Source organism: Drosophila arizonae, chromosome X (genome assembly GCF_054131065.1).
Source record: "Drosophila arizonae isolate 15081-1271.41 chromosome X, UAZ_ARI_1.0, whole genome shotgun sequence".
Taxonomy (NCBI): domain Eukaryota; kingdom Metazoa; phylum Arthropoda; class Insecta; order Diptera; family Drosophilidae; genus Drosophila; species Drosophila arizonae.
The window spans coordinates 9,856,000-10,349,854 of record NC_142927.1 but is presented as its reverse complement, the minus strand read 5'-3'; the positions used below and the strand labels follow the sequence as shown (position 1 = coordinate 10,349,854).

The 493,855-nt window shown below is 41.4% G+C and overlaps 48 protein-coding genes, 7 long non-coding RNA genes, 1 other non-coding gene and 1 pseudogene across 124 annotated transcripts; 30 read left to right on the top strand and 27 right to left on the bottom strand.

The window, feature by feature from the left end:
• Positions 1-14,109: 14,109 nt before the first annotated feature.
• Positions 14,110-31,782, top strand: Cep164 (centrosomal protein 164). Of its 3 annotated transcripts, none has more exons than XM_018016760.2 (4): positions 14,110-14,235; positions 14,951-15,449; positions 27,044-27,155; positions 27,218-31,782. In XM_018016760.2, the coding sequence occupies exons 2-4, from the start codon at positions 15,182-15,184 to the stop codon at positions 31,248-31,250; spliced, it is 4,413 nt and encodes a 1,470-aa protein (XP_017872249.1). In that variant the 5' UTR covers positions 14,110-14,235; positions 14,951-15,181; the 3' UTR covers positions 31,251-31,782. The 3 variants fall into 3 exon arrangements, with proteins under 3 accessions (XP_017872249.1, XP_017872250.1, XP_089331304.1); XM_018016761.2 differs by having other exon boundaries at positions 14,144-14,276; XM_089475178.1 differs by having other exon boundaries at positions 14,228-14,376.
• Positions 31,783-33,711: 1,929 nt separating this feature from the next.
• LOC149267878 (uncharacterized) lies at positions 33,712-38,223 on the bottom strand. The gene is made up of 3 exons (XR_016271210.1): positions 38,089-38,223; positions 37,529-37,993; positions 33,712-34,130 (listed from the first exon to the last, which is right to left on the bottom strand). It is a non-coding gene; the product is annotated as an uncharacterized LOC149267878 (long non-coding RNA).
• LOC149267879 (uncharacterized) lies at positions 35,887-36,776 on the bottom strand. The gene is made up of 2 exons (XR_016271208.1): positions 36,299-36,776; positions 35,887-36,237 (listed from the first exon to the last, which is right to left on the bottom strand). It is a non-coding gene; the product is annotated as an uncharacterized LOC149267879 (long non-coding RNA).
• Positions 38,080-78,430, top strand: LOC108619314 (uncharacterized). 11 transcript variants are annotated; one of them, XM_089475187.1, is made up of 10 exons: positions 38,080-38,468; positions 41,013-41,072; positions 59,364-59,630; positions 68,241-68,528; positions 74,670-75,085; positions 75,930-76,033; positions 76,097-76,466; positions 76,541-77,016; positions 77,079-77,198; positions 77,924-78,430. In XM_089475187.1, the coding sequence occupies exons 1-10, from the start codon at positions 38,080-38,082 to the stop codon at positions 78,086-78,088; spliced, it is 2,655 nt and encodes an 884-aa protein (XP_089331313.1). In that variant the 3' UTR covers positions 78,089-78,430. The 11 variants fall into 11 exon arrangements, with proteins under 11 accessions (XP_089331313.1, XP_017871324.1, XP_089331310.1 ...); XM_089475184.1 differs by lacking the exons at positions 38,080-38,468; positions 41,013-41,072 and adding exons at positions 44,828-45,075; positions 47,202-48,233; XM_089475181.1 differs by lacking the exons at positions 38,080-38,468; positions 41,013-41,072 and adding exons at positions 44,828-45,531; positions 47,202-48,233.
• Positions 60,351-61,833, bottom strand: LOC108619322 (uncharacterized). The gene is made up of 2 exons (XM_089475208.1): positions 60,788-61,833; positions 60,351-60,727 (listed from the first exon to the last, which is right to left on the bottom strand). The coding sequence occupies exon 1, from the start codon at positions 61,702-61,704 to the stop codon at positions 60,940-60,942; it is 765 nt and encodes a 254-aa protein (XP_089331334.1). The 5' UTR covers positions 61,705-61,833; the 3' UTR covers positions 60,351-60,727; positions 60,788-60,939.
• On the bottom strand, positions 62,505-64,525 carry LOC108619320 (uncharacterized). The gene has a single exon (XM_089473166.1). It carries the CDS (start codon positions 64,192-64,194, stop codon positions 63,037-63,039), a length of 1,158 nt encoding a protein of 385 aa, XP_089329292.1. The 5' UTR covers positions 64,195-64,525; the 3' UTR covers positions 62,505-63,036.
• Positions 78,431-78,626: 196 nt separating the features above from the next.
• Polr3A (RNA polymerase III subunit A) lies at positions 78,627-88,735 on the bottom strand. The gene is made up of 7 exons (XM_018015832.2): positions 88,569-88,735; positions 86,654-88,512; positions 86,437-86,582; positions 82,553-82,970; positions 80,955-81,390; positions 79,858-80,896; positions 78,627-79,796 (listed from the first exon to the last, which is right to left on the bottom strand). Exons 1-7 carry the CDS (start codon positions 88,610-88,612, stop codon positions 79,590-79,592), a joined length of 4,149 nt encoding a protein of 1,382 aa, XP_017871321.1. The 5' UTR covers positions 88,613-88,735; the 3' UTR covers positions 78,627-79,589.
• LOC108619321 (epithelial serine protease) lies at positions 84,229-85,384 on the top strand. The gene is made up of 2 exons (XM_018015846.2): positions 84,229-84,484; positions 84,557-85,384. The coding sequence occupies exons 1-2, from the start codon at positions 84,365-84,367 to the stop codon at positions 85,286-85,288; spliced, it is 852 nt and encodes a 283-aa protein (XP_017871335.1). The 5' UTR covers positions 84,229-84,364; the 3' UTR covers positions 85,289-85,384.
• Positions 88,736-89,311: 576 nt separating the features above from the next.
• On the top strand, positions 89,312-98,774 carry LOC108618105 (uncharacterized). 3 transcript variants are annotated; one of them, XM_089475207.1, is made up of 4 exons: positions 89,312-89,707; positions 90,367-90,869; positions 97,810-97,906; positions 98,397-98,774. In XM_089475207.1, the coding sequence occupies exons 2-4, from the start codon at positions 90,848-90,850 to the stop codon at positions 98,443-98,445; spliced, it is 168 nt and encodes a 55-aa protein (XP_089331333.1). In that variant the 5' UTR covers positions 89,312-89,707; positions 90,367-90,847; the 3' UTR covers positions 98,446-98,774. The 3 variants fall into 3 exon arrangements, with proteins under 3 accessions (XP_089331333.1, XP_089331331.1, XP_089331332.1); XM_089475205.1 differs by lacking the exons at positions 89,312-89,707; positions 90,367-90,869 and adding exons at positions 94,559-94,701; positions 95,716-96,239; XM_089475206.1 differs by lacking the exons at positions 89,312-89,707; positions 90,367-90,869 and adding exons at positions 94,685-94,805; positions 95,716-96,239.
• A 258-nt stretch (positions 98,775-99,032) lies between these two features.
• On the top strand, positions 99,033-102,478 carry eIF5 (eukaryotic translation initiation factor 5). The gene is made up of 3 exons (XM_018015843.2): positions 99,033-99,537; positions 99,661-100,143; positions 100,448-102,478. The coding sequence occupies exons 1-3, from the start codon at positions 99,325-99,327 to the stop codon at positions 101,171-101,173; spliced, it is 1,422 nt and encodes a 473-aa protein (XP_017871332.1). The 5' UTR covers positions 99,033-99,324; the 3' UTR covers positions 101,174-102,478.
• Positions 102,479-102,903: 425 nt separating this feature from the next.
• Positions 102,904-106,108, bottom strand: Efhc1.1 (EF-hand domain containing 1.1). Its single transcript, XM_018015839.2, has 4 exons — positions 105,892-106,108; positions 105,277-105,824; positions 104,937-105,207; positions 102,904-104,878 (listed from the first exon to the last, which is right to left on the bottom strand). The coding sequence occupies exons 1-4, from the start codon at positions 105,940-105,942 to the stop codon at positions 103,406-103,408; spliced, it is 2,343 nt and encodes a 780-aa protein (XP_017871328.1). The 5' UTR covers positions 105,943-106,108; the 3' UTR covers positions 102,904-103,405.
• Positions 106,109-106,373: 265 nt separating this feature from the next.
• Positions 106,374-111,669, top strand: Alp12 (Alkaline phosphatase 12). Its single transcript, XM_018015842.2, has 5 exons — positions 106,374-106,940; positions 109,475-110,455; positions 110,518-110,981; positions 111,040-111,344; positions 111,419-111,669. Exons 2-5 carry the CDS (start codon positions 109,571-109,573, stop codon positions 111,550-111,552), a joined length of 1,788 nt encoding a protein of 595 aa, XP_017871331.1. The 5' UTR covers positions 106,374-106,940; positions 109,475-109,570; the 3' UTR covers positions 111,553-111,669.
• A 152-nt stretch (positions 111,670-111,821) lies between these two features.
• On the bottom strand, positions 111,822-112,448 carry LOC149267877 (uncharacterized). The gene is made up of 2 exons (XR_016271209.1): positions 112,296-112,448; positions 111,822-112,234 (listed from the first exon to the last, which is right to left on the bottom strand). It is a non-coding gene; the product is annotated as an uncharacterized LOC149267877 (long non-coding RNA).
• A 208-nt stretch (positions 112,449-112,656) lies between these two features.
• On the top strand, positions 112,657-127,006 carry Rop (Syntaxin-binding protein Rop). Of its 2 annotated transcripts, none has more exons than XM_018015841.2 (8): positions 112,657-112,798; positions 114,162-114,344; positions 114,417-114,572; positions 115,691-115,794; positions 118,084-118,603; positions 118,674-118,909; positions 118,980-119,147; positions 119,215-127,006. In XM_018015841.2, exons 1-8 carry the CDS (start codon positions 112,771-112,773, stop codon positions 119,620-119,622), a joined length of 1,803 nt encoding a protein of 600 aa, XP_017871330.1. In that variant the 5' UTR covers positions 112,657-112,770; the 3' UTR covers positions 119,623-127,006. The 2 variants fall into 2 exon arrangements, with proteins under 2 accessions (XP_017871330.1, XP_017871329.1); XM_018015840.2 differs by lacking the exon at positions 115,691-115,794 and adding an exon at positions 114,887-114,996.
• shi (dynamin-1 shibire) lies at positions 122,681-147,435 on the bottom strand. Of its 12 annotated transcripts, none has more exons than XM_089475188.1 (17): positions 147,298-147,435; positions 145,889-146,513; positions 139,848-139,921; positions 139,021-139,777; positions 138,816-138,932; positions 138,531-138,759; positions 138,304-138,461; positions 138,055-138,161; positions 136,062-136,255; positions 134,914-135,033; positions 133,800-133,811; positions 131,501-131,704; positions 131,271-131,364; positions 131,060-131,196; positions 130,847-130,989; positions 127,523-127,669; positions 122,681-124,415 (listed from the first exon to the last, which is right to left on the bottom strand). In XM_089475188.1, exons 2-17 carry the CDS (start codon positions 146,032-146,034, stop codon positions 124,334-124,336), a joined length of 2,721 nt encoding a protein of 906 aa, XP_089331314.1. In that variant the 5' UTR covers positions 146,035-146,513; positions 147,298-147,435; the 3' UTR covers positions 122,681-124,333. The 12 variants fall into 12 exon arrangements, with proteins under 12 accessions (XP_089331314.1, XP_089331317.1, XP_089331320.1 ...); XM_089475191.1 differs by having other exon boundaries at positions 147,281-147,349; XM_089475194.1 differs by lacking the exon at positions 147,298-147,435 and adding an exon at positions 147,165-147,184.
• LOC149267876 (uncharacterized) lies at positions 140,296-142,256 on the top strand. Its single transcript, XR_016271207.1, has 2 exons — positions 140,296-141,641; positions 141,701-142,256. It is a non-coding gene; the product is annotated as an uncharacterized LOC149267876 (long non-coding RNA).
• Positions 147,436-147,878: 443 nt separating the features above from the next.
• Positions 147,879-151,313, top strand: LOC108618463 (polyubiquitin-C). The gene is made up of 2 exons (XM_018014484.2): positions 147,879-148,041; positions 148,846-151,313. Exon 2 carries the CDS (start codon positions 148,857-148,859, stop codon positions 151,140-151,142), a length of 2,286 nt encoding a protein of 761 aa, XP_017869973.2. The 5' UTR covers positions 147,879-148,041; positions 148,846-148,856; the 3' UTR covers positions 151,143-151,313.
• Positions 151,314-151,534: 221 nt separating this feature from the next.
• On the top strand, positions 151,535-153,687 carry LOC108618465 (cytochrome b5). 2 transcript variants are annotated; one of them, XM_089475210.1, is made up of 4 exons: positions 151,535-151,771; positions 151,833-151,921; positions 151,998-152,066; positions 153,188-153,416. In XM_089475210.1, exons 1-4 carry the CDS (start codon positions 151,664-151,666, stop codon positions 153,261-153,263), a joined length of 342 nt encoding a protein of 113 aa, XP_089331336.1. In that variant the 5' UTR covers positions 151,535-151,663; the 3' UTR covers positions 153,264-153,416. The 2 variants fall into 2 exon arrangements, with proteins under 2 accessions (XP_089331336.1, XP_017869975.1); XM_018014486.2 differs by lacking the exon at positions 153,188-153,416 and adding an exon at positions 153,440-153,687 and having other exon boundaries at positions 151,539-151,771.
• Positions 153,688-154,236: 549 nt separating this feature from the next.
• Spt6 (transcription elongation factor Spt6) lies at positions 154,237-161,563 on the bottom strand. 2 transcript variants are annotated; one of them, XM_018014432.2, is made up of 6 exons: positions 161,373-161,563; positions 161,114-161,198; positions 160,314-160,540; positions 160,112-160,231; positions 159,886-160,037; positions 154,237-159,518 (listed from the first exon to the last, which is right to left on the bottom strand). In XM_018014432.2, the coding sequence occupies exons 1-6, from the start codon at positions 161,409-161,411 to the stop codon at positions 154,433-154,435; spliced, it is 5,709 nt and encodes a 1,902-aa protein (XP_017869921.1). In that variant the 5' UTR covers positions 161,412-161,563; the 3' UTR covers positions 154,237-154,432. The 2 variants fall into 2 exon arrangements, with proteins under 2 accessions (XP_017869921.1, XP_017869920.1); XM_018014431.2 differs by having other exon boundaries at positions 159,886-160,040; positions 161,373-161,562.
• A 120-nt stretch (positions 161,564-161,683) lies between these two features.
• On the top strand, positions 161,684-172,799 carry schlank (ceramide synthase schlank). 4 transcript variants are annotated; one of them, XM_089475202.1, is made up of 7 exons: positions 161,684-161,816; positions 162,206-162,687; positions 170,711-170,831; positions 171,006-171,227; positions 171,294-171,631; positions 171,703-171,847; positions 172,307-172,799. In XM_089475202.1, exons 2-7 carry the CDS (start codon positions 162,503-162,505, stop codon positions 172,514-172,516), a joined length of 1,221 nt encoding a protein of 406 aa, XP_089331328.1. In that variant the 5' UTR covers positions 161,684-161,816; positions 162,206-162,502; the 3' UTR covers positions 172,517-172,799. The 4 variants fall into 4 exon arrangements, with proteins under 4 accessions (XP_089331328.1, XP_089331327.1, XP_017869955.1 ...); XM_089475201.1 differs by having other exon boundaries at positions 161,719-162,036; XM_018014466.2 differs by having other exon boundaries at positions 161,719-162,107.
• e(y)3 (PHD finger protein enhancer of yellow 3) lies at positions 172,721-189,613 on the bottom strand. 2 transcript variants are annotated; one of them, XM_089475176.1, is made up of 13 exons: positions 188,957-189,613; positions 187,865-187,961; positions 182,823-185,843; positions 180,969-182,337; positions 180,579-180,895; positions 179,268-179,365; positions 179,045-179,200; positions 178,516-178,965; positions 178,174-178,449; positions 177,762-178,002; positions 177,450-177,690; positions 177,190-177,378; positions 172,721-177,124 (listed from the first exon to the last, which is right to left on the bottom strand). In XM_089475176.1, the coding sequence occupies exons 3-13, from the start codon at positions 185,799-185,801 to the stop codon at positions 176,412-176,414; spliced, it is 7,029 nt and encodes a 2,342-aa protein (XP_089331302.1). In that variant the 5' UTR covers positions 185,802-185,843; positions 187,865-187,961; positions 188,957-189,613; the 3' UTR covers positions 172,721-176,411. The 2 variants fall into 2 exon arrangements, with proteins under 2 accessions (XP_089331302.1, XP_089331301.1); XM_089475175.1 differs by lacking the exon at positions 187,865-187,961.
• On the top strand, positions 173,784-178,157 carry LOC108618461 (putative phosphatase phospho2). Its single transcript, XM_018014483.2, has 2 exons — positions 173,784-174,601; positions 177,753-178,157. The coding sequence occupies exon 1, from the start codon at positions 173,784-173,786 to the stop codon at positions 174,579-174,581; it is 798 nt and encodes a 265-aa protein (XP_017869972.2). The 3' UTR covers positions 174,582-174,601; positions 177,753-178,157.
• LOC108618457 (uncharacterized) lies at positions 186,380-187,854 on the top strand. Its single transcript, XM_018014479.2, has 2 exons — positions 186,380-186,538; positions 186,644-187,854. Exon 2 carries the CDS (start codon positions 186,658-186,660, stop codon positions 187,402-187,404), a length of 747 nt encoding a protein of 248 aa, XP_017869968.1. The 5' UTR covers positions 186,380-186,538; positions 186,644-186,657; the 3' UTR covers positions 187,405-187,854.
• Positions 189,614-190,039: 426 nt separating the features above from the next.
• Positions 190,040-191,710, top strand: LOC108618447 (pyridoxal phosphate phosphatase PHOSPHO2). The gene has a single exon (XM_018014469.2). It carries the CDS (start codon positions 190,077-190,079, stop codon positions 191,163-191,165), a length of 1,089 nt encoding a protein of 362 aa, XP_017869958.2. The 5' UTR covers positions 190,040-190,076; the 3' UTR covers positions 191,166-191,710.
• An 11-nt stretch (positions 191,711-191,721) lies between these two features.
• On the bottom strand, positions 191,722-193,856 carry Rcd-1 (Required for cell differentiation 1). Of its 3 annotated transcripts, none has more exons than XM_089473812.1 (5): positions 193,714-193,856; positions 193,506-193,594; positions 192,596-193,165; positions 192,426-192,517; positions 191,722-192,365 (listed from the first exon to the last, which is right to left on the bottom strand). In XM_089473812.1, the coding sequence occupies exons 2-5, from the start codon at positions 193,575-193,577 to the stop codon at positions 192,179-192,181; spliced, it is 921 nt and encodes a 306-aa protein (XP_089329938.1). In that variant the 5' UTR covers positions 193,578-193,594; positions 193,714-193,856; the 3' UTR covers positions 191,722-192,178. The 3 variants fall into 3 exon arrangements, with proteins under 3 accessions (XP_089329938.1, XP_017869963.1, XP_017869964.1); XM_018014474.2 differs by having other exon boundaries at positions 193,677-193,855; XM_018014475.2 differs by having other exon boundaries at positions 193,689-193,855.
• A 53-nt stretch (positions 193,857-193,909) lies between these two features.
• Positions 193,910-195,120, top strand: Sec61gamma (Sec61 gamma subunit). Of its 3 annotated transcripts, none has more exons than XM_089473814.1 (2): positions 193,910-194,049; positions 194,579-195,120. In XM_089473814.1, exon 2 carries the CDS (start codon positions 194,609-194,611, stop codon positions 194,813-194,815), a length of 207 nt encoding a protein of 68 aa, XP_089329940.1. In that variant the 5' UTR covers positions 193,910-194,049; positions 194,579-194,608; the 3' UTR covers positions 194,816-195,120. The 3 variants fall into 3 exon arrangements, with proteins under 3 accessions (XP_089329940.1, XP_017869979.1, XP_089329939.1); XM_018014490.2 differs by having other exon boundaries at positions 193,919-194,059; XM_089473813.1 differs by having other exon boundaries at positions 194,000-194,155.
• Positions 195,121-195,517: 397 nt separating this feature from the next.
• On the top strand, positions 195,518-197,955 carry SrpRalpha (signal recognition particle receptor alpha). Its single transcript, XM_018014462.2, has 3 exons — positions 195,518-195,775; positions 195,835-196,506; positions 196,570-197,955. Exons 1-3 carry the CDS (start codon positions 195,659-195,661, stop codon positions 197,689-197,691), a joined length of 1,911 nt encoding a protein of 636 aa, XP_017869951.1. The 5' UTR covers positions 195,518-195,658; the 3' UTR covers positions 197,692-197,955.
• Positions 197,956-198,141: 186 nt separating this feature from the next.
• On the bottom strand, positions 198,142-199,746 carry Rpt3 (26S proteasome regulatory subunit Rpt3). The gene is made up of 3 exons (XM_018014464.2): positions 199,597-199,746; positions 199,437-199,520; positions 198,142-199,369 (listed from the first exon to the last, which is right to left on the bottom strand). The coding sequence occupies exons 1-3, from the start codon at positions 199,618-199,620 to the stop codon at positions 198,248-198,250; spliced, it is 1,230 nt and encodes a 409-aa protein (XP_017869953.1). The 5' UTR covers positions 199,621-199,746; the 3' UTR covers positions 198,142-198,247.
• Positions 199,747-199,941: 195 nt separating this feature from the next.
• On the top strand, positions 199,942-214,545 carry LOC108618103 (uncharacterized). 3 transcript variants are annotated; one of them, XM_089473795.1, is made up of 4 exons: positions 199,942-200,415; positions 201,276-204,392; positions 205,877-211,463; positions 211,548-214,545. In XM_089473795.1, the coding sequence occupies exons 2-4, from the start codon at positions 201,299-201,301 to the stop codon at positions 214,276-214,278; spliced, it is 11,412 nt and encodes a 3,803-aa protein (XP_089329921.1). In that variant the 5' UTR covers positions 199,942-200,415; positions 201,276-201,298; the 3' UTR covers positions 214,279-214,545. The 3 variants fall into 3 exon arrangements, with proteins under 3 accessions (XP_089329921.1, XP_089329920.1, XP_089329919.1); XM_089473794.1 differs by having other exon boundaries at positions 199,942-200,756; XM_089473793.1 differs by having other exon boundaries at positions 199,942-200,805.
• Positions 214,546-214,965: 420 nt separating this feature from the next.
• On the top strand, positions 214,966-229,737 carry RhoGAPp190 (Rho GTPase-activating protein 190). 14 transcript variants are annotated; one of them, XM_089473807.1, is made up of 18 exons: positions 214,966-215,108; positions 218,633-218,790; positions 218,897-220,192; positions 220,475-221,172; positions 221,250-221,835; positions 221,899-222,077; positions 222,155-222,397; positions 222,454-222,522; positions 223,588-223,713; positions 224,750-224,794; positions 225,399-225,556; positions 225,620-225,836; positions 226,282-226,518; positions 226,867-226,922; positions 226,990-227,383; positions 227,450-227,581; positions 227,645-227,789; positions 227,857-229,737. In XM_089473807.1, coding segments are annotated over exons 2-18 (4,782 nt in total). In that variant the 5' UTR covers positions 214,966-215,108; positions 218,633-218,788; the 3' UTR covers positions 228,056-229,737. The 14 variants fall into 14 exon arrangements, with proteins under 14 accessions (XP_089329933.1, XP_089329928.1, XP_089329929.1 ...); XM_089473802.1 differs by having other exon boundaries at positions 225,399-225,836; positions 226,285-226,518; XM_089473803.1 differs by having other exon boundaries at positions 225,399-225,836; positions 226,282-226,509.
• Positions 229,738-230,187: 450 nt separating this feature from the next.
• LOC108618435 (putative ATP-dependent RNA helicase DDX10) lies at positions 230,188-233,051 on the bottom strand. Its single transcript, XM_018014450.2, has 2 exons — positions 232,524-233,051; positions 230,188-232,447 (listed from the first exon to the last, which is right to left on the bottom strand). The coding sequence occupies exons 1-2, from the start codon at positions 232,893-232,895 to the stop codon at positions 230,402-230,404; spliced, it is 2,418 nt and encodes an 805-aa protein (XP_017869939.1). The 5' UTR covers positions 232,896-233,051; the 3' UTR covers positions 230,188-230,401.
• A 436-nt stretch (positions 233,052-233,487) lies between these two features.
• On the top strand, positions 233,488-242,522 carry sol (calpain 15 small optic lobes). 3 transcript variants are annotated; one of them, XM_089473797.1, is made up of 9 exons: positions 233,488-233,618; positions 233,885-234,317; positions 235,030-235,844; positions 235,909-237,085; positions 238,577-238,872; positions 239,294-241,386; positions 241,510-241,776; positions 241,838-241,980; positions 242,046-242,522. In XM_089473797.1, exons 2-9 carry the CDS (start codon positions 233,962-233,964, stop codon positions 242,221-242,223), a joined length of 5,325 nt encoding a protein of 1,774 aa, XP_089329923.1. In that variant the 5' UTR covers positions 233,488-233,618; positions 233,885-233,961; the 3' UTR covers positions 242,224-242,522. The 3 variants fall into 3 exon arrangements, with proteins under 3 accessions (XP_089329923.1, XP_089329922.1, XP_089329924.1); XM_089473796.1 differs by having other exon boundaries at positions 233,527-233,618; positions 233,743-234,317; XM_089473798.1 differs by lacking the exons at positions 233,488-233,618; positions 233,885-234,317 and adding an exon at positions 234,360-234,628.
• A 367-nt stretch (positions 242,523-242,889) lies between these two features.
• Septin1 (Septin 1) lies at positions 242,890-246,530 on the top strand. The gene is made up of 4 exons (XM_018014468.2): positions 242,890-243,049; positions 244,258-244,450; positions 244,521-244,779; positions 244,840-246,530. The coding sequence occupies exons 1-4, from the start codon at positions 242,987-242,989 to the stop codon at positions 245,462-245,464; spliced, it is 1,140 nt and encodes a 379-aa protein (XP_017869957.1). The 5' UTR covers positions 242,890-242,986; the 3' UTR covers positions 245,465-246,530.
• Positions 246,531-246,822: 292 nt separating this feature from the next.
• waw (Translation factor waclaw) lies at positions 246,823-253,546 on the top strand. The gene is made up of 4 exons (XM_018014460.2): positions 246,823-247,422; positions 247,480-248,901; positions 248,960-249,107; positions 253,481-253,546. The coding sequence occupies exons 1-3, from the start codon at positions 246,970-246,972 to the stop codon at positions 249,083-249,085; spliced, it is 2,001 nt and encodes a 666-aa protein (XP_017869949.1). The 5' UTR covers positions 246,823-246,969; the 3' UTR covers positions 249,086-249,107; positions 253,481-253,546.
• Positions 252,222-253,231, bottom strand: LOC149267875 (uncharacterized). The gene is made up of 2 exons (XR_016270981.1): positions 253,093-253,231; positions 252,222-252,875 (listed from the first exon to the last, which is right to left on the bottom strand). It is a non-coding gene; the product is annotated as an uncharacterized LOC149267875 (long non-coding RNA).
• Positions 253,547-253,561: 15 nt separating the features above from the next.
• bbx (bobby sox) lies at positions 253,562-260,869 on the top strand. Of its 2 annotated transcripts, none has more exons than XM_089473809.1 (4): positions 253,562-254,694; positions 254,766-254,847; positions 255,468-258,506; positions 260,840-260,869. In XM_089473809.1, the coding sequence occupies exons 1-3, from the start codon at positions 253,562-253,564 to the stop codon at positions 256,827-256,829; spliced, it is 2,577 nt and encodes an 858-aa protein (XP_089329935.1). In that variant the 3' UTR covers positions 256,830-258,506; positions 260,840-260,869. The 2 variants fall into 2 exon arrangements, with proteins under 2 accessions (XP_089329935.1, XP_017869981.1); XM_018014492.2 differs by having other exon boundaries at positions 260,830-260,869.
• A 153-nt stretch (positions 260,870-261,022) lies between these two features.
• Positions 261,023-271,580, top strand: slgA (proline dehydrogenase slgA). 5 transcript variants are annotated; one of them, XM_018014457.2, is made up of 12 exons: positions 261,023-261,676; positions 265,031-265,152; positions 265,494-265,580; positions 265,650-265,834; positions 267,577-267,612; positions 267,999-268,063; positions 268,161-268,339; positions 268,792-268,966; positions 269,035-269,196; positions 269,259-269,450; positions 269,517-269,694; positions 269,768-271,580. In XM_018014457.2, exons 1-12 carry the CDS (start codon positions 261,176-261,178, stop codon positions 269,971-269,973), a joined length of 2,088 nt encoding a protein of 695 aa, XP_017869946.1. In that variant the 5' UTR covers positions 261,023-261,175; the 3' UTR covers positions 269,974-271,580. The 5 variants fall into 5 exon arrangements, with proteins under 5 accessions (XP_017869946.1, XP_017869945.1, XP_017869948.1 ...); XM_018014456.2 differs by lacking the exon at positions 265,031-265,152 and adding an exon at positions 264,213-264,334; XM_089473811.1 differs by lacking the exon at positions 265,031-265,152 and adding an exon at positions 264,259-264,334 and having other exon boundaries at positions 261,543-261,676.
• Ddx56 (putative ATP-dependent RNA helicase DDX56) lies at positions 270,084-274,402 on the bottom strand. Its single transcript, XM_018014463.2, has 4 exons — positions 274,243-274,402; positions 273,434-274,176; positions 272,757-273,224; positions 270,084-272,684 (listed from the first exon to the last, which is right to left on the bottom strand). Exons 1-4 carry the CDS (start codon positions 274,303-274,305, stop codon positions 272,258-272,260), a joined length of 1,701 nt encoding a protein of 566 aa, XP_017869952.1. The 5' UTR covers positions 274,306-274,402; the 3' UTR covers positions 270,084-272,257.
• LOC149267874 (small nucleolar RNA Z30a) lies at positions 273,300-273,391 on the bottom strand. The gene has a single exon (XR_016271444.1). It is a non-coding gene; the product is annotated as a small nucleolar RNA Z30a (small nucleolar RNA).
• A 528-nt stretch (positions 274,403-274,930) lies between the features above and the next one.
• On the bottom strand, positions 274,931-280,439 carry dpr14 (defective proboscis extension response 14). 2 transcript variants are annotated; one of them, XM_089475604.1, is made up of 7 exons: positions 280,205-280,439; positions 279,411-279,699; positions 279,231-279,314; positions 278,026-278,472; positions 277,784-277,961; positions 277,554-277,690; positions 274,931-277,025 (listed from the first exon to the last, which is right to left on the bottom strand). In XM_089475604.1, exons 3-7 carry the CDS (start codon positions 279,310-279,312, stop codon positions 276,913-276,915), a joined length of 957 nt encoding a protein of 318 aa, XP_089331730.1. In that variant the 5' UTR covers positions 279,313-279,314; positions 279,411-279,699; positions 280,205-280,439; the 3' UTR covers positions 274,931-276,912. The 2 variants fall into 2 exon arrangements, with proteins under 2 accessions (XP_089331730.1, XP_017869961.1); XM_018014472.2 differs by having other exon boundaries at positions 280,262-280,439.
• A 318-nt stretch (positions 280,440-280,757) lies between these two features.
• Positions 280,758-285,182, top strand: spidey (hydroxysteroid 17-beta dehydrogenase 12 spidey). Of its 2 annotated transcripts, XM_089475603.1 has the most exons (6): positions 280,758-281,104; positions 281,446-281,997; positions 282,127-282,173; positions 283,922-283,997; positions 284,067-284,407; positions 284,496-285,182. In XM_089475603.1, exons 2-6 carry the CDS (start codon positions 281,835-281,837, stop codon positions 284,829-284,831), a joined length of 963 nt encoding a protein of 320 aa, XP_089331729.1. In that variant the 5' UTR covers positions 280,758-281,104; positions 281,446-281,834; the 3' UTR covers positions 284,832-285,182. The 2 variants fall into 2 exon arrangements, with proteins under 2 accessions (XP_089331729.1, XP_017869960.1); XM_018014471.2 differs by lacking the exon at positions 280,758-281,104 and having other exon boundaries at positions 281,288-281,997.
• A 118-nt stretch (positions 285,183-285,300) lies between these two features.
• Positions 285,301-291,408, top strand: snz (sorting nexin snazarus). Its single transcript, XM_089475599.1, has 13 exons — positions 285,301-285,624; positions 285,683-286,151; positions 286,466-286,605; positions 286,767-286,863; positions 286,931-287,065; positions 287,122-287,298; positions 287,360-287,532; positions 287,604-288,010; positions 288,070-288,807; positions 288,869-289,042; positions 289,104-289,241; positions 289,297-289,977; positions 290,050-291,408. The coding sequence occupies exons 2-13, from the start codon at positions 286,069-286,071 to the stop codon at positions 290,497-290,499; spliced, it is 3,393 nt and encodes a 1,130-aa protein (XP_089331725.1). The 5' UTR covers positions 285,301-285,624; positions 285,683-286,068; the 3' UTR covers positions 290,500-291,408.
• Positions 291,409-292,170: 762 nt separating this feature from the next.
• On the bottom strand, positions 292,171-294,058 carry hdm (meiosis specific with OB domains hold'em). Its single transcript, XM_018014493.2, has 3 exons — positions 292,982-294,058; positions 292,755-292,911; positions 292,171-292,682 (listed from the first exon to the last, which is right to left on the bottom strand). The coding sequence occupies exons 1-3, from the start codon at positions 293,910-293,912 to the stop codon at positions 292,295-292,297; spliced, it is 1,476 nt and encodes a 491-aa protein (XP_017869982.1). The 5' UTR covers positions 293,913-294,058; the 3' UTR covers positions 292,171-292,294.
• Positions 294,059-294,194: 136 nt separating this feature from the next.
• lva (lava lamp) lies at positions 294,195-304,475 on the bottom strand. Of its 3 annotated transcripts, none has more exons than XM_018014491.2 (8): positions 304,262-304,475; positions 303,682-303,930; positions 303,546-303,617; positions 298,396-303,486; positions 295,242-298,038; positions 295,050-295,173; positions 294,745-294,986; positions 294,195-294,674 (listed from the first exon to the last, which is right to left on the bottom strand). In XM_018014491.2, exons 2-8 carry the CDS (start codon positions 303,760-303,762, stop codon positions 294,520-294,522), a joined length of 8,562 nt encoding a protein of 2,853 aa, XP_017869980.2. In that variant the 5' UTR covers positions 303,763-303,930; positions 304,262-304,475; the 3' UTR covers positions 294,195-294,519. The 3 variants fall into 3 exon arrangements, with proteins under 3 accessions (XP_017869980.2, XP_089331724.1, XP_089331723.1); XM_089475598.1 differs by having other exon boundaries at positions 303,682-303,781; XM_089475597.1 differs by lacking the exon at positions 304,262-304,475 and adding an exon at positions 304,183-304,201.
• Positions 304,476-304,746: 271 nt separating this feature from the next.
• On the bottom strand, positions 304,747-308,499 carry LOC108618439 (L-asparaginase). 3 transcript variants are annotated; one of them, XM_089475600.1, is made up of 5 exons: positions 308,372-308,499; positions 307,777-308,081; positions 306,853-307,088; positions 305,820-306,569; positions 304,747-305,752 (listed from the first exon to the last, which is right to left on the bottom strand). In XM_089475600.1, exons 2-5 carry the CDS (start codon positions 308,006-308,008, stop codon positions 305,042-305,044), a joined length of 1,929 nt encoding a protein of 642 aa, XP_089331726.1. In that variant the 5' UTR covers positions 308,009-308,081; positions 308,372-308,499; the 3' UTR covers positions 304,747-305,041. The 3 variants fall into 3 exon arrangements, with proteins under 3 accessions (XP_089331726.1, XP_017869950.1, XP_089331728.1); XM_018014461.2 differs by having other exon boundaries at positions 307,777-308,091; positions 308,372-308,477; XM_089475602.1 differs by having other exon boundaries at positions 308,143-308,459.
• Positions 308,500-312,868: 4,369 nt separating this feature from the next.
• On the bottom strand, positions 312,869-314,638 carry LOC149267873 (uncharacterized). Of its 3 annotated transcripts, none has more exons than XR_016271068.1 (2): positions 313,370-314,638; positions 312,869-313,237 (listed from the first exon to the last, which is right to left on the bottom strand). It is a non-coding gene; the product is annotated as an uncharacterized LOC149267873 (long non-coding RNA). The 3 variants fall into 3 exon arrangements; XR_016271067.1 differs by having other exon boundaries at positions 312,869-313,779; positions 313,874-314,638; XR_016271066.1 differs by having other exon boundaries at positions 313,874-314,638.
• A 28,461-nt stretch (positions 314,639-343,099) lies between these two features.
• Positions 343,100-344,550, top strand: LOC108618466 (uncharacterized). The gene is made up of 2 exons (XM_018014489.2): positions 343,100-343,577; positions 343,651-344,550. Exon 2 carries the CDS (start codon positions 343,651-343,653, stop codon positions 343,906-343,908), a length of 258 nt encoding a protein of 85 aa, XP_017869978.1. The 5' UTR covers positions 343,100-343,577; the 3' UTR covers positions 343,909-344,550.
• A 10,118-nt stretch (positions 344,551-354,668) lies between these two features.
• On the top strand, positions 354,669-356,811 carry LOC108618448 (rho guanine nucleotide exchange factor trio-like). The gene is made up of 3 exons (XM_018014470.2): positions 354,669-355,095; positions 355,900-356,139; positions 356,198-356,811. The coding sequence occupies exons 1-3, from the start codon at positions 354,712-354,714 to the stop codon at positions 356,615-356,617; spliced, it is 1,044 nt and encodes a 347-aa protein (XP_017869959.1). The 5' UTR covers positions 354,669-354,711; the 3' UTR covers positions 356,618-356,811.
• Positions 356,812-375,700: 18,889 nt separating this feature from the next.
• Positions 375,701-376,456, bottom strand: LOC108618102 (proteasome subunit beta type-1 pseudogene; annotated as a pseudogene).
• An 8,493-nt stretch (positions 376,457-384,949) lies between these two features.
• On the top strand, positions 384,950-386,345 carry LOC149267872 (uncharacterized). Its single transcript, XR_016271141.1, has 2 exons — positions 384,950-385,675; positions 385,762-386,345. It is a non-coding gene; the product is annotated as an uncharacterized LOC149267872 (long non-coding RNA).
• Positions 386,346-388,154: 1,809 nt separating this feature from the next.
• LOC108618456 (metaxin-2) lies at positions 388,155-389,488 on the top strand. Its single transcript, XM_018014478.2, has one exon. The coding sequence runs from the start codon at positions 388,350-388,352 to the stop codon at positions 389,211-389,213; it is 864 nt and encodes a 287-aa protein (XP_017869967.1). The 5' UTR covers positions 388,155-388,349; the 3' UTR covers positions 389,214-389,488.
• Positions 389,489-406,259: 16,771 nt separating this feature from the next.
• Positions 406,260-407,436, bottom strand: LOC108618459 (uncharacterized). 2 transcript variants are annotated; one of them, XM_018014481.2, is made up of 4 exons: positions 407,278-407,436; positions 406,833-407,024; positions 406,603-406,776; positions 406,260-406,543 (listed from the first exon to the last, which is right to left on the bottom strand). In XM_018014481.2, the coding sequence occupies exons 1-4, from the start codon at positions 407,338-407,340 to the stop codon at positions 406,331-406,333; spliced, it is 642 nt and encodes a 213-aa protein (XP_017869970.1). In that variant the 5' UTR covers positions 407,341-407,436; the 3' UTR covers positions 406,260-406,330. The 2 variants fall into 2 exon arrangements, with proteins under 2 accessions (XP_017869970.1, XP_089330723.1); XM_089474597.1 differs by having other exon boundaries at positions 407,242-407,422.
• A 6,317-nt stretch (positions 407,437-413,753) lies between these two features.
• LOC108618460 (uncharacterized) lies at positions 413,754-414,696 on the bottom strand. The gene is made up of 2 exons (XM_018014482.2): positions 414,403-414,696; positions 413,754-414,329 (listed from the first exon to the last, which is right to left on the bottom strand). The coding sequence occupies exons 1-2, from the start codon at positions 414,531-414,533 to the stop codon at positions 413,927-413,929; spliced, it is 534 nt and encodes a 177-aa protein (XP_017869971.1). The 5' UTR covers positions 414,534-414,696; the 3' UTR covers positions 413,754-413,926.
• A 2,498-nt stretch (positions 414,697-417,194) lies between these two features.
• Positions 417,195-419,141, bottom strand: LOC108618458 (uncharacterized). 2 transcript variants are annotated; one of them, XM_018014480.2, is made up of 2 exons: positions 418,810-419,141; positions 417,195-418,765 (listed from the first exon to the last, which is right to left on the bottom strand). In XM_018014480.2, exon 2 carries the CDS (start codon positions 418,738-418,740, stop codon positions 417,583-417,585), a length of 1,158 nt encoding a protein of 385 aa, XP_017869969.1. In that variant the 5' UTR covers positions 418,741-418,765; positions 418,810-419,141; the 3' UTR covers positions 417,195-417,582. The 2 variants fall into 2 exon arrangements, with proteins under 2 accessions (XP_017869969.1, XP_089330777.1); XM_089474651.1 differs by having other exon boundaries at positions 417,195-418,750; positions 418,810-419,140.
• An 11,221-nt stretch (positions 419,142-430,362) lies between these two features.
• Positions 430,363-431,694, bottom strand: LOC108618453 (uncharacterized). Its single transcript, XM_089474941.1, has 2 exons — positions 431,460-431,694; positions 430,363-431,381 (listed from the first exon to the last, which is right to left on the bottom strand). Exons 1-2 carry the CDS (start codon positions 431,586-431,588, stop codon positions 430,515-430,517), a joined length of 996 nt encoding a protein of 331 aa, XP_089331067.1. The 5' UTR covers positions 431,589-431,694; the 3' UTR covers positions 430,363-430,514.
• A 6,969-nt stretch (positions 431,695-438,663) lies between these two features.
• Positions 438,664-440,435, top strand: PPYR1 (Protein phosphatase Y regulator 1). The gene has a single exon (XM_018014467.2). The coding sequence runs from the start codon at positions 438,799-438,801 to the stop codon at positions 439,954-439,956; it is 1,158 nt and encodes a 385-aa protein (XP_017869956.1). The 5' UTR covers positions 438,664-438,798; the 3' UTR covers positions 439,957-440,435.
• A 27,453-nt stretch (positions 440,436-467,888) lies between these two features.
• On the bottom strand, positions 467,889-485,792 carry LOC108618101 (uncharacterized). Its single transcript, XM_089473193.1, has 7 exons — positions 485,609-485,792; positions 484,615-484,800; positions 479,092-482,215; positions 478,925-479,012; positions 474,887-474,968; positions 474,101-474,442; positions 467,889-471,847 (listed from the first exon to the last, which is right to left on the bottom strand). The coding sequence occupies exons 3-7, from the start codon at positions 481,643-481,645 to the stop codon at positions 470,600-470,602; spliced, it is 4,314 nt and encodes a 1,437-aa protein (XP_089329319.1). The 5' UTR covers positions 481,646-482,215; positions 484,615-484,800; positions 485,609-485,792; the 3' UTR covers positions 467,889-470,599.
• Between the last annotated feature and the right edge of the window lie 8,063 nt (positions 485,793-493,855).

Here is a 493,855-nt window from a genome sequence, read left to right as displayed (position 1 = left end):
CTTCCAATATTTCTTTCTCTCGCTCTTTAAATCTTTCTGTATCTTGCTCACTGTCTCTGTTTTGTTTTCTCTCTCTCTCTCTCTTTCCCTCTTTACCATTCTCCTCATTGTTTGCCTATATCTCTTTTCCAATTTCTACCTCTTTTTACTTTATGCCTCTACAACTCTCTGTTTCTCTCTTTATATATCTTTTTCTCTGCAATTTCATTTTTGCTTTCCAACTCTTTCTCTATCTCTCTCTCTCTCTCTCTCTTTCTCTATCTCTCTCTCTCTCTCTCTCTCTCTCTTTCTCTATCTCTCTCTCTCTCTCGCTGTATCTGCCCCGTTCCTCACACTTATCATTTCTTTCATACACACTCTCCTTATTTCCTCTTTCTAAATCTCTTTCACTAAATCCCCCACTTTTTCTCGCCTCACTCTCCCCCCCAGATATGCCCATCTCTCCACCAATCACAGGGTATTCAGACTACGCTCTCAGTTACTTAGTTAGGGACCCCCATCACCATCTCCCTCCCCCCATTCTCTGGCTCGCATGTGCTTTTGCCTCGCAGTTGTCGCGATTGAAAAGCAAATGAAATCGAATAATTAAATATTGGCATAGTCACACCTTGTTGACAATTATTGACAGGCTGATTGGCAAACAGCAAACAAATGAATACGTCGCCATTTGCCGCAGACCAAACGCGCCCGACAGGGAGAGCGATAGAGAGAGAGAGAGAGAAAGAGAGAGACAGCGATGAAGGGGGGGACGGGAGAGGCACACCGAGTGATGTTAAGGTGCTCTGCGGTGGGTGTGGCTCACAGTTCTAGGCCAACAGCTACTGTTAGCGCACGCAAGGGCCAAAACGCGATCGCGTATCTGGCAATCACAATCGCAATCGCTAGCCGAGCACCCGAATGCATTCGAAATCCAAACTTGGCACCAAGTGGCGCTTCGCGTTGGCGGCGTTTGTCGTGAAGATTGGAGATGGCATCTTTAATGGCCAAATATGGAGCTATTATAAGTCAAATGTAATACATCCCGCAGCCCGCTGCCCGCACCCCTTGCCCTCTCATCGGGCACCTCAACAGCGATTTGTCATTTGCATTGCAATTGGCCAAACCTTAGCGCCCACATTTGGACAGCGTCTCTGGCTCCAGCACTAACTCGGCCTCTCTCAGCTATAGATGATATCTCTTGATTTACGAGACACAAGCATATATACATATATATATATACTTGTCTATTTGTATATATAGCTATGTGCATTGCAATAACACGCTCACGACATTTAGCCGACACTCATAATCATCAATTATCTGAGCTCTGGCAATCGGCAATTGAAATTGAAATTGAAATGGAAATTGGAAATGGAAATGAATTGAAAATGCAATTTGATATTTGTATTGCGGCTAGATATGCTAAGCACTTCAGCATTCTATTCACAACAAATGCCTAAGTAATGCTCTTTATTTTTATTAATCTTAAACGTCGTTTTTCTGTCTGCGATTGCAACTGACATACAATGTGGTTGAAAGCCCGCCTGACTGACTGAATGACTGACTGGCTGTTTGATTGATCGTTATTTAGTTTTCCCCTGAATGCGAATCTTGTGCTAAAATGTTAAATATCTTCGACGCCCACTCGCGACACGATTGTTGAATGACTTCCAGTTGGAATCGCAATTGAAATGGAATTTGTAATTGAAATTGAAACAATGAAATGTTTACGTTTTGAATCTTTCCCTAAAAGGAATATAGCCTTCTCACTCTCGCTCTCCCTCTTACTTTTACTCGGTTCATTGTTTGAATGAGTATCTCTTCTCTTTTTGCCCGGACTCTCTCTCTCTCTCTCTTTCTTCCTTTTAGGCATTCATTCAAAGTGAAATAGATTATATATTATAAATATTAGTACTAGTTTTTCTTTCCTTAGCTTCAATTTCTACACATATTTTCTTTTACAAAATCCTTTCTGATTGACTGTCTGATTGAATCATTCATTGCAAACACTTTTCATAAGATTCTCGAGTTAATTTCCTATTTGCAATTCAGTTTGAAGAACTCCCATATAAATGACTATCATTCAATGCATGAATTGATTGACTGACTGACTGACAGATGGATTGTCTGATTGAAATTAAATGCAAATCGTGTTCAGTGTATCATAAAACTTAAGTGCTTTTCGTTTAAGTTTATTCTCTTTTTATTCATGACTTAAAAAATTAAAAATAAAAATAAAAAAGTGGTGTGAGAAAAAATTAAAATTGCTTGGAATTTAATATAGAAAATATTGTAAAATTGAAATGGAATAGAATAGGAATAGAACAAAATTTAAATATTAAATAATAATAAAAAGTGCAGCGAAGTAGAATCAGAAATTTTAATTTTATCTTAGATGAAAGTTCAAAATTGAATTGAATAGCACTTAAAATGGCATTGTAATTGAAAGTGAAGCTGGCTAGAAGCTCGATATATTTTATTGAAACTTCAACTGTCAATCAATTAGGCTCAAACAACTAGTTCGACGATCCGATTGAAATTCATAGCAAAGCCTTAGCAAGGTGTCAGAAAATTTGGCCATACTCAGGCAATTGATAGTCAACGAACATTCAACATTGAATAGAAATTGATTAGAGTCAAATTGAGCCTGCACTGATTGATCGCCTGACTGATTGAAATGCAAAGCTCACAAAAAAAGCGAGTACAAATTTTGTTTTTGCTGTGTGTGTGTGTGTGTTTTTTATGGCTATTTGGCATTCAATATTGAATTGAAATTGAACTCGATTGCAGCTCAGCTTTGGTCAGCACGAAACTTGTTGCTGCTGCCTGATTGCGAATGCAAATGCGGCAATGGGTCAAAAAACGTTGGCACTCGCTGTCACTGGCTAATTGCCGCAACAAGCTGCAACAGCGGGCAACAGCCAGACTCGACGATCATCTTGGCGATCCCAGTGATCCCAATGATCCCCAGTGATCTGTGCGGCAATCAGAGACGCTCAACTCGTTGTTGCTTTTTCCAAATCCACAAAACCCGTATTCGATCTATACTATAAGGAACTTTCTTTAGTTGCAATCCATAACTGATCTGGCATTCCACTCAAAAATGTAAATTCATCTTTTATTAAATTTACTTCAAAGTTGGCTGTAATAAAAACTCTAAATTTCATTTCAATCAATAGACCTCCATGTCAGTTAGTCATAAATCAAGTCTCAGTCAATCCAATCCGATCTGCACATCTTTCGACTATTAATGACCAGTAAATGAATCAGTCAATCAATGCACTCAATCATGTCTATTAAGAGCTTCTCTACTATTGATTGTCAGTCAATCAAGCAGCATCCATTGCAATCAGCTCAGCAATCAATCAACTAATTTCAATAGGATAGTCCTTGGACTCTTACATGCCAGTCAATCAAACATGCAATCAATCAGTCAATCAGTCATTCGACCAGCAGAAACTCTCAACTTCCACCTCCAAAGCTCTATGCCCAAATTGAATTGTCTCATGTTAATGAATAACAGATTTAAATTTTATGGTAAGATTATCTAATATATGATGAGCTGTGAACTATCGATTTAGGTGATATATGTGTCAGATGATCTAACTAAATATAACCTACTAGATTTCTATTTATATGCTAGCTCTGCCTGAGCCCACTCAACTCATTCGAAAGTTAGCTAAGAGTACTTTCAGAGCCAAGAGGAATGGGAAACAATAAGCGAACAAATGTTCATGGTCACACACACACACACACACACACACACACACACACACACAGATACGAGCAAACGAATCGATCTATCAAATAAGCTGTGAAAATAATGAATGGAGAATGTTTTTTGTTCAGCTCGCTTTGCTCCAGTTTTAACAAAATGAGTTTTGTATTTTTATTTTGATTTGTTTTGTCGTTTTTGGTTGTTGTATTTATTTTTTTTTTTTTTTTTTTTTTTTTTAATCTTGTTTTTGTTTTTGGCCAATTTGTTGACCACGCGCTTGAAACAAAATCAGCTTAAAACATTGATATATAAACTATACGAATTAAAATAATAATAAAACAAAGCAAAAAGTAACACAACAATGCCAAAACAAGTCGCTGGCAGTTGAGGGAGTGAGGTAAGTGGCTATAAAATTCCCTGTAATAAGTTGACCAACAATGGGGAATAAATTTGTGGGTATATACCTATAATACGCATGTAGTATAGACAGTGTACATATATGACATAATATAGTGTGATGAAACACTAAATTATCATAGGGTTTGACACAGGAAAAGTTGTTTCGTAATGGTTTTCAAAGCCATATGGTATAGTCCAGTACTTACGTAACTTACGTTAGCTGTCGCCACAAAGGAAAAGTCATATAAAAAAGCAAGCTCTATGTAATATAGTATTACTTAACCTAAATGATTTTTATTTAGTATTTTATATAGTATTAGTTTTACATAGTCTGAAATATTACAAAATCTAAATGATTTTTATTCAGTATTTTATACAGTATTAATTTTACATAGTCTAGTTGGGTCAGCCTCGATTGGCCTTGTTATATAGTTGTAGCCTTAAAGCTGATGCCGCATATAAACTATATATTTTATAAACACTCACAAACTCTGCATTCTTCTGTCTGGTCAATGCATATACCCGTTTCATGCGCACCCATTTCTACAGGGTATGCATCAACAACCACAAAAAAAAGCCAACAAAAAATTTCATTTTTATGAATTGTACGCCAATTTGGCCAGAACATGTTGGCCACAAGCAAAGCCAAAGATGAAGACCAAGACGCAGGGGAGCTACGGAGCAGAGGGCGTGGGGGACGGGGGCGCAGGTGGGCAACAAAAGCAACTGGACATGACCATAAAACTGGCTGAGAGACAAATTTGGAGCTAATTATAAATGCAGGCCGGCAGGCAGGCAGGCGCTGGCTAGCTGGCTGACTGAATGGCTGGCTGGCTGGCTGGCTGGCTGGCTGGCTCTCTCGCGGCCAATGGGTGGGCGGACTGCCAAATGCTGGCAGACCTGCCGGAGGGCGAGGGGAGCTGCGGGGCGGACAATAGCGGATGGTGGCAATCATGAATGAAAGCCAACAGTCGGACTTCGAAGAACAGAGTTGTGGGCGACTGCAACAACAACAAGAGCAAATTGAAAGCCCAACTCGAAATTGGTGGCAAAGTGTGAAACTAATTTGTCAGCATGACAATAACAATAACAGCCAAAAGGCCATAAACATCATAATAATATTTCGATATTCAATAAACATTAACAAAATGCGACAATTAGCAGCAAAAGATTTTGGCCAGACCAGACAAACAAACAACAAGAATAATAAAATGCAAATCGGACCACGCAGCGTATGCGCAATGCATTATATAATTTAATTACTCTCAGCTCAAACTTGGGATATGCCTTGTAGGTAAATCCTATATTCGGTAAGTGCTATAAAAAGGAAACGCCTGAGCGACTTTTACTAACTGAACTCTCCTTGAAAAGTAAAAGAAGAAGAAGAAGAGAGAATTTGAATAAATAACACCTCGATAAATGCAGGCATTTGTTGGAAACGAAATTGGAACTCTATGTCTTAAGAGACTTTTTCAAAAATATTGTTAGGATAGTAATATTTTATTCTTGGGAAACTCAACGGCTTATCGATAATATCTAACAGCTGCGACAGATAACTATAAGAAGAGATTTTGTAAATTCAATCAGAAGGAAAGTAAAACTGTTTTAAACACTTTCTCTTCGAACTCGTAGAACTCGTTGATAACTCGATAACATTTATAATGAAGAGAACTTTTGCATATATGATGTAAGCAAGTGTCATAGACTTTATCTAAAAGCTCTCTAATTCCGGCACTCAGTGAGATATAGAAGAAGAGAGAGCGTGAGAGAGAGAGTGACAAAGAGAGATAGACAGAGCTCACGCTTCCTGTCTTGGCAAATCTCTCAGAAAAAACTGTGACGAATGCTAATTCCATTGTGAATGATTTGTGAATGTTGAGTATGCAGTTGCTGTTGTTGCTGTTGTTGTTGTTGCAACAATTTAATTGAATTATAATCGTTGAGGCTAATAAAATCGATGATGTAAATTGCGCTCGCTTGCATTTAACACCTTCAACTATGGAATTTCATCTATTTTTATTTATGATCCATGCCCGGCACAACAAAAACATGTTGTCGCCCCTTCCCCCACCCTTCCGCCCCTTTGCTGGCCCATTTGCCCCAGCTTTCAGCTGTTAATCGGATGCAAATCGTATGCAATCGTAGCGCTAAAACAAAACCAAATCAAATCACAAGCAAATCCCATAGGCAGAGCCAAAGCCAAAGCCAAAGGTAGAGCTAGAGCCCAAGCCAAGCTTTGAAAGTAGCTGCGAGGGTTGCCTGATAACAAGTGAGTCGGTGTAATTTGATTAAGTTAATTTCTCTATGCGACTCTCAGTCTTTATTTTACTTTGACTTACTCAATCTCTCTCTACTTTACCGCCCACCTCTCTCTCTCTCTCACACACTCACTCTCTATCTTTACCTCTCTCAGACACTCTACTCTCTCATTTTCTTCTTTGTCTCTCTTTTTCTCTCTTTCTTTCATTTTTGGTCTTGCTATCTCTCTCACACATCTCACTCATTCTCTTGCACTATATAGCTCTTTCTCTCTCCCTATTCCTATCTCTCTTTCGCATTATATTACACAATCTATCCCACTATCTTCCTCAAACTCTCCTTCTCTCTCTCTCAATCTCTCTCTCACTCAATCTCTCCCTCTCTCTCTCTCTCTCTCATATGACTACTCTAGAGCTAATATATATCTCGCTCTTTCCGTCTCACTCTATTAATATCCCAATGAATAAGAGCTTAACCTTCTCTAGGTAAAAGTGAACGACTAGTAGATACCCTGAAAAGAAATAGAACAACAAAACTTATCAAGCTCAGCTCTTGCTAGCTGTGGGCGGCAAATGGCCAGGGGCCCCAAGACACGGAATTGGGAACTTGGACTGCAACGTATTGCAATGTATCGTATCGTATCGTGTGATATCGTAACCGTATCGTAACACCTTGTATCGTATGATGTCGTGTTGTGCTCGATGCAGTTGTTGTTGTCTTGGCCAGGCTTGTACATGTATCTGTATCTGTATCTGTATCTCTGTCTGTAAATGTATCTGTATCTGTGTCTGTGTCTGTGTCTGTGTGTCGCTGTGTATCTGCAATTGAGACTCTGTCTGGGGACTGGTTGGAACGCCTCGAAATGCCGCCGGGCTGTGTAATTGTAACGCAACAATCAAAATCAATTGCTATGTAAATAAAATTGCAAATTAAATTACAAATTGATTACCTCACTGAGTCATTAATTAAATCGACAATGCACAAAATGTTCAGCAAATGCAGACAGACCCAACAGAGCGAGCGAGCGAACGAGCTAGAGTGGGGAAACCACTGAGCTAGTGGCTAACAAGTCCTGAATGCTTGATGAATTAGTATGTGAACTAAGTGAACTAATTAGTGTGCTGCTAAGTGAACCACCAACTGAGCGGCCAAGCGAACTAATAAATTAGCCACTAAGTGATCAATAACTCATTGTACAATGCATCCCCAGAGAGTTACTAAGTGAAGCGCTAAATGAACTACAGAGAGCTTCACAAGGTGAACCATACAATGAACTAGCGAGAAAGCTTAGACTAGGCAACTGCTGAGTGGATCAGTAAATGAACTAAAGAGACGAGGTGAACCACTATATGAACCATACCATGAAGTAACTAAAAGGTAATGAGTAAGTGCATCACTATATGAGTGGGAGAATGAGCCAAACGAAGAACCAGAGAATATAGAAATGTTCATTTATAGCCAAATTTAAAATGAAAATTCAAATGATTCATTAGGTGTACTAGAATGGGAGCTTAATCAATTGAATGGGTAAGTCTTTTGGTCTTGAGGAGAGGGAGCTGGCAAGTGAACCATGAAAAGAATTACTAACTGAACCAAGTGAGCTGATGTAAAACCGAAAATAAACACAAATTAAATTGCTCAATGAACTACTGATTCACTTTTTTAGTTTAGGATAAACACCACATGAACCATGATGAAAGGAATTACTAAGTGAACAATTAACTACTGATTCACTTTCTGACTACTTTTTTGATTACAAAGTGATCAATTTTGTGGCGCACCTACTAAAACAACTTTAACAAAATGCTTTAGAAACTATTATCTGAACAAATTGCCAAATGATTTTTTCTTTCTTGCAGAACTTTTCAATTAATCACTAAATGAGTGACTGAAGCATGAACCAGCTGCTTTCACATGAATCAGTCCATGTTCATGGCTCTCAATCGCAGCTCGCACAGCTTCAATCAATCAGTCAGCGGGAACTTTTGTGGTTCACTAACTGTTTGCTTGAGAGGCAATAAAGAAATGCTATAAAATGCAGTCAGTTAGTCTCACTCTTTCTCTCTCTATTTTTCATTCTTGCTATCTCTCTTTCACACTATATTACCCAATCTATACCACTATCAGTTCAGTTAGTCCATCAGTTCGTCAGCCTGTCAGCGAGTCAGTGAGTCAGTCTCTCAATCGTGCAATCGTTCAATCGGATTGGAGCCAAAGCCGGTGGCAGTTGGTAAATGCAATCAAAACCCAAGAGTCGTTTAACAAATGCTCCAATTAGCGTTGTGGGGGACGGTCGACAGCGGCGCGTGCCAATAAACTTAATGAGCGGAAAAAATGGGAAGGAAAGGCATGAGAATAGACCCCAACGGAGAGGGGCAACCAGTCAAGGGAGTTGGGGGTGGAGATTGACTGCTGGAAGCTGGAATTGGAGCCCGAGCTGTTTTGTTGGCTGGGGCGCAGCTAAATGTAAAGCAAACAAATTTCAGGCGGGGCCAAACATGAAAACAATAAACAAACAAGTTCAAACGAGCAGCGACGGCACTCGAATGCACGGCCATAGAGATACCCTGTAAAGAGAAGAGATGGGGGTGTGAGCCGATCAAGAGTTGCCTAAAGAAGTTCTTAAGAAAGCTAAGTCAGTATTTGTGTAATTTAGCCTGAACCTATTGAAATACCCTGTAAATACAGAAAAAGTGACTAAGACTGCAGATACCCTGTAAGGTGATTGAATAGATTATGAATATGATGCTTAATCCTTATGCTTTGATTGGAGTGAATAACCGACAGATACCCTGTATTCTAATGCCTACAGGATATGTATTGACCTCCACACAGGGCAACTCTTAGTCGCTAGTCTAATATCTATAAGCTACAATGTTTTGCTAAGCCAGCTACAATTAGCTTGCTCATGTATAATGTTAGTTTCTTCAGCTGACCAACAACAGATACCCTGCAAATGCAACTGGCCGAGCTGCAGCAACTGCAGCTACAATGATTTATTTGCAGCCTCGCACAATTTATCGCTGAACATATACCACAGATGCCGGAACCTAGGGTATAGCAGTCTATGAGTGCATGTTTGTAGTCAGCGCTGCGATCAGTTGACTGGCACGACATTTGGCTAAATTATGGCCTGACTTAGCTTGGACTCGAGCTCTACGCTGACTCTGACTCTGACTCTGACTCTGATGCTGGCTGACCAAACGAGGACAGTTGTTCAATCTGATTCTCTGCTGCACACCGACAACAGCCCCTCGACGCAACCCTCACCCTCACCCTCGTCCTCAATCGCGTGCACTCCCCGCTCGCCTGCCTCTCGCGTGCAGCGCTACCTCCTCATCTTCAACTCCCTCTCTCCCATTGTTTATTTGTTTTTGTTTTTTTTTTTTTTTTGGGCCGTGCCCACAGCCAAATGGCGCTCTGTCAATCAGCAGCAGCTGCACTAGTGGGCGGGGAGCGGTGGACTGGCACTGGCCACTTATGGGGCGTGTTCGACCCCAAATGCCAATCTGAGCTAGGCAGGCATTGTTGCTGCTGCTGCTGTTGTTGTTGTTGTTGTTGTTGTTGTTGTTGTTGTTGTTGCTGCTGCCGCTGTTTTGTCTTTCATTAGCCGTGATTAGGTTTGAAAGCCCCAAAACAAAATCAAAGCAAACGAGTAAAAGTGCGAGGGCTGTGAAATGTATTGCGACTAGTGAATACCCTGTAGACAAACTTGAATTTAATTATATCTAAAATCCGCTCAAAAGTTAGTTCATTTAATTTCTTGACCAATTTACAGTCCATTTATAGTCTATCGATTATCGATATTATATATCGCCTATCGATATTCTATATAAATATATATAGAATGCACTAAAATGTCTATTAAAAATATCAATTAAGTAATGATCGACAATCGATTACAAACAAAGATGATCGATAAATGATACATCTCTTATAGATACGAATCATGTATGTATATGGAATTCTATGAAATGGTTAGCTGAACTGCACAACTATTTGTACTGGTGAATCGATTCAAATTAACTGTTACATTTTATCGATATTTATCGATTATTGTATATGTATGTAAAATATTACAGTTAAATTGGACGAACTAAGTCAACATCTAATAATAATCTAGCCCCTGTGCTCAACAGTAATATACCCTGCTAACGAACATTTTCAATAGCTTACAGGGTATTACATAGAAATTGCCTATTTCCAGTTATTTGCTTTAGCGCTTGTTGTTGTCAGTTGTTGCTGTTTCTGCCACGCGCCAAAAGCAACTACAGCAGCAGCAACAGCAGCAACAGCAGCAGCAGCAACAGCAGCAGCAGCAACAACAATAACTCGAGCGCCACTTTGGGCTCTTGACAAATTGTGAGCAACGTTCGCAATTGAAACAATTTAATCCAAAGCAACAACAACAGCAACAGCAGCAAATGCAGCGAACAACATTGGCAAATGAAACGTTTTTTAAGCGCGCACAGTGGTATAAAATGCAAGCAAATATATTGATTGCAATTGAAAGAGTTCAAAATGAAAATAAAAAATATAAAATATATAAAAAAAATATCATTATCATCATACCATATCATTGGGTAAGCCTTGAAGAAATGCTTTTAAAATATTTCAAATAAGGCTAACATTTTCTATAGGATATCTGCAAGTCGTTCACTGTACTACCAATTGACTCTAATAAAAAATAATGTTTCGCGATTATTTGCCAAATGGCAACAACAAAAGTGGATCAATTTGATTGAAATTTGCTGTTCACAAGAACTAGTTCGCATGAACTTTAAGCATGAACCAGTTCGCAAATTAATGCCCAAAAACTAACAGAAATTGCACTAAAAATCAACTTTTTTTATTAATTGCCTTCACATTTGTTTGCTGCTGCTGCTATGAACTAGCCAAAAGAACTGGTTCGCAATTGAAATGTCACAGGCATTAAAATACCAATCGAGTGATTAATTGCCATTTACCGTTGCGCGAACTGTTATCGATGCCAATAAGTGTTTAGTTTTGATGTATCAGAAGCTATTAATAAGCCAAGCGAAAGAGAGCTATGCGAGAATGTGTGTGAGTGTGTGTGCGTGTGTGTTTGTGTGTGCATATTTATCGATAACTAGTGAAAAGCAGCGCATGCATAAACATGTCAACGAGCGAGTTTTTAAAAGCAAATGGCAACGAGCAAACACATGTACGAACATGATCTAAAATAAAAAAAGGGGTGGGGTGGTGTGCTCTGCGTAAGGCTGAGGCGGCGGCAGGGGGTTGTTGTCTTGGCTAACTAGCTCCTTCGCGTGTAACACCGGGCGTATGATAAATGTGGCTTTAATTGTGACCTGCCAATTGCCAGGGCCAGCAGGGGCTGGACAGAAAGAGCGAGACAGTGAGAGAAACGGAAAGAGAGGGAGAGAGACGAAACGAACTCGTGGGCGTTCAGCTGTGGATCAGCTAAATATTGCCATTTATTCGCATTATAGATTAAATATATTCCAATTCCGAAACAGAGAAAAAAATAAAGGCCGCAGCATGCAAACACGACAGCAAAATAGATAATAAATAATTAATAAATAAATAAAGTAAACAAACAACAGCAAGAACAACAACAGCAACAAGGGCTCAACTACATGCGATTTGCATATCAACATTTCACATTAAGTTCTATTGAAAGCTTTTCTCACTTTAGCCGCAATTTGTATATGTAAGTTTATACACACATATATAAGTATACATATATATACATATATATGTATATATATTCGTCTATGTATGTATATTACAGGGTATAACATGTACAATGTTTGGCTGGAAAAGAAGGATTAAAAGAGATCATGAGATCATAATCTCGATTCGATATATAGGCATATATATATATACACCTTTACACTTTTACACTCATCATATAAATAATATTTTATAAACATATATAACCAAAGAATTTCTTCTTTTCTTTAACCATTAACTTTTGTTTATAATTTTGTTCATTTTGTATTTGTTTTGCCCTGATTTGCAGATCTACAGAGCATCAGACAGTCGGATATACCCAGCTGTAAAGTGCTCACTCATTTTATGTGGATTTTTTCAGCTTATATTGCTTCTTTATTTCTCATTTTTGAAATTCAATGAGCCGCATTTACAACCTCAATTATCAGCTACTTACGCGATGTCAAATAGCTAAAGATGAGAGCGTGACATGAAGCTGCTGATAAGCCATATCAATATCATTCGATAATAATATTGATATCACAATTGCGAATCGATTCGTGATAATATTCAATTATAATACTAACAACACAAATATCGATATATTTATCGATAAGGAAATGAAGTCGAATCAATCGATAACCCAAATAAAATTATCGATATATATTTTAGTTGATGTATATGGCTATTAATTTACAGTAAACCCCATTTTCACTCTCTTAAATAACTAATTATCAAAAAATGTCGTGTATATCGTGTCACGTGATTCGTGTTTTTGGGAGCAGCGCGTGCAATCCGTGCCATCTCCAAGCGTAAAAGATCTGAACAAACCGCAGCAAACGTTCGATGCAAGCCAATAATATATTTATTGGCATTGATTTACACGGAAGCCCTGACCTCAGCTCACACGCCCATTCCCCTGAACCAGCCACCCGTCGTGCGCCGTTCGCCGTCCGCCGTAAACGGCCTGAGCGGGTGCTAGCAACAAAATTTATGATGGCATTTACCTAATGGCAGCGCCGCAATGTAAAATGCAAAATATCTGAGGAATATGCAAAAATTTATAGTGTTATTTGTAATTAACACGAAATAGAACAGCCATACATAAAACATGTTGTAAATCGCATAACAAACCTCTCAAGCGTTATATGACGACCGAGCGAAACTACATAAAAATAGATAAATAAATTTGATTTAAGATATATGTATATGGTAGATGAATAAAGTTAGTTTGAATTGGTCTAGTAATTTATTTTTATATTTAACTACATATACTTCAACATGCATTAAAAGTATCTCAATCTGATATAATTTCAACTGCGCCTAAAAGCATGCCATATATTTAGTTTAATCAACTGAGCGTACGATTTAGTCGATACAACCACCAATACGCGGCTTGCTGGACGAAAGTCACTCGCTTACTTAGCCAAGTTTTAGCCCATTTCAGACTAAATAAAGACACCCGCTTACCAGAAGTAGTCGTCAATACTAACTGAGAAAGGCTGTTTGCTTAGTAAAGCTCATAGCCGATTCAAGTAAGGCTTCATTTTCACTTCATTTCAAACATATAATCCTGCCACTAGCAGCATAGAAATATCGAAGACACACACCCAGTACGAAAATAAGCAATGGCGAAAAGATGAACTAGCACAACACTAATTAAGCTGGGACACCACTAACCATAGTAAGACACAAACCAGAGCTAAAAATATATTTGAAATTACTACATTTAGCCAATACATACACCATTAAGCATAACACTGTATATGTGAACGAATATAAGTAAAAACCATTCTAAAAAAATTATATAAATTGTTTGACTTATATATAATATTCTTACAAAAATTGTACAGCAACAGACAGCGCATATACCATCAAAATCACACTAAAAATACACACAGGCTAACGGACTATCATGGACAACAACCACAGCTATTTAGACCTACAACCGATGGCCCATTCAATTAGTTCAATATTCAGACACACACCCGAAAGGCGCAAAGGACAATGCTTATTTGAGCACTTATCGATATATGTGGTCGATAGCGATGCAATCACACTCGATAGGATGGGCTGTATATCAAAGGGCATCGCCTAGCAACATGGGCGACATTGGCAACATTCGTTGCAGTTGGCAACGCACGCACAACACTCGCATAGCCAAATAGAACGGGGCAGTCGAATCGGTCGGTTTTGGCTTTAAAAGCGCCAGAGCTTAACTATAGAAGTGCATAAATCTTTCTCTCTCTATATATATATATTTATATATATATATAATAAATAGATTTTTTTTTTGCTTTATTTTTGCTGCTGACATACATATACAAGTGCGTGTGCGTGTGCGTGTGCGTGTATGGCAAAAGTGCAAAGTGAAATTTTTTCGTTTGATTCTTGTTTATTTTTATTTGACTATTTTGCAATATGTTTGCCAAGAGTTTAATGTCCGTGTGCGTGCGTTTGTGTGTGTGAATAGCTGCTGTTCAAGTGTTCGTTGAGAGGCGGGGCGGGGCTGCGGCTGGCATACCATAATTAAATACAAGTGAAAAATCAATACCGTTATACCGTTAGCATTTTGTTGTTGTGCCTGCGCAACCAATTCGCCTCGCTACGTTAGTGTGTGTGTGTGTGTGCGTGTGTGTGCGTGTAGCTAAAGTTAATTCATAATAAGAAATTCGTTCTCAACTAGACTTCAGGCTCCACATACATGCCTATGTGTATGTGTATGTGCGTGTGCTGGTGTTGGTGTTGCTGCTGTTGCCAGGCAGTCGGAGCAACAAACGCAGCGCAAGACAAAGCCCAGAACGCTCCAGCTCCACGCCCACTCGCTCTTTTCTCCCAGCAACTTCACTCGACTGCAGCTAACAGTTATCCCTATTTCCCTTTTGCTGCTCTTTTTTTTAGGTCACATTCGATTTTCGCTCTAAGCTCTTAATTCGCTGCGACGGCTACACACACACACACACACACATACACTCACAAACATATGTATAGGATGCCGTTGTACACTTATGCAACGCTGGCGACATCTGACGGCATAATTTGCCATAATTAAAACAGCACGAATTTAATAATAAACCGCTAAGGCGAATAAGTCAGCTAACGGCTTTAAAAGCAGCGACGGTGGCAGCGGCAATGGCCAACAACAGCAACTCCTCGGCAACCGCATCGTTGGCCACAACGCCGGCGACGACGCCAACGACGCTGACAACAGCAGCAACAACAGCCAAGCGCATGGGCTACACAACGCCAGCAGCGACGTCAGCAACGGCATCAGCATCGGCATCTGCATCGGCGTCGGCGTCAGCGTCAGCGCCGGCAACGGCATCGGCGTCGTCAACGACAACGTCTTCGGTCATCTGCAAGGAAGTCTTCGATGAAGCCTGTTTACCATCATCCGAGGGTAAGTCGAAGCAAGAGCTGAGTATCTAGGGCAATTGTGAGATTACCTATGTACGTTAACAGCATGCTGTAAATGGGCGGTTAATGGACTGTTAATGTATTTGAAATGTTAAAGTATTTATGGGATAAACCTTTAATCTAACTGCTTGAGAGGCAACTGCACAATATCAATGAATGCTAACACAGATTGAGCATATGTCAATCATGTTAACATATGTAAAGCAAAGTACCTTGAGAATTAGCAATATGATAGAGAATCTGCAAAAAGGCTAACTGCAATGCTACGAAATTGTCGATCGATACTTATCGATTTTGAGCAAAGCCGGAAAAGCTAGTCACATATAATCCAATTGTAATATGGAAACAGCAAGGTCAACTGATACTTTATTGATGTATGCACACACACAATATATACATATACATATATACATATATAGCACGCCCTACCTTAATAATTGATTGACATAGGATGATTCTAGACAAGAACCTCAACAACCGCTTAAGTTATCGATCAATTTTAACTGCTGAAATATTTAAAAGAGCTTGCCACCTCAATATGAATCATCTAATCTAAATATATATGTATGTATATCTATGTATATACCATATGGAAATCTATTTAAAGCAGCCCATCAACTTTGTATAGCACTCTGTACAGAAGCAACTCTTGCTTTAGTCCAACATCCAATTTGTTTTTAATTTAGTTATTAAATCTATGATTCAACACTGCAAGTTTCCCTGGCTGCAATTAATTTTCCAATTGGACAAAGTTTTAAACTAATAAGACAGCGCCCAATTAGCATGTCTTTAATTGAGCTATTTGTTGCGCAGCAGGCGACCAAACCCACCCGTTATGTGTTGTGCGCTACAGTAGTCATACGATAAGCGAGAATACTGCAAACTAAGACTGGAACTTGACTTTCAATGGCTAACATATAACTATAGATATAGGATATAGGAATCGAGCAATAAAAGCTTTGTCGCATTAATTGGAAATATTGTCTCAATTAACGTGTGATTACTGTATGTATGAAATATAATATGTTCGCAGATGGCAAATGCGAATGCGGTGTGTGTACGTTATATTTTTTTCACTACTTTGGCATGTTGTGTCCTTCAGAGTCCGATTAATGGGTCAACTGAAAATGGATATACGTCCATCTACATAAGGTTTATGTATGTATATATTGTAAGTATATATACCCGGGTAGTTGACTCGGAAGTCCGTCAATTAGTTAGCTTAGTTCGTGCCAGCTGTTTCGAGGACATCGATGAGCGAATCGCCGGCATTGCGGAACTGCGTAACTTGAGTCGAGGAACGTGTGAAAGGGGAACAGAATGAATTTCTAAAGAGCTCCATTACTCCAAGTGAGTAAGCTGCTTAGTTGGTTTATTGGCGTGCTCAGTCCCAATCGGTTGTATCGACCAAGTGGAATGACGGAATTGAAGAACAATTTCCGACTGTAATCTCTCAATTTTGCTGTTGCGTGTCAAAGAAACGATGGATGTACTGAAGGTAATCTATGTTTACCCATAAAATGAATCCATCAAAATAGGGGAACGACGGGATTGGAGAGTGATGTGGAATTAAGAAAGTCCGGCTAATGTCAATGATATCATACGATAATGGGATGGATGCAATTTAGCAGACACTTTTTAAGTGTTTGAGAGCTGTTTCAATGCGCATTACCTTTGCGGAACGGTGAGAATTGGGCCATTCGTGAAAAAGGGTAATAATGAAAGGAATTTGAATGTTGTGAATGTTGAAAATGCGTTGGGAATGTGTGCTCCACTCTCTGCTAGAAGCAGCTAAAATAGGGGAACGCTGGAATTGAAACATGGAAAGAAAATTTTAAGTTGTGCGTGCTGAAGAGTTGAGTGAGTAGCTATGCGTGTGTGTGGGTGTGTGTGTATGTCTCCATGATTCGCCATGACGACGAGCCACCCTAAAGCCACCCTAAACGCAACAAAATGTTGGCCAAAACGCAAATTGTTCGGGGCTATTGAGGTTGCCAAGCAACCTGCGCTGACCGCTGCTAGAGATATTAATGTGGTTGCAGGTGCTGCACAGGTGGTGCCACCTGCAATCAATAAGAGCGAGCGAGCCAGAGAGAGAGGGAGAGAGAGAGAGAGGGAGAGTGTGTGTGGGCAAAAGAAGAAGAGAGCGGACTCAGAATGAATGCAGAATGCAGGCCACGTCATTTGGCATTCAGTCGCGTTTCTTAGCCGGGCTTCGTTTGTTTAAGCCAAATGGCATTTTTAAGCGCTTGCAAGAATTCTTTTGAGCCCGTGATTCAGATTCCCGATTGCGACGCAAAGCTAAGCTATTCATACTGAAAGCTGAGCGCTATTCAAAAGCCTAAGGAATATATTTGCTCAAATTTCCTTTTCACTTCACTTCAAACAAAGCAGGAGGAACAGCGCCAGCTGGAGCAGGAGCAGGAGCAGAAGCAGGAGCAGGTGAGGCTGTGGCCATGCCTTGTGGCTGTGGGCGTGACATAGTTTGCACTGCTTTCATTAGTCCTAATTGTTAAAGGGGCCTTATTGTGGCACAGCTAATAGCTCTTGGGGCATACAAAGTATGAGCACTCTCGGTCCATGCCTCAGTGGGTCACTGCACAAACAATGGCCAAGGCTCAAACGCTTTTGTGCTGCGGGCGCCATATTTGAAGTGCCTCGCGCTATACGAGTATACAGCTAATTATGGGCGATATGCATGTATATACATATTGTAGTATGTTGTATGTCATATAAGCATATGCTCACAGTATTGTAGTGTATACAATATATGAAGTTGACATATGCCTAAAATATAAGTAAGAGTATCATGCTCACAACATAGCAACACTTTGTTGCTTTACTTATATTATAACAGCTATACATAAGCGCCGTAATATGATCGGTCACTTATGTATAGACTGGCCTGCAGCGTGGGATCTGCAACGTAAGCATTGTTACGCTCTTGTCCACGCCGCAGCTTATACGCTAAATGTATATGCCTTCTGCATATGCATACAAACATATATACACACACATACAGCATGTTATATACTCCCATTCTGCCGCTGCTATAAGCGACAGAATTCTTTATGTAAACTTTATGTACTTTAGGCTAAGACTTTATTTGAATAAAATACGGAGAGCATTCGCTGCCTGACACTGCAATTAAACAGTTCTTTTTGTTCTATAATAAATATTGTTTACATGGCGACCGTGACAAGTGTCACTCAAGTGCCTGTTGTATATTTTTATTTAAAAACTATAAGTGTTATGTGGCTGCATACCTTTGGGCTGTTCTCGGTGGACAATGATGGCCGTAAATTCAACCAGGGCAAGATTTTCAAATAAGTTGCAAACACAATATATCTAATCGATGTAACAACAACAACAGCAGCAACAGCAGCGCAATAGCGCAACAAGAGCAACAGTAACAATAACAACAACAACAGCAGCAGCAGCAACAACAACTACAGCAGCAGCAACAACTACAGCAGCAACTGCTAAAGCAACAACAGAAACTGAATAACAATAACAACAACAACAGCAGCAGCAACAACTACAGCAGCAGCAGCAGCAACAACTACAGCAGCAGCAGCAACAACAACAGCAGCAACAACAACAGCAGCAACTGCTAAAGCAACAACAGAAACTGAATAACAACAACAACAACAACAACAGCAGCAGCAGCAACATCAGCAACAATCATCTATAAATATAGAAGCCTGTGCGAAGACCAGCACCGGCCACGCCCAGCGCGCCAAGCTCGGCCCTCGAACCAAATGACAACAACAACAATGAGCCGCAGCAACAACGGACATAATCAACTATAAATATAAAAAAAAAGCCTGTGCGAAGACCAGCACCGGCCACGCCCAGCGCGCCAAGCTGGGCCAATTTAATGCAGAAAAAAGCCTGTGCAAGGACCTGCACCGGCCACGCCCAGCCCTACAACAGGATCATGTGAACCGACAGCGCTACTCAGAGCGCGCAACGTTATAGACTATAATAATATATATTAAGATATAAAATTTAATTTTAGTTATACATTGTAAAATTGTACTACTGAGCGACGATTGCGTTGCTCGGTATAGCGCATGGCCCGTAAAGCCATGCAAAATTTAGACAGGAAGACCACTGCGTTGGTCGAGTAGGAAAAATAATAAAAAAAAAAAAAAAATAAAAAGAAAATAATAATAATTGATAAAAAAAAGGGGAAATGATAGAAATCTGAAACAGAAATTAAAAAAAAAAAAAAACAATATAGACTTCTATATATATATATATGTATATATGAATAAATTATATTCTTGAAACGATATAAAAAAAATGAAAAGAAAAACTAGGCGCAGTGGAGTCTTACATAGAATAAAGAAACGTAAGGCCGAACTGCATAGGCTACTGTATGGACCCCAACAACTAAGTTGGGATACATCAGTAAAATTACAGGCGGAGATCGAATTTCTCGACTCCGAAGAAAAAAAATTAAAAAAAAACAAATCTGCCAGTTCAGATAAGGTTAACGGTAGTAAAAATATTGAAAAACTGGCAGATAGAGTAGAGGTTGTGGAACCACAACCAAAGAAACAATTGCCCGTACTAAAAAAGAGGTGTCCAGCAGACTGCGAGGGCCCTCTTTTTAGTCCTTATTGCGTCTATTCATGCACGGAGGTGCGTAAATGACACACAAAATTTTTTGGTTTGCCTAAGAGAAATTTGAAAATAAATTTATTTCATAATATACTTATAAAATTAAATGATTAGAATATAAGAATAAAAAAAAAAAAGAAAACCTTTTAAATAAAAAAAAAAAAAAAAAACATAATAATAAACAAAATAGAAAATTTACTTTAAAAGATCAAAATGGGAGGCAAAACCTCAAAGGCTGCTGATAATACAGCAAATGTGGTCAATGTTGTAGAAGTCATGGATACCACACCACATCTAGAAACGCATACACTGCTACTAGCTCTGTTGGTGGCCTTAACGGCTTTAAATCTGTTAATGAAAGCGTATCTATTGTACAAGCGTACACTAAAAAAACGGTATCTAAGTCGTGCAAACGATTTAGATAAAGTTTAAAATCCGAATATTATCTGACATATTGCAGAATTCGCCAACTAAAATAGTTCGTACTTCGAAATGTTCTAAAATGATCGGAAAAATACAAGAAATTTATAACAAAGAACCGAATTTTAGAGTAAACTCGTTGACAATATTACAACGGCATTTCGAATTCATTCCAGTATCTGATTTCGAAAATAAATATATAGATACATTTGGAAGTATCGCAAGCCCGCTATTTGGCCTAACTCAAATAGAAAAAGGCAAAGCACTTAGCACATTACCTTATGTAATGGTTAGAACCATAGTTGAGGAACATCCAATACTTGGTTCGGCTACGATACTACTTGTACGATTGCATCGATAAGATGCAGTCATAAACAGAAAAAAATACGAACTATAATTGATGGAATGGTCAGAAATTGTGACCAACATCAAACAACAACGTGTAGAGTTTGACAAATCGTTTAAGTGCCTCAATAAGAGCGCCTCGATAACAATTCAAACAAAAATAAAACATGTGCAAAATTTGGTTGAAATCTACAACAACGTTCGTCAGATAGTTTATAATAACGCACCAAGACTTACGCAATTGCACAACACTCAAGTAAATGATGTACTTAAAAGGCTGAGAGAAAACCTTCTATACATCTCAGAAAGGCACAAAATAGATATATTCGTGCCGAATATTCTTAATACGCCCGCTACTTTCCATGTGTCTGAAATTGATATAAAAATACAACAAGACACAATGGCCCAAACTGTCGTAGATTTCTTAAAGTTAGCTTCATCACTCATGCCAGAGTTCGATGGAAAAGCTGAAAATCTACGTAGTTTCGTGGATGCTTTGGAACTTATAGATTCCCTAAAGGGCAGCCACGAAGCAGTTGCCATAAACCTAATAAAAACTAAACTGAAGGGTAACGCACGTAATTTGATAAGCAATGAGCAGACAATTCCCGCCATTATTGCTAGCTTATCAAAGTCGGTTAAAGGAGAATCTGTAGAGGTATTATCTGCAAAAATCCTTAACCTGCAGCAAAGAAGCAAGACAGCCAATCAATACACTCAAGAGGTGGCAACTTTGGCAAAAGCTCTCGAAGGTGCGTATATAAGCGATGGTTTAACATATGAACTAGCAAACAAATATAGTACAACTTTAGCTGTAAAGGCCATGACCCAAAACTGCTCTATAGATAAGGTAAAACTTATCATGCAGGCGGGAACGTTTAATGACATGAACGAAGCCGTATGCAAATTTGTCAACAGTTGTACTGAGGCAACAGGTCAGTCAAATGCTGTCCTGTATTACCACAGACAAAACAATAGGGGTAACCGTGGGAATTACCACAGTCGAGGTAATAACCACAATAATGGTTACCAAACTAACAACACATACAGTAGAGGACAGAGCCGATATAGAGGCAACTCAAGAGGCCGTGGCAACTCGACAAGAGGCCACAACAATAACATAAGAATTGTCAAGGAAGCTCCGGGAAACTCCCAAACGCCTCCAGATACTCAAAATTAACTAAAAGAATTTTTACCGTCAATTTAAGTCTCAATAACTTCGTGTCATTTAAAAATGTTGCAACAAATAAAAACATAACATTTTTGATTGACACAGGTGCAGATATCTCAATTGTTAAAGAAAATTCGGATGTTTTTCATGACATCCAAACCAATAAAATCATAGACATTCGAGGCATAGGTGAAGGAATAATAAATTCCAAGGGACTAGCCTCAATTGAACTACAAACAGGCAAATTTATTATTCCATACAAATTTCACATACTTCGATCAGACTTCGCAATCCCATGCGATGGAATAATAGGACTAGACTTCATTAAAAGATTTAATTGCAAATTAGATTATAATAGCTCAGATGATTGGTTTATAATTAGACCGCAAAACTTAACGTATCCCATTTATGTTCCAATAACATTTAAGTCTGGTACTAACTCAACCCTTCTACCAGCCAGATCCCAGGTGATACGCAAAATTAAATTATCTTCGTCCGAAGAAAATATTTTAATTCCCAATCAGGAAATTAAACCGGGTGTCTATGTTGCAAATACAATTACAACAGCCCAGAATGCGTTTGTCCGAATCTTAAATACAACCAGAACATATCAAATAGTAAACATAGATAAATTGAAATTTGAATCACTTTCGAACTACAATGTAGTTCAAAATTCCAAAGATAATAGAACAGAGTCCGTACTTAACAAATTAAAAAAGAATTTTCCACCCTTATTTAAAGAAAGACTTGAGAAACTATGCACCCAATATAGTGATGTTTTCGGACTTGAAACCGAACCAATCACAATAAACAACTTTTATAAACAAAAATTGAGACTTAAAGACGATGAGCCAGTATACGTGAAAAATTATCGATGTCCGCATAGCCAAATAGAGGAAATCCAACGCCAAGTTGGAAAGTTAATTGAGCAGAATATTGTTGAACCGTCTGTTTCATCCTATAATAGCCCACTTTTATTAGTTCCCAAAAAAGCCCTTCCGGGCACAGAAGAAAAAAAATGGCGATTAGTAGTTGACTATCGCCAAATAAATAAAAAATTGTTGTCCGATAAGTTTCCACTCCCCAGAATTGACGATATTCTTGATCAACTGGGTCGAGCAAAATATTTTTCATGCCTCGATTTAATGTCAGGCTTCCATCAAATTGAACTTGAGGAAAACTCAAGAGATATAACGTCCTTTTCGACAAACAATGGTTCGTATCGCTTTACGCGATTACCATTTGGTCTAAAGATAGCGCCTAATTCTTTTCAGAGAATGATGACAATAGCATTCTCAGGTCTAGAGGCCACTCAAGCTTTCCTTTACATGGATGATTTAATCGTCATTGGTTGTTCTGAACAACATATGATTAAAAATTTGACAGATGTTTTCAATGTTTGCAGAAAACATAATCTGAAACTACATCCAGAAAAATGCTCATTTTTCATGCACGAGGTGACATTCTTAGGTCATAGATGCACAGATAGAGGAATCTTACCAGATGACAGCAAATTTGATGTCATTAATAATTATCCTGTCCCTACGGACGCAGACAGCGCTAGAAGATTCATTGCATTTTGCAATTACTATAGACGTTTTATACAAAACTTCGCCGAACATTCACGGCACATAACAAGATTATGTAAAAAGAATATCCCATTTGAATGGACAACAGAGTGTGAAAAAGCATTCCAATATCTAAAAAATAAACTTGTTCAACCAAATCTACTACAGTACCCTGATTTTAGCAAAGAATTTTGCATAATCACAGATGCAAGCAAACAAGCATGTGGTGCAGTTTTAACTCAAAACTATAATGGACACCAGCTCCCAGTTGCATATGCATCAAGAACATTCACTAAAGGTGAAAGCAATAAGAGTACTACAGAACAAGAACTAGCAGCAATACATTGGGCAATAACACATTTCCGACCATATATTTATGGCAAACACTTCACAGTTAGAACGGATCACAGGCCTTTAACATACCTATTTTCTATGGTAAACCCAAGCTCAAAATTAACACGCATGCGACTCGAGTTAGAAGAATACGATTTCACGGTAGAGTATCTGAGAGGAAAAGACAATTTTGTAGCAGACGCTTTATCTAGGATAAAAATATCCGATTTAATTGATATGAACAAAAAAGTCCTGAAAGTCACTACCAGGCAACAAAGTAGACAAAACAATATCTGCGCAGATAATAAAGAGAGACTATTGCCAAGGCAAAGTCTAAAACAAGCTTCTAAGCCCAACGTATACGAAGTCATCACAAATGACGAGGTACGAAAAGTAGTGACCTTGCGACTAACAGATTCTACATGTTTATTGAAACATGGAAAAAAAGTTATAGCAAGAATTACAGTTAGCGATTTATACTCCAATGGAATCCTCGACTTAGGTCAGTTTTTCCAAAGGCTTGAACGACAAGCCGGGGTATATAAAATCAGCAAACTAAAAATGGCACCGAGTGAAAAGATCTTTGAATCAATTTCAATAGAGTCTTTTAAAAATATGGGCAATAATATATTAAAGAATTTAAGAGTAGCGCTACTCCAGCCGGTGACCATAATAAATAATGAAAAAGAAAAAGAAGCAATTTTGTCTACATTACATGATGATCCAATACAAGGAGGTCATACAGGCATTACAAAAACTTTGGCCAAAGTAAAGAGACATTATTATTGGAAAAATATGACACGTCATATCAAAGAGTACATTAAGAAATGTCCAAAATGCCTGATGTCAAAAACGACAATACATACAAGATCACCAATGATCATAACTGAAACACCACAATATGCTTTCGACAGAGTGATAGTAGACACAATTGGTCCACTACCACGATCGGAAAATGGCAATGAATACGCAGTTACGCTAATATGCGATTTAACAAAATATTTAGTAGCCATTCCAATTCCGAACAAAAGCGCAAAAACTGTTGCCAAAGCTATATTTGAAGATTTTATTCTGAAGTACGGTCCAATGAAGACGTTCATTACGGACATGGGAACAGAATACAAAAATTCTATTATAACTGATCTGTGCAAATATTTAAAAATAGACAACATAACGTCTACAGCACACCATCATCAGACATTAGGTACCGTTGAAAGAAGTCATAGGACATTCAATGAGTACATTCGTTCATATATATCAGTAGATAAAACTGATTGGGACATATGGTTACAGTATTTCGTGTATTGTTTTAACACAACTCCATCAGTAACTCACAATTATTGTCCATATGAATTAGTATTTGGTAGACAGAACAATCTACCAATTCAATTTAATAGCGTAAATAGCATAGAACCTATATATAATATAGAAGATTATTCTAAAGAAGTTAAGTTTAGACTAGAACACGCGTATAAGAGAGCGCGAATACTTTTAGAAAACAATAAAATTAAACAAAAAGAAGAAAATGATAAGAAAGTATTAGATTTTAAAATAGAAATAGGAGACAAGGTCTATTTAAAAAACGAAACAGGTCATAAGCTAGAGCCTGCTTATATAGGACCATTTGAGGTCACTAGTATAGAAAATAATAATAATATAGTTATAAAAAACACAGATAGTAAGAATAAAACACAGAAAGTTCATAGGGATAGACTAAAAAAGATTTAAAAAAGCAGTGTTTTTCTTTCATTTTTCAAAAAGAATCCAACCAAATTAGTGGTTGTTTGATTATTTCAAACCTATATATTGATATACTAAAAACAAAAAAAAACAAAATCCGAAAATAATCAATTGATCAAATTAAACACAATATATATATATATATAGAAATACTAACGTATAAAATACAAAAATTACAAAAAAAAAAAAAGAGAAAATTTTTTTTTCCCCCCTAAATATCATATAATACACAAAAAAAAAAAATAAAAACATTTATGAAACAAAAATTAATTAATTGAAAAAAAAACAAATTTTTTTGTAAACACCTAAAATATTTTGTCATAAGAATACATCATAACAAAAAAAAAAACTAATAATAATTTTTATTTTAAATAACTACATTATATTACGTTATTTTTTTTAAAAAGGGGAGGTGTAGTATGTTGTATGTCATATAAGCATATGCTCACAGTATTGTAGTGTATACAATATATGAAGTTGACATATGCCTAAAATATAAGTAAGAGTATCATGCTCACAACATAGCAACACTTTGTTGCTTTACTTATATTATAACAGCTATACATAAGCGCCGTAATATGATCGGTCACTTATGTATAGACTGGCCTGCAGCGTGGGATCTGCAACGTAAGCATTGTTACGCTCTTGTCCACGCCGCAGCTTATACGCTAAATGTATATGCCTTCTGCATATGCATACAAACATATATACACACACATACAGCATGTTATATACTCCCATTCTGCCGCTGCTATAAGCGACAGAATTCTTTATGTAAACTTTATGTACTTTAGGCTAAGACTTTATTTGAATAAAATACGGAGAGCATTCGCTGCCTGACACTGCAATTAAACAGTTCTTTTTGTTCTATAATAAATATTGTTTACAATATGTCTTCTTGGCTATCATATAATATAGAAGCTCCTCTAGATGCGCGTGCTTTATCTTTAAGATAATCTAAATCTCAATTCTCAATATCTCGAGAAGTATAAGAGCTAGAGACAAAAGTTTTAGTATCTAATTTTTCAATACATAGATAAATTTATATATAAATCTCTTTTTGCAATCCCAGCCCTCTCTTGCTTAGTAAAGTATGCGATCTACTCCCAAAAGCCAAAGGTTTGAATACATTTTCTTAAAGTCTCTAAATACATAGCTCTAGCAGGCTATATATATATATATATATATATATATAAATGAATATATATAAATTGTCATCTAGTCTTCATGATTTGAAATAAATTCACATATCGTATAGGTAGAATATTCTACCCAGTAATTTGAACAATTCCGACACAACTTGTCAAGAGAAAACTGAAATTATAAAACGAAAATCATTAAACATTTCCATTCAATCGACTTCCTTTGCAGAGATAAACGATTATGCGACATTGATTGGCATCGATCCGAGCAAGGAACCCCATTTGTTATATCTGGCCAAAGAGGGGCTTATGGCCGCACTGCCCTCCGAGTGGAAGATCTGGTGGGTATATTTCGACTGGCTGCATGTATCGGTAATCTAATAATTCCAACTCTTACACTCAGCTATTCGGAGGAAAAAGGCGGCCACTATTATCACAATACGCGCACAAAGCAATCGCAGTGGGATCATCCGTTGGACGCGGTCTATCGGGACTTGGTCGAGCAGACGCGTCAGAAGCTATCAACGGCAACTGGTGCTGCTGCTGCTGCTGCTGCTGGTGCTGCTGGTGGTGGTGGCGGTGGCGGTGGTGCCACACCCATTATTGATAACTCGGACGATGTGTCGCAGCTGGACTCGGGCATACGTAGCATGCAAGGAACGGACGAGCTGCTGGACGACATGAGCTCACCCCTAAACAATGGCAGCAGCCAGACGGTTGGAACGTCAGCTGCGACTAGTGGTGCCGGTGGTGCCGGTGGTGCCGGCAACTCTAAGACACATACCACGACTGGTGGCGCATCGGCTTTTCCGGGTCCGAGTGGGTTTAGCGGCGGAGTCAGTCGCTTCCTGGAGACGCGCGGCAAGAGCTTCGGGCCCATCTTCCAGCCGGTGAAGAACACACGCTTCGAGGTGGCCAAAACGAACCAGCAAATCAGTCTGGCCATGAAATTCGGCAGCATGGAACCGCCACAAGAGCAACAGCAACAACAACAAGCACAGCAACAACCGAGGAGAGGCTCGTTCCAGCTATCCGGCACGGGCGCCATGTTCCTCAAGTCGCGCCGCCAGCTGGAGACAACGGAGGGCAGCAGCACTGCGTGTGGTGTGAAAGGCATCCTGCGGGACTCCAGCTTGACGGACATGCGCAGGCGCTACGAGCGTGATGAGGATGCAGTGGTGGTGGAGGACAAGAAGAGCGTGCGCTTCAATTTGGTGGAGACCCAACGGATTTGCACCTCGCCCACTGAGGAGGACAATGCGCGCAAGCAGCAGCAATCGCCCGAGCTGTCCATGGAGGAGGAGGAGGCGGAGCAGGAGCAGGCCTCTGCGCAAGAGGTGGACCACGAGGAGGAGGAGGATGATGATGAGGACGAGGCGTTGGGGCACGGCAATGCCGTTGCTGCGGCAGTGGCCGTCGATAGCAACGAAGACGACGACGATGACGACGAGGACGATGACGACGATAATGTCTGGGATGAGGACTTGGCCGATCCCGATGCCATGGTCGGCATGTGCAGCCTGAACCCCTTCATCAGTGACTCGAACAAGCCGATACGGATCATCAGTCTGCCCAAGGCCCAGACCATACAGATGCTGAAGCAGGATGTGGAGCAGACGAGCAGCTACTTGGACAAGCTGAAGGAGAGCTCGACGGCCACAGTGAAGCCGCTGTACGAGGACACCGACTCGGACTCCAAGGGCAGCTCGGTGCGCAGCTTCATCATCAATAAGTCGGAGCAGGAGTCGCTGCACGGCAGCAATCCGAGCAATCCCTTCGACCTCGACGAGCTGCACAGCAAGCACAGCCACGAGCTGGAGCAGCTGCAGCGCAAATCGGCGCAGACCCAGGCCCAGCTGGCCAGCGAGAAGCTCGGCCTGCGCAGCCTGAAGATGGCCAGCAAGCTGGTGGGCCTGCTCAAGAACAAGGAGCACAGCAGCGAAATGCTGAACGAGGCGGCCGCATTGCAGCAGCTGCAGAAGGACATGGAGGCAATGAAGCGGGAGCACGAGGTGCGCCTGAAGAGCCTGAGGCATGAGTACGATCTCCGTCTGACGGCGCACCAGCATCAGCTGGAGGAGGCGTTCCAGCTGCAGCTGGAGGAGTACCGCGACCAGCTGGAGCATCAGCTGCAAACGAAGCGCGCCCAGGTGGTCAGCGAGCACAAGACGCGCATGGCCACGTTGCAGTCGAACCATGCCGAGCTGCTGCACGAACTGGAGCGTGACCTGCGCTCCGAGCAGGAGCTGCTGCGGCGCGAGCATGCCACCAAGCTGAGCCAAATGCGGGACAAGCTCAACCACGAACTGGAGCTGGAGAAGCAGCGATTGCGCGACAACGGCGAGGAGCGCCTCTACGAGAAGGTGCGCTGCGAGAAGCGTCTGCTCGAGGACAAGTATCGCTGCCTGAAGGAGAAGTACGTGCGGCTCAAGACCGATGTGAAGCTGTCATTGGAGCGACGCAGTCGCCGGCGTGAGGCGCAGGCCCAGGCCCAGGCGCAGGTCCAGGCGCAGCTGGAGCCGCACCTGCAGACGAACAACTCGGAGACTGAGCGTTCGCTGTCGCAGAAGCCGTCCATTGGCAACAGCGAGAACCGTTCGCTCAGCTACTCCGAGCAGGCAACCACCACGGACGTCAAGCTGAAGCCGCCAGTGCCCCCCAAGAGCCACCTGGGCAAGCAGGCAGCCAGCGTCTGTCTGGCCAGCAAGTATATCAAGCAGCTGCAGCTGCAGGACGATGCCAACACCTCGCTTAGCCAGTCGGACACAACGCTATCGAACAACTACAGCAAGGGGCGGTATCTGACGGCGCCATCGACCACGTTGGTGCTCAGCGACAACGGCAACTCGGACTCGGAGGCACAGCAGCAGCAGCAGCAGCAGCAGCAGCAGCAACAGCAGCAGCAGCAGCAGCAGCAGGAGCACAATAACAATAACAATAACAACAAAGCCTTAACGGTGCCTCGCAAGAAACTCTTCTCGCGCACCAAATCCGCCTCAACATCGCGTCTCAACTCCGACTACAACAAGCAGCAGCAGCAGCAGCAGCAGCAGCAGCAACTGCAGCAGGTGGAGCGTCCTTGCACGCCCGTTGAGAACCTGCGGCATCAGCTGCAGAAGCTGGAGGATCTGGAGGATCAGTTCCCGGAGCACACGCTGGATACCACATACCACTTGCGATACCCCTTCACGGACATTGTGGCTAACGAGCATGCGGCCGTGGTTGGCTCGGTGGTTGGGTCCGAGTTGGAGTTCTTCAAGCATCGCATACACCTGGAGCGGGACTCAGTGCGTCGGGCCAAGGAATCGCTGCGCACGCAGCGCACCAATTTCCGTGCACGCCAGCGCGAGATCAAGCAGCGACACAAAAGCCTCACGATGAGCGCGCCCAGGCACTCGCTCGATCAGCTGATTCAGGAGGAGAAGGAACTGACCGAAATGGAAGTCAATTTGCATCGGACGCGCGCGCTGCTCGGCGAGAAGGTCATCAGGCTGAGGCACCTGGAGCAGAGCCTGCTGCGCATCTACGAGAAGGAGAAGCCGAGCCTGGAGCAGGAGCCCAAGGATGATGCCACCACGCTCAGTGATCTCTCCTCCCACTCCAGTTCGGGCTTCAGCAGCACCGACTTTGCCAGCGGCGCGGACTTGCACAAGCGCAAGGAGTACTTTCAGCAGGAGTCGAATGAGTGCATACAGAATCTGGAGATACTGAATGCCGAGATACGCGAAATACTGGACATCCTTGGCCAGAAGCAGCAGCTGCACCACCAGCAGCAGCAGCAGCTGCAGCAGCCGCCGCCGCCGCACCACCATCAATCGCAGTCGTCGCACGGCCTGGCCCTCACCATGCCGCTGATCTCGCCCAACGAGCTCAGCTGGTCGCATATGCTGAGCAGCCAGCAGTCCTCGTCGATGGCCACGACGATGGCCGGCACGGCCAGCGGCTCGAATCATAGCATTAGCACCACCACCAGCGCTGCTGCAGCGGCCGCCGCCGCCTCGGTCCATGCACCACAGTCGATACCGACCCTGGCCGATCGCCTGGAGACGTACCGCCAGCTGGCAGCGGGCCGCATGCACAGCTCGATGGGCGGCGCCATCCTGGCGGCCAACACCATCGTGTCGCAGAGTCCACGGGCGGTCAACTACACCACCAGCCTGGTGGAGCGCACGCGCGACTTGCGCAACTGGCTGAGGCAGGCCAAGACTGAGCACGAGCTCCTCACGGGCATGAATGTGCAGCATGGCCTGGCCATGCATACGAGCGGCTCGACGGTGGGTGGCATCAGTGGCATTGGGGGCATCGGTGCGGCGGTGGGTGGCCATTCAACGGCCGGCACTTCGCCCGTTTCCAGCAGTGGTGCAGTGGGCGGCTCGGTGGTTGCGACCGCCAATTCAACCAATTCAGCGTCCAGCGCAGCCCAAACTAATTTGTAAACGACTCGGATCCATTATGCAAAATCTAGTCCAAAATCTAGTCTAGTCGTAGGACATTGCTAGCCGTAGTTATACCCTATAAAGAGTAGCTTTATGTCTGTATATAGGATTAGCAAGCTTATTATTATTATGATTATTATTATTATTATTATGCCTATTGTCTGCCTTTTACGAAGCCTAGCATTGTTTTCACTTTTTTTTTTGTCAACTTAGTTGCAGCTGCTAAGCATACCCTATAATTCTCAAATAATTCAAAATGTCTAGTTTAAGTCCAATATTTTTTGTTATATGTGCGAAGTGTAGTGCTCCAATTTTAGTGCAGGGTATTTGCCAGTCGAGCATTGCTTCTACTAGAAAAAGATATGAGAAAATATGTTAGTTTGATAATAAGTATTTTAGTACTCTGCTGAAGTATATATTTTGATTATAACGGGGTATCTTCAAGTCAGGCATACTCTGTAATTATGAAGAAGAAATCAAATAATTGAAGTCAAAATTGTTAATTGTACTAATTAAAGACTCTAAACTTCAAGTGTTTTACGTTCATTACAGGGTAACTGATAGCCGAGCATATGCCGGCTTTTTAAGAAACAAAAATATTTACTCAATTTAAGTTGAATTACGATAGCTGAATCGTAGAATCTACATCCAATGTGCAATTTTAACTATAGAGTATCTGCCAGTCGAGCATACCCTGTATTTGTGAAGAAGAATGTGTAATACTCAATTTAAGTGAAACAACCTCTTGTTAATATTAAAGAGATACAGTCTCATGCTACATGTAATATTACAGGGTAGCTGCAAGTCAAGTATACCCTGCTGAATGAAAAAAAATTTTGAGTCTAATTGATTATTGTAAGCATTGAAAAGTTACAGTTATACGCGCAATATTCATTGCAGGGTAGCTACTAGTCGAGCAATTTATTTGTGTTTCAGTTACGCCTAAACTAGGGGCTTCAAATTGTTGGGCCCCAACTATTAGCTGCCAATAAACCGAAAGAAACCGATAAGATATAACCCTAAAAATCCCCGAGCAAAAAGAGAAATGCAATTGTAAAATGAACTCAAATCAAAAGAAAAATCACAAAATTCTAACTAAGTAAATTAACTGCAAGTTAATCTGACTGTCATAGTTAATCAACGCTCTGCTACACTGAGAGAATAAATTAAAATATCAGATTTATTGTTGCAAATATTTGAAACGTGCAAATGTTTGGCCAACCAATTCGCATAGAGTTTACAGGGTATTCACAATGCCCCATTCATATAAAATATATACACACATAGATTGTTAAAAGACAGAAATGAACTCGCTTCGGCTGATCGAAGAGCTAATACCCTTGCAGACACATACAAATGTTATTTTTGAAATTCGATTGTTTCTCTCTATAAATGATATAGTAATTCCCTAAAGTCCAACCAAACTTGAAATAAGGAAGTAAAAGTAAGATCAAATGTACATCTAGAACCAACTCTAAAAGTCCAGTTAGATTTGGGGCTAAATAGATCACTTATGAAACTTTTATTCGGCCTTTGGTACTTGGTAATCAAATATAGTTCGTATTTCATAATATCTTAAAGAAATATATTTCAAACTAACTTGCCATAGTTCCATCTGGATTTAATATGGGACCTCATAAATATCGTACTTCAAGATATATTGAATACAACAAAATTGTAATTTTCAGACTAGGGATCCGTCCGATTCCGATGAGCATGAATATACATATATATATTTATGTATATGAGATCCAGAAAATAACATCGTTATTCATGACCAAAACAATTCCAAAACTATTTTTCCTCTATGATATAAAATATACCTTTATTGGACTTATCAATATCAGAGCTCGTTCCGGATAATATATTGTATTAGCTATATATATATATACTATCTATACCATATATTATGTCTACGAAATTCTGAAGCTCTCTGCAAGTGTATTATTTATATAGATCGTAGCCAAAATCAAATGGAACTTTACGTATACTCTCTATATAGTTGATCTTTGATTGTGACTTGAAATCTACAAAATGCACAACTAAATACTTTATATAGGTAACAAGAAATCCATCTATGAAATATATTATAATAATAAAGTAAAATATAAATACGTAAAGCCGAGGCGAATATTCTAAATAAATAAAACTGAAATACAATCCCTAATAAGATCTCAAATTCTCGACTTTTTAGAAAACTTAGATCTCAACAAAAATAAATAAAAACTGAAAAATAAATACGAAATTAGCTAAATAAAAGTTAATCAAATGCTAAAGACTAACTAACTGAACAGATCTTGACTATATAAGAACGACTTGAAGATAATTAATCAAATTTTGTATTTATTTTTCTTCTTCTGTATCATATCAACGAGAGATCTCCAAGTTAGTTGTCTAAAGTATGAAAACCAAAGTTAGGAAAAAACAAATATTATTAAATGTTTAAATGTTTTGAGGAGGAAGTAGATGAGGAGGAAGAGTAAGAGAGATAGAGCACAATTGAAATGGAATGCAGGAAATATTGTTAAAAGGTTGTTGTAAAATTTTTTCTTTTTTTTCTAGAGGCTCGCTCCCAAAAATATACAATATACCATAGCTATCAAGTATATTTAAATATACATATATATATACATACATAACAGGAATAATACCTTATATATCTAACATATAATAGTCAAATCCATTTTTTTGTATTTTTTATTTCATTGTTCAACAGAAAATATTTGAAAATTTTTGCAAGTTTTTCTACTATTTTCTATGGCATTTTCAAAAATAGTAAATTAAATAATTCAAATACAATATAAAATAGTATTCAACACTTTTAAGTTCCTGAGCACATGAAATAGCGAGAGAGAGAAAGAAATATATGGAAGGCCAAGTCTGAAAAAAGAAAAGTTAAGATTAAAGAGCTGACCAACGCTTAGCTACCCAATAATATATATGTATATATTATATATATGTACTTATGTATATGTGATGTTGTGATATTTGACTCTTTAGCTATATAAGACCTCAACTTGAGTTGGAATACGTTTCTCTCCATATACACATGTATCCATATATATACATTTACATACATATGTATATGTATATTCAATATAATATTTATTTCTTTAGTCCAGACCCTCACCCAGTCCCCATCCTTTCTCTGATTTTCATTTTATTAGATGTATTCTATGTGATAGATAATCGATCAATTTTTACCAAATGTATCAGCATCTGATCGATACTTAAATATTATGATAAACCAAAACAAAATAAAGTTTATATATCGTATCGTATATCGTATATCGCCTATTCAGAGCTGTATTCAGTTTGATTAACATTTCAAAAAGCAAAACAAATGCACCAACATAAATATATATATTATATGTACATGTATATATAAATATACAGTAGAATTCGGTTATAACGACTCCGCTTATAGCGTCTGTACGATTATAGTGCAAAAGTTATGCGGTTATAGCGTCTTCCGGGTAAAACGGCGGTTCCTTGACCGTAGCTATAGCCGGATCCTACTGTATATCTATATATATATATCGTATATCATATATACATATAGTAACAATGCCTCAATTCCAGAGCGCAGTTCAGACGTGAATCAGTTGATAAATCTTGATATTGCAGTTCTTATTTGTGTTTTTTTTTCCACACCCTCCATCTAGATATATGTATATCTAGAAATTGGTATACGAAAGTGTCTTACAGCAATTCGACACAAGCATATATTAATTTTTTTGTTTAGTCAAAAGTTTAAGCATCAATATTTTTAATAATTTTTTCATTTGTTCAGGAACTCAATTTAGCTTTAGATACGTTTCGTAATATACAAAAACAAAAGATTCAAGGCTCTCATACATGCCTATATACACAAATACATACGCATATATATACACATACACATACAGCTCTTAACACTTAAAAAAAAAAAAAATGAATAAATAACAAGATTTCATAGTTTGCATAAACCTTAGCAAATTCTCAATTTCAATTACAAGCAAAGCACAAAAGTTAAAAGAATAAAAAATATGATATATATGATAATGATACTCGAAGAATATTTGAAATAATACAATATAATATTGAACAAATTATATATATATATACATATATGAATACAAAAAATTGTTGTTTCGGTTATTCTTTTGTCTTGATGGTTGAGTACAAAATTACTATGAGAAATGTTTATTGAACTAACTGAATCTATGAATGTGAACAATTAAGAATTACATTGATCTATTACATGATATAATATGACATGAAATGATATGATATGATATGATATGATACTAACGAGCTGCAGAGTCTGCAAAATATAACAAACTAGCACAAAAGTAAACAAGAAAAAATAAAACAAATACAACAATCAAATAAAACGAACAATTTCAAAAGTAATAACAACAAAAAATACTTTTATTTTGTTAGAGGAACTGGAAACTATCTAAAAGCAAGTAAGTCTTTAAGTCAGAAATACCCGACTATGTTATACTCTGATTGCATCTTTTCTAGGTTTTTTTTGTGATATACGACATTGCTGCTGATCCAGAATATATTGACTTCTTGGACTCTGTTGTGCCTCCTGATGTCTTTTACGAAAATTATATAAAAATTCTACTGAAGAAGAAAAATATGAAAGTTAAAAAATATACCATCCTTAGTTTTAATTACTTTCAGCTCAGTTTTATATCTAAATAATATTTATGTATGTATATAGATTTTACATAATGTGGTCACATCATATTCAAGCTGATTATTTTTCAGTCCACATGCAGAATATTCTCGGGATCAATATAGCTGCAACAATTGCCTAAGATCCACTTAAAGAGCTGCATTGTGACGCTTGAGAATAGCTTGAGAAATCTACTGAGAGCATCGCGATTGGCCAACTCACAGAACTCATCCAGACTCTGACCAAATCTCAGTAATGTTTTATTTTCGTTCAGCCAGCAATCCATTCTATATAGTAAAATCCGTCAATGGATCAATTCTTCATGATAAAAATATACGATAAGAATAATGTATGTAACATCGTCAGTTGATGGACTTACCCTGGCTGCTACTTAGAAGCTCACAGAAATAACATAATCAATTTATGTAAAAACAAGTAAGAAAGCTCTAGTCGAGACTACTCGACTACGAGATCCCCTGAACCCTTGGAGTAATAGCTATTTCAATAATTTTTCGCGTCTATCAGCTTACACAAAAAACACGCACACACACACACACACACACACACGCACGCGCACGCACGCACGCACGCACACACAGGCATACATACACACACATACATACACACACATACACACACACACACACACACACACACACACACACACACACACACATACACAAACAATTACATACATATACACACACAAGCATAAACACGCATGGGCTGCAGTGTGCGCTTACTATGAGAACTTAACTGTTTAATAACTTTTTTTGTGGACGTACGATCTTCATGAAACTTTCAGATTATGATTATAACATAGATATGCATGTAATTGCTAAAGCACAAGTCTCTAGTATTTGAAATACGCTTTTTACAAAAGTGATGGTGAGGGGGTGAATTTAAGGGTGGGGGGTAAATTTTAACAAAAACCGAAATTGTATAAATTTCATATAAGCATACATTAAAAATTTGGAGACTCTAGCAATAAAGATGTAGAAGATATAATTTTATAACTGGTTTTCGATAAGGTTTTTTATCGATAAAAAAAGATCGGGATGAGTTATCGATTTTTAATGATAAACTTGATATGCGCGCTGTAATTACGGACATTTTAAAAAAAATTTGAAGTCTCTAGCTCTTACATCTTCTGAAATCGACGCGTTCATACATACGGACGGACGGACGGACGGACGGACGGACGGACGGACGGACAGACAGACGGACAGGGCCAAATCGACTCAGCTCGTCGCCCTGATCAAGAATATATATACTTTGTGGGGTCTGCCACGCCTCCTTCTGCCTGTTACATACTTTTAACAAAACCATTATACCCTGATTTCCCATTTTCAATGGGTTCAGGGTATAAAAAGATTCGAAATACATGTATAAATAAAACCAGTCCAAATAGATGATCTAAAATGCTTAGTGTACTTTTTACTCTTGGCTATCAAAGATTCTGACATATTTTGGCTGAGCAACTAGTTTAAAAAATTGATAGGTGATATATTGTACTTACATATTCAGATGCAGATACAAATATTTACCAACAAAAATGAAGTTTTCTTTGTACTTTGTTTTAAGATCAAAGCCCATTTCGAAGACTTACTTAATTTTCTCTTCATAGCTCATTCCTTTTTCCGATTCGCTAACAAGATGTTACGTTATCTGACTGTACTTTGAGTGCCTGCATAACGGTTATGTCAAAGCAGTCGCGCGGTCGACGTCAACGTCGGCGATTGCCTTTTCATGTTTATTTCTGTTTGGTTTGCCTTTCAGCGTGTCGCCTTCACACTTTCCGCTCTGCTTTGCTGTTGTTGTCTGTTTTTTACGGCCATTTCGTTTGCCAATTCTTTTGTCAATTCGATAATGTCAGCACTGAAAGCGGGGGCTAATTTTGTGTTTGTTCTCAGGTTTGTTGTTGTTGCTGTTGCTATTGCTGTTTTCCATTTTATTTTGTTCACCTTGCCGCATTTTGGCATGCAACATCGGTCAGGAGGCATCCAAGCAGTTAGCCGCTGCGGCCGCCATTCGCTGAACAGCCGTGCTTACGGCAAAGCGTACGATTTGATTGCTTACGCAAAATCCAGAGTCAACCGAAAAAAACAAAAAATAAATAAATAAAATAAAACTAACGGTACGCAACGTTTTGTCAATAAAATGAGCTACCTCGCTCCAACTGCTCAAAGCAGCAGCAACAACAGCGACTGCAGCAGCAGCAGCAGCAGCGCCGCACACCGACTGACCAGTCGCTCGGCTTCGCCTCATCGCCGTGGTCGGGCGAATTCGTTGACGCCATCACAGGATGCGGCAGATTTATCGCCATTGGCCTCACCACAGCCGCTGCACAAGCGCCCGCCACGCCCCACACAGCTCAACGAGATCTTTCGGCCGCGCTGCAACACCGATCCCAGCAACAGCCGCAACAGCAGCCACAGCAGCAGTAATAGCAAAAAGCCAACGGCGACGCGCAGCGTTCTAGGCTCGCTGCTGCGACAGACGCTTAAAGTGACAACCGCATCGGTTGGCTTCAGCGCCAGCGAGGAACGGTAAGTGTTTCGCAGCCGCAGCAGCAGCTGCGCCGTTGTGCAATTGCGCGGCGAGTTTTGCAGATCGCAGCGAATTGTTGGGTTTGGGTGGCGTGTTGCGCAGCCATTTCTTTCGGTGCGCTCCAATTCGCTCCTTCTTTCTCTCTCTCTCTCGACTCGCAAGGTCAGCGCACTAAATGAATTTGCTTGTAATTTGTTGTTGTACATTTTGGAATTGGTATTTGCTTAACATTTACAAAAATTTGTATGTTTTCGTTTTGTTTATCTATCAGCTGGGCACATTTTTTGGCGTGACGGCTGCCCCTTGTTGCCAATTAATTTATTGCATGAGTTTTGTTTTGTTTTGTTTTCGTTTGCCCAATAAACAAATGCACACACAGAGTCACACACGCACACAGTTACAGAGGGCAAAGAGATAGGGACAAAGAGCTGACTGGTTGCGTTTGGCAGCCGTAAGATGGCGCTGCGGAATTTACATCAGCTCCGGCTAATGAGCTTGACCTTTAGTATCTTCTCCTTCGCTCTTGCTATGGATTCTGCCGACATGCGGCTAGTGATGCGTGTGTGTCACGCCAGCAAGTGGCCGCGCAAAACAAATTATCATTGTGGCTATTTATCTAGCTAACGTCACGTGAGGTATTTCGCTTCTATCATAATTAAAAGCTACTAAAAGGCTTTTAATTACCTAAACAAATGCATACACAATGTGTATGTGTTTGGTGTACTCTGTCATTTAGATAATCTACACATATTTACATACATATATGCCTGTTCGTACACGATATGAGAGAAACAAATCTAACGCTTTCTGTTTAGATCTTTGCAAAAAACCACTTCAATAAAAGGCCAGATTTGTCGGGAAATAAACGTGCTGTTCAACACTGTTGTCGACATAATCATCTAAGCTCGCAAACATAAATTGCCATGATGGTGCATGTCTGTGTGTGTGTGCATGCGCAAGATGCTCTCGCGCGAGAGAGCAGCGCAAAGCTAATCAGCAGCAAACAGCAGCATCTGTGCAGAGCTTGTCCATGCCTAGGGCCCTTACATAGCACACATATACATATGTAGTAAACATACGTGTTTCTGCATGTGTATTTGCAATGACAATTTATATTTGCATACGCTCTCTCCATACCTCTCTCCCGTTCGCTCGCTCGTTCGTTCTCTCAGCTCTTCTAAGCTGCCTGTCTACCTACAATGGGGTAATTTGTACATTAGAGCAGCACTTTGAGCTATAAATTGTTTTTAGAAATCAACTAAGCACGTTCTGCAGCACACAGGATATATGTACATACACTCACACAGAAGCGTGCAAGCTTGCAATTCGCCGCATATTCGCCAAATTGAGCGCTTGCCACATACAAGTGCTAATTTGTTCCACTGTGTGTGCGCTTCAATTTGGTGGTGGCTTGCGCCCGCACAAACCCACCACCCAGCCGCACAGCTGCTTTGCTAACGGTACTAGTGCTGCTGCTACTGCTGCTGTGAATGCCGCACAACACACAGAGGAGCTAAAACAGCGGCAGAGAAGGCATCAGTTTATATATTTAGTGAGTGCAGAGCGCGTCGTGTCGTTAACGGTACTTCTCTGGTCTTTGCCAAAAATATTCGCTTTAACAAATAATACAAGAAAAAGCAATATTCAATAATAACAAACTACAACGGCAAATTATTTGTTTGGCCAGAACACGCAATTGAGAAATCCGCAATACGCTAATTCGCCGCGAGCAGCGAAAGCAAAAGTTAAAGCACACGCACATTAATCAGCAACAACAATTCACAAAAAGTGCAAAAAGTGTTGGGAAAACTTTTACCATACGCAACAGCATGTAAAACTCTTGCGAAAATTTGGCAAAAATCTGTGTGCAAACGCGAAATCAAGGTGAGCGCGCCCTGGCGGCAATGACTGCGTGTTTGTGTATGCGTTAATGTGTGTGCGTGTGTGTGTGTGTGTGAGTGTCGGCTTTTGCGGCAGGCCTATGCGTTAAGAGGGCGGGTCGCCCGCTGAATTCGCTCGAACAACATTGTTTGCTCTCACTTTTTGCTGTGTTTGTTTTTGTTCATTTCTTAATGCTGCTCGGGGTATGCAAGCGAAAAAGAGAGGACACACACACACACACACACATACACACAAACGCGCATTTTGGGGCTTCCTTTTGATTGTGTAATTTTGAGTTATGAAAGTGGAAAGCATAACCTTTGGCTTATGCCTGAGTCCATGTCAAGGTTTGCAAATACTTACACCAGCACGACAGCGTGGTGGGTAAGATTTTAAAGCAAGACCGTTATTTATTCTAAAATTCAAATGCAACAAGAAACATCTATTTGTAGCAAACTATCGTAACTCGTGAAATAGTTGAGCTCTTGAGCTGACATTTGGCACATATACTCAAGCGTATATAATTTATAACGCCTCTATAGGTAAGAACTTGGCTATATTTGTGGATATGAAATAATTCCACTTGTTGTGGGTTGTGCTTGGATGTCCCAACTATTTTCTTCTTTCAAACGACATCAGCTGACTTTTTTGCTTCTTTGCAGATTAACGCAACTAGCCACAACTGGTTCGCTAGGCGACAATGCGAAACGGAAACACTCCAGGTAAGCTCTTAACTAATAGCATAATATAAGCAATATTTATTGTCAGATAAAACGATAGCTTTGAGTACGATTAGTTTAACTTTACTAAAGATGGGTTTTAGAATACATTTTGTCATTCTTTTGAGATAATCGATCTATGCAAGATATTTTGATAATAATGCGGTCTATTTAAAATCTAAAGCTAAGCTTACTTAAGTACTACAATATTATGATGCATCAATCGGCACTGTTTATAAAAAGATTCGTAATATGAAAGGAATTTTTGAATATATATTTCTGGAAGTCATTAAGCGTGATCTTCACCTTTGCTCAGATACCGTCTGAAACGATTTCGCTATGTCGAAAGCTGATCAGCTATATGATCAGATATGACAAATCAACAAGTTGAATGTTCACATGGATTATAGATTATTATATATGTATTTATATATGTATATGATGTATATACAAAGAAAGAGAGAGAGGAAGAGATAGCTGGATGAATAGCTTGAGATCGGTGTGAACTAGTTCTGGATTATCAAGAGAAGGCGTGTGTATGTGTGCGGTGTGGCACATTATCGGACATATTGTTTAAGTAAACGTCGTGCTGTGATTTATTAGACCCACCGTATCGAGATAATATTCATATACATACATATATAAATATAATTATATATATATGTGTATTTATATATAGCCTCGATCTGCCTGCGTCAATTCTAGAGCCAAAGAGCGAGATCATTTGATTAAAACTCTTTTGTCATCTCGTCTCACTCAGCCGTTTGTATAGTCGTGACTGATAGCACGATCCCAGTTTTTTTTTCGCTCTATACAACTTTATATTGTACATACATATTTAATAATATATGTATGTATATGCATATGTCTTTTAATATGTTCTAAGTATATTTTGGTCATAAATCTGTGCAAATTGTGTCAAAATATTTTGGTTGCGCATTAAATTGAATCGTTTTCATTTGAATTTTTGGGGTTGCTCATCTTCAAGGGAAACCTAATTCTGATCCATTAATCGTATATAGTGTATATGTTTGAGAAGTGTTTACTCAGAAAATATAAAACGTATAAAGGCTTGAGGCAGTTTAAAATTATGCAAATTGCTAGAAGTACAAATTTTGTACTTCTGAAGTATAATTCAATGATATATAATATTAGGAATATAACGATATTAAAAATGAGCAGTATATAGTAGGGAAGAAAATCGATTGAAATTAATAGGTAAGCCCCTTAAAATTTCTTGGAATGCACCATAGACCGGTGTATACCCATTATTAGTCATGAAAAGGCCGTGAGGTGCTTCTCCGTGCTTGGTAATTAGTATTACGAATAATAGAACTGATGTTTGCTAGGTCGTCGTATATCAGGCCACCTGTGCATAGGTCTTGACGTATTCATATCTATGGGTAGATATTTGGATAGATAGGGCATATACTATATATAGGTATATGCATACATGCTCCTATCATAATTGACTTAGTTCATTAGACCAGGTGTACAGCATATTTGGCTGTCATATCTGCACAAATGGTGAACACCTGGAAATCATTAGTCATTTGGCATTTCGAGAAGGTACAAAGATTAATTTTCATTTCTGCGCTATAATTGTTTTTATAAACAGGCATATGATATACAGATATACACACATATATATATTGATTATGTTTCACTTGGATCTTACGCAATTTCGCTATCAATTGTGACGTTTTATTGTTTTTATTTTTAATTTCTATATACATAGATTTGTGTTAGCCCTAGAAATAGCGGTAAATGCAATGAGTCAAGACAGTTTTTCCTCCACTTTGAACGATTTCTCTTTTGGATTAAGTTTTTCCCAGCTTCGCAGTCATTTCCCGTCGAATGGACCCATTTGCAGATACGATATCATATCTGTTAATGAGACTATTAGCAAAACAAAACGCCCCATGAAAGTGACGCCCCACATAAAAAAATAATAGTAGCCTAGAGTGCTTTAGTGCTGAATGCTGCCCTTGAAGATACCCTATAAACTGAAATATCTTCAATTTAAATATCTTCACTTTAAATAGAACGAAATTAGTGTTAGAAGAAAGAGAAGAGTTAAATATACAGTAAGAATTGTGAATAAGATAACAGAGCAGATTACAGATGAGAAAAAAAAAACGAAGAGCAAAAAATATATTAGAAACGCAGAGAAGGAATGAACAGAAGCGGCAACATGGAAAAAAGCAGAGGAACCAAAAAGAAGAAAAGAAATGCGCAAAAATAACCGTAAAGAGATGAAAGGTACATGAAAGATCGAAGAAGAAAAAACTGAAGAAAAAAGAAGAAGAACCAAAATGGAGAAACGAAAAAGAGAGGCCCATTAGAAGATAAGAACGAAGTGAAGAGAACAAAAAAGAGCTAAAGTGAAGTGGAGTAGAGATCGTCGAATGCAACTTAAACATCGAATAACCACAGCTACATACATATGTACATATGTAAGAAAAACTGTCAGATATTTATGTACATATGTACATATATGTATGTATGTGTATAATAAAAAAAATAGATCATAAAATTAAAGCATCTCTCAGCGTTATTCAAACATACAAACATATGTATTATGAAAAGCTCTCTAGCTTTTCATTTCTTAAGTCTATAAGATTGATTGATTGATTGATCAAGGGGTCCACTTTAGTTTGTAACACCCTATGCTAACTGTTACAAATATAGGGTAATTGTATAATGGGCCACAACAGATCGAGTGTTAGATAGAGTGGAAGGTTGCCCTTGTTTATTATTATTTTTTTTATTTTTTGCTTTTAGTCGGTTGCGGTTTTCGCATAGCTCATCTGTAGGGTGACCATGACTGGCGCCTGAACTGTGTGTGTGTCTGTGAGAGAGAGAGGTGACTTAAATGTAGTATTGCAATTAACAATAGCGTTGCCATATCAATGAACACTTGGCGACTTATCTCTAAAATTTTATCGAAAAATAATACGGTAAGAGTTCAATTAAGACTAAAGAACATTTTGAGGGGTGGGGCATGTATCCAATGTACGATAGCAGGCAGTTGATTAGGAAGGGACGCCGGTGTGTGGTATCGCCCAAACTACTTATTTTGCTTTAATACATATTTTGCTCCATTGTCATTTCGTATACATTTAGTTAGTTTTAGCTACGTTTTCTTCGCCGCTCAATATTTTTGCACAACGCAAGCGAAAAGTCACAAATCATCCAGTCAAAGGGAAAGAAAAAAGCACAAGTCTCTATGTATGTGTGTGTGCTGGTATTGTTGAATGGTTTTAGGGTCAGCAGTGAAAAAAAATAGAAGACAACAACAGCAAAATCAATTGTCAAGCGAAAGGCGAATCAAAGCAATGAACGTTTAACGGTGAATAGTTAAATCTCAGCTGCGGATCTGCTAGCATCAGCTGCTTGCGGCTCCTTGGATGAAGCATAAGCGAAAGAGAGCTATCGCCACAGAGGTAGAAAACCAGTGAGAGAGAGAGAGCGCGCTAAGCTTTTTGTCTTCGGCTGGTGCGGCTTCTTCATCTTCTCTCATTTCATTGTTAAATTTCTTTACAACAACATAATAAGTGAAGCCAACGGCTACGTCGGCGCTGACGCCAACGCAACGCAGCATGATAAGCAGGGAAGAAGTTTTTTATACAAACACACACCCATACGAACACATGGACATAAGCGTATGCATGCATGCGGCCACAATTCGCCGTCGCTGTCGTCGTCGTTTGTCTGTTCGCCGCGTCGCTTCGCTTCGTCTCAGATATTGTTGATGTAGGGCCGCTGTCGCTGCTGCTGCTGCTGCTGCGGCTTCTGCTGCTGTCTGCCTGGCTGGACGTTGGTTGGGTCTGGCCGCAACGGCACTTCAATTTGAAATTCAGTGCGAAAGCGAACGACAACGCAGACGGGTAGCCAGTGAGCGGGAGAGCGAGCGAGAGAGTGCTTTTTAAAGCAGCAGTAGCGAGCGGTGCCCGCTTTTCCACATTTTGTGTTTTTTTTTTTTTTTGGATTCCTTTAAAAATTCGTTAGTTAATTTTTTTCGAGTGTGAAGTGGCTTTGGTTTATTTTTGTTTGCTATCGCGTGCACAGCAATAAAGTTTATCAACAAATAAAAAGTCGGTTCTAGTGTAAATGTTTATTGAATTGCGGCGAATTAGTTTGGCGTTAAGAACAAAGCGATATACACACAAGAACAATAACAACGTCGATCAAACATATTTTGTAAAGGAACGGGCTACGCGGTTAGCGGCAAACACAGCCGTAGACATCATCGTAGACGGGGAGTACGGCCAAGTGACATCATTAAAAGAAAAAAAGTGACGGAAATTGTTGGCCGTGTGTCGTGGCCAAAAATAAATGCAAAAAAGACGAGAAAAGCAAAACAAAAAAACGCCAATTCAAAAAAAATAAGAAAAAGAATTGTACTCCACAACAAGAATAACAACAACGGCGGCAGTAGCAGCAAGGCGAAGAAGAAGCGGTAAAGCAAATACACGCGCACAGCTGAGAGAGGCAAAGCGTGAGAGCGAAAGACCTGCTGGCCAGACCAAAACAACAATTTGAACGAGGCGAAGTGAGAGCGTGTGCGTATACGTGGATGGTGAAGAGAGAATGTACATATATAAGAATTTGAGAATGTATGTGTGTGTGGGCCTGTGTGGCAGACAATTGTCGTATGCCGGGCGGCTGCTGTGTGGCGCCATCTATTGTAGTACATATGACAAAAAGAACTTTAGCGGCGAAAAGAAAACTGACACACACACACATGCATTGGCATGGACATGCACCAACAGCTGATGCTAGAAAGAGCGCAAGCATCTGCAGTAGCATTACGCAAAAAGAAGCCCTGTTTCCTAGTATATATGTACATATACATATATAAATTTATTATCTAAATCTATAATAATCATGATTGAAATTTCAAATAATTATCAGCTGGCACTCGTGCGAGTTCTTTGTCAACAATAAATATGAAAAGTATATCTTTAACATTTGGAGCGAACTGTGCTAACTATATGAAAAATTAGCAGCGACAGTTTAATTAATTTCGTTCGTTTAATTAAGAGATCTACGATAATGTTGAATCGCACATTATAAATTTTCAGCTTTATATATGCTAACTGTAAACAAATACAGATTAGCACTCAATTGGTTAAAAGCTGTCAATTCATAAAGAGATGGAAATATTTGCAAATACATACTTGTATAGTTGAAACAAATATGTTCAGTTATGTCACATTTGCAGTCACGAGGAGATTTTAGTAATCCTTGCAGAAATACCTAACAATAAAGTAATCCCATAAAAACCAGTTGCTTAAATACTTTATCTAACGCTTTACTCTGACTAATATACAGATCTAATTTGTTGCACTTCAGTAGAGCGTAAAATTCTTATTTAATTACATTTCCGGTCGGATATGTTTGGCAAAAGTTATTTGCTATAATATTGATTTTTTTTTTTGATTTAATATTTAAATACGTGATGAATATGATGAACTATCTTTTTATAGAGTATATCGAATAATGTACAATTACATAATGCTTAAACTCTTTTACTGTAGGTATTTTTAGTATAGTTGGAAATGCTATTTCCATTTGTGGAATTAGTTCAATAATCCGTTCATTAAGTTCAATTTATTAGATCAGTTGATTGCTTATGATCAGTAGCTACACATCTTAATAAGACGCATTGCTCATGAACTATTGAATATCTGATCACGTAGTTACCTTTATAAGCAACTGAACTGCACTTGTTTACTGATCTCTAAACTAGTTCCTTCAATCATGATCATTACAAAGATTCGCTCACTTAAATAAAACTATAAAAACAACAACAATATAAACGAGCGATGCTCAGAAGGCTCAGCTGCTGCATTTTGCCTAAGGGAAGCTTTCAATAGCTCACCAACACCAACTCGACAGGTATTCAACAATATTTGTGTGCGTGTGTGTGTGTTTGATAGTTTATCGACCTCCCAGTGCCTGAAGCGCTCTCACTTCGCTCCGCTCCGCTCCGCCAATGTCATCGCAGTGGCATAAAAATAACTTTAGCTCTGCCCTTCTTTCCGCAGTAGAAGAGAGTGTGTGAGGGAGAGAGAGAGGCAGACAGATGCAGAGAGATCTGATCGAAAAGATGTTGTTGTTAAATAGTGAAAACACGCACCAACTAGAACAATAAGACAAGCAAAAAATAGCAAAAGAGAAGGAAAACTAACAAAAAAAAAAAAAAGAATATTTAAACAAGAAAAAAGCAAAATAAAAGTAGAGGCAAAAATAAAAAATAAAAAAATAAGTAAATCAGACAATGGCCACAATCAACGAGGAGGAGGTCAACAGCAATGGGAAAGTCGATTCATCGATGGAGCCGGAGAGCACTCTGCAGCAGCTGAAGGCAAAGAAAAACAAATCGAATCTGTTTCTCATCAAATCCTACAGTTTCATTGAAAAGAACAATAACAATAATAGCAATAGAAACAACAACAATAACAATAACCATGGGCTATATAATAACCGTTTGCAATCGCCTGATATGGAACCCTTTCCGGATATCGCCTCCTTGATGCTGGTTGCTGATGAGCAACCCACCAAGAAAACGCGTTCGAAGAAGTCCCAAAACAAAACGCAGAAAACGAAGGTTATCAAAAATGGAATGAAACAGCTAGAGGAGGATCAGCAGGATCCACAGGATCCACAGTTCATCAGCGAGCAGGAAGCTCAGCTGCTGCGTCGCAATCCGCACGAGTATGAGGAGCTGTTCAAGCACTCACCGGCGGCACATGGTTTACACCTGCCACGCCCACAATCGCTGCCCGGCAAGGTGCACTTTGAGGCGTCGACGTTGTGCATTATCGAGCCGTCGGCGTCGAAGCGTCGCAGCGGCAACATCAAACGCGAATCGTTCTTGCGACAGAGTCTACAATCGATACGCCGCAGCTTTGGGTCGAGCAAGCATTCCTCGAAGCTTTCGTTAGCCACGCCCTCGATCACACCGCTGCCCTCGCCGGTGTCATCGAACGCCTCGTCCACATCGACAACATCCTCCTGCTCCTCAGCTACAGCCATCTCTATGCTGAGCAAGGCGCAGGCGCACAATCACATCCTGGATGAGTTCCTGCCCACGCCCGTTGTCCTGCTGCTCAATAATGATGCGCAGATACAATATATAAGCCAAGCAGTCAACAGGTAAGCCGCCATCCGATTGGTTTCCAAAGTGATCTGCAGTTATGTCAGCTGCGGAGTCTTAAAGCTCGTAAATTACCATAAAGCTTAGTCTAAAGTAGTATATTTAGATTGACTTAGATTTAGATAGACAGAAACTTACCTTGAATGATCTCCTCTTTCCAAACTTTGACGCAATGCTTTGATATGCTTTTTAATCATTCTTGTTCAGTCACTCAAAATTCCTGATGAAAAACCGAATCTTTATTGCTTATAACTTAAGCTAATCTACTCTATCTCTACTCAGTTCAATGCTTACGGCTCAAGCATTCCTCTTTTTACATTTTAAGTAGAGCTAAAGTTATATAGGTTTAAATAGATTTATCTGAATTAATCGGATAATGTTCATTCATTCATTCATGCAACTTTGTCAGCTTTAGATGAGCGCTCCTGCCATTCAGTACTTTAGGGCTCAATGTGCTTTTGGCCAATATTAGCATTGAGGCATGTAACGCGTTACAGTCATTGATTTTTACACATATGAAGAAGGCAGAGAAGTCAAGGCCAAGCTTTTCAATTACCTGCAACAACAAATCAGGCCGGATGCTACGTCCGCTTCGCCAACGCCCTCGCCCCCAAATCGACTGCCAATAAAATAGCTTGAGAAAAGAAAAGACGAAAAGAAGAAGAAATAAGAAGACCCTGAGTAGAGCTCTCTTTCAGAATATGGATATCCAATGTCAAGCATCGATTTGCATTTAATATACCCTGTAAATGCAATTGTAACAAGTTTTGATTGCTGCAGCCGTATAGAATATTCTTATATATATTCTCATATCGATAAATATCGATTTGTAAAAAAATTAACCTTGCGATTCTTCTAGAGCTGCAGATATTTTTTATCTTATTTATATCTCTATGACATACGGTAGGTATCGAACTTGTTTCGAAACACTTAATTTGCGCTATATGCATATGGTCATGGATACATATATAGATCCATAATTAGTAGACGGTATCTGCCAGTTGGGCATACGCAGCTTAAACACTTTCACTTATTGTTGTCGCCGTACTTTTACTTTGTCAGATCGGATCGATTTCAATTGAGAGCTTCTCGAGTTCCGATTTGCATGCAGCTAATGTCCGCACTGAGCGATTGAGCGATTGACAAATGGCTAACCCTACCGATTGCTAGATGTATAGATAGGTATGTATATACATATGCTTGTATATATGCATAATTGTGCAAACGCCAACGACATAATGCCCTAGACATATTTGGCTCTACGCGGCGTATTTGGCAGTTGGACTGCAATTGCCGTTGCCAAAGTTGAGGCCCATCTAAAAACAATGGAATTTCTTCATTATATGTCGTGACGTCACAAGAGCCAACACTTTATAAATAATTTTCTATTGCTAATGTATGCCAAAGTATACATACATATATAGACATATAATATGTAGAAGCAATTAGAGAAACATTTGCGTAAAATATTTGCAAAACATTTTGCGGTTGAAACAACATGGAACAACATTATATGTACAATTATTATTATATGAACACGGGACCTTTAGATGAAGCAGAATAGAATTGCAGATAGTCATAATAGTATTACTCATGGATGATATATTCATATATTTCTACTTCCTCTACCTTATATCTTAGCTCCGAACTAGTTCTAGATGAATATAGGAACAGTTCCAGTTGAGGGAACGATAGATATACAACCTAGAGCTTTGATGATATCCACTTCCGCATATCCCAACTCAAAAGATATGAAGTTGAGAACTTCAGATCCCGAAACTTTATATTACATTTTGGGATCTAAAGCTCTCAACTTCATACCTTCTATAACTCAAACTCAAACCATTCTTGATGCTTCATTTCATTTCGATTTCCATTTCGATTTCCTGGAAATGTAGTTACCAGGTTTCCCGTAAGTAACGCTTAAGGCTCTCGAATTGTGTGCGTGGAATCAAGTCAATAGAGTTATTTATGCTGCAGATAATAGAATATGTATAATAAAACAGGAAATGTTTACAGTTATGCTGTTCAGTTAAGTGCGTGGAATTTGATTCCAGTACACACTTTGTTCAATTGCAAAAGTGCAGTTGGGTTCGTAACGCACAACGACTAAATATATAGTATAACTACAATATATATGAATATGACTGTGCCCCCAGTTACCCCTAAGGGGAAGACCTAACCTCCTCAATTGAAAGATGCGTGCAATTTGTTGCCTTTGTTGTTGTTGCTACTGTTACTGTTGCTGTTGGTCTTGCTCTTCCAGTTCCACTTACTGTCCATTGCATTCTGAGTGTACAACTATGTATATATATCTATATACATATGTATATACGTATGTTGATAATATATGTTGAGTATCATTTCCATGTGGGCGATTCGTTTTTGTGAATACATTTTTCGAGTGCATTCGCGTTGATTGAATTTCCAGCAATTTTTTTTTTTTTTTAATATACCCTGGACTCATAGAAAATATGTAGGGCATATTGATCATTGGTTAATCGTATTATATTAGATTCTTAAGCAGAATTTGCTGACTCATTGATAAAGCCTTGTGTACAATGATATTTGCCTACTTATCCATTCCTACTGATTCATAATCTTTTATACGAAGGTTATAACCGATGTGAGAGATTATTTCAATATTAAAGCGATCTGATGAATATGATTTTTATATGTTCTCTGTTTCTTCCGTGAACTATATTTGGGTGCAGTACAGTTTACGGTTTGCAGTTTACAGTTCACAGTTTACAGTGTATAGTTATTAAAAAAAAGTTTTTCAGATTTTTGTTCTACATGCAGGGTATCTTTCAGTCGTGCCCTCTTGATTGAAGTACTTCTACTTGTTATGTTGTTGTTATATTTTTATCAAAGGCAACATGCAATGCCCGTTCAAGGGGTAGTACCTCTCTCTTTTCCTCTCACCCTGTCTCCCTCTCTCGCTCGCACCCCTTCTTTGTTTCTGTCTTTGCTGAGACCATTAACTCAAATGGGTCAATTGTTCGTTATAGGTTTCAAATAACATTTGCAAATTGCAATAGTGTTTACGTTGTAAATAAATTAAAGAAATGTTAAAACATGAACTTGGGGAAAATTCTTGAAAGTACTATACAGATATGTACATGTAGATACTGATAAGTTCTTCGAAAATTTAGCATATACAGTTTGTAGCTTTTGGCTTGGAAAATTGAAGACAATAGCCAATCAAGTCTTAACATGGGTCTAGAATCAGTTTGTTGATTTAAGCTCTGATCTTTTGATGTCGAATTCCATTGTAGAAGAGCTATCTATACATTTTCAATTCAAAAATATTTGGAACAATTATAATTGGCTTGTCAATGAGAAAGTAAATACCTATTGAAGTATCAATAGATTTGCAATGGCTGCCTGAGTGACTGGGTATTCGTCTGCTAAATGGAAATCTCCCCATCGTCTATGTAAGCGAAAGCGATGAAACTGAATTTGGTCTTGGGCCACATAACTCATCTGATTCGGAATCTTAATCATGATAACTTACGCTGTCATCACTTCGTTCAAGTCTAATTCGAATTCTAATTTGATGATCCAATTTGATTCACCAGCAAACAGTGCGAGATAAGGAAAAAGAGAACATCATTGAAGCTATTGATCTAATATTAAAATTCTACTCTATATAAAACTATTTCTTAACTAAAACTAGTTGTGAATTACAATAAACTTACTAAGGCTATATAACATACATATATAAGTATAAACATATTTATATATACATGTCTATGGCGTATTTATGTCTATATATGGCATAGATCATCTCATTATTTACGATCTGTAGCAGAATGGTTTTAGCAAATGAGTTTTTAATGTGAGTTTTGTGCTTTGCCCTTTAACCTTGTTTAGCATTAAAACTTATAGCTCTACTATTACGTAAGCCTTAGTTGGGGCCTTTAGAGAAGAGTTCTCGATGGCGCAACACTCAGACTTTATTTGTCGCTTCAACAGAAATGCTGAGAATCGCTGCCGGAAGTGCGAAGTGTGTGCTTGAATTTGGTAAAAAAGTTTTATTAAATTTGAAAGCTTCCAAATAATTGAATTTAATTCGATGTGCATACAATTTCGATTTTCGTTATGTGAGCTCTAAAACTTAATGAGTGTCTCACATGGATTTAAGTGTACGAAAGGCTTAAAGCGAGCTTTAAGCGTGCTTAAACATTTTATCTTAAGGTAAAATTCTTAAGGTATACTTGTGATGATACTTGATGCACTTGTGTAAGTTTTGAAGCTTAAGAATAGACGCATTAGCTTTGAATGAAAATTATAAAATTATGCCTAAAAGCAATACAACTAAAGCTCGTCAAGCTCTTTCAATGTGAAGAAAGTGGAATATATAGTTTGATAAGGACTTTAATCACACCTTTGTAAGCTAAAGTCTATAAGCAAACTTGAAGAGTTAAAGTTGTGCATTTTTATATACTTACACTCGAAGCTCTAAAGGAGTTTAAAGCTTAAGTTGAAGCTGAAAGGCTTAGTTTTTCGAGAGTTGAACAATTTTTGGTGAGATTGAAAGCTTTTGCTTGAGTTGCTTGAGTGATTTACGAGTGAGCTAAAATCCATTGGAACTATCAACCAAATGCTCTGCCTCTCTCTCTCCCTCTCTCTCATTCTCAGTTGATATATACCCCCCTGCAGTTGAGATTAGCTTCGGGTGTTAAAAGATAATCGCTTGCATTTAATGCATCGCACTCGAAAACACCCATAAACGAGTGTCACACTTAATATAAACACGCTGATAATGCCGCACACACACATGCACACAAACAAATATACACACATGTATATATGTATGTGTAGAGATCCCCCTACCCTCAGTGCGTCCAGAAGCTCTCGCATTTTGCCTTCAACTGTTTGCGATCTGTGAAACACACTTCACATTCAATTGACAGCAAAATGTTGTTTGTCTCTCGTTCTCGCTCTCTCCCATACTCTCTGTCTCTCTCATTCAATGTGTGTGTACTTCTACTTAGATGCCATTGAATGGATTTTAATAATTTCACATATTTCAGTTTGTCAGTTGCCGTCAAGCGAATCTTTTGCCGCGAATTCGAAACAAAACGAAAACGAAAATAAAAACTAGATAAAATCCAACAAAAACAAAAGAAATTATTTAATTTTTTTTTTTTATTAATTTTTTTGTTCGTTTTCGGTACGTTAAAATGCTGTCATAAATCATTTTCTTGTACTATCTTCTAGTTATTTACCTAGGTTTATTTTTTGTTTTCGTTTTTTTGTTGTGCGAGTGCAAAGTCAAGAATCAGCATTTCAACTGAGTTTTGTACGTGAAATTGTCTGTCAACTGTGTGAAAAACTTTCTGAAAGATAGTTCAAAGATAAGTACAGTCTAAAGCTGGATTTTTGAGTACAGAAGTGAATATATTGAGCCAAAAAGGGATACAAATTGGTGAAATTAAAGTGTGTGTCTCTATAGCTATATGTATATAGAGATGTATGCACCTATTTAAGATCTGTGTATAAACGAGCCTAATCGAAAGAGGTATGCAATACTAAACAAAAATGTAAATTATTATATTATAATATATTAATTATATGATTGCATATGGAATATATAATTCATATAAACACTATGTGGATCCTGAAATCTGATTGACCTAGTCGAGTTATAGAGCTCAGTATATTTTGTAATTTCGATTCATGCGACTATATATATGTATATACTGTATATACTGAATTAATGTTAATGCATCAGACTTGAAATATTTTTATATATACTACTGTAGTTTTATTATATCCCTTACACATTCTATATATTATATTAACTTTTATGATCAAACTAACGAAATACGTTTTTCTTGTTCGCTTTGCAGGTATGCAATTCGTTTCCTTAATGATATGTTTCTATCAAAAGTGCAAGTGTTATTTCCCCCGCTGCTCGACACATTAATCCACAGAACAGCTCAAAATTAATGCCTGCTATTATATAATAGTGTGAAGCGATTGAAAATAAAAATTAGATATATATATATATATATATATATGGAAGATCGCACGCTAAGTTAAACAAGTAAGAAAGGTGGAAATTGGGCTAAACCAGCTGCAGCATACTCGCTCATATTAAGAGAAAAAACAAAAAGAAACCAGTTGTAAAGGTATCGATAATGATAGCTTATAGCAGTAACTAACGAAAAGCCCAACAGACTTGATTATAGCTCAAGGACTAGCAAAGCTCTCGTCTTCCATATACATATAGTCCATATTACATATCTCGGGCTTTGTTTGCAAACGGAAGATCGTGCTTTAAAGGAATCGTATATGCTCTCATATCATTCATTCATCGTGAGCGGGTATAATTATCACCAGGTGGTAAACAAATAGAAATTCTGACTCGTAAATTGTCGTAATTATATCATCACAATTATAAACCAAAAAAAAAAAAAAAAACGTTACGAACATATTGCCATAAATCATTTTGAACTTTGTTTAGACAAATAGTGTGAAATACTACCAATATATGTATATGTATATACTATATATATATGGATATACGAATATATATGAATAGCAAAATCATAAACTATTTACACATTAGGTATGCCAAATCTGAGAGGAATTCGCAGAGAAAGAGAGAGAGAGAGAGATTGACTATATATCGTACTAAACATTTTATATATGATATAGTATAGGCATAAATGTACAAAAGCAAGTAAAAGTGCTATAGTCGAAATTGCACGACTAAGAGATATCCTATATGATAATATACATAAAATAATAATTATATTACTTGATGGTTTCTTGCTTGATTGAGATGAGAGTGAAATGTGGGTATAAGTAAATGTACATATCTATTCATATACCTGCTAATTAGGAAAGCTATAGATCAACTACAAAGATTTTCAGCTCTTAAAATCAACCATATATGATTGAATAACTAAGGGCTGCTATCAATCTTAGCATATTTCATGATGATGTTATCGATGATTTGATAAAAAGGGACTCATATATAATATTTTAATGCTGCTGGCGAATATATGTATCTTTAATCGGGCTCACCTTCTTCTGGCTGTTGCATACGGTATACCCTGCTTAGCAATTGTTAATGGACTCAGGGCATAAACAAAAAATATAATGTATAGGCGGTTCAGTTTTGGGGGCAAACAATTATTTATGGCTGTGCATTTTAGAGCTGACGCAAAGCGAAGCGAAGCGAATACGAGCCAATAATTTGTATAGATCTTTGCTCTGAACGAAAGTACGCTGTTTACTTGTGCCAAGAGAGGTATATTCGTTCACACTTTCCCTAGCTATTACAGATTATAAATCGGTTGAAGTTTTAGTTTATGCTATTACATTGAAATTTTAAGAGTCTTTAAACTGGAATAAAAAAATGCTGAGCTTCTCTTAAACTTGACCAAGAGTTAGTATTCTAAGCTATCTACAATAAACTGCAATTTCTATAAATTCTGATTTCTAAACAAAATGAATTCCTATTGTTTTCATAAAGAGTTGTTGGATATCTAGGACGTAGTCCAATTTCTGAAAATAGAAGTTGAACTTCGATTTAAAGCAATTCAGCTATACAGGATTATATAATAGTGTAGGTATTTCCCATTATTCATTATCAATTTATTGCATTGTTATGCCTAAAGGCAGTTAAAAACTTGTGTATACCCTATAAAACAGCTAAGAGCTACGTTCGAAAAACAGCATCGAATAATATAATATTTGTATCTAGAATATCGAAGTGCTTTACGATCTGAGTACATTATTTATGTATTATGTATGTATATAATATTCAAAAGTCAATATTGACTTTCATTCAATCAAAAAAAGAATTCTGGAGCTTTGTATTTTGAATTGAAATCTTCTTTAATTTATCCTTTGATAACTGTTGACAGGGTATTTGTTTGTCTGCTACTTGGTCATGCTGACTTTGCTATTTGCTTTGTTTTTATAGCCATCAAACTGATAAGCGATATTGGCTGATGTATAAGCAATACAAACAACAATATAAATTATATTCATACAGATTCAGGTATATGCATAGATATACAAAAATCTATTTGCCATAAATCAATTAGGGAAAACCAGAACTCTTTGATTTTCTATGAAATAGATTCGCTAATGCTGAAACATGAAACAGCACATAAGTGGAATATATTATATAGATGGCTTACGGATTATCAAATTAGATGGTTGTATAAATCTAAACTGAAGTTCTGAGACATATATGAAATATAGCTAAATCTGAGAAAATCTGTTAAGAATTTCCCAAGTCAACATATAATACTATCATATCATTGCAATCAAGATAAAACTAGGGAATTTCAACTTCGTCTATAGCTTTTCAGCCACACTTATTTCTTCGGGCTTTCAAAAATGTTGTTTCTGAATCTTCCGGGATTCGATTGGTTCTCGTTGCCGTTGCTGTTGTTTGTGTTAGTAAATAGAATTTTCAACAGATTTTCCCCACAATATTTACGAGCCACGTCAAAGAAAAATTTTGGCATACATTTCCATTAACACGAAATTCGTTTGAACATTTTTCTTTTATTTTCTTTTTGCATTTTGTAAATGTTGAAATTTCTCCGAAAAAAAACTGTTTGTCAATTGGCTCGTGCGGGCCGTGAGGCGTGGCAGCTGTTGTAAGCGGAAGTTAACTTTTAACTATCAACACTAAATTGCGTAATGAATCAAAGTTGTGCGAGAGACTTGTGGCTCGGGGCGGGGGCCAAAGAAGACGCGTTAATTTGTTATCAGAATTTCCGTTGGAATCAAAAATTGCGCGCGTAAAATTGTTCCACTTTATGCCGGCACAATGGAACAGCGGCGGAAAGGGGAAGGGGGAATGACAGAGGCTGGCGGCGGGCGGGTGGAGTTCATTGCCTCCGGCAACATTGTCGCCATTTAATTAGTTGCGTGCCAACATTTGTCTGCCCCAAAACTCTTCGGTCCGTAGGCCGGCTCTATTAAAATCTTATTGCGGCGTGTCATGAAATTTTTATGCTCGCTTTTAGCTGGGGTTGTTGCTCATGTGTAGGGGCTGGGGTTGGGGCCCGTGGCAGGGTTGCCTTTCTAATGCAATTTGCATTGCATTCGTTGCAGCTTTGCTATGCCCCCCTCCGCCACCCCCGTACACCCAAGAGCACACACCATGGGTTAATAAACTTTGCCCTTGCCAGGCTCTTGACAATTGCAATTGAATTCAATGCTTCAAAGGGTTGAAACATGCGCAAAGTGCAACCAGAGGAGGCAAGCAAAAGTTTAGCGCAGACTAGTAGATACCCTAGTACCCACTAGCAGATACCCTGCCTAAAGCAGAAGATGCAATGCGGTTGGAAGACGGTTATAAAAATATCGATTTTTATCGATACATGCAAAGAGTTAAAGAGAAACAAAGATAAATAAATTCGTATTGACTGATTGACGATTGATGGGGACTGACAGTTGTTTGATAATTGATGATTGACGACTATAGAATTCAGATTGCTGATTGATGGATAAGTGATAGCTAATGATTGATGACTGATAGTTCACTATTTGAGCTATAATTGATAGTTGATAATTGATAACAGATTGATTGATTGATAAATGATGCATGATGGACGATAGTTATCTATGGTTGTTGACAGATGATTGATGACTTATGAGAACGGATTATTGATGATTCACCATGCATTATATCTTGTTGACTGAATGGTGATTAAATTTTCATAATAGATGATTGATTCCTCTATAAATGGGTTTTATTGGTCTATGGCAATTCACTATTCATTGCATTTTTTTTTTTCTAGGGTATTTTCTATCTATTTGCTTTCAGTGAACTCGGTATGTACATAAGCCCTTTAGTTGGTCTATACCGACTCTTTAGCCGGACTCTGTAAATCGATACTTGCTCTCGTATTCAATTGTCTTTTGCTTAACTTGCCACACAAAATTTAAATTTCAAAAATGCAATTCGCGCAAAACAAAACAAAAATTCAGGGACAGGGCCGTGAGAAAGCGCAAGGCTGTGTCAATTGAGTCGGGTGTCACATGGGGCGTGGCAACGCCCTAACAGACCCTCGAATTGAGTGCTGCACAATAAATGAGCACTTTGCTCAAGCTCATATCGATTCACTGGTTCATTTATAATTCGCGAATTCGTCTTGTGAACCGATTCGAAAGAACATAATATATATAATTTATTTTGATATTCTTTAGCTTTAAGATAACTAAGCAAAGTATTCAGGGAAGCCTTTTTACATGTTTAAAATTTCTATTCTGAACCAGTTCAGAGATAGTTCTAATGTCTTCTAGAAGTGATAGGTAATGTGAACTATTTTATATAATAGTTATATTCAGTTATATTCGTATTATATGAACAGGTTCCGTCGTGACTTGTTACATGCTATTGAAAGTAAGTAAAGAAACCAAAAATATTTAGGTAATAGCTAACTAAAATAAATACTTAATCGAGCGAACTATCTTGCAGCTGTCGGAGCCAATGCAAATATGCTTGGGACTGATGGGAGGCCATAGAGCTATCATATCTCTCGCATAGCCTTGCTTCACAGTTCACGGTTGAGCCGGTTCAAAAGGCGATTCGGCCAGATGGGCGGCCAAAGTACCCAAGCTAAGCGGCTCGGGTTGAGTGTGTAAGCCACTTTAAGCCGCCTTTAGCCAAGTCTATGAGTCATGCATTAGTTAGTTAGCTGCTGCAACCCTCGCACTGACCCAAACGGGCTGCTCGTATAAAATTGCGCCGTCGACACATTTGGGCACGCAGTCAGCGTCCTCTACTTGTACGGTGCTAAGCGAAAACGAAGTCAATCAAAGACACCAATAATACGAATATGTAGACACATATATATAAATATATATATAGATATATATATATATATATCTACAGATATATATAGTTGCTTGTAACGGCGGTCGTTGGTATTAAATTCGCACATGTAATTGAAGACACATTCTGGGCAGGCATGCGGCTGACCTGACGCGCTAAATTGTGTTTGTCTCTGTGTATTTTAATGCTTATCAAAGCGTTTAACGCTCATTTACACACACACGTATATATATATATGTATATATATTTAGTCGGGCAGACGGACAACACACACGCCCACAGCAAGTCCATAAAACTTAATTTAATTAAGCCATCAAGCTGCAAATTTGACGCACAGAGATAGATGCCAGCTACTCGTAAACAAACCCCCCGAGGAGCGAAAACAAATATATATCTATAATATGTATCGCACGGGCAGCGGCAGCGCCTTGCTCTGTCTAGCCCAGAGCCTGACTGTCAGCAACAGCAGCTGGCAATGGAGTCGCCAGAGCAACGGCAACAACAGCAGCAATAGCAGCCAGGAGAGGGCATCTTCTATTCGGCCAGCGATCAAGAAACGTCTATTATTAAAGTCCAGGTACGCATAGATATCAAGACATTTTCTCATATGATAACGGATGGGAAGTGGAAACACTGTTGCGTGGAATGTCGCGGAAGTGAAACCATGTTTTTTTTAAATGGAAGCTAAATACTAGATGATCGAGTGGAACGAGCGGAAGTGAAACAAAGTTTGTTTATATGCTCATACACTTGCAATGAAATGACTCCACATGTCGTTCTATGGTCACTAATTACTAGATGATCGAGTGGAACGAGCGGAAGTGAAACAAAGCTTGTTAAAATACTCATTAAACACAATACATGCATTAAAATGACACCACATGTCATACTCTGCAATTATATTAAGTGGAAAGATTGGAATTGAAACATTAAAGTACTGCAAAATGAAATATTGAGGATCATGTAGAATATATAAAAAGACAGGGCTTGTTAAATGAGATCATTCTATAGGGAACTAGTGGAAATGAAATCTAATTGTTGGTTAAAATCAAATACGATGCATATTAACAGAAAAACATGTGAAAGTCGTCTCATTAATGAAAAATATTAAAAATTCACCTTTAGCGGTATAATTGGAAGTGAAACACTCGAGTCTAGCTTCTACTACAATATTTTCTTTAGCTCCATGCGTAGCGTATCATTGTCTTAAAACAAATATTCATTTTGCGAATGCCAGGAGCAATTCCCGAATCAGGCCTTTCATAGGGTTCCTGGATTTAACTTTTAGTTTCCCACATAGTAATAAAACCGTTTTTGTTTATTAAAATTTGTAACACATTTAATCGTTTTCGACTACAATTTCAATATGTTGTGTTTAAATTTGGTTAGTTCGTATAAGCGAAATACTGGATGTATGGATGATGTCCAAAAATATCAAAAAATTTTCATTGGAATACTATTTTATGAAAAACTAAACATGCGAATGCAGTTGGATCGAACTACGCTAACAAAAATATATGCCTGCATCTAAGTGTGTGTGTGTGTGTTTGTATATTTGTGTGGTGATGATGTGAGATCTTGACAATAGCCATGCTGACTTTCTCTCTAATTTTGTCCTCCTCTCTCTTCCTTGCCGACCCTCCTTGTATTCCTCTCTTGTATGTCGTAGTTTACCTTTAATTTTCTCATCGATCCATTAATTTATCTGAACAATCTCAGTATTTTCTAACTCACTTTTTTTTCCGTTTTCTTGATGTTTTTCTTTTCGCCTTCTCCTTTCTCATTCTCTTCCCCATTCGCATTCGCATTCGCATTCCCCTCCCTTCTATCTTGCTGCCCGCCCTCTCGCCATCCCGCACCCTCATCGCGTGTGTGTATGTGTGTTTCTAATCGGAAGAGGCTGGCGTATTTGGATGTCGCTTACGTATAGCACCCAGAGCCTCATAGCTGATCATTGATGTGGATGGCAATCGTGGGATGCTGGAGCACTGCAGCCGTGGACTGTTGCCGCATAGCTTGTTGGGCACCTTGCCCATTTGCATGAGCAGCTCGTCGATGCGCTCGGTCTTCACCTTGATGATATTCTCCATGTGGGCGAGGCGCTTCTGGTTGGCTTCAATGATCAGATCCTTAGCCTGATTGTCGCGTGCCATTTTCTCATAGAGCGAATAGAGAATCATCTTCTGGGGCACCTGAACGATGCCGTCGCCCACCTGTTTGTTGACCACCACCGTCTTCACCTCGTCGTTCTCCTCCCAGATCTGCTCCTGGGCGAGTATCGCATTCCTTGTCTCCACCACACGTTGACGCTTCTTCAGTCTCATGATCTCATGCAGTAGCACCTCGGCAGCCCCAGGGGCGCCCGTCGAGAGAAGCTCGATAAATTCACGACCCAATGTCAAATTGAATTTGTTCAATATCTTATAGTTGAACGTCTCCCAATTGGCCACCTTCAACTGGACGCTGCTGCGCTTCGGAAAGTTGTTTAAATCAACCAAACGTGGATGATCCCGTTTCATCATCTCCGCCAAGGGCAAAACATCTGAGAATTCGCGTCGCAATCGTGATGTATTTATATCGTACTGCTGTAGCCATTTGTGTAAATCGGCCAGTTCCTCGGCCGTGAGGGTTTTGCTGTTGATTGTGTGCATTTTACACGGTTTGTGATTGTCTTCAATTGTTCAAAATATTTGATAATAGGAAATATATAATATATATATAGTGAATATAGTAAACAATTTATGAGAACTGACGCACAGTTTGTTGCGATTTACTTACTTCGATTCGAAGTAAACATCTCAAGCTCCTTTGTTAATGAAAATTGAAAAACTTTCACTTCAGAAGAAGTTGTCGTCTTGCCCTGAAAGACGCCATCAAGTATATACATAAGAATGTATTTGTTCTCTATTGAGACCAACAGATGAGTCAAATTAGCTCCATCTCTCTCTGTCTGCCTTTCCTTATTGCTTATAGCAATCAAATCGGCGATAAGACTTGACTGTAGAAGCCTAAGTATGGGAACTTTTAGCCGCTAATATGAAAGCTCATACCACACAAAAGTTATGTGCCTTTCGAGATTACAGAATCAAATACCAAGCCAGCAGAGCTTTAATAAGAACAAAGCTCAATTACCAAAACTTTAAAGTAGTTGCATATATAAACCCATAAACATCCCGCGAAACTTTTCACAGTGAGCTTAAATGAGCTTGCGTAAACGAGCTTGTACGCGCTTAATCAAAGAAAAAGCTTGAATTTATTGTCTTAATATAATTTGATTTATTGCGAACATATTTGATACATAAACTCATTTGGCAGCCCTCGCTGCACAGAACATTTTACGAAGAGCTCTTCTCCATTTATGTGCCACACATTCCAGTAATTCCAGATGCCGTAAACGTGTCGAGCAAAGCAGCGCATTAAATCTAAAATATTTTGGTAATTACAAAATTCGTTTCGCTTAATATTTGGTTTATTTCATCAAATGTGCTTGGTTAAATTTACAAAAAAAATGTATTGTATTGTCAGGTTAGGTATTTGTTCGTTTTTTGTTTGTTTTTGTTTTTGTTTAGATATTGGCCTAAATCAGGGCAGGAGGGCGTTTGTTAGGTTGGGTGACTGTCTCTACAAAGTTTGTGCCGAAAGAAATGTGCGACCCGAATTTGAATTATGCTATGGACAAATCAGAGATATGATAGATTGAACCGAAATTTGGTAGAGAAGATAAAGTAGCCTTGAATGCTATATACATATATAGACTGCATACATATAGGGACATATAAGGATATATAAAGAGATATATATATATATATATATATACATGTGTATATGTGTACATGTATAGCAATATATATATATATATGTATATATGCGAGCAGAGGTATGGACACTGGGATCGATTGATTCAGAAGTGGCAATGTCAGTGTTTCTTTGTGATTGTGTGTATGCAAGTATATATATATATATATGTGTGTGTGTGTATGCATCTACAGTCTTTTGGAAGCCTCTAACATCCCACCAATCGTTGTTGGGACCTGACGCTTCTTGTGCCTCGATCGTCGACTCTGTTGGCGGGTGGCCAACATGGCAACGGCCACCTGGCGCTGCAGCTCATCGATCCGTTCGCACTTCAGCTGCAGCATGTTCTCCAGATGAGCGCTCCACTGGTCGTAACGAGCGATTCGAGCGTTCCGACGCTGCAGCTTCTTAACGGCCTGCATATAGACGGAATAAAGTACCATACGTTGTTTTGGTTGCACATTAACTTGTTCACCTCTTTGTCGGGATGCTGTTGCCATTGTTTGTGGGACAGCAGCCGCAGCTGCTTCTGGCATTGCACCTCCGATGACCGCTGTCTCTCCTGCTGGCAGCTCGACAGTTGGCGTTGTTGTGTAGGAGCGTCTGTTCAGCGAATGCCGCTTACTGCGACTCGAACGTCCAGTGGTGCTAGCGCCTGTGGGTATGCCACCTCGTGACATGGACGAACTCTTCACAGTCGTCGATGGAGTTGCGGACGCTGCCTGCCTCAGGCTCCTCACTGCATATGCGGTCGGTATCAGTTGATTGACTTCGTCAATATTCTGCCTGTTGGCCTGCGACAAACTGAAGGACAAGGTCGTCGGCAACGGCACGGGAACGGGCAGGGTCAGTGGTTTCCGTTCGTTGGACTTGGCCTCGTCCGTTCCAGCAGATGGCTGCAGTGTTGCCGTTGTCGACTCATCCTCCTCCTCGGTGCTGACACGCTGCTCGCGCGCCTTCTGCTCTGCCGCCCGATGGACACGCATTATGCTATACAGCAGCTGATCCACAGAGCCGGGCACGCTGCGGGCAACACGAATCATCTGCTCGCGAGTCAACTGCAGGCCCAGTTTGGACAGGACGCGTCGGTTAAATGTCTCCCAGTTACACACCTTGTTGTGCACACTATTCACTGGTGGGTAGATTTTGAGATCAATAATTTCGGGATAATACCGATGCAAGAGTCGCGCCAGGGGTTGCACATCGGTGAAGGCTCGTCGCAGGTTCGATGAGCTAATGTGATGCTCCTCCAGCCACTGGTTCAGTTCATACCGCTCAACCGCGCTCAGAGAACTTCTCTTAATACACAGCGCGTATTTGGGCAGAGCATAGCCTCGGCGATGCATGGTTCTTCAAATATATATATATAATATATATACGTGCGAATCTATATATTTGTGTAGTTGTGTTCACTTTGAATCGACGATTTTTTGTACTTTTTATGCGTATTATCTCTGTGCTCACGGGCGTGTATTCGTTTCAACGGTGGAACGATTTCTCTAGCTCTTTTTATTCACGATATGAATTTACTTTGAATTTTGTAATTTTTAAAAAGGAAATTTTTTTTATAAAAAAAATATAATAACGAAGTTATACGTCTTGAATTTGAACGAGACTATAGTCACAAATCTGTACGATTTCGTCTGCTTCAAAATTGTAAATGAAAATTTTAGAGCTGCTTGATTTACCACAAGGCCTCGGTTGCTCATAAAAGCCTACATTGATTGAGAGTTTTCAAAGTTATATGTAAACAGAGTGTTTCTCCGTAAACAAAGCCTCCTAGACCAAAAGTTTTATACAACTTACAAGCCTCCTTAAAAAGCCTCCTAGATGAGAATTTTATATAAGGTACAAGTTTTACGAAAGTTATGAACTTGTTTTTTCACAGTATTTTAAAGTCTCCAAAGCTTCTGTTGTCTTCAGAAACATCATCACAATCAGTGCTGCCAGAATTTTGAAGGCAAGAATTGCTAGAATTTCAAAAAAAAGTTGCTAAAATTGCTAAAAAATTTATTAAAATTGCTAAAAGAAATGGCCAAATTTTGTTAAAATTTTATATGTTAAATTTATTACTTTTATTTATGATTAAGTTTTTAAATGATAGTTAAAATGTCGTCCAATTGTTCCAATATACTTTCTTCATCATTAATAGCATATTTGGAGCTGCATCTGCTATGCATATCGCGTCGCCCACTTCAATAAGCTCAAGGCTTAGAAATGTTGAGACAATTGTGCCTTTACTATTGCTGAAATAGTTAATAGCAACTCCTAAAGATTTAAGAAAATTTAAACAATTCATCTAGCAAAAGACTGAATCACCAATATCAGCGCAAATTTTCCGCAAAGTGCTCGGCAAGAACATTTTTTATTATATGACTTCTCTTTGTTCTGCCCAATTTTATGTTTGCTGCCGATTGGCAAGCTGCAAATTGGTGCGCACATAATTGCGACAAATGATCGCTTGTCACTATTGCTGCGTGTTTTGCAATGTATGTATAGGCACAGTGCAGCCTCATGCTCCTCCGTCTTGTCACTTTTTACAACAAAAGGCAACTTGTTTTTTTTTGTGTACACGCACCCATCGCTCTTATATATTTTTTTGTGGCAGCGTGGTGGCGCACATCATAAAGCTTCGCGCCAATAGTGCACTTGCAATAGGCGCAATAGGCCCTTGTTGAGTCTGTGTCATCCTTGCGAATCCACTCTTTAAACTCGCCACTCAACCACACATCGCGAAATTTTTGGGTATACGTTTTTGGCGTATTTTATAAAACTTTTAATGAATCTAACAAAAAGGCATACAATTTAAAGCTCAGCGCACTAATGACACTCGATCACTTTCGATGAATTTGTAAACTACTTATTGTTCACAACTATTGAACTATTGTTCACAAGTTTGTGCATTTATCGAAATTGTTATGATTTTGAACAAGTTGAGTTCTTTTTAAGATGATGTTATTGTGAGATCACAAAAATCACAAAATTGCTAAAAGTTGCATAATTTTTTTTAAAAATAGCTATATTTGTGGCTAATAGCAATTTAAAAAAAAAATGGCAAACTCAAATTCAAAATTGCTAGATCTAGCAACTTAATGGCTAAAATGGCAGCACTGATCACAATTGCTATCATAGTCTCCAAAATAATTTTAATTGATTTGTTTTCCCATTTTGGTAGCCTCTCTAAGAACTCTCCAAGAGTCTCCATTAAAGTTTCCAATACGATTTGAGAGCTATAAAGCGATTTTTTAAATTTCTACCAATATCTCCAGCAACATTAGTCTGTAATTTATCTTTTGTTATGTTTAAAATGTCTCCAAATACGGACTATTGCAATATAATATATTATCCAAGTAGACAAAGTCTCCAAACTCTTTTAATGCGTCTGCAAACGCATTTTAAAGATTATTGAATGTTAGCCATAGTCTCCAAAGAGTTGTTGAAAATCTCCATAGATTTTTCATAGCCTACAAAAGGCCTTAACTTTAGTTCAGCACCAAAATTATTTCCAAATACATTTCATGATTGTTTTTTTTTTTTTTTTTACATATATATATATAATTTCACGGTTGTCGAAGTCTCCAAAGCTGATGTTATCTTTAATGGGAGTCCAGGGATTGCCAGTATTAAAAGTCAAAGGTTAAAATGGCTATAAATTGTCGATGAAAGTTGCCCCAACTTTTAATGGATTCATCTAAAAGTTTCTTGGCGTTTAGTCAATTAAAGCGTTGTCAGGCCTTCGAAAGGTCATCCCTTTTATCGGAACTTTTCGAAATATCAACAGACCACTGCAAGCACTCCGAATCTGTTTATTCTTTTACCACAGATTAAAAATGCAAATGAAACGCTTTGTTCATATGGGAATAGAACTTGTGAGGCTTATGAAATATGAATTTGTAATTATTAATGAGCAACTGCACGTGTCTATGGCGGAGAGGTGACAGGTGAAAGCGGGTGGTACAATTTAGGGCCATTCGACGAGCCTTTCAGCACATTTGCTTAACGGACTTGAATAATTAAAGAGACCGAATCGATGCAAGTAAGCAGCCCCAATGGATGACATGCACATAGTATATATGCATTAATTTCCATCGAGCAGTGGAAATTGAGCTGATGAAATTGGTAGAAAATAGAAACGACGAAATTATATGAGAGTATTATATGAGAGTATAGATTAAAATCCAGCGGGAAAAGCGGAAAAAACGTGGAACATAGATTTTTTTTTTTTTAAAGCTTTCTTTTAAGTTTTACATATTTTTGTCGCTCAAGATCTCAACCCAATTCTTTAATATCTATAAATATAAGTATATATATCTATATATATATATATATATATATATATATATATATATATATTCATAACAATTTCATCAATTAATTGAGCTGCTTTGCTAGAGCTTAATTAGTTTGCATGCTGCTCTTCTCAATTAGCTAAACAGCTGCAATTAATAAATATAGAATGAACCATTTATGTTACAAGGGTATTTCAATTCCACAACTATGCAATCCGATATTTGTTCTATCTAGATTAGAGCACATATAGAAAATTGAGGACAAATAGCTAAAATTTCTCAATCATAGATAAGTGAAGATTCTATATGAATGTTTTCAAGCGAATTACTTTGAAGAGTTTATGTTAGCTTTCTCTTTTTTTGATTCCACGGAGCGAGTAATATGAGTAATGTGAAAGTTGGAGAATATCAAGTCAGTAACGACTGATATCTGACGAGTAATAAATAACGAATAAAAATAAATCAGAATACTCATTCACTACGAGCAACGATTGGGATGTAACGTGTAATCGATAATGAGAAGCATGAAGAAATAAAGCTGAACTCGTTTCATAATACAATTACAGCCAATCGAAATACGAAATACTTGATATATATTGTAAAGTAACAAGTACAGTAAAATTTCGGGAATTTGTACCCCGCTAAATCTAAAATTGCGATAAATCGAAGAAAAAAATCTATCGATAAGTCTCGATAATTGGAATTTCTGTGCAAGTCGAAAACAAAACTATCCCCTTGCGCTTTCCAATTATCGAAACTCGACTGTAATATCCAAATATATATTAACGAGTGATACGAACGACTGTTCATACATCATACACCGTAGATGTATATGTGAAGACTAAATACTCGAAAAGTTCACACGCACACACACACACACGAGCACATTCACAGACAGCCACACGCACACGCCGCCTTCACATAGAGCCCAAAGCGAGTTTTGTTTTGTTTGTCGGCATTTTCATGTCTCCGCCTAAAAGCATGCAACAATTTGTGTTTGGTTTATGTTTGCTCTGATGTGGCACAAGTTACTCATACGCCGCGTTGGCCGCGCTCGGCTCTTGTGGCTGTGCGCTTGTCTGTTTTCTTTGGCTAATCAACAGATCGACAAACAGCGTCGTCAGTGGCAACAGCTGCGCCGTCGATGAGCGTGCAACTGGCTCCATGGCAGCGTTGCAGCTGCCAGGACAACAAGCAGCAGCAGCAGCAGCAGCAGCTGGCGACAATCCTAAATCAACAGCAGCGACAACTCTAAACGAACAGCACCAACAGCAACAGCAGCAACAACAACAACAGCAACAACAACAACTAGAGCAACAACTGCCTCAGCTAAGGCGCCAACAAGTGGCCACACAGTTCTCCCTGCCCGAGACGCTTGGCCCGGAGCACAGGTGAGCCAGAGCAATTAGCTACCTGTTGTGCCTGCCCGTCTGTCTTTCTGTCTGTCTGTGTGTCTGTGTGTCTTTCTGTCTGTTTGTTTCTGTATGCCTGTGCGAATAATTGGCCTGGCAATTGAAACAATTTCTATCGATAAGATATGGCTAAAGCGCAGTTAACATCGCTGATCGGCACTGCCGCTGCTCCCACTGCCCCTGCTGCTGCTTCCTCTTATCGTTATATTTTTGCCCACCTGTTTGCCTTATCAATGGGCCAATTCGCGTGTTTTTCTGTCGTTTTTTGTTTGCTCATCGATGTGGGCCGTTTTTCTGGTCGCCCAATGGGCGTGGCATGGCGTATCTGACAGTCATGCGGCTTTTTGTTGTTCTCTTAATCAGGCAGTTCTCAGAAAACACCAAAAATAAAGGCCTGTAAATATACGCTGTGCGTGTGTCTATCAGTGTGTGGGTGTGCAGCAGGTGTGCTACACACACACACACGCACACACACTAAAATATATCAATAGATTATTGGCAGAGTTAGCTGCTAAGATAAACAAGACCATTAAGTGCCTGAAATAGATTCAAGAGGAGCTTCTTGACTTCATGCCCTATTGAAAGTGATAATGTAATGTTGGGTATATTATTTTAATAACAATAACAACAATAATATTGTATATGATAGATTATATATAAGCGCCTTTAATCGATTTAAATCGATAATTTGAGTTTATTGAATTTGATTTTTCAAGCTTGATAATTGTACTAAAGCCACATATGCGAAGAAGATCTGCAGCTGCATAGTTAGCTCGTAGCTCATTTTATATTAAAAATTTACCAAACGAATTAAATGGATTATATCACACTCGTTAGTTAAGAGGATTGGGTCATAGAACTCGCTGGTTTCCTGGTTAGGTAAACGAGTCTTTAGTAACTACTCATTGGTTTCTCGAACCGAGCGCTTAAGTCGTTTGTTTTGAATATTAGCGAATAAGAACATATGTATAATATTTATCTTAAGTTTATAACAACTAACTAAACGATTTATATTGTTCGCTATCTTTATCTCTTACTTTCCCATTTGGTTACGTTGTTCAGGGAATAAATGGGCAATCGAGTCTCGAGTTGTGATAATTTGTTGTAATTTTGCGCCGCTTAATCGAAAATACGAAAGAAAACAAACGGATCCCCTTGCCATTTCGAATTATCGGGACTCGACTATATCTAGTTTGTTAATTGTTTAGAAGCTCGTGAGATATTCACTCGCTCTCTCCTACTCTTTCCTACAATCCTTCTCCCTCTTATCACGCACACGTGTCACATGTGAAAATTCAGCATAATCATGGCTAATCGACTAATTAGCTTAACAGTGATTAATTAAAATATCGGTTACTCACATAACAGCCACTCGACTACTTGGCTGATTCCTTAGATATCTGATAGAGATAAGCAATGAATCACCCATAACCAATTCAGGCGAATGGGTTACTCATCATCATCATCATCGTTATCGTAGAGTTTAGGATAGTGTGTAAGCCAAATTCTGGTCACTCTGATCGCCGTAGCACTCGCTACTCCAATCTTACTGACTGACTAATACTCGTTCGATGTTCATTACTAAATTTAGAAACAATTGAAAAAAAAAAAACAAATAAATCATAATAAAAATAAAAAATATGTTTTTAAAAAAGCTTTAAAAATATTTATATATATGTGAATATTTATATATGTTTAAAATAAGCTAAAAATAAAATATTTAAAAATAAATGTAGCTACTCTAAAATATTAAAAAGTCGTATTGACTATATGCAAAGCGCCCTCTACTGGACAGGTATAATACACACATACATATGCTAGGACACGAGTGTTAGGAAAGTCTTGCTATCAGATGCCAGGGGGAAACATAAATCACACGTGTTCGCAAAACATATGCCGTTCAGTATTTATAAAGCAATAATTGTACATTGATATATGTTTGATAATCAATCGAAAGTCGATTGCATTGATGTTGAGCTGCGAGCACTCACACCACGGTTTGCCTCCTCTTTCGAGGGGCTCTGATAAGACTCACATGATTCATCATGTGGCTCACTAGCCCCGAATGGGGGGAGGGCAGCTGCTTGGTCTCGCCTATCGCTCCGTACTCCGAATGAGTCACTCTGAAGATTTTGGGCGCAGGGAAGAGCAGGTTGTCAATAAACAATTAAATGTCAACTACCAGTGCATAATCAGTCGCTGTTATTTTTATGAACCACTCAAAAGCGTTCCACGATGAATCATTCGGCCCGACGCGCCACGAGCCGCAGTAATCCGTTTACAGGATAGCCCTAGCAGACGGCCCCAAACCACGCAACGACCAATGCTAGATATGTGTTATCTATTCTTGCAGCGGGAACAACGAATGCCATTGATAAATGTTTACATGCGAAAGAGAATATTAAAATATATGCCTTGCCTCTCTTCCACTCTCTCGCTCTCACTCACTCTGGCTCTCGCTCTCTTTTTATACAAAGCATAACAATTGCGTTTGATAAGAGATAATTAATTAATTAGTTGACACTTCATGCGCTTCAAGGCAAGAAGTAAACAATTTTTCAAAACTTAACAATTAACTAATAGAGATAGACGCAATTGCTATCTGAAGACGTCTCCAAAACAAAAACAAAACCAAAAGCAGAACAAAGCAATGCAAAGGCACATGCATAACCCATGCCCTGTAGCAAATGTGCCGGCATATGCGGGTATATTGTTTGTCACAAATGTGAGTACCTATGAAAGTGTGCATAGAAGCTTTAGCTAATTCAACGTAATAGTACGCTATATAATAATTACCAAATTTGTAGTAATAATATAACAAAAATAGAATATATCATTTATATTAATCTCTGCACTTAAGTCAGGTGCAATGCAGGGTATATTATGCTTTCATCAACTGCTGCCGCCATTTGCTTTTCGCGCTCTCTCAAGCTATAAACAAACCGCTGTCTCTGCCGCCGCTGACGTTGCCATCGTTGCTGTGGCTGTTGCTGTTGCTGCCGGCGTCGACGTCGACCATGCCAGTGGTAAAAATGTCCAATGGCAGCTGCTGCGTCGCCGTTGTGGTTGCCGGCACTGTTAAACCGTTTCAGTTAACACGAGACGCTTGCGCGAGACACGACCGGCAGCGGATGGTGTTAAAGCAAAATATGTAACAAGCGAACGACACGAAATACAAAAGACAAAAGAGACAAACAAGCACCGTTAACAGTTAACAGTTGACAGTTGAGGCGCGTTCGCTGCGCTTTGGTTACAGCTAGAATTTACTTTTTGTATGTTTGCATTAGTCGAATGCAATTCTGAGAGCGCGCGTGTTTAATACCCTACTTTCATTTGTTATTGCTATAGTTTTGTTTTGTTTTTTTTTTTTCGTGCTGTGCAACTTAAGTCAAATAAAAAGTTTATTAATTTGAAAAAAAAAAGCGAGAAAAGAATTTTGGAAAAAATGCACGTAGCGGATAATGTGCGCCGGCTCAGCGTCTTCTTCGAGCAGGATCTGGCGGTGGGGGACGCGGGTGCGTCGCCAGTGCAACGTGTTGATATACGCAGCGATACGCCGCCTATCGACGACAATAACAATAACAGCATGAACACTGAGAGCACTGAGAACAAAGATTACAACAACATGACGCATCCACCGGTTGTCAGGCGGCAAAAGAAAGACAACAACAGCACACGCTCCCAGTCCCGCTCCCGCGATCGCAACTTTGTCTATGCAGCCGGCGACGTTGTCGTCGGCGGCGCACGTTCCGTAGCGCGCACATTCAAACGCATGTCCCTCATCGAATCCACCAGCAGCAGCCAGGGCAACAACAACAATGCTGCCGGCGGCAGCCTGCGAGAGCACTCATCAAAAGAGAGCAAAGCTCAAAATGGCGTCGAGCGACTCAAGGCGAATGACAAGCACAAGCAGCAATACAATTCAACGCCGTAAGTCAGGAGCGAATAATTAGTTAGAGGCGAATTGGCGCTTGACATATGTATGTTAATTAAAATAGAGCGAAAGTAGATTTGAAGCGAAATCGATGCAGTAGGATCTAGCGAAATGTTTAAAAGGATTTTAAGAATGCATTGGAGCTCTGTTAACTTTTGCGATATGAACTCGAGTTGATAGTTACCTTATTAAAGTAATTTTTCACTTTATAAAGAGAGAATTGTTAGGGATGCAAATCTTATATGAAATAATTTAGAAAGAAGGTAAAAAGAATAAAAGAATTATTGCAAAAGGAAAGAGCCAAGTAAATCTCAAATATAACACTCTTATTCTACGTCCTATTTACTTAGTATGTTCATATAATCAACAGAAACGTGATTATTTTTAACCCTTACATAACTGCCACTCGATTTAGCACCTAATCAGTGAATACAATGAATACAAGAGTTACATTGATAACACGAGAACAGAGAAAACGATTTCCAATTGGCTAATGAGTTGAAAGACCTATTATAAAATCATTTATCTTGTATAGCGCTCTGCACCCTTAACATTTACATTTACCCGATAGCTTGCGAGCCATAAACTCAGAAGAATAAAAAGACAACAGAAACGTAAAGAAAAACACGTTTACAGCTGGACAATGACAACATTTGCCAGATGACTCAACGATCAGCGAAAGTTTTGAACTGTCTGAGCTTACGAAATAATAGTCTGAACTGCAGCTATCTAAGCCGCAAACAGAATGCAAATAAGATTATGCTCAAAGGTCTAATAAAATTGGCAAACAAACTGTAAACGCTTATCGACAAGACTAGATATATCCATATCTAAATATAGGTTCAGCTGTGGGTCGGTCACCTCAGGTATGCAGTTGGCTGCTGAGCCGACGCTTCGCCTGATTCATGCGCCGGTTCATGGTATAGATAATAATTAGTATATACTATAAATTATAAGACAGCACATGGAGCCTTATCAGTCTATATTTTCAGAATGTTTATATTGCATGTAGATCCAAATAATAGATCACTACGATGTCGAGACAGCGTGGTGTGAAAGAGAAGCAGCGAGAGAAAGAAACAGAGATAGGAACAAAGAGGAACAAGGCGAGAAGGCAAATAACGAAGCATCATAAATCTTTACTATGTCATGAGCTTCTAACCATAAATCGGCTTGTGCGTCTAGCGATAAGGTATCTACGATTGTTGAGTCCAAAAGTAAAAGAGATGAAGAAATAACATCTAACATGAATAGGAGACTAGTAGATGCTCTGCAATTAGAAGTTCTCTTCAGAATACTATAAAATGATGCTATCAACGCATTATACAATTCCCTCGTTTCATTGAATGGATCATAAAGCATGATCGCGCAACTTTGAGGCTTCCCAATTTGCTGTATTAATCATTACGTTGACTTTAGCCTATCGCAATTCCTTACACTTTATTATCTCGGCAACTTGTGTTCGCGTATCGCAAACTTTTACCACTTTTAATTGGGCTATTAATTGACAAAGGTATTCCACCAGCTGCGTTCGATCATAAAAGCTTTATGGCCAATCAATTGGCATTATCTAGGCCTTAGTCTTAGCAGAACCCAGTTTTCTGCAGTTAGTCGACAGATGGTAATTCAAGCCTCAGCCAGAGCTCTTAGCAACCTTTATCTAAAACGTTTCGCCTTAACCTTGTCCATTTAGTATTCTGTGTCAACCGATAGGTCTGTGGCTATGGTCGGGATTGTGTTATCGTTAAGCACCATGCCTGATAAAGATTTCCTCAAGGCACTGCAAAAAATTTTGGACTATGAATGGAAACGAGCGATACGTATGAAAATGGGATATGGAATATAGAATATAAAATATTGAATATAGAGTATAGATCATACATAGATCACAGATCACAGATCATATATCATAGACAATAGATAGTAAATCATAAAACATAGACCATAGATCATAGATCATAGATCATAGATCATAGATCACAGATTATAAATCATAGATCTTATATCGAACAGCGTATATCATTATTATTATTATTATTGATCAATTCCACTTATCTACATTGTTCAAATAAACTGGCGCTGTCAGTTTTAAAAATGGCAAAACTTTTTATTGCTGATTAACTATAAGTGGGAGAAATACGTTAACATGATTTGTTCATATATTTTCTTTTTTCTTTTATTTTCAGTTCATTGCCTCAAAGCAGCTTCAGCAGCTATATCGGTCCGCTGCAGACGAGCGGCAGCGCTCAGAGTCTCGCTAGCAACTCCAGTATCAGCCCTCGCAACCGTCACAGCCCGAGTCAGGGTCAAGGCAAGACGGGCGGCTCAGCGGCCGGCAACACGGCCAAACAACATGAACTGCAACAGGCGTCAGCGGTGGCAACGATCTCCTCAACATCTGCCACCGCTGGCGCCGGCAACGGCAGCAGCAGCGGCGTCGGCGGCGGCAGCGTTGCGTCCTCATCGACAGCTGCGGGCAGCGCCACAGTAGCCGCAACGCCAAATGAAAAGGAGAAGAAGCGCAAGGAAGTCTCCAGTTCGCGTGTGAAAAAGTTTCATCGCCATTTCTCGCAAGTCTCCAAAGACGAGAAGCTCATCAATTGTAAGTAAAGGCCGCCAGATGGCGCTTTTGTGACAGCATTTCTGTTTCTAGATGCCAGACTTCCTTATTGCATCGGCCAATAATCAATCAACTATAAAATAGCATACAACTGTTCTTAAAGAATGCGTTTATTCTCAGAGCTATGTTGATAATGCTGATTGATTTGTATGCCAGATGAAACCTATATTATAATAGTTCAGATTGAAATACTACTATATTGTGTAGATCGATAGACGTATAGGTAGTTAGATGTATATACTATATACATAAAATGAATGGATAGATAGATACATAGAGAGATAGATAGATGTGTAGAGAGATATAAATATAGATAGACAGATGGATGTATGGATAGATGTATAGAGAAATTTATAGATAGAAGGCAGATTGATGTATGGATAGATGTATAGAGAAATTTATAGATAGAGAGATGTAAAGAGAAATGGGTCGATAGATATATGTATGGGTATATATTAATATGTATATATATATAAGTGTAGACAGATGGAAGTATGAAGAGATACGTGGATAGATAGATATCGTTATAGATAGACAGATAGGTATAAGGAGAGATATGTAGTTAGATAGAGATGTATAGATAGACAGATAGATATAAAGAGAGATGGTACATACATAGATATATTGAGATATGGATCCATAGATAGATGTATGGAGAGATAGCTTTATAATCAAATGGACAAACAGATATGAATATATAAATAATTAAAGAGAAGATATATAGATAGAAGTATAAGTAGTATAAGTATGTATAGCATGTATAGTATACTACTCAAGCCTAATGCAAATCTTAACTTTTTCCCATTTTATTTTTTCTGCTTTGTAGACTTTTCATGCGCTCTGGTCGGAGACATTCCGCTGCAGGGTCACCTGTATATAACGGACGATCACTTCGCCTTCTACTCCAATGTCTTTGGCTATGTAACCAAGGTAGGTCTCTTAGTCCCTTACTCAGAGTGCGGCCATTTAATGTCAATTGTGTTGTCCATTCAGGTTGTTATTCCCACGTCTTCGGTAACGAAAATCTCCAAAGAGAAAACCGTTAAAATAATACCAAATGCTGTGGGCGTCGCCACAGCCGATGAGCGTCATGTCTTTGGCAGCTTCATCAGCCGCGAGTCCGCATTTCGTCTAATGTGCAACGTGTGCAGCCATCTCGCCTCTGGGCCGGAGATTCTGCCCAAGGCCTTGCCCGCGGATGTGGAGCTAACGGAGGAGTATATCGACGACGACAGCAGCTGTTCGGTCAGCGGCAACGAGAGCCCGCCACATCAACGAGATGCAGCCGCCACCAAAGCGGCGGCCATCGAATCCGAGCCACAAATGTTTCTCCGGCAGCGACCAAACACTGACAGACATTCCGGTAAGATCTCGACTACATATATGTCCAGTATATATCAGTTGAACTAACCAACTCTGTGTTGTCTGCCCAAACAGATCAGCAGGCAAGCAGCTCGCTGAGGGTCTCGCATAGCCCGGTGACCATTCGCAGCGCCGCTCCACCCATTGTCCACTATGAGGAGCCGATGGCTGGCGGGCAAGTGCTGCTCATTAAGAACGGCGCTGGCAGCCGTACGGTGAATGGTTCCGCTTCCACTTCTGCAACAGCTTCGGCTGCATCCAGCTCTGGCCCTCCTTCCAGCTCCTCGTCGCCCATTACAGTTGTGGGCGTGGCAGCTCCGCCTCCAACGCCAACTGCAGCGCCATCAGTGGGTCGAGGGCTCAGTAGATTGGCCCATTCCGCTCGCTTGCGTTTGGGCCTGCGGCTGCCGTCGCTCACAGAGCTGCATGTCATCTATCTGGGCATAATGCTGGCCTTTATGCTTGCCCTCTTCTCAGTCTTCTTACTCCACCGCATCCTGGACATCGAGGCCAAGACAAGTCTCTACCGGACGCCAGTCGACTTCAATATGGTAAGTCCATTCTTAAACTCACGCAGATTCCCGAGCTCTAACATTCACTTCTTTGTGAACAGCGGCCGGGCAACGATGAAGACATCTTCGCGGAGGCGCTGCGCTGGCAAAAGGAGCTGCAGGACAGAAGCACGGCAGAAGCTCAGCATATTTTAACGCGGAATCTGGAGCAAATATCTAAGGTGAGAGTCGACGGGCAGAAGATGAAGCTCAGCTAATGAGCGGAGATTGAGAGGATTAAAGTGAGACCTGAGAGAGAGAGAAAAGAGAAGGTGAAATCAGATATAGATATAGAGTAGAACATAAGTGAGAAGCGAGAAAGAGAAGGTTAGCGGAGAGAGACTAATAGTAGATGTATACATACATATATCGATAGAGATTAACAAAGAAGGGAGGAAATAACTAGTAACCTAGAGAGATTAAGCGAGAGAGAAAAGAGTGTGAATGACACAATGAGAATAGATCAGAGAACCAAAAATATGTCGAGAATATTATGAGAGAGCGTTAAGAAATAACAAAGAGAACAGAGTAGAAACAAAAACATTGATGTAGAAAGAGAGAGAGAGAGAGAGAGTAAGCAATGCGAAAGAGAATACCAACAAAAGACCTAGAGAGACAACGTTTGCCAAATGGCTTTATAAAGTGAAGAGGATTATTTGTATAATATGCTTGCGAGAGCTTTAGCCGCTGTGGTAATCGATAAATTGAGCAATCACTTGATCAATGAATCAATTCATAATCTTATCAAACATTGGTCGACCTCCGGGCCTTCTAGCCAGCTGGGGGCAATAATGCCTGGGAGACTAACAACTGCGCCGTATCGCATAATATTGTATATAAAGATATTTTAATATTTATATGTGTAGATAAATTGAGTAAATCATGATTGATTTGATTTGATTTACAGGTGCGTCGCAGCCTGGAAACGCTATCGATGCTGATCCATGACAGAAGAGCCGGTTATGGCGAGGCCCAGGCGAGTGCGGGGCCGGAAACGGTATCGGAGATGGGAGCAATGCCGGAGCCAGATCTAGTTGGTGCCAGCCAGGTTCATAGCGATGTCAGTGACTGATTTCCGATTTTGATTTTGATTTCTACATCGATATCGATTTTACCCCCTCCCCAAATACACAAACACTCTCTCTTTAAGCTTAAGTTTTAGTCGGCTCATAGAAAGTAAAACAAAGCCCAAAGCAAATAATTTTTTATAGTCATAGTTCATATAACTAAATATATACCTTATATATACATATATAGGCCTATATATATATGTATGTATATATATAATCGATCTATAGATTTTAATAACTAATTGAAATATTAAAATTCATATTTTTTTTTACTAGTTCTTAAGCTCAATTAAACATGCATTAAAAGCCCAAAAATGGAAACGGAAAATTTATATATACACATATATATATGTTTATATCTATAGCTAATCCCCATATGGAATATCTGATTTTTAGCAAATCTCATATGAGATATTTGATCTTTACCTGCTTTTGCTCCAATGTGAACAGCGTGTTACTTTGTTTTTAAATTTCATGAAATAATTGAAATGAAAATTAAAGTTTCTTAAGTGAAGATGATCTTTTTAATTGTTTCCGATGTTTTTCGTTTTTTTTTTTTTTTTTATAAAAATAATCCTGTGATATGCATATTTTAGTTATTTTTTTTTTATAATTATTTTTTTAGTATATTAATGATGCTCCATGCCTATTCTAAGTATCCAAAAACAACACAAAAAATAAAGAACACTTTCTTTACATTTAGGTTTTATCAATGGAAAACTTATTTGAATATATTGAACGAATTTCGTTGTTTTTTTTTTTTTTAGTATCTATATTTTAATTTTTATTTGCTCTAAGTATATATTTAAAACAAGAAAAAAAAAACAAATATCGTAATTATAAAATTCAATTCATGCTAAGCACATACCCTATGAAAATATATACAACTATACTACATATAAATATAAATATATATTTATGTAATAAATAACTAAGTGAAACTAATGAAAAAATGATTTTCACTGGGCCCATGCTGGAGATTGATTATATTTATTCTTTTTGTTTAGATATAGATATACGTATACCTGATATAGATATATCTATAATATAGAATTAGAGAAAACGGCTTAATATAAAGTCTATATGGATTGAGTGGCTGTTAGTATTCATTAAATTTCCATTCTTTGTTGGTCCAGTGAGTATTACAAAATAACTCATATTTACAATGGGTATATCATATCATAGATAACACTCTTATATTGATGCCAGCAGCCAGAAGTTATAGATTTTCAGAAGTAATCAAGTATTATATTTCTTAACTGCTCTAGGAATTCAAATTTTATGTCTTATATCTGTCTTAAAATTATTAACTTGATGAGCAGAAAGACTATCTACCTATCTTTCTGCTTTATACCTCTAGACTAACTAGGGGTTAACAAAAAATTAGCTGCTAGTGTTGCTGCTGTGTTTGGTGGTACTGCTGCTGGTGCTGCAGCTGCATTTCTCGGAAGCTGAGCGAATGGCGGGCGGGTGATGGAGATGCTCGATGCACGCACGACTGGGCTAGGCAAACGGCTGTAGTTTCAACTCATGAAAGATGGTCGGCGATATATCCGGCACCTGTTTGTCGTCGTGCAGCTGCAGAAGCTTAAATAGGCCCGTGCCAATGCCAGCGGGCATGCCCAAAATGATGCGCTCCGAGACGCCGTTGATGGCATCTGTCTGGCCATAGTAGGCCGCATCGAACAGATGATCCGCCGTCTTCTCGAACTGAATGGGAAAAGTAACCAATTAGATATAGATTAAGTGGAATTGAATTCCTCTCTCTTACCGATGCCAAATTGAAGACGCTCTCCCGCATCTTGGCCAGGCCGTGGCGCGTGATGCCCAGTACTTCGCCTCGTGCGGTCATCTGGCTGGCCAGGAGCATAATGTGACGCCAGTCGACGCTCATGCCGTGTCCCTCCATCACGTCCGTGATCTCGCTCATGATGATGGTGCGCGCCGCCTCAATGCCCAGCGTCTGATAGATTTCACAAATGTTGTTGCTGCGCGTACGCTCGCCCACCACGCCGTAGGTGGCGATCACTTCCCGCAGTCCGTAGCCCTCGATGCACAGCTTGTAGGTGGGCGGCTGCTTGGCATCGTCGACAGCGATGACGGCGCGTGCAATATTCGGCAGGCCCGCCACGACAACGTTCTGTATGGTGGTCGCTAGGCGGGCCAGCTCTGCATTGATCGTCGCATTGCGTGTCGCCTCCACACGAACAATAATCCTTGACTTCTTCGGTATCGCATGCAGCTGATTGGCCTTGATGCGCAGCCGGGATTTCAGTATGCTGCACATTATGCTATCCAAATCGATGTGAAGACCGAGCACCTTAATGCGCGCTGTATCGATGCCAATGACCAAATGGCAGCTGTGGGGTCCACAGACAAGCTCCACAAACGACGACAGCTCGCCCAGCGTTGTCTTCTCGATGCGCGCCTTCACCTGACGTGCGAACTCCATGCTGGTATTGTTGCGCAGCTCGGCTGTTATAATGGGCGTCGATATCGTCTTTGTGGCATTGATGATCTCCACAATACGCGGCACACCCTGTGTGATGTTCATCGAGGCGACGCCAGCGAAATGGAAGGTCTTCAGGGTCATCTGTGTGCCCGGCTCGCCAATGCTCTGGGCGGCAATGGCGCCAACCGCTGTGCCCGGCTCGGTCACCGCACGATTGTAGCGATCGTTAATGCGTCGCAGAAACTCGAGCAGCTGCTCCCGACTGATGCACTCGATCTGCTTGCACAGATCTTTATGCTCGGCACCGTATTTCTCCTGCAGCTTGCTAATGCGCTTCGTGACGGTATTCAGGTGGGAGCTGCAGAGGGCGAAAGTTATAAGTAATGTCAATCAAGATCAAGTGATCCACAACTTACGTCACATCCCGTTTAAAGTCAGCACGTGCTTCGGCAAATTCCGGAAGCTGCAACAGCGAATCCACCGTGCTGAGTATCTCGCCCGCTTCCAGCGGCTGCTGATCGCCGCATGGCAATTGGGCACGCAAATTGTCGTATTGGTGATTGAGATCGACGGGCTTGTTGCGTGTCTCCATGGCAACGGGATCGAGACCATCGCCGCCATAAATGGTGTCCACCATTTCGTTAACCGCATTGCGCACGGTGCCATCGTAGTGAACGACGAGATCCTCCAGACACTTGACCAGACGTCGCTGCAGATAGCCCGTCTCGGCGGTCTTCACGGCCGTATCGACGAGACCCTCACGGCCGGCCATGGTGTGGAAGAAGAACTCCGTGGGCGTCAAGCCCGAGTAGAAACTGTTCTGCACGAATCCACGTGCGGCTGGAATTGCGGCTGCAAGTAGAGAGAAACGAAATTAGTGACGTGCAGAAAGTAGCGAGTGATCCGTAACGAGTAATGGGGCTATGAGCGATTAGCAGGCAAATAACGAGTATTTCATGAGGTGCAAATAAAGAGTAAGATATTGATATCCCAACCAACTCGCAAGAAGCGAGTCAAGAGAAACGAGTAACGAATGAATTTAAATGAGTACTTAACGAGCTGTTAGGTATAAACAGTTGTACTACAGTAATCAGATCATACATCAAGTAACGAGTAAGATTTGACGAGTAACTTAAAGCAGATATTAAGTAGAGAGCAGGTTAGGCTAGTCTATGCCTTCGGATTTCCATAGTAACGAGTAGCACATGACGAGTCATAAGTAACGAGTAGCATATGCTGATGATGATGAGCAATAAGTAATGAGTAACATAAAGAAAAGAAACCTCAAAGAAAAGAAACCAGTAGCTACAATTAGTTAACAAGAAGGTTCTAGTCGAGACTGCTCGACTAGGAGATAGATACCCTAAACCCCCCAAGCTGACACTCTAATCATTCTGCATTTCTCTACGCACACATACATACACTTCCCTCCACACGCACGCAAAAGGAGGCGCTCTGCTAACTGCGCAGCGACTGCGCTTGGGCTGCGCTGCAGTGTGGGCATTATTATGAGCATTTACTAGTTGAATCATTTCTTTTGTAGTAGGTCTATCTTCAGGAAAATTTCGGAGCGTGATCATAATGTTCAAATGTCTGTATATTGGTATCCAAAATCTTTGTATATACACAGTAAATCTGAAGTCTCCAGGTCTAATAGTATTCAAAATAGGCTGAAAAAAACAAAATCAATTTATCGATTCTCCTCGATAAAAAGATATCGAATGAGTTATCGAAAAAATATAATAAACTTGTACTGCGTATGGTAGACTCAATTCTACGTGCTTTCAGCTCTTTAGCTCACATAACTTCTGAGATCTAGGAATTCATACAGACGGACGGACAGGCATCAAGAATATATATACTTTAAGGGATCTGCGATGATTCCCTCTGCCTGTTTCACAAAATCATTATAACTAACATAGAAATGAAAATTAACTGCATAATAATTCAAGCCAGATATTAGAATGAATGATACATCTAACGAGTATCTGAAATACTGACTCGTACTACTTACAGTGCCTGTCGAAGTGGGGCAGAGCGCGATTCTCAAAGCCATTGGGCACTCGCTTGCCACTGATCGCCTGCTGTCCGACGCAGGCAATCATCTGGGAGATGTTGATGTTGGATCCCTTGGAGCCGCTGAGCGCCATGATCAGGGCGCTATTCGTCGGATGCAGCTCGGCGAAGCAGGTCTTGGCCGCCTGCTCTCGAATGCCGGACAGTTCGCGCAGCATCACTGCCTCGAGGGTCTCTTCGGGCGTGCAGCCGGGCTGGCATTGGAGAGTGCCCGCCTTGAGCTTCTCGATGTACTCGTTGCACTTGGCATAGCCGCGCTCCAGCAGGACCTGCTTGTGCTGCAGCAGCCTGGCGCTGGGCGTCACATCGCTGATCCCAAAAGAGAATCCCCGATTCTGTATGAAGTACGACGCAATCTGAAAGGGTTCGTCATACGGTTATTTATAGTTGCATGGAATTTGGGCTTATTTTGTTTGTGGCCTCTGATTTCTCGGTACTGCTTCATATACTTATAACAAGGCCGTTAAGTGCCGTCACGGCTAGCACCAGAAACAATTCTGGCGAAAGTCGTCGCCAGATTGAGATAAACCCACCTCAAGGTGCTCGACGAGGGCGCGGCGGGGGCAGCGCAGAGGACAGGCAGCCGGGTGTTAAGCACGTAAATAATTCGCTGTTTGCCATTTAATTGGTTAAATTCGCTCGTACAGACAAGCGACTGGCAGGTGAGCTAATTAAATTACACTGCACAGCAAAGAAAACCTTTGCCCAACATAAATTTATTTATATTATTTAGTTTACTTTTTAGCTGTCTCTCTCTCACTCTCACTCTCTCTCTCTGTCTCTCTGACTCTCTTTAAAAGGCTTCAATACCTCTCTTATCTTATCGTTGGGTTTGGGTTGCATTTATATATTATAGAACAATATATAAAAATAGTGAATTTTTTGTTTAGTATTAACTGTTCTATGATATATTAAAATCATATAAGCAACGCATTACATCGCATTTTTTTCTATCAAAAATGTTTTGGAGCATCGACACTATATATTTCAATATTATACGAAGTTTTAACAGGTTTTCTATCATTGTTTATCGGAGAATTGAAAATTGTAAAAAATATTTATTTCTCAACGTTATACAAAGTTTTAAGCGGTTTTCAATCTTATTAAAATTTATCAAAGTATTAAATATTTTGGAGTATTTTATATATTTCAAAAATTAATTAATTATGACTTTTCAATCCGTATAATAAATAAACTTTTAGTTTATTAGTATAGCCAATAAATTGCTTGGCGTACCTCAATTATGTTGTCTAGTGTAGAATTGAGGTCTTTATTTTTTGAGCGTTATCAGTGATAAGAACTTGAACCAAGTTGGACAAAAGGAACTGATGAGGAGACGATCGGGCGAACAGTTAGCTAGGCATTTAAGCAGTAGCAGCGACGTCAAAGGCAACGTCGACAGCGACTGCGACTGCGACGCCAGCTGGGGCAGCGATAGAGACAGGTGAAGCAGCACTGGCGTGTGAGTAATTAATCTTATCGAGCTGCGCTGCGAACTGCGAGCTGGCCAAATAACAAGAACACGACCAGGCCGTGTTAATAAGAAATTGTACAAAAGACAGACAAGCCGAGCTGCGGAGGGGGTCGCAGCCGATTGGGGGCGGGGCAGTATCATAGGGGGCTGCATATGGGTCCGCATATAATTGCGAAAATCGACGCAAAGCGACGCAGACGTCGCCGAGCAACAAGCGACACCACAAAGAGAGACAGACAGACACAGAGATAGAGAGAGAGAGAGAGAGAGACACCAATGAGGTATTTCACAAGGATGCATAGTAGCTGGCCAGGATTGGGCACAGCTAGAGGCATTTGCTGGCTGCTGTTGCTCCAACTGGTGCTAGCAGCTCCGCCTGCCTCACAAGTGGATATTGTAAGTACCTAAAGCCGAAGCTCCCAGCGAATGTCCAACTGAGAATCCGCATTCGAATCTCTGAATCCACAGCAAGGACGCATTATTGGCGGCCAGCGTGCGGCAGCTGGGCAATTTCCATGGCAGGTGATATTGAAGCGCGATGAATGGGATGATTTGCTGTGCGGCGGCTCCATCATATCGAACAGCTGGGTCCTGACCGCGGGCCACTGTGCGTACGGCCGGAGCTCGCTCTATCTGATCTTTGGCAGCGTTGAGCTGAATCCGGAAGAAGCGATAAATATGACGGCCACGCAGCTGTTCGTGCATCCCAATTACAATGACAAGATGAACAACGATGTGGCGCTGGTGCAGCTGCCGCAGCAGCTGATCTTCTCGAGCACAATTCAGCCCATCCAGCTGGTGAGCAGCCAACAGGCCAACAACAACTATGTGGGCACGCAGGCGACCATCGCCGGCTTTGGCCTGATCGACGATGAGTACTTGGACTTTTCGCAGGAGCTGCTCTATGCCCAGGTGCAGGTGATCGCCAACGACAAGTGCCTCACGATCTTTGGCTCGAACGTGGTGCTGGCATCGACACTGTGCGCCGAGGGCTATGCGGGCAGCACGATGTCCACGTGCAGCGGCGACTCCGGCGGACCACTGATCGTGTATAGCAGCGATGCGAATGCCTGGATACAGATTGGCATCAATTCGTTTGTCGCCGAGGATCAGTGCACCAGCGGCTATCCATCGGGCTATGTGCGTCTCACCTCGTTCTTGGACTATATCGCCGAGACAACGGGACTGACACTCAGCTAAACTGATGCCGTGGCTAAGATAATAATCAATCAAAAGTCCACTTCCTTCTATTTCGCAAATAAAGCGCAAATATATAGCACTCGAATAAACCAAAAACAGATTTCCCCATGCCACGAATGCCACAGATAAGATAGGCCACACCGCTCCCGGCGCCCCGTACACCCCATTCCCTCACACATGATCTCTACCCCATCAGTATCTTCTCTATACCATCACATAGATAGCTCCACTGCACGGCTGGGCCTTTGGGCTGGTGCAAAAGGTTTAGGAGCAAGGGCGCTTATCTTCAAGTGCCTCATTGTTCTAGAACTGACATTAAAGCGGTTCAGTTCCACATGCCAATTATCGATTCGTTGTTTTAGTTTTAATTGATATCGTCTGATTGCCCTATTATGGGACTTATTTTATCTTACTATCGAATCAACAGGGCTAGCCTATGTTTGATATCATTATCGACTCCTAGCTTATTTCAAATATATATTTTTTGAAGACGTTAGAAAGACTTCTATTTTTATTGATATGGATTGGAGCATTCGAGAGAATTTGTCCAAAAAACTATAAAGTTGATATTCTACTTGGACAGCTCCATATTTGACTTTATTCCAGAGAACGAACTGACAGAGAGAGGGAAAGTCGACTAAATGGGCTAACATTGACGAAGTGAAGGAGATACTTAAACAGAGAGAGAAAGCGAGAACAAGAGAGAGAGAGAGAGAGAGGAAAAGGAGAGATAGAGCGAGAGAGAAACAGGAGAGAGAGAGAGAGGGAGCAATCTGCTGAGACAGAGGGAGAAGAAAGAGAGAGAGAGAGAGAGAGAGAGAGACGAACTGGCATGCAGAAAAGGAGAGATAGAGAGATGATATATATGTATATATAGAAGGAGTGAGAGTCACTTACACATAGAGAGAGAGAGAGAGAGAGAGAGAGAGTGTATGTAGCATACACATACACGAAAGAGACAGCTGGGCGAACAGTCACACCCATGGGGCACAAAGACAGAAAAAAAGACACGACGGCTTAGAGTGAAAGAGAGAGACAGAAAGAGCAAAATAAAGTTCGGTCCATATGCAGAGAAACATAAATACACACAGGCTCAGATACTTCCGGGGAGAAAGAGACAAATAAGTATATCTAAAACTTATACGCACCCTGGCTAGACGCCACATGGCTTTCGTGGCAAAAGCCTCGCCAAAATCTCGCAGCAGCAGATAGAAGATGCACTGCTTGGTGCCAGAGCCCATGGTGGCCTTGTCCATGGTGCCGCACATCAGTTCCGAGTTGCGAATGTGAATCCCTGCAGCCGAAAGAGACAGGTGGTTATTAAAAAGAGTGAGCAGACCAGTTATACATAAGCAGATGACGTACAGGAATCGTTGACACAGAGATCCATGTTGCCCGAGTAGTTGCGTCCCTTGTTCACCATGTTGAGCCGAACAATGGAGTCGTCATTGGGTCGCATTAGCAAACTAAACATTTGCTTGCCCGTCCAGAGGCGACGCGGCTTCCAAATGGCTGGCGGCGGCATCTGGATGCGCATGGTCGAGTCCTCATTGGCCAGAAAGCAAGCGGCCAGCTGCATCGCCTCTTCTTTGGTAAGAAAGACCTCCTTCTGGGTCAGCAGGTAGCCGCCCGTAATGAAATCCTGTGTGGCTGCAATCAGGATTTCACCATTCTTCGGCGTCACCAGATTCGATTGATTGCCCATCAGGATTAGGGCCTCGGCGCGTGCCTCTTCCGTCTGTGGCAAGTGCAAATTCATTTCATCGCCGTCGAAATCAGCATTATACGGCGTACAGGCGCATTCGTTAAAGCGGAACGTGCGCTGCGGCTGCACCTTGGCGCGATGACACATGATGGACATCTTGTGAAGCGAGGGCTGGCGATTGAATAGAACGATGTCATCGTCGCGCAAGTGCCGCTCCACAATGTCGCCGCACTTGAGCTCCTGGGCGACCTTTTCGCGATTGCCATAGGCCAAGTATTTCTTAAAGCTCGAGCCGCGCTGCTGCACGTAGTTGGCGCCCGGATGCATGGCGGGTCCATTGCGAACCAATTGCTTCATTTGCCGTATATTGGCGGGATTGACGCGCTCCGGGTAGGTGAGTATCTTGGCCACTCGCACTGGCACGCCCACCTGATTGATCATCAGATTGGGATCAGGTGAGATGACCGTGCGGCCACTGAAGTCCACACGTTTGCCGGACAAATTGCCGCGAAAGCGTCCTTGTTTGCCCTTCAGTCGCTGGACAATGCCACGCGTTGTCTTCTTGGGCGCCATATTCAACGGGATTCCACTAATCTCACTATGGAAATAGAGGGCCACATGCAGCTGCAGAAAGTCCCAATCCTCGTGTATTAGCTCTATTTTACCACCTGTGGCCATATGGCGCTGTATGACATCGTTGATCAAAAGAATTTCGCTCTGTTTCATGGTCAGATCGTCCTCCGTGGTGCCCGCCTTCACCTCCGACAGCACAGAGGGCCTGATGCAGGCCGGTGGCACAAAGACACGGGTGACAATCAAGTGCTTCGGATGCGCACCACGCGAGCACATGCCTAGCAAAGCGATGTCACTTTGCGGTATCTGCTCGAAGAGGTCGAGCACCATGAGCGGCGTTAGCTCCTCTGCGGCGCTGTAGTTGCTTAGAGTTAAATTCAAATCCCGATTCAACTCAGTGGAGCGTAGCATCTCTTCCATGTGACTGGTAAAAGTTGCATCCTTTTTGCGACCTTTGTATGGATCGTGGAGAATCTTGAGTAGTCCGGGCCCCTTCTTGACACCTCCATTGGCTGCATTGCAATGCGGACATTTGGTCACCTTCTTGGCCTTGGCGAGCATCTGCGAGTGCAGAGCCTTCTTGCCCAGATATGAGAAATTGGGGTTGTGTAGCTTCTTCTCGAATACCGCACGATCCTCCGGCTTCAGCATAACACGTGCGCATGTCTTGCATATCATTTGTAGAATATTTATTGTCGATCGGAAGTGTCCGATGTGAAAAACAGGCAAGGCAAGATCCAAATAACCAAAATGTCCAATGCATTCGTTTAAGCCCTGGCCACAAGTTTCACAGACGGCATCCTTGGTGCTGATGCCCATCCGACGATCGAGTACTCCATATGGCACCGGTTGCCGTTGTGCCTGGTACAAGTTCTTTGAAATAATGCGGACTAACGATTCCTGTTGAATTTCATCGGCGCCACTGATGCCGAATTGCACATGTGAGCTGCACAAATTACAAATCAATTAATTATCTGTCGCTGCCAGCCATAGCAAACTTACATTTTCTTGTTTAGCGCCGAAGCGCGAAACTGCTCTTTAGGCATGTCGTCAATTTAATGGAACCACGGCCAAAAGTCACAAATATTAAATTTTTTTAAAACCATATGACAACACGCTGCCGGTCACAGTTCTGCAACTATCGATATGCTGAACAATCGATACTTTACTCAAAATGGCATTTCTAATTGGAAGCACTAACCACCATAAACGTTTGTCCAATTAAATGGCAATCCAATTCATAATGTATTCACATATTTTTAAAAATAATTATTGGCTCCATACGAATACAGTGCAATATTTTTACCTTAAAATATATTTTTTTCTGTCAACATAAGCACGGCCACACTTTGCATTAGCATCGCGGCCCTAATATAAAGATTGGATCAAAAACACCAAATTATCTGCAAAGCATCTTTAACAGCTGTTACTTTTAATTTTGCTCCAATTAAATATTGATCGTATAAAAGTAAAAACTGTTCTGAAAAATTAAACATATATGTACATATTTATTAAAAACTCGTTGCGAAACGGCTATCGATATATACTTATTTAAATTTTGAATTTTAGTGTTTCATAATCGTTAATCGATCTCAAATGACTTAAGTCTATTTTGATTACTTTTCTAACATTTTATGACACCTTAGTGCAGCTTTAAGCAGACTGACATTTAGTTACATTCTAGCAATAAAATTAGATTGCTTTGAGAAAAAAATCTATTATGTTTAATTTGTTTAATTATAAATAATATATTTTGTAGAGGCCTAACCAAATCACTTGTACCGGATTTACACTATACATTCCAAGCAATCAATAACCATCATAAACCAACTCAATTCAACACAATTCCAATGAAATTTCGCAATATTATAAAAGAAAAAATTTGCTCTAGAATATACACATTCGATGCTTGGCCCAATCGTTACACATCGCGATACGCGATGTCTTCGCACCAACGTCTTTGAATTGATCTATCGATATTATGTTACTTTCTGTACATCACTATTAGTGCACAGCAGTTTGTCGTCGTACCTCCGTGGAAAATCAGTTGCAAATCGCATTATTCATTCGAATATAAAAGCCAACGTTCTATGCCATTATTGTGTTGAAGATCCTTATAAGATTGCGTTATAAACAAAAAGGTAAAATTATATATACGAAGTGGCAGACACAACCTCAAAAAAAGGTTAAATGGCGTGGCTGCTTTCATTGTGACTGTGCATGTGCATGATAGTGTGTGTATTTATAAATATATGTGTGTGTATGCACTAAAAATTAAAATTACGTGCATTGTTGGCGATAATATGTCTTAGCAACATACTAACTATTAACGGGGCTGGGTTGTTGGCAGACAAAAAGATAAAAGTAAAATTATAATTTCGCAAATGATCGCAACGTACATGAAATATTTGTTTGTATGCGTGATTTTGCAAGCCAATAGTAGTACTACAATATTTAGCAGAGGAATATCCCAAAGGTTTTTTTTCCTTATATGTGTAGTGTACTGCGCACGTTTCGTTTCATTTCGCTGTTCGCAACGCAACAACAACAACAAATGATCGCGACACACGCACATAGACATTCACGCACACGCAGCCACACTGTTAAACAACATTGAGTTAACAGCTGGTGGGGAGGAGTGGAGACTGTCTCCCTCTGTTGGGCAGCATGCGCAATCAACATTTAGCATATTGTTCAAACGTTTTTCAATATTCAATGCGAAAATGTTTGCGATTGTAAACAAATGTGCAACACATATGTACATGTGTATTTATATGTCTTTCATTTCATTTCATTACAGACTTTTTGCAGCAGCTGCGCAAGCACACAACAACAACAACTGACCAAAAAGCAATTCGCGTGGTTTAGCGCTGCCAGCGGCCATCGCAAAAAAAAAATCGCAAAGCAATTTTTTTTACAGTTGCGCAAAAGTTCTCACGTGGCAAAAAGAAGAGCGTAAAGCAACAACAACAAGAGTTGTACTAATCAGTTACGGTTAACCAGCATATAAATACCTTCATCTATATATATATTTATATATACATAAATACATATATATATATCTACTGAATCAAAACAAAACCGTGCGAAAACATCTGTGTGTGTGTGAGCAAGACAAACACATATAGAGAGTGAGAGCGAAAGAAAAAGAGAACACCAGATCGAAACGTTGAGAATTTGAGACGTCTGTTGAGGGGAGAGAAGAGATTCTTCATACACTTCCTTATCTAATTCGTGAGATTGCATTGCGCACCCCAAGCAGGGGAAACATAATATCTTATATGACTTTTGAAAGATTAAGTGGTAAGTACCTCTCAATTGTAAACCCCAGAACACGAGATGTGTCTATATATGTATATATATATGTATCTGTATCTGTATAACCATAGCTATTATCCCAAAAATGCCCATTTTTATTTTTCCACAATACATAATTGGATATTAAGTATACGGGGAAAGCTTAATAGATTCAATAGAAGCTAGCGCATTGGAGTCAAATAAACTTTCCACTGCGGCTAGAAACGTTTTCGACCTTGATCCAAACACCTACAAGACGATCTAGTATATATACTCATTTATTTTGCAATAAATATGAGGATATTCCCCCATACATTTGTAGCTTGACAGATATACAGTAAAAGCCTAATAGAGTGATCTTCGCAAATCTAGCTATGGCTTTTTACAGAGCCTCTATTGTAACTGATAAAATAATATAATAAAATAATATGATATACGATGAAGACTACCTAAGGCGAACAGGCAATATCAGATCTACCGTTGAGGCTAGAAAATAGGTACTAAGGTATATTTGATTACTCTATATACGTAAAATTTTCTCTCTATATACCACACCATAAATATATTTTGGTATTTATATAACGCAAAATTTATATATGGAACATACGAATATATATGGTCCCATTTTTAGAGAAACCACAAATAAAAATAGTTTATAGCAAATTAAATTTGATTCCTTCAATATTTTATGAAATTCTTAATATATACCTGTAGGCACACACAATCTGCTTAATTCAAAGCAACTGTAATATTTCGATTACAAATTTCCTATTTAATTGGCAATTTGTGGTACATTTTCCAGCAAAAATGAGAAAGAAAGAAAAATAGCATTCCAGCGTTTTCTTTCGTTACGCCTACGCAATTCAAGATCATGAGCGAAATGAACATCATTATCTAGCAACGTGTACTTTTTTTCTTATATACATACGTATGCATGTATATACACATGCATATAGGCATATCTGTTGAATGGTTGTGTGTGTGCTCTGTTAAGCTTAATGTGCGCATGCCGTAACCGATCAACTAATACACACACTTACATTTACACATATGCAGACTTACCTATCTATACACATACACACTTACACTCATTCATCTACTTGCTGGGCATATACATATATTTACATATTTTATTTTTGCTGCTGCTCTGTTATTTAACAGCGCACTGTTAGTCATCTGTTTAGAGTGGAACTAACCGCAATTGTTATAATCTTAATAGCAACCAAAAGACAATGCGCAATCAATTCCAATTAAATGGCCCTGCTTTTGTTTTGTCTCTTTCTTTCTTTTGCTCCTCCTCCTCCTCCCCTGCTCTGCATGGGCAGCTTTGTTTACCGATTCCGTTTGCATTGGGAAGCCAACTCTTTTGGTTATTTAATACTTATTGAAAACGACAACATGCAATGTAGTATATCTAGTCTATCTGATAACTGGTTATATATGATCGGATTTGATTTACGTATTAAGTAAAATTTTCCTTTCAATTTAGATCAAAATTAATGTTTGACTGTGTATAGGATATTATCTAGTCGTTCATAGCCTACTTGCCTAGAATACCAATTGTATTCTAGGATATCTCTCACGTTACGCAGCAAATCGAACTTGATTTTAATTCCTTTGTTCAATTTTGTTGTTGCTCTCTATTTTTCTTTTGTTTGTTTCTTGTTTGGCACTTTGCAAGCAGCCAGCAAACAACCGCAAAACAACGCGATGATAAAAGTGAGAAACCAGTTTTTGGCATTGGTGGTGGTCGATTAAACTGCCCCGCGCGTAGAGTTGCCATTATAGGGTATGTCGGATCCGCTTGCTCTAGGTCGCAATTTAGTATCTTTATGCAGTTATGAGAAGCAGCTAAATAAGCTTAACATTTTCTTAAATTACAGTGAAAACTCATATTGGGTGGATAGTTTACAAATGTCTGCTCTAATTGTATGTTTGTATTTTTGCAAAAAGATGGTATATCTGTTGTGTATGTCTATATGATATATACTATATATTTTTATATGTTTCTTGTGCCTTGTGTAAAGCTCGACTATAACATATAAAGCTGATCTAGATCCTTTATATTGTATGGAATAGAATTATATTCTTATATTATATAATCTCCAATAAATCTGAGGCTATATTAACTATATAAAAAAGCATATATTCTCAACAAGTCTATGAGTCCATTTGAACTGCATAAAATTTAAATAAAGAGCTCTAGCTTCTGCCTTTATAAATGAATTATATTTTTAAGTTCTTTCTCTCCATCTATATATAGATCTTTTCAGAAACACAAGTGGGCTCGTGGGTGTTCGCTTGAATGAGTTTTCATTGTTGGATGCGTTTGACATTTAAATTGTTTTTATTTCTTTTTTTTTTTTATCACTGCGGAATTTCTCATTTGTCTCTTGTTTACCTCCATGTTCGAGCCCCGCGACATTCGCATCCTGCGCTTCGATTCCTTTGTGTGCAACAGTTGTTGACGCTATCCAATTGCAAATATTTTCTTATTTCTTATTTTCTCGTCAACTAATTGTGCCACTTGTCTTGCATCTTCTCTCTGCTTCTTTGAAAATGCAATGAAAATTCTGTTGGTTAATAATAAACTGTGAAATGAAAACTCGAAAGTTTTCTCTTTTCAATCACGGCAAGCGCTGAACGTGCCACCAAGAAATATATAAAAATATGTGGGATATGGAATATATGTACATATATATATTATACATAAGTTTTTATCGCTTAAATTGCATTTGTCATGCGATTCTAAAAAAAAAAGTATAAAAAAGCAATTTCATGGTTATTTAAGTGCACAAATATAATGAGCATTATATATACCCTGTAGAGTTGCTATGCCTGTGCATAGTTAACTCATCAAAGTTTACTTTTAATTGAACTTGAACTAAATGAAATAGCAATTATGCATATTACAAGGATCGTATCAACTATACTATATGGCATCTATCAGTCCCATGGTATCTATTAACTACAGTATATCTCTTATGAAATGTACAGGGTATTCAGATGATGCACACTCCCTGTCGATTGATAAGTTCAATCTCCATTTAATCTTTATTTGCACTGCAAGAATCGCTCAGCATCCACAATAGTTGCTCTCTCGCTCTTGCCCGTACACTCAGCTGTTCGAATGTGCAGCCCATTCACTTTTGCGCTCTCTCCTTGTCTCTCGCTCGCTCTCAGCTGTTTGCCAGTTGCAGCCCGAGTCCATCTAGGCGCTCTCGCTTGCACAACAAACAGTTGTCAAGTGTGCTAGTGCATGTGCCCAGCTCTCGCTCCCGTTGCCTTCCCTTTCCCGCTCACGCTCTGCTGCTGGCATTGCGTGACCTGCAGTTGTAGTTCAACTGTTGTTGTGCTTCCTTTTGGTATAACGGCTGCTCGCTGCTGCTGCGCTGCTACTGCTCCTACTCCTCCTCTTGTTATTGTTGTTCCTGTTAGTGCTGGCACTTTTCACTGCTTTGCCATTGGCTTTTGTTGCCTACTTTGCGGCTGACCCGAAAACAAAAGCAAAAGCACAATTTTGCATGCAATAAGGCGTTTAATTGGCGCCTAACATATGCTAGAACCGAACTGAGAGTTGCATTCTACGAGTGGAGCAGGAGGCGAACTGGTTGGGCGAGGGTGTGTGGGGCTTGGTTGGCTGCCTCTGTTAAACATATGTTTTGTTGTTGTTATTGCTGCTGCTGCTGCTGCTGCTGCTGCAAAGGGCCATGGCACATGCGCATTTTGGGGCTGCTCTGTGCTGTGCCGTGCGTGTCCCGTGTGTTCCATCCCCGACACACACACGTACTCGCTGGCAGGACCTGGGCTCTCAGCATCGCCGTCAACAGTCAGTCAAGTTAGTTTATTCGTCAGCGTTAAGCCCATCGCAAGTTTTTTTCCGACATTTTCCTTTTCCCCTTGTTCGAATTGTTCGCGTTACGTGAAAAAATTTTCCACGCAGTGCGTGCAACAACAAAAGAAAAGTTGTAAGCAATTTATATATATATATTATATATATATATAAATTATATATGTGAATCAGATATATCTACGCACATATATATATAAAAACGCCCCAAAAAAAAAATCTAGAAAGAAATTCGCAGAGACACAATTTTCGTGCCAATTGGCATTGTAATTATTGGATTTTTCCTCATATATATAAATTAGGCGTGTGTGTGTGCGTGTGTATGTGTAATGAAGTTCTTGTTGTTGCTGCTGCTTTTTACATAAAACGATAAGCTAAACTACACTAAACTACATACATACATAATTCGCTCTTTCTCTCTCACACACACACAGACACATATGTGTATATGTGAATGTGTCTGGCAATTTCTGTAGAAAATTTCAATAATTTATTTGGGGTTTTTATTTTCTGCACTGGGTTTTCGGATATTTTGCAATCAATGCAATTGCCTAGCATTATTTATCATATAGGTGCATAGGTATATTTAAGTATATCTGTATACATATATTGATGTGTATATATAGTTTTCAAATGTCACACACATTAAATTGGTCCACGAAGGCAGCAGAAGAGCACAGAAAAGAGAAACAACAAACACACAACTTATGAAGAATCTCTTCGATGAAACACGACGATTAACAAATATATCGATATAGAAGTAGCAGTAACAGCAACATAACTTTATTGAAGAATAAGAGCAAAGCAATATAATCGATCCTTTTTGAACGATTTTTAGTCGAAAGCTCGAGCCGAGAACTCGTATACACAGAACACACACACCCACACATACATGCATATGAATAACATGTGCCATTTGCCGTTATTTTGCGTTGAGCTATGGCTCTTTTGATCGATATATGGTAACGATAACGATAGCATATTCAAATCTCACATAAATAGCGAAACGTTAAAGATAACAGCCAACAACGGTAAACGTAACAGTGACTGCAACATTAACAGTCAGCGGACTGTTAACAAAAAGAATAAGAATAAGCAGCAACAGCAGCAGAAATATCAGCAGATCCTGTTAGTCAACGCTGTGCTGCTAGCATCGACAACAACAACACTTATAATAATAATAAGAATAATCAAAACAATACCAACAACAACAACAACTGCCAACTGGTTAAACGTCATCAACCTGACGCCGCCGAAGCAAAAGAAACTGTCGTTGACGCTGTTGACGTCGTCGCCGTCGCCGTCGTCGTCGTCTTCGTCGTGGTCATCATCGTCCTCGTCGCCGTCGCCGTCGTCGTTGTCGTTGCCTTTGCCATTGCCGTTACGATTGCCATTGGCATTGCAATTCCTTGCGGCACTCGTTCAGCTACTGCTCGTAACAACCAATCATAAAAGCGAGCTGCATCATATGCTGTGCGATTTAACCATCCAGCGACATACTGTGGCCATTACCTATGACCTCAGCGGTGAGTTGTTAGTTAGTTAGTTAGTTAGTTCAACACATACCCACACACAATCAGACACAGAGGCACTCAGAAGGATGCAATAATACACCACAGGACGCCAGCCACCACACCACATGCTTATGTGGTGTATTTGATTTTCGTTTCATGTTTGCAATTTGGCTACGAAGTAGTTTGCCAGCAGCTCATCAGCGCCTCTGTTAAGCTCCGCTGTTAAGTCAATGGGCGGAAATTCCCATGGAATAAATTTATTGTTATCGTATGCAATAAATTCTCTTATTTGCGAAAAATTTGAAGATTATGAAATGATCATTTTGTGCTAATTCTTTCGTGCGGATCTCTGTTTAGCTAACTTGTGAAAATTCCCGTTGCATAAGCGTTAACATTGTCTGTCAACTCGACTGGAGCTGATCTAGCAAAATGTAACTCTTCAGCTGTGTGAAAAATGTCTTTAAGAAAATCGATCAGAGACTGCATTTAGCAATTTGAATTCTCCAGGAAAATTTCTACTAAGAAATTTTCCATTTTTAAATATTTGTTCGTTTGATATATTTTACATTGTTTTCATGGAGTTTGCTGTCAGTTAGACGTTTGGTCGACAGCAAACTCTAGTGAAACACTTGACATAAGGCATTCAATTTTGAAATTATTCGATATATACTCTACGAAATTCTCAGTGTAAATCTAAAATTTGCAGTGACTGGCACTTACTCCTCTCCTCTGTCACTCCTGCCCGTTGATGAATAAGAAATGCAAATGCAAATGCAATTCAAATTGGACGTGATATCAAGATAACAATCCGCTGAAAAATATATATATATATATATATATATATATATATATATATATAAAATATATATATACATATATATATATATATATATATATAGCTTATAATATATATATATATGTATATTCTTATATATGTATATATATTATAACACCCACTCACACTCCACTCGCACACTCACACACACACATACACACAGAGACACAGCGAAGTTGCATTCACAAAGTATTTTTGATGTGGTCTAAATTTTGGTTAAGCTTTGGTTCGAAATTACTCCGTGTAAAAAGAAGAGAGCCAATGCTAGCAGCTCATATTATATGCTTTCGATGAGGCGGCACTAAAACGGCTGGAGTAAGAGCGAGAAACCCCAATCGATCGTGCTGGCCCCATCCAACCGCTCTAAATCACTACCACACACACACATATATATATATATATATATATATATATAAGTATTTATATACAAAACTTCCTACACAATAGTCATCATATGTACACACATACACACCCAAATACACGCATCAAGCTAAAGACCTAGCCCGAAGATTCAATTCCTCGAAAAAGAAAAAGTATATGGTATATCCTGTTTGAAGTGTCCTTACTGTGTCGAAAATTGGCTCCCAATGTTCACTTGCTATGAAACGTACCGAAAGCTGGACTAACGGTATACTTATGTTGGTAAGCTAGGGCTCAATTGCTATACAGATACATGTATTTCTATATATATAGATGCATCTGATCTATCCAATATCATCTCTTTTAACATAATTTCTCTTCTTACAGAAACACCAGCAAAAAAAGGCGCACCTCCAATTCCACAAAAACGGAGTAAAAGCTTCGAACTGTGCATGAATTCAAAGAGGCGAACCATAAGTCATCGGTAAGTGTTATGCTACTTCTACCATAGCTCTATTATTATGCAACATATACCAGATTCAGTAGTTTTCTGTGAAATAGGTCGAAAGAGCACAGCTGTTGCTGTTATCGATTATAAGTCCTTTGGCATTTGAAGTGTTTAGCACGCATTTGTGCCCTCAAATTAGCATAAATTATATTTTTATATATTCTCTATAATTTGAGCTGCTGGTGACAGTTGGTTAACATGAGCCATACTTCTGAATAGTAAGGGAAAAATCAATATTTACCAATAAATATTAAGAAACGGCCAAACATATTACTGTTAAGAACTAACAGCTGTTAGCTACATGTGCAACTTCTAAATACAAGTGTTAACTAACAATAATTAGTTAGTTTAGTCTACAAATCAATAATATATGAAAAACTTATTTTAAGAAAGATCGATATGCCGAAGCTTATCGATTTTTGTATTCGATTAATGATGAGTTTTTTATTCTTTCTCCCACTTATAGGACTTCAAGTAATAGGCATCGGAAGTTACAGCCGTTCAGGTACACGTGAGCCAACCAATAGTTTTTTACTAAACATACAACAAAAAAAATACATAAAAAAACAAAAAAAAATTTAAAAACTTAAAAAATAACAAAAAAAAAAAAAACACCAATAGCTAAGACTATGCCAGATATATAGAGAGCATATAAATACTACTACTACAGTAAAGCCCGCACTACAAACCGAAAGGAAGGGGAAAAGGAGACGGCAGAAGGAACCACAAAAACAAAACAAAAAAAGATCAAAACTAGAAAGGAAATAGTAGCAACTGAAGATAACACCAACTAACTAGATGAGAAAGCAAGTATAGGCTCCACAACTCCTAAATAGGATCCACAGCCCAGCATTGATAACGAAACTTGGGAAGCCTATAGCCCAGTTTGAATTTTGTTCTTTTTGGATGATCGTAGACGACGACGATTGCTACTAACTAGACTCTCCACAAGCAAACATACCTGCCAGAGAGCTAGCGAGCGAATCAGCTAGCGTGAGTAAGAAACAGAGAGAGATTCTAGAGATCAGCGCGATCAGAGCACAGGTTAAGCCAAAAGCAAATTTAATGAACGGGAACGAGGCGCAACGAAGCAATTGCAAAATAGCCAAAATAGCTGAAGTCAAGAAGTTGGTGCTGCCAGCCGCACAAACCAGCATAGACAATTGGAATTAGCCGATCCGAAACGATCCTGATCAGATCTGATCCCCGTACCCTGAAAAACGCTGCCAGCACTACACCCACGTACACACACACACGCACACACACACACACACACCGTTACAAACAGTCAGCAATCGGCACCTGGATCTAGTTGAACCAACAATAATTGAATCAGTCAAGAGTCGTTCAATCAATCATTCACTTCAAACCAAACGGTACATCGGAGCTTCAACATGGCGACCGTCAACGTGAATCGCAGTGTTACGGATATCTTCTATCGCTACAAAATGCCACGCCTCCAGGCCAAAGTGGAAGGTAAAGGCAACGGCATCAAAACGGTCCTCGTCAACATGGCCGAGGTGGCAAGAGCGATCGGAAGACCAGCTACCTATCCAACCAAGTACTTTGGCTGTGAGTTGGGCGCCCAAACGCAATTCGATCATAAGGTAGGTGTTATATAAACATAGATAGAGGTAAAACTGAAAATGTAGATCGGTCAAAAGCGTGCCTTTGAACTCTCGATCCTATCTATATATAACTCTAATATATTTATTTATTCAATTTCGTAGAACGAACGTTTCATTGTGAATGGATCGCATGATGTGAACAAGCTGCAGGATTTGCTCGATGGTTTTATTCGGAAATTCGTGCTCTGTCCCGAGTGCGATAACCCTGAGACAAATCTAACTGTCTCGGCCAAGAATCAGACCATCTCGCAATCGTGTAAGGCCTGTGGCTTCCATGGCTTACTAAAGGTCAACCACAAGGTGAATACGTACATTGTGAAGAATCCGCCATCGTTGAATCCCGCTGCTCAGGGTTCATCACTAACGGAGGGCAAACGCTCGAAGCGTGTTCAGAAGCAAAAGAATGAAAACTCTGATGGGTCGATGTCCAACAATTCAATGGCCAACAATTCTGGCGGCGAATCCGATGGCGGCAACGGCACCAACCATGCCAGCCAAACGGAAGCCGAGATTAGCGCTGCCATACCAGAGAAGAGCATAGCCGAGGATGACGACGATGGTGGCTGGAGCGTTGATGTTTCCAAGGTAAGCTATGAATTGCAGATGAAGATCTAGCCAGAGCTGCAACTTTCTTAAATAGCTGTAGAAAATAGTAAAGAGTCATGAAAACCTGCTAAGACAACGGGATTGCAAATAGTAGCAGAAGTTACGTACTAACTGTTAAGACTCTGTTAATGTTACTCTGTTTCATAAAAGCTGCGGTTAACATAATAATAACAGCAAACATATGTTCGCATCCATTCTATGGTATATTTAGAGATTGACATATCCTTTCCCTGCGATTTTCGACTTGCGTTTATTGACTTATTCAATTCTTTGTGCTTTGCAGGAGGCGATACGCGCACGGTTGCAGGATCTGACAGATGGTGCCAAGGGTATGACCATTTCGGATGACTACGACAAGACAGAGAAGGAGCGCATCGACATTTTCTACGAGCTGGTAAAGAACAAGCGGGATTCGAACCAGCTGGATGATGTGGCCACGCATAAGGAGCTGCTGATTGAGGCCGAGCGCTTGGATATTGTGAACAAGGCACCGCTAGTGCTGGCCGAGCTGCTCTTCACTGAGAATATCACGCACGATGTGAGGAAAAATCGTATTCTCCTGCTGCGCTTCACCCACAACAATCCGAAGGGTCAACGCTATCTGATCGGCGGCATCGAGCAGACGGTTGAATTGCATGCGAAGACATTGATGAGCAAGGTGGCTGGAATCTTCAAGATCTTCTACGATTTGGACATCCTGGACGAGAAGGTGATTCTTGAATGGGCCCAAAAGGTCAGCAAGCGTCACGTTTCGAAGAAGATAGCCACTGAGATACACGAAAGAGTTGAACCGTTTGTCCAATGGCTAAAGGATGCCGAGGAGGAGGACTCCTCATCGGACGACGATGATAATGCTTGCGGTGATTCAGATGTCGAAATCGAATATGATGATCGTGCCCGTGTCGAGCCCCTGAAGGTGGCAGCGGTCAGCGCCGCCGTTGCTGCTGTTAACAAGAAGAACGCCATGGAAGATGAGGATGGCGATGAAATAGACATTGATGAGATCTAAGCAGGGAGCACCAACATCAGTTTGTGGACAAGGGAATAGCCAAAATTTGTAATAGCACATGGTTTAGAAGGAATGGAAACAAATAGAAAATGAGTGAATAATAGAAAGACTAGGACTAGAAGCAAGGCAAGCACAGTGACGATTGGCAGGAAGCGACAAGCGAATAGCGGGAAGCGAGTAGCGTGAGTTACAAGCGGCGGGCGATGAATTGCGAAGCAACAAATGGCGTGGCAATGCTATCAGCGAACAAGGATTAGCTGCCAGACGAGTTGCGAGTGTCGATTTGCTGGTGACTAAGGGCGAATTAGCGAGTAATTAGTTAGCTTGATAGGTGCACTGCATTCGATCAGCCAAGTTCTTTCGGTAATGAATCGCCCTATCTCACGACTTCACTACATTTCGATTGTAATCACATTTGCATTATCCTATATACCCATTTGTAACAATAAACACAAAATCTAAATTTAAATTAAATTGCACATATACAATACATCAATATGTTATATGCTATATATCTAGATAATAATGGCGCTGATCAACGTTTCCCTGTCCGAAATCCCAAACAACAACAACAAACTGCAGCAGCTACAACAGCAACAATATGAATAACTACTTTTTCTTCGGCTTTCAATTTGTAGTGTAAATTTTTTTTTTTTACAATTAATATTTCAATTATATACATAAATTTTTTACTGATATCCTTTAGTTTAGCCCATCTCACGGTATAAATTTGTATTTCACATTTTTCGATATACCAAATTCTATATATTTTTTTCTCTCTTCATATATATATATCTGTTTTAAATGTTTAATTAATTTTAAGTGCAGTACTTAAGCAAATCGCGATTAAAAGCAAGAAAAAAAGTTAAAAGAAAAGCATAAACAAAACATAAACTTTATACACATGCGACCAATTTTTTTTTTATTTTTACTTAAAAATTTTTTGTAAACACAAATTTGGCTTTCAATAAAATTATATATACGAAAAATATTTAAAAAAAAAAAAAAAAAAAAAAAAAAAAAAAAAAACAAGAAAATCAATTTTTAACGCAAAGCAAGAAATAGCATGAAATATAACTCGGAAATTTTTTTCAAAAATTTATTAGGCAACAAAATGTTAAAAGTAAATAGTTTCAAAAAAATATGCCTAAACAAGAAAAGTTAAAAACAAATTTACTAGCTGCATTTTTTGACTAAATCACTTGATGCTACGCAAAAAATGGAATGGAAAACTCCCCCTTGATATGCGAAAAATTTTCCTTAAAATAAGTTATTATTTAACTAAAAACAAAAAATGCAAAGAAACTAGTTTTTTTTGCAAAAAAAAAAAAAAATCAACAATATGCTATTTTGAAGAAATCTAATAAATAGAGACTTATGAAAATGTACAAAGCTCTTTGTTGACCTCATAAAATGTGAAGATTCGGTCAAATTTAGCAGTATTTCTTAAATGGAAGGAATATACTATTATGATTCTTTCCCTTTAGATCTTCCAGCTAAGAAATCTTATAAAAATCTACTATTATGTATCTTGGTGTTCTTGAAGTTCTTAGAGTCCTACTCAGTCCCCGATGGTAAACTGGCATATACCATTCACTACTTGATAGATTTATAGGATGTCCGCTTTAACATGAATTTCCATTTTGGGTACTCTGCAGATTTTCTTAGTTTTATTTTTAAATGATTCAAGATAATAATATAAAGCTTAACAATAAAACATTCAGGCCATATAAATTAAACCTATAGGATTTTATTCATTTTTTTGTTGTACATATTTTTGCTTTAGTATCTAAAATATATATAGATAAATATATATATCTATATATAAATATATATACACATGTGTGCAGGAGGGCTTGATTTGATCCAGGCATTGTACGTATGGTATACGATAATACTGGCTAATATGTGTTGTCCGCTAAACCGATTGCATATTGTACAAGAAATTTCGATGTATCCTATTTGAGGAACTGGGAGATGTAAACAAAAACACTAGATAACAATTGAAAATTGGGTGACAATAACATCATTCACTTCCGATCCCCGATCCGAGAATCGGGGATTTGGTATTGAAGATCAACGATCTGTGTAGGTGTAACAACAGTCTGTTTATGATCGGGTATTTGGTATTGATGGTTTCGGTGATCTGTGTAGATGTTCCCACCTCTGTCTGTCGATGATCCAGATGGGACCGGGTATTATGTATTAGTGATCGACTAACTGGTTTGCTGTTCAACACTCAGCGTCCCCCGACGGCGGCAAAATGCGAGTGTCGCCTATCATTTTGGTCGGCTGGGTGTTGGTGGCGGGCAGATTGAGCGGCAGGTTGAGGGCCTTGAGTAGGCAGCCAAAGTCGACGACACGTCCTTTGTTTTGGAATGGCAGCTTGGGGCACAGCTCGAAGGCGTAGTTGATGGGCGGCATATCGCAGCCCTTGCTGCAGGAAATATCGATGAAGTTCATCAGATCGCAAACCTCAATCTCATCGCAATCATTGCGATTGAGCACCGACAATATCGTATCGATCAGTTCCAGCGTAAACGGCATACGGAAGCCACGCAACGTCGATCGCACCAGACTCTCGGACAGGAATGGCTTATTGGTTGGATTGATGTGATGGAAATGCTCCATCAGCTCATCTCGTCCATTCCATAACGCACGCTTGATCTCCAAATGGGCCGAGGCACGAACCTTCTCCCGTTCGCAGGCGTTTGGCGCCGCCTGTTCGCCGGAAAAGCGGCGACACAGTGTGACGATCTCATGATCGCTGATTTGATTGCCCATCAGAGCAACCAGGGCACCCTTGAGACTCTCAAATGAAATGAACACTGTGCGCTTCTCCAGTTTCTTTTCCAGATCTTGACAGTCGGGCACACAGCTGGAGACAAACTGTGACATACGCGGCTCCAGGGACTTGCGCACCTTCTCCAAGATCAGGTCCAGATTGCAATGCGTAAACTGGTCCGGATGATGCTCCATATACATTAATGTGAACTCATCTGCCGAAACCAGATGGAAGAGGAAATCCTTAATGGACATTGTGCCACCTATATAGAAATTGCACGGCCTGTAATACTGGGGCTGTTTGCACGTGAACTTCTCCTGGCCGGGCATTAGGACACGGGTACGTTTCATGAAGACGCCGCCAAGGAAACCGGAATTCCGTACAGCTACCTCTTGCACTTGCATCGTATCATCGCTCATATAGTAGCTGATCACAAAGATCCGTTCGCAATTCTCTCGTATGGTCGACAGCATCTTTGCGCCGAACCGAAGTACGTAACGATCGAATTTGATGAATTTTCTGAAATCAGTCTTCGGTCTCTTAATCACAATCGACATGCAATTACCCGCCGAGTCCTCGTAAGTGCCCCAGCCATTGTAGGGTGGCAACATACGTCCGGACTTGTCGTACGGCTTGCAGACATCCGATCGCGTCGGCATTGGCAGTGGTGTAAACTGCTCAATGCCATAGTTATCCCGATAGTACTGCCTGGTAAACGGATCCATGTCCGTGATGACCACGGAGCGGCCATAAACGTTGAGCACAGTGCCGATCTGCAGATCGCGCTGATTGTAATAGAGAATCTCCTTGTTACCAATATTGAGCGGATCAATACAGTAGCGAACATTTCGATTCGATCCAAGCACATTTAGCAGGGTTTGCGGTGTCTGTTGGCCAGGCAGCTGCATGCCATCAAATTCCTGTGGAAGAACCAAATCATTGATCTCGCAAATCCATCCAATGATCTTTAAAGCTTACGCGTTGCAATTTCCCGCGCTTGAGAAATACGCTCGGGCCATCGCGTCCCGAGTTCCGTATGTGAGCCTCCTTCACCTCGATGGTATCGTCGGCCAGGTAGTAGCAGACCTCCAGCTTACGCACATCGCCCATATCAGTGCGATCGTCCCAATAGGCTTGAAATTTGAGTACCTGGCGATCATACTTGAGGAACTGAGCAAAGGGATGCTTCTTCTCCGGCGGATTGCTGGCTCGTGCCGGGACACGGTTGCGAACCGCCTCAGAAGGATCACTAGAATATTTTAAATAATCATATATATATATAAATATATATATATAAAGGCAGATTAGCTAAACTTACACGGCTGCCATGACGGGGTCGGGCACCACAATGCCCCGTTTATTGAGAAAAGTGCGTGTGAACGGATCGCAATCATAGATGTGATAGAATCGATCAAAGATCTGCACCGTTGTGTCCACATTGAGATCCGTAATCGCTAGAAATTCGTTATCACATGGCGGCGGCTTTGGCACCCGCTGACGATGCAGCACACATCCCTGCACAATGCCCGAATTTTTGACCTTTGGCTCGTGAATTTCCACAGTGCCATCTTCCAGATAATAATAGAGTTTCACATGTCTAACCATATAGGGGGCATGGAAGTTTTCCTGCAGTGTCTGCTTAAAATAGGCTTTGAAACTAAGCACCTTCTTATCATATGCCAGCCATGGCGGTAGATGTGGTCCCGTTCGTGGGGGATATAAGGCATGAGCATTGGCTGGGGGGCAGCTAATGTCGACTACAACACCGGCGGGATCCACGGGCATCGAGTTCTGCCGATCGCTGAGCATCGGTATACCACGAAAGTTGAGCAACGTTTGTGATTTGGGATAATACACTTTGTTAACCTAACCAAGCAAAGAGCAGAAAACCGTTAATTTGTTCATTTAAAAAGCATCTTTATTGGTTACTCACTTCACGAAAGAGGGTCCCTGGTAGGAGGGGCATGCCTGGTATGCGCAACATCTTGAATAATTTTTATTTTGTATGATTCTGTTTAATAGACTTTTTCACTTGTGTATATATAAAATATATTTATGAAGTAAAATATTTTTGTTTCGTGCGACTGATTGTGTAACACGCCCAATACTGAGCCTTTTCTCACACACATTCGACTAAAACGACTTACAACACGCCTACTATACAAAAGGAAAATATCAACAAAAGCAGTAGCGACGTCACTTTGATTTGAATTTTTTTTCAAATGTTGAACAGCGCGCGCGATTTATTGTGACTGTTGCTAGCCTACTATATATCGATAGCACCTATTATTAAGCCTCAAGCCATATCGATAGCAGCTGCATTACAGCTGTTGACAAATTGTAATCGCAGCGAGCGCATGCTCTGGACACTTTCTCTCTCTTTCACTCACTCTCTACTACTCTCACTCATTCAGTTTCTAAGGCCAGCAGATGTTTTGTTATTCTTATTGTTGCTGTTGTTGCTATAGTTCTTAATAGAAACTGCGGAAGCTTATCAACTACAGCATCATGTTTGTGCAAAACACCAAAATATGTAGCATCATTGCTATGATTTATTATAATTAGTGCTGGGAGCCAAACGTACAATCAGCTTATCATCAAATCAAAAAACCTTCGTTTCGGAGCACAAACGCAATTTGGGCATTTGTGTTCGGTTAGGGTAAATACGTTTCGGTGTGTTTCGTTTACAGCTAGTTTTCTTGTTTTCATACCGTTTAATTCGACCTGCAAAACGGCAAAAACTTTTGCTGTGAGCGGACGAGAATTTGTAGTGCGCGCTTTTGTTTATTTTTTTGTGTTAAACAAATCCAAATATTTCGAAAGCTAAATGAAATTGATATTTTTTTACTGTTATTAAATGCACATTTATAAAGTGTAACTGTTTGGCCCAAAACAAACTATAGAAATTGTTATAAAAATATATAGTGCTTAAAAAACAATATATATTCATATATAAATATATATGCCTGTGCCTTATGTCAAGTAAGTACTATGCACATGTAGCGGAACTATTGCCCAATTATGTACATATGCCTGTTCATCCGAAATTATACATTTTTGCCATTATTTTGAACAGGCTTTAGCTGGTGGGCAATGGGAGAGAGCGAGATGGAGAGATGGCTAGGCAGAGGCGAGGGATTGGCAGAAGAGGCTCTCATCCTGCTCTCGTCTTGTTGTTTGTTCTCTCGTTTTTTGTTATAAATCAATTAGTTGTGCTCAGTTAATAATAGTACATCTATATATATGTATGTTTATATATGCGTTCAGGCCCCTCCCATAGTACAATTAGTTTCAAATTAATGAAAACAAATTATTTGTTTACCGTTAGCCAGGCGTAATAGTCTCAATTTCTTAGTATTCACTCCCAATTAGATTTCCACAGTAAAAACTGTTTAGAATTACGTTCCTTTACCTGTATATGATATCTAGTACTATAAGTATATACATAAATATACATATATACTATTTTATAGCTTTATAAACTGTACTTCATTTAGATTATTTCATATCTGTTTTGTAAGCAGCGTTAGTATTTTGTTTCTTGCTCTTCCACGAATTGACCTTAAGTTTTTATGCCTCGCTAGCTAGCTAGCTTCATTGTAAATCCACTTTTATTGATGATCTATGCTAATGCTTATGCATATCAGCTAAAAAATTCCATCAAAGTAATATAAAAAGCTTTTTTACTATTTGCAATTATGATGAAATCTATGCAGCTATATAGCTGTGCAGCTTATCGTTCAATTCTCTGTCATAGAGGCATACGACTCATCTATAACAAAGTAAATTGTCTATTATCTACCCACTGATTATTCGAATATCTGAGGTATATGGCGTATCCATTCATTTATCTTTAATTGTGTCAGCCATCCATTGTATCAAAGAGTCTTATTTTTTAAGACTATCTCCCGATTATCTTGAGAATATCATAAGTGAATACATCGACTGTTAACTAGAATATTTTCCATCTCGCATTTCAATCTTTATTCATCCATCTATCGTAAAGTATAGCCACTTAGCTGCACGTGCTCATGTAGTAATATTATTTTATTCATCTATCATAGCTATCAATTCAGCTATCTGTCCCACTTGCAATACTCGTTCATCCAATCCTATCCTATCACAAAGTCAAGTCCGATTTACGTCAGACCCAATCGAAATATTTCGATTGTCTCATGTTTTCACTTTTTTAAGATGACCAATCTTTTCTCATTGATAAGAATCAAATTATCGTATCAGCTACTATATGTGTACATACATACATACATGTATGTATATACGTATATATAGGCACGTATTTCAAGCCAATTTGAAGTGGTCATAAATAGCAATCAGTCTTATCGGTGTGCTAAAGCTTTGCTAATTATGATGTGCTCCTAAGATTCGACAGAAACTTTTCAGATAGATCGCATAGGGTATTCAGAAGTTGCTTGAAATCAGAGCTATCCACGTAAACAGGTCTGCAGAGGATTCACTTTTGATGAGGTAATCAGTTGATGGAGCTGTAAAAATGTATAGAACTGGCATAAATTTATTTCTATTTTTATTTCAAATTTGGTACGCACTTGAGAGTTGGCTGCGTGCGTCACAGCACTCAGAGATACCCTATAAGAGAAAGGAAAGAAAATCAATTACGTAGCTCGTCAAAGTCTAATTGCTAAATAAACTTCTACTTTTCATTTCAAGTTGTTCCCTTTATTGTTTGTTTACATGGAACAGTTTTGCGTAAAATATATCAAATTTCCTAAGACAGATATACACATTGAGCAAAGAGTATACTTGAACTGTATATAAGTTAAGTTATGCCTGATATCTGAAACCTATATGCTCTCTAAACTTTTAGGATGTGCATGAAAATAGAAATAGATACAAATAGATGTATAAAATAGGGCATATACACACATATATAAACATATATACAGTATAGTAAAATGCGCACAAAAATTTAAGATAATCAATATGAATTAATATGGAAAATAACTATATATAAATATAAATACATATAATAAGTCTATAGATAATATAAAAATATTGAAATTAAAGTACATATGTATATGCATACATATCTTAGCAGATAGTGCATATACCCCACTCTTAGCTAGGGCCTGCTTCGAGTCAATATTACAAAAAAAAAAAAAAATGTCTGCCAATATGGCAAGACAGACGCGGATCGAGCGAATAGCACACGGCCCACGGCTGCTCAGCAGGCACTTAACGCCTTCATCGGAAACCCTCCGGCGGGGAGGTGGGAGGCAGGAGCCGTGTGCGGGCTTTCAAGTGGGCAGCGGGGAATATGCTGTCTATTCATTAATTGGGGGCCCGTGACGTGGAGACGCGCTTGTTAAACGAGTCGCAGTTCTAGCTAAGCGTAATCTATTTGGGTATTTAGCAGGCGTCGCTGTAAGTGGGCTAGAAACGGTGCGGAAGGGGCCCGGAAATTTTATCTCGTCTTATTACGGTTATCTGGTTGGGCTCTCGAGAGTGTGTTGCCGTTGTCATATATCTCACATTTACAGGCCGCATAAAACCTAAGACAACGTTCCAATCCGCCCCAGACGTGAGTCAACAGAGATTCTGATACAGATACAGATACAGATACGATAGCACTTGAGATGTCATCCACGGGCACCGACAGCACCAAGCTGGGCGATGTGGGCCTGATTGAGGTGCAGCTGGACAGCCTCGACTCGAGTCACAATTTCGCCAATTCGAATGGCGGCACACCCAGGACCAAAACGCTGCCGGAGCAACAGCAGCTCCAGCGCCAGCAGCAAAAGAATGTATTCAAATCCAAAGTGTTCATCATAGCCGTTAGCTTCTCCTCGGTGCTAATGATTGCCATGTGCATTGGCTTTCTGGTCCATTACGAGTTCTCTGGCGATATTAGCGACATGGAAACGGTCTCCTATTGGCATGTGACCCTACCGAAGGAGCAGCAGGAGTGGTACGATCGCGGTATCAACGAGCTAAAGCTCGCACTCAATCGTGAGCTGAATCGACGGCGAGCCAAGAATGTGATACTCTTTGTGGGCGATGGCATGGGTCCGAATACGGTTACAGCGGCGCGAATCTATGGCTACAAAGAGGAGGGCCTGCTCAGCTGGGAGCGCTTCCCGCACATGGGTCTGCTGAAGACCTATTGTGCAAATAAGCAGGTGCCCGACTCCTTCTCCACGGCCACCGCTCTCTTTGGCGGCGTCAAGGTCAACTATGAGACGGGCGGCGTCGATGCCACGGTGCCGCTGGGCAATTGCAGTGCCTCGCTGCAGGAGACGCATCACGTCCAGAACATCCTCAACTGGGCCCAAGCGGATGGCATGCGCACAGGCTTTGTGACGACGACACGTGTCACGCATGCCACGCCCGCTGCTCTGTACGCCCATGTGCCAGATCGTCGCTGGGAATCGGAGTCAACGATGCCAGCGGAGGCGCAGCAACAGGGCTGCTTGGACATCGCACGCCAGCTGGTGAAGCAGAAAACGGGACAGCAGATCAATGTGAGTAGCCGATGGCCTTGGAAGATTCTTATACTTATTATTATTTTCCTTAATTGAAATAGGTTATCATGGGTGGCGGCCGTCAAATGCTTGTCTCGAATGTGAACGGCACAGACAGTGATCCGCTGGACACGTGGGCGGGCCACTCAACAGATGGACGCAATCTTATACAAGATTGGGCACAGCAGAAAGCGGAACAGGGCCAGTCGCATGCGGTGATCCAAAACAACGGCCAGCTTAAGCAATTGGATGCGGCCAACGTGGACTATGTGCTTGGCATCTTTGCCAACGGACATCTCAAGTACGATCACGAACGGGATGGCAGCGATGCAGGCATGCCATCCTTGACGAATATGACACTCAAGGCGCTCGAGGTGCTGGGTAACAGTGATAAGGGATATCTGCTTATTGTGGAGGCCGGCATGATCGATCAGGCGCATCATCGTGGAAATGCGCGCAAGGCTCTCAGCGAGGTCCTGGCCCTAAACGAGGCCGTGCAAGCGGTGCAGGCGCATCTGAAAGCAAAGTGAGCGTGACTTTGGGATAAGCAGGTTAAACAATTACTAATTTAGAGACTGTCACAGGGATCAACTGGACGAGACGCTGCTAATCGTGACAGCCGATCATTCGCACAGCTTGACCATCAATGGGCACCCCGACCGAGGCGCTGATATCTTGGGACTAGCTGGCAATTCAAAGACAGAAGATACACCCTATACAACGCTCACATATGGTACCAGTTATCAAGGCTTTCAGGTGGATCCCGAGCGCATGATGCGAAAGGACCCATCGCTCAGCGATACGAGAGATTGGGAATACACGCAGCAGGCGGCCATCAATACGAATGAGAATCTACACGGCGGTTCCGATGTGACTATACATGCGCGTGGTAAGTGGACACTATCTGCGAATACTGAATGTATTAATATAAATATTCTTCCTTTCTTTTGCTTTTATTTGTAGGCGCCATGTCGTATCTGTTTCATGGCGTGCACGAACAAAGTTATGTGGCGCATGTTATTTCCTACGCGCTGCGTATTGGACGCTTCCGTGATAGCACAATCGCCGAGTCCTTGGCGGAGTTGATGCCTTTGTAGCTTAATTGATAGTATAATTTATTAACTGTTTTTCCTCCCCCTATATTACATATTGTGATAAGATGTTTCTGTTTTTTAGTATTAATCATACAACAAATTATATGAACGTTAAAAATACGAAGTAGTGCGTTATTTATTATAGAGATGCCACTCAGTTGTTATGGTGCTGCCAGACATCTCGAGTGAGATTGAAGTTAAAATGCTTTATTTATTCCACTAACCGGAGACACTAACCACTGGTTAGTGGTTAAATTCAAATATATTGCAAATTAAATACATATTTACAGGTTTATTCAGTCTAGCTTTCTTAAAAATATACAACAGAGTCTCTTTCACTTGCTTAAGAGAAATTTAAAAAAAATTAGAGATCATTTCATTTTTATTAAATAAAGCCATCATTTTCGACGATCGAAAAAGGATGCGAGCAAGGGACGTTCAATTTGCGCCTTCCTGGTCGACGTGGAACTATAATACTCGTCTTAAGTGCTCCATCAAATTAGATATGTTGCCATTTGTGCGGTATTCTTTGCCGCAATGTCGACATCTGGCAAACACTTTGTTATTTAAGTGGTCAAAATGGGACCAAACTTCCGAAACGCATTTTTTCGTTTGCGATCGATGGGAGCAGCGGCGTTAGGTGGACTCTAAGTTGTTGAAGGCGAAGGGGAAACAACATCTTTTTCTAAGAAATTACAGAGCACATGAAAATCAGACAACAAATAATTTTGCATAAAACAACTTACTCGACGTAGCGACAAATTCGTCCATATTAAATGAGGAACTGCCAGTATAGAGGAAATAGATTGATTCTGTTCGAAACAATGTTGAATTGCAATAGTTATTTTGTAAATCTAAATACAAATAAAATAAGAATTAATGCTCCACTCAGATTAAATTGTCGATATATTGATCATCGAGAAATTTCCCTCGATGTATCGAAAAACTAAAGTTCCATCGATTATATCGATAGTTCCATCGATGATTCTCCAGCTCTAGTGTACAATCTGCAAAGAATTACGCGTCGACTTCAAGCAAACAAAGTTATTATTTTTTGTTATATTTTGTGTTCCCAGTGGTAGCAAATTATTCGTGATTTATTATTGTGAAACGGTGTTTTATATATTGTGTATTGTGCGACGATCGCACTAAAATTCAAAAGAAATTAAATTATTTATTGATTTATTGCCGGGTCAGTGAATTCAACGCAATCCAGATAACATGGCGTTAAAAGTTTTAGTTGGCCAAAGTAAGTGCAATGAACAAACATTCCAATGGAGTTGTTAAAATTGTGTGCTGTTGTGACTAACATACACACACACACACACACACACAAACAAACAAACAAACGAAAACTCACAACTGGGTCGACATGTTTGTGATAGCTATGACGCCCCCTTTGAATATAGAGTGATACAGCTAATTATTTACTTATTTCTGTAGCTGTATAATTAGCATCTGCTGATATGCAAAATATATGTATTTATAAAGGAAAAATTACCATTTATATATTCTTATCAAACGAGGCTGTAACCACAGCCCCAAACCAGCAGCCCCTATCGATTTTTCCAACACAATTTTTGGCACCCACTCAGGAAACAAACACCCAACCCCCCCACATAGGGCATAAAATCAATCAGGTGGCTAGATACATACGATGCAAACAATTTGTCCAGCAAGTTAAAAATAATTTGCAGCAAAGGTTTGCACAAATGTTCACACAACATGCTCAGGTCTGCTCACGCTCTGTGAGAGACTGTTATTTCTGTTTTCGTTTCGCTCAAGTCAGTCACTGATCGTTTGCTTGAGCCAAATGAAGCAAACAGTCTTTAGCGTATGTATGGGTAAATCACACGCGAATGTTGCGTTCTTTTATATATATATATCTATGCATGTATTTACATACACACGAAGGCTTATTCCATGCACTCTTTGTTGTTGTTGTTGTTGTTTGTGGTGCTTCACTTTCTTGTTATTATTATTTTTGTTGCTGCTGTTACTGGTTGAGTCATCAGGGTTATGAGTAATAGTTATGGGGTTCGGGAGTGTGCAAATGTAGCTAAACATGACATTGACATCTTAAACTTACAGCAGTGCTGCCTACTATTGGGTAGCAGCTAAAAAATAGCTACTTTTAGCGGGAATTCAGGTTATCTACAGCTATGTCAGTTATATCTGATAAGATTACATTGATAAGAAAATTAATGCAAATTAATTTGATTTATGGCAGCTGTTTAGCTTTGTTATCTGTACTAATACATGTATGTGTGCTTATATAAAAGTTAGCTACACTAATCATAGAAGTTGCAAGCCATTTTGAAAGCTTGCTAGCTTCAGAAAAAATGCTAAAAAAGGCTATTTCAGCTCTAGCCCTTATAGATGAAGGCCTAGCCTCATATCTAAAATAGCCAACACTATTATGCCCACATATTGAAAAGGAAATTAGTCTGAAAAGTTTCTGAGAAGATAAAAGATGAAGCATAGAAAACTGTCCTTGGATGCAGGCGAAGTAGCCATGTCCCATACTCTAACTTGCAACAGATTGGATAGATTTGGAAATATATGTTAAATATATATTTAATGCCTACTGTCTCTGTTCTCCTCCTTTGCAGAGATCATGAATGAGGTGGTGAAGTATAAGCCGCCACCACCAAAAAAGGCGGGCGCTCCTGGTGCTGCCAAGGCAGCCGGCGCCGGTGGCATTGAGTGGCGTGTCCTGGTGGTCGATAAGCTGGGCATGCGCATGGTCTCCGCCTGCACCAAGATGCACGAGATTAGCGCCGAGGGCATAACATGTGAGTGCAACAGGCAAAGCCCAGCCCAAGTTAATTATTGTATTTAATCATTTCTTCAACTACCCTCGACAGTGGTTGAGGACATCAACAAGAAGCGAGAGCCGCTGCCGACAATGGATGCCATCTACTTGATAACGCCATCGGACGAATCTGTGCGATCGCTCATACGCGACTTTGAGAATCCGGCGCGTCCGATGTATCGCTATGCGCATGTTTTCTTTACCGAGGGTATGTGTCAGTCGTTCAGCCAGACCATACACTAAAGATAACCGATATATAACAATTGATTGTCTGGTGAACTAGTATATTATATATACATACATATATTATATCTATAATTTTATTCGTCTCTTTTGATTTTCATTTAATTTATTGATTTCTGTTTTGAAATTTTTCCATGAAATCCCCGTTAATATTATCCACGTGCACCTATATGCAACCTATGACTATCATATACATATGTATATATATATATATATATAATATGAATGCACATATATTTGTACATTATGTATGTATATATATATATGTATATCGTGTAGCGATACCACCCCGCATATTCGAAATGCTGCAATCGCACAAAGACATTTGTCGTCGCTATGTGCGCACCTGCAAAGAGATCAATATTGCCTTTTTGGCCTATGAAGCGCAGGTATACTTCTCTCTCACTCTCTCTCTCTATTTCTATCTCTGTTAAATAATCAATTTAACGAAGCATTTAACATTCTCGCTTATCGTTGCTCGTTACACGTTGCAGTGAGTTGTCTCTCTCTCTCTCTCTCTCTCTCTCTCGCTCTCTCTTTCTGTTACTACTAATGCAACTGTGCCGTAAATCGTGTTATGTGCTACACGGAAAATATATTTTTAAGCGAATGCTTCTGACAACTAACTGCCAAAACTGGGTCGCATACAAGCCGCATACACTGTACAGTATGATCTGCCTAAAACGAACTACTAATTTATCAATTTGTTTTCAAAACTAGATGAAAAGAGTAAAGAAGATCGCCTTAGGCAGGCTATACTGTATTTGCTTTATTATTTTGTTGTACTTGTCCTAGCCTCTTGTGTTTTATTGTCCACATTTTATGGTTTAATTTATACTCGAAACTCGATCAAATTTAGTTTACTTTTCAGAGCGTAGCACTAAGCAATGGGTAACAAACTATAAATCCAAAACATTTATATCTATATATAAAGAAATGAAACATGCATTACACTTACATAATAAATGCCATATACTATGCATATTCTGTAGCTAAAAAATAGATAAAAGTAAACAAAAATTTAGAAGAGAATATCGTAAATTTGAGCTAAATTTGATGTGCGTATAAAAATTATAATTATAGTTTGCCCGGAGGAATTATTTAACGATTTGTGTAAATCGTGCGCTGCAAGAAAGATCAAAACTCTAAAGGAGATTAATATTGCATTTCTACCATATGAATGCCAGGTGCGCTAAACAAAAAACAAAAAAAAAAAAACAAAAAACAAAAAGAAAAAAAAAAAACAAAACAAAAATCTATAAATAAATGTTATATTAAATGTTAAGCGTGTGCAATATACAAATACTCTATACCGCTCTTTCCAACTATTAAACTATCTATCTCTCTCCCTCTCTCTGTCTCTTGTACATTAGACAAAGTCAAATTTCCCACTATTTGAAGGCATTAAGCAAGAGCGTTAACTAAAATTCTAAACCCAACGAATTTAATATAAGCTAATAATCTAGCTCTTTCTCTTACTCTCTTTTCTGTATCTCTATCTCTGTTGTACATAAGTGATATCGCTTTATATATAGACATATGCCTTATGGAAGAGCACTATCTTAAAGTTAAGTCCGAAGTCAAGTCGTAGTTGAGGTGGAACTCTCTTTTGACTCTCTCTCTCTCTCAATCTATCTATCTATCTCTACCTATCTTGTACATAAGCGCGAGCCATATTTTCGCTTCTTATAAGCAACAAACATTATTTTGAAACCAAATCTAATTAATCTATTTCTGTCTCTAGCGCTCTCTCTCCCTCTTTCTCTATCTCTCTCTCTCTCTCTCTCTCTCTCTCTCTCTCTCTCTCTCTCTCTCTCTCTCTGCCTCTGTCTGACTTGCTCTATCTTGCTCTGCCTACTACTCAACACTATTCAGTGTATACTTGGGTAAAATCAGCTCATTGAGATGTACCGGCTCATTCATTTTGGCTCTCTCACTCATGAGCTACCCAAGTCTAATTCAGTGCTCCTTAATGTTTCAAACCCTCTATATTTCCCTTCTCTCCCTATCTATCTGCCTAAGCATCTCTGCCTTGCTGTATATGTACCATATGTGTTGTACTTCTATTTGTTGTAATTACTTACAAACCAACTAACCAATACACAAGATCGCTTTCAAACACTGTCCTGGCCAAAGTGGCTCTCTATCTCTCACTCACAATCTCTCTCTCTCTCTCTCTCTCTATCTATCTGTATGTGTGTGCGTAGAACTATTCTGAGCGTAAGCTCCAAACTTGAATCTCCTTAAGTTTTGTTAAACTTGTTTTGTAGTGTTCAATTTAATGTATGTGAATTGTATACAGAAAAGCAAATCGTGCCTAACCAAACACTCAATATCAACTAATAATAAGCAACTTAACAACAAATCACAATAACTAATAACAATGAACCTAATGCATAAGAAACAAACTTACTCGTCGATCCACTCACAATGTGACTAGGCACGTTTAAGCGACATTCGTTCGCGTTGTCGCTTACTCGTTATTCGTCATCTTGTGATGCGGCGAGTACAACTCCCAGGGCTAAAAAAAATCAATACACAAATGAAAATACCACATATATACCACATATACTAAAAAAAAAGAAAAAAAAAACTATATATATATATATATGTATATATGTTATATATTAATAATCTGTAAATGTAATTGTTTGTCAATTGGTTGCGTGTTCTCTATCTATTTGTCTCGCTCACTCGCTCATTCTGTGTAAATATGTATGTCATTAGCTTTTAAGTACACTCTCGCTCACTCTCTCTCATTTGTCTAACGGTCAGCATGCTGAGCATCGCATGTCGCTCTCTATCTATATGTGTCTCTTTCGCTCTCGCTTATTCGTGTTATTGTGTTGAACAATGGTAAACAGCAAGCAAATGAATTTATATCTAATTATGCTTACTAAAAATTATTTCCTAAACTTCATAATGATCAAAAGTTACGGCAATCGATAAATCGATATACTATGAAACTTACATATATCGATTAAATTAAACCTTGTTCTTACAAGAACTAATTGATCAAAAGCGAATAATGAATCATCGATAAATCTAAATAATTTGATCGATTTAAATTCGATAGATGAATATTTAAGCTAAAAAAATATGTAAGGTTCATACATTATACATGTGCTACAGATTTTTAGCTCTAGTCATATTTAATTAATATAAATTGAACTTATCGACATTATCAAAAAATGAAAGAAATCGATAAACATTTGCTCGCTGTACTGCACACACCAACACATATGCACTGAAAATTGTAACGTAACTAAACGAGAATCAGCTTCACGTACATACGCATACATACATACATAATATAGATTCGATAATAAATTCGATACATTCATAAGAATTCGCCAAAAAGCTTACAAGTTCGCCCAATTAATAGAGAACTCCTGGGTGTGTGGGTCAATTGAACCGCCTCGGCCTGTTCGCCCTTGTCTTTTCTTTTCGTTTTCTCCTTTGTGTATTCGCCGTAGGTCTTCTCGCTGGATTCGCCGGACACTTTCCAATGTCTGTATTCGCCGGCGTTCGCCTCGATACGCGGCAAGCACATTGAACGGATCGCCGAGCAAATCGCTACGCTGTGCGCCACACTAGGCGAATATCCGAATGTTCGCTATCGCAGCGACTGGGACCGAAATATCGATTTGGCTGCATCGGTGCAGCAGAAGCTGGATGCCTATAAGGCCGACGAGCCAACAATGGGCGAGGGACCGGAGAAGGCGCGCTCCCAGCTGCTGATTCTCGACCGTGGCTTCGACTGTGTGTCGCCGCTGCTGCACGAGTTGACATTGCAGGCGATGGCCTACGACCTGTTGCCCATTGTGAATGATGTGTACCGCTATTGTCCCGGTCCCAACCAGCCGGACAAGGAGGTGCTGCTCGATGAGAACGACGATCTGTGGGTGGAGTTGCGTCATGAGCATATTGCCGTTGTCTCCACACAGGTCACCCAGAACTTGAAGAAGTTCACCGATTCCAAGCGCATGAGCTCCAGTAAGCTTCCGACTCATCCCACTCTCTAATTAGTTGGTCAATATATAGCTGATCATAATCTACTTTATAGCTGATAAATCGTCGATGCGCGATCTCTCGCAAATGATCAAGAAGATGCCGCAGTATCAGAAGGAGCTATCCAAGTATTCCACCCATTTGCATTTGGCTGAGGATTGCATGAAATCGTACCAGAACTATGTCGATAAGCTGTGCCGTGTCGAACAGGATCTGGCCATGGGCACCGATGCCGAAGGCGAGAAGATCAAGGATCATATGCGCAACATTGTACCCATTTTGTTGGATGCGGTGAGCAAAGCCACAAAGAATCACCAAATCATCCTTGGCTCTAATCTCGAATTGAATTTCCCATTTTCAGAATGTTTCCAACTACGATAAGGTGCGCATCATTTCGCTCTATGTGATGATCAAGAATGGCATCTCCGAGGAGAATCTGACCAAGCTCTTCACACACGCTCAGTTGTCAACGAAGGATCAGGATATGGTGCGAAATCTCAGCTACCTGGGCATTAATGTTATCGCTGATGTGAGTGGAGTTTAACTGAAATAATGCTCTGGCAATTCCAACAGACTTGATTCGCATTGTTTTACAGTCACGCAAGAAGATCTACTCGGTGCCACGAAAGGAGCGCATCACCGAAAGCACCTACCAAATGTCACGCTGGACACCAGTGATCAAGGACATTATGGAGGATTGCATTGAGGATAAGTTGGATCAGCGTCACTTCCCGTTCTTAGAGGGGCGTGCACAGAATACCAATTATCATGCACCGACTAGCGCTCGCTACGGCCATTGGCATAAGGATAAGGCACAGACGCAGGTTAAGAATGTGCCACGCCTCATCATTTTCATAGTCGGCGGTGTGAGCATGTCGGAGATGAGATGCGCTTACGAGGTGACCAATGCGGTACGTAACTGGGAGGTGATAGTCGGCTCCTCGCATATCCTGTCGCCGGAAATTTTCCTCAGCGATCTGGGCAGCCTCTCCAAGGAGGATTAAGTACAGTGAAGCACATCTCTTAGCCAGATCTGTAATTTGTTATTCGCAATATATCGACATATACACATATATTTATATATATATATACATATATATATATATATATATTCGTTGAGGCGATTGTTCATTTTTCACCATGCAGTAGACATACATTATGTGCACCACACTTAACTAACCAACCCACAAAACGAAAGAACAATACACTACAAATATATATACACATATATTTATCTATATATATGTGCAGTCGGATATGTAATGGATGCGCGTTTTATGTATTACCACACTATATACCCAAAAGCTCGTTAATTTCAGTACATATATTTATATATATATATATCTGAGAAATCTATAAAATGAACATATTATATGTATCTATATAATTATTTATTTTTCAACTATATATTTATGTGTGTTCACAATGTTAATTCATTTCTAATAGTTAAATCAAACGAAACGAAAAGCAACTTAAAACATTTTTTTGACAATTAGTAAAATGTAGTTGCGCAAGTTCAGTTATAAATCCAAAATATATATATATATATAAATATATAAAGTGTCTTCAAAATTTGCCCACTATTAAAGCCTCTGGCTGCATAACAGCCGAATGTTAAGCATATGTTAACAGCAAACTGTTTATTGAATAACGATTTATCGAATTGCAATTGCAATTCGCACAATTTAACAACTACATACATAATTACAACAATACAAAACCACACCAGACAGACAGACAGACACAGCCCTGGCTCAAATACAACGCAAAGCGCGCCGCTGTGGTGAAATTTGTGATTCAATTTTGTATGCGTTGAGGAATACATGAAAAGCTAACATTGAAAAGCAATATTTAAGTTTGCTGTTAAGCAATTATGTATAAAAAATATATAATACATGCCTATGTATATATAATTATATACATAATATTGAACAATTGAAAGCCAACATTCTGCGCCTTCCACATAAATCCACTACGTGTATTCCGAATCACATGCAAAAAAAAAAAATTTAAAAACCAATAAAACATAAGCAAAGAACAATTTTTGAAGAACTACTTTGCAGAAAGCTTTAAATAACAAAATAGATATTTATATACATATATAACTGGAACGAAGGCAATGCTAAAAATATATATAAATATATATACATATATACAAATAGCTATATATATATATATGTCGGAGATGGCTCAGAGTTATTTTCTCCATGATAAATTTGTATTACAGCAAACGATATTTATTCTTTTGCTTCGAACGCAGCGAGTCGCGATTGTGTCGTTGTTACTTCAATCTCTCGGCATCTCTCTCGCTCTTGAGCCTCGTTCTTGACATAGAATTTACCGCTAACCGTTGATCTATGGTCTATGTAGCGACACAGTCTATGAAGTTTTACAACATCGCAAAGAATTGCTACATTATCAACATTTGACTTTCATGTTGTTATCTTAACATACTCCTGTTATGTTAAATTCTCATGTTAATTACATAAATCTCTGACATATATATGAATATAATCATAATAACAATTCACAATAATCGGATATATGTACATAGATATGTGCGTGTGTGAGTGCAATTTCTAACCAAATACACGTTAAGTTAAATTTGCAGTCTTTTTTATGGTTTGTGTTTTTTTTTTTTCTCTATATATTATTTTAATTATAATAAAGTATTATTCTTTTCTAATTGAATTTTCTTAACCTCTAATATAATTGTTATGAAATAATAAACAACAATATATAAAAAAAAAAAACGAATTGCAATATTTTTATCTTGTTTTTCAATGGCAAATTCGCCAAAACAAATTATAAATTAATTATTATAAAATTTCAAATAAAAAGTTCTAAGATCTAGTTAAGTAAGATTTGCAAAAACCCAACTTTCTCTCTACATAACATTTAATACTTATATGAAACAAATATTTACACTTAATTCAAATATATTATATAGATTTATGTATTAGTCTGGTTGGCGCCTCGACACAGCACACGCACACACACACAGACCTGCAGTTAGTGTGGTGGAATTGAAAGATTTACCCACACACGAGCGCACGGTCTCTTTAAGCAAGTTTTGAAAAGCATAGCAAGTCTCCATACACGCACACGCACTCACGCCTGGCAAGCACTCACACACGTGTACTATTGGCGCCCAACACACGAAGATCAAGCCAATCAAGCCCAACCAACCAGGGCTGCGACGTTCGACAATTTGCGCCCACCGCAGCTCAGCAACATCGAGACAGGATCACACTGGCGAATTGTCTGCGACGCTGTGCGTATGTGTGCGGATTGCCAGGCGTGTGATTGCGTGCCAGTGTTGAGAAAAAAAAAAAAAAACATCTTTATGTGTGTGTGTGTGTGCTCGTGGTGAGTTTGAGAGACAGGCGCCAAGAAAATGTTCTGAATTCACGTTAAAATGTTTATTGCTTGTGGAAACAAATTAAAAATAGTAACAATTGTAGCTAAGTAGAAAATATTTTGAAAGGACCGTTGTTTATATAAATATATAAAATATATATAATCATAAGCCAGTATTCAATACATTATTATAAAATCAAACCTAAACGGGTGTGAGTTGTACGCAATGTGAGATTAAGTTAATACTGTAAATTTCAACAATTCATATTCGAGTGAAAAGTCTAGTTGGATCTAGTAGTTGGAATGGTGTCGAACCCGTTTAGGTTGAAAACAAAAACTCCTTTTTTTAATATGAAATTTATTACAAATATTTAACAAGATATAAGATACAAATACAAATGACGAAGAAGAAGAAGAAGAAATTTTCGGAAATTTACATAACATCAAAATTTATATACAAATATTTTAAAAATGAATATGAATAATTATAAATTATACAAATACTTAAGAATTGCTGTCAATTTCTTAAAACGTAATTAACAATTATAAAATTAAATTACTTAACTCGTAGAAAAGATTGAAAATTTATTAATTCAACAAAATAAAGGAGTTTAACTAAAACGAATGAAAATAAAATCGAATCACAAATTTAGACCATGCGACGCGCTATAAAAACAAAAAATTGACAACAGATTTTGGATGAATTAAAAAAAAAAAAAAAAAAACGAAGATGAAGATGAAGAGAAACAAATAATTTCATAGCGACAACAAAAAGTTAGTTGATACTATATACTAAACTATAATCACATTCAACTAGAAATCGTTTTAAATGAACTTTAACTATATGCAAACATTCATTCCAATTAAAAAAAAAAAACTTAAATCAAATTACAGTCTAATTACAAATTAAACTTCATTATGAAAAAGAAATTATAACAGTGCAACCAATAAAATTTTTACTTTGCATTGCAAAGCTAAATTTTTTTGTGTCTTATTCCGATTGAAGTACTTACATTTTCCAATTAGCATCTCTCAAGTTGGATTACGCCCAACTCAAGCGAAGAGAGCGACTGTTAAAATAGTAACTACTCTCTGACAACATGGGAACAACAAGCCTGTTTGTGCTCACACAAAATCCAAAGCTTCATCGGCGTTCGATCCACTAAGTACGATAAGAGGAAATAAAACACTAGCCACACGCATAACAATGAGAGATTTTACTAGTGGTTTGCAACTTAGCTAAATGCCCAAGTACTTTTAATATGCCACTGGCAGCCGTCTCATGTTATAGAACTCATGTTAATGTAAACTGACCAAACGTGGAATATTTGTATACAGAACTTATGTATAATAAATACAAATGTACAATTTTTTTTACATATTTTTCAACTTTATTTTGCGTTTGTTATAAATAACATTATTTTAATGCTTACAATCTTTTATTATTGTTGCTTATGCTTAAATGTTAAATTAAATATTTGTATATTTATTTAGATATATTAATATATTCATATAAATATACATACATACATACATATAAATTTTATTTTAAAAAATTATGTAAATATCGATTGTTGTATATTTATATAAAAGTTCGGGCGCTTCCCACTCATTTTGGAAAATATTGTGAATTTAAAGCGTTTCATGTTTTTATTCATATTTTTGTTTATGTTTTAGCATTATTTATATAACAATTATTTGAAATATTTACAATGCATAGGAGAAATATTTTTTCCTCCCATTTTTATTATTGAACTTTAACAATATCAGTTATATATTATATATATGTATCCATATACAACTTTTAGCGAGTTAAAATTGTATGACTGTATAACGGTTTTAACTGTATGACTGTATGACAGTTGAGGCTGCTTTTTCACACTTTACATTACTTAATTCTAATTACAAATATATATATATATATATATATATATATGTATGCTGGTGTGTATGTGTATGGGTGCGCCTGTGTTTGTGTGTGCGTGTGTATAACTATATATAAATTGTATATATGTTAACTATGCTATATCTAGCTTTACTAGGGACCAGTCGAAAGTGTTTTACTACACACTTTAGTACAGAGTTTCACAACAATCATTATAGTATATAAATTATATTGTATTAAAAAAAATGGGAAATTATTAAAATATCCAAACACGCACACAGACATATAGCCCGTCGCACTCACTCAGTCACACACATATACACACACACACACACACACACATTCATAATAATACAAATTACAGTGAACATTTGACAGTACAACTCCGTATTCCGAATGCGCACGCCATCTCGCTTGCACTACAAATGTTCAATCCGTCCACTAACTAGCTCGCTCGCACGCACGCTCACTCAGTAGGGCCTGCCATTGGTCGTGTTCCCATAGTACGAAGGACGTTCAGGTAGCCGTGGCGGCGCATTCATGCCAGGCCGACTGTGAATACAAAATCACATTCATCAATCAAACAACTATTCATTAGGAAAACATCAACAGTTATATAGAAAGATAAAGAGAAATAAACAGAGAGAGAGAGAGAGAGAAAGCGTATTATAATGCATTTTAGTTAGATAGATAGTCAATGATCAACTCACCAGCAGCACAGCATATTAATGTTAGTTATTGCCCCTTTTTTATATAAAAAAGAGCATGACCAAAGCGAAAACCAACACCAGTAGACAAACAACGAATAAACGATATGTTAACGACATACATACATATAATATGCACATACAAGAGCGAGGGAATTTTGTAAAATAGGCTCTTTCTTCTCAGCTGTTATGCATGTTATTATAAAGCGAAGCATTTGTCTAGCTTTCTTTTCCCGAGCTTCGTTTGCAACTGGAAGTGTTGCTCTACAGCGCTGTCAGCTAACAGAAAAGAGCCCCACTTTAGCATTTAACAGCGTAATTGGATTCCAAGAGATTACATTGGATTGATTGATTGGAATTGCAATTCGCAAATTCTAAGCATATAGATTACCAGCAGCAACAGCAATCTTAACAGTGTTGGTAGCTAACAGAGGCCAATGTAAAATCTTTTTTTTTGTTACTCTTGGCTAACAAACTCTCTTGATTTCTATTACTATTAACCAAAAACAAAACAAATAATTAATTAAGCAACTATACTCTATTTGTTTTTTTTTTTTAATATGTATGTATATATATATATATATATATATATATATATATATATACATAATTAGCTTTTATTTATAACATCGTAGTTACACGCTCGTCTCACATTTTGCATTCTTTTTTTCATGTACATGTTATCGATCAATCGATTCTTTGTATGCTTTTAATCGTGACATGCGCTTTGCATACTAACTTAATACTCTTTCTTTTTATTTGTTTAATATCATGTAACTGTTTTTCTTGCTAAGTTTCAATTCAATAAACATCAGTTGATAGATACTACATTTTGGTTGTGGGTATTCCTTTGCGAAAGGGAAGGATAGGATAACACACAATATATATTTTGATTCATATTTGTATGTGTGTATGAATATGACCTGTATGTTAGTGTGCGTTACTTAAACAAACATAGAGAGAAGGAGCTAAATATTTCTGAAATTTCTATGCATAGGGATAAATACATATATAATATTTTATTTTTATATATCCATTATATTGACGCAAGGTGAAAATAGTTACAATCGATTAGTTATCGATTTAATTACACGGATATATTAGGATTTCACGGTTCTTTTCATCACTGCATGTTATCGATTAATTGATTAGTGCTACGCATAACACATATGGTTATCTAATTTATAGAACATACATATTTAACAAAACATACGCGAGTAATATACATATGTATCGAAATATATATATATATGTATATATTGATATATATACTATTTTATATTACATGTATCGATCGCTTTTTTAGTTAATTCATTCGCTTTCTTTGTGTATATGCTTCTATTGCTTTCGATTTCGATTCGCGCTTTAACTACAATAAAAACAAGCTAAAATTACACTTAAACAAAAAATGCTGAAATTATCGATAAATATTTGCACTTTTTTTTCGTTAAAATATATATATATTTCGAGGTTATGCTCAGCATTTGTTTAACATTTGTTTTCCATTGTATATTTACCCAAATCTTCTTGAAATCAATATCGATTTTCGAGTTGTAATTTTTCGATAACACATCAAAAGCTGAGTACTGAATATTACTTGAACATAAGCTATGTCGTGCTGTGTTGATTAAGAACTGTCAGACATAGACTCAACTCACTGCCAAGCGTATCAGAGAGATGCGATTAACAGATGTTAATGCACAGTTCAAGATTTCAGAATTACATAAATAGCTCTATGAACGTTTTTCGTTACCTTTCTGTTCATTTGTTGCTGTTGTTAAGAAACGAACTAAATATGGCGTTTAGTTGAACTACATTAAATATTTCATTTTGTGCTTAGTTTAATAATCATTTACATACATACGAATGCGCATACATATACATATAGCTGTATTTATATAAATAGGTTTTTTTTTAATAATAATAATGTATATATCCTTTACTAACTCTAATACTGTTCCTCTCTTTCGCTCTACATAAAGTTCATATATATTAAATATGGAACAATAAAACACAATTAGCAACAATTATAATTCTGTATTTAACTGAGACAGCGTGAGAGCTAGTTAGCTAAAGTGAAATAGAGAGAAAGGCTATGTATATGTATGCATTTAATTTAATCGCAACAATTTAGTTCTAAGATAATTTCTCTTTTAATATTTATAATTTATCGAAAGCAAACAATTGCTGAGTATATTTAATATACGACATTGTATGTGTGTGTATATGTATGTGTGAGACTGTGTGTGTGTTTGGCAGTAAAACCATCGATCAGTATAAGATATCAACAAATTCAGGCTTACATATTTGCAAGTCAAACACAAACAAAAAAAAACATGTTATCGATAGTTTTGTGCCTACTCTTGCGCACGGAATGTCAGGAAATGCATATGCAATAAATAAACAACAACAAACAGAAACAACAAATTCCTCCCATTCAAAATAAAAAACAAACTTTTTGGATGTTTGGACAAATATTTAGGCAATAAATTTAGTCACCACACACACATACATACATAGCTGTGCATGTATGTGTGAAGGCGTGTACACACACATGAGACACATATTCATATATACAAAAAAAAGAGAGGATTTATATAAAAGCACAAAATGAGTGGAAGAAGAATAGGAATGTGAGCGTTCATAAATAACATATAAATATATATATGTATGTAAATGGGGTGCTTGGTTGGTTGGCTGATTGATGATGAGAGAAGGAAATTGGAAAGGAGAAAGCAGCAAACGCAGACGCAAACGCAGCGCACCCACTTGTGCTTTATTGTTACTGTGGTTGCGTATGCGTGTGTCTTTGTTTTTCATTTATTTTTGTTGCTTTCTGTTGCTTTTTCGTTATTGCGCTTGTTCGCTTGCACGCATGCTTGTTAGGCTAGCTCTCTGGCTTGCGCTCGCACTCGCGCTTGCACTTGCACTTGTTGCACAATTTTGCTTTACTTGAACCGTGTGGCAAAGACATTGGAGAGTTCATTCATGGCCGCCTGGCCAACAGCCTGATTCACTTGTCCACGCATGCTCTCCGGGATGTAGCGATTGGCGCCCGCCTGCTGTGTAATGGCACCGCCGACAGCTCCAGTAACGCGACTTGAAAGTTGGAAAAGCGGATTTTGTACTCTTGCTGTTGCTTGCGTATTTTTTTATTTATTTTTTTGTTTGTTCTTTTGTTTTTGTTTTTTCTTTTTTGCGAGAGAAACACAAATTCTAAACTAAAGAGGCGCTTGGCTATGAGATCAAACATGTATCGGAACGCTTGAAACCCCTTTTTATCGATTTGTCTGTTTCGCTGCTTCGGGCGCTGTGATGTGTGTGTGTGTGTGTAGGTGTGTGGGAGTGTGTGTGTAGGTGTAATGTTTATTTGATTTAATCACAAATTATAAAGGATATTAAAGAAACAAAAATGAATGAAACTCCGTTAAGGCAACAACAAACCATAGCAAGAACAAAAGGCAAAATACACATAAATATAAGATAAACACACACACATATGTATATACATATGGTCATATATGTACACAAGCAGAGCTGAGCAAACATATGGAAAGGAAACAACACATAATAGAATAGTAACTATGTTAATAAATTAAAGCAAATGAAAGCAAACACAATTTTAACAAAAAACCAACAGGAGTTGTTATGCAATAAACAGCTGCCACATGCCGCGCTTGTCAACACTGTACCACACGCCATCCCATAAGAGACACAAGTCCACTACGGCAAACATAGCTTAGAGCACATAACGGAAACGGAACTCTAAGCCACAGGCTTTCGAAATGAAGTCTGACTGTGAGCTGTGAGAGTGTAAAAAGGAGCGAGTGAGAGAGAAAGGGAAGCTAATTGGAAGCAATGACTGACCACAGTGCCAGCCAAAATAATCGAACATGTCTTGTCAGTCTGTTGATATATGTATGTATATATATATAGAGAGAGACAGTATATATATATATATATGTATAAATGTAATTTTGAAAGTATTTTTATTTTAAATAAACTATATATTTATTTAATTCTTTTCGTAGTACACACACTGAACAGTAAATTTGTAACTTTTAGCCCATTTAATATTAATAATTTTATATATATGTCTATATATATACTTGTATGTATGTATATATATAAATATATATGTATATTTGTATATAATGTATATCTTTTTTCATTCTTGCGTTTTTTTATGCTTTAGTTTTATATAACGACAACAACAACAACACAAAAAGGTACTTTAGTTAACTTAAGCATATATTTTTCCATTTACTTTTCATAACGTATATTTCATATGTTTGTATATATGTATATGTGTGTGTATGTGTATGTGAACATATGTGTGCACACTGCCCTCTCTTAACAATGGGAATTCTCAAGGCTCTGCTCTCTAGGATATTTTTTTCAAGTTTTATTTAACAACACTAATGAGGAAATCTAAACAGCGTTTACACTTCTGATAGATATTTCTCTTATATCATCGCTATATATGCATATATTTATATAAATATTCTGTGCTTGATACTTAAATTTTGTGTTAAATGTGTATACATATACATATGTATACCGATATTCATATATACACATATATATATGCATATATTTATTACTAAAATAAATTATAAACAAACAAACAGATATTTTATATAAATATATATATGCGAATAGATTATGTTTTTCCTTTTCATACATAAACTTTAACGGTTGACATCGTTGTTGTTGTTGCTGTTGTTGTTAATATTATTGTTTTAGTGGTTGCTGAGCGAACTTTTTCGTGTATAGCTGTAACACATTTGCTAAAGAGAGCGAGCGCAAGGGCGAACGCTGAGCGCTTGAGCCTGAACTCAATGATTTGGGTTTTGGTTGTTTTTTCTCTTTGTTTGGTTTCTTAGGTTGATTTAAGCTGAAGCGTATTTTTTAATTTTGGTAATTTGTTGGTTATTTAATTTGAGATCTAGAGAGTTAATGTGTGTGTGTGTGTGTGTGTGTGAGTGAGTGAGTAAATGCCTGCGGGCCTGTGGCTGACAGCTTAGCGACGTCTGCAGCATTTAATTTACAGTGAAGCATTGGACATGTAAGCGTTGTGTGTTACGAGTGCAATTATGTGGGTGTGTGAGTTAGTTAACAGTTATTCGTTTGACATTTGTTGTTGGTTTATCGCATTTGATTTGCAAATTTGCAAATATGTGAGAGAGAAAGAGAGAGAAAAAAGAGAGAGGAAGAAACAAACAATTTGGTTTTGTTATATATCTTTTTTTTTTACTTTTCGAAAATCGTCTATTAATTTTTGCTTTGTTTTTTTTTTTTTTTACAAGGGTAAACAGCGCAGAAACCAAAATCAATGAAAAAATAAAGAAGGGATTATCTCATTTGCCAAATCTGGCAGCTTGCCCTCAAATAAAACAAACACAAAATGGTTGACTAAGAGATAAACATATACACACACATACATACATATATGCATGCATGTATGTATATTGGCACTGCAGGTTATGCTAATTTATTAATACGCAAATTTTACTATTAGCTCTGATCTATGTTTAGACTGGAACTAGTTGAATATTCAGAAGTAGACAAGCTGCCTTCTAAGGACAAAGACCAAAATAAAAAAAAAAAGAGAAAAAACCAAACACGAAAAATTTTAAACATACATACATATACTAAATGATCTCTTGTAGAAGATAAATGTCAAAGGGGATTTTATACAAAAAAAAAATATTCCCCTTATTAAATTAGGTACTTTTTGAATGTCATGAAAGAGCGGGTTTATTGAACATTTGGCACTGATAATCTTAAATATCCCAACCACAAGAGTATGTGACGAAAATTTCCCAATATGATTGAATTTACTGGGATGAATAAATGTTCAGTTTTTTTTTTAGTATTTAATACTAAGAAATGCCAAAGTTTGTTAGTTATAAACACAAAAATATGATAATTCAAAAGTAATATTTAAAAACAAAAGCAAAAATACTGAAAGCGTTTGCAGCGTTTTGTTTGTATGCATACACATTAGTATATATATTTGTACATATGTTATATACATATAAAAGTTATGAATATATATATTGATGTGTATGCGCTTTTATGTGTGTGTGTGTATGTTTGTGTAATGTGTGTGGCTGCATATAAAAAGAGGTCCCAATCGTCGAACAAAGAAATAATACGTAAATAAAACTAAATAAATACTGGGAATACTGTATATATACATATATACTGTACAGGACGCACTAAGCCAAGTTGAAAGCAATAAAATACACAAGTTAATTGTGCTCTACTTACGATGGTAGCAATGGGGGTGGCAGCGCGCCGCCAGGCCGGCCGCCAGGCAGGGGCGGGGCACCGCCTCCTGGGCGGCTGGGAATAGCGGGCGCTGGACGACCCGTTGCCGGTGGCAAAGGTGGATTACGGCCACCCAACGAGCCCTGAAAAATGCAATAACAGAATGTAATGTTTGATTGATAGATTGACCGATTGACTAACGACGGAGCTCACCTGTGCGGTGGGTGCGGGCTTGCGTGGTCCACCGGGACTGGGCGGTGAGAGACCCGGATTCTCCAAGCCACTTGGTAGCCAATCGTTCTTCACGGGCGGCGGCAATGGCGATGATACGGTTGCCATCGATACGTCACCTGTGATTGAAGCATGATTAATGATCCGATATAACTATTAATTTGCCTGGAATTAGGGAATCTATATCACTTACCAATGATCTGCAAAGCATCCTTGCAGGCGCGATACATGCGCAACATTTCCTCGCGTCGTGTTGCCGACTCAGCGGACTCTTCCATCATTTGTGCCTGGCAAGAGCGAAACCCAGATTAGTAACGAGATTAGATGATTGAAATGATCAGCATGTCTTGACTGGCTGATTGTCTGATTGATCCGTTCTACTGATCTCTCGAAGCTTCACATTTATCTAGATGATATACACACCTGATCACCGGAGGCATATAGATGTGCCAACAGCTCTCCATTGATAAAGTCCTTGGCATTATTGATGATCAGCATCATAATTGCCTTGGGCACCATGTCCCGCGTGGTCTTTGTGACGATCTTCATGTAGGAGTCGACTAGGTTGCGAATTGTCTCCACTTGACGCTCCAATTGCGGATCCGAGGAGCTCTCTTCGTTAGCCGACTGTTGTGTTATCGATTAATCGATTCATGGGTAATACATTTTTGTTGTTGTTGGTTTTTGTGGAAAGTTTTGTTCGTTTCATTTGATTAGTTGTTGATTGTTTGGTTGATTGGGGAAAGTGGGGCAAAAGGTAATGGAAAAAACAAACGAAGAAACAATCAATAAAATGAAAAAATTGTGTTCTCTAGTAGTTTTTTTTTTTTTTTTTTTTTTTTTTTTTTTTTTTTTGCACAAATCGAAACAAATGCCAAAAGGTGCAGCCGATAAAGTAAAGCATTATATAGTACAAATTTAACAAATATATATCATCTTTAGATTTCCAAATCTATATGTAAGAGTTTTTTTACGTTTTTTTTTATTGTTAGTTGAACTTGAAAACCAAAGTGAAAATTTGATTAGAGGAGGAAAACCAAAAACAAGAAGCAAAACTTTACAGTATACATAAAGGTAATTATTTTAATTTTATCATTTTAAAGTTTAAAAATAGATTTTTTTTTTTTCGAATATTTGAAGTGCTCAATAAAAAAGAATTAGAATGAATACCAAATAGGAAAATACATTATACAATAAATACTATTTTTGAATGCTACAAATATAAGTTTTAGGTCGAAAATTGTTAGTTTGTGTGTGTGTGCGTGTGTGCATGGGTGTGCATGGATATGAATTTCATTATCATCATCATTTGATGAGTTGGGATGACAACCCTAAACTTTTCTAGTTTTTCAATGGCTTTAAGATTTAAAAGTAATGAGAGTTGTTGTACTAAAGATACAAATCGTTGGCTACTTCCGATAGTCGATTATCGGAATATCAATAACAGAAATCGATAATTCCAATAACTAACTTTTTTTCGGAGAGAGAATAGTACATTAGAATCAAATGAAATTTACTTTCTCAATTGTTTCTATACACATAATATTCAATATGTAGAGTCAATGTGTAGGTGGGAAGCTTGGAATCGTGTAATTGCAGTGTTTATTATTTGTAATAATACGAATAAAACAACGTAAATCGATAAACAATGCCAATGTTAATTGGGTTTACATTACGAATGCATCAAAAATAAGTGAAAAATGCGTAAAAATTCAAAAAGAGCAAAGAAATTGAACGAAAAAAACGTTTGAACATACTTTTTGCTGTTAACAGTTGATTATGGACATTTTTGTGGATATTTCGCATTACAAATTTGATTTGTAATTTAAACATATATATATACGTGTGCATAAACATATATATATATATATTTGAAACGATACATATATATTTAATATATATATGTATGGGGTTATTTGATTTTTGTTGTGTGTGTTGAGTCATTTCGATTCGTTTGGTACGTGAAAAGGGGAAAAATAGAAGAAAATAATTGATAAAAAATATTGTAAATTAAAATTGTATACATATATATGTATAAATTGATATATATTTATATTTTTAGATATATGTGTGTGTAGATATATATATTAAGAGTTATATTTGAAATATGGATCTATTACAAATAGCACACACCTTTAGGAACACAAATGGGGGATTGTTTTTAGTTTTTAGGGTAAATAGCGAAGTGTTTAAGAAATGCCGAATTGAAAACCCCAATTTTTTGTGGCCCAAACAACAATTTTGTTAATTAGTGTAAGCCAAATGAGAACACTCCAATCGTATATGACCGATTGCATAATACTCGTTCACGTGACATCAATTTGCTGAATTTCTGTGGAGGAGTTCGCTTTTAGAGCTTATAGATGCCAGAAGCTAATATACATACATATATGATATTATATGTACATTTGAAATTTGGAATAGTGTCTAGCTCAATTTAAAAAGAAATCTAAAATCTTATCACAGACAAAGGTTGCATAAAAGTAATATGCTCTCATTTCACTAAGTGAACAAGTATTAAAAAATTATATAAATAAGAAAAACAAAATAAATAAAAATTAACTCGAATATCAGGCCCCAAAATTTGAAATAAAAACCAAAAATATAAACTAATCTATGAAATAATATTAAATAAAAAGGGAGTTAGAGACAGAGACAGAGCGAGAGAGAGAGATAGAGAGCGCAAAGTATATGGTAAAAATGATGATCGAAAGAAACAAACCTCTTGTCCTTCCTGCATATATATATATATATATTATATATATTCATATATCACACATTCATTATAAAACGCATTTCATATATTTCGAAATATATAAATTGATTTTTGTTTTTCGTTTGTCAAAAATAAATAAATAAAGAAACATTTAATAAGTTATTGCTTTGTCAAAGAGTTCAATTGTTTACAACTAGATATTTATGTATAGGAATATTAAAGAGTTATGTTAATTGTATGTTAGTTAACATAGATCATAAATTTCTGCTGTTATGGGACACACTTGGATAATAGGGAATAGGGAATACTCGAATATGTTAAAGCGGCAACAATATTTTAGCTTGACATTAACTGTTAGCATAAAATTATGTTATCGATCTGTTAATTCAATTGTAAAAGTGTAACATGGTATTTAGATACACCGTGTATATCTAACATAATGTTAAGTAAACATACTATTAAGCTGCCGTCAATAACATGATGTTAGTAGGTATAGCCAAAATGTCGCTGTAACCAGCTAAAGCTGTAAGTTAACAGCTGTTACCTATTGACGTTACACAATTGTTATTAACGGAAGACATCAATATATGTGAGCATGATAATAACAGCTGTCAGCTTACGGAATACATTTTACAGGAATATTAATAATGTTAGTAACAGAATGTAACAGCAGCGAGTAACATTAATGAATAAGGGTTATTTAATTCACTGTTAATAACAAAGTCATTAACGCTGCTATGGTTGGGGAGCTGTAAGCAACAACTGTTAGCAAAAGCAATGCTAATTAACAGCATATACACATTATATATAGCTTGCAAATTAATCCGTTTAGTATAGTTGTTAACAGCTGCTGATAACATTTATATATATAGAGTATTATTAAGCTTCTCAGGAGGAGACAAAAATGTAGATAAAGGGCATACATAGAGCTTCACGTATATAGTAGAGTTAGAGCTATGTGATGTCATGTTGACATATCCAAGCATGAAAATGTTAATTAACATTTGCGGCTATGCTGGATCTGTTAACTAAGAGATAGGATAAGACAACTTATGACTGACTTAACATTATATAGAATATATTCTATTTATAAATATTTGTGTGCAATATGAAAACGTACCTCGTCGCCATTCTCCTGGGTCTCCTGCTTTTCGGGATAGACGCCAGCGCGTAGGAATGATGCCTTCCATGATTCTACATCCTCCACCGTCTCGCACGACAACTCCAATTGTTTGTAATCCTAAATGCACAATATTTGTATATATATGTGTGGGTGTGTGTGTGTGTGTGTATGTGCAGGAGAAAGAGAGAGAGAGAGAGAGAAGCGTCCAAGCGCAAAGAGAACAAAATGGATAGGTATTTTTCGTCAAGCTTTTAGCATATGGGACAACTGTATTACGATTACGTTTACGATTACGATATTACGATATTACGATTGAGTACTTGGACGGGTTGGTGGCATTGGTTGGTTATTGTCGGGTTCATTATTTAGTTTAGTTTTCTGTTTGTGATTAGCTTTCTATTTAAGTTGGTTGAGTTGAGTTGGGTTGGCAGCTGGACCAGAGTTCAGAGTTAGTGTTTGGTATATTGGTGGCATAACGGTATAACGGTATATATCAACATATATACAACTACAGCTATAGTGTATATATATGCATATATCTCGCTATCTAATTAAGTGGTTTATCGTATTTTGTTATTCTCATGCTCACAAATCGATGGCCAAAAAAATAGAATTCGAGAGTTCGTCTTTCTTTTTGGCCTCGACTTGAACACAAATGTTGATAAAAACATAGTAATTTTTATCTTATACAAAAAAATTAATTAACTGTTTTTCATTTATTTTTGGAAACTAGTTTCGAGTCTAGTATCAAATTGTTTTTGTTGTTGTTTTTTTTTTTAATCTGGGACTTGAACGCAAAATTGTTTTTTTCTTGTTTGCAACAAAAGAAACAAAATATTTGTTATATGAATTAATATTAATTTTTTTCTTTTTTTTTTTCAATAAATTTGGATGTTTTGTATTTGAATAGAAAAACTAGAACAAATAATATATATATTATATACCATTTGTTGTAGTTGCAAAAACTAATTGAAAATCTTTTTGTTTATCTTTTTCTCTCTTTTCGTTTCGTTTCTTTGTTCATCTATTTGGGATAGATTTTTAAAATATTTTGTTCATTTCTTTTTTTTTTTTGTTTTTGTTTTGTTGTGGTTTCATTTTGAAACGAAAATTCATTTTTTTGTATGCTAACAAAAATTACTAACCTTATAAACATTACGTCCGTCGGGACTGAATAAAGCAAATGTAACACGTCTAGACATTGACATAAAGCCCTGCTCAATATCGCGCAATTTCAAACCATCCAACGGCAACATGAATTTCTTCTCCTTCTCATCCTCGTCCTTGTACCACGAAATGCTCTCCGATGTCAACACAAACCAATAGGGACGAGAGCCACCTGCAACAGACAACACATAGCATAGAATAACCAGAACGATATTCCAAAAAAATAACAAAATAGAAACAAAGCAAAAATTGAATAGAAATAAAAATAAATGTACATTAAGGTATACATAAAGATGTATACACGAGGGCTGTTTGATAAGTTTATCATTCTTGCTCGGGTTTCTCAATATGTATTTGGAAAGTTAGGTTTGTGTCTCTATGCCAACAGATCTCTAAATTGTATGCATTCAGTGATCATTCTATACTTTTGTCAATCAACCTTTCAGAATGTAAGTAGTGCTCCAGTTGCACTCTCTGCTCTCTGGACTCTGTTTCAGATTTATATAGGAATTTCTGCTAAGCAATTCTTTGAAGTAAACAAACAAACTTTTTCAAGGCGTCAATTCCCGAATTATTTCGGATAAACATAATACCCAATATGTATATACGAAAGGGTATATGTGACGCCGTGAGCAAACCCATAAAGTATAAAAGTTAAGTATTCCCCAATAAATAAAAAAATTCTCTCATTTCACCTCCGTTCATGAGCCACTGACATAGAACAGCTCTCGTATATGCTAATCCATAGATCTATAGTTACACTTTAATAGTTCTTTATAGAGAATACATAAGTTTTACAATAAATTTCAAGGATCAGTTAAATGTCATATATATTTATATAGATATAGACATAACTTAGTTTTTATCGAAGCAAATGTATGAATGATGTATGTGTATTGGTGGATGAATATGAATCACATATGTGCTCAATGTTTATTTCTGTGTGTGTGTAGGAAACGGTGTATTAGCAATGAATAGAAATAGTTGAATACAAACCAAGTAGGCGTGGCAAAAACCTCAGCAAAGCTTTGCGATTAATCCACAAGATTTTAAGGCAAGAAATTAAAAGTACAGTACCGAAAAGAAAAACACCAAGAAAAATTCAAAAAGGAAAAACCAACCAAGAAGGAAAACAAATGGACGAAAATACAACATAAAAGAGAAGAAAAAGCAGAAGACAAGACAGAACAAACAAAAAATTGCAAATAATACTCAAGAAATATAAGCTCAATTACGTAAAAATACTTCAAGTACTACAAAACTGAGTCGAGTGGTATTTATATATGTGAGTGGATGTACTCTATTTCCGATACGATAACTACGTGTGAGCGATTTCAGATGGTGATCGCAGTTGATTCCTATGCATGCCATTAAATCTATAAACGTTTCTATACAAAGCAGTAAGGTTGAGTAGCTATCGATAGACAGTCGATTAAGATTAGCACCAGATATCTTTGATATCTATATATATTACTGCATAGTCAGTTAATTAGTTGTGTATAATATAGAAAAAGCGATAAATAGATAGATTATTTGAAAAAAAAAATGACGCAAAACTGTGATATTCCTGGACATTTCTGTACTATGATATCAAAAACCGATAAATCGATAAGAATCTGAATGTAATTTACACAAGTAAATCGAGTTACATTCTAATATTTGCATAGCATTTAAAGCTGTCTATCTACGTATCAAATTGCTATTGTCTCACGACTTAAAGCCTCCAGCTAATGGTTGGTTTATCGACTTATCGATAGCTGAGCTGTTGCCAAATTAGTAATTTTATTATATGAACATATAGGTAGTTAGTTGGAGGTTTAGTGTAGTGAGAGTTGAAGTTGTTGTTGCGACTGTAATTACTGTTACTGTTGTTGTTGTTGTTGTTTAGTTACAAAGCTTGAATATGACATGGACAAGCATTCGGCTAAAGTATACATACATATATAGATATATATGTGAGTTTGCACATACCTTTCATAATGCCTAGATTTTGAATGACCATGTGACCCTTGCGTATGACCTGATTGCCCAGCTGTCGGGTCCCGGTCTTATTTGCATTCTCAGATTTATTCTGAGCACTGAAATTAGCACAAAGAAAGGATAAATATAAATAGGATATTATAATTGAATTTGCTGAATTTGTTCAATTTGTTCATTATCGATCGGCTGAATAGACGATCGACATATACATGTATTGTGAACACAGCAATTGCGACATACTTGGCGAAGCCAATGAAATCCTCGTGATTGGTATTCATGTAGGCGAGCTCAAAGTCAATTAGCAACAGGATTTGCTCCTTGCAGCGCTGCTCACGCTGGCGCACATGCGTGGTAATGATGCGTTCCGTTTCCTCGCGCAAGCGTGGATAGCGACTCATCTTGAAAAAGAGACAACAAACAGAAAATAGACTCGTTGAAGGACTTCAATTGTGATTCAGATGCTCCACCTTGTCTGTGCACATGCGCACAACCGACGACAATTCCTGCACGACTAGATCCACACACTTAATGACCGGCTCCTTGAGCAGGGCAATCTGACGCTTAACGATCGCCTCGAACGCCATGTCCGGCGTGAAGAGACCAACACGAATACCGTGTATGTTGCGTATGGCAAATGAGATCTCACGTCGCAATTCCTTCTCATCGCACGCCATTTTCACAATCTCAAAGCGAAGACTGCAATGAAATGTATATTAAATTATATATGCATATATTTATATATTTTTGCTTACCGCTCATGGAATATGCGATTGATCTTGGCACCGCCAGACAGCTCATTTGTGTTGACCAAAGCGGAGCCGCTGCCCTCGATGGTACGCTCAAAGTCCGACTGCAGTTGCTGTATCATTCTGTAATTGCGATCAAAGAAGAGATATATATATATATAGTTAAATATCTATATAGATCCATAACGAGTCCTTCGCTTTGTTTACTTACTGGAGCATAGCCTTTGTTTTGATGCTGGCATCGCCTGGCTGGAAATGCTTAAACTCTTCGACCTCCTTCTCAAGGGTGAGCATCTGCTTCTGCAATTTGTCGCGCAGTCCTGGCAACGTGTCCCGAATGTGATTGGTGAGCTGTTGATTGAGGACACGCTGCAAGTATGGTGTGCCCAGACGATCGGCCATATGGCGATACGATGGATGGCTGAGGAAGAATTTGCGCTCAGCGGCCAATGCCATATGGATATCCTTGCGTCCCTCAATATCCTTTTGCGAACGATTTACAACACCAATGTAGCCGCGACGCAACGGCAACAGCTTATTTTCGAGTATATCACGTGCATCCGTGCCTTCGTCCATGAGATCCAATTTGGTGATGACACCAATTGTTCGCACACCCTGCGGATCCACCTCCTTGGCCAGCTTCAGGGCATCCGAGTTGGCCAGATCGGTATTGGCCGGCGTTACGGCCAGTATAAGGCAAGTGTCCTTGCGTATAAATTGCAATATCATTTGCTTAATCTGCTGCTCAATGTCTGGGGGCTGATCACCGATGGCCACCTTCGTCAGGCCCGGCAAATCGATCAGTGTTAAATTTAAAACGTGCGGCGAATAAACACGCAAATTAATCGGAATGTTTGAGATGCCCTTGTTGCTGCCGGTCACACGATCCGTCTCATCTTCGATCTCTTTGCGTATGTCATCGAAGCTGGTGAACTTTTTACCCTTGCAATGCAGAAACTCGCCATGCTCTAAAATCAACGAAAAACATCCATTAGCATATATGTATATAGATGTGTCTATATAGAGATAACTACTCACCGGTTACTCCGTTGATCAGCTGCAAAATTAAAGGTCTGCGCGTCACAATACCCGAACCACGAGGCAGAAAGTCTCTGTGAAGATCATAAAAAAAAATAATAATAATAATAATAGAGAGGGAAATAAGAAATCCATTAATTGTAGTTCTTTGAGTTGTTTTTGCATTTTTATTGCTGTTGCTATTTTTTATATTTTTTTTTAGAGTATGTCAATTGAATTGATTTTATCAATTGCGATAAGTGTCTTCCATGAGTATTTGACAAGTTTTGTGAGCTGCCTCTTCAAATTTATACAAAAGAATGCTTACTGAACTTTTCAAACCAACTAGACTTGATAACGCATTTGGAATTTCGAAATATATAATAGATTATATATGTCTGTATATATATATATCTATTTTTATATATGTACATTAATGAAAACATTACCAAACATCTATTTTATTCATATGCATAGAGAAGTATATATAAAACTTATAGATTCGTTAGATAAGAAAACAATTTTATGGCCTTGCCTCAACAAAATTTCATTCTTATATACATAGAAGTATAGGAAAAAGGAAATCTACAAGAAAATACAAATTTTTATCTATATAAGCCAAACAGACTTTAACACTATCAAGTCATCGATAAAGCTCATTGAATTTGAATCGTTCCAAAGTTCTCTAACAAAGCGCAAATTTAAAGAAATTTGCATTTGTGTCTAGCTTTGGGAATATGCCTCAAAATGTAGACAAAATATCTCAAATTAAAAAGAAATTCATTTACGATACACAATCGCAGTGTTATATAATACCATCTATATCTGAAGCGTATCCGAGAGTGCGAGAGAGACAACGCACAACAAAACAAAAATTGCACAATTGCAATAATATAGGGGAAATTAATATGATATAAACACAAACAGCTTTTGCTGTACATTTCCAATATTCCAGTGAGAGTGCTGTTACCCGAATTCAATTATGAAGAACAACTAAAATAACAAAAACAAACAGCAACGCCAGTGAGTCAGAATGTTAACGGCATAATTATCGTGCCTTTCAATTGTTCCACGGATCTCAATTACTTTGATTAGTTGAGAGATTATAATTAGAAGTATTATTATTGCTGTTATTATTCACATTTTTGCTTTTTTTTTTTTTTAATATCCATATATTTGGGATTTGTGGGAAAGCTGATTAATGCCAGCAAACAACGAATGTGTGTGATTAATTAACTGGGAAATTAACTGCTAGGGAGCACAGCTTGAAAATAATTTCTACATACACATTTACACACACATATGTATGTAAGCATGCATGTATTATGTATTTACTGTTACTGCCTGCCTTTAGATCGGCGCTTATGTTGTGACCTGTTTTATTATGGTAAACAAATCCGCCCAAAGTCAATATAAGCCTTACCACAGAGACACACACAGATACATAATAAAATATTAACAAACAGCTGCAGACCTAATGGTAGTAAAACCCTTATCGATAATGCAAACAATATCAATTATAATGACAGAGCATGAATCATCGACAAAAACTATAGCCGACGCCCGAAATGAGCATTAGGAGTAGTGCTGCAAAAATATCGGATCGGAATCGTTATAATCGATATTTTCGAATTTTGGCAAAAGATCGATATGGCTTTCTTAGTATCGATATATCGAAAAAATGGTTATTCTTGGCGTTGGTTTTAACTGTGTAAGAAGCGCATTTATTTAATTTTGCTAAATTGTATACAAATTGATTGATTTAATTTAATTGCAATAGAAAGAAAAAAATGGATCAGTTTTTGGGAAGAAAACGTAAGTACAATTGATATATACTATTGGAAAAGCTTGGAATCATAGCTTGTGTGTTTTAGGCGCGGCGAGGGTTGACTCCGATGAAGAAAATAAGACCGTGGGAGCCCCAAAAAAATCCGAAGTGTGGAAATATTTTGAAAAAGGAAAGGATGGTTGTGCGGTGTGCAGAAATTGCTTTAAGGTCTGCAAAACAAGTGGAAATACCAAAAGCCTTAAAAATCACTTAACACGCATGCATCCATCGCTGCAAGAGAGTGAATTGGCACCCAAGTCCGGTAGCATTTTGCACTTCGTAAATAAAAAATATGAGGCAACGTTCTCTGAGAGCGAGAGGATGTTTAGCAAAGCTGGAATGATTGCTAATTCCAGAAGGGCGTCATTAAAACCGGAAACAGTAAACAAACTAATTTTTTTAAATAAAAACCAATGGGTTTTGTTTTAATTTCTTTTTTTTTTCAAACTGCCATGGAGGCAATTGTTTTTGTTATTATTATAATATAATTTTAAGGAGCATAGTGAATTTAAGCTTTAATGAATTGCTGTTTTAGGTTTAAGTTAATGAAAAATAATTTGTTATACGACTTTGTTCGGTTGAATAAATTTGTTTTTGTTTGATGCTGTTGCTTTTATTTTAATCTTGAAATGGTTGCCATTTTATCCATTAAGAAGTCATAATTAATATAAATATTATAATAGATTCTAAGCAAGAAAATTAACATTTAAAAGAAGTGTTCGATATATCGTTTTTATCGATCTTTTTCTCTGAAAATATCGCGAATATCGATATTACGGAATATCGATTATTTTGCAGCACTAATTAGGAGCCCGAATTGCAGAACTTATAACAATAAAACTCACACATACACACACAAACTATTCAACGCGAGCAAAATATTGAAATTGAAAGAGTTGGCAGAGGGGGTAAATTCCGACTGCTTATCTTATCAGCATAGCACAAAAGCCCACAAAGCCAACGTACTACATACATATGTAATTATAAACATAAGTTCCAAATAGATGCCCACATATTTGTGTACGTACATACATATATATGTACACTTGTGCATGCATAGCATTAACAATTTACACACACACACACACACACACACATGCACAGAACTGAATTTGTTCAAGTGTACATAAAATGCAATGTTATCAATTACATGAGATGAGTAACAGTATGGTGCGTGTGTGTGTTTGGATATAATGTCAGCGCACTTGTTTGCTCAAATTGTTCCCTCACAATTTCCCCAATTTCAAATTTGATTTGCACCGTTTTTTTATCGTTTCGACAAAAACAATTAGCAATTAGAGTTAAGAAAGAACAACAACCAAATGAGCAATGCTTTACAAAACAGCAGCTAAAGTTTAGTAGACAAACATATATACATAAATATATATACATAGACACATTTGCATTTGTATATGCGGCTGTAATGCAATACGCCGGCTGCGTCAGCTGTAGAGAGCGCAGCGATCGCTCTCTTTCTGCTACTGCTGCAATCGAGAACAAAACACTCTCACGCATACACACGCATACGCACGAATTATGAGATCAGCTGCTGCGCATTCTTTGGCTCTCATTGCTTTCGCTGTCGTTTCAATAATTTTTTTGCAACTTTTATGTTGATGTATATCTTTTTTTTTTTTCAATTTAAATAGGTTGTTGCCCTTACTTTTTGTGGTTTTTGTTTTCTATTTACGTGCGTCAATCATATATTTAAATATATTTAGAGAGAGAGAGAGAGTCATTATTCATTCAAATCCATAGAAATATCCCATTTATATATAATATAAAGTACCCACTATTTACATTAAAACATATACATACATATGATATGCGTGTGTTTATATATTAAGTATTTAAGAAAGTGCCAAAGGAACAACAAATACCATGAACTATTGACATTTCGAGCTGGGCTTTTGAGGCAGATGCTGCTGCTGCTGCTGCTGTTGCTATTGAGTTGACATTGAACAGACACTCTGTCTCTGCCACTCTCTCTCTCTCTCCCTCTCTCTATGAGTTGAAGTCTCTGCAGCATCATTAACTGACATTGATGGGAACAAAAAAAAACCTGCATCAGCATAAGTAGCATAAAGTATAAGAAAAACTAGGTCATTAACGCACACATATGCACATACACATATATTTATATAAATATATACATATATGCATGCACATAGGCATATAGATACTATGTATACATACATGCATATGTATATGTACATAACATATGTATGTATGTATGTACATACGCCTGTAGCCATGTATATATATATTTGTGTGTGTGGCCGGCGCATGCGAAAACTAACGGCTCAGCAAATGAACTGCGCTTGGCCAATCTTGCTGCTGCTGTTGCTGCCATTGCTGTTGTTGCTATTGACTGCACGCTAGCTTACATAAGAAAAACTGCATACATATCAGCTCTATATGCGAAGACGGACTCTATGTGTTAAAAACACCCACGTCCTATTCTAATGCGTACATAATCATATCATAGTATTTATGTATGTATAGAAATATTTATGTGAATGTGTGTGTTTGGCAAGGACTCATATACACAAAGCATAAATATCAAACCTACATAAGATGGTTAGATTCCGCTACACATGCATACATGTATATATAAATGCTTATACATGTGTGTGGGCGTTATGCTGTAGGTGGAGCAAGCCAAAGTCAAAAAAGGATTTTGTCGTGTATAACAGTAGCTGAGTATTATGTAATTTTGCAATTTTGCATAGAACCCACCTACACACACATACACCCACCCACGCATACACAGGCAAATATATGTATTATATGTGTATGTGTATGGTTGAAAGGCAGAGAGCTCGCGTTCCATTCATTAACAGTTACAAAAGTTACAACAGTAGGCAGAATCGACTGTAAGTGGAGGAGGTGGATGACAAAAGCAGCAACTACACAAATGTAGGGTAGCGTTAGCGGCGACGCCGACTGCGACAGCGGCAGCATTGCATAAATGTCAAAGTGAAGTGTAGCAAAGTGGAGCGAGCGCTGCTAACTTGTGTATGTGTATATATCTGTGTGTGTGTGTGTGTGTGTGTGTGTGTGTGTGTGTATGTGTGTATAGGGTATGCGCAGTGGGCCGTGTTGAATTCAACACAAGAGCCAAGCGCACATAAGAAAAAGGAAACAAAATCATGTGCGCTGCGCGCTACAAAAGGAAATGTCAGCATGCATTGATTTTTTTCTTTCTTTTTTTTCAGTTTGGCCGTTGTCCGTTTTTTATTTTCTTTTTCGGGGCGTACGTATTTTGTAGGTTATTGTATTTGTTTTTGTCATCTCATTTTCAGGGGGCGGACGACAAACGGTGATAGATAAAAACGAACGAAGCGCAATGAGCGCTGCGCAGCCAGAGAAAGAGGCCCCCAAATAAAACGGTATCACAGAGTAAACGAAGTAAGTGCTGTGCTTGTAGTTAAGAGAGAGGGAGAAACAAAATGGGAGAGAGCACACTGTCGTTGATAAATGTTTTATTTTTTTTCTATATTTTTTTTCTTCTTTTGTAACTGTTATTGGAAGCGAGTTTATGGCACTCGACGAGACTTTTAAGTTCCAGCATAAATATGCATATTTGTATTTATATACATATATGTATGTATGTGTGTTGGTGTGTTTTATAAGTACATGCGTAATACGCTTGGAGAGCTTACTCAACATTAATCAGCAGCGATGATTCTATGTAAGCGCCACCAACTGTTTTATATTAAGCTCGTCGTGCTTTTATATAAATATATGTACATATGTACATACTAAACTATGTGCAAGGTGGTTGTCATGCTGTTGCGGCCACTGCGAACAGAACGCTGACCATGTACAACTGTATGCGCATTTACTAGTTTCTATATACACACATATGTATGTACATCAATATGAGTGGGAGAGGGGAAATTATTGATGGCCTCCTGCTTCTGGGGCAAAACACCCACAGACCGAACAGAACGAAAAAAAAAAAAAAAAAAAAAAAAAAAAAAACAGAACAAAAACCAGGAATGCTGCTTCATTGATTATTCACCAAAATTCACGCGCACATACATATGCACATATATGTGCGCAAACACTGAGAGCGCGAGCCTAGCGCACGCACACACACTCACAACTCTCTTACATCTAGAGACATCAATGCTTTCGCGCAAAAATATGGATTTTCTTGTGTGTATTTCTTTTGATAGTAAAGAAACAAATAATTTTGTTTTGTTTTTGGCTAGACAAACACACTTACTTGCCCACGAAATTCTCCAGCACTGAACTCTTGCCAGCCGACTGTCCTCCAACAACAGCAATCTGTGGCAAATCCAATTGCATGTGCACACCCAGCGATGTGAATGCATCCTGCAGTTTATTGACGATCGGAATTAAGTTGTCCATGGTGACGTAGCCGTAGACGTTGATGAAGACGTAAACGAAGACGGCGAATTTGCTGATACTGGCCTTTCAATTTCTCGCTCACTCACTCTCTTGTTCTCTTTTGCTTTGCCGCTCTCTTTTAAACACGATCGAGTTTGATTTTTGTTGTGGACTCGCGCTACGTTTCACAGTTAATTACTGTTGCTGCGTGAACAGCGTTTAGGTATGAGGATGTCTCAGTCTCTGCCACTGGCCGCTGCTCAATGTTTGCTGCACTCTGCTGCTGCTTGCTGCGATTTCTGTTACGTTCTTTTCGTTTCCTTTCCTTTTCTTAGTTGGTTATCAAATTGGTTTTGAATATTTTCTCTCACTCTTCTTTTACACACACACACGCGTATACATATATATTGATATATTGTATATACATATGCGAACGCTATCTTCCTCTCTGCCGACACCAACAAACACTGCCACTTGTGTTTAAGTTGTTGTTGCTGCTGCTGTTGTTGTTGAAAAAAAAATTAAATTAAATTAACTGCGTAAGCAAACAATTTACAATGGCACAGAAAAAATTAAAAAAAAAATTTGCACACACTGCTGAAAAAAATCGGCAAAAATGTTCTTATAAGAATCCAGCACAGACACGAGACACATACACACAGACGCACGCACACACAGAGACGACACGTTAACTCGACGGCATCGATACGCCACAAGCAAGCGCGTAACGTAAGCGTGCCTTTGCTTTTGCTTCTGCCGTCTATGGCAGTGGCTGCGCTGCGGATGATGAAGACGACGACGACGACAGCGACGCGTTGGGGCGGGTTTTAATGTTGCTGCGCTCTTGCATATGCTTTTTTGTGTGTGCGCGCAGGGTTGTTTTTGTTGTTTATCAGAAAATTATACAGCGAATTTCAGCTAACCGATACCGATAGACTAAAAACTTAAATTTATTATTTTTGATTTCCGACACATAGACAAAATAAAATTCACAATTTAAAATCACTTAGAATTTTCAAGAATGAAAAAAAAATCAAAATATAATACCAAAATGTACAATTGCATGCACACACACACACACACGCATAGGAATTGCTCGCATGGCAAAAGAAAAAAAGTATATATATCTGTATATATATTTATATAAATACAACTAAAATGCCAACGAAATTTATTGTTTGGATGGGTGGGCAAAAATTATTTATGGCTGTCGTCAACGATCAACACAACTTCCGAAAATTTTCTGAAGGCGACAATGAGTAATTACAAAAAAATTACGCGTACCGAGCGCTTTACGTCCGCCCCTTTTGGCTTTGTTTTTGCTTCTGATTATTCGATGACAAATACTGTTCAGTGCTCCTCATTATCGATATGGCCCGGCAGGGAAGATAATATATGAAATCAATCACTTTCCATTATCGACTGGAATAGTTATAAAAAAAATAAATATTCAAATAAATGTATGTATTATTTAAATAACACATCTACAAATCTAGTTTTAATAAAATAGTTGAATTTCTTAGGCTTTTGAATTTATTTTCGATACCATACTATTATCGGCATTTTGCATTTAGCGCCAACGAAACCAAAGTGATCGCATATAAATAATAATATAATATAAATATTAATCATATTTCAGTCATTATTAAAAAAAAAATGTAAGTAGTCCAACGCCTTTATGACAATTTGAATAAAATTTGTTTCTGTTTTCAATAATCAGATAGCCTTTGCAACTAACAGCACTATAATTTAACATTACCAGACTACAATTGCTTAACAGTGTCAGTCTACTAACACATCCGATACTTTTATTTGGCAACCTTACTTCGATACACGAATGTTATTAAAATAGTGGACTAAATCGAAAAACACCAATTTCGTTGTGGGCTATATTTTCCTCATTCGTAAGGCAGTGCTCAGCCAAAGCAGACGTACATTAGTGCATATACTCCAATTTACAAGAAAAGTGCAAGAATAAATTTATTTTAATAATTGATTCAAATTATAGTTAGCTAAAGACAAAGAAAGGTACGTATATATTTATAACTGCATCTATTGAAACAGAACTTCGCGAGTATCTAGAAAGCTCTATATTTTGCCAGTTTTCATTGAAAATTTGTAACTGCATTTAGGAACAAAGAAAATTGTGCATGCAATGCACACACACAGACGACCACACATATTAATGTGGGCATATGTATATAATGGGCATTTACATGCATATATTGGGGGAAAACTGTAAATAATAAACATTTTCTTTTAAGTTAATATATATTAGATCCTTCTTTATTGCTTATAATTTAAATTGGACATTTTTTTAGGTATACTGTAAGTGCGTAGTTGCAAACGCCATTTTACATTTTTTACACTTAAAAAATGGCGTCGGACAAAGAACAAGTGCAGTTAGTGAATATATACATACATACATATGTATGTATATATGCAAGCATGCGTATATATCTACACTCATGCATTGCAGGGATGATTAGAAAAAGAAGCAACAAAGACTGATTAGTCATTCTTCGTTATAGATTTTTGGAGTGGTGAAATTAAGTGTAGAAATTAGTGCATCATACATATAGTATGTATACGTTGATTATTGCGATAAACTATTTAAGTGTGCGGAGCCATTTGTTCCAATTTACGAAACTAGGTCACGACGCAGAAAAATTCTCTGCGCACTTCGAGCAGAGTATTTAAATTATGTCTTCCAGGGCTGCATGCGTCAGCATGACCTCAGCTAGCATTTAATCGATTTCTCAAGTTCCTTGAGCATACATACAAGCCAATTTCTTTCTTATTTTTATTTTTTATTTTTCTTAATAACTGTAGAAAAGAGAAATATGCAGATCTTCGTCAAGACTTTGACTGGCAAGACCATCACTTTGGAGGTTGAGCCCTCGGACACAATTGAAAATGTTAAGGCCAAGATCCAAGACAAGGAGGGTATTCCCCCAGATCAGCAGCGTCTGATCTTCGCTGGCAAGCAGCTGGAGGATGGACGCACTCTGTCCGACTACAACATCCAGAAGGAGTCGACCCTTCATCTGGTCCTCCGTCTGCGTGGTGGCATGCAGATCTTCGTCAAGACTTTGACTGGCAAAACCATCACCTTGGAGGTCGAGCCTTCGGACACCATTGAGAATGTTAAGGCCAAGATCCAAGACAAGGAGGGTATTCCCCCAGATCAGCAGCGTCTGATCTTCGCTGGCAAGCAGCTGGAGGATGGACGCACTCTGTCCGACTACAACATCCAGAAGGAGTCGACCCTTCATCTGGTCCTCCGTCTGCGTGGTGGCATGCAGATCTTCGTCAAGACTTTGACTGGCAAAACCATCACCTTGGAGGTCGAGCCTTCGGACACCATTGAGAATGTTAAGGCCAAGATCCAAGACAAGGAGGGTATTCCCCCAGATCAGCAGCGTCTGATCTTCGCTGGCAAGCAGCTGGAGGATGGACGCACTCTGTCCGACTACAACATCCAGAAGGAGTCGACCCTTCATCTGGTCCTCCGTCTGCGTGGTGGCATGCAGATCTTCGTCAAGACTTTGACTGGCAAAACCATCACCTTGGAGGTCGAGCCCTCGGACACCATTGAGAATGTTAAGGCCAAGATCCAGGACAAGGAGGGTATTCCCCCAGATCAGCAGCGTCTGATCTTCGCTGGCAAGCAGCTGGAGGATGGACGCACTCTGTCCGACTACAACATCCAGAAGGAGTCGACCCTTCATCTGGTCCTCCGTCTGCGTGGTGGCATGCAGATCTTCGTCAAGACTTTGACTGGCAAAACCATCACCTTGGAGGTCGAGCCTTCGGACACCATTGAGAATGTTAAGGCCAAGATCCAAGACAAGGAGGGTATTCCCCCAGATCAGCAGCGTCTGATCTTCGCTGGCAAGCAGCTGGAGGATGGACGCACTCTGTCCGACTACAACATCCAGAAGGAGTCGACCCTTCATCTGGTCCTCCGTCTGCGTGGTGGCATGCAGATCTTCGTCAAGACTTTGACTGGCAAAACCATCACCTTGGAGGTCGAGCCCTCGGACACCATTGAGAATGTTAAGGCCAAGATCCAAGACAAGGAGGGTATTCCCCCAGATCAGCAGCGTCTGATCTTCGCTGGCAAGCAGCTGGAGGATGGACGCACTCTGTCCGACTACAACATCCAGAAGGAGTCGACCCTTCATCTGGTCCTCCGTCTGCGTGGTGGCATGCAGATCTTCGTCAAGACTTTGACTGGCAAAACCATCACCTTGGAGGTCGAGCCCTCGGACACCATTGAGAACGTTAAGGCCAAGATCCAGGACAAGGAGGGTATTCCCCCAGATCAGCAGCGTCTGATCTTCGCTGGCAAGCAGCTGGAGGATGGACGCACTCTGTCCGACTACAACATCCAGAAGGAGTCGACCCTTCATCTGGTCCTCCGTCTGCGTGGTGGCATGCAGATCTTCGTCAAGACTTTGACTGGCAAAACCATCACCTTGGAGGTCGAGCCCTCGGACACCATTGAGAATGTTAAGGCCAAGATCCAGGACAAGGAGGGTATTCCCCCAGATCAGCAGCGTTTGATCTTCGCTGGCAAGCAGCTGGAGGATGGACGCACTCTGTCCGACTATAACATCCAGAAGGAGTCGACCCTTCATCTGGTCCTCCGTCTGCGTGGTGGCATGCAGATCTTCGTCAAGACTTTGACTGGCAAAACCATCACCTTGGAGGTCGAGCCCTCGGACACCATTGAGAATGTTAAGGCCAAGATCCAGGACAAGGAGGGTATTCCCCCAGATCAGCAGCGTCTGATCTTCGCTGGCAAGCAGCTGGAGGATGGACGCACTCTGTCCGACTACAACATCCAGAAGGAGTCGACCCTTCATCTGGTCCTCCGTCTGCGTGGTGGCATGCAGATCTTCGTCAAGACTTTGACTGGCAAAACCATCACCTTGGAGGTCGAGCCCTCGGACACCATTGAGAATGTTAAGGCCAAGATCCAAGACAAGGAGGGTATTCCCCCAGATCAGCAGCGTCTGATCTTCGCTGGCAAGCAGCTGGAGGATGGACGCACTCTGTCCGACTACAACATCCAGAAGGAGTCTACTTTGCACTTGGTGCTCCGTCTACGTGGTGGCAATTAAATTTGAAAATGATAAAAACCTCTATATTATATAAATGTTGGAAACTATATATGTATTCGGCTAACAAAAATGTATTCCATTTGATGTTTAATTGGCAGTAAATGTTTCGCAAAATCCTAAAATATTTAAATATTCAATAAAAGTTCCATTGTGTGCGTTCAATAATAAAAAGCTCTTTGAATTTTATTTTAATAGGATCTAGCTGAGGATCGTTAAATATGCATGTTGTGTTTTAGTTGGAATTCTGGTAAGTACCTGAGAGCAGCATTTAGCAACATGTATCAAAGAAGTAAGTCTGTCAATAACAGAGCAGCATGTGTCCAAAGCTTATGACGTTATCAGCAACATTTGCGTAATATCGATACTGCGATTAATCGGCTTGTGTTGCTTCCATCACTAAAAACAGCTGTAGTTGAAATTTAGTTCTCAACACACTAGCACATTTACACACACTTCAGTGTTCAGTAAAATATTTTGTAATTATTTTGGTTTGTAATTGTGGTGTTGCTTAGCTTTGCAGAATGAGCAGGGAAATCAGCTTGGCCGAAGTGAAAAAGCACAATAAAGCCAATGATTTGTGGGTGGTGATTGAGGACAAGGTCTACGATCTGACCAAGTTCAAGCAAGAGGTACGTCTCTCTCGTGCTGTATAAGAAAGTAATGTTAATCTCTGTTAATTTGTGTGCCTAGCATCCTGGCGGCGAGGATTCGCTGATATCTGTGGCAGGTCGCAATGGCACACGGGAATTTCTGGATGTGGGCCACAGCCAGGAGGCCCGGTAAGTTTCGATTAGCACAGCAGCTGGTACTTTTATTCATATTGCCTTCTCTCTCGCTCTCTCATCTCATTTCCAGGGAGATAATGAAAAAGTTTCTGATTGGCAATTTGGCAGCCGCCGACATTAAGAAAAAAGGGGCCGTGGGGTGAGTTGTTTTTGTTTGTTTTCCTTATTTTTTGCAATTGTAATCGCAAGACTTTCAACTCAGTTGACAAGCATGAGCCTGAGCATGAGCATGACATTTCAGCTAACTTCATTATGAGCAATCAGCGCATCATTATCATCATTGATTGGCTGCGTCATCTAATTAGCACGTTCCATAAGGCCTGCAGATCGGAAACGATTTCCACTTGATTCACTGACGCATCTAATAAGAATTTCGCATGTTTGCTAGTTGGCTCACGGCTTACGTTTACTGTCCAATAAGCAGGATCAAAATGAATTCGAATAGGAGTCGGACAATTGAAGCTGGCTGGTATTTTGCATCCAATAAGATGAAAAATTCATTAAAAATAGCCTGAAGATGTAACTACCACTGCTTACATATCATCTAATCTGATGACCAAATAGGACTACAACTGAAGTCAAGGGATTCAGTTTGCACATTCATTCAAAATATCGACTTACAGTTATTTGCATTAATTCCTCAACTAACAGCTATTTATGCCATGAAATGTGCGTTTACGACAGGATTTGTCTAATTGGATATGCATTTGTATATATGTATGTGTATATATATTATTTTTTCAAGCTTCAAATCGTTCGCCAGCACTAAAGTTAAATTCTACAAAAGCTAAGCAACACCACAAAATCAATAAAAAAGAAGAAATGTAAAAAAAAAGACTAATTTGTGAGTTTCAAAATTTGCATGTTATATGTTTTAAAAATGCACCAAATTTGTAGTTTATTTTTGTAAAAATATTCAAGTATTTTAGATGTTGACATATTCAAATGTCTTTTTTTTCGCTTTTTTTTAATGACAATTAAAAGTAAATCTTTAATTTTCTCTAATTTCTTGACTTTAAAATCAAAACAGCGAATTTAAAATCAACCTCATCTTTATGTATATACCATACCATATATACATACATATATTTACCTACATATATCTGTGGGAGAGCTATATGCTTTTGTCTATATGTATGTCTGCAATAGCTAAAACTTGGAGCACCTCAAATAGTTAAGCGCAAACAGAAATTTCCCTTTGCTTGCTTTGCTTTTATTTTCTTGTCTTTCTTTATACTTTTCTTTGGTTTAATTGATTAGTGCCACGCCCACAGCTGATGACAATGTGAATGCGAACGCGAATGCCACACCTAAGCAATGTTGCATCTTGCACTAAGCGCGAATGCCAAAGGCTAAAACTAAATCCCAACTTAGATCCCAACTTAGCTTTGATTAATTTGCGATTAGCCCAGCCTTTTATGCAAAGACACACACACATACAGACACTGATACACTCCCATACATGCACACATACATATGTATTTAATATTACTTTCTTGTTTGTTGCAAAAGTTGCAGAGAAATCGGCCTGGCCGTGGGCGCCATAATACTGGGCATGGCGCTGGTCTACGCGATCAAACGGGGCATGGCCAAGAACTAAATCGAAGGACGTTGCACAACACTGAAACTTTCATTCCGCAAAGAGAGAAGAGGCAGAATAAATTTTATGTCCTTTTGATATTACAATTTTTTTTTGTATAAAACTCGTTGATATTGATGCTGTTAAATCTGTCTTTAATAAATCAATTCTTAGAAAAAAATCTATTTTTGTAATTTATTTGTAATCTACCACTAACTATTCCTTAATTTCAGCTATTTCCATCTCTATCTAATTTTTGTCAAATGACAAAAACAGGAATTTGTATGGGACTTTTTGGCAGTTTAAAAAATGATTGCCTCAGCAATTACAAAAATTGAATTATAGTAAATGAGAATAAGAATAAAATTAGTATTTGAAAATTTTAATAATAATATCCACTGATGAATTGTAAACAAAACATTGTATAGATTGCCTGAAGCATCCCGGCTGTTTCCGTCTCTTTCTAATTCAAATCGCCTCAAACCTCTTGTTGAACAAGTGGGAAATGTAAGGGAATTATTTGCTCATTCGTCAAAAACGGAATTTCAATGGCAACATTTGGCAACTGAGCTTCGGCAACATTTGACAATGGAGCTGCAGTCGGTTGGCAACATTTGATATGGGGAGGACTCAATTGGCAACATTTACCCTCTTGGCATTATATGACTATCGACATCGATAACCATTTATCGATCGTACATTTGTAATTAATTGAAGAAAAAGTCTCGCATTTGAATTTTTGTTTGTTTTTTGTTGTGTAGTTATTTTATTTAATGCTTTTTTAATGCTTAAGGTTTTCCTTTGCGTTGAGTTTCCAGTTTTGCTTAATTTGTGAGTTTACAGAGTAATATACTTATTACTTATGTATACATATATAATTAAATCCAGATCAAATAGTCACACTCACGCACTGCCTAGTTCTAGTCCTAGTTTTCGTCATATAGGGGCGTTGAATCGCCCAAGTTCATGGAGTGCGGCGATGTGTTTGTGCGCGGCGTGCTGCGCACCGAAGACTTGGAAGAGATGCCGCCACCACTAGCAGCACTACTAGAAACAGCAGCTGATGCTGCCACGGCGGCAGCTGAAGCGGAACTGCGATTCGTGCTGCTGCTGCTCGTATGGTATTCGTTGGTGGGCGTGGAGCCGGCACCACTGCCGACACCGCCAACACCACTGCCGCTGCCATAGCCCATACCCAGGCTCATGCCCAAGCCGAGCTGCTGCTGCTGCGACTGTTGCTGCTGATGCTGGTGTTGATGCTGATGCTGGGGTTTGCGACGCGCCCATGAATCGTTAGCCAGCTGCCAGTCCAGATTCTCCTTGGCACGTTGCTGCTGATGCATATGATGATGGTGCTGCTGCGACAAATGCGGATGTTGCTGCTGCGAATGTCCATGGCCATGGCCATGCGAATGCGAATGCTGCGATTGCTGCTGGTGATGCTGCGACAGATTGCCGCTATTGTAGGCGTTGTCATAGTAGCGGGGCGTGCCGCCATAGTGACCGTGACGCTGACTGCTGCTCGACTGGGAGCTGGGGCTTGGAACATTGTGGCCGTAGCGTGGCGTTTGCGTCGCATGCGGCGTATAGGGCGTCATGAATGGTGTTTGGCCGCTTGGCGTGTACGGCGTATTGATGTGGGCGCCAAAGGTGGGCGTGCCGCTGCCAAAGTGACCCAGGCCACCGGTATTGATGAGGCCCAGGCTGGAGCTGCTGCCGCTACCGCTGCCATAGCCGATGCCGCCAGCGCCTGCCCCGCCGACCGCGCCCATGGAATGCGTTATTGAGTAGGCGCTGGAGCTGCGCATATCGCTGCTGCTGATGCCGCTGCGTGGTGTGCCGCCCGTCATACTGCCCGAGCTACTGAATCCGACAGCTCCGCCACCGCTGCCGCTGCCGCCCAGTGAGCTGAGCGCCGATGTGGGCGGTGGTCGCATCATGTTGTGCGCATTTGTGGGCGTATTGCTGGCGGGCGTGGCACTGATCGAACTGGACATTACCGTTGGCGGATCTAGCCAGTGCTCCTTGAACCAGCGCAACAGACTGCTGACCGAGTCAAAGATTTGGCCACGAAACCGATAGCCCTCCGGCATGACAGTGACATATTCGTGGCGCACCTTCGTCTTGGGCAGGTAGGATAACAGAAACTTGCCCGGCATGCTCTTCGATGCCGTGAAGAAGTAATGGATCTTCTTCGGATCACGTGCCTTCTCCTCGCGCAACAGCTGCTCCATGAAGTCACGCTCGTTCACGTTCGCTGGCGCCGTGTTCGGCTTATAGTATTTGTATTGGATGAGCTCGCGGGCAGCCAGAGCCATGGGATTGATGTGACGTGCGATGATCTCGTCGAGATCCTCAAACTCTTCGGTGCCGATCCAGAGACTGCGTCCCAGACTATAGTCATTCTCTTTGCCCTCCTCGCGCACATCGATGTGCTGGAAGATGTCGTCGGCCACCTTCCACGTGGCCGTCAAATGATCCTTGGACTTGCTGCTGGGCCGCAGAGCCACCTCGCCCTGGTCCGCTTCGGCGAGCATGGCGATGACCTCCGCATAGGACTTGTTAAAGAAACTTGGATGGGCTATGACGCGTCTGGCATAGGTCTTGCGCTTCATGGCCTTCGCCTTGGCATCCGACACTTTGCGATTGTCCAGCTCCTCGGTGACGTAATCATAGAACGCATCCCGTCTGGGTCGCCATTCGTTGTTCACATCCTTCAGGTCGGCCGACTTGGAGCTGCAGTCGACCGAGAAGCGATCAATGTCGATTTTAATGATGCGCACATGGATGGTCTGAGAGATGCGGACACGTTCCTCCGGATTGCGCACCTGTTTGTCGGACAGATTCTTGATGTGTATGAAACCAGGCAGCCCATTCTCGAGCCGTACACGCACGCCGGACGCCTGGCCCGGACAATTGTTATCATCGAAATGATTCCACACATCGGACAGCTCCGGGAAGTCATCCTTGTGACAGAACGGACATTGCCAGCTGTCGGAGTCATCGATGCGCACCGGATTGGCATTGTCCAGCTGTTCGCCCTGCGGACGCCGATACGTAAATCCAGTCACCATTGCCGTCACACACTTGCCCACATAGAATGAGTCCGGCGTCTCCTTGGTTAGCATATCGAAGAGCTCCTCGGCGCTGGGCTTTTGATAGGGTGAACGGTAATCCTTGTACAGGCAGCTCAGCTCGTTGCGTATATCGTAGAGCGTAATGCTTTTGCTGCCAAATCCCTGACGTTCCAGCTCCACGGCAAATGCATCCAAGTCCAAATCCTTCAGTCTCTCCGGCGATTCGAGAATCTCCTCGAGTGCGCCGGCTGGATTTGTTTCCTCATCATCGTACTCCATGGCATCGATGGCCATCTTGCGCGCCCATTCATATGTCTCCGGATGCACACGCGAGCCATCCAGCACCTCGACATACGCCTCCGTGCTGTCGCCCAGCGAACTGGTGTCGATCTTGATGAAGCCACTGCAATTGATAAAGACCTTGGGACCCAGGTGGCACACCGTCACCAATTGTGTCCGATTCTCGAGTCGTTGATTGCTCTGCTTGAGCAGCTTCAGCAGCGCCTGGCCCTTCCTCGGACCCAGTCCACAAATATATTGAAGCAGATTGACGGTGCGGGAGTTCTGCACCATCAGATTGATATCCAAGCCCACTTCGCTGGTGCGATTGATGAACTCCAGGCTGAGCTGTTCCAGCAGTAGCTCACGTGGCACACGCTCCTGCAGCGGATGGTAGCGCAGGCAGAGTATCTCATCGTCCGCATCGCACAGCTGGGAGTACTCAACCAACGGATCCTGCATTTTGCGCGCCAGCGAGGCAGCTTGCTTCAGCAAGGGTGGATATTCCTTGAAGTCACTTTCGCCCTTCTTCGAATTGGCATAGATCTTGGCCAGTTCATTGTCAATGATCTCCACCTCGATGGGCGGGAACTGTTCGTTGACCTCCAAATCTTTGAGTATCTCGCGTATGTCCGCCTGTATCATTTGAGCATCGCGCGACTCGGCGCCAATGACCACAACGTGCGGCTTCTTCATCTTGATGAAATCGCTCAGCTTACGCAAATCGGCCAACTTTTGAGCCTTGTCCTCGGCATTGTAGGAATTCTTACGCTTGAGTATGCTGGGCAATCGTAAGTAGTCAGAGATATCGCCCTCCGGACTGGCTATGGCACAGAAGGCGGCCACCGACTGATCCGGATCATAGGCCAGACCCATGGATCGTATGCCCCTCAATGTGCTCCACTCCTCGAAATTGTGATGTTGCGGCATCTCTGGCTTATATGGTGCCACCTTCAGCCACTTGTACAGCTTGGCTATGCACGAGCGTAGCACAAACTGTTGCGCCTCCTCGTGCAACGTTGCACGCAGCTCCTTGATTAGATCCGGTATGACCCATTTCTTCAGTGCCAACTGAACGCATTCGGCACGCAGTGCATTCCACTCCAGCACATTCTTGGAGAACTGATCCAGATGATAGAGCTGTGTGGCCTCTGTAATGTAATCACCGGGCGGACCATTTGCATTCGCATTACCCTCGAATTCATCGAGGAACGTAATCTCCAACAGTTTCTCCTCCTCGGCCATCAGCAGCTTGATGAACTGGTCCCCAAATAGATCACCCACCGGTTTCTTGGCCACATATTTCATCGAATAGACGGGCGAGTTCTCGTCGATCAGTACCATGCCGTTCTTTGTGGGCCGTATGTTGATGCGTGCCCGATCGAAGTACACCTCACGCATTGTCTTACGCAACAGCGGCTCCTGGGCCAGCTGCCTGGCCACAACATATTTGGCAGCATGCAGCACCTCGTCGACGGTCATGAAGCGCGGCGACAAATACTGCTTGGCCATCTCAGTGGGGCTCAAGCTCTCCTGGTTGACCTCATTCCTCTGGTAATTATCCCGCAGATTCTCGGCAAATTGCTCGGGCGTTAGGCCAAAGTGTTTGGCAAAGCCACAGATGCCGGCCTTGCGGAATACAGCATAGGGACTGCTATTTGGTGCCTGTTTCAATTGCTCCTCGGCAGCCAACTCGAGCTCCTCGGCCTCATCGAGCTCTGCCGTATCCAGTTTATCGGTTAGATCCACGCCCGATTCACCATCACTGCCCGCGGCGGCAGCTGCTGCTGATGCCTGTTTGCGTGCCCGCGCCTCGCGTCGCTCCTGCAGCTGTTTGCGTCGCAGCTCGGCCTGCATTTTGGGCAACTCATGTGAGTAGTTGAGCAGAAAATACATGTGAACATCCTTCAGCTCCTCCATGGACTGCACATCGTTCAGGCGCTCGAAATCGCTGTCGAGCATCAGGCGCACATCGTCCGGCAGCGGCTTATCTGGATCATCGCAAAGTGTTTCCAGCTGAAATTGTCGCATCTTCTCAAACAGTTGCTTCAGCTTCCTCTTGCGATCGTTTAGCTGGCACCAGCGCTCATCGTAGTAGTAAACCTTCCACAGATCATCGATGTTCAGCTCTGGCTTCACATACTCCTTGCGATAGAATGCTATGAACGGCACCTCCAACTGCTGGTTGCGTATGAATTCCAAAGTCTGTTTGATTTTATTCACAGCCGTCGGCGGCTTGCGCATCTTCTCGCGATTGTCCGCCTTCTCCTGCTCGGAGACCGTCTGTTTGCAGAACGCAAAACGATATATCCAATCGGCCTCGTCGTCCAACTCATGGGATCCCTCCGGCACCGGCGTGACCGGCACCTGACGCAACTGCATCCGCTCGGGTATATCGGTTTTTCGTATCTCATTGTCCAAGTCAGTGAAATGGCCACGTTTCAATTCACTTGGCTCATATATATCAAATATCGTCTTTTTGATTGCCTTCTTTTTCGGTGATTTCTTCTTCTTGGCCGCTCGGAAATCATCTCCAAGCAGATCCTCATCATATTCATCGCCCTCCGATTCCTCCTCATACTCATCCTCTTCGGGCTTGTAAAAATCGTCGTAGTCAAAATCAACGCCAAAGATATCTTGGCCCTCCTGCAGGGAGCTATACGAAAGAGATTTGTTTGTAACATTACAGTTAGTTTAAACAATCGAAAGCAGATATATATAGATATTATACATTACTTAGTAAAGCGGAGTACATATTAAAGATGGTTATTCTAATATATAATTGATTATTCTATTCTTCAATCTAGTCGATGGTATATCAATCAATCTGGTAATCAAAGCATACACAAAGACATATGTCACTCAATCTTTATCGATATGACATGACAAAAAGAAATTGCTTAATTGTACCTGAAGACCTGAGCATTTATACCAAATCAATAGCTAACCCATAATGAAATATATGTATTGCATACATATGTACCTATTTATCTGGTTTTGTATTGGTGTGTATCTATACTTACGCATCTGTAAATATGGGTCGTCGCTTCTTTTTCTTTTCGGCTATGGGACGCCCATTGTCATCCACAATAAAATCATCAGCATCCGATTCGCTCTCCTCGTCATCAAAGGCATCCGCCTCACGAATGCTGCGCTCGCTGCGCCTCTCAATGCTCTGCTACAGAGGGCAATGGGAAATCAATAGCTTATGGCCATAATTATGAATGCGTATTATTCTATGATACATACATCATCATTCTCATCGAATAGCTGCTCAGCAATTTGCTCGCGAACAAGTCCTTCGTCCACGTGCTGCTCCTCGCCATCGCTTTCGTTGTCGTGAATGCGTCGCAGGCGTTTAAAACGTTTCTAATATGATTTAAGAATTGAAAAAGAAGTTACAAATTGCCAATTGTTTCTTAGTATTTGTAGTCCACAATGGTTAACTTACACGTCTCTCAACCTTAACGCCCAAATTCTCCTCAATCAGATCGTAATCGTCGTCCTCCAAGCGATCATCCAGATCATCATCCTCATGCTTTTTGCGCTTCTTGCCGCTGCCTCCATCCTCGTCACCTCCACTGCCAGTATCCGAATCATTTTCGCTGCCATCATCCTCCTCAATGGGATTGTCATCAATCAGATCCTTAAGCTCTTCGCGCAAACGCTCCTCATCGTCTACCGGGGCACATAAAGATGGTAAATATATTAATTGTAAAAGGCTTGTATGCGTCATTTATTTAAAAATCTCCTATATATATTCCTTTTATATACAGTAATTGATTAAAAATAAAGTGTCGCATATAAAATAAATAAATTTCGAGTGCTTGTTTGAAATATTTGCAAAAGTTGTACGTCACTTTGATTAGATGTCACATTTGATGCACAGCACACAATATGAACCTCTGATGAAATTGAAATACAGTTTTTTTTTTTTTTCCAAAGGGTATAAATAACATAAAACCTAACCTCAATGTTGTAAACAAAAAAAGTAGACACCTGCCTTAGAGGGGGGAGGCAGAGTGATTGGAGCGGCTATAATTGTCCAAACTATGACACATATACTACACACACACACGCATATGAATATATGCATGCACACACGCACACACACACACAACATACATATATGTATATATACTAATATACAGGACAGAAAGTTGGTTAACTTTAGTAGGGACAGCTCAATTTTTCGAGCATTTATTGAAAATATGTATCAATTTAGCGGGCTTTTATGATCGGTAAACGCACCTTCTTCTTCTTCACTGCTGTCGGAGACGGCGGCTTTTAGCTTCTTTAGCTTTTTGCGCTCATGCACATCCAATTCTTCCTCATCCTGCAGGCAAAAGAGAAAATGCAATACTTATATTTATATACATATAATTACATATGTATATATGTACATATATTTATATATACACACACACGCGCGCCTACGGCAGCACAAAACGCGTAGCAATGCAAAGAAATCGCATTTTGCGCGCGTGCAAAAACTTCACGGTAATCATACCTCCGATTCGGCGGCTTCAGAATCCAAGAATTCAGCCATTGTAATAAATTAAATAACTAAATTATATGCTAAAAATGAATTTAACTAAAATTAACACACAAAGTTCGTCGCTTGCAGTGTCACAATACAAAAATACCCAAAGACGAAGAAGCAGCACAATTGTCAAAAAAAGAAAAACAGTGTGCAGCAGTGTTGCTAAATGCATACAGTCCTCGGCAAAAGAGAGCGAATAAGGGCTGCATTATCAGCTATCGATATGACGATAGTGACATAAGGAGAGCATTTAACACATCGCTATTCTCATGTAAAGCATAACAGAGTTACTTATTCAGAATAAATCGTCATGTGCCCTCAAGTGCTGGAAACACTAGCTACAGTGTTGGCAATGCTGTCAAGCGGGTAGCAAGAACGAACCATCACACTCAATAATAATATAAATAAGCGGTTCGTGTGTGCGCGCTTCGCATATTCATATATATACATATTAGCATAAATACGTGTATTATTGAAATAATTAATAGAAATCTTTTTGATACGCTTAAAATAAAGTCGTCAACAATTCGTTTATCTCTGTCGATATTTTGTAACTGTATTCTACGCGAAGTTCCAGTTCCAGTTTACTCTGAGTCCGGCGCCGACCACTTCGCTTGTCATTTTCGGCGCGGTTAGTTAGTTCTCAGTACGCGCTGGTGTGCGTGTGTGTATGTGCTCGTGTGTTGCTACTCACAACGCGTGGTATATTTTGTTTAATTTTTTTTATGTTGCTCTACAATGCAATATACACACATATGCACATAAATATATATAGCCAAATATATTTAAAATATATATAGATATAGATATATAACTGACAACGAACATGAAAAAACACTAAACAAAAATAAATCAACAAACACCAATCAAAAGTCAAACCAAAAATCCCTTTAAAAAAAAAAAAAAAAAAAAAAAAAAAAGATAAAAAAGAAACCCAACAGAGGAAGCCGCCTCGTCTATACTCACATACAAATTCCTGTTCAACTGCGGCACAAACAAACAAAAAGAGAAGACCGGAGGAGCCAACACCAGACACAGTAATAAGACAAGAAAAAGTAACAGCAGCAGTAAGAAGAGAGCCGAAGGGAATTTGAAACATGGACATAATCAATAAATTCACCAATGCATTTTGGAGTACGCACATTTGGCTGCCGCCAAATACGACATGGGCAGACATTGCGCCCGGCTCTCGTCCAGATGTTGTGCACGCCGATTATCGGGATTTAATTTGGCCCATTCCATTAGCCGCTGTGGTTATGCTTGTGCGTTACACATTGGAGCGGTAAGCAAAAGAAAAATTTATCCAAATATACACACGTACATGCAAACTTACAGTTATTATCTACAAGCATGTTTGTGTGTACGCCCTTTTTACTTTAGCGTTTTTCCAGCGTCGCCGCAATTCATTAAACTTATGCGGCGTTTTATGTGAGTGTGTGTGTGTGCTGGTTTATTTTACTGTAAATGTTCCCATTGACCGCTTCGCTTTCAAGCACTGGCATTGTGCGGACAGCTACACCACATAGACACAGTCACACCTACACAGGCGCACGCTCCGTTTGTTTGGTTGTGTACGTGTGCATGCTGTGCAATGTACAGTAAGCTGACGTCGTCGCGCGCCGCAACAACACGCATACACATGCATACATGCATATGTATATAAATATGTACACAGTTTTGCTCTTTTAAGCCAAACATAACCTCACGTGGAAACGCCCAACATTGTATGTATTCATATAACTGTATATGTGTTTATGTATTTATGTGTGTGTTTGTGTGAGTATGCGTGTTTGTTGTTGGTTTCCCTTTGGCTTTGTCAACGCCTTGCAACTTTATGTTTTCCTTCATCCACTTCTTCAATTTCAAAAGCAGCGGTGGCGGGCTTAGCGTCGCGTTCCATTGGAATCTCGATTTCCCATAAATATGAGAGCGTTCTGCGGTATTCGTACCGCGCACAGCGCTTACTAATTGTTTAGTTAACAAAGAAATAAAAAATAAAAACTATTTGTTTATACTTGTATGCACTAAACAAATACAAGCATAACAATAACGGCCCGCCGTGCATTTGCTTTACTTGTATAGATAAACACACATACATGAACTCACACACACACGCACACACACACACATTTGGATACAAAATGTACTGCACAGTGGTTAAGAATCATTGAAAATGAGCTTGAAAACCATGTCATAATTTTTTTCTAAATAAATGTCGAATCATGCCTTAATATTTGCACTCTACTAATATAGGCTTGCTAATTTTTGAAATTGCTTGGAAAGTGAAGTTGAAAGCTAATGAAAACTCGCAATAAAATAATTTAGTTAGCGTGCGAGTAGTCGATGAATTGAAGATTGTGTGCGATATTAGTTTTTATTATGCCATGGGAACCCAAGCGATCGCTCATGATAATAGGACACGAATGCCTAACAATCATTACAATGCACTTAGAACATGAGTCATTATCAATAAGTGAGCAACCAATGTAACCAGATTACAGCTGAAATTTGAATTGAAAGGTGAACCAATCGAATGCCAATTAAATGAATAATTCTATAATATAACCATTCATACCATTTGAATTTAGATTTCACTTTTTTATGGCATTTATTCCGTCACTTGGCACACTGTGCAGTAAAGCATTTGACGCTTTTTGGGGCCAATTAACCTTATATTTGCTCTCACACTTGCAACATGTGCGCACGCCTCTGTATATATATATATATATATATATACATGTGTGTGTGTGTGTGTGTGCGTGAGTGAGTTGCGTGCATTTTGCATGTTGTAATTAACATAATTACCAATGTTCATGTGAATTTGCGCTAACAAAGTTTGCACACACATATATACATATACATATAAACACATACATGTGCATATACATACATACGAGTACACATAGATAAATGGGGTCAGGCGCACCTGCAATGTGTTTTACTCCACACTTCCAAAATTTATAGTTCATTTACTTTTTTGTGTGTGTTTGGCCTGCAGTAAATGCTAAAGGCCAACTTCACGGTGTGAAATATTGTGTGGATGTTTCTTATTGAACTACAACTGCATAAGACATAAATGTTTGTCAGGGCTGTTAAGATTTGACGAGGTTTATTTTATTTTTGATTTTTTAGAGTTTCTGAAACTAGAATTGGCTTTCAGGGTCGCCAACAAATTAAGCAAGTGTGTTGTTCATTTATATATACATATGTACATACATATGTGTGTGTGTTTGTATGTGTGGCATCGACAGCTATAGTAACATCAACAACACCTTCTCCACTTCTGCACTCAAACTGGGCATTTGTTGATAAGATTTGTGCGCAAGATTTACGTAAAAATAAAATACAAATTTGATAATGCGCGGTGTTATCACAATTACGTTATAAATACATACAAACATGCGTGTGGGCGGGTGTGTGTACACACCAATGTGCAAGCGTGTTTGTGTGACACACGCTTGAGTCAGTGTGATGTGGAATGACTGTGACTCAGTTCCGTTCCATTCCTGGCAAGTCTGGCTAGATTTTCCAAAATTGGACACACTGGAATGGTATGAGAGAAAAAAACTAACAATACAACAGTAACATTTCCATTCCAAGCAGCATGCACACACATATACTATCTCGATTATTATACGCATATGTATGTATATACATACACATGCATGTACATTCATATGTGCAAATGTGCGAGTGTATAAAAAAAATGTATGCATGCATATACGAATGTATTTATATAGACATACATACATATATTTCTTCTGATTACGTATCAGCCGACCCTCACAATGTGCGGCCAGCCAAGCGCTATATAATTTAAAGTTTTTTTTTTTTCAAAATTGTCCACACACACATATAACTAAATGGATAAATCTAATCAGAATCGAGTCTTCGTGCAGGCGACAATAGCCTGTGTGTGTATATATGTATGTATATACATATAAATGTGTGTAAATTGCAGTTTTCCCATATTCATTTTGCTCATTTCCAAGAATGAAGACACACACACAAATACGGTTGCCATTGTATTGCCTTTTGCCGTTAATCTAAATCCAAACTAGTTTATCGCTGTTGCTGGCGTCGGCCGTTTGGCCAAACCGAAAGGCCAAAAAAAGTGCACGTGCTTTACGCACACAGAAGGTCGCCGGCTTACGCACACATATAGACTCTCATACGCGTGTATGTGTGCTTTGCTTTTAAATACAATATATGTATGCATATATGTTAAATAGTCAATTAACACCGTTGCTGTTTATTATTGTTGTTGCTGCTCCTTCTTCTGCCTCTGCTTTGAAATCAGCTGTTTAGCAACGAGCGATAACGATGGGATTTTGTTTTTGTTTTTGGCGGCAATGATCTTGCTATCGCCTGCTTAACTGCTCGAATGACACTGTCCAAAGCTTATGTTAAAGAGCATGAGTCACCGCTTAATACATGCATATATATATAAATACATATATAATGTGCACACGTACATAAATATGCCGCCTGAATAAGTGTGTTTGTTTTTTACAATATCGCCCAATCGCTTGCGTGTTGAATTATCATCAACAAGCGACTGAGTTGCTTGTACTTTCCGCTCTCACTCTCTTTCTCTCTCTTTGCCGACATTTCGGACTGTAATTTGCCGAAATGGCAACACTCTCTTACATACACACATGCCCACATTTGATGCGTGCTGATAACAGGTGGCAATTACTGCAGTTAATAATTTTTGGACGACATGAAGCTAACATATAGATGTACAAATACATACAAATGAATAAGTATGTAAATATGCACTTGTTCGTTCCTCCTGCTAATACGATTACTACCAGCATATATCGCGAATTGCTAATCGCGTGTTCCGATTCAGAAGCGGTTCTGTTAACTATCGATAAACAAGGAGAGAAACTAAAAGTTGTTAAGACTATCAGCGTTTGAATTGACTGAAAAAGATATATAAACTAATTTATATTTGTGTTAAGTGTGATTAATATATTATATTTATTAAATAAGCCTTAGAATACGAAAACATTGCATACATATGTGTATTAAATTTGATCGTTAATGTCGAAAATTAGGCATCTGCTAACTACGCAAAAGGCAAAATTTACAGCGCTTACAACATACAGTGGCTCCAACGCCAAATCGGACAAGACTATTTATTTATTTCAATAAGTATTTTCTTTAGCAGTAAGTTAAATTTTTACCGTTTTCACATTTTTTCTCAACTCTATTATGTATTAGCCCCCTAAAACAAAAAAAAAATTTTTAATTTCAAATGGCAACATTTTTTTTATTTTAAAAAACTAACAACAAGTCCGATTTTGAGCTTCAACGCCAAATCGGACAAAAGAAAACTTTAATAAAAAATAAGAGAAAAACTTAATATTTAATATTTTGTTGCAAAACCTTTGTTTGCGACAACAGCCTGCAAGCGATTGGGAACTGATTTGACCAACTTTTTGCAGATCTCTGGCTCTATGGAGTCCCAAGCTGCAAGTAATCCCATTTTCAATTGGTCCAGATTGTTATACCGGTTTTGGTAAACTTTCCTCGCCAAAATTTCCCACAGATTTTCTATTACGTTTATATCCGGGCTCTGGGCAGGCGTTTGGATCAATTTGGGACAATTATGGATTAGCCAGAGCCTAGCTAGCATTGAAGTGTGCTTGGGGTCGTTGTCTTGATAGAAAGCAAAGTCTTCAAGTATCCCCAATTTCTCCGCACTCTGCTTAACATTTTTTTTCAAAATATCAAGGTAGCCAAATTTATCGAGTATGCCATCGATAAAGTGCAAATGGCCAACTCCCGCACTCGACATACAGCCCCAAACCATGACTGAACCTCCTCCATGCTTAACAGTGCCTATTGTGTTCTTGGGCTCAAACTCAGTATTTGGTTTACGCCACACATACACCTTACCATCGGACCCATGCAAATTAAATTTACTTTCATCAGTAAACAACACCTTTAAATAAGATAATTAGCAAAAAAAGAAAGGTATTTAATATGATATACAACCAACTAACATGATTCCAAAAGTCATCCGTTTTTAGCAAGTACTCTTTCGCGAATTTTACCCTAAACGCTTTGTTCTTAGGGCTAATATAAGGCTTTTTTTGGGCAACTCGGCCATGCAAATCATACCGATGCAAAGTATTGCGCACTGTGTTATCACACACATCCTTTCCAAAGTTTGTTTTTAATGACATCCTTAGTTCCTTTGCGGTTTTAAAGGGATCAACCTTAATTTCCCTTATAATCGACCGCTCCTCCCTTGAGTTTAATCGCTTTCTTTTTCCCTCCTGGCTTTTGTTAATCAATCTTCCATCTTCCCGAAACCTTTTTATGATATCATGGACGGTAGATTTGCTTCTTCCGACCAGCTCTGCTATTTCTCTAACAGTTTTGCCATCAAAATGCAGTTTTAATATTATTTGGCGTGCCTCAACACCAGTTTGCTTCCCACGTGGAGCCATTTCGCAAAAATAATTTGTGTTACTGTACGCCTATGAGCTTGAGAACATAACGAAACGCAATAAGCAAAACAAAAACGAAAATCTCCGCCAAATAACGGATATTTTTCTTGCAGTTTTCTTTTGTCCGATTTGGCGTTGAAGCTCAAAATCGGACTTGTTGTTAGTTTTTTAAAATAAAAAAAATGTTGCCATTTGAAATTAAAAAATTTTTTTTTTGTTTTAGGGGGCTAATACATAATAGATTTGAGAAAAAATGTGAAAACGGTAAAAAGTTAACTTACTGCTAAAGAAAATACTTATTGAAATAAATAAATAGTCTTGTCCGATTTGGCGTTGGAACCACTGTATGTATGCACACGCGCGCATGCAGTGTATAATGTACGTAACTGTAATTACATGCACGCATATCATCCTACACTATTTTCATTACATCGATGTCAAATTATAAATGTTTTTTTTTTTTGTTTTGTGTAAACGCTTATGCTATATTTCACCTTCTCTCCTGCTCTTTCAACTTGGCTTCTGAAATGAATTCATATAGATTTGCTAGGCTTCACGCCTGCATCGTCTTTACAACTATTTAAATATCACAATTGCCCAAGCCTAATCATGACCGATGCGGATTTGGCCAGCTGGCGAGGCGCTAGCGCATGACAGTTATTATCCAGTTTCTATCAGGGTGTAACGTTGGTGCAATGCTGATGCAAATTATAGAGCGTGCAGTTCAAACAGTGGCGCCACCTATCGTTCATTGCAGACTTTCATGGTCATCAGAGGAAGCGGTTGCTTGCTCCTCCTATAATTTTGCTTATTTATTTATTTTTATTTCGCTTTTGCTTTCAATTGACTTTGTTACTTATTATTATTCTTATGGCTTCCATATTTCTGTTGTTTATTTATTTATTAACTTTTTTTGTTTCGATGGTCTGCGACACGCGTTTAGGGTGCGCTTCCTACTATATGTGGGCATTACAAATTCTAAACTTGTCACAGCCCATGCTGTATGCATTTATATAGAAGACCCGCTTACATACATATAAATTACATATTTATGCGGGCTCAAATTAATATGGAAACAAAAATCAAATACGTAAATCGAATCGATCGGGCATACATACCAAATGTGCAACGCCTGACAGCACTGAGAACACATCTGGCAACACCTACATCTATATCTTTAATTAGGCTTGCTGACTAGGTTCAGTTAGGTTAAACAGCGTAGCGTAAGCTTAAGTCAACTAGACGGCATGTAATTTGCTATATCTTTGTGGTCTGACACTCGTTCACGATGTGAAATGTGAGTATATTGGTTTTATAATTAATATATACGTTAGTATTTGATGAATACCTACTTAAAGACGTGGCTAGGAATTTGAAATAGAATTATATAAATGGGTATAAATAATTATATATATTTTTGATGGTGCTTGGAATGTGAATGAGTATTATGCAGTCGTTCTTAGAATTCTGTCTCTGCTTTGGGTTTCATAATGTCAAATCAAATCGAATTACGTTTATCATTATAATTAACATCAATTTTCTTTGGGGTGTAATCAATGTGATGACCTATTGGCTGGTTGTCAAAAAGCATGTAACAATATACATATATATATATATATTGTATGTATGTATATATATAATTGTGTATGTTGCTATACATATATAGCTTCCTTAATTTGATTCTTTCTTTGGGCATGTGCTATGCACACAAAAATCAAGAATTCAATTGATTTAAAATGCCAGACGCGCGCGCTGAAACAGAAAGAGATAGAATGCGAGTGAGAGAGGGTGAGTGGGTGACGGATGGAGTGAGGGGAGAGGGTGACGGGGTGGTGTCAGTCATATTTTCGATTTCATTTAGCAAATGAACTTCCGATAAGCGTAAGCCATGGAGCTGCGCCTATGCTGCTAGGCCAATTACTTATGCATGGGATGCCTGGGACAACACTACTGGCTTTGTACAGTGTTGCCATGCTTCACACGTGCCAGACAGACGGACAGGACCGATGAACAGATGGACAGACAGATGAGAGAGACGACAATTCCCGGCCCTTCCCATATGTAGATGTATTTCGATATGGAATTTCAAATAGATGGCAAAAAAAAAATTTCCGCGTTCTGTACGCCAAAATGAAGTTCTTTCACTGCTTCTGCCTCTGCTTTTGCGCATATAAATGGAATGTATTTATTTTGTTTTGGCGCTGTTGCCAAAGTTCAGTCAGTTTAATGCTCACTAGAACTACGTCTGGAATTTCCAAATGAAATCTCAATTGTTTTACTTCTTCGTTATTTTCGTTGAGCTATGTCCATTGCGCATACGAAATGAAATGTAAAGTGGTGCAGCGTTGCCAAACTTCACAGTTTGAATGTGTTTATGTATATGTATTAGATTGTACTCTCATCAAACTGATTTGCCTTCATCACTTAATTATTGTTGATTAGTTTATTTTCCTTTCTTATCCTATGGCTGCCGATCAGCGTTTGGCAGTCATCGAAAGATATTTTATATTCGAAAAGCTGATATAATTTGGTCGATAAGCAAATCAATATATTATCTGTAATTTTAAATGCGCGAAATGTTTAAGGACTAGAAGAGCCTGAAAGAAATGGTTCATAAAAAATAAACTTTATTTCTTGGATATCTTACGTTTCCTCAATTATGTTCTATTTTCTAATTTATAGGATACGTATTAGCCCATTAAGTTTATTACCTTGACTACGCAATCTCTAGCTGTTCCCGATTATGAGTCATATTCCTAATCAATTAGCGCGCAATAAATACCTCTGTTATAATATCTAATCAATATATATATATATATATATTTCGTATATATTTTACAGCTTTTGGATATCGCCAATCGGCAAATCGCTAGGCATACGAAGCTCTAGACCTAAGAAAGCAGCAAATGTTCCTACATTAGAGTCAGCATATGCGAAATCTTCGCATTTGGATCATAAATGTGTGAGTAGATCTCGATTTTGTAGATTAAATTTGAGAGACTGTCAATCAGCATTCATTCATTCAATTAATCAATAAACCAATCAGTTTTTTTAAGAACATCATTTTGATCTTCAGTAAAGAGTCAATCATGATACATCAATCACTATAATTAAATGTACTTTCTTCATCTAATAGCTGGCTCCGCTGGCCAAGCAGACAGACATGACCGAGCGTCAGATCGAACGCTGGTGGCGCCTGCGTCGGGCACAGGACAAGCCATCGACATTAGTCAAGTTCTGCGAAAATACATGGCGATGCATCTACTATCTATATAGCTTTATATTCGGTGTAATTGTGCTGTGGGATAAGCCCTGGTTCTGGGACGTGAAGAGCTGCTGGTATGGCTATCCACATCAGGTGAGTGTCTGTTGGCATTTCCTCACTCAGTCACTCACTCACTCATTTATTCACAATATTTTGCAGTCTGTTAGCAACGATATCTGGTGGTATTATATGATATCGATGTCCTTCTATTGGTCACTGACCGCCACACAGTTTTTCGATGTGAAACGCAAAGATTTTTGGCAAATGTTCATACATCACATGGTTACACTGCTTCTCATGTCCCTAAGTTGGGTATGCAATCTGCATCGTGTCGGCTCCCTGGTGCTGGTCGTGCACGATTGTGCCGATATATTCCTGGAGGCTGCTAAACTGACCAAATATGCCAACTACCAAAAGGTCTGTGATGCGATCTTTGCCATCTTCACAGTTGTCTGGATTGTCACACGCCTGGGATTCTATCCGCGCATTATCTACAGGTAACAATTAATTTGTCTAATCGATTAAGAACTATCGCTTATTAACAATATTTTCTGTTTAACCTTGACAGCTCCTCTGTGGAAGCGCCGCAAATTCTGCCCATGTTCCCAGCCTATTATATATTTAATTCGTTGCTATTAATGCTGCTGGTGCTGCACATCATTTGGACCTATATGATTCTAAAGATTGTAGTCGACTCTTTGCAGAAGGGTCTGGTAAGTTATATGCATCCAAATTCACGTCAAGGCTAGAAGATATAGCTAGAAATAGAAATCCATCTGTACATATGTAGCAATAGTTAAATAAATACTCATTGAAATTCACGTTAAGTAGAAGCTGTGACGTCAAACTAATACCATTTCAAATTATTGTTTTGGCCAACACTGCGCAAGAAAGATCGCTGGCGCTTGTGTTGGGCAAGAGTTGTGATGTCAGTCATGGCATTCTTATTGCGCAGGCAGCGCTGCGTAACATAGAAAAGCATTTTAACAGCGCGTGCAGCAATGCTGAGAAAGTTAAGCTCAGATAGAGAGAGAGAGAGAGGGAGACAGAAAGAGTTTTAGATATCAAATAAAGAAGTTATATATGTAAACATATTTACATGACATACTCTTTGAATACCATTGCTTGGCTTTAATTCATTTCTTTTGATTTCTATATTCGTCCAATTACAGATGTCCGGCGATATACGTTCCAGTGATAGTGAGGATCTCACAGATAGTTCAGGCAATGTGCGCGTTGCTAATGGCTCGACGCGCACAAAACCCAAATCTGGCAACTCTACGTTAACAGCAACAACAGCTGGCGGTGGGGTTGCCCAACGTAAGAGAGGAGGCAACACTAGTAATAATCACACGGGCGATGCAACGACAGCGGCAAAGTAAACAAATATCGCATTGTTGCCTGGATATGTAAGCGAGAGAGAGAGAGAGAGTGAGGTGGATTGGAAGTGGCAGCAGTGCTAATCGACAACTGTAAAATGAGGATCAACAGAGAGGGAATGAAAAACAACAGAAAAACAAAAGCAAACACAAAAACCAAACCAGTTCAGAACGTTTTTATGTTAATTATTATTTTTATATTTTATAAAAAAATATTTTTTAACTGAAAAAAAAAGAAAAAATTTGAATAAATGCGAGAAAAAAACGCAATTAGAAATTCAAATTATTTAACATGTGTCCAACTAACGCGACAATTATTATTTAGAGAGTTTTGTGTTAAACCAAAAAAACAAAAACAAACAAAAAAACAGTTATTATTTTTTTTATATGTAGTTTAGGCAAGGGCAAGAAATGGTTATACAAATTACCGTTATTGTAAATGACAACAACAAGAAAACACCAAAACAAATTTGGATAATGATAAAGAAGATGCAGTAAATATATAAAAGATTTAAAATTCGCTACGAATTCACGCTTAGACAACAAAACAATTTAAAACCGAATAATAAATACATTTAAATGCTATTGTAAATATTTTAATTGTACGTTTCCCAAGTAAAAAATAATAAAAATACAACAAAATAACTAAATAAATGTATGTACGCCAAAAAATAAAATTATTTTTATCTGATGGCAAGGTCTTGTTTGTGCAAGTTAATTCAGTGTTCCGTTGAAATGCCAGGCAAACAGTAAATCGCAACAGCTTGAGGTAAGAGAGAACCAAATATATTCCGCTGCTTGCTTCCAGGGGCGATCATGGTGAGCTATTGGAGTTCGTTTTCAAACATGGCGAATTTCCAGTGCATACTTTTACAGCTGAGCACCGGTTGAGTGAGCAGTGCTGCAAAAAATTCGGCTGTGTGATAAAATATGTACGTTGATCCTTAATTATGTAAAGCAAGCATAAATATATTATTGACGATATATGTAAATCAAATATGTATACATATATTAATTGCTTGTTGGAGATGCATCAAACTTCATGCTCGCATACATATGGACATACAGCATAGTTGTTGCCAAAGCGAGACGGAAAATCAATCGCCAGCATTGTCAGGCACGAGAATGAGCAAAACAGAACTTTGCACGGTACTCTTCTAAATTCAGTTGTGTTTGCCTTTAGCTTTGCTTTCATCTGCTCATTTATTTTATTTTAACTATTTATTTTGTTTAACAGATGTGAAATTTCAATATATATATACACACAAATATGCTATTTGGGTCTCTAGCACGTTTGCCTAGTCTCTGGCGCCGCTTTGGCAGCCAGCCCAAGGATCGTGTGCTGGTCACCTTTGACTTCGACAAGACGATCATTGAGGAGGACTCGTATGTGGCGCTTTTTCGCCTGCTGTCACCCCAGCACCAGCACACGGAGCACCTTCAGACGCTAATCGACGGCAGCCGATGGCTAGAGTATTTAGAACATTTGCTCCGGCTGCTGCAGAGGGAGCAGCATTTGTCGTCTATACAGATCGCTCAATCTATACGGAAATTGAAGCCGATGCCAGGAATCTTGCATCTGCTGCGTCGCCTGGAACAATGTGAGACCGTGGATCTGTGCATCTTGAGCGATGCGAATAGCTTCTTCATCAAGGAGTGGCTAGCAGCGCACGGCTTGGAGTGCAGCTTCCGAGCAGGCATCTATACAAACCCGGCCTGCGTGATGCCCGAGAGTCAGCATCTAGTCGTGGTGCCATACGAGCACCAAACGCACTGCGACTACTGTCCGGAGAACCTATGTAAAGGTGGCGTCATGGACATGCTCATTGGGTCTCAAAGCAATGGCGACAAGCCATACGGTAGCTTAATTTACGTCGGCGACAGTTGCAACGATCTGTGTGCTATACGTCGTTTGAGTACGGCGGATACTGCGTGCATACGGTGCGGCGAAGAGCTGCATGCGAAGCTTCCGGCGTATCGCAAAGAGCTCAACTGCCAGATGATTCATTGGTGGGATGGCCATGACCTGGAGCACCAGCTGGCCAAGCACCGGCATTTGCATTGGTAAATGGAGAGAAATTCTTGTTGGTAAGGCAAAATTATTAATGCTGCTGTTTTATTCGACTTATAATATGTTTTGTATGCATACATGTATATATATATAGATATATATTATTTATATATATATATATGTAGTTATACACTTACAAGTATATATATATATATATATATATATACTTGTAAGTGTATAGCTATGTATTTGTATAGTAATTCACTTATTAGGGACTTATTGCATAAAATTCAATGGAAAATTGGATTTTGATCAAACTTTCTTTCGATTCGTTTTTAAGTAGACGAAATTGCAATTTGCAATGCGTTACGTTACGCTACGTAACACAGCGATACGCTAACGTGTTAAATATTTGCCTGTTAGCGTTGCCACCACGTTTTATTTTTCATTTGTGGTCGTTTAAATTCCTCTTTTACAGTTACTTAAATAATAATTCATTTTGTTGTTGCTTGTGCTTAACTTTTTTCATTTCATTAAATATACGGGTATTTTGTTTGTGTGTGTGTGTATGTATGTGTGGGTGCACGTTAGCATAAATTACATGTATAATACAATCTTAAGCCTAATTAAATAGTAAATTGTTGTTGTTGTCAAACAAAAAAAAAGTTTAATATATATGTGCATATGTAAGAAGACACTACTTATATGTACACACATACACAGCTGCATATGTATACATGCACTCACACATGCATACATATGCGTGTGTATTCTGCGCTTAACTAATTTACATGGCTAACTTACAGTTTAGACAAAAATAGTATTTTAGAATTACGTACATACAAAATTTAAACAAACCAATAAAAAAATGAAGTTTCGGCCCAATTCATTTATTACATATTTGTTATTGTTTTTTTTTTCATTTATTTTAATTTTAATTTTTAGCTTATTTAGTTGTATAGTACAAGTTTTTTAGGCTAACGACGTTCATAGAGACATAATTGTTGTTTTCCTTTTGTTGTTTTTGCTTTGATAGATGCAATATATCTATAAATATATATTTTTGCATATTTCACAAAACACAAATTATTAAAAAAAAAATACACATTATCCGTTGTCTTAACGGTAAAGGCTGCTATGTGTGTGTGATGAATGAGGAACAGAGAAAGTGAGAGCGAGAGAGAGACTAACGTAAAAGTATTTGCAACGGTAAATACGTTGCAAGCAGTGTTGGAAAATAATTGATCGCTGCACAGTGGGTCAAAATTGTGGCAAACGAATTTTAAAATTAATAATAAAATACAATTAACTAAAATGCAGCTAATTAATATGTGCAGTAGGCGTATTGGATTGGTAGTGGTGTGTGTGTGTGTGTGTGTATTTTGACTTATTGGCTAATTTAAACAAAACTCAACTTAGGCATAAACATACAATTGTTCTTGATCATTTTTCTTGTCATGTGTGTGTGTGTATGTGTGTATGTAAATGTATGTGTGTATATATATGTGTGTACATAACAATATTTCTTCACTTTTCGCTTAAGTAACATAATTGTGGGCATATTTAAATCAACTTATATTTATGAATATATAAAAACAATTAAAAATAAAACAAAAAAAAAATAATTAATTAATTTATATATATATATTGTGTAATATAAACATACGCCCGCAGACATGTACAAAAATTAGCTTATTATTTGTTGTTTAATACTATGCACGTGTGTGTGGGGGTGTGTGGTGGGTGGAGCTGGATTAGGAAGGGTTTGGTGGAGTAGGAGTTGGTGGCGACGGTGGCGGAGGTGGGTGGGTCGAGTGGTCGGCTGCGACCCGCGCTTTACTACAAGTCCGTTAAAGTGCGCTTGGCACAATAACGTATGACCCCCACTCAGGCAACAACCGGAGGTGGAGCTATGCCAATTGTTGTTGTTGCTGTTGTCGTGACAGCTGCTGCTGCTGCTTGTGTTGATGCTGTAGTTGTAGCTGTTGCTGTTGTTGCTGCTGCTGCCACTGAGTTGGAGTTGTTGCTGTTGTTGCTGGCGGGCGTTGTTGTTATAATTGTTGCTGCTGTTGCTTCCTCATTGCTGCCGCTATGCATTGTCGCCATATCGTGGCTTCTATGCAGCAACAACTGTTGCTGCGTTGGCAGTCGTTGCCTGCCAGCAGCGTTAGCCTCCAGCTGTTTGCTATTATTAAAATTATGATTATTATTGTTGTTGTTGTTGCTACTGCTGCTGCTGCTATTGCTGGGGCTCAGCGCTGCAGCGGCTGCCTCCATTGTTGCAGCGCCACCATTCGACTGCAATTGCAGCTGCAACTGTTCACAATTGCTGCTGCTGCTGTTGGGCGTCGTTATCCTTTTGGTGGGCTTGGCGCGTGCGCAAGGCACGCAAAGCATGCCGCAATGTTCGCGCAAATTGGTGATGTGATCGATGCGATACTCGTTCTGCCATTTAACCTTTTTGTGCTTCACGGCGGGCTTTGCTTGGCTGCCATTGCCACTGGGTGACAACAAATCGGGCTGCTGCACTTGAGGCAGTCCCTCGGGCCGTGTGGCGCCACAGCGCATACAAATCGAACAGCGTTCACAGCTCCAGCGACCTAAAGTAGAATTGATAGCCAAATTAGTATTAATACACTTCATACATTAAAAATTCCAGACTTACCCTCGGGCACCGTCTTAATACCCAGGCAGTAAATGTGATAGCCACGATCGCACTGCTCACAGTAGAGCATCTTCCCGGGCTGTTGGCTGCTGCGGCATTTGATGCAGCACTTGCACTCGGCGCATTGCCAATTGTAGTTGCGCACACGTCCGACCATACGCTGCGGCATCTCAATGCAGCTAGGATGCACTGATGATGTTGATGAATGGCAAAAGTTCGATCAGATTGAATTCACTCTCCAATATTTCTAACCATCTTACCTTTACGGCGACAGCTGTAGCAGCGTATAAATGCCTCGGGCCTATTTCGTGCATTCCGATGCTGACTGCGCTGGCAGACGCCGCAGTTGTGCGATGACAATCGTGCATCCTTCTCGCGCTGCTTTATCATCTCAGTTTCGCTGGCGGTGTTTATGGAGCTGTTGTCACTGCTGCAGCTGCTGCAGCGGCTGCTGTAACTGCTGGCGCTGCTGCAGCTGCTGTCGCTGTCCGCTTCGCTGTCCTGTTTGTAAAACAATTCAAATGTGCATTAGTTATAGCTACAACAATTTGTATGTTTGCCAGTTTACTTACAGATTCGCTACTACTGGAGCCGCTGCTGCTGCTGCTGCTTGCGCTGGCATAGCAGAGGCTGCTGGGTTTGGCCGGATCATTGCTGCGCTGCTGACGCGAACGCTGACTGCGCCGCACCGCTGCTGTCTGTAACTTGCTCAGCGACGCTTTCACACTGTCCTGCAGCAGCTGTTGCTCATCCTGCTCCTGCTCGTCTCGCTGCTGTTGCGACAACTCGAGGACAGTATTCAGGGGATAAGCTCTGCACAGAAAAGGAAAAGTTAATTAGTTTCTGATTTGCATTTATTTAGACTAAATTGGTATAGCCTATATATTTATTCAGATATATCCTCTTGTTAAATAAAATATTCACCTAAAATTTCTCAAATAAAAAAATAAAAAAACATAAATCGAAAATTCATCTTATTCTTACCTTAGTTCCGCGGGCGTTAGCTTTCGATAGCTGGACGAAAATTGGCCTGGCACCAGGGCCAGTGGATAGGCATGATCGGGCTGTTGGAACGCTTCATCGTAGGCACGCGGACCGAGCAGTTGCGGCGGCGTTGGCATATTCTCTGCCTGCGCTGCGGCAAGCACTGTGTCCGTAATAGATCGATGCAACGCAGTAGAGCTGGCTGCTGAGTGCTGCACGGGAAAATTCATGGTGAACGTTTGCAGATCCAAACAGGCGACACGTTCCTCCTTCCGCCTGCAACAAAAACGAAGTAGTTGAAATTCACTCAAGTTGCGTGCTACAAAAAGTATCCGCACTTACGTTTTATTAAAGTACACATTCCATTTGCTGGCCGAGAGCATTGCGCGATCGCGTGCCTGCAGGCCACGCCCAGTGCCAACGGTGAGGCCGAGCGCCTTCTGTTTGGCCTCGATTTCGCGCAGATGCTTTTGCCTAATATACTCTTTGTACTCCTCGTACTTGTCATAGAAATCGGCATACATAATGTCCAGTATATCGGATGCCCAGACGGCCGTAATGCCGAGATCGCACATCTTCTCGCTGACGAGACCCTTCTCCTGCAGCCAATTGCGCTCCTCCATATCGACAGCGCGTCGCGGCAAATCGGGATATTTACGCTTAAAGCTCGTGATGCCCAAATAGAGAGCGACCTGCTCCTGGATCATGAACGTATCACGATTCTTGGACGGGCAACAGCCCTTGGGTGGAGGCCAGTCATATTCCGCAATGCTTGACGCACTGAATTCCGTGCTGCAAGAGAGGCACAGAGAAGGATTATGAATGAGAATGAATACTTTCGAGTTGCGAATTCAAATTTCAGTTCACTTACTCTTCAGCCACACAAATTTCCATCTTCTTCTTCTTGGGTCGCTTAAGCGCCGAGCTGATTATCGCATCCACCGATTGGCCCTGGTTGGAGTCCATTAGGCTAACGTTGCTCAGCATGGACGATTGCGACTCCTCGTTGTTAAGGAAGTCCGGTTGTCTGCAGCACGATTAGTAAATTAGTTAATGAGCAACGGGAGGATCACACTTTCAAGGGGGAAACTTACTTTTGTGGCGTCAGTGGAGGCTCCATGCTCGTTACCGATTGATTACTGTTATTTAGATCAGCACTCATGCGTGTGTCCTCTTCAAAGACCTGTGGCGACTGCAAAAACATGAAACAAGCCCAACAACAACGATTAACCCTAAGAAGCGTCATTATTTCTTTAAAATAAATTAAATTAACAATTTTTTAAAATTCTATTTATTTTAATTTTTGTTTTGTTTTTATTTCTTTTATTTTATTTTATTTTATTTTATTTTAATTTTCTATTTTATTTTTTAAATTTATTTTGTTTGTTGCGCTGCCGGCAGCGCCAATTCGAGAGAGCAACACAAGAGAGCGTTGCGCTGCGCTATGCTGTATGTGTGTTTGTGTAACAGCGTTGCCAGCATACAGAAGAATATAACAAAAAAATGAAACCAAACGGTCTGCATGGGGAAGCGCACATGCTAAGCTTGCTCTCACTCTCTTTCTCTATCTCTCGCTCTTGCCCTCTTCGCGACGCAGCAGGTGTGGTGAAGTTTGCCTCACTTGCCGCTCGGCCCAAAGCATTGCTACACCAATCGAAAGCAAGAGCGAATAAAAAACCAAAAGAGAGAGAAAAATAACAACAATTTGCAGCTGATTAAAATCACAGGTGAAGAGACGAACAACGAGCTGCTGTTGCATCGCTGCTAACTTCGGTCGCGTGCTGCTCTTGTTGGTGGTGTTGTTGTTGTAGTTACTATTGTTATTGTTGTAATCGTATGCATTTTTGGTAGTAGTTGGCAATGAATACAGCGCGCGCGCGCCTTTGATTTTAATTACGACATAGAACACTGTTTGCGTGTGTGTGTGTCCGAGTATAAATACATATGTATATACATATATATAAATATATATATGAGTGTATGTGGGTGTGCATACTCTTGTCTATTGATGTGTGAGTACGCTTTACGTAATAAAACATAAACAAGTTGCATTGAAATGCAATATATAGTATAAAGAAGAGTAAAAGCAAATTATAGAAATATATGTATATTAAATATGAATATATACATAAATATACACACGCCCCCACATAGACACAGAAAGAGACAACGCGGCATCCTTTAAATGAATCATATCAAGCCAACTTTCTGGCGTACGATGAATTCACAATGCCCTTAAAATAATATGTACATATTCCAATCATTATTCCAATTTGGGCATTAATAATAAATTTCCCAATTAATATTTCCCAATATTATTTAGTCAAATTGGGCCTTAATAATGTCCCCAGCTATCTAAAAATGGCCCACAAAACATGTCCATCCAGCATTCCCCTTACACTTACCGGACTAAAGAAGCCCTTGAGTCGTTCCGGATCCGGCTGATGCTTAAGTCCACCCACGCAGCGCGGCCGACTGAGGGCAATGGCTTTGGCAACGGCGCTGGCGCCGCGACTCATGCGCGGGACTCGCGGCTGTGCGTTGTTCGCATTATTTCGATTGGCCGAGTTGCCGCCACTGTTGCTGCGTGCTGAGCCGCCGCCGGCGCCTCTGCCGCGTCCACGTCCGCGGCCGCGCGTTGGTGTCGATGGCGCTGCCTGCACTGCTGCTGCTGGATTGGTGCCGAAGGCGCTCAAAGGATTGCACAATGCGGAGGACTCATCTAGGGAGAGAAAGAGCGAGAGAAAGTTTTGATTAAAGAGCGATGCAGTTGGGGCACATAAGAGCTCCCTTACCTCCAGAGTTATCCAATGCGCTGTAGTTGTCCTCATCGTGCGATTCATGTTGGCTGCCACCGCTGATGCTGTTCGTGTTGCTGTTGTTGTTATTGTTGTTGTTGCGCAGCTGCTGTGTGGCAGTTATTGAGGAAAAGTCGTTGGGCTGAAAGATCACATCCGGCAGCGGATCGGATGAGGATAATATGGTTGTTGGCGGCAACATGGAGCAGTTGTTGCTGCCACCGCCGCTATTGCTGTTGCTACTATTCACAGCTGTGCCGGCGGCAATAGTTGCTGCTGCTGCCGTTGTGGTTGTTGTTGTCGCCATTGCGCTGCCATTGCTAGTGGACGAGGAGGACGAGCACATGGTTAGATCAATCTGAGCCGCCAGAGCATAGGCCATGCTATTGTTGTTGCTCTTGCTGTCGTTGCTCAGCTCCGTTTCTCGGTCGAGGCGTGGCATCAGTCCAACTGGATATTCTGTTGCTGCTGCAGCTGTTGTTGTTGTTGTTGTTGTTGTTGCTGCTGCTGCTTCTGCTGCTTCAGCCGCCGCCGCCGCCGCTACAGCTGCTGCTGCTGCTGCAGCAGCCACAGCGGCTTTGCTTTGACGCTTGCGCGTTGCCTTTGCTGGAGTTCCAACAGTTGCCGTTCCCGTTCCTGCTCCAGTTCCAGTTGCTGTTGCAGCTGCTGCTGTACTGCGTCGTGTGGCACGTAACAGTCGCTGCTTTATGCAACGTCCCGGCGTTTCAATTGCTGACAGGCGTTGCTGCATTTCCTGTAGTTGCTGCTCCTGGTGCGTGGCATCCAACTCCTCCATCTCATGCAACAGCTGCTGCTGCACCTTCAAGCTATGATTCAGCTCCGAAGCAACCATATCGATGGCCAGTCGCTTGTGCAGCAGCTGCACGCGCCGCGACTTGCTGCTGGACTCCATCAGCTCAGCTGCGGCGGCGGCTGCTTTCGCTGGCGTCAATTCGTTGGCATTGCGCTTGGGTCTGCCGCGCCGCTTGCCAGTGCCGCCAGGCGTGGGCAGTGGTGACGACAGCTGCTTGCGACAGACCGCAGCCGCCACAAGGAATTCCTGCGCCAGCTGCAGACTGCCATTGCTGTGGGCGTGGTCGCTCACTGTTGGTGTCCCTGGCAGCGGCAACTGTTGCTGCGGCTCCTCAAGCTCCGTATTTAGTATGCGCTCGTGCTTCTGCTTGCGACTGCGATGTGTTGGCTGTTGCTGCTGCTGATGCTCGGGTGTTGTTGTTGTTGTTGCTGCTGTCGTTGGCGCTACTGCTACTGGACTGACAGCAACTGTTGCTGCTGTGTCATTGCTGCAGTTGTGCGTCTGTTGATCATTTTCATTGTTGTCCAGGCGCCGCTGTTTATTCGGCGGCAACTAAAAATCACAAAAATAAACGATAAGAAATCGATTACTCAAATTGTTTCGAAATTTATGAACCAGTTCATGAGCCATGTGTAATCTATATATGAAATATCTGAAAATCAGTATTTTATTCAAAATAAGTCGATACTTATCGATATTGAGCAAATGTTACAGATATCAATTCTGTAAAAAATCGAATTAAATTATTTGTATTTTTATTCGAGATAAAACTAAATCGATATATTATCGATGTTGGCGGAATACCGCTAAAAACAATTTGTTTAAATTGATAATTCATATATCATTTTCGAATCGTCGATTTGATTATATCGATAACAATATTCGCATTTATCGATAAGTAGGTAAATGGAGTAAAAATGCTTTGGTCTGCAGCCTCATTCATCAATATGTCTATGGAATCTCAAATGTTGCCTACCAAATATTATACGCACACACACACACACACAGATATTATTTTTCTATTATAGTTCACTTACGCCACTGGGAGATTCTGCATCTGTCTGTAGGTGTTGCTGATGCTGTTGCTGTCGCTTCAAATGATTCTCATTGTTGTTGAGTTGCTGCTGCTGCTGTTGCTGTTGATTGTCGGGCTTATGATTTGGATTCAGACTGAGATTTAGATTCAAATGGTTCAGATGATTGCTTAGTTGCTGCTGCTGCTGCTGCTGATGCTGTGGCGGTGGCGTTGGTGATGGCGGCGTCTGTTCCGTCTCGTAGGCACTTTGCATATAGGAGGGCGTCAATTGCGGATGTGGGCTGCCCTCGGGCGTGTCCAATATCTCAATCGAATCGATTATCGGCTCTGCTCCGCGAGCAATAGTTGCTGCTGCAGCAGCACTTGCTGCTGCTGCTGTTGTTGTTGTTGTTGTTGTTACTGCTGCTCCATTTGCCATTAAACGTTCCGTTAGCTGTGGATATTTTGCAGCAGATGTTGAATTGTTGCCGCTGCCGCTGCTGCTGCTGTTGCTGAAGCTCTTCGGCGGCGCTGTTAGCTGGCTGAGCAATATATTGGAGTTGGGTGAGGCGGGATTGCTGGTGCCGCTGCTCTTGTTGTTGTTGTTGCTGCTACTATTGTTGGGGGTGGTGATTGCTTCCTGCATCTGCAAGCACTCGAGCAGCAGGCGATTCTGTGGTCTGCTAACAGCTGTTGCTGTCGCATAGCTATTGCCCTGAGTAGTGCTGCTGCTGCTGCTGTTGTTGCTGCCGATGCTGATGCTGCTGCTGCTGTTGTTGACATGCGCCGGCGAGGAACCCGGCGAAGGCGATGAAGTCAAATCAACCATATCCACAATATTATGTTGTTGTTGCTGTTTTGTTAGTTGCAATTGCTGTTGCTGTTTCGTTAGTTGCAATTGCTGTTGCTGCGGCACAATGCCATTGCTGCTCTGCGCTGGTGGCAAATTGTGAAACATTTTTGGATCATGCTCCTTGGACAACGCATCATCAATGTCCATATCGTCAGAATTGCGACGCAGCTCATCCGTTTCGCCATCAGCAACAGTTGCTGCTGCTGCTGCAGCTGCAGCTGTTGTGTTGCTGTCGCCGCCATTGGTGAGCGTTAGCTTGGAAGTTAGCACCTTCTCTTCGAGCACAGCGCGCACCTTGTGCTTGGGCGAGCAAAGATTCTTGATGGTCAGCTTAAGCAGAGGCTGTTGCTGTTGCTGCTGCTGCTGTTCGTTGCTGCTGTTGCCCGTCTTAATGGTGAGCTTGGGCACCAACTGTTGCTGTTGCTGCTGCTGTTCATCATCGTCGAGCTCAATGGACTTGGTCTTGATAGTTAGCTTGGGTATGGACTGCGCATTCTTTGCATCATGCGTCATGATCACCGTGTGCTGCGGCAACTGTTGTTGCTGCTGCTGCTGCTGCAACAGCAGTTGCTCCTGGTTGCCCGTTTTGATGGTTAGCTTTGGTATTTGTTGTTGTTGTTGCTGCTGCGGGTGCGCGTGCGGGTGAGGATGCTGTTGCTGCTCCTCGCTGCTAATGCAGCTGCTGCCCGCATGCGTTGTCTTGATCATCAGCTTAGGCACCGTGGGCTGCTGCTGATGCTGCAGTTGCTCGCTGGCCGAGGAAAAGGAGCTGGCAGATGAGCTGGACGCAGACGCCGGGGACAGACTGCAGCTGATGAGCTGCGTTTCGCTGCCGCCATTGCCCTCCAATTTGGTGGTTTTGATGGTTAGCTTGGGCACTGCACCGCCGCCGGCAGCAGCAGCAACGGCAGCAGCTGCTGCTGCAATTGCATTCACCGACTTCAGCGGGCTGTGACAATTGCTGGACTCCACAGCGGCGGCGGCAGCGGCAGCGGCAGCAGCAGCAGCAACTGATGCATCGGGCATCTTAATAATGAGCTTCGGCACCACGCTACTGTCCCGTTCCTCGTTGGCGGCTCGTATTGTTAGCTTGGGCACGATGTGGGGCAGCTGCTCCTCGTCGGCGCACGAGGAGGAGGAGCAGGACGAGGATGCATCTGAATTGTTGGACATATTATCTTGTGCTTTGATTGGCCTAATTGTTAGCTTAGGCACAGTGCCCTGCTGTCCCATTGCATTCGTTGCTGTTGTTGCTGCTGCGGCTGCAGCAGTTGTGGCTGTTGTCGTTGGCAACTGTGTGGGCAATTGTATGCGCAGCGGCTCGACGCGTCGCTCATCGTTGCCCGCCTGAGATTCGCTTGTGCTGCTGCTGCCGTGCTTGGAGAGCTTAAGTATTAGCTTGTGACTGCTGCCACCGCCGCCGCCGCCGCTGCTGCTCTTGTTGTTGCTGCTGCTGTTATTCTCCTCGCCATTCACATCTAAAGCTGTGGCGGCCATTGTTGTTGTTGTTGTTGTTGCTGCTGCTGCGGCTGCTGTTGCCGTTGGTCCACTGCTGTTGTTGCTGCTGCTGCTGGGGCTATATGGCAGCTGCGCATCGTCGCGCAGTCTGTGCTGCGGCGGCGATGCTGTGGTGCTGGTTATTTGACCCACCAACTGATGCTGTTCGTGCAGCGATTGCTGCTGCTGCTGCTGAAGGTGTTGCTGTTGTTGCTGCTGCAGGTGCTGCTGTTGTTGATGATGATGATGTTGCTGCTGTTGTTGGCGCTGCGTTGCTGCTGCTGCTGTCGACACATTCAATTGTTGTTGGTGTTGCTGTGACGATGTAGAGCTAACTACCTGCTGCTCCTCTTCCTCCAACTGTTGCTGCTGTTGTTGGATGATGATGATGCTGCTGCTGCTGCTACTGTTGCTGGTTGTTGTTGTGGCTGCTACTGTCGTCGTTATGCCGGACTTGCAGTTTGTGGAACCTACACTAGAATTCGAATTGGAACTGGAACGTGGACTGACGCTGGCACTGGAGCTGGAGCTGGCGCTGTTAATGTTGCTGCTGCTCGTGGAGCTGTTGCTGGAGCAGAGGGGTGTTGCTGCCAGGCTAACTGAAGATGATGTTGCTGCTACCTGTACCTGTTGCTGGCGTAAATCATTCATTGCTTTATTCCTTTATCCGCACCAAAAGCAATTTCCTTTTGCCTAAAAAGAAATTTAAAACAAATGCAAAATTTAGTATGAAGCAAATTTGAAGCCTTATGAATAAATATTATAATATAAGAGAGGCGTTCAATCAGTTTTCTGCTAGGCGCTAAATTTATCAATACTTGTGCACATTTACAACAATTAGTCGTTTCTAAATATTGCATAAAACTCTATTTCTATCACAGTTTAGAGTTGTGCAGATGAATATTTTGTATTTCATTATTATTTATTTATTTTTGTCACTAACTTTTGCTTGATATTCTTTACAACAATTTCTGGTCGAGTTGCGGATATCCCAACAAAAACAACAATATAAACTGCACCAACGATAGAGATGTGCAATGCAACAGACTATCGACTAAAGATGGGAAATTAAACTAAACACGAATTGCACGAGTTCCTGCAACCAACGAGAGACAGAGAAGAGAGAGGGAGAGAGACAGAGAGAAGAGAGACAATAAATAAGATTATTTAGCTATTCAGTAAATGTATTATTACTAAATAAAAAACATATGTAAATATCTACGAAAACAATCAATTACTCAAACTTTATTTGAATCTGATTAGCCTTTGAAAAATTGTTCCGTTATTTTCAATTTTTATTTATTTATATTTAGATCTAAAGTGTACCGAATAAATTAAATCAAATTCAGACTCTGGACGTAGCCATTAGATCAAAATTAGTGTTTAAGGTATAAAGAAAAGAAAAAAAAAACTAAAAAATAAAATATATATATACATATATATTATTTTTGTTTTGATATTATTTTGTTTTTGAGAGACTTTTTGGTTTTCAGAAAATTTTATTTTGATGTTGCTGCAGTCGATATTCGCACCACTTTGGCAGCCAGTGAAAGACCAATTGGGCCTATTCCGTGCATTGGCAACTGGTGGTCGGATTCCGGGTACAAATCTAATATTGATGCCAGTCGCTGCCGGTAAATGTCGCTTTGGATTTATGGAACATTTTATGATGGCATTAGCTGGCGCTTGGCTGCTGTTTTGTGTCATCTACCGCGAGCTGAAGGATGTGAAGCCAACGAAAAGACAACAACAACACCAGCAGCCATGTAGCATGTGCTGCATTGCATGGAACGAAAAGGATACGGATACGGATACGGAAACGACAATCACGACGACCACGACAACAACAACAATTACAACAACGACCACGGCGGACACTGGCACATCCAGCCCAACTGAGGATACTGCCAACCAGACGGATGAGAATGAGGAAACAATCGATGGTCAGTTGATGATCGATACAGATGGAGTGTTGGGTGACGGGACGGAAGCGATATTCTATTGGGGATGTCATCAACTGCATAGGCCAGAGCCGATATTTCGATTTACACGATTACAGTTGGAGAAAATGTTGCGTATGGATCAGGATGAAAGCGATGATGATTACGAAGACGATTCTGATGATGATATTGTTCCAGATAGCGATGACAAGGTTGATGATAGTCAGAGCAATAGCAATAGGGATAAGGAGGACAAAAATTTAGATAACTATGAAAGCATCAATGAAAAGCAAACAAATATCCGATATCAATAGCTCCAGCCGCAGCCAGAAAATATCAGGTGCCTTTAGCTGCAAGTTGTCTGCATATGTATGTATCGTCGTCATGATGATGATGTATGTATGTCTATGCGTGCGTCTCACATTCAGCGCATTCCATTAAAAGAGGAGGTGTATGGTTACAGAATATGGGGAAGTAATAGCATAGTAATAGTAATAAGAATCACAGTATTAAGAGTAAGCGCATTTTTGCAACAGAAAAGGAGAACGAACTCAGCTGCACGCTCTCGCATACGCCGAAAGATAAACACACGCATGCGAACAAACACACACACTCATATATAGGCAACAACACGCAGTACGCAACAACAGCACAGCACTAAATTTGTTGATATTTGACAGAGATTTTTCGATCAGTTTTTTTTTTAAATTATATGCTATTATTTAAGTAATTGTAATTAATAAATAATGCGTATATCGAAACTATATCACTTACTTTCTTTCCTTCTCTTTCTGCTCTCTCTTAAAATTTTAAGTGTGTATGCATGCCTGTGCGTTGCACCGTTACTTCAAAGTACCGCCTCTGTGATTGGCTATTAAATAAACAATTTACATCAACTAGCGGCAATTATATGGACTAATCCGCACACACATGCGAGAGTGTGTATATGTATTGTTTTGTTTTCATTTTACTCTTGCAATCTCGCTATTCACGTCAAGTAACAGTAACTTAAGTATCACACATACAGAAAGTCGCCGGTAACCAAACATAGGAGAACAAAAAATAAACGCAATTTGCTTATTGTTTGTTATTTATAGAAATAACACCAAGAGAGGGAAAAATGATCGATGGAAATACTTTAGTGCATGAAATTTGTTCTTGAAAATGCCGCGTAAACAGTAACGTAATGAGACGCTGAAAAAACAACAACAACATCGACAGCAAAAATAACACTAACGTTGTTAATAATACGCTGCGTAAGCGTTGAAACATGCGCGGCACACAGCTGTCTGTCGCGAGCAGCAGAAATTGAGAAAACCGCGCCACATTGGTACGCACTACTACAACAACAACTGGCAGCGGCTACGACGTGGTGTATGTGTTGGCAACACTGCTAAATTCACCAGGGCCCGAGACAGAAATTCACCACAGCACGGTACACACACATCCGAACCGATACCAACATGAGAGGCAATCGCCCGTGCCGCTGCATGGAGAAAATACATACATACTCGTGCACAATGTACAGACACATGCACAAATACACACACACACACACACGCACATGTACTTTTATACGTGCATCTACATCATTGACCCCCGCGCAACTGACGACAACGGCGCCTATGCAACAACAAAAATGAACAGCGTCAGAGGCAACAACAAATCCGAGCGCAACGCGCCTAAGGCAATGCAAAAAAAAATCACAAAATGAAATAAAACTAGCAAGAAAAGAGTGAAAAAGATAGAGAGAGAGCAAAAACACATTTTAAAAACTCTGCTACATAGTAAAAGACGCCGAAAACCGATCCAACAACAACAGCAGGCAGCCTGGCTGGCTGGCAGGCAGGCAGGCAATAAACTCACCATGCGGCAAAACGTCAGACAAAAGAAGATGGAGTAGAAGTTGAGCGCCTTCTCTTTGCATGCAATTCGCGTGTATATTGGTGTGCGCGTGTCTTTGTCGATGTGTGTTAAGACATGGAACATGTTTTGTTTTTATTTGCACAATTTGTAAACATTTCGTTGCACTTTTTCGTTATATTTATTTAATATACAAAAAAAACATTGTCGTACACATTGATGAGACTGTAGTCGGTACAAATTACCCGTACTTGTACTCGTCTCGCACACAAACATACAGCACACACCGCACACAACCATACACACTACACACTACACACACATATAGCACACACGCACAGCACACTACACCAACAAGCGCAGCGCTCGGTTGTCCCACTTTCCGTGTATTGGTTTCGTACACTTTTCCACGCACTTTTTAACGATTGAACAGCAGCAGACGACGACGCATAAATTTGTTATAAAAAAAATAGCGTTTATTGTTAACTGTTTCAACTGATCATACGAACATACGCAATTTTAATTCGGCGCGCACCTATCGTTTTAACAATTCATTATTAAATGTATGCTCTGCTCGCTGTCTGACAGTGTTTTTTCTTTTTCGCTTGGAATATAACACTACCGTACTCGTCACGACAAAATGGAAATGAAGATTTAGGGTTGCTAACCGTGTATCGATACATCGATATTTCAATGCTAGGAATTATATCCTGGCGATACTTTAAATTTTTGTACTGCATATTTAAAATTGATGTGAAATCTGAATAAAAATCTTGAAAAAAAACTTATACATACTTAAGTAAGGTCAATATTCTGTTGAAGGAAAAGTAAACATACTGACATTGAATTGTTATCTGGTTAATTCGATCAATTATTTAGAAGCAATGAGATATTGAAAATATTATATTGTGGTGCCATCTATATTAATATTTTTTATAATTTTTATTTGATAAAATAAAATTTATAATTTTTATTTGATAAAAAACAGTTCAGGGCTTTCGAAATTTTTTAATCGAATTATAAAAAATGCTGAAGCTAAATGCTTATCGATAAAATTGCAATTGAATTCAAACATCGAACAAGGGGCGCTTCACACCATCGCCGCCACCGCTTAAAGGTGGCCATGCCAGAAGCTTCCAATCGGATGGCAACGCCAACGCTAATAAAGCTACTGTCAAAGTTGCCCAAAGCTAAATCCGAAATACATACATACAGCGAAAGCAGAAGCAAAAGTCAAGCTGCTGGTGCTGCCCACCAGTGGGCTCTAAAAATCCCATTTAAGAGGCATCTACTGCATATTCATATGCAAAAGCCAGTCAACATGTCTACAGGAGCAGCAGCAGTATCAACTGTCTCAGCAGCGTCTTGCGGACTGGGCAAGCAGCAGCGTCGTCGTTTGGCTGCCTTCGATTTTGATCATACAATTGTATCCCAGAATACAGACACAGTGGTGCGCGACATGCTACCCAATGAATTGATAAGCTCAAAAGCACTCACCGATCTAATGGAAAGCGAATGCTGGACAGAGTATATGGCTGAGATATTTCGTTTGTTGCATGCGCAACAAGTCCAGGAGTCGCGCATTCGTGACGTTATACGCTGTATACCGGAGGTACCTGGATTCGTGCGCCTGATAAAGCACTTGCAAAAGCGTCTCAACTTCGATTTGATCATCATTAGCGATTCAAATAGTGTTTTCATTGATGAGTGGCTACGCGCCCACAATTTGTCTGATTGCTTCAAGGCCATCTTTACAAATCCCGCTCATTTCGATGAGCACGGCCAGCTTCAAGTGCGTCCGCATCATCAGCAAACGGATTGTAAGCTGAGCGCCAGCAATTTGTGCAAGGGCCGTGTTTTGGAGCATTTTGTAATTGAGCAGGATCTGCGTTTCAATATACGATACGATCATGTATTTTACGTCGGCGACGGCAACAACGATATTTGTCCTGTTTTGAGGCAGCGCGCCTGCGACTTTGCCTGCGCCCGCCAGGGCTTTGCCATGGAGAGACATTTGATTAAAAATCGCAACAAATTGAAGTTGCGAGCCCAGTTGCTCATCTGGCGAAATGGTTTCGATCTGCTCGAGCAGATGTGCGCATTGCCCCAGCTTCAAGGACAGTCAATTGAATCTCATCCATTGGAAACTGAGATCGGCAGACGTGCATCAGCTGCAGCACCAGCTGCGTCTCCTGCTCCGCCGGAACAGTAAACATTTCTTTGGCATAAACAATACATACATATATACAACAAATAATCCATATATATGTATGTGTAAACATACATACACACACACATATATATATATATATATATATATATAAATATTTATATAGATACGCGGGTGGTCAAAATAATCGAACAAAATCAGCTATAATCATGACAATTTCTTCGGACTACCCTCGTATTGAATGTATATATATGTATGTATGTGTATTGGTTGATCTTTGCCATCATTAATTCTTTGTTGTGATCAATGTTTATATATATATATATATATATATATATATACATATATGTATGATATATATATTTATATGTAACTATTTGTAGTTTAATGCACTTGAATGTAAATGTAAAAGTTTTTTGTAATGTATTTTTGTGCTCGCAGCGATTTGCTTTAATTGTTGTGTGTTGTAATTAATATGAAAGATATATATATAAATATATATATTGTTTGTATATATGTGCATACATATGATAATCCCACACTAAAAGTCAAATAAACGCATTTTAAATGTTGCAACACAAAAAAAAAGACTTCGAACTCATTTTCTTACAATTAAACAGTTTATTAGCAGCAATTAAGAATATATACATATATATAATATATATATACATATATAGTTAGTTAAACTATAGCTAAATGACTTGTGAATTCAATGGATAGCTATAGCATTTGCAAGCTTTATCATTGTTTAACTTTCATTTGTTGTTTTGAAAACGTTCTAATTAGCTGTTGGCGGAGCTTTACAATGTATCAATTATATATATATATATAGATTTGCTGTATCCATGTGTGTCTATATAGTATACATGTGCACACAAACATCAGTATTAGCATATATATTATATATATGTATATGGTTTAGTTAAAGCAATTTAGCTGCATGGGCCACATCCATATTCAACAAACTTTCTTTCTTAATCTAACAAAATTAAGGTTGATAAACTAACAAAATTGGGAGACTGGCTGCTGCTGTTCTTGCTGTTCCTGCGGCTGATTTAGCTACCCAATGGCGACATGCCAATCTGTCGCGGATCAGCTCCTGGCGGCTGTGCGGAGTTTGGTTCCAAATTCTTGATGAGCATCTGCAGCCATTGTTTGGTGGACTTATCGTCTTGCAAACATTGAGTAAAAGTGCCGTCACGCAGCTGGTCGGGCAGACACTGACCCAAGGCTTTGCGTGCGCTGAACAATGTGAGAAAATTAATTATAATAATCATATAGTTAGACAATGTGCAGACAAACCGTGTATTGTCAGAGAGTCTCAAATAGCAGCGTACGACATGCTTTAATAGGCGCGCACAGGGCTCCTTCGACAGCTGTATAACCATCTTGCCCTGCACAGGATAGAGAGAGACAGAAATATATAGCATATGTATACATACATATATACGGATATGTCGAGTTGGACTCACCAGCGTTATGGCTACGTGAGAGAAACGTTCATAGGTCTGACAGATGTATGACAATCCCGATTCGTCCAGCAAAATTTTCTGTATTATAAATGTGGCCACAGTCTTACTTAGCTCCGAGCCACTGTCCATGATGGTGAGACATAGTGGCACAATTTCGGTGGTTAACAGAAATGTAATCACCTCCTGTTCATCAGTCTTGACCAGAGCACCAATTACGCCTAAGCTCGTCAAACGCAGATACTCGAATGGACGCGTTTTCGATGTGGTCGATAGAAATGGATACAAATAAAGTGGGATTTGGGCTTGCAGAAAGGCGGTGCGCGTCTCCGGGTGCGAGGCGACACATTGCAGCAATGCCAATGCATTGCAAACGCGATTCGATTGATGGGCTGTCAGAGTAGGAGGTGCTATCGATGGATATATATTTATGATCTCCTGCAGTAAAGCACAAGCGGTGCCAAAACTATTCCAAAGCATCGGCGCCAAATCCGTTTCACGTTTCTTGCTCAGCTCCAGCAGCGCCGTTTCACGGGTATCCGGATGAGCCAGCTCGTTGATCCATTGATAAACCTTAAATTTAAATTTACAAATATGAATTATAAAATAAATATATAAAAATGGTTATATATCTAATGTATTATTATATATATAAATAAATAAAATTAAAAAACAAATGCATATTTGATATATACATATGTATTTTTAATATATTAAATTAGATTTTTGTTGCTATTTATACAAGCGTATACAAATCTTCAATTTGCATACAAACACACATTCATTCACGTACAATATTATATACATACATGCATTCACAACACTTATATATGCATACGCAATACATACACACAAACAATCCGAATGTATGTACGTATCAATACATACAATTAATATAGTTGAAAGTTTTTACCTTTTCTTGTTCCGTAGGCTGCTGTTGTTGCTGCTGCTGCGGATTCATGCAAGGGCTTGGCTGTGCGCTCATCCTTGTTAATTATTTGTCTAAAAACAAGTAATAAAATATTTGATAGAACCACAAGTTTTAAAAATAATTTCAGGTCTGCTAAAATTAAAAATAACACACTTTAGCGCGCACCAATCGTATCCTTTCTCTTATTTACCAACTCAGATCGCGGTAACAATCGAATTGTATATGATAAAAATGTTGCAATTATTTTAAGTCCTAATATATATATATTAGCACGAAATCGCCGCAAAAATGCAAAATGCCGTACGAAAAATAAAATGTCGGCCACAAAATTTTTGGTTGCAACAGCTGATTGAATGCTGCAGCGCTGCCACTATATTATTGTAAGCATCTGGCAACGACTAAACTCAAAGCAACACTACGTTTTTTTTGTTTGACATTTTGACGTGGACAACTGTCAAAACAAATTCGTTCGTAGCAGGCTTCACGAACTAGTTGAACAGTCGTCATTCGTGTGGAAATTTTCAAAGTAAGCGGAGGTGTGTGATAATTTCAAACAAAAATATAATTTCCTTTTTAACTTCAACGAGATATTCATTTAATTCGATTATTTAGTAAACATATAAAAGAATTGTGTAAGCGTGAATGGCCGTCTAATTTAAAATTGATAGTTCATTTATTTTAACCCGTGTTGGCGTAACAGAACATTGCACTGCGTGGCGCTGCTTACCGAAATGGCAGATTTCAATCAAAAGAACAGTTATAAAGAAAATGAGAACAAACTATTTGGAAATTAATGAAAAATCATTTGGGAAATGCAGCGACACGTGCAACAGAGTTCGATAGCGGTTTCATACAGCAACAAAAATTTCACCTCTGACGTCGCCAACGTCGTCGGCTGCCACGTCGTCAGCCTTGTCGTCGGCGTCGTGACGTTTACGATGTCTCGGGTTTTTTTTGTTATTGTGTGAAAGTGCGCTGGCCCACATTCATTTTACATGATATATATCGTAACGTCTTATATTAATAATTGTAATCAATTCTGAATACACTTGCAGCTTCCCAAGTATCGCACATTTAGCATTATCATGGATAAAGTTGTGAAATTTGCCGAGCCTGGCCGTGCCTTTGCCAAGGACTCCATTCGTTTGGTGAAACGCTGCACGAAGCCCGATCGCAAGGAGTTCCAAAAGATCGCCATCGCTACAGCTATTGGCTTCTGCATCATGGGCTTCATTGGATTCTTTGTCAAGCTGATACACATTCCCATCAATAACATTATTGTTGGCTCGTAAGTCTTGGAGTCCGGAGAGTGATGAGCGAGAGGCGGTTGGAGGAGAGGAAGGAGCACCCGGCTAGTAGCACCAGAAGGAGATGAACAATAATAATCATCCATTTTACGTAGCATATATTTTTTCGCTTTTAAACATTATATTTACGTTAATTTTTTTTTCTGTATAGAATTACATTCAACGAATGTCCACTTTTTTGTAACAAAATTTTTCATGTATGTGAAATCCATTGCAATAATGTTCTAAATTCCATTCACAAACCATGAACATTAGTTAATAAGCGTCAATAAAAAATACACGAAAAATTATGATCTTTTTTCATTTCTGCGATTAGACACCTTTGGTCAAACTACTAAAAGTGTACTTAAAAGTCTATAAGTATATTGTTTTCTTTAAATGTTTTATGCTAAATTGGGCGATATTTTTAAAAGTTTGTCTCATCTCTAATACAATCAGCTGCGATTTGGACAGGTCTTCTACTTTGTTGGGTGAAAGTTGGATAGGTCAGCTTTACAGAAACGTCACTTTTATATTATTGAAACATATGTTTGATAAACATTTAAAATTTAATAAAAAAGATAATATCTAAATATGTAAAAAGTACTGGGTTGTACTATACAATTTTGTAAAATCAGGTCTACAGGGTATTTTATGTTCGGTAACCAAGTGACATTTCGACGTTTTACATTTCATACTGCTTTGCATATATGTACATATCGATAACTATCGACGTAAATATCGGGCTCGTGACGTGGAATGTGTTTTGGCAGCTAGTTAGTTCCAGTTAAATTTTTTAGCGTTTACTTTACAGAACAATTTTTTGACCAATTAGTACGTAAATAGAAAATGTTAGACTTTGTGGTCATATTCACAAAAGGCGGCGTTGTGCTCTGGAATTCAAATGAATCCGGCAAGAACTATGCCTCGTGCATCAACAGCTTAATACGTGGCGTCATTCTAGAGGTAAGCCAACCGAACTGTTTGTTATTGTTATTGTTAATGCTAATTTGTTTGGTGTATAGGAGCGCAATACAGAGTCCAAGTACTTTGAGGAGGATCATTTGGCCGTACAATTTAAGCTAGACAATGAGCTCGATGTGGTTTATGCCGCCGTCTTTCAAAAAGTCATCAAGCTCAACTATTTGGATAGCTTTCTAGCAGAAATGCAAAGTGCGTTTCAGGAGAAATTCTCCGGAATTGCGGCACAGGAGCGACTGGCAATCGACTATGAATTCGAGCAAGAGTTCCGAACGGTGCTCAGCGCCGCCGAGGAGGCATCTCTCAAGCAGGGCAAAGCACCTAAAGCGATGCGCTCTTACAACGAATCGCAGAAGTCAAAGAAAACCGTGGCATCCATGATCCAGGACGACAAGAAGGCAACCAACACAGCGGAGAAGCGTGTGAATATACAGGAAAGTCCGCCGACAAGCAAATCCCAGCCAGCGTCACCGCCACGCACCACTGATGATATAATACAGGAAAATCGACGTAAACTTCGCGAGAAATTGACGCCCACAAAGAAGGTGTCGGGGGAGGCAAAACCCACCAAGCAAAGCACGGTGGATAAGGAGCGGGAGAAGGCGGGCAAGAAGCCGCGTGTTTGGGATCTGGGTGGCAATTCCAAGGATGCTGTGCTGCTCGATCGCTCCAAGGATGCACCCGAAGATGTGCAGCTTCAGACTATCAACAATGAGGTAGGTTGAGGAGAGAGATCACATTGTCTAACAGTATGACTAAACTATGAGCATATTTTGCAGCTGGTGGGCACCATGCAGGGTAGCATAAGGGACCTGGATGTGGAGAGCGACACGGATGGAGCGGACAGCGAGGCCAGCGTAGACAGTGAACTGGAGGAGAAGCAACAGAAACAGAGGCAGACTCAGCAACAGCAACGTAATCAGCGAAAGGCCAAGGGCGGCGGCCTCCTATCCTACTTCAAGGGCATTGTCGGTGCCAAGACTATGACGCTTAACGACTTGCAGCCGGCGCTGGAGAAGATGCGCGATCATCTAATCTCGAAAAATGTGGCCTCTGAAATCGCCGCGAAGCTATGCGATTCGGTGGCCACTTCGTTGGAAGGCAAGCAAATGGGTACCTTCGATAGCATTGCGAACATGGTCAAAGAGGCGCTGACCCAGTCCCTGGTGCGGATTCTGTCGCCCAAGCGTCGCATCGATATTATACGTGATGCACTGGAATCGAAGCGTAATGGACGTCCATATACGATCATCTTCTGTGGTGTGAATGGCGTTGGCAAATCCACAAATTTGGCCAAAATTTGCTTTTGGCTGATTGAGAATGATTTCAGTGTATTGATCGCTGCCTGTGACACGTTTCGAGCTGGCGCCGTGGAACAATTGCGCACACACACAAGACACTTGAATGCACTGCATCCGGCAGAGAAGCACAAGCAGCGTACCATGGTGCAGCTCTACGAGAAGGGCTATGGCAAAGATGCGGCTGGCATCGCCATGGAGGCTATCAAATATGCGCACGATACAAAAGTGGATGTGGTGCTAGTGGATACGGCTGGACGAATGCAGGACAATGAGCCACTGATGCGTTCACTCTCCAAGCTAATCAAGGTGAACAATCCGGATCTGGTGTTGTTTGTGGGCGAGGCGCTTGTTGGCAACGAGGCGGTCGATCAGCTGGTCAAATTCAATCAATCTCTGGCAGACTACTCATCCAATGAGAATCCCCATATCATCGACGGCATCGTTCTGACCAAATTCGATACGATCGACGACAAAGTAGGCGCCGCCATCTCCATGACCTATATCACGGGCCAGCCGATTGTGTTCGTTGGCACTGGACAAACCTATGCAGACCTCAAGGCCATCAATGTGAATGCTGTCGTGAATTCACTGATGAAGTAGTTACACCTGGAGCACCGATCAAGCTGGAGCTGTTGCCATTGCTTGATCCGCCTTTACGTGACCCAATTAAATTGATGTTAAGCTGGACGGACTCAAGGACTACTGACAAGGACAACACCAACTAACAACAATAAAAACTGTCTTGCAGTTAGTTTGATATTTGTTTTTCTTTTTTGATTCATTATTATTTTTGATTATTGATTTTCAGTTGTTTGCTTGCTGTGCGTGTGTTTACAACAAATAAAATGCACATTTTTTTATACATTTCTGATTTGTCTTAATTTTGGAAACAAAGTCTAAATGCCTTGACCGAGAGAAGTATGTTCAAAGGGCTCGATATAAAAGACTTTCAGATCATATTTCTGAAACTGTTTCTAAGCCCAAATAACTTAACTTGAAGTTTTACAAGCTTCCATGGAGAATGCCCAAGTTACAGAAGTGGAAATGTCATACATATAAGAAGATATCATTTTATTATTATTATAATTATAATTCTTAGTTGAGGGTTACGATAAACGTGAATAAAGAACAAAGATGTTGGTAATTTTAAGTATATCTATTTGTAGAACTCGTGCTCCTGTTCGTCCTTCTTGATGTTGTTCTTATAACCCTTCTCGAAGTCCTTGGCAAGGACAATGTAACGATTCTCGCGCACCGCATGCATACCCGCCTCCTGGCAAATGGCATTGATGTCAGCGCCAGAGATTTTATCGGGACGCGCCACAAACTCCTCCAGATCGACATCCTCGCTGAGGTTCATTTTCGATGTGATGGTGGAGAAGACCAACCGTTTCTGTCTTCGATCCGGTAACGGGAATTCAATCTTACGATCCAAGCGACCCGGTCGCAACAGAGCTGGATCTAGAGTGTCAGCTCGATTCGTTGCCATAATCACCTTCACATTGGTCGTTTGATCGAAGCCATCCATTTGATTCAGCAGCTCGAGCAGAATACGCTGCACTTCACGATCAGCGCCCGTCTGGGCATCGAAACGTTTCGTGGCAATCGCATCGATTTCATCGATGAAAATAATGGCTGGCGCATTCTCCTTGGCCAGTCGAAATACGTCGCGGACCATGCGCGGGCCCTCGCCCAAATATTTCTGCACAAACTCGGAGCCGACGACGCGTATGAACGAGGCGGTCGTATGATGGGCCACAGCTTTGGCCAACATCGTTTTACCGCAGCCGGGTGGACCGTACATCAGGACACCACGCGGCGGATCAATGCCGATTTGTTTGTACAGCTCAAAGTGGGTGAGCGGCAGCTCGACAGCTTCTCGAATCTCCTGCTTTTGCATATCCATGCCACCAATATCAGCATAGCTAACATCGGGCTTCTCGTCTGGTTGCAGCATCGATATGGAACTGTCCGCTTCTGGTGGCAGGACATCGACCAAAGCATTGCTATGCTTGTGCAAGGCAACCGACGCAGATGGCTTCAGAAGCTCACGATCGATAGTGGAGAGGATGCGTACATAGTAATTGGAGCCGGTGGTCGAGCCGACAATTCCAGTATTCTGATCAACAGCTTCCAGAAATTGGCCAATCACCAACGGCACCGATTGTATGCGTTTCACCTCCTCCTGTGCATGTAAATACTCTTTTTTAAGATTACGTTGCTCATCCTTGATGTACTCCTCCTGCACCTCAATGAATTCCAAAGTTTTTTGCAATTTCTAAAACAAAAAATGGCGGATTAGAAATTATAAATTGCGGATTGAATATAACATAGACGGGGCCAACCTTATAGCGCACATATAAATCTTCCAGATCTAGTTCATCCAACGAGCTGTGCGCATCTTTTGGCTTTAATTCAATTTCATCTTGCTAAAAGGGGTAGAAGAATTCAATATAAAATATATTATAATAGCAATAATAAAGTATGGTTTAACAAAATGCTTACCCTTTCTGCCATGAATATGTCCATTTTGTATTTATTATTTTAACGTTCCGGTGGATAATGAATGGAGGAAAAGTAAATGACTGGCTAAAAACAAGCTTCACTAAGTCTGGTGATGGGTGATGGTCCACATATCGATTGGCGCTGCAGTGACTATCCAAATTTTACATGTATCGATATTTTAGCAAATTTTCTACTTACTTTATTGAACAATTCAATAACCACATATGCAAATAAAATACCTTTAATTAGAATAAATTTTAAAAATGTGAATCAATAAATATATATTCTATGATTCGAGCGACTATCGCTACTGTTTAGTATCGATACCCAATTAGAATAATAAACCACACATTTTGGGCAGTGTGTACACACTGCAGCTACAACACGACCATTTTTTGAGGCGATTTCGATTCTTCTCATAAGAAAACACATTTATTTTGAGCAACTAAATATGTGTGTGTGCCGTATGCGTGTGTGTGCGTGAAGAATTAAAAGAATACTTAACACAAAAAAATAACAAATAAAAAAAGACAACAACAATTAGTGAATTAGTTGTGCGCGCATAAAATGGGTTAAGCAATTCAATTGCGGCAAGTGAAATGGAAATGGACATGGACTGTTTCAAACCGCATTCGCTCGTGCCAGAGAAAAATCGTTCACCACCTCTAACTCAGTGTCCTGCCGCTGCTTCTAGTTGGTGCTGCGCTGCCCTCTGCCTCAGCCGCTGCTCTGCCACTGTCTGTGCTCTACGCACGCATCGATTTGGGCTAAAAGTTAGATACCTCCTAACGCAGTTTGTTAGGGTGGAAAAATATATAAGTACATAATAATAAAAAAAAAAGGCAAAGAAAAGAAAGGAAATGCTGTGCATTTTTCAATTAATTCATGCCCCAATCAATGTAACGAATTCAAGTGCAATATTAACAAAACGAACTAAACAATAAAAAAAAAAAAACAACAGCAGCAGCAGCAGCAACAACAACAACAACAAAACGCCAACACGGTCGCAACTCGAACAGCAAAACAAAAAGGCCAACAAATAAGATAGAAAATAAGTAATCAAAAAGGAGAAAAAATAGATTTTTTGTTGTAGAAATCTATAAAAGAGACGGCAGTGTAGGCAGGCGGCAAACAAATTAGGCAGCAACGTTTCAAGCGGGGTAAACTAAATAAAAATTAACAACATCGAGATTCATCTAAAAAAAAATAGTGTGTACAAAATGTTTATTGTATAATTTTTCATTACAACTTCAACATGCATACGCACACACAGTCGCATATGTAAATGTTCATATGCGTGTACATGTGTGTGTATTCCATGTGCGTGCGTGTGTGCGTCCGTTTAGTTTTTGTTTATATGCCGTTTTCTATTTCTTTTTCGTCTAGTTTGTCATTTGCGCACATTCGTCAACAAAATGTGCGCTCGGCTTTAACAATGCGTTTTGCTTATTTGCTTTTATTCGGCTTATTGTTTGTTCTTTATTGATTTTAAGATGCTGCTGCAGTTGTGGACACACTGACAAACGCACACAAACACACGCACACGCATGCACATGCACACACACACTCACATGAAAACGCACGCATGCACGCACTCATACATACGAGCTTTTTTATATTTTGAGACAGTGCACTACGAAATTTGATTTTGATTGTTGGTTTTTGTATTTCTTTTACAGCATTTTGATAGAACAGCTTCCATATGAAGACCATGTCGCGCTTTGGCTTGCGCCGTGGCTTCAAATTTTCCGAGGAGCAGCAGCAGGTCAATGGCAACAATAACAATAATAACAATAACAATAATAATAATAATGGGAATCCAATTGGACCAACTGCACAAAAACTGGCAACGCCGCCACGCAAAAAACGCAATCATAGCCTGCCCCGAGAGCAGCAATTGGAACCAATTGAAGTGGAAGCGGAACTGGAAAAAGTGAACAAGCAGCAGAAACAACACCAGCAGCAGCAGCAGCAACAACAACTGTCTGCCTCGCTGGTATGCAGTGTGCCTCTGGAGCGTTTGCCGCGTCTCGTTGAAAAGTTGCAGTTGCTGCAACAGCAACAGCAGCAACAACAACAGCAACAGCAGCAACAACAACAGCAACAGCAGCAGCAACGCGAACTTGAGGAATATTCAGCAACGGCTTTTATCAAAGTTCTATGCTTGTACTGTGATAAGAAGTTCGCGTCCAGCAAGCTGCAGTCCAAGCATGTGGATAAATTTCATACGGAACGTAAAGAGCGACGCTGCAGCAATCGTTCCACCAACAACAATAACAACAGCAACAGCACTCACAGTTCCAGTCACGCCCACTTTCCGGGCTGTCAGCACTGCAACAAATCCAAATCGCAAACGTTGCAGCCACCAATTTGTCTGCCCGCCAAACAGTTGGAGCAACTATTTGTCCATCTGATTGCCAGCCATGCGGACAAATACTTTGGTTGCCAGCAATGCCAGTTGCGCTTCAATGATGCTGCCCAGCTGCACAGCCATATGCGCTTGCTGCACCAGCAACAGTTGCAGCAACAGCAGCTGCAGCTACAACAGCAACAGCAACACCAGCAACAGTTGCAGTCACAGTCACAATCGTCTTCTATGATTGGCGCTGAGGAGCCGGTGCTCTTTCGCTTGGGTCTCACACAGAATCGTCTGCCCGGGCAGCGACAACGCAATCGCAACAACAACGCAACAGCTGCAACAAAGCAGCAACATCAACAGCAGCGCAGCAGCAGTCGTGCAGCTCAGCGACAGGCAGCGGCAGCAGCAGCAGCAGCCACAGCAGCAGCTGCCGCCGCCGCAGCAGCAGCAACATCTTTGAGCAACTCCAGTCATGTTGCTGCTGCAACAGCAACAACGGTTGCCAGCAGCAGCACAGCAACAACTACAGCTCCAATAGCAGCAGCAGCAGCAGCAGCATTATCATCATCATCGTCATCGTCATCGTCGTCATCATTATCATCAGCAGCATCATCTGCAACGACAGCAGTTGCTGATGACACACACTTTCGCATGCCCAGCCATAGCCACGTCTTTGATGACAACTTCTATCAGGATGTGGTGCTCAATGTGCGTCACAATCTGCAGCATTATCTCGACGGGCGCCTGCGCAGCGGCCCGGCACCACCGCAGCCGCCCACTGCTGTTGGTGCTGGTGCTGCTAGCGTTGTGGCTGCCAGCAATCCGCAACAGTTGGCGCTGTGCAACGCCGCATATCCTACATTGCTGACGGCGGAGCAGTTCGGCGATGGCTTGGGCCTGGGACTGGAAGCCTTGCCGCTGGCCAAGGCAGCGCGACGACCGCACACCAAGCACAGCTGGAAGTGGAAATGGGATTACGTGAAGAAGTTCACGATTGTCAACGAGGGCGGGCGGCTGGTCAAGAAGCTGAAGCAACCGTTTATGGGTTTGCGCGATTTGTCGCGCCTGGACATGTGGACGCAGCTGACGATGCGCCAGAAGCACGATCTGGAGCAGCAACAGCAGCAGCAGGAGCAACAGCAGCAACTGGAGCAACAGCTCGAACAGCAGCAACATTTGCAGCAGCTGCATTTGCTGCTGGATCGCCGTCTCCTGCCGCACATAATGCTGGAGCAGAACGAGCAGGCAATTATCAAAGAGGAGCAGCCGGACCAGCAACAGTTGCTGCAACAACCGCAGCAGCAGCAGCAGAACCAACAGCTGTTGCCAGCGCAAGCGACCTCCGAGCAAAACTTCTTAACGTTGTTGCAGCTGCAGCCAAAGCGACAGCAGCAACAGCAACATCAACGTCTCCTAACAACAGCAACAGCCACAACGACAACAACACTTGTGCTCAGCGGCGAGTGGGCGCGTCCTCGTTTATATTTATGCATCTGCTGCGGCGCCAAGTTCGAGCAGCGCAAGGCGCTCGAGGAGCACAAAACCTTTCGCCATTCGCACATCTATGCGACGCACTATGAGCTGGTCGGACGGGAGCTGCTGGCGGGCAACTTGTTGCGGCATCTATTTATGCCCAAGCGTGCGCTGAGTCGCTATGCGGCCGAGCATTGGCAGCAGCAGCAACAACTACAGCAGCAGCAGCAACAGCAACAGTTGCTGCTGCACAAGCAGGAGCGTACAATTGTTGAGGACGAAGCCATATCCAGTTCATCCAATTGTTCGGCTGTGTCGTCTGCCTTTGGCAGGGGCCGAGTGAGCGGATCACCGTGCTCCACGGCAACGGCAACGACTGCGACAACAACAGCAACTGGCAATAGCAATACCAGCTGCAGCAGCAGCAGCAACAACAACTCAACATCGGTGGAGGACAACGACAGCAGCGATATCAAGGCGAACGCCTGCTCCCCGGCCAGCCTCAGCAACAGCAACAGCAACAGTCACAGCTACAGTAACAGCAACAGTTGCAGCTATAGCAGCGGCAACAGTTGCAGCTGCACAAAATGTGGCCGCAAGTGCAGCGGCCTGATGGATCTCTATCGGCATATGCTCGACTGTTCGGGTGATTACGTTTGGTCGCTGGCCAAGAAGCGCAAATACCGTTACTATTGTGGCTCGAAGAAGCGACGCACTGCCTGCAACAAGCCCGCCAAGCACTTCGCTCAGCTGTTGCGCAAGAACAACAAGAAGGTTAAGAAACAGGTGCCAATGCCAGCCACTGGCCAGAATCAGGATCAGGATCGGGATCGGGATCGGGATCGAGATGGGGACCAGGAGCAGGTGCAGGCGAGCAACAATAATGATGCGTCCGAGGAGAGTTCCAATTCAAATTCCAATTCGAATAAAACGAAAACACCGCCGCGTCAACGACCCAGCGATGGTGAGTGTTAGTACAGTAAAACAACCATATGACGAATGGCGGTGAGAATATGGGGGAAGTGATGGGAACTGAGGAGCTGTTGGAAGAGTGACAGAGGGGGTATAGGCTATTCATAGAATAGAGTTGACAAGGTACAGTAGAACAACCATATGACGAACGTCGGAGGAGATACGGATTGAAGTGATTGCATTTGGGGAACAGTTGGAAGAGTGAAAGAGGCGGTATAGAGAGTTGATTTGCTGCAGTACAGTAAAACAACCATATGACGAACGGCGGTGAAGATGCAGGGGAAGTGATGGGAACTGAGGAGCATTTGGAAGAGTGAAGGTGGCGATATAGGCTATTCAGAGAGTAGATTTACTAAAGTACAGTGAAGTCGTCATATGACGAACGAATGGATTTGATACGGGGGAAGTAATTGCATTTGAAAAAGTGTTGCATATAAAATATCTATGGGAAAAACGATTCAGAAGGCTGTTCAGAAGGTACATCTGCTGAGGCACAGTGATGCAGCCATATGACGAACGGCGGAGAAGATGCAGAGGAAGTTATGGGCACTGAGGTGTTCAAGAAGAGTGAATGAGGCGATCTAGGTTATTCATAGAGTAGATTTGCTGAAGTACAGTGGAGTAGTCATATGACGAACGAATTGATTTTATACGGCCGTTCAGATTTGCTGATGTACAGTGAAGCAGGCATTTGACGCACGCTTCTTTTGAGAATACAAATTTCCAGCGACTTTTGAGAAACAACTTTATTTATATTTGTGAACTTCAATTCGATTTGATTGGTATACAGTGAAACAGCAATATGACTAGCAATGGACGAACATATATGCAATAGCTATGAGTAGGGTGATTTATACTGGACCTACACTGAAGCAATCCGATGATGCACAATAGATTAGATGGGATTCTTGAAGAACAAAGATATAATACTTATGAGAGAAGGGATTTAGCTCATTGAAATATGAAGAACAATAGAGCTAATCTATATAATAGACATATATGGAATAATATGTACTAATGAGGGAGATGGTTTAACAAATTTGAAGAGTCTATTGGTTGGAGGAAAATAGATATTGAATGGAGTGGAAATGGAGCAAGCATATGATAAGCATTAGATTAGATTGAATATTATAAGGATTCTTGACGGACCGATTTATAATGATAATAATAATAGTATAAGTGTGTACAGTGAATCAGATATACAAATTACTTAGGGCTTAGTGGAAACGTTAAATACATGCAAATATAATAAAATATATTACAAAAATAATCTATGAGAAGGGAGAGAGAGATTTTAGTTTTTGATATGGGATGGAATACAGTAAGAATTTCATATGACGAACGAGCTATAGTAAATTGAAAATAAAGCGTTGTAGATAATGTGAATTTATTATATACATATGTAGATCTATGAAAAACCTCAATTAGTATCTCATTTCTGCTTTCGCTGTTTCTTTCTCTTTCTGTCTGCTGTAGCTGAATCGATACGCAAAATGCTTGAGAATTTGCCGGCGAAACGCGTGTGCAAAAAGATCTTTCCGATGGACAACAAGAAACGATCGAAGAAGCAGGGCAAACCCAATAAGAAGCTGCAATCGCGCAATGCCAAGAAGCTCTACAATCATCATCATCATCATTTGCACCATCATCACCATCATCTGCATCATCATGCGCTGCGTAACACGCGCTCGCGTCTGGTGCGCGCCAAGCCGGCTGCAGCAGCTGGAGTAGCCGCAGTAGCCACAGTTGCTGGCGAGCAGCAGCCGCAGCAGCAACAGCAGCGAAATCGCCGCAAGCCGCAGCAGCAGGTGAAAATATTGCCAGCAATTGATGTGCCACTCAGCACAACAACAACAACAACAACAGCAGGAGCAGCGACAGGAGCAGCGACAGCAACAGCAAAAGCTTCCAGTGCAGTGGCCACAGCCGCAACAGCAACAGCAGTGGCAACGACAGCAACAACAACAACTGTTGTCTCGCCCACGCACAGCAGCAAGCAGCAGCTAATGCCAACGCCGCCTACAACACCAGCGCCTGCAGCAACAGCAACAGCAACAACACCCGCAACAACAGCAACACCAGCGACAGCAGCAGCAGCAGCAGCAGCGACCACAACAGTTGCTGCCAGCAAACAGCAGCAGCAGCAACCTGTGAAGCGCAGCAAGCGCATTAGCGACTGCATAGCCATGCTGACAGGGAAGCTGGAGGAGAAGCTCAAGACTGAACAGCAGCCAGCAGAGAAGGAGCAACCGTTGCCGGCAACTGAGTCCGCGACGATAGCTGCCGAGCAGCAACAGTTGCAGCCAAAGACGCCCAAACGCAAGGCCATGTCCAGGCGCATTATAAAGCCGCCCAGCGAGACGACGACAGCAGCAGCTGCAACAGCGACAACAACAAAATCAACAACAACAACAACAGCAACAAAAACAGCAGTAGCAGCAACAGCGCCAGCACCAGCAGCAATACCAGCTCCAGCAGCAGCAGCAGCAGCAATAGTTACTAAAGTGATTGCAAGTGCAGCAGCAACAGTTGCTCCTTTGCCATTACCTGTGCCATTGCCTATGCCGGTGCCGGTTGCTGTGCCTCTGCCTGTTGCTGTGCCCGTGCCAGTTGTTGTGCCTGCTGTGCGGCGTGCCACGCCCACCAAGGCAGCCACCAAGCAAATGCAGCCATATGTAAATGAACAGCAACAACAACAATTGCTGCAGCAGCAACAGCAACTTCAGTTGCAGCAGCAACATCAAGCGCAGCAGCAACACCTCGTGCAGCAGCAACATCAAGTGCAGCACCCTCAGCAGCAACAGTTGCCGCTGGCAGTGTTGCCATTGCCGCTGCCCTTGCCACTGCCTGTGCCACTGCCCGTGCCTGTTAAGCTGCCACCTCAGCCAGCGCCGGCACCGCCACCACCGCCGCCACCACCACCACCTGCACCAGCAACAGCAACAGCAGCTATTGCACCAGTTCCAGTTCCAGTTTCAGCTGCAGCTTCAGCTCCAGCTCCAGCTTCAGCAACAGCACCAGCACCAGCACCACCTCCAACAGCAGCAGCTGCAGCTGCAGCAGCAACATTGCTGTTGCCGAAATTGCCAATGTATTTGCCAGTGCCTGCTAATTATGTGATGGAGCCGCAGCAGCCGCTAAATCTGAGTCATGTAAAGCAAACAGTTCAGATGCAGCTGCAGCAGCAGCAACAACAGCAGCAGCAACAGCAACAGCAGCAGCAGCAACGCAACTCAGCAATGCCCGCGCGTCGTCAAACGATTTGCGGCTTCGAGGCGCGCAATCTGTTGCAGCTGGACGAGATGCAGCCGCTGGATTTGTCCAAGAAATCCAAACGTAAATCATCGCCAGCACCAGCACCAACAGCAGCACCAGCAGCACCAGCAGCAGCACCAGCGCCAGCTCCTGCAGCGGCTGCTCTGGAGCAACTGCCATTGGCCTTGGCACTGCCGCTGGCGCGTGGCACCGAGGCGGCCGCAGCCGCTGCTGCTGCGCATTACTATTCCAATTTGGATCTGCTGAAGATACCGCAGGTGCGAAATCCCGTGCTGCCGCTGCCAGTGGCAATGCCCGCCATGGTCACGCAGACGCCGCCACTCGCCGTCAAAGCGCCGGCCAAGAAGCGCGCCTCAGAGCTGGCCAGCAAAAAGGAGAAGATGCCCGCCACGCGCATGGACGAGGTGATCAACAATCATATCGACGATGCCATCAACTCGGTTATATTGGCCGTGCAGGCCAGTTTGCCGCAGGAGGAGGAGGAGGAGCAGCAACAGCAGCAGCAGCAGCAGCTACAGCAGCAACAGCAGCAGCAGCCACAATTGCAGTTACATCAGCAGCAAGTGCAACAGCAACAGTTGCCGCTGGCTGTGGCGCCTAGTGCTGGCGTCTTGTTCAGCACAACAGCAGCAGCAACTGCAACGGCAACGGCAGCTGTAGCAGTGTCCACGCCAGCAATAGTTGCAGCAGCAGCATCAGCAGCAACGACAGCTGTCACACCAGCAACAGTTGCCAATGCTGCTGCTGCTGCTCCGGCTCCTGCTGCGCCCGTTAGGCATCTAACGCCAAAGAAGCGCAGCATGCGCTCCAAGACCATCGATTGTCGCTCGGCATTGCTGATGACTGCCATGCCGCCCATTATAACAGCCACGCCCACACCCACACCCACGGTCACGCCTACGCCGACAGCTGAAGTCATGTTGCTGCCGGACAGCTCCCAAATGCTAGCGAATGACAATGTGGAACAGCTATTGGCACTGCCGCCAGCTTTGGTTACGCCCCCAGCGACCACGCCCACACCGCCAGCTGCAACGCTGACGCCTATGGTGGCCACACCCACCAGCCCAAGGCCAGCATCGCCCAAGCGCGAGTTGTCGCCGCTGTCGCCGCAGCAATTGCAGTTGCAGCTGCCGGCAGCAATAGCAGCGCCAACACCAGCAGAGGAATCCTCGCCCGAATCTCCCATTGCTGACACGCCCACTGTGAAGCCAGCCATGCCTGTGTCTGTCATCTCTGTAGCGCCGCCCATAACACCTGCTGTGGTAACAGCAGCAGCAGGTGTAGCAGGAGCAGCAGCAGCAGCAGCAGCAGCAGCAGCAACAGTTTCAACTACAGAAACTGCAACAATGGAATCAACATCGACAGAAGCAACAGCAATTGCAACTAGTGTGTGTCGCAGTGCCACGCCCAGCAGTGGGCACGAGCTCAATTGCAGCGCATTGCTCGAGGAGCACAGCAGCAACATGAACAACAACAACAACACATCGTCCGGCTTTCATAGTTTGCCGCAAACAGAATTGTTGCCGGCTATCGCAATTGAAGTTGAGGCAGGGCCGGAGACAAAGCTGGAAAAGAAATCGGAGGATGAACCAAAACCCGAATCTCTGCCAGAGCCAGAGCCACAGCGAGCTCCAGCTCCAGCTCCAGCATCAGCAACAGAGGCTGAGGCTGAGCCAACGCCGCCCAAGGAGGATGCCAAGAAAAAGCAGCGACGTCGCCGCAAGAACGAGCTGGCAGCAATTGTTGCCGATCAGCTGCTGGAGAGCTTTAAGATCGACAATGCGCGGCGCGACAATCTGAAGAAGCTCGAGAATCTGGCGTACGAGAAGAGCGAGGATCTGCTGCTGACGGGCATGTTGCTCATGTCCAGCACCAAGCGCAATGCGTCGCTCAATCAGCAACAGTTGTCGGCACCGACAGCAGCAGCAGCAGTTGGCGGCGACGCGAAGCGCTGCAAAACGGAAAATGCGCTGCCCGAGCCAGCAGCAACAGTTGGTGGTGCTGCTGCTGCACCAGCTGGACGCGGTCGACCCAAGCGCCGGCAGAGCTGCTACTACAGGCGGGGGCGTGGCAAGGCGGCGCCATTGGGACCGGAGACGAATATAAGTGCATTGAAATCGTCGCTGGAGAGCTTCTCCAATTGCATCGAGAAGCAGCTGCTGGCGAAGGAGGCGAAAGAGGCGGCAGCAGCCAAAGCCACGCCCACTGCTAGCTGCATTCTGCGACCGAGCATCCTGTGCACGGCAGCAAAAGAGCAGCAGCAACAGAAGCAACAACAGCAACAGCAGCAGCAACAGAATCTGAAACAGCAGCAGCAGCAGCAGCAACAGCAGCAACAACAACAGCTGCAGCAGTTGCAGCAGCAACAACAGCAGCAACAGCCATCGCCAACAACAGCAACTGTTGCTGCTGTTGCTGCTGCTGCCGCCTTGCCCACCTACAGTCGTGATCCGCGTCTGAATAAGAACATACACAAGGAGGAGCAACATCAACAGCAGCATCAACAGCGGCAAGCGGCACAGCAGCATCAGCAACACCAGCAGCAATCACAACACCAACATCAGCAGCAGCACGGCGACAATCTGGAAGAGGAAGACAACTATCTAACGGAAATAGCTAAGAATGTGAACGAGAAGATCATGTCGGCTGCCAATGAGGACTTTGAATTTGCGAACGACGAGTTCGACCAGGAGGACAAGGACGACCAGGATAAGTTCTATCGTCCGCCAACCTCGATGAGCGTTCGCAGCGCTCCAAATCTCAATGATGAGCACTCGAATTTCGGCACCGACGATGAGAATACAAACACCGAGCTGATGGACATGGACATGGATGACGAGATGAGTGTCTATACGAGCTACTCGCAGGATGTGGGTCGCTCGGGTCGCGGTCGTCGGCGCCGGCGACGGCGCAGCGTGCTGCTGACACGCCGGCCCAAGAAGCGCAGCAATCGCAGCGCCCAGCTGGACGAGGCGGACAAGTTCGCCTGCCAGCTGTGCGGCAAGAGCTTCTTCACATCGACATCGCTGTCCAAGCACAACATGACGCTGGCTCACGTCTCCAAGCTGTCCGAGCTGGAGTATTTGCAATCGAAGAGCAATGCACCGCCCAGTCCACGGCCAGCAGCAGCAATGGAGGCAGCAACACCAGCAGCTACAGCAACAGCAGCAACAGCAGGAGCAACAGCATCAACTGAGCAACAGTTTGTCCAACAGCTGCAACAGCTACGTGCCTCAGTGCTTGTGCCAACAGAGGCTGCTGCTGCTGCGGCGGCGGCGGCGGCGGCTGCAGCGGCAGCGGCTGCGGCAGCTGCTGCTGTTGCTACTGCTCCTGCGCCTGAAGCACAGCTACCTTCTAGTCATCATGTCATCACGGAAGAGAGTCTGCGCTTACATGACAACCAGCAACAGCAACACTCTCAGCATCAGCAGCAGCAGCTGCAGCAACAGCAACAGCAACAACAACACTCGTCGAGTCCCGCCCACAGTGCTGCCCGCCTTAATCTCAATCCCGACGAGCGTCTCTTTTACGAGTGCTGCAACATATTGAAGAGTGCCACGGCAACGGCAACGGCAACAACAACGCCCTCGGTAATTGTCAGTGCTGCCGGACGCAAGCCCGTGGAGTTGCTGACGCCCGCTAGTCCGCCAGCAGTTGAGATATTGTCGTCGCCCGCATCGCCGTCGCCGTCACCTCCGCCAGTGCCACTGCCAGCAACAGTTGCAGCTGTCTCCCATCAGCCAGTTATACAGCAGCTCTTTCGTAATCCGCCCGCTGCCACGCCCACGTAAGTGTTGATTCTTCTTCTTCCTCTAGTTCTGAACTTGCCTAGTTCAATTAGTAATTTTGCTTTTTCACTTTCTACTCGCAGCAATCACCATTTGCCACATCATCAGCACAGTCAGCAGCAGCTGCATCAGCACAATCAGCAGCAGCAACAACATCCACAACATCCGCAACATCCACAACATCCACATCATCCGCAACATCCACATCCGCATTCACATCACCACCATCATCATCATCATCATCATCACCATCAGCGTATGTCGCCGAGCTACTCGGCCACATCACAGTTCTCAGCGCTGACTGCAACAAACATGACCACATCGCGCTTCAAGACCAAAGCCGCCATGAAGGGCTACGAGACGAGCGTCACGCAGCTGCCAGTGGACATGGATGTGGCCAAGACGACGCGTGCGGTCTGCAAGCTCACCGAATTGGCGGACATTGCGCTGGGCAGCGAGAAGCCAACGGGCGTGGACTATATGCCCGAGCAATTGCTAAACGAGCAACAGCAGCAGCAGCAGCAGCAGCAACAGCCACAGCAGCAACATTTGCAACAGCAACAACAATTGCAGCCAGGCGCTGCTGTCGCCGAGCAGAGCTCAACATCATCCAAGACCATTATGCACGCCTCGTCCATAATTAAGGCGACAGTTGCAACAGTTGCTGCCAGCAGCGCCACCCTGCCGCCGGCCTCTGGGCGCATCATCATACCCGAGCGTCCGTTCAAGAACATTGGACTAGAGGAGAAGGCGCCCATTACGTTCCAGAAGCCCAAGACGAGCGTCAATTTGCTGACGGAGGACAACAACAGCGTCTCGACGGCGAGCTACTCGGATCGGGATGATTATGATTTTGGTACGCTGAGCTGTGAGGATGTGGACGGTGATGCGGATGGGGATGGGGATGGAGATAGTGTGAAGCAGCAGCAGCATCTGCCGCAGCACCAACTTCAGCAGCAACAACAGCAGCAACAGCAACAACAACAGCAGCAGCAGCAAGTGGTTAAGTCATCGGCAGCGCACGTGGCCAGCTCTAGCGGCTCCAGCAGCTCCTCTTCGTCCGGCTCAACAACGCAGCACAGCAACAGCAGCAGCAGCTCAAGTCGCGCCACCGCCAAGACCTTTGAGAACAAATCCCTCATAATGGGACGCATCTTCAAGCATGCGAGCACAGCGACAACTAAGCTGACCGTGAAGAGTGCGCCCAAGGATAAGGCACAGTTGGATCAGCTGTTCGATGAGCTGCGCGGAGCAGCCAAGCCGCAACAACAGCAGCAGCAGCAACAACAACAACAACAGCAGCCGTTGTCGCCAGCTGCAGCGCCACTCGATTGGCAGCAACAACAACAGCAGCAGCAGCAACAGCAACAACAGCAGCAGCAGCAACAACAACAACAGCAACTGCAGCAGCCGACGCAGCAGCAAAAGTTGCAGCCAGCGGCCAAGAAGAACGCCAAGGCAAGAGGACGAAAGGCAACTGGAGTAAAGAAAGCTGCTAGCCAACCGCCACGCAAAGATCTGTCCAAGTTGCAGACGGAGCTGGGCATGAGCACTGAGGACTTGGAGCAGCTCATCGATGAGGGTCATCGGAAATCGAAGCGTCGCTGCGCCACAAATCGACCCAAAAAGCTGGTCGAGACGTGGAGCTCCGATGAGTACGAAGAGTTCCTGTCCACCAAGGATATCATAGCTTTAATTGAGCAAAAGGAGCAGCAGGAGCAGCGACGCAAGCGCAAGGTCAGCGAGGCGCAGACGGAGACGTTTGCAGCGCCGCGAGAGAAAGCGGCGCAGTCCGTGACGAATGCCAAGAATCGCAAAGGACGCAAGCAGGAGCAGCAACAACAACCAGTGGAGCCGGTGTTGCAGCCCAAGCGAGCGAGGCAGCGTATTGCAGAGCCCGCCACGCCCACCAAACAAGCAAAGGCACCGCGTGCCAAGACCGTAGCCAAGCCGCCAAAGGCGCCCAAGAAGCCAGCGGCGAGCAGCAAAAAGCGTGGCAAGCAGCAGCAGGCAGCGGAACAGCAGGAACAGGAACAGCAACAACAAGAACAACAAAAGCAGTTGCAGCAGCAGCAAGCGCAACGGACGCGCAGTAGTCGACAGCAGCGAACGCTGGAGGAATCACCGGAGCTGAATCATTGCCAGGAACAGCCGCAGCCGCAGCCGCAGCCACAGTCGCATCAGCAACAGGAGAAGGCAGCGAGCAGTGCGAGTAAGCAGAAGTCGCGAAGCAGCAGCAGCAGCAATAAAGCTGCCACAGCAACAGCAACAGCTGCAGCTGCAGTTGCAACTGCTTCAGCGGCGACGCCAGAAGCAACAGCTGTAGTTGCTGTCACAGCTAACAACAATAACAACAATAGCAGCAGCAGCAACAAAAACTTGAAAACGAAACGAAAGTCGCAAACGCATCGTCAATCGCCGGCGCGCAGGAAGCGACCGGCGAGCGAGAAACAGCTTTATTATTGGAGCAGCTCCAGCGACGATGAATTTGGGCGCATCAATGTGGAGGCCGCCGAAGCAGCTGCAGCTGCAGCAGCAGCAGCCGAGGCAGCACAGTCACAAGCCCAGTCACCTGCCGATGTGACATCCAATGAGCAACAACAACACTCACATGCACAGTCACAGCATCAGCAACAGCAACAGCCACAACAATTAACGACGAAACATTTTGATGATAGTGAGCAATATCAGAAACACGGCTGGATCGTTGGTGATTCGCACAAGAAGCTGGTTAAGCTGCTGGCCATTGCCAAGGGCAACAAAAAGGTGGAAAATTGCGGCGTCAAACGGCGCACGCCCAAACGCAAATGCTAGAAGAAGAGGAACAGTGGGAGGAGGAGAAGATGCGTCGTCGTCGCCGCCGCCGTCGCAGCTGGCCGGGAACACTGCCAACTGCAATTCAAAAATTCAAATGAAGCGGCAAACAAGAATGTATTTCATATATGTTTTTTCTTTCTTTAAACAAACACATCTAAGCGTTACATTATTTAGGTTATTCTCTATTTTTTTTTATTAAATGTATTTATAATTAATAAACAAAAAATTGCGCAAGCAGCAAATAAAGATTTGAGCACAATTAAAGCTATCGACTTATCGAAGTTCACTTGGGGGGGACAACTACTAAGCAGCGCGGTAAACTGGTATAACTTTTTGAATTTGCAGTGCACCTAAAAAACAAATATTTATTTTACAGTTCCCAAAATGGTATGTTTTTTATTGAAAAATAGTTAATACAATATAATAGCCTCCATTCGCGCCTATTTGCTCTGCGAAACCTAAAACATATTGTGCTGGCTTGCTTCTGGCATGCTTATGTATATTTACATTAATGTAAATGTTTTATTTATTTACAGTTGCTTACTTTCACCTTAGCTTCAGTAATTATTCAGGTATTTATTTATAATAAACAAATACAAAAAAAGTGAAAGTCAACTATGAATATCGATAGTTAGCTTTGAAATGTTATCGATGGGCAGCACAAATTCAAGACAATCGATGATATCGCTTAGTTGCCATCGATTGAATTTGTAGCTCAGATTGTTTTGCAGATTGAAGCTCGGATGAGGAATATATAAAAATAGTTTTATTTTCTTAATTTTTATAACGTTTAATAAACGCATTGGAGCTGTGCAAGTGCAATAATTGTGAGTAATTGTTTAATACAGTTTGTGCATAAAATTCAAGTAAAAGTTAGTCGTAAACGCCTCGACATTTTTCACTTGCGTCGGAAGTTTTCTTTCTCTCTCTCTGCTTCCAATTTTTTTTTCGTTTTTTTTTGTTGTATTTTACGATGCTGATTCGTAATTGTCTTGTATACACGCTCGCTCTTTTGGTCTGCGCGCGTAAGTGTGTGTAACTTTATAAGTGTGTGTGTAAGTTTATGTGTATTTGTGAAAATGCTGTTGCTTTTGGCTGTGGCTGGTTGGAAAATAATTAAAGCAAATAAGTGTACAACTCTAATTTGTTGCACATTTCCAAGTGCCTAATTGCAGTGCATGTAAACTTGACTAAATCGGTGCAACTCTCTCCCGACCTCTCCCTCTCTCACTGCCAACTATTTTCCTCTCTGTGTATGTGTTGGTGGATGCTGTTGCTGCCAAAGGAGTATTAGAAGACTTTTTTTTTGTGTGTTGGATGCCATTCTCAGCATCCACATTCACATGCACGAAACAAAGTCAAGATAAACGAACATACAACGGGAATCGAAAGCAGAATCGGGAATCGGTAAACGCTGAATCGACGACCATCGAGTGTGTGTTTGTTCGTTTCTTTTGGCTGTCCAGCCGTCCACTTATTTGTGCGCAACTGCAGGTAATCACAGAACTTCCCCATTCCTTACCCCTGCCCTGCCCTTTCAACCACCTTTTCTTAATTCCCCCTCGATTCATGAACTACTACAACTTGGCTAAAAACTCAATGAAGTTTATAAAATTGGCAACCGATTGGGATCCATTAAACATTCGCTGCACATGCAGTTGCTGCCCTCCCACATTCCCCTTACAGAGTCGCCACCGCCCCTGCTGCTTGACGCTCTTTGCTAGACAATTGACAACAACAACAAACCAGAAAGAGAGGCAGAGAGTTTTGTGCAAGGGTCGTCGTCATTGTTGTTGCTGTTTTCGTTGATAGTGTTGTGTGAAAGTCGTGTTTATTCACGTGACACGCAGGACTCTGCACCATGTGTGGGTGTTCATATTTCGTGTGCGTATTGTTGCTTGTGTTCTTGTTATCTACGTCTCCACATTGACAATTAAATTCGTAGCCCAAAAGCAAAATAAATAGAACAGCTTGATATAGTTATACCAAATTGGAAATGGGATTGCAGATTACAAGTTATGAAATTTAATACAATCGATAAGATATGCATATCGTCTCAATTAGTGTATTGTTTTCCAACTCAGACTTGTGATGGAGAGAAACCCGTTTCGAGTCCACCACTAATCGTATAGTTGTTGCTTTTGTTATTGTTGTTGTTGCCTGTTGTGCAGACCGGGGAATGTAGACACATATTGTACAGGAAATCTGTTGCTGGGAACCTCTGCGTAAAATACCATTTGATTCTGCGTGCTGCACTTGCAGTTTGCATTTGTGTTTGCCACTTCTTTTGCAGATGGAGCGCAAAAGGTGGCAACGCCGTGGCTTTAGAACGCACAGCAGCAGCAACTGTTTCGCATATTTGTGTAATTCTTGTAAAGCCGGAAAACTCAATTAACGTTTCGAGTGTTTGTTGCTTTTATTAAAAGCGTACACACCCACACGAGCACAGCTAACTGCAACTGCTTATAGAATTGTTGTGCGTGTGTGTGTGTTCATTCACAGAACACTGAAGAGAGCACATGCTATTGCTGCAAAATGTGTTAGCAGAGAGAACAGGATAACAGGCGACAAGACCACAAATGCACAGGGCAAACGTGTAGACAACAACAACAACAACAACAACAAAAACAATACGCCACCCACATTTGACATAACTGTCTTGCTGCTGGTATTGCTCTCTCAAAAGTCGCGCGCGCCCTCTCGCACACGCACGCAAACACACACAAACATGGATACTCGCTTGTGCGCGCTCGCTCTCGTAAAATCAGTATTTGCTCTCTGTTTCTTGCTTAGTTGCGTTTGTCGCAGCAGCAGCAGCGCAGCTAACAGCAGCAGCGGCAACAGCAGAAACAGGCACAAAAGGATTTTCAATTTGTTGCAGAACTTTTCGAGCGAACACTAAAATATAATTTTACAAACAGAAACGAAAATATCTATTAAAAAAAAAAAAAACATTTCAAATAATGTTCAATTAAAGGTGCGTGTTTGTGTGTGTGTCCGTGCGTGTGCAAAGTTAACCACAAAATGTTTGTCATTTCGAATTTGTGGAAATGTGTTTTTTTTTTTTGCTGCCGCTGTAGCGAGTAGGTGGCAGGACGATGTGGGGGAGGAGTAGGGAGGAGGGCGGCAGGTGGCAATTTGCATTCGACTGCGCCGGCTGTGTGTGTACGCTCCGCTAAGCGCAGGCTCTCTGCTCAGCTTGGCTCGGCTCGGCTCTGCTCTGCTCTCTAGCGTATGAGATGTCCAGTCGTGGATGTATCCCAATGGAGGAGGCCCCCTCAGCCAAGTGCTTCCCTACCGCAGTTGTTGTTCTTGTTGTTGTCGTTCTTTCGGTTACTTTTTCCCTTTCTTTCATTTTCCTTCTTTCCTTGAAATTTGTATACCCTGTAAGCAATAGCTGGTCAAACATGCCGACACCTTTTCATTCACGCATTAGCCAGTCATTTGTCTGGGACGATACGCGAAGTTATTTCGGCGTTATCAGTTTCTGTGTCCCCCAATATAAATTGAGAAGAAAAGTGCTCTATGAATAGAAATGTCTTAAGAACCCATAGAAAACTGGCTGTAAGGCTAACATAGTTCTTGAATAAACTATTCTTGGTGATTGATAAAAGTTGTGAAAATACCATTTGTTTGTTTGTTTACTTTAAATGGGGCTGATTCAAATATATACCTATAGTCTAATGACTGCATTAGGAAATACAACTAATTGTAGTTATATTATAAGGGAATTAACTATTTAAGTTCCCAAAGTTCCCATCGTAATTCTTGTTAAATCTTATTGGCTTGATTAAAGTTTGGATTAATCACACGGGCTCAGTCGGAAAACTGAGCTTTGTAAACTAATTTTGTTTTAAATTTTACCTGTAACTTCGCAAACTACCCTTGTTTAATCAACAAAATTCGAGTTAAGTTGCTTACAGACTTACAAATTGTTTATATATGTATATAAACATTAATTAGGAAAAATCGGCATCGTATATACATATATATACAATTCTGTAAATATATTATATATCAAGCATACGGATCGAATTATTTGTATGTATTAAACGTTTTTCAAGGTTTCTAATGCAAACTTGTTTCAGCTATTATATGACTCAGAATAAGACGAAGACTATTATATGAATGCTAAGCCGATTGTGGATATAGACTGTATAATAGCGTTATATAACAGTCAAAAGGCAACGTGTCAAACCTGTAAAATATATTATTGATCAGTTGGGTCAATCGAATGTTGTTCAAATATGCATTGAGAGAGAGAGTGCGATTTTCCTATTATTTTACGATAGCTCATTCCATTTCCCTGACGAAAATAATCGATCATTTGATTTGATTTTCAATACTGCAGGAGCTAATGATTTCAAACACAGTAATGTGTAGGATAAATTCACTGTGATGAATGAAGAGAGTTTGGATATTTTGAATTTTGGAGCCCTCCAACACTTCCCACAAAATTGGAAAAGAATACAAATATTTTACAAATAGCTGAGATCATCGAACATAAATGTAATTATAATGCTCTAAAATTTGGATTTGATCCAAGTTAAATTTAAACAGGATCCTCTATAAATTTGTTGTATTTATCTAATGATCCTTTCATCTCCATCTACAGGTACAACAACAAGATGCGTCAATTCAATATTTCGGTCATTGGACTATCCGGGACCGAAAAGGATCGCGGCCAGGTCGGCGTTGGTAAATCATGTTTGTGCAACAGATTTATGCGGCCAATGGCCGATGATTATTTTATAGATCACATATCAGTGCTAAGTCAAAGTGATTTTAGTGGTCGCATTGTGAATAATGATCACTTTCTCTATTGGGGCGAGGTGCGCAAGACGACGGACGAGGGCGTCGAATACAATTTCAATATAATCGAACAAACAGAATTTATGGATGATTCGACATTTCAAGCATTCAAAGTCGGCAAAATGGATCCGTATTTGAAACGCTGCACAGCGACTAAGGTCTTTTCGGCAGAGAAGCTGATGTATATATGCAAAAATCAACTGGGCATCGAAAAGGAGTACGAACAAAAGGTGATGCCCGACGGACGCTTGAGTATCGATGGCTTTGTCGTTGTGTTCGATGTGAGTCCGGTGCCAAATCGTAGCGTTGAGAAGCAAGTGGAGTTCGTACAGAATGCGATCGCGAATATATTGAAGAACAAGAAGCCGCTTGTCCTGGTGACTACCAAGAATGACGATGCCTACGAGCTGTATGTGCGCGAGGCGGAAAAGATTAGTCAACGCAAGGACTACAAGAGTACGGTGCAGTTGATTGAGACGTCGGCACATGAGAGCATCAACATTGATTTGGCATTCCTGATGCTCGCCCAAATGATTGACAAGGTGAAGAATCGCGTCAAGATCATTTCGTATCAGGAATCGGCCAAGTCGCGCAAAGAATTGCTCGACATACGATCGGAGGCCGTAACGCGCTTGATACGAAATCAAATCACCGATTATCATATATTGTGGTCACAAGGCTCAAAGATGCTATCACAGTACCGCGAATGGAACGAGTTCCTCAACATATTCGGACACGAGGCCGGACAGAAGCTATTCCGTCGTCACATGAAGAAACTGCGCGACGATCATCTCAATAAGAAACTGCATCAGTATTTGGACAAATTTGCACTGGCACTCGAATATCTATTGCCCGATATAAGTGCATTGAACATTAGCGATGATGATGCCTGGGAATGTGCACGCAACTATTTACAGAATCATATTGAATTCGATCAGTATTTCTATGAGTTTCCGCAAGTCAGCTGGACGGACTTCCTCGACATGGATGTGCCAGACGATGAGACCCGTATACCTTTTGATGTGCTGGAAACGAATGAGGCAGAGACCGTATTTCGTAACTATTTGAATTCGGTACAGCAGGACAAGAAGAAAATTGGGTAAGATATGGAAAATTACTTTACTTATTCTGATTCAAATTGGGATAGTACCCATATTGTAGCTAGAGAAACGAGCAGGCAGTCTTGATTATCAAAGGAGCACAGCTCTTTCCTAATGTCTAGCTCTTGATAGTTATAGCCTTTCTAAGGTTTCATACCATTGATCCCTGATTATAGAAAATACATACAACTTTTTAGTCAATTATAGATAAATATACAAAGACTTTGAATACCATAGTTTATCTAGCCCACAACTAATAGACAAATCATTTGACATTGCAGTTGGAAGCAACAGTTCAAGATGCTGCTGGAGGAATCTGGCTTTGTGACGCCCGGAAAACAATTGTCGGAGGTGCGTGTCCTGTTCATGGGCCGTGAGTGCTTCGAGGCGTTATCCGAACACGACTGCCAACAGATCTATGATATACATCAGGACGAGATTATTGAGAAGAGTAAACAGAATTTTGTTGAGCTGCTGCTGGAGCATGCGCAATATTTTCTCCAATTCAAGAATGTGGACATCATCACACAGGAGGATGTTAGACAGATAACCGATGTTATTCAGGAGGATTCGCGCTACAAAATGTTGGATCGTTTGGATCAGGAGCGACGCGTGATGTTGGTGCAACATTTACGCTTCATCCACTGCCCCATTAGGGATCATTGTCCGTTCTTCAACAATTGTGTGGACAATCTGATTGAGGAGGTGCTCGCTGATAAGTCAGCGACCAATCATAAGATGGGCGGTAATGTTGGTGGTGGCGGTGGCGGCTGGAAAACCACTGGCAATGGCTCCGAGCGTACATTGAATCTGTTAATTGTCGGCTCCGAGCATTTGGCCAGCGATTTACTGAACGATATTCGCATATGTACGGGTAGCAAGGGTGAATATATCTATGAGAACCAAACATATTATCTCAATTATCGCATTGCCAATGGCGATATGGAGGCATTTAAAGCCATCGATGTCTACTCTAGTGGTAAGACAAACTAAAAAAAAAAAAATAGTAAAAATAATTATACTTATTTATATCTCTTTATATCCATATCTTTGTAGGTCTCATTTGTGTTTACTCAAATCAGCAATCGTTTGAAACGCTCAAGGATAATTTAGAACGCACACTCTTATGCAATTTAGAGCTGGAAGATAAATTCGAGAATTTGCCAATTGTTTTAGTCTATCAACCGCAAGATCTGAAAGAGAATGAAGTTGAATATTTGCGCAGCGAGGGCATGCGTCTATCCGAAATGTTGCATTGCGATTTCATAGATCATACGCAGAATCATCAGAAATACGTTTACGATATACTCAATATAGTTATACTCTCATTGAAGCTAAGCGAAATGAAAAGCTATGAACCATATCCATCGTCCAATCATACCGATCTACGCATACTTGTCTGCATCTATTGCGGCGATCAATATGATATCGAAAACATTGTCCAGCCACTGTTAGCCGAATCGACGCTGGTCAAAGCCAATGAGCACTGCATCATTGTCGATGTCTTCATTGGTGATGCCAAACGGCGTGTGGAATTTATTTTATCTTCGTACCATGGCACCAATCAATATCGGGATGAACTTATCCATGGCTATATATACATCTATTCGGCAAAACGACGCTCATCGCTGGCCAATCTCAAGTAATATATAGTTATAGAACATATTGTATATAATCCTCATTTATATTGTTTGAATTTCCATAGCATTTTGGCTGCACAGAATGCAAACATTCCATTGCAATTAGTCGCTGTGACGGAGAGTGGCGGTGTTAATGCTTTCTTTAATAATGAGATCTGTCAGTTTCTCATTACCGAGGGTAATGCGTTGGCCGATCGCTACAAGGGCAGCTTCATGACCTTCTCAGCGGATCAATATGTCAAGTGTATGTGTCTATAGGGACGAAAATTAATAATTTTGACTGCAGTTAATTCAATCTCTCTATCTCTGTCATTTATTTAGTCGCCTTCTACAATCCATTCTTGAAGATCGCATGGGATAACAAATACGAGGTTGAGAATCTGCATGTGGAGGAGTCAATTACTTTAGATTCGGGCGAGGGTACGCTTGAGAATTCGGTTAATCAAATGCCACGCCCACCGCCCAGACATGAAAGCTATATGCTATCGAATACACTGGGCACCGATGGTTCAGGTAGTGAGAATTATGAAATGCTTCCTACACGATCTCTCAACTCATTAAATGGTTAGTTTCACGTTATCCACTCTTATAACACACTCTTATAATATTTCATTTTGTAGAAGAAAGAGATATATCACTAGATGAAATCTATGATGACAACAACGAAAAACCCAAACACCTGCATCAAAGTAAGTTGGCCCAACAGTTATTTAATACACTACAAAATTTAACTATATATATATATACATGTATACATATATGTGTGTATATGTATATATACTCAATACTATCTACAGACATATTCTAAGATAATCTATACATAAGTCCAACTATCCATATCCATATCATATGAAATACAATATCCAATCCAATCAGTCAGCATATGTATATAAACATGTATGTCGTATATATGCGACATTTACAGCTCATGCATTGTGAGTCTCACTTACAATCTGATACCCTGTAAACAAAGATACTTAACGGGCTGGCATGGACAGTAAAAGAATGATGAAATATCACATGAACAAAGCACGACTTTACAGTTTAAGTCCCAAAACGTTCACATGGCATACAGAAAATACTGTGTAAAAGCCGTTCCTTGAAATCTGCAGACTCCACTTTGACAGTATTAGCTTTTAGAATTGTTTCTTTGCTTCGGACACTGAAAGATTGGTTACGATACACTGATACCCTGTAAACGTCCTTAACTAACTGCGGCAGTAAATGAGTTATAAAGTTTAACAGGTATCTGCTTTATACCCTGCAATGTTTTGAAAGTTCTAATCAACGAACTAGTAGCTGAAGCAATTTGTTTAATTTGACTTATAATATGCCGTAAAATCAGTTTTTTTTTATTGACTTGGACAGTTAGGCTCTATATATTCACAGGTTTTGTTTTTGGCTATAAACCGAAACCAACTGTTTATTTACAGGGTATACAGATTTTTTCTCATTGATTATAAATATTTTCTGAAAGACCCTGATCCCAAATATATTTTTACATACAAACCATAAAAATACTCAATGTAATACTCTCTTTCTCTCTCTATATATATACACATATATATATAATGATTACCATATATATTATTAATGATTAATCATAACTTTTTTTTTTTTTTTTTTTTAATCGACTTATCTCTGTGTGTGTGTGTGTATTCGTTGTTGTTATTGCCTATTGCATATCAAAATAACTATTATATATACTACAAAATATAAAAAAATATCGAAAATATATCGAAAAAAAAAAACAGGATTCCAGATATTCCCTCCTCCAACAACTCCTCCAGAGCCAGCCCCTCCAGATCATCAGCTCATTACATGCACATATAAGAGTCAATTCGTTTCGGCTTCAGAATCAAGTTTGGAAGAGATAACATGTAATCTAACTAATTGAATATTTTCTTATATACTCGTTTATATCGTATGATATCGTAATATGCATCACAAATTTTACTTCGGTTTTACTTCTTATTAGTTTCATTCTTTGTTATAGTCATTTTCTTTCTGTTCCTTTTGTTCGTTTTGTTTGTGCTTCTACTCGTTTTGGTCTTCGTTTTACAGCCAAGACGTAAACTGTAAATGTTGTTTGCTCATTCATAATAATATTCTACCCAAGTCGACCGACCCCAACCGCCACCCTCTACACCACACCACAGCCCCGACTTAACCCATTCATATGCTCGATTTGTACAAATACCTCATCATCATCTTTATATATCATCATATTTATATATATCTGAAAAAAAAAAAAAAAAAAAAAAAAAAACAGAAACCCCGCATAACCACAATTTCATTCATTTAATCAACATTTAATGCACTTACAGAAAGCTAAAGCTGATTATTCTCAGTTATATTATTAGGCTGTTTAGTTTGTCTGATTCCAAGCAAATTTAGACTAAATTAAAAAGCTATTTAAAAGATATTTAAATTGATGTAAATAACACATACATATATAGAGAAGATGCAAATTTTGTAAATAATTTTGGTATATGTTTTTTAAATGCTTTCTGTAAGGGTATTCAAGCTTCGGCTTCGATCGAACTTTGCTTTTCTTTGTTTTCTTTTGCCCCTTTCTCACCTTATGCAGCTATTATATAGTATCCATAAGAATATATATATATATATATATGTATGCATATATATAATACACTACCACATTTTTATTTGGCCTCAATTGTATATAGTTTTTCTTTATATTGCGTACATTAACAATAGTTTCCAATTTTATTTTATTTTCTTTTGATTCCATTTCAACTTAGCTGAATTAAAAAAAAAGAAAAAGAAAACCATGCTCTAACTACTGCCATTTGATGCATATTATATTTTCGTTGTTCTTGTTGTTTTTTCCATTTTCCTTTTCTTTCGTGCCTTATTTGGGCATTTCTTTGTTCTACTCATGCATTTCATAAGCAGCGGATGTCAGCGGGTCAAAGGATTCATTGGCCACCCACGACGCAGGTTAACTAAATGTTCCAATACTTTTAAACGGCTCATTCAAATGAGCTGCTACACTTATTCAGTAGATCAATAAACAATCAAGTTCACTCACGTCATGAATGATATATGTACATAAATTTTATTATTATAATTTGTTGTTTTGTTTTTGCTTGTTCATGAACTATACATTCCATTGGATTGCTTAATTGTTCATGAACGAAAACTGAATGACCAATACGAATAATAGGCGCTAGTGTTCGTTGTTTAAGCAATGACCAGTTAGAATGTATCGATGAAATGCACGACTAACTATCGATCGGAATGTATCGTTCATGACCGAACTCGTGAATAAACAGCACGATCTACATATGTAGATCACGATTCGCTATTGAACGTTGAAGTTAATCGAAATTGAAAGAAATAAAAACAAGCAAAAAATAAATAAAAATAAAAAGTAAATAAATGAAAATCTTTTGCACGATCTTTAGTGATCCCCAATTCCCTAAATACAGGCTTTAGAGAGCTCTGTAAATTTCTGCCTCGCTCGCCTTTTAGCTTTACCTTAATGTTAACATTATTTTACCAGAAAAAAAAACTTTACAAAAATGGTTTGCATAATTTACAGAATGGCTGGACGATAAAAGCGATGCACGTCGCAATGCAAACAAGAACTCCATCTGGAATAATTTTAGCGGCTCAACGCATGCGTATACCACAGGCAGGCGGCATATCGATTCCAACTTGAATAAGATACGGCCCAAAGGACCCAGCCAAACGTTGAAGGTGGGTGAAGCGCCCAGTCGTAACTGTGCCATGAGCTCTTCAACTTTCACGCTACCCACACAGCAACCGGGCAAGCTGAATATGAAGAACTTTCAGCTTGTTAGCGATGCCGTCGCCAAAATGAATTTCACCAGCAGCGGCAGCATGGGAGAATCCTATTTGGCTGGTTGTGAACCCGGTGGTGACAAGGATGCCAAGCGCTATGATCATGCTCAACTCGATGGCGAGGATGAGGACTCCGAGGAGCTTGCCGAATACGAGCAAATTTATGAAAATGAAGGTGCGTTTAAGAAGAAGATATAGAGGAGGAGGAAGAAGATGAAGAAAAAAAGAAGAACTACTGCCACCGGTACATTGTAATAAGGTTTAACTGATACCCTGTAGAACATTGTATACGGGCGTAACTTGTTACCACACCCCTAACGACGCTAATTAACTGACGATGTAAGGGATTTATTTGTCTGTCCAGTAGTGGGTCTCTGAAGGATACGATTATATGTTCTTAATAAGTCAAGTGCATGAGCTGTAAATTCTATACTGTAAAAACGATTCGATTTGGGGCTCTAATCAGTGTCTCTACAATAGATTATGTTGCTTTAGTTGAGAAATGTATATATATACATATATATATATAGACTAAAACACCTATTTTATATGAAAATATGGGATAGAAACCATAATGCGAACTTGAATCTAATGCATTCTCTACCTTCTTCTTTCTCCAGCAGACTGCACCGAGTCGGATAGTTGCGCCAGTTCAACGGAGCGCCGCGTACGTCAACAGAATGCCTACTACAAGGCCAACAAAAAGGCCGGCACCACCACCAAGAAGAACAAGAAGAAGAAGGTGGCCATACCGGTGCAGACGCCACGTGTGCCACCATTTGGTGCGTATGTCAGTCCACCGGAGATACCGTTACACTATCAGCGTATGGCCGCTGCTGCGGCTGCAGGTGAGAAAAGTATGTGTCGTGCTTTATTATTTGCATTTCTTTTTCGAGTTGCACTTCGGTTCAGGCAAATGCTAAAACAACTAACAATTTTTAGAAGTCTTTAAGAATAAGTATATTATTAACATGCGCCCTATAACACTATGTAAGCATGGTCTATGTGTGTGTGTGTGTGTGTATTATTTAGTTGCCTTGGAATTTACTTTATTTTTGTATCTTAAATGTAAACATGTTAACATGTATGAGACTTTTTATGGGCTTAGTTTCTTCAGTTCAGAATTATGCTTCAACTAGTAGTCGGTTAACATTGACCTTAACCATTGTAAGACTCTGTATATTAACCCATGTTTCTGCTTTTAGAAAAAGCCGATTCTAGTGGGGTACCCGAATTCATGAAAAGCGACAAATCGCCAGAGGTAAGACTACTCAATGATTTGCCTAATCGAATATATACTATATCTATATAAATTCCGATTCGCTTAGTATTCCATGGTGCCGGAACTAACTGCAGTCAGTATATTTGGTGCTGAGAATTTGCCCGAATACAATATGAATGCGAAATGCTTAAAGGATTTCGAGAAGCTGGAGAAGCGACGCATCAAGGAGGAGCAGGCACGACTGCGCAAGCTGCAGGAGAAGGAGAAAGAGCAGGAGAAGAAGCTCAAGCGTAAGCTCAAACAGAATGCCAAAGGACTAACCGAAACAACTGAAGCCCAATTTGGCAAGCTAATGATCACATCCGATAAGGACGAGATACCCATATTCCTGATCAAATGCGTTGAATTCATTGAGAAGGAAGGACTCGATTCCGAGGGCATCTATCGTGTGCCAGGCAGTCGAGCACATGTCGACATGCTATTCCAGCGTTTTGAAGATGGTAAAAGGATTAAATATATTTATATATAAATACTGAGAAGCTAATGTATATTATTCTTGATGTTAGATACCAATACAATTATTGATGTGTTGGATATACCGGTAAATGCGGTGGCCACCGCGCTCAAGGACTTCTTTTCGAAGCGCTTACCACCGCTGTTCAGCAAGGATATTATCAAGGAGTTGGAGGAAATTGCCGGTCAGTCTAGCAGCCCTTGAATCGAAATATGAATATGTTTTATCTATAATTTAATTTCTCCAGGCTCTCGTGGTGTTGGCTCCTCCAAGCTGAATGTTGAGGTGAAAACGGATCGCAGCTGCCGTTTGATAGCTTTAAAGTCCTTGCTACAAAAACTACCACCCATCAATTTCGCCATTCTCAAATACATATTCCAGCACTTTGTGCAGTAAGTCACGATGCCTTTATAAAGATTCTATTATGGATTTCTGATGTGTTTCTCTTTATTATTGCAGCGTCTCGGACAACTCGAAGCTAAATAGCATGGATAGCAAAAATTTGGCAATTTGCTGGTGGCCCACATTGATACCCATTGATTTTACGGATATGGGCCATTTTGAACAGTTGCGTCCATATCTCGAGGACATTGTTCAGACGATGATCGATCAATTTCCATATCTATTCTGTGGCAAAGATGCCTTCGTTATGGTTTAAAACGGATGCACAAAAGATGATGAAGATGAAGCAGCAGTAGAGCAGTTCTATATATAGAGACAGGCTTTGAAGAGAACCCATCGATCGATTTAAAGATCATCAAAAAAGAGAAAAACAAAACATAGAACAGAACAAAAAATATATGTGTGTAATGTCAAAGCAGGCAGCAAAAGTCGCGAAAGAAGAAAATGTCAAATTTTTGTAAACGCAACAGTATGAAAATGCATACATATATATATATATATACTCCAATTTATATATTTATATATGCATACATATATATATGTATAGATATATGTGTATGCTCACACCATTTAAATGTGTATATGTGTGCGTGCGTGTAAAGTATTTGGTATAAAAAGTATAAACCAATTAGTTAAGTAGGCTATATTTATTTTATATGTGTATGTGAATATATATGTATATACATGTATATGTATGTATATATACATATATATATGTATTCATATATATATTTATATATGAGAATTATATATATTTTGTATTAATGGCTTTGTTGTGTTTCCGTGATATGTGTAAACGCATAGGGTTTTTTGCGCCCGATCTATTATTATATATAACGATATATATACATGTATATGTGTATAAGTGTGTGTATGTATATCTATGTATACACATATGTCTGCATAGAATCTTGCATATAAAAAATTATTAATTGTGTATTGTATGTTAAAATGTATGTTATAAAAAAGGAAAAAAATGTGTATATGTATTTAGATATTTATATATATATAAATATTTAAATACATATATGGGTGTTGAGACATGAAGCAGAAGCAGAGGCAACTTGAGCTAACGAAAAAAAAAAAGAAAACAAACAAATATTAAAAACAAAAGGAAGCAAAACAACAATTTCAACTACTACAAATTTGAATCTCTATGTGTATTGTGTATGAGACAGAGCGAGAAGGGTAGTGCGTGATCGGTCTCACTCCTTGCAGAGTGAGTGAGTGCGAATGAATGCGTATCTCTCGAAAGGGAGTATGAGAGAGATGGAGTGAATGAATGCATGCTTGTTTCTTCTATATGTATTTAAACGAATAAGAATCTCTAAATATATATGTATGTATGCATATGTATTGAATTGTGTCTAAAAGATGAAAATGTATTAAGTATTAGCGCTAAATTATATGATAATATTAACCTATTAACGACCCCTCGGCCCCTGCTCCGACACCGCCTCCTCCACCCCCGACCCCATCTCACAGGATCAATATTGCAAGTAAAAACGAAAAATAATTAAAAATTCTTTGTCTCTTAGCTCTCAGCTATTATATAAATGTGTGCTCTACTTACATATATATATATATATATACATTCTATGTATGTATTTATATGTATTTTAAATTAAATAAAAATAAAAACAAAAAACGAAATCTAGACAACGTAAGCATAAGTGTTATTCCTTGTAATTGAGCATTAATTTTTTATAAAAACTTATTATATATATATATATATATACATATACATATGCATATATGTGTGTATAAACATATATATGTATATATATAATTATATAATTGTGTATCTTGTGTCTGGAACGGACCTCAAACTTAAAGCGAAAGAAAAAACAAAACAAAATTAATGAAAAATGACAACAAACGCGAAAACAGAGAGCAGAGAATGAGAAACAAAAAAGTAAAACAAAAAAAAACGAAAAACAGAACAAAATAACCAATATATAGTATAATTTGTATAGATATGTGTGTCTATTGCATTATTTGTACACGATTTGTGCATGCATATATACATATATATATGTGTATATGGATTCATATATATGTCTGTGTGCATTTATTTATATATACGCCTAAAAAAAAAACAAACAAAAAAAAAACGAAAAAAAAATGCAAATGTCTCAAAACAAAAAAACAAATGTAATTCGACGTGATGTGTAATATTTTTAAAAGCAAATTTTATGCCCCCCATAAAACGAAAACAAAATCCTAGCCACGCCCCCTCCCTCGAAACCCAGCGCTCCCCATATATGTATAAATATATATATTATATATACATATGTGTGTATGCAGCTATATATGTCAGGATATGGAGTGCAAAAGAGAGAAAAAAAAAAGAAACATGAATAAATAAATTTGTGGGCATTTTCCAAATACTTGTGAAGCATTTACATTTTGTTGTTTCTTTATTTTCGTATTAAAATAAGTATTATTACGCTAAGGATTGGGCTACACAATGAAGCTACTAGCAGCTGGCGAGCACAGATGGGATTGGAATTGGATTTGGTAACGTAATGCTCTCCTTCTCTTTCCTATAAGAATGCTCCAGCTGCTGTTCTTCATCATTTGCTTGCTCCTGACATCTGCCTTAGCTGGCCAGCAAATTGGCTGCTATGGCTTCTGTATCCATAAGCGTTAGCTTATCAGTTATTCTAGACTTCTTAAAGACAGGCTCATCATCATCATCATCATCATCATCATCGTCATCTTCATCTTCATCTTCTTCATCATTCTGGTGTGCATCCTCCTTCTCCTCCTCCTCATTCTCATCCTTCTCGTTTCTCTTTTTATATATCTTATCAGGATCTGGCAGCCAGGACAAGTCCACCGACTGCTCACTCTCGCTATCCATATCCAACTGTTGTGCTTCATCTTCGTCCTGCTCCTCATCGTCGTCGCTCTGCTGCTGCTCTGCCTTCTTGCGCAGTTTTTCGCGCTGCAGCTTATGACGTTTCTTTACGAGCTCACGGAAACGCTGCTTATCGTATTGATCCTCCTCGTTGAGCAGCGCCTTGGAGAGCATCAGATTGATACCGCCATCGTCATCCTTTTGCTGTTGTTGTTGCTTCTGTTGCCTGGCTGTCAGCGCCTTCATTTGATTGCGCTCATCGGCAAGCGTTTCGCCATCCTCATCGAATTTCACCTTTGAATTGATCTGTAGATTCTTTTTGATCGCCTTCTTAGCCAGCGCCGCTTTGGTCACAAGCTTCTCACGCTTGGGCACTACAAGCGGCTCCTCTGACTCCTCGCCCACTTGCTGCTCTAATTCAGTGGCATCGCCTTCCACATCATGATCGCGCCGCTTGATCTTTATGAAGTCATCCTCATCCTCCCCTGACCCATCCTCATCATCGTTGTCGTGACCAAAGCCTGTTGTTTTATTTGTTTGCTGCTCCGGCTGGTTCTGTTGCTTCTGTCGCCACTTCAGCTTCTCGATGAAGGGCACTCGAGGCGTGACAGCCAAACCCAGGGACTGGGCATAGGCATCCAGGTCAAGGCTAAGCACATTAAACAGTCGCTTATTGCGCATAAGGAACACAGACTTTAGATACGAGAGGAAGGCACGTTGGGCTGAGGCCCGCAATTCGGGAAATTGTGCGAGAAACGCTTCGATTTTGACGCGTGGCGAAAATAGTTTCTTGGGATCAATGTGGACAGCGCGTATGTCGAGATTGAGCCGTTCCTTTAGAGCAGCAATCATGTACTCTTCTTCGCTGGGCGTCAACACCAAAAGGCATTCGCCTCGGCTTTTGTTGCGTGCCGAGCGACCCGCTCGATGGATATATTGCGGGACATCTTCTGGACAATCCAATTGCAGCACCCAGTTGACAGAGGGGAAGTCAAGGCCACGCGAAGCCACATCTGTGGCAAACATGACCACATGGCTCTTGCGCAGGAAATCCTCATAGATGGCAATGCGACGATCCTGATGCAAGGTCCCATAAAGAGCTAGCAAACCAACGCCTGGACGCAATTTACAAAATATCTCATACAAATACTTTGCCTGCTTGCAGCTGGCAACAAAGACAATGATCTTCTGCTTTAGATGATTCTTAATGAATGACCAGAGCATAGTTATCTTCTCCTCCAGCGGTAGAACCACATAGCTCTGCTGCAGCAGTTCCGGCAAGGCTAGCACTGCTGTAGATCCAGATGGTTTTGTGTCTACGGACTTGGCTGTACCATAGCCCACGTATACTGGATCTTTTAGGTTGAGTCTTGCCAGATCTTCCACTGTATTGGTTTGCGTTGCCGAAAACAGTAAAGTTTGACGATCTGGCGGAAAGTTTTCGATTATGGAATTGAGCGTTTTCTGGAAGCCCATGTCCAGGCAGCGATCAGCCTCATCCAGTACCAACACTTCCATTGTTGTTGCATTAAACAGGGGATTTTCGTCCATGTGTTGGAGTAATCGGCCTGGTGTGCATATCAATATATTGCATTGATCCATGCGCGTGCGTTCAAATTTTAGATTCTTGCCGCCAATAATGAGACCCGCAGAGAAATCATGATACTTGCCGATTTTCTTTAGTGTTTCGAAAATTTGATAAGCTAGCTCACGAGTTGGTGAGATGATAATAGCTCCAACTCCATCCGTACGGGACCATTTATTCATATACAAATGTTCCAGAACCTACAAGAATAGTTTTGTTATATTATGGAGTACATATGATAATAATCTGTAGTCTTCTTGGTCAATCTTCACTTACGGGTATAAGAAAGGCCAAAGTTTTGCCGCTGCCCGTGATAGCAGCTCCAAGTACATCTTTGCCTTGGAGCGCGTGTCCTATACTTAGACGTTGCACCTCAGTGGGCGTTGTGTACTTGGCCTCGGATAAAGCTTTTTGTGTTTTCTGTGACAGGGGAAACTGGGCGAATGTTTTAATCGTCTCTGGGTCGATTTCATTATATTTGGCTCGCAGCTCTTGGATTTCAGTTTCGGTTGCGGCCAACTTAGAGCGAGACAGCTCCTTAGCGCGTTTCTGATTGTGTTGCTTGTTGTTGGGTCTTTGGCTGTCGCCCGGCTTGGATGGCGCACGCGATCCTGGCTTTCCAGGACCTCGAGGCTTTTGTTTTTGCATACCGCGTACTTTATTTGTAATTGTTAAAAGCAAAACACGTTTAGATCACACTACGATGACTTTTGCACGCGGGTAAGTACATCGATATGCTATCGATAGCGTGTACGTTGCGATACTTTTGTGTTCACTTTATTTTGAAATAACAATTATTCTGAAACATTTGTAAAATAATTATTTGTAGCTAAGCAATGAAATTTTATTTATAAATCAAATATTTTTAGTACGAGATTCATTCAAGATTTTGAGGAATAGCTTTTATGTTCGCTTTTAATTGGGTATATATTGTTGGCAAACCTTATCGATAATATTTATGTCTGCAACATTCTTTTCGACATATCAACATGTCTATGAATAAATATATTCGATAGCCGTAAACCGATTTTTGGTTACACACGAGATTAGAGATGGTCAATATTCAAACAGACAGCTGCCGCAGCATACCATTGGAATTTGCATGAAAACATGAAATTCTTATTCAACCTGATATGTCGCCTTTACCTTATATTTCAGTAACGTACAGATATTTTATAAGCTTACATCATATAGAAGATTCTGCCACATATCCTTATCAATGTTACACGATATTCGTGTGACACGATGCTCACGAGGAGTCATCTCAACAATCACTAATCTATCGTTCATCAGTAGGTTTGGTGGGCTGGCTGGATGGATGGCTGGTGCTACAAGCAATATTGTTGCTCAAGGATCTGTATCTACAATAAGGTTGGCCCACAATATATATACTAAATATGTGTTGTGGTGCAACAGTTCAAAATATTAAATCGGGCGCGCGCGGCGTGAGATGTGTTAAATGCAATTAACAACGGCTGGCTGTGAATTTTTTTAGAACTTCCTTCCACCAATCAGCAACTGGCCCCGGCCCCCTGCTCCCTCTCTCTCTCTCTTTCTCTCTCTTTCCCACTCTCTCTTTCTGTCCTTCTCTCTTGCTCTGTCTTTCTGTCTATCTTTATCTCACTCATCACATACAGCATTGTCGTGAACTGTTGTGCGAATTTGTCGAATGTGAAATTTCAATTGTTGTATTAATACAAGTTGCCGCTGCAATATGGGCACTATATCATCCGTACTGCAATGGTCGTGCGCCAAATGCAATACCATCAATCCGACCGAATCATTAAAGTGTTTCAATTGTGGCACTGTGCGTAAGGTATTTCCCAGCCCTACCGCAACAATCTATCAGCAAACGACACAATCGCGTTCTCAGCCATCGCGACACCAAAGCAGTTGGATACATCAGCAGCAGCAGCAGCAGCAACAGCAACAACAACAGCAGCAGCAGCAATATCAACATCGTCAGCAACGACATCACGAAAACCTGGTTGCAGGCTCTGCAGAGCTGGCCGCCGAGTGTGATGAGGAGGAGGTCGCGACAATTGTTGATAAGCACAAAGCTGTGACCAGGTAAGCACACATACATACGTACAGCCATATACAGACATACGCATACACTTGTGCGTGCGTGCATGTGTGCGGGTGCACACAAAAGCTCCAGCCATCGTTTACCGTTACACCAAACAAAACTGAAACTGCATGTGTGTGTGGATGTGCGAGTGCGTGCGTGTTTGTCCTTTTCTTGTTCTCTCTGTCTTCCCCTCTGTGGATAACTGTGGGTTTGTGTGCATGTCCGTGCGTGTCTGTTTGTGTATTGTACACAGAGTATACACAATAACAACAACAACAATTGAAGTAACTGCAGCAACAACAAATAAGCTGTAAAAACTGTCTTTCTTTTTTATAGTTTTTTTTTTGTTTTTTGGGGAAAATCGATGGGAAAGAAACGCAAGTTTGTTTACAATTTTATTGATTCCGAGCTTTGGCTGCGCGTCACAAGTGAAAAGGCACAACAAAAGTCAGACAATTGATTTAAAAAATATATAAATTAAAAAAAGTAATTGCAACATTAGTGCAAAAATAGCAGAAGAAGAAGCAGCAGAAGAACGCTTAACAAAATTGAGTGATCTGGCCACATTGAAATCAACTTTTTGCAATTCCAATTTTGCATTTGCAGCTTTGACAGTTAACCAAATTTTAACTGTTTGCCCATTTGCCCTTGCATATGTTTTGTTTTTGGATTTGCCTTTTTGTTCGCTCCCAATTTGCTCTCTTATTGCAGAACTGAGCACAACAACCAAAAGCAACAACAGTCCGGACACGTTTACAAATCGCTGCTGCGCGGCTGTTTGAAGCGTCCGCAGCGCAATAGCCAGAATTTGCCAGCCAATTGCATTGACTGCGAGGAGACGCGCAAATATATTAAGAACTCTATCGAGTTGTATCGACATTTTTCGAATCCGGCATTGAATCGGCGCTGGATTTGTCACGCCTGCGATACGGACAACAATTCAGTGACATGGCATTGTGTTATCTGCGATACCGTTAGTTATCTGGCGCCCATCTATAAGGAGACGTTATGCACGCGAAGGCATGAGTCAACAGCAGCAACTGGAGCAGCAACAACAGCAGCAGCATCCACAGCAGTCACAGCTGGCACACAGTCACAGCTGGAACTAAGTAGCAGCAGCAGCAGCAACAGTGGCCTCGGCGCCAACAGCAGCAGCAGCGGCGGCACAGTCGGCGCTGAGCAACAGACAGCAGAGGAGTCACTTCCACATCATTCGCAGCTGGATGCACAGTCGGAGGAGCAACATTCCAATCGGCGTCATTTGAGATCTCGCCGTTTCGCCTACTTTCGACGCACCCAAAGTCTGAGCAATTCCATAGATAAGAGCCCAGCCCTGACCCAGGCAGCAATCGCCTCTTCATCCTCATCCTTTGCGGCCGCCTCGGCACGCAGCTGTCACATTTGCTACGTCAGCAATTTGGGTAAAGACATTTTCAATTTGCCCTACGTAGCATCAATCAGCTATCAGCAACAACACCAACCTCTGCAGCAGCAGCAGCAGCAACAGTTGCTGTCACACAAGACCAGTAAGTTCTGGCCCAGACACACCCAAATCCAGATCTTCTCATTCACTATCCTCTTTTCTTCCAGCTGTTGCGGATGCCATACAGCGCTTGCCGCCGCCGCCCGTTGCATGCAGCAATTCGCGGTTTGCCATTGCCAATGATACATTCTGTCGTCGCAAGCAGAACAACAACAATAAGAATCTAAATAATAGAGTTCGCGACGGCTGCGCCAAGAAGAAGTATAATTTTACCATTACAACGCTGTCAAGATCAGCCAAGGGATCCACTGCAATAACAACAACAGCAGCTGCAACAGGAGGAGCAGCATCAGCTACAGCTGTGGCAACTGCCGCTGCTGGCGCCGTCAAGCCAATGCGCCAGTCGCAGCTTAAACAGCGTGAGTGTAACAACAGCAGCAACAATAGAGCACAGCAAATCAGTAACAGCAACAGCAACAGCAACAGCAACAGCAACAACATCACTAACAGCGGCAACAGCAGCAGCAGCAGTGGCTCTCAGTTTACTATACCGCGCAATGGCGTTTTTATAGCTGTTAACGAATGGTCGGAGCCAGCAGCACGGAGCAGCAATAGCAACAGCAGCAGTGGCAGCAACAGCAATCGCCACAATATGCAGCACTGTGATATAACAAGCAACAATAACAATGCCAACAACAGTAGCAGCAGCAACAGCAATAGCAACAATAACAGCAGCAGCAGCAGCAGCAGCAACAGCAGCAGTAGCAATAACAATTGCATTGCTAGCAATAAACTGAATCAGCAGCTATATGAGAACGAATGTGTTGCCATTGCACAGCAACAACAACAGCAACAGATGCAGCAGCAACAACTACAGCAGCAACAGCAGCAGCTTAGATCAGAGCCCATGGCACCAATTTATGCGCAGGTTAATAAACAGCACAAGCTGCACAAAAAGAAGCTTAGCAGCAATGAGACACAGCCGGCAGCAACAACAGCATTGCTGCTGGGCAACAACAATAGCAGCAGTAGTCATAGCAACAACAGCAGCTTCGATGTCAGCGAAACAACAGCAGCAACAACAGCAGCAACTAATGAGCACAGCAGCAGCAGCAATGACGCCAATTATATGGAAGCTGATGCCATCACAACAGCAACAGCAGCAGCAGCTGCATCAGCAGCAGCTACAAATGTTGCAACAACAACAGATTATTATCACGCATCTGAGCATTCGATATACGCCAAGGTGTGGAAGGGACCGCGCAAAACGACTGAATCCAAAATGTATGCAGCAACAATAATAATCTTAGCAATAACAACAACAACAACAACAACAGTAGCAACAAGAACACAATTAACAAGAGCAGCAACAGCAACAATCGCAGCTAGCTGACATTTGATACCCGCAGCAAGAACATATCAAATATGCTTTTATTTTAACATTGTTAATTTTCTGCTGTTTATTAATTACTGTGCACAGCTTAGTCATACGCAATTTAACCTACAGACACTCACACAAGCATATATATGTATATGTATATATACTTATATAAGTTTGTGCGATTTCTAGATTTCGTTTATGGTTTGCGCTACGCTTGACTGTTCATACCCTAACGATAACGAGGCCAAGTGCATAGCTAGCCCAAGTTAATCAGAGTTTAACAGAGTATCTGAGTGTAGATATACCCTTAATGAGTAGCAATTAATCTTAAATTATATAGATATTTGTAGGTTTTTTATTTAGCATAAAAAATTAATTAAATCAGTACTTACTTCAGTAACAATTTCCTAAGTAGGCCTATAAATAACAATTAATTAAATTAATTAAATCATAGATCGCTGATTAATATTCACTAATGACAAATATTGCTGAATTAGTGCATTTACCAAATATTTAATTAGATTAGCTATAATTGAATACATAATAATTAAGCCATTTATTAGCACTAGCTAATTAAGTAATTAATGCTAAGTAATTTGGAATAATATTAATATAGTAATTAATGAATAGTTATTTATTAAGATTAAAATTAACTGAGAGATAGTTAATATTTACTAGACTAATTTTAATGAATCGTAATTAATCATTTATGAAGTTTAATAGGGGCTAATTACTTAACTAACTTAATGTAATTAAGAACTAGCCAACAGTAGAGTAGTTAAATAAGTAGTTAAATAACAATGAGTTATAAGTTAAGACTGATATAAAGACTTCTTTTGTGATATTAATTAATTAGAATTAAATTCAGTATTAAATAATTTTTAAATTTTTAAACAAAATGTAAGTTCACATAAAGATAATTACGTTAGTAATTAAAAATCATTAATTTAATTGAGATTTTGTATGTAAATTAAGACCAGGTCATACTTAAGCTAATATGTGTATTACAGGGTATCTGTATGTGCGACCCCGTCAAGCTCAAAGCTCAGCTCTTATCAGCTTCGTTACTTCTAATTGCGTGTGACTCACATTATCATTTCGTTAGCGTATTCGTTGCTTCGGCTCGCTGATAACAAAAAAAAAAAAAGGAATTTATTGTTTATTTATTTTATTTTTTCCATTTTTGCGAATTAAAAGGCAATCAACGGTTGCTGCAGCAGCAAAGACTTTGCTTCTATTTTGTTTTTGCTCTAATTGTTGTAATTATTTCATTGGTTTTTCATTTGATTTGCCTGCAATTTAATTGTGCGTGAGTTTTTTTTTCTTTGCACCAATACTAACTCTCTCTCTCTCTTTTTCTGTTTGTTTCTGTCTCTCTCTTTCTCTTTGTTTAGCACACATGAGGCAGCAACTGGCTTGGCGTCGACACCGGCCAGCAGCAGCAGCAACAGCAATCGCCTCATTGTTCAAGCGGCGCGCAACGACAATAAACCGCAATCGATGCTTCTGCAAGGCAGCCGCAAGATGTGGACATGCGGCAAATGTTCCTATGCCTACAATCGTCTCTGGTCCGAATCCTGTGAGATGTGCGAGACATTAGCCAAGCAGCAGCAACAGCAGCAGCAGCAGCAACAGCAGCAGCACCAGCACCAGCAGCTGCAGCTGCATCAGGCGGAGCTACCAGCATCCAGTAAGTGCTTACCATGTGATTGACTGATTGATTGAGATGACTGATCAACTCAGATACGTGTGATTGATTGTGGAGCGGCTGATGGAATCAGAGCGTTAGGGCTTGAGCAACTGATTGACTGATTGACAGACTGACGAATGAAATTATGATGACTAAATACTGGAAGAACTGCATGATAGATTGATTGATTGATCTGCTTTGTTATCTGACGGCCAAAATGATTGACAGACATTGATAGACTGCTAACTGCTGCGCTGATTGATTGATTGATTGACCAATGAACTGCTTTAAGTCTGGATTCTTATGAATAAATGAATATATATGTTGATTGATGAATCAATTACATGATTCATGATTGATTGATTGATCTATGTTTATTTGATTGACAACAAGTCTCTCCTCCTGCTCCACACCTTTGCAGTTGCTGTGGAGCCACGCAACGATGAGCCCTGGACATGCAAGAAGTGCACCCTGGTCAACTACTCAACGGCAATGGCCTGCATCGTCTGCGGCGGCTCCAAGCTGAAGAGCATCTCCTCGATCGAGGACATGACACTGCGCAAAGGTGAATTCTGGACCTGCAGCCATTGCACACTGAAGAATTCGCTCTCCGTCGGCCTGTGCAGCGCCTGCAAATCGATGCGTTTGCTGCCAGTCGATTCGATACGCGAACGACCCGATGGCCAGTCCTATGAAGAGCAGGATCCGGCGGCTGGCAGTCAGACGGCGGGTGAACTGAATACGCCGACGGCGACGCCAACGCAGCTGCAATTGCCGCCAGTGGCGCATCGCAATTCGCGCAGTCCCTCGCCCAGATCGGCAGCGGGAGCAGCCGCTGCAGTGGGCGGGCCGGCAGCAGGAGCAGCGGCAGCATCAGCAGCCGCCGCAGCAGCAGCAGCGGCTGCGATCCAGCTGCAACAGCAACAGCAGCTGCAGCAGCAGCGCAGCTCCTCGGGCGCCATACCGAAGCGTCACAGCACCGGCGGCTCAATAGTGCCACGGAACATATCGATGGCCATGCCTGCTCCCACAGCCAGCTCATCCTACAATCTGCAGCAGCAGCAGCAGCAACAGCTGATCCTGCCGGGCAGTTCGATCAAGAAATGGCAGTGTCCCGCCTGCACCTATGAGAACTGCGCTGCATCTGTTGTCTGTGACATTTGCTCGAGTCCGCGAGGCCTGATGCAGGCGGTGCTCAGCGAAGCGCTCGCCCGCAAATCGATGCGCATCACGGCGCTGGGCACCGAAATACGCCAGGAGAGCAAACTAATGGAGAATCTGCGCCAGCTGGAGGAGACAGAGGCACTAACCAAATGGCAGAATATCATACAATATTGCCGGGACAATAATGAGCTGTTCGTCGACGATTCGTTTCCGCCGGCCCCGAAGAGCTTGTACTACAATCCGGCGAGCAGTGTGACCGATGGCGGCAACCCGGTGGTGCAATGGCGTCGGCCACACGAAATCAATTGCGATGGCGGCGCATATCCGCCGTGGGCCGTGTTCCGTACACCATTGCCGTCGGACATCTGTCAGGGTGTCCTGGGCAATTGCTGGCTGCTGAGCGCCCTGGCTGTGCTGGCGGAGCGCGAGGATCTGGTGAAGGAGGTGCTGGTGACCAAAGAGATCTGCGCCCAAGGCGCCTACCAGGTGCGCCTCTGCAAGGATGGCAAATGGACCACGGTCCTGGTGGATGATCTGTTGCCGTGCGACAAGCGCGGCCACCTGGTCTACTCGCAGGCCAAGCGCAAGCAGCTCTGGGTGCCGCTCATTGAGAAGGCAGTGGCCAAAATTCATGGCTGCTACGAGGCACTCGTCTCGGGACGGGCCATCGAGGGCCTGGCCACGTTGACGGGCGCACCCTGCGAGAGTATACCGCTGCAGGCCAGCTCACTGCCGATGCCCAGCGAGGATGAGCTGGACAAGGATTTGATATGGGCTCAGCTGCTGAGCTCGCGTTGTGTACGCTTCCTGATGGGCGCCAGTTGTGGCGGCGGCAACATGAAAGTGGATGAGGAGGAATATCAGCACAAGGGTTTGCGTCCACGGCACGCCTACTCGGTGCTGGATGTTAAGGATATACAGGGACATCGATTGCTGAAATTACGCAATCCCTGGGGCCATTATTCGTGGCGCGGCGATTGGTCCGACGACTCGGGCTTGTGGACGGATGATTTGCGCGATGCCCTAATGCCGCATGGCGCCTCCGAAGGCGTCTTCTGGATCTCGTTCGAGGATGTGCTAAACTACTTCGATTGCATTGACATTTGCAAAGTGCGCTCCGGCTGGAACGAGGTGCGTCTGCAGGGCACTCTGCAGCCCCTCTGTTCCATTTCATGTGTCCTGCTCACCGTGCTGGAGCCTACCGAAGCGGAATTCACGCTCTTCCAGGAGGGTCAACGCAACTCGGAGAAATCACAGCGCTCCCAATTGGATCTCTGCGTTGTCATCTTTCGCACACGTTCACCGGCAGCGCCAGAGATTGGACGACTGGTCGAGCATAGCAAGCGACAGGTACTGGATATGCCCTGAGCTCAGTTTCAGGCAGATCCTAGAGATTAACATAAAGCTTGAGCTCTGCTTAATCCTTGCCCTCAGTCTCTCCAGCTTCCTCATCCATTTGATGTTCGTTTGCAGGTTCGCGGCTTTGTCGGCTGTCACAAGATGCTGGAGCGGGATATCTATTTGCTAGTGTGTCTGGCCTTCAACCACTGGCACACGGGCATCGAGGATCCGCATCAGTACCCGCAATGCATATTGGCCATACACAGCTCCAAGCGTTTGCTGGTGGAGCAAATAACGCCTTCGCCTCATTTGCTGGCGGATGCGATCATTAGCTTAACCCTGACCAAGGGCCAAAGGCATGAGGGACGCGAAGGCATGACGGCCTACTATTTGACCAAGGTATGCAGAGTGATTTGATTTGTCTAGACTATTTGACTAACTACCGTCTTCCCATTTCTAGGGCTGGGCTGGTTTGGTGGTCATGGTCGAGAATCGGCATGAGAATAAGTGGATACACGTCAAGTGCGACTGCCAGGAGAGCTATAATGTGGTCTCAACGCGTGGTGAACTCAAAACTGTGGATTCTGTGCCGCCGCTGCAAAGGTAAAGGGAGGAGTACAGGGTTTTGTAGGCACATCTAATGATTCTTTGATTTCGCTTCCAAATAGGCAAGTGATCATTGTGCTCACCCAACTGGAGGGCAGCGGCGGCTTCAGCATTGCCCATCGGCTAACGCATCGTTTGGCCAATTCGCGTGGCCTTCACGATTGGGGTCCGCCGGGCGCCACCCACTGTCCGCCCATTGAAAATGTGCACGGGCTGCATGCGCCGCGCTTGATAACATAATCGATCACTACAATGGAGGAGGTGTGGCATTAGTTCAAAACAAAAGCGTAAAACAAAAACACAATATATATATATTTATATTTATATGTATGTATCTATGTGTATTCCTTTCGCCGTTTGCCATCATTTTGAATTTAAGTTGGTTTTCCTATTATTTTTCGAGTATTTTTGCATATTCTAGTCGATGTTTTGTCACTCATACATATAGATATACATATTATATATAAATATATATTATATGTTTATATATAAATACTAAAAAAAATGAAATAAATGTGAATTATATAGTTAAAAACAAACTGGTCCTTCTAATTTCATTCATGTTGCGCATCGAATGTGAATATACATATAAATAAATACATTCGAATATACATTTGTAGATACATTCAAATTTAACGGTTCTTCATAGTGCTTACATATATATTACTTTACTTAATTTTGATGACTGATTTAATATTTAATTAGCGGCTACTTTTTACATTAATTAACATATGAATTATTAACACAAAGAATTAATATGAAATTAATAATAATTTAATTTGATCTGTTTAAGGTTGCCACTGTATTATATTTTCAATCTACAGAGCAGAGCTGCCAACTCGCATTATTATTGCACAAAAATAAAAGATACAATATCTTAAACCGCTTCTACTATGTAAGTATTTTCGATTACTTTCGATACAATGTGGTAACTTTCGTATAGGTACTAGCGGGTCACACTGTATGCTCTTCAGTGTGTGTTGGTTCTAGTTCATTTCAGTTCATGAGCAACATATTTTGTTCGTCATTTAATTTTTGTTTTTTTAATATGGCTGATACAAAGGGTGTAAGTAATATTTACCGAATTCCACAAATACTACTGCACAATTGCAAAAACGTGTGTACTGTATAATATACGTGAATACTAAGTGATACCATATAGGGCGCGGTTTTAGTGAGCGTTTCAATCCCCGCTCGCGACGACGATGGCGTTCTTGTTTTGTATATGTGTGTTTGCGGCTTATCATGCAAATTCCTCATGTTAGTAGTGTGCAATATGCAATTTGCTGTTGCAGCAAATCCACATCAACTGAAATATTCATCATTGCTTATGTATATGTTTTGTGTATACTGTGTGTGAGTTCATTTTAATTTATCGTCGCTTAAGATTCAAAATTGGTTCATCCAAAAGTGCATGATTCATTGAAGCCGGCATATAAAAAGGCGTCGCCGTAATCTGAATTATCTTCCTTTGTTGCGGCCTGTGACCTACATAATGTAAATGCTTATGTATGTGAAAGCATATGTACACGCTGATCACAATGTCAATGGCTTTAAGTACTGTTTTGTACGTACTTGGACAGCGATATACATATGAAAAATAATAAATACATATGTGCGTGTACTTATCAGCACATGTTTATGTGTGTGTACACGGCTTAGGCATGCAAGAGAAACTCGCGCGTGTCTGGCATTTCAAAATAACGCCGCCACTTTCTTTGAACCAGGCTTCGATGTCTGCCGGCCCCCCGCAGACACGAACTGCACAGTTATTGATAGAGATGGGTGCGTGTCAAGACTTCCAACAAGACTCGACACGAGCACGACGACAAGCAACAAGACACATATTCTTGTTATGTTTATAAAATTATTAAATACTCCAATATTAAAATGATCATATAAAGCTCTAAAAAAGCACAGTTTATTAAATACATTCTGTCTTTGTTTTCTTTGTTTATTTTATAATTGCTATTTATATTTGATTAATGAGCTAGAATGCTTTAATTGCTTCGAATCTAAATAATTTCAAATTTCACGCAAGCTTAAATTATATTATATGGACTTAATTTGTAAATCGGTTATGAATATTTTGCAAATATATCGTATTGTGTCACGAGCGCAGCTCTAGTCATGCTTGGCTTGCAAGTGCATGAGAGAGGGAGTGCGAGTGAATAAGAGAGAAATTGCAGCAAATAGATAAGCAGCCCGATGACTCAACCACATTTTAATAAATATTTAAATTGATTTTAATTATTACTTCTGTCTGCGCTGCAGTTTTCGAGCATTGAGACACCCGGCTATGTGGGCTTTGCCAATTTGCCCAATCAAGTGCATCGCAAGTCCGTGAAAAAAGGCTTCGAATTTACGCTGATGGTTGTCGGCGAATCGGGCTTGGGCAAATCGACGTTGGTAAACAGTTTATTTCTCACCGATTTATATCCGGAGCGCATTATACCTGATGCCATAGGTAAGCAATATATGGATATATTTATGAGGGTATATGGGTAATTACTTATTAAATGATTCGTGTTAAACAGAAAAACAAAAGCAAACTGTAAAGCTGGAGGCATCGACCGTAGAAATTGAGGAGCGGGGCGTTAAGCTTCGTCTAACGGTAGTCGACACACCTGGCTTTGGCGATGCCATCGATAATTCAAATAGTTTTAACGCCATATTCGAGTACATAGATGAGCAATACGAACGCTTTCTCCAGGACGAAAGCGGACTAAATCGTCGCAATATTGTGGACAATCGCATACATTGTTGCTTCTACTTCATATCGCCGTTCGGCCATGGGTATGTCACTGCCAGTATATGTCTAGTTTGTAGAAATTCATATTCAATTCTCTGTTATAGCCTAAAGCCTCTCGATGTGGAATTCATGAAGAAACTGCACTCGAAGGTGAACATTGTGCCTGTAATTGCCAAAGCCGATTGTTTAACAAAGAAGGAGATATTGCGTTTGAAATGCCGCATCATGCAGGAGATTGAGAGCCATGGCATTAAAATATATCCACTGCCCGACTGTGATTCAGATGAGGATGAAGACTACAAGGAGCAAGTGAAGCAATTGAAGGAAGCTGTGCCTTTCGCCGTCTGCGGCGCTAATACTCTGCTCGAGGTGAAGGGGAAAAAGGTGCGCGGTCGCCTCTATCCATGGGGTGTTGTTGAGGTTGAGAATCCGGAACATTGTGATTTTATCAAACTGCGCACCATGCTCATCACACACATGCAGGACCTCCAAGAGGTTACCCAAGAGGTGCACTATGAAAACTATCGTTCCGATCGCCTTGCCAAGGGCATCAAAGGCAAAGAGAATGGCATCAAATCAGATCGAATCGATACGAATGGCTCGACACAAGTGGGCGTAAATAGTGTGCTATCCGAGAAGGATCGCATACTGCAAGAGAAGGAGGCAGAGCTGCGTCGCATGCAGGAGATGCTTGCACAAATGCAGGCGCGCATGCAGGCACAAAAATGAGCAGCTTAAACAGAAGATGAGATGAGATGAGAGCGTAGCACGTATTGTGCAATCTACACATACACACACACACATACATACCTTTTTTTAGATACATATATATATCTATATTTTGTACGCAGTTTTTAAGTTGCGATTGCGATCGCTAGTCTATTCGCTTAGTTATGCATTTTATACACACACACACACACACGAATATATTTATATATGTATATTTATTGATATATATCTGTGTCAGACATATATATATCTTTTATATATATCTTTGTAATCTGCAATTGCCACACAAGCAATTTGCAAGCTATGCTCCAATTTAAAACTGGAATGTTCAATCTCAAGGTATTTGAACCACAGACACACACACACACACAAACATATTTACACACAACCACAGACTTCATATCACTCCTAAGATAAAAGATCAAGAAATGAACATGATTAACAAACTGTATTCCTATTATATATTTAGACGCAGTCGTCTTCGATATTACAAATTTGAATTATGTGTAATCTTTTTTTTTTTAAATTATATTTGTACGCTGTAACGCATTTAAGCTTAAGTTAAAAGAAAACAAACAAATTCTGCCGATGTTAAAATAATTGATCTGTTTATTAGTCTCAAGAAAGTAAGAAAAGAAAAAAAGGATAATGATGAATGATCTGTTGATCAACTGCAACCGTGTTATATTAAAACTTTTCAATTACTTAATTATTTGAAAAGTGCGTAAAATGTTTATTCATAACTAAAGTTAAGTAAATTCAGTTGAGCGTTAAACTATTGAGCTAATATATATAATCTATCTATATATATATATACATATATCAACTTACTCTATCGTATGTACATTTATTTTGTATTTTTATCGTGTATACTTTAAATATTTTATGTATTATGTTTAAAAATTTTTACTTACATGTAAAATCCACAATATGCAATTGCTTAATAAGTTTAAAGCTCAAGCTAAACCGAATCCTTATTGTCCTGTATATGAACAATTTGAATCTTTAACATATTCCTCTATAAATATATATATATATTATATGCTTTTTATACAATTTCTAAAAATATTTGCGTTCACAATTTATTTCGAAGTTTTGATTTTTTAAGGAATTTAAATGGACTATAAATTTGTAAACACATTCATTTCGATCTTTCTTTAAGTCCAAAATCAATTAGGCACAACAGAGCTGTTGATAATAATTGAAGATTACTATGCTTTGTCGCTGACCTTTAGTACCTTTAACTAATAAATATTTAATTTAAACTTAATATGGTCAAACGGCAGACGGCGCTGCCACCTGTGTTTAAAAATACTAAATCATCTATTGTGAATGTAGTGCAGTTGCATATGCTGAGCTGCTTATCAGTCGTATTTGACATAAGTTGGCAGCCCCTGCTTTTAACTCACATGTTGTGCGGTAACATCCACAGAATGTGCCGGCATATTTCTCATTGAAAGGAACACAAAATAAAATGTGCTGTAAATAGGAAAACACATAACAAAATGTACAAGACAATATGCCGCACATTGATGCGAACAACTGGCCCAGGCATATGGAAGCGCCGCACACTATTCACGACCTTCGTTCGCTTGGAGAACAAAGCCGATGCAAAGGCGAAGGGCACGGCGGGCACAGAAGCAGGGGCAGCATCCAATTTATCGCAGGAGGCACTGCTCCAGGAGTTCAGTCGAATGCCTGTCAAGCGTATACGAAACTTTAGCATCATTGCGCACGTGGACCATGGCAAGAGCACTCTAGCAGATCGTGTGCTGGAGCTAACGGGTGCCATTGCACGCAATGCTGGACAAAATCAGGTGCTTGACAGTCTGCAGGTGGAACGAGAACGCGGCATCACAGTCAAAGCACAAACAGCTTCCATATTCTATCAGTATAAGAAGGAGTTATATTTGCTAAACCTAATCGATACACCTGGCCATGTGGACTTCTCCAATGAGGTACGTTGTGGCCTTGGATATGTTGTATGATGGGATATATATGATTTCATCTTGCAGGTCTCTCGCTCGTTGGCCGCATGCGATGGTGTTATTCTCCTCGTAGATGCCTGCCACGGCGTGCAAGCGCAGACTGTGGCCAACTTCCATCTGGCCAAGCAGCGACAGCTGGCCGTTGTGCCGGTGCTGAATAAGATAGATATCAAGCATGCTCAGCCCGACCAGGTGGCCAAGGATATGCAATTATTATTTGGAATTGATCCAGACAGCGTCTTGCGTGTTTCAGCTAAACTAGGCACAGGAGTTGCTCAAGTGCTGGAGCGTGTCATTGAGACAATCCCCCCGCCGAATGTTGAGCGAGAGAGCGCATTTCGTGCGTTAATCTTCGACAGCTGGTTCGACAAATATCGCGGGGCACTGAATCTCATTTATGTGCTAAACGGTCAGCTAAATGTGGGCCAGGAAATACAGTCGCTGGCCACCAAAAAAATGTATCCCGTGAAAAGTTTGTCCGTACTACGTCCAGCTGAGTCCGCCGTTGAGAGTTTGTTGGCCGGCCAGGTGGGCCTCGTTGGTTGCAATATGCGCAACAGCAAGGAGTCCATCATTGGAGACACAATACATCTAAAACATCAGACAGCTGAGGCTGCTGGCAGCTATCGACCACAGCAACCCATCGTATTTGCGGGCGTCTTCCCTGTGGATCAGTCCAAGCACGTCGCCTTACGCAGCGCCATCGATAAAATGGTACTTAACGATTCGGCGGTCACGGTCAGTGTGGACTCTAGTCCAGCACTAGGCCAGGGCTGGCGTCTTGGCTTTCTCGGTCTGCTGCACATGGAGGTCTTCTGTCAGCGGCTGGAGCAGGAGCATGGCGCTGAGCCCATTATAACCGCCCCCTCCGTAACGTATCGCATCGTTCTACGCAATCCGAAGTTGATTAAGCAGCATGGCAGGAACACACTGGAAATATCGAATGCAGCATTGCTGCCCGAACCGACCAGCATTGAGGAGTACTACGAGCCACTTGTCCTGGGCACCATTATAACGCCCACTGAATATGTGGGTCAGGTAATTGGATTGTGTGTGGAGCGACGCGGCCTGCAGCAGAGCTCTGTAAATATCGATGAATCGCGCATATTGATGAAGTATGTTCTGCCGTTAAGCGAAATCATATTGGACTTCCATGATCGCCTGAAATCCCTTAGCTCTGGCTATGCCAGCTTCAGCTACGAGGATCATGGCTATCATCCCACTCAACTGGTGCGTCTTGATATACATTTAAATGGGCGGCCAATCGAGGAATTGTGTCGCATTGTGCATGTCAGCAAGGCCACAGGTGTGGCTCGTCAAATGGTGCACAAGCTTAAGGATCTCATACCCAAGCAGATGGTACAGATTGCCATACAAGCGTGCGTGGGCAGCAAAGTGCTTGCGCGTGAGACAATTAAAGCCTATCGGAAGGATGTAACGGCAAAGCTGGTAAGTTGCCAGACTACTACAACAAAATTAGCAGAACTTTGACTCTATTTATCGATAGTATGGCGGCGATGTAACACGGCGGATGAAGCTGCTGAAACAACAGGCCGAGGGCAAAAAGAAGATGCGCATGTTTGCCAATATTCGCGTTCCTCACGAAACATTTATCGATGTGCTCAAACGCTAAACGCATGCCAATTGCAGTTCGGGTGAGTGAGATAGGATGCTGACGCGGATGCAGTTGCTGGTGCTACTGCTGCTCGAGTGTTATCGATATCATTAATTTATATTTTTGTTGGTATTCCCGCCCGCTTATCGCTGCCAAAACAAATTATTCTACCAAACGCTTGCTTCCTCTCTCTTTCTCCCTTTTGTCTCGAGTCGATCACACTGGCCGTCTTATCATTTTGTATGCTCTTTGTCTTGAAATAAAAATAAAAACAACACGAAAGCATAGAAACTGGTATGCGTGAGTAGCGTACACATACATTCAATTGTATGCATGATTATTTATGCGTGTGTGTATCACAACACACGCAAGTAATACATATGTACATATCGGTTTTTTAATGCACTCACATTGATATAAACATTTCTACATACATATATATGTAATACATATGTATGTATGCATATATAGACATTTATGTATGTATATGTATGCGTATGCAAGTAAATGCCCTTTCTAGACTTTGCACTGGTTCATTATTTCCGTCGCTGGACCGATATTCGTTAGTTATTGTTTACATATTTAAATTTATACATTTCTTTGGTTAGTTCAACTTAAGTACATTTCTTCGATGAAACGAACTTTAATAAGATTTTAAAAAATTAAATGCATATATGTATGTATGTACATATATATGTGCATACATGTATTTAAATGCACAATTAAAATTGACGCACACCTTTCAATTAAAATAAAGAATCCCAAAATCGTTAAATTTGGCAACGCTAGTGATAAAATTGCAGAGACTTCAGCAATTTTGTTGTCATTAAATGTGCGATTTTAGTGTACTTAAGAAGAATATTCAATCAACAACTCTATGAGTGATTTAGGGTGTTTAATAGTCGTGCACTCATTGCTCATTTCGTATTCTATAAAATATACACACTGTGTACTTAGAACAGTTCGTTAACTTTTGTGTTATTCGAGTGTCATTTTCCGAATTTAAAAAACTGATTGTTCTGTCATTGTCTTTAATTGGCGACGACAAAAAAATCGAATTTCCCTGACCCTGAAAACTAGCACGCATACGCATACATTTGATGCATACCGGTATCCTACCGTAGACTGTGCGCTCTACAAACAAAACCACAGACACGCATACACACAGGCACATGAATATAAAAATATATGTATGTATATGGTATATGAGATAGCAGGTTAGAACGCTTGTGTCTTGCTCCCGGTAAGTTTTGTTTGTGAGAACGCAACAATCGAGCGAGGAGCGCGAGTGCACGAGAGAGGAACGGTATAAGACACAAACAATTGAACTCAACTGATGATGGCCGGTGGGTGTTGGGGATATTGCGGTGTGTACATGTGTGTGTGACCTTGAAAAACAATAACATTGTTGTTGTGGTTGCTGCCGCTCTGCTTTGGTGTAGGCAACGCTGGGCAAATGCAAATGCAAACAAACTGAGCAAAAATTGTTAAAATTGATTATGCAATAGCAGAAGCTTCCAATTTGCCAAAAAGTCAAAAGGGAAAGAGCATTGCACACATATTCATATATTTATACTTATACATACACACAAACACCCCTGTATACCACATACTTGTTGCAATATATCCAATCATTTATGTATGCCTCTATGTACATACTTAGTACATATATTGCATCTAAGAGAGAACACGCAGTACGTCTATCTTATTATTTTGTTTATGGAAAACATACAAATTCTTCCTGTTTCCTTAAATTTACATTTGAAAATCAGCTGTACCCAATTTTCCATAAACAACATCTCGAAGAAGAAGAGAAAGAACAGCAGTAACAGACAGTCAAACAGCTGAGTCTGAGCCCCACACGCAAGTGCCAGAGAGTCGCCAGCAACAAGAACAAAAACAAATATACTTGCTCAACTCATGTACAGTGAGAGAGAGAGAGAGAGAGAGAAAAATAGTCTCCGGGCTTATTTGTTTGTGCGATTGTACTAGGCGCACAAACACACAAGCAAAGGCAAAAGCAAAAACAAAAAATAAATACATTTTCGTTGTTTTTGTCGTTGCTGTTGCTGCTGCGCTCAATTGAACGAAACGGAGGCAACGACAACGACAACGACGACCGTTTCTCTGCCGCCGTCGTCGTCGTCTTCGATGCCACTGTCCGTACAACACACAAAAACAGTCAGTTTTCATTCTCATTTGACATCATCAACATTGAAATTAAATTAAACAAGAGCAGTACGAGTTTGATTGCGATTTCGATTCACCGATTAATTATTGGTGAAATTTAAAGTAAATTTATTTTATAAATGACAAATTTTAAGTGGTGTTTTAATTAATGCGAAGATTCTATGTTTAAGTTTTCATTTAACAAAACGCCAAAAAAAAGACTCAACGACATTTTGTTTTTCATTTTGCTTTGCCGTTTTTATTTGCAAAATAATCAGCGCGAACAAAATAACAAACGTCATCAGCTGTTCTGTGCGAGTGTGTGTGTCCGTGTGTATGCTTAAGTTGCTTTCACATACGTACATATGTATGTTTGAGTGTACGTATGTATATGTGTAAATATGGAACTGTATTATATACATATGAATATCTATAACTGTATTTCGCGCTTTGTTTTTAAATAAAAGCGTTAAAAAGCGGTATAAAATATTACAGGAAATATATATTCATATGTATGTATATGTATAAAAATTGTTGCACTCAGCCTCCCGTCTTACGCCCCCTTAATATTTAGCGACGTGAAACATAACCTACAAGCGCATTTAGAATGAGAACTTGCTTGAAGGTTACGACGCGGCGCCACAAAACACCCCCAATCCTCGCGTTTGGGAACGTCTCATCAATGGTTGCTCCGACAACGCTTTGGCCTTGACCGTGTACAAACCAACAACAACAACAAATACAGAAAGCAACGGTGTAACAGCTGACAGCTGTGCGTTGCGGCTGCACTTTTGACAGTGCAAATGCGTCAAGTGGCAACGCTGTTTAGATGGAGATGGAAGCCCAAGTGAAATATACACAAATACTTGACGTTCGCACAGCAGCGCTTTAAGCGCAGTACGTCTCTTGCATACACACACAAACGCAATCAAGTTCAAAGTAATCGCAACGAAAACGAAAAAGGCAAATCAACGGCATCGGCATCTCCCGCATACACATATAGAAACTGCGCGCATTCGCACTCTCGCTCTCACACACACATATACGCTTACACAGCTGTACACGTAGCAGTGTTCACATTTTTATTTCTTTTTTGTTTTTATTATATGAAATCCGACGGTAGCCAGGCAATCACATAAAGGAATACAACAAAATATAGTTAACAAATTCTGCAATGGTCATAGAATAAGCCAAAGTGAGCAATAAACTAAAAAATGCAAACAATGTTAATAATTAATAATTAACATGTAGCTAGGCAGGCACCAGTGTCAAATTCAACTTAACAGTTATTCGCAATAATTGGCTAGCTGGCAGCCAGTGTTTGATATTGTTGTCAGTGTTGAAAAATATTTATTGCGATTGGAAACTTCGGTTTTCGCGCTGCGTAGTTGTGTTTTTGCTGTTTTCCCCCGTTCTCTATTTCTTTACCAATTGTGCGTTTCGTTTGTGTGTACGTATATATGTGTGTTTATGTGTGTTTTATTTATGCAAGTAAGCCATAAGTATTTGTATGTTCATACATAGGTCTAGCATTTTCGATTGTTTCTCCGTGTGCCAGTTACATACATATATACGCAAGTCCATGTACATAAATATATTGCTGCTTTGTTCATGCATACATATTTACATTCATATATTGCTTAAAGTTTGCAACGAAAGAGAGAGTGAGAGTTAATTAAATTTATATCAATATCGAGTGATCAACAATTTTTTTCGTCGTTTGTTTTTGTTGCTATATTTTTCATAATATTTAATGAAAACTTAAAATGTTTGTATGTGTGTATTTATGTGTTATTTTTGTTTTGCGACTAACGGGCGCGTCAGTGCCAATGGCAAACACACACACACACGCTTACCTTTATGCATGTTCACGTCAAACGTCACACAGCTGATAGGTGTTGTTAGTGGTTGGCGCACACGCACAACCACAAAGCGAACGAGCGCTTGCAAATATCATATGTGTGCTTACTCTTGCGCTACCATTCACTTTCTCGGTATCGCTCTCTTTATCGTACGTATGCCACCCACTCTAGGTATTTTATTTTGTAAACAACTGAGAAAAGCGCGACCAGTGCTGCCAGATATGAAACAATTTTAAGCTACATTGGTAGCGCTGTCATATGTGCGCACACGTATACAATATCGCAAACATACACACAAATACATTCATGCACTAACACTGTGACATGCATTTGTGAAATTCCTATTTAAATTATTGCTTATATTTGGGTTTTTTTTTTGCAGGCGCAGCAATACCAAAAAATAAATAAATAGTCCATGCAATTAAGAAGGACGCGACGCGGCGCGTTTAATTTCACATAAACAATGATCAACAGTTTTAGTGTGGCAGGTGCGGGCGCAGGTGCTGCAGCTGCTGCTGCGACTAAGCTACATTTCAATTGCAACAAGAAGAGCAATAGTAACAACAACAACAACAGTAGTAAAATCATGCCAGCAGCAACAAATGAGCACAAAAGCCACAATTTAATCAACAGTGCCACTCCAGCAACAGCAGCAGGAGCAGCAGCAACAACAGCAATTGCAACAGCTGCAACAACAACTACCACTGCGAAAAAGTTTAAATTAACATACAGCGAAGTTGATACAAAGCATTATTTAATGAATTTACCACATTTAATGGGCTATCCACAGCAACAAGAACAGCATCAGCAACAAGAACAGCAGCAACAAAAGCGAAACGCCGTACTCATTTTGCCTGGCAAAGCAAATACCTCATCAACAATCACCAAAGATTCGCAGTTGAAATATGTCAATCTACAGTCCAATAGCAACAACATGCAGCAGAAGATTGCAACAACAACAACAGCATTAGCCAAAAGTGTCTTAGATGGCTGGACAATGCCACAGCAGCAACAACAACAACAACCACAAAGAACTGAAGACCAAGAAAATGCCTTTCGCCAAATCGAAGATGTGCACAACTATGCCAAGCTGCAGCATCAGCAACAGTATCATCATCACAATCATCACCAGCCACATCCGCATCTGCACAGCAGCAGCAGTGATGAACTGGAAGATGATGAAGAGGACGATTTCGATGACGCTGATGATGATGACGATGACGGGGAGGGTGCGCGGGATGAGCAAATAGCAAAATTGCATAAGTTAAGGAAGCAAAGCCGTGTAAATGTGCCTAATATTCTAAATGATGACGATTCCGAGGAGCATGTGGAAGTGGATGTTGTAACTGTAACACCAACATCAACTGCAGCCACGACAGCCTCAGCAGAGGCTGCAACAGCAACTGGAGCACCAACAGTAGCAGCGGTATCAGCAGTAAAGGAACAGGAATCAGAGCAGCAACAGTTGTCATCAAAGGTCGATCAAGATAACCTGCGACCGGAGCATCATGCACGTCGACCCATGAACGCATTTCTTATATTTTGTAAAAGGCATCGCGCCATTGTCAAGGAGCGCTACAAGTCATTGGAGAATCGGTAAATGTGGCGATGATACTAAAAGTACCTGAACGTAAAAATAACTAAAAAATCCTTAATACATTCAACAGGGCAATTACGAAAATACTTGGTGACTGGTGGGCCGCATTAGATGAGCAGGAGAAGCAGTGCTTTACCGATCTGGCGCAACAGGTAAGCAATAAAACTGGACAGTTACATAGTTGAATTATGCTGCTTCCATTTTGCCTCTAATTGATTCCTTTTTGGACATCAACTCCTTTCCGAGATTAGCTGAAATGTCTGGCAGCTTTAAATTTGAATTCCAATTTAAATTCGAAGATCTGGCAACCTACCTACATTCGAATTCAAATTGCAATTCAAAATGTGCATATACTATATACAGCTCAAGCTCTCTTTGTTTCATGCAATTTTGTTACATTTAATATATTATGCTTAACTAATTTAAGCACACTAAAGCTTAATATGATTTAAACCTCTCCAAGTAAATTTATCGCTAAAAACGTCGATAGTTCGATATTGCCGAATAGTTTAGGCAAACAGTCTGGCAACATGTTGAAATTTCAAATTCCAATTTGAATTTGTAGAGTCAATAAAATAGAAAACCTTTTATCATAATTATATATGCTAAATAGTAAATTACGTTGATTAGACTTAATATCTGAGCGGTTTAGCTTGAAAGAGAGATTTATATATATGTCTAACAACATATATTGCTTTCTCACTCTGTTGCTCTCTCTGTCTTTCTGATTTGTAGATAATTTATTTTGACTTATTTTTATAAATACTTGCAGAATAAAGATGCCTTTTTCAATGCCAATCCCAATTTTAAATGGTACAAACTACCCGCTCCGCCGCTGCGCACGCTAGCCACACGTCCCAGCAATGCGGCAAGTGGACATCAAAATGAGGAGCAGCAACAGCAACAACAACAACAACAACAACAGCAGCCGCCCCTTCACTGGCAACCCACGGAAATGGCACACATGTTGCGTCGCAATCTATTCAAGTTCGCAGATGAGACTCAAATGGGCGAGCTGAGCGCTTTGCTGAGCAGCAATACGAGCAATGTTCAAGATAAGGATTATGCGCTGCAGCAGGCGCTCAGCGAGACGACGCAATTCATGAGCGCGCATATGCCCGGCAACAACAACAACAACAACAACAATAACAATAATATTAACAACAAACGCTCAGCGGATAGCGCGAGCAATTCGAGCGAGGAAGAGGATCGAAGCACATGCACAACCTCCAAGAAGCTGAAAACGTCACGCAGTTGCAAGGGCAAAATCTATCAGGAGCTATTCAATTCGGGCCAACTGGCGGCCATAGCCAAGAAGAGCAAATGCCGTCTGAACAGCGGCGGCAGCAACAATAGCAACAGTAACAGCAATAGCAACAGCATCACCGATGGCAACAGCAATACGCCGCCCATTTCGCCAATAGCTGCATCAACAGCAGCAACAGCTGATGGCCAACTGTTGCAGCTGGATGGAACAATGCGTGGCACGTCCAACAGGCACGGCAATTGCGATGCCCAAGAGTTTGATTTAGAGGAGAAGATCAAGGAGTTGCCAGCTCTTAGCCTGGATGCGTATTTGCAGCGCAAGAGAAGCACCAAAAAGAAGAAGAAATTCAGCAGCAGCAAAAAACAGCGCAACAGCAACAGCAACAGCAGCAGCAACCACAGCAACAGCACACCAGCAGCAGCAACAGCAGCTGGCACTGCAACAGGAGGAACAGCAACAGTTGCAGCTGCAACAGTTGGCATGACGGCAGCAACAACAGCAGCTGCTGCTGCCGCTGTGGGCAGCCAGAAGAGAAAGGCTCGCAAGGAGAGCATTACGCGTCGCGATGTCAGCGCCATCGAGCAGGAGGTAGCCTCCATATTGCCGCTGACCATCAATGGCTGTTATTACTTTAATGAAACGCGAGCCCAGCCCGCAACAACAACTGCAGCGGCAACTGTGTCATCAGCAATACCAACTGTTGCAACAGCAGCAACCGCCACTGTTGCCGCCTCGCCACTGTCCTCGTCTTCGTCGTCAACACTTTCTGCTTACGAGCAGATCGGCTACGATGTGACCACTACCTCAGATCTACTCATCCTGGCCGAAGTGGCCGCCCATCGCACAGAGCTGACCAAAACCAACTAGCAGCAGCAACTACTGTAGAAGCAGAGCAACAGATGTAGCAGCAACAACAACAACAGCAATAGCTATTGCATATGCATCAATTGTAGCAGCAACATCTACTGCAACAGCAGCAACTGTTGCTGTAAGGACAGCAACCTCTTAACTGTTAATTCTGGTCACAGCAGAAGACATTTTGTCGTGACTGTACTTATGTATAGTTATACATACGGCCATTGACAACTAATTAGATACAACAAAAGTAAATGGTTTTATTTTGCATAAAATTTAAACATTTTAGATGCAACTTTAACAAACAGATCAGAATTGTTGCTAATGAGTTAACAACGGTATAAATATGTACATTTATATATGCAATCGACTTACGAACACGTCAAAAATGTTCAATAATTCGCATTACTTCAAAGCACAGTTTGACATTCACTGCAGACTTGAAGTTTTAAAGTAATATTTAAAATTCTGCTTCTATTTTAGCTGATTTCATCACTGCGAACGCTAAAATGGAAACAAAAATTAGATAATCAAAAACGTAAAAAATCATATTTGAAGTAATTATAATAAAATTCTAATAATTAATTAAATCAATTATAAAACAATAGTTGTTAGCTTCAAGCTGAAAAAATACAAAAATCCAAAAATAAAAAGAGAAATATGTAATAATGTAATATATTATAATATATAAACGTTGTATAAATATACTCCACACATCAATCAATGTAATATAAGATATTATCAATTGTGGAGTATATATACATTTCTATAATATAAGCATATTTCAAATATGCGAATGAAACAAAGAGCACGTTTCTGGTTAGATGTCAACTGCTGTATATAAATATATATATAGTAACTGTTATTGTTTTATTTGCTTTGATTATAATAATGATAATGATAATGATAATGATGATAAATACGTGCCTGTAGCTGTAATTTGAAAAAAATGTGGAGAATTAGAAGAGAGTAAATAGACATTCGTTGATCTACAATTTAGTCAATAATATTATGTAAACACACACACTCACATATATACATACACACACCATTATCTAGGCACGCAACATGTTAAAGCTAAATGCAAAGCGCAAAAATGATGTAGATCAAATATTTGTTTTTTTTTTACAATTATGTTTTGTTTTGTTATTCGTCGCATAGTTTGAATGGAGTTGAATATATTTTTCATTTGATTTGTTAAGTTGCTCGATTTGTTAAGTTTTGTTTTCTGATACAGCAACAACAAAAAAAGGAAATCAATAGTATATATATATATTTGCACATTTTTTGCGCTAAAAAAGCTGTTAATTAATATTATTATTTCTAATACAACTAGTAGATATAATTTATTATCTATTATTGTTAAAGCGGAAATATAATGCAACACGTATACATATACATAATATATATTATTCATAAAAAAGCTTGAATTTGTACTTTCAATTTAAATGCCGTATGTATCGATATTTATCGCATTATCAATGCGCGCTGTGTCTCGAAAGTGCTGCACATTGTGGTTCGTTTGAATGAGCAGATGTTCAATTCTCACTTGATGTACTTATCGTTTGCTCAGCTAGTTCGTTCTTCTGAATACACTTATCGCTCTCCCCTGCTGAGTGAGTCAAATGAACCACTTCATAGCCATTAGCAACAACTCTGTTGCGTAGAGCATACAAGCAACAACAAACAGTAAGCAACTAGCCGGCGCTGCGTATTTGGTTTATGTGTGTTCGTTTGTGTGTGTGTGCATATGAAAGATAAGGCTCTCTGCCCACAGCCAACCATCTACTGCGTAGATAAGCGACTGAATTTTAATTGGTTGAAATATGCGAGGATTGTGTTTAAGTAACAAGTAAAATGGCGAGCGCGTGATTTACGTGCACTTAGCTAGCACTCACGTGCATGGCAAATATAGCAAGTTGAAGGCAGCAATAGCATTAGCATCGATAGCAAAAACAACAAACAGCTGACAATGCCGCCATTGCTGCCGTAGCTCACACATTCGCTGCGATTGCTCTACACGCGGTCTCGGTTTCGGTATCGGTTTTGACCCATTAGCAAGCTTCGCGTGAGCTTTCGCTAGCAGTTTCGCTTCAATGTTGGCCTTAATTTAGTTGGTGCGCGTATTTAGACCCTCACAGTTGTTACCGTTGCATATGGAACACGCAAACTTGCAACAGCAACACGACGAATAACTATATAAACTAATAAGAACAAAATATTGTTGAATTTTGTTTTTTTTTCTCTAAGGTATGAACTCAATTCAGCTTTGTGTTGTCCACTGCTTTTTTTTAATCGTTCTGTGCCCTTAACAGTTTTGACGCTCCTACCCAAAACTATAGTTATCGGAATTCTAAAAGTTGCTACAGAAACTGTGCTTGATATATAAATACATGAAATTATATGTACATAAAAATCCATTATATGTATGTACACACATGTAGCTATGTTCATAGAAATGCTGTTTGAGCAAATGCACACATACATATATAAAAAATAGAAAATAGAGCATCCAAATGGCATAAATATGCAGATAAATATAAATAAATAGAGAAATTGAGAAAGCGGCGAAATAGACAACGGGCGAATTGTTTCTACCAACATTGTGTGGGTGTGTATATAAATATACATACATACACACACATGCATATGTATAAATGCGTCATATAAGGATCTTTGTCCGTGTCGTGTGCGGTATAGTAGCGCACGCAATGGTTATATAACCGTATCCATGAAGTATTGCGAGTGCTTGTAAGAGTGAGATAGACGGCACAGAAAGCAATTCTAGTTCCTCAAAAAAATGAATTTTTTGTTGATGATTTTGCACTTTTTCCCAATTGTCGCCGCATTTCTTGGTTGCTTTATTCACCTCACATTATCTCTCTTATGACACTGCTGTTGCTCTCATCTCACAATAATGAAGTAAAATGAAATCTGTGTGCGCAGATTGAAGCCCGCTAAGTTTGATATTATTTGATTGCGATGACTGCGGCGAATGCGTCTCGTCTCGTCTGGTCTGGTGTGCGTTTAGCGTAACGCTAATAAATTAAAAGAAGCAATCACATATTCGCCGCGGTCGCGGCCGCTACCCTGCTTGTGTTGCTCCGAGAACGAGGCGTCGTGTTTATATTGTTTGTAGGGGGCGGACAGGGGTCGGTAGGGTTTGCCTGCACGTTTTTTAATTAACACCAATTAGTGCTTGGCATTTGTCATTGTCGTAGTCAACACTTGTGTCGCATTTTAATTTAAATTAAAGAACGGCCAGACATATATAAGCAATACAAAATCAAGGCCCCCAATAAAAGTTGCCGCCCTCCATTGGCCTCTTTCGCCGTGATTCGGCAGCAGAGCCAATGTGACGTCACATAACAGAACAAAGTTCAGCGTGGGCGCAACTATTATGTAAGCGAGCGCAGGATGAATGGCCGCTCTGCCTGACTGCCGGACTGTCTGACTCCCTGAGTGCCTGCTGGCCTGTCGGCAAACTCGTGTGGCTACGCTCGTGCATTGGGTAGTTCGGGTCGTTGCGCCTTCGGTAACAATTTCGCCGTTGCCGTCTTGACAGTCGGAATTGTGCTTTTGCCGTGGACGAACGTTCATTCGTAAATAGTGTGGAGCAGAAGAGCGAAGAAGAAAGAAAAAAAAAAATAGAATCAGAGCAACACGGGAAAATAAAATAAAAATTAATAAGGCAGGTACCCAACGGAAAAACGACATAACGTCAGTAATTCAAGTAGAAGCTGAACAACTAAAATTTAAAATTTTTAATTTAATTTTGTGCACATTGTTAAGTTTTCGTGTGCGGCGTGCGTGCGTGTGTGTGTGTGTACGCCTGTTTGCCTGTGTGAGCAATAGCTATGTCAAATTTATACATACATATGTGTTTTGTTTTCGCTCTAACCGTTTTCTCTCTCTCTCTCTCTCTTTCTCTTTCTCTTCCCGCTCTCTAACGTGCGCTCTCTATTGCTGTTTCTTCCCTTTTTTTTGCAATTGTATAACATATAATGGACAGCTTCTTACAGAGAGGAAGAAAGCTCCAAATCAACAGAAAGTATTGCGCACGCTAAGGTAAAGGCAAAGGCAAACGCAAACGCAAGTAAAACAACAAATTCAAAATCAGCTGAGAAACCGATGCAGACGCAGCAGCAGCGGCAGCATCAAGAGTAAGATTAGCGAAACGTGAGTTCAAATTGGCATAAAGTGTACTAAAAATCAAGGCGAAAAAAAAAAAACTACGAAGAGCAGCGATTGCCCGACTCGTTTGCTCTCTTTACTCAACCCATCACTATCTGTCGCATATACACAAGGAGTTGTAACCCATCAGCTTAAAAACCCAAAGGCAACCAATTCGCTCTGTAATGGCGCAACTTCGTTCCCTCAACCCCTCACGTACAACAATTCAGCTCGCGTACTATTGCCGCAACGTTGGCAGCGTCTGTAGCGGCAGCCGTAATGGTCTTTTGGGGAGTGTAACCGAATTTTATAGTAGCAACAACACGAACAAGAACAACCACGGTAAATTTAGTCAGAAAAGAAGTTTACATACGATATGCGCCGGCGCCAACGTCAACTCCAACGGCAGCAAAAATGCAGTGCAGCGCTGGCAGAACCCTATCCTGAGCGACGTTCGCTGCCTGCACTCGGCCGCGCAGGACAAGCAGGCGCAGGTGTCAGTTGCCGATAGGACGCAGCACGTCCAATCAAAGGAAGAGGGCGTCAAGCCACAGCGTGACCCGCTCGACGTCAGCTTTAACGATCCAATTGCGGCATTTAAGAGCAAAACAACATGGGAGCTGGCGCGCGCCTATTTGGTCTACATGATCTGCAGCAGCGAGAAGATCGTTGAGCATAATATGACGGTAAGTGGAACGCAATCAAAACTTTTCTTTATATGTTTTTAGATTTAAGCATATTACTTATTTTAAATTTTCTTCACTCTGGTTTGTTCTTAGTACTTGCATATTTTTTATCCAATAATTTGTCCCAGTTTCTATCTTTGTTTGTCTTTGAATTTCCTTGCTTGAATTGTATGTAATGTATAGTTCCCAATTATTGTATATATTCCAATAGGAATGTTTCCATCTTCAAGATATTCTTATTAGTCGCTTCTAAATCTAAGTGTAGCTTAACTGTAATCTTCTCTTTTTGTGTTTCGACTCGGCGAGTGCTCCTTGTGTTCATTGAAATATATGACAGCTACATAAAACTCTCTTCGCTCTGAAAACGTAGCACAGTTAGGTCATAGCCCCTGCATATCCTCTCAGCATTGTTGCTCTGATCAGCAACAACAACAACAACTACAACTAAATCCCAAGCTTTAGTTATGCTCATTAGCAGGCTATTAGCAGATGCTGTGCCTTGCTCACATTCAGTTTTTATTCATATTTTTCTGTTCCCTCTCCCTGCGCGCAGTCTCTCTCACTCTCTGTCTCTCTGCGCTGCTTTGTTAATCTATTTCGGTATTGCCATTTGTCATACCTGCTGAGCCAGCTGTCTTGTCTTCCGGCCTGTTTTCCCCCTCCTGCTCTATCTTTGCCTCCTCGCTGCTTGTTTTATAGCTTTTCAGTGATATTGCAATATTTCGTATGAATGCAGCTCTAATTGTCGTCTCAATTGGCCTGTGTGGGTGCCTTTCTGTTTGTGTGTGCGAAGGGGATACACAGCGTGTGTAAATGAATATTTAGTGTGAGTCAACGAGCGGCGCAAATCAAATGCATTTTTATGACCTTGTTGGAGGCCGCTGCTGTTTACTACGCGACCAGCCAAGCAGACGCCAGTTGCGTCAGTCAGTTCGTCGGTCAGTCGGCCGGTCACATACACTAAAAATCTGTGCATGTGTATGTAAAAACTTAACAGGCAGGCCCCCAAAAGTGCGCCAATCAAAAGAGCCCAAAGCGACGCGTTAGTTGCTGCAGGCGGCACTGCTACGTCAGACGTCTTGTCGTTCCCGCTTACTGCTATACATATGTACACATGCATATGTATGTATGTATGTATGTGTGTGTTTTTTCGCTTGTAAATTCTGCAAGTGTATTTGCCTATCGATTATTATTATACAATTTGCGGTTTGATCGATTAAATGGAAAATTTATTAACATGAATTCTAGTAATTGTAGCGCTGTGTGTGCATATGTACATATGTGCATGAAAGTGTGTGTGTGTGTGTGTGTGAGTGTGATTCTATCTGCCTGTGTGTGTATGTATGCATATGTGTGTATTTGTTGGCAACTTAATAGCCATGGTAATTGCTTTTCGTTGATTTTTGTTGCTTTTGTCTTGTTTTTTGATTTTGATGTGTGCTATTTCTATTTTTATTTCCCATGTCTGTGGGCAATATGTTTGGCAGGTCTCGTGACATGGTAGTGTCACAGCTCAAAAGTGAACACCTGTGCTAGCTGTTCACTAAGCACACAAAAAAAGTGCTAAGAGCAGCAGTGCCAATTTTTATATAACCGGTTTTTAAAAAGTACTCGTACTCATACACACACACACACACACACACACACACAACAGACACAGCAGACACATGGAGGGAAGCTTTTTGCTGTTTAATTTGGCAACGTCCTCTCTCCCCCTTTCCTCTCTGATAGCATTTTTGAGGGTTAACCGGTTCGCTCAGTTCATCACACGTGCCTGTCAAAATTAAAAGCTTCGATAATTTTGTTTGTAACTTGTACTTTTTTTGATGTTGTTTTACGAGCTTTAACGTCGACAGCTGCCTGACGTACAGCAATTGAATTACTTCAGAAAGCACTCCTATACATACATAACTCAGCGAGCAAGCTTGAAGCTACCTAAGTACCTTCCTTCCCCGTTCTCTTTCTCTCTTGCCTCTTCTTCTTCGATATTCGCCGTAAAAGTTCGTTCGCATTGTGCTGTGTCACGACACTTGGCCTTGACACGATCCGTTTGTCATTGTTGTTGTTGTTATTTATTTTAATTTTATGTACGTTCTGTTGCTCTGGCGCGCTCTCTGCGGCTGCTCTCTTGCATGTGCCTTTGGCGGCATTCCAAATGATTTATGTCGCGTGAGAGTAAGAGAGCGACAGATGATTTGAATTTTAGCCGCCTCGATCTTTGGCCAAATGACGCACATATATGTGCGAGCGAGTGAGCAATAGTCTTGTCGTTTTAATTTTTGCATTTTGAAAATATTAGTTCTATTTGATATGTGATATTTTTTCTGGCTTTTGCGATTTTCCCTATTTATCCCCCTTCCTCTTTTTTTTTTATTATTTTGTTTTATTCTAAAAATCAATATCTGTATATACAGAAGAAGAAAATAAAGAAATATACATATATATATGCATATATTTATATCAATATATAAAAACGAAAACAAATCTTTAAAATTTCGTCTAAAACAAAAACAAACAAAAAACAAAAATATCGCAGCTTATGAAATGGACAAACAAAATGTTGGGTAAAAAAATATTTACAGCATTGATGAAGGCAACATTCTATGGCCATTTTGTCGCTGGCGAGGATCAGATCAAGATTATACCCACCCTGGAAAGGTAATTGTATAACAATTATGGAACCCACTAACGTCATATTTTTCTCTTTTTTTCTTTTCTTTTCTTTTTCTTCCACTCTACCTTTGCTTTGCTGTTGGGCTATGCGAAAAAAAAAACACAAAATAATCTAAATCTAAACAAAAATACGCTTATTTAATTACAATCAATACTATTTGATGGCTATCGATTATTTAAACCGCTAAACCATATGCTACGCATGTTTCTTTTTACTGCTCTCGACCAATTTAACCGTTAAACGATGTACTACGCTTTTTATTTATCAAAACAAAACTATACTATAATCGACAATTATTATAATATGATCGATAACTATCAACAATTAACGACGCGTTTTTCTATTTTAAAACAATCGATTCAATCGTGCTGTTTATCGAAACAATCAACATTGCATTTAAATTAATCGTTACTTTGCGCTATTTACTTTTTGACTAAAATCGATATGTCGATAATCATGTGCAATAACTGATGTCTTACGTACTGCATTATCACAAAATATTGTTTGAAATCGAAATGCGTTTATCGATAACCACAACCACTAAACGATCAACCGAAAAAACCCTGTTACTATAATGTTATCGGTTCATATAACCTATATGTTTTGCCTTTTAATGGCAATCGAACTAAACGCTATGCTCTAATCGATAACGACAACCGATAAACGATTTAAATGAATAGCTCCTAAAAATCGCTCGTAACGTGCTGGGCAGCAAACTGTTTGTGATGCTGATGAAGTCTACTTTCTACGGACACTTTGTGGCCGGCGAGAATCGCCACACCATTGTTCCCACCCTTGAGAGGTGCTCAAATCGTATTACTTTATTCATATAATCGATAACGATAACGATAACGCAATCTCTTAACAAATGCCATTCGAACTAAGAAAAATGCAGACAAACCTAAGCACTACTATAAACGCCAAACTAACTAACTAATGCGTCATTTTTCCTGGCATGCTGCATGTGGCACACTACCTTGCCACGCCCTTGCTCCCCACTCACACCGATCCAAATGTGCTTTACACCTGCCCTACAAACAAGCCCACTTTCTGTTATTTGTTGCTCTGTTACAAGCCGCCAATCTAATGCTCGTTCTATATTTGACTCTTTGTCTTTGCTCTAAACTAATTTGCTGCGCGCAGACTTCGGTCATTTGGCGTCAAGCCCATCCTTGATTATTCCGTCGAAGAGGACATCTCCCAGGAGGAGGCCGAGAAGCGTGAAGTTGAGTACGTTGAACCATTGCAACCATAAACGAGGAGAGCTCCGCTCACATCTTGTCTTCCAATCGATTACAGATCTTCCGTTTCGAGCGCGGGTGATAATGAAAAGGATGCTGGCGCCCTGCCCCAATATCATGTGGATAAATCTTTCGCTGATCGTCGCTACAAGGTGAGCAGTGCTCGCACCTATTTCTATCTCAACGAAGCGACCTGCGAGCGCAACATGGAGATCTTCATCAAGTGTTTGGAGGCTGTGTCGGGTAAGCTCGAACCTATCTAAAGCACCATATCAATAGGAGCAAGAGTACTTTAAGTGCATGTGCTATACCATCCAATTTTGCCACCTAGTGCAATCGATTTTAATTTTCGAATCATCACTTTTTCTCATTGGTTTATCACATAACACTTATTATTTGACTAGAGAATTGAAGGATTACATGTTACTTATTAACTACTATTGAAAGTTCAAGGCTGTCATTTTGCTCTATAGCATTTGCCTCATAAGAACGCATTCTTAAAATGAGCTAAAAAGTTAGGGGAAGTAGGTAGTAATTGTTCCAATTCCAATATATGCCGTTAAGTTTATCTTTAGAAATTGCAAGGAAATATATCTTCTTCGGGTATCTCTTCTCAAACTACAAGCGAATATTCGACTCTAATGCTACCCTACAAATTTCACTTAAATGTTTCATTTCCAAGTTTTCCCTTTGAGGTTATCTTCAGAAATTGCTAGGAATTATTTTCGCTTTATGGATGTCCCAATAAATTACAGGCAAGTGTCTCAATCCCCTCTATGATTTGACAGACAGATAAAACTTAAAGCACATCGTAAGCAAACGTTTCATTCCCGTATCATCCGCAATTAGCCAGACAAGTTAGAATCTCCAATCCATTCCATTCAATGCACCCAGTTAAGGTCAGAGTTGAATAAACGGACTTAATAACCATATGATAATATTTATGAATTGATATAAACCAAATATTTAAATCTAATTACATTCGTCACGGAAACGTGAAAAACCGGGAATGAGTCAGAGAAGAACAAACCTGAATTTAGGAGCGGTTTCTTTAGAGGGGTTACGCTTGATTTTTTTTTTTTTTTTTTTTTTTAATTATTTACACAGAGGGGAGATTTTTATTTATTATTATTTATAAAATACAGTCGACTCTTGTTACTTTAAACCTGCGATATTTCGAACCTCTCATCCTACAAAACCTTTTTATATTTCGAATTATTTCCATAGATTTTTATGCACTCAGTAATTTGAACTAGAAAATCATTGCCTTTCTCAGTGTTCTCCAAAGCGATGATGAAACCGCATATCAGGCACTTTTTCTCCTTAAAAAAGTTATTGAAGCGTCTGATCAGCAAACTCGTATAAATGAGTTCCTTGCAAAGATGAATTAATTTGAACATAACTACATTACGAATATGTAAAATACCAGCGGTTAAATAAAAATCCTTGATAATTCGAAGTTTTTTTATTTTCTCTAAAAATTTCGAACCATTTAATATTTCAAGCATTCGATAATTCATAATATCTTAAGAGTCCCTTGAACTTCGAAATAACGAGAGTCGACTGTATATATGTACATAGTATAGGCCATGTTTATTTTGTTCTCTCCATCAAGTGCTTTATTTATATTTATTTAATTTTCCCTCTAGCTGACTTTTTTCTTTTGTACAATTGCAAAAACTTTAATCATTAAATATTGATTTTGCATTTTTCTTTCTCACAAAATAACGTAAACAAAAAAAAAAAAATAAATTAATTAAACAAAAACCGAAACGAAACGAAATGAAACGAAACGAAACGGCACCCTACTAACGCACTCTCTATGTCAAAATCGATTAACACGAAACGAAACGAATGGGATTCGAACTAACCTATGAAAAAATCAATGCCTTAACTTAATGAAACGCTGTGGAATTCAAACTAACCTATTAAAAAATTATTTGTGTGTATATATATATATAAATGCGTGTGTGTGTGTGGGGCAGATGACGATGCAAAAGAGCCACGTCCTGCCTCCGACGGTAAGAGGTCTTAACTAACATTTCTGACTAAAACGATAATAAACAAATTCGCAAAAAAAAAAAGAAAAAAAAAAAAAAACAACTTGAAAACTCGAAACTCGAAACCAAAATCACGTATTTAATACATATTTGGAATTTGCTTTGTTTGCTATCTTTAGTTTGCTTTTGTTTGTATTCGTTTTATGTTGCGTGTATTTTGTAAACATTGTATGTATGTGTATGTGTGTATGTGTGTGTGTCTATGTATGTAGTGTATCAATTGCATGTAGTTACGGCTGATTGCCAGACTGTGGCACGCCTTAAGTCGCATCGCCTCAGCTCACCTTCCACTCACTCACTCACTCACCTTTCGAATGCTTCTCATTTCCGAACCAAATACGCAACAGGCGCCACCTTCGGAACCGGCATCACCGCCATCAAGCTAACTGCCCTCGGCCGTCCCCAGCTGCTGGTGAGTGTTTATATATATGTCATCTAATTGCTAGCTCTATAACTAATTGCCCTCTTATTTTTTTTTTATTTTTTTAATTACTTTTAAACTCATTTAGTTGCAACTGTCGGAGGTCATAATGCGCACACGTAAATATATGGAGGCACTTGTCGGCGGTCAGGGCAATGTGTTGACCCATCATAAGACCATCAAGGATCTCGAGAAGTATTATGCCAGCGTCGGCGACAACAAGGATGTGCAGCAGTTCTTAAAGAATGTCACGTCCGATAAGGAGGGGTGCGTTAACTACCAACTAACATGTCAGCTGCTCGCTTCTGCCTTGTCTCTCGATTGCAAAATTAGTATAGCTTAAGTGGTGTGCGACCTCAATTGTAGCATATTTAGTCAGGGTCTGTGAACCCAACAGAAATGGGAATTCAGGTTAAAATGATATCGTCCAGGTCTATGTAACCCAGTTGGGGGAATGAGTCGAGAGCTAAAATTTAAATTATATATGTAGCTTGAGATTTTTGGGTTAATACGTTAAGCTATTGATTGATTTGCAGTTTTAGGCATTAGTTGTATTTGGAATACCTTCCCCACCTATCAATGTTAGAGTGATAGGTAGAGCAGCTCTTCCAATGGGCTCAGAGCATCTTCAAGTAAAGCTAGAGCACTCTTGCTTTGAGTTTTACATGTGTATGTGATATAACTAAATGCTCCTTTATGTCTAACTTCGTCTCCTTTAGCATATTGCATCTGTTTCCCTGGTCTGGTATTGTCGATGAGGACTCACAGCTGAGCGACACATTTCGCGTGCCCGATCCACTGACTGGTCAAATGCGTCGATTGATCTCACAAATATCGCCCAAAGAGGAGGAGATGTTTAGAAACATGATTCGTCGTCTAAACACAATTGTAAAGGTGAGTTGACTACTATATCAAATATGTTGTTATAGATGTGAATTGTAAGTTCCTATCCTAATCCATAGACTGCCGCTGAGCTGGATGTGCGCATTATGGTTGATGCGGAGCAAACGTATTTCCAGCCAGCTATAACGCGCATCACTCTGGAGATGATGCGTAAATACAACAAGGACAAGGCCATAGTATTCAATACCTATCAATGTTACTTGCGTGAGACATTCCGTGAGGTACAAGAAGAAGAACGCCAGTTCAGCTTGCCATGATACTAACCATACTTTCCACATTGCAGGTGGTCACAGATTTGGAGCAGGCAAGCCGACAGAATTTCTATTTTGGTGCCAAGCTGGTGCGTGGCGCTTATATGGAACAGGAACGTGCGCGCGCCCAGGCGCTGGGCTATGCTGATCCCGTGAACCCCAGCTACGAGGCCACTACCGAAATGTACCACAAGACCCTGGCAGAGTGTCTCCGACGCATAAAGGTAAGAGTCTCTATTGGCTTAGCCTAGACTCCAATGTGACTTAAATGTCTTGTACGCTCTCTGCAGGTACTGAAGGATTGTGGCCAAGATGCACGCAAAATTGGCATTATGGTTGCGTCCCACAACGAGGATACGGTTCGCTTTGCCATCGAGAATATGAAATCCATTGGCATCTCACCAGAAGATAAGGTCATATGTTTTGGTCAATTACTGGGCATGTGTGATTACATTACCTTCCCGCTGGGTAAATACATAAATTGTGCGATTTTGGTTATCTCACGATGATTAACACCTGCCTCCATTCATGTGCCCAACAGGTCAGGCAGGCTATTCGGCCTACAAGTACATACCGTATGGACCCGTTGAGGAGGTGCTGCCATATTTGTCGCGTCGTGCCCAAGAGAACAAGGGTGTGCTAAAGAAGATCAAGAAGGAGAAACGATTGCTTCTCAGTGAAATACGTCGTCGCCTTTTCCGCGGTCAGCTCTTCTATACGCCGAAGGGCAACTATGTACCCATCTAAAGTGGATGCACCGACAGATGAAGACACGCCATCCATTATTTATGTAAATATATATATATATACATATGTATATATGTATGTATGTACGTAGGCATATGTATGTATGTAGGTATATATATATATATATATTTATATATATATATATAGATATATATTGTGTAGAGCATTACAACTGACTATATCGACGATAAACCGACACATACACACACACACACACACACACACACATAGCCACATAGACACATACAGACAGACACCCACAGAAATCCACACAGACACAGATATACAACAGAAACCGAGTAGTTTAATTTCTTTTAAATTGTTCGTTTTTATTCTGAATGTTCTCTCGTTAGGTCACTCGTAATATAAGCAAATCGAAATATATATTTATATATATATACATATGAGTGTGTGAATATATATATATATATATATATACATGGCTTTATGGGAGGTTATGAGAAATGCAAAAGAGAAAAAATCTTTGAAATGTGAAGGTTTACTAATTTTATATACATGTTTTTAGCGCATATATACATTATACATATAAATATATATATGTATATGTTTATGTATGTGTATATAAATGCGTATGTAAAAGTGTATATACATATATGTATATGTGTTCATATATGTATGTATGTATTTACAGAAGGAAATAAACCTAAAAAAGCTCATATGAAAAGTAAAGGAAACCGATTTGCATATTATTATATATATATATGTATATGTTCATATATATATTTGAAAATTGTCATTAAAATATTTGTATGTCTTGTTGTAACATTTATCAAGTTATGCGTGTGTTAAAATAAAATATATTTAAAACAGAAAAGAAAATGTAATAAAAAGCCGTAAACCAAACTATGAATGTAAAATTTATCTAGAGCGTATTACAAAACAAATACATATATGAAATGAAAATCACTTAAGTAAAATCTTAAAGCAAAACAATATATATACATGCATATATATATATACATATGTGTATGCATATATGTGGCTGCATTTTAGACTAGTTTCTCGTTAAATTCTAATTCAATTTGTCCTCGATATTGTGTGATCTTATATATTTGTTTCCTTAAGTTTAATTTAGATATATAAATATATATGTCACCTTTATATTATATATGTTTGCCAACCAGGAATTAATCGAAATCGAACTAAACGAAAATACTATAATTATGCTTAATTTATTTGTAACTTTTATTCAACAATATAAAAATTTATATATAGTATCTATATAGGAACTATATGTATACCTCCCTCCTGCCCGGCACTGCTTCATACACACACACGCACATAACTAGCTTTGTTATCAGTGTGCCTATCGTTTATCGATCACTATTTAGCTGAATGTTATTGCGCCTAATCTCTCGAAAACGTTCACATTTTAAATTATTATATATTCAATAGACATTCATCGATTTATACTATATACAATGACTCGAACATGATATATGAGGTATTTCATTCAATATAGCATACGACAAAGCAGAATTGCATAAACATATGTAAGAAATGAGAAATTAATAAATAAATCCACAAAGTCAATAATGTATGAATGTTAACTATTTCAATGACAATAATAAAATGTTAAAACCAAATCATTTTCTGTTTTGATTTGCTATTTGCGATACATTGCGAGGGTTGCCTAACAAACATAGATATAGATAGATAGATAGAAATGATCCAGTTGAAAATTTCTTAATTTGCCCTCAAGGCTTTATTTATTTATTTTTTTTTTTTTTTTGGGTCACCCTAAATCTGTTCCACTTTAATGCATGTACTTTTATCGCTGATTAGAAAGAGACAGATGCTATAAATTATTCTGTTATACTATATAACAGCTCCGATTAGATTCAAGTATTGTATAGTATTTTTTTATAGACTGGGAGACAATCTGGCGAATTTTTATTCTGCATTTCTGTATTTTGGGGAAGTGTTTAGGGAAAATTGCTAAATAAATTCATTACGCATATGTGACGACTTTATGTATTTCTTAGGTATCACAGAGAGCAGTGAACACAAGAGACAATAGAGTACATGATTGAATGGTTCCAGATATCATATCGAGAGAGATAACATTGTACAATCGAATTGAGCCACAATAACAGTAAACATTTCTACACAGTTTAAAATGTACTTGAATGCACTTGTATTTAGTTAAATATACATATATATATATATTGTATAACTAATTCTCTATTCTATATGCCTCACAGCTCGCATAGCACTACACAGAGGTATTCCTAGGGCTAAAAACAAAACTGACTAATCAATATTAAAAGGCTTTCTTTCTTTTCGGCACATTGCGTCGCTTGCCATAGTCCACCTCGCTGACCATCAGAGGATCGTTGCTCTGTCGCTGGTAGGCCGCCTTGGCACCAGTTATGCGCGCCTGCTTTGGTGCTGATTGTGCTGTGCTGTGATTCAGAGCAACGCGTTTCAGCGCGCTAGGCAGTATGTATTCGGGCACATGGGCGAGATGCGATTGTACTTTGAGGGTGCGCGAAGGCTTGTCATGGCGCAGCGCCATCAGATCGCGCTTGTTCTCCTCGAAGAAACCCTTGAGCTTCTCACAGTTTAGTATCTCAGTTTTGATCTCCTTAATGCGTGTATCGTGGACCGCAACGCGTGTGGCAGCACGCCAGCAATCATTGGCGCGATAACGGAACGCCTCCACTTCCTCCAGCTTGAATTGATAGGGCCTACAAAGGGAAGAGTATTCAGTGTGAGTATACGATGATATGCGAGCGAAGGTCGTGCTGTAGTTATTTTACTTGATGATATTATCTGTTGGCTGCTGTGGCTGATCCGATAGTGCATCGACTGTCAGATGCGGCTGCTTGCCCAGAGATATGCGTAGCTTCTCTTCCACTGCCTGATTGATGGGCGCCTCCTTGATGCTGACAAAGGACAGAACGGAGCCTTTGTTGTTGCCACGCGCTGTGCGACCAGCCCGATGTATGTAGGACGTAACGTCGCGTGGAAAGTCAAAGTTGATGACATTATTGACACCCTGAAAGTCGATGCCACGCGATGCACTCGACTCATGATCGTTTTTCTGTTGACCGCCTTTGTTCTTCGTTTTGCCCGCCGGCTTCTCCAGCAGATGCTCATCGGAGGCAATTATAATGTCGTAGACACCACGATTAAACTGATTTATGGTATGTATGCGTATATTGGCGGGCAGCTCTGAATTGAGAACGCACGAGCGTATGCCAAACTGTTCCAGGAACAAACGTACCCTATCGGGAGGTAAGAAGAGAATGTTGTTATAGCATAAGCATTCACCAGAGTCTCAATTACAATAGCCTAATGAGAGCCGTCAGAGAGAAGATTAGTCAATGGTCATGCGTGCGCCAATTGTTGCCAATTGCGCAATCCCAAACTGAAGTTGATTTCATCATCGGCTCAAGATTCAGTTGCTACAGATGATATCGCCCGCTTCACTTACTTATAGCAGCGATCCACATTGTTCACAAAGATGATGCTCTTGCCCTGGATGAGCATTAGCTTCAACAGAGCATACAATATGGCTGGCTTCTCGTTCTCCTCGGCTAAGATGCGATGATGGCTGAGCTGATCGAGAGACACCAGATCGGGCTCCTCTAGTTTCAATGTGACCGCATTGTGCAGGCAGAGACCCTTCATGCGTGCGACATCGTCGGAAATGGTGGCCGAAACGAGCACCGCTTGATAAATGGGCGGCAAAAGTTTGATTAACTTTTTAAAGTCCTTCTCATAGCCGAAGGCAAAGATTAAATCTGCCTCATCCACGACCAAGGTTTCGATGTGCTTCAGGTCGACTATGTCTGCATGGGCCAATATCTTTGCGGGCGTTGAAACCACAATGTCTGGACGCTCGGCGAGTGCATGGCGTTGAGTGGCCGCGTCATTGGAGCTGCCTGCAATGTCTGTTACACGTACCACCTTGCCACATGAGTCGGACAGTTGTTCGATCACCTGGCGAGATTGCCGGCACAGCTCTTTGGTGGGACAGAGCACCAAGGCGCTGACACACTGTTCGCTGGAATTCAGCTTGGAGTTGAGAATCTTCTGGATGAGCGGAAGCGCATAGGTGGCCGTCTTGCCGGAGCCAGTACGAGCACGCACCACCACATCCTTGCCCTCTAGCAGCAGTGGAATGGCCGTCGACTGAATCAACGTTGGTTGCACCCAACCCAACTGCGCAATAGCCTGATTGAAAAGGGTAATTGGGGTTAGATAAGGCGCAAAAATTAGTTATATATAATAATTTGTTACCTTTAGTATGCGTTGGTCTAGCTCCAGTTCATGGAACTGCAGCAATTCCTTAGCTTGGCTCATTGTGCTCGCAGGAATTATTCGAAATGCGTGTAGCGTGCAGTCGGCAGCATGCGAAAAGGTGGAGCAGTGTTGAGAAACGTACAAAAAAGGGACAACTTATCGATGGTACACATTTAAAATATAAATATATTTAATAGCTATGCAAGTATGCTTGATTACTTGCATGCCAAGCGAAAAATATTATTATTGTATATTAAACCTTCTTTACGGACATTATTCTACTATTTTAATACACATTTAGGGATATTAAAAATATCGATATATTTAAGCGATCCCGATACAGAGCTGCAAAGCATTTAACCTGTCTCTGCTACTAATATTGATATTAAAAAATATATAGCTATTTTTCTTTTCTCTTTTATTTCAACGTTGATATGCATTTAATTTTACAAAAGAGATGCAATGAGCGTTGAGCAACTATCGATTGCACTTGCTTACCTGCAGCGACATCTGGCGGTTTGAATATTAAAGTGTTTGCTCGATATTATCAAATAATCGATATTAACTTTGATAATATAACGGCTAAATAAAATTTAAACATAATCCGTTTGAGAAAATTAGTATTGCAGGTTTATTTTTTAAGTTTTTGTATTTTATTTTCTATTCAAAATGAAAACTACATAAATTGATTTTAAATTTTCTCTTTTTTTTTTTTTAATAGAAAAAAACAAATGTTTGTGTATGTGTGTGTGTGTAATATGTTGTTTGTATGTGTATGTGAGAGAAGTTGTATATGGGCTCGTGTGTATCATACAATTCTGCATTATTTTAATATTAATGACGGCATATGACATTGACATAGACATTGGCCGCATACATAAATACTTTTTAATATCAATTTCGTAATCATTCTTAAATATTTTAAGGTTTTCTCATGTTTTATTTATTTATTTATTATTATTATTATTATTATTATTTATTTTTTTTTGGTTTTTTTTGTCTGTAACCAAAATGCTTCTAAAAGTTTTCGTCACTTTTCTTTAGTCTCTAAGTATTGTTTCATTATCTCACTCCAACATTTTTGTTTTGTATTTAAGGGCATACACCATAATAACCATAATAATAATAGTATTTTATAATAATCATAATAATAAGCCAACCAGCGAATAGATTGGCATCAATTGAATATTTTACATTAACTAGTCTGGACCTTTTCAAAATTAGCCATGTTTTTTCCTCGTGTTTTTTTTTGTTTTTTTTTTTTTTTTTTTTAAATTCTTATAATTTAATTTAATTTTTTGTTGTGTTTAAGCTGGGCTTTATTTGATTTTTATATATAATTTTTTTTGGAAAGAAGTTGAGTTGATGTAAGAAATAGGTGCACTAATGGATAGGTAATATGTAAATATGTATATCTTTATGAATGACTTAAGATGCAAGCGAGTGTGAAAAAGCGGCCAAGCATATTTGAAATATTATATACTCTATATACTATGAAATATGAGAACGGTCTATGCGTATGTGTGGTAAGAGAAGCATAAACGAAATCAAATGAAAGAAACAAATATAATAGCTGTGTATTACCCATTGGTCCGTGTTTACCTTGGATACATATACATATATACATATACGATACATATGTATATAATATGATCTGCCAACAGAGCAACTACATAAAGTCTGGTCGAAATTTCATCAATTGGTGCCGCAAGCCAAGCCAATTAAATCGAAAGGATATGTCTCCATTTGGAATGGAATTAATTAATTAGTTCATTATTAATATTATTATTATGATTTGTAAATATCTGGGGGTAACAACTACTCATACACATATAAATCAATATGTATATATATAGATTAGTTTCATGTGCTATATCTTTGAAAAACTTAAAAACTTAACAATTCCAACTTTTCACTTTCGCTCTCGCTCTCTTATTATCATCAAACATAATTCGTTAACTTTTTGCGGAAAATAAATGAATTTTATTCTGTTGTTCTTCTTCCTCTACCTTTTTATCTCACTCTATGTTTAAAACTAATTGCATCCAAGAATGTTCCAATGATCCCAACTGATATGCCGTACGATTTCAAGAAGCTACAACCATTCACATCAAGCATTATATACAATATATAAGGAAAGAATGTGGGGCTGTGGGGGGTGGGTGGGGGAATGTTGGGAAATGCTTGCTTTATATATAAATATTTATCTGGTATAGCCATCGCAAACCAAAAGAACACGGCCACAACTCATAAATTTCAATTCGCAAAATGAAATTTTCTTTAGTTTTTCATTTTTTTTTCCTTTTTTTTTTAAGGTTTTCAGAAGTTTTTACCTTCTGTATTTCGCATACGCCCTTAGATACGATCTATGTGTGCTACATCTGACTCGTAGTGTATCGTTACATCTCTTAGACTTACAACTAGAGTATTCATTTATGCTATGTACGTTTAAACAACCCATTGATTAGAGTAAAAGTTGAAAATGCAATCCTGGACAAGATTCTTAGATTTTCAATTTTCATTTTTGATTTTGGTTTTCGTTTTTTTTTGGCTTATGCATTTTCTCATTTTCCACTTGCACTAAAACTTATTCAAGTTTTTCTTGTTTTCAATTGTTATTATTAATTTTGTTTTCATCTTGTTCTGCTCTGCCTAGCCAGAATGTTGTCATCGCTGAAAAGGCTTAACCAGAGCGAATACTATAAAAAACACAACCATAGTTAGGGGACTGGACATGAATCGAGTCCCATTCGCATGTTGCATGGCCGCTGGCTCCTCACCTGAAAGCAAATCGGAATCATTTATGTTATATATAATGGCATTCGCTCTAAAACTGCCTGTCAAAGTTCATGTTAGCAGTATTTCTCTAGGTATTTCTGGTAATCAGTTTCTAAGATAAAAATGTAACTACATCGATCCACTCTTGACATGCGTCTTGCATCTAAGTAAGCTTCAGCTATTTGGCAAACGCTGTTCTGTAAATTTGACAATCGCATAAGCTGCTAGTTAAATTTTGACATCAAACTTATATGAAACAAAGTCAGATCTTAACTAGGAGTCAGCATTGTTTATTTTGAATAGTGAATTGTGAATATTTCAGTTAATATTTGTATTTCTAATCCAGGAATCATTTGAATTCAAGTTTCTGCCTATCAAACAACGTTTTTTATATAGTTTTATTTGACATGCAGTCAAATATGTGTATATATCATTTTCTAAAGACGCTTTCTTAACTATCTGCCAATTTTCTTCTGCATGTATGCCTGACATGCAGTTTAAAGTCAAAGTTATCTTCCATTCGGACTTACCGTTAAGCACATGCACTACAACAGTTTCTGTTATCTCATTGCCCAGCATGCAGGTGTAGTTGCCCGTGTCCTGTCGATTCGCATTGGCTATGTAAAGGCGACTCAATGCCCTGCCAGGCAGCATGTCTGTCTTAACACTAAGTAGGGATAGATGCAGAGGGGACATAGGATTAGAGTATATAAGTATGCACACGTATATATATGTAGGATGGGAGTGGGAATAGACCTACCTAATGCCACCTCGACTGGTATCGTAGTTGAGCGAGCGCTGGCCGTGCCGCCAGGTGATGTAGGACGATGGATGCGGTATCCTTGAGATGACGCACTGCAACTCGATGGTGCTGCCAGCCTTGTAGTACTTCTCGGGCGTGGCCGATCCTCGCTCGTCGAGAATTTCCACATGAGGAACTGCAATGTCACCGACGAGTCGTCGTTATGGATCACAGATATACGATATTCTCCTGGGACTTACCAATTATAGTTAGGTAAACGAGCAGCACCAGCGGTGGGTGTGAAGACACTTGGCACTCGTATGGTCCCTCGTCCCGCTCGTTGGCATATTGTATCAGTAGCTTCCAGTCGTTGGGCTCCTCGAACTCCAGCGAGTAGCGCGAATCGCCGCTGTACGTGTGCTGGCCGAAGGTGATCAGAGTGAGGTCCTCGCCCTTGCGCCGCATCCAGGACACCGTCTTGCCCTGCAAATCGTTGACGCGACAGTGCAGATAGACATTCGAGGAGAGCTGGGTGCTTATATTAATTGTCGTATACGGGTCGGCGAAGAACGGGAATGGCTCGTGCGTGGTCGTCTCCGTGACCTCCAGCTCCTCATCTTCAGGCGTGTCTGTGAAGGGCGACGAGAACTCCTGCCAGAAGTTTTTCGGAAACGTATCAAACGGGTCTCCTGCTCGTGGACGTTTTACTGCAAACGGAAGTAAAATTTAAATATATGTATGTATATGTATGTGTATAAATATTGTATGAGTGTATGCAACAGGCGGCAGGCCACAAATCGATCAAGCTTGATTTTCAGATTTCGTTTCTTTGGCATAACTCGAGAACTATCAGAGCTATGAGCTTTACGTTTGGTATATCGCCCCGTATGAAGTGTTATCAGGTCCAATTTATAATCTTTCTCCGATTCTGCCCTTGGACAACAAGCTTTGGCAATTTGAATGCAAATTTCAATGATATGTAAATGAAAATTGGATGAAAATGCAAATGAAAGAAAATGGCACGGTTGACGAAAATCGGTTAAGTTTTGTGTGTTTACTTCAATCGAGATCAAACTGATAAACAAATTTATTCATAGAACTTACAAATTATAAATGTATGTATGAACCGAATCGAGTCTGAATGTAATCGAAGTAAGTAACTGTTTCAAGTCTTAAGCCTATATGGCTCTATAAATATTTATAAGTATATACATTTGTAAATAAATAAATATATAAGTATGCAGATATCGTTATATAAGGCTAAAGATATTTAAATAAAATTATTCCGATTATAATACATTTTGATCTTCGATTCAATTCTATAAACTTTGATCTATACTATATATTTAAATATATTATACGCATGATTATACGCATTTCCACAAATCTCATAAATTTAGCTTTACCAAAACTTCAATTCAAAGTGCTTAGGGAGAAGAATAAGAAGAATAATCTGAGAACTTACATGTCGTCGATGTAGAACCGGAGCCTATGTGATGTACCGATGAATATATAATTGCAAATATCCAAAATAATCTAGATTTCATCACTGTCATACAAAGATAGAGAATGCAAATATCATAAATATAAATACATAGAGACATGCATGTATGTGTGTATATATTGGGCATCGTCTATAACTCACCTAAGCATATGCGCACACAACAAATGTACTCGAATCCAATTAGAATATTTGATTTACGTTTTATCTAATCAGCGACATCTTCTTGACACGCTCTTGCTCTTGCTTGCCTTTTCGCTCCACCTCTTTGCTCTTATTTTCTTTTCTTTTCACTGCTTTTTTTGTTGCTGCCGATTGCTCCTGAATGCAATTTGTATTTATTTGTGATTTCGTATCCTTCACTGTCTGCTGCTTAGCATATTGCGATTTGCGTGAGTGGAGGAAGCTGCATGGATTGATTCTCTCTTTTTCACTGTGCGAGATGGAAGTAAAAAGGTTTTTTATTAGCTGCACAATTTCTTTGTCCCAGAGCTGACTGTCGGTGTGTGTGTGTGTGTATGTGTTTGTGTGTTGATTTCAATTTCAGTTTGTATTTTTCTTTTGCTATTTCAATATTTTTTGCTTTTGGTTTTTTTTTTTTTTATGGTGAGAGCTATTTGGATGCTGCTTAGATGACCAATAATTGGAATGTAGGTCAGGTTGCGATATGCGCATGCCACAATAGTCTACTCTACTCTACTCGCCTCTCCTCTCCCCCTCCCCTCCCATCATCTTCCCTGATTTGCTCGTTTCTGTGAGCTACTCAACTCCAATCAGAGAACGTTTAATGAGCTCTCAAGTTTTCGATATGAGGCATTTCTTATTAGATTTAAGCACAGCTTGTGCACACATTTTATATCTAAATTTTAATTCTAATGGCAATAGCACTTAACAACAAGAAAATTCCACTTAATATTCTTTTATTTATACGAACTGACTTTTGTTATAAAATGCATGCATTTTGGTTTTCATATTTGTCGCTGGGCATTGCTCACTTTTAATGATATCATAATAGAATCTATGCCCATGTTGCAAGCGCCGGCCCGCCGAGACAACGTTGTTGGTTCGCACGCAATTGACACGAGACTGCAGGAGCAAAGGATTCGGGATTCCGTTTGCCAATTATGTGCCCTGCCAATTGCTTCCTTGCTTTCTCTCTCCCTCCCTCTCTATGGGCTTTTATCTGTTGGCAGAAGATGCCAGCATGCTTTACGCTATAGTGGCTGCTGTGGCGCCAACAGCACAGAGTTGCCAGACCGCTGGAAGTAGCTTAAAGGAATATAATAGTATTAAATTATTTGAATTCTTTGATGTTTTTGATTTCTTTCCTTCTCTTAAATACTTCTTTCATGTACATATGTATATTTTGTTTCCTTTTTAGTTAGCTGGCAGCTTAATAGTATGCAACTGTTATTGCTTACAACAGCGCCATCTAGTGTGCCTTTTTATTGCCAGGTAAAAACACTGTCTCAGACGTCGATGTTTTACTTGTTCATTACGAAAACAAACTTTAGGATATAAACAACTATTCAAAACACCATTCTATAATATATAACCTAAATTCAAGCAGATCACAAATATTGCATATGCAATACCAATTGCTGCGCCATCTAGCGGGCTGTTTTGTTGTCAAGCTAACACTGTCTTAGGATTCGCCGTTACGCATTTGTAATCTTCTTTTGATAAGTGCACGCCAAAATTCGAGCAATCAAACCCACACACACACAACATCAAAATCGCAGTTTAACGCGCGTAAAGAATTATCGTCATCGGTTTGTTTTGATTTGAATTGTTGCTGTTGTGGCTGCTTCCTGCGCATGTGCAATTCCAGTGAGAGAGTAAGCATAGCTGCGCGTTTCTGTGTGTGCGTGTGTGTGTGTGAGCACATGTGCCCCTTATCGCTTAGTTTTTTTTAGTGGTGGTGCGATATGGCAAACCGAAATTTGAGAGAGAGCACGAGTCGCAGCCGAGCACTCACATTTGCACTCACTCACACACGCACACACTCACACACGCACACGAGCAATTATGCTCAGTCGGCAAAAATAACCGTTCATTTCATTTTCCGCGTCATCGTTGGCATTTCATGCAGCAATTTCTTCAAATTTTCAATAAGACATTTCGCTGCCCACCATTAAAGCAACGGCTAACCAATAAGAAAATTGTTCTTTTTATGCAGATTGGAAATGTGCGCGATACTGCTTTGAATATTAAGCAGCCACGCCGTAAATTTAATGCCAGACATTCAGTGAATTTATAAAATTCAATTGACGAACTCTGCCGAAGAGGGCAGAGCAGAGCAAAGCACAGCACAGAGCGGCACAGCACGGCGCGGCTGGCGTAGCCTATAGTAACCCATCGTCATATACACAGTGACGCGGGCAGCGCTGCTCATTGTGGCAGCGATTCGACTGAGCTTCCTCCACCCAGCGATTGTGTTTAGGCAGCAAACGGAGTCCGAGACGACAGCAACGCAGCAAACGCAGCGGCTGTTCTTCCTCTTCTTCTTAATACTACAACTACTACTATTTGTCATTTTGTTGGAAATTTTGGAAACTTTGCAGTGCAATGGAGGAGCATTCGCGTGTTTTAAGCATTTTGGGCGGCATTGCTATGAGCATTGTCGGCTTTCAGATCTGCCGCAAAGTCTTGCCCTGGATTTATGCAAATGTGCTGGGCCCCAGGCTGTGCGGCCCCTCGGTGAATCTGGCCGAGATGGGCGAATGGGCAGGTGAGTGGAGCACAGCGAGGCGGCTGCCATTTGCACTTTGTGCACGGCGCTGCGATAAGCGTAGTTCACAGTAACTGATAACGTTTGCCCCATTACTCAATCTGTTAATATTTTGTTCGTCTATTGCAGTTGTCACCGGTTCCACGGACGGCATAGGCAAAGCATACGCCAGGGAGGTACGTACGCAAGCGAGGGATGCATTTTGGCAGTTTTCAATAAGATTATAATTGGAGCTAGTTGGAGCCAGTCTCATAAAAAGTGCAGCTTTAGCTTTAGATATAGGCTACCATTATGTCATGCTGAATGCGGGCACACTATATATATATTCCTGGTCAATAGAACAGATATGGTCATGCCAGTTTCATGAAACTGTTATACCGAATGTAGACTAGCGTCAGTCTTTTTTATTTGTATTGCTATCGGCCATTAATTACTTACTTTATTATGCTCCTAGCCTAACAGTAAAACTATATTATCGTACTAATAATATAAATAGGTGTAGAAACATTCGATTCGAGCTCTTTTATGCAAAAACTCTTAAAGAGGCTACATAATCTTTACAGTCTCTATAGATAGCAGTCAATGAACGCTTCGCTAGGGTATTTAACAACGAATATACCTGTTTTTTGCATATCAAAGTCTACAATGACTTGACCAATTCTGCAATGTAAAAAGCATATAAAATTAAACAACAAAAAATTTCTATAGAGAGTACAAAAAAGAGATGCAATTAACGATTTGCCAATTGAATATTAAGGCTAAGCTAGGCTGGGCTAGGGCTTAAACATTGCAAACATGACTCAGCTCTCAGTTCTATAGACTAAAGATCTCTGGTTTTTCAAACGCGCCAATGCACTTGGTTGCAATTTCGTCAAGTGCTAATTTTCTATTAGGCAGCTAAGTGCGATCACAGGTGACAAAACTTGGCAAATAATTTGTAGAGCTTTGTTTTCTGTTTGCTCAACTGCCCTGCAGTTGTTGACATTGCACTGTTCAATATTCAATATTCAATATACAAAATTCAATATTCAGCATTCAATATCCAATATCCAATATTCAGCGTATTTTGTGGTTCAGCTGCTGCTGTCAGCACGCGAATAGAAACAATTTGTTTGCTATGCCCAGAACTTTGGAACACACCAAAAAGCGAGTTGCGCCGCTTGTTGACACTGCGTTCACATATGATCTCTCGATCGCCTGTTCAGCTACACTACATCTGGGGCTTATGTTTCCCTTTCGATACAATTAGTATTCGATATACCCATTCAATTCTATTTAATTTCGTCGTCTTCCGCGTCTATATATATTTATATATACATATATATATACTACCTGACTTCGTGGGGTCACTAACAAAACCGTTTCGTATTTCAATTAGTTGTGCCATTTATTTATATATAGTCTAGAAGTGCTTGTGGGTTTACTTGCAAGTGTTACTAGAAAATGTTCGATATAATCTATTCTTATCATTTGATTTCTTTAATTTTACTGTCATTAGGGTTCTATTGATAAGGAAATTCCATTTGTATATGTAACACGACTAGTAGAGCATAAAAATTTTGTATATTGATTATATAAATATATTAGTTATACATTAGTTATAATTGTATAGAAATATGGTTATAACTATAATATAGGACTTATATAGGAGATATATTGTTGGATATATATTATACATATCATCTACTTACTATCTACATTTATAAAAATTCCTTCATCTTATGTAGATCTTCGAAATATTATAAATATGCTGTATAAAACAGAATATCGAATATTTAGATGGATGTATACATGCTAAAGTAATCCTTAGTGTTACTCACATAGCCAAGATTTATAAACATTCTAAGCACTAACATCTACAGATCTTAAGCGACCTTCAATCTATCATAAAACTCAACTAAGTTATTGCATATTTATTTTCTAGTTGGCGCGCAAGGGACTGAAATTGGTATTGATTTCGCGATCCTTGGACAAGCTGAAAACAGTAGCCAAGAAGATTAGTAAGACATGCATATATGGTTAATAGTATAAGCCTGGTTTGTTAACTCAATTCTGTGGCATACTTGCAGGCGAGGAGTTCGGCGTCGAGGTGCGCGTCATCAATGTGGACTTTACCAGCGGCGTGGATATCTACGACAAGATACGCCAGCAGACAGCTGGACTGGATGTGGGCGTCCTGGTGAACAATGTCGGCATCAGCTATAGCTATCCCGAATACTTTTTGGACTGCTACAATGCGGATCCGAAGTTTTTGTGCAATATTGTTGCCGCGAACATACATTCCGTTACCCACATGACGGCCATCTTCATGCCAGCCATGGTGCAGAAGCGCAAGGGCGTGATCATCAATTTGTCTTCAACAGCGGGCGTCATACCCAATCCCTTGCTCAGTGTCTACAGCGCCACAAAGGTGAGTGGACTCATACTAGAGAGTCATACTAGATGTATTTAGCTGCCATATGATTTGTAATTGATTTATCCAATTGTGTTTTTGGCAGGCCTTTGTGAACAAGTTCAGCGATGATCTGCAAACTGAGTACAAAACCGATGGCATAATTATACAGAGCGTGCAGCCTGGCTTCGTGGCCACCAACATGTCGAAGATAAGTAAGGCGAGCGTGTTTGCGCCCACGCCTGAAACGTATGTAAAATCAGCTTTGGCGACGCTTGGCATTGCCACTCAAACTGCTGGATATTTGCCACATGCACTGCTTCAACTGGTCATACATTTTACAGAGGCTGTGTTCGGTGATCAGTTTGCTAGAAACGAAGTTCTTAAGAATATTTTAGGTACACGTAAGCGCGCCCTGCGTCGCCTCGCTAAGGAGCGATAGAAGCAATTCATTTCCATGTAATCATATCCCAAAAAAGAAAAACCAAAAACCAACAACAAACAAACTTCAAGGCCATTACGAATCTAAAAATGGTAAATTGGGCTAAGGATGGGGGGAGAGAAGCAGATAGGACTCGTGACGTTCGGGATGGGAAGGCATACAAATAAATTCTAAGTGATGCCTGCCATATGTGCCGCCATTTATATAGACGTATATATATATATATATATATATATATATATATATTTATTGAACAACAAACAAACTTTTACCAATACCAATAACTCAAATGTTTTCAAATTCAAATAAGTATTGTTAGTTTTGCAGTGCAAATAAATTGGAAACCTAAAATTAACGGTTGTTTTATTTAAACTTGGCAACATCTATCGGTCGCTGGTAGTCCGCGTGGCGGTATGTCGATATGTCATCGAATTGGGCCTACAACACATAATCCATATTATCGCTATCGATATGAAATCAACAAATCCAATGGCACCAACACAGTTGGAAACTTTGATTTTGCATTTATTGTATTTGTGATTGTGATTGAAAGTAGAAGTGAGCGCCACCGCGTGATGAATAATTACGGCCACGCCGCTTGACCAACGACGAACGCGCCAACTCAAATTCCAATTCGTTATTATCTACGCAGCAGGGCCAACGGCAGCAACAACGGCAGCAGCAACGCCAAAACCAACAACAACAACAGCAACAACATAGCAGTAGCCGCAAACGATTTTACGGAGGCAGAGCTGCAGGCAGCAATCGTTGTGCCGCTCTTATCATTCTTATCGTAAAGCGCGCCGCCCCCTTTGGCAGTTATCAATATCAACTTGTTGCTATATTCGCAGCACGGATGTTCTCTGATCCCTGAGACCAATCCAAGATCAAATTCAAGTGCAATAACGACGACGACGACGACGTCATTTTTCGAATATTGAACGCAAGGGCGGAGAGCAGAGGGCGTTGAGCGTGAGGCGTGTGGCGTGGGGTGTGGGCAAGGGGGTGGCGGAAGTGGTTATAGAGAACTATTTTTAATAGTGGCCAGACGACACATTGGAGGACATGACAAAAGCGACAAACTAAGCAAAAAAAGCAACGCGTCAAAAATGTATACAACGCATAAAATATTCAAATACAAAGCAGACGCAACAACAGCAATAATAACAGCAATTGTAAACCACTAGCCCACACACACATACACTCGCAGATCTAAGGAGTGGAACAGCTGGCAGCAATGGAGAGACGCCGCCCGTTGTTTCCCATTGAACCCGAACCGCCAACAACGCCCACACAGCGCCTGACCCAGCTGGCAACGCGGTAAGTGAAGACGCTGCATCGACTTCAAATGCGTGCCCTCGTGTGTGTATCCTTTACGGCATATGTATAAATGTGTGTGTGTGTGCGTATGAATGCCTAATGATTAGTGATGGGCGAATGAGTTGCTGTGGAGGCAGTGGGTGGGGGAGGTAAGGTGAAGTCTATCGGTCATTATTATTTATAAATAGGCTGCGCTTCCTGCCCACACAGACACACACACACACTCTCTCTCTGTCTCTCTGTGTCTCCCTCTCCCTCTCCCTCATCAGATTTCGATTTCAGTTTCAATTTCGATTTCGATTTTTGGCTTTCAGTGCGCTACGTGCTCTGCAAGTAAACTGGAAAATTATCATATCGGGCATAGTATCGACGCTGTTGGCCGTTATTTGGTATTATCCAACGTTATTTCTGTTCTTTGCATTCGTCATCTATTCCCTGGTGCTGGTCTTTGCAGGTAAGTGAATAGTGGCTATCGTATTATCAGACAGCGAAACCATATATCCAATAATCTAGTCCATGACTCATTTCTTATCAGCTCTCTGCCCATATTCCACATAAATATCTGAACTAGATATTCACCTTAATTAAAAATTTATCTTCTGTCTCTTCCAACAGCTGTTGCTGGCACCGTCTACATACATTATATATTTACGACCAATGAGCCCACAAAGCCCAATCGACTGCCCTCTAAGCTGCTTTACAATGCAACCAAGTGAGTTGCATCGCCCTCCCTCTATATAGTCCTTATCTTAACATATGTACAATCTATTCGATTGCAGAAGCAACATCTTCGATTTGCCAAATCCCATTAAGAATCCATCGAATTTACCCCTGGTCTTTGGCAAGACCGTCGATCTGCAGCTCCAGCAGATCATCGAGTATGTACTTCGCGACTTCATGGTGCCCTGGCTGGGGTAGGTATCTCTCTGAAGTGAAACCCAATCGCTCTAATCTCGACTCTCTTTGACAGCTATGTGGTTACCAAACCGAAGCTCATTAACGATATAATACGTGAGGATCTGTGGAATGCCATACAAAAGATCCATGAGCGTGCCGCCAAAATGGATCCAGCCAAGATCATAGCCGTGGACATGGTCAATCGGGTCACTGTGCATCTCGAAAAGATACGCATAGCCGAGGCACGCGCGTAAGTCTATTCAAGGAAAGCCACTTCAATTTCTACTAAGTTCCAATTCAACTCGTTGCAGTGCGGAAACGAATAACGCGCCGGTGTTTAGCACCAATCTGTACCTGGTCGATGAGGAGAAGGAAATGGAGTTTCTGCGCAAGCTGTGCGAGATTATGGTCATATTGTTGCTGCCACGCGGCTACTCCTTGCCGCCGCTCAAAGTGCTGCTCAGCGAGATGCTGTCCTATAAGAGTATGTGAATTAGATGGAGCATATACATATATCAACATATTAATGAATTCCACACGTTCTCGGCCCTGCAGTTTTCTTTCCCATGATCAAAATGCTAACTGCTCCAGACTACATTAATCAAAAGATTGTGCAGAACATTGAGACACGTCTGGCCGCAGCAGCGATAAGCAAACGTAGCTACGAATACGCAGCCAGCTTCGAGGAGTTCCTGAAGATCATCAACAACTCGGGCAACCTGGAGGAGCTGTCGCTGATACGCAAGAGCATTGTAAACGATCTGATGCATGCCACGAGTATGCAGAACTTACAGCGTGCCAAAGGACTCGATCCAGATACCGAGGATCATACGTTGTCCAAATCGGAGCTAACGGCCGCGGTGCGGCTAAAGCGCTACGTTCAGCAGCTCTCACTGGCCAAGAGCCAGTGCGAGAAGAATCTGGCCAAGTTTGGCTGGAATGGCAACTACTCCAGCGATACGGCAAGTGAAACGCCAACCTGTTCTAATCATAAAGCTAAATGTGTTCGTTCTCTCAATAGGATCTAACACTGATGGAAATACTCAATACGGCTGTGGGCAGACGATTCTTTACGCTGTTCCTCGAGCCATTGAAGGCCAGCGCCCTGGTCGGCTTCTATCTGGCCGTGGAGGAGATGAAGCATGCGCACAAATCGGCGACCCACCAGCTAGGCACAGAGATCTTCTACACATACATTCGAGTGCCCAAGCCAGAGATACAGATTGATAAGCACGAGCGCAAGCTGATCGAAACGTTTGTGCTGGGCGATGCTGGGCCAGATATCTTCTATGATATACAGCGCAATATATTGCGCACCCTGGAGGACAAATACTATCCGCCGTTTGTGCTGAGCGAACAGTACCGCCAGCTAAAGGAGGCGCTCGAGTCGAACGAATTTAATGATCCCACCTTGCTCATGTGCCCCACTATGCTCGGCGATGCGACCGACGACGAGCAAGCCATCGTGGCGGATGGCCTCAATGGCGGCAGTATGGCTCCAGCGGCCATCGATGTGGCTGCACACACGTCCTACGCACGCCGGAAGCTGGAGCAGATACAGGAGCGCATCGATAAGAAGAACCAAGCGCTCGACGCGCTCAAATACTCAGTGAAGCCAGAATCGAAAGTTTTGCAAATACTCGAAAAAGAAATGGAATGGCTAAAGAGCGAGAAAAGACAAACAGAGGCACACCTCCGCCGCACCGATGCCTGGACCGAACACCTCGGCAAGTGGAAGGCAACCATACAGAGCGTCGAGGTGAGTCCATGATGCAGGCAACGAGGAACTGTGTGATATCCGTGTCTTAATATGGTTTCAGGTCTCTGATGAGAAGGAATCGTTGCAGTTCATGATTCTGGTGCATGTGGACGAGGATATCAATGCGCCGCCAGCTACAAAGAATGGAGACAGCAGCACGGGTCGACCGCAAAGGCGTCGTCCATCGGGCATCTCTAGTGGCTGGGTGGTAATGCGATCCCTTAACCAAGTGCATGTAAGATTCTATATCAACTTTCCAAATGTGCAACAAAGATAATAGAGCTGATCTCTCATAGGAGCTGCAACGCAAGCTGCGACACGTGAGCTCCAATTTGAAATCCTTGGATCTGCCGACGAACTTCAAGTTCTTCTTCTTGAAGACGGATCGACATGCACAGGAGAAGGCCAAGGGGCAGATACAAAAGTTTTTGAATGTAAGTCGACGTGAATGAATATCCATTTCTGTTATCTAATCCTTAACACTTGCAGTTTATTCTGGAGGATGATCACTTGAATGGCAGCGAGGCCATCTACACCTTTCTGAGCCCCAGCTCGGATCATCTAAAGCAGACGCTGCCCTCTCCCAAGAAATCCAAATTCTCGCTCTCCACGCTCTTCAAGAGCGACACGGCCAAGGCGCACGAGTCGAGCAAAGCCAGCGATCCGTTCTGGGGACTGCAGCGCGATGATGACGACATGTCCAACTATCTGGATGGCGAGTCTAGCAGCGATGCGAAACTTCTCGCTGATCTGGACAGCAAGGATTCCATTGCCGAGCCGCTCTATGCGCTGATGGGCGAAATCTTTGACATGGGCGGCGTATTCAAATGGTTGCGCAAGAGCATCATCTCGTTTGTCCAGATCACCTATGGACGCACGATCAACCGACAGATACGAGAGTCCGTGGCGTACTTGTTTGAGGAGTCCATGCTGCACAACTATTTCTCGGCCATATTGAAATCATTCTGGCCCGGAGGCGTGCTTGCCTCGGCGTATCCGCCCCGGTCGGAGGATATGAAAGAGATGACCACCAATGCGGCCAAGGCGCTGCTTACGGATCACATACCCGAGGTGCTCTGCAATCTGGTGGGCGCCCAGGCGGCCAAGCGTGGCGTTCTCAAAGTCTTCGATGCCCTGCAGAATCCCATGTACAACAAGCAGCTCTTCTATGTGAGTAGAAATGAATTGCTTGATGATTGATGATAGATTTGATTATTGATTTGGCTTGCTTTGCACTTGCAGGAGCTGCTCGAAATTCTGATGATTGAGTTCTTTCCCGAAATACGCCAGCTGAAGGTGAATAGCGGCAGCGGGAGTGGGAGTGGCAGTGGCAGCAAATTGAACACTGCCACAGCTGGTGTGGCAGCTGCCACCGCTGCTGCCGCTGCACTGGCTGCTGTCACGGCGCTGCCTATTAACTACAGCAACAGTCACAATAGCCATGGCGCGAATCATGCGGCCAGCTCCACCGCCTCGTCATCGAGCTCAGCAGCGGCTGCAGCTGCGTCAGCCCCAAAGGAGCATTATCATCAGCCGCCGCAGCAGTCGCCGTATCACCAGAGCTCTGCACAGCAGCAGCAGCAGCAGCATCAGCAGCATCAGCAGCATCTGCATCATCATCAGAGCTCTGCACAGCAGCAGCATCATCTACTCCATGGACATCACCATCATCCAGCAACGGGCTCCAAGTAGAGCTCCATTGTTTTACAACTTAAACATTGACTTTTTAATTGTGTTTCATGCTCTCTAGCGTGCTCTTTCTAACCCTATTGCCAGCTCGCTCTGCAGCATGGCCAAGTCTTTCTTTTCCTTTCCTTATCTTTTTTTTTGTGTGTGTCCATTTTAATTGTAGTACTATTTACTTTATGTGGCTTAGGATTAACAAGTAACTGAACCTGTACAAACGTTGATTACCTTCACTTAACCCACTGCTAAATGTCCTTCCTTAGGCTATCTACATTTATATGTCACGTTGTCCCTTTGTTGATTTTGTTAGGCATTACGTTATACTTGTAGCGCAGAGTAATACTCGATAGAGTGATTTGTGTTGTTTGTTTAATTAGCTTCAGTATTAAGCGTTACCAAATTGTTCCATTTAGATCACATTCCCCACTTATAAGAATTAATGGATAACACCCCCTCCTCCTATAAATCGAGCAAATTTTTTGGTGCCGAGGCCGCGTTCAGATTTAAACTGGAGTCGAACTATTGTGATCTTAGCAAGTAAACAGCACCAAAAAATATATAATAATAATTAATGAATGAAATGATATGATATGATATATGATACACGATTGTAATTGTTTGTAAATGAAATTCGTTGTGAAATGTAATTGATTTTCTTGAAACTAAATGTTTAAGCGGCAAATGTAATTTAGCTAAACCAAATATTAGCATTATATTTACATATGTATATGTATACGTATATGTATATGTGTGAAAGTCGTTAGTCGGACGACGGTTAAGACATTGGATTGTATAACTAACTATTTATGTATATTGCAGTTGCAACGTTTTATGTGTAAACAATATTAACAACAAACAAAACAAACATAAACAAACCCAGACCCAAGCGAAATAAAGATGCTAAATATTTATGTAGTTTGTTATTTTGCATCTTTTATTTACAAATCTTAAACTACATTTTTTACAGATACACAACTCTATTCTCTAGCTTTAATACTTATGAAGAACTTAGTATTCCACGAACTCTTAACATAATTTTGATGACTGCCAAATCTATATAAATCTTTATCTAATCTTGAGTTTCCTTTTTCAAATTCATATAGTACAGCTATATAAATTGATCTCTTCTTAATACAGCTATATATTTTAATTTATATGCTACAAACATTATTTTGTATTATTACTTATTTTGGGTTAGTTACTGTAAGATAACGTTCTTAACTATCTAACAAATTTGGTTTCTCTATATAGTTTTCTTTTGGCTTCAATTTAGACTCTGTTTTATTACAGTCAGTGATATAGATTTATATGATTTAATTTCTATATTACAAATATTATTGAGGTATTCAATTTTAAGTTAGCTACTAAAAGACTCAGTTCTTAACGATCTAACTATTTGGTTTCTTACATGTTATTTTGTTCAAATTTAAATTCCATTCTAATTACGGCTTGAGTTTTAATCGTCATATATAGATTTGTATATAAGTTGACTAGTTTCTAATTATTCCCTAAAAAGGCTTTCAGAAACATGGTTTATAGTTCTACTTCTCAAAAAGCTTATAATATTTTTGTTTTTGTACATCTATTTAACAAATAATGTTAGCTAACTCTAAATATAACAGCTTAAATATTAATCACAAAATTTAAGATATGAATAATAATGTTAATAATAATATATATCTAGTATATCTAGACAGATCTAGCGATATTTTCTTATATTTACTCAAAATAAGACACCAAATTTCATTTCATTTTAAAAACCCTTGGTTTAAAGTTATTCCATATTATAATAGATCTGTGTTCAAAAAACAGTTATCTTCTCTATAAGCCTATCCAGCTGAATCAGTTCCATGTCCACGATTATGACCGCCAGATCCTTGCGCATGGCCGTTGGCTTCCTGATCAGCAGCTTCACCTCGAAGTACTTTAAGAGGAAGCGCCATTTGAGCTCTGTTTTCCTACGCTCCGACAGCAGCTGGAAGGCATCCGCTTTCAAGCCCAGCAAGTGCTCAGCTACGCCGCCGCTCAGGCGTGTCTCGACCAGCGTGCCCGTCTGGTCAGACAGATGGACGTTGATGTTGAAGAAGTACTCGAAGCGGGGACCGCTGTAACATAACGAGAACTCCAGCAGGCAGCTTTCGTTGTCGCAGTCGTTGCGGCTGTTCGGTATGAGGCGCTGGCAGGATTTGCTGCAGTTGCGTGAAAGGACAAGATCAAATCAAAGTAGATAATATAATCTTGGAGAATTGGGTACTACTTGCCACTTCTTGTTGATGCTGGTGGCCAGGCCATCGATGTCGAATTTGCTGACCATGGCATAGAGCACAGCCGTAAACTGATCGCTCGTCGCATCCTGGAGCTCGCCCTCGGCACGCGCATAGATCTGACGCACGCTCATCTGGGTCTGGATGTGCTCGGCTGATGGAGAAGAAGGCTCACAATAAGTGCTCACTTATTTAATGTCATAATAAGAGTGTCCTCCACTCACCTGCTGGCAGCTGCTCCACATCGATTTGCGCGAACATATCGAAACTTTTGAGCGGAGTGCTGGCTGCGAATGCGAGCAGTGCCTGGCACTCGGCGCTCTGCGGCTGGGGCTGCTCGTAGATCAGCGTGCAGCTGGCATGGCTGAGCACTGGACAGCCGTAGAACTGCGAGTGCGACAGACGCACATCGATCAGATGCAGTATGGTCTTGCGTGGCTGCCAGTGCCGGGCGCGACGTATCCAATCCTTGTGCCAGAGCGTGAACACCATACCATCTGCATAGCTGGTATCGATCACCACCAGTTCAAGACACTGCAGCAGTCCGCTGCCGAGGCGAGCCACCTTCCTCTTCAGCTCTCGCACCGGACGCATTGTTGCCACTGCTACAAGCAGATCGACATAGACAGCTGGCCGTGTCTCCGCCCCTGGAGCGGCACAGCGCACATCCGAGAGCTTCAAGACAGCACTCAATGGCTTGTGGGACAGATGGATCAACTGCAGTAGAGGTTGCACAACTGCCGCATCATCGACGCTGTGCTTCACTAGATGTCCCTGGCCTTCGTTCACGACCAGCGCATACGGCAAGGTACCACGTGGGTGATAGCGCTGCTGCTCGCTGGTGCCGGGCTTATTGGGGGGTGCTATGGCCATCACTTTGGCGCCCACAATGTCCACCACATCGCCAATTTGCAGCATATCCACATACTCATCCACGCAGGCTCTGCTGCCCCAGCATTTGCAGTTGGCTATGTCGCGCTTCGAGTCACGCAGAGTGAAGCTAATGACGCCTCGCTGCTCGTTGTTGATCTTGTCTAGAAATACATTTGCCTCCGACTTGGCTATGATTAGCGCCACAGTACTGAAGCTTGTCATTGTGGGCTGCATATCAGCTAAGTGGTAAGTGCGCTTGTTTCGGTATCCCGACTCGCTCATGACTAATTAATAACTAAATAACGGACTTATCTTATTTCCTTATATAGTGGATGCCTTAAGCAATCAAAAATTGTTAAAATCGCACGCAGTTATCCTGTTCAGCCGTTAAATTTTAATTAATCTCAATGTCAAACATAGTGTACACACTGACTGCATAATCATCGTATTATCGATAGCTCATTAGCTTCCGTTGCCATCTCAAACGGCAATTGCAATTTACATGTCTTACGTTGCGTTAAATAACGTTATATGTTATACAAAGCAAAGGCCAAGAAATACTAATTTATTATTATTTACGTTCGTTTAATTTTATTTTTTGCTATTATTATTTAGTTTTTTCTCTTTTTTTTACAATTTTTACATATCTACAACATAAAACGTGGGCGTGTCCCTTGCATTGCTGCGACTACACAGTTCGGGAATAGCTTTTACTCTTGTTTTTCAATTTTTTTGTTTTGTTTCTCGGGGTTCGTCTTCGATTTCATTCATGCAAGGTACATAATATTTATATAGAACTCTAATGCTAATCTAAGTCGATATTTATTGTTAAGCAACTTGCTAGATAGAGTCAACTAGGCGCAACGCTGGCAAGGATCTTTGCCCACTGCTAATTGCTCGGCGATGAACGCGGCGAATGGGAAATCTGTTGCTGAACTGGTGACTGGGGAAGATTATGTGGTGTCTGCTGCGCCTCGTCCTCGTTCTTGTTGTTGCCTAATATCCAGTCCATAAGTCCGTAAGGGGCGCGCTGCCCGGATTGAGCTGTTTATAACGATAAATATAAATATATTAATATATTGGGCTATCACTGCAAGCCTTGCGAGGCATTTACTTGAATCCATTTCGAGTGGCTGTTGCTGTTGCTGCTGCTGCTGCTGGTTCTGCTGCTGTTGTGGCAGGTGCTGCTGCTGGTGTGCAGGTGGCGGAGAAGGAAGATTAGTTGTTGGAGCTGCGGCTGTTGGCGCTGCTTTCACCATGTCTCGCTGCAGCTGCATCATCTGCTGCAGACGCTGCTCGCGTTCGTCCACAATCGCCTTATCCTTGGAATGCTTCACCGTCTGCAGCTCGGCCAATCTGTGAAACAACACTCAGTTTAGTCGAATATCCATTATAAGTATAATTCAGTTGAAATCTTACTTCTGCTTTAGATCACTGCTGCTGGCTGGTGTCGCCGCGGCAAGCTCTCCGCTGCCGCTGAGCTTGTTGGGGCTGGATGAGGAGGAGGCGGTGGCATTGGCGCTGCCAGATGCTGCTCCACCTGCTGCAAAAAGAGACATATCATAAATCATCATTATTATTCTATTATTCGAGTGGAGGTGTCACACTTACTGCGCTCGGCTTCCAGCTGGCGCAGCGTGTCCGAGAGCTTGAGCTGGAGATGATCGCGCTCCTCGAGCAACTGCACCAGCTCAACGATCATTTCCTCGACACGCATATCCCGCTGATGCAGCATCATCAATGCATAGTCCAGATCAGATCTCAGCACATATTCCGACTGTGGGTCCTGCCCTGCTGTGCCGCTTGCTCCAGCCACGGGGCCGCTGCCCAACGAGTTCTGCAGCCGGAAGGGATCGTATTGCGAGGCGAGTCGCGCATACTCAGCGGAACGTATGGCCAGCTGTTCCTTCAACGTCACGATTTCCATTTCCTGTGTCTCCAGGGCGCTCTGCATCTTGGTCAACATCTCATTCGCGTCCTCCGTGGCGGGCAGTGGAGGTGGTTGTTGCTGTTGCTGCTCCTGTTGCACTGGCTGGGATGAGGCAGCCGCAGAAGCAGCCGCTGCAGATAGCTCTTCGATTTTCGCCTTGTATTCAGCCTCACGTTTCGCCAGATGCTCCTGCCATATTCTGGCCACTTCGCTGCATTTCTGCTCCACCAGTGCCTCCCATTGCATATTCAAGGCAGCGATATCTGGCTGCTGTTGCTGCTGCTGCTGCTCTTGTGGCTGTGGTTGCGCCTGCTGCAGCAGCTCCAGTGATCTACGTAACTCGGTTATCTCAATGTTCTTCATATCCAGCTCCAATACAGTTTGCTTCATCTTGTCCTCGAGCTCCAGGCTGCTGAGCACATGATTGTTGAGGACGCGCAGCTCCTCCTCCATGTCGTTCTTCTCTCGCTGGTGCGCGGCGCTCTGCTGGCGCAGCTGTTCCAGTTCCTGCTGCACCTGTTCCAGCTGCTGCTGCAGCTGCGACTCCGCCTGATTGTCCGGCTGCTCCTTCGACGGTATACTCTGCTGCTCCAGCTCGAGCTTGTCCTCCTGCAGCTGTTTGACTTGCATGCGCAGCATCTGCAGCTCCTGATTCTTGGTTAATATCTCTAGCACCAATTTCTCGGTCTGATCCTCACGCATTAGCTCCTCGATGCGTTGCTTGAGATGGACGATTTCGGATTCCTTTTCCTGCAGCAGCGCCATGCTCTCGTCACTGGGCGCACTTACTGCCACCGGCAGCTCCAGCTGCTTGGTTCTTAGCTCATCTAGCTGCAGCTGCAGCTGCTGGCACTCTTGCTGCTTGGTCTTAAGCTCCTCCAGTTGCTGTTGCAGCGGCTGGCCTTCCTGCTGTTTGGCCTTCAGTTCCTCCAGTTGCTGTTGCAGCTGTTGGTAGTCCTGTTGCTTGGTCTTCAGCTCCTCCAGTTGCTGTTGCAGCTGTTGGTAGTCACGTTGCTTGGATTTTAGCTCCTCCAGTTGCTGTTGCAGTTGCTGGTACTCCTGCTGCTTGGTCCTTAGCTCCTCCAGTTGCTGTTGCAGTTGCTGGTACTCCTGCTGCTTGGTCCTTAGCTCCTCCAGTTGCTGTTGCAGCTGCTGATACTCCTGTTGTGACTGCTCCATTTGCTGTTTAAGTTGCTCCGCCTCCTGGTTGCGCGCATCGAGTTGCGCTTGCAGTCGCTCCCGCTCTTGCTGGGCTTGCTCTTTCTCCTGTCGGAGCTGGGCCATCAGCTCCTGGCACTCGTTATTAAGATCTTGGTTCTCTGCCATCAGATTCTCGATTCGGGCCTGCGCTGCCTCATCGCCTGGCTGCGCTGTGGGCGTGGCAGCGGCACTTGCTCCCTCGCCCCAGCTTTCTAGCTGCTGCAGCTTGTCCTGTAGCTCGCGTATTCGCGTCTGATACATATGCACATCCATGTCCTGCCGCTCCTTCAGCTCGGCCATGCGTTCATTGCCTGCAGTCAAGACATCGATGCGCTTCAATAGCTTCTCCTTTTCCAGCGTCTGCTGTTGTAGCAGCTCCTCGGCCTTAGCTTGGCGCGCCTCCTGTAGCTGCAGCTGAAGCTTCAGTTCGTCCATGATGGCGCTGTCCAAATCATTGTTATTCGCATGGCGCGCTTGCTCCTGCTGCTCCTTGATGCGATACTCCTTGACGCACTTCATCAACTTGGCCGTTTTCGTTTGCAGTTTCGCCTTCTGGCTCTCCAGCTCCTCGATGCGAGTTAGCAGCGCTGCTGTTTCATCTGTCAGCTGCTGCTCTTTGTCAGCATTGGCCCACGGATCCTCGTCCACATCAACACCCCAGTCGCTTGTCAGAGGCGGTTGTTGTTGTTGTTGCTGCTGCTGCTGTAGTTTCTGTTGCTGCTCCTGCTCTGGATGGCAAATATATGCCTTCTTTGGTATGATGAGCTGCTCCTCAACGGGCTCCGTTTGCGGAAGACCCAGATCCAGGCTGGTGACAGCTGCATCTGTTACCGTTTCGTTGCCAAAGAACATATCCAGCGAAGGAGCTGCCGTCGTTGGAGCCACAGCTGGCTGTATTAGCGCCTCAACGGCTGCTACACGCTCACGCTCTTCTGCGGCAGCATGTAGCTGCGCCAGCTCCTGTTCGCGTTCGGCCAGCAGACGCTCCAGTTGGGCGCGTCGCTCTTCATGCTCGGCAAGCGCCTGATTGCGTGCCAGCAATTTCGTCTCTAGCTCCTTGGCATGTTTCTCCAGATCAGAAACATTACGCTGCAGATCCTCAATCGTTGGTTCTCCTCCACTCGACTCAACATTGGTCACTGCTTGAGTTTGGGGCAAGCTCATACCCAGATTCTGTGTGGTCATCCTCAGCGGTTGGGCGACAATCTCATCGAAAGGCGATGGCGCAGCTGCCGCATCGCCGCCAAAGAACATGGCAGGCGCTGGCAATGGCGCATTCTGCAAAAAATAATAGTGAATGTGTTTATTGTTAGTTTTGAGAGATTCGTTGGTAAAATTCAAATAAACCTCGACTTAGCCGGTTCATAAAGTTATCGATTAGTGTCTGCATTAATTGAGCTACAATGAACTTGTAATTCAGAAACATAGTTCCAGCAGTGCTGGAGTTCACTTTGCTAATTCATCGGAACTGGAGCCGATGCCGATAGTGAGTGATATCGATAGCATAGTATGGAAGAGCAATTCGAATTCAAATTTACTTTAAGCAAATCTTAAAATAATGCTGGCTGATTTTTGTTGGAACTGGGTAGAAGGTGTGTTTAATCTCTTTTTTAGTTCGTGTTCGGTGCTGCATACCTGTTCTTGTCTTTGAGTGGGTTGCATCATGCCCGACCAGGCCATCCAATCGTCCGTGGCTGTTGCTTGCGACTGGAAGCTGGCTGGAGCAGGAATTGGGGCTGAGGCCGCTTGCTGGCGTGCCACCTGCTCGATCTGTTCGTCAAGACGAGCCTGTAGCTGCTGGCGTGCCAGCTGCTCGGCCTGTTCGTCGAGACGACCCTGCAGCTCCACCAGCTGCTCGGTGAGTCGCTTGTTCTCGTTCTCAATGTAGACCTGATCGTCCGTTTGGTTCTGTCCCAGGGTGTCCAGCTCGGCAATTTGCTGCTGCAGCGCTTGCAGTTCCTGATTGTGATTGGCGCAGAGTGAGTCGATTTGGGAGCGCAGATTATCCATTTCCGTTTTGTCCTGTATGACCTGCATGCGCAGCTCCTGCAGCTCGAGCACATCCTGCTCGGCGCTGTCTTGTTGCATGCGTAGTATGGCCGCCTCCCGGCTGAGCGCAGCACGCTCACGCTCCACGTCGGCCAGCTCGTCATTCAGCCGTGCCAGCTCCTCGGTGCGTGCCTGCAACTGTTCTTCGGATCGCTCCAACTGTTGGGTCAGTTCACGCGTCTGCATGGCGGCGCGTTGCATATGCGCATTCATATCACACTCCAGCTCATCTAGCTCCGTGGCCTTGGCCGCAAGCTTGGCATCGAAGACCTGGCGTTGGTGCTCCAGCTCTATGTTGCGCGCGTGCAGCTGTGTCCGCAGCTCGAGTATATGCTGTTCGTTGTTGTTGGTCTGGTGCTCCCGCTGTGCCTGGGCCTGCTGGGCCTCTTGCTTGTACCGCAGCAGCATCGTCTCGTGGGTGGTCTGCAGCGAGACCAGTAGCTCGCGCGACTCGTCCGCCTCGCTGCGCAGCATCTTGATCTGCCTGTTCTGGACCAGTTCCCGTTCCATCAACTGTTTCACACGCTCGTTAAGCTGCGATTCCACCTCCGCCCGCTGGGCATGCGCCTCGCGCACTTGCTGCTCAAGCAGTTCAATCTGCTCCTTGGCACTCGCCTCATGTGCACGCAGTGATGCGGTCTGATCCTCGAGAGTCACACACTTCGATTGCAGCTCAGATATTTGTGCCTCCAGCGATTCTATGTAGGATTGATCCTGCTGCAGCTTGGCTTGAATGCCTTCGTGGATGGTTTCCAGTCGACCGATCGTTTGCTCAAAGTTCACCTTCTCTTCGACCATCTTGGCGTTCTGCGCCCGCAGCTGCTCAAGCTGCTCCAGCTGCTGTGCATGCTCCTTTTCCTTCTCCTGCTCCTCCTCTTCGGGCTGTGCCTGAAGCTGAGCACGGAGCTCGGCCAGCTCGCGCTGCAGACTCAGTATGGTGGCATTGCGGATCTTGATGACCTCTTTGGATTTATCAAACTTCAAGGACTTCACCTCCAACTGGCGACGCAACTCTTCTGCGGAGCCCTGTTCCGCTAACGCCATCTCCAGCTTGTAGCTTTCCTGGCGCAGCGCTGTATTCGCGTGAACTGTATTCTGCAGCTCGACCTGCAGGCGTTCCACTTCCTCCTTGAGCTTGGACAGGCTGGATAGCTTGGACTGCTGCTTGGCCAGCTGCTCGTGCAGACGAGCATTGTCCTCCTTCAGCTGATCCATGTCATGCAGCTGCTGCTGCTGTTCCTGGAACTGTTGCTGCTGTTCCTGCAACTGCTGTTGTTGCTCCTGGAACTGTTGCTGCTGCTCCTGGAACTGCTGTTGTTGCTCCTGCAGCTCCGCCACTGTGGCCCGCTCGCGCTGCAGCTGCTGCTCCAGCTCCGCTTGCTCGGCCGTGCGCTTCTTCAGGCTCAGGGCGTACTTTTTGAGCTTCTCGCGCAGCTCCTTGTTGCGCTGCTCGCTGGCCTCCAGCTCCTTCTGGCACTGCTGCAGCTCCAGCAGCTTCATGTTCGTCTCGTACTCGCTCTCGCTGTAGCTCTCGATCAGCTGCTGCTTTTGCTCGGCGACCAGGGCCTGCAGTATGCGCTGCTCCCCCTCCAGGGTCTCGATGCGGGCCTGGAGCTCACGTTTCAGACGCTGCTGCTGCTCCATGTGCTTCTCGTGCGCCATTTCGCTGTTGTTCAGCGACTGATCGAAGCGTTCCGCCTGCAGCTGCAGCTGCACCAGCTCAGCACTCTGGCTGGCTATCAGCTGCAGATGCTCCGCCTCGCTGGCACGCAGTTCCGCTATCACAGACTCCAGCTGTGTCACCTGCTGTTGCTCCTCCTCCACGCGAGCCCGCAGCTCAGCTATCAAGGCGTCTCGCTCGCGCTCCTTTTCCTGCTCACGCTCGCGTTCCCTTGCCCTCTCCTGCTGCTCCTCCTCGTCTACCTGGCCAATGGCCAGCTGCTTGCCCGTCTCCGGTGGGTCGCAGCTTTCGCGTAGCTCCTCGAGCTCCGCTTGAAGCGTAGCCAGCGTCGCCTTCAGCTCAGCATTCTGTGCCGTCAGCTGCTCGTATTCCGCCAAAGCTTTGCCATTGGGCGCGGTGACAGCGACAACTGTTTCCACCACGGTGACCGTCTCCACTGCGGTGCTCGCCTCCTTCACCTTCTGCAGCAGCTCCGTCAGCTGGACGTGCACATTCTTCGCCTCCTTGGCCAGCTTCTTGGACACATTCAGTTTGGCATTGCGATCGTTGGCCTTGCGATAGGCCTCCAGCTCCGAGCTGAGCTTCGAGAGCGAGCGCTCGCACTTGTCGAAGAGCGCGGCACCACCCTCGCCACAGTCCAGGGCAGCGACCACCTCGGAGGAGCGCTGCATGGAGCTGAGCTCCTGGGAGAGGTTCGATTTCTCGCTGAGCTGCAGCGACAGCTGTTGCTTGTCCCGCTGCAGTTCCTCCAGTTGGGCCTGAAGCGCTGCGCTCTCCGTCTGCAGCTGCTCCTTGGCGAGCTTCAGTTCTGTTTGGAGTGTCGTCTTCTCCGTTTCCAGCTGCTCCTGTATGAGCTTCAGTTCCGTTTGGAGTGTCGCCTTCTCTGCCTCCAGCTGCTCCAGCTTCAGTTCGGTCTCTTGAGTCGTCTTCACCTCCTGCTGCTGCTCCTCGGCAAGCTTTAGCTGCGATTGCAGTGCCGCATTCTCTGCCTGCAGTTGCTCCATCTTGGCCAGCACCTCTCGTCGCTCGTTGGTGAAGAGCTCAATCTTCTGCAGCAGCTCGTCGTTCTCGTTGCGCAACTGGGCGAGATTCTCGTTGACCTCTAGCTCAGGCACTGCCAGATCCGTTTGTGTGAGCTCGCTCACAAAGCTGGGCAGCACGGCGGGTGCAGTGGGTTGCTTGGTGTTGCTGCCGCTGGCCTGGTCTCCCTCCGGCTCCGCTTCGCCCTCGCTGCCTGGCCGCTGGCTAAAGCGCCGCTCAGTGGGTCGCTCTACGATCTCGATGGACTCAGCCGAGCTGGAGGAGCTCAACTTCTCCAGCTTATCGAGCAGCTCCATGTTCTCGTTGATGTAGTGCGTCAGCTTCTTGTCCAGGGCCTCCTTCTCGGCCTGCAGCTTTTGCAGCTGCTTCTGTTGCTCGACTGCCTCCGACTCCAGCTGTTGCACGCGCTGCGACAATTGCTCCTCCAGCTGCACCTCGCTCAGCTCCGACTCAACGCGAGCTGTTTCGCTGCCCAGTTGCAAGGCTTCCAGTGCTTGCTGCAGCTCCTCCTTCTGCTCCTCCAGCAGTCGAATGGCTTCTGTCTGGCCAGCGGATGGGGTTGGCTTGCTACCTTGCTGTTGCTGTTGCTCCTGGGCCGCATCCTCTTCGACATGGGCCAGTTGCCATTGGCCCTTCTCATCCTCTAGCACTGTGATGCGCTGCTGCAGCTGCTCGTTCTCGGCGGTAATCCGGGCCAGCTCCTGTTGGGTATCCAGGCTTTGCAGCTTCTGCAGCTGCTTCTCCGCCTGCTTGCATTTGAGCTTTAGCTTGATGTTGCTCTTGTTGCACTCGTCCAGCTTCTGCTTGAGTTGTTGCAGCTGCGCCTGCAGCTGTTCGTTGCCATCGCTGGCGTCTTCGTCTAGGAAGATGGGCTTGCTCTTGACGCTCTGGGCGAGCTTCTCCTCGAGCACGCGCAGATTCACGTTGAGCACATTCAGCTCGGTGGTCTTCTCCGCCAGCTGCTCGTTTTGCAGGGCAATGGTGGCCTCGAGCTCAGATACTCTGAGGGCGTTTGGCTCCAGCTTTGGCGTCTGCTCCTCCTTGCTGTCGCGCAGCTCTTGCAATTCCTTCTCCAGTTCCTGCAGCTGCTTGGCCAGCTCCACATTCACCTGGGCGTCCGTGGAGACCAGCGCTGCCGCCTCGGCCGCTGCTTGGTTAGCCTGCTGCTCCAGCAGCTGTTCCCTGGCGCTGTGGAGCTCTAGTCGTAGTGCTTCCAGCATTTCGCTGCTATTCTCCAGCTCCGCATTGCGTTCGCGCAGCTGCTCGATCTCTGCGTGCAATCGTGTATTCTCCTGCTCCTGCAGGAGTCGTTGGCTGTCCACCTGTTCGCCCTGCTGCGCCAGCGTCGCCTCCAGCTGTTGGATCTGCTCTTCGCGCCGTGTCAACTCGTTGCGCAGATCGTTTAGCTCCTGCTGTAACTCCTGCTCCTTGCGGTTCTGCTTCATCTCAATGAGGCGCATCTTATTTTTCAGCTGCTTCAGGCGCCCCTCTTCGCTCGGCTGCTGTTGCAACTGCTGCTGCATCTGTAGCTGCAGATCTGCTGCGGACCAATGCCTGGAAACAGGCGCCGCTGTAGCCGGCGCACGCAGATCGCTCATGGAGGAGCCCAGATCGATGCTCTGCCGCATGCCCGATTTCACCGACTGCAGTGATTTGGCCATGTCGCGTTTGCGCTGCTCGAGGAGCGCACGATTTTGCTCGGTGCGCTGGTTCAGCATTTGCAACTTCTCGCTGCCCGAGACATCTTTTGTGGGTGTGGCCAGCGGTGTGGACGAATCGTGTGAGGGCAGCTCGTGCAGCAGCACTTGAGGCGAATCGGGATTGCGCACCTTCAGTGTGGACAGCCGCTGGCCCAGCGATTGGAGCGATTCCATCGAATCGCTTATGCTGGGCTTGCCCCGACTGCCATCCTCGGATTTGCGCAAGGCACGCTCACGCAGCGCCGTGAGACGTTCCTATCACGAATTGGACCCAGATTAATCTCTCAATTAACATGAAGCTATGCAAGACTTACCTGCTGCTTGAACAGATTCTCGCGCAGGCTATCCAGTCGCCCCTTCCCACCAGTGCCACCAGCAGACACATGCTGCAAAAGCGAATCGCAAGCCAAGTTAGCTGGAGACTGAGTTGGTTATGCGAGCGCAGCTTACCTGAGTCAGTGAAACGTCTGCGGAGCTGCTCTCCTCCTCAGGCTCATTGGGCGGCATGTGCTCGGACATTTGCCCGGACATGATAAACAAATTTAACTACCTAAACACGTTTACAATAAAATTAGCAAAAAAAAAAAGGAAAAACAAAAAAAAAAAAACAAGAGGAAGCACTGGCTATCTCCGGAATGGATATATCCAATGTCGTCGCGAGTGTTTCGTGATGTTCGTGCTGCTAACTATCGACATTGACTGAAATGGTAAAAGGACGTGTTCCCTAAATTAATCCAAAATATTTAAGACAAGTTTGGGGGGCTCTCGCGTTTGAAATTTTGGACAGATTTCGTGGCACTGACGTGTGCACTTCTTAGGTGTGTGCGTGTGCGTGTACGTGTGTGTGTGTTTGTGTTTGTGTGCGTGTGCCTCAATGTGTGTACGTCTCTAGACAAAACAGTTTTGCAAATGTCTTCAAACACGCACACACATATAAGGACACACACTCACGCTGCCATCGCAATTTACAAGGGGAAAGCGATTTTTTAGCACAATTTAAGGAAAATTTCATTGAACAACAACTATTTACCAATTATCATTAAGCAATGCTAACAAAAAGAAACTTGAACACCAGGGCTCTACAGTCGTTCTACTGCCCTAGTTTGGCAATCGCAGGGCCGTTCTTGTCGTAGACGCGATAGTATCGATTGGGAATGGTCCAAACTAATCGGCCGCAAATGTATTGTAAAAATAAAATTTTTGAAATATAATTTTAGAAATATAATTTTTGTATGTGTACGTTGACTTACGTGACCAGTTTGTCTGATTATGAATATTCTATGTTGATATTGTTTCAGTTGTTCACTGGCTTACAGCCTACTTAATTAAAGTATGGGCATTCAAAAATGGCTTTTTAGTTTTTATTTTTATATATTGCTAAAATGTGAACATGAAGAATTTTATAAACCAATTCTAATATCATTTATCAACAAAATTATGAATAAGTTCATAATAATGAATGAATTATTATAATGAACTGTTAATCATATGTATCGATCCAGTAATTCAAAATGATTTTTTTTATCGAAACTATCGAGATTTTCTTTATTCATAACCGTTAAATTCAAGTACATAAGAATTCGAGCTCAAATACATAAAACTGTGTATAAAATTCATTAGTGGAAAAAACTACTTAGCAACAATATAGGCTAGACTAGATTTGTCTAGGTGTGCACAATACAAGCGATTTAGTTATATGTATATGTATGCGCATACATACATACATACACAGGCGTGAATATAGCAACTTTAAGAAATAACCATGAGCAGCAACTACCGTAAGAGCAGACTGTTAAGTATCCGGCTCCGGCTACGTCTCGTCGGGCGTTAGAAGACGCACAACCTCGGAATGGCCGCCACGTGTGGCATAGTCCAACGGTGTCAGTCCAATCATATCCTTCAACTCTGCTCTCTCCGTATTTTCCAGAAGGTACTTCACCACATTCGCATTGCCATGGAGCGCAGCCACATGCAATGCTGTGCGTCCCGAGGGATCCGGCAAACTTAAATCGGCACCGGCCAGCTGATAGGATTGCAGGCGACGCAGTGCACCACGAGCTGCAGCGGCGCACAGCTGCTCGCCCAGGGCACGCGAGGATCCAGTCAAGTGGGCGCCACAACTGATGAGCAACTGAATGATCTCAGCATTGTCCGTCGCGATGGCCTCCTGCAAGGCCGTGCGCTCGCACAGATCCCGCTTGTGCACCGAGACGCCGTTCTGCAGCAGGAAACGCACAATGGCCACGTCGCCTAGCTGGCAGGCGAGATGGAGCGCCGTGCGCTGGTCATGATTGGTGCCAGAGAGATTGGCGCCATAGGCTTTCAGATTCGTCAGCTTCTTGATGTTGCCCTCCATGACGGCGGCATTGATCATGGCCGGAAAGAGCGTGTTGCCCAGTTGATTGAGCTCCTCCGGCGACGACAGATGCAGCGAACGAGCCACTGCATCGACCAGGTCGTAGTCCTTCATTGAGTGCGCACCCATAGAAGTCAGCTCGCCGCGCAGATTCGACTGCATCATCTGGACAAGGCATAGATTGTAATTTATATCAGATTTGCTAGCACAGTTAGCTTCTCTGTTAACCCACCTGCTTCTTCACCTCGAGCGACCATTCGGATTTGCCTATCACGTAGGCCAGCTTGGTGAGCGCCGCCTCCGGTGTCATATCGTATCCAGGAATGACGCCCACATCGAACAGCACCTTGCCGGTGTCATAGATCTCGGCCACCGAGCCATTCGGACACTGGGTGCAGTTGATGATGATGACGCCACGAGCGGCGGCCGCTTTCAGTTCGTCGATCAGATCCTTGCGATTCGATGGTACATTGCCTGAGCCAAAGGACTGCAGCACGACGCCGCGCATCGGCGGCGCCAAGAAGGCGCGAAACGTGGCCAGCGAAATGCTGGGAAAGATGCGCAACAACCCGACATTCTCGTCCAGCTGCGAGTGCACGCAGAAACGCTCCACGGTGCACGGCCGGAAGATCAGGCGATAGTCCACGTTCACATTGATGCCGATCTGCGCCAACGGCGGCACATTGGGTGAATCGAACGCATCCAGCGAGTTGGAGCTAACCTTCACAGTGCGGTTGCCGCGCATCAGCTTGTTCCCAAAGAAGATGCACACCTCCGGTATCACATAGTTGCCGGCAATGATCAGCGCCGAGGTGAAGTTATCCTTGCCATCCGTCCGAGTCTCGAAGATCGGCAGCTGGCTGCCCGTTATGATCACCGTCTTGCCCAGGTTCTCCAGCATGAACGACAGAGCCGAGGCCGTGTACGAGAGCGTGTCTGTGCCATGGAGCACCACGAAGCCATCGAAAAACTCGTACGATTGCTACAGAGTGATAGGTGGAGCATTATTAGAGAGCAAGCAAGAGAGGGGGATATTGCAGGAGAGAGGGGGAGAGGGAGAGGGAGACATTGAGAATGTGTCTGTGCTTGGCTTATCTAACTTTATCGTTCTCTCTCGTTAGCTATGCTTCTATTCCCTCATATCTCTCTCTCTCTCTCTCTCTCTCTCTCTCTCTCTCTCTCTCTCTCTCTATTTCTCACTCTCTCTCACCATTTCTATCTCATTTCTTTTCTTCGCCCTCTCTTTTCATTCCTTGTCTACTCACGTAAATATCCTTGGCAATGCGCGCCCAATCATCCATGGTCATGTTGCTGGAGTCGAGCAGTGGCGAATATTCCGTCACCTGGTAGATGATTCTCCTCGCCTCGCCCTGAACGTAGGGCAGCACCAGCGGTCCTATGGAGGCGCCAGCGCCAAAGTGTCGCTGCGCATAATCCTCATCGTGAATATTCGGATATTTGCGGATAAGACGAACCAAAGCGTTCGGAATGGGCGCCAAGACTGAAAGAATGAAACTAGGCTTTCAATTCGGAAAGAGAAGAATAGTGAAAGAGAGAGAGAGAGAGAGAGGGTGGAAAATGGAAATTGAAAAGAAAGAGAGGAAGCAGTCGATGTGAAGGGGAAGGAGAATGAAAAATGGGAGAATTATTAAATTCTGCTGAAGCGTAGATTAGAAGAAAGAGAAGAAGTTGGAAGTTGGAATAGGAAATGGATATATGGAGACTGCGAGATAGAGAAACTCAGTTGAGAAATTATATGGAAATGAAGATGAAAAGATAGAGAAGAATAAGATAACTACGTGATGAAGATTGAAAGATGATCTTATCTTCTATCTGAATTGAGGAATCTCAATGGAGGTTGAAAGTAAGACAAGAGACTATTTTAGATATAGAAATGATAATGAAACAAGAGATTAAAGGGAAGAGTGGGAAATGATGAGATAAAGAAGAAATTTGAAGATCATGGCATAGAAATGGAACTAGGGAAACCAAAGATGAGGAGTAGATCGGGAGAGGATTGGCATATATGTAAACTTAAGATGCGGAGGATATCGGGGTGTAGGCATTGTTTTCAATCCATCCGTTGGGTAAGCAATTGAGTCATTATTTCAATATGATGATTGGAAGAGACACAAACTAAAGATGAGAAGCACATAGAAAGGAAGTGTTGGATCCTTTGGGATAATTACCATTCCGTTCGTTGCGCATCATTCCGATGGTGCCGCCCGTATAGATGACGCGAACGCGTGCCTCCTTCGAGGCGGACGGAATCAGGAGACTGTCGCCGCTCACGTTGCGACGCATTGCCAGCGGCTGCATTGTGGGTGATGGGGGCACCGTCTCGCTGGGCTTTTGTTTTATATCGATTGCTGGCGCTCGGATCTGTAGATGGCCGTCGGTTTCATCGCCGTTGGAGCACATTATCAATGTCAAAAGGTTGCCCGTTCGAATAAACAGTTACTGTGAATTCGACGACTAATCGCTGCGAAGTGTTCTATGTTTACCTCGAATTAATAATAATATAATATAAAAATATTAAGTGCTATATTACAAACCGGGCAATGTGTATGCATCTACATATATATATATATGTGTGTGTGTGTGTATGTGTGTGGGCATTTTGTGTTTGTTTAACCAATTTGTTATCAAGCAAACGGCAAATGTAAAGCTGAAGCAAAGGCGAATCGAGGGGGCATTCGCCTTTTGGTTTCTTATTAATTTCGGTAGTCATGCCAATTAAAAAGTTATATCTTATCCCGATAACGGCACATATCATTCACAAACCTATATTTATTTAAATACATATCTACTCCCAACGTGCTTATATGTACATATATAGAAAATATATCTCTGCGCTTGTGTGTGTGCGTTTGTGTACATTAAACTTGAGTCTTACAGTTGAACAGCTGTTGACCTCACGGTCTGGCAGCGCTGTAATGCTCAGTGTGGCCTGACTAACATATTGAGATGGTGCGCAACTTGACTAGCTGCTTGTAGACTGGAATATATTCGGAATGTGGTCAAAAAGCGCCGATTGGAATTGGAATTTTATACGAAATGTAACGGCTTTCATAACGGGCCACAGAGACTAACAATATTGGTTTCGCATATTAAAAAATTCATGTGTGAATAAATAAATAAATACACATGTAAATATATTGACAGATAAATTTGGATTATAAGCTCATACAAATTTTAAGCAATCTTCTTCCGAATAGCATAAAATGGTTACACTTAGCATAGGAAAATATTAGCTCTCCAAAATACACTGTTACTCGTGCTAAAACTCTGGAGCACAGCCACCATAGAGTAGGGGTGTCCAAGAAATATGAAAATTTTTCTCTTTATGTACTGTAAAGCAAATCAGAAATGATTTCTTTTATAAAATAAGCCTAGGTATTTTTTTTGTTTTTTTTTTTGTTTTTTTTTTTTTTTTGTTTTTGTTTTTTTAGGGTTTTTAATATATCTACTGCGTAAGACTTTTTTACTCTATTAGAGAAACATATCATGAAATTGTATGTTAAACAATTCATTGATTGTTATTCTTTAAAATTGACCCATGGTCAACACTTCAGCATTTTGATAAATAAATCAACTCAGAGTAAAATCGACATTTTTATTTTTAATATTGCTCATCCCTAATTGCTGCTGCTGCTCCTGTAGTTGCAGCATCTTGCGTCTTATAGCAATTTTAGCAATGGCTATTATCGGCAACTGCAACCAGGCAACTGAATGTCCACCTCGTGTTCAGCCACATCAAGATGTTGTAGTTCTTTTTGTTGTTGGATTAATAAAACTGAGGCTTGTTCAAGCTATTACGATAAGTCTGAAGCGCATTAGCCTTCAATTAATTTGGTAAGCTGCGAGCAGCAGCTGTCCACGTGCTCTGTTTTTCTAAGCTGCAAAAATAGCTCAAAGACTTTCAACAAAAATAATAAAAGAATAAGCATTTAAAAACAATTCAATTTTGCTGACATTAGTAAAAACAAATCACGTTTTTATCAAGGATATTGATTCCTTTTCTTTTTGTTGCATTAAGCCTTATCGATGTCTACATATCGATAACATATCAGCTTAACACTGATCTCCAATGCTTTGTACTATCTCTGTCTCGCTCAACTTTCTTTCACTTTATCGTTTGTTACCCTGTTGCAATGGCAGCGATTTCCGTTATGTTTGCTTGATAAACTTTGTTACTTTATTTTTGAAGCGTCTTGAAGTGCGGGTGGCTCGCTGTAAAATACGCTCGTTTGCACCTCAAGTGGCAATCATTTGCCTGGTAACCCAGCCCACTAACCACCCAGACGACATTCACACAAGCCCAACCAGCTTGCCACAGGCGACATTATCGCTGCTGCTGCTGCTGCTGGTGCTTTGCTGCGCTCGCTAATCACCAGACGAAAGAGTGCGAGCGGGAGAGAGAGAGAGAGAGAGAGGCTTGCACTCAAACAGGAAGCAGTTGAGCGTTTTTATGGCAAGTGTGTTTGTGTGTGTAGGGAGGGGGGGGGGGGGGAGGGGGGTGGGTGCCATCACACATACAAATAGTAGCAAGGAATTGTGGTTACATTGTATTGGTAACTGCATGATGACGATGATGATGATGTTAATGATAATGATGAAATGTGACAGTTACAGGAAGAAAACCGCGATTCTAGGCGACGCTAACGAACAACAATGGAAATATTTGTAATAACGGCGCCAGTGACAACAACAACAACAACAACAGTGGAAGCATCAACATCAACGTCAGCCTATGACAATGACAAGGCAAATAACGTGTCGCCAAAAAGAAACTTCAGAGCGCCGCAAAGTCTCAGCGGCAACAACAGCAGCTCGAAGAGCTCGAATTACGCAGCCAATTAGAGCGGAGTGCGTGACACGAACAAATGCGTTTAAGCTTAACGAATGACGAATGTTTTTTTACAATTAAAAATATGGATATAAAATGTCTAAATTGCTAACTGAGTTTTAATATTATTAAATTAAAAAAAAGTATATACTAAGAAAATATATTTAATTAATTATTAATAATAATAAACTACATAAAAATGTGTATATGATCAACACATATATGTATATACACGTTTGTATGTACATGTAGGTATTTTGCCATATATTCATCGTCAAAACTATCGCATCGAAATCCAATTGGCAAAGCGCTCATCTCTAAGCGCAGACCCACACCGCAGTCATGTCGCTTCCTTGATGTCTCTTCTTCTTTGTATTCGGCTCTTCTCCTTCTTATTTCTCGTCATCTTGTCTTTTCATAATTTTTGCCTCACATGGCTGGGATAATTGAGTGTCTCGCTCACTCCCAAGTGGTTTCAACTATAATTACAATGGCGTTCGACGCGGCCCTGTAATGCTCGGCACAGGGAAAAATCTGCGCTGCTGCTGAAAAGTAGGCAACATAAAATTCAAGCCCTTCGACGTTTAATGAGCAGTCGCCGCTTTAACATGAGTAAAAAACGTTGCCAAGCCGACAGAGTAGACTGAAGGGTGCAAGCGAGAGAGAGAGAGAGAGAGAGAGAGAGAGAGGGAGAGTGCAGGAGATGAGCTGCATATGTATGTGTTTGTGTGTGTGTGTGTGTGTGTCGCCTATATATTTACAGCTACTAAACTGTAATCGGGCCACACACCGGAAGTTGAAATGACTTGAAAATTTATTGCATTTGCTGTCGTCGTTCTGGTTGCTGTTGTCCTGGTTATACACTGTACGCAAAGTGCAGTGGGGCATATTGGTTTCGTGAATGTATGCTAGATTCACCAATTTTTGCTGCAGATAGAAGCAGCTAATTATAATAATAATAATAGTAATATAATAATCTGTAATTATTTTGATAGAGTCCAACAAGACCTGCTAATTGCGCAAATGCGTGCAGAGTATTGCGCAGTCGTTGCATTGCTTGCTTGCACTTGCTCTGGCTGTTATTGTCGATGTCGCTGTCGTTGTTGTTGTTGTTGTTGTTATTGTTGTAGCTGTAGTTGTTGTTTTTGCTGTGCATTGAGGAGGCAAACGCTTGACTGCTTCTGATGCTGGCAACGTGGCCGTCGTCTGCGGAAGTGGCACGGCAGTCAATTGGAGCCAGTTGCAGAGATTTGGCGACGCCGGCAAGCGGCGATTGCGAAATTGAATAAGCCCACAGCGCCCAAGCTTCAGATCCTCAGTCCACAAACTGAATTCTAGCAGCTCCTCTACGGGTCCGTGGCCAAGCTCAACCTCATGTGAATGTGTGTGTGTGTGTGTGTCTGAGTGTGTTTGTGTGTGTGCGTGAGTGTTTTTCCTCTCTCTACTCTGTTCATTCTTTCGTCTGCTCTTTCTCCACGTTCTCTTTCACTCGTCGTCTGCATGCTTCGAGCGTTTTACTGCTCATAAAAATCCATTAAATTATTCAAATTGCATAGCAAAACACTTTTGCAAAGACGTCAGCATGCAGCGCCACGCCCCGCTGAGATTTTGGGCGTTTACCGTTACCCAGCCATCTACCGCTTCCCCATCTATACGAATGTTTTTGTTTGATTTCTCTACCTCGATTCATTCTCGGTATTTTTTTTCTTAATTTTTTTTTGCTGTTCTCCTTTTGCTATTTTTCCGCGTTGACTGCTAAAAATAAAAGGCGACTGGCGGCCGGCAGCCGGCGGCAGCAGCAGCAGCAGCTAGCAAGCGCACTGAGGCATGCAGCAGCACACACACACACACACACACGCTTGCTCAGTCACACACATACACACATGCCTGCACTTGCAGCTCGCATTGAAAAGCCTGAATTGCGGCTTCTAATCAGTGTTGCCGAAACTTTTTCAGCAAAAGTAGCAAAACCGAAGGTTGAAAGTAGCTAGAAGTAGCCAACTTTCTTCTAAAATAGCTGAAAAAGTAGCAAAAAAGAAAACAGTGCTGTTTTTTCATAAAAATTTAAATTAATTGTGATAATATTTCATCTATGACCACCAACTCGTCATTTTCACCAATGTCATTTTTATAATTTGCCTTTTTCAGGTAGTTGGGCGGAACGCTATACTCATAGCAACATTTGCCATGTCGGCGTAATCCATATCTATAAGTAAAATCGCATATATATATATAGCAACATATAGCAACATTTAAATTATACTGATAAAAAATGAATTTTCCATAACATTTTAAAGCTTACCTTTTCTTCAGTTGTAGTATTAATTCTACACAAAACTCAGTACATTTAAATCGTACTTGGTATTCCTCGGCTTTGTCCAGATTTAACGTTTTTACTTCTTTCTCAAATGCGTAGCCAAGGTATAGGTCTCTCTTAATGTGAGATCCAAAATCACTTTTTAGCACATCGATGTCATCGTCTGGCGGTATGACGGTATGCGTTAGTGATTTTATCGCAATCAACAGTCCTTCAGCAATTTAGTTGAGTCTATTTTCTTACTTTGAAAACTTTGGTTAACCCTCTGCATATCTTTTAATATAGGTCGTAGAAATAGAAGGTATAGAAAATTCACTCTATCGCTGTACATTGCCTGCAGCATTTTGGCTTTGGTACACTTTTCCTCTATTGCAGCAATCGAGAAATGCAATTTCAATTCCTCCCATTGGTCGATCACCCTTGCTACTGCTAACTCAATAGAGAGCCATCGTGTTTCGCAGACACGTGGAATTTTTAATGGAGTCTGTTTTTAATATGATACAAATTAAAAAGTTTAACAATACATTACTATACATCATTATATATACATGTAAGCAAAAACACAAAACACCACAGACAAGACGACACAAGTTAAAAGCACAAACACGTTCCAAACCTTATCATCATTCATTAGCTCGTAGATTTGCCTATAGGCGGTTTGTCGATGAGCACTTTTTGAGAACCAATTATAGGTCTCATAAATTAAATACTCGAGATCTTCTGGCAATAACTTTTTACAGGCATAGTTGACTGCCAACTGCACTGAATGACAAACGCATTTTATGAGCAGTAGATCCGGTGAATGTTTTTTGAGCTCCACGTAAACGCTCTTGTGGGAGCCAACCATCACACTAGCGTTGTCCGTTCCAATGCCTATTAAGTTCTTTGCATCTAATTTCCATTTATGCAATTCCTTCAACAAAGCTTCACTTATGCAAGTGGAATCACCCCTATGGACTTCTACAATGCTTAAAAACGTAGACACCACCAAACTGCGACTTATCGAATAATAATTTATCACTACACCTACATATATAACCACATTAAAATGTGCCAAGTAAATTATTAAAAATAACATTAAATTCTACAAGAACAATTATAGATATGTAAATTTACTCACCAAGTAGTTTTGTAATTGCGATATCAGTGGATTCGTCAATAATTAAACTAAACTTGGCATCGCCAATATCGGCGCGCAAATCCTCGCAAAAGTGTGGTGCTAGCACGTTCTTAATTATGTTCCCACACTTCGTACGACGCAATTTTAAATCAGCTGTCTCCGGCTTAGCACAAAACTTGCGAACGCACAACTGCGCCAAATGGTCAACTTGGGAAATGGCAGTGTGCTCAGCACAAAAAGGCACAAAGCAACCTCCTGCTCTATAGTTTTGGGTAGTGGTTCCACCTCGAAGGTAATTTTGTTTTTCTGCCCGAAGCCCTTACTATTAGAAACATGTTTTGCTGTTGCTGCATGTTTTTGCAAATGGAAGATTTTTGCCTTTATCGTGCACTTGCAATAAGCGCAGTACACTTCTGTTGGATCTGCGGGCACTTTTCTCACCCAGTCTTTGAATTCTGGCTTTGTAAGCCATGCGTCTCGGCACTTTTGATTATAATTTGGCATTATTTATGGTAGTCACGCTTTCCTGACGCTTGCGAAAAGATATTAAGTTTTTGAGGGATAGTTATCGATAGTGATATCGATGTAAACATTTTGCCAATGTAACCATGTTGCCCAATTCTGTTAAAAATTCGCTTGCATTTTAGCTAAATGTAATATTTGAAAATAGCCAGATTTGTAGCTAATAGCTGTTTGAAAATTTTTGTAGCAATCGGCCTTGAAAAGTAGCCAGATCTAGCTACAGAATAGCTGATTCGGCAACACTGCTTCTAATGCTCCTCGGTGTGGTTGTGTGTGTGTGTGTGTGTGCGGGCTTTATTGCTTCTGTGGGCGTGGACATATACCTACATACATACATACATACATACATAGCATGCGTGTTAGCACAATATGTAATTTAACTTGTTAATCCGCGGCTAATCCCAACAAATAAATTGCACATAAAACTCGCTCGCATTGTCTTTTATTAGAAATTGATGGCATCTCCTCAGAAAGGTAGAGTGTGCCCTCGCTAAGTGCTAAAGAGATAAAGATTATAGTGAAGCTAAACAGATTTTATTTAATTGTAAGACGGGCTTCACGTTAAAGAGCAAATAGTATGATTTACGTTTTGAAACGGGCAGAAATTTCGAGAAGATCTTAGTGCGCATCTTAGCGAATCTTCACTGTATCACAATTTGTAAAAATATGTAAACAAATATTATTGACACAAATATGTTACTTAGCTATAAGTGAAGGTGTCAAGCTTAAAGGATTGCAGACTCATACGTAGTCAAGCCTCTAACATACATTCACACATATGTCCATATGTATATGTATGTATGTGATTTGGTTTGCATATTAATTTAGCCCTACGGTCACGCCTACCGTCGCCTGGCTGGCCGAAACGTAGCTATTACGTTTTCTGATCAGTTTGGCGTATGTATTACGTAATTTGCTCAGCGCATTACGTGGCATACGTAATTACCGCAGCGTGTGCGTGCTGCCATACAGAACACACACACACACACACACATACATACAAAAGACGAGCATGTTTTGGGCACTGTTTCAAGGGCGTCATGAGGCAATCAACAGTACTTTGTTTCGCTTTGCTTTACATTGCCGCTTCTCTTTTTTTTTTTTGTGTATCCTGTAAACCAGACTAGCACAGGGTATATTTTGGCATAGTTATTGAACATTTAAAAAATATGAATTTGTAGTTGGAACAGCTTGAAAGTCATATGGCTACGAGATAGACTTGCAGTTTGATTGCTAATTCGCTAATTGGTTCAATTGGTACAGGGTATTCATCAGCCGCTATCTATGCCTTGCAGTTGTCTTACTTGTTTTGCTCCTGCTTCTGTTTATGCTTTTGTGGGTGTGTCTGTGCATTTGGCATAATGATAAAAACCAACAAGCGCCAAAGTGCACAGTGTGAACGCAGCCAAACGAAACGGAACGCAAAACGTAAATGAAAATGTTGCCTGAAATGTTACGCTCGCTGCTTCTTCTTCATTTCACATTTGTTCTTTTTTTTCGCTTCATGAAAAATGCAAAGCAAAAGTCATTGTGGCGTGTGTACGAATGTGAATGCATGCGAGAGCGAGAGGGAGGCATATATTGTGCATGCCTCTGCACATGTGTGCGTGGGTGAGTGTGTGTGCGCGCACATGTTTATGGTCCAATGGGTGCGATTACTTTGGCATGTGCATTATGCAAAAACAATGCGAGCAAAAGCGAAAGAGAATGTATGTGCATATAAATACATGTGTACATGTGTGTGTGTGCGCCTGTGACTGTAAATATTAGCCGAAACGTTTGGGCATAAAATGACCGTTTTATATGTTGTGTTCCTGCCGTCATTGGTGTTGCATTTCTTATTCGCTATCTTTGTTATTGATGGGCAGCATTAACGATATTTCCGCCCCTGTGTCTATCGATATGGGATTTAAAACCAAGCCTCGCGCTGCAACTGTCGTTAATTGAAAACGCTTCAATTGGGGTAAACAGCGTGTCCAATTAATAAAGAAAAAAATTCGCCTGCTTCCGTCTGCTGACACGCACGTTGTCTTTGCTGCATTTTAATTAATTTTTAATGAACTGTGAATCCCAGTCTGTGTGTGTGTGTGTGCGACAGTCGTGGCTGAACACTAGCTTTGTGATTGCTATCAGCCGTGGCCATGCATATCGATATTTTTCTCTCACTCTCCCCTCTCCACTCACACACACACAAGCACAAAAGGCAGCTCAATGAGGAATCAGCGGTAAATGAACATGTTTTGCATGTGAAGTTTATTGTGAATGTGTATTGTGCGAAGTCTATCAAATAATTTCATCACGCACTGCCAAATGATTGCTGCTGATGTAGTCGTGGTCCATCAACAAAGGCGTCAACATCAGCCATGTGCTATCGATATTGAACTGCCATTCAAACATATCGATATGTCAGACAGAGTCTGAAACAATAGCAACAACAGCAACCGAAACAGCAACAAATTTCAGCAGACTGCTGCAGGTGCTTTAGCTGTCGTCTCAACTGAATCGAACTGCCAGCAACCTGTGTGTACTTGTGTCTGTGTGTGTGTGTGTGTGTGCGTGGGAGTGTATTTTGGGCACTGGCTGGGCAATTGATGATGCCATTGGCATTTGGCATGCAGAGCTCCCGCTGTTGCATGCATATGAATGTTGTGTGGCAAGGCTGGCAATACAATACGCAACTGATTGAATTGCATGTAAATTAACTTGCTGATCCGATTAGAGCGCAAAGACGACAGCATTGCCAAAATAAATAACAGCACAAGAGGAATAACAACTAGTAGTTGCCTCTGGCTTTCCCATTTACCTGTACTCAATACTTATTGGCGGTTCTTGATCCACTCACACACACACACACACACACACACACACACACACACACACACACACACGCACACAAATATCGACCCCCACACACGCACACAGTTGGCAAAGTTGGCAGAGCACAATTTAATTTCGATGCTGTGGCTGTTACATAAATGAAATATTTCGTTGCATACTTTCGCAGCAATTTGTTTGCCGTGCTGCACGCTTAACCTCAAGCGCTTTGCCTTGCTCTTCCGTTCAACTCCTCGCAACTCCGCAAACAACGTAGCTCAGGAGCTAAGCAACTCGGAGCTCACAAGTTAAAGCCACTCGACTCCAGTTCGGTTGCGAGCTGTATTGATACTCTCATATCCCGGCCTACAATCTATTTCCAAATCGTTGCCAATGGATGATCGTGATTGTGATTGTCATTGTCATTGTCATTGTCATTGTCATTGTCATTGTCATTGTCATTGTCATTGTCATTGTCATTGTCATTGTCATTGTCATTGTCATTGTCATTGTAATTGTCATTGTCATTGTCATTGTCATTGTCATTTTCATTGTCAATCCTGATACCTTTTTTCCTCTTCATTATTCAATATCCTTAGAGCGCATCCCATAGTCTGGCAATCGATTGCAGTTCACTCTTGCTGTTATTGTTGCACGTTTTTCACTTAGCTTAAGCATAGTTGTGTACTATATTTTTGTTGCGCCAATAGCATAGTTGTGTACTATATTTTTGTTGCGCCAATAGCAGCAGCAGCAGCAGCAGCACCAGCAGCGGCAGCGGCAGCGGCAGCGTCAACTTGGCGACTATCTCTTGACCAGCTAAAGTTTGCTCAAAATGCTGAAGTACAACTTATTTATTTTCATACTTGAAAGCTTTGGTTTCTGTGGGCTGCGGCTTTATATCCAAAGATCCGAAAATGCTTGCCCGCAGCTCCCGCTGATGGTGATGATGCTATAGCTCCAGCTTCAGCTCTATAGAAAAATGCGCGCAACGCGAACGCAACAAATCAACGGATAGCAGGGAAGAAGAGGAAGCAGCAGCAAAAATATTTAATTTAAAATTGAATGCTGCGCGTGTGTGGGTGTGCATATGTGTATCTGTGTGTGTGTGTGTGTGAGTAGCTTGAAGCCATTTTGTATACTTTGTTTGGGTCGTTGCCACCCTGCATAAATATATGCTTCCAGTGAAATGCGTCTCATATATATATATATATATATATATATATATATATATATATATATATATATATATATATATATACATACTTATATACATACATCCATACATATGTATTAACTGTGAGTCGGTTATGAAACTGAGAACTGGCCAGCAACGCTTGAAGCGCTTAGCTCATTAACATAATCGCCAATTCATAATCTGCAAGTGCTATACAAGGCACGTCAAAACACACCCACTCACATACACACCCGCCCACTCACACACACACACCCATGCATAAAAAGACACAAGCACATGGAGAGCAATCAAAGGCTGTCGCATAATGAATTCTGAGCTCAGACCTGGCTCCAAGCTGCTGGCATCGATTTTAATGGGCAACGCCGTTGCTGTTGTCAACCGAGCAACGGCAACGACATCGACAACGGCAACGGCATCCACATCAGGGAAAGCAAGTGACATTATTTGAATGCCCATGACTGTGTCATTAGGCTTGTGACAAAGGGCAACAAGAGTGAAACAATTGATTATACTATTCACAGCCAGACTACATATGCAGTCTGGAAAGCAATTGGAATACCTACACGATAATGCAATTTGATATCAAAGCATCATGGGTCTATACCAAAATGACTTGATCTAGGGAGGCAATTAAATTAGGTAACGATTACGATTACGCGATCGATAGCACAATAGCGATAACAGTTGAACACAGTAACGATATATATTCTTATAACGATGCCTTAATTATCTATCGATAACAGAATACTGTTAATGCAATAACGGAATTTTATATTGAATAAGGAATAATGTTTACGATCATAGTAAGGGCATTCGTGCTGCGCTGTGCTCATATTGTATTTCATCGCTTTTCAATTGCTTATTTTTTGGCTGTTCAATTTGGTTTGCTCGAGCCGTGCCCGAGCCCGTTCACATGTCCCTCTGTTTGCTCAATTATACAGATTGCGTTACGATAACAACAACAATAACAAAGGATTAAAAAGTTGGATGCGCGATGAGCTGCCGAAGAATGCATGCCCTAGCAGAGATACGATAGATATGTATATATGTATGTATATCTAGATGATACACGAGAGATAATTGGTTATAGATGATAGGTGCCAGATGGTAGATGAATACGATAGATGATAGATGATAGATGGTATATGATAGATGTTAGATGAAGACGATAGATGATAGATGATAGATGATCGGTGATAGGTCATAAATTATAGATGATAGATGGTAGTAGATAGATGTTAGATGTTGTTGATAATATATAGTAGATAATTCATAATAGACCATTGATAATTGAGAACACATGATAGATAACAGATAAACGATTAGAGATAATATTATGTCTTATAATAATATTATAGATATATTATAAGAATGTTTCACATTTCGTCACGATTGTCATACTACTCAATTAGTATACCCTATATACTCCATGCAGGCAGGCCTGCCGGGTGAAAGTGGGTGAACTGAAGGCTCAAGGTGGATGTTGACTCGGGAGAGACACTTGGCATAATCAGTGCTGGGGCAGCTGGAAAAACTCGGCTGAAATGCGAGACGACAACTCATGAAATTCATGAAGAACAACATGAATGGACCTCATTTACAACAACAATAACAGCAACAACAATGGCCTTATTAAATGCAGCAAATGAAGGAGAAGAAGAAGAGCAAGCTCTGCTCTTACGGTACATTTAAGTGTGGGAAGCTCAACCGCTGCCTCAGCTACAACTTTAAGCTCGAATTTTACTCAATCTGTCACTGTCTCTGGCTCACACACACACACACACTCTCTCTTGCTCTCTTTTTCTCTCCGCTTCTTTCGTTTTCTATCTCTGTATCAGGGTCTACGTCTCTTTCACTGTCTGCACTTGTAGTTGTGGCGGTTGATTTCGTGTTTTGTTGTTAACAAATTCATAAAACGGATTCCTTTGTCTTTTGTTTTGAATACCCTTACGAGGGTCCATGCACTTTGTTTGGCAAATAGAGAGCTTATGCTTAGAAGAGGTAAAACTTTATATATACCTTTATATACAATAACGTTCCGAGAGAAATCAAGATATAAGATAGATATTGATAGACTTTTATTATGATATCTATAGGCATATAGCTATATATATGATTATGATGTAATCTTACAATATTAGGATTTCTATTTCTATATGTGTATATTATATATTTATCTGAAATTTCTTGTGATCTATACCATCTTTATTTTTTTATTTATTTATTTTTTTTTAAATATATTTTTTTTAAATAGACAATCGTCGAAATCTTATCACATCTTATGTATCTATACAAAATCTCTATAAATTATCCTCTTTTATATCTTTTAGATATTTCTTTATATCAATAATATCTTCAACGTTTTGTTTCTCATTATTCGAAAATTATTTCCACTTTCTATCGATTTTATCCTCAGTTAGGGTATATTAAAGTCGATGCAACCCTGAATTCGTTTGCTTGGGTTTTTTTTTCAGTTTTGCCTAAAATCCAGCATGACAAAAGGCAGCTGCCAGTGCTGAGGGGCGGGCGTTGGTCGCTCGGCAGGGGCGTGGCTGTTGAGAAGGGGCATTGGCTGCTGCGAGGTGTAAATTTCCAAGCGGTTGACCGCACGAAACTCATTTGGCAGTCAGAAATGCCAGCCAAAGCAGAGCAGCAAAAAGCGGGCGACGAAACGTGCACACGAGCACGACTAGCAGATACCCTGGCTGACACAAAGATGCCGTCGCTGTCCTATGAAATGGCAGACGAAAGCCTAAGCAATACACGACTTGACATCCACAAGCTGGCGGCTTATTTACAGGGTATATGGCTTATCTTATATTATTTTTTCGTTGTTTTGCTTGTTTTTTTTTCTTTGTGCTGTTTGAGTTATTTGCATGCATGCCAAATCCTTTAAAGGATAACTGGCAAATGCGCTTGGCTGGCGTGCTGCCACGCCCAGCCTCTCGTCGGCCCGCTCTCAGCGGCTGTGCATTGCATAACAACAACAAGAACAACAACGACAAGAACAGCATTTACCACATGCGTCGCGCCTGCTATATGGCCAAATATTATGCAGAGCCACCCTCATATGCAGAATACCCTCAATCTCCGCTGTTGCCTCGGCTCTGCCCCCCTGTCCCCTATTCGCTTTAGCCACTCTCTTGTTGCCACAACTGGCAAAAACTGTTTTTTCCATTCCACCTCCTTCTCCTGCCCCTCCTGCCACTGCTTCATCTCTTTCTCATCGTTTTTTTATTTTACATTTTTTTTTTTGAATTTTGTGCTGGGTGTTAGAAAAACTATGTTACACAAAAAATGGTGACAGCCATGTTAACACACACATACACATACACACACACGCACACGCAGACACATACGCACTTACACACATACAGGCAGTACAAGAAATGAAGGCAAGATAGAAAAATTTTGGAAGATGAAATCTGTGTTTAAGCAACGGCTGCTAACAAAATTTAAACATTTTGTGCCACAAAGTTTTGACAGTTGCGACTAGCGAATACCCTAAAATTCATTGGTTTAAATTATAGCCTCGATTATTATCAATTGATTATGTATTGGTCAAATCGATAAACAATAGAGAGAATGAGAGTGGGAAAGTAAAACTAAAAAAATATATATACTTTTTGTTAACGTGTGCCGTATATTTCAATACATATATATAGATAATATATATAGATAATTTATATATATAATTTAATATATATCGATAATTTAATTTATCTCTCTTTCTATCTTTCTATCTATCTATTTTCCTTTTCTCTGTTTTCTATTCTTTTTTCTCTTTCCGCTTTTCACTTTTCTTTTTCTTGTTTTTTTTTTCTCTGTCTTTCTCTCTCTTTCTCATTCTCTTTGCCTCTCTCTTTCTGATTATCTCCCTTTCTTTTTATATTTTTCTCTCTGTCTCTCTATCTCTCTCTCTCTCTCTCTCTCTCTCTCTCTCTCTCTATTAACATCCTTATATATATTTCCATATTTCTCTCTCTCTCTCTCTTTATCTTTCTCTTAGTTTCTATCCTTATTTTTCTCCACTTTCCTCTAGTTTTCTCTCTTCCTCTCATTCCTTCTTTAGCTAATTCGCGGATCTCATTGCTATCTATTTCTATCATCTATCGAGCTGTCAACTATTTATCTACCTAACTATTTGTCTACTTGGTTATCAATCCATCTATCTATCTATATATAACTTTCATTTAACACGAAGTATGCAAAACAGAAAGAGAGAGAGGGAGAGAGAGAAAGCAGCAGGCGCTGACACAGCTTTCCCCCTCTCTTCTTTTCTCTCCCCACCTCCCTCCCTCTCTCACTTTGCCACGCATCACTTGGGCGCCCCAAGCCACAAGAGAAAACCAATAAAAAATGTATTGTCCGACTTTTTTCGGGCGCCGAGTCCATGTTCATGTCCATATCCAGGAGCAGAAATCGCCGTGTCGGAGCAAATGTGCGACAAGATTTGCTCTTCAGTTCTCGTCCTTTTCGTTTTTTTTTTTCACAAATTTTGACACAGTTTTTGATGAATGCCGAAAGCTGAACCGTAACAAGTGGATGCTGGGAGGCGAGGGAGGCCGAAAGACGAAAGACAAACAGAAATGAGAAAAGCAGAGGAAGAGGAAAGCACACACACATACACACACAGAGTCAGTGGCTCGAATCCAGACCAAAAACCGAAACCAGAACCAAAACCAGAACCAGCAGCAGAACCAGGGGAACCGAATGCCAGCGTCAAAAAATGGTCGAGACGAAGAGCAGCTGCGGCTGCAAATGGAGGCTGATTAAGCGCTAGCGAGAGGGGGGCTGGGGTGTGCGGGTGGCGAGAGGTGGTGTTGGGGGTGTAGGCAGAAGCGGGGGTGTTTTGATGGAAGCCCGAATCAACGCAAATGTCATTTGATGGATAAGTTTTGAGCCGCCTCGACGGGCAACAGGGATAACTATGTTTTACATTTAATTATTCATGAGCGAGACGGAATGGAAAAGCGACAGCGCGAGTGAAAGAGAGAGAGAGCAAGAGAGACAAATAGTTGTCCCTTTGCTGTTTTGATTAATGAAGCAGCTGAGACAACATCAGCAATCAAATTAATTTTAGTTATATGAGCGGATTATATTAAAGCACAGACACAATAAAAAAAACAGGGTATAAGTGAGAAGCGCTTGATCGACTAAAGATACTTAAAGTAGTGGACTGTGACTTCAAATGTCTTACAGGATTCCAGATGAAAGACTGCATGCCACCCCCTTCACTCCTTTGTGGGCGTAACCACTACTTGCCTAGTGGGCGTGGCACTTAGTTGAACCCTACCGATGTCAGCTTTAAAAGAGTTACCCATTTCAACTCAGTGCAATTATTTGTGAACTGAACTCAGATTCTTTGCCCTATATAGCCGCTCACCGAGCCGAGTACAGGGTATCTGTGAGACTGAGCAGCGGACAAGTACAAATTGCTTTGGGTAAGCGAATAAACAATGTGGCAACACAACTGCTGCGACAACATTTTTCACAACTTAATGAACTCATTTGCAATAATTTAAAATAATTATCAATGCTAATTAAATGAGCTTTGTGCCAAAAGGCGACGCAGCATCAACCGTTTCCGTTTCCGCATCCGCAACTCGCATCTACAACTCACATCTGCAACTCGCATCCGCAACTCGCATCCGCAACTCGCATCCGCAACTCGCATCCGCAACTAGCATCCGCACCCGTATCCGCATCCGCATCCGCATCCGCAACTCGCATCCGCATTCGTATCCGTATCCGCTTCCGCATCCGCATCCGCAACTCGCATCCGCAACTAGCATCCGCAACTAGCATCCGCACCCATATCCGCATCCGCATCCGCAACTAGCATCCGCAACTCGCATCTGTATCCGCATCCGTATCCGCATCTGCAACTCGCATCCGCAACTCGCATACGCATTCGTATCCGTATCCGCTTCCGCATCCGCATCCGCTACTCGCCTCCGCATCCTCAACTCGCATTCGCAACTCGCATCCGCAACTAGCATCCGCACCCGTATCCGCATCCATATCCGCACCCATATCCGCATCCGCAACTAGCATCCGCAACTAGCATCCGCACCCGTATCCGCATCCGCATCCGCAACTCGCATCCGCATTCGTATCCGTATCCGCTTCCGCATCCGCATCCGCATCCGCAACTCGCATCCGCAACTAGCATCCGCACCCATATCCGCATCCGCATCCGCAACTAGCATCCGCAACTCGCATCTGTATCCGCATCCGTATCCGCATCTGCAACTCGCATCCGCAACTCGCATACGCATTCGTATCCGTATCCGCTTCCGCATCCGCATCCGCTACTCGCCTCCGCATCCGCTACTCGCCTCCGCATCCTCAACTCGCATTCGCAACTCGCATCCGCAACTAGCATCCGCACCCGTATCCGCATCCATATCCGCACCCATATCCGCATCCGCAACTAGCATCCGCAACTCGCATACATATTCGTATCCGTATCGGCTTCCGCATCCGCAACTCGCATTCGCATCCGCAACTCGCATCCACAACTGACTTCCTGATTGACTGATTGTCCGACTTAGCAGTGTTGCCGTCTTCAGTCGCCTCTGCAATACGCTCTTTGCCCTTACACTTACAGGGTATTGGCACACAGTTAACCGCAGGCCTGCAACCCATCCCTTCCACGCTCAAAACAAACTTTTTAACGAAAACATTTCGCATGGCAATGTTGTTCTTGTTCTTCTTCCTTTTTTTTTATTTTGTTGCTCGACAAAAAACGTTTTTAATTTATAGTTTCTGTGTGTATGTGTGTGTGTGTAAAGAAGAAGCTGAAAAAAAGCTGAAATTGAAATGCATTAAGCCGCAGGCGTGGCACGGCCTACCAACGTCGTCGTCGTCGTCGTCGTCGTCAAGTGGCAGCCAATTTAAGTTGGCTAATTTGTGTGCCGTCTAGACCAGCACCTAGCTGGGCTGCCATTCGAGACGTGTGAGGGATAGTGGCAGGAGGAGGGTGGGGGGCTGTGGGTTGTGGGTTGTGGCAGTTTTTAGCTAGCGAAATGCATTGAGAATCGTTAGCGCCGAGTGCCGAGTGCTGAGTGCAGCGCATAAATTGCAGAAGCCGCCAACGGTAATTGTCGCCAACGCCAAAGCCAACATGACGTATGCGCAATATTTACCATGCTCTAAATGAGCCAAGCACCCTCTCACCCCCCCCACAACGTGTGTGTCGTTGGCGTGTTCAAACGCCTGGAAAATGCCGCTAACGATGGCGCCTAAAAGCATGCAGCGACAATTTAAATTTGCGCACATTTCAATTTTGCAAATTGTCGAAAATGCGCTAAACAACACGGCTGAAAATGAAAAAAGAAAAACATGCACACACACACAGTGAGAGTTAGATACGCAAGCATACAAGCTAAGCTTGCAGCTAGGTAGAGTGATCGATTGGAAAATACCCTATAGTGGGAAACGAGATGGAAGCAGACGGATATAAGCACGGTAATCCCAAGATTTATTGATGCAACTGTGAGATATTGGAGAGAAGAGCGTAAGAAGGAGAAGAGAACGAGGAGGAGGAAGAGAAAGACATGGAGAATGAGCTAATGGAGGAATAGAAGCAGATAGAGGAGGGGGAAAAGATGGAGGAAAATTTGAAGGAGGAAGAAGAAGAAAAAGAGGAGTAAAAGTAGAGATGGAGATAGAGGGGAATAAAACAGAGATGAAAGAATAAACGACGGATAAAGAAGAATTCGAGCTAAAGGATGAGTAGAAGGAGAAGAAGAAGATGGAGAAAAAAGTTGTTGGAAAGAAATAGAATAGAATAGAGTAGAAGAATGAGTACAAGGAGAAGGAAAAGAAGATAAAGAGGAAGAAGGCTGAGGAGAAAGAATAGAAACAGGACAAAAAGGAAGTCGAACTAAAGGGTAAGTCGAAGAAGAAGATGATGAAATAGAAGATGGAGTATTAGAAGAAGGAGGAGTAAAAGAATCGAAAGAAAAAAAACATATATCCTCAACCAAAGGTTGACAAGGATGGGAGGAATAGACAAAGGAAAGAAGCAAAGCAAAGAGAGCAGAAAAGAGGAGAGAATAATGAAGAAGAGGACAATGAAAGAAAAGCTGAGAAGACTCTGGAAAAGGAAACAAAAGGAGAGTTGCAAAGAGCAGAGAAAAAAAAGGAAAGAGAAGGGAGAGAATACGAGAGACTGGGGTGAATACTGAAACAGAGGAGAGATGAGAAACAATTCGATAAAGAGAAGTGAAACGAATAACAGGGGGAATGAAAAAAGGGAAGGGGGATATATTTATTAATTTGATATATAATTATCCCTCAAATGATGTATTTTTGCCACTGAGTCACAGTCACAGTGAATATACCCTTTGCCACACGCACTTTCAATGGGTACAGGGTATTCGAATGAAATGAATCGCAGTGTGCATTCAATGTGGCCAACGGCTGGAAGGACGAGGGACGAAGGACAAAGGGTACAGCACGCAAGTAGGGCAAAGAGGGCATTCGGTGCGGGCCAAATGCGAGAAAGCTAAACATGGCCGACGTATCGCTGGCGGCTAGCCGCAAACGAAATACCCTACGGCAGGGGATTCGAAATAATTACTTAATCTGTCCACAAGTCGCAGAAGGTAGGCGCAATTCAAAGAGAAAATCGCCATGGATGCTGAAGCTACTGAGAATTTGTAGCTCGAGTGCAAAACGAAAGCCAATTAAATTTTTCACTTGAATTCGTGGAATTGAGCGTGAAATGGTGGAAGCGATTAGTATATAAAAGAAATATATGTATATATGTATATCATATATGTATGTATATGTCGGCTGGTTAATTTAGTGAGCCTTTAAACCAGACTAAATTCGGCAAGCATATTTCCACAAAATTCACATGAGTTTCTAGAGAAATGTAACCTACTGAAATTTTAATGAACACTAATATAGCTTTTTATTTGAACTACATCATCTGGTATGCAGGGTATTTACTTCTTACTAGTAAAGGTTCGTTTTCCTAAACATAATTTATCTCTTTTGCATGCATTGTATCTTAGTATATCCATTCTAGTACTAAATATTCTATCTTTTATCCTCAAATTAGTCTTTTTTGCCATATTATCTTCTTCGTAGTTTTGTAAAAACACTCATCTTAATTGTCATAATCTTTCAAGACGTTTTACTGGAGCATTAGGCAAAAGGGGTATTCTTATACATCACATAATCGATCGTTTCACGTTTTACGATCGTAACTTCAGGATTGAACATGAATAGAATTGACTCAGCTATGAAATATTCCTAGAAAAAAGCATTGTTACTTTATTCACTTGGATCTCCTTGTCATATGGCAAGCATTTGTTTAAATTAGAGAATTCTCAACTGGTTATAGTTTAAAGATCAGGACATTAATGTGGGATCTACTTGAAACAGTTTGATTGCAATACCTTAATTACTAATCAACAACTCAAGTCAAGAGTGTAACCTGATATATATATCTCTCTTTTTATATTATAATATATATATGTATACATATATAAATTCATTGATTCATATATATATAGTGCATATTTAAATTCGCTTAGTCCACTTGAGTTGTATGCTTGAAAAGAAGTGCCGGGACGTGAGAGCGCTTCAAATAAAAGAAGAGAAAGAGAATATAATAAATGTTAAAGCCCATTTAAGGAATTGAAATGCTAGCCATTATGCGGACAAAAGGCGTGGCAGTGGCGTTCAGAGGGGCCGGCATAGGGATGGGAGCAGAGGGCGCAGCGGGTTGAGGTTCGATTCAAATTCTTGAATAGGAAAACTTTAGTTGGGCAGCAGGAGTCTGACTTATGTTTTCGCTGGCATCGCTTACATTTGAGTAGTTACAACAGCCACGCCCACACACACACACACACACACAGAGTGGGAGTGTGAAAGAGATGGGCTGATGTGTGTAGAGTGTAAACTGACCAAAAAGTTCAAGTGAAAGACTCATCGCTGACTGGGGAATGCGTGCAATTGCAATGGCATTCGTCTTTGTTTCGCTTCGAGCTTGGAGCGAGGGGGTAGGGTAGTGGTGGGGTTGGGGTATGGCGGGCGGTGGCATGTCAAGGGTAGAAGCTGCTGTTGATTGAAATGTTTCGCCAGCGCGTGGCACTTAAACTTTAATGCAATGGATCGCAATGTGTGCAATAAATTTGAGTGGGGGACACGCAGCGGCGGGGCGAAGGGCGGTGCGCTGGCGGCGCTGCGATATGGGCGTGGTCTGCTGAACGCCAAAGAGCCGCACGGAGAGCCACTCGGACACGGGGCACAGCACGCACATTAAAAGTTCAAATGGCAAAAAAACAAAACAAAACAAGTAAGAACGTTGCAGTCGGGCGATACCGATTGCAGAAGACTCATTCACAGCCCAAACGCTGTCAACCAGAGTATATAGTGCAATTTTCAAGTCTAGTGCGCAACAAAAAACAGGGCATGATCCCATTTAAAATGGGAAAATCATCGATAGCTATTGCTATGATCATTGCATAATTGCATTCAAATTACATGCATATGTATATAATTTATACAATTTTGACTTTTAATAATATACATGTATTTATATCCATATATTGGATACCGGCTTCAAGCTAGCAGTAGATCAGCGCGATTTTACTATACATGTGCACACACTCATCGTCTATTCTATGCGTACAGACAGAAGCGCGCCTTTTCTCACATTCTTAGAATTTCGATTGATTTCTGGACATTCTAGCCGTTACTGTAGTTTTGTCTGATGACGCTCTCTTATTAAGCTATTCTATTTTAGCAGCTGAGTGCTCGAGCAAAGCAATGGCGCGGGTGCTAAGGGCGACGCAAGTAACGTTAGAGTAGGGAGGTTCGAACCTCTACTATGTTTTTTTTTTTTTTTTTCATACATTTTTCGTTTTTTATAAAATAGATATTTTATTGGGAAGGTGCGAGCTTGACTGAATGGCACTTAATACTTTTCATTTTCTTAGTCGAATAATTTTATAAGTTTAAATTTGTTTCTTCTTAAATAGCCCTCAAATACATATATGCAAATACATACATATGTATATATGTAAGTCTGCACGCATAGCATCAAGCATTCCAGCCTTATACACGCGCTCATTTGTATGTGTGTATGTATGCACACATAAATGCGTACTCTAGCATGTTCTAAGAATCTCGTTGCGATTGATTTGTCTTTGCATTGTTTTTGAATTTCCAGCCACCACTCTGGCTTTTCTTTGCTATGTGGCGTCATAACAATAATGTGATTTCGTTTTAACTTCTTTTGATCGAAACGACGCGGTGGTGCTGTAGGCTGAAGCGCCGACGACCATTATTTTAGCTATTTTGACAAACATGCTGTTTGGGTTGGGTGCGAGTTCAAATCCCGCGGAAAACACTTTTTTGTAAATTGCAAATTTTTGTTATTTTAGCTTCTTTTAAATTTTTTTAAATTCATAAAAATGTTTCCTTTTGTATTATGAATATCTATTAAGCTTATTTATATGTACAAATGCATAAATAGATGGCTGACGCATATAAATGTCGCGATACGGGCACTGTAAATGCCGATTGCCACGCCCCTAGTGGCCGTCGACTCCTCAATTTTAGCCAGTTCTTAGAACGAGTAACCGGTTACCTAAATGCAAAATTTGAATTCTTACGCTCAAAAAATGTGAAAATTACAGGGTATTTTTCGATATGCCACGCCCCTAAAGAGGCTTACAAATTATTTTTGGGGCATCGATAGAGGAGGCTACCAGTAACTTAACTATCCAAATTTGAAGCTTCTAGCTCTTAAATTGTAGGAGATATAAACTTTTGCGGTTTGCCACGCCCCCTATGGGCGGACATATATCTACCATAGCTCGTTGGACTTGGGTGATCAACCCGCGTATATATACCAAATTTCAGATCTCTAGCATCAATAGTGCCTAAAATATAGCAGAATTCGAAAAATCACTATATCTTCAGGTCCGATTTGCCACGCCCCTAAGGGACGTAGATATATAATTTTTTCATCCATCTTCATAGAATTAAAACATTAGCTTACGTGCAAAATTTCAGCATTCTAGGTTTATAACTTTAGGAGATACAGTTTTGTCCGATTTGCCACGCCCCTAATGGGCGGAGATATATCCGCCATAGCTTGTGATCTTGGGTGGTTGGCGCGGACCTACATACCAAATTTCAGCTTTCTAGCTCTTCAACAAACATGATTTCTGGTATATCGGAAAATGCATTTTCCGATTTGCCACGCCCCTAGTGGGCGGATCGGGAAAATTTTAACACTTTATAAATCGGAGATATACACGAGTATGTGTTCCAAATTTCAAGTCTCTAGCTTCAATAGCGCCGAAATAGATTGCGTTCATACGGACAGACGGACAGACGGACAGACGGACAGACGGACAGACGGACGGACAGCAAGACGGACATTGCACAAAACCAATATACTCATTTCACTTTCGTGAATGAGTCTAAAAATGTATATATTTACTATATATATGAAAGTAAATTAAATGAGAAAGGGCGAAAAAGAGAAAGAGCGGAGAGAGAGGGAGAGGGACAAAAACAGATATAGAGGGAGAGAGAGAAATATAAGAATCCGCTTAAGTTGTAAGCGCAGAGCAAATGAAACGTACAGATAAAAGGAAACTGTAAAGTGGAGCCAGGGAGAGCACAAGTGGACAAGTGGGGGGTGGTTGGTCCGGTGAGGCGTGTGTGAGGCAGAGAGACGGATAGTAGCTGCTCTTGTTCCGCTCCGTACACTCGATAAATTCACATTTCTTAGTCAATTTAATGAGCGCATTTTAAGCAGCTTTTGCTCTTGGCCCCGGGCGAAATATGACGAAAATGAAGAGTTCAATCGAAGACTGTGGGCTGTGAACTAGTCGTTAGGGAACCGGTTCAAAGTGAACGGGCAATTTGAAAAAATATTTGTAATTGAATACGCCTTTTATACATTGGGGAGCTGCAAGCCGATTCGGATGCAATGAACCCGCATTTAATAAAGAAATCAATACTAGGGAGCTGTGAAGTATGAATTTTAGACGAACTAGTTCAAAAGATTATTTCATAAGTATACATCTTGATAATACATATATACATTGCAGCCAAAAGTTCAACTAAGTGCAGCTAAGCATTCTACTTCAATGAACCTCAGCTTTATATATACTCTATATATGTATATATACATATAATCAGTGAAGACTCAGGAATCAGTTCGTCTTGTCAATCGAATACGAGAAACCTTGAAAATGAACTAATGTTCTGTTTTTAAGGTTAATTCACTTTGAAGTTGAACTAGTTCCAGTTTAAGCAAAGGTATGTCAAAGTCCTGAGATGAACAAAACTGAACAAACTGAACTGCATATAATAATAACAAATAAATGATCAAGAAGCAGAGCTAGGCTCATGCGATTTAGCTCATATTTGTGAGCTAGTAGTTCGGGTTCATTAAGCTGTCTATGCAATTAATATAATTGGAGCTACTAGTTCAATATGCAACTAGTTCTTTAGGTCGTGTTTATGGAACCAGTTCTAATGAGTAAATCAAAGGCAGATTTTCCATTACAATTTTCCATTTTAAATTCAAATAATGAACAAATAAATGATTTACTGAATACGAGTCATAGTCCGTATGTGGTAGAACGAAACTCAGTTGAACACTCTCTCTCTCTCTCTCTTTCTCTTTCTCTTTCTCTCTATATATATTGTATTTATATATATCTCCCCATTCTTTCAGAATTAGCTCTCTTTCTCTTTTTCTAAATATATTATATTTATATATGTATATCTCCCCTTTCTTTCATTAAAGAGTTAGCTCTCTCTTTTTCTCACTCTATACATTTATATACATTTTTTTGTATATATATCTCCCCATTCTTTCATTAAAGAGTTAGCTCTTCTTTTTTGTATATCGAATTCCATTGAAAACATTATTTTTTTTTCTCCCCCGCTGGTAATTACAAATATTGAACATTTTAATACTTTTCAAAGCTTGGCCAGAGGTGAAACATTTGATAGCGCCCTTTTGATGCCCTGATACCCAGTGAAAATAGCCCACAGTGGGGTGTATTAGCTTTGATCCAACGCATGTTGCAACTACAAACATTTGTATGTACATATGTGAGTCTATATATAGATATTCTTGATTAGTTTGAAAAAAGAAGTTAAGTCTGCTCATTGGTCCGTTTCTAGTTTATTCAGTACGCCTGCCTCTCTAATATTGCTTGATGCAGAGTAGCTACCAGTCGAGCACACCCAACTAGAGCATTTGAACATGTTTTTTTCGCTCCAGCCATCGCAATTTGTAATTAATATACCTTGAAAACTTAGCAAAAAATACATCCGTTGGGGCTCTCTAGCAGTTGACCTGCAATTTTCATGAAAATGAAAAGCGCTTTAAGTTTCCCATTCAATAAAATATAAAATGTAAGGCACTTAAAGCATATGAGGTTTATGGGAATGAAAAGAAGCTTTTTGAATGTCTGCGTTTTCGTTTAATCTTAAAAAATCAATTGAAAGGCTTTAAAATAAATGCATTTATTTGATTGCAGATTATTCGAATAATTCGAGTTGGAAACTCGAAGAAATTTTTTTATGAAATGGAAGACGAATTAAGTTGTTGATTTAAAAAAATTTTTTTGGGTCTACATTAATTTAATCTCCAATAAATAAAAGAAATAAACCGAAGAGAATGAACTTGAAAATTGTGGAATGAATTAAATTGAAATGAATTAATTGTTAACAGCTGCTAAATCGTTGACTAATTAAAGCTTTTAAAGCGCATTAAATAAGCTTAACTAGCAATTTAAATCTTCTTGAAAGCTCACAAGCTTCGGCTATGTGAGCTTTTAATTTATTATTGCAAATTTGATCTATTAAAAGCACATTAAACTTAAGCTTAAAGCAACCTTCAAAGGCTTCCAGAGCTGTTGATAAAACTTTAAGGCCGTGAAGCCATAAAAGACGCTGAAATGGAGCAATGCATGCAAATAGGTGTATAAATATGAAAAAGTGCTACTTTCCATAAATTAAACGCAACACAATTAAAATCTAATTGAGTAAAGCTTTTACTTAAAGCGAGAGCAAATCATAAAGCTGTTTGCTTTTAATTAATCTTGGGCGATTGCTAGCGCTCAGGTGACCTTTGCCAAGGCACACACACACATACACAGACACACGAGTGTGTACAGTGTCATGTCGAACTAATTACTTGATAAAAGGCCAAACAAAAGATGAAATAACAGAGTAAACAGCAAGAAAATAACAAAAGGCAACAATGGAAATGCTCGCATTTATCTCTGATCGCACACTTGTCGCACCCCTTGACAGCCAGCCCCTTGGACCCAAAGCCAGACAATACTAGGGTGCTGTGTGCTGAGGGCGGCGGGACGGGGCGTGGTGGGGGCGTGATGCTAGCTGCGAGAGCGCCAGGCAGTAGGCAGCACAAAGGCTGGTAAAAAACAATGAACGAAGCGAAACCACAGAGAAATTGCGTAAAAGTGCTGGACTAGTATATACCCTGTATGGTGGGTTAAGGCTGTTGAGCGGATATGGTTAATATTGTAAATATATATAGAGAATATCAATTAGAAAAGGTCAGCAGTGCCACTCTTATGTTAACTTCTTCTTTGCTTCTTGCTGTGAATACCCTGTAATAGGACTCCAAGTGATGTGTGAGGTATAAATGTTAATCCATCTATACTTATATATGATTGTAAATATATACCTATTGCTCTATAATTAAGTTTTTTTCACTTTGAACTTATTTTATGCTTCTCTCTGATCAGTAGCTAAACTGTTGTATAACTTCTTTATTTATCGATATATTTTGATCAAATTTTCAACTATCTTAAATGACATTTTGAGCTATATTTATGACTAAAAACAGATTTTTACCGAGAAACAATAATATATAAAAAAATATTTTAGATAAGCCAAGCATTGAGCAATAGAAATAATACCCTTATTAACCTCTCTCTCTCCTTGCTTCATCTCCAATCACAGGGTATAGAAGTCGACCGCCAATCAATGCTGCCAACAACAACAACAAAAGAGAAGAAAAGAGAGACGCAAGGAAGCGTACAACACGTGTAGGTAGAATCGCAGTGCTCGTACAGGGTATCTGGGGTGAGCGGTGCGTTGCGTATTTCCCATTAATTAGTGAGAACCACTATGCGGGCGATGCCAAAATCAACAAAAGCACCAAGCAGAGCTCGCAGCCAAAGCGAGGCAAAGCAGCGCCTATTATGCAGCTGCAGCAGATGGATGTGAGCCACAGGTTGAGATGAGCTAAAAAAAAACCCAAAGGGTAGTGTTGGAAATGGGCATGCAGAGCTAGTGTGTGTTCGGTATATGCGAAGCAAAAGCAACAATCGAAAAAGGTTTGAAGCTGATCTTAGCAGTCGAGAAAGTGTTCAAGCTAAACGATAGAAAAAGCTGAAAAGTTGATAAGGCCAGCTTAAGAAGTATGAGCTGAAATGAATCATATGTAATCAAAAAGGATTCGGGCAGGACTTCATGATCGATAGAATCGTTGGGCTTAAGCTATACAATAGATCTGGAAGACTCGAGATTCAAAAGCTGTTAAGCCGAAACTGAAATGAATCATATTGGAATCACAATGGTCTTAAGCTAGACTTTGGAGTAAATTAAATCTTTGGGCTTGAAAGAATAGTTAAAGCATAGATCTTTAATATTAATAGGAAAAGCAGTCAAGTCTAATAACTGAAATTTTCCACTCAAGTGCGAGCTTAAAATCTCATTTAATATTATCTATATTATTATTATTATTATTATTATTATTATTATTATAATTTAAATTATTATTATGATTTTATATAATTATACCATAGCTCCAAGCCTTCATTTTGGTTTTCCGCCTTTCAAAGTTCAATTATCTCCTGGGTTTTGCTCTTATTATAAAGTTCAGGCTTTGGGTGTCTCATAAAAAGGCAAGCAGAGTCTTAACCGCATCTTCAGCTCGGAGCAGAAGAGCAGCTGAAGCAGCAGTTTAAGCACTTGCCCAGGATCATAAACTGTGCGAAATCATTGAGACTTGGTCGCTCCCTTCTAGGCAGTCTCCACTGTTTGTCGGGCCTGGCTGCGGCTAAGCTGTTTATTAAACAGCTGCACCAGAAGGTGCTGAGAGGGGGAGAGGGTGACAGAGCTAGCTAGGCACAATGCACAGTTCGATGGCTTCCAGGCATGTGATACTAAGCGTGAGGGCTCAGTCGCTGGCTGTCTGAGTTGCAGTCAAAGTCAAGGAGACGCTGCACTCGATGATTAGGGATGGGCCGAAGCGATAGTTGTACGGGTAGGCAATAAGTGCGATATATATGAACATAAATGTATTCAAATTCTACTGATTATATTATGTGTATATAGCTAGCAATTGTTTATAGCACTTTGTATCGATAATAAATCGACTTATCGATGTTTCGTATGTACGCACTCCTATATCACTAAATAAAAATTATATTCCTCATTTGGAAAAAGTTGAACTTTTATGCTTATTTTCCGTCTATTAATATTTAATATATCATCTAAAATAAATTTGGTTAAAGAGAGAGAGAGAGAGAGAGAGAGAGAGAAAGAGACAGAGAGGAAGAGAATGACAGCGAGAGAGAAAGAGTGCGCGAGACAGAGAGAGGGAGAGAGAGATTCTACCTTTCTTTTGTTTTCTACTGATTGTATATATGTTCCCAGTTGAGCTATTATCGATAGCAACAAAAGTTATCGATATATGCATGTTATACGGTTTCCATCTTGGCAACACGCTCTCAGCTCTAGGTCAATGGCAGCGGCTGGCTCACACGAGTAGCTGTAGCAACAGCAGCATCTTTCATTGTCCTTGGGCCCAGCTCTAGCTCCAACTCCAAATCCAGCTGCAGTTCCAGCTTCAGCTGTTATACAGCTCCTTCTGTAACTGTTCCTTGGCATCGCTTCCTCCTACGTTCCGGCCGTTCCCTTCTGCTTTGCTGTGTGTCCTTTGTCCTTATCGAAATCCTGCGCTGTCACTTGGCCCTCCAGAGGGCAAGGCGGGCAACACTTCACGGCTGTCAGTGATCTCCCTGGAGTGTGTTGAACATACGCCGTAGCGTGTATGTGTTGTATGTATGTGTGTGCGTGTGTGTGCCACTGTGTGTGTGTGTATGTGTGTGCCTGGCAACGAGTCCTGCCGTTGGTCCGAGCCGTGGCTTATACAACCACTCAGTGACACAAATAAAAGTAAACATGATAAAACCATTGAAACTTTTTCCATTTTCACTTTTGAGTGTGTTTGTGTTGTGCTTGCACACACACACCGACACACACACATATGCGATAGTCGAGTGCATCTGTATGGAAGTTAATCTCAAGTGCAGCCGAGAGCTAAATATTTACCAATGCTGCCTTCTCCTGCAGCTCCTGCTCCGCCGCCGCCTCCTCCTCCCCTACCTCCTCCACCTACTTCTCATTCTGCTTCTGCTCCCTCTGCCACTTCTTCCACTCCTCTGTCTGCTCTTCGGTTTGCTGACTGCTTTGACCATCGTCCAGCATTTGGCTGTGGCTACAGTCCATTGCTTATCATTGATGCTGTGCGGCACGCCCCCAAACCGCAAATCCACCATACCCACCGCCTGCCACGCCCATCTAAACATGCATTCAAATGACCCGCAGTTTTTTTTTTCTCACTTTTGTAGACCCTTTTTTTTTAGAATACCCTATAAATAGTCAGTGGCTCAGAGCTTGCTGATTAAGTTCTTGAATAAATTTTCCAAATTTTCATTTTCATTTCATTTCAAAAAGTAAATTGAAAATTATAATTAATTTAGCTGTTTAAGTAAATTCAAAATGAAGTTTAATGAAATTTATCTTTATTTGTCAGTTATTTTTCAAAAATAAATAAATAAATATATATATATATATATATATATATAGATATATACATATATATATATATATATATATATATATATATATATATATATATATATATATATATATATATATATATATATATATATATATATATATATATATATATATATATATATATATATATATATATATATTTTTTTTTTTTACAAAAATTTCATAAAATTCCCTTTTCACAGAAACGCGTGAAAATTAAGTGAAAACAATTTTTGGCTTTTCTAATTTCTATAGGGTATATATCTAATACGACGTTTTCTTGCATCAGATTGCTGCACTTCTCTCCTTTGCTTTATCCTCTTCTTTTTTGTTATTGTGAGGTCTCTTTTGTTTGTTTATACGTGGCCCCGCCCACCGTCCGGCGTCTGCCCCCCAAACCGACTTGTTTACACTAAACTAACAAGCAAAGCTAAAAGTTGGCAAACTGCAGCCAAGTCTGAACCCTTTTTGCCACCTAACCCAACCTAAGTAGCCCCGCAGCCCCGCAGCCCCCTTCCCACGTCTCCCACCAGCAAGCAGCCATTGTCCATTGATGGAGCAGCTCGTTGTGCATAAATTGTTTATGTTGCTGCTGGGCTGTGTTGTTGTTGTTGTTGTTGTTCGTTCGTTCGTTCTGCTTGTTTTGTCTGTGGCTGCAACTAGCCTAAAACCTAAAACCTAAAACCCAACCAGACCACTTCCACCTCCTTCACATCAAAGCCACCTCCCCGGCCCCAAGCAGCAATAACAAAGAGGTGAACCTGGCAAATATTTGTGTCAGTCGTTGAACTTGTTCTGCCTGACCTTTGTAGGCGCTTCGCTCCACAAATATACATATATATACATATACATACATATATATATATTGTATATGTATGTGGAGGTAGCAGCTACCTGCCAGCGAACTTGCCAAGTGTCAAGTGGCGGGGTTGGGGGGCTTGGGGCTTGGGGCGTTGGGGGTGTTGGGGCCCGTGCAGAGGGTCGCAGTCACAGACACGTCTCTGCATGGCAAGACTTTTGCATAGTGCAGTCAACTAAATAAAGCGACTCGCACATGCATTTCAGCAGCTAGTTAAAGTGTTTATCAACACTCTTTCAACACGAACAAGTGTTGAGCAACAGTTTCAGAGTGCTGCCACCCATAGCTCAACAAAGTTACGCGCTCACATCTTGCTTGGGGCTGATGGCATCAGAACGAATTGTTTTCGGTGAATATAATTGCTCTTACTCTTAGGTCTGAATTGGGGTTATATGCATGTATGTCAAATAGTTATCGATAACTGTTTGAGATGCTTACATAACTATTGTCGATAATATAGATAGATATCTGTAATTAGTGTTACCGATTGAAATTATGTTCTAGTACTACGATTTGTGACTTTAATTTTTCACCTGGCATATATTTATAGAACCTAGTTGGATTATCGATTATCTTGATCGATAGCTGTTTGAGATGCTTTCATAGCTTTTATCGATAATGTAGCTAGATATATGAAATTAGTGATATCGATTGAAATTATTGGACTATGAGTTATGACTAGTTGGATTATCAATTATCTCGATCGATAGCTATTAGGGATGCTTTCATCACGCTATTATCGATAATATAGCTAAATATCTGAAATTAATGTTATCGATTGAAATTATGTTCTAGTACATCATAATGATACGATTTAAGGCTTTGATATTTTGTGCGATTTATATTTAGATCCTAGTTAAGTTATCGATTATCTTGCTCGATAGCACATGTCAAAGCATAGCTCGATAAAAATGTGAATGCTATCAGAGTGTATCTTACATAATCTGTGCTTTCTAGGTTAAATTTAAACAAATAATGGAATAATGAGCTGGAGTGGGAACAGATTTTCACTGTAAAAAAGTCAAGACAGCTTTTCACACAAATTAATGACCTTATTTGAGTTATATTTTGTTTAACACCAAATTATCTATACTTGGGAAGAGTTAATGAGGAGTTTGGGAACAATTAGTTTCATATAAAACAACGACTCAGAAAAAGTTCTGTAAAATGGAACACGAACAGGCAATGATACACTGAGAACAGGTAAACTGAGAACACATTTGTGGGAGACTAAAGCAAACGCTTGGAGAGCGTTAATTAGGAACAGAATGAGAATGGGAAGGAGAAGAGTTATTCGGTTGAGATGTATTCATGAATTGCTACTTAAATAGAAACCCTATCACTTGGGAACAGTTTGTGTGTGCATTCGAGAACAGTTGAATGCATCGGGAAATGCTCGATTAGGTGCAGCTTAACTTTGAGGTGTCTGTCGATTCAGTGCTTTGTGGGAACAGTTTGCATGCGAGCTGAACCTTGGCTCAAGCTGGCAATAAATTGCCCAGCTATCGCCGCAGAAGAGGGCGGTGGGCCGATGGATGGTGGATGATGGGTGGTGTGTCGGTGTGCTTGTGGCAGTGTCTGAGACTAGTGCTTGGCATGGCGTTTGCATTGTGGTTGCCAATATCTTACGCTTGGCCAGGCACCTGGATGAAGTCAGCTGCCGGCTGCAGCTGCAGGCGGATGTGCCAGCTAGGCGACGGATGTGTCGACGGATGGAACGCTTGAAGCGGATGTGAAGCCAAGTCGCTATGTGCTATCCAAGGCAAAGGCAATGAATGCAGCCAAGCAGCCAAGCAGCTCAACGTCTGCTTCCTCCACAGCCTGCTTCGCTTTTGTCTCTGGAATCTTGGCTGTCAAATATGTTTCATGAAGATTTAACGCATTTGCAGCGTCAACGAGGCGGCTCATTATAAGCCGCGATGGCTTCGCCTTTTGGCTGCCTCTCTACGCGCTTCTCACTCACATGTGCAATTTTAATTATGCACGTCAAACGCTTCAGCTACCAAATGCCAAATAGACATCTACGTTTAAACAGGCATGGGTGTGTATGTGTGTGTATGTGTGCCTGTACGTGTGTGTGTGTGTGTAAGCCAAAACTTCGATTGTCATGCCATCAGCAGAGCACGGAAAATGGCGCGTAACGATGTCTTAATTAAGACTCGTCAAAGGGCAACTCGCAGCACGGTGCAAAGGATGTTCTGTGTGTGTGTGCCCCATGGTGTGGCAGCTGTGGCAGCTGCCTCCCTCGCATGTGCCGCATCAAATATCGAAAATCAGTTTTGCTTCCAATGACTCGACGAAAATCGCGTCGTTTGTCTCTTCGGGCTGGACCACGTTTATTATGTTAATTTCGAAGTGTCACCCTAAAAGACATAATATATACTTGCTGCATAACAAAGGCCGGGCTATTTTCGCCGACTCATGCCGGCGAGAGCGACAGCTTAGCCAGTTAGCTAGCTTCTTTATTAACCAACAGCTGCGATGGCATGACAGGCACAAGTATCCGATGTATTTTGTACTCAGGTCGAGTTCCAGTTTTGTGTAATATATGTCTTTAGCTTGAAGGCAAGTCAATCACATATGAGCTGCACGTTCGTTTAATTGCTGTCCTGCCGTACAGTCAGGCCGTCAATCGGTTAAAGTAGTTGTATCAATAGTGTAGCCGTCAGCGAAGTCAATTGCGCAATCAATCAATCAATCAATCATTCAGATGTTTATATTTTGGCAAAACGATAGTCAAGCCATTTATTCAAACAGTTTATTAATCACTCTATCGATCAGTCAGTAAATCATGCTATCTATCAATCAGGCCATCTCTTAATCATATAGTCAATCACTCTATTTATTAGTCAGCCGATCTTTCAATCACTCAGTCAATAATTCCTTCCATCAGCTGGGCAACGTCTCAATAATTCTGTCAATCATTTTATCCATTATTCCATTAAACAAACCTTCTGTCCATATGTTTGCCAATCGCTCAATCATTCAGTCAATCAGTATATCCAACATTCCTTTAGTCAGTCACTTAATAGATCAGTCAGTCAATGTCTTAATCAGTCGGTTAATCATTCTATCCATCAGTCAGAAAATGTCTCAATCACTCAGTCAATCATTCTATCCATCAGTCAGCCAATGTCTCAATCAATCAATCATTCTATCCATCATTCCACTAGTCAATCACTTTATGCATCAGTCAGCCAATGTCTCAATCATTCGGTCAATCATTCTATCCATCAGTCAGAAAATTTCTCAATCATTTAATCAATCACTTTATCCATCAGTCAGCCAATCTTTCAATCAGTCAGTCAATCATTTCATCTATCAGCTAGCCAATCTCTCAATCAGTTAGTCCGTCACTCCATAGGCCAATTCGTCATTCAATCTCTTAATCAATCAGCTTTTCAAGTGTAATAGACATGACTAAGACTCATCATGTCTATCTATCAATAGTTTCCCTCAGGAACGATTACTGAAGCCCATTTAATATTCGACAATATACATAGAGAAAGAGAGAGAGACGCTCTGTCTCTCTTCTTCTTCTCTCTTCTCTTCCTCCTTTTCTTTCTCTACGAAAGTTAAATCGCTTTCAACTGGACTCAAGTGGGGCTTTCGATGTGAAATTTTACAATTTGTACGCCATTTTTCATGGCTGCCCTCGAAAGTGTGCTACACTCGGTGCGATTATTCAATTCCATGAGCCACCCTGCTGCCGTTTACGCTCGCCCATTCTGTGCGCATGCCGCATGTATGCATGCAACTGACAGTTGCCACAAATTGCGTCCTTAAAATTGTTCAAACTTTATTTCTTGCAGCATTGAATCAAAATCGATGGCCTGGGAGCAATTGTTGCTAGTTAGTTTGTTGTTGTTGCTGTTGTTGTTGCTGTTGTTGCTGCTGTTGTTGCTGCATCAGCAATTAGCCAAAGACAACAATGGAGAAGCAATAAACATGGTTGCTTATAAGTTAGGCAGGACGCAGGAGGCAGCCGTAGGAAATGGCAGGAAGCATGAGCCGGGTATCTCTGGGTCCCATGTTGTTGTTGTTGTTGCTACTGCTACTGCTGTTGCTGCTGTTGCGGGCAACAAATGAACTGCACAAATGAAAGTCACAGGACCAACTTGTCGACAATGGCAATGGCGCCCAGCCACGCCCCCCCCCGGCTCCGCCTCCAACGCGCCGACTGCTGTGTTTAGCGCTTTATTTATGGCAGCAAATGCAGCGCGTAAATCACACACACACACACACACACACACACACACACACACACACACACACACACACACACACACACAGACAGATAGACGAAACATACACCAAATGCCATTAAGCTGCATTAGGAGGCGTTGGGGGCGTGACTGCACTGCAGTCAACTGAAACAATCAAACGGAAATTAATTGCAGAGTGTGTGAAAAGTGAAAGGCAGTTGCAAGCCGTTTGGCTTTTATCGAGCAAAACTACCCATGCCACGCCTACTTTTCCGCCGTCATACACCTCGCGAATGCCTTCAATTTAATGATTTGCCAAAGGAAGTCAGAAGCGGATTTTCGCTCGTTATGAAAATCAGTTAACGCTTTTCCTTTTACTGCACAACTGAAATTTTAAAATTTCATTTGAAAATTGAATTGAATCGAATTCTATTTCTATTGGCCGAGTCAGAATTGGCTAAGCAAAGCTCAGTTAGCTCAGACCAAAACTGCATTGAAAACAGCTTAAGTTTGATAATATCTCTATATATCGCTTTTTATATATCTCCCTATCTCTCTCTCTCTCTCTCTCTCTCTCTCTCTCTCATTTTCTCTACTGCTTTCTTCTCATCTGTCATTTCACTTTATCTCTAATTTTTTATTCTATTTGTTCTCTCGCATTCCCTCTCTACTGTCACTATTTCCGCCTTGATCTTTCTTCGTTCTTCGATATCTATCGATAAATAAAAGCTTGTTTTTATGGAAACTGATGCGTAGTAGCCTTTTAGGATTACAGATTCAGTCAGGCTAAATGAATTTCACTGAACATACATATACTTAAATTATAATCTACACATCAAAAACAGAAAGTCGCAAGTAGTCAAAGAGATTTTAAGTGAAGTACCATTAGAGAAGGCAGCAAGAGCAACCACTCCCCTCCCAGGCCCCTTTCCGATTCTAGAGCGGCGAGTGGTAAATGGGAAGAGTGATATAGAGACAGAGAGTGTGTGTGAGTAGGAGCCTGTGAAAGAGAAAGTGAGAAATAGTGGGATAGAGAGAGAGAGAGAGAGAGAGAGAGAGAGAGAGAAAGAGGGAGTAAGAGTAAGAGTGAGAGGGATAGAACAAGAGTTGTGAGTCCTCTTGAGCAACAGATACGTAAAGATACACCTGGAGAACACCGCAAACCCCTTCAATTAGCTCACCCAGGACGAGCTAAATTCAGGATCGGGAATTTCGTTCTATTTTAAAGTAAGTTCTGTCTCGCTCACTAACTGCCTCGCTAGCTCTGTCCATCCTCATGCTCGCCCTCTCTCGCCCGCAGATGGTTATCAATCTGAATCCAACGACGCTGACTAATGCGAACGGTCACAGCAGCCCAATGGCCATCATTAGCCATACGGTAATGGATGATATCGTCTATATGCATGTGGTATGTCCGGGCGATGAGATCTCCAAGTGGGTAACCTTAGAGGAGGCATTGGCCCTATGCCCGGCGGCAGTCATTGCCTATACGCAGCTAACGCTGGCGCACCTCTTTGGCTCGCCCATTGATGATCAGGAGCCCAGTCTATTTGACTGATATCCGAGGAGTCGCTCGCTGTCGGCGTCTGTCACCTTTCTATGACTGCTCCCTCTGCTTGAAGCCTCGAAACTGCCACCACACTAATACACGAACACAACGAAAACCTATCGATAGCTTAGACAGCAACCACAGCAAGCAGATTCACGCAAAAAATGACAACAGTTCGAAAATTAAGCCAAAGTTCAAAGTTTCGATATTAAATTCCGCATGTGCATATGATTCCCTTAGATATATGTACGAAAATCATTGTTAGCTTATCTGTTAGTAGTAGTTTATCAGATGTTAGACACAGGCGCGTTTACATTAATATATAGACAGGCAGAAGACCTCTTCTTCGATTAGAACAAATCAAGCTAAAATTTCAAGTTTCCATCTTCTACATACATATATAGTTATATACGCATATATAGATTTAGATATATGTATATAGTTTCTTTTCCGTCTTTCATGCAAGCAATTTTGATTTAGTTGGAAATTCTATAGAAGTATACAAGTTGGCAAATATTTTCGAGTTGGTTCTTAAGCGTGGTTTTTATAAATTTAATGAGAGCAGTCCATGTACTAAATTTAATAACTATGTAACTCCAAATCTATTATATAATAATATTGACAATTGAGTTTTTATATAAGCTTTCTAAATTTGGTTGATTTTCATTTCTGAGAATTATAATGGCGATGACTTTGAAATTTACAACGACAATAACTATGTTTATTAAAATTATAATGACAAGTATGCTGGGAATGATACAATAATTCCCGGTTAATAATATTGGGGTGTGTAATGCAGGGCTTACGCAAATATATGTTGTTAACATGACAAAAATGTTGACTTAGTACATTCTCAAATTTCTATACATGCAAATGAATTCGTTTATAAATTTGTAATGTTCTGCGAGTTCTATTTATCTATTTAAGCGCTGGGTTTAGGTTTGTTTTTTGTTGAATTCCATTAGAGTAAATTTCATCATACTTTCAGTTATTTGACTTTATGAATCGCATGTAATACTTTTTATTTCTCAAGGTTGCATACGGACGTGCTTCAATTTGGCCCTGTGGAAAGCAATTCATAGACCAAATTCTCTGATGATTGGACCACAATAGTTGGGGCCGATAGCCTGCTGAAGGCAGTTGGTTACAAAACTGTTCGTTGCTCTGCCATCGAGATTCAACCGGACAAACTTGTCCTTGGCCCGTGATCACGTGCGCTTGTCGCATTTGTCAGTTACCTGACTGAGCGAACAGCAACAGCAGCAACAGCACACACACGCACACACACATACAGACGCGCACATATACATGCGCGCCATTAAATTGTTGACAACGCGGCGTATGCGTAATGCGGTCGTGCCCCATTTTGTATTGTCCTGCGTTGTCCTCTATCCACCTGCTCTTTACTCTTCACACGTCTGTGCTTTCACCTTCTTTTCTGCTTTGTTGCGCCCAACCTTATGCGCGCACCAAATTTGTCTTGGCTTAGGCATTTCAATTGCAAATTAGCCCATCCCTCCTTGCTGCTTGCTCCCTGTCCGCTGCCTCTGCTGCTGCCTGCTGCTCCTTTTGCTTTTCAGTTTCTTTTTCTGCTTTTATCGTATACCCTTTGCTTCGGGTGCTATGCTGCTGTCGCTAAACATCGAAAAAAAAAAAAAAAAAAACAGAAATAAATATGAATGTATGTATATACTCTAAATAATATGTTAAAACTTACCTACAATTATACAGTATTTAAATACAAATTAAATACTTTTTGGTAATAAATAATGCCACACGCTTGTCCGTTAGGGTATTTAAGTTGGTGCATGCCTTGGCCAGCTGCTCTCTATTTTCTCTCGCTCTGCTTGCGCGGCGCCATCTTCTTTTCTCTGTTTTCTGTTTACTTTCGACGCTGGCCTGCTTCAGTTTTTACTTTGGCCACATTCAAAGTGTACATTTCGCTTTTTGCGTGGCAATTTGAATGATTTATGTTGATTGCGTATAATTGCATGTTGTGCTTCGTTCGCGACGCTCTCCCGCCCGGCCACAGCCATCCCAAATGCCAGTTCCCACCAACAGCAGCAACAACAACTTCCACGAGTTGCGCCTTTGGCATGAACGATCCTAACCTCAGACATTTGCATTGTTGCTGCCCGCTGCTGGCGCCGTTGTTGCCGTTGGCGTCGGAGTCGGAGTCGTCGTCTCAGCTTTTATGACGCGTCATCTGTCAGCGACTTGTTGTGACATTGTCTGCCTGCTCCACAGGGGCGTGGCGTGAGAGGGGACCAAGCGGGGCTTGGCTAGACATTGCGCTGCTTATCTAATTATGCGCCCAAAAGGCACGCAACACAAAAATGCCATCGCCCCACACCCGCTCTGCCCGACCAAGTGCCGGTTGACTGTCTTTTGCGGCACGACGCTTCATTTTTCTAACCAGGCAAATGGACGGGGTCGCTAGATGTGAGGGAGTGGGCAGGAGTGGGGCTTAGCCTAATGGCAAGGCGCGCGCGCATTTATTTCGCTTGTAAACGAGCGCAATTTGCAATTTGAACGCGTCCATTCGGCAGCGGGATACACACACTTACACATATCTATATATGTATGTGTTTATGTATGTATCTTCTACCTTCTCTTGTTCCTCCTGCCCACCTGTCAGCCATTTGCAATTGAATATTTATTTGCCCCCGACTAGGGGCGTGGCACTCAACTAAAAGTTATTACGCATAAGCAATAGAAAAAAATTTGAAGTAGAATGGGAAAGGAAGAGCAGCCAAATTTTGCACTTTGCTAATCAGACTAAAACGCGAACAGTGTGACCATGCTATGCAAATTAAAAAGCGGCATACATGCGATGTATTTAAATACCAGCTGAAGATCGTTTGCTGGAATTGATTTTAATTAAATATATATATTATTAGCTATAAGTTATTTAATAATGCAACTTATAAATAACAATAATAAAATTGAATTATTTTCATTGTTTTTGCATGTATTTGTGATAGACATACATAAAGTCGTTATTGCGGATCTCAAAATTAGCCACCTATCAGGCGGCTGGTCACACTGTTTAACAATGCGCACGAACTTGCGTCGCAGATTAGAAATGGCAGCAGAATGCAAAAACGAAATGAACGCAAGCTGAACAGACTAGCACGAGTAGGAGCGAGAGCAGGACAGCGAGTGAGTGAGTAAAGGAGCAAAAGAGAGGAGTGGAGTGGAGTGGAGTGGGAAACGTCAGCTAATAAAATGAACTTTATGCGCGAACGTGCGTGGACTTCAAACAGCAAAAGGAACACGCAGAAGAAGAAGAAGCTGGGACACATATTAAAATAGATGCAGCAAAGAGACGGAGAAATATAGAGCAGAGGGCAAGGGAGTAAGGCACTGTTGGATAGTTATTGCCCAGTGTCCCTGTGTCAGCTCTCTTTTATACTCTCTCTCTATCTCTCTCTTTTTCTGTCTCTGTCTCAGTTACAGTTTCAGTTGCCTAATTATAATTTTGCAATTCTGCTGGCGCATGCAAAATTCATGACTGCCGGGGGAAGAGGAAGAGGAAGTGGAAGAGGAAGGTAATGGCGTGGACGAAGCGGGAGAACGGAGGTGCTCACATAACATTGTGCCTCTCTTTTGCACTCACACTCTTTGATGCTGCTGCTGCTGCTGCTTCTTCCGCTGCTCTTGCCGCTGATGTTAACATAAAACATGACAACTTCCGGCTGCTATTTTGCTAAAAGCGCAGCGAGCACGGGACGTGGGCGTGGCAACTGAGAGGGGCGCACGTTAAGCGTTTTATGGCCAAAAATGTGCGTTTCATTTGGCACTGGCAGCGTGCTCCGTTCGCTTTGCGCTGATTCCCAAAACTTCCGTTGAAATACCTTAGCAAAAAAATAATAAAAGGGGATATTCAGTGAGTGGGACAGTTGACTTAATTTGAAAATTATTTATTTTAGACAAATGTAAATATTTATACTGGAATACTGGATGGAGCATATTTACGGCAGTATCTATCCTTCGTCAAGTGAGTTAGAATAAGAATAGGATACCCAGGTATGTATATAACGTCATCTTAAAAGTTGCGTTTATTTAATTGAATTTCTTTTCACTTAGCATCATTAACAGAGTATCGCTCAGTCGACTATTTTCTTCTTAAGGTTTTCACTTGTTATTTGCTGCTTTTCTGCAAATGTTGCAAATCTTGGCGAAAAAAGAACTTGTCGTAAAAATATTTTCATCAGCCAAGATGGGGCGTGTCCGAAAGGGGGTAGGGGTAGGGGTAGGGTTCGGCGACGGTGTTTGGGAGCAGGGGCTGGTGCGAAATGAAGCAATGAAAACGGGCAATAAACAAATGGCACAGCGCTGCGGAAGCTAAAGCAAAGCGCACAAAATGGCGGCCAGCGCACCGGAAGACAAAGACATCAGAAGCCACTCCCCTCGCCCAGCCTCGCCCGTCTCTCGCCAGCCCGCTCTGTTTTGACTGGCGGGGAATTTATGAAGCATAAGCTGCATAAACATTTAGATTACATAAGCGTCAGGCTCGAGCATATCCTGGGCCAGGACACAGAAAATCCAGCGACGCTTGCAACATTTTAAGTGTCGATAATTTTTGGTTCACTCAATGACAGGGCACAGCGGGGCGTGGCAGGGCATGGCCGGAGTGTCAGCGCCTCCACGCTCACGGAGAGCTCATGCATATGCATCGACTATGCAAATGACAAACAGGAGTGAAAGAGAGCGAAAGAGAGAGAGAGAGAGTGAATAGAATGAAACGATGCGATAAGCAAAGCATTTAAAATTGCATAGAAGGCATGGAATTTGCATTTGCTCAATGCAAGAATGAGAGAGAGAGACAGAAAAAGAGTGAGTGAGCGAGTTAGAGAGAGAGAGAGAGAGGCAAATGTAAATGTTTTGTGTCAGCAATAAACAATAGACTAACAAGTGAATATCCCCGAATAATTCGATGCAACTCGTGCTGAGATAAGTGCGGAGCATAATGGAATGGAATTGGGTTTGGAGTCAAGATTAAAGCACAGGGAAAACAAAAGAATATCTTGATTAAAAGAACGCTCCAACGCATGCCGAGCACAGTGGAATGAAATGGAACACTTTACAGAGACATAGATAATTATTAATTCAGCGAATTGAGAGGAGTTTAATGAAATGCATTCAAATGGAATGGAATACGTTTAAAAGTTATGCATAATAATTAGATTACAAAAAAGTAAGAAGAGTATAATGTAAACCCACATAGGACAGTAGACAGAAGCGAAATGGAATGCAACACGTTTAATCATTACGAATATTCATTAGTTCAAGGAAACGGAAAGAGTACCATGAAATGCATAGAATTATATTATAGATTAGATTGCAACTAAATGGAATGGAGAAGATAAGCAAACGAAAACAAAATGAAGTGAGACAGACAGTAAAGGCAAATAAAGTGAGTGTAGAACGAAAAGCCGATAAATGCATTTCAATTAGTAGAGAGGAACGAAATGGAATGAAAAACGTCTTTGGTCAATTCTTATAAGTCTATGAAGACTTTCTTGGCTTCACTGAAATTTGAGCTGATAAACTACAAAAGCTGACTGCTACAAAACTTTCGGATTTATAGCTCGTAGTGATTTAGGTATTAGTAATATAGAATGTATATACAGCTATAGCCATTATAGGAGACACAGCAGGAGGGTGCGTGATTAAGTAGGGGCTATAGCTCACATCTAGCCGAACAAATTTCGCTATTCACTGGAAGGGAGAGAGGAGGGAGAGGGCAACAGAGGGAGAGAGGGGGTAGAAATCAGCTAAAATGAAATAACAAAAGCAAAGCATCAGCGCACAAAACGTGTAGGGTATAAGTGAGCTGGGTTTCGGTAGGGAGGCGTAGGGTATGTGGAGCTGGCCAAATGGGGCAGGCGAGTGGAGCAGCGGCAGCTCGGCTACGTGATTTGTTTGCCAAATTGTGGCAAATGTGTGTGTGGCGCATTCTCTCCGTGCGAGTGAGTGTGTGTGTGTGTGCCGCTAATTGAGTTGTTGCTGACACACACAAACGCACACACACACACACATACGCACGCACAGACATACACGAAGATACACATTTCCCAAGCAGTCACGCCCAATGCTCCATGGCCGTTCGCCTCGTCCGCTGGCTTCCGCCTTTTGGTTTATTGAGTTTGCATGACCCTAATTTAAAGATGATTTAAAATTCCCGCAGCGAAATTAACCAAACGTCCGATCAGCTCAGCTGCTGCAATTGACTTCACCTTCACCTCTCCGCCTGGCTAACGGCGGGAGGGGGTGGGCGGTTTGTTTTGCAATTTATTGTTCGCTCGCTAATGCGGCGCATTTATCATGCAGCTGGCGCCTGGCGCCTGACGCTAGCCAAACGCCAAGTGTAGCGCTAATGTTCGCCACTTGGACTAACATAAATTATGTTTAATCAGCAGCAACAACAAAGAGCCAAAGCCAAACAACAAACAGCAAAACACATAACAAACAGGCAGGCGTGTTGTAAGTCGCTTAATAGCCAAGCGAACAGCTTTCAGATACAAATGCATCCATCAGATACATCAGCGAGCAGCAGGAGCATTAGCTGCAGTAAAGTATCGCCAACCAGGCTACATTGAGTAGACAAGCTGATTTTACAATTAGCAAGCCAAAAGCGGATGGAAATGACTGGGAAATACCCTGTAAGTGAAGGAGTGACATGTGTATATTGAGAAAGGAGAGAGTGACGATTCCGAAGGGGAGAAGGAGGCATAAAGAGAGACTGGTTGGGGAAAAGAGGGAATGAGTGTGTGAGAGAGAGAGAGAGACAGAGAAAGTGTGGGAGAGAAACAGAGAGTGACAGAGAACGTGAGAGAGAGAGAGAGAGAGAGAGAGAGAAAAAGTGAGAGAGAGAAAGGGACAGAGAAAGTGAGAGAGAGAGAGAGAAACATAGAAAGTGAGAGAGAGGGAGAGGGAGAGAGAGAGAGCAACAGAGAAAGTGTGAAAGAGAGAGAGAGAAACATAAAAAGTGTGAGAGAGAGAGAGAGACAGAGAAAGTGAGAGAGAGAGAGAGGGAGAGAGAGAGAGCAACAGAGAAAGTGTGAAAGAGAAAGTGAGTGCTTAGTAGTATGTTTTTCGTTCTCATTCTCATTCGCTTTGAGGTTTGTGATAAAGAGAGAATAACTCGCCTCGCTACGAATATACGCCATCTTGATAGTATTTTAACAGGGTATATAGTAGTAGAATTCAAATCAAAAACATTTATTTCATGAATATACCCGCTTCACACTCTGTACGGAGCATATTTCCTCGTAAGACCTGCTGCAACAGCTTGAAATCTGTTTATAATAAGCTCCAAAGCTGCTGCCGCTGTCGCTGCTGCTGCTAACAAAAAAGCACTTAAGATCCCCCGCCCACCCCGAACAGCTAAATTACCCAATTGGCCACGCCCACTCACGCCCCTTGCGGAGGAGCGAAAATGTCAGCGATAGCCTTTTTTGGCAGCTACTCCATATTCATGTTGAACAGGATTAGCAGGGACAGCAGCGTGATTTGTCCGGCGGCTTATCGATCTGTGACTACTACCCAAGAAGGAGTAGAAGAAGAAGAATAAGAGCTGCAGCTGAGTGTGTGGCTGAAGATGAAGTGGCAAAAAGAGCAGCAGAGGCAGCAGCAGAAGCAGCCGCTGCAGGAGCAGTAGCAGCAGGAGCAGGAGCAGGAGCAGCAGCAGCAGCAGCAGGAGCAGGAGCAGGAGCAGCTAACGCATCATGTCAATCAAGCGCAGAGTGAAACACTTTAGCCGCTAGCCAAATAGGAGCGATGATTACGATGGGCGACGTTTAAGGTGGCGAGTGGAAGGTGGAGGAGAGAGGGCAGAGAGGGCAGCCAGTACATTATACTAAGCAGGCAACGAAATGGCCAGCTAAGTGCCGGAGCAGCCGCCCGTTATACGCAGCGACTGAGCTGAGGGGCCGAAGCCCCAAACAGAAACAGCCTGAGTTGAACTACGTGCGTGAGTGTGGGCGTGGCAGCTAGTATTGTTGCTCAAGCAAAGTGCTTACACTCCTATCTATCTCTCGCCCTCGCTTCTCGCTCTCTCCCTCTCTGTCTCTTGCTCTGTCTACCGCCAGCATTTCAAGGTCCGCCACAAAGTATGCAACATTTTTGGCCGGAATGCTGAATATCAGCGAAAGCCCAAGACGTTCCACAAGTCCCCAGCATAATGGGGCCTAGCCAGAGAGAGTAGCTCCCGGGCATAAGGAGGCACATCCATAGAGCAGTCGCTCGTAGTCGCTGAAGCATAGAGAATACCAGGAAATTCGTTTTTGTTAAACTTTGAATTTATATCACAAACGAACATTTTATTCGATTCTCAGTATTGAATGAATTCAATTTCCATTTACAGCACGTGGATTCACAAATCATAGAATGTAGACAAAGCAACAGAGAAAGAGAAAGAGAGGTAGTGCGTGGGGGTGGGGGATGAAGAGAAAGAACAATATACAGAAAGTTTTTTAAACTTAAAAAGCTCTTGCTTAAAGCTGAGATTTCTAATTATGCTGCAAAGCACATTTTGTTGCATCTAAAGCTTTCAGGAGCTTTTAAGCGAATATTAAAGATCTAATTTACCAGTTATAAATATGATGGCTATTCCATATACATATTAACCAGCTTTCGAAGATTTTCATATATATAGCATATACGAGCTATGCTCACCAAAAGCCTTATTTGAATTTAATTGCCAAATTGTTTAATCTTAAAGCTCTAAAGCTTTTGTATGGATTGAATTGCACTAAAACTCAGTATTTAAAATATTTTCTCATATACTGTAATGTATTTAAAATGTCTAAAAAGATAAATAACAATGAGCTTTAAAACTAACTTTGCTTGATTAAAGCTCATCTCGTATAACTTTAATAAGCGGCTTTATCTTGATCTATAAATTAACTGCATATCTTTAAAATTTGGCTATAATTATCATTCAATGCATCGCAAAAACTTTAATTATTTATAAATCCGTTCAATAATACAATTTTGAGCTTGCAAGGGTCAACTTGGCCTGCACTAAACCGTAATAACGAGATGGCTTGTAAGCTATAAGCCAAAGCTCATTAGCTATCATGCACTAAATCTTTATCATGGCTCATTAAAGCTTAAACGGGCTTCAATTCAAGCTAAATTAAATCTCATATCTATAATCGAACTTGAGCTGCTGGACACGGCAGTGGCCCCCAATGCAGCCCCATCCCCTTCAATTCCATTTCATGCATATTATATATTGCTCAGCTGGTTTCGTTCGCATTGCGCTCTCCTACTCTCAACACGCGGGTATCTGCTGGAGCACAATCAGTTTGTCTCTCAGTTGTCCCCTTAGGGTCGATTTCATGGCGCAATTTATGAAACCCGCTTGGCCTTTTGCCGCGATGCCGCATTTTCTTCTTTTCTCTTTCTCTCTTCATTTTTTTTCTAGTTTATTTTTTACTTTTTATTTTAGTCTTTTTGTTTTCAATTTCTGTCTCTAGCTCTCTCTGTCCCTCTCTCTCTCTCTCTCTCTCTCTCTATTTGTATACCCTCAACAAAAACTGAATGTCAGGGTATGTTGATTTTCTTCACAGTGTACGTAACATACAAAAGAAGACGTGGCAAATGGATTTGAATGAACCGTTCGTTTGTGGGCCTGTCTGTGTTCGAGATCTAGAGTCTGCTCCCATTGAACTTGGCCTAGGGTTACGTCAGCAGCTAGTCGGGCAATTCTGTCTGAAGTATTTCTAGTTGAGTTAAAGAAGAAGCAGAGACTTCTAATAGTGCTTATCTTATTTATTTGTGTATCTATAATTTAAGAGTGCTTCAAACTATTGGCCATAAATAATCGATATCTGCTTCTGCCAGTATCGATAAAAATCTATATGCAGCTTATTCGTGCAAGCCAACGCATATATGTCGCCTATATGTATTTACATCGCTTTGTCTCATCTCTTTTGGCACATACAACTTCCTCTATACCCTGTACTTCAATGCAGCGTATCTGCTAGTCAGACACATACCCACTCTTCGCTTCTGTTTTTGTCGTTTTGGGCTTTGGCTGGCGTTATCTTTTGCGTAGATTCCCTGGCAGGCCAAACAGAAATATGAATTTATACCATCTTTTTTTTTTAGTTTGCTTTTAATGTTATTGTTGTTGTTGTTGTTGCTGTTTGCACTCGCAAATTCCTGGAACACGACGTAATTTATAGCTGGGAGTTTTGTGCCAAGGCCTTGCACAAAAGGAACCCACGAAGCAGAGAAATAGAGATAGACAGAAAGAGAGAGGGAGAGAAGGAGAGCGAGACAGAAAGGCAGAGCTAGAAGCTACGCAAATTTGGGTTGACAGCTGAGGAGCAATGGTTAGATGCGGCACAAAAGGAGCGCAGCTAACTTCAGCAAGACGCTTTTAATTACAGCTGATTTATTTATTGCGCATACGCTCCGCATGGAGGTGCAACAGCTGGCTTACAGGTGCCAAAGGCGTTGGCTAATTTACAATGGACAAAGTCACAATAAATTGTCATTAAAATTGCAGCCGGTAGAGCACCAAGAGAACAGCAGGCACCTGGTTAGCAAGTCGTCGCTCAAAGTGTAATTAAACTGTAATTGCTGGGAAACCGCAGCGTCTGAGTAAGCAACCATTGGCGATGCAAGCGACAGCGCCGCACTAAACTAAATATACAAAAAAAAAAAAAAAATTGAGTGCAACTACGGAAATATTGAGAAACAGCTGCATGTGAATCAGCGCTCTCTGTGGGCTCTGCCACAAAGAAAATTATGCGAGCTTGGAGCCAGTGCTGTGAATAACATTGGGCCGGCAGCATGAGCGCACGTCCGTCCAGCAGCGATGTAGCCGAACAGTGCTGTCGCAATGTGCTCATCGAACTGATCAGCACAGAGCAGCAATATGTCGAGGATCTGATCAATGGCATTGAGCGCTATAGTCGCATCTTTCAGCAGCGGTCGGCGTTGCCGTCGGGTCTGGTTGGACAACAGCACGTTCTGCTGTCGAATATTACAGAGATTGCGGCATTGCATCGGCATCGCCTTCTGCCGCTGCTGCTGCAGCATCGCCAGCACCTGGAGCTGCTCTTTGAGCGTTGGTACGCTCTCGTCGAGCGGGATGTATTCTACTGCTATGTCCTGTTCACGGCTAGCCAGCGGGAAAGCATGCGTCTATATCATTCCCATGAGCTTTATTTTAGGGTAAGTTCAAATAGAACAAAAGTGCGTCTCTCTATTAATTATCTTACATCCAATTGGTTGATCTGCGAACTGAGCAATGAGCGTATCAAACGTGATGCACACGGATGCACAACGACACTTGAGCGTAGAAGAGATAGCAATATAATTGCTGATCAATTCACATTTAAATGGCTGCTTGTTGCTCTCTTGCTTTCGCTAACTTAACACATAAAGGAGAGAGGAGCACAGAGTGAGGACGAAAATATCATGGCTGCCACGAATACCAGCGGATGTGCGCATAAGCGAGAGCGCAATAGTGGCAAGTGTCAAACAAAAGATTCTCTTCAACATAAGTGCGTGAGCGAGATGGCACTATAATGGTTGATCTACGCAAATTAAGATGGCTGCGCTTACCTCGATGTATAAAGGAGCGAGCAGCATAGAGCATGAGCAATGCAGCGACTCTTTAATACGTGGCGAATTTGAATACGCGTAAGCGAGACAACGTTGACGAAACATTTAGTTGTTGCACCCTTCTCGTTCGCTCTTATTTATTATTGATTGAATCAGCGCCAAATTACAGAGTTTCGTAACAATGGCGTCATCAGGCATCATTGCCGTAATAACTGCATTTCTGCTATTTCTGGCCTATGAAAAAGCAAAGCACAATCAGCCGGCGAATGTAATTGGTGCTTTGCAGCAAAATAACGTTTTAATGACCGATGATTTAAAATGGTTGCAGTTGAATTAAATTTCGTTGCAAAATTTCGTTGACAATTGTTAAATGTGAAAATTAAGCTCATTTAAATTCTTGTTTATCAACAGCGTATGCAACTGACAATGGGAGATCCGCTGGGCTTACGCAGCTTTCTACTGAAGCCCGTGCAGCGTGTGACGAAATATCCATTGTTGCTCAATAGATTCATTCAGGCATTCTTCGAGCATCGCCAGGTGATATCAAAGCGCATCTTCGAGCTGGCCTGTCGTCTAGAGACACGACTGCGCGAGCTCTTAGAGCGTGCCAATCAAGCAGACCAGCTCAATGACATCACGAACTTCAATGCGGTATGTTCAAAGTGTTCAAAACGTGTTCATCTTGAATGTCTTCAAACACCTTTTCCAGTCTTGCATACTTAACGAGGCGCGCTTCGTGACGTTGGGCGAGTTCCAGCTGATCGATAGCCGACTGCGCCGCTGTTACAGCTGCAAATTGTTTGCATTCACCACCTGCTTCATCTACACGGAGCAAAAGAGCTGCAAACAGGTGGTGCGCGGCACTTTCGCTCTGCCGGATGTTTGCGTTGTGGCCAAGGCGAAGTCCTTTCTGCTGTGCAACAAGCAGCACGAATGTGAGTTCCTCTGCCCGAAGGTATTGGTTAAAAAATGGGAGTCGATGGTGCGTCAGCTGCTTGAACAGTTTGTGAGCGTGGCATTTGGCGATGTCGTCGCGAAAGCGGAGCAAGGCACGGACAACGCCAGCGGGCAGCAGCAAGTGGTGCAACGCAGCTCCATCAACCGCACCATCTGGTACGCGATGCAGTAACCCGTCCACACAGAAGCAACATATTCCTACCCGGCTTCCCTTCCCACGATGGTAATATGTGTTTCAGTTGCAACTGAATCAAAACGAATAAGAGCTACTGCAACGGCTGCTACGCGGCTCAAAAACCAAACCAAAACACACAAAAACACACAAACGAAGTTTTAATAAAACGTTATCAGAATTGTTGGCATAAATCACAGAGCGATGCACATAACAGTCTTCCGCTGTGCTCTGGGCAAAGGGTTCAAAAAGCAATGAAACTATAAGCGAACGACAGGTAAAACGGAGCAAAAAAAAAAAAAAAAAAACAGACCTAGAATTTTTGAGGAAAGTCGAGCTTCGAATACGCTGCGATAGATTGAAGCGCTAAAGTGACTGCAGAGGCACTTGATTTCTCCTCTAGCGGGAAATTTCGAGGATTCTATAAGCTTTCCTAAGCAACTGCTAGCTGATATATATGGAAGAAATATTCCTTAAAAATGATAACGAGACAAATCAGTACTTGAAGCTATCAATAGTTGTGAAAGACCCAAACTGGCTATAATTGAAAATATTGCTAATTTAGTTGTGGCTTAACCAAATATTGATGACAATCGATATATATCGGCACTTACAAATTACGCTATTCAACCAGCAAAACAAAGCTAAATCAATTTTGCTGAGACCTGACTCAAGCATTTATCATAAGCTGGCGGTAAACCATAAGCCGACTGCAATATACCCTGTTTTCTTCCACTGAAGCTTTGCTTGCAATTTTTTTCTTTTCTTTTCTTTTTTTGTGTTTTGGCAACTTCTTGAACTTTGCACAAAGTGTTACAGATAGTTGCCATTGCACTGGCTGGCAAATTATATTATATGCTGAGTTTTCGAAGAGTCATTTGAGTTGAGTTGGAAAACCGCAGATGGCACAAACTTTTATTAAGTTCTCCGTTGCGATTGTAGTGCGTGATTGTTGTTTGTGGTTTTTCGTTTGTGGTTGTTGTGGCTGTTCTGCTTCTTGTTGTTGTTGCTGTTCTTGTTGTTGTGCGCAAAATCCATATAATTGAAGCCCTGGAGCTATGACAAACGCACAATGACGCACATTTAATAGGCATGTCTGTGTCTGTGTCTGTGTGTGGGTGTGTGTGTGTGTGCTCATGGCATTTTAGTCGATGAATTGATTTATGTGCTTGTTTGTCAGCTGACCTGCAACTTGTGCATAAATTTCAAATTTCACATTGCTCATACGCCGCGTGCTGCACACCACTAATACACATGTCCGAAAAGTTTCCAGCAAAACAGCCACAGCCACAGCAACAGCAACGGCAACAACAACAACAACAAGTTGCATAATAAAATGTGTGTGCGCGTGTGTGTGTGTGTGTGTGTATTTGGCATAAAGGAAAAGTGGGCGTGTCTGGGCGCAAGGTGCTGGTTGACATTGCCCTGCAGATTGTTTCGACAAGTTTTCATGTCGCCTGCCATCAAAAACTTTGCCCGGCATCTTCATAAATATTTTGAGTTGTTGTCTAACGATACGCGGCAAGACGATGCAGCAACAACAACTAGACAAAGTCATGGATGTGGCAGCAGCTGTAAAAGAAGCACAAGAAGAAGACGAAGAAGATGGCGGCGAAGTAGAACACGCATGTAAAAAAGAAGAACAAGCATAGAACAAACAACAAGTATGTTCAACTATTTTAAGCGCGCTTAAAAGCCTTGAAACAAAATATATTTCGCTTAGTATTTAGTTCCTGCCAAAAGCAGAGCAAGGCTAAGATCTAGTTGAGAGTGAGTGATGGGCATGAAGATGCCCTGTATTTGTATAATATATTTATATTTGTGTGTACGGAAATAGGCAAACCGTGTTTCACTTGAGTAACAAACTTTTAGAACTATCTCAACTTCTTTTAATTTATCTTAGGCTTAAGCCACTGCTGAGATCGATATTTATCGATGATTATGATGAGCGCGCTCTGGCTGGTTAGTTACCTTTCTTAACCTCTGTGCTTCTTCGTTCAGATAACTCTCGTATGTTTATACATGTGGCTTGGCATGGCTACAGGGTATACAAATAACTTACAACTTGTGCTTTTTGGGGATTTCCTGTTGGAGAACAGTGTTGGCAACTTTGTCTTAAGTCAGTTCCGACTCAGCTGAGCTACAAAAAAAAAAAAAAAAAAAAAAAAAAAAATGCTAGAGATTTGTAAAAACCTACAACAACAAACATAAAAAATACCGATACATATAGAGATAGAGATAGAGATAGAGATACAGATATAGATACAGATACAGATACAGATACAGATACAGATACAGATACAGATACAGATACAGATACAGATACAGATACAGATACAGATACAGATACAGATACAGATACAGATACAGATACAGATACAGATACAGATACAGATACAGATACAGATACAGATACAGATACAGATACAGATACAGATACAGATACAGATACAGATACAGATACAGATACAGATACAGATACAGATACAGATACAGATACAGATACAGATACAGATACAGATACAGATACAGATACAGATACAGATACAGATACAGATACAGATACAGATACAGATACAGATACAGATACAGATACAGATACAGATACAGATACAGATACAGATACAGATACAGATACAGATACAGATACAGATACAGATACAGATACAGATACAGATACAGATACAGATACAGATACAGATACAGATACAGATACAGATACAGATACAGATACAGATACAGATACAGATACAGATACAGATACAGATACAGATACAGATACAGATACAGATACAGATACAGATACAGATACAGATACAGATACAGATACAGATACAGATACAGATACAGATACAGATACAGATACAGATACAGATACAGATACAGATACAGATACAGATACAGATACAGATACAGATACAGATACAGATACAGATACAGATACAGATACATTGCAGTGCCATTAATAGCTCAGCTATGCAAATCGAAGCTTCAACTGGTTTGCTTTGAGCCATTGTTCTATTCACCCATTGAATGCCATTTGACACAATGGAGTCGCGCAAGGCAACCTAAGGCAAGTGCTCGAAAACGAGCGCGATTCAAGCAATCACGTCGCAAGCTGTGGGTTTCACGTGACCACGGTGGATAATACGGGTGTTAATAATCGCCGGAGCGACTCAGTGACAGACTGTCTCTACTGCGGGCAGTCCTGCTGCGCGAATCTCTGCCAAAGGGCTGGCTGAAAGAGCTGAACACGAAAATAAAACACAGAAAATAATACAAAATACAACAAAAATAAAACAATTGAAGAAAAAAGAAAAAAAAAGAAAAAAAAAAAAATGAATCCTGCTGGCAACCGGAAAACAAGCTGAAGGAAAACGCCAACAAATGAAAATCGCACAACAATTTTCCATTTCCATATACATTTCGTTGCCGTCCCGCTGGGTACAAACGGCTGTTGTTGTTATTGTTGTTGTTGTTGCGACAAACAGCAGGAGGTCCAAGTACAAGGCCCTCTCCCCTCACCCATCCCCACCGACCGCATGGACCACCCATTGGTCACATGCACGCAATAACAGCGAAACTTGGCGCTTCACTCAAAATAATGATGACTTTTTACCGTTGGTCAAAGCGAGGACTCGAGTGTGAGTGTGTGTATATGAGAGTGTGTGCATGTGTGTGCATGTAGTACTCGGTTACCTTAAAGTACGCGTACGATATGAAATCTGAATGTTGATACAAGCTGTGGATTAGAGTGAAAATTGTGATTGAAGCTTTATCGATATTTTATCGACAAATTAACAGCTTAACTACAAATAATTTTATGGATTAGCTATCAGAAAAATAGCTATAGGAGAATGTAAAGAATGTTTAAAGAGCTATCGATAGCTAATCGATAGGTTTTTATCAATTCGAAAATCATACTCTGCCCATAATAAAATTTGCTTTGCTATCGAAAAGCCAGCATCTTTATCAAAAAGCAATACCTATCCATTTGTATGGCTTAAAGCCTTGCCATAGATCAATAAATTGATGCTTGGAATGGCTTAGTGTGAAGTGGCCCGTTACACAATTCATTTGAAGTGTGGTAACATACATCATGCTCAGTTATTTATCGCCCGAAATCGATAAATTTATCGCTGGAACTGGCTTAGCCGCCATTGGCCACTTCATGCCTCGCTCCTATGCGATCTATTTAAGGCGGTGGCTTTTCCAGCTCGTTAATCAACCATAATAGCACACAGGTCCGCGCTGGCCAGCACGGCGGCTATCCAATCTCTAAGACACCACGTTCCGACTCTCGCCCAGCTCCTCTTTCAAGCAGCCCCCTCGGCGGGTCGCCCCCTTCGCTTGTTGGCTAACCAAGTGTAATGCACAGCACACAACATGCAAAAAGTTACACGAGAGGCGCCTGCAACTACAACAAATAAATAAGTTGTAAGTGCGCGTAGGGAGTGAGCGATGGGCGACTAGCTAGATACCCTGGAAGCTGGAATGAAAGTGTGTGAAGAAGGTGGGTGATATTGTTCTATATGCTTATGTATTGAATGCTTGTAGACTAAGTGGGTAAGTCAGTGCGTTAGGAATATGATTTAGAAGCACACGAATATACAGATATACATATATCGATATTTGGAAGATATATAGATATCAGATTTGAGAAACAAAATATTTTACTCTGCTAGAACTAATGGTCACTTCATAAGTGAAGCTCTTAGGTGTTGTAAACATTGAAACATTATGAAGAATATTTTTGTTCTGTAAATCGATATATTTATCGATATGTAGAACATGTATAAAGTAATGTGATAAGCTCAGTTAATGTTTTTTCATGTGAAACGGGTATGTATATATAATAAATATACTTCAAAACTGAATTTGCTTAAATGAAAATCGATATTGATCGATATATCGAGACGCGAAGGTAAAATATTTTCGGCTTAGTGAAATAGATTGCATTTCTTTTGTTTTTAGCTATCAGATATTGGTAAATATATAGATTGATGTTACAGATCAGAGATATTTATGTGCTTAACTCATATACCCACTCCCTAGATAACCATATTTGAGAGGTATTTGTATGGAAGAACTTATACACAGCATCACTTGCACTCGCACACCCAGCTGTTGCCCATAAGCCAAGCCATGTATCCTTTCTCTCACTCTCTCTCTCTCTCTCTCTCTCGCTCCCTCTCTCTGCTGGCAGTGCAAGCGCCATTCTCCCTGAGCTGTTGCAAGTGAACACGGTAGATTTGGCACTTTGAAAGGCAGCAACAAAACGCATAAATGTAGCGCACAAACACACACACACACACACACAGAGAGGAAAGCAGCTTGTGTGTGTGTCTGTGTGTGTGTGAGAGTGTTGTAGTGAGGCTATCTCGTTCTGGTTATCTCGCCATCTCTATCTCGCTCTAAGTACTTTTGGCCTTGTTTGCACCCGTGGGGCCAACTTCAATTCAAAGCGAACAAACTAATTTCCTATGCAAATTGAATGGCAGTCAAGTGTGCGAAGTTCGAGATACATTTGCAGACTGCAGCGGCAAATGCTTTTAAAAACAAACCGAGCCACGCCCCCACCGTCCCGGCGCCGTCTCTACCGCATCTCAATTCCCACATGTGAGTGTGTTTGCCTCTGTGTCCGCATGACTGTGTGTGTGTGTGTTGCCAAAAACTGTGTCAGTTCAAGTCTAAGCCAGGCAGCTGCCGTCTTCCCCGTTTGGCCGACGCGTCTGCTGCCTGGTTTTATATAATTTACTTTTCATTTTAATTACTAAGTGGTTTGTGCAAATTAATTGCCACCCGCACTTGAATCTGTATGCACATCCCCACTCACATCCGCATCCGCATCCGCATCCTCAGTGGCGAAAAACAATGCTAGTGTCAGGGCGGAGCAAATATTTGACTGCAAATTATAGACGCACGTGCGTCAGGCCACAGTAATTCTTTTACCCTTTCGATATTTGGCCATATTTGCATAGACCAAAATCAAATAGCGCAACTCGACAGCGATACCAGTGCGAGGCATGATGGGCAGATGGGCAGATGGGGAAATGGGATATGGGAAATGGAAAATGCGACAGTGCCGGAGGAGGCCAAAGGGGGCCAATTGGCATGAGGTATTTGGTCTATGGATACGCATATGGACATTTGATATGCATATGAAAACACAACTGTAATCTGCATGCAAATACACAAAACATGAGCTAGAGCTTTGATGGACTAGCAATTACCCTCTAGTTGGGGATCAATATATTGTAGGTATAGTAGTAACTTCGCCTATCCAAGAGATTAAAGGTTTGAGTTAGATGACAAAACTATAATTGAAATATGTAAGCATTAGCTAAGCTGGACGACTTGGAAGCTTTAAGAGTACTAGGAAAAAATGATTAGATAAAGGAGAAAATCTTCGTTAATTAGGGTTAGTTTTCGATTTTAAGTTTTATCGCTTTATTCTTGCATCGTCTCCCGTCTTTCTTATCTCTTCTTTCTTATACATGTCTCATGTCTTTCTTCCTTTTCACTCTCTTTCCTCTTTTTCCTCTCTTCTCATTTCTCCTTATCTCTTCTATCTTCTATCTTCTATCTTCTATCTTCTATCTTCTATCTTCTATCTTCTATCTTCTATCTTCTATCTTCTATCTTCTATCTTCTATCTTCTATCTTCTATCTTCTATCTTCCATCTTCCATTTTCCATCTTCCATCTTCCATCTACCATCTTCTATCTTTCATCTTCCATCTTCCATCTTCCATCTTCTAGCTTCCAGCTTCTATCTTCCATCTTCCATCTTCTATTTTCGATTTTTTACCTTCTATTGTCTTCACTCTTTTATTTTTCATAACCCCTCCTTTATCTGTTGTGAGTTATATTAAGAAATTGATTGAATCTATTTCATTTCTCAGGGGACTCCTGCAGCAGTATTAGCATTGTCATGCCTTGAACTCATTCAAGGTCAAGCAGCAGCTGCTACAAACTCTAAGTTTGTTTGGCTTTCAGCTTACAAAACAAATCTTATATGCATCCATCCATATATTATACATATCGATTTGATGCAGAGATGGAAACAATAATTTTAATCCTGCTGTGAGACAGAGACAGAGAGTTAGTGAGAGGGAGAGCGCGAAAGAAACCCATTAAAGCAAACCCGAACACAAGCATTTATCATAGGCTGTGGGTCGCGGGCGTGGCGCGGTTCGGGTTGGGTGGCAGCACTTAAAAATTCCCAACAGATAAGACCTGGCTGACAAGTAGCGTGATGCGTGGCCGGCGTAAAAATGAAACTCATTCGTCATATGAGAGTCGAGCCAAAGCACAAAGCCCAAGCAAAACCAAAGACCGAGCAGAAGCCAGAAGAAGGTCGAGCAGCAGCAGCAGCAGCAGCAGCTGTGAGATGATAAAGAAGAAGCTGTAACTAAGGCTGAAACAGGAGCAGGAGCAAGAGCAGGAGCCGAAGTAGGAGCAGGAGCAGCAACTGTAGACGGTCGACGAACACACACGCACGTGCGTGGACCCTGACGAGGATCTGGGCAATGGCTGAGAGGCAGCTGCTGTTGTTGCAACTATGGCAGCATTTATGATGCTTTGATATATTGAAGTGGCTGGCGGACAGACGGACAGGCGAGCAAATACCCAGCGACAACTCGACTAGCACATTTCAATGCCCTGTAAGCTCTGCCTGACAGCGAATGGGGTAGTTGCATGAGTGTGAAGTGAAGACTGAAACTGGCATAGATATAGCATGATAAAAAGCTTGAAGAGATTTGACAAGAGACCAAGGGTTACGAGCGACTAGCTAGAGGGAAAGGGAAAAAAGAAAACATACTCAATTAAAACACAAGAAACTTGACCACAGAATAAAAGATACGAGGTAGAAGAAAACGAAGAATAAAAGTGTAAGAAAATTGAATGAATTTTATTATATGTATATTATTAAAGAAACTATCTGAAATATCCTGGCTCATTCTTGGCTATCGATGCTCATAAATGAACTCAGTTTTGAGCAGATATGTAGCAAGATATTTTCTAGTCTTAATTTCATGGCACTTATTCAGATACATATAGATACAGTTCTCATATGATTTACCTTTAAGGAGTGTAGACCTCTCTAGGGTTAATTGAAGATATTTCAATATTCGTAAAGGTATTTCAAAGTGTCTAATAAAGCATGTTCCAAATTCAATTCAATTCAAATAAAACAAGATTATTTTCTCATATTTGATGTACATATACACCATATTATTGCAGGGTAGCTCTTGGTCCATTCTACTGCAGTTAGACAGCTTCTACTTGCTATTGTCCTCACTGTTGGCATGACAAACAAGCGCCATCAGTTGACAGTCATAAAATCAAACAACACACACACGCCTACACACACACACACACACACACACATACGTATACACATACTCACATGAAGTAGGAGACAGGATATGAAGCCGATGATGGAGCTGGAGCTATGGAGCGCTCTGCCGCTTATGCAGCTCAAATATTTTTGCAACAATTTCGCTCTCGTTTGCTGGGTAAATTTACTTTTAGTTATGCGGCCATTTGCAACAAGAAGCAGCAGCAGCAGCAGCAGCAACAGCAGCGGCAGCAGCAGCAACATTTTAGCCAAACTGGCCGCGGGCCGAATTGCCAGCCAAGTCCTGCGCTGGATAGCAGCTAAAAGTGGAGCTGAAGCTGAAGTTGGAGTCGGACGAGCAGGACGACGCGTCGTCGCTGCCTGGGCGGGGTGTGAGAGCGGATGCCTTTGTATGGCGAGCGCATCTAATTGATTGACAGGATGAGGGTTGCTGCCACTCTGGGCATAATTAAAAGCACATTTATTTCAATTTTCCACGCTAAAGTGGCCATCGACCCACTCAACCACTCAGCCACTCAGCCACTCAGCCACTCAGCCATCCAGCCAGCAGCAAGCGTGAGCGCACTAGAACAGGACGTCGCCAGGACAACAAATGAAATACGCCTGACAATCTCAGACTGCCTGGCCAAGGCATCAAGTAATTGATGAAGAGCAGAGTGTATGAACTCGCATATTAGCCGACATACAAATACCCTAACTGCATTCTAATATATGAGAAGTCGAGCTAGGCGTTGAAGAAAACTTAGCAATATTTAGTGCGAAAATAGGTTGAATGGGGAGAATTTCCTTTTACCTATGACTTATATGAAATGTCAGATATATATGTTATATAAATATGTCTTATATGTTATACTAATTATAGCAGTTTCGAGCTCTGAGCTCTGCCTGACAGCTGCCTAAGAATCTCAGTAGATTTTCTATTCAAATTTCAAGTCAGGCGAAGTCCTCATATCTTTGATCTTAATTCTAGTTTCCACATACTTATAAAATATGTATGATATATATATGTATTTCTATGTTATTTCGATCTTGGTAATCTGATGTAACTAAAATATGGACTCCGTGAATTATTCAACAAAAAGGCCTAAAATTTGTATATACCCAAGGTAAGGGTGTTTGTTGTCCGCATAATACGATGCAAAGCTGTCAAGAACCTGGCAACAGATTCACTTAAAGCACAACTCTAGTAATATAACGCTAGATCCCAAAGTCTTGCTTATAGCTCTTGGACAATCCCAAGCCCTAACTCAATTTCAATATTAAAATAAAAATCAAAATCGAAAATAAAATTTAGAGGTCGTCTAATAATTTCAAGCTACACTCTGAAGTGCTCAACACCCCTACTCCTCCCCACCCCACACTCCCAATCCTCGTGCGCTAACTGTTATTGTAAAACTTAGTTAAAGAGCCTGCAAACAATTGCGCATTAATCACTTGGGGTCCGGGTCGAGCAACGCGCCTGCCGAAGACAGCATTGAGAAGCACTTGACGTTGTCACAGACACACGCATTAGTTCCAGCCGAGCGGCAATTGGGGGAATGCTGGGGAACAAGGGGGATGGCGTCGCGGAGGGGGGGGGGGGTGCTGCTTGACGTGATGGCTAATTAAATTATAGAGAAATCGAATGCCGAAAATAAACTTTGAATTTGAACTGAGGCGAATTTGAACGAGAGCAAAAGGCAAATGTTAGTTAGAGCCTGAGCAATTGAATGATTGATTGATTGAGGACAGGCTGATTGACTGTCTAATTGAAAAACAGAGTGACCGGTTGACTGTCAGACTGAGCTGTAGGTTGACTGAATGATTGATTGGTGCCAGGTTGATTGACTGTTTGATTTATTGAAAATGGACTGATTGGTAGACTGGTGCGTTGATTGATTGCCACACTGTGCTGTAGAATGATTGATTGATTGATGACAGGCTGATTGACCCACTAATTGAGAAATGGGACTGACTTGAGGCATTGGTTGTTTGATTGGTGTGATTGACTGACGCTATCAAAAATAAAGGAAAATATAGATATATTATTTCTCCAGTTTAGCTAATCAGTGTTCTGAATGATTAATTAGAAAGGTGGAAAAATATAAACTGATTGATCTGTTCTTTTTCTATTTTTTATTTTAAGTTGTTTCTTGATTGACTAACTGATTTAATTTTAGGTAAATCATTAGCTTTATCCCTTCGTTAGTATACCAAATCATTGATTGATGAAATGATTGAGAAAAAGTTAAAAGTCTTGAAAAAAATATTGATTGACTGGTTTCTTCAAAGATTGAATGATGGACAATCGAAATACTGAAAGTGATTGATGGACTGATTGATTGTGAGGAGAGTATGATCTGGTGATTGGTTTAGTGTGTGATTGATCAATATGATGATTCACAGACTGAGTTACTAAAAGACTGATTGATTGACAGATTGATAGTAGAACAAAAAACCAGAAAATTGTTTTGACTGATATAAATCCGTTGATTGCTTTTCTGCATGATTGCCTAACTCTGAACTAACTGATTAACTAATTAAGGCAATAGCTGATTGACTGACTGATTGGATATATTAATAAAGAAGAGCTGAATGAAGAAAAGCAATGAAGATTCTGAAAGATATCGACTGATTGATTCGCAGCCTAAATGCCTGATTGCAAAGACAAGCAAACATAAAGTCGACAGGAAGTTCGTTGAGGAAAATCATTTGAGCCCCGCAATGCCTCATTATAGCAGCTTTTAGACAAATACGCAAACATTTGTCTATTGCCTGAGCTTGAGTCGGGGTATGGTGTTAAAGTGGCTCGCTAGCTAGCTGGCTAAGTAAACCGAAATGTAGCGAGAAATGAAACTAAGCAACAGGGAATCTATAGAACAGCCGTCCGTCCGTTAGTCAGTCAGTCAGTCAGTTCGTCGGGCTTCCCTCTCTCTCCTCTGGTCTAACCAGCCATTAGACGAAGTTGCTCTGGCAACTGCTACGCTTTAGAATTTGCTCATAAATTGGTTCAATTATGGCCGGCAAATTGTTAAACAACATTTTCATAATTATCAGCCAAGCAGCCATTGAGTGCAGACCGCAAGACGAGGCTTCAACGCCAAGTTGAGGTGGCAGTGCGATGTTCTTAGATACCCTGTATCTATGAGTGTCGGAAGGGGGATGGACCCAAGTCTATAGCCAACACAGAATTGATAAGAGTCCTTGACGATTCAAGCGGAATTTATTATCTGGGCTCGAGTGTAACAGGGCATCTGTGAGCCGTGCACTCTCCACTGAGAGCGCATTTGGACTGTTTTTTCTCTTACGCAGCGTTGGCAACCCTAATTGAAAGACATAAAACGTTAGCTCGTTGTTTAGGGCTCCGCTCCACGATGGGGTTAAAAAGCAGAGCGGGCGAGTGGCGCCGCCGCGGAGCTCGGGCTGATAATGAGCACAAACTGTGGAACTGTCTTCAAAGTCGTGTCCTGTGTGAAGTTGTCGTCGCTGTATTTCATTAAAATCAACAAAGCGTAAGAAATGAACAACATCAACGACTGCCAGATACCATGTAGATAGAGCAAGACAGAGAGAGCGCGCCCGAGAGAGAGAGCGAGAGAGAGAGAGAGCTGCAAAAAAGTTTTGAACTTCTTAAAGTTTTAGGTATATTTTCTTGGAGTCACAGAGGCTTATAGTAGACACGCTGGAAACTGGCTAAGGGCAGTTCTATGAATGTGGCTTAGAGCCAGGCTCTCAGATGAGCCTGACAGTACATGCTGCCCTCAATAGAAGTGCTAGATAAAGCAATTGCAATTCGAATTAAGTCAATTGAGATATTACTTCATTATTAACTTTCATCACTGCTGAGGAAATCTTATTCCATAGAATCGTACTTTAGAATGGTAATGAAGGTCTTTTGGGCTAAGCTTAATCCCAAACAAAAAATTCACTAACCACATCGTAATCAGCTCTATAGCCGGGCATGGCCGCTTCGACTAGCTGGCCAGGGTATTTAAATTGGTTTGCACAAACTGCAGCGAGCGCGTAGGAGCTGCGAGCTTAGCGGTTGGTTAAAGGGAGCTGCCTGGCAAGCTGCAAGGAGGCAGAGAGCGAGGGCGAGGGGCGAGTGGCGAAAGGGGAGGGCTGAGGGTGAGTAAAGCTCCTTTTGCCAGTGCTTTATGCGGCGCATTGTGTGAGCGATATGCTGGTCACCAGGCAACTAGCCGAGCAGCGCGCTGCTCTGCTTTAGTTTAACTTTCTCCATTTCTTCTTCTACTTGCTTTCTTTTTGTTTCTTGTTTTTGTTTTGTTTTATTATATTAGTTTTGCAGTTGTTGCTGTTGTTGTTGGTGTTGCTGTTGCTCGCCAGTTAATAGAAAAATCTGCAGGCAACAAAGTCTTTGAAAGTTTTTGCCAGCTATTTGGCCTCCCGCAAACCCCGTCTGAACTTTCCTGCTCACAAATACACTACGTAAAGGGCCTCACAGCTCGGTCATGGAGAGTGTACAAAAAGAGAATTGCAATAGATATAGATGTGTGTTTTAGAATATTGTTATATAAGAATTTATATGTGCCTATATATAAGGGTCTTAAACTCCAGTTAGACTTATGTTAAAAAATCTGTATATTACAAAATCTTCGTATTCCTTACTTATACATACACAATGAATCTGAAGTGTCCAGATCAAATAGTATTCAAATAAAGCTGAAAAGACGAAATCAACTCATCGATTATTCTCGATAAGAAGGTATCAAGTGACCTTGAGGGGTCAGTGACCTTGAAGGGCAGAGACCTTGAGAGCGTGGTGACCTTGAGGGGGTGGTGACCTTGAGGGGAGGTGATCTTCAGGTGGTGGTGACCTTGAAAGGATGGTGACCTTGAAAGGATGGTGACCTTGAAAGGATGGTGACCTTGAAAGGATGGTGACCTTGAAGGGGTGGTGACCTTGAGGGGACGGTGACCTCTAGGTAGCGGAGACCTTGACGTAGCAGGGACTGGGAAGACAGGGGTACTGACCTGGATACGGACAGACAAGCGGACAAGACGGACGGACAAGACGGTTATTGCACAAAACTAATATACTCGTTTCACTTTCGTGAATGAGTATAATAATAATAAAATATTACTACTATTTATATGACTACAGCTCTATATCGCATGTACTTATATTGAGTAGTTCCATTGCAACTTCTTCTTGAGGAGCCGAACTCAAATAATCTGACCCGATTCTAGTCAAGTCTTAAACATATAGTTTGCTGATCTTTACTGGGAAGTGTATTTCATATTCCACTTGCTTTGCAGCTGTCTCAACTTTGCTGCTTTCCCTTTTACTCTTTAGTTCTCTTCTTCTGCTTTTGTTATGCGCAACGAGCGTATTTCATAATTTCGCTTGCCCTGCTCTCGCTCTCTCTCTCTCTCTCTGTCTCCATCTTTCCCTTGCTCTCCTTTCGCCTCGTTCAGACCCCTCACACATGCCACGGCTGCCTGTCCACCTCTCTCTCCCTCTGACCCCTCCGCCACGTCTCTCTTACAAGTCCAACAGCAGCTTGGCACACAATTTTGAGTTAAGTTGATTTTCGTCTTGTCTCTTGCATTGGCTTTTCCTTATTCTTTGGCCTTTCTTTTTCGTGCTTCGATTGTTTTCGCTGTCGCTTTGCCATTTCTCCTTTTGCCACTTGCGGCGTTGTTTGCGTCTGGCGCAGCGTGAAATTGAATTAGGTCAATGCGTCAAGTAAAAGTGCCAAATACAAAATGACAACAACAAGCAACAGCGAACAACAGCGAGCAACAGCGAACAACAACAACAACAACGAACAGTAGCAACAACGGACGCACAACAACGCGTCACAAAAGTGCAATAAATATGCTTTGTATTCCACATTCCACTCTCCCCCTAAAGGCCCCGCCCCTGCCCATCCCATCCACCGTCCAGCCCCTAACTGGCAACAAAAGTCCTCCTCCTTCGTTCCTTCGTTCGTTCTTTCCGTTCGCTTGGCTTCACTAAGCTCCAAGGAACTGCAGTTCCTGCTGATTGCCCTGTTCGAAGCTCAACTTAAATGATGTTTCAGCTCAAGCTGGAAAAACAATTAAAATCACGGCTGACTTGAGCATAGCCGACTGGGGCGATACTCTACACATGCCAGCAAACCTAAAACTATTAAATTATTTAAATGAAATTCTTGTCTAAATGCGAATAGCCGACTCGACCTATCTCTTAAGCTATATATTTACGTGATCTCGATGAGAGCGAAGAGCTAACGTATACCCTGTATGGCAAAGTCTACATATAAAAACTACCGGGTGTGTAGTTAAATATACCGTTATTCGTTAGTCCTTCGCTCTCATAGAAATCACGTGAATTCACCTTAACTTTTATCGTCATGAATTTCTATCGACTTGCTATGAAACGAAAGGTTTTCAAACAGGGTATTTATTTATGGGTTACGACTATTCGACTTGTCGCTTAAACCACGCCCTGTTGCCTTTGCACGAGACTAAAGCAAGCTCAAAAATCATTCAATGGTCTTGAACTTATTTGAATAGTTCCTCGATGCTCTCAAACTGTTAATAAAAAATTAATTGCTGCTGTCAAACTGTAAATATTGTACATAAAATTGTAAAATACTGTAAATCTATTCTCATATATATTAATAGTATGCATATAGTTTTTTATTATCCAAGCAGAGCTAGATTAAGTTGTCACTAAAGTTAGCAAAACTCCGAAAATATATATATATAAAAAAAAAAAAATAAGAAAAAATAATAATAATAATACTCTTGTGTACCCATTGTCCCTTGGGCTATATGCATATACATATACTTTTTGTTATTTATTTCTCGATTAGTTTCATGTTCCCATAGTCTGTTAATGATTTCGTTATATTTGCTATATTAATTAAAAACCATAATTGATTTCTTTTTTTATTTAACATTATTTAGCGGTATTGTAAGTGCGGTTGGATGTAACTAAATACCGTTAGCACTTACCAGCCTAATTGAATAATGAGGTGAAAACAAGCCAGGGGCGAATTTATTTTTAGTTAGTGTTCAATATACTCGAGTGGCTATTACGCTGAGCTTTTTTAGTTCAGGTCATTGAGGATGGAAATACGGGGTATATTATTATCGGAAATAAATGTCGAACTGGTAGAGGGTGTTTTCTAAATAGTATATTATCTCTTGATTTTACATATAATCTTGATCTAGCTATGCCATTTTGTTCATTCATATACAATCGAAATGATCTATAATCTTGAGCTAGTTATATCATTTTGTCCATCCAATATAGCCATGATCATATATAATCTTGATGAAGCTATGTCCTGTTGTTCATTTACTAGACAAGCTAGAGTCTTGTAATTTTAACGATTGCCATAAATATTGATATGTTTTATAGCAAGTTGTTATCGATAACAATCGATATTTTGACTTGACTTTGCTAAAGACATTAACTAAATTGGATCTTGTGTTCAATATATGATATATAGTGATATCTTTCCCCAGAAAGAAGTTAGAGTGCTCTAGTCGAGAGAACCCGACTAGCAGATGCACTGTCAAGTTCAACTATGTTCATACTTTATCATTCAGGTTATGAAAGGTATTTCAAATACAAGAAACACGATCTTTAGCTTCCATAGGGCCTGGAGCGCATCTAGCATACAGCTTTAAACAAAGTTATAAATTGAGCAAACTTTTAAAGCACATTTGATAGGCCGAATGAATTTTTCAGTTTCGCAGGCTTTAAAAAATAATTAAAATACAATCTATTTTAGAATTCACCTATAGAAAGTTTGTGAGATGTGAGCCAGAAATGAATCTGGCGCCTCTGCGAAGACAACGAGTCGCCAGGGCAGCTGTCCAGAAAGTGGGTCAAAAGTGTTTCAAAATTGTAGCGGGCCTGACCTGTCGTAATTAGGGAAAGTAGTGCACGAAAGGGGCAGAAAAGAGGGCAAACGTGGAAAGGAAAACAAGCGGCAAGTTGGAAAAATAACATTTAGCTGCCTGAATGGCTGCCTGGCTGGCAGTTGGCAGCAGCTGCAATTACAAATGGCCAACTAAATCATAATTATGACAGCAACTGTTGCAGGCAGCACCAGCACCAGCAACAGCAACAGCAACAGCATCCACCAGCAGCAGCGACCCATTAACAATCTGAATAATTTGCGCATTATTTATTAGCTGTCGCGAATCGAGAGCTCTGCAACAAAGCCAGGCAAGGCAAACAAACAAATATACATATAATAAATCCCGTTGTGGTCATTAATTGAATTTTACGCCCTAATAGGTTCCCACATCGAACTAGATGCAGGCGCTGGCGGCTGGACGAGGGGGCGTGGGCGTGGGCGTGGGCGTGGGCGTGGCCGGTGATTGCATGGCCAGCAAATATTTGTGTATGCGAGAGTCAAAGCAAATCTACATTGAAAATGCATTTCATAATTTTATTATGCTGTGCAAACAAGTGCATGGCTACGCGGGGTATGCACGACCAACAGATGCCCTGCAGCGACTGCTGAAATATGATAAACATAATTAAATATAAATAATATATCAATAGAGCTGTTATATATGTATATTGGACTTCTGTGAGGCAATCTTTATAAATAGTTGAGTCCGTAGCTAAAGTCAGGCATATAAATACTTCATCTAAAGAATTTAGCTAGCTTGATCATATTTATTATATTTAATCGATAAGTATCGATAAATATACCTTTCATATTATGTATTGCAGCCTCAACTTTCATAATCTGGCTACAAAGACTTTTCATCTCGTTTAGTTGCACTCATTTGCGTGCCCTCACTAAAGACAGGGTATTTGCCAGTCAATCAATGCGCACACGCCTCAGTTACCATTAAATAACTTTTGTTTTTATGCTGCCATTGACATGAAAGTTTGAAGAGGCTCAGTGAGAGATAAATTTAAACAACCAGCAAAGCTGAAAGTTAAGTAATTATGTGAAGTCTTGTTAAACTCAAATTTTATTTGCAATTTGATGTGTGCTAACTTCAGAGTCAGTTCCAAGTTCGTTGACTGCCTCAATAACCAGCCGATTGTTTATGGGTAATATTGAGAGAGTTATTTCATAGCCTATACAACCTTTCGCTAGCGTAAAGCTATGTCAACATGAAAATCCCTTCAACTACTCGAAACGGGAGATTTGGGAGAGCTGGGCGAGTGTAGTTTTTCGTTTGCCACACGGAATTCGAGTGTCGCTTGAATAATTAATGCGCTCGGCGCCGGTGATTAAATATTTAGTTTAATAAACAATTTAATTAGTTTAATGAAAAAAGTTTTGTAAAGCAAATTTTGCGGTTTGCGGCATTTTAATCGATACGCGGTCTCCGCTATAACGTTGCCGGCGCCAGGGGGCGGGACGCCACAGGATCGAGTTTCGTTGGAGGTGAACTCTACACAGCCAGCCCTGACTGACAGACTGTTAGCCACTTAATTAACATTAAGCCTTTGTTGGATGAGTTGTGTCAGCCACCGCACCGCCACTACGCCACTCCGCCATTCAGCCGTTGCCCCCTTCCCCCTCCGTTCCTCCTTTCATCACCTTTTGCTTGGTGTCCTCCACGTTTAGTTGAGAGCTGGAAATTGTTTTCATTACGAAAGCCAAAGGAGCTGTCGCTGCCGCTGCCAATGTGGCTGATGTGACACTCGCTTATGCCACGCCCACGCAGCGAAGCGCCCAGTTGATACACACACACACACACGCACACATGTGGAGCTCAACAAATTTACATTAGCATGGCGAAGGAGCACAAAGCGAATGCTAAAGTGAACGCGTTTGCGGATGTGGATGCCAGCTGCATGTGGGCGTGGCTAGGTATCGCCGCGCAGCCCATAAACAAAAACTCATTAACCCAATTTCAATATTAAACGCAATGCAAGCGCAGCCAAGCCAGGGGCTAAAGCACAGATACATAGCTGCGGATGCAGATGCGGATGCGGATGTGAATGCGGATGCGAATGCTGATGTGAATGCAGATGAAAAGACGGATATTGCTGGTAGGCCACTCGAATCAATGCCTTAATTTGCATTGCTTTTGCTCCCCTCTCTTCGTCTGCCAAATTTTTTTTTTGGCTCTCCCTGCCTCGTTTTTGAATTTAATTATAGGCTGGCCAAATGGGAGCAATAGCAAAATTGATATCAATAAAACAAAACTTGATATATGAGGATATTGCCTTGCTTCCAGTTTCGCCTTAAAGTGCTGTCTATGCCGTCATTAAAGCACATCATTCAAGTGACATCCAATCAATGATTCAAGCCGTAGGTTTCAAATTGAATGATTCGGCTCAGAGCTGGCCTCGAGCTCATGCTCAGGTGTGAGCTAAGCACTTCAGCGAGGCGCCAGGGAAAATAAACGAAGGCGCTCAAATTGCATGTCAGGCCATGTTAGGCCAATTAATGAGCTGTTATCCTCAGCTGACTGAGATGAGATCGAATTTCTGCTTGATAACGTGCAGCGTTGCAGCAGAGCTTCGACAATTTTTATTCAGACCTAAGATAGCTCTTCATCAACAGCTAAATGTTATCGATAACTCGCTTAGTTGCCGTCAAATTGTTATCACTCGATAAAACGATATATGATACATCACTCTCAGAGTTGAGCTGAGACCATTGGTCTATCGAAAGCGTTACGAGTCTATGGCGCATTTACACATTTTAATGGGATATGAACACAGCTATAAATGATAAACACCGTTATAAAATACATGCACTAAAAGCAAAAAATTTAGAATATTCATTGGGTGGACTGCTAATCAGCGCGCAGCTTAATGGTACTGGACTTCATGCCTTCGCTGGTGACGCTCAGGAGCTCGCCCATATCGCCCGAATATATATCCCGATCGGAGGCAATAAACAAGCAATTACGTGCCATCCTCACGGCCATTGTCATGGTTAAGTCCTCATCCTTCAGTGGAGGCGTGAGCCGGTTGTTCTCCCAGCCGTAAAAGACGTCCAAGCAGGGCAGCAGCAAAGCGTACGAGGTGCCAACCACACGATAACGGACGCGCTCATAGGATCCAACGGGATCGTAGTAGTAAACGGCGCCTTTGCCCTTACTGTCCAAGCCAGCGAGGATGGTGCACGTGTAGTAGGGAGAGAAGCGGTGATCGTACATCATCATGGATATCAGGTGGGCCAGGGATTCGGTCGAGATGGTCTTCTTGTGTTCCAGCTCGTACAGCTGGATGCGCATCTCGAGCTGACTTTTCAACGCGATGACGTCGCACCACGCTCCCGAGGATGCAAACACCGCCGTTGGCGTCATCTTGAACAGTTTGGTCTGCTCCCGCGACAGGATGTAGTTGTCGCTACTCAATCGAGTGTCTCCAGCAAGCAGAACGAAGTCACCACCAGCCAGTGCCATCACAGTGCCCCCATTCATCTCGTAATTGCTGTCATTGTCCGAGCTGCCCAATACGAGATCAGCGGGTTTGTGCTTATCAGGTGAATCACAGTCAATATCTCCGAACACCGAACGATTGAAACTCTTGTAAAAATCATCCATTTTGCTTTATAAATTAAAATATGTTTCGAAAAAATAAATCACACGTGAGATGACAATTTGAACTGTTTTTCCTAGTGAAATGATGTTCGTAATGCCTACTAGAGCATATTTGTTTTCAATTTGGTTTCAAAATGTCAATATTATTGTCATTGTCATTGCCATTGTCATTGTCATTGTCATTGTCATTGTCATTGCCATTGTCATTGTCATTGTCATTGTCATTGTCATTGTCATTGTCATTGTCATTGTCATTGTCATTGTCATTGTCATTGTCATTGTCATTGTCATTGTCATTGTCATTGTCATTGTCATTGTCATTGTCATTGTCATTGTCATTGTCATTGTCATTGTCATTGTCATTGTCATTGTCATTGTCATTGTCATTGTCATTGTCATTGTCATTGTCATTGTCATTGTCATTGTCATTGTCATTGTCATTGTCATTGTCATTGTCATTGTCATTGTCATTGTCATTGTCATTGTCATTGCCATTGTCATTGTCATTGTCATTGAGTATTTTTTATCAGTGGAATGTATTTCATTTCCTTCACTTCTGTTAAATCCTACTATGGTTACCGTTATTTACATTACTTTTCTCATTACTCACATATTTGTATTTACTGCGTGTCTAATTACCTTCTGACATTTGATTTTTTGCTTTCCTTTTAACGTTATTTATCTTTGGCTTGTTTCCATCTTACATGTTTTCTTTTGCCTCGCACGACTCCTTCTGCCTGCTCTTAAATTTCGCCTTGTTCCCTTTTTAGTTTTTTTTTGCTTTTCTTTTCTTTTGCTCTGGTTTGCTTTTGTCTGGTTTATTTTCGGCCTTTGCGCGTTGTCTTCATCACTTTTTCATTCCTTAATTTCCTTTAATTTCCCGCCCCCAGGCCCGTTTAACCCCTTTTTTTCGGGCATATTTATTTTAATTTGCTCTCTGCGCTGGCCGCCCGAGGCCCGCAGCTGAAAGTATTAAACTTGTCGCCATTACCATAGCCGGGGCATCTGTTCCGGCCACGGGTCGAGGCCGAGGTAGAGGTACAGGCAGAGGCATGGCCATGACCACGCCCACGTCACGCACTGCTCGGACGGTGTAATAAAGCCAAGCCAAAACTTGCAGATGACGAAGAAGAAGAAGAAAAAAGGAAGAAGCTATAGATGCTAAAGGGCAGCACAAACAAGTCCAAGAGTTGTATTCGTGCGACAGCAGCATACCCTGTAAATTCATTGAGCCATTCATGAGAGCTAACAGATTATGAGTTCTTTGCCAGTTTCTACTAACGCCTGCCTCTACCCCTTCCAATAGCTCCAGCTCTACTCTACCTTCAGCTCATCTCCACCTCAGTCACTTTTCAATTATGTTTTTCGCCGTCTCGCCATGCGTCAATATAGCCTTTGCCATTCCGTATTGCAGGGTATGTCAGAGTCAACTTTTGCCTGTTTTTAATTGTGATTAATTGCAAAAATTTTTCCGAGTATCGTCTGAGCTGACGCACATAAACCGAATACCACTTACCAACGCGCTCTCTCTCTCTCTCTCTCTCTCTCTTTTTCTTTCTGTCTCTTTCTCGCTCTGTCGCCGCCCAGCCGATGGCAAGCAGTTCGTCACCTTTTTATAGATTTAATTATGAAAATGTTAATTTGCTTAGCACTTCACGCGTTAGTCGGTCAACTCCGGCCGGGTCCGGCGGCTAGACCCGTGCGGGCGCGCCACCTGCCGGCCATTTGCCGTAGCCAGGCGTCAGCGAATTTTCATGTTTAGTTTTTGCCATCGCGCCATTAATTTTCAATTAACACAACGCCAGCTGCAGACATTGAGGCAGAGTTGGGGGCGCGTTCCGATGTGGGCGCTGGGTCTGGGCGCCCGCCACGCCTTTAATGCGACAGCCGCCTCATTAGTGTGTTAATGTAATGCATAAGCAAAAGGGCGCACCATTATCCAAGACCCACCACCCGGTCTGGACTGGCCTCTATTGCCTTGACGCTTTCTGCAACTGCTGCTCCTGCTGCCCCTGCTGCTTTTGCTGCTCCTGCTGCTACGTCTGACCTGTTCCCATTCTGTTCCAACTCTTGCTTTGTTGATGCTACGCAAATGCTTTCATTTGCAGCCAATTCCCCACATTTTCCCCGCACACCTGTGCGCCAACTCAGCTGCAGTTCATTTTATTATTTGCCACGTTGCCATGCTTTGTTCCTGATCTAGAATGCCTGTCCTGTTTAGCGGGCCCAGGTGGGTATATTAGGTTTCTAGATTATAAACAGCCAGGGATCATGCATCTCCTTTGTCTAGCTTCAGGCATAGCCTCTAAGTAGGTAATTCTTGGCTTCGCTTTTCTGACTTTGCTCCTTGGGAGGTCACACCCAACGGTCTCCACCTCGACTTCTACCTTCGTAGCAGAGTATTGGGACAGCCGCGAACAGCCGTCTTGGCTGTTGCTCTTTAAGCCGCATTGTGCCGCTTCATTGTAGTCAGCAGCCAACAATTGAATCTGCTCTGCTTTAACTGGAGGTCAGTTCAACTAGCTTCAACTGCTTGAAGGCGTTCGTAGCACTTAGCTTAAGCGCTTCTAATTGTATTAGGAGCGTGTCCTGTGAACCCAACTGCCCAGTCAGTCAACCACCCACCGAGCCACCCGCTTTGGGCACATTGTGCCAAGTGATTTTCATTAGCTGTTATCTGCGCCTGCTGCCAGTGAATGCTTTTTGGCCAACAACTTGGCTGGGTTTGGCTTTCGCGTTGGCGTTGGCTTCGGCTTCGGCTTTCGCTTCAGCTTTGGCTTTGGCTTTGGCTTATAGCTTAATTAAGGCAGCACAAAACGAGTTGAGCCTGGCCTTGAACTGCCCAGGCCTCAAGTGCTGCTGCTGTTGCTGTTATCCTGGCCAGCAGCAGCTGTCAGCCTCAGCCTCAGCCTTAGCCTCAGTCTCGTCATCTTCGTCGTCCTCGTCATGCCTTTCTTATGCCTTTTGCTTTTAGTCTTGATGGCGCTGCGTTACATATTTTGCGGCTGTCGCCTTTGCTTTACGCTTGCTCGTAATTCGCCTTGACGTGGCCCCTTTATTGTTCGTGGCGTTCAGAGCTTTCTCGCCCGTCTTCCAGACATGAACGCACATCATTTGCAATTTTTGCGCGTCTAGCTGCGGCCTTTGCTTTGCAGGTGAATCGCACAGTCTCCACACACACACACACATACACACACAGCATTCCTGTTGGCTCTGTTGGCGTTGCCAACTTTGTGAATGTTAATTAAGCATCATTTACGCATTGAGGCCGCCATAATTTGCAGTGACAACAATAACAACATCCAACAACAACAGCAACAACAACAACACAATGTTGCGACAAGTTTGACAAGACCGTTGACAACCTCGAAACAACCGCCGAAAACCTCAGGCAAATATCGCTCAACTCTCAGGGAATGTGCCCCCCTCCTCCCCTAAGCGCGTCCGCAAATTAACAATTATCATTCCGCGCCACCAAAGATTCGCCCAGAGAACTTGTCCTTCTAGCCCAGCATTTGACTAGGAATATGTTTAGCTAACTATATGATGTGCAAATTGTTGACAATTGCAATGGCTTCTGGCTGCTGACTAATCATGTCTACTGTCTGGTCTCTGTTTTATCTATCTCTGTCTTGTGTATTTTTCTGGTTCTCTTTATTTCTGTTACTTCCTCTATCCACATAAATCTATAGCTATAATCTCCACAATCTTCTCCGAGTCTGCAGAATAAGTCAGTCTTCTCATTCCCTTTTATGCTTACTTTCTCTTGCTTATCTTTTATTTATCACTATAGACATATATTCTCATTTATATACTATATCCTTACACGTTTCCATCTCATTTAACCTATTTGTTGGTTTCGTATGTTTGCTTAGATTTTGTTCCCTCACTTCCTCTGTCTATTTCTGGTTTTCTGTTTCACTCATTTTCGAACTATTAGTCAGTGATAAGTCGACTATTTCTTCACTCTTTCTTCTTATTTATATCTTTACAATTTCTTTTCCAGTTTTGATCTTATCTAGCCTGTTTTGTCTCTATTTGCCTTTTAGTATTCCTCTTTCAACTTTTCCTCAATTGGTTGCTCTTCTTTTCACGCTCTCTTTTCATTCCATTTTCAACTCTCTTTTAATCTTTGCACCTATTGATCACTAAATTCCTTCCCTTTTATTCGTATTAACAGCTTCACACTTCCTCTTCCAATCCTTTCCAGGGTGACTAACTTTACTTGACTATAATAACAATTTCTACGATCCTTTACGATCCCTCTCTCTCTCTCTCTCTCACATAGTCTTCCCCTTCTGTGCCACACTCTACAATCTCTTTATACTCTAGTTATTATATGTTATATTATATACACTCTATATTATTATATTCGAAACATTCTTCAATGATATTCCCTGAATATGCATAACCAAACATAGCTCAAGTACATCAACAGATTATCAATACACTGGGACTTTGAAGAGATTTGAAGCCCACCATTTCCATTTAATGTTCAGCTCCAAATGAATCGGATTAAAGAGGAGTTGCCATGCGATGCAATACGCTTCTTTCCACTCGAACATAAATCACATTTGGTGTGTGTGTAGAGCGAATCGTCTTTGTCTAGCTGCAGCCATGCCGCACAGCAGATGCAGCTGCTGCAGACTATTTGAAATTGGGTATTAGCTCCCAAAACAGTTATTTAGGGGTATTTGGGACCGTTCACCGTTCACCATTGACCGTTCTACGTTTACCGTTCGCCAGTGCCAAAGCGGCCAAAATGTGGCCACAAAGCGGCCAGCAAATGCGCCCAACAGCTGGCCAACAAACTCAACGGAGCCACACGGGGGGCAGGCTGGGCCAAGCGGGCCATCGGACATCGGCCGTGGGACAGCGGACCACGGACAGCGGACATCGGACAGTGGGCAATGGGCCACAAAAGCAACAAATCGCCCGAGCGCTAGACAACAAGAAGCTAAATGGCAAATGAAATTGCAAAACAAAGATGAAAAGTCGGCAAAGAAATAAAACTCAATGGACCAGAACCAGAGCCAGAGGATTGAGTCACAGCAACTAATAAATACCCTCAATCAGTCAATCAATTGTACGAATGCAGAAGCAAAGGAAAATCAAGTTGATTGTGAGAGAAATTCTGCTTGAAGATTTTATTATAATCGAAGAATTTTTACTGGCGGGTGATTGCTTATGACTGATGATTGATAGCTTTTATTTGAAGATTAATGATTGATAATGCATGATTAAAATGATTACCTATAATTGAATAAAAATTGCTAATTGAATATGTCAGATAGTTAATGATGAAGGAATGATAACTAGGACTTATGATTAATGATTGAAGTTTAAAGATTGATGATTGATGACCCAAATATAGGATTGATGATTACAGGTTGGGAATATATGATTGAAATTGTCTGATGTACGAAAATACTTGATTAAAGTTTGAGGTGATAGCATAGACGATTGATGGTTAATGATTGATGATCTGGAATTCATGATAAATTAAAGATCTTTCAGGGAAAAAAATTTAATAATATTAATATAATAATAATAATAATTATAATAATAATAATATTTAATGGATAATGAACGACTGATTGAAAGTACGTTTATGATGAGTGAATTTTAGCGAATGATGATTGAGAATTATTGATTGATAAATATTGACTAATGATTGATGGGTGAGGATAGTATAGATTATATTATATACTCTAGATTTAAGCATTACTGATTGGTGGTTGACGTAGAAATGGAAATTTAAGCGAAGAAAACTAGTTAACTCTAATGCATTTTGGCAGACAGAATTCGGTTGCTGTGTGATGCATTTGATGCTCGTCGTGGCGTTGAGGTTAGTGCCAGTTGGGGTACGCCCATCGAATGTTAGGGTAGATATTAGCAGATGCAGATGGAGCCGCCCGATGCGACTCGACCGACTCGAACGAAATGCAAATAAAAAAGGGGACTTTGAATTAAAATGGCAGCTGAAAGTTGGAATAGGAATTGGCCAAACGAGATGGCAGCATGAAATTTTGGTTGTATTTGTGTGTGTGGCGAGGAGCTCCCTATCGTTCCCTTGGAGCGCCTCCTTGACAGCGTGCCCTGGTGCCCGACTGGCAGCGTCGTAATTCTTTCGCACACACACACACACACGCATTCCGTCTGCGCTGCTTGTCGACATTTTGGTAATAAATTGAGTTTTATGGCAGTCATATTATTCTTTATTAGTGGCTAAGAATTGTTGCCTTTTGTTGGCTTTGTGCAAACGACGTCTCAACCGGGCCACCCCAACCCACCACGGAGACGCCACCTGCTCAGCGAGCATTGCCATTGCTACGCACATTGCCATTCTCATTCTCATTCCCATTCTCATTCCCATTCGCATTCCCATTCGCATTCACATTCACATTCACATTCTCATTCACAATTACATTCACATTTCCCTTTCACACATCTATCCCACTGTGCGTGTGTGTGTGTGTGTGGTTGTGAGTGGTGCCAACTGGCTGCAGCGGCTGCTTAATTAATTTGCCCCAACACAATGAACTTTGTCAATGCTCAACAGCCCAGGAAAAAGTCTATGCAAAGTCAAGGCAGCTGGATAACAGAGCCCTAACCCGTCGAGGGTCCCAGCCGCCGCCTCTAGCGCCGTCTCTAGCTCCGCCGCCGTCGTCGAATCAATCAAAATGACACAAAGACAAAAAGGGAACCGCCTCGCCCCCGACAGCTGGCCATCCCAACCGTCCGCCTGAATCAAGAATGCGAATACACAAGTCCTAATTGAACATTAAATTAGGTACAAAGCGAAATAATAAGCCAACTGGCGATGATATATGGCCTACCCTAAGGAGCCGTAATCAGTTCTCCCACAGCCAAGAACGCTAAGCCATGCAGAATATTATGAAAACTTGTTACTTCAGAATTGTAGCCGGGCGAGGTAGTGGTGTAGCAACGGCCACGGCAACGGCAACGGCAAAGAAATATGGCTCTGCTCTTGAAGATGTATTCCTTGGGCAATTGTTTATCCAAAGATTAACTAACTCAAACAGTTTTGCTCTGGGGCGACCGTGGGCTATATAGGTATATCTATTCGGAGGAGAAGAGACTTTAGCTATACCATTTCTCAGACTTCCAGGCGAAGTTGAGCTGAGCTCTGCAGAGGAAACGCGACAACTTTTGGGAATTCCATAAAGTGATTTGGTGACTCGATGACTTGGGGTGCAATGTCAAATGAAGTGCTCCAACCAATTTCTGTTTTAGTTGCAGCAGAAGCTCTTTAGGGTCTGTCGCTTTGGGTCCATCAATGTCAGTCGAACCAGTTGCAGTGCATGAAAAGCGTTCGAGCTTAAAGTTCACCCAATGCGCAATCGCTCCTCCTTCGACATACGCAAACAGATGATCCTTGAAAGTGGGGCTGTCAAAACCGCCAAACAGTAAGTGGAAAACTTGCATCTCATACACCCACACACACACACACACACACACACACGAGACCCATTGTGCCAAAACACTCGACGGGTGGCTTGGAAATTACATAATGTTCTCGCTTGTGTAATTTATCATCTTCAGGCGCAGAGCGCGAGCGAGAGGGCAAGAGAGGCAGAGAGAGGGAGAGCGGCGGCTGGGGGTAGCTCAATTCTGGTAAACCTTTTAGGCAAAAGTTGCGCACAAGCGCCGGCAGGTGGCGCCTTTAATGATTAATTGCTCAATTGGAGCAGGAAATTTTCACCAGCAAGCACACACCCCCCTCCCCCTCCCCACTCCATCACCACCCCTTCCCGCTCACTCGCACCCGTTGACAGCGCAGCGACGACGACTATCGAAAGCAATTCACTCGAGGCACGCAACCCGAAGGCGTTGACAGTCGCGCCTCAGCCGAGTTGCCTTCTAATTGTCATCGGACTCAGGCCCATCTTCAACTCGACGGCTAATTGTAGCCTGCCCCGCCCGAGAAGACAAGTATTTCGTATACATTTACTACTGACCTTGGGGCATCCCGCTCTGCCTTTGCCGTTGGCGACTCTCTCACTGCCAGTCAGAAAGTCCATTGGCATCTTATCGATAATTCAAAACAAAGTTGGCACACGAAATGCCTAATTGCAGCATTGATAGAGGACATGAAAGGCAACACACAGAGCGAGCAGGGGCTGGCAAGAAGAAGAATGCTTTTTAAACAAATAAGACTTGAATGGGGCAGCCAGCCCAAGGGTTCGCTAGTTGGCCTGGAGAGGGCCAAGAGCGAGCCCAGTGAGCCTAGAGCATGTAAATATCCGACAAAGACACTTGGAAAAGCCTGTTATTTATTCATAGTCAATAGAGCTGCTAGTTCCGGGAAACTCTCATTGATTCTGAGAGCTGCTCTGCATAATTGTTTGTTGCCTTTGCATGGACATACAAATAAGTGCTATATGCTTGACATAGACTGACCAAACAGGAGCAATAGCATTAGAAAGTAAAATTTAACAAATTACTGCTTTTGATCTAAATGTAAAATCTATATATATAAAAGAGAGTTGTGTAAAAGTGTCCAAGCACTTATAACTCGAGATCTGCTGGACCAATTTTCATGGTTTTTGATTTGTTGTATTTGTCTCCGCCACGAGTAGGTCAGTAGATCTTTAAAATACTGAAAAAATTTGACGAATACTTGAAAAACGCGGTTTTTTCCCTAAAGATTCAAATTTCCATTTATACTCAGTAGCCTTGACAACAGTGACAGTTTCAGTCCTGTATAGAAGTAAATAAACAAATGTAGTCAGTCAGTCTACGGCACAGCTTCGAGCAGACCTGACTATTCAACAAAAAAAAAAAAAAAAATCACCAAAAAAAAAAAAATTTTCCAAATCAAAAAGAAAAATATTTTAAATAAAAAATCTGAAAAAAATTCAAAAAAAATCAAAAGATTAAAACCTGACTGTTAAAAAAATAAAGAAAAAAATTTTAAATTCGAAATTAAAAAAAAAAAAGTTAATTATTAAAAAGTGTATTTTTGGCTTTTTATATTTTTGGACTTTTAAACTTTATAAATAAAACTTTATAAATATTTTAAATCAAAAATCTGCAAAAATTAAACAAACAAAATCAACAGATTAAAACCTGACTAATCAAAAATAAATAAAAAATTCAAAATTCGAAATTAAAAAAAAAAGTTAATTATTAAAAAGTGTATTTTTGGCTTTTTATATTTTTGGACTTTTACAAAAGCTAAATATCTCGAAAGTTCAGGTATTTGTTTGTCTCAAACATAAATTTGAGTAAATTATTTATATTTATATTTCTCGATTGTTTTATATGGTTTTGTGCGAGGGCAGTATTACTATTAATAAAAATGCCGCGTCCTAGAAGATCTAATCTTTCCCGGCGGACCCATAATGCAATTAGGCTACGGAATAGCGCGAGTCAATTATCTGACGAAGAGCGAGAAATCGCCCGAGAAAGGCTCCGCGTTAGTACCCAGCAAAGAAGGGCCTTAATTCGTGCTTCTCAAAGAGAGGCAGCCCGTGAAATGGCAATAAGAAATGGTTCAAGGATTGATTTGAATCGAGCAGCGTTTCGATATGATTGCACCATTGATTACAGCTTGAATCGTTTAGTTTGCATTGGTCCAATGGACGTTGTTTGCCAGCATTGTGGCGCATTGAAGTTTGCTGGTGAAACGCCCGGTTTGTGCTGCCTTAGTGGTAAAGTGACATTGCCATTGACTATTTGTGGCCTCAATCTAGAAAATGCGTGTTTTTCTCATGGTCAATTCTACGTGGCATGCTCACGTGTTGGCAAACCATCCGCATTATTCGTTCTTGCACCTGACCAAAAAACGAAGAATGTCGTTTACCACAAGGTGCTTGAATGAAAATCCGATTAATAAATTAATTAGATTGTATCCCAACCTGAACAACATAGCTTTCAACAATTTTTTACCTAGAAATAATATAGAGGGCAATGCAACGTTTGCCGGGCCAGCTAGTTTCTAAATAAATATCAAATCATTCGAGTGTCTGCTCAGCAGTGTCTGCAGAGCTCCAGCCCTGGATTGCTATTGGACAAGTAACAGCTAATTTCTCAATTGAGACGTTGCCTTAGAGAACATAATCGCACGATTGCGGCCACCAATTAATGAGCATTTGGCATGGGTTGAGTTAGTCTCCAGTATTCCTGCCAAGCTGAAACGGAACTGCAGTAAATTTGTCAAGTCAGATGATATTATTGGACTGGCATAGCTGATTGAATATATCAACGTTTTGAGGTTATCGATCAACGGTTTATATGGGGCTATCGATAACAGTCTCCGTACAGCTGTGGCATAGAAATGTTAAGAGAGCAACATAACTAGGGCTATCGAATATTTTAAATCGTTGATAGTTAAAGTTTTGAAAAAATATAAATATTATATATGATATGCCACTTTTAAAATAAATATTTGTCGATTTTCTTAAAAACATTTTTCCCGCAATTAATTTATCATCCGTCCAAAAAAAAAAAAAAAAAAAAAAAAATAATAATAATAATAATAATAATAATAAGAACAAATAAGAAGGCTCCAGTCGAGACTGCTCGACTAGGAGATACCTTGAACCGTCCAAGCTGATATTCTACTAATTCTGCACTTCTTTTATGCACACACGCATCCACACGCACAAATAACGCGCTCTGCTGACTGCGCAGTTAGCAGCGACTGCGCTTGGGCTGCGCTGCAGTGTGGGCAATATTATGAGAATTTATTTGTTGAATCATTTCTTTTGTAGACATACAATCTTAATGAAACTGTCAGAGCGTAATCATATGGTTAAAATGTGTGCACATTTCAAAGCAAAAGTTTCTAGTACTTGAAATGGGTTTTTTACAAATTGGTGGCGAAGGGAGCGTGGTATCCAAAATCTGTAAATTACAAAATCTTTGCATCCATTAACTTAATACACAACAAAAATTTGAAGCTAGCAGGTCCAAAAGTGTTGAAATTAGGCTGAAAAAACAAAGTCGATTATTCTCGATAAAAAAGTTATCGGAAAAATATGATAAGCTTGTACTGCCTATGATATACATGAGTATGCATGCCAAATTTCAGCTCTCTAGCTCTTATATCTTCTGAGATCGGTTTGCTCATACGAACGGACGGACGGACAGACGGACAGGACTATATCACTTAGCTCGTCGCCCTGATCAAGAACAGAGATACACTTTATGGGGTCGTCGATGGTTCCTTCTGCCTGTTACATACTTTTCACAAAAGCATTAAACCCTGATTTCCCATTGAAAATGGGTTCAGGGTATAATGAAAAAGACCGCTTAACTCCACTCCTAAAAGCATCATAGTGCTTGTTTTCCATATGCGACGCCATATTTTATGTGTTAGCACATTATTAAAGTCCGAATAATACGTTTTTAGCATCTTCAATTTTGTACATTTCCAATTGCTTTACTTATTACAGGAGTGACCAACGCAGATATATAAAAACTATTGCAAAAATATTCGATATTTGGGCAAAACAATATTCCCATAGAAATATATGTTTTGCTGGAAAATATAACGATATATTGATATTTTGATATATTTTCAACAGCCCTAAACATGGCTGACTCGACTTAGCCTAATAAACAATTTCCATATCTATTAATATTATCTCAACATCTCAACAGCTGTGTCTATATATCTCATTGTTATCAATAGGGCAGGTCCTGCTTCAGATATCCCTTGGCATTGCCAACTCGTTCTCGAGCTGTGGCAGGCTTTGCCTGCCATCTGTCAAATTGCTTTGCTCGAGCATTCGAGTTCGTTGTCGTGAGCCCCTCTGCACTGAAACAAACTCGTTTTGCTAAATTGTTTAAGCACATCTAACATATAACACAACCAAGTAGAGTTAACACCGTTTCGACTCGAGCCAAATTTCGACTAGAGGCTGTCATGGAGACCGAAATGGAAGTGGCTAGCGCTATGCTGCAAGCGAGCGATACGCAGCCGGCGGTGCTGCCAGGCGAAAGTCTGCCCTGGCCAAAGGACGTGTGCCTCTACCAGCCGCTGGAGGAGACGCAGCTGCTGCTGCCGGAGCAGGCCAGCTGCCTGGCCGTGAAGACCTATCTGCGCATGTGCCGGCTGCCGTACACGGAGCGCCAGTGCGACAATGCGGAGTTCATGTCGACGGGCGGGAGGCTGACCAAGCTGCCGCTGATGCGTCTCGGACGCCGTCTCTTCGCCGAGTTCGAGCCGATTGTGGTGCACGTGGAGTGCACGCAGCTGGCGAACGCGGTGAGCTCTTGGATGGGCTTCGAGGAGCGCGAGGATATGCGCAGCGAGGTGACCTACGTGGAGAACACATTCACTCTCGCCGAGTTGCATCAGTGCTTCAAGGAGGCGTCGATCTATGCCGATCACACCCAGCCGCGCATCGGCTCCGCCCATCCCTGGCCGCTGAGCAGCATCCGGCGGCGCGAGAAGAGCGAGGAGGCGCTGCGCCTCCTGCGCGTCTACCAGTGGGACGAGCTGAGCACGCGCGGCGTCCAGGTCCAGCTGCAGCAGTGCTGCCAGCTGCTCAGCGACAAGCTGGAGGCGCACGAGTCGAACGGCAAGCTCAGCGCCAACTATCTCTATGGCCAGCAGCTGTGCGAGCTGGACGCCCTCGTCTTCGGGCATGTGGCCTCCATTCTGAACAGCCAGCTGGCCTGCCCTATGCTGAGCGACACGGTGCGCGCCTATCCGCGTCTCGTCGCCCACAGCCGTGGCATCGATCAGGTCTACCACCAGGGCAAGCAGCTGGGAGGCCAGGAGTAGCAGCGCAGCTCGAGGCACCACGACGACGAAATACCCTTTTAAATTCTTCAAGTGAACGCAACCTCCACTCTATTCTAGTCAAGTGAGCGACTGTCCAAGGCCCATCAATGAATGTGGGCAAAGTGTTGGCTCAGTCGGCTAGGGTCAACTTTTGCACTTATTATTGTTACTTTTTGTTTTTATTATGGAGCTGGGCTGCTTCGAGCACAATCAAAAATATGCAAAACATTTACAATAAAAAAAACAGACAGGCAAAAAAAAAAAATAATAATATAAATGTGCGAGGTGCGTCGAGCATGGGGCGAGGGGCGGAGCAGGGGAGGCGCCTGGCTTATGGGCAAACAGTCAAAGAGATAAGACAAAGTACGCAAAGCGAGCTGCCTGCCTATCCAGTTGCGAGTCTGGCAAGGATTTGGGCTTTCAATTTAACTTTGTAGCCCAGCCAGGCCCAGCACGCCCACCCAACCGTGCCAGCCCCCACCGCACTCGGCCCGCTCACATAAAATGTCTGTTCAATTTTATGACTTGCCCCAAAGGCAGCCAAGCCAAGCCATGTGACACGACCGTCATCCTTCTCAGCCAGCCATAGCCGCCCCCTACTCCTCCTCCTCCTCTGCCAGCCACTGGGGCAACCCCATCCCTAGCCAGCCCAGCGAGCTTTAGCTAGCGTCCGTTCGACCTTTGGGGCTGCTGTGCTGCCTTTTGCTTTGCAATCAGAAACTCATCATGGCCTATTGATGTTTGTCTTTCTTTTTTTTGTCTTTTGTTTTTGTTTTTTTCTCTTTACTGTTGCTCTTGTTTTTTCGTGCTCATCCGCCTTCTCCCTGCCCCTGCCGCACCGCCTGGGAGTCTTGACTGTATTCCTCTGACTTTTGGCCTTGGCTCGTCGTGTCCTGTCCTGTTCTGGTAATTTATTGGAATTTGCCAAAAGGATTAAGTACGCCAATAAGCGTTGCTCAACGTCAATAAGCGCGTCTCCCCAGCCCCAGCCCCAGCCCCAGCCCCAGTTCCAGCTCCAATGTTCCCGCTTAGCTTTATACGTGCCTGCATGCGTCCCTTTTGCGCAGCCCTTTGCTCTATTTCCGTTTCCGTTTCCGCCTCGCCCGCAGGCGCTGATAAATGCCGCGCGTGTCGAATGATTTTTCGCTGCTTCTATTCGCTTCTACTGCTGCTCCTGCTTCTCCTGCTCCTGCTGCTGCTGCTGCTGCTGCTGCTGCTGCTGCTCCTGCTGCAAGTTGCCTGATTTGTATGGCTTAATATTTCAATTTTGGCTCAGCTAGCATATATGCGGGCAACACACATACACTGGGGGCACTCGAGAGCTGCTGCGAAAAGCTTGACGAGCGAATATTAATGAGAGTTTTGTGTGTTCGACGAGCTTTTTGTAAATAAATGAAGCCTAAAATACAAATCTTAAAGTGATTTCAGCACGAAGACAGAATAGAGCTTTAAGTATGCTCGATGAAAGCTTTGCGTGACTGAGCTTTATTTGCAATATATGATCAGTAGAGCTTTTTACAGTCTCAAGGCGATTTGCAAGAAAGCTTTAATCAATTTTTGCATGAGCTTTGCCAGGGATAAGATAAGCTTAAGAGATCTTGAAAAAAGCTTTACACGATCGAAGAGAGCTTAAATATGCATTCCGGCGCGCTTGAGATCTTCAGGAACAGACAGTAAAGTTTTAGCGAGTGAAACTTTAAGAGAACTGAGGAACATCTTTCTTAGATTTTAAAGAAGAGCTTAAGCTCTAAGCTAAGTTTCAGCCGGCTTGATAATCGCTTTAAGTAACTTTGACGTAAGCTTCACATTAAGTATTAAGAAGGAACTCGCAGAGGCTGCTTCGATCAAGTTTATAGCTTTAATGCGTTTCACACGCTTTAAGCTAAATTTAGAAAAGCTTAAGATAAGTGAGAACTATATTAGCCTGGGGAGCTTTAAGAGTGTTTTCAGCTCAGCCAGCTAGAGCTAAGATTGGGCAGAGCTCCTAAGGAAATGTTCGTGAGTATGAAGAGCGTTCTAGTAGGGGTGTTTGATACACTAGCAAAAGTCTTAAAATAGTTATTAATAGTTATAAAAGTAATTTTAGTAACTGAGTTAAGCAAAGCTTAAGTTACTATGAAATGCAAATTAAATAATTTCTAAGAAAAGCTTTCTGAAGCTATTTAATTAAAGATTTGTAGTTTCAACGAAATTCAGTTGAAATAAATAAATATTTTTAGACTTCAAATTGGAATTCCCTGTAAGCTTTTTCTAATAGAAAATTCGTAATTATTATTTTAATTATATTATTATTATTCCACTAGGGATTTGTTATTGTTGCGGCTTTCACTTGACGGCCGCCTCTGCGTTTTCTGTTTGAATTTAAAGTTTAAACTTGATATACGCAGCTTGAGCTCGACGAAATCTTACATTTAACTTATTTAATATGGACTACCCCTAATGTGGGAAGCAGCCGCAGTGCACAATTTGTTTTCATTTTGTGAGCTCACAGTATATTTTGTTTTCTCTGCTCTGCTGTGCTCTGGAGTGCGTGCGCTTATTCTTGCTGTTGTTGTTGTTGTTGTTGTTGTTGTTGAGGTGGTTGTTGTTGTTGTTATTGGCCCAACGGCCGCTGGCTTCAAGTTTTCAACGCTTTATCTCACCAGCTATATCAAGCTAGCCTGCCACGCCTCGCAGCCTTCAGCTGTTTTCTCTGTCTCTGCCACTGCCTCTCACTTTCTCTCTCTCTCTCTCTCTACTTCTCTGGGATGCTGCTGTTGTCCTGTCAACTTAACCGCTGCCACTTGCCATTGTTGCTGTTTATTTTTGGGGCGCGTGCACACGTAAAACTTTGCCACATGCCACGCCCAAATGCCGCCTCTGGCAACTAAACAAGAGATAGACTCAAATCTTTCAAGCCCCGCCGCTCGACTGCCAGCTCGCCTCGCTCTGAAAACTTTCTATAGCCTACAAATTTTCTTTTGGCCCAAATTGACCAAATGGACGGGGCAAAAACTTTTACTTGCGGCCACTTTCACCGCCGCACCACCCAAACCACACGGCCGCCAACTCACACGTACATGTCCTTGCCCACGCCCAGCTACAGCTACAGCTACAGCTTCAGCTTCAAATTCCCAGCTCCCCGAGCAGTGATTAGGCAATATTTTTAGGGCTCTCGGAGTCACGAGCTCACGCATTTTTGGCGTGTCATTGAGCAGCTCAATTGTATGGCTCGAGCCCCACTAATATGCCAGCAAATAGCACACACAATCCACTTGACAAGCCGCACACGGCCCCGCCCCCGCTCCCGTCCCCGCTCTGTGCCAGACAAAGAAATACATTTTGATTGTTAAGCAAATCATGTAAATTTCTTTATTCAAATTATCAGCATGCCTCGCTCTCACTCCCTCTCTCTCCCTCTCTTTCCCACACTCCCTCTCTCTCTCTCTCTCTATCTCTCTCTTTCAAGTGCTCTTTGAGTGGGAATTTGTGGCAAAAGGTGTGCAGACTTTTAAATAAATATTAAGCTCACACACACACACACACATGCGTACACTTAGCTACTTAAGTGCCACGCCCCCATCCGCCTCTGTTTGTGGACTGGCTGGCTTAAATCAAATTGCATTGTTGTAATTTATATGAAAAGTTTTCGACTTGTGCCAAGTTTTGCGTAAAGTGCTTAGTATAGATCCAACCAAGCCAGAAACCCCTCCACTCCATTCCCATCCCCTTCAATCCACTCCCCTCCCCTCCACTCCACTCCACTCTCCATATGTACTGCGACTGAGACTGTGAAATCAGTCAGCTGCTCGACTGCTTAGCTTTACCTCTTTTCTCACTCTCTACCACACGCTCTCTCTCCACCTCCCCCTCTCCCTTTCCCTTTCTCTGTGTGCGTACTAAGCCTATGCTCAGCGCTCAGCATTGAGCTGTGGCTTCAACCTGGCATCGCTGTAAATGAGCATTCGCCTGGCTTGAAACGCATTCAAACTAAATGCGCATTAATTAATCCGTAAACTAAGACAGTGAGCAAAGCAAATTGATTTCAAGTTGAGGTTCTTGAGGTCCTTGATACATGCGAAAGGCAATTTTCATTGAGACTTACCTCAATAAATGAAGCATTGCAAAATAATTTGTAATATGAAATTATTAATTAGATCAGATATTTCATTATTGCTAGCATAAGCTAGAGAAAGAGGCGGGAAGAAACAGATAGACAATGAAAGAGAAGGAGAGAGTATGAGAAGGTAACAGAAGCAAAGCACAGAGACCCTATGAGGCAGTATGAAAGAAAGACGAAAGTGAGGGGGAGAGACAGATAGAATATGTGAGAGAGAGTGACAGAGAGAGTGTGTGAGAGAGATGGAGTGAGTGATATAGGTAGAGAATGAGAGAGAGAGAGTGAGTGACAAATAGAAAGGTAGATAGAGAGAGAATAAGAGACAGACAGAAGTGAGATAGATAGAGAGAGAATGAGTGAGAGTGAGAAAAAGAGAGTGAGAGAGTAGGAAGAGAAGGAAGAAAATGGAATGGAACTGAGAGAGCACGTTAATGGCTTTGAATAAGAGAGACACACAAACAGAAGAAAACAGATGAAAGAGGAGGGAAATAGAAAAAGGGAGGAAGCAGAGAGAAAACATGAGAGCGATATAGCTTAAGAATGAGAGATAAGGAACAAGTAAAGAAGACGACAGAGCTAGAAAGTCTTAGAGAGAGGGAACGAAACAGAGAGCGAGAGAGAGAGGGAAAGAGAATGCAAAATATGTTTGATAGAATCATTAATTATTAATAATTGATCATTATTGATGAATTGCTATAACGATTTAGTATTCAATTTCAACAAAAATCTTGCCACGCCCGACATAATCTCTAGTCAACTATCTTACTACTAGCTATGTAGAGAATATATTTATATTCCCCCCATATACATTTAATATGCATTCAAATTTGAATTGGCCACCATAATCCCATTCAGCTAGCCCCTCAGCTAGTTGGGGTCAACTGGAACACTGAGTGACTTGGCTGGGCCTTCGTTGGCCTGGCTGAGACCTGCATTGGGGCGGCATTCAAATCGTGACAAATTTAGTGGGGCTGCATAAAAAATTAGCGCAGTTCCAATTTGAATGCAGTTGAAGGATGAAGCTCATAAATTGCACAACGAGTCTCATTGCTCAACCGAGCAGCAGCCGAGGGTTAAGGGCCGAGGGCTAGGGGTTGCGGGTGGCGGTTGGCGGGTTGCGGGTCGAGGCCTATTTGGGAACAGCTCGAAAAAAGTTCCGGCTTATTATTTTTGTTTTGTTTTGTGATGTTTTTTTTTCTGTTGCAGCACTAAATCAAAACAATGCGAGGCGAGGCTATGGCCTGGCCTCTGGTTAAGCCACATGCCACCTGGCTGAGTGGCAGCTGCAGCTCGGCTGGGTGAAGCGAGTAACAAAAACCGAGTGACAGCATTCAACAATTCACGTTGAACGTGGCCTAATCCAACGTGCTCCAGCTGCAGCAGTTGTTGCTGTTGCTGTTGCCGTTGCTGCCACAGGCATGTTTGCTGCAACTGAGCTGAAGCCGGGGGCCGAGGCGCAGTTTGGGCTCCTGACAGCGTTGACAATGCTGCTGTCTGACCCAGTTTATGGCCCAGAGTTATGGCATTAGCTGCTGTCCAACTCAGCGCGGAAGTTGCAACACAAAAGTTGCCTCCCCGCCCATTCTAAGCCAGTAGCAGGGGCTGGGCCACTCCCCCAACACATGCTGATCGATGTTTATTTGCAGCTACTAAATTCAGATAACAATAAAATATGATTTTCTTCGGCTACATTCAGCGCACAGTAAACAGCAGCAGCAAAATAAACAAAAAGAAATTAAGGAACCTGCCGGGAAGAGAGAGAGTGAGGGAGAGAGAGAGAGAGGTAGAGAGAACCATAACCTGAACCTAAGCCTGAACCCGAACCCCAATGGCAAAAACAAACAACAAAGCGCTGAGTAAATATTACAAAATGTATTTCCACACACACACACACACACACGCTTACTAAAAAACAATATATAAATATATATCTAAATATATTTATATATATGTGTGTATATATAAATGGCAGACGTGACAAAAATGCTTAAGTGAAAAGTTACGAGCAAATGAGAGAAGTGTACTAGTAGCTAGCGAGGGAGAAAGAGAGAGAGATGCAGTGGCTGGGGTAGGGCTGGAGCAGTGGGGGAGACTTATGGGTAGCGCCGCTACGGAAATCGCTTTTGCACCCACACAAAGAAAATATAAGAATAAAACAAAAACAACAAGTAAGAAAGCTCTAGTCGAGACTGCTCGACTACGAGATCCCCTGAACCCTTGGAGCAATAGATATTTCAATAATTTTTCGCGTCTTTCAGCTTACACAAGAAACACGCACACACACACGCACGTACGCACACACAGGCATACACACACGCATACAGACACACATACACACACACACGCATACACACACAAACGCATACACACACACATACACACACACATACACAAACACATACACACACATACACAAACATTTACATACATATACACACACAAGCATAAACACGCATGGGCGGCAGTGAGCGCTTACTATGAGAACTTAATTGTTTAATAACTTTTTTTATGGACGTACGATCTTCATGAAACTTTTAGATTATGATTATAACATGGATATGCATGTAATTGCCAAAGCACAAGTCTCTAGTATTTGAAATACGCTTTTTACAAAAGTGAGGGTGAGGGGGTGAATTTAAGGGTGGGGGGTAAATTTTAACAAAACCGAAATTGTATAAATTGCATATAAGCATACATTAAAAATTTGGAGACTCTAGCAATAAAGGTGTAGAAGATATAATTTTATAACTGGTTTTCGATAAGGTTTTTTATCGATAAAAAAAGATCGGGATGAGTTATCGAATTTTAATGATAAACTTGATATGCGCGCTGTAATTACGGACATTTTAAAAAAAATTTGAAGTCTCTAGCTCTTATATCTTCTGAAATCGACGCGTTCATACATACGGACAGACGGACAGACGGACAGACGGACAGACAGACGGACAGGGCCAAATCAACTCAGCTCGTCATCCTGATCAAGAATATATATACTTTGTGGGGTCTGCCACGCCTCCTTCTCCCTGTTACATACATTTCAACAAAACCATTATACCCTGATTTCCCATTGAAAATGGGTTCAGGGTATAAAAATAAGAAAAACAAAGACGCTGAGCATGTAGAAACTTAAATACACTAATTTCATGTATTTAATTATATTATTTATATAAATGTATAAATAAACATATAATATGAATGAATATGATGTTAGAGTAATTATAATATGTAATATTATATAATAATATTATTATTTATTTATATGTATATAGTTATTAACTTGTATAACGCTGTACATATACTTTCTAAAGCTGGAAAAACTCGATGAAAGTTTCAGAATTTTTCTATAAAATGCTTATGCCAGAGCTTGCTAAGCACAATGAAGAGAAAATTTCTAATAATTAATAATAATAATAATAAATAATAATATTTATATTACTTGAGAATGGCAAAATTTTATATTTGATGTAGTCCAGCCACTTTGGTATAAATAAGTCGTAGTCTTTTTAGAAGCAAAAGTCAAATTGCTTGAAGCAGCTCACCGAGCTTACCTAGGCATGGAAGCGCCCAAGTATATAACATGAAGTTACTATATATGTACATTATATAACATATAAATTGTATACAATATATAGCATATATACTTCATACCATATACCCTAAGTAACAAATATTGTGGACCTTATAGTTATCTAAATTGCCATTTATTATCTCAACTTAATATCTTAAAAATTTATTATTCGATAAAATGTCGAATAGATTTCGATAAAACATTTTTTTTGTAAATCGAAAAAAAAAAAAAATATTTAGATACTATTTTTAATTGCTTCTATTTTTATAGAATATTATAAATAGATCCGAAATATATTATATGCAGATAATAAATTGATTATGAATAGATTATAAATCGATTATAAGTCGCTTATAAAACTCTTATAAAACTATTATGAATCGTTTATGTATAGGCTGAATAAGAATCGATTAAAAATACTACTAAATAAAAATGCTATAACGACTTAGCTTATAGCGTTCGTAAGGTTGTTGCAGGGAAAATTCTGGTCCCTAGATAAACTTTGATAAGTAAACTCATACGGCTATAGCGTCTTTCGGATATAACGACGAGCTCTTGAGCATCGCTAGAATCGGATTTTACTGTATTTAAATTGATCTATTTACGCTCTGAATTCTACATTCATAGCGCGTTTTACTCTAAAACCAATCGAGCTTTGATTTATGCAAATCAGAAGCCCTGACATAGCTGATATACCCGCTCTGCGCTCACACGCAGCAGTCGAAAAAGTTTACTTCGCGTGGCGTTTTTATGTGCTCTCCTCCAGCATCAGCTTCGCCTTCGGCGTCAGCTTCAGCCTCTGCGTTCTGTTCTGTTTTGTTTTCTTAGCTTTTTGTTATATTTTCTAATGTTTTTTTTTTCTACATTTTGTTTGCTTTTTTTTCTGTGTTCACTTGCAGCTCTGCTTAATATTTCCTTGTTTACGCTTTGTACGGCACAGCCCTTGTTTATCATACACCGACTTCAGGCTGCGTCCCGCTTCAATTTTCCTGTTTTCTCATTTTTTTTCGCCCAGTCGGCCTCTGTGAAACTTTTCACGCACGCCTGCAGACGGCAAGCGATTTCCCGGCACGGGTTGAGCCGCGCACCAAATCGATTTCCGGTTCATTACCTAACTACCACCACCACCAGCACCACCAGCACCACCTTAATAACTGCCTACAGCCACCGAGTGGACGCCCCTCCAGCAGCCGCCCTCAGCCCTTTTTGGCTCCGTATCTCCCAGGCGTATCAATCATCTTTTGAGGCAGCGCTTTACACGCTGTGCGCAGCAAAAATAAGATGTATGCCAGCACGGTGGCAGCCGCACCGCCCGCTGCTGCACCACTTCAAACTCCACTCATGTGTCAGGCGCAGTGGGGCAACGCGGACTACGCAAATTGTTTGTTTCTTTGTTTTGTTTCGTTTCGTTTCGTTTCATTTTGTTTACTCGATTCGCAACCACTCGACAAGGGACAAACCCGCCCAACCACCCAACCAGCCAACAAGCCAACCACCCAGGCATCCTCACACATGTCTTTGTTATTTTCTTGGCACTCGCTTTTCATGTCATTTCTCAAGTTTACACAACATATTTCAAGTGTTTGATGTCTTTCGCACCCGACGCGCATCAATTTCTTGACTCTATGCCACATATTGTTTGTCCCATTCTTAGCTTTATCTCTCATTCTATCTCTCTCTCTCTCCCCCTCGCTCTCGCTGTGCGTCATTGTCTGCAGCATGTTGGCAACTCAATTAAAATGTAAGCCAAACCGCAGGCAAGGCTAAAAAATAAGCTGGCCAAAGTGGGCGTTGAAAATATCTATAAATATTGCTCATACGCCGCGTGGATTCATAATTGCATTTGCTTGACAGCGCTTAAGCCGCTAGGGGCGCACCACCAAAACGAGACCAACCACCAACCACCACCGCCACCCACACCCACCTCACAAAAGAAAACAACATCAGTTTCTCTCAGTGCTCAGCGACACAAACGCGTCGCGAAACGCTTTCAACACGATTTCTCTAAAGCTCTCCCATATTTTCGCTTCTTTGCCAAGGAAAAACAATTTTAATTGCCCATAAATAGCTTAAATGCAAATGAATGCATTCAGATTGATGCTTTTCAATAGAAATTTTCCGTTGAATTTCTTATTAAAGCTCTACTCATTTTTATAGCATACTTTTAAGGGTCGGCTATGATTACAGATTTAAATACACAGAATTATTTAATAATATGATAGCCTTCACTTTCCCCATAAATGTTGAACATTGTTTATATCCGTTGAGTTATAGTCTGACAAGTCTTTTCTACTGAAATTTGTTTTATTTTACTTTAAATTAAACTGAGCTTTGTCTCACTTCATATTATTTTCAAGAAATCCTTAAAAAAAAATCAGAGAAAATTTATTTTATTTTTTATGAGGAAAGTTACAACAACAGATATGGGCAGTTCTTCAGAAAAGTCTACCTTTTCATCTACTTTTAATATACTATATAAAAAATATTTTAAATTTGAAGAAAAAAATTGAGTCACAATCTGAATCTCGACTATACTGATCATAAGTCACCTAGACATTAGAAAATTCTACTTTATCTGGCAGTAATAAGTAGTTTTGAAAGGTGATCAAAATACTTGATTTGACTGTTTGTTGATCAAATTTGATAAAGTATTTACAGATGCAACTGACTTTGGAGATTTATCTAATCAAAAAGTAAATAAATATATATTTTCAGGCTATGTGAAGAAAACGTCAAAGATCAAACAGATTATGTTTAAGAGGATATTGAATATATACAATATTTATTTATTCTTATTTTGCAGCATAGAAGGCACTCTGACATTGTTGTCCAGAGATAGCCTAAATTCTGATGCAAAAAAACTTAGTGAGAAAGATTTTATTAAATTATTTAAGATTTATTTTCCTCTTAAGTTCTGTGCAGTTTGGCAGCTTGAGTTAAGCTGATTATTTCCGGACAACAATTAGCAAGGCTAAAATTCAAGTGAGTAGCAGATTATCTGTAGAGTGCTTTTAATAATCTTCCCACCTCGCTTTGGCACTCTAGGCCAAGTCCTAACCGGCTGAGACTTTTGTGACTGGAGAGTGAGAAATATAGTATAAATAGAGTATAGGCAGGGAGTATAAAAAGGGTAAGTTTTAAGAGATGTGTTCCAGCATGAACATGTTAAGCCGCAACGTCCAAAGAGTATGGGAATTATCAGATAAGCACTTCTGCTACATGCTCTAATTGCACACTTGAGTTAACTATAAGAAAAGCTATCCTATCGAAAGGAATTTCAACTTTAGTTTCATTTGAGCTGCGCAGTGACAAAATTTAATTTTATTGAAACTCTTCACATAGCTTAGAAAAGATCGATTATTTGCTGCTTTCTATCTGCCAAGTTAGATATCTCTTATAATAACTCAAAAGGGATATACACATATCATCTGACAGATATTCACATGTAATCGTAGTAATAAACCCATATTTCTTGGGTCGAGCTCTAAAGCCACACGAGATAAACATTAATGGGTTGCAGTATGCTATCGATATTTATCGATTTGAAGCCAATCGATGATTTTAATTACTATAGATAACTCTTATTGGATGCGAGCTCGAAGCATTCATACACATTGAACGAATACACTTTACTATGATGGTGTTTAGTTTTGTATTGATTCTTTATTCTGCTGGGCCCGGGTTTTTATACCCAGACTCATGTATAATTTCAACCATTAAATCTAGTGCGTCTATTGCTGAGTGTGTAAGGCTCAGCATTGGTCTATTACATATTCTTAACTTATCGCGTAGTTTGTAAGACTCCGCATTGGTTTATTAGCTATTATTATGCTATCGCTGAGTTTGTAATGCTCAGCGCTCGCCTCCTACGTATTCCAATCGCTAAGGGTCAGGGTCATAATTTGTGCCCAGTTTGACAGTTCACACTTGAAACATGTGTCATTTACTTTATGCTAGTTGTCGAGTGCATAGCGCGTACGTTCCCCTACTTATCATATTTCTATGTTCATGCATGTGCATGAACACACATGGCTCGAATCAGGAATTTATATGAACTGAATGAAGCTATCAGCCTTACACAGATAACAAGCAATATCCCTCGTTATAGTAGTACGGCCATTATATCACATTAATCCATAAGCCCCTGGCAAATTGAACGGCATTTTATGGAATTAAAAAAAGAAAAACTGATATATATGAATAACCTGATGAATTTCTGATGAATGCGGGCATCGCACAATAATGAAAATTTTATATATATTTCAGCAGAAGTTCACAGCTCTCTCACTTATTTTGCTTGTGCATGCAATACATAAATAAATTTGCAGCAATGGCCATTGGCGATTAGCGAGCGAAATTAATTCCGGAACAAATCGCATTTGTTTTATTTGCTTGGCGAAAAGGATTTCATATGGAGACGCGAGTTTTTTGCTAACGGATTTTCGTTGCATTTCCACTTCAATTTGAACGTGCTGTGTGTTTTTAAGCACGCGGCCAGGCGCAGGCAGGCGAGTGCTCCGGCTGCTGCGGCTGTTAATGGAGGCGTGCGGCAAAGTGGGCGTGGCGCAATTCATGTCGCTGCCGGCAACAATTGCCAGTTGCAGCAGCAGCAGCAGCAGCAGCAGCAGCAGCAGCAACAACTATGATCATCATGATGATGGCTATTTGAGAGCGCTTTCCCACACGTGTGAGTGTACGAGTGTGTGTATGGGTGTGTGTGTGTGTTTGTTTTTTGTGGCACACTTTTTCATGTGGCTTAACCTCTCTCTTTCTCGCTCATTCTGTATGTGTGTGGGTGTGTGTGTGGTCAATTATTTGTTGCTACTTTATAAACTGCAGCCAGTGTTGCTGCTGTTGTTGTTGCTGTTGTTGTTGCAGCTAGCCAGCAAAAGTTTCTACAATAACAACAACAACAATTGCAACTGCAAGTGCAGCAGCAACTGCTCATAAATTGACCAGAAAACTGAGTGGCTGCCGCTTAACATAGTTGCCCAGCGCTACAGTGTGTGGGCGTGGCAGCAGCCGCAGCTGAGCCAATTTTTACCCATTTTTGTACACTTTGCTAGCAATACATACCCTGTAATTATAATCGACTGCGTAAGAGGGTATAATATGACCAGAGGGAATCGAATGCAAGAGCAGCCCTGCTCGACTCCGAGCTGATGCTTCGTCTGCCTGAGCTGAGCTGCAGCTTAGCGAAGCTCGCTTGCCACCAGCTTAAGTCTGGGCTGCAGTTTCGTGAACCAGCTGATGCTGTTCGGCTCTGGCCGTTGGCATCTGTTAGTCAAGCACTTTGGGCACTTGTTTTTTGTTATTTTAATTTTGTTCTATTATTTTTTTTTTATATATTTTTTTATTATTGCTTTTGCTGCTGAACAGAAGTTTCTAAATCGCAAACGCAAAGCAAGCCAACGGATGGGGGCGGCTTTAGGGAATTGCAGAGGCCATGAGAGAAGCGAATGGTGGGTGGAGGATGGTGGCTGGGGATGGCTTTAAAGTGGCTAAGCTAGTTATATGGATGTTATTGTAGTTCGACATGGCAACAGCATCAAGTTACGGGGCAGCTGTCACGCAACGACTATTATTACACATGTTTGCGTCTAAAGTTTAATACACACAGACACTAACACACACACACACACAAAGACACACAGACACACGCACACACGCACACACGCCAGTTACACTGTCAAAGCTTGTGCTCAGCGAAGCAGGAGTATCGATTGCATAATCGTTAAGGTATTGTTAGTGCAGAGGAATTCAACGGGAATAACATCATGTACATGACGATAAAGGAAGAACTTCCAGCACGTAGCGTAAGCTGCTTTGCATGGCAACATATCGATAATGCAATCGAATATACTAGAATAATCTAGATCGCAATTTTTAATATATCTGGCTTTATTGTTAGAGCTTAGACGAAGCATATGTAAAATTGAGAGCAATTATTAATTAATTTATCGATAACATGGATATCGATTAGCATACAAATATTATTATTGATACTGACCAGGCAGACATATTTGAAGCATTGATTTACCAAAAACTATCGATATGTGTGCAGCCGATCGATTATATTATATCGATATCGATATCGATTGTAAAGCATGCATGAGCAACAGATAATTTAGTTATGAGCTGCTCAAAGAGCACCTTACGATACCTGACCTATGAGCTACCAATTTGTTATCGATTTATCGACCGACTTGCCGTAATCTATATATTTGAAGAGTCATTCAAGTCTAATTGTCAAGATTTCCCATATCAAATACTATAGCTACTGTATATTCTGTGCATTCATAAACGTTTTACCGGCTGCTGTCCAATCAAATCCCGTCCAATTTCATATCGGCGTACTGAGAAACATTAATGCCCAAAATTTATGTAAGCCTTGCGTAAATACTGGAACTGACGAAACGCAGCACAAATCATGCGACTTAAGAAGTTGTCAGGCCCGAAGGCGCATAGCTCAAGCGGGCCAAAGGCGCCAATCAGAGGCACGAGGCAAGAGGCAAGGGGCAAGGAGCAAGAGGTGTTACGTCTGAGCCTGAAAGGTAGGAAGTGGCATTAACACCTTTGGGTAGCATAAATCGTAGACATGGGCCGCATGGCACGCAGTTGCCAGTTGGCAGTTAAGTGGCTAAAACTAAGCCAGGCAATACGTCAAACCGCTGGAGTTTATTAAACCGAATGTGGCAAATGAGAGGCTTCTGGCCATTTTCTATTAAGTGCCAAGAGTTAAATTTACAGCCCCAATGCGTGCTCTGGGCCAGGGTAAGGGGGTTATTGGGTGTGTGTATGTCTGTATATGTGTGTGGGTGGGTGGGTGGTGTGGGGCTGGTTGGCAACAACAATAAATTACGCAGCAGACGAGGCCGGAAATGAGTCTGACTGTCTGCCTGGTTGGCTGCCTCGGATGTGGCATGTGGCATGCGGCAAGTGGCAAGTGGCAAACGGCAAACGGCAGACGGCAAAGGGGAAGTCTAGGCCAACAGCTCGGCTTCAATCTTAAGCGTTTGGTGTCTGACAAGCAATGCGAATTCTAATTAAAATTTAATTGTTTACACTTTGTGACAACAAACGGAAATGGCAAAAGGAAGTGCGCTTTGCCTCATGTTGCCAGCGCCGCAGTGGCGCAGCTCCACAGGTTCGGTTCCGATTTCCTGGTTCAGCCACGAGTTACTAGTTCTCAGTTCCATTAGCCTTAACATTGTTGTCGTGACCAGCGCGTTTAATTGTCCCCGGGCCTGATTTACATGGCCGGCCCCAGCACCAGAAAGTTTACAGCACAAACAACATCTTCGGACCGGGCTCTTGGATAGGCGAAGAGGGTGGGTGTGGCAGGGCCGCCCCTAAATGGCTGACTGGCTGGCTCGAACGTGACTCGCATGCCGATTGAATGCTTATCAAAGTGTATAAAATTTCATAGAAATTATGACGCGCGGCCGCCAAAAGTTGCTCGCGTTGCTCTTCGACAGGCGACGCACAGTGTGGGCGGCTTGGGGCGTGGCCCAACTGTAGCTACATTGTGTGCTTTAGCATTTTATTGTCTTTAAGCTTCATTAAGTCAAATGGTGCAAACGTTTAAGTCACTCACAAAAGACAGCAGCGACAGCAGCAGGAGCACCACCACCATCCGGTACAAACAATGCCAACGTTGCGTATGAGCAACGCGCCGCATTAAGTACACGCATTAAGTATACGCAACATTGTTCATCCAGCTACAATTGGCAACACAAAAGCCAACGGAGGATACTGCGCGGCCAGCAGAGCTCGTGCTGGCTCTGCCAGCAAAAGCATGGTTGTATCTGCCCTTCAGAGCATGATGAAAAGAGATAGCATGCAGATTAGTTGGAAAGAGCAGGAAAAGAAGAAGAAACTAGATTAAAGTGAAGGCTTGATATCATTTGTAATAGAAATTTTAATGGGACGTTTACCCTAATGCAGTGACAATGACAATGACAATGACAATGACAATGACAATGACAATGACAATGACAATGACAATGACAATGACAATGACAATGACAATGACAATTACAATTATAATGACAATGACAATGACAATGACAATGACAATGACAATGACAATGACAATGACAATGACAATGACAATGACAATGACAATGACAATGACAATGACAATGACAATGACAATGACAATGACAATGACAATGACAATGACAATGACAATGACAATGACAATGACAATGACAATTACAATGATAACGACAATGACAATGAAATTGACAATGACAATGACAATGACAATGACAATGACAATGACAATGACAATGACAATGACAATGACAATGACAATGACAATGACAATGACAATGACAATGACAATGACAATGACAATGACAATGACAATGACAATGACAATGACAATGACAATAACAATGACAATGACAATGACAAAGACAATTCTTTCTCCCTCTCTGTTGCTCTTTCTAGGCCCTCATTTTGTTGACAAGCAATGATTATGCATAAGCAACCAGTTTAATTGGCTGCGTGTCTATTTTATGAACTCAATTTGAATACATTTGCTGACAAGAGCTCAACGAGCAGACATACATATAAGTAAGGAAGCCCCGGAGTGAGCCACATCAGTTGTCGCATGTGAGGCACCTGGCAATTAAAAAGTTGTCGCAGGCGCTAAACGCGAATTCATGAGGACGAAATCGAGTTAAAGTAAATTAAATTAAACACAAAACTTTGCAAAAGAGCCACAAACGCCGAGAGTGGGGGCTATGGGGTGTGTTGAGAGCAGGCGGCAGGGGCAGTAGTCGGCGCCGCAGATAACGGAACTGCTAAGCTGGGGAAGGATAGAGGAGAGCAACGATTCCGGGCGCTCATTTCGTTTATTAAGTTTTGGACGCCCACGCAACGCTCCGGGACAAAAGTCAAACCACGCGCAATTTTAGTAAATTAGAAAAAGGGCAAATCGTGGTCGACGACAGAAAAACACTAAGAGAGAGAGAGAGAGAGGGGGAGAGTGGCTGAAGGAAGCCGGATGTAACGCCGGGTGGTAGGCGGAGGAGGATTGTCAAATTGTCGCGTAATTAAAATTGAATCAGCGCAGCCATGAAATTGGGTAAAAACAGGGCCATAAAGCAGCTTAAAATGCAAGTGGAACTAGTTTCGGAACCAGCTTCGGAACTGGCAGCCAGCCAAGTTAAAACTTGAAACTAAAGTTAGAGAACAGAGCTAAAGCTGACTGAGTTGAGCAGCCATTGAGACTGTTGCTGAACTAGTTCACATAAGTGACTCCTTGCCCCCGCTCAGCTCTGCAACTGGAGCTTCAGCAATACAGCTGGCAAAACTTTCCCTTCCAATTGAGCTACTCGAAACTAGAAAATTGACTTCAAACCCCAAATAGAACTGATCAAGTGGAATTACTTTATTAAATCCAGTCGAAAGCTTGGAATGTCGGCTGTGGCCAGTGGTTCATATCTGGAACAGTTTCCTGGTGGGCTCCTCGAGAGCACCTTTCATAAATCCCAGCACAATTTGGCAGATGAAGGGCAGCATAAAGCTAACAAGGCCCTGCCAAGTGAACCGCTCCAATCCAACGATGACCTCCATGCTCCATAGAACAAAGTCAAAAGGTAAGATCACGCCCATTATTGTCAGCCACGGCTTTATGCATTTGGGTTTGCTCTAAGAAAGCAATAATAATTCGCAAATGTTCTATTTGATGGTACATGATGATTACGAACCCAGACAATACCAATGAAGAGCATCAGCCAGCAGAGGAGCATGATGATGCTGCCCAAGATGCGCATCTGACGAATGGTCTCGTCGCGCAGCCCATAGAAATAGCGCTCACGCCACATGCCCACAGGACGATCCACGATTAGTTTGGCGCGCAAGAATTGAAAGAACTGATGAATCTGAAACGAACGATTTGCTTGGGATCAAATGAGACGCGACACCTTCTGAATCTTACCAGTCCCAAGGCACTGTACACTGCAAAGAACCAAAAGAGCCACGGCATCCAGTTCTTGATGGTACTCTGGATCACATATTTGCGGCGATTGTAAGCGTGACGATTGTGCCAAATGGAGAACTGCTCGATGCTCACGTAGCGATGCATCAAATCGCGAATTGCTTCTCTAAAGTCGCGTATGTGTCTCATCCTCTTAAAGTTTTAAATAAAAAATTAAAATTAAATAAGAATTAAAAACTTAAAAATTTTTGTAGACAACTACGCAAAGTGTATTAAGCCGATGTGAACGGAAAAACAAAACTCCTCTGCTCATTGGAAATGACATTTGATTTTAGGTTACAGACTGACAACAATAAGTAAGTAAGTATGTAGATGAGTAGGCTCTACGAAAATTAGTGGAACAGCGCACCTTCAGAGTGTTGTGGCTCAAATTGGTTAGACAAACCTCGATGCTTTCGACGATAATGGCCATCGGCAGGAATGGGGATGGTGAGTAAAATATGTCCATTTTTCTCTAAGAATTAGCCGAGTCACTCGCGTCTGCTTGTCAATCTCTGTTGCACGTCAATGTGGTTTTAGTAAAAGTTTATCTCTTTATCGATACTTCAATGCCTTGTTATCGAAAATATTGGCATTTGCATGCGTTTTTTCCAACACTTGCAACTTAGATATGCGCTGATTTCTATGCCAAAGTAGTGCAAGTAAACTATCGATAAAGCTTTTGAAAATTTGCAGTAAATCTTTTGAAATCGTGAAGATTGCTATTTTTTTTTTTTTTTTGTTGGTATTTAAAATTATTTTTTAATATAAAATATATAAACTGTTACGTGATTTTATAATTGCTCATGACTACCAATAGGTACTAGAACCATCGATAGTGGCACAGATGGGAACAAATTCGATACTTCGGTAGTGTTATCAATAGTTTCCCAGCCCTGCTATGGCATAGAGACCGTCACAGATAAAATGTTATTTCCATTGCAGGAAAGCTTTAAGAAAAACGAAAGATTTTCTTTAGCCCTACGAAGAGGAAGCACAAGTTACAGTTTCAACTTTTCGATCCCATTAAAATGCACAAAAACCTCACCACATCAATCGTATATTGCTGCTCGACGTTAACCACAAATTCTCAATTTATTGCAAGTGTATTTCAGCAATCAATATTTTTATTCGTGTTTTGCTTTTACATATGAGCTTACTCCGTAATATATGGGCCATAAATCAGAAAATCGAAGCTAACCTAAACAAATCAGTTTGCAGGAATTTTGCCAACGAAAGGCGCCATCTAGCGTTGAGATATTGCACAACTGAAGTAAGCCCAGACAGAAATAGATGTCAGGCATATCTCAAAAGTGCTGTCAGTCGATAAAATTGAAGCAGCAAACAACTGAACTGCAGAGCCACACACACATACGTAGTGGGAGAGAAAGAGATAGGAGAGAAGAGAGAGAGAGAGCGTGTGAGCGGAAAGGGCGAGAGAGAGCGAACTAGTTAAACCACATGAATTAAGTCGGGCAAATGGATTGAAGTCGAGTTGAGAGTCCTTTGATGGTTCGCTTAGGTTATTTGTTTCGATTGGAAGCCGGGCAACAAAGTAAATAATGAAATGGCCGCAAAAATGTGCTAGGACCTGGCCCAGGATAACCCGACACGATGATGATGCTGCCGATGACGTGCATGCTACTACTGCGGCTGCGGCTGGTGATGATGATGATGATGGCACTGAGGAAGATGGGGCAGCTGCTGATAAGGCCAGCTCTTCGCCTGCTACTGCTGCTGCTGCTGCTGCTGCTACTCCTGCTCCTCCTGCTCCCGGCTGCCGTTGTCATTTGCGGTTGCTGTTGCTGGTGTGCTTCATTGGTTTTTGATTGTGTGTCGGGCTGCTTTATTTATTTATAGCTACGAAATCGGAGCTGGGCTCCAATACCCCAGTCGGCGACCCAGACAGGATGTAGCCTTCATAAAATATTATAACTTGCTTTACGCCCAGCCTGATCCCGAACTTCGACTGGAAGGCTGCGCTTCAAGCAAAGTTAAATTGCAAACAAGCAGCAGCAGCGGAAGGAGCAGCAGCCGCCGAGGCAAAGTCACTCGGATTCTTGTGGCGCAGTTTGCTGGCTTTTTGTATAACTTTTGATTAATAGAGCGGAGTTGGGCCATGGTAACGTTACTCGACGGCTGCCATAATTGCGCCACATGCCCAAAAACAAAAATAATAAGAGCTGAACAGAAAAGAGAAGCGAAAACAAAGCAAACACCAACAGGGACAACAGGCAAAACAACTCCAAGTCGAGCTTCGTGCACATGACAAGCCACAAGGCACCGCAGGCAGGCAGCCAAAAAAAAAAAAAAAAAAGAGAAAAATAATAATAAAAAAATGAATAAAATAAAATAGTATAAGAAGCAGAAGCAGAACTTTACTCACGCTAAATTGATTCTCCGGCGGCGAACAAGTGGCCTGGATACACATAGTTAGGCGCCAGGATAACAGGCAAATGCACTTATGCAACAGCTTTGCATTATGCCAATGCACTTGATGTGCCGCGCCAGAGCCGAAATCGCATTCCCACCATTGTTCGACTCCCAAAAGCGACTTGCTCTACACTGCCTGCGAGCCATATGGCAACCGCTGTGAAATTCGAGCTGGCTTTCCCTAAGCCACATGCCACGCCCAACCACCAAACTGTGGAATGGCGTCGCCCAAGTTTCTGCACGCGGCACCCAACGAAACTGAAGCTGTTTTCGTTTTTCTTTTTTGCTCAACTGTGTAATCGATATGTTATCGATAGACAAAGCTGTGGTTGAAGAGTGCATGTGTGCACTGCTTGTGTGCCTGATAAGCATTTCATCATCCTGAGTGCTCTGTAAAATTTTAACGTTATCGATGTCACTCAGCTACGTTGATGAATTACTCGGGCCGGACTCTAGCTATTCATCTATTCGTTGCTCACAGCTCTCCCTTTCGTCCAATGGTATTGGCCTCAAAGCCAAACGTTAAGAGATGTGTTAACGATAAGTCAGGGCTGTGTCAGCTGCCGTTAAAGTACGACAGTTAAACGAATTTAGTATAGGAATCCAGCATATCCAATAATATAAATTGATATGTCTTCGAGTTCTGTGTAATTTTGCTCTATTCAATGGCTCCAAGTGTATGCACTTTGCTGGTTCATAAGATTAGGTTATCTATCGATAAATGATCGATTAAAGAAATCTCTAGATTCTGATATAAAGAACTATGAACTTTTACGGGGTGATTTAATAAACTGCTTGCCAAATGCAATGTGTTCCTTATCGAAATTTTATCGATAGTTTACTTTAGTTAAATACACTGTTTAGGGAATCGACAATATCATGGAACTGAAAATGTACCTGAAATATCGGCTATCAATCAGCATGCGTAACATATATAACTGTTATCGATTAGTAGTCGTACTAGTTATCGATATTCGAAATATTGTTATCGACAACCACTTAAATAAATTAATAATTAAATATAATTAAACAGCTTTCTATAGTCATAGCTTAAAAGTATCAATAGTAAGTCACAATTCGATATTATCAATAACATAAGATATATCGATAACAGGCATCATTTACTTTAATTTCCATGCCCAAGATTCAGTTGCTCATTAGCGGAATTCAATTAAAGCTGAAGTAGAAAACTCTCTTAAATGATTTGCCGACTGCTTGCCTGATTGATAGACGGATGGATAAACAGACAGGCGGTCCATGTGATTGACTCACGAAAGCTGTTGCAAACGATAGCCTTGACAGCAGTTGGGTCAGCTGCTGGCAATGGGACTTAAAGCGATTTTGCTTAAATGGCTGTGCTTTAATTCGTCGAGCGAGAGATCGAACGTGAAGTAGGTTCGCTAATAACGTTAAGGTAAATGTGCAGTGGGAGCCCGAGAAGATGCGCTCGTCGTGCATGCATACTTGGAGCCAGCTGAGTGCCTGACACTCAGCAGATGGATGCTCGATGCTCGGATGCTGGCATATGCACAAGCTCTGTCTCCTGCTGCCTCCTGCTGCCTGCCTCGCGACTCCTGCTCCCAGCCCCAGGCCCACGTAGGCGGCAAGTGCGCAGCCTGAGCGAAAGCTTAGCAAAAATACTTTCATAATAATCTTTATGCCACGATGTTTCGAGAGCTAAAAAAGTATATAAAAATAAACCCCCCCCTCAATCTAAAATAAAAAAACACATCGACAAACCAGCTAAACGAGCATAAACTCAAGGGTTCATCGAGGACGAACGCGAGCTGCAGAGCGGGTTGACGATTTAGGGTTGGGGATTGATGACTGAGGGGCTGAGGCGGCACAGGTTGTTCGAGTCGAGTACACTGTGATTTGTATTTGTTGGTGTTGCTACTGCTGCTGCTTCTGCTGCTGTCGTTGTTGCTGTGTTAAGAAATTTTCTTTTTCTGCTTTGCTATTTTTCTCTCCATTTTCTTTTTTTTTTTTTCTTGTTAAGTCGCAGCCCTTCACTGAAAAGGCTACCCGGAAAACGGATTTTCACTGTCTTTGTTTGGCAGATTATAGATTAAAGATATTTTAGTTGAATACAAACCAAGCAAAACCCGATAAAATGCAGGCGTGCCTTCTATTCAAGGCTAACCTTTGATACAAACATTTCACATTGGGCATAAAAGGGAAGAAAAAATCCAATTTAACGATTCGCATCTACACATCAGTGGGAACCAAAAATTTCTAAAATATTAATTTCCATATCAATTACAGTGAAAAGGAAAATGCAATTTATCGATTGGTATCTAAAGATATTTCATATATTGATACCAAACATTTCTGTAATATTAATTTTACTTTCCACTTTCCACATTCAGAAATCAAGTTTAATTATCGATAGATGTCATCGATGAGAACTAAGATTTTCCCTTATTTGATTTTCCATTTTCAGTGCAGTCAAAGAGCTTCTAGTATTATTCACTGAGTTTTTCCTTTCCCTTTCCATTTTCTGACACCATATCAAAAGTTAACATTTTCTTTGAACTATCCCCTGGGATGGAAAGTTGAATAGAAACTCCCAATTTCTAGTGCTTAATGTTGTCAAGATTAAAGAGCACGTAGCCTTCAATAACCCCTATATCAATGTCAGATCTTCAGATTTCTATCTGTGCCAAGCTTTGGTCAGTGTATGCGCGCATGTTGTTGTTGTTGTTGTTGTTGCTGTCGATGTTGGGCATGGTCAAAAACTCTTTTTGGCTATTCGCTGCCGTTCGGCTGGCAGTTGTTTCTCGCTATACCCTGCACACATTGAGCACTGCCCACCAGCGGGCAAACTCTTAGCTCTCTGTGATGAAACTTGCTAAGTCGAAGCATATTCTATGACAATATAGGGTATTGGAGGCGCTCAAAACAAATAGATGCAGAATAAAAAACAAAGATATCTAAATCATATACTCGAAATTAACTTAGCTTCTGTATCCCCATTTATTACAGCTACAGGGTAACTGTTAGTCGGTACGCTCGGGTGCTGCAGCGCTGCTGCATGTTTTCTTTTTGTGTTTTTGTTATTTTTGGTTGGAAAATGCTAAAAGCAAAGTTGGATTATTGGTATATGCCCTCATGTGCTCCATGTGTATTTAGGCGTACGTATGCGAGTGCATGTGTGTGTGCGTGTGTTGGTGTGTGTGAAAAGATAATACAAATCTCTAGCTGGGCATGAATGCGTATATGTACGTGTGTGTGTGTGGGTGTGTGTGTATGGGTGTGGGGGCGTGTAGGCGTGGCGCTCAGCGGCAAAAGTTTATTGCCCTGCTTCACTCCCTACATCTTCTCTCCCTCTCTCTCCCCCAGGCACCGTCCCTCGCCCAACCAGGTGAGTTTTATATGCAATAATTTTTCTTTTTATACCCTGTACTCATAGAAAGGCTAGCCAAGGCTCTAAGTTGGGCTTAAGTTTATGTAGTGGCCAACTGCAATGCCATAAAGCGCCGCTCGACAGCCCCTGCTCACACGGTACTCTCGAATCGAGAGTCTCGATTATGCTAGAAATTCTGCTCGGCATATGGGCATGGTAGTAATGCCTTGTGCACAAAGCAGCTGCAGAGTTATCGATAAATATCGATTAGGATACATGCGAACTAATTTGAATGTCGATATGCTGAAGCTTAGTTGGTCTACATTTATCGATACATAGCGATAAAGATAACTGATGAATCTAAAATCTACTATCATTAGTAGGTATAGCCCACTTTCCAAATATCGACTTTTGCATGCTGGGAATTCGAGCCCCTTTCAAATGTCAGCTAATAATGCAGCGTGATCTACTCAGAGTTATAGCCAATTGATATATACATCTCTCATACGCTAATCTATATCCCCTTTTTCTTACAGAGTATCTGCGAAGCGAACACGCCCCATAGTGCTCCGCTCTTTTCGGTCATATGTGCGGCAGGCGACGCCGTTGGGTTGGATTTAATAAATTCTAATGTTTGCTTACCGTGGCTGGCAAGCCTTTCAACCTGTAACCGCACAAAGGTTCGCTCAGCTTTCCGAAGTGGGCGCAGCGGGTGGCGTGGGCGTGGCCAACGTCGAGCGCACATCTCATAGGGTCAACTCTTTGGTAGCCTGGCAAAAGGCGTCAGCGTCGGCGGCGGCGGCAGCAGCTGCAGCAGATTTACTTTTATTGCAAGTTGCAGTGGCGCAGGAAGGATGCGTCCAGGTTTACGTGCAGGTCCAGGTTCAGGTCCTTGCACTGCAAACACACACACACACACACACACCCAGACGCACATGCAACTGGCAGCTGGCAGCTGAGCTGATGTAGACATTCAAATGAATGAGTGCTGGGACAACTGGCAGCGGTCCAAGCGCACCAGCAGCAGAAGTACATATATACATATATATAAACATAAATCTATATATATATATATATGCATAGAGAGAGCGAGCAGGAAGCAGTTCAAGTCGTTGCCTTTAATTAGTAAAACAATTTATACGAAGCCGTTCGGCAAATGGTGGGCAGCTGAGCTGAAACTTTGGAGCTCTGCTGCCTGCAATTTTGTATCTGTGGCGTTATTGTCGTCGCCGTCTGAAAGATGTGGGTGTTGGTGGTGCTGGTGGTGCGAGAGACCTTAGCGCAGCCAGGACCACGGCTTGTACCAGTGGCGTCGGCGTGGCTCCTTGCTGCCAGTTTTGAGCGCTTCCACGCCCACAATTTGGGGCGGCACCACTGGCAACGCGTGCAGCGGCGGCTGCTCCTGCTTGTGCTCCTGCGGCCGGTGCTTGTGCCGAGCGGCATCCTGCTCCTGCTTCTGCTGGGCCAACTGATCGATGTGCTCCTGGGTGGCCGCGCTCACGCACTGCCTGTAGTCCTCCATGGCGACGAAGCACTTGTACGACTCACGTCGATGCTGCTCCAGGCAGCGCTGCACCTGCGACGCGAACGCCGTGCAGGGCATGTGGGCCTCGCGATTGAAGTGCCGCTGTGTGTGGTCCACCAGGCGATCGAACTCCTGGCAAATGGCCTCCGGCGACCTGGCTTAGGTAAATGGAAATCAATATGACTCTCTCTCTCTCTCTCTCTCTCTCTGTCTCTCTCTGTACTCACATGCGCTGTATGTCCTCAATGGCGCTGAGCACGCTGCCCTTCTTCGGCTTGGACGACACCGCTTTGCCCTTGGGCTTCGCCTTGGGCTTGTTGGCGCTCGGCTCTGCGCTAGCCTTGTTTGCGTCTCCCATGGATCCTATTTTCCGTACTCTACTGCAGCTCCCGCTATGGCCAAAAATCTGTTCCTAAAAATGATCTGTGTGATTTTGTTTTGAGATTCAGTTCATGTATGTGTTTGTCTACAAAAACCTATACAAAGTGAAGTTGTTTTTCTCTCTCTCTCTCTCACTCTCTCTAGCTCGACGTAAAACTCCACACACCCAGGGCGTACAGGGGCTCACCACATTCGGATGCCAACGATCTGGCCTTGTATCGAGGTGCCTCTCAGTCTCTCAGTGTCTGCTCATTCAGATGGTAGAGCATGAAGTTTCCAGTGAGAAAAGTTGTTCGAGTCGGCCGGCCAGCATGGAGAACTATACCTGAGACATTCAAATAAATTGCCAGGGGCAAAAGCAGCGAAAACTTTGTGCATCTCATCAAAGTACGTTAATAAGCTTAAAATAAAAAGCATTTCATCATAATTGGAGTCAAATTTCGCAGGTAAGAGCCTCTGGGCACGCCCTGCCCTCGTCCACTCCCTGCGTGTCTCCCTCATGTGTCTCCGTCAAATTATGCGATTTAGGCAGACTTTTCAGTTTTCATTTTATTATCAAATTTGGAATTCGGAATTTGTTTTAATTGCGCGTTTAGGCGCAAAGTTTCGCCAACATCTTTGGCTTTGTGTTCGCCGTGTCAATTGCAGGCTGCACTTTATCATATGCCAGTAGGAGGAGCCCTACCTGAGACTGAGACAGAGACAGGGAGAGAGGGGGCGAGAGCGAGAGTGAGCTGTGGGAGCGACTGAAGCGTCTGGATACAAACTTCGAACATAAAAGAAACTCAAGAAGTTGTTTTGCGGTTTGTTCGGCTGCCGGGAATTTCGTTATTGGAATTTTCATTGGCCACAAAAATACTTTTTCGATTAAACTTTAACGGCGCGTGAAATGCCCGGAAAATGTGTAGCTAAAGATGCCCGCCTCACCTCCCCGCCTGCCTCGACCACAGCCCACAGCCCACTGCTCACAGCCTTATCCGAAATCCAAAAACAGAGACCGCATGCCGCAAATCAGAAATTGATTAATTACAAAAACTAAAAGGAAGCAACTGAAGACGGTCCTCGTCCGCCGGACAAATGCCAATTAGTGCAAAATATTTCAGGTCACCACTAATGGATATCAATTCGTAACGCCCTCCGGCCTGCGCCCGACAAAGAGCAACAACAACAACAACAACAAAGGCAAAAAAATATATCAAAGGGCGCACTCAGCTGTCCTCGCATGCCAATTCCGAATGCGATACCAAACGGCGAAAATATCGGCAACAGAAACTCGTTAACAGCCAGCGACAGCGACCCGAATTTCCGAGACCCCCGAGCAACCAGGGGTGCCTCCCAACCCACTCCACTCTCCCCCCTCACTATCCCCCTCTTGTCGAGCTTATGCTTGTTTCAGATCCTGCAATTGGCAGCTGAGAGCCCGAAGCATTCGATATTAAGCCCAAAAATTGGAATGAAACTGAAACTACGCACAGCTTCCGCTCTATGCCATTTCCAGCTTTCCCTATTTGGAAACCCTCAAACTGAGCTGTAATTGCAATGGGTACGTCCGAAGTCAACATCCACTATGGATGCGAGTTTGGGCTTTAGGCTTTGAGGTTTTCAGATTGAACGTAGCTGGAATACAGCAATACGAAATGGGACGATGTGGCTGACGATGGACTGAAGTAACTGTTTTACTAAACAAGATTATTGTATTGTGCTCCCGTCGAAACCGGCCGTCCACGAGATCTTCCTAATTGAATAACTTTTTGTCTAAATGGATTAGAATTACAATACATAGTAATGATATTCATATGTGTACATATGTATGTTAGCCAAGGCTGAAGTCGCTCTCTAGTATTTGATATATTTTTTGAAAATGTGGGATCACACTTTGAGGAAGATCACTGAGGCTCCGTGGTACATAAGAACCAGAAATATTGAACGCAACCTCAAAGTTACCAAAATCAGTGACAAAATTCAAGACGTAGACAAAAATATCTTAAAAGGCTGGACTTCCATCCAAATAAATTGGCCGAACTGGTATGGGGAGGAGACTGAAACGCCATCACCCTCAAGACCTGCTGGATCGGAACACTTGTACACCTGAAAAGCCCACCAAATATTTGTCATTTTATAATATATACATAAAATATAAGTATCCTAGATTGCAGCTTTTAGTATGTAAATTAGTTAACATTTCTGTTTAGATTAAGTTGCAAAAATAAAGGATTATATATATTCGCTATTTTATAATTTCGCTAAAAAAAAAATGGGGAAAAAAAATTTGAGAGAAAAAATAATTTGGCAGAATGTGGAGGAACATAAAAAATATACAAAATCGGTATATATAAAATTAAAATAAATTAGTTTTCATATTTCAGATCTCCAGCTTCAGCGGCTTAACTACATAGAGGGATAGAAAGACAAGTGAAGATGTCTCTAACAACTCAGCTCATCGTCCTGACAATATACCCATTACTGTAATCCTATATATGTGATAATATAGTTAACTGTACATACCGCCTATTATATACCGCCCATTATAAATGCAAATCGCAGTCATGCTCCAATGCAAATAAACAAAAGATATATACATACAGTCTACTAAACTAGAACATCAAGCATGTGAGAATTACAAAATAACTTCAGTATATTAGTATTTTTAGTATTTTTAATCATTCAATTAAAAGTCGGGTCAAAATGACGTGTATATTAGGAATTCAAGTGACGCAATTTAGTAGGTTTCGACCAAAATAGAGTAGTTGAATGTGGGTAAGTACGCAATTCAAGTGGATGGTGTTTCTGGTGTTATGACAGAGAAAAGTTGTACGGAGTCATGCTAAATGTTAAATGTTGCATAGTTGAAAACAACAACAAAAAAATGTGAAATGAGTGAGTGTAATGAAATGTGTCGACACAGCAAAGTTGTAAATGAACAAAAATGAATTGGGGTGATGCGTATGGATGGAGGCATGCAAAGTGCGAAATCCGACATGGATCAGTGTTTACCTATAGATGGATGATCTCAGTGTGCTGCGGGCCTAGCGACGTCCCTGCGGACCGGAGAGACGGCGGCACTTCTCGTGGCGGCAGTTGTGCACATAGGGATTGAGCTGATGGCGGTGCCACCAGTGCAGTACGGGCGCCTTGCGCAGCTCCTGCTGGTAGTGCTCGAACTGTTCCAGCGTGATGTAGTTGCGCATGGGGCAGTGGGCGTCGTGATGGTAGTCGCACAGCTGATCGTAGATCCAGATGCGACGATTGCAGTAGCGCACGTTGTTGTTGTGCGACGGCGCAAACTTCAGGTACTTCTCGATCTCGGGAAAGTACAGCAGCCGTCCCATGCCACTGATGGCGCACTTCTGGCGCATCTGGAGCACCGCCTCCAGCGGAATGCTGTCGAAGCGCACACAGTTCATCAGCTGGTCGGTGTGGGAGCATCGCGACTTGTAGTCATGGGACAGCCAGATGATGACCGCGATGAGCACCTCCATCTCGGAGTTGACGCAAATGTACGGCGAGTTGAGCAGCGAGACGAGCGCATTGGGCCAGAGGTCGATGTACTCATCGGTGCCAATCAGGGTCAAGAAGTACTTGTGCACGCGCATCGTCTTGCGGAAGGGCATATAGAGGTTCATCTTGTGCAGCCCGAAGAACATGTGGAAGCCGATCTCCTCGCGTGCCGTATACGGATCGCTAAACTCGTCCATGAACTGATCGATCAGCACCTTAATCCTCAGGTACATGGCCGCCTTGAACACGCTCATCAGCATCGGCGGCAAGATGATCTGGTTCGGCTTGGCCATCCACTTGTAAATAGATATGAAGGCCTCCACGCTGACATCGCAGGCCGGCAGCCCATAGGCCATGCCGTGCTTGCCGCGGCAAAAGAAGTCCGTGTTTCTCTGCAGCAGCTCCAGGTCGCAGACCACCTCGGTGGTTCCGATTATTATGGTGACCGTGTATTTCGGCTTCGGATTCAAGCGGCGCACAACTGCCGCTGCCCGCTTCGCCTCGATTGCCCGGGCCCTGCGCTCCGCCGGCGTGGTCCGCTGGTTGTCCAAGTAGAGACGACGACACTCCTTGCCCTTCTTCACGATAATAAATTTCGAGTTCGGAATATGAATGTAGACCGACTGCTCGTTGCCTTCCGACTCCTCGGACGTATCATCAAAGTTGATAAAGTCATCGAAGAACATGATGCTTGAGCTTGCGATATTCAGTCTAATAGAGAAATATTTTTCATTCAATTGGTCCACAATACTCACGATTCGAAAAGGAAATTATAGGAATTTGAAACTTCTCGGCGAAAAAATGCGAATCGCACGCTGACAGCTTGAAAGACTCTTGCCGACTGACTTTAGGACGGAAGTTAGCTTGACTATCAGTGCTGCATAGGCAATTCGATTGGCCCAACGGTATTGAAAAACAATAGCATTAGCTTTCAGCTCGATGAATGGCAAACAACAGGAAACCGACAACATCGAGCGATTAAACTATTTCAGATTATTGCCATTTGTTCATGAGTTATGCCCGTGAATATTCGACACAGCATTATCCCAGTCTTGGTCCGATAGTCTGCAGTCTCTTGATGTTGCTCTAATATGGTCACCTATAAAATACCACAGTTGCCATACCTAAGCTTTGACAATTATATATCGATACTCCACTGCAGCCATCGATAGTTGCTTATTGAAAATTAATAAGCACACACACACACATACAGATTCATAACGTGATTGCATGAAAAATAGAGTTTTGGATAGTAAAAACTGTAACTAAAAAACTCTATAGGTTCCCTAAGCAAACAGAATAAAACTTAATAACTAAACAACATCAGGCTCGGTTCGATTTGAGGCAGTTCAGATTCCGTTTACAATCCAGTTCATGTTAATTTAGTTTTTAATTGAATTGAAGTAAACCCAGTAAATGGGTTATTGTCATTCGAAAGTACTTCAACTTGAAGGCGCACAGTCAATTGGTTTCTGCGCGCAGTTCCACGTCTGGCCTCAGCCTTCGTGTCAGGATCATGTTAGAGAATAAAGATTATAATCAACATGAAAATCAAGCGGCAAAACTTTGTGCAATCTCCCCAGTAAACCCATGGCACCGTCCTCCCTGTTCCCCCGGCTCCCTATGCCTTCCATGTCGCACACACACACAGACACACACACACACACCCACATATATTTGCGCGTAATCCGTGGCTGTTTCTCATCTGCAGGCATGGCGGGAGCATACTTACTGCTGCCACGCCCACGCAGCCACAGTTGCCAGCTGCAGCTGTGCCTGGTCCTGGGCTTGGGCTTGGTCTTCTGTGTGTCGCTGCAGCTGGGGAAAGTCACAGCAGGCGCCAGACACGTTCCAGCAGCCAGCGCGTCGCACGCGAAACCGCAGCAGAATGCCGTGCGACTCCGACTCCGACTCCTGCTGCTGCTGCTGCTGCTGCTGCTGCTGGTGCCCAAGCTCAACCCAATCCAAGTGCCATTTTCCATGCGAATTTTTCACACATTCTACACACACACACATGCATCTCTCTTACTCTTCTTTTTTTCTTCTATATGTATTTTTCAACATATAAATTTTCGTTCAAGTTGAAAAGTTTCACATACTCCTGTCACGTAATGCACGCTGCTTGCCGAGCGTGGGCGGCGGCCGGGGCGTGGCATTTGTACTCTCTGGCGTGCGAGTCGCTAATTTATGTCTGACATTAGAATGCAATCATATTCACTTAAAAAATATATCGCAATAAAAGCAGCATAGAAAGATAGAAAGTAAACGTTTGGTCTTTTTATTTCTCTCTCAATTGCAAATTGCAATTCCCAAAGCCGGCGTTGCCAGATCGTGTGCAGCTCAAACGGTTTCTGCACGCGTGCGCACTTGACTTGCTGTGCCTCATCTAAATTACTTTTTGAAATTGAAATTTAAATAGAAATTGCCCTGGGCTCAACTTTCCATATAGCGATATATCGTATGCAAGCCTTGGTTAGTCTCACTCTTAGAGTTTCTGGTTTGGAGAGATTGGCGGGAATATACTACATGCGGATGTATTTATGGATAAACGAATGTGTATGTATGTGTGTAAATATGTACATATACATACATATTATGCCCATTTACCACATATGCATACATATGTATGTAGAGATTATATCACTCTACCCCTACAGTCTATATCCCAAATTCTAGACATATACTATTCATTAATTATCTAATGGACTCTACTTAGATTTTTGTAACAAAAAAAAGCCATATTTGATCCACTAAATAAACCAAGCTCTACAAACACCGGGTGTATCACGTAATCCTGCCGCCTTTGTACTGCACGCCAACAACGTCTCAACAAATCAGAATACACGATTCGACAGCGCATTAAGCACAAGTCTGTTGATAACGTGGCTCCGTCTCTATGTGCACACACACATAGCACCCGTCCGCCCGTCCGCCCAACCGGCCATCTATGTATGTAAATGGGCGTGTCGCATTGTAAGCCCGGCCGGGCAACTGACCCGTGACATGTGTCGAGGGGCGGCCGCCCCCCTCCCTGCCACATCATTGGGAGCATAAGCCGCAAAAAGGATTTTCGACAGGGGCTGCAAAATGTGAAAACCAAAGAATTATTGCCACTACGTCCCTGACCCGCATGGCCAACAGTCTGTGCATCACTCTGCTCCCCCCTTGCTCTCTCTCTCGCTCGCTCGCTTGCTCGCTCACTCACTCATTGTCGCATAATCCCAGGCAACGTGACCCAGCTGACAGTTTACAATTTTGCAGCAAAGGCTGCCCCCATCGCCCCCCTTTTTTCGTGAGCTCTTCTAGCGCACCCCCTCCGGCGCACCGCCCCCGCACATACCACTGGAGGACGCCCCAGCGCTGGGAGGTGTTTGGTTAAGCACATAATTAATACGAAATTTGATTGCCTTTGCCGCGATGGGACAACACGGGCCTGGCCCAGGATGTAACCTATAAAAGAGATTGCCATTCGAGCGAGCATGTGTGTGTGCGCGTGTGTGTACGTGTGTGTGTGTACGTGTGTGCGTGTGTTGGGAAAAGTGAAAGTCAAATTAAAGCAAACTCTGCTGTTGCTGTTGGCATTACCGCTGCTGTGGTTCGCCGCTTAAACGCTTGCGGTTTAATTAATCGACTCATAGTTGATGCCGAGGCGGTTGCACTGAGCACGGCTACTATCTCAGGCATTTGAGTACACTGCTCTCAGAGAAGCTAAAGGCAGTTGACTGTTTGCTGGATTGATGCTGCTTAAACTGATTGTCGAATGTGAGCAATGGACATATCTGGCGGTTCTAGTCGAGCCTAGGTGAAAAATACTTCAGTAGTCATTCAAGGTAATGCTTAGTAGTAGACTGAGCACTGAAGCTATTCGAACTGCACTGGATTGACTTCAGTCTGCTCAACTGCTTAAGTCTCGAATTCACTTGCCAAACCTAAAAGGCAGCACATCAGTTTCCTAGCTCTTAGTTTCCAGCTCTCGCTCTTGTGCTTTCTATATCAATCAGTGAGTCAGTCAAGCGCATAGTTTACTCAAGGAATCAGCTGGTCAATCAGCAAAGAAGCAAGTCAGTCAATCAGTCTGTTTGCTGGTCAATCAGAAAATCCAAGTATATCAATACGTGAGTCAAGTCATCTGAATAACCACCATCAATCAGTTAGGTAAAGTACGTCAATCAATGCGTCTAGCGGTCAGTGGTAAAGCAAGTCAATCAATCAATTTTTTAAGTAGCAATCTATATATATTTGCCAATCAGTCATCGAGTCAGCCAGTCCTTCAATCAAGAAGTTAAAAAATACATCACGATATATCAATTAGTGATGAATTCGACATTAATGTAAATTAGTTAATAATACATACTTTCAGTCAATCAAGATATTATTTAGTTAAGTATATGTAGATTAAAAGTTGTGTCAGTCAGTCAATCAGACTGATGTTACAAGCTACTATATGCATACCATGTATACCATGTATACATATTCATACATAAATAAGAGCTATGTCAGTCAATCAGTGCTACAATCAGGTCAACAACTACATCAATATATCAGTCCAACAGATAATACTTAAATATAAGCAGATAAAATAAACAATGCCAATCACTTGATTGGTCAGTCAATCAACCAAGCGGTAGCTCAATTATACTAGTGAACCTGTAGAGACTTTCATTCCACATAAACAAACATTCGCGTTTATTTATGCAGCGCATCTCGCAGTCGATCATCGCCCACGCTCGGCCGTCCGCTCGCTCATTTCGCCTGACTTCCTGTCGCTGGGGTTAATTTGTTCCTTTCGTTTGGGGCTTTTCGGGCTGATGGCTGCCTTCAAATGGTTGCGCTGCCGGCTTTTTAATGTATGTATATCCATGGCCAGGAGTAGTAGACAGCCGCTGTGGCGCCAGCGGCTGTCTCCAGCTCTGCCTGTCAGCAAACAAACGAAAAAAAAAAAAAAAACAAGTAAGAAGGCTCCAGTCGAGACTGCTCGACTAGGAGATACCCTGAACCCTCCAAACTGATATTCTAATCATTCTGGACTTCTTTTATGCACACATACATACACATGCACGTATAAGCACGCGCTTTGCAAACTGCGCAGCTAGCAGCGGCTGCGCTTGGGCTGCACTGCAGTGTGGGCAATATAACGAGAATTTATTTGTTGAATAATTTCTTTTGTAGACATACGATCTTAATGAAACTTTTAGAGCGTAATCATATGGCTTAAATGTGTGTACATTTCAAAGCACAAGTCTCTAGTACTTGAAATGCGTTTTTTACAAATTGGGGGCGAAGGGGGCGTGGTATCCAAAATCTGTAAATTACAAAATCTTTGTATCCATTAACTTTATATACAACGCAAATTTGAAGTCTCCAGGTCTAAAAGTGTTCAAAATAAGCTGAAAAAACATTGTCGATTTTTCGATTATTCTCGATAAAAAAGTTATCGGATGAGTTATCGAAAAAATAAAGCAAACTTGTACTGCCTATGGTATACACGAGTATGCTTGCCAAATTTCAGCTCTCTAGCTCTTATATCTTCTGAGATCCTTTTGCTCATACGGACGGACGGACGGACGGACGGACGGACAGACGGACAGGGCTATATCGACTCAGCTCGTCGTCCTGATCAAGAATATATATACTTTATGGGGTCTGCGATGATTCCTTCTGCCTGTTACATACTTTTCACAAAACCATTATACCCTGATTTCCCATTTTCAATGGGTTCAGGGTATAAAAATGAAATTAAATGAGAGAAAAAAAAAAGAAAAAAAAAATAGAGTTGAGAGGAAACTTTAACTTTTGTTGTGGTTGGCAGCCAGTTCTTATGGCCGAAAATAAATCAAGCGCCAAACTACTTTTGGCTCAAATGATTAATTAACTGCATTTTGTGCTCGACCACGTCCTGGACAATGCCGGCGATCGCACGGAGTGCGGCCGACTCCTTTGGTGGCTGAATGGACGAATGGCTGGCACTTCGCCGTCTCCCGGTTAAGATATTATTAATGTGCTTGTTAGCTGCTCGCCCCGCCCTGTCAGTCCAGCTTCCACTAGCACCTCCTCGCTCCATCTCGCTCTCCCGCTCTCTTTCTCTCAGTCTCTCTGACAGAACGAATGAATTATGAGCGCGTTTTCTCGAACTTTTTCTCGACCAGCTGTTCCATCTCGTCCGCAGCTCAATTAGATGTAAGCGCATAGGCGTCGCTGCCACGCCCACCACACGGCAATTGGGATGTGCTCATATAGCGGATATGCTCTTCAATAAACATTTGTAGGCCTAATGTTGCCACACTATCTCATATGCTTTTGCCATTCGCACAAGATGAAAAATAAACTACATTATTTAAATACATATATGTATATAAATATTTAGTTTTTATTTATATGCATTTACTTATTTCATTGGTATTGCTATTTTAACATACATACATATATTTATATTTTGTTTATATATATTCAATCCATTTCTATTACCTCTAAACTTATCTAAATTTTTCCATTCACATTATAAGAACTTATGCAACTCCCTCTCCATCCTGGCCCACAAATTTATTTGCCATTCACACAAAACTGAATAGTTTTTCACTTTACTTTATTTTTTACGACAACTATTATTTCTATTTTCTATTTTCACATGGGCTATTGGCCTGTGCTGGTGGCTAGCGCTTCACCACAAACACCGCCCACCCACACCCATACTGGCATTCCCAGCTCATATGCCGACCATAATCACATTTATGGCCATACTTTTGCCAGACAGTTAACATTTATTTGCCATTCGCACAAAATGAAAGCACATTTCATTCGCTTTGCACGCACTCAGCCACTCAGCTTTTATGTTATGTTAATTATTATGATTATTATTTTTATTTTGTATTTTTTCCTTTATTTGTATTACGCATTTTAAAGAGAATTTGTTTACACAATTAGCTCCAACTTAATTTTTATATGTACGAAGCCCCGCGGGCTGCTCCCATTAGAGGAGGTGCTCCCCCTCTCACTCTCGCTCTTTTTGCATTTTTTTTTTTTTTTTTTTAGCACAAACACACACACACACATGTATTTGTACAGTGTTACATGGTACTTAACGTCCGCCCGTCCCTCGGTCAAAGCTCGGGCAGCGCTTAGCAAACAGCGACCTGAACAAACTTTGCCAGCCAGCCCGAGGCGTTGCTTGTTGAGTCTTTGTAAAAATGTAGTTAAGCCAATCAAAATATGGGGATTTAGCTTAATAATTATGCTAGAAGACAAAGAGAGAGAGAGAGACAGAGAGAGACAGAGAAAGAAGGAGGAATTAATGAAAAGAGAGCGAGAGAATGAGACAAGTAGTACAAGAGATATTTGTACACACATAGATAGACATCTAGACATCAAGACATATATGTAGATATAGAGATAATAATTAAGAAGCGAAGAGAGTAGGAAAAGAAAGAGATATTAACTGATAAATCTAATGAGAGAGACAGAGTGAGATGCGAGAGGAAAAGAAATACAGGTGGAATAAAATTTGATAACATCAAGAGATTTTTATGAGCTAAGTTTTATTATAATAGAAATGAATTCAAAGCGAATTTTTAATTATGCAATTTTTAAATATTTTCAGAATTGAATTTTCTTCGATAGATCAAAGTGCCAGCACTAGCTATTCGCTTGAAGGCGCGTCAGGTGGCAACGCTACGGGCTAATTGAGTGCGCTTCGAGGCGAGTCTCGAATGCGGACGGCAAAGCGAAAAAGAAAATGTCGAGCCTAGGCAGCCGCAAGTTAGGTTTACGGCGCTTCGAATTAAATATACTTTAGTTCTGTCTTCCAATTTCATTTGCAGCTGCTTCAAAATCCAATTAACGCTGCCAAACGCTGCACAATGTGTGCCGGCCTCTGTGTGTGTGTGCGAGTGCGAGTGTGTGTGAAGCTCCCAAAGGATAATAAGCAGCTTAGTCTCGAGTCCAGGCGAACGCGTCGATGCACAGCAGCAAGAATAAAGAACTATGGGAAAAATTGCTAGCACCAAATCGAAAGCGTATGTCGCTGGCCTGGCCAGAGTGTGAGTGAGAGAGGGAGAGAGAGAGAGAGAGAGAGGTCACATCGTCATATGGCTGAGCAGATTTCCCTCAGGTATTGGAGCGTGATGAAGAGCGGGGGAGCGGGTAAGTAAAATGGCGCTACTCGATATGATAATGATACAATTTCGATAAAGCTTAACAAGGATTAGGCAACGCCTGACGCCCGGATGAACGATGATATCAGCTAATTGGCAATGTGGTTCGCCTGTCGCTCTCTCCCTGGCTGCTGGCGAAGGACAGCCAAGAATAATGCCCAATAAGCAGGCAGCCAGGCAGCCAGGCAACCAGGCAACCAGGCAGGCCAACAGCTGCAGAACGCACTAGCTGCAGCTCGGGATGTGTCGCCAGTTGCAAGTGACAATTTATTAATAAACAGCAACAACAGGAGGAGCAGCAGCACTAGCAGCAGGAGGAGGACAAGGAGGAGCAGCAGCAACAGCAGCAGGAGGAGGACAAGGAGGAGCAGCAGCAGCTAAAGGACTTTCGACTTGCCACGCCTCAACTAGCCTCGGATCGCCTCGTTTTGACTGCCAATTACCGCCCAGCAATAAATTGGTTGTCACGCGGCGGCTACAGCCGGAACCCCTTGCCAATCAGAGCAACCAATGTTGCGTTTAATGGACTCCATAAATTCTGGAGTCCTCTGACAGGGCGGCCGGCGTTTATTAGGCAGCCATCGAGTACATTAGAACAGAGATGAATTACTTGCGCCCAGACACACTGCGAGACCTCAAATTTCAGACTGCACCAAAAACAAAACGAAAGCAGGGGAAACCACTAGAAATCAGAGAGTACATGCATATATTTTATCTATAGCTAACCATAAGTGTAGTACATGTTGACTGAATTATGTGAAAATTAGGTGATTTTGGTAGAGTATATAAATAATGTTATGCCTAATGATATAATGATATATGTGATATGATCTTAGTTAAGACATATAACTAAGACAACATCACATATATCATTATATCATAAGTGATAAGTGTTAAATGATCTATTAGATATTTGATATGTTATATGATATATGATTAATTAAGAATGCCAAATATTCTGCGATTTATATGTGGTATATGATATATGTATGTAGTATATGCAGTGTCATCTTTTCTATATATCATGTGTATATTGATATATCATAAAGTGTAATATAAAGTATATATCATATGGTATATTCAATACATGATTAATGATCTATGATCTATCTAGCTCATTAATCGTATATCATATAGTATAGTAAATATTAACCCTTATTATGTGCGGTGGTAGTATGAAGGTACGTAGAGACTAGTTTATATAGTGCTTATGTATGTATTTCTATATATGTGGACTGTAGGAATGTGGCTATAGCGACTCGTTCGCTAATCTTAATAATTACATTATACATACATACATATGTAGACTTATATAGCCCAGGGCCAGGGACTTGCAAATTTGAATAGGGAATTCTTTATTCTCGCAACTGTTGGCCAAGGGGGCAATGGCATTCGCAGTGAGACGCGAGCATGTGAACAAAAGAAGAAAAGGCTTGACTGATCACACACACTCAACATACATACTCAACACACACACTCTACACACACTCCACACACACACACTCTACACACACGCTCGCAATCAAAGCCAAGTTGCAGAGAAATCAAATTAACCAAAGTGTGCAAACGGAATGAAAAATAGGACGAAATAGGGGAAGCAAGCAGCTAGAAAAGGGGGTGTGGTCTAGGGGCGGCTGGAAAGTGGGGTCTGTCGAGTGCATTGAATGCAGTTGCAAAGGCCGCCGCAACCGCACCCGACAGATGGCGCTCTTTGCGTTCTCAACTGTAAAGTAGGGTAGATTACATAGCTCTTTCAACGATGCCCAGGCAAGATGCCGGAAAATTCCAGCAAAAAAAAAAAAAAAATTAGAAAAAAAAAAATAAAGTCAGTGGGTGGGCAGGCAGCCGTGGGGCTGAGGGGCTCGACTGGCGCCAGTGAACCCAAGGAAAAGTCAACAGAAAGGAAACAGTCGAATAGGAAGCCGCCGTCTCATAGACAAAACTAAAAAGGACAACGGAACGGGTGAGAACTGAGTGAAACACACAGAGCAACTGTGCAGAAAAAAAAGAGCGAAGAGGAAGAAGACTGAAAGGCTAAAAGGCCGGATACGTTTCAATGACAGACCGAGCGAGAGCGACTGGGCCAGTAACTCGAGTAATTGGTAGATTCCTTCCCGACCCGTCGCTAGCCTCCACCTCGGCCTCTGTCTCTGCCCCTGCTTGGACCCCCGACACGCTCCTCTCCGCGCTGCTTTAGTAAAATGTGTCTTTGTCAGAGTGCGTCACTGGAGCATGCAGAGCAACGGCTCCACGACAGACCACCCGCTTCCCCCTCTGCCACTGCCACTGCCCGCCCATGCCAAGATGATGTCAACGCCAATGCCAGGCAGAATGCCTTGCATATCAAAAGTGAAAACTTTCGACATATAATTTTGCGCATGGATTTTCACTTTGACGGCATAAACGATGACAATGCTGCCTTTGAGTTGTTCCCCCCCTCCCCCCCTGCTAGGCCCACCTCTTCACACAGAGAGACAAAGTCACGCTGCTTGCGCTCCAAATGAAAAGGGACAGCAACACACACACACACTGATATATTGCTCCTGCCCACATCCTTTTAGATGGCTGTGAAAGCCTTTCCAGGCACGGCACGATCATGCCGGTCACGTGTGAAATCAACCCAATTATAACCCAATACATCTTTGCAGTTTTGAGTGCCAGCACTTGATTCGATAGTCGCATTGATTAACCTCTTAGCATTTATTAATCTATTTGTAAAATATGCCTCTCAATAAGAATCATCCACCCATTATAGAAGGTCAAGCTACGCTCCTGCATGTAAATATGCAGATTTGGAAAAATATTTAAAAAATAGTCTAAACATCACACTAACAACATGCGTTTAAATTTTTCGGATATACCCAATAATTTAGATTTTATAGACCAACAAACTTTTTTAAAGGTGCCGCTTGAAATATGCTCTGAGCCAGTGTACATACACACACATGCAAATGTATCTATACACATGCATACATACATACATACATACATATGTATATATATTCGCTGATGCAGCCCATGCATCTATTTCATATGTTTGCTCATTTTTGCTTTTCGTCTATCGCATCTACTTTTTCCTCAGGCGTGGCAGACCCCATAAAGTGTATGTATTCTTGATTAGGGCGACATTCAGCTGAGTTGATTTAGCCCTGTCCGTCTGTCCGTATGTTTGAACGCGTGGATCTCAGAAGATATAAGAGCTAGAGACTTGAAATTTTTTTCTAGGTCCGTGTATAGCACGCGCATATCGGGGTTTGCTTTAAATATCCATAAATTACTTATATGTATTTTATACAATTTCGGTTTTTGTTAAAATTTACCCCCCACCCCTAATTCACCCCCTAATCATCACATTTGTAAAATACGTATTTCAAATACTAGAGACTTGTGCTTTGGCAAATACATACATATCCATGATATAATCATTATCTGAATTTCATGAAGAAACGACATCCACAAGAAAAGTTATTGAACAATTAAGTTCCCTTAGTAAGCCACCACTGCAGCCAATGCGTGTTTATGCGTGCGTGCGTATCTCTGTATGTGTGTGTGTGTGTGTATGATGTGTGTGTATATGCGTGTGTGTGTGTGTGTATCTTGTGTAAGCAGAAAGACGCGAAAAATGATTGAAATAGCTATTGCTCGAAGGGTTCAGGGGATCTCATAGTCGGGCACTCTCGACTAGAGCTTTCTTACTTGTTATTATATGTTTTTGTTTTGTTTTCTGATTGATCACATTTTCATTCATTCCATTCACTTTGCCATTCACACAGATGCGCGATCATTTGCATCGGCTGCTTTGGGCCGCGTATCGATGCGAGTGAGTTCTGGCTCACTGCAAACTTTAAACGCTAACTTAGCGCAGCTGCCCGCTGTTGCGACACGCCCACTGCCTGGCACGCCCACTGGCGAGACACGCACGCCCTGTCGCCGCATCAAATGCGCAACTACTTTTGGCTGTAATCTGCGCTTATAAACTTTTTGCTGGCATAAAAAGGGCGTTGCATGTCGTTTTAAGTGAGCATCGGGCAGGTTGCCAACTTTGCCGGCATCCGAGGGATATGCACATGCATGCATATGTATAGACACTATGTATGTATGCAGATATATCTATATAAATGAGTAACGGTTATGGCGCCCATTGGCTTTTAAGCTGTTCGATTGTTCCCAGTGGAGTTTGCATTTTTTATTAACGCATGCACACACATAGAAACATGCACATGCACACATACATACATGCATACATATAAATACAGACTGAGAAGAACGGTCTTTTAGCTATACTAGGGTCACTCCGGCTACACCCGCTTAGTCTAGGATGCGGAGGAGCCCGCCTTGCGTGCGCGACGCGATCGACGGCTCGAGCGGTTCTTGGCCGCCTCGGCTTTGGCCTTCGCATCGGCTTTGGCCTTTGCCTCGGCTTTGGCCTTCGCCTCGGCTTTGGCCTTCACCTCGGCTTTCGCCTTAGCCATCACCTCGGCCTTCGCCTTTGCCTTCTCCGCGGCCTTAGCCTTTGCCTTCGCCACAGCCTTCGCCTCGGCCCTCGCCTTTACCAGCGCCTTGGCCTCGGCTTTTGCCTTCTCCTTTGCCTCGAGCTTTGCCATCTTTTCGGCCTTCGCCTTCGCCTCTGCCTCGGCCTTTATCTTCGCCTCTGCCTCGGCCTTCAGCTTCGCTTCTGCCTCGGCTTTTGCATCCGCTTCTGCCTCAGCTTTGGCCTTCTCCTTGGCTTCGGCCTTGTTTGCTTTCTTCTCGGCTTTTCCCTTTGCCGCTGTCTCGGCCTTTGCTTTTGCCTCTGACTCGGCCCTCGCCTTCGCCGCTGCTTCGGCCTTTGCTTTTGCCTTCGCCTCTGCCACGGCTTTTGCCTTTGCCTTGGCTTTGGCTTTGGCCTTTCTCTTCGATTCGGTCTTTGCTTTCTTCTCGGTCTTTGCCTTAGCCGCTGCCTTGACCTTAGCCTTCGCCTCTGCCTCGGCCTTTGCCTTCGCCTCTGCCTCGGCCTTTGCCTTCTCCGCGGCCTCGGCCTCGGCCTCTTCGCGCCGCACCTTATCCAGGCTGTAGCGCAGCTCGCCCATCAGTGAACGGAAATTGGGATCGGCTGGGCCATTCATCAACGAGATGATCATCAGGCGCTTGTCGTTCGGATCTGGAACGGTCAGCTCAAAGCGACGAAACTCAGCGCCGTTCTGCAAAAACATTAGCAGAAGCGGAAGAAGAAGGTCAGCGATATGTGAGAGAGAAGCACGCAGTCCCATTGGACTTACATCTTCGGGACGCGGCGATGGTTGCGTCTCCGTATCAACGGCCACCTCGAAGATGACGCGATGCGGCGGCTTGCGTGGCGTCTGCCTTCCATAAGTCAAGCTCAGGTCGGTGCTTGTGGAGCGATCCATTTCAGAAAAATTGGGAAAAGTTAACTTTCGACTGCTGAAAGTGACAGGCACATACGAAAAGGGTATACAGTGTTGCACAACGCCGCATGCTGTGCAACACTGGGCTGCACATGTCTGGCAACGCTGTTGGCTGCGAGTGGCAACAGCCTAGGCAAAACTCTATATATCTTCCTCACTCCTGATCCCCCCTCTCTCTCTGTCTCTCTCTCTCTCTCTTCCTCCGCCCCTCGCTACGTCTGCCTAACTGTGTTTCTTTTTGTGTTCTTTGGTTTGTTTGCATGTGTGTAAATTTAGAAATTATGTTTTCTTGTCTTTTAATTAATAATCTCAAGGGTGTTTGCGGCTTGTGCTGGCAGAGTGGCTGAATCTAAGGGCAGACAGGGCACAGAGCTGAAAGATACAAGCCATATGCATGTTACCAAGTGTGTGCGTGTGTGTGTTTGTGTGTGCTGAATGTGAACTTGTGGTAGACAATAGTCGCATGTGCTTATATAAGCAACTCGTGTGCGGCCCACATGGAAAGCCAATGCCAGATGTGAGTTCTATTCCAGATGCTGCTCCTGCTGCTGCTGCTGCTGCTGCTGCTGCTGCTGCTGCTGCTGTTAGCTGAAGTGAAGGCACTTTTATGGGCGTGTGTCTGTGTGTGAGTTGACAATGTGATTTACATTTAATTAAAATCGTATTTACTCGTTAGATAAACAAACAACAAGTGAGACAGAGAGACAGGGAGACAGGGCGACTGGGCGAGTGCGTTAGAGCAGAGCAGCGTCGCACATTTGCTTTCTGGCCCATTTGAGTTGGCCCCGAGCAGCTGCTGCTCAAGGATTAAGTTCTAAAATTGTTGTAAAAATTAGATGAAGAAGAAGAAGAAGAAGCTGCTCAACCTCAGCCACAGCCTCAGCTGTCTGTCTGCCTATCGGCCGTCTCGCTCGCACGTCTTTCATCAGTTACAAAAATAAAAAATGCTTTCGATTGTGGCTGCAAATAATTTGAATATCAACTGGAATTTCGATTCAATCAAATCAAATCAAATCGAATCGCATCGCATCGAATCAAAATTACAATTCAAAGCATCGAATTCAATTTGCAATTTGAAGCTTTGTTTTTGTTTTGCTTCCTTTGAATAATTAAAAATGTATTTTTAATCTCACACAACTCCCCACATCCCCAGCTGCAGCTCCACAGCATTCTCTTCAGCACATCCGGATCACCCTGGCAACTCTCAATCCACCTCCATTTCAGCTCAGCTCAGTTCAGCTCAGCTCAGTTCAGTTCAGCTCTTAGGCTCAATTCCGATTCTCGTTGGCTTTTGGCTTAAGCGAATGAGCTTCGAGTTCGATTGCTGCTTATCAAATATGTATGTATACATACATATGTATGTATTTGTGCACTCCACTCGAGGCACTTGTGCATTGTGCTTTAATCAGTTTGTCCCATTCCATTGCCAAGTTAAAATAAAAATGAAATTTACGCATCCAACATTTGCCAACAACTATTTCACAATGAAAACTTTTATTTCTTTTCTGATTTCTCTTTGCTGTTCTCTTCCCACATGGAGAGGCAATCTCTATTCTAGGCCCACTGTAGTTGAGTGTGCTCTAAAATTTTGATACTTCTATGATCACTTTAAGAGTAAAGACATATGTATATATGTACGAATGTATATATGTATGTATGCATGTATGTAGATATGGATGTGTATGTATGTATGTATATGTACGTATGTATATGTGTGTGTGTATGTATGTATGTATATATGTTTGTATGTATGTATTTATGTATGTATGAATGTATGATGTAGGTATATACATATCTATGCATGCATGTACATACATATGTATGTATGCATTTTTAAACGTATTTATGTATGTATGTATGTATGCATGTGTGTAGGTATACATGAATGTAGCAATCTATTTATGTATGTGTGTATGTATGTATGTATGTATGCATGTATGTATGTATATGTGCCCGCACATGTACAATGACCAAGAGTAGCCGAATCTTTTAACTGAATCTTAGTTAGGTTGTTCAACTATTGTAATTATTTTCTGTACTTTGAGTAGGCCTTTTAATTTTATGTTGACTCCCGATTTTGTCAAAATCTTTAAGCAATAAATAAATAAACTTAATGTTCAGTTTATCATTTTTGTCTATACTCACTTTATCTTGTTATGGATATCTTTTTATCTATATCAGAGTCTTGTTACTGCTCGCATTCATGTTCAGTTTGTGGGTATATCAATATATTAATCTTACACATAAGATGCAATGAGTTTACATGTAAAATATTCTCTACATATATCTAACCAGATCTAACCATATAATCTCCATTTGAGCACCGTTCTATGTATGAAGTACGTGTTATGGGTATATCCTACAACTATTCAGTTTACCTATACCCATCTATGGCTGAGCTTCAATATAAAATATATCCTCGTCTCCACATTCAGTTCGCCATTTACAATGCGAACTCTTGGTATCTTGGTATCAAATCTTTGTTCGCTTTCAGGGCATATGCCTGAATTATGGATTAGCTTAGAATACGGATATCTAAAGAGCAACAAAGTCTGTTTTTCACAGTCGCTAGCCCCCCTCTTATAAACCCTATAACAGCCCAACTTCAGGTTCATTTGGACCTTCTATTTTTCAGTTCTCCCAAATACAGCTCGGCATTTAGCTGCGCACCTCATCAGTGTAAATTCGAGTCTGATTTGCGCATGCAAATGCAGCTAAGCGAACTCCCAATCAAATTGTCGGCCAGGTCACAAACTGTTTTCTCTTTTTCAGTATTTCATGTCTGTTCGCCTGTCTGTCTGTCTGTCTGTCTGTTTGTCTGTTTGGGTGTCTATCTGTTTGTTTGTCTGCTTGTCAAGTGTCACTCCACATTTGCTGCCTGCCAAACTCAAAGGCAAATCTTTTTAATACGCTGCCAAAGGGTATGATAAATCTCTTAAACAGTATGTAACACCTGCTTGATGATGTACAATACATCATATAACAGATATATATTCTTGATGGGTATGAAGAGAGTCACTCTTATAGTCAAGCGCCTCTAACTCTCTGCCGAGACATAGATTCGCAATTCAAACCAATTCTTTGACTTGAACCAAGGCTCGAATAGTTTTCTTCAGTGTATTTGAATTCCCATAACTTCAAGCGCATTTAGTGAAAATATAATATCCATATAGTATATATTCATATTCAAATCAAGTGATTAATGATCACTTAATAATTATGAAAAAACGTTTTATTTTATAGAGAATAAGAAAAAGTAAATTTCAGTCTAATTTTAATCATTTCTATTGCTTTACTTGACTTTCTATCGTATTGAAACCAGTTTTTCTATATATACAGTAGAATTCGGTTATAACGACTCTGCTTATAACGTCCGCACGTTTATTGCGACATATTTATATGAGCAAACTTCAACGGTTATAGTGTCTTTCGAGTATTCTTGATTTCTTGAGCATCGTTATAGCCGGATACTACTGTACTATTATAACTACTATTGGCTTGATCGTGTTTTTTTTCTGTGAATTGCAATAGCTTTTGGCTTGAACCACACCCAGTGGATGATTACGAATTCATTTCAACTCAGATTTGATTTCATTACATTTCAGATTTCAATTGTTTTATTTGCGAACCGAACCGGTTATCCGTTATGTTTGTTTACTCACTCTGCCGAGTGTATTCACGCCTCGGCTAGTCGTGGCTGCGCTCTGATATCTTGTTTTTATACCCTGAACCCATTTTCAATGGGAAATCAGGGTATAATGGTTTTGTTGAAATGTATGTAACAGGGAGAAGGAGGCGTGGCAGACCCCACAAAGTATATATATTCTTGATCAGGGTGACGAGCTGAGTTGATTTGGCCCTGTCCGTCTGTCTGTCCGTCTGTCCGTCTGTCCGTCTGTCCGTATGTATGAACGCGTCGATTTCAGAAGATATAAGAGCTAGAGACTTCAAATTTTTTTTAAAATGTCCGTAATTACAGCGCGCATATCAAGTTTATCATTAAAATTCGATAACTCATCCCGATCTTTTTTTATCGATAAAAAACCTTATCGAAAACCAGTTATAAAATTATATCTTCTACACCTTTATTGCTAGAGTCTCCAAATTTTTAATGTATACTTATATGCAATTTATACAATTTCGGTTTTTGTTAAAATTTACCCCCCACCCTTAAATTCACCCCCTCACCCTCACTTTTGTAAAAAGCGTATTTCAAATACTAGAGACTTGTGCTTTGGCAATTACATGCATATCCATGTTATAATCATAATCTGAAAGTTTCATGAAGATCGTACGTCCATAAAAAAAGTTATTAAACAATTAAGTTCTCATAGTAAGCGCACACTGCAGCCCATGCGTGTTTATGCGTGGGTGCTTGTGTGTGTATGTGTTTGTGTATGTGTGTGTATGTGTTTGTGTATGTGTGTGTGTATGTGTATGTGTGTGTGTATTTGTTTGTGTATGTATGCGTGTGTGTGTGTGTGTATGTGTGTGTGTGTATGTATGTGTGTGTATGTATGCCTGTGTGTGCGTACGTGCCTGTGTGTGTGTGTGCGTGTTTCTTGTGTAAGCTGAAAGACGCGAAAAATTATTGAAATATCTATTGCTCCAAGGGTTCAGGGGATCTCGTAGTCGAGCAGTCTCGACTAGAGCTTTCTTACTTGTTGTGTTTGTTTTTGTATTTGTTTTTGTTTTTGTTTTTAATCGATACATTTTGTGCTTTTAACTGAAACAGTTGCTCGTCTTCGTCTTCATCTTCGTCTTTTGTGCTTTGTGCTGGGCTCCCTTTTGGGCTTGTAAAACAATGACAGGGACAAATTTGTGCGCTTGGCAAACAGACAGAGGACGGCGGGACAATGGACAGCCGAGACAAAGACACGAACGTGGGCTGGGCTTGGGGCTCGGGCTGGCTATGGTATTGGGGTTGGGGCTGGGACATCCTTTAAGTGTCAATACAAATATAAATCAATGTTAGCAGCCCAAAAGGTAGCCTCTAAGCAAACAGTTGCCATTTCTTGTTGTTGCTGTTGAAAAGTGTGTGAGCAGCTTTGCTGTGCTTTGCTTCACCTTCTTTTTCTCTTTGATACTCGTCCTGCAAAAAGACAAAGAGTATATTCGGCTTTGGACAGTGTCAGTGCCACTCTCTCTGCTCGTATGAAATATAAGATTTTCTTATACATGCTAATGGGAGTTTGGCGAATCGCAAGATTGGAACGGGTATTGCTTAGTCGGCTGCGCCCGATTTGTAGGCTCTCACTTGATTTCGTTTGACGAGGCAATCAATTTTAACAAGCACAAATATTTTGCCTGTTGCCACTTACCACTTGCCGCTTCATTCATCTTGTTCTCTGCTGCTGTCTGGCAACGCTGTGCGTTTTAGCATGCATGTCTAAAAATTTACAAGCTACTTTCTTAGTGCTGCACGTCAAATGCTTACTAATTGCCATTATTGATATCGCCAAAGAGAGGGTGATGCGAAGAGAGACAGAGAGAGAGAGAGAGAGAGAGAGAGAGAGAGAGAGAGAGAGAGAGAGAGAGAGAGAGAGAGAGAGGGGGAGAGAGAGAGATGGGGAAAGTACCAGAGGTTTTGTTGCTTAGCAAGATTTTTCCTTGTTGCATCTCTCGCATTTAATTTGCAATTCAGTCAACACACACACTGGCACACACACTGGCACACCTTCAATTCGTGGCCGTTGCCACTGACAGCCAACGTGTGCTACCCGTTTTAATTAGAGAGAAAATTGCGGGGCTCGCGCAAAAAAGTTTACAGACATTTTTTTTTATCCTCCGCATATAGACTTTGCTTTTGTTGTTGCCCGACGGCAGCAGTTGTTCAATTTAATGCAGCCAAGCAGGAGCTGGGAGCAGAAAATAAATAGCCAAGAGTTAACATTAAAAACAACAAAGCAAAACAAAAGGAAAACAACAACACAGACTGGAAAACCTGCCAAGTCTGCGGTCTGAGCTCTGCTCCGTAGGTGCGCATCAAGTTATTTGCAGCAGCTTTAAAGCTGGAGGCTTGCACGTCACAGATAGGAGATAGGAGATGTGAGAATAGTCTGAGCTGAGCTCAGTTAGCTGCATGCGAGGATGCTGCGACAATGATAAGCTGATGCAGAGCTAATTGGAGCTGCATATTCAGGGGATGGAGACTAAACCTAGAAGTGGTTTACCGATGAGAATGTTGAGCGAGTGCTGAAATACCAGAATCAACCATAATATTATTCAACACTTTAAAAGTATTTTATCTAATGAGCATATTTGGTCACGCTGAAATTATGACCCTTCTTTTGAATATTCTTATCGTACGTAGACGTGCTGCAAGAAAATAATCTTTAAAATAAAAGATAATATTTAAATTAAATTAAAATCATAAACCTGCATTATTTCTTTAAACTTAAAGCTAGTCAACCAACATCGATAATCTTGCTACGAAAGTAGCGATAACTAGGAAATGGAAGCAACGGGGCACCAAGTCATATAAGTCATATAAGTCTCCTGAAGAGAGATCAATCGATCGCTGCGATCATGTCTCTTGAGTACTTCCCCTCGCACCTTGATGGAGTCCTCAGCTTAAGTTAAATGCGCGGGTAGACAGCAGAGAACTCTTTGCTTAATAAATGAGTGACCTTCAGCGATCCATGCAGCACTCTTATACATACATATATTAAGCTGATATGATCTACTAATGTTGAGCTGATCGTCATCTCGAAGAGGGAATAGAACATTCGATATTTGTAATAAATTTACGATTTTCGCATGATTCTATATTCGATCGCTTAAACGTTGGGAATGATCGTAAATATCATACTCTCTGCATAAACATATTCCCGATAGACAAAAGACAGCTTTAGCACGCTCCAGTTGCCTTTGAGTGTTGTTCCATTCCATTTAAAAATCATGGATACAGCTTAAAAACAAATGCAAAAAAAAAAGTCAAAAAAGAAGTCGTATTTCTCCTATTTGTACAGCCTCTATTAAGTTCCTTTTGACGTATGTGACGCAGGCAGTCTGTTAATAAATGCCTCTTTAATATTTTCTATTCATTTCGGATTGAGCTAGTAGTCCGAGAGAAATTAGTATTGAAATATCGAAGTACGTTCAGTTTTTGTCGAGTTTATTTTGATACGATTGTGTTAGCTGGCGTGCGAGAATAAATATTGTGAAAAACTTGATTTTTTTTTTTTGAAAAATGGATTCGTTTAGCAATAATCGCTATCAGCTGCTGTTCATCGATGACGAGGCCAGCGATCTGTGCATTGGCCAGAAGAAGCTGCAGCTGTTGGACAACAGCTCGAAGCTCAAGTGCAGGAAGCTGCAGGGCGGCGAGAAGATCAAATCGCTGGTGCTGGGCAAGAAGGCAGCCAACAAGGGCAAGGCCAAGGGCACTGGCCAGGGCGAGCGGGGCCTCAAGGCGGATTGCCTTAATGTCAATGGCACCTTGCTGGCTAACGGCGGACAGAAGCCAGAGTCTAAGAAGTCCGAAATGCAGCCAAAGCAGCAGCAGCAGCAACGACAACAACAGCAGCAGCAAGAACGCGAGCAGCTGCAGCAGCAGCAGCAGAAGCAGAAGCAACAGTTGCAGCAATCATCAAAGGTGCAACAGCCATTGCATCTGGAGCCGCCGCAGCCGCAGCCACAGCCGCAGCGTCACTATAGGGAGCGCGCCGTGTTCAGCCGCATCATCAACAACAGCAACAAGGGCGGCGGCTATGGGCGGCTCTATAAGAGCAAGTTCGATCGTCATTCGGGCTCCGATAAGACGGGCATCAAGGCGGTGGTGAAGCGCAACGGGGGCGGCGCCCACAACTGGGGCTCGGTCATCAAGGACATCGAGGAGCAGAGCATTGCCATGAAGAATCCAAACATATTGTCAGACAAGGATGATTCGTTCAACGAGCAGCAGCAGCAGCTGCAGCAGTCCTCGCATCAGCAATCGCCACAGCAGGCGGGCGACAATGCCAATGAGGAGGACAATACCAAGTACATAACTGTCGAGGAGTGGCGCGCCATGTGCGTGGAGCGTGCCAAGCCCACCTACAACATACGCAAGCCCGGCGAGGGGGAGGTCGCCAAGCCGGACTGGAAGAAGATGATTGTCTTGCCAAAGAAGAAGCCAATGAAGTCGGACTCCGATATGGGGCTGGAGTACGATGCATCGATGTATCCGCAGCGCGTGGGACGCTTGCAGCGCGTGATGAACATTGAGTTCAAGTTCAAGGACGATCGCCGTCGCAGCGGCTATCTCAGCGGCTGGGGGGGCGGACGTTCGCTAAACAAGTCCGCAGCCAAGAGCGGCTCCGATCCGATCAATATGAATGACGAAGCCGAGTTTCCAACTCTCGGCTAATGCAATTAGCAAGCAATCTATCAATAGCTCAACAACGACTAACAATTGATCAATTACTCACTCCAACAATCAATCCCTTGAGCTATCAATCAATTAATCAAATCGACTATCAACTAAAAACTATGACTACATCAATTCAGCGATCAAACACCCGAAGACCCACTCATTTCAATGTCGATGGGATATTCGGAACTCCCATCCAATTTCAAGGCATTATCAATCCGTTGTTACGTCAAATACTTTCCAGCATCCTCGTTTTTCTGCAACTTTTAGCAAATCGACGCATTCTTTAAACATTTTGTTCTCTCTTTTGGCCACCTTGTGTTCTAGCAAAAACTTTTCATGAAGAACAACAAAAAAAAATGTTTAAATTTTTATTGAAATAATGTAGTTCTTTTGAGACGCGATTTTTTGTAATATTTCCCATATAAAGACTAGTCCCGATAAAGAATAAATATATCCAATTTAGCTGAATGAAATAGCCAATTTGTGTCAACTTATTTATTTTTTAGTTATGCCAATCATAAGTCAGCCAATAAGCAGTCAAGTCGAGTCCATCAATCAATCAGTCGAGTTCATTAATCTTTTCGACAAGCAGGTGAGAACAATCAATCCATCAATCGACCAATCATCGGACTGTGAGTAGTAAAAATGGTCAGCCAGCCAGCCAATCAGCAGGCGAGTTTATCAATCTTCAGTCAGTTGTCAGTTAGTCAAGCGATTGGCAGTTAAGTCAATCAAAAGTCTGTCGAAATTATCAAGCAATCTTTTGATTGTTTGTCAATCAATTAAATCACTCTTATTTACTTTACTTATTTGATCAATCATTCAGTCACCATTCGAGTCAATAGATCTGTCAATCAATCAATCAAGAAGCAGTCAGCAGTCAATTTAGTCAATTAATCAAATGGATCAATCGATTGCAATCAATCAGTGAATTCTTTCAATCGTCAGTCTGGTGAATAGCAGTTGAATGTCTGTCAATCAATCATTCAGTCATCAGTCTGCGGGACAAACAGTTCAGCTACACTAGCTGACGTTGTAGTCTATCAATCAATTAATCAATTAGTCAATCAATCTATCGGACAATCATTTAATGAGTTTCGAAGGTGATTTTAAACAGTAAGCACATAAATCTATTGAGCAGCCGGGTTGTCAGGGAAATGTCTCAGTCAATCAAGCAATCAATCAGTTAGCAGAGTGTATCAATCAACCTCTTGAATATTTCAGTATGTTAAGTCAAAGAGTATCATATGTCATCAGTCAATTCTGTCAATTAGCAATTGACAGGTCAGTCTGTCAATCAATCAATCAGTCAGTCAGTTTTTTGTCCGTTAATTAATTCCAAGTAATAAATAAAATCACAAAATCATATCCGATCAGCCTAGTCAGTAAGTCAGCCCAGAAGCCTTTTTTCACAGGGTATACGGCTAGTTCGAGCTATCCTGCGACCCATTTAATCGAATGTAATTCAATTAACCCAAATTCACTCACTTGATGCACTTGGCTTTCGCTACTTTACGACTGAGTTTCAGTTTCTGCGCTCTTATAAATTGCTCATAACTTAAACGGCTTCTTCTGTCTTCTGGCTGCGCCACGCCTACCGCCCCATGCCACCCCACTGTCAGCTGTTAACTTTAACTGCAACTTGTAAAAATTAGTTGCCGCTGCAGTTGGTGCTGCGTTTCATATTTTTCATAATTAAAGTGCAAATAAAAACTAGCAGGAAAACAAACAATTGCAATTAAATGTTTTCTTTTTTGCTCCTCGCTGCTGTTTCTGCTGCTGTTGTTGTTCTAGTTGCTTTGGTTGCAATAGCTGTAATACCCTGTAAACAATTGAGTTGCTAAATGAAGCTTCTCAGCATTAGCGGGGAGGCACTTCATGAACTTCTATTGCTTCACAACTTCAGGAGGTCCAATATGAAGCCTACGCAATGCTCCTTGAAGATCAAAAGTTTTTCAATCGGTTCGACTAACAAATGGTTAAGGCTTAACATCTATAGATGAGTTAGTTTGGAATGAATTCGAGCCAAATGATGTACAGCTATCTTCCGCAGGATAATGAACTTGTCAAAAAATGATCAATTTTGAACCGGTTCACTTAAGAACCTTTCGATTTCAATGGAATCTTCAACATCAAAGCAAATTTCCTTAGCTTTCACAGAGTTCACTTCATTTTTACAGGGCATTTGGCTAGTCGCCTATAGCCGCTGCTGCAGCCTAGCTGCTGTTTGCTATTTTTTCAGCTTTTTTGTAGCCGTCGCTGCTCGCGGGCTCATAATTCACTTTTTATTATCTCGTATTTTATGAGCATGAAGCGCACTAGAGCGTTAGAGTAAGAGAGATATTCGCACACACACACCCATACACACACACACAGACACAGACGCACACTCGGGCACAGATATTGTATATATATTTTTATATGTATATATATATATATATCTCTGTCAGTTGGCTTATAAGTGTTGCAACACTGCCACGCCCCGTTGTCCGCCCCCTTTGCTAAGCCCCCGCGTTTGTATCGTTTAATTCATTTAGTTTTTGCCTTATAGCGCTTTATTTGCTTAATTGCTCTGCATGTGTGTGTGTGTGTGTGTGTGTGTGTGTTTGTGTTTGTCGATTATGTACTTAAATACACACACACACACATGCATATACAAACACACACAGACGCACGCATGCACGCACACAGATGAGTGCATTACGCAATTACTTCAACTGGCAAACAACAAACGAGCAGAAGCAGAAGCAGAAGAAGAAGAAGAAGAAGGAGAAGAAGCAGCTGCTGAAATTAATCAAAATATGAAACAATTCAAACAGCTGCATTTGCAGACCAGGCAACGCCCACACGCTGCCGCCCACTTAAGCTGAGTTTGACAGCGATTTGCATTTGCCAGCATATGCTTAAAATACACACACACACACATGCACACACACACACACACACAATCGCTAAGTTTGCGTTTAACTAAATGTAAACATTTTAGCGGCAGCTGCTCTGCTGGCGTCGCTGCTAGCAACATGAATTCATTAGACGTTACACACACACACATACACACACACACTGTCACCAGCTTCATTTCAGCATTTATGTGAAAATATTTTCGATTATTCTGAGCGGGGGCTGCTCTCTCAGGCCGGTCGCCCCGAAAAGTATGCTGTGATTTTTGGCACACACCCACAGACATACACCCACTCCACACACACACGCACGCACCCACACAGTTGCATAAATCGATATATGTTACTCATGCGATCATAAAATGTGTATGAAAGCAGAAGAGAAAAACAGAACAACAACAACAATAACAACAACAACAACAGCAACAACAACAACAACAACAGCGGCGGCGACGGCGGCTCGTCGAGTGTGAGAGATTTATGGTATATGTTAATGCAGAGCATTCACAAGGGGCGCAAAAGTCGTCGCCCCCTATTTTTGTAACACCACCCCCATCAACCACCCCTACCACCCCCCACCAGTCCTCCCACTCTGGCGCCTTGGCGTTCAGCTCAATCTCAGGGAAAATGTTATTCGAAAACTGTTTCAAAATACGATTTATGCCATCATCAAAAAATAAACAGAAGAAGAAGCAAACAATAATATATATAATATTGTGCAGAAAATGTCAGAAATGAAATTTCCCTTCGACGGAATTGATCAAATTCATGTTTGAGTGTGTCAAGTTTACTGTACAGTGTGCTCCAAGGCGAGAGGATGGCTGCGGGGAAACATGTACAGTAGAATCCGGCTATAACGATTCCGCTTAAAGCGTACGTACGGTTATTGTTCCCGATATCGGGTATAATGACGGCCCATTGAGAGTCGTTATAATCGGATTCTACTGTATTTCAATCGAGTGAGTTGCTCTAATTTACGGGGTATGAGGCTTAATATGCCAGGATAATCGAAGATTGAATTTTCAGCAAACGCTGGCAAAATTGAAGGACTAGTGATGTCCTGTAACCGAACAACCCATTGCAAATGGGATCATGGGAAAATGAGAAGCAGGCAAGACAGACCGCTTGAAGTAGATACATTTATGTAATATTGATCAGACGACGGTGAATCGATATCGCTCTGAATGATCGTTTAACTTCTGGCCATTTGTCCATCTTGATGTCGTCTACCACATCTACCATAGATGGAGACTTGTATGGATTGAGAAATCATCGTAGAATGATGGGAATAGCAGCTCTACGTAGGGCCCAGTAGACTTGCTTGTTATTACATCCCTAACCTTTTAATATCGTCGATATAGACTGAATCGTGGACCATCTAGATGTGGACTACGTATGGACCTACTATAGATGCAGGCTTGTATTCATATGTGGGTTAGAAAACAAACGTAGAATGATGTGAATAGCAGCCCTGCGCAGGGCTCCCAGAGTCTCCTAGTTAGACACTTTCGACTAGAGTATTCCTACTTGTTATAATACATATTGCTAACCTATTAAAAATAGAAAATCATGGTGTATTTTGTATATTGTTTTGTGATGTTGCAAGCAGAAGGAGGAGTGGCTAGCCCCAGAAAGTTTATATAGCTGTATACCCTATAAGTGGTTCGCCCCTTTGAAGTGAATTGATTGTGTATTCGCAATAGAAGAGGTATTTCATAGTCGGGGCAACAAAAGTTGTTCAGGGTTTCTTTCAGCTCAATCAATCGACAGTCTTTGCCCGCTGTACAGGGTATTTTGTTGTCTGTTTTAAGGGCATATTTTTATATTTTTGTTGGTATGCCTCTCACACTGGCGCTCCTGGCGCTCCTTAATCTTGTAATTGTTACAGTCTGGGCCATAAAAATAAAAACTTTTGCCTGCTGTTGCTTATTTCAATTTTTATTGACTTGTTGTTCGACTGGCTTCTGCGCTGCTTCTCTATGGCTTTTTATTTATTTGCTTTAATGGCTAATGCGTATTCGATGTGACGTCTAGCTCTCTCTTGCTCACACACGCACACGTACACTCTCCCTCTCTTTCTCTCTGTCTCTTTCGCTCTATCTTGCTCTTGCTCTGGCTGGCCTTTGTTATGTGGCTCGTTATTTGATTTCGTTTCTCGATTTGCCATTTTGAATTCACTTCATTGAATTGTTAATTTTATCGCCACGCACACACATGAGCCACACACACACACACAAACACACATACATTCGTACACACACATAGATACCCTCTCCTTCCCTCGTTGTTGTTGTTTTTTTCCTTTTGATTGTCATTGCCAGAGTCTTCTATGGGCTGCATTTCATTTGAGGTTATTACAGGCCATGCCATATATCTACTGCCTGACAGCCACGCCCATATTGCCAACACCGCTCCGCCTACATGGAACACCTCAGCAGCGCCTATTGAGCCGCCGCTCAGCCTCCTTGTTTATCATTTGGCAATATTACATTTTATTGCCCAGCGCATTACATGCGAGCATCGGGCGCTGTTTGCCACAATATGCGTCCAATATGTTTGATTACGTGGCGCTCATGCTTGCCGCGAGGGCTGCCCATAGAGTTGCAGTTGCATCTAAAATAGCAATTTATTTGTATGCAAATTTAGTTTAGATTACTGCTCAAGTCTAAAGACAGACCTGGTTCTAGCTGCATTTAAAATTTGTTAAAGCTCAGCCTGATCAACAGTTAGACCCTAACTAACTTTGACTATCGTTTCTCGACATTCAATTCAATTCAATTATTTACGTTTAGATGATGTTTGTTTGTTGGGTTCTGTCTTGGGCCAATGATTTGGCTTTAGATTTGGTTTTGGATTGATATAAATTTTTAATGTTTTCATGTAATTATTTACCATCTATTATTTTACTTTTGGATCTTAGAATTAAATTTTAAATTTTAATTACTTTTTTTATTTTATTTTTATTTATTCCGTATTATTATTCCATATCATTATTTACTATCATTATTATTTACTAAATTATTTGATTCTTTTTCTTTTTTCTCTTCTTCTCTTTCGCTTAGCTTTCCACTCAGTCTTTTTCTCTGACTGAAGCAGCTGCTAAAACTTAAGCTCGGTTCAAAAATCAGCTGAAATGTTTTTAGACTACCCTTGATACCTTGTAAATACCTCAAAGCAGCTCATTTTCCTTTATCCCACATCTTTGTTGCACTTCTCTAGGATATTTCCAACGTTTCGAGCTACTCTCGCTTCGTATAAATATGCCGTGGGGGCTTTGGCTAGATAAAAGTTTAATATTTGATTATAATTTTTTGTTGTTTATGCTGTAATTTTGATTTTTAATATATGAATATTAAAATTGAGTAAGATACATATGCGTGTGTGTGTGTGTGTGAGTGTGTGAGAGTGTGTGAGTGTGTGCTCTGCACAGTGGCGTTCTGTTGGCTTTTGGGTAGAGGATATTACAAGCAGCTCGCTGAGGACACATTACGCTTCCTACTTTATCTCTCTCTCCCTCTCGTTTTCTCTCTCACTCTCCTTCTCTCTCTTTCTTCCGCTTTCTCCCTATCGCTCTCTATCTTTGAGTGGGTTTTTTTTACTGGATTCTTTTTGCAGTGCAAAAAATTTGCATTTCATGCAGTAAATTCAATATTATCCTTTATGATTTTGCTGCACGTGTGTGTGTGCGTGTGTGTGAGTGTGTCCTTTTTATGTGCTCCTTCAGCTACTGCGTGGCATATCATGTGCACATTTGTGCCTTGGCATATCAGAGCGAAGCCAAGCTACACACACACACACACATGCACAGGACATGCACGAGCTAAAGAACTAAGGACTGTTGGGGTTGGGTGACGGCAGCAGCAGCCGTCGCGACTGTCATTTGGCTGATAGACAAGGCTGACTTCCTGCTTTGCCTGGCAGACTGTGCTCGCCCTGCCACTCTCCTACTCTCGCTCTCTCTCTCTCTCGCTCTCTCTCTCTCTTTCTGTGTATGTCTCGCTGGCTGGCAAAAACATAAACGAAATATCCTTTAGCTGGCGCGACTCGTCCTGGCTCCAGTCGAAATGGCTTCAAGTGCTTTTGCTGATTTCGGAAATTGGTTTGCATTAGAAATCACTTAAGCGCATAAAGTGCTGTGAGTTATTGCCGCAGGATGTGACCAGGACACTCGCCCTGCAACTGGCAGCAACTGAAGCAGCCGAACCAACTCGTCAAGCCTTGCCCGCAAATTAATTAAAATGAAATTTTTGCATTTCTTCAGCTGGACTCGTCCGAGCACACCTGAACGGACTGGGCGTGGCTCACGCCCACACCCCTGCCCCTGCCCGTGCCCCTGCCCCATGTCCATGCTTCCAGCGACCACTTGCGCATTTCAGAAATTAAGACATTTTTGGCTCATGAACTTCAAGGGAAAAACATAACCTGGCTGCACGCTTCAGTAGCCAGCCAACTTAGCAGAGAGCGAGTGAGCAGGAGGAGAGGCGGCGTATCGGAGAATAGGTTAGAGACACACAGAGGGAGAGCGGGAGACGTCTGTGGTCTACAAGTTCTTGGCAACATTTTGCGCAGCCAACCCACCCGCCCGTACAACGGTGCACGCTGAGGTGCTGCGCGGCACGGATTCCCGCCCCCGCTGCATCCGCATCCCTTGGCATCCAGCTCCGGCTGCTGGCCGTGTAACAAGGTTTTTCTCCCAATCTTTGCCCGTGCAACTTATTTAGCCTCTAATAATCTACCCAGTCTTGTAGCTCTCTCAGTTAGCTTTCTTTAGTTTTTAGTTAGTTTCCTTGCCGGAATTCTTGGCTCATCTTGTCAGGCATTTGCTTTCAGCTTGTGGTTTTTTTTTTCTTTCTTAAACTTTAAGCTCTATTCGTTCTAGTTTGTTCTTGTTTTGCAACTATTAGCTATTAGCTCTATTATGGAATAGACTTCAGTTGTCCGCTCGCTCTCTCCATACACTTCATTTTATCGATTTTCCTGATCAGCCTATTGCACTCTACATCTTCATTTGGATCTCATTTATAAGCTGCCAGATTTATAATATTATCAGCTCACACTTATGTCATTTAAGTTCCTTATCTAGTCGATTTTATGGTTTCCTTCAACTCTTTTGCTTCCATAGATTCCTCGGTTATGTTCGTTGTCTTAAAATCTCCTGATTCTTATTCGCATAATAATGTTTCACTTTGAGCGCCGCTTGTGGCTCTGCCCACCTTGCAGCGTTCAGTTATATTTTCATTTTATGATTTTCATTTGAGCTCTGACATGTTTCGTCGTCCTGCCTCATGCTGTGCTCTCGTTCCACATCGCCTGCCCAGTCCTTGTCCTCGTTTTCATTACTTTCGCGCGCTGCGTTGCTAATTTTCTTCATTAAACGCTCGAGCATTTAAGGAAAACATAGCGGCTAAACGCTGCTCGACGTATCCAGGCAACATCTAGAACAACAACAACAACAACAATAACAATAGATGCAGCCAGCAGTAATTATGTCGGGCACGTCAAAGTCTACGCCAGGCACGTAAATGACATTGTAAACGTCTTTAGTTCATTTTCCACAGCGACAAGTCTGAAAGCTCGCATTTCTATTAAAGCTGTTCCACGTGGAAATGGGATGATCACAGATGGACGGGTTCAGTTCATGAACTAACTAGTTCAGGTAAAGCAAGTTGAAGCTAAAGATTGAAGCACTATCAGTCTAGTAGTGAATGGGAATGGGGAATATGAGCAAGATTGTGCACAAATGCTTTCAGTTTTAGATGAGCTTTCTGTTAGCCTAGACCTATAGATCATATCCAGATACCTAATAGAGTAAGGAATATAAACAAAGTTATGGTAAAGTTGTCGAACTTATCTGAGTCCTAATTGAGCTCTAATTAGGCTGAAATAGAGACTCTTATAGATAGAGCTTTAAGAAAGCTTTGAGAGAACTTTCGGCTATTATCTACCTAAGCTACGATTTACGCTTTAGAGGAACTTCAATACTCTACAATATGATAAGTCTTAAAAATTGTAATAGTAATAATAAGTTAGGATATGTTACAGATTTGTACGAGCTTTCAAATTCCATTAGCTGTTAGCGTATAGCTCATTTAAGCTTTATCAGAGCTTTAAGTGAACGTGTTATCAAATTTAATAAGGAATACTTAGCCATAATTTTTCTTATAAACTAAACGTAGCTATACTTTATACAACGACATCTCCAGGGTATTTAAGATTCCATCTGCTGAAAATATCTCATTTTTTTAGTGCTGCACAAAAATGTTTGTTAGCCGTCCTTTGGCTGCAATAATGAAAGAGTTTTCTTAATAAAATCGAAAAGTTTCACTAAAAAATTCATGAGTTTGTGCAAGTGATAAAAATGTAAAAAAAGAGACTAGTGTGAGTGAGCACTTCACGTTGCTCGACTAGAAAATACCCTGTAGATTGTCAAATTTACGGACGAGCAGGCTTTGTTATCTCTGCTCCCTGTGATTTTTTCGGACATGTATGTAATATTCCCCAACAATATGAAATGATGATAGTAAACGATAAAAATCGATAATTTGATTAAATTAGAAAAATGTGAAACTTATATTTAGGAAACTTAAGCTTTTCATTCTAATGCTATAACATGTTATAACATATAGCTGACACAAGTAAAAATATATACTATATATATAAGTATACTCTGAACTGAAATCCAAGCTGTTTCTGTACAAAATGCAAAGGGTGTATCATAAAAAATGGCTAAAAAATTATATGTAAATGAGGTTTATTTTTAGGGCTGCAACTATCCAAAATTAGGCCGCAGGAAGCAGTTTTCGCTGCCAACTTTATGTAAGCAGATATCACGCTAGCCCCTGCCGCTGCCACGCCCAGCTCCTCAAAACGCTCTGGCAGAATTTGAGTGTGTGTGTGTGTGGTTGTGGCTTGCGCAGGCTGGCAAAGTTGTGCGAAGTTGTCGATATCAGATTACGCATACGTCACGTTGTCGCTCGTGAAAGCAGCAAAATTTAACGAGCAAGAAAATCACTCCAAGCTGACAAGGGCCAGGTGGGTGTGGGTAGCTGTGTGGGGCGACAGCGGTTGGGGCACTGTAGCCGAGTGCAAGCGTGCAACAAGATGCTTAATGCCACAATCGACGACAGACCTGGCATCCAACAGGATGCCTCGACTTATAATTTCATTTGTGTTGACTAAAAGTTTAAAGGCAGAGGCTGAGGTAGAGGCAGGGGCAGAGGCAGGAGCAGAGGCTGCTGCTGCTTCGGTGAGTGCCTCATAGCTTAAATGTTGCAGCATTGCTGTCACTCCAGCTGCCCCCGCCCACTGCTCGCCACGCCTCCTCCTCCGGCACTGAACAACATTGCAACATGGCAGTGGCCGCAATCCCGTCGAGCGTTGTTGCCAACTTTGTCCATTAAAACAAACTTTTCGGCAGGTGAGCGCATCGATGGCTTTTGGCTGCTGCCACGCCCCCAACGCAGTGCGCCGCGCACACACCCAACGGCAAGTCCTGCCCGCATTATTTAGCTCACAAACTGATACGCCGAATGCAGCCAACCAATTTTGTAATGTGAATTTAATGTCAGTTTTGCGACAGGTGCGTTACCAGGTCACGCCCTAAAGGGGCAGGCGGCCATAGCTATGGGTGTGTATGTGTGTGTGAATGTTTGTTGTGCCGTTGGCCAAGTGGATTTTCGCTTTCCAGCCAAAAGCTTTCAGCTTTCAGTGTGTGTGTGTGTGTGTTTTTGGCTTAATGCATTGCATTTGCAGTTATTGGCAAAGTTTTGCTGCGGCTTTTGGCCAGCAGCGAAGCAAAAGGGCGAACACAGGGATAGAGAGAAGGAGGGAGAGAGAGAGAGAGTGAAGCCAGTTGCAAGTTAGTGAAATTGGTTGCCCAACAGCACCGACAACAGCATTAAACAAATTGCAGCCTCAACTCCATTCAGCCGCATGCAAAAAGGCTCAAAGCCCAACCAACCTCCCAACCTCCCAACCCCAATCCCAGCCCCAGCCCCAACTCCAACTGCAACTTCAGGTTCGAACTGCAAACTCCAGCTCAGCCTCAATGGAGCTGCCTGCAGGCTCACCTTTTTGCTGGCGCCGCACCGATGCGAGCAGGAGACAGCCGGCATCTAATTAATGAGCAGCAGCTAAAAGGCGCCTCCTCCGGACAGCTTGACAGAGAGCTGGACATTTAAGTACAGCCTCGTTGAGACTAAAACCATTTCGAGTATAATGATAAATGGTATGAATGAAAGCCAGCTGAATGGAGCTCAGTGGCCAGGCAATTGCTCTGCACGGATACCCTGTGACTCTACCCAAGGGCTGGCTGACTAAAGTGAGAGCCAATTGGAATCTCTTCATTGCCATCTACTCTTAAAAAACTATTCCATTTGAATGTAGTTAAATATATATGTATATGTATATGTATGTATACATTCCTCATCATATATTTGTTACTTACTTCTCTTCTGCTTGCTCGAGCTGATAAAAGCTGTTTAAATCCTACGAGAAGCATATTTCTGGTTACTGCCCTTCTCTGTAATTCTCAGAATCAAGCAGACCAGTTGAGTTTGAGTCCAATCAACCGAAGCTTAACTGTGCAACAACTTGTTGTCACTGCAGTATGGGTATATGGGTACTTCTAAGTATTGCCCTTCTAGCCGATTCTCATGAATTCAATCAAGTTAATTGAGCGCTCGCATACAAAGCTGTGGAAAGCAAATGCTGATAGACTGAGTGAGTGCAAGGAATATCTAGTGAGTCCTTATTAATTATTGACAGACGACAAAATCCAAAATTGGAGTTCGACTTGAGTAAAGCTAAGCGATGTTATATGTATGCATACATATCGTATGTATATGTACATATCAAAATACAGTTGAGATCTAATGTGAGTGGGCTCTAATTGAGCTGCGAGACGTGTGGAGAAAGGGTGGTGGGGGGGGGGGGGGGAGGCAGGGCAAATGCATTCGCAAAAACAGACCAAGCGAAATGTGGGTCAAGTCGTCAAGCTGAAAGTCAAATAGAGCGCAAGCTGGATGAGTGCTACACGGCTCTAAGTGTGTCTGTGTGTGTGTGTGGGTGTGTGCGTGTGTGTGTGTGCGTGTGCGTGTGTGACAGACTACTTAACACACACTGTGAGAGCTGGGGAACGGCGACGGGTGCCAAGCGAATTCTGGCCGAAACCGAATTTGATTGTCAATTGGAGGAGCCAGAAAAGAGGGGGAAGCCGAGAGAGAGGGAGAGGGCGGTCCCAGTTAGAGGCGGTGGGTTGGTAGGGGCCGCAAATGCCGACGCACTTGAGCTCACAAATAATACCGTTAGTTAACATTTGAGTAGCAAACAACGAACACATATACAAGATACACACACACATATACCCAACTACACTAAGATGTAAACTAACAAACGAAAAGGCAGAAGATGTACAAATGCGTGCGTGTGTGTGTGTATGTAAATGTGTGTGTGTTTGTCTGCAATAAATGTCCCTTGTGGCCAGTGCTTATAAAAAAAAAAAAGCTGTCATTTGGTACATTTTTACCGCCCTGGCAATACCCTGTTAAGTGACTGAAAATAAATTAAATTTGAATTGAATTGGATTGAATTGAAGACCGAGTCCCGAAAATTTAACATCATACATATATGAGCTATGGCACGAGGCTTACAGGATCAGATCAACAAGGCAAAAGGCGGCTCTTGCACTAAGCAAATGGGGTGTATTAGGGTGCTTACAAATAATCTATTCAATAATTTAAAAAAAAGTACCACAGATTTACTAAATTTACAGAGTATTTTCTTATCAAAGCCAATGTCTAACTGATATTTATGTAAATATATACCCCTTGTGTGCCATGCTTACAGGGTATACAAAGTTGCTGCTTAAGTGACACAAAATGCAAATACGCCAGCGACAAAGTCACAGATGGAGAGTTGACAGCAGGCTGAGGCCAAAGCCTAAGCTACAGCATGCGTGTATGTGCGTGTGTGTGTGTGCGTGGCTAGCGGGGCCAAGCAAATGCGTAGACATTGGCTGCCAAAGTCACTTGACAAGCTTCACGGCTTAAGGTTATTTGCACGACGACACTCCTCGCCCCTGCCGCCCGCATTCATGCGATATCCACTCGACGATTGTTGTGCCACCCACTCCCCACTGCCCAGTCTCCCAGTCCCCAGCCACCCAAACACCGTGCCCGTACTCCACCGCGAACCACTTGTGGAGGAGCTTGTTGAAGTGGCGTCCATGTGACTGATATGTGGTATTGGTAGCCGGCTTAAGATGAAATGTAAACACAAACAGAAGCTGACTGATGTGGGCGGAGAACTTCAAGATGCCACGCCCACACACAGACAGACAGACACACACACACACACACACACACACAGCTAGACCCTTATATTCCACAGACAAACTGTGTGGCTGCTGTTCCCGTATCATATTGTTAAATTATGCGTGCGGCTGGCGGCACAAATTTCTGGCCCTTTTCCCGCTAGTTTTGTTTGACAATTTGGCAGCTCGTAAAACGCAGTGTCGAAGGCATCAAAAACTCATCTGGCCGCTGTTGCTGCTGCCAGTGATGCTGCATCATCTAAATCAACTCGCAGTCAAAAGATTTCGCATCGAAATCCATATCCGTTTCCGTTTCCGTTTCCGGCTCCGCTTTCAGTTTTCGCTTTCATTTTTGGGTCACGTCACAGCGCCAACTGCTACCCCTGCCACGCCCACAGCAGACCATCCACAAAACCGACAATGCGACCCGTCGATCGTGACCAGTTGCCAATTGGATACCCATCCCGGGACACAACTGTAAATTCCAATTGTCTGCTCGTCGAGCAACAGATGTTCAAATCAGTTTTTCATGGCACCACAGAATGACATTTCGCTCAGCTTGCAAAGATCCCGGCGAGAAAGCGTATATGTTACATCTGGAGATATGGCAGAGATACTAGAAATATGCTTTGGATAGATATTCATCGGCTGATGGAGAGGCCAATAGAAGCTATTCCATGGACCATGGAGGGGATGCAGGTATTTCAGATGTGGTTGATTGATTTGATTGATTGACTGTTTGATTGATATTACTCAATGGATGATTGATTGGCTAGTTGGTTGACTGATTGACGGATTGATTGTCAGCTTGGTTGAATATTCATTCGAATGGCCTCACGATTGACGGACAATTTGATTGATAAAAGGGCAACCGATTGGTTGACTAATTGATCGACTTACAGGTTAAAGGATAACTTCGCTCGCTAAATGATTGATTGACTAAATGTTTGCTTGTGAGATTGATTTACTATGTGAATCATTGATGGATTATTTGACTAAAAGATTGACTGATTGGCTCATAAAATAATTGATTCTTCAATAACCAACTCAAAATTGATTTGATCGAGTGAATAATTGATTGATTGATTGACCAACTTACAAAATATTTAATTGAAGAGCTCTTTGCCTGTTTGAGCAATTGATTGACAAAGTGTTCTGCCAATGATTGACTTACTGACTGGTAGTTTAGCTGAATGATTGTTAATATGACGGAGCGATTGATCGTTTCACATCGCTGATAGTTTGACAACATGCACCAACTGACTTCAAAACTGTTTGATTGATAAACTAACTGTCGGCGTGACAAATTGATTGATCGATAAGAAGGCCGACTGCTTGTCATCAATGAATGACTGAATAGCTGTCTGCATGACTGACTCATCATTTGCCGTCCTCCTCGTTTCGGTTCACAGTTCGAACTCGCGCAGAGTTTTGCATGCAAAGCAAATTCATCTTTGAGCCACTGAAAATTATTTGGCTTGCCAAGCAACACATGCTACTCGCCTCAATGCCCGCCGGCAAGCATGTTTATAAAATTTATTCTCTTCCATATTGTTGACATTAGGAAACACTCTATTTGACTACCTGAAGCGACTGTCTGTCCGACTTATGCAACACTTGCAAACATGCAAAAAGCAAATTTTATTTGACATTTAACTTTACTTAAAATATATATGTATGTATATGTATGTATGTATGTAAATACATATACAAGCCTACATACATACATACATATATTTAACATTTATATGTGTGCTGAATATAGATATTTTCCTTTTAGCTCTCCAGCACGTTTGCTGTGATTCCTTTAGTATTTCCATTTGCGTCTTGAGTTTGCATAAGGCTTTCAGCTCTCTGGCTCCCCTTTTTGGTCTTTTTTCGGTTTACTTAGGTATTTAACATTTAGTATTCTTATGCTTACGGCAAACCCCATTCTCTTTTTGTTATAGTTGTTGCTGTTGTTGTTGTTGCCGTTCCGCCTGTTGTTCCGGTTGCCCGGACAACCCATTAAAAGGTACAGGCTCCATGCGCCTATCCGTAGCCACCTACAGCTGCCCCCCGGCACGTCAATTCAATACGTTTAAAAGTTCATTTGCTGTTTAGCTTGGTCATTATGTGCCTGCCGGCTGTCCGGCGGACCGACAGACTGGCTGGCTGGCTGACTGGCTGGACGACTGGACGACTGGACGGGTGGCCGTTCCGGCCTCTCGGTCTGGGCCTTTGTCGGCTGGGCCATTAAATGGGCACTCAATGTGTTTGTCTAACTTGCCATTTGCGATGATAATAATGTCGTATGGCCGTTACATTGATGTTGCTTGGCTGCCCCCGTTACGGCCGAGCAAACGAACAACCGTACAGCCGGACAGTCGGACAGCCCGTCGAATTGTACAACCGGACAGAGTTTTGCCGTAGCTACTCATTGTTCGCTCATGCTCTTACCAAAAGCACATACACTCCTTGACCAAGCGAGCGATGGCTTAGATGGCTCTTCGAATTGAGCTAGTATAACTCACACCGGTCATCAAAATATATATTTTAGATAAATTTGTTTATTTGACTATGAGCTCATTAGCATTTAGCACGGGGTACGGGGTATCTACTAGTCGAGTAGCCTTGACCAAAGCACTCTTACTCTTTGTTACTAATTTTTGCATATTGTTACTCTAATTTTTCACCTCTCTTTGCGATTCTCATCACATATATTAAGCAACTTTAGGAATTACGCCAGTCTCTTGAGCTCTACGGAGTGTAAAACATATATATATTCCAAATTTGCCTGTGATCTTAATAGGGCTTACCATTTGGAATGTAGTTAACATGCTAAATATATTTTTCGATTGCAATTTTCTATTAATCTATTAATCTATTTCTATAAGCCCTTACCTTAAGTGAAGCTTAAGCGAATTGCATGTTAGGGTATTCAATGTGCGGTTATGTTAACACTGACTCACATCTCTTGTTGTTTGGTGTTGCTGTTGTTGTTGGCTATCGATATATATTTCCAAATCGTTTGGCTTGGCGTTTTGATTTCGTTATCAGTTTTTATGTTTATAAGTGCGACACACACACACACACACACACCCAGTTAGCAATACACACCCCATACGTGACTCTCCCTGCGTGTGTGTGTGTGTCTGTTGTCTGGGTTTTATTTGTGCGCTGTTTGGTCAATTGGAAAACATTTCGTAGCAGACTTTTTGGCGCCCGCCTCGCAAAAACTCAGCTCGACGGGCGGTCGCCAAACTGATGACGTCCATGGAAATCGGCTGCTATTGTTGTTGTCAGTTGCTGCTGCTGCTGCTCGGCATAATGGCGTCGTTATTATTTTGGCATTAAAAAGAATTAATACGCTTCAATGGACTCTCAACGTAAATAGATCGTTAGGCAGAGCGCCAACAACAGCAGCAGCAGCAGCATTTCTTTGGCTTTGCCTTTGCCACTCCCTCCCCCTCTGGCTTGATTTGCCTAGCTGTGCCGTGCGCGTGTGTGTGTGTGTGTGTGTGCTTTGCCAGCTCTTTATCAATGCACGCTTTGCTAGTTTTGCTAGCTTTTCACTTTGCTTTGTCACGCAATCGAGAACAATTTCTGGCACTTCACATGCAAAAAAAAAGCAGCTTAAATACACACATACACATGCACACACACACACACACACATACACCCATACGCACACTTTGGCTTTGTGAAGTGACACTCGCTGGCCAAAATGGGCCACCAGGCACTTGACCAGGCTTTAACTGCGCCCGCACACTCTGCATCATCTCTTTCAATAGACTTGCATTGTGTGCTATTACCCACTCTCACTCTCCATCTCTCCCCCTCTCTCTCTCTCTCTCTCGCTCTTTCTCTCTCCATCTCGCTCTTTAATGGCATCGTTTTGAATATTTCATATTTTGTAAGTGAATTGTTTTTTATAAAACGTAAATGCAATTGTTGCAGCTTTTTATCTCTCTTCTTTTTTCGTTTTTTGTTTTTTGTTTTCGTTATTTTTTTTTTTTTTTTTCTGTAATACTCTTGCAGAGAATTTCATCATATTGCCATGGAGCACAATGTTGGCTATGTTTGCATACAGACTTACAGAGCTGTGTCCCAAGTGAGACCAATTTTTAGCTGGAATGCTTTGTTTTCATGGCTTATCTTTTAGTTGGATTTTGCATATAAATCTGATTAAGATATGTAGGTAAAGGAAATGGATTTTCATATATTTCAACACAAAGGAGGAAAATCTATTAATGCAAAGTAAAATTAAAATAAATGGAAAGTAATTTTATAATTAATTTTGGATTTTGGAGTTAGTAAATCTTTCATTTCTTAACTTGGCTTTGTTATATAAGGCCCACAGTCCTATGAAGTGCCTTATTTTCAGTGCTCTGTTTTCCCGTTTTATTATATAACTAAAGAGAAAGAGAAACTATTTTAAGAAGAATTTTAAAAATCATTGAACAAGTTAAATTTCTCTCAGGTATTAAAATATTCTTTGCAAATTAAAAGTTTTCCAATGAAATATGATTTATAATTATAAAAAAAATATATATATATAAAAATGTACATAATATGCCCAGTTGATCCGCTTAAAGCTTCAGCTGTAAATTGAAATGCGATAAGTGCTGTAATGCAACATTCCATGATGCGTCCTTCAGCTCTAGTCTTGGACATGGCCCGAGGAGTCATCGTGCACCTGAACGCTCTGCTGCCCTTTTAACGCCCCAGTTCGGGTCGTTTTTCATGCCGCATGCAAATCTCGCCTCATGCCAGTCTCCACTGTTATGCAACGATATTCGCATGGACTATTGAGAAGGCATTCGATATTTTTGCAAATGCTATTGTTACACATGTGTATACATATATGAGCATCAACATAATTATTTTCATATCACATGAAGCAGAAGGCAGAGGGAGGAGGGAGGAGGGGCGGGAGGAGCAGTTGGGCCAGGTCAATGACTTGCAAGTGCTTTAAATATGTATTTTTGTGGCATCAGCAATCTATTCGAATTGCAATAGAAATTACGTCCAGCTGCTGGGGCCGGCAGCATTTCAATTTAGTTGCATGCAAATATTTAGATTATTTGCAATGCTTCAATTCAACTGCAAACATATATCCAATGGGCGGGTAATCGAGGCCAGGGCGTGTGCGGCCGATGAGCAGATACATAAATCCCAGATACATGGTAAACGTATTCAATTGCTGTCAGTGCATATCACTAGCATATAAAATGGGCTGTCACAGATACATGTTTTGATTTTGCACATTTCATGTGGGCTAAAGTGACCTAGAAAAGTGAGCAGCTGGGTATATAGACTTCATATATTATCTATAGAAAAATAACTAACGAAACCTAATATGATGTGACATCATATAAATATTATAAGTCGCACAATCTCCCCCTAAATATCTCTTTTTCTCTCGTCACTCTCTATCTATTTAGTCCTTAACAGGGAAATCACTATATTCACCTTCATTTGGCTTTTACAGGGTATCTGGTAGTCGCACCAATTCACTTCATAATGTTGTATTGATTGTTTTGTGCTCTAGCAAAATATTCATATATTTGCATTAATGTACAATAATTGAAGCCTCAATAAAGCGCAGTCATTAAGCCAAATACAAAGGGATTTTACAGAATCTGTCGGAATATGCGTATATATACCTGAGACATTGCACAAATAGTTGGCACGCCCATTAGACATTTGAGCCAGTCAATTATGGACGTTAATTAATATTCAAATACCAATTGCATAATGCAAGCGTATTAAACGTAATTAGAAACAGAGCTAGAGATACGGATGGAAATGTGGAGATAGAGATAGAAGAAGCGATAGAGGTAGAAATAAAGATAGACACAGACACAGACACATATACAGATACAGATACAGATACAGATACAGATACAGATACAGATACAGATACAGATACAGATACAGATACAGATACAGATACAGATACAGATACAGATACAGATACAGATACAGATACAGATACAGATACAGATACAGATACAGATACAGATACAGATACAGATACAGATACAGATACAGATACAGATACAGATACAGATACAGATACAGATACAGATACAGATACAGATACAGATACAGATACAGATACAGATACAGATACAGATACAGATACAGATACAGATACAGATACAGATACAGATACAGATACAGATACAGATACAGATACAGATACATTTCAATAGACTCCCATTAGCAAAGTCAGCTATAGCAGCAGCAGCAACAACAACAGCAGCAACAATAGCCGCAGCAACAACAGCAATTGCAACGACGTCAACATTTTTGCGATTGTCAACATTTTGAGTAGCAATTTGCCACGCCCAGGCGCCCAAACGCCTTTAGTTATGCCCGCATACAGATGCCAGCATGCAGCACACTTTGAGTAATGCGTTTCCAGCCAACTGATTGCCACTCCAGTTGCAACAGTTGCTGCCGCTGCTGTTGCTGTTGTTGTTAGATATTCTGCGTGAAATGCGTTTGATGCAATGCCAAGCTCGACCGCCCCCCCTCCTCCCTCGCCCTATGCCAAAATGATGAATTGAAACAACAACTACAGCATCTGCTGGCCGCATGATGCGGGCTACATTGCTGCCAGTGATTACCATTACCAACTGTTGTCGTCGTTTTATATGTTGCTGCTGCTGCTGCTGCTGCTCGTGTTGTTGTTGTCGTTGCTGCTGCTGGAATTGGCAATGCCGGCTGCGACTCGGGCTTTAGCTGCGGCTGCAGTTCTGGGCTTAGGTTTGGCCTTCAGTTGTTGCCAGTTTCCTTTTTTTGGAATCATAAATTTCACTACAACAACAGCAGCAACAGCAGCGACAGCAGCGACAGCAACAACAACAGCAACAACAACATGCAGCTGCATCAGCAGCAACACAAGCGCTTTGCATTTTGTTGCGGCTGCTGAAAAATGTTCAAAAGAGCCAAGCAGAATCCCTGGCTAATGAACACGGCACACACACACACACACATGCCTGAAGAGAGCGAGACGGTGAGTGCTGAAGAGGGTGAGGGAGAGAAAGAGGGAGAAGGGAAGAGTTTATGGCTTTGCAGCACTCAGTGCATTTGGCAATTATGAAATGCACTCACAAATGTCTGTGCGAGTGTGTGTAAATATGAGTGTCTATTTGTGTGTGTGTGTGTGTGTGCTTGAGTGTGTGAGTGTGCAGAAAATTTAGAGCAAACGTAAAATTTGCAATTAAATGCCAAAGCAGCATGAAATGCCACGCCCAGCTCAGCCCAGCTAGACGGACACGTTGGGCCAAAAAACCAGGAATCAAGAGTGACACCGAGCAGAGGGAGACCAAAAGCGAAGCAGCTCTGAGATGCTGAGACAGAGTAGGTAAATGAGAGGCCAACTGGGATGGGAACAGGGAGAGGGTGACAGGGGGAGGCTGAGTAATAGAGCTCCACAAAATTGGGGTCAGTTGCGCTTCAAAATTTTGTGCGTTGTCACATTTTTGGTATAACAACAGCAACAACGACAACAGCAACAACGACAACAGCAACAGTGACAACAACAGCAACAACAGCAGCAGCAACAGGGACAGCAACCTCTGTGGCAGCGACAGCTATACCCACGGCAAGAACGAGCAGCCAACGTAAAGTTAACTGCAAACCGAAAAAGAAATAACATGAAAATTTGCGCTGTGCACATTGCGTATACGCCACGTTGGACACGACGCAATAATGCCACGGAAATGCATTAAAAACAACAGCAACAGCACGCAGCAGCAAAAAAAAATAAACAGCAACAACAACAAGAGGGAAATCCTCATACAAAACAACAAAAGCAACTACAACAACAACAGAGCGACAAGAAAATGACAGAAGGTTTCGATTATATAAAGCCAGCGAAATGGACGCAGTATATGAGAATCAGTTTGTGTCTGTTCATGGAGGCAGCAGGAGAGGCAGCAGGAAGTGGCGCAAGTTGACTGACACTGCGGAGCATTTCGTTGACCCCGCCAACAACAACAGCAGCAACAGCAGCAGCAGCGGCAGCAGCAGCAACTACTAGCAGCAGAACTTAATGGACGAGCGTTGGGGGCGAGAGTATTTGCCCGGTTGTTGGTTAAAGATTCACAAACATGACAAATGATAAATGGGCAAAAGGATACGCAATGCGCCATGTCCAGGACACACAAACACAAACACACACACACACACACACACGGACACTGCACAGCTGACAGAAACATTGAGCCAGATCCAGATTTCACAAATATCAAATGCTAACAATTGTCAACCAGCGCAAGAGGGTAGCATGGGCTGCACAGCGGCTTTGTGACTTGTTAAGAAAGAAGAAGAGGAAGCAGAGGAAGAAGAGAATCGCAGTATCAATAAATGAATTAGCCCTATACACTATATTCATACCTATGCAAGTGAGTCTCATTATATACCCTGTTCTGCCCCATGTACAGGGTATATAAGGTGTTCAGACGCAATTCAGAGCATTCAGTGCATTTGCTCAGCCCCCAGGCTTATCTATTAAATTTCGAGTTTCAAATTGAAGGAAAAATGTTTGGAGAAGATTGTCAAATGCCCGAATCAATCAAATATAAACACTTTAAAGAGATCTCTCTTTGCATCAATCATGCTCAACAGTGAATCAGCATAATATGTTGAGGAATGCAAATGTGTTGCATCACAGGATCACAGGCCTTGGACTTGCATCAATCACTTAATCAAGAGAGAGAGAGAGAGAGAGAAAAGAACAGTGCAAATTGAATTGTATTATTCAAGTATATATACTCAATCCATTCTAGAAAGATTTGCCTCTATTTTTTGAGTACACTTATTTTAAGTACTACAAGGATCAATCAGTCAATCAAGCTAATTGAAATCGTATAAAGCATATATCATTGTAATGAACAGATTCTACGAACTCCAGGGAGATTTTCCTATAAATCTGTTATACGTTTACTATAAATACTTTAAAAGACATTGATCAATCAGTCAATCAAGCTAAATCAAATCAAAGACGAATCAGCCTTATTCCATTTTAATTCACATCATTCGAGTCAATATCTATATATATCAAAGAGAATGTTCTCCATATCAATATTAGATTTAAGTACTAACACCCAAGTAGATCCATCAGTCAATCAATTGGGATAATTAAATAAATGACTTTGATCTTCTACAATATAAATGAGGAATACATCGAAGCAAAGAGCTAGCTCAATCAATCAATCAAATTCAATGATTTGTGATCTTAAAGAAATGCAGCCTCTTAGGTAACTGAAATATTTCCAAAAAGTATCTTCTACCAAATGTCCATTCCCCAATGAAAATACGACTAGAGCCTTGAGCTGCTTTCTGCATTCACTCTAATGAGATTTTCCATTCTATAGACATTTTATTTTTCCTAAAAGAGTCTCTGTATAATTTTCTCCTCCTTTTCCGTGTGCTTCATTTGCACGGTGTTTGCATTGAGTCTATTTTCATTTAATTAGCAATTTCTTTGCTCATAAATATTCACGACTCTCGAGCTGTTTCATTTTAATGGCTCCGATTGAAAGTTCTTCTCGTATTGAAGTACTCTTCGATTTCCCAACACGCAGCAGTGCAGCGTTATAAACATATTTAGCAACTGTTTGAAAGTCACAATGAGTGACACGCCCACCGCTGAGCCCAGTTCACAGCCCACAGCCCACGGCCCACTGCCCAATTCACATGGATGATCGCAAAAATTAATTGATTTAAACAATTCGAAACGATTTGCACATTAAAACTCGAATGACCAGCAAATCAAATTGAAATGCCGAATGGACTTTCCGCTTCGCATTGGCATTCACATCCACATTCACATTCAACGTATCCGTAGCTGTGACTGGGAAGCTCACTGTGACTGTGACAGTGACTGTGACTGCGCGTGCGAGTGCGAGTGTGACTGGCAAGTGTGACTGTATGCGTGCTGCTGTCTGTGTCTGTGTCTGTGTCCGTTGCTATGAAACTCTCGGCATGAATTTAATTTTGATTTTTATTTGGCTTTTTATTCAGTTTTTAAACGTCGAACGATTTAATTGAATTGCACGCGACCCAGTTACCCAACAAAACCTCTCGCTCGCCCCTCGCACCATCCCACTCTCTCTCTCACTCTCACACACACACACACACACACACACACACACACACACACACACACACACACATTTTGGCCCGCCATGTGATTATGCAAAGTGGCACCCAACGTGGGGCATTCGATGTGTTTGCTAATTTATCGCTCCTGCTCTCTCGCTCTCTGTCCCTTTCCCACGCCGTTGACGAGTCGAACGGGGCGGGGGCGATGTGTACAAAGGGGGAGCGTGTGAAGTTTCAACTGGACTTGCCTTTTTCGTGTAGCTGCAAATTGAAGTCGTTCCGCAAACATATCCTTGGCTACATGTATCCAATATTGGTGGCAAATGCAGACACAACTTCAAAGATGCCACACAAACACACACACACAGACACACACACACACAGACACCTTGTGGCTTGACCCGTTCGTGCAGTCAGTGCCATTGGCATCTTAAAGTCATTTAGACACTTACGAAGCGACAGAGTCGAGTGGTCTCAGCGCCTCTTCAGCTGGCTTCAGCTTTCAGGCTCAATTTCCGACAATATTTCCATCTCTGGGATATCAACTTTAAGTCCTTGTTGATTTGGCCAATTAAAAGCATTCACTTAAGTGGTTTCTCAAACAGCTCGAGGTTTTCATTTAATTATGACCAAAAACAATGTAAAATATGAGAAGCGGCCAACGCTCCCTCCGTCAAATCATGGACAAACATTAAATTCCAGCCAAAAACGACAGATTTAAGGACTTCAGTTTAAGTTAATCTCAGATCGTAAGGAGCTATGCGATGATGCTGCCGTCTCAGTCGCTTTAGGTCTGATTTGATTGCCAGCCTCAATCACGTTAATTAGCGCACTTGACCCATTTGCTGGCCATGATTGATTGATTGATTGATGGACGTGTGTGCTGCGGCATTTTGAGCTCGTAACCATTTAGATTGGCATTTAAATTCTGCATTCGTGTTTAATAATTGAATTCAATTATGCGCTGGGCTGCGCAATAAATTTTGCACAACTGTGACCAGGCGCTGACCCAATCAATCAAGCAATCAATCAATCAATCACCATCAATAAGAAAAACGCAAGCAATTAATCAATTGTAAATTTCATTTCGAATATGTAGTTTTATTTGCACTATCGTATACCCTACACCTGTCTATAGGATGGGTATAGATGGGTAGAAGAAGGATACGAGATGGGAGGTAGGAGATGGAAGGTATGAGATGGGGGGATAGGAGATGGGAGATGGGAAATAGAAGATAGGAGGTAGGAGAAAGGAGGTAGGAGATAGGAGGTAGGAGATAGGAGATAGAAGATAGAAGATAGAAGATAGAAGATAGAAGATAGACGATAGACGATAGGCGATAGGCGATAGAAGATAGAAGATAGAAGATAGGAGATACAAGATAGAAGATAGACGATAGACGATAGGAGATAGGAGATAGGAGATAGGAGATAGGAGAAAGGAGATAGGAAATAGGAAATAGGAAATAGGAAATGGGAAATAGGAAATAGGAGATAGGAGATAGGAGATGGCAGATGGGATATAGAGATGTACACATGTATGTTGATAGAATGAGAGAGAAATAGAGCTAAATGTAGAGACAGATAGCTTTACAAACTGAAACATTGATAGACATAGAGATGGCAGATAGAGATGGGGGATGCATGATATGTAAAATGTAACTCGGCTTAGCCATGCGGTAAATTGGGAATCAAAATTTATTGAAATGTTGTTGGATGTGTGGATTACGTTGTTTTGCTTTGATTCTTGTTTTTTGACTGCGGTTTAATGCAATTTTTTGATCAACACCAGCTGCAAATGTAAATGCGTGTTGCCTGCCGCCATTGGGGGCGACTATCCATGGGGGAGGCTGGGCCTTGGTGCATTTGAGGTGCAGTAAAATTCTGTTGATGATCAAATACGTTGAATGTCGCTGGCAAAATGTCAATTAAAATTTGCACAAATTGAGTGAGTGTATGTGTGTACGTGTGTGTGTGTAAGTGTACGTGTGTGTGTGTGTGAGTTAATTTGATTTTAATTATGTAACACTGGGTGAGGCAGAACTCCTGGCTGGCGTTATTATTGTTTCGGTTTGTTTCGTTTGCGGTTAATCAGCAGCCCGTGGCATTAATATTTTGATTGTCGCATGCCGCAGCAGCCAATGCAGCAGCAGCAGCAGAAGCAGCGGCAGAGGCAGCGGCAGAAGTCAGCTAAGTGTTGCAGGCAGCCACAGAAATTGACAATTAAAAATAATTTGAAATGCAGACGCCAAAACGTGCAGCGACAATAAAACGAGCGCATTTCATTAAAATTTCAAGTCAACTCAACTGTGCCACACACACACAAACACACACACACGCACGCACACTTGTGCACAGCAGGCTGACAGCCACGCCCATTCGCCCATCATACACAGCGAATGCGAATATAAAAGCGACAGCAATTTAAAATTAGTAAATGTTAAAGCACAGCAACAAAGTGCAGAACGTGGTGGAGGAGCTACATGGGAGTAGAGTGGGAGAGAGGGCGGGGAAGGGAGGAGTTAGAGAGAATGTGGGCAGCAGAGGAGCTGCCTCGAGGGGTAAAAGGGCCGAGCGTTCGCCAGGCTAGCTGAGGTTTGGCTAAATGGGAGCAACACGAGCTGGCCTGCAATTAAAAACAAGTGAATGTTTGCCATCGTCAAGCAAGTGGCACGCCAAATACCCTGTAAAAATAATGTAGGCACTTCCCATTTTGCCAGGGTAGCAAAGACAACGAATCAAATTTGGAAAATAAATTTAATTCAAATTATACTCAAATATTATATTGAATTAGGACATAAATATTGTAGATAAAATTTTAATTTAATTTTACATATTTTTTTTTAATTTTTAATAAAAATAAAAGTAAAATTTATTTTTACCTTAGAGTAGAATTATGAAAAAAAAAATTGTACATCATAAATTATAAACTAAATTAAGTAGATCATGTCCAAATTAAATTTATTTATTAAAATGTATTAAAAATAATTACTTATATTTAACTAAAACTCAAGCTAAGTAAATAAAAATATTTTTAATAATAAATTTAAACAGAACAAAATCAAGAAACAAAAAATGTATAAAATATTAATATAAAATTGAAATAAAATAAATTATTATAAAATAAAATTTAAGAAATAGATTATTATACAATCTAAATAAAATATAAAAAATGATCAAAATTAATTAGAAACTATATTTTACTTAAATTTTATTTAAACATTGCTGAGCAAAGCTTATTAAACTTACAGAAAAATTATTATAAAATCTAAGTAAAAATTATAAGAATATATATACAATATAAAATGAAATATAAGTTATATGAATATTCAATTTTAATTATTTTAAATTTAAGTTTTGCTGAGCTCGTGCTACTTACATAATACTTACGCATCAAGGGCCATATCGAATATAATTTGATATTCTCGTTGGCTTTTGTGTGCAGTGTAATGAGAGGGTATCCTTTTTGGGGAGAGCAGTTGGAGTGCTTGTTGAGCTGTCATTCCCGGCCATTGTCGCCTTTCGTCTGTGAAACTCAAAACGTGCAACTAAACTGCAGCGTTTTATAGACAACTTGCCACACTGGCCGCACGGCCATGCCCCACTGGCTAGGCCCCAACTGCGCCGCTGGCGGACTCCCAGCTGTGTTGCTGCTTCACACTCGCTGTTTATAGGCTACCAACATCCTCTGCCCACCCCCCACTCTCCCTCCCTCCCTTTCGCTCTATGTTCGAGTTGGGCCCGCTTTATGGGCCTTAAAGCGTGCGGGCCAAGCCGCTTAAGTGGGCTGTTAAGGGCTTGTTAATTTTATTGATACCAACGCCCGATCGAATGTTGTCGGCCCCCGCTCCCCAAGATAAGAAGGCGTGGCACACTGAGCCAACGGGGGCAACAGCAATTGGAGCAAGTGGTGCATTGGCACTCGACGTTGACATGCTCGACACATGTTGCGGCCAAGCGAAGCCCCCAAGGATGTGTACCAATTTATGTGTGTGTGTGTGTGTGTGTGTGTGTGTGTGTGTGTGTATGTGTGTGTGCGGCCTGCATTGGTATGCAAGAAGTATACAAACTGACCCACTGCAGTCCAAGCCGGGCAGAGCCCAAAAGTCAAAGGCAAAGTTGGCCACTGAGCAAATTGAGCTGAAAATTTCATCAAATTAAGATATGTTAACAGACAGACAGAGAGAGAGCGAGAGAGAGAGAGAGAGTGAGAGAGGGAGTGACAGAGGGAGAGAGATGGGGAGTCTGACAGCAGGACAGAAGGCTCAAGATGAAAATAATGTCGATTTTCCAATTAACGAACAAGGCCACAGAAATATGAAAACCGCATTAAATTAATTCAAATTTGCTCGAATATTTAATGAAAAATTATTATTGATAATATTATTGTTATTATTGATATGTTCTGGCGAATATGTAAATACGAGTTGTGTTTGTTCTTATGCCTGAAATCATTCTGGCCTGCATTTGGCTACATTTTGTGTATCTTTCATCTCAATAGTCCTCTGAATATATCTGAGCTCATACTCTCTCATAGTCTCCATGGATTCATCCAAATTACTTACCGTCGCAACTCTGTAAATAAATCCACATATCGAATAAAATAAAATAGGTTTCTTAATATCTTGAATTTCAGTTTATTCATTATTCCAATCGCTGGTAAATCCTAGTATACATATATAGAACTTGGGCTTCACATATATATACTAGGTCAGATTATAGCCTTTATTAGTTACCGTTTGATCTGTTCAGCTTTTACTGTTCCATGCTCTGCGCTCAATCGAGTCAATCTTTGGCTAACTTGGGCTATATATTTATATATCTATGTATATCTATATAGAGTATACATACATACATGTATTTTGGCATACCTTACACACACATACACATTCATATCAAATATCAATTTAATGCATAACTTAAGTTAAATAACAATCACATTTACTTATTCTGTTTTTTTTTTTTTATTTTCTCCATTTTTCATTTTCTTTTTTGTTTTTGGCTTTTTCTTATTGAAAAAAAAAAAAAGGATTCCGGCACTTGCCTAAATATTAATTCTATTTGGGATTATTTAAGTATATATCATATATCATTTAATCAGTTTTATATATATGTATTAATTATCTTTATCTTTTTATGTTGTGCCTGCTCCTTAAAACCGCGAATTGTCAATAAAACAATTGAAAACAATCGAAAGATAACAAAAAACTTAAAAAACTTTCGTTCCACCGTTCGTTTGTGGAACTGATCGGAACCGATCTACATATATAACTTGCTATATCCTTTGGGTATTGCATATATAATTCTCTACTTGTAAAAAAAAAAACACAAACACGTACCACTTGCAGTGCACGTATTTCTCTTACTTTTCATACTATTCTTTGATTTATGTATCATTTATCCTTTAGTTCTAGAATGTTTCTGCTTCTTCTTCTTCTTCATTTCTATAATATTGAGTTTTTCTTCCTCTGTAATAAATTTTTTTACGTCTATTTATTTTGAGAGTTATTTTTTTTTGGTTTTCTTTTGCTTGTATTGTATAATTGTTTACGTTGAGTTCTTTAAATTACGTTTTCTTTTTCGGAGTATTCAATTGTTTATCTTAGTTATACATAGTACACCCATACATAAGTATATAGTTCATGCTTTGTTCTGAATCTGAAGTCCTTTGTTTTGTTTTTCTTTGTATCTTACTTTTCTTGTTTGTAGTTTGCTTTTATTTTACCAAAAAGAAAACTATTAGCTAGTCGCTAGTGGTTCAAAGAGTACACAAGTTTTGCTCGCGTATCGTATTTTGTATAAGTAAAGTTCTTATATATTGTATAAATTGTTATTGTAAATTGTGTTTTCTTGTCTTGTTCTATATAAATTTCGGCACATTTGATTACGTTTCACAAAGAAAATTGAAAATAAATGTCAATAAATATCGGAGTACGAGACTTGTAGATACGCCCTGCACGCATCTTCACACCTGTTTGTATCTATCTATGCCAAGTGTATATTGAATTGAAGAAATATCTTAATGTAAACCATTGACACTAGAAATGATGGCATACCGAATGCGAGTGTGCTATTGCTTATATTAGCTAAGTTAGTTGCCGAACTATTAGTGATTATCAGTAGAGCTGTTGACCCTATGAAGCTACGATCGAGCTTAGTTTGCACACCAAAACTCACAGCTCTGCGGCTGGTAAAAGCTGAGTTCGCTGGGTCAGTGGCGGACATCATAGAGCTCTTCAGCAGAGCTGCTGTATCTAAAGAGTTAATGGTGAGCGTAGTGCGCATACCAAAATGCAAAGCTCTGCGGTGTGTAGAAGCTGAGTTCACTGGGCTGCTATGAAAAGTAGTGAGACTTTTCCACAGAACTCTTGCATAGCTTGAGTTTGGTATGAGCTCAAGCTGTAACCCGAAATTCAATGCTGAGCTCTTTGTAGATGCTGAGTTCACTGGGCATATTTACTGCTTGACTGAGATCCCAATTGTCCCGCATATCAAATTTTATAGCTCTGTCTGTGGAAAATGCTGAGTTTCCTTGGCTAGTAGTTGGCATAGTTAAGGACTGTCATACCTCGCAAAACTCGACTTGCAAAAGTTCACTCGGTAATTTGGCTCGATATTGGCTTGCGCAATCAATAGATAGCTGAACAATTTGTGTGCAAACAATTGAAACGTATTATTCATGCATTCTCTAATTGTGTTTTGGGTATTTTGTATATCATTGTTTCTGTTTGGCGGTCATGGGGGAGGGAGGGGGCGCTTGGGGGCGTTATATTATTTGGTTTCGGTGTTTGGCTTATTTGTTAGTTATTTGTAGATAGACATTGAAATAGCTGTAGCCGCAAATAGACAAACAATTATTTATGTTTTATTTGTAATATTAATCGCATTTGAATTGTTCTTACATATTATTTTTAGCTTTTTCTTATGTTTGCTCTTTCTTTTTGTTTTTATTATCAATATTTGAAAAATCAACAAACAGTTAAGTGGAAAAATTGAAATTCTTTTAGCATTATTTTTATTTTAATAATTTTTTTTCTTTTCTTTTCTTTTTTTTGGATTATTTTATGATGCCTAACGCTTAGTCTAGCCTAACCATTCGACACACACGCACAAACATGTGTGTTTGTGTGTGGGTGGGGACCCTCACCCACCGCTTGCAAAAAAAAAAAATATAACAACACCACGTTGATCGAGTTTCTAAATAGCTTAGAGATTAGTATATATTGAGTACTCTTGCATAGCATACCTTCTTTCACTGCTTGCAGTTTCTGCTTCTTCTTCTTCATTATTTTGTGACTGCTGCTGCTGCTTCTTCGTCTTCTTCTTAACTGCCATTCACATCGACGGCCATGGGCTGCGGCACCGCATGTATGCCATTCGCGAGGCTCCCAGCGCACAATGTCGCACCGCTGGGCGAGGCGGGGGGCGAGGCCGGCGGCGTCAGAGTCGATGGTTGCTCCTGCCCGGTGCCAGTTCCATTGGTGTGTTCAGCGGTGTTTGGTGGTGCGCAAATTTTGCCATTGGCTAGCTTCAGCTGCTGTTTCGGCTCCTGCTCCTTTAGCTCCTTCTGTTTCTGCTCCTCTTGCTCTTCTTCCTCCTCCTCCTCCGCGTCCTCGTTGTGCTGGTGTCCATTTCCAATGGCTGGCTCGCTGAGTGGTGGCGGTGGTGGCGGCAATGAATCCAATTGATTCGATTCCATCAGCGTAAAATCGTTGAGCTCCTTAATCTCCTCGGTTGAGGGCGGCGCCGGCAGGCTCATCAAGCTGTCATAATTGTTCTCTGGTTCCTCCTTTGCCTGCTGCTCCTTAGCCTCCTCCACATTCACAGTTATCTGCTCAGCCTCTGTTTCGTTCTCATTTCCAAAGGCAGCTGGTGCTGGCACCGGCTGCTCCTGTTCCTCCTGCTGCTCCTGCTGTTCCTGCTGCTCCTGCTGCTCCTGCTGCTTCTGTTGATCCTGTTGCTCCTGCCGCTCCTGCTGTTCCTGCTGCTCCTGTTGCTCCTGCTGCTCCTGTTGTTCCTGCTGCTCCTGTGGCTCCTGCTGCTCCGGCATTCGCTCTGGCACATTGGCAGCTCCAATTTCCAGTTGAGACATGAGCACCATGGGCGAGTCATTGGCATAGCCCGGCTGCTCGATGACATAGAGCTCCTGGTTGCCATAGGAGTAGCGCTTGTTCGAGTCGCTCGAAGAGGTGGAGCTCAAGTCAGACTGGGAGAGGCCCGTTTGGGACTGTATGGGCTGCTGGCGGTCAGTGTCATGCTCCTCATCCGGCAGCAGCTGCTCCTCCTCGATGAGCTGCAGGCCCACAGCTGCGCCCACGCCGACTGCAGCTGGCTGATTGGCAAAATCGCTGGGTGGTGCATGGATCTGGACCTGTTCGTGGCTGGGCGGCAGGCTGCGCTCCTCCAGCGCCGACAGCTTGCTGCTAGTATCGAAGGGCAGCTCCGTGATGTCTACGCCAGCGGCGGGGCTATCCGGCGGCTGTTTCGAGTCAATGCCGCGTGCCACCTCCACCACAAAGACGCCGTCCTTGTCCGTGTGCATCTTCGTCTCGCGGGCGTTGCGCGAAATGTCCTGAAGTAGCGAAAGAGAGAGAGAGAGGGAGAAAAAGAGAAAATAGCGAGAAGTCAGCAAAGGAGCGCCAACAGTGGGACAACACTTGCAACGGACACAGACACAGTGTGAGTGAGCGAGAAGTGGGAGGAGCAGAAGTGCTCGAGCTGAAGATGGAAGGAGTGCTAAATGCTTGACAGCAGTGGCCAGGAGACGAATCGAGTGGCTGCCAAGCGGAAAGTGCCGAAAATTGCATTTGCATATGCTTTGCCCTATGACAAATTTACACCTTGCATAGAACGAGATAGACAGAGTCAGGGAGAGAGAGAGAGAGAGTGAGAGGGGGGGAGAGGGTGGAGAGGGACAGTGTGTGTGTGAGTGTGAATGTGAGAGAGAGAGAGAAAGAATGCTTTACACAGGTGTGACAGAGCTGGGTCGCTTGACAAATAACTGGCACTCGACTGCAGCCAGAGTGTGGCAAAGAAACCCAAAGGACGACAGGACAGTAACTGAGAAGCGACTCTAAGTGGCAGCTCGACTAGCAAATACCCTATATGAATGGGAAGCGCTTACAAACTCGAGCTGACGAAACAGAGTTGATATAACTTTTATTTCAACTATTTTATTACGTCTCTTGGACTCAATAAACCCTGTAAAGGAATTTGAAAAAATATTTGTACACACTGGCAGAGCCTAGATAATGCTATTGATATCCGAAAAGCGATATATAGCGAACTGATGAGATTCTAGACGAAAAAATACATATTGAAATACCAATATATCTGCCTCTAGCCTCTCTAACCATTTAAAATACCCTTCAAGCGGTTATCATTTAGGTACAGGGTATTCCAAGCAAACAAGCTGGGGAGGTATAGGGACAGGTTTATATAAAACGATGTCAGCCAAAGGATTTCCCAACAGATACATCTGCTGCAGTTGCTCAGGATCGATCACAGTCAGGCCGATAGGGCGAGAGGGGGGTGACATGAAGAGCTTAAGCTTTTACATTGAAGAGGGGTAAACACACACTTGGCACACTTTTTAATGCTAGTGATAGACTGATAGAGCTGTCTCTTTCGCACTCAATGAACAGCATCTTGACTGATGTCCAGTTTCTGCTCCACTCAAGTGTTGATTGATGAGACAAGAGCTAGCTGTTGGTTAGCCTAAGAATCAGCTAATGATATGAGGGCTGCTCATGCATCGGGTGACAGGGAGGAAGACAGTTTTTTCTTATACGGAATGCATCTATCTCTATCTCACTCCAAAGCAACGGCAAAGAATTAGCTAAAGGAGCTTACCATTAACAGAAGTGTGAAAGAAAGAGAGACAGAAAGAAGGAGACAGCTATGCGTCGAATCAAGAGGACAAAAGAGACAGTTGTAGTTTCTATAAGCTAAGAGCGAAAGAGACAGTCAACTATAACTAGTTACCAGCTAATATACAACATTTAGACATGTTCAGGCAGGCAATATCAACAGTACAACATCGACAACATCAACATCAACAACATCAACAACAACATCGACCATATCAACCAATCAATCAATCGAGCATTCAGTACTACGACAAGGGCGCAGACAATGACATACAGAATGAAGGAGGAAGAGGAAGAGAGACAGAGACAACAAAGATATTCGTAGAATAAATATAGCTCTAAAGATGCACACTAAATTCACAGAAAGAGTCGCAGAACTAGCTAATCAGCTAAGCGTGTGAGCTAGCTAAAATGAACTGTGCGAGACTAAGGAAAATTTAAAACATTTGTTATCTGAAATATATGTTTATAAAAACTTAGTATTTTTGTGTATACCAGCTAGAACTAGCTCAGTAAAAAGTTAAGTCAAATGACTAAAAAATGCAAAGTGAACTAGTTCATAATATCTAAATCAAATTGAATTTAGAAATTTGTATGTTACACTAGATTTGATAGAAATACTTAGTACAAATGACCGTTCATGTGAACTAGTTCCAGTTCTTAAGAACTGCTTCTTAAACAACAATGAATTCACCCGTGCAGTGCACTGACTCAACCGTTAAATATGAATGGATAATAATTGATTAAAGAGTTACTCTATATTTGCGAAAAAACTAGTTCACTAGGGTGAACAACTCCTGCTGTGAGCAAGTGTGTATCCTTCGCTAGTCTTATGACATGGTGCGAGTAAAAGAGACGACAACAGGCAAGACAAGACAGGCAGTTGAGCGGCTTAACAGCTGTTAAGTAACAGGTGTTAGCTAACAGCTGCTCAAGCTGCTCACAGTTGAACTTACATGTCGCTCTTCGGTGACAACAATTAGATGATTATCTTTGAGCGTCATCTTTGTGACGGAACCGCTGAACGTGAAGGCGGCGCCAGAGATTGTGGGCGTGGCAGCGCCCGTAGATGGGGGCGTCAGAATATCGGGGCTCGCCTCAAATTGAAACTCAATGCACTGCACCCCGCTGGCCAGCGCCAGCGACATGGAACGAATGAGCGATGCATTCGGATTGAGATTCAGTTCCGGACTCGAGTTTCGATTTGGCATCGCCTTTGCGGCAGCTGCCTGTTGACTGCTCGGCTGCGATGTCGGCGGCGAGAAGGAGGCGACCGACGAGGACGACGACGACGACGACTGCAAAGTAACAGAGTGCACAGGGCTTTTATTTCTTTCTTTCAGTGTACAAACACACACACACACTCGCACAATGTAGCTGAACAGAATGGAGAAGCCAAACTTGAATTAGTTTTGCGAGTTTCCGCAACTATTTGAATGCATTTCAATTACACTGTGGAAATGTTCACAAATTTACGCAACATTTTTGCCATTGTTTAAAGGTTTTTTTTATCTGAATGGGCGGTGGGCGTGGTGCTGCCATGCAGCCAAAAGTTGCCAACATTTGCCTCCGAATTTCAAATGGGGAAGTTTTTCATCGCGCAGCTTCGTTCATCAAGCACTTTGTCATCTATTCGCTGTTGCGCCTTCATCATCACCATCATCATCATTGTGAAATATAGCTTGTTAAGCTGCTTCATCATCATCATCATCATCATCAACTGCAGCTAGTTGGGCACTTACCTCATGCTTAGAGTCCTGGCCGTGGCCCTGCTCGCTGTCATCGCCAGCGGCACTTGAATTCGCATTCTTGTTCAGCAAATAACTGTGAAAGAAGAAAAGACAACACACACACAGAACACGCACAAGAGATGGAGAGATAGAGAGAGAGAAAGAGAGGGAGAAAGAGAGAGAGAGAGAGTAAGTTAATATGAGTCAGATATAAAGATAAGTATGTAAAATGCTATGCATATAGAATGTGCAGTTTGGGCTGCACAGCAATATTTGTTGCCTATTTGTGGGGCAATCATAAGTGCTTGCATCAGTGCTGCCAATTTGCTTAAAGAGTGAGACAGAAAGTGCAGCCCAGCTGTGTATAAAAAGCATGAAATATCATATGTCGCTCAGTTTGATGTGTTGCTTAGGCATAATATTCGATTAATACACTTAACAGTGCTGCCCATGTACTAAAAAATCCCAACTATAAATAAGCTCTAGAATTTCAATAGCAGAGAGAGAGAGCGAGAGGGAGAGAGGGGGAGAGAGAAGGGTTCTTTAAATTTATATAAAGTGAAAATAGTAGGGCCAGCCAAACTCCCACGTAACAGTGCTGCCCATTGAAGGCTATAAAACTCTGAGCAGTGTATAACTCTATTATCTCTTCTTGATTCCCACAGCAGCTCTAGCAGATGATGCGTATATCGTGGCCTTTTATAAAGTAAACGCAAAGCTGTTGATGACGCACTTGAGCCATAAAGTGCTGCCCATCCACCATGAAACATTTACAAGAGAACGCATGAAGAAACACGTAGCAAAGATTAATACTCAAAAACCCGCCACTCAGGAAACCTTTCAAGCGAGATTACCATATGCATAAAAAAAAATCACAATCCGCACAGTTTAACAAAAAAAGTAAGTAATGCCCATTAGTTGTAAAAAACAAAATAGAAAACAACTCCGATGCAGCACTCAACACGAGCTGCTTGCGCTAAGGAATGTGCAAGGATTTTTGTAAATCGATTGCATGCAAACTGTATGAAGCTTCCTAATTTACAACAGTTTATTGGTATCCACAACAACCACGACAGCTATGACAACCCACTTAAGTGCTGCCCATCTGGCCGAGAAGTGCTGACAGCACTCACAGGGCTTAGTACAAGTAGAAGACGCAGGCAGCAAGAGAAACGAGCTTATGACTCACTCTTCAGGGCAAAGTGCTTTGCGAAATGCATGAAAAACAAGCGCAGCTTAAGGTGTGTTGCATATGAGTGATAGATATTGTTGTTTACATTCCTAATCTGCGTGCTCCGACCCTCTCTCCCGTAGCCCCCATTTCAGCCACCCTGCGGTCCTGCGGTCCTGGGTCCTACGTCCCTCTCAGGCATTCTTCATCCCTTGGCATGCTTGAAAGAGCTTCGCATTTTACTCTCGTTTTTAATGCGTTTCTTTTTCGTTTTCGTTTTTCGTCTTATTTTTCCTGGCAAACATTTGTACAAATTGTCGCGCACAACGCACGCACACTCACGCACGCACACGCACACACACGCACAACTAATTTCTCGTCTCGACAGTTTATTGTGCAATTTCCTTTTTCAACCAAACACATGAGTGCTTCAGCTGCCTTGCCTCGGTGTGTGACCACCGTTAGCAGCTTGGAAAAAGGATGAATGCTTCAATTGCCTATGCTCGACTAGAGCATACCCTACCCAGTACTGTGTGTCAACTCTTTTACTGAGAGAATGCGATGATTTGGTTCATCTGTCTCTAAGACAGAGTAAGACAGAGAGTGAGAGAGCGAGAGATAGATAGAGGGGAAGAGATATCGATATCAAGCCAGTCTTCAAATATGCACCTTTAGATTTCCGTTAAGTGCTTCAACTCTTTTACTGAGCGAAAAATATGAACTAAACCTAAATTCCCTAGCTCTAAGAGTTGTTGAGTTGGGGTATAAGAGAGAGAGGGAGAAGGATAGGTTGAGAGTAAGAGATATCGATAACAAACTGTTCTTAGAACGAGCTCCTCTCGATTTCTGTCAAGTGCTTCAACTCTTTTACTGAGAAAATGAGATGAACTAAATCTAAATTGCCCACCTAGCTCCAAGAGTTCTTGAGTTGGGGTATAAGACAGAGAGAGAGAGTGAGAGAGAGAGTAAAAATATCGATAACAAACTGTTCTTCAAATATGCACCTTTAGATTTCCGTCAAGTGATTCAACTTCATTGATGAAAGAATGAGATGAACTAAACCTACATTCTTTAGCTCTAAAAGTTCTCGAGTTGAGGTATTAGACGGAGAGAGAGAGAGAGAGTATATATCGATAAGAAACTTTTGTGCAGATATGCACCCTTAGGTTTTCTTCAAGTGCTTCAACTTTTTTACTGGGAGAATGAGATGGACGTTTAGCTATAATTCAAATCAAAAGTCTTTGGTTCTAAGAGCTTCTGGGCAAGAGATATGGAGAGATTCGGAAAGATATCGATAACAAATTGTGGTTCAGATATGCATGCAACATATCACATTTCAGCTGCGAGATTGATCTATGCACAGCTTTCATGTGCCTAATCAAGCCCGTATGGGGTGGTATACCCTGTCGCCGCAGTCATATTCCGTGTGTTGCGGGTGAAGAGGAGAAGCAGAAAAAAAGGCAGGCACAAATTTATTTCCGTTGCGCATTTGCCGACTTTCATCTCGTGTGGCACCTTTTTGTGGCAACTCGCAACTGGCAACTGGCAACTGGCAACTGGTTTGCGGTTGCCATTTTGACGTTTTATGCGTTTGCTTTGGGGCCTGCAACAAGGCGAGAGGCGCCGCTGCCTCCATCGCCGTCACCGTCACCGTCACCGTCGCCTTGTTAGCTTCAATGCCACTTGCCATCTTCATCATCTTCACTTGTCTCCCTCTCTCGCCACCCCCCCCCCCCCCCCCTCTCTCTCAGTCTATACTTGTTGTGGGGGGAGGGGGCAACTTCCGCTTCCGGCGCTGTCTGTCGACGCCCGCCGTTGATTTGTGGCGCCTTTAGATTTTCGGGGCAGCTTTCATCTTGACGCCCCGCCCATGCCGCCCCCTTCACACAGTTGCTCAGCAGCTCAGTTCCTGTTCCTGGCTCTGCCTCTGCCTCGGCTTCTGTTTCTGTTTCTCTTGCCAGCCGCCAGCCGCCAGCCGCCACGCATGGCCTTCATTTTGTTTGGCATTTAGTGCCCGCATATAAAAAGCAACGGCAACAAATTCCCATTTACGTGGCATGCTCGAGATTTATGTGTATCGCAGGAGCCTGTGCGCGGGCAGCAGCAGTGGCAGTGGCAGGGGCAGAGGCAGAGGCAGCAACTCGGTCTCGCCTGAAAGGATGTTGCGTGCTGACATTGCGTCACACCCAAGTTCTGGCTAAGTCACAGATTTGCTGCGAGAAATAAAATGCCAGAATGAAGCTGATAAATGCGATTTGCCACGCCCACCCAAGCCAAGTCAACTCCCATGTGTATTATGCTTATTCCTAAGCAGAGCATACAAGCCCACGTGTGTGTGCATGTGACATGCTGCTGCTGCTGCTACTCCTGCTGCTGGTGCTCCTGCTCCTGCTCCTGCTGCTCCTGCTATTCCTGCTACTCCTGCTGCTGCTTCAGGTAGCCCTTTTGGCACGTTGAAAGCAACTGCAGCTGGCTGGCTCTCTATGCCCCGTCCCCCGTCCCCCTCCTCGCCTGGTTCTTGTGTAATAAACAGGGCGTCGGATTAGTAGGTAGTTTCGTCCTGCTTTACGTTGCCATTGCCGCGCGTGCTTATTGCAGCAATTGCCACCATTTGGCTTTCAATATTCCCCCGCCCCCTGCTTACCGCCTCATGCCACCTTCTCTACCCCTTCTGTCTGCTGCTTTCAGCTTCATTGAGCAATCGCAATTATTTTCGAGTTTCATGCACATTGCAGCCGAGCAATGCCTGAGCAATCCGAGGGATCCCTCGAAAAGCTGACATTGACTTACGAGCTCCTATATATATATATATATATGTGGCTTCAGCTGGAGTTAAGCTTCGGCACACTCATGCACAGCATATAGAATCGTTTACTTACCGCACGGCGCAATACATGGAGGTCAGCAGTCCGGCGGGCAGCACGACTATGATGAGACCCATCGAAACGGCAAAGAGATTCAGGAAGCCTAGAAAGAAGGAGAGGACAGAGGACAGAGGACAGAGGTTAGTTGACAGTTACCAGCTGCTTCAGTCGATTCAGCTCACCATCGTAGTTGGCCAGCGGATCCTCGGAGAGGGCTGTGGCATTGCCCATGCGCTCGCCATGCAGCAGCGGCGCCATGGCAGAGGCCGCGCCCGACTTTGTGCCCTTGACGCTCTCATTGTGCAGCTGGAGCGTGGCATTGAGCAGTTCCGCCATGGGCAGCTCCTCGCGATGCAAGTGACTGAAGCCATGATTGATCGACTGATGGCTGAGTCCGTGCTGCGCCTGCTCTGCGTCCTGCTGCTGCAGCCGATGTGTGGGACTCTCGAATGGATAGGAGCCCTCGACGCCGTCGAAGCCGCCGCCAGCACCGTCATCAATCAGATCGCCGCCATACTGAATGGAGCTCTCAATGACATCCGGATCGTTGGACAGACCCAGCCCGTTGCTCTCGATGTCGTTCTCATAGATGCTGCGCCCCTGGCCGATCAGCTCGCCCGGCATATAGTCGATCTCCTTGAGCTCGATCTGCGGCGGCAGCTCCCCAATAACGGGCACTCCGATCGCCAGGTCGGGCAACACCGCTGGCTGTATAATGATGTCCGGTTGCTGGGAGCTGGCGGCGACCTGTGGCGGCACCGACTGCTGCTCCACCTCAATCACCGACTCCCCCACATAGGTCACGTCCAGCGGCGGTGCTCCATCCGAGCTGGAGCTGGGACTGCGCAGAATCTTTAGCGCGTCGGCCGTGTGATGCTGCGGCGAGAGTATAATGTCCTCCTCATAGCGGGCTGTGACTGCTGAGCTGCGCTGCGACTGCGACTGCGACTGCGACGGATCCTGCCTGTAGCTGGCGGGAAAGAACTGATTCTCGAACTGAAGCTTGCGCTGCTGCTGCTCGCTGCTGGAGCTGGCCGTGGGCAGGGACTCGCCCACCTTGACCTCCGTATTCGATATATAGAAGATGGTGTCCGAGTCCCGATCGATGCTCGGCTTGCGTGGCAGCGGCGGCGGCGGCGGCGGTGGCGGTGGCCTCGGCAGGCCAGCCCGATCGCCGCCCTTCGTATCGGCCATGAACAGCTCGTCGGCAGCATCCTGCGGCGGACGCACAGCCGGCGGTGGTGCGTCCGAGTGGTACGGATAGCTGAACATCGAACTGAGATTCAAGTGCTCCGCGCTGGCGCTGGATATATTCTCGGTGCTGTTGTCGATGATCTCCACGACGAGTATCTCATCGTTGGGCTTGCCCGCCTTCGCATCGCCGACCGCCGGCTGGCGATAGGAGAACTCCAGATCCTCGCTCTCGTTGCCAAAGGCCTCCGACACATTGATGTGGATCTCGATGGCAGCTGGCTCGGGTTTGCCCACGCCGCCGCCCGGGACAGCCTGGCCCATGCCGGCGGCCGGCTGGGTGGAGACATCGGCGCGATCGATTACGTATTGGGTGAAGCGCTCCTGGGCCATGGGCGAGCTAGGTGGCTTGGTGGTGCCCACCGCTGGCTCCATCGGCTTCGGGTAGTAGCCCTGCGTGTCGCGGAAATTCGTGGAGGCCACTATCGAGTCGACGGTCGAGTCGTAGACCTCGATTTGTATGTCCGATATTTTGGATTCGGTGCGCGGTGGTGCCGCTAGCACCGCTGAGCCGGCCACCGTTATCTCAGCCGCTGCCATGGGCAGACGGGTGGTGCTGCTCTGCGGCTCCGGCACCTGAAAGACGGTTGTTGACAGTACTGACTGCGTGTGTGGTGCAGCCGGCAGGGTGGTGCTGCTGCTGGTGGTGGTACTGCTAGTGGTGGTTGCCGGTCGCTGCGAACTGCTCTCAATGTTCGATTCGAGCAGAGCTGTGGGCGCTAAAATCTCCACGATGCGTCCCTCCCGCAGCTGCTGCTCGATGGTGTCGTCATGCGATGGTCGCTGTGCCACCTCCTGGTGGTCGGGCGCCAGTGGTTTCTTCAGTGGATGAGCCACACTAAACGTTTTCTCGCCCATAAAAATGGGTCCCAAATAGCCATTCGGCACGGGCAACAGCTCGGGCTCTGTGCTGCTATCTGGAGTGGTGCTGGTGGTGCTGGTGGTGCTGGTGGTGCTAGTGGTATCTATTTCCATTTTGTTGGTGGCTGTTGCTGCTGTGGCAAAGTGTTGCTGCTGCAGCTGCTTCTTCTTGGTCAGCTTGAGTCCATCGTGTCCACTGCCAATCGGTGGTGCTGCTGTCACTTCCAAGTCCAGCAGCCGCACCACCGCATCCACCGAGTGTGTCAGCTGCTCAGTTGTTGTTGTTGTTGTCGTTGTTGTTGCTGGCGCTGCGGTGGTTATTGACTGGCTACTTGCATTAGCAACTGTTGCTGCTGTTGCTGCCGTTGCTGTTGCTGCTGTTGTTGCTGTGGTGTTGCTGCTGTGCTGACGCTGCTGTTGCTCATGCTTTGTAGTCGCTATCAGTGTGGGAGTGTCGCCCGCAACACCAAACTTCAAACGTTGTGTGGCTGTTGCACTTGCTGTGGCGGCAACTGTTGCTGCTTGCGCCTGGCCATTGCTGCTGTCGCCGACCAGCAGCAATATTAACCACAGGGCGATAGCTGCACGGCCACGCCCATTGCAGCTACGTGCAGCAGCTGCCATGTTGCGGTTGCTGCTCCTGTTGCTGTTGCTGTTGTTGGCTTTGCTGCTGTTGCTGTTGCTGTTATTTTGATTATGCTTTGTGCTCGGCTCGTGCTTTCTTGTTTTCTTATGTAAATTTAGTTTTGATTTCGCTGCAACTGTTGCTGCTGTTGCTGTTGCTGTTGCTGTTGCCTTTGGCACTTAATTTTCTCCTTTACTGTTGCTGCTGCTGTTGCTGTTGCTGTTGGCACTTGGCATTGTCGTGTTGCACTTCAGGCTGCTCGGCATCTTCGTCTTCATCTTCATCAACATCTTCAGCAGTCCGCGCAGCCGTCGCAGCTGTCGCCGCTTTCATTCATTCGCTCAATATGCTGTTGCAGTTGCTCTTGCTTGAGTGGTTGCTGTGGCACTTATTGCTGCTGCTGCTGCTGCTGCTGTTGTTGTTGTTGCTGTTATTGTTGCTGCTGCTATTGCTGCTGCGGCCATTTTCTGCGGCTACAGCGCCGCGGCTTTTCTTTGGACCCGGCTACAACTGCTGCTGCTGCTGTTGCTGCTGCTGCGGTTGCTGCTGTTGCCGGCGGGCGTCGTTCTCTTTGTTGGCACACAAATTTCAAGATACAAATAAAATATATATATATATGTGCATATATATTTATATATACATATATCTGTGTGAAGGAAATAAAGGCATAAAATAAAAAATGGTCTGCTGCTTTTAGCACTTAACGCGGCGCGTTTCGCCTGCTGCTTCGTGTTTTCCTTTCTCCTTTTTTTCCTATTTTTATTTGCTTTTGCTTTGCTTTCTTCTCTTTTCTTTTCTTTTTTTTTTTTTTTTTTGCTATTTTATTTTATTTTCTCTGTTCTCGCCTTTGCTGTGCGCCTCGAATGAGTTCTGCTTGAGTGGAAATGAAATTTAAAATAACGAAATATGCTGCAACAACAAGAGACTTGCTGCTGTTGCTGCTGCTGCTGCTGTTGCTGTTGTTGTTGCTGCTGCTGCTGCTGCTGCTGCAGTTGCTGGCAATGCAATAAAAAGTAATGCAACGACGCGCCAAAGTATGCTATGAAAAGAAGCAAAAGCAGATGAAGACGAAGCAAAGTCGAGTGTGGAGCACAAAGCGAAGTTAAAATAACGACCATAAATAAAGCCCGTAAATCAAGTGGCAAGCTCCACAAAACCTTTTCGCTCGCAATTCGCCAAGTTTCATATATCCATCAACTATATGTGATGTATGTATTTCTGATGTAGCTAGTCTCAAAATATCATTAATCTGCTCTCGATGTAGTGAAGCTTGTTTGGATTTTGCTAAGACTCTAGGTTAACGTTTGCATTTCTTGCTAAAATATATCTTATTGCATTACTCTAGCTGTAAACTATTCAGAACTGCGCTTGTCGTCTAGCTCAACTCGGACTAGACTCTACTCTGTCTGTATTTCATGATGTTCCCTAAATACTTTAAGTAAATATGCTCTTTCTTTTCTATAGACTTTGTTTTAAAGCTTTTTAGTTTTTCTTATCAAATGGTATGATTTCTATAATTTAATTTTATTTTTATTATTATAATATATATATATATATTTAATATATATATTTAATTTTTTTTATAATTTTTTTTTTTTTTTTCATTTTACTAAATTTATTTCTAGCAATATTTCCTCTTTCACTCCTCGTCATCCAACTTTTATGTTCCAAACTTTGCCCCTGGCTAACGTAATGCGGAACGCCCCCCATAAAATGAGACTTGGACCGTTTAAGACCTAAATGGACCCTAAATACCGAAATGCCCATTCAGATTTTTATGTTTTAGTCGCGCAACTGCGACAATTCTCGATGGCAACGAACGAGTGCACTAAACGCAACTTGAGGATTTCTGATTGAAAGCCCATGAAGAAATGCGAGCGAACATTCAGATTAGTTGCCATAGCAATTATGCGAAACTGTGTTTGCTTTTAAGCGGCCTTTGGATGCTGCTCCTGCCGCAGGAGAGACAAGGCCAAGGGGCGGGCAAGGGTTGGTTGGCTCTTAATAAAATCAAAATCATTTACGGCACATTTCTATGAATTGAAGAATAGCCAAAGTGTGGCCAAAGGAACGAGAGTCTAGACAGTCGCCCAGCCGGCTTAAAGGCAGAACAGGAAAATCTAATTTAAAGAACTTTCATCAAAGAACAAGAAAAACTAAATAAAATAGAATCAAATAAATTTGCAGCCTTGTCAAAATGTGAAAGTGAGGCCTAGAGTCAAGTGGATCCCAGTGTTGACATTAAAGAGCTGATGAGAACTTTTGATTTACGTGTGCCGTTAGGCAGGAGACAATCATTTTGAATGGGCCAGCAAGGGAAATTCACATTTTCACAGTTTCAGGCCGCAGCAAGAAAAATAAACGAGAGATGAAATGCGAGATGCTTCGAGTGTGTGAAGTTATTTTATTTAGACCACAGAGAGAGAGAGAGAGAGAGGGGAGAAGGAGAGAAGGAGAGAGAGAGAGCGCGCGGGTGGGAGCGAGAAATTGAAAATGAAAACAAAATATGCCATAGAAATACGAATTTCCCAATTTTCTCGTTTCGTGTGGGGCAAGTGGAGCCAGTGGGGCCAGTGGGGCAAGTGGAGCGAGGGAACGCTTTTATTGCTTTTTGTCTTTGGTTGTAAACCCGAAAATGCGATGCAAATTAAATATAAAGCCTGCCAAATGATTCGATTTCGAGCCTCAACCCTTGGCCCCGGCCATCAGACGAAACCTCAAGCAAAAGGTTGCGGCTGGCTCTTCGCCCCTGAACCCAAAGGGCTGCCCCAGCGGCAGGCAGGATGCCGAGAGTCCTGGCAAATGGCTATGCACTTTGTCCATTTACAAAACCGCAAAATCAACTGCAAAGCAACAGCAACAGCAACAACAACAGCAACAACAACAATAGCAATAGCAATAGCAAATGTTCTTTATGTTTATTTGATAAGATGAAGGTGAAGATGAAGATGAAATGTGTTTTACTTACCGGCAAAAGATGTTGCTGCTGCTCTGCTGCTCTGCTGCTGGTGATGTTATTCGCCCTCTTCTTCTTCTTCGTCTACTGCCTCTTCTATTTTCGTTTTGGGCCCCGCAAGGTAATCCAAGGGTCCTTGCGCAGCCTTTGCGTGCCAATCACAATCACACACTCAGTTCACAATAGTTTTGCTTAGCACTGGAACAAAAATAAGTAATTGCTGGTGTGAAAACTGGCTCAGAGCTGGCTTTTGGCCAGCTGCAACACGCGACACGCCCGGCGGGCAACACAAGCACGCGCAACGCCAACAATTGCTGTTGCAGCTGCAGCAGCAGCAGCGGCAGCGGCCACAGCAACAACAAAACGCGCGCGCGAATCAAAAAATTTATATTTTCAAAAAATACTACATATAAAAGTAAAAAAAAAAATAATAATAATAATATTTCTTTACAAAACTTTTTGAAATATTTCAAAATTTTTTTTGAAATTTCTTTTCAGCCCAAACTTTCTATATATGAAATATATAATATTTTAATATATATATATATATTTTTAATTTTTATCTATTTTATATTATATTTGTTTCAATTAAAATGCATTGAATTTAATTTTCAAATTTTTCTTAAATATTTCAAAGTACTAGTTGAATATTTTTAGAAACATTTGAATCTTTATTAATTTCATACACAATGTTGTTATTTCAAATTTAGTTGCATTTTTTAAATTAATTTTTAGTATTTTTTTCAAGTTATTATAAACTTTCTTCTAGGCTCTTTCAATATTCAGTAAATATATTTATTTTTTAAATTCAAGTTATTAAACTATTTAACAAAATTATTTTATGTACGTTAAATATTTCAAAAAGTTTTCCATTATTTACTTTTGCAGCTTCATTTTGTTTGCTTAACAAAAATAATTAAATAAATAAATGAATGGAGCGGAACGGGTTGAGGTGGGTTAGGTAAGTGCGGGCTGGTGGTACTGTGGTTGAGGAGTTTTATCTCACGGCTGTTGTTGTTGTTGATTTTCTTTTTCTGTTTTTCTTGTATTATTTTTTTTTTTTTGCTAGTATGATTCGTTGGCGCTTGGCTTATCCGTTGGCGTTGCCGCTGCTGCGTCCTTTAGCTCCGAAAACCGCACGCAAACTGCGCAAATCGCATCGCATCCTTTGGTCTAAAAGGACGACTGGCCGAGCGATTCGCCGCCTTCGCCGATTCACAGCTGTTGACGGCGACGTTAGACATCGACAGCGAAGCATCGTTCGGCAGCTGCGCACACGCTGCCGGGTTGCTGTCTCCGCTAGGCGCTGTGTGACCAGACTCTCTAGACTCTGCCAGAACTAAAACTTGCCTGCAATTAATAAAGCAATTCCTCATAGAAAGCTGAACTCATTCTAATTTTTATTTGGATTTGAATTTTCTATACTTCCGTTTGTTTATTTTATATATAAAGTCTTTTCAATTTGTCTGCTCGTTTGAAATTCTGAACAGTCTGGCAACGCTCAGCGCATTAGCTTGTGCACAAATCAATGCACTTCCAGTCTACATACTTCACTTTTATTGTAGAGTTTCGAGCTCAAGCAAAGCTGTAAAATCTGTGAAAGCTCTGTTTTATAAAGCATCAAGCCTAAAAGACGACAAAGCCGAAAGTTTTGCTAAACATTTCATTGCACTTCGACAAATTTGTTCATTTAGGGAAATCATTTCACCAGATCAGATTAAAACTAGTTCAACTGTAATTTGCATATTGTTCTAGTTATATAATGTACGTATATCTATTATTTATATATTTAATTCTTCTATGTATTCTTAACTGGTAGTCTGAGACCCACTTTTATTCTTCCTTCTTTTCTTGTTCGCTCTTCTTCCTTTCTGTGTTTCTTATCTTTACACCTCGATCTCTGTCGCTCTCGATTTCTCGTTCTCTCTCATTTTGTCTCATTGTCAGTCTCATACCCTCTCTTTCTCTCTCTCTTTCAATATGTAGATATATTGTTCAAAATCTCTCTCTCTCTCTCTCTCTCTCTCTATTAACCATTATCGCTCACCCAATCTCTCTCTCTCTCTCTCTCTCTCTATTAACCATTATCGCTCACCCAATCTCTCTCTCTCTCTTTCTATCTGCCTCTCATTTACTTCCATCCTCTCTCTCTCTCTCTCTCTCTCTCTCTCTCTCTCTTTTTCTCAATACATATTCTTATACACTCTCAGACTATATATGCATCTCTCCCTCTCTCTCTCTCTCTCTCTCTCTCTCTCTCTCTCTCAATACATATTCTTATACACTCTCAGACTATATATGCATCTCTCCCTCTCTCTCTCTCTCTCTCTCTATGTCTCTCTCAATACATATGTAAGCATTAATCTCTGTCTCCATTTCTTTATTTTGTCATACACTCAATCTCACTCTCTCTCTCTCTCTCTCTCACTCCATTTTTGAATATAACGCTTTTTCATACACTCATATACGCTATCTCGCTCTCTCTCTCTCTCTTCTCTCTCTCTCTCTCTTTTCTCTCTCTCTCTCTCTCTTTCTACCTTTCAACATTCCATTCGTAACCATCAGATTTCTGTCATACAACATCATTCCACAGTCGAATGGAATCTATTTATATTGGCGAAATTCCGCAATGAATCCCGTTGTCTCTTCGCCTGTTCGCCTGTTGCTTCTACCTGTTACAGGCATGCCCATGTCACTCTCTCTCTATCTCTCTCTCTCTCTTTTAGTCTGTGTAGCTGTCATTTATTCTGCCTTTGATCCGCATGATCCATTTGATAATGCAGCCCGCACGATAATTCCCATAAATAATTCGCGCTTGGATTATGTAAACCTCTTTCGGGCCGCTCTTTTGCGCCACACTGAACGTGGTTGTTACCTGTTGTTGTTGTTGCTTGTTGTTGTTGGCTACGCTGTGGAATTCGAGGCAGCCGCCAGAGGCGACACTCCCAACACGAGCAACATCGACATCAACTGTCGACCGCCGGTGGCAACGTCTCCATTCTCCAGAAACCGCACCACCGCACCACCGATTTCTTCTGCTAATGCCTCCTCTTCTTCTTCTTCATGTCTGTCAACTATTGTCTGTCCCTGTGTGTGTGTGTGTGTTTGTGCACTGTGGTGGTTGACAGCCTTTACTTCAGCAGTTTGGCAAATACTTGGCAACGCATTTGCACCACCTGCGCACCACCTCCGTCCGCACCCCCTGCGCAGCAGAGTGCGCATGTGGCTTAATTGACTTTTTACACACACACAAAATCATAATGGAGAATGACCTCAAAGCAATTCCATTGGATTTACTTTATATCATTTCATATTTTTATTATTTTGATTTTTTTTTTCGGTTTTACTTGTTTTTTTTTTTTTTTTTTTTTTGGCGCAACGCTTTCTTCTGCAGCTGCCGTTAGTCCCGGTCGAGGCCGATCGCATTTATGGAGCGTAATGGCCAGTAATCGGTGATGCCGTTAAAATGCCAGACAAACACCCCCACACATGCAAAGCAAAGTTTCAAGAAAACTCTTAAATTCCGTTGAAGCCAGTTGAAGAAAAGTGCTAAGACTCGGCTTAAAGCAGAAGTCTTAGGCTGTGTCTAAAGCCAACGCAAGGGAATACTTTATAAGGAAAAGCAGGAATACACAGAAGAAGAAAAAAGAGAGAGGGAGAGCCAAGTCGAGAGACTGAAGTGGAGGCTGAGCAGGAGTCAGCTGAGTCTGAGATATAGGTAAAGGCAGGGTGAGAAGCTAATGACAGAGCAAAAAATCAAAGAGTTTAAGGTAATGGTAAAGGTAGAGTTAAGAGCTAATGACAGAGACTAAGGTGGAGATTCTACAGTCTCTAGAGCAAAACTCAGAGAGACTGAATTAGGCCAAGCCGAAAGACTAAAGTGGAGGCTGAGCAGGAGTCAGCTGAGTCTGAGGTATAGGTAGAGGCAGAGTGAGAAGCTAATGACAGAGACTGATTCCGAAACTTTGTCGGCACAAAAGCCTAGAGCCTCAAAATTAGAACAGAATCTGAGGCTAAGGCTGAGCTGGAAGCAAATGCGTATTATAATACTGAGTCTGTGATGGAGGCAAACTTCAGAATTAATTGCTTAGCTAAGGCAAACAGTGAGGCGGTGCTCAAGCCTCGCGGCTGAAGCAAAGACCAGAGGCTGGCGCTGTAGCTGAAGCTGAGGCTGTGGCTGTGGCTGAGGCTGGGGCTGACACTAAGACCAAACGCCAGTGGCAGAGCCATTGACAGCTGAACAGCTGAACAGCTGACACAGAGACTTGGGCTAGCTGCTCTCATTGTATTCCGCATAGCCAAAGGCGCCATCGATCACACACCGCTGCAGCCGGTGAGCACCGCTGAGCCACCGCACTTTGCTGCGTAACGGCTCATTTTAATGTGCGCCACACACTTGACGCACAGCTTGGCTGAACTCCAGCTCCAGCTCTGCCTGCTGCGCCCCCTCCACGCTTTGGCATGCATCGCTGAGAGGAGCCAATTGGCTGGGGCGACACGTTGACAACTGGCGTCGATTTATGCGCCATGCTTTGCCATGAGTTTTCCCGCTGCGCGTGCCTGCCATGCCAAATGCTGTAAATTCTCTCTTCATTTGCCATTCGCCCGATCGCCGATCGACGATCGACGATCGCCAATCGCCGTTTGCCGCTTGCCAATCGAAACCGAAACGGTAAACGTGGCCCGCAGTCGACGGGGCCAGTCAAAGTCCAGCTGGATGCCGTTGTCAAGGCTCATCCATCAGCATTTGCCTGGGCCATGCACAAGAGCCGTAACTTCATAGCTCCAAGCTCAATGCTCAATGCTAAGCCAGCGCCGAGGCCCCAAACGCAGCCCAGCTGACCAATCATCCAGTCAAGCAGCTCGACTGGGTCAAGCAACAGCAACTGACAAAGCGACGGCTGCTGCAGCAAGTTCCAATTGGAGTCTAACTAGACGCAGCGGCATCTGAAGCCTTTAAGAATATCAAATTTATATAGATCAAAGCTGGGAAGTAACTCTCACACAATCGTAAAAAGTTATCCAGTACAGCATTTGGGAAAGTCGAAATGGGGAAATGAGAGATGAATAATAAGAAGAGCAAATACTTGCTCAGCTGTTTTTCTCGATGCATGTCACTGCCCCAATTAGAACTATGAGTTCCATAGATAAAAGACAAGATCATCTTTCCATTCTTGAATTGACTTTGACAAGCGCTGCCCTTATATGCCCTATATAGTCATAAAATACTCTGCAAGAATTTGTGATTCTCATTTTCTCCCATCTCTTTCCGCCTTTCGCTGTTAATGGGCTTCATTTATTTTGTTTATTTGCTATAAGCTATCGCTTGTATTTGCTAGTAATTCGGCATCATTTATCGAGGTCTTCATATCAACTCCTCAGTTATCTTCATTGCTCTGGAGTATTATCATCTTTTAATATAAATATCTGATATATGTATAAATAATAATTAAAATAATAATATATATTAAATATATGATATGATATGTATATGTATCTTTATATACGTATATCTATAAATCACTTTCAACTTTAGTTTCTTGTATCTTACTCTTCGTGACTGTTCCTCTCTCTCTCTGTCTATCTCTCTCTCTCGCTCTCCCTATCTCTCTTTCACTCTCTGTCTTTCTTATATTCTCTCTCTCTCTCTCTCTCTCTCTCTCTCTCTCTCTCTCTCTGTCTCTTTGTCTTTTTCACCCTGGCCAATTCTTATTCTCTCTCTCTCTATCTCTCCCCTCCTCTTGTCTCTCGCTTTATTTCACACACACTCACACTTCAACACATTTTTCCCAGTTAATTATAAAAATTCCATAAAAATTCCAAAATATCTCTCATACAAATCCCAAAAAGTACTCTTCTCTTCCATTCATCACTTTCCTTTTTCGATTACCTGTTCATCCGTTTCACTTTCTTCCACTCGTCGCTTGACAATTTAAAGTTCCTATTTGGATATGAAATATCTTCCATATATCATATTTCTAACTCATCTGCCTTTTTGAACTGCCCCACCTCCAGCTCACCCCCAGCCCACAGCTGGATCCCAAGCTGTTTCGATATACATATACATATGCATATACAGATATACCTGTATACATTTACAAAATCGGGTTGTTTCATCGATTTCCATGGACAACAAGCTCGTGTGAAAAATGCGATTGGGATCGTTAGCATTTGGTTTTATGGCACACTTATGCATACGATGAGCTCTGATGAGATGAATCTGTGTGTTTTATGCTGAGAGGTGGGCAATGGGCGTTTGGGGGGAGATTTCATTCAATTTATGGCATATGCGATAAGAAACATTCGCATTTTTCGGATTTTTTGACGAAGTGCAACAAGCGAATTCGTTGTTTTTGAATTGTTTGTTGTTGTTGTTGTTGTTGTCGTTGCTGTATCTCAATAAACTTTATGACTAAGCTTTGACCAATGCCTCGATAGCTCGACGACTCGGGCGGCAAGGAGGCGTGGCATGTTGAGCTGTTCGTATAGTTGATTGAATCATCGTTTAGCAAGCGGCATCAATTTCACTTTCATTTCATCTGCTTTGTCGTCTTCGTCTTCGTCTTCTTCTTCTTCTCCTTCTACCTATGCGTTGCTCAATTTCTTTTCATGGGCAGCCGGCACGCCCATTGTTTCACTTTCTTTTGACTCATGCAGCGCCTCTGCTTCGATTTACGTGGGTGACAACATCCACAGAGCGATAAGTGCTGGACTGATCGGCTGTGAGCGAGAGGGAAGCGCGGAGAGCGGCACAGCACCTTTGGTAGACAATGCCCCGGCTCTGTGCCGCTGCTTCTATCTACATCGATTTCATCATCAGCTGCCAGCTGTTGGACATCCGCACCCCGCTCCCTCCCTCCCTCCCTCTCTCCCTCTCTCTCTCTGAGCACACAATTAATGTGCATTATTGTCGACCCCAAAAAAAAAGAAAGAAAGACGGCAACAAATATATCAAAAGACAAGCAAGAAGTAAAAAAGAAGAGTAAATAAATATATATATTTCTTTTTGAGCTGTTACAGTAGAAATTGTTGAGCAAATATTTTGCCTGGCCAAAAGAAATGAAAGGAAAAATACAACAGCAACAAAAACCTGTCGTGAAATTGAGAAAATTGTTTTTGGGCTGCTTTTTTTTTGGGGTTGTGTGTATTTGCACAGTTGTTGTTGTTGTTGTTGCTGTAGCTGTTTTTGTTGTTGCTGTTACTGCTGGGCAGTGTTTTCGTTTTCATTATGGTTCGCGTTCGCATTGCCAGCGCATGACTCAAAGGCCAAAGCCAAGACAAAAAGCTCAATGCATAGCAAAACGACTGAGCAGAGTAAACGACTCACAAATACCCTGTAGAGCAGGTGCGAATGCTCGAAAAAGTTTACTCAAGGCGAAAAAGCAATTTGAGACCTATTTGATATGGATGATGCGGAGGATTGAAGAACATTTAAAATTGTTTATTATTTAAGTTCTGAAAAAATGTAATATAATTAAAGCTAAAGCTGAATTTATGAAACTTAAAAAAACTGTGAAAAAAAATATATATATATATATATACATATATATATTCTAAAAATATACATATTAAAATACTTCAGCTCAAAATATCGTTCAAGCTTAGTTCCTATATTGATATGCTCAAGTCTAGAGCTCTGCCCACCTCACGCACACACTATTTATAGGGTATTGTAAACAAAGTTTGTTGTTTTTGGTTTTTGGCTGCCTTTTCGCGTTCGATGGCTGCAGCGAAATTCAGCAACGCGAGACACAAAAATAACTTTCTTTCATCCGTGGGCTCAATTCTGGCGACAGTCACGTTCCTTGCCTGCCCTGAATTGTTGTTCCGCCCCGAGTTCATTCGCCGAATTCAATTGCTATTGTTGTTGTTGCTGTTGTTGTTGGCTGAGCAAGTGGTCAAGTGGTTAACCAGCCGCCTGCCTTGCCACAGAAATCATAATTTGCTAATAAATTTTCATTTCCATGTCGCGTCGTCGTCTTCATTTTTGTAAAGTGAAAGTTCCTCCGCTCGCCCCGCCCTGCCCCAGCCTAGCCCTACCCAGATACCCACCTCAGGCGTGCTCGGCCCTCTTGCAATGGTGCCAAACGCTGTGTATAAGGCGCCGAAAGCTGCGCTGGTCAGTTACCTCTGCTGTGCAGGCGCTCATGAACAAAACAAAAGACTTAGAACACAAACTTGCTATTGATATTGGCATTTCCGCTCGTCGATTTGCTGTGCTCACAGAGAGCAGCACACAGCAGCCTCTAAGGCACCCCAACTTATTTATCACCAGCCAAACTGACGATTTTCTTCATATCCATATTCTCTTCCGTTCGCACTTGGCATGGACTCAATTGAGCATGGGATTTATTAGAGTCGGAGCGAGCAAAATTTCATTGCTAGTTGGCTATAGACATTGCATTAATTTCGTGGAAATTCGCATAGACTCTTGAGTCAGCTATTGAATTCAGCTAGGGAATATGACCAAGGGGTACAGGGTGTACTCCATAGGACCTATCTGAGCATTGTCCATAATAGATTTGAGTGTGGGGTACTCTCTAGTCGAGCATTCCCTTTCAACTTGTCATTAATTTACACGCACTGCCAAATAATTTTACATTAAAATTTCTCTGGTTTCAATAGACAAATCACATTTTATAGGGTATTGTCTAGTCGGTCAAATTAATTTTCAATTCTCTTTATTAATTAGGATTCAATTATATGTAAGATTTAATAGGAAATACTAAACAGTAGGCGAATGTTGATCTGAGACTATACTGATATAATACAGGGTATATAGTAGTCAAGCAAGCTTACAAATCCCACTGCTTAAGCGTGCAATCGTATAATAAATTTTATTTTATTACCATCACAAGATAGATAAATCAAATATAGACAATACTATTTCAACGCTGGGTATCTTGTAGTCGAGCATGCTCACACTGGGTTTAATTACCTCAGATGATATAATAAATATGTGTTTGAGTATAAATACTTTTAGGTACAACAGAATAACTATATAAAATATTCACAGGGTATTCCCAAGTCCATCAACTGCCAAGCTCTGCCCATTTGGCAATAAAATGTTGCTCGTTTGTTCTTGCTGCCGTCTGAAACTACAAATAAAACTATCGCACATTGTCCAGCGTAATCTGCGATGGAAGATTTCACTCTCGTTTTCCGTTTCGAAAATAACCAGAAAAGAAATGGAAAACAAGCTGAAGAAAAAGATGAAAGACTCAACTCGAATCGTCCAATTGTCGGAATTGAA

What these genes read in the sequence shown, in the direction of transcription:
- Cep164 (XM_018016760.2), top strand. Translation starts at nt 15,182, where the DNA reads ATGGCCAACAACAGCAACTCCTCGGCAACCGCATCGTTGGCCACAACG. An exon ending in CTGTTTACCATCATCCGAGG is followed by an intron (nt 15,450 to 27,043) that starts GTAAGTCGAAGC and finishes CTTCCTTTGCAG; the next exon opens with AGATAAACGATTATGCGACA. An exon ending in CCCTCCGAGTGGAAGATCTG is followed by an intron (nt 27,156 to 27,217) that starts GTGGGTATATTT and finishes TCTTACACTCAG; the next exon opens with CTATTCGGAGGAAAAAGGCG.
- LOC108619314 (XM_089475184.1), top strand. Translation starts at nt 47,356, where the DNA reads ATGGCCACAATCAACGAGGAGGAGGTCAACAGCAATGGGAAAGTCGAT. An exon ending in ACGCTTGGCCCGGAGCACAG is followed by an intron (nt 68,529 to 74,669) that starts GTGAGCCAGAGC and finishes TTTTATTTTCAG; the next exon opens with TTCATTGCCTCAAAGCAGCT. An exon ending in CGCCAGTCGACTTCAATATG is followed by an intron (nt 77,017 to 77,078) that starts GTAAGTCCATTC and finishes CTTTGTGAACAG; the next exon opens with CGGCCGGGCAACGATGAAGA.
- LOC108619322 (XM_089475208.1), bottom strand. Translation starts at nt 61,704, where the DNA reads ATGCACACAATCAACAGCAAAACCCTCACGGCCGAGGAACTGGCCGAT.
- LOC108619320 (XM_089473166.1), bottom strand. Translation starts at nt 64,194, where the DNA reads ATGCATCGCCGAGGCTATGCTCTGCCCAAATACGCGCTGTGTATTAAG.
- LOC108619321 (XM_018015846.2), top strand. Translation starts at nt 84,365, where the DNA reads ATGAGGTATTTCACAAGGATGCATAGTAGCTGGCCAGGATTGGGCACA. An exon ending in CTGCCTCACAAGTGGATATT is followed by an intron (nt 84,485 to 84,556) that starts GTAAGTACCTAA and finishes CTGAATCCACAG; the next exon opens with CAAGGACGCATTATTGGCGG.
- Polr3A (XM_018015832.2), bottom strand. Translation starts at nt 88,612, where the DNA reads ATGCCTAAAGAGCAGTTTCGCGCTTCGGCGCTAAACAAGAAAAT. An exon ending in TCTCTGTGTCAACGATTCCT is followed by an intron (nt 86,583 to 86,653) that starts GTACGTCATCTG and finishes TTTCGGCTGCAG; the next exon opens with GGATTCACATTCGCAACTCG. An exon ending in CCATGTGGCGTCTAGCCAGG is followed by an intron (nt 82,971 to 86,436) that starts GTGCGTATAAGT and finishes GAACCCTTTCAG; the next exon opens with ATTGCGTCGTACTTCATACA.
- LOC108618105 (XM_089475205.1), top strand. Translation starts at nt 94,574, where the DNA reads ATGGCACATGCGCATTTTGGGGCTGCTCTGTGCTGTGCCGTGCGTGTC. An exon ending in CGCCGTCAACAGTCAGTCAA is followed by an intron (nt 94,702 to 95,715) that starts GTTAGTTTATTC and finishes TCACATAAATAG; the next exon opens with CGAAACGTTAAAGATAACAG. An exon ending in AGGCGAACCATAAGTCATCG is followed by an intron (nt 97,907 to 98,396) that starts GTAAGTGTTATG and finishes TCCCACTTATAG; the next exon opens with GACTTCAAGTAATAGGCATC.
- eIF5 (XM_018015843.2), top strand. Translation starts at nt 99,325, where the DNA reads ATGGCGACCGTCAACGTGAATCGCAGTGTTACGGATATCTTCTATCGC. An exon ending in AAACGCAATTCGATCATAAG is followed by an intron (nt 99,538 to 99,660) that starts GTAGGTGTTATA and finishes TCAATTTCGTAG; the next exon opens with AACGAACGTTTCATTGTGAA. An exon ending in GGAGCGTTGATGTTTCCAAG is followed by an intron (nt 100,144 to 100,447) that starts GTAAGCTATGAA and finishes TGTGCTTTGCAG; the next exon opens with GAGGCGATACGCGCACGGTT.
- Efhc1.1 (XM_018015839.2), bottom strand. Translation starts at nt 105,942, where the DNA reads ATGTTGCGCATACCAGGCATGCCCCTCCTACCAGGGACCCTCTTTCGT. An exon ending in CAGGGACCCTCTTTCGTGAA is followed by an intron (nt 105,825 to 105,891) that starts GTGAGTAACCAA and finishes TTGCTTGGTTAG; the next exon opens with GTTAACAAAGTGTATTATCC. An exon ending in GACCCCGTCATGGCAGCCGT is followed by an intron (nt 105,208 to 105,276) that starts GTAAGTTTAGCT and finishes AAAATATTCTAG; the next exon opens with TGATCCTTCTGAGGCGGTTC.
- Alp12 (XM_018015842.2), top strand. Translation starts at nt 109,571, where the DNA reads ATGTCATCCACGGGCACCGACAGCACCAAGCTGGGCGATGTGGGCCTG. An exon ending in AAACGGGACAGCAGATCAAT is followed by an intron (nt 110,456 to 110,517) that starts GTGAGTAGCCGA and finishes TAATTGAAATAG; the next exon opens with GTTATCATGGGTGGCGGCCG. An exon ending in CAGGCGCATCTGAAAGCAAA is followed by an intron (nt 110,982 to 111,039) that starts GTGAGCGTGACT and finishes AGACTGTCACAG; the next exon opens with GGATCAACTGGACGAGACGC.
- Rop (XM_018015840.2), top strand. Translation starts at nt 112,771, where the DNA reads ATGGCGTTAAAAGTTTTAGTTGGCCAAA. An exon ending in TACCCATTTTGTTGGATGCG is followed by an intron (nt 118,910 to 118,979) that starts GTGAGCAAAGCC and finishes TCCCATTTTCAG; the next exon opens with AATGTTTCCAACTACGATAA. An exon ending in GCATTAATGTTATCGCTGAT is followed by an intron (nt 119,148 to 119,214) that starts GTGAGTGGAGTT and finishes ATTGTTTTACAG; the next exon opens with TCACGCAAGAAGATCTACTC.
- shi (XM_089475188.1), bottom strand. Translation starts at nt 146,034, where the DNA reads ATGGACAACTTAATTCCGATCGTCAATAAACTGCAGGATGCATTCACA. An exon ending in AATCGCATATTCCATGAGCG is followed by an intron (nt 138,760 to 138,815) that starts GTAAGCAAAAAT and finishes ATTTCATTGCAG; the next exon opens with TCTTCGCTTTGAGATTGTGA. An exon ending in AGCCCGCACCCACCGCACAG is followed by an intron (nt 130,990 to 131,059) that starts GTGAGCTCCGTC and finishes TGCATTTTTCAG; the next exon opens with GGCTCGTTGGGTGGCCGTAA.
- LOC108618463 (XM_018014484.2), top strand. Translation starts at nt 148,857, where the DNA reads ATGCAGATCTTCGTCAAGACTTTGACTGGCAAGACCATCACTTTGGAG.
- LOC108618465 (XM_018014486.2), top strand. Translation starts at nt 151,664, where the DNA reads ATGAGCAGGGAAATCAGCTTGGCCGAAGTGAAAAAGCACAATAAAGCC. An exon ending in TGACCAAGTTCAAGCAAGAG is followed by an intron (nt 151,772 to 151,832) that starts GTACGTCTCTCT and finishes TTGTGTGCCTAG; the next exon opens with CATCCTGGCGGCGAGGATTC. An exon ending in AAGAAAAAAGGGGCCGTGGG is followed by an intron (nt 152,067 to 153,439) that starts GTGAGTTGTTTT and finishes TTGTTGCAAAAG; the next exon opens with TTGCAGAGAAATCGGCCTGG.
- Spt6 (XM_018014431.2), bottom strand. Translation starts at nt 161,411, where the DNA reads ATGGCTGAATTCTTGGATTCTGAAGCCGCCGAATCGGAG. An exon ending in TATTCGATGAGAATGATGAT is followed by an intron (nt 160,041 to 160,111) that starts GTATGTATCATA and finishes TGCCCTCTGTAG; the next exon opens with CAGAGCATTGAGAGGCGCAG. An exon ending in CGACCCATATTTACAGATGC is followed by an intron (nt 159,519 to 159,885) that starts GTAAGTATAGAT and finishes TCTTTCGTATAG; the next exon opens with CTCCCTGCAGGAGGGCCAAG.
- schlank (XM_089475202.1), top strand. Translation starts at nt 162,503, where the DNA reads ATGGACATAATCAATAAATTCACCAATGCATTTTGGAGTACGCACATT. An exon ending in GTGCGTTACACATTGGAGCG is followed by an intron (nt 162,688 to 170,710) that starts GTAAGCAAAAGA and finishes TATATTTTACAG; the next exon opens with CTTTTGGATATCGCCAATCG. An exon ending in ACTCTTTGCAGAAGGGTCTG is followed by an intron (nt 171,848 to 172,306) that starts GTAAGTTATATG and finishes GTCCAATTACAG; the next exon opens with ATGTCCGGCGATATACGTTC.
- LOC108618461 (XM_018014483.2), top strand. Translation starts at nt 173,784, where the DNA reads ATGCTATTTGGGTCTCTAGCACGTTTGCCTAGTCTCTGGCGCCGCTTT.
- LOC108618457 (XM_018014479.2), top strand. Translation starts at nt 186,658, where the DNA reads ATGTTGCTGCAGTCGATATTCGCACCACTTTGGCAGCCAGTGAAAGAC.
- LOC108618447 (XM_018014469.2), top strand. Translation starts at nt 190,077, where the DNA reads ATGCCAGAAGCTTCCAATCGGATGGCAACGCCAACGCTAATAAAGCTA.
- Rcd-1 (XM_089473812.1), bottom strand. Translation starts at nt 193,577, where the DNA reads ATGAGCGCACAGCCAAGCCCTTGCATGAATCCGCAGCAGCAGCAACAA. An exon ending in CTCACGTAGCCATAACGCTG is followed by an intron (nt 192,518 to 192,595) that starts GTGAGTCCAACT and finishes TATCCTGTGCAG; the next exon opens with GGCAAGATGGTTATACAGCT. An exon ending in AGACTCTCTGACAATACACG is followed by an intron (nt 192,366 to 192,425) that starts GTTTGTCTGCAC and finishes CACATTGTTCAG; the next exon opens with CGCACGCAAAGCCTTGGGTC.
- Sec61gamma (XM_089473814.1), top strand. Translation starts at nt 194,609, where the DNA reads ATGGATAAAGTTGTGAAATTTGCCGAGCCTGGCCGTGCCTTTGCCAAG.
- SrpRalpha (XM_018014462.2), top strand. Translation starts at nt 195,659, where the DNA reads ATGTTAGACTTTGTGGTCATATTCACAAAAGGCGGCGTTGTGCTCTGG. An exon ending in TACGTGGCGTCATTCTAGAG is followed by an intron (nt 195,776 to 195,834) that starts GTAAGCCAACCG and finishes TTTGGTGTATAG; the next exon opens with GAGCGCAATACAGAGTCCAA. An exon ending in TTCAGACTATCAACAATGAG is followed by an intron (nt 196,507 to 196,569) that starts GTAGGTTGAGGA and finishes CATATTTTGCAG; the next exon opens with CTGGTGGGCACCATGCAGGG.
- Rpt3 (XM_018014464.2), bottom strand. Translation starts at nt 199,620, where the DNA reads ATGGACATATTCATGGCAGAAAGG. An exon ending in ACATATTCATGGCAGAAAGG is followed by an intron (nt 199,521 to 199,596) that starts GTAAGCATTTTG and finishes TACCCCTTTTAG; the next exon opens with CAAGATGAAATTGAATTAAA. An exon ending in ATTTATATGTGCGCTATAAG is followed by an intron (nt 199,370 to 199,436) that starts GTTGGCCCCGTC and finishes TTTTTGTTTTAG; the next exon opens with AAATTGCAAAAAACTTTGGA.
- LOC108618103 (XM_089473795.1), top strand. Translation starts at nt 201,299, where the DNA reads ATGAAGACCATGTCGCGCTTTGGCTTGCGCCGTGGCTTCAAATTTTCC. An exon ending in GCGTCAACGACCCAGCGATG is followed by an intron (nt 204,393 to 205,876) that starts GTGAGTGTTAGT and finishes TGTCTGCTGTAG; the next exon opens with CTGAATCGATACGCAAAATG. An exon ending in CCGCCCGCTGCCACGCCCAC is followed by an intron (nt 211,464 to 211,547) that starts GTAAGTGTTGAT and finishes TTCTACTCGCAG; the next exon opens with CAATCACCATTTGCCACATC.
- RhoGAPp190 (XM_089473799.1), top strand. An exon ending in ACCCAAACACCTGCATCAAA is followed by an intron (nt 222,523 to 223,587) that starts GTAAGTTGGCCC and finishes AAAAAAAAACAG; the next exon opens with GATTCCAGATATTCCCTCCT. An exon ending in ATATTCCAGCACTTTGTGCA is followed by an intron (nt 227,790 to 227,856) that starts GTAAGTCACGAT and finishes TTATTATTGCAG; the next exon opens with CGTCTCGGACAACTCGAAGC.
- LOC108618435 (XM_018014450.2), bottom strand. Translation starts at nt 232,895, where the DNA reads ATGCAAAAACAAAAGCCTCGAGGTCCTGGAAAGCCAGGATCGCGTGCG. An exon ending in CTTTGGCCTTTCTTATACCC is followed by an intron (nt 232,448 to 232,523) that starts GTAAGTGAAGAT and finishes CTATTCTTGTAG; the next exon opens with GTTCTGGAACATTTGTATAT.
- sol (XM_089473797.1), top strand. Translation starts at nt 233,962, where the DNA reads ATGGGCACTATATCATCCGTACTGCAATGGTCGTGCGCCAAATGCAAT. An exon ending in TCGAGCATAGCAAGCGACAG is followed by an intron (nt 241,387 to 241,509) that starts GTACTGGATATG and finishes GTTCGTTTGCAG; the next exon opens with GTTCGCGGCTTTGTCGGCTG. An exon ending in TCTGTGCCGCCGCTGCAAAG is followed by an intron (nt 241,981 to 242,045) that starts GTAAAGGGAGGA and finishes GCTTCCAAATAG; the next exon opens with GCAAGTGATCATTGTGCTCA.
- Septin1 (XM_018014468.2), top strand. Translation starts at nt 242,987, where the DNA reads ATGAGCAACATATTTTGTTCGTCATTTAATTTTTGTTTTTTTAATATG. An exon ending in ATATGGCTGATACAAAGGGT is followed by an intron (nt 243,050 to 244,257) that starts GTAAGTAATATT and finishes TCTGCGCTGCAG; the next exon opens with TTTTCGAGCATTGAGACACC. An exon ending in ATATCGCCGTTCGGCCATGG is followed by an intron (nt 244,780 to 244,839) that starts GTATGTCACTGC and finishes TCTCTGTTATAG; the next exon opens with CCTAAAGCCTCTCGATGTGG.
- waw (XM_018014460.2), top strand. Translation starts at nt 246,970, where the DNA reads ATGTACAAGACAATATGCCGCACATTGATGCGAACAACTGGCCCAGGC. An exon ending in ATGTGGACTTCTCCAATGAG is followed by an intron (nt 247,423 to 247,479) that starts GTACGTTGTGGC and finishes TTCATCTTGCAG; the next exon opens with GTCTCTCGCTCGTTGGCCGC. An exon ending in AGGATGTAACGGCAAAGCTG is followed by an intron (nt 248,902 to 248,959) that starts GTAAGTTGCCAG and finishes ATTTATCGATAG; the next exon opens with TATGGCGGCGATGTAACACG.
- bbx (XM_089473809.1), top strand. Translation starts at nt 253,562, where the DNA reads ATGATCAACAGTTTTAGTGTGGCAGGTGCGGGCGCAGGTGCTGCAGCT. An exon ending in TACAAGTCATTGGAGAATCG is followed by an intron (nt 254,695 to 254,765) that starts GTAAATGTGGCG and finishes TACATTCAACAG; the next exon opens with GGCAATTACGAAAATACTTG. An exon ending in TTACCGATCTGGCGCAACAG is followed by an intron (nt 254,848 to 255,467) that starts GTAAGCAATAAA and finishes AAATACTTGCAG; the next exon opens with AATAAAGATGCCTTTTTCAA.
- slgA (XM_018014457.2), top strand. Translation starts at nt 261,176, where the DNA reads ATGGCGCAACTTCGTTCCCTCAACCCCTCACGTACAACAATTCAGCTC. An exon ending in TCGTTGAGCATAATATGACG is followed by an intron (nt 261,677 to 265,030) that starts GTAAGTGGAACG and finishes TTAAATGAATAG; the next exon opens with CTCCTAAAAATCGCTCGTAA. An exon ending in TTACATTACCTTCCCGCTGG is followed by an intron (nt 269,695 to 269,767) that starts GTAAATACATAA and finishes TGTGCCCAACAG; the next exon opens with GTCAGGCAGGCTATTCGGCC.
- Ddx56 (XM_018014463.2), bottom strand. Translation starts at nt 274,305, where the DNA reads ATGAGCCAAGCTAAGGAATTGCTGCAGTTCCATGAACTGGAGCTAGAC. An exon ending in AATGTGGATCGCTGCTATAA is followed by an intron (nt 273,225 to 273,433) that starts GTAAGTGAAGCG and finishes ACCTCCCGATAG; the next exon opens with GGTACGTTTGTTCCTGGAAC. An exon ending in CCAACAGATAATATCATCAA is followed by an intron (nt 272,685 to 272,756) that starts GTAAAATAACTA and finishes TTCCCTTTGTAG; the next exon opens with GCCCTATCAATTCAAGCTGG.
- dpr14 (XM_089475604.1), bottom strand. Translation starts at nt 279,312, where the DNA reads ATGAAATCTAGATTATTTTGGATATTTGCAATTATATATTCATCGGTA. An exon ending in ACCAGTCGAGGTGGCATTAG is followed by an intron (nt 277,691 to 277,783) that starts GTAGGTCTATTC and finishes ATCCCTACTTAG; the next exon opens with TGTTAAGACAGACATGCTGC. An exon ending in TGTAGTGCATGTGCTTAACG is followed by an intron (nt 277,026 to 277,553) that starts GTAAGTCCGAAT and finishes ATTTGCTTTCAG; the next exon opens with GTGAGGAGCCAGCGGCCATG.
- spidey (XM_089475603.1), top strand. Translation starts at nt 281,835, where the DNA reads ATGGAGGAGCATTCGCGTGTTTTAAGCATTTTGGGCGGCATTGCTATG. An exon ending in AACAGTAGCCAAGAAGATTA is followed by an intron (nt 283,998 to 284,066) that starts GTAAGACATGCA and finishes GCATACTTGCAG; the next exon opens with GCGAGGAGTTCGGCGTCGAG. An exon ending in GTGTCTACAGCGCCACAAAG is followed by an intron (nt 284,408 to 284,495) that starts GTGAGTGGACTC and finishes TGTTTTTGGCAG; the next exon opens with GCCTTTGTGAACAAGTTCAG.
- snz (XM_089475599.1), top strand. Translation starts at nt 286,069, where the DNA reads ATGGAGAGACGCCGCCCGTTGTTTCCCATTGAACCCGAACCGCCAACA. An exon ending in CTGACCCAGCTGGCAACGCG is followed by an intron (nt 286,152 to 286,465) that starts GTAAGTGAAGAC and finishes TTTGGCTTTCAG; the next exon opens with TGCGCTACGTGCTCTGCAAG. An exon ending in CTGCTTTACAATGCAACCAA is followed by an intron (nt 286,864 to 286,930) that starts GTGAGTTGCATC and finishes ATTCGATTGCAG; the next exon opens with AAGCAACATCTTCGATTTGC.
- hdm (XM_018014493.2), bottom strand. Translation starts at nt 293,912, where the DNA reads ATGAGCGAGTCGGGATACCGAAACAAGCGCACTTACCACTTAGCTGAT. An exon ending in TGTGGAGCAGCTGCCAGCAG is followed by an intron (nt 292,912 to 292,981) that starts GTGAGTGGAGGA and finishes CTTCTCCATCAG; the next exon opens with CCGAGCACATCCAGACCCAG. An exon ending in ACCAGCATCAACAAGAAGTG is followed by an intron (nt 292,683 to 292,754) that starts GCAAGTAGTACC and finishes ACGCAACTGCAG; the next exon opens with CAAATCCTGCCAGCGCCTCA.
- lva (XM_018014491.2), bottom strand. Translation starts at nt 303,762, where the DNA reads ATGTCCGGGCAAATGTCCGAGCACATGCCGCCCAATGAGCCTGAGGAG. An exon ending in AGCAGTGATCTAAAGCAGAA is followed by an intron (nt 294,987 to 295,049) that starts GTAAGATTTCAA and finishes GTTGTTTCACAG; the next exon opens with ATTGGCCGAGCTGCAGACGG. An exon ending in GCCACTCGAAATGGATTCAA is followed by an intron (nt 294,675 to 294,744) that starts GTAAATGCCTCG and finishes CGTTATAAACAG; the next exon opens with CTCAATCCGGGCAGCGCGCC.
- LOC108618439 (XM_089475600.1), bottom strand. Translation starts at nt 308,008, where the DNA reads ATGTGCTCCAACGGCGATGAAACCGACGGCCATCTACAGATCCGAGCG. An exon ending in GCATTGCCAAGGATATTTAC is followed by an intron (nt 306,570 to 306,852) that starts GTGAGTAGACAA and finishes ATCACTCTGTAG; the next exon opens with CAATCGTACGAGTTTTTCGA. An exon ending in CGCTCGAGGTGAAGAAGCAG is followed by an intron (nt 305,753 to 305,819) that starts GTGGGTTAACAG and finishes TGCCTTGTCCAG; the next exon opens with ATGATGCAGTCGAATCTGCG.
- LOC108618466 (XM_018014489.2), top strand. Translation starts at nt 343,651, where the DNA reads ATGGTTATCAATCTGAATCCAACGACGCTGACTAATGCGAACGGTCAC.
- LOC108618448 (XM_018014470.2), top strand. Translation starts at nt 354,712, where the DNA reads ATGAGCGCACGTCCGTCCAGCAGCGATGTAGCCGAACAGTGCTGTCGC. An exon ending in CCCATGAGCTTTATTTTAGG is followed by an intron (nt 355,096 to 355,899) that starts GTAAGTTCAAAT and finishes GTTTATCAACAG; the next exon opens with CGTATGCAACTGACAATGGG. An exon ending in ACATCACGAACTTCAATGCG is followed by an intron (nt 356,140 to 356,197) that starts GTATGTTCAAAG and finishes CACCTTTTCCAG; the next exon opens with TCTTGCATACTTAACGAGGC.
- LOC108618456 (XM_018014478.2), top strand. Translation starts at nt 388,350, where the DNA reads ATGGAGACCGAAATGGAAGTGGCTAGCGCTATGCTGCAAGCGAGCGAT.
- LOC108618459 (XM_089474597.1), bottom strand. Translation starts at nt 407,340, where the DNA reads ATGGACATATTTTACTCACCATCCCCATTCCTGCCGATGGCCATTATC. An exon ending in TGTACAGTGCCTTGGGACTG is followed by an intron (nt 406,777 to 406,832) that starts GTAAGATTCAGA and finishes CGTTCGTTTCAG; the next exon opens with ATTCATCAGTTCTTTCAATT. An exon ending in TCTTCATTGGTATTGTCTGG is followed by an intron (nt 406,544 to 406,602) that starts GTTCGTAATCAT and finishes TTGCTTTCTTAG; the next exon opens with AGCAAACCCAAATGCATAAA.
- LOC108618460 (XM_018014482.2), bottom strand. Translation starts at nt 414,533, where the DNA reads ATGGGAGACGCAAACAAGGCTAGCGCAGAGCCGAGCGCCAACAAGCCC. An exon ending in ATTGAGGACATACAGCGCAT is followed by an intron (nt 414,330 to 414,402) that starts GTGAGTACAGAG and finishes TACCTAAGCCAG; the next exon opens with GTCGCCGGAGGCCATTTGCC.
- LOC108618458 (XM_018014480.2), bottom strand. Translation starts at nt 418,740, where the DNA reads ATGTTCTTCGATGACTTTATCAACTTTGATGATACGTCCGAGGAGTCG.
- LOC108618453 (XM_089474941.1), bottom strand. Translation starts at nt 431,588, where the DNA reads ATGGATCGCTCCACAAGCACCGACCTGAGCTTGACTTATGGAAGGCAG. An exon ending in CATCGCCGCGTCCCGAAGAT is followed by an intron (nt 431,382 to 431,459) that starts GTAAGTCCAATG and finishes ATGTTTTTGCAG; the next exon opens with AACGGCGCTGAGTTTCGTCG.
- PPYR1 (XM_018014467.2), top strand. Translation starts at nt 438,799, where the DNA reads ATGGATTCGTTTAGCAATAATCGCTATCAGCTGCTGTTCATCGATGAC.
- LOC108618101 (XM_089473193.1), bottom strand. Translation starts at nt 481,645, where the DNA reads ATGGCAGCTGCTGCACGTAGCTGCAATGGGCGTGGCCGTGCAGCTATC. An exon ending in GCCAGGACTCTAAGCATGAG is followed by an intron (nt 474,443 to 474,886) that starts GTAAGTGCCCAA and finishes GTTACTTTGCAG; the next exon opens with TCGTCGTCGTCGTCGTCCTC. An exon ending in TTGTCACCGAAGAGCGACAT is followed by an intron (nt 471,848 to 474,100) that starts GTAAGTTCAACT and finishes TCGCTACTTCAG; the next exon opens with GACATTTCGCGCAACGCCCG.